A 523147-nucleotide genomic window follows, 5' to 3' on the forward strand; every position below is an offset into this window, starting at 1 on the left:
AAGTAGCAACTGATGCTGCTGAGGTACTGCCCGTGGTGTCGGAGGCTGCTTCCGCAAGCCCCGATGAGGATTCAGAGTCCTTGGAGGAGACGGATGAGAGTAACTCCGGTACTAGCACCCCAGCAGCTGAGTATATTCCACGAAGTGGCGGGAATGGATACCGGATGGCTTTATCGTCCCAGACGTACCACACGTTAGAGGTGTATGAGATGGAAGCAGAGTCCACCTCCGAGGATGAGTCCCCGCCTGCCGTTGGGGGTGTGATAGTGCCAGTCTGCCAGCGTTGTGGTCTGCCCGGGCACTTTGCCAGTGTGTGCCCTGGAGGCGCCCGGCCTTAAAGAGAGCGGAAACCGCAGCAAGTTTAAAGTTCCAAGTTAAAAGTTAAGAATTGACTGTTTGAAACCCGGTCACCCTTGTTGAACGTCCTCATGTTCCTGGAGGAGGCCATCTGCACCGCAGGTGGAGGGTGGCAGGGCAGTTGAAAAGTTGACTGTTGAGAGCTCCGTTCTTCTTGAACATCTTCACCCCTGCCCGTTGAAAGTAAGGAGGCCATCAGGGGTCGGAGCCCCTGGTGGAGGATGGAGCCGGACCCAGAGGAGCAGCTGTACCCGCACCGCCGGTAGCAGGAAGAAGGAGTGAAGGTGGCACTGGGAATCCGTGCTGCTAGGGTGGTGGTCTAATGGGAAAGCTGCAGAAGGAGGCTGCCCCGGCAGCAGTTTTGAAACGTTTTACATCCACTTTCTTGTTGAGCACCAGCATGGCCTCTGGAGAGGCTGATTGGAGGAAGGGCCTGCGGTAGAGTAGGCCAAGGCCCAGTCACTACCAAAACCGGTGACTAACCTCCAGGCCAGGGGTCCCCGGACTATGGGGCCCTTGCCAAGGACTGCCGGGTAAGGAACTTGTTACCCGGTCGGTGTGGACGTCACCCGGAACCGTTTGGACTTGGGAAAGGGGTGCCCACCAGTTTTAGAGGTGGCACCAGGGAACAGGTTTTCTTGGGTGGCGGGTGCAATGGGAAAGTGGTCCGGTTGTTGCAACGTTTAAGAAATGTGCCTCCCAAAAGGGAAGAAATGTTTTAAATGCTTGATATGTTATGTTTTTCCCATTTTTCTACCTACAGTTGCAGAAAAAATAATTGTCAGTGGTCGGACAGAACGCAGACGGTCTGTATTAAACCAAGGGGGAATGTAACGCCTTGGCGCCGCCAGATGGTCACACACAAAAAGGCCCCCACATAACACCTTCTCTCACAGGGTTACACCGAGCTGAAAAAACCCTAGTCACCGCCCCCAGGGTAGGAAAGGCACACCAGTGGGCGGGACCAGGTGGAAGGAAAACGCCCACCTAGGGGTCTAGAGAACCATGGCGGAAAAAAGTGCAGTGGAGTTCAGTTGAGTGTTGTGGAGTGCAGTTGAGAGAGGAGAGGAGAAAGTGGAAGTTGGAGTGAAGCCAGAGAGAAAAGGCGTCGGGGTTGGAGCCCCGGCGTACTAGCTAGGTGGCAGATAGTGGTCCGTGTCTGTCAGGAGACGGTAAAACGGCTGCCCGAGATCCGAGGTGGACCGAGACAGGGTAGGAGGCCGCCGGTACCGACACCGGAGAACCGACCCGGAAACCGTGCACAGAGGGGGTACCTGGACCTTGAAGCAGAGACCGGAACCACCGGCTTTGTTAATTCACCAGTTGAGGATAGGATTACAGGTCCTGTCCCACCCAAAGTCACAAAAGAAGCAGACCAGTAGCCCACCGCGGGGGATAGGGCATCCGCCACGGCCCCTTTAGATCCCACAGGTCAGAGTCTGCGGGCAAGGCTCCCACCCGTAGTTCTGGGAGCGGACTCCCGTTTTCCATACCAAGGAGTCCAAAGAGAACTAAAAATAGTGCAGAGGAAAGTGACACAGACCATCACCCCGGGTGAGGGACCAGAATACACCCGGCCGCCGGCCACTGGCACTTTTGTTTACTGTTAGACTTGTGTGATTCATTTGACTGTGAGTACACCAGCATCCCCCGGTCTGACCGGGTATGCCGGCCCCTGCAACCACCATCCTCAGCACAGAGACCCTGGGCCCCGGGGCATCCATCCCTACCCACGGAGGGGTTAATATCCAGCTTCTATTCCGTCGCCCCCGGGTGCTCCCCAACAGCAGCGGTGGTGCTACATCTCACCACACACCGTGGATTGCGTCACCAAGTGTTCACGGCAATCCCCATACATATACGTCCCCTTTTATTTGAAGTGTCCGCGCGACCCCCGGATACGGAGGATCCCTCGAGCCACACTGCAGATCCGGATCCGAGCAGCCCGGCTGCTGGTGTGGGGGCAGCACAAGTGCCTAATCAACAAGTTTTAATGAAAAGAGTGAAAATTACCAGATTTGCAAGCAAATTGTTGAAAAATGTACAACCGGTACATGGACTTCGTTTAAGTTTTATACATAAGTAAATATGGACCACGGTCACAGGACTGGAGTGACCAACAAAAACTTGTGTCTTATATAATAGTTGCATTTCCTGTGCCAACCAGAGTCGTCTTAAAAGCAACACCCGGGACCTTAACCCGGTCACGGACCCGCCATAGGTTTCCAGGGGGAACAGGTTGTTTGGGTGGCGGGTTATTGGGATCTGGGACGTTGGGACTGGACTGTCGCAGGAAGGGGCTGCAACGGAGTAGGTTGAGCCTCTGTTACCATAGAAACCGGTAGCGTCCCTCCGTTGGGCGACGAACTCTTAACAATCTTAATGACGGTTAAGTGAATTGCTTCCCCTGTGTGGGAAGGACCCGTTAATAAAAATGTGTTAACCTGTTATATTTTCCATTCTACAGTTAAAAGCAAAACAAAAATAAACCTCTGGTGTTCTGTGGGTCGCGGACAAGCTACGTTTAACCAAGGGGGAATGTGACGCCCTGGCCTATCAGGTCGTCACAGGGTATTGTGCAATCTGCCCTTCTGCACAGTATCCACTCTTCCATGGTTACGGGTCCTGGTCCTTTGGTGTTGCTAACAGCTTAGCCAATCAAAATCCTAGGAACACTTTGCACTGTATCCACCAGACATACCATTGGGGGGCCTGAAGGGAATAGGGCCGCCCATATGGGGCGTTGGAAAGGGAAAAGTGGGAAAGTGACAGTGGAGCAGAGGAGAGATTGAAGTTAACCAGGAGAGGAAGGAGGTTCAGGTGACTCTCTGAGAGAGGTCACCGGCCTGGAGCAGGGCTCCTGTAGTTACTTGGTGGCAGACATTGGTCTGGGCCTGGTAGGAGCTGAAACCCTGGTCACAGAGGATTGTGTCAAGGGGCACGGACTGCCGAGGAGGGCAGCCGGCGGCCTTGAGCTATCACCGGGCAGGGGCCAGGGCATGACGGGGTATGTGGACCCTAGGCCGGAAGGTAGCTTCACGCGTTCCAGTAATTTACCCGACGGGGGTGAAGACTTCAAGATTCATCCCCAACCCGCTCCAAAATCGGGGTACTAGCGCACCGATGGGATAGGACTTTCCCACTACAGTCCAAAGAAATCCTACACGTGAACCCTGAGAGCAAGCTCACTCCATTAGCCATACGGGTGAGCGGGACCCGAAGAGTTTTATACCTGAGGGTCTAAATAGAGACAAAGGTGCCAAGGAAAAGGCCACAGGCTAACAGCAATACCAAGGGCACGGACCCAAGCGTGCTCCCTACAAGCTGCAGTGGTGCTCAGAACTCTGGTTTACAAGCTGTCTGTGTGGTTATTCCTGGACTGAGTGAGTACACTGGAAACCCCTTTTCCTATCCCCCACGGCACTCCAAGCACCAACCATCCAACGGGCCCCGGGACACAAACCCCCTACCCACGGAGGGGTCAAACATCCTGCAGCTGCACCTTCGTCACCGGGCTCCCCCAATAGCAGCGGTGGTCCCTCACATTACCACGCACTGTGGGTGGCGTCACAAACTTTCTAACTCCCTTGTACATATCCCCCCTCTTTTAATTCGAGTGTCCTCGCGGACCCCCCGGATCCGGAGACTCCCTCGAGCCACCGCGGCTCCGGATCTGAGCGGCTCGGCTGCTGGCACGGGGGCGGTACAGTAGCCTTAGGCTAGTTTCACACTTCGTTGGACGGGATCCGTAGCATTGCGTTGTGTGACGCATGCAACGGATGCGTTGCATATAGTGGCACAATGCATGCTACAGATCGTACAAAATAACGCAATCCGTTGTAGTTTTTTTTCCTTGTCTTTACACATCTGAGCATGCGCAGTTGTGTAAAGACAGCTGCGTTAACGGAATCCGTCAAATGACGCATTCTAACGGAATCCGCCACCATAGGCGTCCATTATAAAAAAACGGACGCCAAACGGATTCCTGCAGGTTGCGTTTTTTTGACACTCCGCCAAGCGCAGAAAAACGTTACATGCTGCGTTCCATCCGCCCGACGCAGCGTCAAAATAACGACGCTGCGTCGTCCAGCGGATGCAACGCAGACACTTGCGTTACAGTGTGTCGTCCATACAAGTCTATGGAGAAAAGCGCAGTGCGTTAACGGACTGCGCTATTCTCCATAGTGACGGAATGCGTTGAACGCAAGTGTGAAACTAGCCTTACAGGGGAGCACACATGCCATACTGGGGCCATCGCCTGGGCATGCTGTGCCCATGTGTGCGGAGCCTGGGTATAAAAATATTATATAAGATCAGGCTCAAGTCTGCACATATTGCTCTACCGTATTTAACCCATATATGCGCCAATGAAAACATGTACTTCACTCTATCGCCCTCTAAAGGCCACAGTGGTAATTACCGTAGCAAGAACGAGTGCGCTGGTGACGTAATCGGCTCCATGTACCGTAATAGACGGATCGGCCGCAGGGCCTGTGTGTGAGTGTACATTGCGCAGCATACTACCGCACTAAACTCACATAGCGGCCTCCGCCACACTATAATACAACGCTGCCACAACCAATATGTCTACGGCGACCGGTATACAAGGACGCAATGCGTGCTGGCTCCCGAAAGAGGCGGGAACACGCACAGGACGCCAGTGATGACGTCAAGAGAAACAGGCGCGCCAAGCGAAAAGTCTGACATGGCGGGAGGCGGGAAAAGAGCACCGCAAGCCGAGCAACAGGTGAGGGAGACGCTGACAGGACGACAGGGGGCGCCGCTTTGCTGGGACTTGTTGTTCCTCAGTGAACAGGGAGGACGTGTGCACAGCGGTCCGGTGTCACTGCTGCCTACTCAGCATTGTGTACAGCTGTGTACTCCTAGCAACCAATCACACCACAGCTTTTATTTGTACACGGCTTAGGGAATAAGTCAAGTGATCTGATTGGCTGTGTAAGAGCTGCTTTGTTTGACATGCGCACCTTGTACATGAGAGGGTCTGTACAATCTGTAGGACAGATCCCCTGGCAGAGGGGACAGTGCAGCCACAGGGGTCAGTCAGCAGGCCTCTACTGCCTAATATAGGGACAGGGACCATGATTCCAGTCATATCGCATACTGCGCTGCTTGCAGTACTTATAAAATCACTGTTTTATCTGCAGGAGATTATCACTAGAGGACTAGTAACCCCGCCCCAGTACTGATTGGCAACACTCTGCCTATGCAGTGTACACAGCTGCCAATCAGTGGTGTGAGCAGGGTTACACTCAGCGTTCAGAGATCTGCAGCAAGCAGCCCAGTAAGTGATACATAGTTGGAATCAGGTTCTCTGCCCCTATATTACACTGCTCTCAGATTACACAGCAAAACCTGTTGACATATTCCCTTTTACAGAGAAGTGGTAGAGACTCCTGCTGCCGACCTTTTGGTCCCTGGTTAGTGAAATATATTTAAACTGTTAATGCTGCATGATGGATCTGTACGGGCACTAGTAGCTGAGCGCTCTGCCATTTATCTCTCATACTAATGGGTGGCGCGATATCTGCGATCAGCTGCAGGAGTATGACTGATACACATGAGTGGCAACTGGGCATTGGAGGGCACTGATTCTCCCCTCCCCCCTCCTGATTCTGCAGTTTGTAGTGACCACAGCATTTAAGTACTTAGGAGGGTGGGTTCCCTGTGTCAGCCCACTGTGCCCCTGATAGCAGTTGGGCGTGTGTTGCTATCGGGCATGATGCACTGCCATGTATTATGAGAGACAAATATATATTTGCCTTTTACCCTCTACCTTTTCTTTGTGTGAGTTTCGAATGCCATTGATCTGCGGATAACCGACATTTACATTCTGTCTGCCGAGGTTTACTGGCAGTTCACATAAGCACATTTATATCAAAAAGACAGATTTTTACCATGGTCCTGTGTCCGGCCTTCGTATTTATAGCAGCAGTTCTGATGTATGCGTAAAAATCAGATGCCATAACCAAGATCTGTATAAGAACTTGTGCACGTCATGTGACTGCTCTCTGGCCAGGCACACATCTTTGCCTGCAGATGATGGCTGTGATAATCGGCCATCATCTGCCTCTAGCAGCTGTGTGTGGAGCTCTGCCCATGCCTCTTAACCTGTTGAATGCCACTGTCAATCTGTGATAGCAGCATCTACAGTGCGCTGGCAGGGGGACGCGTCACTCCTGTGTTTCTGTGACGGCCATCGTTCTGCTGAATACCCCTGCACCTGTTATAATAGTATTCTTGTGACAGCCAGACCACTGCCTGTCATCATAGGAGACTGTGATTTTTGCTACAGACAGCAATACTGTATTTCTGTATATAGCACAAGCGATTTGATGATTGCAGGTTCAAGAAGTAATAAATAGTGAAAACAAAAGTTGTAATCACCCCCCCCCCCCTTCCGCTCATTTCCCACCCAAATGACAGCATCAGTGTTTTTTGTTCTTGTTTTGCCTTTTTTTTTTTTCCCCCTTCTTTCAGCCCTGGAGTGGTGCGTTAAACGCGTGGGACCTGTCATATACTCACCTTCTGTCGTCTTCATCGTTTCCGCACGTTGCTCCAATCAGTCTTCTGTGATTTGTGACCGGCCGGCAGCTGCAGTCTTTCATGGAGCACGCTGGAGATCACAACTCGACACTTCTTGGGGAGCCTCGCTCTGGCTCTCATAGACTTGTATTGGGAGCTTGTGATGTAACTTCTGACTCCCGGCCAGTCATAAAATGGCATTGGGAAAAGGTGAAACTGCTGGAAAGTGAGTATGTGACAGATTTAAAGCGCCACTCCTACGCTGGAAAACGCAAAAAAAAAAAAAAACCTGCTGGAGTGGTGCTTTAAGGATGAAAAAAATATACACATTTGATAATGTCACATTTGGCTGAAGTCCGATATATCAAAATATAAAACTAATACTATCGGTAAACGATGCAACAAGGAAAATATTTAAAATTCCAGAGTTGCGGGGTTTTTTTGGGGTTTTTTTCGGCCGCCACAAAAACACAGATTTTATAGCCGATCAAAATGTTGTTTACACCCTAAAATGCTATCAATAAAAACATCGGCTTGTGGCACAAAATACACGAGCCCTCACACAGCTCCATATCCCGAAGACTGAAAACCTTACGCCTCTCAGAAAATGGCATCGCAGGCAGAATTTTCTTTTACAAGAATAGGTTTTTACCACTTAAATAAAACTGCATTGTTTGGAATCTGTGTAATCCTACTGACCTGAAGAATCACAGTGCCAGATCATTCTTGGGGTATGTGCCCATGATCAGGACTCGCTGCGTCCTGGATGCAGCAGGTCCGGACCTTCGGGGCCGCGTGTCTCCTCCGCAGGAGAACGCAGCTGGTCGTATCCTACGAACAGGGTTCAGTGCGCTGCGGTCTGTCGCTTGAATTCTCCCTACGGAGGACGCATGCGAATCCACAACAAACAATTGACATGCTGCGGCTTGGAAAACCTCGCCACAGGCAGTGTTTGCTGCGGAGAAAACAAGCACAGTGGGCACAGGATTTCTAGAAATCCCATCCACTGTGCCTGTACTGTACAACGCAGCATTTTGGACGCAGTGAAAACACGGTACATCCAGAACGCTGCAAACACTGATCGTGGGCACACACCTTACTGTAAAATGAATGCTGTAAATAAAGAAAAAATGTGGCATTGCGCTTTGTTTTGCTATATTGCCACACTTGGAATCCCACCCCCCCACCCCCCTTTTCCATACATCACATGATAAAATTGATGGTGTCATTCAAAAGTACAACTCATCCCACAAAAAAAAGAGAAAAAAAATCCTAAAATCACAAATAGCCCAAAATGGTATCGATGAACTCTCGCAGCAAAACTCTCATATGGCGACACAAGAAAATAGATTAACAAACAACAAGTTTTTCAACACCTGGAGCCAGACGGTCTTATAATTCGCCAGACCTATCGCATTGGTTCTCGCTGTTTGATATATGTTATGTACCACAGTTTGGCCACGCTGCTGCTTTTTTGGGACACCTCCCCTTACTACCAAGCTATTCTCATTTAAACGCCCCTCTGGACATGAAGTATTTAGCTTCATAAGGCCCTGTGCGCACAAGAAAATGGAATTTTCTTCATAAAATTCTGCATCCTCTGAAAGAGTACTGCACCTGCGGTAAAAAAAGCACAGCAAACCGCACCTGAAATCCGCATGCGGTTTTACCACGGTTTACTGCGGATTTGCTGCATTATTTTGATAGCACAAGGAGATGCTCACCTGTCCCCGCTCCTGCTGTCCGTGATGCTGTGTCCCATGCGGCTGTCTCCGGAGCTCTTCTACTTATGGGTCAGCTGTGCAGTGCATAACTGCATATGCATGAGCATATTGAGCACAGCGTGTGCACAGGGCCTAAGTCTCCCCCATTATATGTACCCTAAAGTAGTAGCATTAAAACGCTATGACTATTGACAAAAAGGGGTTTTCCACTTAAAAAAAAAAAAAAAATAGACCCAAACTTTTTTTTATAATGTAAAGTAATAAAAGCAGACTGTGCTCTCCTTTGCAGTGGTGACATCATGGTGATTGTCTGCAGCGGTTATGTGAGCTGTCAAAGTGACGTCACCAATGCAGCCTAAACACAGACCGGAGGAGGGCCGGTGCTGAACCCGGGGAGGGCAAGTACCATTTGATTTGTTGTGGGTTGTTTTTTTTGTTTACAGTACACAAATTTTGGGGGTCCACATCTCTATAAAAGAGATGTGGACCCCCAAAAAGAGAAAAAATAAATAAATTGCTGTGTCCTTCAAAATAGCTGCTGCCTTTTTTTTTTCCCCTCTCTTCTCACCCCTCTCTGTTTACGCCAACGATATCGCAGCGTGCAAAGTACCCCTTAGTGTTTCCCCCGATTACACACAGTACGCAGATTACTGGCCAGCCATCATTTCCCACTAATGTCCTGTACCTTTATCTGCAGACACGTGATAAAGTAAGAGATGATGTTAAGAAGAGGCGCTCTGATCAGGCGGATGTACCCCTCAGCCTGCGGCAGGAGCTGGAGACCTTGTATAAACTTACTATGCCAGAAGACTTCTATCAATTCTGGACATTCTGTGCTGGAATCCATCCGGATGAGCCGTGTGGTAAGGCACTAAGAAGATTGTCATGTATGACACTAAGATGATGTTTCACAACAGCATACCTTTCACTTCTGATGAAGTCTCCTTATTATTCTAGTCTCTGCTCTCCACTACTCCTCATTCTGCTGATTCTTCTAGGAAATGTATCATTAAAGAAAAAGTTAGGATCACAGAGCAGTGCTATTTTGTTGGTTACTAAAATCCGATGCTAACATGTGGACAGCCAGCACCTCTGATTATGGGTTTCCTGCTGCCTGAGACAAAATGGCAATTTTTCCCCTACCTACAATGCAATATAAACAGGCAGTGACTGACTGCAGCGCTGTAATCACTGTAATAACCGTTGAGCACAGGTCTGGGCACCAGCGCTGCGGTGGTGACCTGATCCTGGGACCTTTTCTCATGTTTTTGAATGAAGTGACCATCGCTGGCCTGGTGTCTGGTCTTAAGCTCACTGCACACCGGTAATTAGTGATCACAGTGCTGCAGCCGGCAATGATATGACTGCTCCACTCTGATCACTTTAAGTACCAATGACAGAGGGATATTTTAACCCAGCTCAAACCCCTTGGCTACAAAAAAATGGTGCTAGGTTGCACCTACAGCTCTGAACTGGGCTTAGGTGTGTACGGCTCACATCTGAGGCAGACCCAGGTATTAGATGGGGTGAGATACCACGGCCGGACGCTGGCATATTTGCTGTGTTAGTGTCGTGATCTCACCCTTTCACGCCAGCAAATAAAAATGGCAGCCACGTGACTGATTAACAAAAAAAAGTAATAAGATTTTCCTAGTTTTTTACAATTAAAAAAAAAAAAAAAAATACAAAAAATGCTGGAAAAAAAAAATGGACAAACTTCCTTTTAACTTATGTGCCAGGAAAAGCGTCACTCCTCAACTGAGGCTGTGGTGGATGCCTAATGGTGGCACAGATCATCCCATGGATAATAATGGCATCTGCTTTACAGATAAATCATCAAATTCTCTGAACAAGCCCAGCGCATCCTGACATTACTATACTTCAGAGTGGGTGCTCGTATATGGACTTCAGCATCATCCCTGGCAGGTGCCATCTGTAATACCCAGCATCTGGCTGTAACCACAGGGATTGGAGCTAGCCTAGATCTGTTGATTAACTATTAAAATGTAATGTCAATCACTGGCAGCGACCTTTAAATTGAGCGATCACCGCTGTGCACACTCACCGGTTCCCATCGATGAGCTGTGGTTACAATGTGCTGATGGCTCACCATGGGGGCTACAAGAGTTCCCTGTTGGTGCCATATCGGCACTGCTTTGAAGCTCAGTCATTGGCTTCATAGTAGATGGCAATTTACACTTTATACAACAATGCTGATCAAACTATTGCAGGTTCAAGTCTGTTCTTAAGCTTTTGTTTTTACGACGGTAAAAATGACCTGGCAATACGATTCTCCAGGTCCGTACAATTTATAGCGACTAGCTTCTTCTTTTTCTTCTTCTTCCTCTTCCTCTTCCTCTTCCTCTTCCTCTTCCTCTTCCTCTTCCTCTTCCTCTTCCTCTTCCTCTTCCTCTTCCTCTTCCTCTTCCTCTTCCTCTTCCTCTTCCTCTTCCTCTTTCTCTTCTTCTAAACGGCATCGACAATTATAACTTGATCTGCAAAAAAAACAAGACCTGATGTGGCTTTATTGATGGTGAAATAACGTTATGGCTCTTGGAAGAAGTGGAGATTAAAACAATTAACAAACGCACACAATAAAAGATTTCATTAAAGGGAGAATAATAAAAGATTGTTGAACAATGAAGTGTATATGGCTACATTATGCCAAACAAGTGTGGGGCAAGAGGTGGCTCCTCTCACTGTTATCTTAAGACTATAAAAATGGATTAATAAAGTGACTACTCCAAAAACATAACAGATTAGCTCAGTCTGTGATATGGTACTATTAGTGGTCCATAAAACAGCCCTGTAGGGGTATATAGTTTAGCAATAACATTACAGTCAATAAATATATAGGCCCCGATTCATCCAGAATGGCTTGAACAACACTGGCCTTGATGAGGGGGCATGTTGGCATTAGATGTTCCTGATTGATTAAAGGGAACCTGTCACCAGATTTTTCCCTATTAAACTAAAAGTGTCACCTTCTGCTGCTCCTGGGCTGCTTTTTATGAAGGTGCACCTTGGCCCTGACTCCCCTTCCAGACCCCAAAAATAACTTTATAAAACTTGGCCGTTAGGTATGCTAATTACCTGTGTTGGCCAGATGGGCGGGTCATTTTCTGCTCCTTTTACCCCCTCCTGCTGCTGATCGCCGTCCTCCTTTCTTGATTGACGGGATGACTCCCTCCGTCGTCCTCCTCGTCACATTTTCAAATCTCGCGCCTGTGCAGTTAGGTCGGCTCATGCAGGCGCAGTAACAGCTGCCCTCACTTGCGCCGGTGAGCTAAATGCGAAGGCGCAAGATTATGGGCTGGTACGAGCATGGCGCTGGTGAGGTCATGCACAGCACTGACCTCACCAGCGCCATGCTTGTACCCGCCCATAATCTTGTGCCTGCGCATTTAGCTCACTGGCGCGAGTGAGGGCAGCTATGTTTTCTGCTCTGCTCGCAATATGGCAGAGCGAACTGCGCCTGCGCGAGCCGACATAACTGAACAAGTGCGAGATTCGAAAATGCGACGAGGAGGATGACTGAGTGCGTCATCACGTCAGTCAAGAAAGAAGGACGGCGATCAGCGGCAGGAGGGGGGAAAGGATCAGAAAATGAGCCCGCCCATCTGGCCAACACAGGCAATTAGCAAACCTAACGGCCAAGTTTTTATAAATTTATTTTTTGGGTCTGGAAGGGGAGTCTGGGCCAAGGTGCACCTTCGTAGAATGCAGCCCAGGAGCTGCAGAAGGCGATTCTTTTAGTTTATTAGGGAAAAATTTGGTGACCGGTTCCCTTTGTAACCCCTTCAGCCCCCAGGCACTTTCCGTTTTTGTTTTTTGCTCCCCTTCTTCAGAGAGCCGTAACGTTTTTATTTTTCCGTCAATCTTGCCATATGAGGGCTTGTTTTTTGCGGGACGAGTTGTACTGTTAAATGAAACTATAAGTTTTACCATATGGTGTACTGGAAAACAGCAAAAAATACCAAGTGTGGAAAAACTGCCAAAAAAGTGTGATGGCACAATAGTTTTTGGGATGTTTTATTCAGTGTTCACTATATGGTAAAACTGATGTGTGGGTATGATGCCTGAGGTCGGTGTGAGTTTGTAGACACCAAACATGGATAGGTTTACTTGTATCTAAGGGGTTAAAAAAATTCACAAGCTTGTCCGTACGTTTTGCACCATTTTCCGAAACCCGTAGCGTTCTCATTTTTTGGGATCTATGGCTCGGTGATGGCTTATTTTTTGTGTCTCGAGCTGACGTTTCTAATGGTACCATTTTTGGCCAGATGCTACATTTTGATCGCCTGTTACTGCATTTTGCGTAAAACTTGTGGCGACCAAAAAACGTAATTTTGGTGTTTGGAATTTTTTTTGGCACTACGTAGTTTACCAATCAGATTAAGGCCGGATTCACACTTGCGAGAGACTCACATCGCATCACCCGGCACGGCTGCAAAATTTCCGGATAGGAGCGGACTAGCTGCATAAAAAATACATGCAGCCGATCCACTCCTGTCAGGAGAGTGTGCAGTTGTGCCGGGTGATGCGATGCGAGACTCACACTAGTCTCTCGCAAGTGTGAATCCGGCCTAATTGATTTTAGATTTTGATCGGGCATTCTGAACGCGGCGATACCAAATGTGTATATTTTATATATATTTTTTTTTTATTTTTATTTACTAGTCCTCCTAGGGGGGCTATAGCGATCAGCAATCCGATCGCTCTGATCTATCTGCTGATCACAGCTATACAGCTGTAAACAGCAGATACGGTCACTTCCTGCTTCACTGGCCTCCCGGCCGAGTGAAAACGAAAGTGACTCGTCAGTTACAGGCGTCATCACCAGGGCTGTGGAGTCGGAGTCGGAGTCGTGGAGTCGGAGTCGGAGTCGGAGCTCATTTTGGTGGAGTCGGAGTCGGAGTCGGTATAAAATACTCCGACTCCTAAAATATATAATAAATTGGGGACAGGAGTGCAATGCAGAATGTGCTGAATATTTTACTAAATAACAACATTTAGTATAATGCTTATATTTAAGTGAAAAATTTATTGTAGTACAATGTGAACATCAGACATTTAATTGTTTTTATGATACAATAATCAAGATATTTGGATAGAACATAAAATATTTATTGGAATACAACTTTAGAACACAAAAAACTAATAAATTGTAAATATGTAATATATATAATATATATATATATACAGTGTATATACACACACACAAGATATATATGTAATCTACTGTATATTACATAGTGTATTACATATTTACAATTTATTACAGTTTTTTGTGTTCTAAAGTTGTATTCCAATAAATATATTTTATGTTCTATCCAAATATCTTGATTATTGTATCATAAAAATTATTAAATGTCTGATGTTCACATACACATATTCATGTACTACAATAAATTTTTCACCTAACTATAAGCAATATATGTAGGAGTCGGAGTCGGAGTCGGAGTCGGAGTCGGAGTCGGAGTCGGAGTCGGAGTCGGAGTCGGAGTCGGAGTCGGAGTCGGAGTCGGAGTCGGAGTCGGAGTCGGAGTCGGAGTCGGAGTCGGAGTCGGAGTCGGAGTCGGAGCAAGAGAATTTGAGGAGTCGGAGTCGGAGTCGAAGGTTTGGCTTACCGACTCCACAGCCCTGGTCATCACATGACCCTGTGCTACCATGGCAACCACAGAAAGTCACGTGATCACTCACGTGAGTTCCGGTGGGGGCGGCGGTAAGTGAAAATCTTCACCGCGCGTATATACATCTCACTGCCAGACTTTGGCAGTGAGATGTAAGGGGTTAATGTTACGGGTGGAATGCGATTCCACTCGTAACATGCAGGCACACATGTCAGCTGTTGAAAACAGCTGATATGTGTGCCGATCGCCGCACCCTGCAGGGGCGGGGCTTAACGGCACACGATCCGTGACGGTAAGATCCGTCAAAGGTCGTGAAGGAGTTAAAGATGTGCGCACATCTTAATGAATCAGAAAAGTCTGACAAGTGGCGTGTGGCTCACCGTGAATCTTACTCCAGTAACGGACGAGTAAGGTTTCGGGCACAAGGTACACCACAACCCGTCATGAATTAGACTATCTGTGGCATCATTCCCCCGTCGTGCCCCTGCTCTGTGCACTTTTACGGAACTGGGCAAAACTGCCATGAAACAGAATGTTGCAACTTTTTTAAGAACTTAGTGTTGTCACTTTTTTAAAGCAATTTACACCAGAATTCTAACATTGCTTTGAATCAGAGCCTAAAAAATAAATAAAAAAATGCATAAATATAATATACAAATTGTCTCTCCAGTAAAGGAGACAAACTCTAGCACAGCGCCACCTAAATATAATATAGAAATTATAGTGTATATAGATTAAGTCTTGTTTTGTTTTTTTTTGTTTGTTTTTTTAATTTTAAATTTGTCTTGAGGCATTTGCTGACATTCAGTCATCAAAGTGGCACACATCACACCGTTCATGAAAATGTGGTGAAAAGTAAAGTGTGTGTGTGTGTGTGTGTGTGTGTGTTTGTGTTTATATACACTGACTTCTGACTTTTAAAGCAAAAAGTTGCATCTTTTCAAAATGTTGCAGGAATGGAACTCTTAATAAGATGCATAAACCTATACTATGTGGCAACTGGAGTAGTTACTCCAAATTTTGCAATTTTTTTAAAATCTGAATTGATCTCTGAAATAATTAAATTTTGCCCTCAAAGCCAGAACAAAAACACAGGAAAGCACGTATGAAATGGACTTCAAAAATGGGGCAAATAGAATAATGAATTGGCTGGAAAAAACAAAACGAAACAAAAAACCAAGCACAATGATGAATCAGGGCACTAGTCTCTTAGAATCTCATATTAATAATAATGACTCCGTGTATGCACCATCTTCAGTAACAATACTTAATTGTCCCTTTTTTCTTTATCTCAGAGGCCCTGACCTCCAGCCTCGGCCTCCAGCTTGTCGGCCCATATGATATTCTTTCCAGCAAACACAAGGGGGCGAAGACTGGTATTAATTACAACTTGCATTGGAGGTTCTTCTACGACCCCCCTGAGTTCCAGACTATCATCGTAGGGGACAGCAAGACCCAATATCACATCGGATATTACAGGTGAGGTGTAGTATTAAAACTGAAGGTTCCCCGTATCCAAGTGTTACTGTAATCAATGGGGTTCATTCACTATTCTTGGCAAAAGTTTGCAATTAAAAAAAAAATATAATACATTTTTAGCCTTTATTTCAGAAATTGTATTGTTGACCAAAGCATCAGTAGTGAGCATGGGGCAAAGAGAGAGCTGAAATGCTTTTCCTTACCTGATTAGTAGAGGGGTCTGTGATTGCATCTGAAATTAGGTGTCGGCACATTCTGTGGTGGTACTACCATTTCTCTATAATTGCTAACTGATTGGGGGAAGGGGGAGGAGAAATCTAAAAGTATGGCAGGATTTATTGCTATGTAATGTGAAATATTAAATGGTAACCTGCATTATTTCAGTTGTGTCAAGGCATGATGGGAGTAGAGCCGCAGGCTGCTGACCACTGGGCTGGATATTTTAAAAGTGAATCTAATGGTTGTTTAAAGCTTACATGTGTTGAAAGAGTTTTTTTTTTTTTTATTATTTTAGCGTAGGATTGGTGCTTTAAATGGAAGTCCCCTGCCCTGTCTTATACTCATCTGCTGCTGTCCTCCCTTTCCCCCCCCAGCATCTTTCCATCTTTCTGCTGTGATTTGTGACCTGCCGGCAGCTCCAGTGTTTCATGGAGTGTGCAGAGGTCATAACGCTATACATCTGAGAGCCTCGTTCTGGCCCTCAGAGTTGTCTTGAGAGCTTGTTACGAAACTTCTGATTTCCAGTCAGTCAGAACATACAGGCACAAGATGGAGCTGCGGGACCAGAGTGCTTCCTAAAAAGGATGAAAACAGAGGATGATGAGACCGGGGGACGGTGACTTGGGTTTAAAGCACCACTCCAGCTTTGGAAAAAAAAAATATATTTACCATATTTTTCAGATTTATAAGACGCACTTTTCCTCCCAAAAATTTGGGACGAAAATGAGGTTCGTCTTAAAATCCAAATATAACTTACCGGGAGGTGAATTGGCGGGGGTTGTCTGTTCGGCTGTGCGTGGGCGGCAAGGTGCCTGTCGGTGCCGGCTGCCTCTCTTTCCCGGAGGCCGGCTGCATCTCTGTGCGGGTGGGCGAGCAGGCTGCTGGCTGCCATTCTGTGCGGAGTGCGGTGGCTGTGCGGTGGCTGTGCGGTGTGCGTCCTAGTCGGTCTGTGGTCTCGGCTTCCAATGATAGCGCCGGGAGTCAGCACATGCACAGATGCAGCTCTTGGATGAGAGCTCCATCTGCGCACGTGCTGTTCCGGGCGCCATTTCTTTTGAAGCCCGGACCGTGGACAAACTGGGACACTCGCTGCACCGGTATGCTCCACCACACAACCACCACAGCTTCAGCTGCCACCACTGACCTATTATATTATACATATAATTTTTTTTTTTTTTATAATATATATTTTACACACACACACGCGCGCGCGCTGGAACCTCGGTTTACGGGTAACTTGCTGTGCGAGTATTTCGCTATACGAGCAAAGCTTGCTGTACTTTCACCGCTCTCTGACCCGCTCTTGCAGTCCACACAAACGCACACGCACACATATTATGCTCACCTTACCTTCTGTTCCCTCGCCGGCCTCACGGTTCTTGTAGTTTGCCGGTACAGGATGTGTATCAGGTAACCATCGCGACGATGGAGGAACTTCCGCTGTCAGCCGCTTCTCAAAGGCAGCGCACTGACCAATAAGAGGCAAGCGGCTCATGCCGTTGACGTCATTGCTCTGGCAGCATAAGGTCCGGCATCAGTCGCGATGGTTACCCGATACACATCCAGTACCGGTGATCTACAAGAACCGGGAGGCCGGCGAGGTAACGGAAGGTAAGCATAATGTGTGTGGAATGGCACAATAGGGGACCAGGATGGAACATTGAACAACTTGTGGAATGAATTGTCTGAGCTTGCATTATTTCCTATGGGAAATTTTGCTTGGCTAGACGAGTAACTTTGTTTACTCCCAGAATGGATTGTTCTCGTAAACCAAGGTTTGTGTGTGTGTTGTTTATTTTATATAATATATATTACCAAAAGTTTGTACACACCTTCTCATTAAGAGTTTTTCTTTGTCGCTCTATTGGGAGACCCAGACAATTGGGTGTATAGCTACTGCCTCCGGAGGCCACACAAAGTATTACACTTAAAAGTGTAAGGCCCCTCCCCTTCTGCCTATACACCCCCCGTGGGATCACGGGTTCCTCAGTTTTCAAGCTTTGTGCGAAGGAGGCTGACATCCACGCATAGCTCCACTGTTTAGTCAGCAGCAGCTGCTGACTATGTCGGATGGAAGAAAAGAGGACCCATACTTGGGTCCCCAGCATGCTCCCTTCTCACCCCACTTTTGTCGGCGGGGTTTGTTAAGGTTGAGGTGCCCATTGCGGGTACGGAGGCTGGAGCCCACATGCTGCATCCTTCCCCATCCCCCTTAGGGCTCTGGGTGAAGTGGGATTTTACCGGTCTCCAGGCACTGAGACCGCGCTCCATCCACAGCCCCTGGGGAATCTGCTGGATATGGAGCTGAGTATCGTCAGGGACAGGGCCCTGCTACGTCAAGGTACTCTGTGTCCCCGTACAGACCGCGCGCAGACACACTGCAGCATGGCTGACTGTGTTAGTGCGCCGGGGACAACAGCGCGCTTGTGCCACACTAACTTCAGCTTGCTGAGCGAGTTATTGTTTTGGAAACTGCCGCGCCGGCCGCTGCTGTCAGTTTTAACTGCGGCGCGGCTGTGACTTGTGGTGCGCCGGGGACTTCCGCGCTGGCCGTGCATATTTGACGGCCGCGCTTATTACTAGAGTCCCCGGCTTTTGCGGCCTAGTTTCATTTCGTTCCCGCCCCCAGGCCTGCCAGTCAGGGAAGGGGCGGAACGCTGTACAGAACGTCAGCGCCGAGGGCTGGAGTCTACTTTACATACTCCAGCCCTCACAGTGGGACGCTAGTTTCCCGCTTTTTGTCTGAGGCACGCCCACGGTCCGCCCCTCTTCACAGAACGCCGGCAGCCATTCCTGCATGCAGTTTGAGCTGGAGAGGGGAGACAAGTTCTGGGAGACCCAGGCACGGGATTCTGGCGACCACACACCCGCTTTTGAGCGGGCGGTAAGCGGCACCTCTGGTGCTGACCCCACTAGTGCCGAAGTGTACTATTGTATTTTTATGCTTGCATGCTATACATTGCACTGTACGGTCGCTGGTGATTCTGGACTATATACCCTCCTAGATTGCTCAGAGCAACGACATGTCCTCCGCAAAAAGCAAGGGTGCCAAGACACAGGCTTTCTATGCTGCTTGTACCGCATGTGAGGCTTCTCTACCGGCAGGTTCCACTGACCCCCATTGTGTGCAGTGCTCGGCCCCTGTGGCACTTGTTCGGCCGGGGCCTCTGCTTGAGGTGACCCAGGGAGAACCACCTGTGAATACTGTCCAGGTGACGGGGACAGAGTTTGCAGTTTTCGCTGATAGATTGTCTGTGACTATGGCTAAAATCCTAGAAACTTTACAGTCTAGACCAGTTCCTCAGACCATGGGCACGGTTGAATCACTGCTCCCTGGTCCCCCTCAGTTGCAACAGCTCCGGGCTCCGGAGGTGTCCCATGCTTCCCAGGGTGACTGCTCTGACACAGACGACAGTCCCAGACAGCCTAAGGCTATGTGCGCACTAGAGCTTTTTACCTGCGGATTTACCCGCGGATTTGCCCCGGAAATTTCTTGAGAAATGTCTGCAATCTTTGTGCAGACATTTCCCATGAAATTCAATGAGAAAAAAAAATAGCTGTGCGCACTGTGCGGATTTTTCTCAAGAAAATTTCTTGAGAAAATTTTCTCGAGAAACTTTCTTGAGAAAATGTGCATGTCCATTAATTTCCGCAGGTACCGGGGGTATTCCGGCGGTATTCCGCAGGTAGCAATGATGTGCGGTATACCCCCGGAATAGCCGCGAATTACCTGCGGGAATGATCATCGCTGCCTGCGGTTTTGCAGGAAGCGATGTCATTATGTCAGGAAGAGGAAGCGGAGCAGACGTCACACTCCCTGGACGCCGCACAGAAGCGCTTCCGTGCGACCTCCAGGTGCCAGTCTGTGTCCTGCTCCGGCCTCGCCGCTGCCTGCAGTGCAGGGTGTCAGTGTCTGCCCGCAGTGTCAGCAGCCTGTCACGCTGCAGCGCAGGCAGACACTGACATCCTGCAGTGCTGGGAGCCGCGGGGATGACGATCGCTGCTGTCAGGAGGTGAGATCATTACCTGCTGTGACGATCTCCTGCCTCCTGACGTCAGCGCTGTCTATGCCCGTCTCACGAGCGGCCCGAGACTGTCACTAGCGGTGACGTCACGGGCTCTCGCGATACTTCTGACAACGCAGTCAGTGACAGCGCTGACGTCAGCAGTACAGGAGATGATCACAGAAGGTAATGATCTCATCTATGCTCCTGATGGCAGCGCTCGGCATCCCCTGCAGTGACCTGGGCTGACCTATTGATGTTAGCTCAGGTCACTGCATTGCTCTCCCAGCCAATGGGGAACATTCTGTTCTTCATTGACTGGGACAGCGACTATGGTATGGATCGCCGTGGGACCCCCCCCCCCCCTATTGGATTACGCCGGACGTGGATTGATTGTTCTTTTCAATAAATTGGTTAAAGAGGCTATGTGGGGAGTGTTTTTTCAAATAAAACTTTTTTTGTTTATTTTTTAATTACTACTGACTGGGTTGGTGATGTCGGGTATCTGATAGACGCCTGACCTCACCAACCCCAGGGCTTGATGCCAGGTGACATTACACATCTGGCATCAACCCCATATATTACCCCGTTTGCCAACGCACCAGGGCGCGGGATGAGCTGGGGCAAAGCGCCAGGATTGGCACGTCTAATGGATGCGCCACTTCTGGGGCGGCTGCGGCCTGCTATTTTTAGGCTGGGGAGTGTCCAATAACAGTGGACCTCCCTAGTCTGAGAATATCAGACCCCAGCTGTCCGCTTTACCTTGGCTGGTGATCCAATATGGGGGGGACCGCACGTTTTTTGTTTTAAATTATTTATATAATTTAAAATAACAGCGTGGGGTGCCCACTGTTTTGGATTATCAGCCAAGGTGAAGCTGCCAGCGGTGGTCTGCAGGCTGCAGCCGTCTGCTTTACCCTAGCTGGCTACAAAATATGGGGGGACCTCACGTCGTTTTTTTTAATTATTTATTTATTTTATGGCTAAATACAAGGCTAAGCACCCTTTAGTGCCACATGAAAGTCACTAAAGGGTGCCAGCTTAGAAAATGCAGGGAGGTGGAACATTATATAGGTTTTTCTCATCTATCTATCTATCTATCTATCTATTCATCTATCCATCTTTCCCTCTATCCATTATCTGTCTATCGGTTATCTTTATTATTTATTGCAGGGACAAACCTGCGGTAAATCCGCGGCAAATCCGCGGCAAATCCGCATGCGTTTTTGCCGCGGATTTTTCCGCAGGTGCGGAAATCTTCCACTCCCAGAAGTTTCTCAAGAAATTTTCTTGAGAAAATTCACATTTCTAGTGCGCACATAGCCTAAGCGAGCTCGCTATGAGGGGCCCTCGACTTCATCTCACTGGTCAGGGTCCCAGCAGGAGGACTCTCTGCATGATGAGGCAGAGGTAGCTGATCAGGATTCTGATCCTGAGACCGCTCTCAATCTGGATACACCTGATGGTGACGCCATAGTGAATGATCTCATAGCGTCCATCAATAAAATGTTGGATATTTCTCCCCCAGCTCCTCTAGTGGAGGAGTCAGCTTCACAGCAGGAGAAATTTCATTTCAGGTATCCCAAGCGTAAATTGAGTACTTTTCTAGACCACACTGACTTCAAGGAAGCAGTTCAGAAACACCACGCTTATCCAGACAAGCGTTTCTCCAAACGTCTTAAGGATACACGTTATCCCTTCCCCCCTGACGTGGTCAAGAGCTGGACCCAGTGTCCAAAGGTGGATCCTCCAATCTCCAGGCTTGCGGCTAGATCCATAGTTGCAGTGGAAGATGGGGCTTCACTTAAAGATGCCACTGACAGACAGATGGAGCTCTGGCTGAAATCCATCTATGAAGCTATCGGCGCGTCGTTTGCTCCTGCATTCGCAGCTGTATGGGCACTCCAAGCTATTTCAGCTGGTCTTGCGCAGATTGACACTGTCACGCGTACATCTGTTCCGCAAGTAGCTTCCTTAACCTCTCAAATGACGGCATTTGCATCTTACGCTATCAATGCTGTCCTGGACTCTACGAGCCGTACGGCAGTGGCGTCCGCCAACTCCGTGGTTTTACGCAGAGCATTGTGGTTAAGGGAATGGAAGGCAGATTCTGCTTCCAAAAAGTGCTTAACCAGTTTGCCATTTTCCGGTGACAGACTGTTTGGTGAGAGATTGGATGAAATCATTAAACAGTCCAAGGGTAAGGATTCATCCTTACCTCAACCCAGACAAAACAAACCCCAACAGAGGAGGGGACAGTCGGGGTTTCGGTCCTTTCGAGGCTCGGGCAGGTCCCAATTCTCCTCGTCCAAAAGGACTCAAAAGGATCAGAGGAGCTCAGATTCTTGGCGGGCTCAGTCACGCCCAAAAAAGACAGCCGGAAGACCCGCTACCAAGGCGGCTTCCTCATGACTCTCGGCCTCCTCCCTCCGCATCCTCGGTCGGTGGCAGGCTCTCCCGCTTTGGCGACATTTGGCTGCCACAGGTCCAAGACCGTTGGGTGAGAGACATTCTGTCCCACGGGTACAGGATAGAGTTCAGTTCTCGTCCTCCAACTCGATTCTTCAGAACTTCTCCACCGCCCGACCGAGCCGATGCTCTTCTGCAGGCGGTGTGCACTCTAAAGGCAGAAGGAGTGGTGACCCCTGTCCCTCTTCAGGAGCAAGGTCACGGTTTTTACTCCAATTTGTTTGTGGTACCAAAAAAGGATGGGTCTTTCCGCCCCGTTCTGGACCTAAAACTTCTCAACAAGCACGTGCAAACCAGACGGTTCCGGATGGAATCCCTCCGCTCCGTCATCGCCGCAATGTCTCAAGGAGATTTCCTAGCATCAATAGACATCAAGGATGCTTATCTCCACGTACCGATTGCTCCAGAGCATCAGCGTTTTCTACGCTTCGTTTTAGGAGACGAACACCTTCAGTTCGTAGCCCTGCCTTTCGGTCTGGCGACAGCCCCACGGGTCTTCACCAAGGTCATGGCAGCAGTAGTAGCAGTCCTTCACTCTCAGGGACACTCTGTGATCCCTTACTTAGACGATCTGCTGGTCAAGGCGCCCTCTCAAGAGGCATGCCAACACAGCCTGGACGTTGCGCTGGAGACTCTCCAGAGTTTCGGGTGGATCATCAACTTTTCCAAGTCAAATCTAACCCCGACCCAATCGCTAACATATCTTGGCATGGAGTTTCATACTCTCTCAGCCATAGTGAAGCTTCCGCTGGTCAAACAGCGTTCACTACAGACAGGGGTGCAATCTCTCCTTCAAGGCCAGTCACACCCCTTGAGACGCCTCATGCACTTCCTAGGGAAGATGGTAGCAGCAATGGAGGCAGTCCCTTTCGCGCAGTTTCATCTGCGTCCACTACAATGGGACATTCTCCGCCAATGGGACGGGAAGTCGAAGTCCCTCGACAGGAACGTCTCCCTTTCTCAGACGGCCAAGGAGTCCCTTCGGTGGTGGCTTCTTCCCACCTCATTGTCAAAAGGAAAGTCCTTCCTACCCCCATCCTGGGCGGTGGTTACGACAGACGCGAGTCTATCAGGGTGGGGAGCAGTTTTTCTCCATCACAGGGCTCAAGGTACGTGGACTCAGCAGGAGTCCACCCTTCAGATCAATGTTCTGGAAATCAGAGCAGTGTATCTTGCCCTACAAGCCTTCCAGCAGTGGCTGGAAGGCAAGCAGATCCGAATTCAGTCGGACAACTCCACAGCGGTGGTATACATCAACCACCAAGGAGGAACTCGCAGTCGGCAAGCCTTCCAGGAAGTCCGGCGGATTCTGACGTGGGTGGAAGACACGGCATCCACCATATCCGCAGTTCACATCCCAGGCGTGGACAACTGGGAAGCAGACTTCCTCAGTCGCCAGGGTATGGACGCAGGGGAATGGTCTCTTCACCCAGACGTTTTTCAGGAGATCTGTCGCCGCTGGGGGATGCCGGACGTCGACCTAATGGCGTCTCGGCACAACAACAAGGTCCCGGTTTTCATGGCACGGTCTCACGATCACCGAGCTCTGGCGGCGGACGCCTTAGTTCAGGATTGGTCGCAGTTCCGGCTTCCTTATGTGTTCCCACCTCTGGCGCTGTTGCCCAGAGTGCTGCGCAAGATCAGGTCGGACTGCCGCCGCGCCATTCTCGTCGCTCCAGACTGGCCAAGGAGGTCGTGGTACCCGGATCTGTGGCACCTCGCAGTAGGCCAACCGTGGGCACTACCAGACCGACCAGACTTGCTGTCTCAAGGGCCGTTTTTCCGTCGGAATTCTGCGGCCCTGAACCTGACTGTGTGGCCATTGAGTCCTGGATCCTAGCGTATTCAGGATTATCTCAAGAGGTCATTGCCACCATGAGGCAGGCTAGAAAACCAACCTCCGCAAAAATCTACCACAGGACGTGGAAGATATTCTTATCTTGGTGCGCTGCTCAGGGAGTTTCTCCCTGGCCATTTGCATTGCCTACCTTTCTTTCCTTCCTGCAATCCGGTTTGGAAAAAGGTTTGTCGCTCGGCTCCCTCAAGGGACAAGTCTCAGCGCTATCTGTATTTTTTCAGAAGCGCCTAGCACGACTTCCTCAGGTACGCACGTTCCTGCAAGGGGTTTGTCATATCGTCCCTCCTTACAAGCGGCCGTTAGAGCCCTGGGATCTGAACAGGGTTCTAATTGCTCTCCAGAAGCCGCCTTTCGAGCCTATGAAAGATGTTTCCCTTTCTCGCCTTTCACAGAAAGTGGTTTTTCTAGTAGCGGTCACGTCTCTTCGGAGAGTGTCCGAGCTAGCAGCGCTGTCATGCAAATCTCCCTTCCTGGTCATTCACCAGGACAAGGTGGTTCTGCGCCCGATTCCGGAGTTTCTCCCTAAGGTGGTATCCCCTTTCCATCTCAATCAGGATATCTCCTTGCCTTCTTTGTGTCCTCGTCCAGTTCATCAATGTGAAAAGGATTTGCATTTGTTGGATCTGGTGAGAGCACTCAGAATCTACATTTCCCGCACGGCGCCCCTGCGCTGCTCGGATGCACTCTTTGTCCTTGTCGCTGGTCAGCGTAAAGGGTCGCAAGCTTCCAAATCCACCCTGGCTAGGTGGATCAAGGAACCAATTCTTGAAGCCTACCGTTCTGCTGGACTTCCGGTTCCCTCAGGGCTGAAGGCCCATTCTACCAGAGCCGTGGGTGCGTCCTGGGCATTACGGCACCAGGCTACGGCTCAGCAGGTGTGCCAGGCGGCTACCTGGTCGAGTCTGCACACTTTTACTAAGCATTATCAGGTGCATACCTATGCTTCGGCGGACGCCAGCCTAGGTAGACAAGTCCTTCAGGCGGCGATTGCCCACCTGTAGAAAAGGGCCGTTTTACGGCCCTATCACGCGGTATTATTTTACCCACCCAGGGATTGCTTTTGGACATCCCAATTGTCTGGGTCTCCCAATAGAGCGACAAAGAAGGGAATTTTGTTTACTTACCGTAAATTCCTTTTCTTCTAGCTCTAATTGGGAGACCCAGCACCCGCCCCTGTTTTTTTGTATACACATGTTGTTCATGTTGAATGGTTTCAGTTCTCCGATATTCCTTCGGAATGAATTTGTTTAAACCAGTTTATTGGCTTTCCTCCTTCTTGCTTTGGCACTAAAACTGAGGAACCCGTGATCCCACGGGGGGTGTATAGGCAGAAGGGGAGGGGCCTTACACTTTTAAGTGTAATACTTTGTGTGGCCTCCGGAGGCAGTAGCTATACACCCAATTGTCTGGGTCTCCCAATTAGAGCTAGAAGAAAAGGAATTTACGGTAAGTAAACAAAATTCCCTTCTTTTCTTTATTTTCATGACTGAAAATTGTAGATTCACATTGAAGACATCAAAATTATGAATAACACATGTGGAATGAAATACTTAAAAAAAAAAAAAAAAAAAAGTGTGAAACAACTGAAAATGTCTTATATTCTAGGTTCTTCAAAGTAGCCACCTTTTGCTTTGATTACTGCTTTGCACACTCTTGGCATTCTCTTGATGAGCTTCAAGAAGTAGTCACCGGAAATGGTTTTCCAACAGTCTTGAAGGAGTTCCCAGAGATGCTTGGCACTTGTTCGCCCTTTTGCCTTCACTCTGTGGTCCAGCTCACCCCAAACCATCTTGATTGGGTTCAGGTCTGGTGACTGTAGAGGTCAGGTCATCTGGCGTAGCATCCCATCACTCTCCTTCTTAGTCAAATAGCTCTTACACATCCTGAAGGTGTGTTTGGGGTTATTGTCCTGTTGAAAAATAAATGATGGTCCAACTAAATGCAAATGGGATGGAATAACATGCCGCTGCAAGATGCTGTGGTAGCCATGCTGGTTTAGTATGCCTTCAATTTTGAATAAATCCCCAACAGTGTCACCAGCAAAGCACCCTCACACCTCCTCCTCCATGCTTCACGGTGGGAACCAGCCATGTAGAGTCCATCCGTTCACCTTTTCTACAAAGACACGGTGGTTGGATCCAAAGATCTCAAATTTGGACTCGTCAGACCAAAGCACAGATTTCCACTGGTCTAATGTCCATTCCTTGTGTTCTCCAGCCCAAACAAGTCTCTTCCGCTTGTTGCCTGTCCTTAGCAGTGGTTTCCTAGCAGCTATTTTACCATGAAGGCCTGCTGCACAAAGTCTCCTCTTAACAGTTGTTCTAGAGATGAGGAGGTGTGCTTGTAAACAAAGTTACTCGTCTGGCAAAGCAAAATTTCCCATAGGAAATAATGCATGTGTAGTTGTGTATCCATGACTCTGATTAAAAACTGGCAGGTCACCTTGAACTTTTAGTCCACAAAGAAACCCCTGACATGTGAACAGCCCCATAGCTTATAATCGGTGCGTGGTCTATCCATGAAAATAGCAGGATACAGATGTGACCTAGATTTGTGAATGAGACCTAACTGCGGTCTTGGTCCTGTGATGTTCAGTGATTTCACCACATAGGACGTATTGATAAAATTGTCCTTCAGTGTTTTTAGCAGACAAAAATAAATCCTTTTGCTTTGGAAAATGCATGTTACGTTTTAGCAGAAAGGTTATATCATTGAGACGTTAACCATGTCAGGTGAAGATTGGAAAGTTTTTGCTGAAGTTTCAAAGGCGTCTTGTTGTTGCAGGATAATGTGCAAACCCACTAGCATTGTATGGCCCTGAAAAAACTCAATGAAATCGGCTTTGACATTATTGATCTGCCTTATTCTCCTGATTTTGACCCATCAGATTAACTTTTGAAACTGAAAAAAATCTTTAAAAGGATGAACTTTTTCAACAGGCAATAGTAATGGATGCTGTGAAGTTGTTTTCTAACTGTAAGTTCAGTGCACAAAAAACAAACTTTCACACAGCTCCATTGAGGGAGAAATTAGTGTTTACGGCTCTCAGAATAGGGCGACAAGCATCAACGTGCAAAGGCGGAATGTGTTCTGGTCATAAGGGGGTGTCTCAAGTGCCTGAGTTGGCGAGATTGCACAGTGCTTGTAAAGACCCGCCGCTCTGCAATTTACTCCATATTGAAAATGTTCTGTTTTTTCTCTAATTGATATTTAATTGCAATGTTTACAGCACATTGCCTTGGTTACTGACCACTCTGCAGGTCCAGCCTGGCCGGTTATAGAGGCAAGGAGTATGTGACATGAGGAGGCTTTATGCTTTACTGCTTGTGCTGCTCTGATGCTGGATGTGTAGATCTGACCACTCCGTACCCCGCACTTCTCCCACGCTCCTGAAGCAAATCTGCCTCTACCAGCAGCCTGGGAGAGAGTACAATTCGGACCAGCAGTGTGAACATGCCACTCTCTGAACTGTCAGTCTGCGGGAGCGTGCTGCCCCCTGCAAAGCAGAAGGCTGGGATCAGTGCGCTCCTGGAGCTACATCATGAGGCTTCACCATATAATGGGGGGATTCCAGCTTGCGGTATGAACACCATTTATATAACTCCTATATTTATATACAGTATCTGAAGCCCCTTTCTCATTCCAGAGACGCTCCAGAAGAATTGCCAGTTTTCCTGGGCTCTAATGATGCCGTAAAGGGATGTCTGATCACTGCGACTGGGGATAATGTTTTCTCTGCCGTCAAGTAAGTGTCTGCCACCTGTATTCATCGTGCACTAAGCAAAGGATTTCTTGTGTTTTTATCTTGTAGATCACTAAGTTGTTCTTCCGCTTCTAATTTTTTTTTTTTTTTTTTTTTTTTTGGTCTCATGAAAAGCGGAAAATTTTGTATTATGTTGGGTTCCCCCAAATCCTTTCCATTCTATGCAGATCATGTGTGTATGGTCATATAACCCCTTTATGGATTCTATATACATAACTAACTTTTATTATTACTTAGACAGTTTGCAGTGAAGAAGCTGAAGGACATTTCTGATAAAAAGACCGTGAACCTGGTGAAAGACCTGGTGGAGAAACTAACAGCAGCAGCAAGTGATCTAGGGTACTCGCTGGAACAGAAGACTGCATCCATGAAGCAGAGGGACAAGAAGGTTCGTTCTTAGGCTTCATGGTTCAGAGTTTCTAACTTTAGAAATCCACAAATGTTACAGTCCTACTTTTGGCATTTGGCCGATCCCAACCAGAAGGGCACAACATAACAATGTTTTTGAAGGTTTTTTAGTGCTGAAGTTGTGGTTTAAACCCTAAGGTCCCTGGTTTTATACTTGCTCTCCAGGGTTTTCATCCTTTTTAGATGCCACTCTGGTCCTGCAGCACCACCTTGTGTCCATAACGTCTGACTGGGATAAGGAAATTTTAGAAGCGTTCTTATGTGACAGTATACCTGAGCCTAACTATACAGCGACAGCACTAGCAGCACAGTAATCGCCGGGTCCACATTGCAGCAGCTTGCATTTTCATTAACTAGAAAGTACCAGTCCTAAATCGGAGTTATTATTGCATTTTGTGTGTGGAAATTAATTTAGAAGAAAATGCAAAGGTATTCTTTTCAAAATTTGTGGCTTAGGACAAAAAATACAGATCTGCTCCTCCAGTGGATAATATACCTTCTTGAAATCCATTTTCGGAGCCTTTTGGACCAGCGCTGTTCTTCATTGTACATTACAGCTCATGTTAAACAATATTTGCCGTATGGAGGTTAAAGTGCTCTGTTTACAGCTACGTTGTTTGTGTAAAGATTTTCTATTGGAATCACGGAGTCGACTGAACGTATATTGTGATTAAAAATTTCAACTAAGGTTCTAAAATACGTGTCTCTCAATACCTTCAAGACACATTTGACCTGCCACATCATTTTAGGTGGTCCGCAAGGAACAGGTTAAGGACTGGCTCTCAATTGCTCCCGGAAAATGCAGCCAGCGCTTAAGAGGGGGTGGCACCAGCACCCACAGGGGGGAAAATTTTGGATTCTGAGGTCATATCAGGGACACAGCTGTGATGGCCCTTTCCAGGCAGCCTAGACACCCTCCTGGGAAGTTTGGTGCTGAAAAGATGAAAGGGGCTGACTATTATCTAACCTGGTGATTTAAAGGACTTCTTGGCCCTTTACTGACCAAATGGTGCGCCATAACATTTCTGGTGAAACAATTTGAACTACTATATTTTCCGGCGTATAAGATGACTTTTTATCCCCTGAAAATCTTCTCAAAAGTCGGGGGTCTTCTTATATGCCAGGTGTCGTCTTTATAGGGCGTATAATTAGCCGTCCCTGTCTCCAAGACTATCTGAGCAGTAGCACATCCCTCTGGCCGCCCCTGTATCCTATTACCTCCTTCTCTTTCTCTCAAGCACATAGCCCCTCCGTGATCGAGTCCGGTGCACGGGGGCTGCTGTCTGCCATCATGGCTTTACTGCAGTTGAATGCTTTATGGTGGCGGCGCAAAGCATTCAATTGCAGTAAAGCACTGACAGCAGCTGTGGCCCTATGTATTGGATGCGATCATGGAAGGGTCTATGTGCCAGCGGTTTGCAAGAAGCACCCTTTGATGTTCTCGTCTGGTGCACGGAGCCACTGCTGCTGTCAGCGCGTTACAACAGTTGAATGCTTCGCAACACCGCTGCCGAAAAGCAGTCAACTGCAGTGAAGCCATGATTGCAGCGGCAGCTCCATGCATCGGACGAGATCAGAGAGGTCTATGTCCTTGCAGTCTGTAAGAAGCAGCTGAGGACACCACGGGAACGGAGGACAGGTGAGAATATTTATTGTGTAAACAACGGCATAATGGGGGACCAGTAGGAGGGCAATACACATTTTGTAGAGGCACAAGGATGGGCACATTACTACAAGGGGGGGACAAGGATGGGCACATTACATTTTATTGGGATCTATTTTTATTTTTAAAATTTTACCAGTAGCTGCTGAATTTACCACCTTTATTACTAGAGTCAATAAGTTTTCCCAGGTTTTTTTGTAGTAAAATAGGGGCCTTGGCTTATACTCGAGTATATCCCAAACTCTATATTTTAACTGGAAAAGTTGGGGGTTGGATTATACGCCGGACAATACAGTACTTTATCAGCAACCTATATATTAAAAAAAAAAAAAAAAAATACATACGCAAGATGTATTATGCACCAGTGGAAGCGTTCCGGCAAGCTTTTTATCTCTTGCCTGTTTACACCCTGTGCCTGAGTTTTCGTATGTAATCTAGAGAAATGCCCTTAGAATGTACAGAGCCAGCTCCATATCCACCTGCAATACATCTGTGACTGCTAGTGATGTGCTCTGTACTCGGAACAGGCATTTGGATGTTCAGACAGGCTCATGGAGGTCAATGAGCAACTCAAGCATTTTTCCAGAAGATCTTACCAAAAATACTCTACTCTAGTTCCTCATTGACTTCCATTATACTCGGTACACAAGTTGCACCCGTCCAAGCATCCAAATGCTCGTTATGAGTACTGATGTCCCGCGTGTAGTAGTGCTCAGTCATTGCTACATATCACCACTTGATTGCAATATTTCCACATCAACATGTAAAGAGGTACTCCACTATTTGTTTTCCCCTAAACCTGTGTAAATGTTAATATACTCAGCATTCGCAGTCGTTACTGGTATCCTGTGCCGTTCTGCTCATGTGAGTGACATGATTCGGACTCTCCGGATCACACTGCACTCTGTGTTTTGAACCTGAAGTCTTCTACAATATAAATCTATGGAGCCTCATTCTCCATAGACTCTCGCTGTGAAAGCCGCTTCTGGCGTAGGCAGGGTACACATCACATTTACCCTACATTCAGTGGCTCCATCTGAGTTTTTGTTTTGCATAATTTTCTGGAGTATTCTCCTAGCTGAGGAGGTCAGCAAGATGCAGTCGACCAAAAATGATGCCAGATTTCAGTGAAATTGTTAGACACCTTTCCAAAAAAATACTTGTCTTTTTCAATTGACATTTATGCATTCCGTGTTTCAGTGAAGGTGGGCATCTGATCTATTGATGACCCCCCTCCCCCCATATGCTGCTCATCTTTTATCTCTAACCTCCTCTCTTGGTCTTTCACAACTTATTGACTCTCCTATGCATGAAGATCGGTATACGCTGGATCTGGTTTTATCCCGACTGTTCAGTGCATGATTTTACTACTCCTCTTTCCCACTCTGACTACACCTTTCTTTTATTCTGTCAACCCACTCAGGACGCCCCCACTTATAGGAATATACACTCCATTAATGTCCAGAAACTTGTGTAACATTTTAACTCTTCAATGCCCCTAATCTCCTTGTTGTCATGCCCGGACTCTGCTCTGAAACATTATAATGAAACCCTGGATGATGCTGCTCCCCCTACACACAGGGCAACTCTGCACAGACTGTGGCAGCCCTGGCACATGCTACAAACACGTTATGTCAAATGGTGCTTCACGATCGCTGAGCATCTGTGGAGAAAATGTAATCTCCCAAAGATTTCATTCATTATAAGTTTATGCTTTAAACATACAGCTCTACCCTTCACCACAACAAACCGGCTTACTTCAACCTCATCACCTCACTAACCAACAATCCTAAATTACTCTGACACTTTTTTTTCATTCCCTCCTCAGTCCAAGAGTGCAGGCCCCAACCACCAACCTCAGCGTGGATGATCTGGCCAAATTGGCAATGTCCCACAGGAAATTTTCTCCCAGTCTCCTAATATAATGCATTCCCTTCCCCTCCGCACTTCATCTAGCTCATGTTCTGTTTTTGAACCAGTCACAGAAGAAGTTACCAGGCTCCTTGCATCTTCTCGCCCTACTACCTGCACCAGTGACCCAATCCCTCACATCTCCTTCAGTCCTTTTCCCTGGCTGTCACCACTCGCCTAACTGAAATATTTAACCTCTCTAGTTCATTTTGTCTTTCCCTCCTCCAGCAAACATTCCAGCATACACCCATTTATTAAAAAAAAAACAAAAAAACATCCCTGGATGATTATTGCGCTGCAAACCTATCTCTAATCTTCCCTTGATCTCTAAACTATAGAAACTCTTGGTCCAGTCCCATCTAATCCGCTATCTCAGATAACTCTTCATGACCCTTTACAACTGGTTTCCACGCCTTGCACTCTACTGAAACTGCTCTTAGTAAAGTCTCTAATGATCTACTAACAGCTAAATCTAATGGTCACTACTCTCTGCTGATTCTCCTGGATCTCACTGGTGCATTTGATATTGTGGATAACCTGCTCCTCCTCACCATGCTCCGCTGTATCAGACTAAAGGACACCGCTCTCTCCTGGGGTCTCCTCCTACCTCTGACCGCTCCTTCACTGTATCTTTTGCCGGCTCCTCTTTCTCTTCTCTTCCACTTAGGCCCCCTTCACACGTCAGTGATTCCGGAATGTATGACGTCCGTTTACATACGTACCAAAGACACGAACATATGCAGACCCATAAAAATCAATGGGTCTGCACACACCTCAGTGCTTTCACAAGGACCATGTATCCGTATGGAGCGCACACGTCCGTTTTTCTCCGGCAGCACTGATGTCACATGGACCACACACGTGTCTTTGAAATTAAATGATTTTCTATGCTCGCCTGTCTCCAGCGCTGCTGTTACTTGCTTCCTTTTCCCGTTTATTATGCTTATTGCATACTCCCTGCACTGCGGACCTGGAAGCGGCAGCAGCGGTGGAGACAGGTAAGTATAGAAGTTCATGCTGTCCATGTGCTCTCTGGTTGTTGCATGGCAGGCACAGGGAAAGCACACGTGTGCCAAAATCATGGCACACTGATGGGCCATGCAAAACACATGTTTTTCACAGACCTATAAAAGTGGCCTTACTGCCGGGGTTCCTCGGGGTTTAGATTTAGGCCCCCTCCTCTTCTCTCTATACCCAGCCCCTATTGGATAAACCACCAGTAGATTCAGTTTCCAGTAACACCTGTATGCTGATGACAATCAATTATATACATCATCCCCTGACGTCACCCCTGCATTACTACAAAATACCAATGATTGCTGTCTCCAACATTATGTCCTCCCTTTATCTAAAAACTGGATCTCATGTTTCCGCCCTTGACTAACCCCATATTGCCATTTCTGTGTGCAGTTCTACCAGTACTCCCCAGCAGCACGCCTGCTGTATTGGGGTCACTTTTGACTCTCTCCTTCACTCCCTACATCTGATAATCCGAGCACTCGCTCACTCATGTCACCTACACCTTAAAAACATCTCTAGAATTCAACCTTTTCTTTGTAAGAGTTTTTGCAAAGTCAATAATATCTCTTTCATTCTTGTCTAGGCTATTGGAATTTTCTACTATGCACTGAACAATGTAAGAAGATCAGGCGAATCCAATGATTAAAATCTCTATACTTTAGTTGTACAGTACATAATAAAACTCCATGATGGCGGAAATATACCACTCAGACACGTTTCTGACACTACGCGCTCTTGATCACTGAATAAAGCATTCCATCATAGTACAAGGTTTAAAAACAAAATTCAGCCAATGATAGAACATATCCAAAATTTAAATAATTACCGTTGAATTAATTATATACAAAAAATATCTCAGCAAAAGACACATTTGTGAAAAACTTAATAAATATACATGGTATAATTTTTAGAACTCATCCCTTTTGGGTACTTGGTTTTCAATTTTACGATCCAAAAAAAAAAAAGTTTTACTATCTCCCCCACGTTTGGGATGTTAACCCTTTCTATACCATTAAAAGGAAAAAAAGTTAATTCACCTCCATGCATCTCCTTCTATGGTATAGAAAGAGTCAACATCCCATATGTGGGGGAGACTAAAGAAAAAGTTTTACTAAGAGAGTCCTTTTGGATTGTAAAATTGGACGCGGAGTACCCAAAAGGGATGAATTATAAAAATGATACCATATTAAGTTTTTCACAAATGTGTATTTTGCTGTGATATTTTTTTTTATATAGAATTCAATGGTAACTAATTTATATTATATTTTGGATATGTTCTATGATTAGCTGAATTTTTTTAAACCTTGTACTATGATGCAATGCTTTATTCAGTGATCAAGGGCGCATTGCACCGGAAACGTGTCTGAATTGTATATTTCCGCCATCGTGGAGTTTTATTACTTTATTTATACATAACATATGAAGATTTTATTCATCAGATTCGCCTGATCTTCTAACATTGTTCAGTCCATGGTCATGTCTTTCAAGGCTAGAGTTTGTCAAAAGGCATCAATTTTTCTATTTAGCAACATTTTACTAATCGGACGCCCTCTTACTAAAGTTTCTTCTCTCCAATCCATCCTGACTGCAGCAGCCAAGATCATATTCCTCTCCAACCACTACACTGATTCCTACACCTTGTGCCAGTCATTGCATTGGTTGCCCATCCGCTAAAGTACAATATAAACCTATTGCTCTCACACACAAAGCTCTCCATAGTTCTGCACCGCCCTTTATCGCCTCCCTTATCTCGGTCTATCACCCTACCTGAGCCCTCCCTTCTGCTAATGACCGAAGACTAACCTTCTCTATAATCTGAACTTCTCACGAGCTGCACCAATTCTCTGGAACGCACTACCTAGGACCATGCACTAAATTCAGAGTTTTAAAAGTGCTCTAAAAACGCATTTCTTTAGACTAACTTATCACACCTCCCTTATCTAACTATACCTGTTTTTTCCATTTTTTAAAATGTTTTCTTCAACATTTGGTCCCTTGTATCTTCTGTTTACACCCTCCATACTCTTAATAGCTCTCTGTACCTGCACTTGTACACATACTGGCTGGTGACCGGTTCATGTAGCGTTATGGAAACCAATTATTTATTATATTGATGGCTGGACCCTACAATTTAAATTCTTTTTACTACTTCCCTTTTTTTGTGCCTCCCCTATTTCTTCATAGCTTGTGAGCAGGGGCCCTCACTCCTCTTGGCATCTGTTGAATTGTGTTAGGCTATGTGTGCACGTTGCGTAATTGCATGCAGTTACGCTGCGATCTGCACCGCAGCGTAACTGCATGCGTCCTGCGTCCCCTGCACAATCTATGGAGGTTGTGCAGGAGCCGTGCGCACGTGGCGTTTTAGAGCGCAGCGCTTCGGCTGCTGCCCGAAGCGCGCGCGTTCTAAGTGACATGTCACTTCTTTCCTGCGCTCTGCCTGCATCCCCCGCTCTGTCTATGGGAGGGGCTGCAGTCAGAGCGCATGGAATCGGCTTTTTTTTTTTTCTCATTACGGACTGTTTCTGCAGTGATTTGAAGCGCACGTGTGCTCTTTAAATCGCTCCAGAAATTTCTGCAGGGCCAGTACACAACGTGCGCACATAGCCTAAAGGCCGCTTTACATGCTGCGATATCGGTACTGATATCGCTAGTGTGGGTACCCGCCCCCATCTGTTGTGCGACATGGGCAAATTGCTGCCCGTGCCGCACAACATCGCCCAGACCCGTCACACTACTTACCTGCCCGGCGACGTCGCTGTGACCGGCGAACCGCCTCCTTTCTAAGGGGGCGGTTCGTTCAGCGTCACAGCTGCGTCACTGAGCCGCCGCCCAATAGAAGCGGAGGGGCGGAGATGAGCTGGACGTAACATCTCGCCCACCTCCTTCCTTCCGCATAGCGGCCGGGAGGCAGGTAAGGAGAGCTTCCTCGTTCCTGCGGTGTCACACGGAGCGATGTGTGCTGCCGCAGGAACGAGGAACAACCTCGTTACTGCTGCAGTAACGATATTTGACAATGGACCCCCATGCCACCGATGAGCGATTTTGCACGTTTTTGCGATGATGCAAAATCGCTCATAGGTGTCACATGCAACGGCATCGCTAATGCGGCCGGATGTGCGTCACAAATTTCGGGACCCCAACGAGTTCGCATTAGCGATGTCGTAGCGTGTAAAGCCACCTTAACTCTGTAAAGTCTCATGTTGTCTGTACATGTCCCCTCTGAATTGTAAAGTGCTGCAGAATATGTTGGCGCTTTATTATTTTTATCTATTCATTATATCTATTCACCTATTCTTTGTATTAGGTGGTGACAAAGTCATTCCACGGTGCAGGTTTGGTTGTCCCTGTGGATAAAAAGACTGATGTTGGATACAGAGAATTGCCTGAAACGGATGGTAAGTGCACAGCACAATCCCTGTAACTTGAGATTACTTTTTAGGCTGCTTTCACACCTCCGGTTTCTGCAATGCGGCACAATCCGGCACTTTGCAGGAAAAAACGCAACCGTTTTTGTTTTTTTTTTTTGCTTTCGGTTGCGTTTTTCCTGCATAGACTTTAATCAGTGCCGCATTGTGCCGCATGGCCTTGCGTTCAGTCCGGTTTTTGACGCATGCGGCAGATTTAGCCGATGCGGCGGCCGGATGGAACGTTGCCTGGCACGTTTTTTTGTGCGGCAAAAAAAACCGCACTGCGACGCATCCTGCCGATGCGGTGCTTTTCCCAATGCATCCCTATGGATGTCGGATGCGGCGCAATGCGGCAAAAACCGCATCCGGCCGCCGCATGCGGGTTTTGCCACTGCGCATGCTCAGTAGCATGTCGCAAACGGCAAAAACCGGGCGGGCCGCGTGTAAAAAACTTATGCAAAGGATGCGGTGTTTTCACCGCATCCGTTGCATAGGTTTCACAGCCGGATAGAGCCGCACTGCTCAAACCGGATGTGTGAAAGCAGCCTTAGGCTATGTTTACAGGTTGCAGAAATTTCTGCACTAAATCTGCACATTCTAGCAGGAAAAATGCTGCAGCAAAAAAGTGTTTGCATTTTCTTTTTTCTCATTGCTTTCAATGGTGAAAATGCAGCCAAAAACACAAATAATTAACATGCTCCAGATTTTTGTCTGCAACCAAACTTGCTAGGAAAAAGTTTCAACGTATGCACAACAATTCAAAATTCTCCTAGACTTTGCTGGCATCAGGATATCCTTGGAGATTCGGGAAAATCTGCAAGCAAAAAAAAAAAACACAATGTGTGCACACAGCCTAAGGCCCTGTGCACACAGTGCAGTTTTTGATACGTTTTGGGTGCAGTTTGTTGCCCTCAACTGCACGCATTTCCTTCCCCAGCAAAGTCTGAGAATTCAGAAAGGCTGCGCACACATTGCTGCTTCTTTTTTCCTTGCAGTTGTGAAAAAGGAAGCAGCCTGTCAATTCTTTCTGCGTTTTTGACCTGCGGTTTTTCGTTGAATATAGTGAAAAAATGCATGGACGAAACGCACCGAAACGCGTCAAAGCATGCGTTTTTTTTTATACATTTTTCATCCAAAGGTGCGTTGTTCGCTGAAATAACAACTGCAGCGTGCGCACATAGCCTAAGGCTGTTTAAACAGTAAAAGATTTGAGTGGTTTGCAGCCAGCATAAATAATATATGCAAAATCATCACTCTGCAGTCCCCATATGTATTAGGAGAAAGGTGAGGATGGTTTTATTATAGAATAACGTTAGTATGTGCACACAGTCTTTTTCAGCCTGCTTTCACAGGTACCCCTGCCTCAAAATAAATGAACGTAATGCACAGCAAGGTAAAATGACTTGTGTGCACATGATCGGTGTTACTTCTGCTCCAGGTTCGGACACTGAAGCTGTTAAAAGTAGTAAGTTAGGTCCTTGGGCTGCTTGCAAGTAATAGTATAAACTACAAACAAAACCACAAGCGAAGCCCCTTTTAAGAAGAAGATCAAGGAAAACTTAGTGATTTTTCACCGGTGTCCTAAAAATTGTCGTAATACGCTTATGATTAAAAGTGCAATATACTGACTAGTGATGAGCAAGCACTACCATGCATGGTACTCGTGATGAGCGGATAGATGCTCAGATGGTCGCGATTCTAGTACTCGAGTATAATGGAAGTCAATGGGGGACTCTAGCATCTTTCCAGAATGTCTCTGAAAAATGATGGAGTACCTGATTGAGTTTGATACTTGAGTCGCGCCCATCCAAGAATCCAACTTCTCATCACGAGTACCGAGCATGATGGTGCTTGCTCAACACCAATACTGACCTTCCGCACCCAAAAGCATTTCTAAAGGACACTCCTCTAGCTGCTTAGCCCCTTCGCAACCTGGACAGTTTTGTTTTTTTGTTTTTGTTTTTTTGTTTTTTTTTCTCTCCTCCCTTTCTTCCAAGACCCATAACTTTACTATTATTATTTTGTTGCCCACATAGACATATGAGGGCTTGGTTTTTTGCAGGATGAATTGTGCTTTTGAATGACACAATTAATTAAACCACGTAGTGTACTGGGAAAACGGGTCAAAAAATCCAAATGGGGAGAAATTGTAAAACAAAAACAAACAAGTCACAAACAGAATTCTTACATAGTCACTGGTGTGCATACCTTCTCTCCATATAGTGTAGATTTTTTAGGTTTTCGCACCCAGTTCAGACTCAGAATGGTGTTCCAGACGTTATTTCTTGATTGACAAACAGAATTCTGACATGATTTTTTTTGAGAATTGGTTTTACAGTGTACATTTTGTGGTTAGAAATGACCCCACAGTATGATTCTCATCAGTACCATTACTTATTTTTTGTCATATTTCGTTTGGAGCCATGCGATTTTTCCTTTTTTTTTTTTCTCTCCCCTCTTGCCAGGTGATGAGACATTTTCATTGATACACTTTTGGGATAGATCACTTGTTACACTTTTTTTTTTTTTTTTTTTTTTTTTTTTTTTTGTGGTATTGCAGTGACCCACAAAAAACAAAATTTTTGCGTTCTTGGCGTTGTTTTTTTTTTTTTTTGTCTACCAATAGTTTAACTTTTATTTTTTTACATTTTTTTTTTTTTTTCTGAGTGTGGCAATACGTGTATATATTTTTTACATTTTATTACCTTAATTTGTAATGGGATGAGAGGGGTGGGGGGGTGGGTTTTTTTTTTTTTTTTTTCACTGTTTATAATAGTCTCCTTTTGGGCACTTGAAGCTACGATAGTCTGTTGTATATGAAGCAATGCCACAGCTTCTGACTTGCACAATACATGTACGGCGAATGCTGTCACCAGATTAAAGTGAACCTGTCAGGTACAATATGCACCCACAACCACGAGCAGTTCTGGGTGCATATTGTAAATCCCTGCCTAACTGTCCCTGTATACACTAGCATAGCTAAAGAGATCTTTAGAAAAAGTATTTCTACAGATCTTTTATCTTATGCTAATGAGCGAGGGGACTAGTTCCAAGGGCATTATATTCCCGAACTAGTCCGCCCTCCTAGCATGGTAGTACGCCCACATATTACACCTGACAGGTTCCCTTTTAAAAGGCAGCTATTGCTACATTTATACTACCCATGGTTCAGGATCAGGCACTGGCTGAATGACTGTAGAAAAATGTTTTACTCTGAATTCCTGTGAGGTTTCAGAAAAAAATTTGTTTGAAAAACCTAGTCAAGGTCGATGTCCCTGATGACTAGTCTGAGGTGGGTTCACGGGGCTGGCTTCTTCCTACTCCAATCACTTTAAATCCCCAGTCTGTTGTTAAAGGGCCTCTGTCAGCAAGTTCTTGCCACCTAATCTGAGCGCAGCATGATGAAGGAAAAGAGACCTCGATTCCAGTGATGTCACCTACTGGGCTGCTTAGTGTAGATTTTATTAAATCACTGATTAATCAGCAGGAGATTTATCATTAGAGGACTATTTGGCGTGCTGCAGGTAGTCCAGCAGTTGCATGACATTGTTATAACCTGCTCTATATTCAAATAACTGCAGCAGAGAAAAGAGAGAGATCCTCAAAATGACAGCAAACAGCTCAGTAAGTGACACCGCTGAAATCAGGGTCTGTGTCTCTACATTATGCTACTCACAGATGGGGGAGAAAAAAACCTGGTGACAGATTCCCTTTAAGTACATCGGGGGGGGGGGGGGGGGTTTATTTGTCAGTCAAACTGATTAAGGGCTGGTAGAAGCTGACCAGTTACAGCGTCAGACTTGTCAGCCAAGACGCATAGTTCCCTGGCAGCTTTCAAATAAGGCTTCCTCTGAAACGCCACAGCAATTCAAAGTAAAGCCTACCTGGGTGCGATCACACAGCCAGTGCCTGGGCCATACTGCCTATGGGTAGCATGAATCTGATGACCGGTTCACCACAAATGCCTTGTGAATGTAGCCTAACCAAATTCTGACCGGTGTCGCGCTAACCTTTATTGTACTGTATGTATCTGAAACCAGCCCATTCTGAATGAGTCCAAATGCACCAAGCCCCGGAAACTCTTGGTCAAGATACAAATATTGATGCAAAAGAATAATCTTAGTGGATAGAGCATTTCTTTAGTACAATTGACCTATGGAAAAAGCTGATAAATTCTGAAACGTATAGTTTACAGCATGACAAACTCTAGATTAGGACCTGTTCAATACCAATGTTCAATAATGGGGTAATCGGCCTCTGCTCACTTCTGTATCACGTGAGTAAAGCTGCTAAAGTCGCTTCCACAGGTTCTGCTGGCTCTTTCTGAATGAATGAAAAGTGAGTGGGAAAAATATTTTTCTTTTAATCACTTAACTATTATTCACATAATCTTCACCTTTAGTTGCCATACAGACCATCTATACAATAAGCTGTTTCATCTGTTTAAAGGTGTTGTCCAGGCTATTTCAACTTCATGGCTAGTGCTGCAGCTTGTTGAAATCCAGCAGTGTGTAATATAGACACTGTTAGGCCTCTTTCAGACGTCAATATTTTGAATCCGTGTTTCATCAGTATGTGGAGTCCAAAACCAGGAGTGGAACATGGAGAAGAACTATCATTGAAAGACTGACACCTGTTCTGTGTTTTGGAGACACTCGTGGTTTTGGCAAATACTGATGAAACATTGTTGCAAAATGCTGACATGTGAAAGAGGCCTTAAGATTGGTCTCTGCCTGCTTATTTGACCAGTCATCCCATGACCATAAGTATGCAATAAAACATTAAGAGAACTGGATGATGAGTCGACCCCTTAACATAATTACATACTTGTGGTCACCAAATGACCATTCAAACTTGCAAGCAGATTCCAATCCTGATGGTGTGCTTATTAGCTTGCTGAATCCTAACAGTATGTAAAGTGCTTTCCTACAGTTTGCACTAGGCTGGACAACTTATTTCTCATAAGGGTTAGATGTAGTGATTATTTATTTTTTTGCTTAAAGGAAACCTAAAGAAGCTTTGTAAAGCCATAGTGGACGCCTCGGATGATGAGAAGCGAATGAAAGCCTTTGCTCCCATTCAGGAAATTATCACATTCGTTCAGTTTGCAAATGATGAGTGTGATTACGGTATGGGATACGAGCTGGGAATCGACCTGTTCTGTTACGGATCACGAGTAAGTAAGCCAGCTCCACACCATTCATGACTTTTTAAGGACCGCTGGGGGAGATTTACAAAGCTAAATGAAGTTCAATTTGTGCAACTTGCCTCGCACATTTGTTTGGCTTAATATGTGGCACGTGTTGGAGCAAAGTAAGGCCGGTTTCACATTTGCGTCGTTTTGACGGAAACTGAATCCAGCACAGATGCAGTACAGTTCATTTATTTACAGTGGAAGCGCGACACCATGTGGACACATGCGGGTTGTGCATGAAGCACACAAGAGCATGGTGTCGAGATTCAGTATCCGTCAAAACAACGAAAATGTGAAACCGGCCTAAGCTAACTAAGACTGTTTTCACATCAGTGATACTCTGCCACAATGCCAGATCCGGCACAACTGCGGTACATGTCAATACAGTTAAATGGAATCGCGGCACGATAAGGTCACATGCGGCTGCATGTGACCGCATGTGACCTTATCTTGCTGCGATTCCATTTAACTGTAGTGAACTGTACCACATTTGCGGCAGAATAACGCTGATGTGAAACCAGCCTATGCGTGTGAACCAGTAAAAGCTGAAGCTGGGGTCTTTCTTTTGCCGCTTCTTTTTAATTCTAATTTAAGTATTCAACTATATATTAAAACACAGATGCAGCAATACACTCCCATATGTCTGCAGGCATTCTATTACGTTGGTAACAGAGAGGGTGGCATGTATTGTCTCGAACTCTCCACTAGGGGGCCCGAGACTTTAACCCCTTAACGACCCATGACGTACTAGGTACGTCATGGATCGTGTGCCGGTAAGCCCCGCCCCCTGCCGCCGGCAGGCGGTGGCGAGACGCGCACATATCAGCTGTTATCAACAGCTGATATGTGTGCCTGCTAGCCGTGGGTGGAATCTCTTCCACCCGCGGCCATTAACCCCTTACATTTCGCTGCCAAAGTCTTGGCAGCGATATGTATATGGGCGCCGCCATGACAGTGACTTACCCTGCCCCCACCGGAAGTCACGTGACATGATCACGTGACTTTCGGCGGTTGCCATGGTAGCACAGGGTCATGTGATGACGCCTGTAGCTAACATGAGTCACTTCCTCTCAATGCCGGAATACAGCCGGCATTGAAAGTGAAGCAGCAAATCTGCAGTTCTCAGCTCTGTAGCTGAGATCTGCAGATAGTGCAGAGCGATCGGATTGCTGATCGCAATAGCCCCCTAGGGGGACTAGTAAAATAAAAAAAAAAAGTTTTAAAAAATAAAAAAACCTAAAAGTTCAAATCACCCCCCTTTCACCCCATTGAAAATTAAAGGGTTAAAAAAATAAAAAATACACACATATTTGGTATCGCCACGTTCAGAAATGCCCGATCTATCAAAATATAAAATCAATGAATCTGATCAGTAAACGGCGTAGCGGCAAAAAAATTCCAAACGCCAAAATTACGTTTTTTGGTCGCCGCAAATTTTGCGCAAAATGCAATAACAGGCGATCAAAACGTAGCATCTGCGCAAAAATGGTACCGTTAAGAACGTCAGGTCGAGACGCAAAAAATAAGCCATCACTGAGCCTCAGATCCTGAAAAATGAGAACACTACGGGTTTTGGAAAATGGCGCAAAACGTGCGCCACGTTTTTGGACAAGCTTGTGAATTTTTTTTAACCCCTTAGATACAAGTAAACCTATACATGTTTGGTGTCTACAAACTCGCACCGACCTGAGGCATCATACCCACACATCAGTGTTACCATATAGTGAACACTGTGAATAAAATATCCCAAAAACTATTGTACAATCCCACTTTTTTTGCAATTTTTCCGCACTTGGAATTTTTTTGCCGTTTTCCAGTACACTATATGGTAAAACTTATGGTTCCATTTAAAAGTACAACTCGTCCCGCAAAAAACAAGCCCTCATATGGCAAGATTGATGGAAAAATAAAAAAGTTACGCCTCTCGGAAGAAGGGGAGCAAAAAACAAAAACACAAAAACTGAAAGTGCCCGGGGGCTGAAGGGGTTAAATAGCAGCCTTTTGCCGCGTCTGTAATCCCTGACTAAGATGTACGCATAGTATTTTGAAATGTTTTGTTTTTTGGACCCTGCATGAGCCTGTAGTGCTCACCATCTAACTCTGTGACGTCACACATGCGGTGCACGCGACTCCCATACAACCGGGAAACCACCAGCCGGGGTGCTCCCGCCTGTATCGCGTTCTTTTTTTTTTTTTTTGCCACCCACCCTGCGTGATTTCCCTGCGGTGAAAGTTAACCCTTCAACTCAGCCACTCCAGGGAACTTCCAGCATTACTGGCAGCCGCGTGGACCACCTGCCGGATCCACCTGCAGCCTTGAACTCTGTGCATTCTGAGTAAGTTATAATCACACTGTTCGGCCCTGTGAGCACTCTGTGCAAGCACCTTCTAGGGAGTTAATGAAGTAGAGTTATCAACGCTGTTTAAACACCCTGCACCTAGTATTTCCTGGTTTAGCATTATTGTATGTGATTCAGTGAATGCACGGTGTCATATATCTTATCCAGATTTAATTATGGATACAGGGGAAAAATGGTGTCAGATCTTCAGAGGGTTGAAATTATAACTCCTCAATTATGGCTTCATCTCTTGAACATGTTGTTGAACTTGTTTGCGCCAATGGTTGGAGCTTAAATACAAGCGATCTGTGAGAGATGTGCACAAGTGGTCACCTCCCCTCTGCTAGCGGCCCGCACAAGGGTCTGATCTTCATGGAAGCACGTTCCATCTCTGGGACTTGTAGCCACTTTATTTATGGCGCCTCCAATAAGTGAATAAGCTGGTAATATGCAGGCCATGTAAACCTGTGCTGCTTTTAGGTAAAAGAAGGGAATTTTGTTTACTTACCGTAAATTCCTTTTCTTCTAGCTCCAATTGGGAGACCCAGACAATTGGGGTGTATAGCTTATGCCTCCGGAGGCCACACAAAGTATTACACTAAAAGTGTAAAGCCCCTCCCCTTCAGCCTATACACCCCCCGTACTGCTACGGGCTCATCAGTTTTGGTGCAAAAGCCCGAAGGAGGAAAAAATTATAAACTGGTTTAAAGTAAATTCAATCCGAAGGAATATCGGAGAACTGAAACCATTTAACATGAACAACATGTGTTATACAAAAATAGGGGCGGGTGCTGGGTCTCCCAATTGGAGCTAGAAGAAAAGGAATTTACGGTAAGTAAACAAAATTCCCTTCTTCTTTGTCGCTCCTTATTGGGAGACCCAGACAATTGGGACGTCCAAAAGCAGTCCCTGGGTGGGTAAATAATACCTCATAATAGAGCCGTAACGGCTCCGTCCTACAGGTGGGCAACTGCCGCCTGAAGGACTCGCCTACCTAGGCTGGCATCTGCCGAAGCATAGGTATGCACCTGATAGTGCTTCGTGAAAGTGTGCAGGCTCGACCAGGTAGCTGCCTGACACACCTGCTGAGCCGTAGCCTGGTGTCGCAAGGCCCAGGACGCTCCCACGGCCCTGGTAGAATGGGTCTTCAGTCCTGAGGGAACCGGAAGCCCCGAGGAACGGTAAGCTTCGAGAATTGGTTCCTTGATCCACCGAGCCAGGGTTGACTTGGAAGCTTGTGTCCCTTTACGCCGACCAGCGACAAGGACAAAGAGTGCATCCGAGCGGCGCAGGGGCGCCGTTCGAGAAATGTAGATCTTGGCGGACGTAGGTTTCCTAGCCTGTCTCATAGTGGCAATGACCTCTTGAGATAATCCTGAAGACGCTAGGATCCAGGACTCAATGGCCACACAGTCAGGTTGAGGGCCGCAGAATTCAGATGGAAAAACGGCCCTTGAGACAGCAAATCTGGTCGGTCTGGCAGTGCCCACGGTTGGCCCACCGTGAGATGCCACAGATCCGGGTACCACGACCTCCTCGGCCAGTCTGGAGCGACGAGGATGACGCGGCGGCAGTCGGCCCTGATCTTGCGTAACACTCTGGGCAACAGTGCCAGAGGAGGAAACACATAAGGAAGCCGAAACTGCGACCAATCCTGAACTAAGGCGTCTGCCGCCAGAGCTCTGTGATCTTGAGATCGAGCCATGAATGTTGGGACCTTGTTGTTGTGCCGTGACGCCATTAGGTCGACGTCCGGCATCCCCCAGCGGCAACAGATCTCCTGAAACACGTCCGGGTGAAGGGACCATTCCCCTGCGTCCATGCCCTGGCGACTGAGAAAGTCTGCTTCCCAGTTTTCTACGCCCGGGATGTGAACTGCGGATATGGTGGATGCTGTGGCTTCCACCCACAGCAGAATCCGCCTTACTTCCTGGAAGGCTTGCCGACTGCGTGTCCCACCTTGGTGGTTGATGTAAGCCACCGCTGTGGAGTTGTCCGACTGAATTCGGATCTGCTTGCCTTCCAGCCACTGCTGGAACGCTTTTAGGGCAAGATACACTGCCCTGATCTCCAGAACATTGATCTGAAGTGAGGACTCTTGCTGAGTCCACGTACCCTGAGCCCTGTGGTGGAGAAAAACTGCTCCCCACCCTGACAGACTCGCGTCTGTCGTGACCACCGCCCAGGATGGGGTAGGAAGGATTTCCCCTTCGATAATGAAGTGGGAAGAAGCCACCACCGAAGGGAAGCTTTGGTTGCCTGAGAGAGGGAAATGTTCCTGTCTAGGGACGTCGGCATCCTGTCCCACTTGCGTAGGATGTCCCATTGAAGTGGACGCAGGTGAAACTGCGCGAAAGGGACTGCTTCCATTGCTGCCACCATCTTCCCCAGGAAGTGCATGAGGCGCCTCAAGGGGTGTGACCGACCTTGAAGGAGAGATTGCACCCCTGTCTGTAGTGAACGCTGTTTGTCCAGCGGAAGCTTCACTATTGCTGGAAGAGTATGAAACTCCATGCCAAGATATGTCAGCGATTGGACCGGTGTCAGATTTGACTTTGGAAAATTGATGATCCACCCGAAACTCTGGAGAATCTCCAGAGTAACGTTGAGGCTGTGTTGGCATGCCTCTTGAGAGGGTGCCTTGACCAGCAGATCGTCTAAGTAAGGTATCACTGAGTGACCCTGAGAGTGGAGGACCGCAACTACTGTAGCCATGACCTTGGTGAAAACCCTTGGGGCTGTCGCCAGGCCGAACGGCAGTGCCGCGAACTGAAGGTGTTCGTCTCCTATGGCGAAGCGCAAGAAGCGCTGATGCTCTGGAGCAATTGGTACGTGGAGATAAGCATCCTTGATATCGATCGATGCTAGGAAATCTCCTTGGGACATTGAGGCGATGACGGAGCGGAGGGATTTCATCCGGAACCGCCTGGTCCTTACGTGTTTGTTGAGCAGTTTTAGGTCCAAAACAGGACGGAAGGACCCGTCCTTCTTTGGAACCACAAACAGGTTGGAGTAGAAACCGTGGCCCTGTTGCTGAAGAGGAACCGGGACCACCACTCCTTCTGCCTTCAGAATGCCCACTGCCTGCAGAAGAGCCTCGGCTCGCTCGGGAGGCGGAGATGTTCTTAAGAATCGAGACGGAGGACGAGAGCTGAACTCTATCCTGTAACCGTGAGACAAAATGTCTCTCACCCAACGGTCTTTTACTTGTGGCAGCCAGGTGTCGCAAAAGCGGGAGAGCCTGCCACCGACCGAGGATGCGGTGTGAGGAGGCCGTAAGTCATGAGGAAGCCGCCTTAGTAGCGGCACCTCCGGCGGTCTTTTTAGGGCGTGATTTAGACCGCCATGCGTCGGAGTTCCTCTGATCCTTCTGAGGCCTTTTGGACGAGGAGAATTGGGACCTGCCCGCACCCCGAAAGGACCGAAACCTCGACTGTCGCCTCCTCTGTTGGGGTGTTTTTGGTTTGGCCTGGGGTAAGGATGTTTCCTTTCCCTTGGATTGTTTGATGATTTCATCCAATCTCTCGCCAAACAAACGGTCGCCAGAAAATGGCAATCCAGTTAAGCACTTTTTGGAAGCCGAATCTGCCTTCCATTCCCGCAGCCACAAGGCCCTGCGTATTGCCACCGAATTGTCGGCTGCAACCGCCGTACGGCTCGCAGAGTCCAGGACAGCATTAATAGCGTAGGACGCAAATGCCGACGTTTGAGAGGTTATAGACGCCACCTGCGGCGCAGACGTACGTGTGAGTGCGTCAATTTGCGCCTGACCAGCTGAGATAGCTTGGAGTGCCCATACGGCTGCGAATGCTGGAGCAAAAGACGCGCCGATAGCTTCATAGATGGATTTCAACCAGAGCTCCATCTGTCTCAGTGGCATCCTTGAGTGAAGCTCCATCTTCCACTGCAACTATGGATCTAGCCGCAAGTCTGGAGATTGGAGGATCCACCTTGGGACACTGAGTCCAGCCCTTGACCACGTCAGGGGGGAAGGGGTAACGTGTATCCTTAAGGCGCTTGGAAAAACTCTTATCTGGACAAGCTCGGTGTTTCTGGACTGCCTCTCTGAAGTCAGAGTGGTCCAGAAGCATACTCTTTGTACGCTTGGGAAACCTGAAACGGAATTTCTCCTGCTGAGAAGCTGACTCCTCCACTGGAGGAGCTGAGGGAGAAATATCCAACATTTCATTGATGGACGCAATAAGATCATTCACTATGGTGTCCCCATCAGGAGTATCAAGGTTGAGAGCGGCTTCAGGATCAGAATCCTGATCAGCTACCTCCGCTTCATCATACAGAGAGTCCTCTCGCTGAGACCCTGAACATTGTGATGATGTCGAGGGGATATCATAGCGAGCTCGCTTAATCGGTCTGGGGCTGCGGTCCGTGTCAGAGACCTCACCCTGAGATCCATGAGACACCCCGGGAGGACATTGCTGTTCCAACTGAGGGGGACCAGGGGGCAATGATTCCACAGTGCCCCTGGCTTGAGATGCCGGCCTGGACTGCAAGGCTTCTAATATCTTAGCCATAGTCTCAGAAAGTCTTTCAGTAAAAACTGCAAACTCCGTCCCTGTCACCTGGACAGTGTTAACAGGTGGTTCTCCCTGGGCCGCCCTTAGCAGAGGCTCCGGCTGAGAAAGTGCCACAGGGGCCGAGCATTGCACACAATGAGGGTCAGTGGAACCTGCCGGCAGTATAGCCGTACATGCTGCACAGGCAGCATAGTAAGTCTGTGCTTTGGCACCCTTGCTATTTGTGGACGACGTGCTGTTGTCTCCTCTGAGCAATACAGGAGGGTATATAGACAAAAATCAACAGTGCACCATACAGTGTAAAGTATAGTCTATAATCATGTAATCTATAAGTACACTTCTGCACTAGTGGGGCCAGCACCACAGGTGCTGCTTACCGCCTTCGCAAAGCGGTTGTGTGGGCACCAGAAATCCTGCCTGGGTCTCCCTGAGCTTGTCTCTCCTCTCCAGCGTTAGCAGAGCTGAGAGGAATGGCTGCCGGCGTCCTGAGGAGAGGAGGGAGCCGTGGGCGTGACCCAGGCAAGTGCGGGAACTGGTGCCCCACTGTGCAGAGTGAGGGCGGTGGAATATGCAAAGCACGCTCCAGCCCTCAGTGCTGCCGTCCTGTACAGCGTACCGCCCTTCCCCTGACTGGCAGGGCTGGGGGCGGGAAGAAAACGAGACTAGGCCGCAAAAGCCGGGGACTCGAGTTATAAGCGCGGCCGCCGTATAAGCGCGGTCGGCGCGGAAGTCCCCGGCGCACTAACAGTCCCAGCCGCGCCGTAGTGATAACCATGGCAGCGGCGGTCAGCGCGGCAGTCCCCCTACACGAACACACTCAGCGACGCTGAAGTGTGTAATGGCACAAACGCAGTCAGCGCTGCTGTCCCCGGTGCACTAGCACACCCAGCAATGCTGGAGTGTTGCTGTGCGCGGTCCCCACGGGGACACAGAGTACCTCAAAGTAGCAGGGCCATGTCCCTGAACGATACTCTGCTCCTATCCAGCATGGTCCTCAGGAGCTGTGGATGGAGCACGGTCTCCTGTGCCTGGAGACCGAAAAGATCCCACTTCACCCAGAGCCCTAATTGAGGGATGGGGAAGGAAAGCAGCATGTGGGCTCCAGCCTCCGTACCCGCAATGGATACCTCAACCTTAACAACACCGCCGACAAGAGTGGGGTGAGAAGGGAGCATGCTGGGGGCCCTGTTATGGGCCCTCTTTTCTTCCATCCGACATAGTCAGCAGCTGCTGCTGACTAAGCTGTGGAGCTATGCGTGCATGTCTGACCTCCTTCGCACAAAGCATAAAAACTGATGAGCCCGTAGCAGTACGGGGGGTGTATAGGCTGAAGGGGAGGGGCTTTACACTTTTAGTGTAATACTTTGTGTGGCCTCCGGAGGCATAAGCTATACACCCCAATTGTCTGGGTCTCCCAATAAGGAGCGACAAAGAAATTTATATTCTGTGAAATACTAAACTATATAATAAACTAAAGAACCTGAATGGCTGTTACTCTAGGTCAGGGGTCTCAAACACGCGGCCCGCGGGCCGCATGCGGCCCGTCAGGCTGCTTCGTGCGGCCCCCAGGCCCGTGCCCCTGTTCACTATCGCGGCCGGTGCAGGGGCCGCAGCCACTGTCTGTACTTTGTTAGATGAGTGTTTTGCCGGCGCTGCGTTCTCAGAGGCAAGGACTGTGCGCGCGCAGCGCCGGCAAAACAACCATCTTATCTGACATAAATCGCTGCCAGGGGCCGGGGCACGGCCTGCAGACAGCAAGAAGCAGAGATGAGGAGCCGAGGGAGCGCAGGACAGGTGAGAAGAATGGTGTGTGTTTGTTCTTTTTGTGTATGTGAAGGACGGCACATTAACCCCTTAGCGACCTATGACGTACTGGGTACGTCATAGCTCCCTGGTACTTAAGGACCCATGACATACCCAGTACGTCATGGCGAAATCGTGGCCCCGGTGGCTGCGATCGCAGTTTGCATTGCAAATAGCAAATACCTTAGCTTCGGGGAGGAGGGGACCTCAGGAGGGGTGGTGTCTCCTCTCCGGACCTACGGAGGCTGTGATTGGCTGTGCGGCGTTCGTCAGCCAATCACAGCCACTGTAATGTTACAGCCATTGAAAATGGCTGTAACATTGAAATCCAGCCCTGATCAGTGCAGCTGTAGCCCTGATCATTGGCTGGAGCTGGGTGACCTCTGTTTCACCCGCCCCCAGCTCTGATTGGAGAGACCGGCCTTGTGACCGATCTGTCCAATCACTGTGGATCTGGGGCCGGAGACCGCCCCCTCACCTTCACTCCAGCGTCTGTGGGTGGAAAGAAGCCGAGAGCGATCGGTAAATTATAGCGCCCCCTTTCACCCGCCGCCGCCACTGCCCCCCCACCCATTACTACAGGATGGGGACATTACTATAGAATAGGGACAAGATGGGCACATGACTATAGGATGGGGACAAGGTGGGCACATGACTATAGGATGGGGACACGGTGGGCACATGACTATAGGATGGGGACAAGGTGGGCACATGACTATAGGATGGGGACAAGGTGGGCACATGACTATAGGATGGGGACAAGGTGGGCACATGACTATAGGATGGGGACAAGGTGGGCACATGTCTATAGGATGGGGACAAGGTGGGCACATGTCTATAGGATGGGGACAAGGTGGGCACATGTCTATAGGATGGGGACAAGGTGGGCACATGTCTATAGGATGGGGACAAGGTGGGCACATGTCTATAGGATGGGGACAAGGTGGGCACATGTCTATAGGATGGGGACAAGGTGGGCACATGACTATAGGATGGGGACAAGGTGGGCACATGACTATAGGATGGGGACAAGGTGGGCACATTACTAAAAGATGGGGACATTACAAGGATGGGCATAATACTATTGGATGGGGACATTAGAATTGGGACAAGGCTGGGGTCATTACTATAGGATGGGGACAAGGTGGGCACATTACTATAGGATGGGGAAAATTACTAAAAGATGTTGGCCAAAATTTCTATATAGTGATAATTGTAACACTATTAGTTACAAGAAAGGGATAAAATGTAAAAAAAACCCAACAAAATAAAACATTACCTTTTTTTACCATCAAATTTTTTTTTTTTTTTATGTTTAACCAAAGAATGTGCACATTTTGTATAATAAACAAGTGAAAAATGTTGAAAATCAGTAATCCAAAGGTGTGTAACAAAATATATATGGTACCAATAAAAATGTCACTTTGTCCCGCAAAGAATGCGGTCCCCCCCAAATTATTTTTTTTCCTCTGTGCGGCCTATACACCCAGCCGAGTTTGAGACCCCTGCTCTAGGTCTTTGTAAACAGTATTCACATTGTGGTAAATACCAATTTTCTTCTGGTTTTATTTTTCAGTACTTTCACAAAGTTGCTGGCCAACTTCTGCCCCTTGCATACAAGCTCCTGAAACGGGATTTATTTGCAGAAATTATTGAATCTCACCTGGCAGACCGGAGGAAAGAGAATGTCAGCCATCTAGACACATAATCCAGACCACAGTTGATATCACTTATTTTGTTTTGTTCTCATGCATTATGCTATAAAAATAGTTTTGTAATAAAATTGTTGTCTTCTGTCTGCAGTTGGTAAGAGTGAAATGATTTGATGACTTCAAAATGAGAAACAAATGAGCTGTCTAGAGCTTTCTACTCGTAAGGCGACCGCAACAAAAATCTAGGGACTTGATTTTTTTTTTTTTTTTTAGGCAAATAGTGCAATGTAAATAATATTGATGTCATATACACACAGGTACAGGTTAGTGCTAATATTAAAACCAGTGACACCTTCTATTGGAGACTAGGAAGTGTAAAAATCATGGTAATTTTGAGAATTGCCAGTGATTGCCAGATAAGTGGTGAGAAGAAAACTCAAACGCTCCATGTGTGAACCCGTTGGATGCAATGTGGAGACCTCAATGTGCTGTAGAGGCTCACCTAGGAGGTTCATCCTCAACACTGGTGTGAACGTGGAAAGTAAGTCCCCGGATGCTACTCCAGTCGCCAGACTAAGTGCAGGACACCAGACCAGAGGACATTCCCAGATGAAGTAAAAAGCAACACTGACACTGGGTGCTACCACAGGCAAGGCTATGGAAATGTCAGGTCATTACAGCCTAGGTCTGATGCATGCTGCCTGAGCCACAGGCACCAGACACCAGCTGTCAGGTTCTCTTAAAGTCTATAGACATATTTTACCAATTTATTTTCAAATGTCAATCACTAACTGGTAAAAATAGTTGTACTAAGGCTGGAGTCTCATTCGTGTACAGCATCCGATGTGAGAGCAATGGATGCGATATGCTAATGACCTCCAGCTCTGCTGCGAGCGTGAGCCGAGTGTTAGGAGACTGTGGTCTGATCTTGCGATCGGGTCACACCTGCAAAGGAGGGGGTGGGCGCTGCGGAGGAGAGGGAGGGGTTATTCCCCTCCCCCATCTTCTGAGGCTGTGCGTATATCGCACTGCACTTGGATAACATCCAAGTGCAGTCCGATGTTTCTCTCGCGCCCGTATACTTGAATAGGTGCAAGTGACATGGCTCTTGCAGATTTTTTTAACACAGTTTATTTAGGGCGGAGGAAAAACATCAAGATCTGTGCTGCAGCATTCTTACATGGGGCTGAGTGCAATGCAAGATTTTCTCACATTGCACTTGTGAGAGTCATATGCATGTGTGTCTCCAGCCTAAGTTTTAGTCTCCATCTTCTCTTCTTCTCAGATTTCTTGAGATGCATTTTGGAACATGCTCCTAGTTTGACCTTTTTTCAAGTGGTTGTGTCCCTCAGTAGTATATACTGGACACTATGTCTTTGTGCCTAGGGTTCTGCTGTCATTTATCGGCTCAGACTATACACAGCAACAGTCCATTTGACATCTAATTAATTATACCCTAGATTTGGCAATTGTGATAAGCTTGATTGATTCTGTCTCTGATTGTAAGTTGCTTGCAAGTTGAAAAAGAATAGTGCTCGCCATATAGCGGTAATGAGGCTCTGCCCATATAAGATGGAGCCTTCTACCTGCTGACCAGCCGCAAAGTGTGCAGAAGAAAGAGGTGGCACCTCCAAATTCAACAAGAATTTCTTCAATCTTTAAAGGGAACCTGTCATCAGAAATTTAGCTTGAAACCTAAAAGTTTCCCCCTCTGCAGCTCCTGGGCTTCATTCTAGCAAGGTTCCTGTACTTTGTGTGGCCCCTTTTAAATCAAATTAAATACTTTATAAACTTGTACCTTTTGCTATGTAAATTTTGTAAATCGTCCATGGGGGCGTGCTCTCTGCTGACCGTTGCTGTTCCTCCAGCACATTGACACCGTACCCCCACGCTCCATTTCATCCATCAGGACGCCGCCCACTGCGCCCGAGGTGCCGCCCACGCCTGGATGGCTGGTGACGTGTGTCACAAGCACGAGATTATGGGCGGCGCTGTGATTGCATCGCAAGTGCCCGCCCATAATCTCGTGGACGCGCTTTTCCCCCACTGCCTCCAGTGTTCTGCGCAAGCGCTCGCCGGCCAAATGACCCGACGTCACCTCCTTCCCATCTTACCCTGCAGCAGGGCAAGATGGGAAAGAGGTGACGTCGGGTCATCTGGCCAGCAAGCGCTTGCGCAGAATGCTGGAGGAAGAGGGGAAAGTGCGGTCACAAGGTTATGGGCGGCACTTGCTGATGACACTCACAGCGCCGCCCATAACCTCGTGCCTGCGCAAAACGTCACCAGCGGTCACACGTGCACACAGTGCACAGTACCGCTACAGTCGCACAGCACATGCGCGGGACCAGGGGCGGCGTCCTGAGATATGAAATTCAGCGTTGGGGGACGGCGTAAATCTGCTGGAGGAACAGCAACGGTCAGCAGAGAGCCTGCCCCCATGGACGATTTACAAAATTTACATAGCAAAAGGTACAAGTTTATAAAGTATTTAATTTGGTTTAAAAGGGGCCACAAAAAGTACAGGAACCTGCCAGAATGCAGCCCAGGAGCTGCAGAGGGGGAAACTTTTAGGTTTAAAGCAAAATTTCTGATGAGAGGTTCCCTTTAATTAAGTTCATAAGTTAAAACCACAAAAAAAGCCCATGGGCATCAACTAATGACATGTTTCTGGCACACAATGTGCCCTTTGTCATAGATTATAAAAAAAATGGATCTGGATATATACAAAAGCTGATGTTCTTAAACACGTAATTAATTACTTAATCAGTTTATATAGGCACAATATGTGCACTATAGTGCTGAAAACACATGAATATATAAACATTGTATCCTTTCTGCTCTCCATTCCTTTAGGTTCTTTAGTGTCTAATTTTATGATTTATTTATTTTTGTGCACCAGGTATCTTTTCGTGTGGGTTGATTTACAAGTTCTATCCCAAAAACTGCAAGTGTAGTGACATCTCCTTCTGACTAAGAGCGCATTGTGCACCAGAAACATGTCAAGGTTTCCTGCTTTTTTGGAGGTGCTGCCCCTTTTGTGTTTGCAAGTAATTTGCCCTCCACACCCCCCATATAAAACCGTGTGACATAGTATCAAATATTTGTCATGTGACGTGCTAATCTAGCCTTATAGCTGGATGTATCTGCATCATGTTTGTTGCCTTCCTTTCTACAGTCTATTTTCTTTGCCCTCCCTGAGAACATGGATGCTTTCTCATCTCTACAATCATATATGCTGTGTAAAATGTCTGTTACAATCTAATATCAAGAAAAGGAGGAGAGCACAGCTAAGAGTTTTCAGCCTTTGCAGACCAAGTTTCACTTTCCTTGGGACTGAAATGGCAGGATATTTATAATTGGAATTTAGAAAGTTTATTTCGGTGCAAATGTGAGCAGAGCCATCACCATGGGCTGCAGCAAGGAAAGGTCTCTCAAACAAGAGAAATTAAGTGAAGAAATATGCTGCACCCAGCAGACAACACACTGTTCGGCACAGCTTCGGCAGCCGATAACCCTGTCTGCCCAATTATAGAGTCCCCTACCACCACCATCATCTGTCTGGCCTTTGCTGCACTCCTTTCTACAGCTGTTGTTTTCTGGGTTGCCTGAAGCAACATCCTGCTGTACTGATCCTACATAATATCCTGCATAATATTAGTGCTTGGAGCCCTAATATCATGCAAACAGGCATACTTACTAGGTAAGTATGCCCCCCCACACTTCTAACGGTTAGCCAGCTACCTACCTATGGATCCTGAACTTCCCCACCTCCATATTACTGGCAGCAGCCAGAGCCGCTCAGTGAGCTCTAAACTCCTCTCCAGGTTTGTAATGCTCCTGACTGTTGCAAGCTGCATATCAGAAAACCAGTCAGTATCAGCTGTGACCACTATTTGTCTCATAGTGGAATACATCTCCTTTGCATAGAGTTGATCAGGTTGTTGATTGTTGGGCCACTCCTCTTTTTTAGCTGTGAGAGATATTGTCAACAACTTTAACGCGCTGCCATGTACCCTGATCTGGATCATCCCAAACATGCTCAATGGATGACGTGTGGTGAGTATGCTTATACGGATGCTTAAAAAGATGGACACCGCCAGACAGGAGTTCAAAGTAACGCCCTCTGCCTCGTTAGTTAATTTTCTGTTGGGAATTTTGTCTGAATCACATTTTTCAGAGATTTACACGTATTTCCCGATTAGAAGTGCTCAGGCTAGAGTGCAGGATAAATGTGAATCGAGCCTAACTGCGATCACTGGGAGGAAGAATGAACAAATTACCAACAGCTGAAGAATTAGCTTTTTTTTTTTTTCTTTTTCACTTCACAGTGCAGTACAGTGGAACCTTAGTTAACGAGAACAATCCGTTCTGGGAGTGTGCTTGTTAACCAAGTTACTTGTTCAGCAAAGCAAGGTTTCCCATAGGAAATCATTGCAATGCAGACGATTCGTTCCACACTTTGTTAAATGTCCCATCCTGGTCCCCTATTGTATCATTCCACACATGCACAAACACGCACAAGCACGAACACGCACATATTATGCTCACTTTACCTTCCGTTCCATCACCGGTCTCCTGGGACTTGCTGTTCGCTAGTACAGGATGTGTATCGGGTTACCATCACAACAAGGGCGGACCTTCCGCACCCAGAGTGCTGACGTCAAAGGCAAGAGCTGCTTGCCTCTGATTGGTCAGCGCGCTGCCTTTGAGTAGCAGTGACAGAGGAGGTTCCTGCTTCGTCGCTGTGGTTGCCGATACAGAGCCTGGAGCGGCGAACTACAGGACCCAGGAGGCCGGCAATGAAACGGAAGGTAAGGTGAGCATAATACTGTATGTGCGTGCGTGTTTGCTTGTGTGTGTTTGTGCGGACTGCAAGAGTGGGTTAGAGCGCGGTGGATGTACAGAACCGGAAGTGTGTGCGGTGAGTGTTTACGAGAAAGCTTCGCTGTACGTGCAAAATAATTACAAATTTACAGAAAGCTTTGCTTGTTAAGCGAAATTCTCGTTAACTGCGTTACTCGTTAATCGAGGTTCCACTGTATATGTGAATGTGGCTTTATTCCTCAGGTCAGTAAAATTACAGCGATAGATTTATACAGTTTTGGGGGTTTTTTTTAGATTTGGCTACTGTCACACAAAATGCTTTTGTTACAAAAAGGTTTTTTGCATCATCAAAGTTTGAAGGCTATAGTTTTTATTTTTCTGTAGACAGTCATATGAGGACTTTTTTTTTTGTTTTGCAGGATAAGTTTTTATTGATATTTAGGGCTATATGAGTTTAAATCACTTTCCATTCTTTTTTTATGAGGCAAAATCAGAAAGAAACTAATTTAGCAATTTTTTTTTTTTTTAATTTATGCCATTCAGTGTTGTAAAAGTGATGACTGCTATATTGGACAGTTATAATACCACAGTGGGTTTTTTGTTAAGCCGGTTTTACACCATAAAAACAATCTCAGAAAAAAAAATGTTTCTGCACTGCTGTATTCTGAGAGCTATAGCTTTTTTTTGTTTGCTGATTAGGCCAGTTTCACACATTCGGCATTTCGCCAGATTCGGCACACTCCCGTACAGTGCAATACTGTACAATGACATCGCGGCAAGCTCCGGTCACATGACGAGTTTGCCGCGATGCCATTGTAGAGTATTGCACTGTACTGGAGTGTGCCGAATCCAGCCAAATGCCAGATGTATAAAACGGGTCTACGCTGTATGGCGTGGGGGGGACAAGACATTTTCAGTTACACAACTTTTATTTAAATTACTTTTTTATAGCGTTCGATCTCCCTTTTGTGTCAGCTGTAAGATTAAAGTTAGTTGGGTTTTTTTTTGTTTTTTATTTTTAAGATGTTCACTGAAAGGTTGACCAGTGTGACAGTTTCATAGATCAAGTTGATCTGGACGCAGTGATGCCAAATGTGTACAATTTTTTTTTTTTTTACATATACATAGGTGTAATTTATTTTTTTTTTGCTCTTTCTGATTTTTTATTTTAATATTTTTACTTTTATTTATTACTCTGAGTGCTGGTATAATTCATTGCAATGCACAAGTATTGCAATGGCTACTAGTCGGTGTAAGGCTCGAGTCACATTTGCGCATAGCTTGTGCGAGGATCGCATCACACTTCCTGGACCGGTAGCTCTCCTGACACACTCCTGTTAGGAGAGCCACCAGCTGGTTCGATCCTCACGATGTGCGCGCACACACACAAGTGTGACTCCAGCCTTACACTGTCTGAACCCTTTTTAGACCATGCAACTGGTGTAGTCCAACAGGCTTTCTGCAGCCAGGTAAGGCCGGTTTCAGACATCCAGCTTTTCGCCGGTTCCGGCGCACGTCAGTACAGTGTATACAGTCTAGTGGCAGCGCAACAAGCTCTGGTCACATGCTGGCATGTGACCCGAAAGTTACAGCGCTGCCACTGTACTGTATACACTGTACTGGCGTGCGTCGGAATCGGCGAAAAGCTGGATGTCTGAAACTGGCCTAACTCAGAGGTAGTCATTTGACATAATCACGGGATCCCAATCAGGTGGGAGAGGGAATGCTCTCCCTCTCCTAGCTCTCTAAATGCTGTGATTGCAAATGATCGTGGTATTTAGGGGGGCTTAAACAGCCAGGAGCTGCACAATTCTGAGGTAAAATCTGTATTCAGTGAAAAACGTTCCCATTACTGAGATGAGATGGCAGTTGGTAATAAGATCCTATGTAGATAGAGGAAGGGGTGGGGTTTGTTTTAGCTCCTCCCTCTTTTGGCCTCTCCTCCTTGTTGCTCCCATCATTGAATTTCATCAGTTAAAATGCAGAATTGAGATGACTAATCAATTCTGACAGAACAAAACAGATTTCTCTAATTAGATAAGGTACTAATTTTCATGTGTAATACTGATTTATGAAACAAAATTAAAACTGTTGTAATTTCATCACCAAATTGCTTCTTGATTATTGAAATAAGTTGTTCTTGGAAGTTCAGATTCCATTCTTTTCATTAGTGTGTCAGCAAAATTGCTAGTGAACCTACCATCTTAGATGAAAAGCAACCACACAATTTGTAGAGGATGCTTTATGATAAAGGCCTCAGTCTATTGCTTACCTCTTCTGCAATCATTCTTTCATTCTCCCAAATGCACCAGTCTAAGAGCTTCAAACAAATTACCCCACTGAAATGTCCTAGACTACCATTCTGTAGGCAGTACGTCTTTGCTATTTTTCCTTGGAGACAAGTGGCTTCTTTGCTGCCTTTTTGACACCAGGCCAGCCAAAAAAGCCTTTGCTTCACTGTAATGATGCATGGATACCCATCTGCTACTTTTCTGGAGCAAGCATGGCACTGGTATTCAACTGATCCAATAACTGAATCGTCTTTAGGTGATGCTCCTGGCACTTGCTGGACATTCTTGGGCAGCCTGAAGCCTTCTTCACAGCAACTCAACCCATCTTTTTGAAGTTCTTGATGATCCAATAAATAGTTGATGTAGTGGCAATACTACAAGCAACAATGTCCATGCCTGTAATGCTACTTTCACACTTGTGTTGGACGGCTTCCGTAGCATTGCGTTGTGTGACAGATGCAACGGATGCGGTGTATATAGTGGCACAAGGGATGCTACGGATCGTACAAAACGGAAAGCTTTTTTTTTCTTTACAGTTTTACCGGCAGCAGACTATTGTGAACGATCAGCTGATCACTCTCAATAGCCGGCGGCCGGGCGATCAGCTAAGCGCTCATACATGCCGACGGCCGGGCGTTCAGCTGAGAGCTCTCACATGCCGGCGATCAGCTGAGCGCTCATACATGCCGACGGCCGGGCGTTCAGCTGAGAGCTCTCACATGCCAGCGGCCGGGCGATCAGCTGAACGTTCGGCCACCGAGAAACAAAGTTTCTGTAATTTAAAAAAAAAAAAAAAAGCATGCGCACTGAAAAATAAAAGGTTTCCGTCGCTAAAAAAAACCCAAAACGTTACATGCAGCATTCCTTCCGCTCGACGCAATGTCAAAATAACGACGCTACGTCGTCCAGCGGATGCAACACTGACACTTGCGTTACAGTGCGTTGTCCATACAAGTCTATGGAGAATAGCGCAGTGCGTTAACGAACTGCGCTATTCCCCAAAGTGACGGACTGCTCTGAACGCAAGTGTGAAAGTACCCTAAAGCAGTATTGACTTTCTTTGACTGTAACCATAGATATCAGGAGACAATGATTACAAGTACCAGTCACTATCATGCTGATTAAGTTATATCAGCTGCCTTGTCCTTGTTAAAGGGAGTGTTGCCACAGAATGACTAAAGGCCACATCTCACTAAGCAACATCGCCAGCAACATCGCTGCTGAGGCACGACTTTTGTGATGTAGCAGCGATGTTGCGGTGTGTGAGGTCCAGCAACAACCTGGCCCCTGCTGTGAGGTCGCTGGTTGTTGCTGAATGTCCTGGACCATTTTTTAGTTGTTGCTCTCCCGCTGTGAAGCACACATCGCTGTGTGTGACAGCGACAGAGCAACAACTGAATGTGCAGTGAGCAGGGAGCCGGCTTCTGCGGACGCTGGTAACCAATGTAAACATCGGGTAACCAAGAAACCCTTTCCTTGGTTACCCGATATTTACCTTCGTTACCAGCGTCCGCCGCTCTCACGTGTGCAGGGAGCCGGCCCTGACAGCGTAGCTGGAGTACACATCGGGTAATTAACCCGATGTGTACTCTGGCTAGGAGTGCAGGGAGCCAGCGCTAAGCGGCGTGCGCTGGTAACCAAGATAAATATCGGGTTGGTTACCCGATATTTACCTTAGTTACCAAGCGCAGCATCGCTTCCACGCATCGCTGGTTACTGGTTGCTGGTGAGATCTGCCTGTGTGACAGCTCACCAGCAACCCGTGTAGCGACGGCTCCAGCGATCCCTGCCAGGTCAGGTTGCTGGTGGGATCGCTGGAGCGTCGCTTAGTGTGACGGTACCGTAAGTAACAGCACTTGGTACCATCCTTTGTATCGTTACTTTTAAATGCACCTCCGCACCTGCTTGTTTTCCAGTCTGCATACACCGCCCCCTTCCTCTTTTTGGATTCAGAGGTTGTGCTTTATAGAACTAGATAAGGGCAGAGATGGATGGGGAAAAAAAAGTATGTGAGAAGTCTGGCCAAACAATGATGCCCTGAGCGCCTGTATTTGGTATTAACAGTCATTCTGTGCAGAAAAAGTCCCTATAAACACTTTATGAGCTAGTGAGAAGATCACTGAAATGATGTAAGGTAATTTTGTGGTAGGGCTAACATTTAGCAAAAATATTTTTTGTGGTAAATTTAATCTCCATGATAAATGAATTACTTTACATTTTTTGGTATTGATCTGATCACTCTTCATAACTAGTTAATTTGCACTAACACTATAAAAACAGACCGCGAACTCTGCAAACCAAAAGTTTGATACTGACAAATTTTGACCTGGTTTGTGCAGTTATATTATTCATAGGGGGTCAATTACTTGATGGAGGCCAAAACGTTTGGTTTCTATGAGACTGGTATATGACAGGTTTTCCTGTGTTAAAAAAAAAAAAAAAAATTGCAAATGCATGGGAGGTTAACAGCAAAAACAAATATGTACAGCAGAGGTTAGGAGTTGAGATGCAGTAGTTATGTGGTTTGAATCATTTGCATTGATTTTGCTCATGTACAACCTCATTAATAAAAAGCAACTGACAATTTTGACAACTCAAGCATGCAATTTTTCCAGTGCGTGGCATAAGATGAAAGTAATAGGACAGACTAAGGCTCTGCTCGCTGTATATTGGTGCTCAAGAGCAAAAGAAATAATATTGTAGAGTAGCTCTGGCGCTCAAAAAGCAATATGAAGACAGATTGTGATGCAAATAAATGTATTCATTTTTCTGCAAAACCAGATAACCCAGTTGCCGAGACCCAACATTTTGACTCAATTAGAGCCTTCATCAGAGGTTGGCCATATGGGTATCTAGTGCAGGGATCAGTGCAAAATAGTGAAAAATACACCTATATGAAGAGGAGCCCAGGAGTGACGTCACTGCCACTTATACACGAACTGCGTCTCCTGCTCTTGGGCTCCTCTTCATATAGATACCCAAATGGCCAACCTCTGATGAATGCTCTAATTGAGTCAAAACATTGGGTCTAGGCAACTGGGTTATCTGTTTTTGCAGAAAAATAAAAATACATTTATTTGCATCACATTTATCTTCATATTGCTTTTTGAGTGCCAGAGCTGCTCTACAATAAGATGAAAGTAATGACTGGATGGTGAGTAGCTTTCTTGAAGGAATTGTCAGTTTTTGTATTCAGTTACGATCCTACCCACAGATGCTCACGGTTCATCCAATTCTCATCGCATTGACTGTTTTAAACTACGTCGTAAAAAAAAAAAAAAAAAGACAAACAGGGCAAGACAGTACAGTTTCCCCAATACGTTTATTTGGATTTCCACAATACAGAGCACCTCCACTTGTCATTTCCACTTGATTTGTAATGTAGATGATATATCAGAATGCCCGAACAGTAACGTCCTGTAGAACTGCGTCCATGCTACCATCATCATCCTTACAACAAGCCTTGTTGCTCAAGAGACTCCCATTATAAAGAGTCAGACGGTCTTCTTACAGCTCAAAACTTTAGACTTAAGGCTCATCAGAATACAAATGCACTTTCCAAGGATTAACTTTTTTTTTATTTTACCAGACAGCAATGGAGTCAAGCTGAGGCCATAACCCTTGTTGGGTCTTGTTCTAGTGATGGCATAGAGCACAAGTAGCTCCGTAATAGTAGTATATCTAATCACATAAACTTGGCTGACAGGCAAGGCAGCAGCCGTCTATAATGGCTGATGGCTTCAGTTTGCCCTTTGTGATTGCCAATTTAGTTTTGGCTGTTGTGTGTTATTGCTTATTTAGAGGTATTTTACCACTTTTAGGCCTCAGCAGTACCGTGAGGAGGTTGGTGTTGCTGTGCTTTAAATATGGTTCATGCATACTGATCAGAATGAAAAGAAATTGTAAGGTCGATAGTAAAGAGATGCTTTTTCCAAAGATTTGGGGGGCTATGTTTTTGTCACATATGATTACTTCTATTTGTTTTCACATTAAACAGATCAAATACAATTAGCGTCCAGTGTCTAACAGATTTAATAGGGACTCATCATAGGGAAGGCAAAGGACCACAAAAGTTAAGATGTGCAATTAGTGCAATTAAGTATCAAGTTTTTTTTCTCTCCATTTGCCTGAAACTGTCATGACTGATTGAACATCAAGCAGAATATAAATACAGATGAACATTTCCACTATCATGTACTGTAGGTAGAGCAGTATAAACAGTTGTCAGTGCTTGCAGTATAATTACAGAAGGTAATAGTAGACTTGGGTAGTATTCCACGATTTTCCTAAAGCGTCATACCGTGCAAAGGCTCCATGACAGAAAAGAAAGAACAAAAGTCTTCACAGCTCATTACCAAAGTGGCTCTATCCACTTCAGGGACTGTCTAACATTGCAAAACATTAGTGGATTAAACGCTGCCAACGTACAAAAATAAAATTGCATAAATCACTTCACATCATGGAACGGAGCTTAAAATAATGAACACATCCACTTTTGTAAGCCGTTTAGCGTAAGATGTCTGCCCCCTGCACGGCTCAGCAGTTCTGTACCAAGCTAAGCGCTGTATGGCACATTTTTGGATTCAATGGCAGTATATCTCAATATGAGACATGGCTGCTTTAAGGGTCTCCTCGTGGAATATAACAGAGGAGTATCAGACGAAAGAAGAAATAAAATCTGTCCTGGAATGTACAAAAAGTGAAGTGTAACCAGTTGACCGCATACACTTTATCCCCCAGCATTACAAAGGGCAGCAAATCTTGAAGGATGGCTCAATTCTGGGTCATTCCCTGCGCTCAACTAATGGAGTTTTGTACACTCCTGTAACAGATCTGCCCTGGTGACTTCTTTACACTGCCCGCTACTGGCAACATATTCCCATTACATGATCTGCCCACATGGCGCCTCAAATCTGATCATCCCTTGAATTTGGAAGGGAGGCAAAATGTCACGCAATGGAAAACCTTTATCAATTCAATTTTTTTCCAGTTTTTCAGTCAATTCCTCCATCAGGGCAGAGAGTCCTTCAGTAAGCTGACCTCCTCTTCAGTCTCCTCCGTTTCTTCTTCATAAATGGCGTTCAGTTGAACATTATCAACTCGGGGTCGTGGTTTGCCATCTGGGCCATATGGCGGAGAATATCTTTTTTTGTGATAATGCCAAGGAGGCGTCTGGGAAGAAGGAAACAAGCACGGTTAAAGGATACACAGTATTTGGAAAAAATGATAGTTTATCCACTGAGAAACTGGAAGAGAAGATACAAAACAGTTTCGAGATCCATGAGTGACATTAGACCACCACCAATTACTATTCATTACCAATAGCTTTGCTGATAAAATGTCAGTCTTTCAACAGCAAAGACCTGCCGAATGACGGGCTGATTCAAAGAAGATCAGGGTCTTATAAATGTATGTGTCCTGATGAACTGAGCTTTTTATCGCCTGGTACCATACTGGGCCAGCACAGAGAATAAGAGAATATGTGCCACAGTATATAGAGGTCAGATAATAAACCGCTCAGTCATCTTACTTCATTTCCTTTCTGAATGTGCAAAAATGAAAGTTAAGAAATTACTAATGAGAATTTAGTAAGACAGGATATTAAATGGGTGAGTAACACGAATGTTATCCTGGTACAGTATATTCAGCATTGCCAAATCTTTCCTCAAGGGTAAATATAATTCAGGTATACATATATGTATCACTGACACTGTATAGTGATAGAATGGGAGTCTATACCAATTTACTGGTAAGATTGTACATGTAGTCCTATGTGCTCAGCGTGTTACAGCAGCAGTCGGGTGCAGGACCATATCGCAGACCCCACGTGGTCTACAAACGCAGAAGATAACTGCGCATTAGGGAATGTTCGTATGTCCAGTTATTTCCATTTTTGGGGGTACAAAAAAAAACAACAAATATTTTGATCCAGCACAATCCATTCAATGTGAGACAAATTTTGTAAGCTTTAATAAATCCACAAGACACAATACATAGGGGAATAATGAAAAGCAGAACTGCTATGGGAATACTAGACTGAAAAATACAATAGACTATCTGAAAAAAGTGAAAGACATGAAAATGGTATATGCATAACTGCTATGAATAATAGGAATGAGAGATGTTTAGCCATTGTATTGATCAATGCAAAGGAGCCCCAAAACCAAACGCCAAGGTAATCTCTATTTTTGGGGTCCCTAACCTACGTGTAACCTCACCTGCAGTTAAAAAACTTGCTCTGTATGGGAAGCAAAGGACCAAGATACAGGCTATGGGTGGGGCAGGGTTCTCAGACAGAAAATGCATACTAATTAAAGAATGGACGTCTGGAACACCAATGGTGTGAAAAAGGTGCAAGACTCAAAAATATACAACTAAACAATAGGATAAAGAGTTGCACACCAGTCACAATGTATAGGGGAATGATGAAAAGCAGAACTGCTATGGGAATACTAGACTGAAAAATACAATGGACTATCTGAAAAAAATGAAAATGGTATATGCATAACTGCTATGAATAATAGGAATGAGAACTGCAAGTGAGGTTACACGTAGGTTAGGGACCCCAAAAATAGAGATTACCTTGGCGTTTGGTTTTGGGGCTCCTTTGCATTGATCAATACAATGGCTAAACATCCCTCATTCCTATTATTCATAGCAGTTATGCATATACCATTTTCATGTTTTTCACTTTTTCAGATAGTTTATTGTATTTTTCAGTCTAGTATTCCCATAGCAGTTTTGCTTTTCATTATTCCCCTACACATTGTGACTGGTGTGCATCTCTTTATCCTATTGTTTAGTTGGATATTTTTGAGTCTTGCACCTTGTTCACACCATTGGTGTTCCAGACCTACATTCTTTAATTAAAAACAAAAATACAGACAATGATATCCAAAATCAGAGAAGAGGTTAGGTTTTTTGGAGCATGGGAGATCCCAAGTGTTTCCGTGCGGTGTTTTGTTTGATTTTTTTTATAGTGGGGAGGGGGACAGAACGACCCCATGTCTTTTATTTTAGATGTCATTGTCTGTATTCTTGTTTTTTCATGTGGATCTATTAAGCTGACAAAACTTATGTCTAGCTCATTGGATTTCCCACCTCACTGGATTCCTTATACCTGGCTCAGACCCAAGCCGTTCTGTGCAGATACAGGACTCTATTACGATGGTGGAAGGCTGCGCTGATCTCGTTTGTTTTCACAATTCATCTGAATGGGGACAGAATTTTCCGAAAAGGATTTCCATTCGACCACAATCCATTTTTGTTTTGATCACGATACTGTCTGTTCAACTTTTTTGTCTGACTAAAATAGTAGATAGCAAAAAAATACTTTATGGGCATTAAAGTCAAAGGGAAACATCATAATGGACGGTCATCAATGAAGTAATGCGATTTTTAAGCACTAGAGGTATACAAGGACACCTCTAGTATAAATGGGTGTGTTCTAAAAAAACAAAAAAGGCATGCAAGTTTTGGTTTGTAACGAATAGTTTTATTTTAAAATACTGGATCCATTACAAACACAGAGCCTCAGGCAATCACCTATTTTTGCATAGGAACAGCCGGTTTAACCACCGTATTGCATAGATATTACAATTGGCACAATGTTTTACTGGGTCCTCTGCAAAACCAAGTCATCATAAAATGCCGGGGCAGTCAGCTCCGCACCCCCTGCTGTAACACGCTGCTCACAGGTAGGGCTGATGGGTCATGTCTGTGGCTAATAGGTGAATTGCTCGTGTACAGTAAAGTATGGAGACAGCTTTCAGTCAGTGCAGACCTTACACAATACACGAGTTACTCAGAACTGATCAAGGCCAAATAAAAAAAAAAAAAAGTGAAATAGAAACTCTCTTCATAATCAATAACCTCCACCAGGATAACACCACAAAGCGGAACATATCCAGCAGATCCCTTGTTACTCCGGTTAGTACTTCCGCTTGTGAGAGGATGCATGAAATTCTTCTGTATTGGGATCAAACTGAAAAAAGTGAGAACACACTAAAGCGGTCAGTGTAAATGAATGACATCTGCAACATAATCAAAGCAACCAGCAGAATCTAATCTAGAGCAGTCACAAATGAGAATCTACAGCAAAGCTTTGGTACATGGGGCTCTATACTAGATCATGGGCACCAGTTCTAATTCTACATGTGTTATTACAAAGAGGAGACAAAGACTTTCCAACTAGCACATATAACTCCAGGAATTAGCACAGAGGTCAGATGAGGCGAGGGCTGGTGGAGCTAATGCCAACTCTAATGCAATCAGCTTAACAATGAAATACCGGGAATTTCAGTTAAGGAGACACAGAAAATGGGCGATATACCTTATACATTCTTGTTGTCCCATCCATAATCCGGGAAACTCTCTTTGCAGAAGGTGATTAGAATATACAAAATATATGTGGAAATTGTGAGTCCAGACTGCAGGAACACCTTTTGCTTATACTAGAACAGCACGTCTCAGAGTCCGGCATCAGTATAAAGCCGCGTCAACCCTGCATCATTAGCAGTGTCCGTGAGCACAGGACCTGCCAGTGGGGGCAGGGATGGAAAGGGGGACAAGTCTGCCAGTGGAGCTTCTATGGAGGCAATACATGTGTTTGTCTCCGCTATGGAGAGGTGTCATACTGCACTGCAATGTCTGGTGTTGCCAGGAGGGGTCAGGTGTGCTCAATGGTGGCACTCGGAAGCGCTACGGGAGATAATATGGGTGCCGCATGGTAGTGGAGGTCTGACCTTACCCAAAGTGATACCATACTCTAGTGATATAAGAGGGCCCCTAATGCTACAGAATATGTTCTGTTCCTTGCCTAACCCCACACTGCTGCACTTGGTGCTAGGGATACTTTAGAAGGACAAGCTGTGCTTCTCTTTACAACACTTTTTAAAATCACAATTTCTCACTATTTTCTAGTTTTGTTTTTTTCTCTCATCTCAAGTTTATTGAATGGAAATAATAATGTTAATTTTATTCTGCATAGTTTGCTAAATGTTTTTTTGTTGAATGTGCACGGATAATTTATTTCTATGTTTAACAAGCTGTGTGAGGGTGTAGGTATTTTTTTTTTTATTACTACTATTTTATATTTACACCATACAGACATTTTGATCGATCTTTATTCAGTGTTTGTTGAAAGAGGGGAAAGTAACAAAACAGAAATTCCGGAATTTTGCTTATTATTATGGTGGTAACTGTTAAATAACTTAAAAGTAGAATACACTACTTAAGTATTACAGTGCATTATTAGCCCGCAACTGGTTTACAGCCCATTTGGGAAGGTGGAATTTGGCAAGTTAATCTACTGTACAAGTCGATCATTGCTTGTTTACAGTCTTCATTAGATGGGCCAACGAAATCTGATAGGAACAGAATGATTGATAATGATCGTTCTGTCCCCATACATCATGATGTTGGCAGCACATCCCTATTAAAGGGGGCTTATCAGGGGCCAACAACATAATGCTGTAAAGCCAATGACTATTTATGCTGGCATAAATGATCTGCTCACCCGACGAATGCGTGTTATGACCATTCTTTATGTGATCGCCCGTACGTTTACACAGGCCATCAATAGTGAACGAGCCTTCTTATGGCGCTCAGATGTCCAGTTTATGCTTCAGTAACATTTCCCAATACTTCACCAGGACAGTGCAGATATCGAAGAGATCTTTTTGTTCTGAGGCAAGATCTTATTTAGTCATTTGAGAAGTAGGGTGTGAAGAGTGCATTAAATCTGCTAGAAAGCAATGGAGAGGACAGAGCAGCTCTTTTCCTTTACATGAATTGTAAGAAAAAAAAAAAGCCCCCTTATGTAAGCAGTCTGGAAGAAAGAAGTCCCCTATTAGACATAGCCCATCAGAAGCCACAATCCTACTGCTCAGACCATAACTCACAGTTTTCATAGCCGTTGCATTAGTGTGAATCTCTTTGAAAACAATTATCCAGTTGAAACCAGAAGTTTACATACATTATCTAAAAATATACATCTGCATGTTTTTCTCACTATCTGACATGATAGTCAATTAGGAACCAAAATTATTTATATTTGCCAAATGACAGAATAATGAGAGAATGTTTTAAGGCATTTTTATTACTTTCTGCAAAGTCAAAAGTTACTTACACTATGACTACTATGCCTTTATACAATATGGGACAGCCCTTATGATGATTTCATGTCTTTGGAAGTTTCTGATACACACCTGAAACACACTGCTTCTTTGTGTAGCATCATGGGCAAGTCAAAACAAGTCAGCTAAGATCTCAGGAAGAGAATTGTGGACTTGCACTAGTCTGGTTCACCCTTGGATGCAATTTCCAAATACCTGAAACAGCTTCGTTCATCTGTACAAACAAATATACCCAAGTACAAACAAGATGGGAATGTCCAAAGATCATACTGCTCAGGAAGGAGACAGGTTCTGTGTACCGGAGATGAATGTGCTTTGGTCGGACATGTGCATATCAACCCAACAACAAAAGGAAAAGAACTTGTGAAGATGCTGGCGGAAGCTGGTAAGATCGTGTCATAATACACAGTGAAACAATTACTGTATCCACATGGGCTGAAAAGCCACTCTGCCAGGAAGAAGCCTTTACTCCAAAAGAAGCATAAAAAAGCCAGATCAATGTTTGCAAATGCACACAGGAACAAAGACCTTCATTTTTGGAAACATGTCCCATGGTCTGACAAAACTAAAATTGAACTGTTTGACCACAATGACAATCATTACATTTGGAGGAAAAAGGGAGAAGCTTTGAAGCCTAAGATCAACATCCCAACTGTGAAACAGCAGCATCATCATGTTGTAGGGTTATTTTGCTGCAGGAGGGACTGGTGCACTTCACAAAATAGATGGCATCATGAAGAAAGAAGATTATGTACTAACATTTCAAGACAAGAAACTTAAAGCTTGGGCAAAAAATGGGTCTTCCAAATGGACAATGACCCGAAGAATACTGAAACTGTTTACAAAGTGCCTGAAGGATAATAAAGTCAATGTTTTGGAATGGCCATCACGAAGCCCTGCTCTCAATTCTATTGAAAATTTACAGGCAAAGCTGAAAAGGCTGGTGTGAGTAAGGTGACCTACAAACATGGCTCAGTTACACTAGTTCTGTCAGGAGAAATGGGCCCAAATTCCTACCATCTATTGGGAGAAGCTTGTGGAAGGATATCCAAAACGTTTGACCCAAGTCACACAGTTTAAGGGCAATGGTACCAAATACTAATGAAATGTATGTAAACTTTTGACTTGGCAGAAAGTAATAAAAATGCCTTAAAACATTCACTCATTATTCTGGCATTTGGCAAATATAAATAATTTTGGTTCCTAATGGACCTAAAACAGGAAAGGTTTATTCTGATTTCATGCCTGATAGTGAGAAAAACATTCCGATGTGTCTATTTAGCCACTGTATGTATACTTCTGGTTTCAACTGTATATGTGCATTCATTTTTGAGCCACATCGAACAATGGATATTACCATAATTATTCTTAATTTAGTTGTACATGTGAATGCATGAAACAATGTGTCATGGATTATTAAGGAAAATTGGCATCTACCCCACCCTTGTACTAGGTAAGCAAAGTGCAATCCTGCAGCCCAGACCTGTCCGTAAGTTATCTTCCCCTGTGTGTGTGAACAGCTTTTCCAAATGTGCTGGTCTATTGAGATTCCAGAGCGGGAATACTTAATCTGACCTTTACAGAGATCGCATGTATGTAACATACAAGACATTGCTATTTGAGCTCACCCATGCACGTGCTTCTGACCAATACATTTTTATACTTGTGGCTTCAATCTAATAGTCTCAGTATAGAGCTGGTGCCCACTAAGTGGCTTTGCTAATCATATGTCACAGATGGGGATTGCCGAGCAGACGTTTCTGCTGCCTACGGAGTGGACTTTTAGCCATGGTGTCAGCAGTGCAGCGGCTGCGATCGGCTGGATGTGTGTTGACCTGGTGGTGTGTGTGAACAGTTGTCAAATTTCATGCTTCCTGCCTCCTAAGAAGTGACTACAAGTTAGAGGCGTTTTGACTAATCACCAAGGGTTCCACGTGCTGCTTTAGATTCTCGAGATGTTCTAATATGTTCTTCTTTGTGATGATCCCCAAGACAGTCCTGAAACAGATCATGTTATGCTAATAACTGAGTTGGAACTACAAATGGAGAAAACAAAGAATGAAGCAACAGAAAATAATGGCAATGTTATGGGGTGATGGGTGGGATGGCTGACATACAACGAGAGGCTTTCTCAAAGCTTCCATAAAAACTCCAAAGAAATACAAACCCATATTACTTCTTAGTCTTCCGATTTCCCGGAGGAGCTGCTTGGTATCAGCACTCTGTCTATTGTAGGTGTCCTGAATCTATAGCATGTAATGTGGTGGTGAGTGTAATAACAGCACATTGTGGATTTATCGGACACTATGTGAAATATTATTATTAGTACTGCAGTGACCTGACAACCCGGTAGAATCGCAGAGACATACCTAGGGCCAGGAAAAACTGTGAAAATGGCTATTTCTAGATCCAATCTAAACATGGACAGATTATACGCAGTCCTGGCATCAGGCACTAAATGCACCCACACCAGAATGCATGTGGTCTATACATCACAGCGCTCACTCATGCTCTATAGGGGAATAATGGCAGGTGATTATACCTCAAGAACGCTATACTGAGGAGATCAATGGGTTGTCAGCTAACCAAAACACATTTTATGGACTGGATATTTGTGGCAGCAGTTTCTTTGCTGTCTTCTGGCCCTCTCCTGTAGTACGCTGCCTTTATAGTGATGCTCAGTAGTAGTTCACTTCAGTATGGATGAAATGAAGCAAGGGTTAATAAACAAAGTGGAAAGTCTCTATTAGGACAGGAGGTATGGCTATTAATACATGCACAGTTTGTCAGTATTACTTCCAAAGACACCAAGTACTGCAGGTATTATTGTGGCAGAACATGCCATAATGCAGAGACAGCCGTTAGTAACGTGCCCTGAATATGAACACAAAGCAGCCAAAGCAGTCAGCTGTATCCTGCAGTGACTGTAGAGATCACCTCCGTGAGGCTGCATGCACACGCCAGAGGCTCTCCCCACTGAAGCCACAGAGCAGCTAGTCGGATAGGTGCCCTCGTCACTGGATTTGGATCCATTACCTTACTGGATTAGGACACATGGGAAAATGGCACTGACTATGTGCATGCAGCCTAATCCACTGGTCCATTGCATCAGGGAGCCTGTAACAAGTGTCTACGGAGTATACGGCTATATCGCAACCTAATATAATCTAACATTAGGAAACTCCGTTTTCTAAACAAGACACAAGCGTCATACAAACGGGAAGTCATTTCTGCATTAATGTAACTAAAGCCTAAAGGGAAACTGTCATGTCATTTTTTGATAGTTATCTGCCCCAAATGTGTTTTACATTATGCACGGTGCATCACTACCATGGTTTAAAATAAATCCTTGCATCTAAAAAACAAAAAAACTTTATATGCTTAGATGAATGCAGTTCATACCGTTCATACCGTATGACATTTCAGTCATAGGGGGCGGAGCGTTTGCTGGGACCAGTCACTGTCACTAGTTCAGGCATAATTTTTTTTTTTTTTTTTTTAACTTGGTCACGAACCCAGCATTGTAATTGATTACACCATAAGGTCCTTCAACATCACTTCTGTGCCGAGCTCCGCCCATTACGGTCACATGAGCGTGACATTAGCACAGGTCCTGCACAACCTCTTGTCCTGGTGACAACCACAGGTCCTTCACCACCACTTCTCTGCTGAGCTCTGCCAATTACAGGCAGATGATCGTGACATCGGCACTGGTCCTGTTCAACCACTTCTCCAATATATTATGAGGGGGGCGTGACCAAGTTAAAAAAGAATCATGCCTGAACTTGAGCGACAGTGACTGGTCCCAGAAAAGCTCCGCCCCTATGACTGAAAGCTAAGGTATGTACTGCATTCACATATGCATAGAAAGGCTTTTTTAAAAAGATAAATACTTGTTTTATTTGTTTTTTTTAAATCATGGTAGTGATGCCCATTGCATCATTTAAAACACATTGGGTCGGTTTAATATAAAAAAAAAAACATGACAAGTTCCCTTTAAAGGATAACTAAACTTTAAAACTTCTGAAATATGGCTAGAATATGTCATTTTCCTGAATCAGTGAGAGTCTCATCAACTGATGAAAAAAAAGGGGGAAGAGAATTTAGCGAATTCTTTGAGAGCAGAGTAATGCAAAGGCTCATAGAAAGTCTATGGATGGATTCTGTGGTTGTTTTTTAATGTAGTTAATTCTTGTGTAGTGATTAGCATAAACATTCTGCTGTATAAGTTATGTTACAATTCTGCATTTAAGCTTTCTGAGAATATTACAAGTCGCTCAGAAATCTCTGGCTAATATTAATAATCTGCCTTGTATGATCATAGACACCTGCAGTGCCTTGTAACAGCCTCAGACCATACAGTAGGGTATATTGTACCATCAGTGAGAGAATGTATTGCATGACTAAAGAAATGCCCTTCTAGCTGGCACATTATCCATTCACACTATGAAGACAATGTTCTTCATTCTCAGTGAATTTCCAGGCACAAAAGTGGAAAATCACTGGTCTCCAACCCAGCTGAGCGTACCTTAGGAAGCCGTGTCATCTGTGCGAGAAACCCTCCGGCTCCAGGATCTAGGTGGCTACTAAACACCGGCAGTCATTTCTTGGCACAGATGGCACTGAAGGTGAGGACATCAGTCTGTGGGTTGCACTATCCCTTTAATAACTCAGTCCCACACCTTACATAGTTGGGTGCAGAGAATAGATTTTAGTGACAGTGGCACGGTTTGGCAGAAGTTCTTACAATTACTCCTCTAAGTGATGACATTCCTTTACGTTTCCTCTATCTATAGCGTCAGATAGTACTGTGCTTCAGTGGGTATTAGTCTATGCTGTGCTCGGTTTGGTGAGAAGTATCACTCATCACTTGGGTATCAATTTGGAGGTGTTGTAGGTTGCATACAGTATATGCTTTTCAATGCCACCCCTCAGTGGAGTTTGTAGACATTGAAGTACAATACTATCGGAGTCTTATAGCTGTATTTCATTACAGGGGTCAGTCTGATGACAAATTCCTTTATGACACAATTTCAACCCAGTCATCCAGCTCTTCACCCTCAGATGTTACAATAATGTGAGCACTCACCCATTGTGTGTGACAAGGCACTGCCTGAGCCCCAGCTTGCGGAATATGTCCACCACTATCTCCATTGGTGTGTGGTCGGTCACAGTAAATGGGCTCATGTCCAGGATGCTGCGGAGTTTCAGGGGTCGGGGGCTTTCTGCAGGAAGCGATGGGGTGTGCTGGGCGAAGCAAACACGAGAGCTTCCTACAATACCTTCCTGCTTCTTTCTTGCATTTTCTACAAAGAACAGAAAGAGAATTCCTAAACACTCATCTCCAGCCATTGTGACTCCAAGCAAACAACACTATGGCCCGATGTATCAAAAGCTTTTACTCCAAAAAAAGAGTGGCATAAAAGCCTTGAAAAATCAATAAATGTTGGTGCTACTTCGAGTTGCACCAACATTTTGCAACTTTTGGTGTTTTCACACCAGTTTCTCCCAGCCCTGATGAAAAGGGCACAGCTAGGGCTGGACGGGGCGGTGACACATTATTATTCAATTCATGATGGCCGTGGTGCTCCATATCACAGAGAGTTCGCTCCAGTGCCTGAATGGAGTAAGATCTCTGGTGTAGCACATGAAGGAGCGCGTCACTCGTCACACACTCCTGAGTCACGGGAGCGTATGCCTCCACCACTCCGCTCATCAAGACCACTGAGAAAATAGTCAGTCTTAATCAATCGGGGGCCCACTGTCTTTTACTACACGTGTAGTAAACCAATAGGATGATTAATAAAAGCCATAGGTCAGGGGGAGAAAAAAAGACAGCAATGTCAGTGTCCTGACGCAGATCTGGGTCACACACATTAGAAGATGAGTGAGGAAATACAACCTGCCCACTATGGGAAGGAGCGCATCAGCCAAAGATGGAGGGATGGCTATGTGATCATTAATGTTAAAGCAGAAATAGCACATTGATGCCATAAGAATGAGCTGTTACTTACCTATTGCTAAGGTTAAATCTCTTCTTAATGCGAACCCAACCAGTCGTTGTGATTCTTTAGACATGATGACAGGGAAACCATTGTAGCTCGTCTCATTGATTAAGCTTTCAATGTCATCGACGGTCATGTTATCTTGGGTGAGCACGGCCAGCGGGGGGTCACTTCTCCTTGGCCTCATCACATCACGGGCCAGAGTTGTGTGTGTGAACTCTTCTTTTGCGTCCAAAAACGGATACCCATTAAGCCGTATGTGAGATTCATAGATGCCTTCACGTCCAAAAGCATCTCCTACCCACTTACTGGTCATCACAGCCGCCATCAATGGCACAATGTATTCCAGCCCGCCTGTCAGCTCAAAGACAATAACAACGAGCGACACGGTCATCCTGGTAACGCCACCTGATAAAATACAAGACGCTTCAGTGGTTGACACCAGACAAGCTTATATCTCTGCTATTACCACAAAAGCGATGCAGGTCAGGATCTGCAGAAAGGGATGACAGTCACCTGACTGTGCCAGCCAATGACAGGCCTCAGAGATCAGGTGACTATGTACAGGATGTCACCGACTGCTGTCCAGACAGCACTGGGCCTCAGGGGTAGAGCCGGCGACAGCGCTCTTACTATTTTTACTTTGTTCACGGACTCCAGGATCTGTGCAAACTGCACCAGCATTCTTATTTCAGGGATTACATTAATAAGGATTAGCACATGGATTAACAAATGCAGGAGAACAGATTCTTTTTAATCCTTTACAAATATGTGCAGAAATGAAAGAAAAGCATCTGGATATAAATATCTTTACAGTGGAGTTTATGAGTCCATGGCTTCCCCGTCATGCTACAGGGGTAAGACCCTCCACATATATTGCAGCCTCTATTACCTGCTGCAAGTTCAATTCCCCACCACCCCAACTATGTACGATCCAGCCGTTTCAGAAGACTTACCCAAACATGCGGCCGCCCCAACCATGGCGTACAGTCCGGGGGTGATGCAGTCCGCGCCCACCTCACACCACTGCTTGAAGATAAACCAGTCGTGGTGGTAGTACGCCAGCTGCTCCACAGCAATGCCAACGATTCTGCCTGCTATCGCTCCGATCGCCATGCTGGGGATAAACAGTCCTGAGGGAACCTGCACACAAGGGACAGGCACGAGACAATTACAGATGTAGCAGTGCCCAGCAACATTTCCTTGGTTTTTCATCGCATAATCGCATATCCCGATATTCTCGGCGTTTAGGCTGGGTTTACAGCAGTTGAGAATACCACAGAATTCGAAGGAAGTAAATGGAGTATACCTAACAAAAAACCTTCCTAAAACACACATTTATTGATAAATATTTAAAATACAAGACAATAATAGATTATTCAAACAAAAGCAATACCATAGGATTAGAAACTCACTAGTGCACAGACGAGGGAGGAGAGCCCTACAATGGAAACCTCCCTCCTGTACACTACCTAGCAGCGGGGTCGGCACCCTATATAGTCGACATGGCGCCCCCACTCGTTGTCGACGAGGGAGAGTCATCGAGGAGTGGGGGCTCCATATCGACTATATAGGGTGCCGACCCCCACTGCTAGGTAGTGTACAGGAGGGAGGTTTCCATTGTAGGGCTCTCCTCCCTCGTCTGTGCACTAGTGAGTTTCTAATCCTATGGTATTGCTTTTGTTTGAATAATCTATTATTGTCGGTATTTTAAATATTTATCAATAAATGTATGTTATTTTTAGGAAGCAGTTGCGAATATAAAAAAAAAAAAAAGCAATTGGTGGACGTGACTGGCTGTGTGTACTGTCCAGTGCTGCCCAGTATTACATGCACGAGTGCACTGGCACATACACCATTATACAGGAGTGTGTTGGCCGCTGTACAGAGGGTAAATCAACCAAAACACACGGATGGTTAGGCCCTGCCCCCCTGACAAAGCCACACCTCCATGCCAATCAGCAGCTAAAGACTGGACTGACCAGTGGGAGATTAACCCCTTTCCTCTCCGCAGGATTAACATAACAGATTCCTTTTATGCTTATTTTAGAGAAAACTACTGTAGGATAAATTTGGCTAATATTGAGAATATTTGCATGGACTACAAACATTAATGAGGCCTGAAAATCCCCATATTATACCTAGGGAGGCCCCAGTAACAGGAGTTTCCTGGTGCACTATACCCTGCTGGTGCACTATACCCTGCTGGTGCACTATACCCTGCTGGTGCACTATACCCTGCTGGTGCACAGCTGCACATCACACTGAAGAGGATCTGTGCAATATTCACCACGTCTCAATGTTCTCACAAGGAAATATTCCAAAAGGGCAGAAGATAATGGGACATTCCCTGCAATAGGAATGCAAATTCTATATGTCAAATTGAAAGGTTATTCCAACCTAATACATTTATCACTTACTGAATAAATTAGATGTGACACTGATGGTTGTCAGTGTATTCGGACCCCCCATCGCAGTTCCCCTCAGGGCTGCCTGAATAGAGGAGCCATCAAGCATGTGCGCTGCGGAGCCATTGAAAGGCTATGGCAGAGAAACAGCTGAGCAGAGGTGTGGGAGCCACAATGCCAAGACTCCAATTGACTTAAAAGGGGTGTTCCCATTTCCAAGATCCTATCCCAATATGTATAAGGTATAATAATATTAGCAAATACCTCCAATTAGATATGTAGCATAGTTCTCCTGATTGGCTGTCATTTACCTCTTGTGCAGGGAATTACAATAGCTTAGGTATCCATGGTTACGACAACGCATCTATTGACTGTTAGTTGCTTGTGGTTGTAACCATGGACACGTGAGCTACTGTAATTCCCTGCACAAGACATAGGCAACATAGCTAATCAGAACTATACTACATTTCAAATTGGAGGTATTTGCTCATATTATTACACCTAGTACATATTGGGATAGGATCTTGGAGATGTGAATCCCCCTTTAACATTTGGCAGCTATTACGTGGATAGGCATTACATGTTTTAGGCTGGAATACCTCTCTAAAGCCTTTGGTAAACCTTTGCTTATACTGCACATTAGTTATTACATAGCGCTGCTCCCTGCACCAGCAGCAGATGTGAGCAGATGGAAGAGCTGCATTGGTGCAATTATTACAGACATTCTCTTATTCTTTCTCCCTGGGAGCAGATCTAGAAAAATCTATTTCTCCGTGCATTCTCCAAGTTTTTTAAAACTGCCCTCACTACAAAAAGGGAATACAGTGGAACCTTGGTTAACGAGAACAATCCGTTCTGGGACTGTGCTTGTTAACCAAGTTACTCGTCTAGCAAAGCAATATTCCCCATAGGAAATCATTGGAATGCAGACAATTCGTTCCACAACTTGTTTAATGTCCCGTTCCACACACGCACAAAGACGCACATATTAGTCTCACCTTACCTTCCGTTCCCTCGCAGTTCGCCGGTACAGGATGTGTATTGGGTAACCATTGTGACCGATGCCAGAGCTTCCGCTGCCAGAGCACTGATATCAAAGGCAGTAGCCGCTTGCCTCTGATTGGTCAGCACGCTGCCTTTGAGAAGCGGCTGACAGCGGAAGTTCCTCCATCGTCCAAATGGTTACCTGATTCACATCCTATATCTGGGGACTACAAGAACCGTGAGGCCGGCGAGGGAACAGAAGGTAAGGTGAGCATAATATATGTGTGTTTGTGCGGACTGAAAGAGTCAGAGCGCAGTGGCAGTACGGAACCGGAAGTGTGTGCCGAGTAGTTGCTTGTGCGACAAAGCATGCTCGTAAACAGAGTTACAAATTTATAGCAAGCTTTGCTCATAAAGCGAAATACTCGCACAGCAAGTTACTCGTTAACCGAGGTTCCGCTGTATTTCAGCTACAACAAGAACAACTGGCTGTATACATATAATGTACAGGTAAGCCATGTGTTAACTGTCCAAGACCTAAATTCATATTACACGTCTAGGAACAAACAGTCCAGTGATAGTTTGCTTCAATAAAATTACCTTGATGCCAAATGTGAACACCGTCATGACGATCTTAAATACAAGCGCCAGGCATAGCTGCCACATGGCTGAGTATACGCCAGTACCGGCAGGCCGGTCAGGGATGTCATCCACAATGTTGCTAGCATTCATGTCATTTCTGTAGTCGCAGAGGGTGGATGATTCCAGAGGCCCGCAGTCTGTGAACAGCTCTTTAATCAGCTGACTGGTGTTGAATCGTGTATATGGATTTGGAAATGCAATGACTGCGGTGATAGCGGCCACCACAATAACCTCTAGGACTGGGTACTTTCCAAATTTTGTAGTTTTGCGTCGTCGGCACCAGGCAATGTTTGCACGGATGAAGAAGGCTCCCCACAGTCCACCAAAGACACCGAGCAGAATGAAAGGGAGGAGTTCAAAGAGGTACCAAGGAGTGTGATACTCCACATAGAAAAGCACAAGACGGCTGTTTCCAAATGGGTTGATTGACCTTAAAATGAAAGCAGCCACTAAAGCGGCAAAGAACGATCTCCACAATGTCTTCAACGGAAAGTAGTAACTGACCTGGAGAAAAGAAAAAAAAAAAAAAAAAGTGTTAGGCTATGTGCGCACAGTGCGTTTTTCGCCACGTTTTTGGGCTCAAAACTGCATGGCATTTTTATTTTTGCTGTCCGCGCACAACTTTTTTTCTTTTGCTCCGCTTTTGAGCTTAAAAAAAAATAAAAAAAAAATAGTTATGTCAATTCTTTTCTGCGTTTTACTGCGTTTTGCAGCAAAACGCACAAAAACGCAGCGTGCGCACATAGCCTTAGGGGAATGTGTACTCTGCACAAAAGGAATGTATATGCTCCTGTCGTATTTTTTATTATCTTATTTTATGCATAATTTTATCTGTAAATATCTCATGGATATCTTATGTAATATGTAATCTTATGTATAGAACATATGGAATAGGTGTAAAAATTCAGATGGAATAGATGTAGATGTTAAAAATAAAAATTGGGAGCATAGGCATGGTAGGATTACACCCGATACACAGCTGAGAATCCTGGGCATTATGACATTTCTCAGTTGACTCTTATTCATTAGTTGCCATAGCTTTAATAAATAAAATACAAAAACAATATCATGATCCTTAACCTCATAACGACGGCCGTACGACTTAAAGCGGCGGCAAAACAGGGTACTTATTCTGTTCCGCCGCTTTAAAGCGGCGGCCCGAAAAAACCCTGTAGCGCCCCCCAGCGACCGAAAATCTCGGGGGTTTCAGCTACCGGGGGTAGCTGAGACCCCCCAGATTATGAATCGGGGTGTTTTTTTTGGACCCCGATCATGTGATCGGCGGTATACACTGTATACCGACGAACACATGAAAAAAAAAGAAATGGCCGGTAAAACTGATTTCTTTTTCATCTGACATGATCAAACATGTCAGATGAGAAAGAAATCTAACCCCCTAGTGCCCCCAAAGCCCCCGGTACCGGAGAGTCCCCCCACCCCCACCCCTACCCCCACCGGACATCCAAAATGGCGCCGAAGCGCACAGAAAACTGCCGCCGGCGCCGGCTCTGCAGTCATTTCCCTCCGATCTGAAATGATCAAACATTTCAGATCGGAGGGAAATGTCCTCCCCCTGACCCCTCCTCCGGTCCACCGGAGCCCTCTGGTCACCGGAGCCCCCTCCGGTTCTCCAGAGCCACCACCCCCCTCCCCCCTCCGGAGCGTGGAAGATGGCGGCGCACAGCGCGCGGCCGCCTTCATTCTGCTCTTTCTGCCGCATGTGACACGTCACATGCGGCAGAAAGGTGTCCCCAGGTCCCACTAGGTCACCCCCCGTCACCCCCACCCCCCCCAAGCCCCCGGTTATACGTTACCTGTCTGCCGCTCCGGGCCCGCGATCGCCGCCTCCTTCTTCAATGCTGGCGGCGCATGCGCAGACAGCGGCTGTCAGCTGGATCCCTGCAAGCAGGGATCCTGCTGACGTCGCAACTGCACAGGCTACTCCACTGTGGACCGGGGGAGGGTGAGTGCAGTGATCTGCAGCCACACTCCTCACATGGAGAGGCTGCTGTTCCAGAAAATGGGGGGTACGTTCTGTGAGCGTGCCCCTCATATTCTGGAATGAGGTTACTGCAGGTCACTCTGCCCTAGGTTGGACCGGGGCAGTGTGAGTGCAGTATTCTCAGATTACTGCACCCACACTGCTCATGGAGAGCTTGCTCTTCCAGAAAATGGGGGATACGTTCCCTGAACGTGCCCCCCATATTCTAGAAGATCCAGAGACGGCGTGGGACCTCCAAAATGGATTACAGCGACCGGAATTTCTTTATTTTCAATAAATTGGTAAAAGAGGAATGTTTCGGGGAGTGTTTTTTCAAATAAATTTTTTTTTTGTCTTTTTTTTTTCTATTACTGACTGGGTTAGTGATGTCGGGTATCTGTTCAGATGCCGTGACATCACTAACCCCAGGGCTTGATGCCAGGTGACATTACAGCTGGTATCAACCCCATATATTACCCCGTCTGCCACCGCACCAGGGCGCGGGATGAGCTGGGGCGAAGCGCCAGGATTGGCGCATCTAATGGATGCGCCACTTCTGGGGCGGCTGCGGCCTGCTATTTTTAGGCTGGGAAGAGTCCAATAACCATGGCTCTTCCCACCCTGAGAATACCAGACCCCAGCTGTCCGCTTCACCTTGGCTGGTGATCTAATTTGGGGGGGACCCCACGTTTTTTTTTTTTTTTTAAAAAACGCCTGGGGAGCCCTCCAAATTGATCACCAGCCAAGGTGAAGCTGTCAGCTGTGGTTTGCAGGCTACAGCTGTCTGCTTTACCCTAGCTGGCTATCAAAAATAGGGGGGACCCCACGTCGTTTATTTTAATTATTAATTTTTTGGGGGGCTAAATACAAGGCTAGGCACCCTTTAGTGCCACATGAAAGGCACTAAAGGGCGCCAGCTTAGAATATGCAGGGGGTGGGACGTTATATTTGTTTGACATCTATCCATTCATCCATTGTAGCATTTTACGCTGTGTGCCCACAATCAGGGTTTGCAGCGTTTTGGGCGCAGAGTGTTTTCCCTGCGTCCATAACGCTGCGTTGTGCAGTAGAAGCACAGTGGAAGGATTTTTAGAAATCCCATGCCCAATGTGCTTCTTTTCTCCGCAGCATAAACCGACCTGTGGCGCAGCTTCCCGAGCCTCAGCATGTCAATTTATGCTGCGGAGATGAGTGTTCTCTGCAGGTAGCATAGAGCTCCACAGCGGCCTGAACCCAAATCGTGGGCTTGGGCAGCTGCGTTCTCCCGTGGACAACACTCACATCTCTGCAGGAGGCTGACACTGTGTACTAGACGCCGTGTCGCTGGATCATGGCCACATAGCCTAAAAGTGAGACATTTGTTGCTACAGCAACATTTTTGTGAAGTACCTGTGGATTCAAAATGCTTACTATACTCCTGAATAAAATCCAGTTTCCAAAATGGAGTCACTTGTGGGGGGTTTCTGCTGTATAGGTAGCCAAGAGGCCCTGCTAATGTGACATGATGCCCGCAATTTATTTCAACTTTTCCAGAATTCAAATGGTGCTCCCTCCATTCCAAGCCCTCCCATTTATCCAAACAGAGGTTTTTGGCCACATGTGGGGTATCCCTGTGCTCATAAGACATTGGATAACAACCTGTGGGGTCCACGGTTTGTTGTTGTCTCTTGAAAAAGTGAGAAATTTGATGCTAAAGAAACAGTTTTGTGAAAAAAATGAAAATTTTCAATATGGCAACCTAAGCTTATCAAATTCTGTGAAGTACTCGTGGATTCAAACTGCTCAATATACACCTAGATAAAAGCCTTGAGGTGTCTTGTTTCCAGAATGAAGTCACTTGTGGGGGACCGCCACTGTTTAGGCACCTCAGGGGCTCTCCAAATGCAACATGGCGTCCGCTATTGATTCCAGACAATTTTGCAGTCAAATGGCACTCCTTCCCTTCCGAGCCCTGCCATGCGCCCAAACAGTTGATTTCCACCACATATAAGGTATCGCCAAACTCAGGAGAAATTGCACAATAAATGTTATGCTGAATTTTTTCCTTTTACTCTTGTAAAAAAAAAAGCTACCTGGTTGAAATAACAATTTTGTGGTAAAATTTTATTTTTTTTTTTTTCATGGCTCAACGTTATAAAATTCTGTGAAGCACCTGAGGGTTCAGGGTACTCACCAAACATCTAGATAAATTCCTTGAGGGGCCTAGTTTCCAAAATGGGGCCACTTGTGCGGGGTTTCTGCTGTTTAGGTACCTTAGGGGACCTCCAAATGCGACATGGTGCCCGCAAACTTTTTCAGCCAAATTTCCTTTCTAAAATTCAAATATTGCTCCTTTCGTTCCAAGCCCTCCCATTTGTCCAAACAAAGGTTTCAGACCACATGTGAGGTATCACCGCACTCATAAAAAAGTGGTTAACAAACCTTGAGGTCAAATTTTTGGAATTACCTCTTGAAAAAGTGAGAAAATTGATGCTAAAGCAACATTTTTGAGAAAATTATTAAAATTTTCAATATGACAACGTAACGTTAACAAAATCTGTGAAGTACCTGTGGATCTAAAATGCTCACTATACCCCTAGATAGAAGCCTTGAGGGGTCTAGTTTTCAAAATGGTATCACTTGTGAGGGATTTCTTCTGTTTAGGTACCTTAGCGGACCTGTAAATGCAACATGGTGCCCGCAATCTATTTCAGCCAAATTTGCTTTCCAAAATTCAAATATTGCTCCTTCTGTTCCGAGCCCTCCCATTTGTCCAAACAGAGGTTTCTGACCACATGTGGGGTATCGGCGCGCTCATAAGAAAGTGGGGAACAAGTTTTGAGGTCCATTTTGTTGTGTTATTTCTTCTAAAAGTGAATAAATTTGGGTTAGAGCAACATTTTTAGGTAAAATTTAATTTTTGCTTTTTTTCATTCCACATTGCTTTTGTTCATGTGAAGCACCTGAAGGGTTAATAAACTTCTTGAATGTGGTTTTGAGTACTTTGGGGGGTGCAGTTTTTAGAATGGTGTCACTTTTGGGTATTTTCTGTCATCTAGGCCTATTGAAGTCACTTCAAATGTGATGTGGTCCCTAAAAAACTGGTTTTGTAAATTTTGATGTAAAAATGAGAAATTGCTGATAAACTTTGAACCCCTCTAACTTCCTAACAAAAAAAAATTTTGTTTCCAAAATTGTGCTGATGTAAAGTAGACATGTGGGAAATGTTATTTATTAACTATTTTGTGTCACAGAAATCTCTGGTTTAACGGTATAAAAATTCAAAAGTTGAAAATTGCTAAATTTTCAAAATTTTTGCCAATATTCAATTTTTTTCATAAATAAACACAAAAAATATTGTCCTAAATTTGGTACTAACATGAAGTCCAATATGTGACGAAAAAACAATCTCAGAATCACCGGGATCCGTTGAAGCGTTCCAGAGTTATAACCTCATGAAGTGACACTGGTCAGAATTGCAAAATTTGGTCTGGTCATTAAGGTGAAAATTAGCTCCGTCACTAAAGGGTTAAATTTTAAAAGGGTTTTCCAGGACATTAATATTGGTGAACTAGGCATTGGTAAGTTGCTCAATATCAAAAATTGGTTGAGATCCAGTTCTCAACCAATGATGTAAGAGGCCATGGCGCTCAAACTGGCACATCTCGATACATGCGTTCTGGCAGGGAATGGTACTTCATCTTTTTGCTGTTCAAGTGTGAGAGTGGTGGTATCGTTCATGCAACGCAATGTATGGAGTTGTGCCAGGTCCATTGCACCACTCTTCAAATCAGGTAATTGTGACAGTGCAGGGACTGAGCCCCTCACCAAACTGGGATGGATTGTCAAAATAAAGTCCCAAAAACCCCTTCTAAGTAATTAACAGGGTCTCCCCACCCCTCCTAAAACATTTATTAGCTCTCTATAAGATATGTGGAAATGTATCACCAATGAGGGTCTGCTGAGACCCCGGACACATACTGATCCCAAAATCAGTGGTTGCCGTGTCCAGTGTCAAAGGAGTGATGGAGAGCATACATTCGCAGTCTATGGGACTGATCTAGACTGTGAAGAGCTCTGCTTCCCTACCTCTGCCAGTCCCATTGTTTCATCACTTTCATAATAACCACGTCTATCAATCCTGTGGTTTCTATGATTTCACCTTGGTGTTGTAATTCCATGCTGAGTGTGTACATGACCCATTTCTGTTACTATAATCTGAAATTTCTTACCTCTTCCAAACTAAAAAGGACACCACCAATAGGCGCTCCAAAGGCTACAGAGACACCAGCCGCTGATGCTGCTGAGAGAACCTGCAAGAGAAACCGGTTACTACCCTCACCAACAATGATACACGCTTCCATTTATTTGGCATGTCAGACCAGGGCATTTTGGGGCAATTTATATGGTCACTTCCCCAATTTCCCAGAAGACCAGTAAAAGGCTGGAAACATTGTCAGATGGATGCAGAGACCATCTAAAATGATAACATTTCCCCCAATACAGTCAGATAACTACAATATGAATGAAGGGAATTTTGTTTACTTACCGTAAATTCCTTTTCTTCTAGCTCCAATTGGGAGACCCAGACAATTGGGGTGTATAGCTTATGCCTCCGGAGGCCACACAAAGTATTACACTAAAAGTGTAAAGCCCCTCCCCTTCAGCCTATACACCCCCCGTACTGCTACGGGCTCATCAGTTTTGGTGCAAAAGCCCGAAGGAGGAAAAAATTATAAACTGGTTTAAAGTAAATTCAATCCGAAGGAATATCTGAGAACTGAAACCATTTAACATGAACAACATGTGTTATACAAAAACAGGGGCGGGTGCTGGGTCTCCCAATTGGAGCTAGAAGAAAAGGAATTTACGGTAAGTAAACAAAATTCCCTTCTTCTTTGTCGCTCCTTATTGGGAGACCCAGACAATTGGGACGTCCAAAAGCAGTCCCTGGGTGGGTAAATAATACCTCATAATAGAGCCGTAACGGCTCCGTCCTACAGGTGGGCAACTGCCGCCTGAAGGACTCGCCTACCTAGGCTGGCATCTGCCGAAGCATAGGTATGCACCTGATAGTGCTTCGTGAAAGTGTGCAGGCTCGACCAGGTAGCTGCCTGACACACCTGCTGAGCCGTAGCCTGGTGTCGCAAGGCCCAGGACGCTCCCACGGCCCTGGTAGAATGGGCCTTCAGTCCTGAGGGAACCGGAAGCCCCGAGGAACGGTAAGCTTCGAGAATTGGTTCCTTGATCCACCGAGCCAGGGTTGACTTGGAAGCTTGTGTCCCTTTACGCTGGCCAGCGACAAGGACAAAGAGTGCATCCGAGCGGCGCAGGGGCGCCGTTCGAGAAATGTAGATCTTGGCGGACGTAGGTTTCCTAGCCTGTCTCATAGTGGCAATGACCTCTTGAGATAATCCTGAAGACGCTAGGATCCAGGACTCAATGGCCACACAGTCAGGTTGAGGGCCGCAGAATTCAGATGGAAAAACGGCCCTTGAGACAGCAAATCTGGTCGGTCTGGCAGTGCCCACCGTTGGCCGACCGTGAGATGCCACAGATCCGGGTACCACGACCTCCTCGGCCAGTCTGGAGCGACGAGGATGACACGGCGGCAGTCGGCCCTGATCTTGCGTAACACTCTGGGCAACAGTGCCAGAGGAGGAAACACATAAGGAAGCCGAAACTGCGACCAATCGTGAACTAAGGCGTCTGCCGCCAGAGCTCTGTGATCTTGAGATCGAGCCATGAATGTTGGGACCTTGTTGTTGTGCCGTGACGCCATTAGGTCGACGTCCGGCATCCCCCAGCGGCAACAGATCTCCTGAAACACGTCCGGGTGAAGGGACCATTCCCCTGCGTCCATGCCCTGGCGACTGAGAAAGTCTGCTTCCCAGTTTTCTACGCCCGGGATGTGAACTGCGGATATGGTGGATGCTGTGGCTTCCACTCACAGCAGAATCCGCCGGACTTCCTGGAAGGCTTGCAGACTGCGTGTCCCACCTTGGTGGTTGATGTAAGCCACCGCTGTGGAGTTGTCCGACTGAATTCGGATCTGCTTGCCTTCCAGCCACTGCTGGAACGCTTTTAGGGCAAGATACACTGCCCTGATCTCCAGAACATTGATCTGAAGTGAGGACTCTTGCTGAGTCCACGTACCCCGAGCCCTGTGGTGGAGAAAAACTGCTCCCCACCCTGACAGACTCGCGTCCGTCGTGACCACCGCCCAGGATGGGGGTAGGAAGGATTTCCCCTTCGATAATGAAGTGGGAAGAACCCACCACCGAAGGGAAGCTTTGGTTGCCTGAGAGAGGGAAACGTTCCTGTCTAGGGACGTCGGCATCCTGTCCCACTTGCGTAGGATGTCCCATTGAAGTGGACGCAGGTGAAACTGCGCGAAAGGGACTGCTTCCATTGCTGCCACCATCTTCCCCAGGAAGTGCATGAGGCGCCTCAAGGGGTGTGACCGACCTTGAAGGAGAGATTGCACCCCTGTCTGTAGTGAACGCTGTTTGTCCAGCGGAAGCTTCACTATCGCTGGAAGAGTATGAAACTCCATGCCAAGATATGTCAGCGATTGGACCGGTGTCAGATTTGACTTTGGAAAATTGATGATCCACCCGAAACTCTGGAGAATCTCCAGAGTAACGTTGAGGCTGTGTTGGCATGCCTCATGAGAGGGTGCCTTGACCAGCAGATCGTCTAAGTAAGGTATCACTGAGTGACCCTGAGAGTGGAGGACCGCAACTACTGTAGCCATGACCTTGGTGAAAAGCCTTGGGGCTGTCGCCAGGCCGAACGGCAGTGCCGCGAACTGAAGGTGTTCGTCTCCTATGGCGAAGCGCAAGAAGCGCTGATGCTCTGGAGCAATTGGTACGTGGAGATAAGCATCCTTGATATCGATCGATGCTAGGAAATCTCCTTGGGACATTGAGGCGATGACGGAGCGGAGGGATTCCATCCGGAACCGCCTGGTCCTTACGTGTTTGTTGAGCAGTTTTAGGTCCAAAACAGGACGGAAGGACCCGTCCTTCTTTGGAACCACAAACAGGTTGGAGTAGAAACCGTGGCCCTGTTGCTGAAGAGGAACCGGGACCACCACTCCTTCTGCCTTCAGAATGCCCACCGCCTGCAGAAGAGCCTCGGCTCGCTCGGGAGGCGGAGATGTTCTGAAGAATCGAGTCGGAGGACGAGAGCTGAACTCTATCCTGTAACCGAGAGACAAAATGTCTCTCACCCAACCGTCTTTTACTTGTGGCAGCCAGGTGTCGCAAAAGCGGGAGAGCCTGCCACCGACCGAGGATGCGGTGTGAGGAGGCCGTAAGTCATGAGGAAGCAGTCTTAGTAGCGGCACCTCCGGCGGTCTTTTTAGGGCGTGATTTAGACCGCCATGCGTCGGAGTTCCTCTGATCCTTCTGAGGCCTTTTGAACGAGGAGAATTGGGACCTGCCCGCACCCCGAAAGGACAGAAACCTCGACTGTCCCCTCCTCTGTTGGGGTGTTTTTGGTTTGGCCTGGGGTAAGGATGTTTCCTTTCCCTTGGATTGTTTGATGATTTCATCCAATCTCTCACCAAACAAACGGTCGCCAGAAAATGGCAATCCAGTTAAGCACTTTTTGGAAGCCGAATCTGCCTTCCATTCCCGCAGCCACAAGGCCCTGCGTATTGCCACCGAATTGTCGGCTGCAACCGCCGTACGGCTCGCAGAGTCCAGGACAGCATTAATAGCGTAGGACGCAAATGCCGACGTTTGAGAGGTTATAGACGCCACCTGCGGCGCAGACGTACGTGTGAGTGCGTCAATTTGCGCCTGACCAGCTGAGATAGCTTGGAGTGCCCATACGGCTGCGAATGCTGGAGCAAAAGACGCGCCGATAGCTTCATAGATGGATTTCAACCAGAGCTCCATCTGTCTCAGTGGCATCCTTGAGTGAAGCTCCATCTTCCACTGCAACTATGGATCTAGCCGCAAGTCTGGAGATTGGAGGATCCACCTTGGGACACTGAGTCCAGCCCTTGACCACGTCAGGGGGGAAAGGGTAACGTGTATCCTTAAGGCGCTTGGAAAAACGCTTATCTGGACAAGCTCGGTGTTTCTGGACTGCCTCTCTGAAGTCAGAGTGGTCCAGAAACATACTCTTTGTACGCTTGGGAAACCTGAAACGGAATTTCTCCTGCTGAGAAGCTGACTCCTCCACTGGAGGAGCTGAGGGAGAAATATCCAACATTTCATTGATGGACGCAATAAGATCATTCACTATGGCGTCCCCATCAGGAGTATCAAGGTTGAGAGCGGCTTCAGGATCAGAATACTGATCAGCTACCTCCGCTTCATCATACAGAGAGTCCTCTCGCTGAGACCCTGAACATTGTGATGATGTCGAGGGGATATCATAGCGAGCTCGCTTAATCGGTCTGGGGCTGCGGTCCGTGTCAGAGACCTCACCCTGGGATCCATGAGACACCCCGGGAGGACATTGCTGTTCCAACTGAGGGGGACCAGGGGGCAATGATTCCACAGTGCCCCTGGCTTGAGATGCCGGCCTGGACTGCAAGGCTTCTAATATCTTAGCCATAGTCTCAGAAAGTCTTTCAGTAAAAACTGCAAACTCCGTCCCTGTCACCTGGACAGTGTTAACAGGTGGTTCTCCCTGGGCCGCCCTTAGCAGAGGCTCCGGCTGAGAAAGTGCCACAGGGGCCGAGCATTGCACACAATGAGGGTCAGTGGAACCTGCCGGCAGTATAGCCGTACATGCTGCACAGGCAGCATAGTAAGTCTGTGCTTTGGCACCCTTGCTATTTGTGGACGACATGCTGTTGTCTCCTCTGAGCAATACAGGAGGGTATATAGACAAAAATCAACAGTGCACCATACAGTGTAAAGTATAGTCTATAATCATATAATCTATAAGTACACTTCTGCACTAGTGTGGCCAGCACCACAGGTGCTGCTTACCGCCTGCGCAAAGCGGTTGTGTGGGCACCAGAAATCCTGCCTGGGTCTCCCTGAGCTTGTCTCTCCTCTCCAGCGTTAGCAGAGCGGAGAGGAATGGCTGCCGGCGTCCTGAGGAGAGGAGGGAGCCGTGGGCGTGACCCAGAAAAGTGCGGGAACTGGTGCCCCACTGTGCAGAGTGAGGGGGGTGGAGTATGCAAAGCATGCTCCAGCCCTCAGTGCTGCCGTCCTGTACAGCGTCCCGCCCTTCCCCTGACTGGCAGGCCTGGGGGCGGGAAGAAAACGAGACTAGGCCGCAAAAGCCGGGGACTCGAGTTATAAGCGCGGCCGCCGTATAAGCGCGGTCGGCGCGGAAGTCCCCGGCGCACTAACAGTCCCAGCCGCGCCGCAGTGATAACCATGGCAGCAGCGGTCAGCGCGGCAGTCCCCCTACACGAACACACTCAGCGACGCTGCAGTGTGTAAAGGCACAAACGCAGTCAGCGCTGCTGTCCCCGGTGCACTAGCACACCCAGCAATGCTGGAGTGTTGCTGTGCGCGGTCCCCACGGGGACACAGAGTACCTCAAAGTAGCAGGGCCATGTCCCTGAACGATACTCGGCTCCTATCCAGCATGGTCCTCAGGAGCTGTGGATGGAGCACGGTCTCCTGTGCCTGGAGACCGAAAGGATCCCACTTCACCCAGAGCCCTAATTGAGGGATGGGGAAGGAAAGCAGCATGTGGGCTCCAGCCTCCGTACCCGCAATGGATACCTCAACCTTAACAACACCGCCGACAAGAGTGGGGTGAGAAGGGAGCATGCTGGGGGCCCTGTTATGGGCCCTCTTTTCTTCCATCCGACATAGTCAGCAGCTGCTGCTGACTAAGCTGTGGAGCTATGCGTGCATGTCTGACCTCCTTCGCACAAAGCATAAAAACTGATGAGCCCGTAGCAGTACGGGGGGTGTATAGGCTGAAGGGGAGGGGCTTTACACTTTTAGTGTAATACTTTGTGTGGCCTCCGGAGGCATAAGCTATACACCCAATTGTCTGGGTCTCCCAATAAGGAGCGACAAAGAAACATGTATTTTCCTGGAGCCCTTTAATGCGTGTCCTCTACCCATCATCAGTGTACAGGACATCACTCACCTCCCTTTTTTTTGCTTCATTTGTGCTGTATTTGGGAAAGAGGTAGGAAAATATATTTCCACAGCAACAAGCTACATGCACCAAGGGTCCTTCCTTCCCTAAGCTGAGGCCTGAAGCCACGGCCAGTACCAGGGTGACCGTTTTGATCAGTAAAGTCCATTTCCCCAAATAACCTCTGATGATGAAGCCACTTAAAATGGTTTTAATCTGTAAAATATAAGAATAATGCAAAGCGTAAAACAAAGTGTTGACATTTATGAATCTGAAGTTACATTTGGCCCCTTTATTAAAGGAGTTGTTTGGCGTTCTGATGAAAGTCTGCAGTCACTATGTGATCGCAGAATTCTGAGTCCTTACAGTATGCCCACTGCGAGATGTTAGGATTATCTGGTGTCTGTAGCAAGACCAAGCAGTCACGTGACTACGATATGCAGATTTCAACCACATTCCCACAAGACCCGCACGGCCTCGCTGAATTCATTTGTGGCTGCAAATATGCATCTCGCAAACTTGCAAACTGCACAGTTTTGTCGCAGACACTGGACAATCCTGACAGTGTGCACTGAGCGCACTGTGAGGATTCAGAAGTCTGCAGTTACAGAGTGACTGTACATTTTACAAAAGACCAAACAAACCCCTTTAACCGCTTCATTTACACTATACTGAAATACTGTGATAAACAAGTGATCAAAGGATTTCAAGTTGAAGACTGTGATATCGCAGGACATAGAACAAGTGATCAAAGGATTTCACGGTGTGAAAATCGGAGTGAGTGGGATGCGATAAAACATCACATTTCACTTGGACCAATATTACCTATGTATCAGCACCCATGAGCGATTATGTTCTCAGCCCTAATCAGACCGAGAAAACAATCTCAACTTGCTGCGACTGTAATGTGATCCAGGTTTCTTTCGCACCCATTCAAGTCTATGGGGTGAGAGAAAAATCGCACTGCACTCGCAGAACAGCGGTGTACCGTGAGTGCAGGGCGAGAATGGCAATAGCCGGCAACGGAGGAGAGAGATAAATCCCTCCCTCTCCTCCTCAGCGCTGGCCCGCTCCCTGCAGCTGAGGTCCGATCGCATAATCAGACCTCAGTCGCAGTGACACTCGCATGACACTCGGCTCCTGCTGTGCTGCCTGCATGAGCCGAGTGTCATGCGAGGATCGCATTAGACCCCCGTGTGGCCCTGGCCTTAAGAGGACCAAAAAAAAAAAAAAAATGTAAAAAATATAAATCAGTCATCAAAATATCATATGTATGCCAAGTTAATATCAATAAAACAGGTCGTCATACAGAAATACAAGCCCTTACACGACTCCAATAACGAAAATATAAAAGCATCTTGGGTCTCAGAAAATGGCGACAAACACAATTATTTGTGTACCATTGCAATCCATTACAAGTTTGGTATAGTCATATTCATACTGATCTGAACACTGCTTTGCCAGGTCACTGCTACCATGAAAGTGGAACTGCATTTTTTTCACCATTTCATAAATGCACAAATTTTTCACAACTCCTCAGTACATTAAATGGTAAAATTATGCAATTCAAAACTACAACTTGTCCTGCAAAAATCAAGCCCTCACATAGCTCTGCAGATGGAGAAATAGTTATGGCCTTTGGAATGGCAACCTCACCATTGTACAGCAGAGTGATTACTATCTGCAGATATTACTAGTGTATGCTTAGCTATGACTATACTGTGCATGTGGCAAATGGGATCAGAGTTCATAGTCTCATAACACCTACTGTAATATCACTGCCCGCAACCATGAGAGAGAATAGTGCTGCGCACACAGTAGCAGCGTACATAGTCCCTTGTGTTACATAGTATTACTAGGATCAATAGTCCACCCCTAATCATTTATCTAATGAGGATTGTGAATTCTATGGGCTCGGTTCACCAAGAACAGTGTTAATCATGTCGGTCTGGGTGAGGAGAAGGGCTTGAGACAAACGCTCACGATTCAAGAAGAGGCGTGTGCCGCAGAAGAGGCGTGTGCCGCAGAAGAGGCGTGTGCCGCAGAAGAGGCGTGTGCCGCAGAAGAGGCGTGTGCCGCAGAAGAGGCGTGTGCCGCAGAAGAGGCGTGTGCCGCAGAAGAGGCGTGTGCCGCAGAAGAGGCGTATACCGTAGAAGAGGTGTATACCGTAGAAGAGGTGTACCCCCTGCGCCACTGGAGTAAGATTTGTGGCATAGTGAACGCCGCCGTTCATCATGAATCTGACAAGTGGCCGTCACAATGTTTTTGTCCCATTTCTGCCCACTTTGTTGGCGCAGGGGAAAAAAAAAATGGCACAAGAACAACAAAAGTCTCATTATTTTAGTGGAGCCTCAAGTTGCAACCAAATTATGTGACTTCACATTTTTTTACACCAGAATACAGGCATAAAAACGTTGATGAATCTGTCCCCGATTCTGTTATGCACTACTCTGTTATATACGGGTCCTTGTTACAAAATGTAGCAACAGAATCCCTAGACTTGAGCAGTATTTCTACTAAGAAGGACTCACTAAAGGACAGATCTGGGGATTCTCTGGTGTCTGCGGCGAGACCAGTAAGTCACATGACTGCAAATGTGCGATTTGCATACTTCCAGCCATATTCCGATTAGACAAGTCAGGCCTTGTTCAATTCTTTTGTGGCTGGATGTGTGCAAATCACATACAAAAGGGACGTGACTGCTCAGTTTCTCCACAGACACTGAAGAATCCTGGCAGTGTGCAGGGAGCGTGCTGTGAGGATTCAGAAGTCTGTAGCAACAGGACGACTGCAGACTTTTAGCAAAAGACCGGATACCCTTTAATCCCATGGCGCAAACGGATGCAAGTGTACATCCCCAGCAGGGTCCACATGGTAAGGACGTCCACTGGCATCCGTATGTGCAGAGTGGGATCGGGAGCAGAGCAAGCTCCACATTGCATCTTCTGATGAAAGTCTGCATTCACACGGGGGGAAAAGAAAATATGAATAAAACATTACTCGTAAATTAGCAAATCAGTTCTACTACAGATTTACAGGAAAGAACGCACATCATACAGACACGGGGAAGATCAGGACCCGATCATACGCACCTCTGGAATTCCTGAGCCACAAGCATACGGAGCAAAGACTTTTACCAGGCTGACCGCTAAGAAGGCAAAACTCAGAGCCCAGAAGATGTACATTATGTAGTTCATTATGTATGAGCCAGGGCCCTGCAAAGAGAAAACAACATCACAAGTGTTCAACTGCTGCAATAATAATGTGGAAGTGTGAGATGATTTACTGCAATGTGTGCGACCGAGAGGACACGACAAATCGATGCGTGCGGCCAGGGCGGGACAGGACACACTGATGTGTGCGAGCGGTGGGGGGATGACACGACACACTGATGCGTGCGGCTGGGGGACAACACGCTGTGTGCGACCAGGAGGGGACATCACACACTAATGTGTGCGACAGGGGGGACACGACACACTGTAATATGTGTTATAGGATGGATGACCCAGAAATGTGTGATATGGTAAGACATTTTGATAACACACTGTATATCAGGGCTTATCCTTTCTAAATTAAATGTTTGAAATTCAGACCAAATATGAACTTTGCTTTAAGGCTACATGCGCACACTGCAGTTTTTTCTGCACACAAACTGCAACCAAAGCTGCACCTTGACACAGAGCCTGGAAATGTAAAAAAAAAAATAAATAAATAAAATTGTAGGTGCACTTTTGTTAATGCGTTTTTTTAAAGGAGAAACAAAATATAAATAGGGTAGGCTAAAGGATAGATAGCGAGAAAGAAAGAACGGAATAGCTCAATAGAGGGATAGCTAGCTTGGCCAGATTTTTTTTTTTTTTATAAAAACAACGACATGGAGTCCCCCTCCCCCCCCCCCCCCATTTTTCATATCCAGCACAGGTACAGCAGCAGCTGCAACTCTCAGCAGTCTGTTGTGTACCTTGGCTGATTATGAAAACTTGAAGGGATCCCACACTTTTTTTTTTTTAGTATTAAAAAAAATGACACGGGGTCCCCCCCATTTTTCTGAAACCAGACAAGGTACAGCAGACAACTGGGGGCTGATATTATTAGGGTGGGAAGGGCTATGGTATGGTTATTTGGCCCTTTCCAACCTAACAGCAGCAGCCCACAGCCGCCCCAGAAGTGGCGCATCCATAAGATGCACCAATTCTGGCACTGGACCCAGCTCTTCCCGTTGCCCTGGTGCAGTGGCAATCGGGGTAATAAGAAGTTAATAACAGCCCACAGCTGCCACTAAAGCCAAGATTAGTAATGGCAGGCAACTATAAGACACCCACCCTGATTAATCTAAGTGAAAAGATATAAACACAAACACCGAAATAATGCTTTATTTGGAATAAAAGACAAAAAAGCCCCCTTTTTCATCACTTTATTAACCTCCCAAACACCCTGGCAGGTCCAAAGTAATCCACAAGGTCCCACGACGCTTCTAGCAATGCTACATATCTGAAGGTCACAGTGAGCATCATAGAACAAGACTGCCCTCTGTGAGCTCCACTTCAGCAACTGAAGTGAGCCGCGCATTAAGTGTGAAGTTGCTCGGATGATTTCCAGTCACAGCTCAAATCCTCCACCTGTGACCTCAAATCAAGCCGCGACTGAAGTGAGCTGCGCGATCAGTGGGACCTCATTCAGGTAATTTCCGGTAACAGCTTGAGTCCTCCAGCTGTGACCGCAAATCACCTGAGTGACATCACCACTTATCACGCGGCTCACTTCAGTTGCTGTGTGGAGCTCACAGCAGGCAGTATTGTTCTATGACACTCGCAGTGAGCTTCAGATATGTAGCAGTGCTGGAAACGTCGTGGGACCTCGTGAGGATTACATCGGACCTGGAGGGATGTTTGGAGGGTTAATAAAGTGGTGAAAGAGTGCTTTTTTGTGTTTTATTTCAAATAAAGGGTTTCCTGGATGTTTGTGTTTATTTACTTACTTTCACTTACAGATTAGTAATGGGGGTTGTCTCAGACACCTGCAATGATAATCTAGGACTTAGTGGCCGCTATGGGCTGCCATTAACTCCTAAGTATCCCGATTGCCACCGCACCAGAGCAATCGGGATGAGCCAGGTAAAGTCCCAAGACTGTCGCATCTAATGGATGCGGCAATTCTGGGGCGGCTGCTATTTTCAGGCTGGGGGGCTTCAAATAATGTGTCTCCCCAGCCTGAAAATACCAGCCCTCAGCTGTAAATCTTTATCTTGGATGGGTATAAAAATTGGGAAGGACCGCAAGTTTTTTTTAATTTTTTTTTTTTTTTTTAATTTATTGTACTGTACGATATAGACCTGCCCACCAGTGGCTGTGATTGTTTGCAGTGAGACAGCTGTCACTCAGCATGGGTGAGAGCGAACGAGAGAGCGAGACGTATGCAAAACACAATTTGTAACCATGCGTTTTTCATCCCCTCATTGATTTCAATGGGTGACAAATGTTGACAAAAACGCAAGAAAGAATGAACATGCTGCCTCTTTTTTGTCACAAACTTTTGTCAAAAAAAGCACTGACAAACTGCAACATGCGCATACCAGATCTGAGTTCTCATAGACTTTGCTGAGAAGTTAAAAGTGAGAACGTTCCGACAACAAAACTGCACCCAAAAACGCAAGAAAAAAAAAAAAAAATGCTGCGTGCGCATGTAGCCTAATAGCTACATTTTTATATCTGTGAAAAACACAGAGCACACAAGTGAAAGTCAAATGTTTGAATGAGACCTAACCAAGGAACTTGCACAAATACAAACTTACTTCTGCCTGGCCTATGATGAGATCTGCCCATGTATTCCACTGAGGACACTTGTCTCGTTCTTCAAACGTGGCGTCGTCTGATCCCCAGCAGCACTGTTCATGGTTAAACCAAAATGCAGTCATGCAAATTCCTTCCTTCAAATCTGCCATCCAGTCTGCGGCAATATCTATCAAGCCTGCCAGGGCACCTGTGGCACAGATCAGATGTGTGAATACGCGATAATCACATTAAGGACTAGTAAAAATGTAACAATAATATAGGACACCACAAAAATAATCTAATTATATAGATTGTTTCTAATAATTACCAATGAAGTGTCATTATGTAAAAAGCAGAGTACAGACGTATATCCGGAGTACAGGTGATGAAGTTACAGGTGGAGGTTTCCCTGTGATATAAGCCCTACACAGATAATGAAGCCTTCTCTGACTATCATATGTAGACTGTGTGCCCACAATCACGGTTCACGCTGTGTTGTACAGTTCCAGCACGGTGGATGTGATTTCTAGAAATCTCCTGCCCACTGTGCTTGTTTTTTCTGCAGGTGTAAACTGACATGCGGCGCAGCTTCCAGAGCCACAGCATGTCAATTTATTGCTGCGGAGCTCCGAGTGTTCTCAGCAGGGAGAACCGAGAGAAACCACAGTGGCCTGGACCCTGATCGTGGGCTCGGGCAGCTGCGGTCTCTTGCGGAGGACACTCGCGGTCCCACAGAAGAGGACATGTTGCATCAAGGACGCAGCATGCCCGGATTGTGGGCACGTACCCTTATTCTTACACCTGCAGGATTCTTGACCATCCACCGACCTTGGACACACGAAGAATTTAGGCTAAGTTCACATTTCCGTTGTTTTGCTTCAGTCACAATCCGTAGCCTTGAGGAATTACGGTATCCTGCAAAATATTTTGCAGGAATCCAGTTTTTCCCCATAGACTTCTATTAGCGACGGATTGTGACTGATGATGCTGTGTTGCATCCGCTGTGTCGCGGTCAGTCGTTTTTTGACTGACCGCCGGGCGGGAGCAACGTAGCATGTAACGTTTTTTGAGCAGCGCGATACGTAGGATTTCGCTGCGCATGCGCTCTCTGGCTCCCTGCACCCGTAACCAGGATACACATCGGGTTACTAAGCAAAGCGCTTTGGTTAGTTACCCGAAATTTACACTGCTAACGTGTGCAGGGAGCCAGCGCTGAGCGGTGTATGCTGGTAACCAAGATAAATATTGGGTAACCAAGCAAAAAGTGCTTTGCTTTTACCCGATATTTACCCCTGGCTGTGCACGGAGCCAGACACTTCACCACTCGGCTCCGCCCCCTCCCGCACTCAGCATATACACACACACACACACACACACACACACACACGTCCCCAGCCCTGCAGTCCCCGCGGCACTGATGTCCTCAGTGCCACGGCCCCGCTCGGCTCCACCCACCCCGAACTCCGCCCCCTCGCGCTCTGCCCCCGCACACAACGGAGTCCGACAAAGAATTCTGTTCTTTGTCATCCGTTGTACAGCGCATCAGTCACATGCGTCAAGCGACGCATGTGACTGATGCAAAACAACGGAAATGTGAACTTAGCCTTAAAAGGAGTGTCCATGCCTTCTTTCAGCATAATCGGTATCAAAATCATTGCCATTTCAACTGAGACATGGAAACAATCCACTACTTTCTCACACGTCCCGCTCTGAAAATGTAATCTTAGACCTCTATTGCACGTATACAGTCAACCAGATTTTTTTTATTTTTTCCCTTCCAGGGTGATAAAAAAAAAAATTCTGGAATGAAATTGTTGTGGGAAGTCACCCAATATTTGATCCGTCACAGAACCAAGTGCACTAGTTACACAGGATGGTGCACGTTGTGATCCGGCTCTGTGTATCGACAGAAGAAACTACCATTAAGAAAAAACATAAAAAGCCAGTCGCCAACTTCACAAGCTATGATCAGGTAATCAGGGATCTCTGCACATACCCAGTGTTCCCAAAATGTAGGCCTCACAAGTACATTACCTGAAGCTAAACCAGTTAGTGTAACGACCAGCCATCCTGACCAAGCATCGTACAGACTTTTTGATAATTCCCATGCAGATTCCTTCTTCTTACTGTTAATCTAAGGGATAAAACAACACTTTATACAGCATTTATCACTGCCCATAGCAGACAGATTACTCATTCACATCATCCACCTGCTATAGTAAGTGAACATTATGTTAACAATGAGGTGTGACAGCGCTGCCGACAAGACCACCCTCGCCAGAGAAAGAAGTTGTCATGAGAGATTAAAGGGAAAGAAAAAAAAAAAAAAAAAACAAACCCCCACACTTTAATTATTGGCCAACTATCATGTCACTCATGTATTATATATATTCGTGTTTCCCCGAAAATAAGACATCCCAGGAGTTTTCAGGGAAGCTTTAATATAAGACATCCCCTGAAAATAAGACATAGCTGCGGTCAATAATGAAGTGTCATGCAGCGGTGAAAGAGTTAAAGACACTGCAGGACACTTCATTATAGGCAGCGGGCACCCCCAGAAGAGAGAAGACAGAAGAAAGAAGACCCCCGATCATACTCACCAGAAGCCGACCGGGAGCAGGTGAGCGCATCAAGGTCCTGCAGCGGCGGAACACACACACACACACACACACACACACACACACGGACACACACACACACACACACCAGATCACACTCACTCACTCTCACACACACACACACACACATCAGATCGCATCCACACACTCACAACATCCAGTGATATTGCTTGCTTCTCGGCGGCGATACTGTGCGTGCAGTGACCTTCCAGAACCTGCCGGAGGATCACATGGCCGGAAGCATGTGGTATCTCCGGATGTTGTGAGTGTGTGAGCGCGTATGTGCGATATCGTCAGTGTGTGTGTGAGTGTATGCGATCGGATGTGTGCGTGTATGTTGTCTGATGTGTGAGTGTGTTCTGATGTGTGAGTGTATGCAATTGGATCTGTGAGTGTCGGCAGAAGGCAGAGGAGCACGGCGTGCAGCACAGCTGCTGGGACCGCCCACCGGAGGGCACAGGGAGAAGTGGGGTGTGAGTGTATGCGATCAGATGTGTGCGTGTATACTGTCTGATGTCAAGAGAGAAAGAAGGATTTTTGTGTACTCACCGTAAAATCGCTTTCTTTGAGTCTTCATTGGGGGACACAGGACCATGGGTGTATGCTGCTGTGACTAGGAGGCTGACACTAAGTAGACATAAAAAAGAGTTAACTCCTCCCCTAGCAGTGTACACCCTGAGCCGGAGGCGGATCTATGCCAGTTTAGTGTACAAGCAGTAGTAGGAGAAACCTGAACAACCCTAAGTAATCAAGGCAATACCAAGAAAATACGTGTGAGGAAACACAGTGACTTATATAGACCTCTAGATAAATATTATATTATATAGATATATACACACACACACACACACACACACACACACACACACACACACACACAGATATAAAAACCTATACAAGCCGGGTGCGAAAAAACACTGTCCCGTAAAGAACCGGGATAGACCGGCAAACTAGGACAACCCAACATCCAAACAGGGTGGGTGCTGTGTCCCCCAATGAAGACTCAGAGAAAGATATTTTACGGTGAGTACACAAAAATCCTTCTTTCTCTATCGTTTCATTGGGGGACACAGGACCATGGGACGTCCAAAAGCAGTCCCTGGGTGGGTAAAGAATCAATCACACAGATCCAGAAAAACAATCTGTGAGAATGCTCTGTTCAAATGTGCACCGCCCTTTTCATAAGTGCGTGACAGCCGCCTGCCACACCCTTCTCCCAAGACAGGCCTCAGGTGACGTCTGGGTGTACACCTTGTACAACCTGGCGAAGGTATAAAGGTTGGACCACGTGGCGGCTTTGCAGACTGTTCGGCTGGCGCCCGGCGTCTGATTGCCCAAGACGCCCCAACTGCACGGGTGGAATGGGCTTTTACTCCGTTCGATGAGTCTTCACTCAAATCCTATAGGCCTCTGATATGGCCGATTTGATCCTTCTTGCAATGGTAGTCATGGATGCCGGCATGCCCATCTTGTGACCAGTAGGCAGGAGGAACATGCTGTCTGAATCACGGAAAAGCGCAGTTCTGGAGACGCAGGATTGAGGCCCCCTGGTTCTAGCAGGGAACGAACTGGCTGGACGAAACATCCTGACTTATGGCCGAGATGGTCGGAAAAAAGACCGACGGAGCCCACACCTGCCGCTTGAAAGGTGCCCGCGAGAGACTCGCTTGTAAACCTGACTGTAGGCAGGCCAGAAACACTGGAAGCAACAGAGTCAGCTGAGTTAAATTGACATTGACCTCGCACCACTGAAGGAAGGCCTTCAAAGTGCGGTAGTAAATCTTTGAAGACGAAGGCTTCCGAGTCCCGACCAAAGACTGCACCACCCCTGGAGCAAAGACTGCCTGGGCTAGCAACCAGGACTCAAGAGCCATACCCTCAAATTGAGAAGCCCTGAAATTTGATGGAAGAGAGGACCCTGAGACAGCAGGTCCGGACGATCTGGGAGCCGGCATGTGGCGTCTGCGATGAGCTGCGCGAGATCTGCGAACCACGCTCGACTGGGCCATTCTGGGCAATGAAAATCACTGGAATGCCCTCTGCCTTCATTTTCTTGAGAGCTCATGGGATCAGTGGCAGCGGTGGGAAGATGAATGGAAGTCTGAACTGATTCCACAGAACGATGAGGGCGTCGACTCCTAGCGTTGAGGTAGTCGGCTGCCTAATTCTCCACGTCGGGGAAATGTACTGCGGAAAACCTGGAGTGGTGAGACCCTGCCCACTGTATGATCTCTTCCGCCTCTCTCGTCGCCATGGCGTTCCTTGTGCCGACCAGGTGATTGATGTATGCCACTGCAGTGGCGCTGACCGACCAGATCCTGATCGGCCAACCCTGTATGAAGCGCAGAAAACTTCTGTAGTGCTCGGAGAACAGCTCTGATGTCTAAAAAGCGTTGATAGGGAGCCGGCTCTCTTGGGGAGACAACCGACCAAGAGCCGTGTGATGGTGGAAACACTGCTCCCCAGCTTCGAAGACTGGCATCTGTGGTGACTGTGAGAGTGCACCGGTCAGCAAGACCTTCTTCTGGAAGGATCTAGACCTCTGGTCCCCCATAGAAGCGAGTAGCGGGTTCCCGGAGGCAAATGGATCCCGCGAGCCAAGGAAAATCTAGAATTGTCCCCCTCTGTTCAGCAGGGTGGACTGCAGGGGACGCAGGCAGAAGCGGGTAAGCGGAACGGCCTCTATTGTCGCCACCATCCGACCGAGGCCTCTCGTGTCAAAACGTATGGACACCGTCTTGGAATGGCGGAGGAACCTGAGGTCTCCTTGGAGGGACACAATCCATTCCTGCGGGAGGGACACACGTCCTTGGGAAGTACCGAACTCTATGCCTAGGAAGGTAATCATGCGGACCGGGGCCAGAGAGGATGTCATCCAAATGGTGAGCCAGCCGAGTCAGGACAGAGCCGATGGTGACCTGAACACTTAGGAGACAGTCGTCGAAAGAAAACCTCTTTATCAGCTCAGCAAGTGGACCGGGTACGGAGTCACTAAAAATACCTCTGGGGTGCGGGATAAACATAGCCGCCGCCATGACCCTTGTGAACACATATGATGCAGATGCAAGGCCGCAAGGTAGTAAACTGCTGATGAACTTCTGCCACTGTGAAGCGCAGGAATTTCCGGTGCTGTTGGGCAACCGGAAAGTGCGGGTATGCGTCCTTCATGACCAGCGAAGGGAGGAATTCTCCGAACTCCAAGGAGGCAATCACAGATCGGGGACGAGTCCATGCAAATCTTCCTGGGTCTGACGTATCTGTTGAAAAACTTGACGAGAACAGGGCGCACAGTGCCCTCTTTCTTGGGGACGAAGAAAGGATATGAGTAGATTCCCCCGAATCGGTCCGAAGTTGGAGCTGGTAAAAAACAACTTGGTGAAATTGATGAGAACTCTATCTTGTACCCAGAGTCTAGAAATTCTCTGACCCAGGCGTCCGTGATCAAAGGCAGCCAGACGTGTGGGAGAGAGATAGGCGCCCCTCCCTACCTGATCTGCGCAGGCGCGCGAAGACCACGAGTCATTTAGCGGGGTATCGCTGTGATCCGGACGTCGATCTGGATGGCTGGCAAGGCCTAGAATGCCAGGAAGGTTTTGTTTCGAAGGACGGATTCTTCCTGCTCCTCTGCGGGGATCTGGTTCTCTTAGGGATACGTTTTGGACTCCGCTGTGGAAGAGAGGTGCTCTTACCTCCTGTGGCCTCGGCGATAATCTGATCCAGCCTGACCTCAAACAGACGACCTCCTGCAAAGGGGAGGGCGGTAAGGGATTTCTTAGAAGCCGTGTCCGCGCTCCTGGCTCTGAGCCAGGACGCCCGATGGATGGCCCCCGTGGTGCTAGCCGCTTGCACTACGCAGTCGGCTGCTGACAGAGATACATTGATCATGTACTCACCCGCTAGACCAATCCGTGCTGCAATGTTGAGGAACTCAGGGTTGCTTGACCCAGAGCGAAGACCCCTGCGGGGAGTATCGGTCCCAGCCACCCTGGCCTCCGCGACCCAGACGGCGGCGAAAGCAGGTGAAGGGACCGCGCCCGCCACCTCAGGGCCGAATCTCTGTTTTCCGATCCGAATTCTCTCGGAGCGAGGCCCCCTTGTGTGATGACAGGCGGGAAAAAGGGAGGGCGACCCCAGGCGGGCCTGCCCATTCCTTCCTTAATACCTAAGGGAAGGGATAAAGTAAATCACTGGATTTACCATTGTTGAATAACTTATCCGGTTGTTGCCTGTGCCTGCGTAGAATTTCAGCAATTTCTGAGAGGTCACAGAGTTGCCTGTGGGCCGCTAAACCCGTTTGAAGGGGACAAGCGAGCTCTGGGTGGCAACGGAGTCCGTCTGGAGGATCAGCTTTTGATTTACCGCTTCAACCAGATTATGCCCCATACGTCTGATGCCGGCCGTAGATCTGGATCCGGCAGCGGGGCTGCCTCCGACTCTTTTCCTGAAAAGGTCGGACGGGCCCAGGGGCAGGAGGTACTCGGGCCCTGGAGGTGAGAGAGAGAGAGAGAGAGACCTCTGGGAGCAACTTGAGCGGGAACCCAGTGGGTCCGCTTCTGCACTCCAGTAGCATGGTCTGGATCAGCCTGACTGCCGTCCTGAGCCGGTTAAATCATGGGGTATGGCCGGACGAGGGGGTGCCTGCAACGCCTGCGCGATGGTCAGAGACGCTCCTAAAAGAGAGTCTTCCAACTGGGACAGAGGTCAACCACTCCGGGGGGGGGGGGGGCACCTTGGTGCCCGGGGCGTCCTGTACTGCCGCAGTAGCGACGGGGACGTGGGTGCTGGTGGCGTCTGGGGCCAATCTGCGTGGGCTGTGGGTCAGGGACACAAGCCGAGCAGAAGGGTGTAGCCTGGCCTTGGAGAATTAGGCATGGCTGCTCAGAAGACTCACTAGTGACACTAGGGACGAGACAGGAGATAGGAGAAGAAAAGAAAACAAAGGATAAGTAAGACGCAGCTGGTCCTAAGTAGGAGCAGCACTCACCCACGTCCTGTGTCCTTCCCAGGTCAGCAGAGGTCTCAGAGCTGCGGGGACAGCATCGGGGGGGGGGGGGGGGGGGGGGGTTATCAGGAAGCTGCTGCTCACAGGCCTGTTACTGGCTGAGGAGGTGAGCTGAGCAGGAAAACAAATGTGTCTTTTTTTTTTTTATTGGAGAACATGCAGTGAGGCTGGCCGGCCTGTATCCGGGCAGAAGATGCAGGGGGCGTGCTGGAAAAAAGGGGGGGCGGAGTGCTCCGGCCTGAGGTGGGCCCAGACCAGGGAGGGAAGGCTGGAGGAGGCAGGGGGAGGGGCCGCATTTTGGGCGGGAAAAAACGGGGCGTTCCCTGCCCACACAGCCATGCCAGGAGGTTGAGCGGTGGGCGGAGTCGGGGGCGTGGCCGGGACGCAGGAGCGACTAGGCCGAGACCGGGGCCTAAATTTTTGCAGCTGCCCGGGGGAGAAGGTAGGAAAAAGTCGGTCCTACCTGAGTTCAGCGGCGCTGCTCCAGCGAAGGTAGAAGTGCAGGCAGGGCGCTCTGCACATGCCTGTGTGCAGCGCACACCGGCTGGAAGCTCCATGGAAGCGGAGACGAGAGGCAGGGAGGTGAAGGCAGATGGGGGGTAGGAGCCCCCTCGCAGAAGAAGGCAGCGGTGCGGGCCCCATCAGATTCCAGACGCGCTGCGGAAGTCCAGTCCCTGCTGCATAGCCCTATGCACCCTTTGGGGTAGTACCGCAGAGTGAATCAGGGGTGCCCATGAAGGTTCTGCCCCTCGTGCAAACCAGGGAGTGGTACCACGGGAATGGACGGGGGAGAGGGCCCGACATCTCAAGCCTCTGCGACCCTGGGGAGTGGTACCCACAGGGCTGCGAAAGGATGAGGGCTGAAGAGAAGAAGCCTGCAGTAAGAGAAAAAGACAGGCATGAGAGCGACGAGCGGCGCTGAGAAAAAACATAAAAATAGACAAAAAATCAAATGGCTGAGGGGGCCGAGCAGGCCCACATCAGCCTCCTACGACACTAAGCAAAAAACTGGCATAGATCCGCCTCCGGCTCAGGGTGTACACTGCTAGGGGAGGAGCTAACTCTTTTTTATGTCTACTTAGTGTCAGCCTCCTAGTCACAGCAGCATACACCCATGGTCCTGTGTCCCCCAATGAAACGATAGAGAAAGAAAGAATTGCTGTATATAGGGATCAACCAATAAGATTTTGTTCAAATCATCAAAAATGTATTTTATTGGCACAAATTTAATACATACAAAAATATCAACATAGAACAGCCCATACTTGCGCCGATCCTGAGGCTTCACACCACCTTAAACTTGGGACTTCTAGCAAGGGGTAATAAATACATCTTGGTGATGACTTTCTGGATTATTCTGGATAGTCTGTGGCTTACCTGGTTTAACTATTGAACTGGGTGTATTGATTTCCTCATTATAAGGTTATCTTCATCCCCTTCTTTTTCTAGTATTTTGTACTTATTATATTGTATTTATTGATGGTGGTGCCAGATGGGGTACGATTCTCTAGAGTACTATATGGCATAGGGTTTGCAGTGAAAATTTGCACACAGGTCCTGCATTTATGCCTGTGAATATTATTGATTTGTACAACTAGTGGAATTTCATTCAGGATCATGGTGCTGGGTTCCTAACATGGAACTATGTATTGGGGTGTTCGTTGACTGTTTTTAGATGTTTTTATTTGCTATTTTTCACTGTTCTATGTTGATATTTTTGTACGTATTAAATTTGTGCCAATAAAATACATTTTTGATGATTTGAACAAAATCTTACTGGTTGATCCCTATATACAGCAATTCTTTCTCTCTTGATATGGTCTATTGTTGCTGGTGGTGATCCCAATAGGGGAAAGGTGCCCCCTTATTTCCTATTATACTGTCTGATGTGTGACTGTGTGTGAATGTAAGCGATCGGATCTGTGAGTGTCGGCAGGAGGCAGAGGAGCACGGCGTGCAGCACAGCTGCTGGGATCGTGGGTTGGGTGGGAAGAAGTGGGGTGGGTGTGTGTTTGTGTGTGAGTAAGGCTACTTTCACACATCCGGTTTGAGCAGTGCGGCTCAATCCGGCTGTGAAACCTATGCAACGGATGCAGCGAAAACACCGCATCCTTTGCATAAGTTTTTACATTCGGCCCGTCCGTTTTTTCCAGTTGTGGCACGCTACTGAGCATGCGCAGTGAAAGAAACCGCATGCGGCGGCCGGATGCGTTTTTTCCACATCGCGCCGCATCCGGCGTCCATAGGCATGCATTGAAAAATGCGCCGCAGCAGCCGGATGCGGCGCGATGCGTTTTTTTTGCCGGAGCAAAAGACGTGCCAGGGAACGTTCCATCCGGCCGCGGCATCGGCTAAATCTGCCGCATGCGGCAAAAAACGGACCGAACGCAAGCCCATGCGGCACAATACGGCACTAATGTAAGTCTATGCAAAAAAACCCGCAACCAGCAGCAAAAAAAAAACGGTGTGCGGTTTTTCTGCAGAGCGCCGTATTGTGCCGCAGAGCAAAAACCGGATGTGTGAAAGTAGCCTAAGTGAGTGTGATGTGTGTGTGTGTGTGTGTGTGTGTGTGTGTGTGTGATCTGATGTCAGCCAGACGCAGGGGAGCACAGCTGCACGGAAATCCCAGGGAGAAGTGTGTGTGTGTGCATGCGTGCGTGCGTGCGTGATCTGATGTCGGCCAGACGCAGGGGAGGCGTGCAGCGTACCTGATGGGAGATCACAGAAGGATCTGGGAGCCATACAGACGCCCTGGGCTGGTAAGTATGACGATCCTGGGATGGGGGGGGGGGGTCTGCTTTTTGTGGGGGGTAAACTTACCCCCAACCATGTCTCCTTGAGAATAAGACACTCCCTGAAAATAAGACAGTGCTTTTTTCAGGGCAAAAAAAAATATAAGACAGTGTCTTATTTTCGGGGAAACAGGGTATATGTTATAGTGACTGCTGGTGATCGGTGGGGCAGAGGGCGAGACCCTCACTGATCGCTTCTTTCACCATTCTGAAGTGGTCTGCATGCAGTGGTGTTTGCAGGGATCAGTGGGGACTCGGGACCCAGACCCCCACCAAATTGACAGCATTTTGCGATTCCTCTGACAAAAAATAATAAAAACAAAAATGTATGGAATGATAGTTATATTTTAATACTTTTACCTTTTGCCTGAAAGCCAAGAAGTAAAAAAATCCTGTAAACTGCGTTTTCAAATTATCGGCAATATTCTGTCTATTATCCCTATGTATTTTCTCAAGTGATGGAAAGAAAACGCCATCCAACCGGGACAAAACTGTGAGCAGTGATCAGTAACGAGCGTTTACTCAGGATCGTGTTTGCACGATTAGATGGGACGATCATTCTTATAATGCTTTAACCTGTGTTCACATGCAGCAGTTATTATGCGGCTTTTAACCACAACAGCCCTGTGTTGCTTCAGTCTCACTTTTCCCTGCACAATCACTTCATTTCTGTAGGAAACAGCTGTTTCACCTCCAAGGCCACGTGACGGATTGTAAAGGCCACGGATTGTAAAGGCCGGGCTCCTCTGCAGATAACAGCTGCTCCCTGCAATGGGAACTTACCTTCTGTGACATTGATACTGCTCTTAAAGGGAATGTGTCATCAGAAAATGGCTATTCGTTAAACTTTTTTAAAAATGGCATTTTTCTTCTTCAGATCACAAAGCTTCCAATATCCACTCTGGCTATAGGGTTTTTTAGACTCATACTTCCTATCCTTTCCGGAAATTTAGTCTGACAATCAAAGTTACACAGATTGGTGACACCTCTATACCCAGCAGATAATATTGCGCCAAATCACAGTAGGTGATGCCCACGTGACTCTGCCCCTCTGTTCACTATGACCTATGTAGGTGACCATTAGATGCAGAAGCCGCTCTAGATGCTAATGTACAAGGGGGGTCCTAATGGAACCTATCACCTCCAGAAACAATACTCCCCTGCAGATATAGGGTTTAAAGAGTAATTCAATTTCATTTTTTATTTTGTTAACAGTACACATGAAATAAGCAACTTTGTGAGATCTTACCATGAAAATCTGTTTTCTCCTCCTTAACTGACCATTCACGCTAATTAGTGTTCGGTGAAGACAATTTTCCCATTTCGGAGATGAGACGACAGTTGGTGCTTTTAACATTCTATAGAGGGGAAGACGCGAGAGGCAGAGACAGATTCTGCTGCAGGGTCTCCTGACACGTCAGTTACGACCTTTATGAGCACCAACTGCCAGCTCCTATCTCAGTCACAGAAACGTCTGTATTCAGGAGGACAGATTAGACCGGTGAATTGAGAACTCAATGAATAATCAGTCCTGAAGGAGAAAGAAGTGATGCATACTATTCAATGCAGCGTCACCAGCGGTGCCGCATGTACTTTTGTGCGCTGTAACCGCTCTTCTGAATGCCGGGCACTTCCGGTCATGCGCACTAGACCTCTCTGAAGCAGGACGCGTACACCCGGCTTCATACTGTGCATGACCAGAAGTGTCCGGCATTCAGAAGCGTGAACACAGGTATGGGCGGTGACGCTGCATTGAACAGCATGTTAGTACACCCCTGTGGGCATGTTAACATGCTAAGAGAACGGACTAGTTGGGGGAACTAACGCCCTTGGGACTAGTACCCGTGCTCATTAGCATAAAAGAGAAGAAAATATTTAGAAATACTTTTTCTAAAGATCCCTTTATCTATACTAGTGTATACAGGGACGGTTAGGCAGGGATTAGAAATGTGCACCCAGAACTGCTCGTAGTTCTAGGCGTAGATTGTACCTGATAGGTTCCCTTTAAGGAGTTGTTGAGAATCCCCTTGAGATGCACAGTAAATGTACAGGTTATGGATGTTAATGGTTTCAGAAAGGTTTCATTTAGTCTTGGCTAATAGAGGTGGATTTTTACAATGGGTCAATACTTCTCTGTCCTCCCCAGCAATAAACACTCCCAGTACTTTTGTATGTTAGTGGTAAACAAAAGAAGTCAACTAAAATGCAATGCAGGCAAAAATAAAATAAAATAGATATACAACACTGTCTACTCACCCTTCTATGTCGTTCTCGGTCTTTACACTTTTCCCGTACCCAATCAATGGTATGGAAATCATCGTATGTGCCAACCCCTGGAATAGGCTCATCCAACAGGTCCAGCAAGTGAGTAGAGCTGCTGATGGACCCTCCGTTTGTCATGGTGTAGTGTGTTCCTAGTAAGCAACACAATATTGTATTAGTCTGCCTCTGGAACAAGGTGAAGAGTAGTGTCATGGAATAAGTGCAGAATTGTAGGTTAGACTACCTGTCCTGGTACAAAGAGCTGCATGACATACAAATGCACAACAATACAGGACAGTCAGAGTCAGACACACATTTACGTTTTTTTGTACTTAAAGCATTTTTTTATATCACTGGAGTGGTGCTAAATCTAAGTCCACTGTCGCGTCTTATACTCACCTGCCGTGGTCTTTATACTCACCTGCCGTGGTATTGATCTTTCTCCAGTGGTACTCCGCTCAGTCTCAGGGAGAGCGCCGCAGGTCACAAATCAATGCAAGTCTATGAGAGCCTTGTTTGTATCTCATCGAGATGTATTGAGTGTTTATGATGCAACTTCTGGTTAGTAAGAAGTTATTGGCACAAGATGGTGCTGCAAAACTGGAGCAGACCCAAAAAAAAAACCCCAAAAAACAAAAAAAACAAACAAACAATGAAAACATTGGAGGGAGGGTACAAGACAAGGGCAGAGGACTTGAGTGTAAAGCTCCACTCCAGCGGAAAGGAGCTTTAAGTTGCTGAACGGGATCGTAAGGTGTAAAAACAAGAAAAAGCAAGTATTGCCTATTTGGGTGACCATATAGAATAATAATTGCGTGTCTACTATCTATTCATTTATCTTATACAGATCTAAACAGTATCAGGCATGATGAAAAGTGGATTACTATACATAGTCATTACTGATGAGCCCTGATAGAGACAACACTACACAGAGGACATAGTACTCATTTTCACTGCAGTGAAAATAAAGTAAGATTTAGTATTTCTGCTGAAAGTCTAGTATTTATGAGACATATTAGGTCTAATAACACTCGTGACACCTTGTGAGTCTTGCTGTATACCAAAAGCATTGTTCTTTACAACTAATTACTATTGGGTTCAGAACTGGTAAGATGGGGATAATTTCTGATTCATTCCTTAAAGGAAATGTTTCACTACTTTTAGCATTTTAAACTGGCCATATTGTGGAATATTGGATACAAAGATGAAAGAGTACGGGACTAGAGCAAAGCTGTGTGTCATTACAAACACCCTCTGCATCTGCAGCTTTCATACCACAGCACTCAGTGTGTGGGGAGGTGGAGATGAGCAAAGCCAACAGTGCCATGGAAATAGAGCTGCAGCAGGTGTTTGTAACGATCCCCAGGTCTGCTCTATTCCTCTTCCCTGCCTGTAATCACAGTAGAATCCAGCAGTAAGATCAGCGAGGAGAGCACATGACATGACAACACACAAACAGTTCTCATATTTTCTGTGAGAGTGTCCTTTTTTCCCCCTGCATGACGCCTCTTCTTATGATTGGTCAAGGTCATGTACAGGAAAAAGTAAACGCTCCCTAAATAAATCTCTGCTAATGCCCCCTTGGTCTCAGTGGAAATTGGAATATAAACTTTACCAGGTAATAACTCTGCAGCCTCTATTCCATTAGGTGGCCAGTTTAGGTTGAAAAAAAACTAGTGAATGTTCCTCCAAGTCAAACACACTAAAGGCAACATGCAAAAATAATGTTCCCGATTCTTCAAGCCCAGCATTGATCCCACCAGTATTGATAAGGGGGGATGCTGGAGTCAGATGCTCCTGATTCATTGAGCGGCACACAACTCTTAATGAATCAGTAGCGCCTGACAAGTGGCGTATACCTCAGTATATGCAGACACTGAATGTCCTCCTTGGACATTACGTCACGTGAGAATATTATGTATAACACACATGTACATGACTTTACACATACAATATGCAACTACATAACAGCTGAGCTCTGGATGGGACAAGACTTTTAGTGCTTAAAATGGAACCTGCCACCAGGTTTTCCCCATATAAGCACCAGTGAGCCTTTATATACACAGTATTCTAGAATGCTGTATAAGTCCCCAAACCAATCTGTAAAGCATAAAAGACCTTTTATTATACTCTCCTGCAGGGTGGTCTGGTCCGATGGGTGTCGCTAGTTTCGATCCTGCAACTCCTCTCTGCTTGCGATTGCCGTCCTCTTTTCCTGCTCCGTGTGGATGACATGTCCTACGTTGCCCACAGAGTGCTCCATTGCACTCCAGCACACATGCACTTCTCTATGCAATGCTGAGGGCAGAGCAAAGTACTGTAATACACACGTGTGGAGAAAGGTCAAAGACTGCCAGCACATGTGCTACTACTTTACTCTGCCCTCAGCAGGGAAAAAAGTGTGCAAGCACAGGAGCGCAACGGAGGCCTCTGTGTGGATGACGTAGGATTAGGCTCTGTGCGCACTGAGAAATGGAATTTTCTTGAGAAAATTCCGCATGCTCTCAAAGATTACCGCACCCGCGGTAAAAAACCGCGGGAAACCGCACCCGAAAACCGCATGCGGTTTGCCGCGGTTTTACCGCGGTATTGTTCGCGGTGTTGCCGCGGTTTTGCCGCGTGCGGGTTGGGATGTGCTTTATTGCATTCAATGCAATAAAGCACATTGAAGAAAAAAAAAAAAAATACATTTAATTCTGATAGTAGATATAGACAGAAGAATAGATAGAGGGATAGATAGACAGATAGATAGAAGAATAGATAGATAGATAGATAGATAGATAGATAGATAGAGGACAGATCGCTGCATTTCCCACGGTCGGCAGTGAGTTCACATTACCGGCCGTGGGAAATGACCGGTAATTACCTCTGCTGTCTGCTGCATTCAGCCTGTGTCTGTGACACATCGCGGCTGGATGTCAGCAGTGCAGGACCCTGTGGATTACGTCGGACCTGTGGATTACGCCGGAGCTTTGTTTGGGGGGGGTTAATAAAATGGTGAACGAGGCTTGTTGGTTTTATTTAAAATAAAGGATTTTTCGGTGTCTGTGTTTTTTTCACTGTACTTACGGGTTGATCATGTCAGCTGTCACATAGACGCTGCCATGATCAAGCCTGGGGTTAATGGCGGTGGTCCCCCATCACCATTAACCCCTTGTATTACCTTGCCACCACTGCTACACGGTGGCAAGAAGAGCCGAGGACACTCCGGTATTGCCGCATAATGCATGCGACAGTACCGGGGCAGCTGCGGCTGATATTCTCGGCTGCTGGAGGGGGAGTGAGGCGGGGGACATTACCCCTGCCCCTCTCCCTCCCCAGCCTGAGAATACCGGGCCGCCGCTGTGTGCTTACCTCGGCTGGACGGTAAATATGCAGCGGAGCCCACGTCCTTTTTTTTCTATATTTCCGTTTTCTTTCTATGTGTATTCTATGTGTCTGTGTTCTGTGTCTGTGATGTGTTCTATGTCTGTGATGTGTGTGTGTTTACTCTGCACGGCTTCCTCTTCCTGTAATGACATCACTTCCCTGCAAAACCGCAGACAAGCGATGTACATTACCGGAGGTAAACCGCGAAATACCGCAGGGAATAACGCAGCAAAACGCAGTGAACCGCACAGAATTTGCTGCCTGCGTTATTCCCTGCGGGATTTCATGATTAACATTGAGTCAATGGAGTGAAATCCCGCAGCGATGTGCGGAAAAGAAGTGACATGCACTTGTTTTTGCTGCGGGATTCCCGCAGCAAAACATGCAGCTGTCAAATTCCGCCCAGTGCGCACAGGATTTTTTTTCTCCATAGGATTTGCTGGTGATTCACTGCAGAGATGTTATGAACATTTTCTGCAGCGAAACATGCAGCAAATCCGCGAAAAATCCGCGGCAAAATCCGGTAAGTGCGCACATAGCCTAAGTCATCCACAAGAACCAGGGAAAGAGGATGGTGACCGCAAGCAAAGAGGAGGCGCCAAATCAAGACCAGTGACGCCCATTGGACCGGTCCGGCTTCAGGCGAGTATAATAAAAGGTCTCTTAGGTTATACAAATTAGCTTGGGAACTTACAAGTGGTAGCCACAGTTTATATGGGAGAAATCTGGTGACAGGTTCCCTTTAAACCTTAAGTGACAGTCAATACATCCTTTTAACTGTCCAAACAAGAAGCCTCATGGTTAAACCTTATGGTCTCAGAAGGGTCATACTGGTAAAAGGTATGGTTTAACCCACCAGAATGTCCCAGAGACAGCACACTCCAAAGGACTAGTATATATACAAGGGAAACTGAGTATTTGTGTGCAAATATTTAATAATTTTAATATGAAAAATTACAAAATACATGTAGAAAACATTTAAGAAGCATATAACCAGGAAAAATACATGAGGTCCCCGTGAATCACCCAAACTATTAAAAGAATGTAGTCAGGAGAACGTCTCAGTACACAGTAAATATGGCAATTGACTGCAGCTGTATACAATGCGGTGTAGTAAAAAAGGTAGGAAGGCTATATCAAGAATCTCAATGATCTATATTAAATTATAACAGCCACCTATTTTTAGTAAATCTATATACACCCACCCAGAGAGTACTAACTAGGTGCATGGCCACATAGGAAACAAAGTGCAAGGGGAGTAGAAATCCTTTTAACTGACCTGAGATATGAGAGAACAGTATAAAAATGCAGCAGCTGTTGTCAGCTGTACACTATAGCCGACATGCTGCTGCATCAACCACAATCTGTGTTGGCACCAACCATGGTCGAATAGTGTCAACGGCATCTATATGGTTAAGAGAGCATGGAGGCGCCATCTTTACCCAATCAGTACTCAGAAAGTGATTGTTTTGGCAACCACGGCCAAGTAAGGCTATATGCGCACAGTGCGTTTTTCGGGTGCGTTTTTGGGCTCAAAACTGCATGACTTTGCTTCCCCAAAGCAAAGCCTATGAGTTCATTTTTGCTGGCTGCACAACTTTTTTTTAGCTGCGTTTTTGAGCTGGAAAAAAGAAAAAAAAAAAAAAAAAGGTCATGTCAATTCTTTTCTGCGTTTATCTGTGTTTTCCACCTATGCAATGCATTGGAAAAACGCAGCAAAATGCAGCCAAAAACGCACCGAAACGCGGCAAAACACATGCGGTTTTACCAATGCGTTTTTGCCGCGGGTGCGTTTTTTGTTGCAAAACACGCACAAAAACACAGCGTCAAAAAAACGCAGTGTGCGCATATAGCCTAATGACCTTAAGGGTCTGCCAGCCATCGTTACCTGTTCTGAAGAGAGCAACATTTTAGTGGTGAAAATATCACTTCATTCCGGTCAACAAACTACCTGAAAGTAATTTATAAAATGTCGCGGGGTACAGTTGTTAAAATGGTATCACTATGGTCCAAGACATATGTCCCACAAAATCACTGCAAAACTGAATAGGCTGTAAAATAATAAATTATATACATTTTCTTGGGAAAAAAAAAAAAAAATGAAAGACCATTTAATGAATAGTGCCAATGCGGGGGAGACAAAGGTAACTGACGATCTGGATTAAAGGTAAAAACATTGAGAGTTTGAAAACTGCTCACATCACATTTACATTACAGGTCTGATACATTTATAAATAAACGCAGAACAGGTCAACCTAAGTCTACCTAAGGCCTAAGACACACGGAATGAAAATCGGAGCGAGTGGAATGCGATAAAAAAAACACAAATAAATAAATCGCATTCCACTTTGACCAATATTACCCTGTGTATCAGCACCCATGAGCAATAATTTTCTCAGCCCTAATCGCACCGAGAAAACAATCGCAGCATGCTGCAAGTGCAATGCGACCCTGGTTTCTCTCTTACAATAACATTAGACATTGTGAAGGTAGCCTGGGCTATAGGTTGTTTGTTCAAATGTAAGAAGATGATCTGTGTATGTAAATAATCAAAATATAGATGTAGTAGCATAATTATCTGTGTGTCTATATGACAATTGCCCAGACGCCATAATAGGATTCTAAACTGTATATACAAGAAAAGAGTTAACCAAGGTACAAATTAACAAGGGAGATATTCATTAAAAGGGGTGGTTCACCCATATTTTTTTATTGTCCAGATCGATATTATATTGAGGAACAATGTTTCTCTCAAATACCTTGTATTGGCAATAATGCCTGTGAGAGGAGCTATTGCAGACCGCTGTTCCCCGCTCCGGTGACGTCACGTCAAATTCCACACACACGTCACGTCCCTGCGGCCAACTGCAGTCTTCCTGACTCACTGAGCTGTGTTTCACCGCTGTCACAGCCCATCTGCTCCCCCTCCCTCCTCCCTCAAAGCACAGCACAGCGCGTCGCGTCTCTTGCTTGCAGCGAAGAATACAGCCGGCTACACGGATGTGACGTGTGCAGCACTTGACGGAGACGTCACTGGAGCGGGAACAGCAGTCTGCAATAGCACCTCTCAGGCACTATTGCCAACACAAGGTATGAGAGAAACATTGTTTCTCAATAGAATATCGATCTGGACAATAAAAAACATGGGTGAACCACCCTTTTAAGTTAATTGGGAGCCTTATCAGTGGTTTCATACACAGAAAGAAGGAATAATGAGCAGAGAGGTATTTTATAACATACTGGGAAAAACTGGGGAGTTGAATACTCCCTACTCCCTGTTCTAGTTTCAAGGTCAATGTTGCATTCTGTATAATTGAGTCTTTTTCAATACACGAGTCCAGTCTATGACATTGGCTCATACGGTGAACACATCTTGTGTGATGATTGTCTGATTCATTAATATCTGCGCAGATATCTAGCTAATTCGATCCGTGCCTCTGAATACCCTGAATGAAGATAATACCATTAGCTATCTTCACCTAACTTTCTCCCTTGACATTATGAAAAAATAAAATTTTGCAGGATTTTTTTGCTGCTCTTTAAAGCAAATTAAAAAAGACTGGGTACAGTATATAACTGACCAAATCAATATAATATACCGTAATCCCATTGCACAAAAAAAAAAAAAAAAAATGAGAATTGCAGAAATCCTGTTTTGGATTTTTTTTGGTTACTTGAACTCAGACATAAAAAGAAATATAAAAACAGGAAAGTAGTATGTACCCCATAGTGCTACTAATAAAACAACAGCATGTCCTGCAAAACTTAAGTCCATATAAAAATCTACTAGCTGAAAAAGAAAATGTAAATAGGGAAGGTTGTTTTCTGATTGTTTGGTCCAGTGGATTGACACTTTAGGTCAGGAGATAAAGATTAGCTGTTTTGGATGGACTTGATCATGCATTATTATTGTTTACACTGTGTGCAGAATTATTAGGCAGATGAGTATTTTGATCACATGATACTTTTTATACATGTCGTCCTACTCCACACTGTATAGGCTGAGAGCCAACTACCAAGTAAATCAGGTGATGTGCATCTCTAATGAGGAGGGGGTGCGGTGTAATGACATCAACACCCTATATAAGGGGTGCTTAATTATTAGGCAACTTCCTTTCCTTTGGCAAAATAGGTCAGAAGAGAGATTTGACGGGCTCTGAAAAGTCCAAAATTGTGAGATGTCTTGCAGAGGGATGCAGCAGTCTTGAAATTGTCAAACTTTTGAAGCATGATCACCGAACAATCAAGCGTTTCATGACAAATAGCCAACAGGGTCACAAGAAGAGTGTTGGACAAAAAAGGCGCAAAATAACTGCCCATGAATTGAGGAAAATCAAGCATGAAGCTGCCAAGATGCCATTTGCCACCAGTTTGGCCATATTTCAGAGCTGCAACGTTACTGGAGTATCAAAAAGCACAAGGTGTGCCATACTCAGGGACATGGCCAAGGTAAGGAAGGCTGAAAAATGACCACCTTTGAATAAGAAACATAAAAACGTCAAGACTGGGCCAAGACATATCTTAAGACTGATTTTTCAAAGGTTTTATGGACTGATGAAATGAGAGTGACTCTTGATGGGCCAGATGGATGGGCCAGAGGCTGGATCAGTAAAGGGCAGAGAGCTCCACTCCAACTCAGACTCCAGCAAGGTGGAGGTGGGTACTGGTATGGGCTGGTATCAAAGATCAACTTGTGGGACCTTTTCAGGTTGAGGATGGAGTGAAGATCAACTCCCAGACCTACTGCCAGTTTCTGGAAGACAACTTCGTCAAGCAGTGGTACAGGAAGAAGTCAGTATCGTTCAAGAAAAACATGATTTTCATGCAGGACAATGCTCCATCACATGCATCCAACTACTCCACAGCGTGGCTGGCCAGTAAAGGTCTAAAAGATGAAAAATAATGACATGGACCCCTTGTTCACCTGATCTGAACCCCATAGAGAACATGTGGTCCCTCATAAAATGTAAGATCTACAGGGAGGGAAACCAGTACACCTCTCGGAACAGTGTCTGGGAGTTTGTGGTGGCTGCTGCACGCAATGTTGATCGTAAGCAGATCAAGCCACTGACCGAATCTATGGATGGTAGGCTGTTGAGTGTCATCATAAAGAAAGGTGGCTATATTGGTCGCTAATTTTTTGGGGTTTTGTTTTTGCATGTCAGAAATGTTTATTTCTAAGTTTTGTGCAGTAGTAGTGGTTTAGCTGGTGAAAATAAGAATTATTCTTACCGTTAATTCGATTTCTAGGACCTTCCACGACAGCATAGGAGGTTGTCTCTCCACGCCCTAATTGGGACAGGAAGTTCAAGAGGTTTAAAAGGACCCTCCCACCTCCCACAGCCAGTGTCTTACAAAGAATCCATAGCATATGAGAAGTACAACATATCCATGAATATATGAATATAAAAGGGGAGGGAATTACCTGCTGTCGTGGAAGGTCCTAGAAATCGAATTAACGGTAAGAATAATTCTTATTTCTCTAGTCCCTTACACGACAGCATAGGAGGAATACCAAAGAATTGATACCTAGGGGGGGACCACAGCCTGCAGGACTATCCTGCCAAAAGCCAAATCCCTGCTGGAATCCAGATCCAGACGATAATGCTTCGTGAAAGAATGGAGGGAAGACCACGTAGCCGCCTGGCAGATCTGCTCAGGGGAAGCCCCTGCCCGTTCAGCCCAGGAGACAGAGGTAGTCCTGGTGGAGTGCGCCGTGAATCCGGAAGGAGGAGAGAGATGCCGAGCGAGGTAGGCATCCCTAATCGCCCGCACAATCCAGTTGGCGACGGTACTCTTAGCCACCTTCCTGCCCTTATTGCGGCCAAGGGCTGGATGAACAGGTTAGAATCAAGGCGCCAAGAAGCAGTAACCTCCAGGTAGTGCAACACTGTCCGACGGACATCCAAAGAATGAAACACTTCCTCACCCGGAGTCCAAGGATACTGACAGAAGGAAGGCAGGACGATGGACTGAAAACGGTGAAATCCGAAACCACCTTGGGAAGGAAGGAAGGGTCCAGCTGAAAACAATGCTGTCAACTCTGACGGTCAGGTAAGGTTCCCGAATAGACAAAGCCAGAAGTTCTCCAACTCTGCGAGCAGACGTAATAGCCACAAGAAAAGCAGTCGTGTGAGAAAGAGAACGAATGGTACAAGAGCACATTGGCTCAAATGGTGACTGAGACAGTCCGGAAGGACCACATGGAGATCCCAGCGAGGTGTCAGGAACCTCCGACGTGGACAGAGTCTACTAGCGGACACAAAGAACCGACGGATCCAACGATGATCTGCCAGAGCCCTGTCAAAGACTGCACTGAGGGCTGACACCTGGACTGTCAGTGCGCTAGGCCTAAGGCCTAAGTCCAATCCCCACTGGAGGAAGTCCAGAATCTGCGCAATATAAGGCCGAAGTGGGTCAGGAGGCCGAGAACCACACCAGGAGGAAATCTCTTCCAGATGTTGTTGTAAATACTATCAGTCACTGGTTAACGGTTCTTCTGTAGGGTAGCCACAACTTTGTCAGAAAGCCCTTGGGCCTTCAGTGCCCGGGACTCAGAAGCCAGGCAGCCAAGTTGAGTTTCTGGGGAGCCGGATGGAAAATCGGACCCTGGGACAGTAAGCTGGGGACCGAACCCAAGAGGGCTGGGCCGTCTATTCCTAGAGTCATGACCAGGCTGTACCAACTCCTCCGAGGCCACAGCGGGGCAACCAGTATAGTTGGGACCCCCTCGTCTCTGACCTTCCTCAGGGCCCTTGCGAGAAGAGGAAGAGGGGGGACGCGTAAGCGAGGCAAAAGGACCAAGTGTGGCCGAAAGCGTCTACCCCTAACGCCTAGTCCCGCGGGTTCAGGGAGACAAATGTTGCGACCCGAATTTCCTGCTGAAGCAAGAGGTCTACCTCTGGAGTACCCCACCTTGCCACTAGAGAGCAGAACACCGCTCAGGCCAGACTCCACTCCCCTGGGTGAACATCCTGATGACTCAGGAAGTCTGCTTGAAGGCGTAGGGATCCTTGTAGATGGACTGCAGAAAGGGATAGCAGGGACTGTCCTGCCCAGTGGAAGATCCGGGAGGACACAGACTTCAGGGCGCCGACCTAGTACTGCCCTGATGGCGGAGATGTGCCACTGTGGAGCCATTGTCCCAGTAGACTTGGACGTGAGTGTCCCAGATGGGATCCTGGGCAGCGAGGAGGCTTCTCCGACCACCCCGAGTTCCCGGTAGTTGGAGGACTGGGTGCCGACCTAGGGGCTGCAGCCCCCCTGAACTGAGAGTTTTCCACCCTAGCCCCCCAGCCCTTCTGGCTGGCATACGCTGCCAGTGAAACCATGGGTGACCGGGTCCAGGCAACCCCAACCATCAGGTTGTAGGGACACACCAGAGGAGGGACAAGGAGACGGGTGCCAACAGGCGAACCGGTGCTCAGGGAGGAAGGGAGCCCGACCCAATGAACCATGACACGATCCCATAGACAACGAGAGTGGGCCGGAGCCCACAAGACTGAGGGAATGCAGGACGTCATAAAACCCAGGGCCGATATAGCGCCTCGAAGGGTCGGGCACGCCTGTCCCCGAACATCGAGAGTCTGTCCAGCAGCGTCAATCTGTGATCCTCTGGGGGAAGGATGCCTGTCAGGAAGAGGCCAACTCCGCAACGGAGGAAGGTGACCACCTCAGCCCTGATCCTTGAAAAGGGTCTTGGAGCCGAGAAGGAGCTGAAGGGAAGTACCTGTAAGTGGAAATGAAGCATGGCCCCTCCGTGCAGAACCGCAATTTTGAGGTACTGCCTGAGACAAGGATGGAAGGGCACCCGGAACTAGGCGCCCCTCAGGGCAATCGAGGCCAACAAGTGGCGGAGACCGAGCAGGGGAACAACAGAGTTCACAGACTCCATTCTGGAAACGTCGGTATCAGACCCGCTGGTTTGAGACGCTTCAGAAAGATGAAAAGCCGGACGTCTCCAGATGATGCTTTGACAAGGCAGAAACGGAGTAGCGACCTACCCCTACTTCCAGATTCGGGACAGAGAAACGACCCCCGAATGGATTAACACCCGAATCATCGAGCACAGGAGATCCTGAGAACCCTGGGATGACAGGGCCCTGACGCGGAGGCCGGGGGTGGGGGGGGGGGGGGGGGTGGGCGGGAAGTCTACCAACAGACCCTCTGAGATGAGCTTGTAGGACCCCTGGCAAGGTGGAGAAGGCCCGCCACTGGGGAAGAAAAGCAGAGAGCCGTCCCCCCACCCGAGCCGACTCACTGTTCGTCATGCTGAGGACTTTGTGGATGGGAAGGGATGAGAAAGTACTCCCCTCACCCTAAGGGTAGCTCCCACGGTCAGACTCACCTCTCCCTTTGGACTGGGAGGCCCGAGGTATCGAGGGATGAAAGGACCGTTGCCCGGAGGGTGTATCTGGTAGGCCTGACGATCAGTCGCCCTGTCCAGATTATCATCCAGGGTAGGCCCAACCCTTAAGCACCCCTTAACGGACGGGAGCAAGCCGTAATGTAGAAGTAGAGTCCCCACTCCAAGCCTTAGCCTAGAGCTCGTCTGTCCGAGTTAGACAAGACTGAGGTCCTGGCAGCCAGGCGGACCGACTACACAGAGGTACCTGCCAACTAGTAGCCTTCCTAAGTAAGGGAAGGGATTCCAGTAACTCATCCTTAGGCCCCAGGAAATTGAGCCTCCACTGGTCGAGCCTCCAAAGGAGGGACAGGGAGACCTAAGAGGAGGTAGTATGGGCCCGATGGGAGATGACGAAGCCTCCCAGGACTTCTTCATGAGACTTCTGACTACCCAACTATCAGATTCCAAGCTGGTAATCGGCCGCAAGGGGGAGCGCTGTTAGTATAGCGACCTTGGCCACCTGCATGGGAATCTCCCAAAGCAACCCAGAACTCTCCAGGGGAACTGTGTCAGAGGACACTCCAGAAGCTCCTCAAGGAAATCCCATTCTAGAAAGAAGATCCAGGACAGTAGCATGGACAAAAACCCCCTTGCCCAGTGGTTTTCAGGCCCGCGAACATCTCGCCCTTAACGGAGGGGAGGACTCATCCTCCAACCCTACAGTGCACCCAACTGCTCCATTAAGACTCCCCAATCATCTCCGGGAAAAGAAAAGACCGGTCAGGCCCGGAGAAAAACCTATATCGGGACCCACCGAGGCGGAATCAGCCTCAGGATCAGACGACTGGAGGTAGCTTTTTTGTGGCAGAAGGGTCAGCAGCAGGGAGGGAGGCCAGCGAGGCCTGAAGCTCCTGTATCAACATGGACCGCAGCTTGGCACAAGGGACGGGCTATACACACGATGCCAGCCCTCTCCACTTAATGGAACAGAGAAGCGTCATCAGACCAGGCAGCCAGCCCATGTCCTGATACAGCAATATCCAGGAGTGTCCCCTGGGATTCAACTCCCAAGCTCACACACCCAAGGCCAAAGGCCACCAGTAGCCCATGGAATGGACAGACGTATACTGCTGGCAAGGTTTCCTTAGCCTTGCACACTTGTCTCACCATGTCAGCCTGAAACCAGGCATAAGGGACCGTCCCTCAGCCTCTTCTGAAGCAGGGGGAAACGCTGGGCTCTGCAAAAGCAGAGGAAGACCTGGCAGTGCACACAGAAGAATCCTTACCGTGGGTCTGATGCCTTCAGGGCAGCCTTCCTGTGGAAAGGCCTGCCCCCCCCAGCGACTGGTGATGTTCCCCGCCTCCTGCAGCAGGTCCCGGACAGGCCGTGTCAGCGTCGGCGTGTCCTCCACGCTGCCTCCGCAAACCGGAAGCGCTCAACCGGAAGTCCGCAAGACCGGAAGTCCCGCCCCCGGGAGCACTTCCGGATCGCTCCGGCAGCGTGCATGCAGGAAGCGGCCGGCGGCTCAGGGAGGACGCCGGCCGGGGAGCTCAACAGCCTGCATCACCCCATAGGAGGCTCCGGAAGGCTGGAGCAGCGGTCCCCCACAGCGTGAGGGAACAGCAAGGGAGGAGTGGTGAAGGCCCGACCGATGCTGTCCGGCTTAAGGTAACAGGGGAAAGAAAAAAAAAAAAAAAAAATTATACTGTAGTTCGCCGGCCACCACAGCATAGGAGAAAAATAAAAACCTCTCCATGCCCCATGGGGACAGGAAAGACACTGGCTGTGGGAGGTGGGAGGGTCCTTTTAAACCTCTTGAACTTCCTGTCCCAATTAGGGCGTGGAGAGACAACCTCCTATGCTGTCGTGGAAGGGACTAGAGAAATAAACAAGGGAGATGGAAATATATTTGGTTTTTATTAAGATGCCTAATAATTCTGCACAGTAATAGTTACCTGCACAAACAGATATCCTCCTAAGATCGCCAAATCTAAAAAAAAAAAAAAAAAAACACCAACTTCCAAAAATATTAAGCTTTGATATTTATGAGTCTTTTGGGTTGATTGAGAACATAGTTGTTGATCAATAATAAAAAAAATCCTCTAAAATACAACTTGCCTAATAATTCTGCACACGGTATACCTCCCCCTCCCGGGGATTGTAGGATTGTAAGGCTATGTTCATACGGGGCTTTTTTGGTAAGTTTTTTTTTTCCTGACAACAACCTGATCTTGTGGCAGCAAATCTCCTTTGAGTCATCTGCGTTTTTAGTGCGTTTTTCATGCATTTTTTGCTGCAGATTTGCTTTTTTTCTAGAAAATGGGTTGTATCAGTTGAAAAACGTAGCAAATTTGCAAAGAATTGACCTGCTCATTCTTTAAAAACCTGACCAAAAACACAGGTATTTGACCAGTCAGGAAAAAGACCTGGTGTGTGTGTGTGTGTGCGTGTGCGTGTACACTTCAGAAATCTCAAACTTTGCTGGGACTGTAAAAAGCAGTTTTTTATTAACATGGATTTGTTGCATAAAACCAAGGCAAATCTGCAGCTAAGAAACGCAGCAAAAACCTACCAAAAAAGCCCTGTGTGAACATAGCCTAACACCACGCGATCCCTGCATCCAGTCAGTGCCCCTTTCACTTCCACACCTTCAGAGAAATCCCTTCCATCCAGAGGATGTGAGCGCTGCTGCTGTTCCACTTCATCCAGATGTGAATGATTTCACCAAAGGAGAGTGAAGTGGATGCAGATTAGCCACAGGGATCGTGTGATGTAACAAGCTTATGCGATCCGCAGGAGTCTCAATGCAGACGCTGCGCACTCTGATATAGTAACGGTAGCGCAGCTCCGGGTGGTCCCCCCGCCAAGGTGGGCCCCCCTGAGCATGGTGCCCGGGGCGCCGCACCTTTTGCCCCTGGTAGCTATGTTACTGATTCCTAGGAAGGCTCACTCAGATAATCGAGATAATTGTGTACATAAAAGGCACCCTGAGTGCACTAGTACAAAATCTCAAGTGAGATAACAGTAGAGGCAGATGACTTGTCACTGTGCTCTGCAGACCAAGGCGCCTTGTGGCCTTATCTTCCCTGAGCAGATCCGTGACAATGTGACACCATTATTTGGTGGCAATGGGACTCCTTATAGTAAGTTTATAGGGTAGAGTGCAAATATATGTTAATCATTACCAGTGTTTAAAGTGGAGCAAGGTTCGGAGGGACACATCCACATGTGAGTTCACACCTACACTTCATTCTGCCCACACTTCATATAATGTGTGCAATTCCCTCACTTACTACAAAATATACAGTGCTGTACCTGGAAAACCTGGGAGACTGCTTTAGGCCTTGTGCGCACTAGGCGTTTTTGCCGCGTTTTTTACCGCGTTTTTGTGCTGAAAACGCAGTGACATTGCTTCCCCAGCAATGTCTATGGGTTTTCAGAAGTGCTGTCCGCACACAGCGTTTTTTTGTAGCTGCGTTTTTGTGGTGACCACAAAAATGCAGCATGTCAATTATTTCTGCGTTTTTCACCCATTGAGTTCAATGAGATGTTCAATAACGCAATGAAAAACGCATATAGCTGCGTTTCTATGACTAAAAACGCAGCTATAAACGCAAGGGGTGGGTACTACAGTGACATGTACAGGAAGAGGATTCCTTCTGTTGGTAAACACAGAAGCATGAATCCTCCCGGTACCGTCACCGCTGCCTCCACCTCCCGTCCGGTGCCATGTCAGCTCCGTGCAGCGCCATGTCTGGGCGGGAGGTGGAGGCAGTGGCGAAAACCAAAGTGAACAGTAGAAAAATAAAAAAATGCCATACTCACCTGTCTGCAGGGTCCCGGTGCCATGCCCGCTCCCATCTCCTCCCGGTACCGCCGCTCTGGCTGTATGCAGTCTCCCCAGGGCAGGACCTTGCTTCCAGGACCTCGCGGTGGATCACCTGATGCAGTCACCTGACGCATCAGCTGATCGTAATTCTCGCGGGGTCGCCGGCTTTTTCGCGCCTGGCCGGCTATCAGCTGATCCTGCCGTCAGGGGACTTCATCAGCTGATTACCGGCAGCTCCGGCAGCGATCGGACAGGATCAGACTCTCATCCGATCGCTGCAGGAGCTGCCGGTAATCAGCACATAAGTGAGTATGTATTTATTTTTATTTTTTTTTGCACTGATGCATCATCTGATTGTATAATCGGCTTTTATACAATCAGCTGATGTGTCATGTGATTCACGTAGTTTAACCTGACACATCATCTGATCGCTTTGCCTTCCAGCAAACCGATCAGATGATATTGGATCCGGATTGGACGGCGCGGGACCCTAACCCAGGATTACTGCGGAGGGGGGTTCTTTATTTCAATAAAGATGGAGTCACTAATTGTGTTGTGTTTTATTTCTAATAAAAATATTTTTCTGTGTGTTGTGTTTTTTTTTTTTATCATTACTAGAAATTCATGGTGGCCATGTCTAATATTGGCGTGACACCATGAATTTCGGGCTTAGGGCTAGCTGATAATATACAGCTAGCCCTTACTCCATTATTACCCAGCAAGCCACCCGGCATCAGGGCAGCTGGAAGAGTTGGATACAGCGCCAGAAGATGGCGCGTCTATGAAAGCGCCATTTTCTGGGGTGGCTGCGGGACTGCAATTCACAGCGGGGGTGCCCAGAAAGCATGGGCACCCTGCACTGTGGATTCCAATCCCCAGCTGTCTAGTTGTACCCGGCTGGACTCAAAAATTGGGCGAAGCTCACGTCATTTTTTTTTTTAATTATTTCATGAAATAATTAAAAAAAAAAAAAAAAAAAGGGCTTCCCTATATTTTTGGTTCCCAGCCGGGTACAAATAGGCAGCTAGGGGTTGGGGGCAGCCCGTACCTGCCTGCTGTACCCGGCTAGCATACAAAAATATGGCGAAGCCCACGTCATTTTTTTTGTTTGGGGGGGGGGCAAAGAAATCCTGCATACAGTCCTGGAAGGAGGATGCTGAGCCTTGTAGTTCTGCAGCTGCTGTCTGCTCTCCTGCATACACTATTGGATGGAGGATGCTGAGCCTTGTAGGTCTGCTCCCCCTGACTCTCCCTCCTGCATACAGTCCTGGATGGAGGATGCTGAGCCTTGTAGTTCTGCAGCTGCTGTCTGCTCTCCTGCATACACTAGTTCTGCAGCTGTCTGCTCTCCTGCATACAATGAACATTTTGAAGAAGGAAATGACATCAGAGCTTTTTTTTTTCCATCAACAATCTTTAATGGCATTGTGCACTGATTAAAAACGCAATGAGCAAAAACGCAGCAAAAAACGCACCAAATCGCGGTAAAAACGCATGCGTTTTTTTAGCCACGGGTGCGGTTTTTAGCCGCGGGTGCGTTTGAGACAAAACCGCACATAAAAACGCAGCGTGAAAAAAACGCCTAGTGCGCACATACCCTTATGGTGAAAGAAGTTATCTTCTCACTTGTTTATTTTTTTTCTTCAAAAAAGCCCAAGCTTTATTTAATAAATAACAAAAGCAGCTGCGCTGTGTCTCTGTCACTGACCTCGATCTTTGCTGATACACATGCAGAGCTGACATCACAACTACAGCACCAGCACTGCAGCCAAGGACAGTCACGCCGAGGAAGACCGCACCAGACCAGCCCAGCGATTGGCTGAAGCGGTCATGTGCCAAAATCGGAATGCCATGGCCCCAACTGTGTCCACAGACTGAGATCCACGAGATAAGTGTTATCTTCATACAGAGCTGATATACAGACATACATATACACACATTATATATATATATATTATATATATATATATACACATACATATACATATATATATATACATACACATACATACATATACATATATATATATACATACACATACATATATATATATATATATATATATATATACATACATACACATACACATATATATATATATATATATATATATATACATACACATACATATATATACATACATACATATATATATACATACATATATATATACATACATATATACACATATATACACATATACATACACATACATACATACATACATACATACATACATACATACATACATACATACATACATAATGAAAAACCCTTGTGACTCGCTCATGTGACTCCATGGTATCATGCCCACAGGGACGTGATACCACGGAAAGTATGCAGGGGCAAGGCGCCGCCCCTATGACCAAATACCCTGCTATTTACATAGGAAATATGAAGGTAATAAAACATTTTTTATTACTTTCATATTATACAATTTTATAACAGGGATGGGTAGGGAGGTGTAATTAGGGCACACATGCGTCTGCTGATAGGTCAGAACGCATATTCTAGGTGACAAGTGTATACACAGTATGTGTAAAGTTACAGTATCGAGTATGAAATACTGTCTTGGGTATCATGAAATTTGTGGATCAGCATAAACGATAGATAGATCTCACACACATGCACACTTTCTTCAATAACTATTGAACAATCTTCAGTGCAAGTAAAGGAAAGAAGTGAAACTGCTGTTCTAGGGATACAAGCCTCTGCTCTAATCTGACTGTGTGCAAAAAAAACAAATGAAAGCATATAGTGCTCTTCCATATGCTGCACATAGGCCATCAGCTGATTACCGTATTTTTCGCTTTATAAGACGCACCGGAATATAAGACGCACCCCAAACTTAGACATAAAAAAGGTAAAAAAAAGAAAAATGGGGTCCGTCTTATACTCCGGTGTTCTCTTACCGGAGGGGGGCAGCAGTGGTGGTGAAGCGGGGTCACAGGAGGCACAGGTTGTGCTGGCAGGCGCGGCAGGTCAGTGGCAGCGGGGTCCGTGGTTGCAGGTGCCGTGGTTGCAGGCGCGGTGGCGTCCGCGGTGGCAGGATCCGTGGTGGCGGCAGCAGCCGTGGCGTGTGAGCCGTGCAGCAGGCCGGTGCAGTGAGTGTCCGCGGTCCCGGTTCAGTGGTGGCAGCGGCGGCGGCAACTGCTCAGTGGTGGCAGCGGCAGGGACTGCTCAGTGGTGGCAGCGGCAGGGACTGCTCAGTGGTGGCGTGTGTCCGCGGTCCCGGTTCAGTGGTGGCAGCGGCGGCGGCGGCTCAGTGGTGGGAGCGGCGGCAACTGCTCAGTGGTGGCAGCGGCAGGGACTGCTCAGTGGTGGCGTGTGTCCGCGGTCCCGGTTCAGTGGTGGCAGCGGCGGCTCAGTAGTGGGAGCGGCGGCGACGGCTCAGTGGTGGAGTGTGTCCGCGGTCCCGATTCAAGTAATGGCGCCCGGAGCGACGCATGCGCAGATGGAGCTCTCATCCAAGGGCTCCATCTGCGCACGCGCTGACTCCCGGAGCAGCGCGTGCGCAGATGGAGCTCTCATCCAAGAGCTCCACCGGCGCCATCATTTGAAAGTGGGACCGCGGACAACTGGTAAGCTGCACAGCCGCCCGCCCCGCATGCACAGAGTGGCAGCCAGCAGGCTGCCCGCCCACTCTGCGTACAAGCCGCCGGGTACCTGTGCTTGCGTGCGGTGGCAGCCGGGTACCCATGGCTGTGTGCGGGCGGCAGATGGGTGACTGTGTGAGGGCGGCAGCCGAGTACCTGCACGGGCACCCGACTGCCGCTCGCACACAGCACCCGGCTGCCGCCCGCACACAGCCATGGGTACCCGTCTGCCACCGCATGCAAGCACAGGTACCTGGCTGCCGACCCCACACAGCACCCGCTGCCGCCCGTACACAGCCACGGGTACCCGGCTGCCGCTGCATGCAAGTACAGGTACCCGGGCGCTTGCATGCAGCCACAGGCACCCGCCCGATCGCCTCAGACAGGACCCCCCCCCCCCCCGCTACCGCTTTATAAGACGCACCCCCCATTTTCCTCCCAAAATTTGGGGAGGAAAAGTGCGTCTTATAAAGCGAAAAATACGGTAGTTACCAGCTTATCTTAATGACCAAGCAGTTTCTTATAGTTTTCCTGTCATATTTCAAGAACTAGAATGGGTTGTGGTTTTTTTTTTATTATTATTAAAACCTCTACATCAGGGCTTTTTTGTTGCATTCTAAAGTCATCATCCCTCAGACGTCTGGGTTTCATGATTTAGCGTGATCTTTCACAAATCAACCATACACCCATTACAGGCTATTGCCCTTTCTTCCCCATACAAGAAAAATGGTGAGAAACTGCTGAAAACTAAGTCAGTGCAGTGATGATAAACAGCCATTTTTCTTCTCCTATACAAAACAGAAGACTCTTGAAAGAGGCCCAAAGTTTAGTTAAAGGGAACCGGTCATCAGAAATTTGGCTTTCAACCTAAATGTTCCCCCTCTGCAGCTCCTGGGCTGCATTCTAGTAAGGTTTCTATACTTTTTGTGCCCCCTTTTAAACCAAAATAAATACTTTATAAAACTGTACCTTTTGGTTTGAAAATCTTGTAAATCGTCCATGGGGGCGGGCCGTGTGGTGTCCGTTGCTGTCCCTTACGCCGTCCCCCATGCTCCAAATCATCCCTCAGGACGCCGCCCACTGCATCGCAAGTGCCCGCCCATACTCTCGTGGGCGCGCTCTCCCCTCTGTACGTCGCTCAGATCCTCTCCGCTTCTCCTGTAGTGGCCTGCTCCGCTCCTCCCATCTATTTCCTGCTGCAGGGTACGATGGGAAGGAGGTGACGTCGGGCCGGCGCAGAACGCTGGAGGCAGTGGGGAAAGGGCGGGCACGAGAGTATGGGCGGGCACTTGCGATGCAATCACAGCGCCGCCCATACTCTCATGCCTGCGACCACGTCACCAGGTGTCCCAGCGTGCACGGGACCTCGGGCGCAGTGGGCGGCGTCCTGAGGGATGATTTGGAGCATGGGGGACGGCGTAAGATACAGCAACGAACGCCACACGGCCCGCCCCCATGGATAATTTACAAGATTTTCAAACCGAAAGGTACAGTTTTATAAAGTATTTATTTTGGTTTAAAAGGGGGCACAAAAAGTATAGAAACCTTACTAGAATGCAGCCCACGAGCTGCAGAGGGGGAAACTTTTAGGTTGAAAGCCAAATTTCTGATGACACTAATTACTTTAGAAATTATTGGAGTACTTCTGTACTGTACTGTAGTATGTGTGCCCCGCTACACTGACTGGCAGCCGATCAGGCAGACGTAAAGGCGAAGGATATGCTCCTGTTGCCATGGCAACCCATCAGCTTCCCGTGATCATGTTGCAGGGGCGTTAATCCCTTTGTTGAACTCCATAAAAGCCAAAGTTGATCGTGATCCTGGATGGCATCAAGTGCTTAAACAACAGAGACCAGAGGTGTCATTACTCAGCCGAGCCCCCGCTTGATACTGCGCTGCAAGCATTAAAATTAAATCTATGATTGCAATGGGGTTCACTGAAGGGTTAAAGAGAAAAGAAAAAGCAAAGTCTGTGAAAGTTTACCTAACTAATTAAATGTTGCATGGAATTCAATTCACTTTGGCTTTAAGATCCAGACAAACCAGTCCTTCAGGTCAGACCCAGCACACAACCTCCATGATGGGAAAGGGAAGGAAGCAGAAAGGAAACGGCAGAAAAGTGTCCTCGAGCATCACCGCAGCTCAGGGCCTGGATCACACGGGGGAGGGCAATGAGGGGAGACTTGTTTTGGATCCCAAACATATGACAGATGAGCATTCAGTAGCAGACATGAACAAATCTCAGCCACATCTTGTGGCAATTTCAGAATGAAAAATGACCAGCAACGATAATTTTACCTACTAAAGGGGTTTTCCCACAGACAACAATCATTTTAAAGTTAATTTTAAATCAATAGATCTTAGAATAATAATAATTTATACAGATGAAGGTGTTTAAAATAAAATGTTCCTGTGCTGAGATAATCTTATATATATGCCCCTGCTATGTACTGTGTAATGGCTGTGTCTGACCATACAGGAACATGGTCTCATCCGTGCACATTTCCTGGACCGGGGGAGAAAGTAATAAGTATACAGACATTACACCTTGGGATTGTAAACAATATTTTACTTCATAGAATTATTTCCAAATCGGCAGGTAAAGGCTTTACCTCAAAAAAGAATATACTGTGATCCCACGATGCTACCTAAATACTCTCCCCGGCCCAGGAGCTGTGGTATGATCTGACCATGTCCCTGTACGGTCAGACACGGACATTACACAGTACATAGCAGGGACACACATATAATATCTCAGCACAGAAACATTTTTTTTATACCCATCCAATTGTGGAAATTACAGTGGAACCTCGCTTAACGAGCAAAGATTTCTGTAAATTTGTAACTGTTTACAAGAAAGCTTTGCTGTCCGAGCAAAATCCTCACTGCACACACTTCCGGTTCCGTACATCCACCGCGCTCTAACCCAACTCTTGCAGTCCACACAAACACACAAGAAAGCACAAACACACACGCACGCACGCACGCACATACACACAGTATTATGCTCACCTTTCCTTCCATTCCACCGCCAGCCTCATGGTTCTTGTAGTCCGCCAGTACATTGCGACGTCCTCACTGTGAACTACAAGACCCAGGAGGCTGGCGATGGAACGGAAGGTAAGGTGAGCATAATGTGTACCTTCAGTTCCATCGCCGGCCTCCTGGGTCCTGTAGTTCGCCGCTCCACTCCAGGCTGTGCATCGGCAACCATAGCGATGAAGCAGGAACTTCCCCTGTCAGACGCTACTCAAAGGCAGCGCGCTGGCCAATCAAAGGCAAGCGGCTCCTGCCTTTGACATCAGCGCTGTAGCAGCGGAAGTTCCTCCCTCGTCGTTATGGTAACCCGATACACATCCTGTTCCGGAGAACAGCAAGTCCCAGGAGACCGGTGATGGAACGAAGGTAAGGGGAGCATAATATGTGCGTGTGCGTGCGTGCTTGTGTGTGTTTGTGCATGTGTGGAATTATACAATAGGAGACCAGGATGGGACATTTAACACGTTGTGGAACGAATCGTCTGCATTGCAATGATTTCCTATGGGAAATCTTGCTTTGCTTAACGAGTAACTTGGTTAACAAGCACAGTCTCAGAACGGATTGTTCTCATTAACCAAGGTTGCACTGTATTATAATTCTGAGATCTATTGATTAAAATCAACTGCAAAATTAACTTTGTGGGAAAAACCCTTTAAGTTCAAAGATTATGTTAAAACCCCCAGTTATAGATTTCATTGTATACTGAAAGCTGCAGCCAAGGAAATATTGAAAACACTACATGCACTTTGGGATTCAGTGTCTTTGGGAACACAGGCATTTTCTTCTGTCCCCCCCGGGACTACCCTATAAAAAAAATGCATGTACAAAATGGATGTCCCGAATATTCAATATCCTCACATACATGGTTAGGTAATAATACTGGCAATGTGCCAGTCTACCTCTTAAGATTGCCCGCTCCTTTCTGAACTTGCCAACTTTACCACTTGGAAGGCCCATTGATTATTGAACATTTCAGGGGGATGGAAAGTTTAATTTGTGTTCTATTAGTGGATATCATTTGCCTGGTGATCGCATCACTGCTTAATATGGATTCACTGTACACAACATGACTCCAGGTCTCAGCCGGGTCTGACCTCTCGTCCTCTTGGTCTCTGACCGCATTATTACTTCCTCAATTTGCAATATATCCATTGTAATTCCTGATTTCCACACATACCATGTGGGATCACCCTGAGCTCCTCGTACAGAGGAGGTTATTCCGATTATGGCAGGATGAAGGGTGTAATGTTTCGGCACCCCTCACATTCTCACTCTAACGCTTTCTATTCTGCTGCTCCCCAACAGTCTGTGTGCATGTACGGATACTGGGACCGGAACACTACTGTGGACATAATTCATCATCCAGTTTTTTTTCCCAGTTTTAGGGTATGTGCCCACACTGCAAACATTTTCTGCACAAAAAATAAAAATAAAACACGCACCTTGTGGCTGAAAAACGCACCAAAAAACGCACGCGATTTCGGGGTCTTTTTGGTGCTTTTTTAGTGAACTCAGTGGCTGGAAGGGCTAAAACTGCATGAAGAAACGCACCAACAATTGACAGGATGCTGCTTTTTTCAGAACCAAAAAGAAGCAACGTGTGCACACCATTTCTGATCACTCAGACTTTGCTGGCATAATGCTACACATGCAGATTTGGGCAACAAACTGCACGATAAACTGCACCAAAAACGCATCAAAACCTGCACCACGTGCACAGGGCCTAGGCTTAGCATAGACCGCCATAGGCTGTGTTCCCACATACAAAAAGCTTCCAGTTGTCTCAGGTCTGCTTCAAAATCTACATATCGCAATCTGCCCCGGTCGGATACTGAATTCTTGCTGCATAGTCTTCATGTTTCCTGTTGTTGGTCCAGATTGGACAACTTTTTTTTTTTTTCTTTATTAATGCTGGATTCTGCACATAAAGACTCAATTGTGTCTTTTACATACAAGTCCTGTGGCTCTTCATAGAAGCCTATGGGGAGGGGGATGAACCAAAAGAACGCTGCTAGTTCAATGAAATATGCACACAGTGGACAGGAGTTCTCATGAAATCACATCCACTTTGCTGGAGTTGATAAAAGCAGTTGATTTTCTGCATAGAAAACTATGGCATTTACACTACAAGGGAACATTTCAGTAGAATGTGCCCCATCCCCTGTCCACTAAGCTACATAATGTGTATATATACTGTATATACTGCACTGTGTTTTTTTTTTAAAGGGATGCCACTCAATAGAATAGCATAGTTATCGGCACATTATTTAAAGTTAACGGGGTTGGGGTGGAGCTTTTAGACAACTTTTAAGGCAAAACTCAGCTGGAAAGAGGGTGAGCCTGTGAAATTTATCAGTAGTGTACTCCAGCCCCGGCCTGCAGGACATAACCTGCGGTGGAGCACGGCAGCTGAAAGACATGCCCGATTCTTTACGAAGCCCCTAATGAATGTGGTGCATGTTACTCCAGGGCGCTCTCCATCACTCCGGAGCATAGAAGCCCAGTCCTGATGACCGGGGCCTGCGTCATAGGTCTCTCCTTCTGGCCCAGGTTCTTTTTGTAGGTGACCATGTTTAATCTACTCCGAGCCCAACCCTGAGATCTTCCACTTACTCTCAGAAGTTATGGAAGTCTCAGAAATCAGATCCTCAGCCGATTATAAAGTAATGACGAATCACCCCATATGGCGGGGACAGTCCTCCCACTACAGTGGTACATGTAACATCCCAGCCAGGATGGAGGGACACTGCCGAGGTCCTTTATCATGTGGTGGCTGATATACGAAGAAACACATTTTATAGGGAATTTATTTCTAGGTCGGGAACCTCAACAAGCACCAATATGGGGCTGGACGCCAACACAGAGTGGTGTGTGCCCCACTGCTTGGATGGCAGGTCCAGTCTGAGACATCTCACGTACAGAATACAATGGTGGCTGCGCTGTCCTGTGGCAGACCACGCGGCCACTATATGAGTCAGTGGGGCCCGGTGTCAGCAGCATCGGGCACCCCCTCACCCGTCATTGCATACACCAATGGTAAAGCATGGAGCGGAGCACTCCACTCCATGCTCCACCATTCTCCCCCTGTGCCTGCGCTCAATGTCACAGTGCAGCAGAGGGCGGTGACGTCACCACTGAGCGACTGCAGCCCGGGCTCAGACTGCGAAACGCAGGGCGATAGGACACTGACCAGAGCAGCGTGGGAATGAGGAGAGGTGAGCGCTTATTGTTTGTTTTTTTTAATCAGTGAGTACACTGTAGCCAGCAGCTTATGGGGCCTGCCCTACACATGGAGGCCTATGGGGCCTGCCCTACACATGGAGGCCTATGGGGCCTGCCCTACACATGGAGGCCTATGGGGCCTGCCCTACACATGGAGGCCTATGGGGCCTGCCCTACACATGGAGGCCTATGGGGCCTGCCCTACACATGGAGGCCTATGGGGCCTGCCCTACACATGGAGGCCTATGGGGCCTGCCCTACACATGGAGGCCTATGGGGGCTGGATAATGTAATATGAAGGACACCTTATACATAGACTATAGGGGTGCATTATACATTGAGGACTATGGGGCTGCAATATAATACATACTCCGCATTATAATATATGGAGGACTATAGGGGCTACCTTATACATGGACTACGGGGGTGCATTAAATATGGAGTTTTATGGGTTCAATTATAATACATGGATGACTACGGGAGTTGCATTATAATTGGAGGATAAGGGCTACTTTATACATGGAGGACTATGAGAAATACATTACAATACATTGAGGATTATGGGGGTGTATTCTAATAAGAAGGGTTATGTTGGACCCTTTATACTATATGGAAGGCTATGTGGGGGCCATTATTGTATTTGGAGAACTATATATGAGGGGGGGGGGTGGCAAAGACAAGCATGGGATGGTAATTTTTTTGTGCTGAGGGAAAAAAGGCTCCATCCTTCAGCACCCAGCTTTCCCTAGCTCTGCTATAATCTTCTCTCAGCACCCAGATTTACCATGCTCTGCTATACATCTTTTCTCAGATAAAAAGGGCTGTGGAAAAAGAAAGCGCAATAGGGTCTTTCCCAGGTGATGGGAAGGTGAAAGAAAGTGTTAAACTCACCTATAATGGTTGTGCCAGTCACAACCACTATGCACGCATGTGAGAATCCAAGTCCGGCAGCAGTCCCAAAGTTGGCTGATAACAGAGAGTGAACAGAAAACGGGTTGTAAATCCGCGCCAAGGACTCAGAGGATTCAATGGAGATTTAAGCATAAATCTCCATTGAATCCTCTGAGTCCTTGGCGCGGATTTACAACCCGTTTTCCGTTCACTCTCTGTTATCATACATCTTTTCTCAGCATCCAGCTTTCCCATGTTCTTATATGGGAAAACTGGGTGCTGAGGGAAAGATGTATAGCAGAGCATGGAAAAGCTGGATATCAGAACATAGGAAAGCTGGGTGCTGATAGAAAGAGGGAATTCAGATCATGGGAAACCTGGGTGCTGAGGGAAAAAGCCAAAATGTCAGCGTCATTATCCTGTACCCTGAGTGTCGGTGCCATTATCCCGTACCCCAAGTGACAGTGGAGGGCGACCCGGACTAAACCTTGCACCGGGGCCCATCACACTCCAGGTACGCCACTGCCAAACACAATTAGGCTGTGTGCGCACGTTGCGTACTGGCCCTGCAGAAATTTCTGCAGTGATTTGAGCAGCACACGTGTGCTTCAAATCGCTGCAGAAAGAGTCCGTAGTGAAAAAAAAGCCGATTCCATGCGCTCTGAGTGCAGCCCCTCCCATAGACAGAGCGGGGACTGCATGCAGAGCGCAGGAAAGAAGTGACGTCACTTCTTAGAACGCGCACTTCGGGCAGCAGCCGAAGCGCTGCGCTCTAACACGCCACATGCACAATCTTCATAGATTATGCAGGGGACGCAGGACGCATGCAGTTACACTGCGGTGCAGATCGCAGCGTAACTGCATGCAAATACGCAACGTGCGCACATAGCCTTAGAGAGTGGCCGTTCAGGGCCCTTTATACGTGGAGGGTCACGGCCCGGGTTCACCAGTCACCACACATCACTATGGTGGATACACCTGTACACCAGGTACTGCAGATACAAACGAGGGCCAGGCTCAGGGGCGTAACTACCGCGGTCGCAGCGATCGCCATTGCGACCGGGCCCGGGAGGTAAGGGGCTCGCGTCCGCCCGGTAGATCAGCAGCCAGCTCCTTTCTGTGAGAGAGGAGCTGCACTTTTCTGCCGCAGACGACGCAGCGCGGCGGCTGCTATATGAACTGGTAGCCGCCGCTGACATCGGGGCCCTTTGCCTGGTGTCAGCGGTGGCGGCACGGGGCTCCCGTCATCGCATACTGCTATGATAATGCACAGAGCGGCCAGCGCCGCTCTATGCATCATCATTCTTCCCCCGTGCCTGCGCGGTGACGTCACTCCTGTGCGACTGCTGTGTGTGCTGAGAGCACAGAGCGCAGGACAGGATGCCGCCGACCGGAGCCACGGGGGAGCGAGGACAGAGGTGAGGACGAGCAGCGGTGTAAGAGGTGAGTACTTTTTTTTTTTTTTTAATAAATCAGTGAGTACACGGGGAGGCTGGCTGCAGGACACATGGAGGCACTGGGGGGGGCTGGCTGCAAGATACATGGAGGTCTATGGGGCTGCATTATAAACATGAAGTACACCTTATACGTGGACTATATGGGTGCATTATACATGTTGGAGTATGCGGCTGCATAATACAATCTGAAGGTTTATGGAGCTGCATTATAATACATATAGGACTATGGGGGCTATATTATAATATATGGAGGAATATGGAGGCTACCTTATACATGGACTATGGGGGTGCGTTATAAAACATGGAGGACTGTGGTGCAGTATAATATATGGAAAACTCCAAAGACATACATATAGGGACTCTAGATTGTGAGTCCCAATGGGGACAGTGTTGCAAATGTATGTAAAGCGCTGTGGAATTAATAGCGCTATATAAATGAATACAATTATTATTAATAATAATAATAATAATAATAATAATAATAATAATAATAATATTAACTATGGGGTGGATTATAATACATGGAGAACTATGGGAAATGCATTATAATAATTGGAGGACTATGGAGGTGCATTCTAATATATGAAGGGTTATGTGGGACCCATTATACTATATGGAAGGCTATGTGGGGGCTATTATAGTATTTGGAGAACTATATACAAGGGGGGACAAAAGATACAAGCAGGGGATGGGAATGTTTTGTGCTGAGGGAAAAAGGCTCTTTTCCTCAGCACCCAGCTTTCCCATGCTCTGATATGGGAAAGCTGGGTGCTGAGGGAAAGATGGATATCAGAACATAGGAAAGCTGTGTGCTGATAGAGGGATTTCAGATCATGGGAAACCTGGGTGCTGAGGGCAAGAGCCAAGTGTCAGCGTCATTATCCTGTACCCCGAGTGTCGGTGTATGTGGAGGGGGGGCCCCGGTCCAAATTTTGCACCAGGGCCCATCAATCTCTAGTTACGCCACTGGCCAGGCTCCTCAGCTCCAGCACAGCCCTTATCAGCCACAGTCACTGATCACCCATATCAGCCAATCACATCCCGGTTCACAGTCACTGATCACCCCATATCAGCCAATCACATCCCGGTTCACAGTCACTGATCACCCCATATCAGCTAATCACATCCCGGTTCACAGTCACTGATCACCCCATATCAGCCAATCACAGCCCGGTTCACAGTCACTGATCACCCCATATCAGCCAATCACATCCCGGTTCACAGTCACTGATCACCCCATATCAGCCAATCACAGCCCGGTTCACAGTCACTGATCACCCCATATCAGCCAATCACAGCCCGGTTCACAGTCACTGCACTGCCCGATCGTTATACCCCGGCCGTTAACACCACTATGCGACCTCCGAGACCTCGGCCTGTTAGGTGGAGGCCGCCCCCTGCCCCGCACACCTATCGCCATATAATCCCCGCCGCCTCACGGCTCCGTACATACCGGGTGTTACACAAAATGGACTCCTGGGAGAGGAGCCGCAGACACGTACCACACACCGGCCTCACACTGTGCGGGAGACACAATATACCTCTTTTGTGGAGCTCTCGCAGAGGGATACTGTCTCCTCCGCCGTCATATGGCAGGTACGGATCCGCTGCTGCCTCCATGTTGTACCACCGGCAAAATCACCCAGTCACAGCCGCGGTGTCAAGAGGAAGGAGGCCGGGCAGCTGCCATGTTCTGTGGGCGCTCGTCCCGTGTGTGCTGCCTCCTTGCAGTGACTGCTCGGTGACGTCACCACACGAGCTGTGCGCGAGGGAGCAGCTGTAATCTGTGCAGGCAGTACATACACCACGCAGTACACGGCCCCTTCTACACCGCCCTCACCAGGCAGTATACACCGCCCTCACCAGGCAGTACACACCGCCCTCACCAGGCAGTACACACAGACCCTTCTATACCGCCCTCTCCTCACCAGGCAGTACACACAGCCCCTTATATACCGCCCTCTCCTCACCAGGCAGTACACACAGCCCCTTATATACCGCCCTCTCCTCACCAGGCAGTACACACAGCCCCTTATATACCGCCCTCACCAGGCAGTACACACAGACCCTTCTATACCGCCCTCTCCTCACCAGGCAGTACACACAGCCCCTTATATACCGCCCTCTCCTCACCAGGCAGTACACACAGCCCCTTATATACCGCCCTCTCCTCACCAGGCAGTACACACAGCCCCTTATATACCGCCCTCTCCTCACCAGGCAGTACACACAGACTCTTCTATACCGCCCTCTCCTCACCAGGCAGTACACACAGCCCCTTATATACCGCCCTCTCCTCACCAGGCAGTACACACAGCCCCTTATATACCGCCCTCTCCTCACCAGGCAGTACACACAGACCCTTATATACCGCCCTCTCCTCACCAGGCAGTACACACAGACCCTTCTATACCGCCCTCTCCTCACCAGGCAGTACACACAGCCCCTTATATACCGCCCTCTCCTCACCAGGCAGTACACACAGCCCCTTATATACCGCCCTCACCTCACCGGGCAGTACACACAGACCCTTCTATACCGCCCTCTCCTCACCAGGCAGTACACACAGCCCCTTATATACCGCCCTCTCCTCACCAGGCAGTACACACAGCCCCTTATATACCGCCCTCTCCTCACCAGGCAGTACACACAGCCCCTTATATAGCGCCCTCTCCTCACCAGGCAGTACACACAGCCCCTTATATACCGCCCTCTCCTCACCAGGCAGTACACACAGCCCCTTCTATACCGCCCTCTCCTCACCAGGCAGTACACACAGCCCCTTATATACCGCCCTCTCCTCACCAGGCAGTACACACAGCCCCTTATATACCGCCCTCTCCTCACCAGGCAGTACACACAGCCCTCACCAGGCAGTACACACAGACCCTTATATACCACCCTCACCAGGCAGTGTTCTTTTTGGTGAGCGGAGCCATGGGAACCGGATCACCAAAAAGAGCCGGACTGCCCATCACTACAGTACACACAGCCCTCACCGGGCAGTACACACAGCCCCTTATACACCGCCCTCACCTCACCGGGCAGTACACACAGCCCCTTATACACCGCCCTCACCTCACCGGGCAGTACACACAGCCCCTTATACACCGCCCTCACCTCACAGGGCAGTACATGCAGCACACCGCCCTCACCTCACAGGGCAGTACATGCAGCACACCGCCCTCACCTCACAGGGCAGTACATGCAGCACACCGCCCTCACCTCACAGGGCAGTACATGCAGCACACCGCCCTCACCTCACAGGGCAGTACATGCAGCACACCGCCCTCACCTCACAGGGCAGTACATGCAGCACACCGCCCTCACCTCACAGGGCAGTACATGCAGCACACCGCCCTCACCTCACAGGGCAGTACATGCAGCACACCGCCCTCACCTCACAGGGCAGTACATGCAGCACACCGCCCTCACCTCACAGGGCAGTACATGCAGCACACCGCCCTCTCCTCACAGGGCAGTACATGCAGCACACCGCCCTCACCTCACAGGGCAGTACATGCAGCACACCGCCCTCACCTCACAGGGCAGTACATGCAGCACACCGCCCTCACCTCACAGAACAGTACATGCAGCACACCGCCCCTACCTCACAGGGCAGTACATGCAGCACACCGCCCCTACCTCACAGGGCAGTACATGCAGCACACCGCCCTCACCTCACAGGGCAGTACATGCAGCACACCGCCCCTACCTCACAGGGCAGTACATGCAGCACACCGCCCCTACCTCACAGGGCAGTACATGCAGCACACCGCCCTCACCTCACAGGGCAGTACATGCAGCACACCGCCCTCACCTCACAGGGCAGTACATGCAGCACACCGCCCTCACCTCACAGAACAGTACATGCAGCACACCGCCCCTACCTCACAGGGCAGTACATGCAGCACACCGCCCCTACCTCACAGGGCAGTACATGCAGCACACCGCCCCTACCTCACAGGGCAGTACATGCAGCACACCGCCCTCACCTCACAGGGCAGTACATGCAGCACACCGCCCCTACCTCACAGGGCAGTACATGCAGCACACCGCCCCTCACTCTACACAGTGAATATTCCTAGAAATTCACATTCTATTTAGCAGATTATGTTCCCACATTATTTGAACAGCATCTCTGAGAAGGGTCTGTCTTTTTGTCCAATAATGTAAATAACTGAAGCTATAACTAATAAGGATTACACGGGGGCAAAAATTGCATGTAAAAGCGATAATATCAGTGTTTAATAGTTGTTAACGATCGTAATATCATTAGATTGTCGTGAAATCAAATCTTTCAACTTGCTTAAAAATTATCGCTTGTCGGCATAAAAAAAAAATATAAAAAAAATCAGCATGTCACTTCATTGCATTTTGGTTGCATTTTCCACCCATTGACTTCTCAATCTCAAAACGCACTTTTTAAACAAGGCAAAAAACGCATCGAAGACATCAAAAAAGCATGCATTTTTACCACTTTTTTTTGTAAAAGCAGTGTTTACATTTGTCAAAACGTTGCAGATTAGTTGTCAAGCCAGAACGCAGATGTGCGGACATAGCCTTAGGGGTACTTTGCACGTTGCAACATTGCTACTGCGATATCGTCGGGGTCAAATTGAAAGTGCCGCACATCCGGCGCCGGTAACAAAGTCGCAACGTGTAAAGCCTAGATGCACCGACAAATGATCGCAAAAGCGTCGTAAATCGGTGATCTGTGTAGTGTCGGACATTTCCATAATGTCGCACCAATAGGAGATACGATGTTGTTCCACGTTCCTGCGGCAGCACACATCACTGTGTATGAAGCCACAGGAGCGAGGAACATCTCCTACCTGCCTCCACCGGCTATGCGGAAGAGGGAGGTGGGCGGGATGTTTACGTCCTGCTCATCTCCGCCCCTCCACTTCTATTGGCTGCCTGCCGTGTGACGTCGCTGTGACGCCGCACGACCCGCACCTTTAGGAAGGAGGCGGGTCACCGGCCAGAGCGACGTCGCAGGGCAGGTAAGGGCGTGTGAAGCTGCCGTAGCGATAATGTTCGCTACGGCAGCAATCACAAGATATCGCTGCTGCGACGGGGGCGGGTACTATCGCGCTCAGCATCGCTAGCCGATGTTAGCGATGTCGCAACGTGCAAAGTACCCCTTACAGCGATTCTGGTGCTTTTTTTCAACATTGAAAGCAATGAAAGTGAAAAATGCAGCTGTGTTTTTTGCTGGTTTTATGTTGAATGAAACTAACTTTAGTTAAAACGTACTGTAGACAAATTGGCATAGCTTTTTTAGTGCCAAGAGAGCATGCGTGCTGCAGGAAAAAAAAAATAAAAAAATACAATGTGTTTTTTTCTCTTCCTGGACCTCCATCTATATATATAATTGCCTTATTCTGTCTGTCTGTCTGTCTATCTGTCTGTCTGTCTGTCATGCTCCAAAATTGTGTCCTTACGGTGACACAAAGCTGATTGGCCGCTGGGCTCGCCATGGCCCCGCCCCCCCACACGGATTGGCCGCTCGCCCAGGCTGCGCCCCCACACGGATTGGCCAGCCGCTCGCCCAGGCTCCGCCCCCCCCCACAGATTGGCCTCTCGCCCCGGCACCCTGCAGGCATTGGCAATTCAGCCACGCCACGCCCCGCCCCCCTCACGCAATGCACGTTAGCTCTGGCCCCACCCCCTCCCTCCCCCCGCGCATTTCTCTAACTGACACGGCTGTCACGGAGGTGAGTACGGTACTCCCTATCCCCCCCCAACCCCCCCCGGCCCCCGCTCCCAAAGGGGTGGTGTGGATACTCGCATGGTTACAAGCGCTGTCACGGAGGTGAGTACTGTACTCCCTCCCCCTCCCCCGGCCCCCGCTCCCACGGCAGTGGTGGGAGTGGTGTGGATACGTTGGTAACCATGCTCGCATGGTTACAAGCCCATCAAGGTCCTGCTGCGCCGGAAGGTCCACACGCACACACACAAACATACACACACATCAGATCACACTCACACTCACTCTCATACACACCTCACACACACCTCACATCGCATCCACATACTCACGACATCCTGGGATATCGCTTGCTTCTCGGCGGCGAAAATGTGCTGTTGTGATCTTCCAGGACCTGACGGAGGATCACATGGCCAGAAGCATGTGATATCCCCGGATGTTGTGAGTATGAGCGCGTAAGTGCGATATCGTCAGTGTCTGTGTGTGTGAGTGGATGCGATCGGGTGTGTGTGAGTGGATGCGATCGGGTGTGTGTGAGTGGATGCGATCGGGTGTGTGTGAGTGGATGCGATCGGGTGTGTGTGAGTGGATGCGATCGGGTGTGTGTGAGTGGATGCGATCGGGTGTGTGTGTGAGTGGATGCGATCGGGTGTGTGTGTGAGTGGATGCGATCGGGTGTGTGTGTGAGTGGATGCGATCGGGTGTGTGTGTGAGTGGATGCGATCGGGTGTGTGTGTGAGTGGATGCGATCGGGTGTGTGTGTGAGTGGATGCGATCGGGTGTGTGTGTGAGTGGATGCGATCGGGTGTGTGTGTGAGTGCATGCGATCGGGTGTGTGAGTGTCGGCAGAGGAGCAGGGCGTGCTGGAGGAGGCTGGGAGCAGAGAGGCTGATCATGGGGAAGAGGGAAATGCTGATGCTGAAGGAGGCTGGGATGGGAAGGCTGGGAAGAAGGAGGCTGGGAGGAGAGAGGCTGATCCTAGGGAAGGCTGGGGAGAGGAGGCTGATGCTGAGGGAGGCTGGAAGGAGAGAGGCTGATGCTGAGGGAGGCTGGGACGAGGGACGCTGATGCTTAGGGAAGCTGATGCTGGAGGAGGCTGGAAGAACAGAGGCTGATGCTGGTGGAGGCTGATGCTTGGGGAGGCTGATGCTGGGGGAGACTGGGAGAGGAAGGCTGATGCTGAGGGAGGCTGGGAGGAGGAGGCTGGGAAGAAGGAGGCTGGGAGGAGAGAGGCTGATCCTTGGGAAGGCTGGGAAAGGGAGGCTGATGCTGAGGGAGGCTGGAAGGAGAGAGCCTGATGCTAAGGACAGAGACGCTGATGCTGGGAGGAGAGAGGCTGATGCTGCGGGCAGAGAGGCTGATGATGCGGGTAGAGAGGCTGATGCTGGCGCAGCATGGCGGATGGAGCACGTTTGGTAATGCGCAGCATGGCGGATGGAGCACGTTTGGGAGTGCGCAGCATGGCGGATGGAGTACGTTTGGGAGTGCGCAGCATGGCGGATGGAGCACGTTTGGGAGTGCGCAGCATGGCGGATGGAGCACGTTTGGGAGTGCGCAGCATGGCGGATGCAGCACGATGGCGAGTGCGGAGTATGGCGGATGGAGCATGTTTGGGAGTGCGCAGCATGGCGGATGGACCACGTTTGGGAGTGCGCAGCATGGCGGATGGAGCACGTTTGAGAGTGCGCAGCATGGGAGATGGAGCACGATGGGGGTGCGCAGCATAGGGGATGGAGCACGATAGGGAGTGCACTGCATGGGGGATGGAGCACGATGGGGAGTGCCCAGCATGGCGGATGGAGCACGTTTGGGAGTGCGCAGCATGGCGGATGGAGCACGTTTGGGAGTGCGCGGCATGGCGGATGGAGCACGTTTGGGAGTGCGCAGCATGGATGATGGAGCACGATGGGGGGTGCGCAGCATAGGGGATAGAGCACGATGGGGAGTGCGCTGCATGGGGCATGGAGCACGATGGGGAGTGTGGAGTATGGCGGATGGAGCACGTTTGGGAGTGCGCAGCATGGTGGATGGAGCACATTTGGGAGTACGCAGCATGGCGGATGGAGCACGTTTAGGAGTGCGCAGCATGGGAGATGGAGCACGATGGGGAGTGCGCAGCGTGGCGGATGGAGCACGATGGGGAGTGCGCAGCATGGGGAATGGAGCACGATGGGGAGTGCGCAGCATGGCGGATGGAGCACGTTTGGGAGTGCGCAGCATGGCGGATGGAGCACGTTTGGGAGTGCGCAGGATGGGAGATGTAGCACGATGGGGGGTGCGCAGCATAGGGGATGGAGCACGATAGAGAGTGCACACCTCCCCCCAACACACACACACGCGCGCGCGCGCACTGCACAACACACCACACACACACACTGGAAACCACAAACAACTGCCCTACACAGACACCCACACACAGACAACGCTGCACACACAAATATACGCACATACCGCACATATATATAACAAAAATCATACATGAACTACACAATACGTAAATTCTAGAATACCCGATGCGTAGAATCGGGCCACCTTCTAGTATGTTTATAAGGAAACTCACTATTAAACAATGTTTTGCAAAAAAAAAAAAAAAAATCAGGCAGATTTATATAAAATAACCCAAGAAACAATGCACAATGTCATTAGTGACCCATAATACCACACGTCGGTAAGGGCAAAATCAAAGTTCTACCGCACGGAAAACCAGGGGCACAGATTAGCGGCTTTCTATTGGGTTCTCTAAAGGAAATTCTTTGAATTAAATATTGATAAAACAACAATTAAGAAAAGCAGAACAAAAAAATCTTACAATGGAAAATGCTGTGTATTGGGGCACAATCATACAAAATTATACAGACTTCTATGAAGGAGGCATCAACCCGGATAAGAGGTTATGAGAATACATCTCATAACTCAAAAGAAAACGAGCACGTCAGGAACTAATTCCAACAAGAATGAAAATACATTTTTAACTGGATGATCGTAGCACTCCATATTTATTATTTTATTTATTTTATTTTTTTAAACCTCAAAATATAGAAATCATTAAAAGAGGTATTCCCATCTCCAAGATCCAATCCCAGTATGTAGTAGTTGTAATAATATTAGCAAATACCTCCAATTAGAAATGTAGTATAGTTCTCCTGATTAGCTATGTCACTTACCTCATGTTCAGAGCATTGCAGGACCTTAGGTAACCATGGTTACAACCATGAGCAACTAACTGACTGTGTGGTCGTAAGCATGGATACCTAAGGTCCTGCAATGCCCTGAACATGAGGTAATCGACATAGCTAATCAGGAGAACTATACTACATTTCTAATTGGAGGTATTTGCCAATATTATTATTAATACCCATACAACATGTTAAGATAGGATCTTGGAGATGGAAATACCCCTTTAAGCAACCCACCAGGCCACCCAATTGTTTCTGGGATACGTTTTAGTACAAGCAATCTGTCACAGTACCTTGACATCCTACAAAAACATGTTAGAACCTTGAAAAGGCATATAAAAGACTCAGCATAACTTATCTGTGAATTAAGTGACCTAAAATGGGAATAGGTTTTTAATTTTATCCCCTTAGATATGACCGCACTATATATTAAAGGGAACCAATCACCAGGATTTTCGTATATAACCTAAAGCCAGTGCTATACTGGGACTATCAGGCTGGACTTGCATGAAAAAAAACGGTCCCATTCTCATCTGGGAGAGTAGGACAATTTCTTCTCACTTGTCATCCGTGTGCTCTCAGTGTGCATTCGATTTGCAATCCGTTTTTTTCTCAGCCGCTATTAGTGCTTTACAAGACCATTTAGGCTATGTGCACACGCTGCATCATTGTGCTGACCACAAAGATGCACATTTTTAGTCCCAAAAAAAAAAAAAACACAGCCTCGGCATGCATTTTTTGCAGCGTTTTACTGCATTTTTTTTACTGCGTTTTTGCCAATTGCGTTTTTCAAGTCAAATCTATTAACTGGAAGGGCTCAAAAACGCTGGCAAAAATGCAGAAAGAACTGACATGCTGCATCTTTGTGGTCACCACAAAGACGCAGCCAAAAAAAACCCAAAACCTGCAATGTACAGACAGCAAAAACGAAATCTCAGACTTTACTGGGGAAAGAAATGCATGCAGTTTTGGGACCAAAACTACACCCAAAAAAACAGGCAAAAACGCAACAAAAAAAAATGCAGCATGCGCACAAGGCCTTAGCGTTCAGTGCTACATTATGGTAAGGTATCCATAAAACCAAAAGGTCACTAGGATGGTCTGTGTGCGTCCGTTTTTTTTCTCGCACTAATTGATTTGTAATGGCGAGTTTCGGACGATTTTTGTAGCAAATTGCAGCATGTTGCGATTTTTCTCTCATCCAGAATCTGGATGAGAAAAAAGCTGACCAACTGCTCTGCCTCATTGACTAACATTGGTCTGAGTGAAATGAGATATTTTCTCGCATTGCACTCGTCCTATTCATACGCTCATGTGAGTGTACCCTCAGGCTGATTCTATACATACCATTAATGGTTAGCTTGGATGTTTAGGTTTTGAAATCCTAAAGAGTCAAGTTTATAAAATCGTTAGCTTCTTGAGTGACAGCAGCTGAGGATCAGATAATATCGGGGGGGGAGCTATTCAGTTATCCCTTCCCCCTGTTAGCATTAGCATACGTATTATACAAATCGATTCACTTTTTCACTTGCAGGACCTGTGTGTGGTCATACACATGTGACCAGAAGGGGCGGGGCCTCAGTCAGCAGAAAAATGTTGCTTTGGTGTCAAATTGTTGGCTAAGGCCCCGCCCCCGTTAAAGTATTTTACTTTCAACATGTAATACACCATCAGACAACTGGAACCGTTATGGGTACTCAAGAGACACCCAGTCTTGCTAAATTCTATGGTTAGTTTAGAATTCAAATTCATTACAAGTAACCACTGACTCCATGGGAACATAATATTTTATCGACATTTTATTGAAAATTATCTGCAGAGGAAAGCACTTAAATACTCTTAGAGGAACAAAAAACTCTTAACATATTTTATTCCCCATGCAGACCAAAAGAAAGGAAATGGAGTTCCAGGTTCACATGATTTTTATTAAATTATTACAAAAACATTTTTTAAAAGAGTTGGCTCAAATAGTTATTTGTAATTAGTAGTTTTCATTATATAAAAGCGGCTTCTTAATATGACTTTAGTTTTGTGTCGTCTGTGATCTGCTTTGTTTTTATACAAAAGTAAAACAACTGAATGAACATCCTCAGAGCCAGGTGAGTCCATCATTTTTGCCAGGGGTTGCAAATACATTTTCAATCCAGTCATTCCACTTTGTGTTTTTTCCTGAAAAGCACCTAAAAAGCTTAATAAACTACCTAAAAGTAGTTTTAAATAACTTGAGGAGTGCAGTTTTTAAAATGGTATCACTTTTGGGGGGTTTCAAATATATAGGTCCCCCAAAGTCACTTCCAAACTATGGTATATAGAGAACTAAAAAAAAAAAATAAGTTTGGTCGTTTTCTTGAACAAATGAGAAATTGCTGCCAAGTTTCTAAGCTTTTTAACATCCTAACAAAATAAAAGGATATTTCACACATGGTGCTGATATAAGGCAGACCTAAGGTAAATGTTATTCTGTGTGGTGTGACTATAGGGATTAGGGTTCACTCACATCTGTGTATAAAACCAATGAGTGCAATATGAGGAGGCAATATTTTGATGTTGCATTCCCTTTAGGCCATGTGCACACGATGAGTATTTGGTGATTTTTATTACCTCAGTATTTGTAGCCAAAACCAGGAGTGGGTAAAAATAATGCAGAAGTGGTGACGTGTTTCTATTATACTTTTCCTCTGATTTTTCCACTCTTGGTTTTGACGTACAAATACTGGTGTAACAAAAAGGGGGTCAAAATACAGCAATGATCTCGCACCTTTTCATTGAAATAAATCCAAGTTTTTATGGACTTTGGAGTGAAGCCGCTTGTTCTTTTTCTTCTTTAGATTGAGTTATTGTTAAAAACAAAAAAAAAAAAAACCCTCAACAAATGCTAAAGGAAATCTGTCACTAGGTTTTTGCTACCTAATCTGAGAGCAGCACAACGTAGGGGCAGAGATCCTGATGCCAGACATGTGTCACTTACCAGGCTGTTTAACCAGTGATTTTATCAAAATTACACTAATCAGCCATAGATTATCATTAGAGGACTAATTGTCATGCTGCCAGGTAGTCCAGCATATTCATGAGCTTTGTATAACTGCGAGATCTGCAGCAGAAAAAACATTGATTTTATCAAAATGACAGCAAACAGCTCAGTAAGGGACACATTACTGGAATCAAGGTCTCTGTCTCTACATTATGCTGCTCTCAGATGGGAAAGCAAAAACCTGGTGACAGATTCCCTTATGGCTAAGGACTCATGGGCATTTAGCATCTGATACGAAAGCATTGGATGCTAATGACCCCCAGCTGCCGCTCTGCTGCGAGTGTAAGCCAAATGTCATACTGTGATGCGTTCCTGCGATCGGGGCACAGCTGCGGAGGAGATGGAGGGACTAATTTCCCTATCAACTCCATTATCATCTGATGCAATTATCACACTGCACTCCGGTGTAATGCGACTGCAGTGCGATGTTTCTCTCGCATCCATAGATTTGTATGGGTGCGAGTGAAAACTAATTGTATTCCACCTGCAGCATGCTGCGATTATTTTTCTCGGCCCTTCACAGTAACATTGGTCCGAGTGGCATGCGATTTTTTTTATTGCGTTCCACTCGCTCCATTTTACTTGCGGTGTGTCCTTACCCTTAAAAGGGAACCTGTCACCAGGTTTTTCCCTTATAAACTGCGGCCTCCATTAGTGAGCTCTTATATACATCAGGTATATAAGATCCCAGGCTCCATAGAGTAACATTGGTTCGAGTGGCATGCAATTTTTTTTTTTTATCGCATTCCACTAAGAGAGAGACCTATACTGCAAAATGGCGTGAAACTTGTGCAGAAATTCTCTGTATAAATCTGAGGTTAAACCCCCAAATGTCTCAGGATGATATTAAGAGCATACATAGGTACAGTCTGGGCCAAAAGATTGCTGAGTGTTGTGTGATGGATGTGTGCACATAAAGCACATACACCAAGAATGTATGCCTTACAGTATTAGCAATGTGTATGAGCACACACTGCACAGAATGCCCACAGCGTCAATTCAACCAGCGCTGCCAATGTGAGGACGTCAATATATTCGTTACTGTGGAGTTCCCTTTTGCAGTGTGCGGCTGAATCACAGGAGTTTACCAACAATTTTCCACTACAATAGGGCCACCAGGAAAAAGATCCATGTGCACAAACCCTAAATGACTGTCTTATTTCTGGGGAAAAAGCATGAGAACTAGAGCGTGCCGATCTTCGTTGTTTTTTTAAAACATGAGATACTGAGAACTCCTCATGGCTTTAAAGCTGTAAAGGTGAGGCAAGGCTGCCCCCTACTGGTGAAAGAAAGAAGGAACATTCTGAAACAACCAGAGTTCATAGAGAACATGTGGGGAAGGTTTTAGGCTTCCAAACTGCTTCCGACCGGTTATCCACCATGGTTAGGTTGTGTTCACATGCTGCAGATTTTGTTGCAGACATAAAATGTGCTACCAATAGAACCACATTCACAAGTACAGAATAAATGGTCAGTCAAATTTCCGCAGCATGTGAATCCACTCTAAAAGGTAAAATAATGGCGCTCTACAGTCTGACAATGCAGAATAAACAGAGAAAGCTACAGTGGAACCTTGGATTACGAGCATAATTGGTTCTGGGAGTGTGCTCTTAAACCAAGTTACTCTTATATCAAAGCGAATTTTCCCATAGGAAATAATTGAAATGCAGACAATTCGTTCTACAACCCAAAAATATTTACAGTATTTTTACAAACATTACAGTAATACAAACTAATGTACAATATTAATATAAATTATTACAGTTCACTAATACAAAATACTGTACAATGCAGTAAGCGTATAAAACAAATTAAACTGCACTTTAGCTTAAAATAGAATTGTTGGTGTGTGAGGGGTTCAGTACAAGTAATGTGCTGCACTGGTTAGCAGAAAGAAAGTACAATACTGTATCCACAAATGCAAATTGATAGACATGCTGTATAGTATATACTGCACTGTACAATGGTATTCTGTATATAGTACATATGTACAGAAATTTACCTCCAGAGCGGGTCAGAGCGCGGTGAAAGGACGGAAACAGAAGTGTGCACTGTGCGTATTTGCTCTTATTGCAAATCATTGCTCTTAAACCAAGTTAAAATTTTTAGAAAGCTTTGCTTGTCTTGCAAAACACTCTCAAACCAAGTTACTCTTAATCCAAGGTTCCACTGTAGTGTGAAAACATATAGCCCCATTCCTGACTTCACTGACGTCCAACAAACTCCTCCAGTGGTATCTGACGCATGCGTGGTGAGTGAGCTTTACTGACCGCAGCTTCACCTACACGCTGCGCACGTGTTAGATGCTGCTGCAGACAAGCATCACTGGACATTTCCACAATGCTCAAGAACAAGACTGGCACCTATACAGAATCACTGAGGGCGAGTAGAATTTCTTTCGTTATTTTTAACTGTGCTCATTAAATAGAACTCAAAATAAACAGATTTTGCAGCAATTTCAGGAAAAATGAGTGCTCAAGGTGTGAACACAGTCCTATTAACTGAGTGTGCTTTCCTGTATTGACTCTTGTATATTGGTCAGTAATTTCTATCAGTAATTGCAAGTCAAAATCAGCAATGTAACTTACAGAAAGAAAACAAAAAAGGATCATGGAAGTAACAGCAGTAGTTTTAAAAGCAGGTTCAAAACTAGGATTTCATCACAAATTTTGATGCAAATAACAATGCAAAGTGAGGCCTACATCCATCACTATGACCTCTTTAAATTAGGGCATCTACAAAAATTCATTATCACAAGATGTTAAAAATTCTTGAAAATTGGCTTTAGCACTGGAGTAGCTGGCTCATATGTACAGAAAACGGAGGGACAGCCACTACTATACGGGGGTTAATATTATTCAGTGCCTTCCATCTGCTGACTATAAACAATATATATAGAATATCTATATATATAATTGCCTTATTCTGTCTGTCTGTCTGTCTGTCATGCTTCAAAATTGTGTCCTTCCGGTGACATTGTGTCCTTACAGTGACACAAAGCTGATTGGCCGCTGGGCTCGCCATGGCCCCGCCCCCCCACACGGATTGGCCTCTCGCCCCGGCTCTCTGCAGGCCCCGCCCCCCTCACGCAATGCACGCTCGCTCTGGCCCAACTGACACGGAGCTCCGATTCCCAGGTGAGTACACACACACTCTCACACACACTCTCACACACACTCTCACACACACTCTCACACACACTCTCACACACACTCTCACACACACTCTCACACACACTCTCACACACACTCTCACACACACTCTCACACACACTCTCACACACACTCTCACACACACTCTCACACACACTCTCACACACACTCTCACACACACTCTCACACACACTCTCACACACACTCTCACACACACTCTCACACATCACAACATGCTGGGATATCGCTTGCTTCTACACCGGCTCCGTCAGGATCCCAGCAGCGCCAGACATAACCTTGCGATGCTGGGATCTTGACGGAGGCCGTGAACGCTGGTAACCATTATACACATCGGGTAACTAAGGTCCCTTAGTTACCCGATGTGTATCATAGTTACCAGTGTACACCGGCTCCCACTCACTCTCACACACACCTCACACACACATCACATCGCATCCACACATCAAGGTCCTGCAGCGGCGGAAAATACAGACACATAACAGCACACACACACACACATACACACATCAGATCACACTCACCCTCACACACACCTCACACACACATCACATCGCATCCACATACTCTCAACATCCTGGGATATCGCTTGCTTCTCGGCGGCGATACTGTGCTGTGAGCTTCCAGGACCTGACGGAGGATCACATGGCCAGAAGCATGTGATATCTCCGGATGTTGTGAGTATCAGCGCATATGTGCGATTTCGTCAGTGTCTGTGTGTGTGAGTGTATGCGATCGGGTGTGTGTGAGTGTATGCGATCGGGTGTGTGTGAGTGTATGCGATCGGGTGTGTGTGTGAGTGTATGCGATCGGTTGTGTGTGTGAGTGTATGCGATCGGGTGTGTGTGAGTGTATGCGATCGGGTGTGTGTGAGTGTATGCGATCGGGTGTGTGTGAGTGTATGCGATCGGGTGTGTGTGAGTGTATGCGATCGGGTGTGTGTGAGTGTATGCGATCGGGTGTGGGTGAGTGTATGCGATCGGGTGTGGGTGAGTGTATGCGATCGGGTGTGGGTGAGTGTATGCGATCGGGTGTGGGTGAGTGTATGCGATCGGGTGTGGGTGTGAGTGTATGCGATCGGGTGTGGGTGAGTGTCGGCAGAGGAGCACGGCGTGCTGGAGGAGGCTGGGAGCAGAGAGGCTGATCTTGGGGAAGGCTGGGAGGGGGAGGCTGATGCTGGGGGAGACTGGGAGGGGAAGGCTAATGCTGAAGGAGGCTGGGAGGAGAGAGGCTGAACCTGGGGAAGGCTGGGAAGGGGAGGCTGATGCTGAGGGAGGCTGGAAGGAGAGAGGCTGAGGCTGGGAGGAGAGAGGCTGATGCTGGGGAAGGCTGGAAGGAGAGAGGCTGAGGCTGGGAGGAGAGAGGCTGATGCTGGGGAAGGCTGATGCTGAGGGAGGCTGGGAGGGGAAAGCTGATGCTGGGGAAGGCTGGGAGGACGGAGGCTGGGAGGAGAGAGGCTGATCCTGGGGAAGGCTGGGAGAAGGAGGCTGATGCTGGGGGAGGCTGGAAGGAGAGAGGCTGATGCTGGGAGAGGCTGGAAGGAGAGAGGCTGATGCTGGGGGAGGCTGGGAGGACGGAGGCTGGGAGGAGAGAGGCTGATCCTGGGGAAGGCTGGGAGAGGGAGGCTGATGCTGGAGGAGGCTGTAAGGAGAGAGTCTGATGCTGGGGGAGGCTAGAAGGAGAGAGTCTGATGCTGGGGGAGGCTAGAAGGAGAGAGGCTGATGCTGGGGGAGGCTAGAAGGAGAGAGGCTGATGCTGGGGGAGGCTAGAAGGAGAGAGGCTGATGCTGCGGGCAGAGAGGCTGATGCTGCGGGCAGAGAGGCTGATGCTGCGGGCAGAGAGGCTGATGCTGGTGCAGCATGGGGAATGGAGCACGATGGGGGGTGCGCAGCATGGGGGATGGAGCACGATGGGGAGTGCGCAGCATGGGGGATGGAGCACGATGGGGAGTGCGCAGCATGGCGGATGGACCACGTTTGGGAGTGAGCAGCATGGCGGATGGAGCACGTTTGGGAGTGCGCAGCATGGCGGATGGAGCACGTTTGGGAGTGCGCAGCATGGCGGATGGAGCACGTTTGGGAGTGCGCAGCATGGCGGATGGACCACGTTTGGGAGTGCGCAGCATGGCGGATGGACCACGTTTGGGAGTGCGCAGCATAGCGGATGGACCACGTTTGGGAGTGCGCAGCATGGCGGATGGACCACGTTTGGGAGTGCGCAGCATGGCGGATGGACCACGTTTGGGAGTGCGCAGCATGGCGGATGGACCACGTTTGGGAGTGCGCAGCATGGCGGATGGACCACGTTTGGGAGTGCGCAGCATGGCGGATGGAGCACGTTTGGGAGTGCGCAGCATGGCGGATGGAGCACGTTTGGGAGTGCGCAGCATGGCGGATGGAGCACGTTTGGGAGTGCGCAGCATGGCGGATGGAGCACGTTTGGGAATGCGCAGCATGCCGGATGGTGCACGATGGGGAGTGTGCAGTATGGCGGATGGAGCACGTTTAGGAGTGCGCAGTATGGCGGATGGAGCACGTTTGGGAGTGCGCAGCATGGCGGATGGAGCACATTTGGGAGTGTGCAGCTTAACGGATGGACCACGTTTGGGAGTGCGCAGCATGGCGGATGGAGCACGTTTGGGAGTGCGCAGCATGGCGGAAGGAGCACGTTTGGGAGTGCGCAGCATGGCGGAAGGAGCACGTTTGGGAGTGCGCAGCATGGCGGGTGGAGCACGTTTGGGAGTGCGCAGCATGGCGGATGGAGCATGATGGGGGTGCGCAGCATGGCGGATGGAGCACGTTTGGGAGTGCGCAGCATGGCGGATGGAGCACGTTTGGGAGTGTGCAGCATGGCGGATAGAGCACGATGGGGAGTGCGCAGCATGGCGGATGGAGCACGTTTTGGAGTGCACAGCATGGGGGATGCAGCACGATGGGGAGTGCGCAGTATGGCGGATGGAGCACGTTTGGGAGTGCGCAGCATGGCGGATGCAGCACGTTTGGGAATGCGCAGCATGGGGGATGCAGCACGATGGGGAGTGCGCTGCATGGGGGATGGAGCACGATGGGGGTGCGCAGCATGGGGGATGGAGCACGTTGGGGGTGCGCAGCATGGGGGATGGAGCACGTTGGGGGTGCGCAGCATGGGGGATGGAGCACGTTTGGGAGTGCGCAGCATGGCGGATAGAGCACGATGGGGAGTGCGCAGCATGGCGGATGGAGCACGTTTGGGAGTGCGCAGCATGGGGGATGCAGCACGATGGGGAGTGCGCAGTATGGCGGATGGAGCACGTTTGGGAGTGCGCAGCATGGCGGATGGACCACGTTTGGGAGTGTGCAGCATGGCGGATGGACCACGTTTGGGAGTGCGCAGCATGGGGGATGCAGCACGATGGGGAGTGCGCTGCATGGGGGATGGAGCACGATGGGGGGTGCGCAGCATGGGGGATGGAGCACGATGGAAGGTGCACACCTCCCCCCAACACACACACACACACACGCGCACTGCACAACACACACACACTGGGAACCACAAACAACGCCCTACACAGACACCCACACACACAGACAACGCTGCACACACACAACACCCAACACACAAACACCGCAGCACACACAAATATACGCACATACCGCACAACACACACATTGCTCAAAACATACCTCCCCCAAAACACACCACACACACACAAACCGCACAACACACACACACACACACAACGCTACAGACACACAGCGCTCCACAAACAACGCAACACACGCAACACACATACAACACCGCTCTCACCCCCCGCCACACCCAGAACATGTACAGCGCCCTACACAAACACTTGGTAACTACACACAACAACATCTATATATATATATATATATAACAAAAATCATACATGAACTACACAATACGTAAATTCTAGAATACCCGATGCGAAGAATCGGGCCACCTTCTAGTAGATATATAACATCTGTATAAATCTTGTTTTCCTGCACAAATAAAGACTCACCCAAAGAGGTGTCACCATCCAGTAAGTGGTCATCTTCCAGGGTATGAAAGTCCATCATGCCTCCAGCTCCATCAAGGAGCTCCTCGTCACTGCTTGCACTGGTAATACTGTTGTAACTGTTACGGTAGTAACTTCTCTGAAACAACTGTTCAGACTCCATTTAGCTTCTTTACAACCTACGAACATAGACAATAACCATGAACAACTTATAGCAGTGACATTTTCACCATACGGTATTTCTTACGGAAGACGCAGGCGGAACATCAATCACTTCAGGCACAAGATTAGTGATGAGTGATCACTAAAATATTCGTTACTCAATTCGAGCTTGTCAGATGCTTGGACGTGAGTAGCGAGCAATGTGGAAAGTCAGTGATTGGCCTGTTCGGGTCTCCGCCCACCATAAACAGAGCATTTCCGGTGGAAGGCTGGGGTTTGGTTCTTTTTTGCTGGTCACCCTACTTCCAAGAACTTTGTTTTATTTTCCTAGGAGATCCATTCAGAGAATGCGACTGTCTCTCCCTGGGGTGCCGGCTCCCGTCCTGCAGTGAAGCAAGTCTGTGCATTGTGGTGGTTGTTTCACAGATGAAATAGTGGAGCACTTGCGTTACTCAGCAGAGCTTCACGAGAACCCAAGCATGCAAATGCTAATGTGTAAAGATCACGTTCGCCCATCACTAGTCAGGATGAAAAATTCCTAATGCATCCAAGGCTTAAGGTACCGTCACACTAAGCGACGCTCCAGCGATCCCACCAGCAACCTGACCTGGCAGGGATCGCTGGAGCGTCGCTACACGGGTTGCTGGTGAGCTGTCACACAGGCAGATCTCACCAGTGACCAGCCCCCAGCCAGCAGCGACACGTGGAAGCGATGCTGCACTTGGTAAGTAAGGTAAATATTGGCTAACCAACCCGATATTTACCTTGGTTACCAGCGCACACCGCTTAGCGCTGGCTCCCTGCACTCCTAGCCAGAGTACACATCGGGTTAATTACCCGATGTGTAGTCTGGCTATGTGTGCAGGGAGGAGGGAGCCAGCACTGACAGCTGAGAGCGGCGGACGCTGGTAACGAAGGTAAAAACCAAGGAAAGGGCTTCTTTGTTACCCGATATTTACATTGGTTACCAGCGTCCGCAGAAGCCGGCTCCTGCTGCCTGCACATTCAGTTGTTGCTCTTTCGCTGTCACACACAGCGATGTGTGCTTCACAGCGGGAGAGCAACAACTAAAAAATGGTCCAGGACATTCAGCAACAACCAATGACCTCACAGCAGGGGCCAGGTTGTTGCTGGATGTCACACACAGCAACATCACTAGCAACATCGCTGCTACGTCACAAAAGTCGTGCCTCAGCAGCGATGTTGCTAAGTGAGACGTGGCCTTTAGACTCCTAATTGGCTGTTAGGTGAAAGATTAGCAGCCACCGAGTCTAGACTACATCTGACAAAGCAATGGCTGCACATCATACCTTCATCAGTACTTTACACTGTGCATACAGGGGCTCCTATTCAGTTAATCTACTGGGACAAGGGTTCAGGGTCCCCTTTCTAGTGTTTTGGGGACCCCAGTGATCATACATCCTGTGCATGTTACGCTTTTTGAAAGGTAGGCTTGAAAAAGAACACAGCTGCGTTCAAAATGCGTTGCCGCTTCCCCTATCTGCCACGTTTGTATGCAAGTTATACATTTGTAATGGAATAAAGACAAGTTTTCTCCCATCATCCTGGAGCAGCTTTATGTGATAGATGTTACACCCTATTGTACCACAGGAACGCTCCCGTATTTTATATGGCAAAAGCCACAAGTTTTTATTTTTTCCATCCACATAGAGTTCCATTTCTAGTCACATTTTTTTCCTTCTATAAATATGTTTTTCAGCCCCCCGTGGGGACATAACATGATTGCTTGATGACTTTAGTAGGCCCTTGACTATCATGGCAACCTATTGGGTCATGTTCACAGGTGGCAATAGGTTGATCTACATACTGCAGTTGCAAATATGAATGAAAAAAGGAAACAGTCATCTATACCCCAAAAGAGACCACCAATAACTTAAAAGGGAACTCGTCAGCAGATTCATGCGGCTCACATGACAGGCAGCATCAGTACACACTAAAAGGATTTTCTAGCCGATGGCAAAAGTAGCAATAAACAGCACTTGGTACGGGACACAATCCGACCTCTGATACGCACAGAGCTTCCTATCACTTCAAGTGCTCACGGATCTAGAAAACCATAGATCAACAGGCTACAATACATACAGGAATGCCTTCCCCCATACATACCACGCAGGTAGCCAATAATCAGCTGGTATTGCCAGCTTTCTCCTCCGCCTCTGCAGTGAATGTACTACATGAAAGCTGTAATCCAGTCCCATGATCAGTGCCGGACACGTGCTTCACATCATATGAGCACACCCTGATTTGCAGACATGAACTACGTCCATTTATAAATCTTAGGTGGCCATTCCCTACACAATATTGGTATACCCTCTCATGGCCTCTCCATCCTCCCCCCACTCACAGGCTGGATATACAGCTTATAATGTGCAGTGAGAAAAGGAAGCTAATGAATCGTGAAAATTAGGCAGAACTAACAGTCAGGCATGTGGCGGTGCCCGGAGGCTGCGCAGCCCCCCTCAGCGCAGCCCCCCTCAGCGCAGCCCAATGTACGCACAACCAATTCTGCTACTTGTAGTGAAGTAGGTCTGTTTCTGAATGTCACTCCTGCTCCACACAAGTGCATCAAGAGCGACTCCAGCACAATGTGTAATGGAACGTATTCCTATGAAGTTAATGTACTCCATGGAGTCATCTGTCTCACTTCCAGATGAGAAGCGTTCCTGGAGAGTGGGATCCCCCCACATTCATATTCTGGATATCACAGATCTCAGTCAAGGAAAATAAAAGCCTAATATAAATGAAAAAAGAAAACGAAGTTGTCTGTATCCCAAAAGGGACCACTAATAACAAAGGGAACCTGTCAGCTAATTTATGCTGCTCAAATGACAAGTAGTGCGCATCAGACCTTCTAACACACTCCAGTTGGGGCCTATAGCCAAAGAGGACAGTAGTCTGGCCCCATTCCCAGCTGGCTTGTACCCGCACCACTCGCTATGGAGAGACCTGTCAATCACTTCTGGCAGCACTGTGATAAGCCCAGGATCTACCAAGGCTATGTCCGCACGCTACATCTTGAGCGCATCCTGCATCTTTTCATCCTGTGATCACATTCTTGGCTCAAAAGACGCATGAAAGAACAAATGCGGTTTTGTCAATGTGGGGTTTTTTAATGCATTTTTTAAATGAGAAACAAAATTATAGGATAATCGATAGCTAGAATAGATGGAATGGATAGAAAGAAAAAAAGAATAGATAGAAATAACAGAATAGCTCGATACATAGAGCGATAGCTAGCTTGGTCAGCTGTTTTTTTGGGGTTTTTTTATTATTATTGTTGTTAAAAAGAAAAATGACGTGGAGCCCCCCCCCCTCCCGCATTTTTCATATCCAGCGCAGGAACAGCAGCAGCTGCAACCCTCAGCTTTTTGCTGTAGCTTGGCTTCTTATGAAAAATAGAGGGGATCCCATGCTTTTTTAATTATTTGATTTATTTAAAAATAAAGTGGGTTCCCGCCATTTTTATAAAACCTGCCAGGCAACAGCAGACAACGTGAGGCTGATTTTATTAGGGTGGAAAGGGCCATGGTTATTTTGCTCTATCCAGCCTAACAATAGCAGCCTGCAGCCACCCCAGAAGTGGAGCATCCATTAGATGCGCCATTTCTGGCGCGGGACCCGACTCTTCTCCACAGCTGCCACTAAGCCCTAGATTATGATTACCAGAGAACAAAGGAGAAAGGAATGCAAAACGTATATAAAAAGTAAAAATCTATATTAGAAAATAAAAATTAAACACAAAAAAGAATGGATCCAACAATGAAGGGATGGGAATAGGAGGACACACCACCAACCACGTGAAAAAAAAATATAGATAAACTTCCAATAAATATTCATTAGAAATTTACACTAATAATTTATATATTTACATATATATATATATAATATAAATATATTTATATATTTACCAATATATAAAAATCTATCAGCAACTGTCCACAGGTGGCTATAAATTCACTAAAGTGCATTCAAGAAAACAAATGCAAATAACAAATGCATAGACACAAGGGGACTAACAGGCACCATGACAAGTATGCACCATATAAGTATGATGCATTGAATTAGGCCAGAGATATTATTCTGTTGCATTTGGTATTTTACTTCATCCATCCTACTTTCCCATGAACTGAACTGCTCTCCCCTTCTCTCTGCTGTGTGTGCTAATACATGTCGCGTACAAGATTTCTCCCGTGCCTCCCCCATACTCTGGAACGCTCTATCTCAGCATATCAGACTCTCCCCTACCGTGGAAAGCTTCAAGAGGAACCTCAAGACCCACCTCTTCCAACAAGCCTACAACCTACAATAGCCCTCAGTCCAGTAGCCACTGCGCAACCAGCTCTGTCCTCACCTATTGTACCATCACCCATTCCCTGTAGACTGTGAGCCCTCGCGGGCAGAGTCCTCTCTCCTCCTATACCAGTCTGTTTTGTACTGTTAATGATTGTTGTACGTATACCCTCTTTCACTTGTAAAGCGCCATGGAATAAATGGCGCTATAATAAATAATAATAATATCAATGTCGTACTTGCAGCATGTTAGTGTAGAACATAATGGAACTTACAGCTGGCGGTGGTGGTACAAATGGTAGGGGTAGACCCCGACGCATGTTTCGCAAGCGAGTCTTATTACTTCATCAAGGGAGGAGGGAGAAGAGAAGGATCGTGAGTCTATTTGGTACAAGGACCTTAAATAGTGCCGCCAAAGATGGTTATGTGTTCGGAACGCCGATCTCATGACGTGCTATTTAAGGTCCTTGTACCAAGTAGACGCATCATCCTTCTCTTCTCCCCCCACCCCCCTTGATAAGGCAATAAGACTCTCCTGCGAAACGTACGTTGGGGTCTCCCCCCTTCCTCTTGTATGACTACCGCCAGCTGTAAGTTCCATTACGTTCTACTCTATTGGTCCTTTGTGCTTGACGTATTTCATCTCTGCTCCCAATATGCTGAAAGTGTGCTGCAAGTATGACATCGATATAGCCTCTCAGTCCCCTTGTGTCTATGCATTTATTATATTTATACATTGGCTTTAATGCACTGCACTTTAAAAGGAGTTGTCCGACAAACTCAAAAATTTTTGTTAAGCTAATCTGTGCTGTATTGTCATATAAATCACCCCTACATTGTTATTTTTGTTTTCTAACTTTTGTTCCTCTTGAATTCACCCTTTATTCTCTGCAGCTTTGTTTACATTTAGCTCTAGCAAACATGACCACTTCCTGTGCAAAACCTCAGTCAGAGCTGGCACCACCCGGCTTCAGTGTCCAGCCCCTCCCCAGTGTCCAGCCCCTGCCCCCTGCCCGCCCCCTTCACACACATTCCATGTCAGTATTCTTCCCCAGCACCTGACCTGTTATCACTACAGCATTGCAAATAACAGCCCCACATCGGGCTCTGCGCCCCGCACACGCCGCACAGACATACAGGGCTCTGCGCCACACACAGGGCTCTGCGCCACACACAGGGCTCTGCGCCACACACACACACACACACACACACACACACAGGGCTCTGCGCCACACACACAGGGCTCTGCGCCACACACACAGGGCTCTGCGCCCCGCACACGCCGCACAGACATACAGGGCTCTGCGCCACACACAGGGCTCTGCGCCACACACAGGGCTCTGCGCCACACACAGGGCTCTGCGCCACACACAGGGCTCTGCGCCACACACAGGGCTCTGCGCCACACACAGGGCTCTGCGCCACACACACACACACACACACACACAGGGCTCTGCGCCACACACACAGGGCTCTGCGCCACACACACAGGGCTCTGCGCCACACACACAGGGCTCTGCGCCACACACACAGGGCTCTGCGCCACACACACAGGGCTCTGCGCCACACACACAGGGCTCTGCGCCACACACACAGGGCTCTGCGCCACACACACAGGGCTCTGCGCCACACACACAGGGCTCTGCGCCACACACACAGGGCTCTGCGCCACACACACAGGGCTCTGCGCCACACACAGGGCTCTGCGCCACACACACACACACACACAGGGCTCTGCGCCACACACACACACACAGGGCTCTGCGCCACACACACACACACAGGGCTCTGCGCCACACACACACACACACACAGGGCTCTGCGCCACACACACACACACACACAGGGCTCTGCGCCACACACACACACACACAGGGCTCTGCGCCACACACACACACACACAGGGCTCTGCGCCACACACACACACACACACAGGGCTCTGCGCCACACACACACACACACACAGGGCTCTGCGCCACACACACACACACACACAGGGCTCTGCGCCACACACACACACACACACAGGGCTCTGCGCCACACACACACACACACACAGGGCTCTGCGCCACACACACACACAGGGCTCTGCGCCACACACACACACACACAGGGCTCTGCGCCACACACACACACACACACAGGGCTCTGCGCCACACACACACACACACAGGGCTCTGCGCCACACACACACACACACACACAGGGCTCTGCGCCACACACACACACACACACACAGGGCTCTGCGCCACACACACACACACACAGGGCTCTGCGCCACACACACACACACACAGGGCTCTGCGCCACACACACACACACAGGGCTCTGCGCCACACACACACACACAGGGCTCTGCGCCACACACACACACACAGGGCTCTGCGCCACACACACACACACAGGGCTCTGCGCCACACACACACACACAGGGCTCTGCGCCACACACACACACACAGGGCTCTGCGCCACACACACACACACAGGGCTCTGCGCCACACACACACACACAGGGCTCTGCGCCACACACACACACACAGGGCTCTGCGCCACACACACACACACAGGGCTCTGCGCCACACACACACACACAGGGCTCTGCGCCACACACACACACACACAGGGCTCTGCGCCACACACACACACACAGGGCTCTGTGCCACACACACACACACACAGGGCTCTGCGCCACACACACACACACAGGGCTCTGCGCCACACACACACACACACACAGGGCTCTGCGCCACACACACACACACAGGGCTCTGCGCCACACACACACACAGGGCTCTGCGCCACACACACACACAGGGCTCTGCGCCACACACACACACAGGGCTCTGCGCCACACACACACACACAGGGCTCTGCGCCACACACACACGGCTCTGCGCCACACACACACACACAGGGCTCTGCGCCACACACACACACACAGGGCTCTGCGCCACACACACACACACAGGGCTCTGCGCCACACACACACACACAGGGCTCTGCGCCACACACACACACACAGGGCTCTGCGCCACACACACACACACAGGGCTCTGCGCCACACACACACACACAGGGCTCTGCGCCACACACACACACACAGGGCTCTGCGCCACACACACACACACACAGGGCTCTGCGCCACACACACACACACACAGGGCTCTGCGCCACACACACACACACAGGGCTCTGCGCCACACACACACACACAGGGCGCTCTGTACCGACCCCCATAGGGAACACATGTAGAGAGTACATACTCACCCGTCCTCGGTCCCTGCCGCTCCTGCACGTTCGCCCTGCACACACATTCCATGTCAGTATTCTTCCCCAGCACCTGACCTGTTATAACTACAGCATTGCAAATAACAGCCGCACACAGGGCTCTGCACCGCACACATATAGGGCTCTGCACCGCACACGCGCGCACACACAAACACAGGGCTCTGCACCGCACACACAGGGCGCTGCACCGCACACACACACACAGGGCGCTCTGTACCGACCCCCATAGGGAACACATGTAGGGAGTACATACTCACCCGTCCTCGGTCCCCGCCGCTCCTGCACGTTCGCCCGCTGTCTGGGCTCTGGACATATCAGCACAGTAGTGATGTCACCGCTGTGCTGAAGAGAGCACAGACAGCGGGACCAGTGATGAGAAGCAGCGCTGCGCTCCCTCTCATCAGCGCTTTCAAATGTACCGGCATCTGTGATCTGTGATGCCGGTATATTTGAATGTGTACTCCTGAGCAGGGGCCCGGTGCTGGCGCTGACACCACGGCAGCCGCCAGGCCCCTCCCCCAGGTCACGGACCCCACAGCAGTGCAGGGGGAGGTTGTGGGCAGAGTACTGGGTGCGGGGGAATGTGTGGGAGGGTGCAGGGAAGGGGGGCGGGAACTCCATGCACTGTACAGCCCAGCAGGGCGGCAACATGCTGTTCCAGATTTGCATGTCAACATGGTCCTGCCCATGTTGACATGAAATGACCGGAAGCAGCAAAATCGCGGCAGGAGCGGTCACATGACCACTCTGAGCCGCGGGAGAGGGGCTGACAGCAGGGCAGGTAAGTGCTCTCTATCTACTTACCTGCCCCAATGTAGCCCAATAGGGTAATAAAAAAAAAAAGTCAAGAAGAAGCCGGATAACCCCTTTAATGATTTTATAGCCACCTGTGGACTATTTCATGGTATTATGATCTATTTGCAACTCTTGCTATAGGGTATATGGTTGCGGCATGATGGAATTATATATATATATATATATATATATATATATATATATATATATATATATATATATATATATATATATATATATGTACGAGTATATATGTAAATACTATTAGTGCAAATTTCTATACCAATATATCTATATTTATTGCACTGGCACTTTTGTAGATGTACGAATATTTATTGGACGTTAATCTATATTTTTTCACTTGGTTGGCAATTTGAGGTTTCCACGGTCCTCCATCTGTGATTGCAGTGACGTCACCACTGACCATACAGCTCACTTCAGTCGCTGCCTGAACCTAACAGTGGGTAGTAATGTTCTATAGCCGCTCGGTGTGAATTCAGATGTAGCAGTGCTGGAAGCATTGTGTGACCTCGTTTGGATTACGTTGGACCTGCAGGGGTGATTTTGGGGGTTAATAAACTGGTGAAAGAGGGTGCTTTGTCTTTTTTTTTTCAAACAAAGGATTTTTGGGTGTTTGTGTTTATTTGCTTCTACTTCCAGATTAGTAATGGGGGTCTTCGATGCCTCCCATTAGTAATCTAGGGCTTGGGGGCAGCTGTGGGCTGCAATTAACTACTTATTACACAGATTGTCACCACACCAGGGCAATCGGGGGGGGGGGGGACCGGGTAAGGTGCCGGGACTGTTTCATCTAATGGATGCGGCAATTCCAGGCAGCTGTAGCTGATATTTTTATGGCTCTCCCCAGCCTGAAAATACCAGCCACCAGCTGTTGGGCTTTATCTTGGCTGGGTATCAAAATTGGGGTAACTGCATGTCATTCTTAAAATTATTTATTTAAATAATTTATCTATCTAATTTATAATTTATCACGTCTGATGCAACCAATCACAGACGCCGGTAGGCGGGGAAAGTAATGCATATTCAATGAAGGTAATGAGCAGCCTGGGAAGTGAATGAGCGGTCGTAGGAGCAGTGTGACCGCTCTGCCGGTGACTTGGTAAGTATGAAGCGCTTGCTCCTACCCCTTTGCGCCGGATTCTGGCCCCCTAGACTTTATATGGGGACTGTTATCTGGCCAGATACCTGGTATCAATTCCCGCCAACCCAGAGTCGGCAGGGGATTGATCTGCCAGTCCTCCCATCCCTAGTGAGAAACGCAGGGACAAAATGCAAAAAGAACTGACATGCTGCGCCTTCAAAATCATAGCCAAAAAAACATGCACTGTGCGGACAGCAAAATAGAAGTCTCATACACTCTCCTGGGGGAGGGAAATGCATGCATTTGGGTGCATCTTTGCGACCACAAAATTCACCAAAAATGCAGTAAAAGCAGTGTGCGGATATAGCCTAACTATTTTCTCTGAAATGCCAGTTATAATCATGCAGCCAGGCCCCGATTCACGATCCCTGTAGTTTGGGGAGCAAGAATACCTTTGGTGACGTTTTTGTTTTTTTACTATGATTGATTGCTCTCAGTGAGAGAAACAAAATTAAAATTTTGTAGTTGTGATAGTTGTGTAGTTGTTTGAAATTGTTTTTTTACTCAAATGTTTGTAAGTAATTTGCACAAAACTTGTGCATCATTAGTCTTTTATAGTCTGTATGTTGCAATGTTCAGCACTGGCTGCACAATGAAGTATTGAAAAATCCATCAGTCAGCCCATTCTGACAGGGAGTCTTATCTGTCATTAAAGGGTTGTTCCACTACTATGTTACTGATGTCCCAGCCTCAAGATCGGCCATCACTCAGCAGCTCCACTGATCACATGAATAGGTGTGCCCAGCAGACGCCATGTCCATTTTTGTTTGAAGCCCAAATGTCAGAAGAAAAAAAAATGATTTCTTTTTGTTCCAAATTAAACTTGCCAGTGCAAGTCTATGGGTCCATGAAAACCTGGGACAGCGCTGAGGGCGCGCCAGAGCCGAAGACGCGCCAGAGCCGGAGACGCGCCAGAGCCGGAGACGCGCCAGAGCCGGAGACGCGCCAGAGCCGGAGACGCGCCAGAGCCGGAGACGCGCCAGAGCCGGAGACGCGCCAGAGCCGGAGACGCGCCAGAGCCGGAGACACGCCAGAGCCGGAGACACGCCAGAGCCGAAGACACGCCAGAGCCGAAGACACGCCAGAGCCGAAGACACGCCAGAGCCGAAGACACGCCAGAGCCGAAGACACGCCAGAGCCGAAGACACGCCAGAGCCGGTCATTTTTCACTGACTGGATACCAAGTTTAAAGACACAGACAACAGTTTTTTTGGCATATGAGAAAAACTTACACATAGTAAGAATTGTCACACGGCTAGGACTGGTGAAAACTGATCCAGAACACTATTGAAGATCACTTAATATTTTTCACAGCAAATATAAAAAAAAAAAAAAGCCTCACTCAAAGTTTTATTTATCAGCTGATTTATGATCACATGAGAGTGCAGGCTCTTTTTCTGTGGTTTGCAGCCATAAATCAGCTGGGAGAAGCAGTGTAAATACTGACCGGCCATAGGTGTCTTCCCCTGAATGTGACAGCCCCCAATATGCCTATAATGCTGTAGAGCTGCAGTCTGGAGACCGCGGCCAGGTCCATTAAGCACAGAGGTGCTAGAGCCCGTCCTCACTGGTATTGATGAATCAGGTTGATACTGTGCACTTCCCTGCTCCGTCTGTCTTGCATCATCTATGTCCATTACCAAGAGTCAATGAATAAATAAAAGTTCAGGCAATATCTGCCATAACGTTTTTTTTTTTTTTTTTTTTTTTTTTAAAGGAATGAGAAAAAAAAACCCAACAAAACAACAGATGCATAAGATGCCACAGCTCATCACCATTAGAGCCGCCACGCTCTGCCTCCACACCAGCAATAATGTTGGGACTTTTCGCTGTACTCCAGTTCTCTGGAGGGAAAGCTCGGGGGGGGGGGGGGGGGTGGCTATGATTTCCAGCTATTAGAGTTTAGTTTTCATAGCATTCATTACACAGTATTAATGACCTGGCACAATATTTCCTCCGGTAGTAGAAATACGGCGATACCAAACGTGCATAGTTTTTTTTAGTTATTATTTTAGCAGCTTAAAGAAATCTGAACATTTGGAAGGAGCGGCAATTAAAAAACAGCACCTATGATGTTTAATTTGTTTCTTTACACCATTCACCTTATGGGTTAAAAGTCTAATCTATCAAAATGAAATAAAATTATTTATGGACATGGTAAGACCAAATGTTTTTATTTTTTCCCCTTTTTATTCTTGGATGGGGGAAAGGAGGGCGATTTTAATGTAATTTTTTATTTCATTTTTAGCCCCATTGTGTCTTCAACCTTTGATTGCTTATTGGCTTGGATGATACTATGCACTTAAATAAAAATCACAGTCTCCTGTAAAGCCCGGGCTGGTTTGGCAATCCATTAGCACCCCACTACTGTGCTGCAAGGGAAGGCGCTGGAAGTGGAAGGTGGGGGTGTCGATGAGCACCCCAGCAGGTTTGCACCACTAAAGGACCGCTGTCAGAAATAGACAGTGACATTTAAAGCACCAATACAGTGGGTTTTGTACTGCACCGCTAGAGTGGTGCTTTAAATCTAAGTCCCCTTCCCCCAGTCTTGGGGCTCGTGCCCACTTGCGTGTAAAAAGAGCACCGATTTTCATCCAGAAAAACAGGGCCAGTGAAATCAGTTTGGTATTCCATGTGAGTGCACATTTTTCTCGCCTAGCATCCGTATGCAATTTTTTTTTTCTTAGCAACTTTTATTCTACAAATCATTTACAGGACTATTTACAGTGTTCTATGCTACAGAATGGTAAAGTATCAAATGCGCGGTATATGGATGGGACTGGAGCAGCATTGGTATAAGGTGAAGCCACCAGAAGGTGAATATACGATAAAGGACTTAGATTTAAAGCGCCACTAACGTGCAGGACAAAAAAAAAATGACGTGGGCTTCGCCCAATTCTTGAGTCCAGCCAGGTACAACTAGGCAGCTGGGGATTGGAATCCGAATTGCAGGGTGCCCAAGCTTTCTGGGCACCCCCGCTGCGAATTACAGTCCGCAGCCACCCCAGAAAATGGCGCTTTCATAGAAGCGCCATTTTCTGGCGCTGTATCCAACTCTTCAAGCTGCCCTGGTGACGGGTGGCTCGCTGGGTAATAATGGGGTTAGGGCTAGCTGTGTATTATCAACTGGCCCTAAGCCCGAAATTCATGGTGCCACGCCAATATTAGACAAGGCCACCATGAATTTCTAGTAAAGATAAAAAAAAAACAAAACACAGAAAAATATTTTTATTAGAAATAAAACAACACAATTAGTGACTCCATCTTTATTGAAATAAACAACCCCCCTCTGCAGTAATCCTGGGACAAGGGTCCCGCGCTGTCCAATCCGGATCCAATATCATCTGATCGGTTTGCTGGAAGGCAAACTGATCAGATGATATGTCAGGTTCAAGGCCTGAATCACATGACACATCAGCTGATTGTATAAAAGCTGTTTATACAATCAGCTGATGCATCAGTGCAAAAAAAACAAAAAAAAAAAAACAAAAAAACTACACACGTCTGTGCAGCGTTGGACTGGCTACCGGAGGAATCTCCAGTAATGCCAGGCCTGGATTCAGATACCTGCACTGCACTCCGGAGCGCTCACCTGAGCTCTGGAGTGCAGCCTGGACTGTACAGCGAGCGCCGAGTGATTGATTCCCCGGCACTTGCGGTTCAGTTCATGACAGCTGCAGACAGGCCGGGCTGATCGCCGGTGCTCTCATCTGAACTCCGAAGATCACCCCAGCCTGTCTACAGCTGTCAGTAACTGACTGCAAGCGCCGGGGAATCAGTCACTCGGCGCTCGCTGTACAGTCTAGGCTGATGCATCAGTGCAAAAAAACAAAACAAAACACAACTACACACGTCCGTGCTGACTCCCGTCCGACCGCTGCAGGAGCTGCCGGTAATCAGTGATGAAGTCTCCTGACAGCATCAGCTGATAGCCAGCCGGGCAGTAAAATCCGGCGTCACCACGAGACTTACGATCAGCTGATGAGTCAGGTGACTGCATCAGGTGATCACCGCCAGGTCCTGCAGCTATCGTACGTGCCTGGGAGCCGGCACACAGCTGGAGCGGGGGTGGCGGTACCGGGAGTCTGCAGACAGGTGAGTATGAGATTTTTCTACTGTTCACTTGATTTAGCAGCCGCTTCCACCTCCCGCACGGGAGCGGACATGGCACCGGGCAGGAAATGGAAGCAGCGGTGGCGGTACCGGGAGGATTCATGCTTCTGTGTTTACCAACAGAAGGAATCCTCTTCCTGTACACGTCACATTACTACCCACCCCTTGCGTTTTATAGCTGCGTTTGTAGTCATAAAAACGCACTAAAACGCAGCTATATTTGCAATTTGCGGTTTTCATTGCGTTTTTGAACATCTCATTGAACTCAATGGGTGGAAAGCGCAGTGAAAAATGCAAAAATAATTGACATGCTGCGTTTGTAGGCACCACAAAAACTCAGCTAAAAAAAAAACGCTGTGTGCGGACAGCAAAAATGAAAACTCAGACTTTGCTGGGGAAGCAAAGTCATACAGTTTTCTGAGCAACAACGCACCCGAAAAACGCGCAAAAACGCAGCAAAAAACGCACTGTGTGAACTTACTCTAATGGAGTCATGGAGCCCTGGCCTAAGGCTGCATCTAGAAGTGTGTGCAGGCCCCGCTAATCCAGACAGCAGCTTTATATTACAGAATTTCTGATAATAGGATTCCCTGTTGAATAATTCCAACTATGACACTCACCCAGCTTTACTAGGAGTCACCCTAATTTTGGCTTCCCTCACCAAGTAATATATTGCTTTAATCCAAGCGCATGGAAAGGAGATTAAAAAAAATAAATAAAAAATGTATTAGTAGCAACAAATGAAATACTAAAAAAAAAAAACCTTACTATATTTTTAGTCTCCACACTGCCCGCCACTGCACCGGTGTCTGACACCATGTGGTGCCACGATGTAGCGTGATCTTCTCACTGAACGGTGTCAGGACCACTGGGATCCACTGCTGGATACATACACAAATTACATAGCAGCTCCAAATCTGTGGGGTTTGGGGCTGCCGAGAATCAACATACAGGTAACCACAAGACCACGGCCACCTGTCATAGCATCATAGCAGTATCCATTGGCACAGACAGGTGACGTGCAACAATATTATATACGTTTTCTGCTATCCATCCAGGCTGACTCCAGCGAGCACTAGCAGCATTAGATTATTTCATGTATACGCAGGTTCCCTCTTCCCCTCAGAACTCACAGGAGCCAGATCATACATCAGGGAACTGCACCTGCCACCCCACTAGCGGACTACATTATCCCACACCACAGGTGTGTGGGGATGGGGAAGGGGGGGGAATGGGGAAGGGGGGGGAATGGGGAAGGGGGGGGAATGGGGAAGGGGGGGGGATGGGGAAGGGGGGGGGGGGGGATGGGGAAGGGGGGGGGGGGGGAAGGGGGGGGGGGGATGGGGAAGGGGGGGGGGGGGGAAGGGGGGGGGGGGGGGAGTGGCCAGGTAGAGGGCACAGGTGGGGGGGGTGCACCCCAGCAGAGGGCACAGGTGGGGGGGGGGGTGCACCCCAGCAGAGGGCACAGCTGGAGGGGGGGGGTTGCACCCCAGCAGAGGGCACAGCTGGAGGGGGGGGGGTTGCACCCCAGCAGAGGGCACAGCTGGAGGGGGGGGGGTTGCACCCCAGCAGAGGGCACAGCTGGAGGGGGGGGGGTTGCACCCCAGCAGAGGGCACAGGTGGAGGGGGGGGGGTTGCACCCCAGCAGAGGGCACAGCTGGAGGGGGGGGGGGGTTGCACCCCAGCAGAGGGTACAGGTGTCAGCTTTCACACATTTCATACTGATAACAGGACAACAAAAGCAATCTATAGAACCGTGCCACGACCAGTTACTATGCTCATCCATGCCAGTTTCCTTCCAGGCACTTTCCTAGATCCCGCATTACCTGTCACTTATACAGAACTGTTCTATTGACTTCTATGGGACAGCGGGAGCAGCCGCGTGTGTCCGGCAGGGTGCACAGCCTGCAGCAGGTGCAGGATGGGGGAGGTGGGGACGGAGGCAGCTGCCCCTCTCCGGCCGCTCCACAGGCCTCCTACCTGCACTGGCTGTCCGGGGGCTCCGGCTGTCCGGGGGCACTGCCTGCTCCCCCGGCCGCAGTATGCCGCATCCTCGCCCTCCTCCGCTCTGTGCTCGGAGGGGAGGCAGTGGGGGTCGTCAGTGGAGCGGACGGGACGTCAGCCGGGGCAGTTCTGTGAGACTATGGGCTCCGGTGCTGCACTCTACCTGTGGGAGGAGGAACTACACATCCGGCCCCGCTTCCGGGCAGCTGCTGAAGCTGTTGCTAGGGTGGGGTGGGCGTTGCTAGGGAAGGCCTCATCCATCAGCTGAGTGCTGGGAGGGGATGAGATGGAGCAGACGTGGGGCTGAGCACATACATTGTCCTTCTACAGCCTCTGTATTGTCCTGAGGGGCTGTCACAATCATCACAGAAGCCACATGTCTAATTCATTTGCCAGTTTGATTTCTGTGCCAGTGACTCCAAAATAAAAAAACAACTTTGTAAATAGTCCTGAATACAACATCTCACGCAGTTTGCATGGCTATGGTAATTGGAAACGTGGCAGCCACCCCGACTTATGCCCGTACTTTCTATAACACAATATGTGGTTTAGGTTGTGGGCACAATAGGGTAACTGGCCAAACCCAAAAATGTTAACAGGGGCTCGTGGACTCTCAGAACAAATGGCAACTATTCCAGAGTCTGCAATAGACTACTGAAACCGTCCAGCACACCGTCCATGGACACTAGAAGCGGAGGCCAAAGGGACACTCGAGGAATAGAGGCGGAGATTAAAGGGACACTAGAGGCAGAGATAAAAGGGACACTAAAAGCAGAAGTCAAAGGGACACTAGAGGCGGAGATCAAAGGGACACTAGAGGCGGAGGTCAAAGGGACACTAGAGGCGGAGGTCAAAGGGACACTAGAGGTAGAGATGAAAGGGACACTAGAGGCGGAGATCAAAGGGACACTAGAGGCAGAAATCAAAGGGACACTAGAGGCGGAGATCAAAGGGACACTAGAGGCGGAGGTCAAAGGGACACTAGAGGTAGAGATCAAAGGGACACTAGAGGCGGAGATCAAAGGGACACTAGAGGCGGAGGTCAAAGGGACACTAGAGGCGGAGGTCAAAGGGACACTAGAGGTAGAGATCAAAGGGACACTAGAGGCTGAGATCAAAGGGACATTAGAGGCAGAAATCAAAGGGACACTAGAGGTGGAGGTCAAAGAGACACTAGAAGCTGAGGCCAAAGGGACACTCGAGGAATAGAGGCGGAGATTAAAGGGACACTAGAGGCAGAGATAAAAGGGACACTAAAAGCAGAAGTCAAAGGGACACTAGAGGCGGAGATCAAAGGGACACTAGAGGCGGAGATCAAAGGGACACTAGAGGTGGAGGTCAAAGGGACACTAGAGGCAGAAATCAAAGGGACACTAGAGGTGGAGGTCAAAGAGACACTAGAAGCGGAGGCCAAAGGAACACTACAGTCAGAGGTCAAAGGAACAGTAAAAGCAGAAGTCAAAGGGATACGAGGCGGAGGTCAAAGAGACACTAGAGGTGGAGATCAAAAGGACACTAAAAGTTGAGATCAAAGGGACATTAGAGGAGGAGGTCAAAGGGACACTGGAGGCGGAGGTCAAAGGGACACTAGAGGCGGAGGTCAAAGGGACACTAGAGGCGGAGATCATACGGACACTTGAGGCTGAGGTCAAAGGGACACTAGAAGCGTAGGTCAAAGGGACACTAGAGGACTAGAGGCAGGGATCAAAGGGACGCTAAAAGCAGAGGTCAAAGGGACACTAGAGGCAGAGGTCAAAGAGACACTAGAGGTGGAGGTCAAAGGGACACTAGAGGCGGAGGTCAAAGGGACACTAGAGGCGGAGGTCAAAGGGACACTAGAGGCGGAGATCAAAGGGTCACTAGAGGCGGAGATCAAAGGGACACTAGAGGCGGAGGTCAAAGGGACACTAAAAGCAGAGGTCAAAGGGACACTAGAGGTCGAGATCAAAGGGACTTTAGAGGCGGAGGTCAAAGGAACACTAGAGGCAGAGGTCAAAGGGACACTAGAGGCGTAGGTCAAAGGGACACTAGAGGCGGAGGTCAAAGGGACACTAGAGGCAGAGATCTAAGGGACACTAGAGGCAGAGGTCAAAGGGACACTAGAGGCGGAGATCATAGGGACACTTGAGGCTGAGGTCAAAGAGACACTAGAAGCGTAGGTCAAAGGGACACTAGAGGCAGGGATCAAAGGGACGCTAAAAGCAGAGGTCAAAGGGACACTAGAGGCATAGGTCAAAGAGACACTAGAGGTGGAGGTCAAAGGGACACTAGAGGCGGAGGTCAAAGGGACACTAGAGGCGGAGGTCAAAGGGACACTAGAGGCGGAGGTCAAAGGGACACTAGAGGCGGAGATCAAAGGGACACTAGAGGCGGAGGTCAAAGGGACACTAAAAGCAGAGGTCAAAGGGACACTAGAGGTCGAGATCAAAGGGACTTTAGAGGCGGAGGTCAAAGGAACACTAGAGGCAGAGGTCAAAGGGACACTAGAGGCGTAGGTCAAAGGGACACTAGAGGCGGAGGTCAAAGGGACACTAGAGGCGGAGGTCAAAGGGACACTAGAGGCGGAGATCAAAGGGACACGAAAGGCAGAGGTCAAAGGGACACTGGAGGCGGAGGTCAAAAGGACACTAAAAGCAGAGGTCAAAGGGACACTAGAGGCGGAGATCAAAGGGACACTAGAGGCAGAGATCTAAGGGACACTAGAGGCGGAGGTCAAAGGGACACTAGAGGCGGAGATCAAAGGGACACGAAAGGCAGAGGTCAAAGGGACACTGGAGGCGGAGGTCAAAAGGACACTAAAAGCAGAGGTCAAAGGGACACTAGAGGCGGAGATCAAAGGGACACTAGAGGCGGAGATCAAAGGGACACTATCAGTCTGTCAAGCCGCTATTTGGCGTGTAAAGGGTAGCACTGTTGTTTTGTAGCACTGGGGGACTTAGGCTATGTTTACACAGGCCTTTTTTGGTAATTTTTTTTTCCTGCCCAAAACCTGATCTTGTGGCAGGAAATATCCTTTGAGTCATCTGCGTTTTTCATGCGTTTTTGCTGCAGATTTTGTGCGGATTTGATGCTTTTTTTTCTACAAAATGGGTTGTATAAAAAAACACAGGAAATCTGCAGCAAAGAATTCACATGCTCATTCTTTAAAAACCTGACCAAAAACGCAGATATTTGACAAAACAGTCAGGAAAAAAACCTGATGTGTTTGTGTGTGTGCATGAGATTTCAAAAATCTCAGACTTTGCAGGGATTGTAAAAAGCAGCTTTTTATTAGCATGGATTTGCATAAAACCAAGGCAAATCTGCAGCTAAGAAACGCAGCAAAAACTTTACAGCAAAAACTTACCAAAAAAACCTGTGTGAACATAGCCTTATGTTCAGATCCCACGATAATATCTGCCAGCAGTTTGTACACCATGTGCAGAATTATTAGGCAAGTTGTATTTTAGAGGATTTTTTTATTATTGATCAACAACTATGTTCTCAATCAACCCAAAAGACTCATAAATATCAAAGCTTAATATATTTGGAAGTTGGATTGGGGTTTCTTTAGATTTGGCTATCTTAGGAGGATATCTGTTTGTGCAGGAAACTATTACTGTGCATAATTATTAGGCAACTTAATAAAAACCAAATATATTCCCATCTCACTTGTTTATTTTCACCAGGTAAACAAATATAACTGCACAAAATTTAGAAATAAACATTTCCGGCATGTAAAAACAAAACCCCCAAAAAATTAGTGACCAATATAGCCACCTTTCTTTATGATGACACTCAACAGCCTACCATCCATAGATTCTGTCAGTTGCTTAATCTGTTTACAATCAACATTGCGTGCAGCAGCCACCACAGCCTCCCAGACACTGTTCCGAGAGGTGTACTGTTTTCCCTCCCTGTATATCTCACATTTTATGAGGGACCACAGGTTCTTTATGGGGTTCAGATCAGGTGAACAAGGGGGCCATGTCATTATTTTTTCATCTTTTAGACCTTTACTGGCCAGCCACGCTGTGGAGTAGTTGGATGCATGTGATGGAGCATTGTCCTGCATGAAAATCATGTTTTTCTTGAACGATACCGACTTCTTCCTGTACCACTGCTTGACGAAGTTGTCTTCCAGAAACTGGCAGTAGGTCTGGGAGTTGAGCTTCACTCCATCCTCAACCCAAAAAGGTCCCACAAGTTCATCTTTGATGATATCAGCCCATACCAGTACCCCACCTCCACCCTGCTGGCGTCTGAGTTGGAGTGGAGCTCTCTGCCCTTTACTGATCCAGCCTCTGGCCCATCCATCTGGCCTATTAAGAGTCACTCTCATTTCATCAGTCCATAAAACCTTTAAAAAATCATTCTTAAGATATTTCTTGGCCCAGTCTTGACGTTTTATCTTAAGTTTCTTGTTCAAAGGTGGTCATTTTTCAGCCTTCCTTATCTTGGCCATGTCCCAGAGTATATATGTAGAAAAGGTCTGGCTTTATTGATATAGAATTAGGTGCTGTAGGGTAAATTAATGTACCAAATAGCAAAACCCAAGCACTCAAAAAAGAAAGGAGGAATAACTTTGATGCAAGTGTTTTATTAACAAACGACAGACTGCAAAAGTGTCAACCCTGTTGCTTAATAGAGAGATGCTATGTCACACGGGTCACTGCCACCGCTGCTTCAGCTCATCTTGGACATTGCAAGCAGGCGTCCTTCTCTCTACACCTCTGCCCTTTTTCAGCCCACCACCATCACTTTGACACTGCATACTGCAAAATGTGATGCTCTCCATCTAATCTTCATAGACGGTTGTCCGAGGTGACCCGTGTGACATAGCATCTCTATATTAAGCAACTACCTTGATAAAGGTGTCATAACCAAAACGTTGGTTGTTGCTAAATGTCAGGGTTCACACTTTTGCAGTCTGTCGTTTGTTAATAAAACACTTGCATCAAAGTTGTTCCTCCTTTCTTTTTTGAGTGCTTGGGTTTTGCTATATCAGTATGGCACACCTTGTGCTTTTTGATACTCCAATAACGTTGCAGCTCTGAAATATGGCCAAACTGGTGGTAAATGGCATCTTGGCAGCTTCACGCTTGATTTTCCTCAATTCATGGGCAGTTATTTTGCACCTTTTTTGCCCAACACGCTTCTTGCGACCCTGTTGGCTATTTGCCATGAAACGCTTGATTGTTCGGTGATCACGCTTCAAAAGTTTGGCAATTTCAAGACTGCTGCATCCCTCTGCAAGACATCTCACAATTTTGGACTTTTCAGTGCCCGTCAAATCTCTCTTCTGACCCATTTTGTCAAAGGAAAGGAAGTTGCCTAATAATTAAGCACACCTTATATAGGGTGTTGATGTCATTACACCATACCCCACCTCATTACAGAGATGCACATCACCTCTATTTACTTAATTGGTAGTTGGCTCTCAAGCCTATACAGCTTGGAGTAGGACAACATGTATAAAAAGTATCATAAGATCAAAATACTCATTTGCCTAATAATTCAGCACACAGTGTATGTTCTCCCCGTGTTTGGTGAGCTTCCTCCAGCTTCCTGTCACACTCCAAAGACTGATAAGGAAATTAGATTGTGAATCCCAATGGGACAGTGATGATCACGTCTGTAAAGCGCTGTGAAATTAATGGCGCCATATAACTGGATAAAATAAAGAAATATTGATCCTAGTGGTTCATGGTGTTTGATATATCTGGTGCATCTTTACAATGTGTAGTCTAACCTTACGGCAGCTTCACACTCATCCACTCAGATAGATAATGGCTGATGACCGGATCATGCAGCTTTATATGAAAACCATTATTTATTATAATAATAGCAGGACCATACTGTGCCGCACCCGCATCAGCAGCTGGGCTGCTCGGATCCGGATCAGCGGTGGCTCGAGGGATCTCCGGACCCAGGGGTCGGGGTTGCGCAGCCACTCGGAATAAAAGGGGGAATATTTACAAGGGAGGATGTGGAAAGTTCGTGACGCCACCCGTGGTGTGTGGTAAGGTGGAGTCGGTGATGGCACAAGGCCGCCGGCTGTCATCCTCGACAGTCCATGCCCCTTGTCACGAACCCTGTGACCGGAGTCCAGCTCCTACCAGGCCCAGGTCAACGTCTGCCACCTAGTAGTACCAAGGAGCCCAGCTCCTGACCTCTCCTCTCGAGAGTCACCACTCAACTCACTTGTGACCTCTCCTATTGAGAGTCACTCCTCAACTGAACTGCTCCTGACACTCCTGACCTCCCCTTAACCAACCCCCCCAAGTGGGCGACCCTATTCCCTTCAGGCTGTAAACTGGTGTGTCTGGTGGGTGTGGTGCAGAGTGTTCCTAGGATTTTGATTAGCTTGTTCTTGGCAACACTAAAGGTCAGGGACCCATAACTATTTACTGCTGATGCCCCCGGATTATATGGTTCGATGAAGTCCGTGAAGGTGTCCTGACCGTGCAGGTATTTATCAAACCGTTTGAAATTGACATTTGACCTAGGGCCCTGTGCCCCGTGCGTGATCTGGTCCCAGCGTTATCCTGATACCTGTCCTGGTGACCTCTCTCCTGTGCCCCCGTGGTCACCGTTACACGGACCCAGCTCAGGCACGTCCGCACACTTCTCCTGTGTGCTCCCCACTTCAGACTGACTGACCCCTCCCACCAGGCTGGCTATACCCAGGGACTCGTTCCCATGGCGACCATCCCCTTACTTGGTTAACCTTCTACGCCCAGTGTGGAGAGAAGAACTGGGATTTTAGATGTGTGTTGGTGGAATCGGCACTGGTACTCCAGGTCCCAGGGGGTAGGTCCTGCATCCCCTAGAGGAGGCAGCTCCTTGTAGTGCCCTGAAGCTCTCAGGGGTGCTACATAAGCTACTGGCATTAATGTGATTGCCTGACCACGTCGCGTCATTGAGTTTATATAAAACCTGGTTGTCACATGGAGTTTTGCTCAAAACTCGCCTAATGTCATGGCGGCATCAGACGCTGTTAACACCACAGATTCTGACACTCCACAGTATGGTTTCTCTAGTGCTTCTAAGTTACACAGGCTGGCTTGGGCATTGACCAGCTGTGTGCTCATTAATGGTCAGGCCAGCAAGAGTTAATCTCTGCCAGCCTGCTAGTTAGGCTGGCATCACACTTGCGAGTGCCTTGCGTGTAACTCACTCGAGTCTCTCATTGCATCACCCGTCATGGCTGCACATTCTGCTGACAGGAGCAGGTTGGTTGCATGTATCTCTTTGCAGCTGAGATGCTCCTGTCCGGAGAGGGTGCGGCCGTGAATGGTGATGCAATGAGAGACTCGCGCGAGTTACACACAAGGTACTTGCAAGTGTGATACTGGCCTTACCTCTGAGATCACATGTTGTTGGAAATCTATCACATTTACTCCCTGCTTCTTGAAGATGGTGGACTCTGTCTTCCCATGCCAACTATAGCTTACTGCCGTGTGGGTCTGTGTGCTAGTGTGTCCCAGTCCTGCTGGGGATTATATTGCGTGGTGCTTGGGGTTGTTGTGGAATTCTCTCATTGTCTTGTTCTTTCCTCCCTCTTATTGTCTTATACCTTTGTTTGAGCATGCTGTGAGATAAGAGTTTTGGTTTCCCCTGTTCGTCTATCTCTGTTGATTTTATCACATTCCTGTACCCCCCCCTTCCTGGGGACTGGTAAAATGCAGGGCCAGGAAGATGGCTCAGACATCTCCACCTCTAGGGGTATCTCTGAGATCAGGGATAGCCAGGCCTGAATGCCAGTCTAGGAGCCCCGGTTCTCTGCTATAACCTTAGTCACACAGTGAAACTGGCCCACTGTCCTCACAAAGCAGCACAGGGAGTGTTGATCTAGGATGGAGAGCTTTGATTAGAGGAGGAAAATAGGCAGGGTTTAACCCCTTCACCTCCAGATTGTTTTCACCTTCCTCACCAGGCCAATTTTTTTAAATTCTGACCTTATGAGATAATTACTCTGGAACGCTTCAGGGGATATCTGTGATTCTAAAAATGTTTTGTTTTGGGTTTTTTTTTGTGACATATTGTACTTCATGTTAGTGGTAAATTTAGGATGACATATTTTGCGTTTATTTGCAAAAATATCGGAAATGTGGCGAAAATTTTAAAACATACGCAATTTTCAAACTTAATATTTATGCCTTAAACCAGAGAGTTCTGTCACACCAAATACCGTAGTTAATAAATAACATTTCCCACATCTCTACTTTACATCAGCGCAATTTTTGAAACATAATTTTTTTTATCAGGAGGTTAGAAGGTGTTAGGGCCAGGTGGACGGGCAGACCCAGGAGGTGGATCCACTGGGCCGAACTCCTTGATGATGGTAAGGGGTCCGGTAGCTGGAGCACTACAGGTAGCAGGGCAGTCCGTGCACAAGAGTATAATGGAGAAGTCCCTGGGACCACGGAGTCACTGATGGTAGTCCGGGTGACGGAGCTCAGGTTCGGAAGCCGAGATGATGTCAGGCGGAGTCCGCAACTGTTGGAGCGAGATGACGGGTCACCACAGGGATCCGAGATGGTACGGACTGTCAGGATGGCAGATAAGCAGCGTTCGGGGTGCGGGATGCGGCTGGACCGGATGGCGAGGCAGGATCGGCTCTAGAAGAGAGATACGTAAGTATGGCAGAAAGACACAAGGAGACCTGACTCCTAGCTTGGGAAACACGAAGATCAGGCCCCGCCCACTTGGTCATTAAACCCCTTTATACCCTGTACCTGTGTGCTTCATTTCCTGTCAATGGACGCTGGCCCTTTAAGAAAGGGTCAATGACCGCGCGCGCGCCCTAATGCGCATGCGCGCGGCCCGGGTGCCAGAAGCCAGAGCAGGAAGCTGAGAGGAGGAAGCAGCAGAGCCGGGCTGGGGCTGAGACGCCGACGGGCGCCGGGAGCGGGGACCAGGACGCCTAGGAAGCGCCGGCAATGGATGCTGGAGCGCGGGGAGCGGTGGACACCGGACTGAGGAACCGGGGAGCGAGGCAGGGGAGCCGGGGAGCGTGACAGGTGAGCCGGGGAGCAGCGCAGGGGACCCGGGGAGCGTGACAGTACCCCCCCCCACGCCCCCCTCCCCGCAACCGGGACAGGAAGGCACGGATCAGCGGAGTACCCACATTCTCCCGGGGCTCCCAGGACCTATCCTCAGGACCATACCCTGCCCAGTCCACCAGGAAGAACTGTCGACCCCGTACGGTCTTCATGGCCACGATATCCCTTACCGCATAGATGTCGTCATCGGCTATAGGAGGAGGAGCCGAACTGGCAGCAGTGGAGAAGGGACCAAGGACAACCGGCTTGAGCAGGGAGACGTGGAAGGAGTTGGGTATCCTCATCGTGGCCGGGAGCTGGAGCTTGTAGGAGACCTCATTGATTTTGCTGAGGACTTTAAACGGCCCGATGTAGCGAGGACCCAGCTTGTAGGATGGTATCTTCAATCGGACGTACTTGGAAGCAAGCCAGACTAGATCACCAGGAGAGAAACACGGAGGGTCCAGACGTCTCTTGTCTGCATGTCTCTTCATCCGCAGGGTAGCACGCCCAAGGGACGCCTTGACAGAGTCCCAAATGGTTGCAAAGTCACGGGCTACAGCATCAGCAGCAGGGACATCCGAAGAAGGAGATACAGGCAATGGAACGGAGGGCTGAAGTCCGTAAACGACATGAAAGGGAGAGCTGGAGGAGGACTCACTGACGTGGTGGTTATGGGAGAACTCAGCCCAAGGAAGAAGCGTGGACCAGTCGTCGTGATGGGCGTTGACGTAGTGTCGTAAGAAGGAGGTCAAGATTTGATTGACCCTTTCCACTTGGCCATTAGACTGAGGATGGTAGGCAGAAGAAAAGTCCAGAGTCACTCCCAGATGTTTGCAGAGAGCCCTCCAGAAGCGGGAGGTGAACTGAGTTCCTCTGTCGGACACGATGTGTGATGGAAAGCCATGCAAGCGGAAGATGTGATGTATATAGGCGTCCGCGAGTTCCTGAGCAGAGGGCAGTCCAGCCATAGGGACGAAATGAGCCATTTTAGAGAACCGGTCCACCACGACCCATATGACTGTGTGTCCGGAGGACAATGGCAAGTCCGTAATAAAGTCCATTGCAATGTGTTGCCATGGAACTGAAGGTATAGGCAGAGGCAGAAGACGGCCATATGGCAGGTGTTTGGGCGTCTTGTTCCTGGCACAAGAGGAGCAGGCAGAGACAAAAGCAGCGACGTCCGTGCGAAGGGATGGCCACCAGTAATGACGTACAATCGCACTCCATGTTCTCTTTTGACCAGCATGACCGGCTGTTTTCGAGGCATGGCCCCAGTGTAACACTTTTTGCCTATCAGTCTCAGAGACAAAGGTCTTCCCGGGCGGTATCTGGGCCAGGGTGACTGGAGCCACCGGAATTATTTTACTAGGACAGATGATGGGTTGGGATGTCTCCTCCTCCTGCTCCATGGGCATGAAAGACCTGGACAAGGCATCAGCGCGTACATTCTTGTCCGCGGGTCGGAAATGGAGCTGGAAATCGAACCTGGCAAAGAACAAGGACCACCTGGCTTGCCGTGGGTTCAGTCGCTGAGCGGACCGCAGGTATTCCAGGTTCTTGTGGTCCGTGTAAATGATTACGGGGTACACTGCTCCTTCCAGAAGGTAGCGCCATTCCTCCAGAGCCAGTTTTACTGCCAATAGCTCTCGGTCACCGATGGTGTAGTTGCGTTCAGGTGCTGAGAAGCTCTTGGGAGAAGAAACCGCAAGTCACCATCTTCCCGGAGGAGGACTTCTGCATGAGCACTGCTCCGGCTCCCGAGGAGGAGGCATCCACCTCCAAGGTGAACTGGCGGTTTAACTCCGGACGATGGAGCACAGGAGAGGAGGCAAACACCCGCTTCAGAAAGCCAAACGCGGCGTCGGCCGCAGGTGACCAGTCCTTTGGATTAGCCTCCTTCTTGGTCAAGGCGGAGAGAGGAGCGGTCAGAGCAGAGAAGTGAGGGATGAACTGGCGGTAGTAGTTGGCGAATCCCAGAAAGCGTTGGATTGCCTTCAGTCCAGAAGGAGGAGGCCAGTTGAGAATGGAGGAGACCTTCTTTGGATCCATCTGCAGTCCGGTATCGGAGATGATGTAACCCAGGAAGGGGAGAGAAGACTGCTCAAAGACACACTTCTCGTACTTGGCGTACAGACGATTCTCTCTCAGTCTTTGTAGAACCAGCTGCACGTTCTCTCTGTGGGTCTGGAGATCCGGAGAGAAGACAAGGATATCATCCAGATACACCACCACACAGACGTAAAGAAGGTCCCGGAAAACGTCGTTCACCAATTCTTGAAAGACTGCTGGTGCGTTACACAGACCGAAGGGCATCACGCAGTATTCATAGTGCCCATCGCGAGTATTGAACGCGGTCTTCCATTCGTCCCCAGAGCGGATGCGGACCAGGTTGTAGGCACCCCGAAGGTCCAATTTGGTGAACACACGAGCTCCTCTAAGCCGGTCAAACAATTCGGGGATGAGCGGCAGAGGGTACTTGTTTTTCACGGTGATTTGGTTCAATCCCCGGTAGTCTATACATGGGCGTAAGTCGCCCTCTTTCTTCTTCACGAAGAAGAAGCCTGCTCCAGCAGGAGAGGAGGATCTCCGAATGAATCCCCTTGCCAGGCTCTCTGTGATGTAAGTAGACATGGCCCTTGTTTCGGCTGGAGACAATGGATATATCCGTCCTCGAGGTGGTGTTGTTCCCGGGAGCAGGTCGATGGCACAATCGTACGGACGATGTGGCGGAAGTACCTCAGATTTCTTTTTATCAAAGACGTCCGCGAAGGACCAATAGGCCGAGGGCAGTCCTGGTAGGTTCTCTGGAACCGGAGGTCGTCGGATGGGTTGTATGGTCTTCAGACAGTTCTCATGGCACGAAGAGCCCCATCTGGTGATTTCACCAGTGCCCCAGCTGACTGATGGTTCGTGTGTCCGTAACCAGGGAAGTCCCAGCAGGATTTGATGGGACATGTGTGGGAGGACGTAGAGAGCGATGTTCTCGGTGTGCAGGGCACCGATACGCAGTTCGACCGGCCTGGTGATCCAGGAGATGGTGTCAGAGAGGGGTCTCCCATCCACAGAGGCAATCACAAGGGGTTTGTCAAGTGGAGTAACAGGCACCTGGTACTTGTCCACCGTGGCCTGCTGGATGAAATTGCCTGCTGCCCCGGAATCGAGGTACGCCTCAGCCGTGAACCGCGTCTCTCCCGTTGTCACTTGCACAGTCCACGTAACCGGGTCTGAGAGAGTCCCAGCACCTAGGGTGGCCTCTCCTACCAACCCTAGGCTTTGGAGTTTCCCGGCCTCTCTGGACAGGAGCGTAGCAGGTGTGTGCCCTCTCCGCAGTAGAAGCAGAGGCCCTTGGCGAGCCGCTCTGCTCGACGTTGTTGACTGCCGCACACGGTCGATCTGCATGGGCTCGTGGACGGAGACACCAGATGCCGTTGACTGTAGTACGGTGGGCTTCTGCGGAGGAGAGGAATGCCGTACCGGACGTCTCTCACGGGACACCTCTTTGGATCGCTCCTGAAAGCGAATGTCCACTCGAGTCGCTAGGGTAATCAGGGCATCCAGGGTGGACGGTACGTCACGACCAGCCAGCTCATCTTTAATTCGACCCGAGAGTCCTTCCCAGAAGGCGGCGGTTAGGGCCTCGTTGTTCCAGCCGAGTTCCGAAGCCAAGGTGCGAAAACGGATTGCGTATTGACCCACCGTCAGAGTCCCCTGACGTAACCGGAGAAGAGATGAAGCAGACGCGGAGGCGCGTCCGGGCTCGTCAAAGGTGCCACGAAATGCCTGCAGGAACTCCTGGATGTTCGTGGTCACAGGATCCTCCTTTTCCCACAAGGGGTTCATCCACGCCAGTGCCTCACCCTCTAGATGGGACATGATGAAGGCGACCTTGGCTTGGTCGGAGGCAAACAAATGCGGCAGCTGCGTGAAATGGAGGGAGCATTGGTTTATGAAACCCCTGCAGGTCTTGGGATCTCCGGCGTACCGGGGTGGTGAGGCCAAACGAAGTCTGGAAGCATCCGAAGAGGCTGCCACGGGGGCTGGAGCCGTGGATTGGCTAGTGGAAGCCCGAGACGCTGAAGATGTAATTGACGCTTGTAGCGTGTTCAGGCGGGCGTCCACCGAAGTCATGAAGTTCAGCATGCGGGTCTGGGTCTCACGGAAGTGGAGGTGGGCCTACTTTTCCCGCTCTTGGGTATACTCCACCCCCAGTCTCACACATCATATCGACCCCTCCGCGGCGGTTCTTCTTTTTCTTCAAAACACCGCCCACTTCACATGTCTTCCTTCGTGCCCTGGGACCGGCACCTCCCCTCTTTGGGCGGAGTACTCCGAACTTCTTTTTCGGCACCGGCCAGCCCCAGGCTCTTCTTTTGGCGCCAACTTTTCGCGCACTTTCTGCATCTTCACAGACGACGGCCATCTTGCCGCCATCTTGTGCCCGGTCCAACACTGCAGGCACTGCTTCTGTTTCCCACCATGGGACTGGAAATCTTCGCTGAAAGTCCGGATCTTGGGCCCCAGGCACCACTTGGTCTCCTTCTTCTTGTAGTGGGTCCCCTTGCATGAGATCCGGATCCTGCCGACTACGCCACATGTAACGGGGTGCCAGGGGTGCCTCCGGCCTTGTAGTCGTGGCCATTGCTGTCAGGCTTACCCCTGGCTCCGCCGTCACTTTAAGATCGGGAGACGACTTGGTGGGGCAGAGTGTGGTGGTGGTGCAGGTGTTGTCCGGCGTACAAACAGTCTTCAGGCAGGATGTAGTGAAAACAAAAGACATCTTTTATTGCACACTCTTCCACAATCCGGCAGTTGTATGCGACACTTTCTGGAGTTGGGGGACAACCTGTCCTAACGTACCCTCCTGTGGGGATGTGCCCTGGTTAATCTACTTCGCCGGGCTCCCACTTCGGTTACACACACACCGGACCCACACCGGTAGCTTCACTCTCCGAGGTTCCGTTCACTCCCGTTCTCTCCGGCGCCCCCTATGGATTCAGCTCCCACACTCTGCCCCTTGCTGTTCACTCTCTCACGTCACGGATCCAACTGCCTCTCACACACACACTTTTCCCTCCCCCTGGTTTCTGCCGGCTCCTCCTTCCCCTGTGGTGACAGCCGTCCCACCCGGCCACTAGGGGGTGCCCTAACACAATACAAATAAAAAGTAAAACATTTTTATTAATAGCATTTCCGGGCTAACTATGCTCCCTTTGTAGGGGGTATGTCCACCCACTACATATCTCTCACGCCAGTTCGATGGGCCTGGTTGTTTTATTCCTGGTGGCCGGCCCGCTGCCCCAGTAGTCGCTGGTTTAAAGGACGTGACCTAGCAAAGTGGCCCGCCTCGTTACAACGGCGGCAGATAGGTTGTCCTGACGAGTCGTAGCGGTCGTTGGGTCTTCCTCTGGGCGGTGGGTTCCTCCTTCCTCGCATCCACGGGATGTCCTCAGGGCTGTCAGCCAACTGGATCCTCTCCGACGACTGTGGTTTCTGCTGGAGTTGCATGGCCTTTAGGAGCATGGCCACATCTTTTGTCAGCTGCTGTACCTGGGAACGCAAGTCATCAGAGGCACCAGGTATTGCAGTCTGTCCATTGATTTCTGCTGGAGTTAAGGAAAGGGACGACACCTCTGAGGGAGAGGTGATGGCTTGCCGCGGTTGAGGTGCGGGGTCTGTAGTCACAGGGACTCGCAGTGCTCTAATGGCCCGGTTCTTCAGAGTTACAAAGTCTAGACTCGGATGCTCCATGACCCATAGACGCAGCTGTGTTTGATGAATTGGTGAATGTAGCCCCTCAAGAAACTGTTCAATTAACATTTTATCTACCTCTCGTGCACTTTCAGGGTCTACCTGCTTTACAGCCTGCAGCGCCTCCTGAAGGTTCAATGCATAATCCCGTATGCTATCCTGCGGTCTTTGTTTGCAGTTGTAAAACCTCATTCTTAAGGTCCAGTCACACTAAACAACTTACCAGCGATCCCAACAACGATAGGGATCGCTGGTAAGTTGCTAGGAGGTTGCTGGTGAGATGTCACACTGCGACGCTCCAGCGATCCCACCAGCAACCTGACCTGGCAGGGATCGCTGGAGCGTCGCTACACGAGTTGCTGGTGAGCTCACCAGCAACCAGTGACCAGCCCCCAGCGCCGTGTGGAAGATGCTGCGCTTGGTAACTAAGGTAAATATCGGGTAACCAACCCGATATTTACCTTGGTTACCAGCGCACGCAGCTACACGTGCAGAGAGCAGGGAGCAGCGCACACCGCTTAGCGCTGGCTCCCTGCTCTCCTAGTTACAGCACACATCGGGTTAATTACCCGATGTGTGCTGCAGCTACATGTGCACAGAGCAGGGAGCAGCGCACACCGCTTAGCGCTGGCTCCCTGCTCTCCTAGTTACAGCACACATCGGGTTAATTACCCGATGTGTGCTGCAGCTACATGTGCACAGAGCAGGGAGCAGCGCACACTGCTTAGCGCTGGCTCCCTGCTCTCCTAGTTACAGCACACATCGGGTTAATTACCCGATGTGTGCTGCAGCTACATGTGCACAGAGCAGGGAGCAGCGCACACTGCTTAGCGCTGGCTCCCTGCTCTCCTAGCTACAGCACACATCGTGTTAATTAACCCGATGTGTCCTGCAGCTACATGTGCATAGAGCAGGAGCCGGCACTGACAGTGAGAGCGGCGGAGGCTGGTAACGAAGGTAAATATCGGGTAACCAAGGACAGGGCTTCTTGGTTACCCGATGTTTACTGTGGTTACCAGCCTCCGCAGAAGCTGGCTCCTGCTGCCTGCACATTTAGTTGTTGCTGTCTCGCTGTCACACACAGCGATGTGCGCTTCACAGCGGGACAGCAACAACTAAATAATGGCCCAGGACATTCAGCAACAACCAACAACCTCACAGCAGGGGCCAGGTAGTTGCTGGATGTCACACACAGCAACATCGCTAGCAACATCGCTGCTACGTCACAAAAGTTGTTCGTTAGCAGCGATGTTGCTAGCGATGTTGCATAGTGAGACGTGGCCTTTAGCTCAGCTACAGTACGAGTTTCAAAAGCAGCTTTTAAATTAGCAAATATCTGGGTTATTGTCCTTTTATCTGTATTCAGCCAGGATTTAACCTCTCGCTCTGCTGCACCCATCAGTTGCCCCAGCAAAACAGACACTTTTTGCTTGTCAGTCATAGAGTATATATCCAGGAAATTGCACATCTTTTCGCTAAATTCAGCTAGGGTATTGGGCTCCCCAGCATATTGCGGTAACCATGCCGCCCCTGGGACATACGGCAGAGCAAGCTGCATGATCGGGGCTACAGCTTCAGGTGCTGCAGCTGCTCCAGCGGCATCAGCATCGCCTTGCATCTCCATCCTCACTGTGGCGCAGTTAGTTTTTCAAATGCTCATAAATGGCGGCAAAGTTCAGTTATTATTAAACAGTTTTCAAGGCACACGTTACCCAGGGTTACTGGGCCTTGTCCAGATCCTGTTCGTGACGCCAAAAGCTGACCCGCCCCAGGGCCGTGGGGTACTCGGTTCCGGGTGTTGGTTAATGGGATTATGTCACGGGGGCCTGTGCGCGGTTCCGTGGCCCTGGTGGTCGCTGAAAGTCAATAAATAATAAAAATAAAAAAAAATTAAAAAAAATAATAAAGGAAAAAAAAAATAAATAAATAAAAGTATTTTGTGACGCCACCTACGGTTCCAGTATGGTTACTAGGGCTGCAGGTCAGACCTCTGGGTGATGGTTAGGCAGCCAGTTGTTTACGCTTCCCGTAGGTGAAGCAGGATCCCCAGGCAGTTGTAGTAGTACACAGATATGGCGGTTTTTCTTCACAGCCTTTTCAACTGTCACTTTAGTGCAGCAGCCTATGGCTCCTCAGATGAAGAAATAAAGTGCATCACACCAATTCATTAACTCTGACCAGATTTTACTTGCAGGTGTTAAAAAGGGGTTCAGTTTCTGATGTTACAGTTTTTGGTGATCTGGGAACGGTTCAGGATCTCTGCACCAGGTTAGTTGTGAGGCCTCCCTGCTGCGCTGTTTCTCCTTGGTACTAGGCTGCCTGTAGCTATACCTTGTCCCTCTCTCACTGTCTTCACCTGTATGGCAGGCGGCGGGAGCTTCTCTAAGGGGCACTGCTGTACTCACTGCGGTCCCTAAGCTCTGTGTAGCGGCTTTGCCTTCAGGTGCTGCTGCGGCCAGGAGATCTACAGTCTCCTTGGCCCCCGGTCTTTATTGCTGGGCAGATTAGATCCCTCACAATCTCGGACGCCGGTGTTCGATAATCAGCGCTGTTCCTTGGGGATGAACCGGTCTGGCTCCACCTCCCCGGTCTCTCCTCTTTTGTCTCACTCTTGATCCCTCAGGCGGTCACACAGTTACTTGTGCGGGCTAAGCACTGCCCTCTCCATTTTGATGTCTTCCCTCACTCTCTGCTCGCACAGTCTCCTTTTTTCCAACTGTCAACTGTCTCTCTGACTCCACCTCCAAACCTGGCTTTAAAGGGGACCTCACCTGAACTCGACTTGTAGAGCTCCCCCTCCAGGCTTGGAGTGGAAATGTTGTATGTGGGATTACCTGATGTGGAGATCCTTCCCTGCCCAGGTACAGGTATATTTGTGGCAACTGAACCCTGGGGTGCCACATTAGCACTGAAACACAGATACGAGTCAGCCTGCACAATGGCACCTGAGAAGTAGCAACATAGGAACTTGTTGCCAAGGCACCTCCCGTAAGGGAAAGGTGCTTTAAATACCTGAAATTTCTCAGCTGACCTGAAAGGCACTTCCGGGTCAGGGCTCACTGACACTTTAAGAAAAGGGGCATGGCTGCACTTGCACCCTACGGGCATTCCCAGGAGGCCTCTGTGGTGTGTGCATGCATGAACTGAGGACAGGACAGCCACCGTAGGACGGCTGGGCAGGTGAGAGAACTGACATCCCTGCCGGGGGGAGGGAGGCAGGACTGTGTGGGGACGCCGGTATGGGCATTGCACTGAACTTCATTTGAAATCACTGATTGGCAGTTCAGGTCTCCGCCCACATGCAGCCACCCATAACCAGAACACTTCCAGGGGAAGGTGAAGTAGTTTTTACATTTTTTTGGGTGCACACTACATCTGATCACGATGTTCTCACCCCCGGTGAGAGCCAAACACTTAAAGTGGATCACACTGGGCTGAGCACCGAGCGTACCCGAGAACAGCGATGCTTGCACTAGTGGTATTTACACCTAAAGCACCACCCAACTCCGAATCCACACTTTATTTTCTTGTAAAAGTCTGAGTTCGTACTGAACACCAAACTACAGGTTTGCTCATCTCTACCCAGAAGGAGCGGATACTGGTTTTTTTTTTTCTAACCTCATGTTTAGGGTAACGCCCCAAATTGTTTACTTCAAGGACATTTGGGTATCTAGAGACAGGAATGGATGTATGTGGGATTTTGGGATATATGTTTACGGGCATAAAAATTGGTTTGGTGGGCAATTAATTGGAAGACTTCTGAGTATCAAAAGTTTCAAAAATCTCAATGGGGTAAAATTGATGACTTCTACGTTTATACCAGGGGATACTGAAAATGGTGGAATTTGAGGGGAAAAGGACTGGTCGGGATACCACAGTGAAGAGGGGACTGCAGTACTTGGCCCTGCCACTGATGTTTCAGCAGTGATGACTGACTCCACCACCATTGGGCTGTGGGATCCTGTGGATGAAGCTACGTCGGCACTATCTGAAAGCAGCTCTACCTCAAAGGCCTCTTTCACACGTCCATGAAAAATGTTTGTGTTTTGCACGTCCGTGTTGAAGGTGCGTATGGCCCATCCATGTGCCGTGATTTTGGCACACTAGTGTTCACCGTGTGCTATCCGTGATAGCACACAGAGAGCAGGAACTTTTTACTCACCTGTCCCCAGCGTTCCTGTCCCCAGTGAAGAGGTCTCCGGTGCTGCTGCTGCTTCCGGTTCCGTGGTACAGTGAATATTCATGAGCATAATGAGCGGGTCCTTAAGCGACACCAGCGCCGAAGACAGCAGTGCTGTCACACAGGTGAGCGTAGAAAATAATTTTATTTCAAAGATACGTATTTTCTCTGGTACATGTCACATGGATGGCATCAGTGTCTCGCCTGTGTGACATCAGTGCCGTCGGAGAAATACGGACTTGTCTCCATGCGGAACAAACGGTCCTTGTGAAAACACTGATGTGTGCGCAGACCCACTGATTTTAATGGGTCTGCGTATGGCCGTGTCTCCAGTATGTATGTATGAAAATGGACGTCATATGTACCGGAATCACTGACGCGTCTGTGCTTGGTATGAACATTGAACATGTCATTCTGTGCGGAGTCCCTGTAAACCCAGAAGAACGCCATGCTCCGATAGCTGCGGTGGTTCCTGATACAATAAATGGAGCAACAGGGCACACAATTGCCCACCACTCCTGATTCTCTGGTGGGGTCTCTGGGTTCAGATTCCCACATATTGGGACATTATCCCCAATCTCATAAATGGGGAACCAATTACGATTATTATATGGGTTGTACTGGGTTTGAAACCAGGTACAACCCATATAACAATCCGGATCTAAAAAACACATGGTTTGGTGCCCATAGTAACCTATTAAACCTATTGCAATCAAACATCTATATTTCAGCAGTACAATCTGACCAGTGGCGTAACTAGAGTTTGATGGGCCCCGGTGCAAAGTTCAGACCTGGGCCCCACCTTCCACGTACACCGACACTTTGGGTACGAGATAATTACACTGACACTCGGGCTATGGGATAATGACACTGACACTTGGCTCTTACCCACAGCACCCAGGTTTCCCATTATCTGAAATCCCTCTATCAGCACCCTGCTTTCCTATGTGCTGATATCCATCTTGTCCTCGGCACCCAGCTTCCCCATGCTCTGCTATATATCTTTCCCTCAGCACCTAGCTTACCCATATCAGAGCATGGGAAATCTGGCTGCTGAGAGAATATGTATAGCAGAGCATGGGAAAGCTGGGTGCTGAGAGAAGATGTATATCAGAACATAGGAAAGCTGGGTGCTGAAAGAAGATGTATAGCAGAGCATGGGAAAGATGGGTGCTGAAGGAAAGAGCCTTTTTCCCTCAGGACAAAACATTCCCATCCCATACTTGTATCTTTGTCCCCCCTTGTATATAGTTCTTCAAATACTATAATGGCCCCCACATAATCCTTCATATATTAGAATGCATCTCCATAGTCCTCCATGTATTATAATGCATTTCCCATAGTTCTCCATGTATTATAATTCACCCCATAGTCCTCCATATATTATACTGCACCCTCATAGCCCTCCAATTATTATAATGCACCCCCATAGTTCTCCATGTATTATAATTCACCCCATAGTTCACCATATGTTATAATTCACCCTATAGTACTCCATATATTATACTGAACAACAGTCCTCTATGTTTTATAATGCTCCCCCATAGTCTATGAATAAGATAGGCTCCATAGTCCCCCATATATTATAATGTAGCCCCCATAGTCCTATACGTATTATAACGCAACCCCATAAAACTTCATATTGTATTATGCAGCCCCATACTCCTCCATGTATAATAATGCAGTCAACCTCCCCAGGCCTCCATGTATAATAACGCAGCTACCTTTCCCAGGCCTTCATGTATAATAATGCAGCCAGCCTCCCCAGGCCTCCATGGTGACCTCTGCGACTGCGGTAGTTACGCCCCTGACCGCTGCGGCAAGGAGAGTGGGGCGGTGGGTAGCGTCCGCGGCACGTGGGGGGGGACAGGGGTTGTGTTTGGTGAAGGTAGCAGCAGCGGCGGGGGGGAAGGGCGCTGGTACTCACACAGGCCGAACGGGTGACAGGGGAAAAGTGCAGCACAAAGTATAAGCTGTGAGCTGCACAAATATGGCGCCGATCTCCTCCCTCTGCTGTGATCTGCATAGCCCAGGGGGCGCGTCCAGGTCACAGCAGGGAGCTTTCCTGTATTAAGTACAGGTCGCAGTCCGGGTACAGGGGGCTGCCATAAAGGAGGTGAATAACTGTTGTTACAAACACCAAATCCAAGATGGCAGCCCCCAGTGCTTCAGTAACACTAGAATTAAATAAAAAGTAAGTTTAATTTTGTATTAAAAACACTTGATGTCATAATCACTGTTATTAATACAAAAATAAAAACCGCGACACCTTCCCTTTAATCCTAATGCTCACCAGGGTTGAGTGGCGGTGGAGGAGAGGCTCAGGAAGGTAACAGGAGGAAGGGTGATGCTGAGAGCTCGGAGGAGGGGGTTCTGCTGCTCAGGAGGGTCAGCAATGCTGTGGCTCGGGGGTGTAGCCACGGGCGCATTTGAATCTGTATGGCTTACCAGGGCGGTGGTGGTGGAGCAGAGTCACATGATGCACTTGGGGGTGTTGCAGAGGCCGCCATTGATCTGCGGGCAGGGGGTCTGCGGAGGTGTCACAACACAGAGTGTCTCTGCTGCAAGTGCATTGAGCTGACTGCCAGCTCCATTAAATCACCCAGGTTTGACAAGATGGATGTCAAGAAAATGATCGCGGAGGTGGCGCGTGCGCAGATAGGACTCCACGGCCATTTTCTTGAAGCTCATTGCATGAACCGTGTGTGATTCAATTGAGTCGGCAGTCAGCTCAATGCACCCATCGACGAGACACCCTCGCCACCCATCGACGAGACACACTCGCAGCCCGCATGGTAAATGAGAATCTTGAAGTATTGTGAACACGTTCAGGATCTTTTCCTTGCATTGTGTTGTAGAAAAAAAACTGCAGCATATCAATTATTTCTGTTTTTGCTACGTTTTCCCCATTAAAAGTAATGAAAAAAAAAATGCAAGCAAAAATACATATAATGCACCAAAATGTGGCAAAAAGCCTTGTTTTTGCTGCAGCATTTCTCCTGCCAGTAGATGCAGACTTGGTGCAGAAATTTCTGCAACCAAATCTCCATCTTGTGCACAGATTCCAGGCACTGGCAGCTTGGCGAATCTTTACATGTTATAAAGATATAATGCAAAAAGGGTCAAATACAGATTTCCGTATTATAACTTACTGTTGACCCTGTCCATCACATGGCTGCCTACACATTACTAAATAAACTAAGGGTCGACATTGGGTCACTGACCAGAGCTAGTGGGAGGGGGAGGCTGTTGTCATAAAGAAGTCACAAACTTTGCGACTGTGTCGGCCACTGTCTGCCTCTCAGACCGCACTGCAGCCTCCAGTCCTGACAATTATTCATCTCCTGACCTGATTCTTCATCTCCTGCAACTGTCGACATGACCTGCCTCCACAGTCACAGCAGTCACTGGCTCCACAGAAGAAGAGTAGATGACGAGCTAGGCAGTCAGCCCCAGGTCACAGGTAGGACGTGCTGGAGGGGGCGGAGCCTAGCGCTGCCGGCCACTTGTATAAGAGCTATAGTAAAGTTACAGCGCAGCGCCTGTCACAGAGGTGTTTAAATATCTTCAGGGCGAGTGCCGCCGGGCCCCTAACCGCAGGGCCCGATCGCAATGGCGACCGCGGTAGTTACGCCACTGAATCTGACTATTCTGCGCGCCATCATTGATGCAGGCAGTCCACTGTGCACCATAGATCCCGGGGATTCCAGGCACAGACATGGCCGCACGCGCTTCATTATGCAGAAGGAGTAAACATTCTGCCAGTAGTAGGGTGGGACCGAGCCGCGCAGGCAGTGACGTCATCTGTGCGACGCACGCTGCCTACTTGCTGCCCAGCAACCGCTAACATCACAGCTCGGCCGGCCATCGTGTGCGCTGCATTCCTCTGACCTACGCAGAACTGCGCCCACCCGCGCCGGACAGCCATGCCGTAGGGTCCGGGCACCATGAACAAGTACGTGAGAGTGAGCAAGATCGGCGAGGGCTCCTTCGGGACGGCCATTCTGGTGAAAGCCAAGGAAGATGGCAAGCAGTATGTCATCAAGGAGATCAGCATCTCTAAGGTGGGTGCCGGCCGCTGCTGGAGGAGGCTGCGTGCAGGAGCGCCGTCATTGTACGGAGTAACGGCATGTGATAGTGCTATATCCACCATAGTATATAACCCTGGTACTCCCATCATCACCCCCCCCCCCACCCGAGCACAGGTACTCCCATCATCACCCCCCAAACACAGGTACTCCCATCATCACCCCCCGAGCACAGGAGCACCCATCATCACCCCCCGAGCACAGGAGTTCCCATCATCACCCCCTGAGTACAGGTACTCCCATCATCACACCCCGAGCACAGGAGCTCCCATCATCACCCCCTGAGTACAGGTACTCCCATCATCACCCCCCGAGCACTGGAGCTCCCATCATCACCCCCCGAGCACCGGAGCTCCCATCATCACCCCCCGAGCACCGGAGCTCCCATCATCACCCCCCGAGCACCGGAGCTCCCATCATCACCCCCCGAGCACAGGAGCTCCCATCATCACCCCCCGAGCACAGGTACTCCCATCATCACCCCCCAAACACAGGTACTCCCATCATCACCCCCCGAGCACAGGAGCACCCATCATCACCCCCCGAGCACAGGAGTTCCCATCATCACCCCCTGAGTACAGGTACTCCCATCATCACACCCCGAGCACAGGAGCTCCCATCATCACCCCCTGAGTACAGGTACTCCCATCATCACCCCCCGAGCACTGGAGCTCCCATCATCACCCCCCGAGCACCGGAGCTCCCATCATCACCCCCCGAGCACCGGAGCTCCCATCATCACCCCCCGAGCACCGGAGCTCCCATCATCACCCCCCGAGCACCGGAGCTCCCATCATCACCCCCCGAGCACCGGAGCTCCCATCATCACCCCCCGAGCACAGGAGCTCCCATCATCACCCCCCGAGCACCGGAGCTCCCATCATCACCCCCCGAGCACCGGAGCTCCCATCATCACCCCCCGAGCACAGGAGCTCCCATCATCACCCCCCGAGCACAGGAGCTCCCATCATCACCCCCCGAGCACCGGAGCTCCCATCATCACCCCCCGAGCACCGGAGCTCCCATCATCACCCCCCGAGCACCGGAGCTCCCATCATCACCCCCCGAGCACAGGAGCTCCCATCATCACCCCCCCGAGCACAGGAGCTCCCATCATCACCCCCCGAGCACAGGAGCTCCCATCATCACCCCCCCGAGCACAGGAGCTCCCATCATCACCCCCCGAGCACAGGAGCTCCCATCATCACCCCCCGAGCACAGGAGCTCCCATCATCACCCCCCCGAGCACAGGAGCTCCCATCATCACCCCCCGAGCACAGGAGCTCCCATCATCACCCCCCCGAGCACAGGAGCTCCCATCATCACCCCCCGAGCACAGGAGCTCCCATCATCACCCCCCGAGCACAGGAGCTCCCATCATCACCCCCCGAGCACAGGAGCTCCCATCATCACCCCCCGAGCACAGGAGCTCCCATCATCACCCCCCGAGCACAGGAGCTCCCATCATCACCCCCCGAGCACAGGAGCTCCCATCATCACCCCCCGAGCACAGGAGCTCCCATCATCACCCCCCGAGCACAGGAGCTCCCATCATCACCCCCCGAGCACAGGAGCTCCCATCATCACCCCCCGAGCACAGGAGCTCCCATCATCACCCCCCGAGCACAGGAGCTCCCATCATCACCCCCCGAGCACAGGAGCTCCCATCATCACCCCCCGAGCACAGGAGCTCCCATCATCACCCCCCCGAGCACAGGAGCTCCCATCATCACCCCCCGAGCACAGGAGCTCCCATCATCACCCCCCGAGCACAGGAGCTCCCATCATCACCCCCCGAGCACAGGAGCTCCCATCATCACCCCCCGAGCACAGGAGCTCCCATCATCACCCCCCGAGCACAGGAGCTCCCATCATCACCCCCCGAGCACAGGAGCTCCCATCATCACCCCCCGAGCACAGGAGCTCCCATCATCACCCCCCCGAGCACAGGAGCTCCCATCATCACCCCCCGAGCACAGGAGCTCCCATCATCACCCCCCGAGCACAGGAGCTCCCATCATCACCCCCCGAGCACAGGAGCTCCCATCATCACCCCCCGAGCACAGGAGCTCCCATCATCACCCCCCGAGCACAGGAGCTCCCATCATCACCCCCCGAGCACAGGAGCTCCCATCATCACCCCCCGAGCACAGGAGCTCCCATCATCACCCCCCGAGCACAGGAGCTCCCATCATCACCCCCCGAGCACAGGAGCTCCCATCATCACCCCCCGAGCACAGGAGCTCCCATCATCACCCCCCCGAGCACAGGAGCTCCCATCATCACCCCCCGAGCACAGGAGCTCCCATCATCACCCCCCGAGCACCGGAGCTCCCATCATCACCCCCCGAGCACCGGAGCTCCCATCATCACCCCCCGAGCACCGGAGCTCCCATCATCACCCCCCGAGCACAGGAGCTCCCATCATCACCCCCCGAGCACAGGAGCTCCCATCATCACCCCCGGAGCACAGGAGCTCCCATCATCACCCCCGGAGCACAGGAGCTCCCATCATCACCCCCGGAGCACAGGAGCTCCCATCATCACCCCCGGAGCACAGGAGCTCCCATCATCACCCCCGGAGCACAGGAGCTCCCATCATCACCCCCGGAGCACAGGAGCTCCCATCATCACCCCCGGAGCACAGGAGCTCCCATCATCACCCCCGGAGCACAGGAGCTCCCATCATCACCCCCGGAGCACAGGAGCTCCCATCATCACCCCCGGAGCACAGGAGCTCCCATCATCACCCCCGGAGCACAGGAGCTCCCATCATCACCCCCGGAGCACAGGAGCTCCCATCATCACCCCCGGAGCACAGGAGCTCCCATCATCACCCCCGGAGCACAGGAGCTCCCATCATCACCCCCGGAGCACAGGAGCTCCCCTCATCACACCCGGAGCACAGGAGCTCCCCTCATCACACCCGGAGCACAGGAGCTCCCCTCATCACACCCGGAGCACAGGAGCTCCCCTCATCACACCCGGAGCACAGGAGCTCCCCTCATCACACCCGGAGCACAGGAGCTCCCCTCATCACACCCGGAGCACAGGAGCTCCCCTCATCACACCCGGAGCACAGGAGCTCCCCTCATCACACCCGGAGCACAGGAGCTCCCCTCATCACACCCGGAGCACAGGAGCTCCCCTCATCACACCCGGAGCACAGGAGCTCCCCTCATCACACCCGGAGCACAGGAGCTCCCCTCATCACACCCGGAGCACTGGTACTCCCATCATCACACCGATAGTACAGGTACTCCCATCATCACACCCGAGCACTGGTACTCCCATCATCACCCCCCGAGTACAGGTACTCCCATCATCACACCCCGGGCACAGGTACTCCCATCATCACACCCCGAGCACTGGTACTCCCATCATCACACCGATAGTACAGGTACTCCCATCATCACACCCCGAGCACAGGAGCTCCCATCATCACACCCCGAGCACAGGAGCTCCCATCATCACACCGATAGTACAGGTACACTACAGTTCAAAAGTTTGGGGTCACCCGGATAATTTTGTCTTTTCCATGAAAAATTAGACTTTTATTTATCTAATGAGTTGCATAATGAGTATAAAATATCGTCCAGACATAGACGAGGTTAGAAATTATGATTTCTACTTGAAATCATTTTCTCCTTCAGACTTTGCTTTCGGCACAGAATGCTCCTTTGCAGCAATTCCAGCTTTGCAGACCTTTGGCATTCTGGCTCTTAATTTGCTGAAGTAATCTGGAGATATTTCACCCCATGCTCCCCCTCCCCCCTTCCCACAAGGTGGATTGGCTTGATGGGCACTTTTTGCGTACAATACGGTCAAGCTTCTCCAACAACAGCTCAATAGGGTTGAGATCTGGTGACTGGGCTGGCCACTCCATTACAGATGGCATACCAGCTGCCTGCTTCTTCCCTAAATAGTTCATGCATAATGTGGAGGTGTGCTTTGGGTCATTTTCCTGTTATAGGATGAAATTGGCTCCAATCAAGCGCTGTCCACAGGGTATGGCATGATGTTGCAAAATGGACTGATAGCCTTCCTTATTCAAAATCCCTTTTACCTTGTACAAATCTCCCACTTTACCAGCACCAAAGCAACCCCAGACCATCACATTACCTCCACCATGCTTGACAGATGGCGTCAGGTACTCTTCCGTGTGATCCAAACACCTCAAACTTCGATTTGTCTGTCCATAACACTGTTCTCCAATCTTCCTCTGTCCAATGTCTGTGTTCCTTTGCCCATATTAATCTTTTCCTTTCAATATGGCTTTTTTTTGCCACTGTGCCCTGAAGGCCAGCATCCCGGAGTCGCCTTTTCACTGTAGATGTTTACACTGGTGTTTTTGCGGGTACTATTTAATGAAGCTGCCAGTTGAGGACCTGTGAGATGTCGATTTCTCAAACTAGAGACTCTAATGTACTTGTCTTGTTGCTCAGTTGTGCAGCGCGGCCTCACACTTCTCTTTCTACTCTGGTTAGAGCCTGTTTGTGCTCTCCTCTGAAGGGAGTAGTATACACCGTTGTAGGAAATCTTCAGTTTCTTGGCAATTTCTCGCAAGGAATATCCTTCCTTTCTAAGAACAAGAATAGACTGTCGAGTTTCACTTGAAAGTTCTCTTTTTTTTTTTTTTTTTCTGGCCATTTTGAGAGTTTAATGGAACCAACAAATCTAATGCTCCAGATTCTCAACTAGCTCAAAGGAAAGTCTGTTTTATAGCTTCTCTAATCAGCAAAACTTTTTTCAGTTGTGCTAATATACTTGCACAAGGGTTTTCAAGGGATTTCTAGACATCCATTAGCCTTCTAAGGCTAGGTTCACATTTCCGTTGTTTTGCATCAGTCACAATCCGCCGCTCTGATAAACAACGCAATCCGTTTGGTGGATTCCGTTGTTTCTCATACTTATGAGCGGCGGATTGTGACTGACACCCTTGGGTTGCATCCTTCGCCCGACTGATCAGTCGTGGAACGACTGACCGTCGAGTTGCAGGAACGGAGCATGTAGCGTTCTTTGAGCAGCGGAATCCTTAGGATTTCGCTGCGCATGCTCTCTCTCGGTGGCCGGCTTCTGTGAGCGATCAGCTGATCACCCGGCGGCCGGCTAATAAGAGCGATCAGCTGATCACCCGGCGGCCGGCTAATAAGAGCGATCAGCTGATCACCCGGCGGCCGGCTAATGAGAGCGATCAGCTGATCACCCGGCGACCGGCTAATGTGAACGATCAGCTGATCACCCGGCGGCCGGCTAATGTGAACGATCAGCTGATCACCCGGCGGCCGGCTAATGTGAACGATCAGCTGATCACCCGGCGGCCGGCTAATGTGAACGATCAGCTGATCACCCGGCGGCCGGCTAATGTGAACGATCAGCTGATCACCCGGCGGCCGGCTAATGTGAACGATCAGCTGATCACCCGGCGGCCGGCTAATGTGAACGATCAGCTGATCGTTCTCTTTCTCACGTTGTACAACGGAATCCGACAATGAATTCTAATTCTTGTCATCTGTTGTACAACGGATCAGTCACAAGCATCAAGCAACACATGTGACTGATGAAAAACAACGAAATGTGAACCTAGCCTAACACAGCAAACACAATGTACCCTTAGAACACTGGAGTGTTGGTTGTTGTAAATGGGCCTCTATACACCTATGTAGATATTGCATTACAAACCAGACGTTTGCGGCTAGAATAGTCATTTACCACTAACAATGTACAGTGTATTTCTGTTTAATTTAATGTTAGCTTCATTGAAAAAAATGTGATTTTCTTTAAAAAATAAGGAAATATCTAAGTGACCCTAAACTTTTGAACTGTAGTGTACTTTCATCAACACACCGATAGTACAGGTTCTCCCATCATCACCCCCTCCCCCGAGCACAGGTGCTTCCACCGTGGCCCCCCGAGCCCAGGTGCTTCCACCGTGGGCCCCCCCTCCCGAGCCCAGGTGCTTCCACCGTGGCCCCCCCCCGAGCCCAGGTGCTTCCACCGTGGCCCCCCCCCGAGCACAGGTGCTTCCACCGTGGCCCCCCCCCCGAGCACAGGTGCTTCCACCGTGGCCCCCCCCCCGAGCACAGGTGCTTCCACCGTGGCCCCCCCCCCCGAGCACAGGTGCTTCCACCGTGGCCCCCCCCCCCGAGCACAGGTGCTTCCACCGTGGCCCCCCCCCCGAGCACAGGTGCTTCCACCGTGGCCCCCCCCCCCCGAGCACAGGTGCTTCCACCGTGGCCCCCCCCCCCCCCGAGCACAGGTGCTTCCACCGTGGCCCCCCCCCCCCGAGCACAGGTGCTTCCACCGTGGCCCCCCCCCCGAGCACAGGTGCTTCCACCGTGGCCCCCCCCCGAGCACAGGTGCTTCCACCGTGGCCCCCCCCCCCCGAGCACAGGTGCTTCCACCGTGGCCCCCCCCCCGAGCACAGGTGCTTCCACCGTGGCCCCCCCCCCCCGAGCACAGGTGCTTCCACCGTGGCCCCCCCCCCCCGAGCACAGGTGCTTCCACCGTGGCCCCCCCCCCCCGAGCACAGGTGCTTCCACCGTGGCCCCCCCCCCCGAGCACAGGTGCTTCCACCGTGGCCCCCCCCCCCCGAGCACAGGTGCTTCCACCGTGGCCCCCCCCCCCCGAGCACAGGTGCTTCCACCGTGCCCCCCCCCGAGCACAGGTGCTTCCACCGTGCCCCCCCCCCGAGCACAGGTGCTTCCACCGTGCCCCCCCCCCCCCCCGAGCACAGGTGCTTCCACCGTGCCCCCCCCCCGAGCACAGGTGCTACCACCGTGCCCCCCCCGAGCACAGGTGCTTCCACCGTCGCCCCCCCCGAGCACAGGTGCTTCCACCGTCGCCCCCCGAGCACAGGTGCTTCCACCGTCGACCTCCCGAGCACAGGTGCTTCCACCGTCGCCCCGCCCCGAGTACATGCGCTCCCGTCGTTATCACCCCCCGTTTCCGAGCACAGGCGTTCCTATCATCATCACACCCCCCTCCCGAGTACAGTTTGTGAGAGCCAGAATTCTTGCTGCCTGGTAGATGTAGATGTATTTCATGCAAAAAATGCTAATTAAATATTTAGAAATCATATAATGTGAGTTTTTGGATTTTGGCGAGGTGGGTGATTGGATGCGCACTGCGCATGATCCGGAGTCCTCAGCACTTCCAGTCATGCGCACTGTACCTCACTGAAGTCGAGAAGCTTACACTCGGCATCGGTTTAGTGCGCGTGATCGGAAGCCCTGGGTACTCCGGATCATGCGCACTACGCATCCATCCTCTGCCGGCTGCCATGAGCAGTGAGGTATGTACGGCGTCGCTGCGTATTCATTAGCATGTTAGTATGCCCACAGGGGAATGCTAGCATGCCATGTGGGCTGGCTAGCTAAGGGGAGAAACGACCTTGGGACTAGTCCCCGCACTCATTAGCATAAGATAAAAGATCTTTAGAAAAGGTATTTCTAAAGATCTCTTTATCTATGCTAGTGTATACAGGGACCATTAGGCAGGGATTACTAATATGTACCTAGAACTGCTCGTTGTTCTGAGTGCATATTGCACCTGACAGGTTCCCTTTAAGGTATTTTTGGATGTGGTGCAGGGGCAAATATCATTGATGAGCACTTTTGGGTTAAGGGTGGACGAGTTACCCAATCATATATGGATCGTGGCCATTGACTCGTCTCCTGTGTCTCAGGGGGGCATCAAAGAGTGCGTTCACGATTTGGAACTCCGCATTGGAGTCCTCCACACTGAGCGGGTCACCGGTCAGGTGTTCAAGGACCAACCTGCACCTGTCGTGCTGGTGTTACTTCCAATATTTCTTTGTCGTCTGAGTTTGAGGATGTGTTTTCAGAGAAGAGTTGTCCGGAAATACCGCCACATGGACGGTCTGACTGCACGATGAGGTTAAAGCCAGCAGCCAGGTTGCCCAAATAGACTATACAATTTATCCTGTTCGGAGAGACTTGCTCTGAAGGAGAATATTACTGAGAGCTTGGCCTATGGCACATTAGCACATTAGGCCCTCATCCTCTCTGGTCGCGGCTGGATTCTTTTATGTTAAAAAAAAAAAAAAAAAAAGTGGATTACAACAGTGTCTGGATTTTTGGGAGCTGAACCAAATTATTGTTCGTGATCCATATCCCATGCCTTTTTATTCCGGACCTCTTTAACAGATGGTGCCTCTAAGCTTGATCTCAGGGGGGGGCTATAAATCAGGGTCTGGGAAGGGGATGAGTGGAAGACTGTATTTAATATACCAGAGGGTCACTATGAGAATATGGTTATTCCTTTTGGCTAACCAATACGCCTGCCGTATTCTAAAACGTTTATTAGTGATGTGTTTGCTCACCTATTTAGTAAATTTGTTGTAATTTACCTGGATGACATCCTTATTTACTCTCAAAATCTAGAGTCTCACAAGGAACACATTAGTCCAGTGTTGCAGTTACTTTGAACAAACAATCTTTACGCTAAACTTGAAAAATGTGTCTTTGCAGTTCAGGAGTTACCTTTTTTTGGGTTACATTATTTCTGCATCTGGGTTTAGGATGGATCCCTCTAAGGTGCAGGCTGTATTAAATTGGGACTAAGGCGCTACAGTGATTCTTAGGGTTCACTAACTATTACAGCAAATTTATTAAGAATGTTTCTGCCATTGCCAGACTTCTGACCGGTATGACTAAGAAAGAGACAGACTTCTCCGACTGGTCTAAGAATGTTTTACGCGCTTTTGAGTGTCTTTAAAATGTGTTTCACATCAGCACCTATACTTATACAGCCCGATGTGGCTCTTACTTTTATGGTGGTGGTGGATGCATCTGAGGTGGGGGTAGGTGCTGTGTTGTTGCAGGGTTTGTCATTGGGTAAACGCTGCCCTTGTGCCTTCTTTTCCAGGAAGTTGTTGCCTACTGAACATAATTATGACACGGGTAACAGAGAATTACTCGCCATTAATTTACCATTAGAGGAATGGTGACACCTCCTGGTGGGGGCGTCTTGTATCTCAAGACCGCTAAGCACCTTTCCCCAAGGCAAGCCCAGCGGTCTTTGTTTTTTTTTAACAGGTTCAACTTTTTTTTCACCTACCACCCTGGTTCTAAGAACACAAAGGTGGATGCCTAGACCAGGTGTTTTCCTGGGAGAAAACATCAGGAGGAACCGGTGCCCATCCTGCAGAAAGGGGTAGTTGAGTCAGCACTCAGTACTGAGGTGGAGGCTGAGATTGCTGAGGTCCAGGATGAGGCACCATCGGGAGTTACTGCGAAAAAGTAATTTGTTCCCCAGATCCTTTAGCTTAAGATTTTGGAGGAGCACCATGATTCTGTCCTAGCTGGTCACCCTGGGGGGGAAGGGTACATTAGACCTCCTACTGCATTGGTTTTAGTGGCCCAGAATCCATAGGGATGTGACATCCTATTTATACGCATGTACCATCTGTGCACAGTCCAAACCTTCGCACTCTCGTCCATCTGAGTGTTAGGTGTGCTTGGCAAACCCTGGACGGATATATCATGGATTTCATTACGGATATGCACCCCTCTGCTGGCAACAGTTATTTTAGTGGTGGTGGACTGGTTCTCTAAAATAACCAACTTTGTTGCCCTACCATCTCTGCGTATCCTGCGTTGCAACCTTTCATCAATTTTTATCTGCTGTCCACGTCCAGTGAGATTTGCCACAGTGCCATGGATTGTAAACTTCTTAATTATGTTGGACAAAAGAACATCAAGATCCCCGGAGATGGACTTGTAACCTTGACATTGTTGATATTTTTCAACAATTTTTAGTTCTCAAGTCCTCAGACAATTCTCTTCTCCTCTTTCTGTTCTCTGTGCTTAGTGTGGCACAAACAGACACACAATGCAAAGACTGAGTCAACTTCTCCCCTTTTTATCTGGTTTCAGGTATGATTTTCATATTGCCCTCACCTCTTATTTGCCATGGGTGAGTTTGAACAAGCATCACATTCTTGAAAAAAAGTTGTTTACCCACAATTTTGTAGATTATTTTTGGGGTTTTGTGTGAAATTATTTTGTTTATTCCAATACACACAAAGGAAATAAATCTGTATATAACTAAACATGTGTAGTTGCAATCATTTTCTGAAACAATTCCAAGCCATGGCTGCATTTGCACTGGAAATTTACACCATAATGTTGGTGAATTTTTGGTGCACAATGTCTGGCATTCAACCACACCCTTTCTGGGAAAGGATACACCCTTTTAGCTTTTCTTGTTGGACAACAATTTGAAGGTTTGTAAACATAAATACGTTGCAAGTTATAAGACCCTGTGCACACTAGAAAATGGAATTTTCTTAAGAAAATTCTGGACCCTCTGAAAGATTACCGCACTCGTGGTAAAAAACCGCAGCAAGCCCCACCCGAAAACCGCATGCGGTTTTACTGCGTGTTGTTCCCTGCAGTTTTTGACCATTATCTATGGCAAAAACTGCAGGTACCTGCGGAAAAGAAGTGTCATGCAATTCTTTTTGCTGCAGAAAACATGCAGCAAAACCTGTTGGTGAAAAAAATCGCAGTGTGCGCACAGCTTTTTTTCCCTTCACTACGACAGTGCCACCAGAGAGATAGGTCCGCCCATCTAAGGACAGGAACCCCACTGAAATAAAAAGGCGGCCTCTCTCTACCACATCAGAGTGTCCCTTGTGCAGAACCTCATTGCCTTCTGACTACCCGAAGAGGTTATGTGGGCCTTTCACATATCATGGGGTTCCGGTCTCCTTTATGCCTTCCCATCCCTGATTTTGATTCCGGCAGTTCTGAGGAAGGCCCAGAAGGACAAAGCACGGTTTCTGCTGATAGCCCCCTTTTAGCCCAGGAGGGCTTGGTTTTTCTGGCTGCGAAAGATGTCAGTATCGAACCCTTGGATCCTCCCGGAGAGGCACGATCTCCTCTTTCAGGGCCCTCTACTTCATTCTCAACTTCCGGGCCTTCATTTGACGGCCTGGAATTTGAGAGGCGACTGTTAGAGGAGGAGGAGTTCTCCTCTAGTCTGGTTTCCACTCTGTTGCGGAGTAGGAAGCCGGCTACCACCAAGATATACTCCAGGGTATGGAGGCGGTTCTTGTCCTTTTCCGGGAGGAATCCATTGGGCGAGCCTCCGGTGAGGGACATTTTGGAGTTCCTTCAGAAGGGGCAGGAGCTAGTACTGTCTATCAGTACTTTGAAAGTCCAGGTATCTGCTCTAGGGGCGTTATATAACTTCGACTTAGCGACCTTCAGGCTCTCTCGGTGAATTCAGTTTTTTGAAGACCGAGTGCTCCCGAGGACTGACCCTGCCTATTTACCCAAGGTGGCTAGGTTTTTTCATAGATCTCAGTAAATTGTCCATCCTTCTTTCTGTCCAGCCCCTAGAAATCCCAAAGAGGAATGATTGCATACATTGGATGTATCTTGAGCCTTAAGACAGTACATTGCGGTCACTAGGCTCTGGCAGAAAAGTCAGGCTCTGTTCCTGTGTTTTCAGGGTTCTAGACAGGGATGTTCCTCTTCCAAGGGTTCAATAGCGCGATGAATCAAAGAGGCAATTAAGGCAGCTTATGTAGCCCAGAATAGGCCCATCCTGCAAGGTATCACGGCCCATTCTACCAGAGCATTGGCAACTTTTTGGGCTGAGAGCGGATGCCCCCTTCGATCTCATATGTAAGGCAGCTACCTGGTCTTCTCTTACAACCTTTTTTTAGCACTACTGTTTAGACTTGTCGACCACGATGGATATGACCTTTGGTAGTAGGGTACTAGAGGCTGTGGTCCCTCCCTGATGTTGTTGTCTTCAGAATCTCTCTGGTGGCGCTGTCGTGGTGAAGGGAAAAATCTTAAATTACTTACCGGTAATGATTTTTTCCAGAAGCCATGACAGCGCCACTGCTTTCCACCGCTTTCTTACTTATCACCCTTCGGCTTCTTGGTATCCACGGTCCAACGGATTTTCATTTGGTGTAGGTGATGGTATTGTATTTATTTGATTTATTGTGTTTCTGGTATTCCTCTCTGTGCTCTATAGCCAAACTGATGCGGTAGAGAGAGGGCCCCCTTTTTATTTCAGTGGGTTTCCTGTCCTAAGATGGGCGGACCTATCTCTCTGGTGGCGCTGTCGTGGCTTCTGGAAAAAATCATTACCGGTAAGTAATTTAAGATTTATTTTTTTTTTTACCATAGGTTTTGCTGGGGAAGGACTGCTTCAAGGTTATGTTAATTTTTTGCAGCAAAACATGCAGGAAAACCGTGGCAAAACCGCGGTAAAAACCGCAGTGTGCGCATAGGGTCTAAATGACCATATTCTGCACTAGAATTCTGGAGCATTTATGTTCTTAAAATAGATCTGTCAGCAGGTTTTTGCTTTGTAAGCTGAGGAACAACTTGATGCAGAAGATAAAAAAAAAACAAAAAGTAACTATGCCTCTCTTATCTGTGTGTGAGCTATTGTTTACTTCAAATAATTGCTTTGTTACCCTGTGATTAACATTGCAAAACTGTAAATCCATGTGCAAAGCAGTCTCTGCTGTGATTGACACCTCTGTCAATGTACAATCTCTATTGAGAGCCTGTTGTGTGTGGGGCAGCTCCCTGGGCTCAGCTACATGCTTAAAGGGGTTATCCGGCTTATTTTGACTTTTTTTTTTTTATTACCCTATTGGGCTACATTGGGGCAGGTAAGTACATAGTGAGCACTTACCTGCTCCGCTGTCAGCCTCTCTCCCCCGGCTCAGAGTGGTCATGTGACCGCTCCTGCCGTGATTTTGCTGCTTCCGGTCATTTCATGTCAACATGGGCAGGACCATGTTGACATGCAAATCTGGAACAGCTTGTTGCCGCCCTGCTGGGCGGCTACAGTGCGTGGAGTCCCCGCCCCCCTTCCCTGCACCCTCCCACACATTCCCCCGCACCCCTTACTCTCCCCGCGACCTCCCCCTGCACTGCTGTGGGGTCTGTGACCTGGGGGAGGGGCCTGGCGGCGGCTGCCGTGGTGTCAGCACCAGCACCGGGCCCCTGCTCAGGATCGCACATTCAAATGTACCGGCATCACAGATGACAGATGCCGGTACATTAGAAAGCGCTGATTAGAGGGAGCGCAGCGCTGCTTCTCATCACTGTCCCGCTGTCTGTCTGACAGTTCAGGACAGCGGTGACTTCACTACTGTGCTGATATGGCCAGAGCACAGACAGCGTGCGAACGTGCAGGAGCGGCGGGGACCGAGGACGGGTGAGCGTGTGCGGTGCAGAGCCCTGTGTGTGTGTGCGGTGCAGAGCCCTGTGTGTGTGTGCGGTGCAGAGCCCTGTGTGTGTGTGCGGTGCAGAGCCCTGTGTGTGTGTGTGCGGTGCAGAGCCCTGTGTGTGTGTGCGGTGCAGAGCCCTGTGTGTGTGTGCGGTGCAGAGCCCTGTGTGTGTGTGCGGTGCAGAGCCCTGTGTGTGTGTGCGGTGCAGAGCCCTGTGTGTGTGTGCGGTGCAGAGCCCTGTGCGTGTGTGCGGTGCAGAGCCCTGTGCGTGTGTGCGGTGCAGAGCCCTGTGCGTGTGTGTGCGGTGCAGAGCCCTGTGCGTGTGTGTGCGGTGCAGAGCCCTGTGCGTGTGTGTGCGGTGCAGAGCCCTGTGCGTGTGTGTGCGGTGCAGAGCCCTGTGCGTGTGTGTGCGGTGCAGAGCCCTGTGTGTGTGTGTGCGTGCGGTGCAGAGCCCGGTGTGTGCGTGCGGCAGAGTCCGATGTGCCTGTGCGGAGTACGATGTCCGATGTGCCTGTGCGGAGTACGATGTCCGATGTGCCTGTGCGGAGTACGATGTCCGATGTGCCTGTGCGGAGTACGATGTCCGATGTGCCTGTGCGGAGTACGATGTCCGATGTGCCTGTGCGGAGTACGATGTCCGATGTGCCTGTGCGGAGTACGATGTCCGATGTGCCTGTGCGGAGTACGATGTCCGATGTGGAGTACGATGTCCGATGTGGAGTACGATGTCCGATGTGGAGTACGATGTCCGATGTGGAGTACGATGTCCGATGTGGAGTACGATGTCCGAAGAATACTGACAGGAAATGTGTGTGCAGGGGGCGGCAGAGGGCAGGGCTGGACACTGGGGTGGGGCTGGACACTGAGGCCGGGCGGTGCCAGCTGTGACTGAGAGGTGTGGCACAGGAAGTGGTCAGTTTGCTGGAGCTGAATGTAAACAAAGAGCTGCAGAGAATAAAGGGATAATTCAAGAGGAACAAAAGTTAGAAAACAAAAATAACAATGTAGGGGTGTTTTATATGACAATACAGCACAGATTAGCTTACCAAAATATTTGAGTTTGTCGGACAACTCCTTTAAGACTAAATTCCTTGATTGTGTGAGAACGGCTGCAGACAGTAATATATGTGATACACCATTGGATTCAGAATCTCCTTGCTTACATTATGTTGCAGTCAGATGAGGTTGCAAAAACCTGCTGTCTGATTTCTCTTTAAATACCTACAGTATGCTCATATTCACTGTGAAATCCCCCTCCACATGTAGCATACACGTATTAGTGATCTGAAGTGCTGAATATATGCAGGGAATCTGCATTATGTCTACCACATATGCCGTGGCCTGACACTTTATGGACAGTAGCCAGACTAGTGCATGTTTTGTCAATACATCTTATACTAAGTGCATATGTCATTAATGAACAAAAGTACATAGTTTTTCGCGGTGTAGACTTGGCCACAATATGCTCCTATTTACCAAAGGGAGGCCATAATTTTGTCCTTTTTTCCTGTTTTGCCTCCTTTTATATGTTATGTATAACAGTACAGGAAAAGTTGCAGACTTTACTATAAGAAGAGCCACCACAGTAACATATATACCTTTTTCTACTCCTTTGCATTTGTCCCTATGGTGGATGGTACTATAACGTCCTTCTAGAGTGGGGTCACAGTCGGCTGAATACCTCCTGGGTGTATGAGCCACACAGCGGCAACAAGCTCAGTCCGACTTTGTGTAAAGACTTAAATACACATTAGATCAGATTAGAACAATCGAGTGGCCAATAACTATCTCTTCCGTCTCCCCTACCAGGGAGTGCTCGGTTGTGCCCACCATTCTTGTGTTCTCTATGAGAGAGCTTCTCCCAGACTTCTCTCAGCGTCTTGTATTTGCACTGAACAAAAGATTTGACTCTTGAAATTGAACATACATCGTCTGTGAGGAGTCTATGGCCCCCATATTCTTTACATGGTCTCCATATTCACCTAAATCGGCAGTTTTGGCCAGCACTAGTTCTTGGCTCCGTGTGCTAGTTGAAGCTTCCAGTTTTGATTGATACCTGTTATTTTTTACTTTTAGATGTCAAACAAAGAAAGGGCGGAATCGAGGAGAGAAGTGGCTGTGCTGGCAAACATGAAGCATCCGAATATTGTCCAGTACAGAGAATCATTTGAAGGTTAGAAACCTGTGTATTTTGTGACTGCACTACAGTATTTGTACCACAGTGATCTATGGACACGTTCTTTGTCACAGTATGGTCTGATCTTAAAGAGAACCTGTCAGCAGGATTTAGCACTATAAAGTGAATATATGGCCAAAATGGTGCTATGATGCTGATTAAATGGATACCTGCAGTGAAGACATCTGATCTTTGATTGCTGAATAATCTTCCTCTAAAGTTTTCATGATCAATGTGATGAATGATGTCCTCCGTTGATCTTGGCGGGACTTGGGCATAGGGTCTTCAGCTTCCTCTTCACCCCTCCACCTGCCTCCTCTATTTCTTCTACAGGTCACTGATTATTCAGTGACCTGCCTCCTTTTGAAATTCCGCCGCCATCGCTGCCACCGCCATGATTGCGATGTGCAGAGCATGCGTAGTGTGATTCTACGATCTGCAGGTCTTCAATAAAATAGTGCCAAATGCGACACATGGGCAGACCAAGATTTCAGCTCATTGACCTTCTTTGTTAAGCTGAAATCTTGATTTGCGCATGCGCCGTATCCGGCGCCATTTTATTGAAGACAGTCTGTGGAATCACACTTGCATGCGCAGATTGCGATTTCACCTTAATGAAGAAGTAATTGAACTGAAATCTTGGTCTGCGCATGCGCCGCATTGGCCTCTATTTCATTGTCCTGCAGACTGCCTGCTGAATCATAGTGTGCATGCTCTACCCACCGCAATCATGGCAGTGGCACAGAATTTCAATAAGGAGGCAGGTCACTGAATATCAGTGAACTGTAGAAGACATCGAGAAGGAAGGTGGCAGGGTGGGGAAGAAGTATAAGACCCTACCCCCCAAGTCCTGCCCCGATGCACGGTTGACATCATCATCAAAACTTTAGAGGAAGATTATTCAGCAACCATAGATTGGATTTCTTCAGTGCAGACATCTTTGTAATCAGCATCATAACACCATTATGGCCATTATTTACTTTATAGAGCTGCGTCCTGCTAACATGTTCTCTTTAATATGCAAATCTATGATTTTAGGATTGTACAGCTTAGGAAATGTCCCGGAATCATGCACTAATTTTGTGCTGTCTGCAAAGCTGAATATATCTGGTACCAAAAGTTATGTGCGAGCCAGTGAAAGATTTCCATTCACTCTGAAATGCAGACTTTATCCCTCACCCTATGACGGCACCACGAGAGAGGATCCGCCCATCCAGGACAGGAAACCTTCAGGTTAAAAAGGGGCGGTCCTCTCGCCGCCTCAGTTTGGTTTCCTGTCCTGGATGGATACCTCAGGATGCGGCCCTGGAGGGCCGTAGTTCTTCTAGCAAGTCTTACCCGGTCCTGACGTGCGGTTCTGGCGGCGGCACGAGTCCTGCCTCGTCCCGTTCGGGTGCCTGGAGGCGCCATGGCGGACCCCGGGGGTTGCGTCCATGAGCGGGTGTTTTGCATCGGGCGGCAGGTAAGTACAGCAGCCTGCCGGTCCTTCCTGGGCGACGGGGCTGCTCGCGGCCACGTGTGCTGCACGCCGCCGCCATATTGGGGGCGTGCCTTGAGTGCGGGTGTTGCGCATGCGCGGCAGCCGCACCGACCATGCGCTGACGTCGGCGGTGACGTCAGTACCCGGAAGTGGGTCCGGAGGCGCGGGGGGAACGTACTCCAGTGCTCCAGCGCTGGGTTTAAAAACTGAGCTCTAAGCTGGGGAGCGTGCTCCAGTCCTCCTGCATTGCGGAGGTGTTGTTGCCATTGCAATAGGGAATATGGACAAGGATGGGCACCGTGAGGAGGACCGGCACTCGGTGCGTGAGTCCTCCTCCCCTACTGCTGGCAAGAAAGGGGTGAAGCCACTGGAGCGTCGCAGGCAAGAAAGGGGTGAAGCCACTGGAGCGTCGCAGGAGCGACTCTGGCTCTGATGCCAGCTTATCCAGCAAGCGTGGCACCCGGGCCCCTAAACAGCCCCGGGATGCATCTAACGGCAAAGGCGCCTCCAAAGGGAAGACTTTGATGAAAGCTCCTTCCCCAGAACCGGTACCGACCCTTCATCTCCTTGGGTGAGTGATCTTCGGGCATGTGTACCTGTTGGTCATTGTTTTTCCTGGTGTTGTGTCTCCCCTCCGTCCCTGTCATGCGTAGGTTAAAAAACCGCGGAAGTGTACTGCCAAATCGAATGACAGGGAATGCGCCCTCTGTACCCGGCAACTGTCTCCGTCCTGGTCCAAACGGCTCTGCAAAGACTGTATCCAGCAGACCATTTCGGATGAGACTCCTGGGTTTGCTAGTGATCTTCGTGCCATCATCCGGTCCGAAGTCCAGAGTTCTCTGCAGTCCCTGAAAGAGCCTCCCCGTAAGAGGCATAGACAGACCTCCCCGGCTTCGCCATCCAGTCGATCCGAGGGAGAGTGTGGGTCTTCTGGTTCTGCATCTTCTTCCTCTGACAGTGGGGCTGACGTCCACCATTGTTTCCCTGTAGAAGGCACGAGCAAATTGATTAAGGCTATGTGCGCACTTACCAGATTTTGCCGCGGATTTTTTGCGGTTTTGCTGCATGTTTCGCTGCAGAAAATGTTCATAACATCTCTGCAGTGAATCACCAGCAAAACCTATGGGCAAAAAAAATCCTGTGCGCACTAGGCGGAATTTGACAGCTGCATGTTTTGCTGCGGGATTCACGCAGCAAAAACAATTGCATGTCACTTCTTTTCCGCACGTCGCTGCGGGATTTCACTCCATTGACTCCAATGTTAATCGTGAAATCCCGCAGGGAATAACGCAGGAAGCAAATTCTGTGCGGTTCACTGCGTTTTGCTGCGTTATTCCCTGCGGTATTTCGCGGTTTACCTCCGGTAATGTACATCGCCTGTTTGCGGTTTTGCAGGGAGGTGATGTCATTACAGGAAGAGGAAGCCGTGCAGAGTAAACACACACACACCCACACCCACACACACACACACACACACACACACACACACACACACACACACACACACACACACACACACACACACACACACACACACACACACACACACACACACATACATACACACATACATACATACATACATACATACATACATACATACATACATACATACATACATACATACATACATACATCACAGACACAGAACACACATAGAAAGCAAACGGAAATATAGAAAACAAATAACGTGGGCTCCGCTGTATATTTACCTTCCAGCCGAGGTAAGCACAAAGCGGCGGCCCGGTATTCTCAGGCTGGGGAGGGAGAGGGGCAGGGTTAATGTCCCCCGCCTCACTCCCCCTCCCGCAGCCGAGAATATCAGCCGCAGCTGCCCCGGCACTGTCGCATGCATTATGCGGCAGTACCGGCGTGTCCCCGGCTCTTCCTGCCGCCGTGTAGCAGTGGCAGCAGGGTAATACAAGGGGTTAATAGTGGTGGATCACCGCCATTAACTCCAGGCTTGATCATGGCAGCGTCTATGTGACAGCTGACATGATCAACCCGTAAGTAAAGTGAATAAACACACCGAAAAATCCTTTATTTTAAATAAACCAAACAAGCCTCGTTCACCATTTTATTAACCCCTCCCGCACCAAAGCTCCGGCGTAATCCACAGCTCCGGCGTAATCCACAGGTCCTGCGCTGCTTACATCCAGCCGCGACTGTCACAGACACAGCGCTGAATGAATGCAGCAGACAGCAGAGGTAATTACCGGTCATTTCCCACGGCCGGTAATGTGAACTCACTGCCGACCGTGGGAAATGTAGCGATCTGTCCTCTATCTATCTATCTATCTATCCCTCTATCTGTCTGTCTATCTATCTATCCCTCTATCTATTCTTCTGTCGATCTATCTACTATCTCAGAATTAAATGACTTTTTTTTTTTTTCTTTTCAATGTGCTTTATTGCATTGAATGCAATAAAGCACATCCCAACCCGCACACGGCAAAACCGTGGCAATACCGCGAATAATACCGCGGTGAAACCCCAGCAAACCGCGGCAAACCGCATGCGGTTTTCGGGTGCGGTTTGCGCGGTTTTTTACCGCGGGTGCGGTAATCTTTGAGAGCATGCGGAATTTTCTCAAGAAAATTCCATTTCCCAGTGCGCACATAGCCTAAAGCTGTCAGGGACACTATGGGCATTACTGAAGAGAAATTGCAGCCTTCAGTCCAGGATGTCATGTTTGAGGGTCTGGAGCATAGAAAGCGCAGGACCTTCCCGGTGGTGGACAAGATACAGGCGTTGATCTCTAGGTAATGGAAGAAGCCGGATAAGCGGGATTCTCTTCCAGGCAGCTTCAAGTGCAAGTATCCCTTTGAGGACGCTACCTGTTCCCACTGGGATAGGGCACCCAAACTGGATGTGGCTGTGACTAAGGCATCAAAGAAGTTTTCCATTCCCTTCGAGGATATGGGATCCTTAAAGGACCCTATGGATCGGAAGGCGGATGTCTTCCTTAAAACCGCTTGGGAATCATCTGCGGGTGCTCTCCGGACTGCCATTGCGGCTACTTGTACGGCACGGTCTCTGGTGATGTGGTTGTCCGAATTGGAGGAGAAGCTGAGGGACAAGGTTCCTTGGGATGAGATTATTTCTTCTCTGCCCAGGCTGCAGGGAGCGGCAGCTTTTATCTCAGATGCATCGGCAGACTCCACTCGACTGGCTGCTAAGACTGCAGCCCTTTCTAACGCGGCTCGTCGAGCCTTATGGTTGAAATGTTGCCCGGGGGATCTACAGGTTAAGTCTAAGCTGTGTTCCATTCCCTGTCAGGGCGAGTTCCTGTTCGGTTCTGGACGATGTTCTTGAGAAGGCTGGGGACAGAAAAAGGAACTTTCCGGCTCCGTCCTTTCCCTCCTTCAAGCGATCCTTTCGTAAGAAGCAGTTCACCCGTAAGTTCACCCCCAGGCATAGAAGTACCTGTTTGGATCGCAAGAAGGAAGATAAGGGTTTCTTGTTCAAGGGCCCTTCCCAATCCAAGAAGTTTTCCCAATGACGCCCTTCCCCAGGTGGGGGGGAGATTGGCCTACTTTCTTCCAGCCTGGGAACGTATTTCCTCGAGTCCATGGATTCTCAATATCATCCGATCAGGTCTGACGTTTCCATTCCGCAGTGTTCCTCCCCGGCGCTTTCTCCAGACATCCCCAAGGACGTCTCCGAGCGAACAACATGCCTTTGAGGGGGAAGTGAAGTCCCTATTGCGCCGGGCGGTCCTGACAGACGTCCCATTGGCGGAAAGGGGAGAAGGGTTCTACTCCCCTCTTTTTCTGGTCGGGAAACCGGACGGCTCCTTTCGTCCTTTCGGGTCATCATAAACCTCAAAGGTCTGAACAGCCACCTGCAAATCTTGTCCTTCAAGATGGAATCGATGAAGTCCACGATCAAGTCTCTCTACCCGAATTGTCATATGGCTGTCCTGGATCTGAAGGACGCATATTATCATGTTCCCGTCGCTCCTCCCTTCCAGAAATATCTCAGGGTGGCGGTGATGGTCGACGGGTCGGTGCGACATCTGCAGTTCAGGGCCTTACCGTTCGGCCTGGCAATTGCGCCCCGAATCTTCACAAAGCTTGTCCTGGAAATCACTGCCCACCTGCGGGAAGACAGAATTCTCATTATCCCGTATCTCGACGACTTCCTCGTGGTGGGGGATTCGGCGAACCATTGTACTGCCGTCCTTCAGACTGTCTGCTCAAAGCTGGAAGGTCTAGGCTGGATTTTGAACAGGGAGAAATCAAGGTTGCTTCCAGCCTCGGTACAAGTCTTTTTGGGACTTACTTTGGACTCTCTCCTAAGGGAATGTCGTCTCCCACCTTCCAAAGTGGAGAAGATTCGCACTCTGGTGCAGCAGGCGGTGGCGGTTCCGCACATGTGTCTACGGCGGGATATGTCTCTTCTGGGCTCCCTGACCTCTACTCTCCCCGCAGTTTTATGGGCTCAAGGACATACCAGGGCCCTCCAGTGGGACATTCTGGAGCATCAGTCGTTTCTGGGGGACAACCTGAACAATCTGATTACGCTAAGCTTCAGCTCCATCGCCTCCCTGCACTAGTGGCTGGTTCCTGCGCACCTCCAAAGGGGAGTCCCGTGGTCTGTCCCGGTGTCCCGAATTGTGACTACGGATGCCAGTGTGTCCGGATGGGGGGCTCACCTGCTGGGCCGTCCGATTCAGGGTCTCTGGTCGCCCAGGGAAGCAGCTTCCTCCTCCAATATCAGAGAGCTGTTGGCCGTGGAACGGGCACTGACTGGGCTCCTCCCTTCACTGACCGGTCACCATACCCGGGTGTTGTCGGACAATCAGGTGACTGTGGCTTACCTGAACCATCAGGGGGGCACAAGGTCCAGGTCCCTTATGTTGATAGCCGACAGGATTCTGTCCCTAGCAGAATCTCACCTTCTGTCGCTCACTGCTGTTCACATCAGGGGGAAAGACAACATTGCGGCGGATTGTCTGCGCGAGGGGGAGTGGGCACTCAACCCGTCGGTCTTCGCCCTCATCACGGCCAGGTGGGGGGTTCCTGTCATCGACCTTTTTTCCACCAAACGGAACAGGAAGGTTCCTCAGTTCTGCTGAGTTCTGTTCAGTTCTGCTCTCTCAATCGCATACGCCAGAGGAAAGTCCCAGGGAATTGACAGGGCGTCCACAGCATACGGAAGTATGCTGTGGACGCCCTGTCAATTCCCTGGGACTTTCCTCTGGCGTATGCGTTCCCCCCGCTGGTACTTCTCCCCTCGGTCCTGAAGAAAATCAGGGACGACGGGGCCAGGGTGCTTCTGATTGCTCCCTTCTGGCCAAAGCAACCGTGTTTTTTTTTTTTTTTTTTTTTTTTTTTTTTTTTTTTGGCTGGTTCGGATGTCCCTGACCGACCCGTGGGTCCTCCCAGAACTTCCAAATCTCCTGTCCCAGGGACCTGTGTGCCATCCTCCGACTGTCAAGTTGCACCTGACGGCATGGAATTTGAGAGGGCGTTACTGATCAGTAAGGGGTTTTCCCCCAATTTAGTTTCCACACTGTTAGGTTGTAGAAAGCCTGTGACAACCAAGATCTACTGTAGGACTTGGAAAAAGTTCTTATCTTCCTCAGGTGCTAGTGTGACTGGGGAGGTTCCCATCGGTCCCATCCTGGAGTTCCTGCAGTGTGGGTTGGACAAGGGGTTGGCGGTTAGCAGACTCAAGGTACAGATCTCCGCGTTAGCAGCACTCTACAATTATGATGTCGCGGGGAACCCTTGGGTGGCTCGGTTTGTCAGGGCTAGTTCGCGCCAGCATCCTAGACGGGTAGTCTCTCTCCCCTCTTTGGACCTTAACCTGGTTTTGGGGGCCCTGACGGATCCTCCGTTCGAGCCCCTTGACTCCATATCTGTTAAATGTCTTTCCCTTAAGACGGTCCTCTTGGTAGCCCTGACCTCGGCCCGTAGGATTAGCGACATTCAGGCCCTTTCTATTGACCCACCTTACACTCAAATACTGGACGATAGAGTAGTTTTGCGCCCTGACCCTGCATACCTCCCCAAGGTTGTTTCTCGGTTTCATACGTCCCTGGAGATTGTATTGCCATCCTTTTGCACTAACCCGACGCGTGCGGAGGAAAGGCGTTGGCATTGTCTGGATGTCCGTCGTTGTCTCATCCAGTATCTTCTTGTCACCAGGTCCTGGAGGAGGGACAAATCTCTGTTTGTCTCTTTCCAGGGGCCTCAAAACGGGGTTAAGTGTTCCAAATCCACGCTGGCTAGGTGGATTAGGGACGCCATTGAGTTAGCTTACATGGCTAGGGGTGCTGCTGTTCCGGTGGGTCTTGAGGCACATTCCACGCAGGCTGTAGCATCTTCTTGGGCAGAACGGGCGGATGGTTCCATTGCTCAAATTTGTAAAGCTGCCACATGGTCTTCACCCTCGACCTTTTATAAGCATTATAGGTTGGATCTTTCTTTCTCCGACCTCACCTTTGGGAGACGTGTTCTACAGGCTGTGGTCCCTCCCTAATTTTTTCTTCGCTCTAATTCTCTCGTGGTGCCGTCATAGGGTGAGGGAAAAATACGTAATTACTTATCGGTAATGTGTTTTTTCTGAACCCATGACGGCACCCTTATATTCCCACCCTGCACTGGGGATTGTTGGTTGGTTCACCTTCCTTTCTTCCTTCTTCCACGATTTTTTTCTGGTGGTGGCCTTATACTAACCTGTTGTTTTTTTTCGGAGGTCCTCTCATGCTCTGTAATCAAACTGAGGCGGCGAGAGGACCGCCCCTTTTTAACCTGAAGGTTTCCTGTCCTGGATGGGTGGATCCTCTCTTGTGGTGCCGTCATGGGTTCGGAAAAAACACATTACCGGGAAGTAATTACGTATTTTTACATGCATATGTGCAGCCTAAGGAAGGGTCTGTGCCTGATTTAGGGAGAACACTGATGTGTGCTTCCAATGATCGGGGGACAAAATTCGCCTTTTCATCTAGAGAATTAAAAGTTTTAGCCATTACCGGTACTATTTGCTCTCAAAAATATTGTATACAATGCAGGTGTAAAGCCATCTTGTCCGGGACCAGAATAGAATATAGATTGGATGTAGAACTTGTTTCTCCTTCAGAGATATCATCTTCTAATGCATCCGAGACAAGACCAGGGAAGGTAGAAGAACATGGAAGAGAACCTTAGTGATGGACTTAGAGTTGTAAGGGGAATCCCCAAGACTACAGAATGCCCCACTGTCTCAAAGCCTCCAACAGTGGTCTCCTCTTTTAGGCTATGTGTGCACTAGGCGGATTTTTCCGCGGACTTCCCGCGGATTTGCTGCATGTTTCGCTGCAGAAAATGTTCATAACCTATCTGCAGTGATTCACCAGCAAAACCTATGGGAAAAAAAATGCTGTGCGCACTAGGTTGATTTTGACAGCTACAGGTTTTGCTCCGGCATTCCCGCAGCAAAAAGAATTGCATGTCACTTTTTTTTCCGCAGGTCGCTGCGGCATTTCTCTCCATTGACTGTAATGTAATCATGAAATCGCGCAGGGAATAACGCAGGTAGCAAATTCTGTGCCTTTTCCTGCGTTATTCCCTGCGGTATTTCGCGTTTTTCGGGACATAATGTTCATCGCTGCCTGCTTTTTGCAAGAAAGTGATTTCATTATGACAGGAAGAGGAAGCTGAGCAGAGAGTAAACACACACAGATCACACTCACACACAGACATATAGAATGCACATAGAAATCAAACGTACATATTAAAAATAAAAAAACAAAAAAAAGTGGGCTCCTCAGTATTTTTACCGACCAGCCGAGGTAAACACACAGCGGTGGCCCGGTATTCTCAGGCTGGGGAGGGCGAGGGCCATAGTTAATGCCCCCCCCCCCCCTCCCGCAGCCAAGAATATCAGCCCGCAGCTGCCCCGGGACTGTCTCATCCATTATGCAACAGTCCCGGAGTGTCCCCGGCTCTTCCAGATTGCCGTGATGCAGTGGCAATCAAGGTAGTAATGAGTTAATGGCAGCGCATCGCTGCCACTAAGTCCTGGCTTAATCATGGCAGCGTCTATGAGACAGCTTACATGTTTAAACCATAAGTAATTAAGTAATGTGAATAAACACAGACCACGAAAAATCCTTTATTTTAAATAAAACACAAAAAAGCCCCTCTTTCAACACTTTATTAACCCCCCAACACACAGCTCCTGTGTAATCCACCGAGGTCCCACGACTCCTGCAGACTGCTGCAGCCACGTCTGACACATACTCAATGCAGCGTTGTAACGAGGATGCAGGGGTAACTACAAGTAATTTCTCACGGTCGGTAATGTGAACACATTACCACTCGTGAGAATTGCAGTGTGTCCTCACAGGGACTCTATCTATTGATTGATCTGTCCTCTATCTATCTAGCCCTCTATCTAGCCCTCTATCTAGCCCTCTATCTAGCCCTCTATCTAGCCCTCTATCTAGCCCTCTAGCTATCCATTCATCTGTCTGTCTGTCTATCCCTCTATTATCTATCTATCCCACTATTATCGATCTATCTATCTCAGAAGGAAATTACCTTTTTTTTTTTTTTTTTTTCCTCCTTCAATGTGCTTTATTGTATTAAATGCATTAAAACACATGTACCCACCTGCGGAAAAACTGCACCAAGACCGCAACAAAACACATGCGGATTTCGGTGCGTTCTTTTTTTGCGTTTTTTTTTCCGCGGGTGCGGAAATCTTTTTTCTAGTGCGCACAGGGCCTTATAGTGTCTGACGTGAAAGATTTGGGCATATGCTAAATCGGAAGATCTTGGTAAAGGATTGAGAGTCCATTTTGCAGACTTTAGTTCACTTTCTGTCTGTGGACTCTGCATATCACTTCTCGCGGTTTAGCCATGTGAGGGGATCTAGAACCCAAGGATCTGTGAGCTCTGTCGAACTTGGAAACTTATAAAATGGAGTTGAAAAGATGACATAGTGTCCCCTCTAATTTGTTTTGCTCCACCATTTCCAGAGGGCTCCTGATCCTGATATTATATATTACTGTATATGCGTCTTCCCCTGTTCTCAATGTCATCCATAAGATGTCAGGCATTCCAGCTGGTATGAGTGGGATGATATAGCCTGTTTATGGCTGTACACCTGCTGTGCAATAGATGAGGTTTGTAATTTAGTCTCTGACACCCTCTCTGTTAAATGCTGCATCTCTCCTCTGATGGCTGTAGTATCAGCCCTGTATGAAATATAGTTCTCCATGTCTTATTTTGTTGGAATAGCACTTGTATGTGCCCGGAGGTGCCTCTTAACCCTCCGTCACATACAATATCGGTTCTAACGAGTTCACATACAATGTGACTGTCAGGCGCAGGCTAGAAAAATACCTAGAATATCTAATGTTTGCAATTTCAGTGCTCTAAAAGTGATCAGTGACCTTCATAGGGATGTAATAAGAGACTACACATAATCAGGTGCAAAAAAACCCCATTTACTTAACATAAAACTAATAACTCTGAAATACAAACATTTCAAAACTCCCGCCAAATAGTCCCCAGTTTGACTCTGTCAAAAAACTGTACAAAGAAAATTTATGGAAACAAACTTAATTTTAAGGTACCTTAAGTACTATTAAACACATATTCAATCAGAATTAGATCCTGAAGTTTCCCCAGAAAAATTACACTTGCAGAGCATGTGATGAATAAAAACATAAAATACCAACCTTATTGAGTGTGACGTGTTCACATACAACGAGCCTGAGAGATTAGCGCAGTTATATCTGTCCTCCTGAAGCTCCGCAATCCAACTGTGGTATGAGGTTTCACAGAGCTGCTAGAGATAGGAGACTACCTGGAGGGAGGGGATTTCCTCACAATCTGGTGAGGAAGGAGAAATGAAAGTAAAAGAGATGTGCCTGTCAGGCCTATTCTATGTGAGGGAGGGTTAAACTATGTCCACTTGTGAGGGGTCTTCCTGTAGGCACTGTTTGTCCAGGGGTGGAAGGTATGCATAATAGTGCAGGGAAGGAGTCCCTTTTAGGAGATGCAAGAATACTACCAGAATGTGGGGTTTGTATTCTGTCCTGATTCTGATTGAGAGTGACTGACAGCTGTGTTAGGGGAGCAGAAGACCAGAGCTTAACTGCATCATTAGGGAAACGGGGAGCATGGGCTCTCTGTCTGCCGTCTTAGGGTGAGGGGCTCTGTCATCCATATTCAATGAGACCTCCGTGACCGCTGGAGCTCTGTGTTCTACAAGAACCTCTCTTCCTGAAAGCGTCTGATGCACCTGCCTTGCAGGCGATACCTGAGAGGGGTAAATTCCCTCTGGACTGTCTGTTTCAGGTGCCAGGGAGAGAGAACATTGATTGGCCCTGTCCGCCACCATCTTAAAACATGCAGTAGTGGGGAAAGACACTGAAGAGCTCCTCAGAAAGCGAGAAATTCCAGCTGTGGAGAATAAAGGAGAGCATCTGCCTATCGTTGGAAGTGTGCTTCTCCCTTTTGCTGACATTGATGAAGACTGGATGCTCTAGGCCAGGTCTGGAGCTTGACCCGAGGCAGGAGCAGAACTAGGAGCGTCTCCACTCCTCCATAGCCAGGTCATGGCCCCTTTTTTCACAGTGGAATTGTCATGTGATCAAGGAAAAACTAGCCTTGTTGTCAACAATAACCAATCAAAGTGCAGTTTTAATTTTCTTAAAACAATTTAGGAAATGAAATCGGAGTCCTGATTGGCAGTTCTGTAAGGTCGCCACAGGGTACTGCACCTCAGTTAAGGTGCGGTATCTATCTTAGGTAAGGGGGGGTTAAAGGGAACTTGTCAGGTCAAAAAAGCGTTCTGACCTACATGCAGGAGCATGTGTGAGCTGCTAACCCCTTCCTACCCATCCCTGTGTAGTTATATTGTGTAATATGAAAGTAATAAAATATGTTTTATTACTTTAATATTCCCTATGTAAATAGAATAGGTCTCTAGCCCCATGGGCGTCTCATTGCCATGTGGGCGTCTACATGCTTTCCATGGTATCATGCCCCTGTGGGCATGATACCATGGATTTACATGAGCAACGTCAGTTCTGCAGCTTCAGAATCTCGCGTGTGCAATTACCATTCTCGTCGCCTTCTCATCCTGGCGCTTGCTTCTCGGCTTCATGACCGGAACTGCAGGCATCTTCTGAGCATGCGGACTGCGGCTTGTGAACCAGAAGACTGTGCAGGAATCTTTTGCAGAAGCTTAGCTTCTGGCATTTTTTTTTCTTACATTATATATATTTACATATACTTCAAAGGCAGTAAAGTGGCTAAGTGCAGTGATCGGTGTATTCTTCAGGCGGCTTTCTTTTGGAAGACACTGATTTTTTTTATATATATATATATATATATATATATATATATATATATATATATATATATATATATATATATATATATATATATATATATATATATATATATATATATATATATATGTATATGTATATGTATATGTATATGTATATGTATATGTATATATGTATATGTGTATATATATATGTATATGTGTATATATATATGTATATGTGTATATATATATATATATATATATATATATATATATATATATATATATATGTGTATATATATATATATATATATATATATATATATATAATATGTGTATGTATATATATATATATATGTATATGTATATATGTATATGTATATGTATATATGTATATGTGTATATATATATGTATATGTGTGTATATATATATATATATGTGTGTATATATATATGTATATGTGTATATATATATATATATATATATATATATATGTATATGTGTATGTATATGTGTGTGTATATATATATATATAATATATATATATATATATATATATATATATATATATATATATATATATATATATATATATATATATATATATATATATATATATATATATATATATATATATATATATATGTGTATGTATATAATATATATATATATAATATTTATTTATATATTATATTATATTATATTATATATTATATATAAGATATATATCATATAAAAATTACCTTCTCACCCCCTGTGGGTGGTTATTTGTCCTTCCTCATTCTCGGGTCCTCTACCAGAGGCCTGGGAGTTTGGGGGTTCTGCGCAGGATCTTAGTTGTTCCCAGCACTGCGCTTTTCTGGACAGAGAGCTCAGATGTTGCTCCTGGAATCTGTTGCAGCCATTTTTCCAACTTAGGGGTCACTGCTCCAAGTGCTCCTATCACCACTGGAATCACTGTTACCTTCACCTTCCACATCTTCTCCAGTTGTTCTTTAAGGCCCTGGTATTTCTCCAGCTTCTCATATTCTTTCTTTCTGATGTTACTGTAATTAGGCACTGCCACATCTATTATCATTGCTGTCTTCTGACCCTTGTCTACTATCACGATATCTGGTTGGTTAGCTACCACTTGCTTATCTGTCTGGATCTTGAAGTCCCACAGGATTTTAGCCCTTTCATTCTCCACCACTTTTTCTGGGGTCTCCCACCTGGACGTAGGGGGACGTAGCCCATACACTGTACAGATATTCCTGTATACAATTCCCGCTATGTGGTTGTGGCGTTCGGTGTACGCTGTTCCTGCTTGCATTTTGCATCCTGACACTATATGTTGGATTGTGTCTGTGGTTTCTTTACATAGTCTACACCTTGGGTCTTGTCTTGTGTGGTAGATCCCTGCTTCTATGGATCTGGTACTTAGCGCCTGCTCTTGTGCTGCTATGATTAGTGCCTCTGTGCTGTCCTGGAGTCCAGCTTTCTCCAGCCATTGGTAGGATTTCTTCATGTCAGCCACCTCCATTATCCATTATTATGGAAGACACTGATTGAGATATATATATATATATATATATATATATATATATATATATATATATATATATATATATATATCTCTCAATCAGTGTCTTCCAAAAGAAAGCCGCCTGGAGAATACACCGATCACTGCATTTAGCCACTTTATGGCCTTTGAAGATCAAAGCAAATACAAGAAGTATGAACATATGCAGTGCAAGGCATTTTTAGACTGCAGCGGATATGGGGGTTTTATTTTTTTTTTATTATTATTTTTTTTTTTTTTTTTAGTGCTTTTTCAGGTGAGTTCCTGACGAAATTTGCCTGAAAATGACATTTGGGTGCAGATACCCTTGAGTAGTTTTGATAAATGTCTTATTTTGTGTGTTTTATCGTGCATGCTTTTATGGTAAAAATAACCATTTTGCTTGTCTTGCAGAAAGCGGCTGCCTTTATATTGTGATGGATTATTGTGAAGGAGGGGATTTGTTTAAACGAATAAATGCACAAAAAGAAGTTTTATTCTCAGAAGATCAGGTAATATCCTTTATAGATGACATGGCCGACTCAGAAAAGACTTAACCCCTGAGACTGTTTATCTAGTAGTGGAGGGCGACAGTGTGACCCTGAGTTCTCCCACAGTGCCACATTAAGGCTGGTGCCACACTGGCATTACTGCGATCCCCTCGCATGACACTCGGCTCACGCTGGCAGTACAGCAGAGCGGAGTCTCATGCTAGTGTCCCTGAGACTGAGATCCGACTGTGCAAGCGGACCTCAGCTGCGGGGGGCAGGCTGGCACTGAGGAGGGGCGGGAGGGATTTATCTCCCTCTCTCCTCCATTGCCGGCTATTGCGATTCTCTCCCTGCACTCGCGGTACACCGGTGTGCTGCGAGTGCAGTGCGATTTTTCTCTCGCCCCATAGACTTGAATGGGTAAAAGAGAGAGAGTCTCGCATTGCACTTGCAGCATGCTGCGATTGTTTTCTCGGTCCGATAGGGGTTGAGAAAATAATCGCTCATGTTTTATCACACTCCACTCGCACCGATTTTCATGCCGTGTGGCTTAGGCCTAATTGTGAGTGAGAGGGGAGCAAATCTTTCCTCTGCCTCCTATTTGGGAATAGGGGAGTTGTGTGGTGATTTACTAGTTACATAATATAATGTAACACTGTAATGTGAATTTTAAAGTACCACTCAAGTGTATATTTTTTTTAGCACTGTAGTGGTGCTTAAAATCTATGTCCCCTCACCCCTGTCATATACTTGCCTTCCGGCAGCTTTCCTTTTTACCAAAGCAACTCAGGTCCTGCAGCGCCATCTTGTGTCTATAACTTCTGACTGGCTGGAAGTCAGAAGTTACGTCACAAGCGGCCAATGCATGCATCTCTGAGAGCCAGAGCGAGGCTCTCATAGACTTGTAATGAGTTGGGGTCTCTGGAACGCTGCATGAACCATTAGAGCTGGCGGCAGGTCATAAATCACCCGAGACTGAACGCTGGAGTGGTAAACCCCTTTATGATCATGAATGTGCTGGTACATTCCCTTCACCCATGGTCTAGTCAGTTATTCCTTACCGCCGTTTTGAAATGGTAGTAATGAATAAGGTTCCTTAACGACTTTCGTTTTAATGGGTATTCGTGGTTGATAAGGGTTAAAAAGAATGTAAGCCCTTTTTTAAATCATCAGCAGTTTACGCTTTGACCAGCTCGTGCTGTAGATTATTCCACAGATTAAGGCTGTGTTCACACAGGGAGCTTTTTCTTGCATGTTTTATCATTGGTTTTATGCAAATCCATGCTAACTAAACGCTGCTTTTACAGTGCCTAGTGGAAAGTCTGAGATTCCAGAAATTTTGCTGCTGTTTTGCTGCAGTTTTTCATCTTTAGAAAGCAATGAGAAACTATAAAACTGCAACAATAAATGCCAGTAAAACCGCAGGTTATTTCCTACCAAGAGATGAGGTTTTTCTACAGTTTTACTGCAGAAAAAAAGTAGTAAGAACGCCCTGTGTGAACATAGCCTAATACTTCTAATTGTAAAGAAGCCTTGTCTCCTCTGGAGATTGAACCTTTTTTTTTCGAGACACCGAAAGTTCCCCCTTTTCTTTTGACTAGGCTTTACATGTTGGCCATTCTTTGCTATGCACAACTTATTTACAGCCGGTCAATTAATTATTGAACACGTCACCAATTATATAAGTAAATATATCCCTATAGGCACTATTGATAGGAATTCCTCACCAGATGTCGGCAACACCTCATCCAATCCACACAGGCAAAGAAATATATTTACTTAGAAAATTGGTGATATGTTCAATTTTTATTTCAGTCACTGTACTTGTAAAAGTAAAGGCTCATTCAGACGTCCGTGTACATCGACCTAATCTTGGACACAAGTCATGGATTGGGCGCGGATCTCCTGACCGGTGCATGACCACTTCGTATATTTGTATGAGGCTGTCACGCTCGGGACCATGGCCAGTCTGTGAACTGTGGTCTGAGATTGGACTGATGTGAATGAGCCAGTAATCATGGGCCCCCCATATATGCTTCTTCTTTCAGTCTCTCCCCATAATAAGGTCTTACTTGCCCTTTATTGGTTTTGTGGCCCATCTTTGTACCTTTTCTAACTCCAGGGTATCCTTTCTGAACTGTTATTTCTAGTTGAGGTCACATGACTGTTTTCTTTTGTGCTAGTATTACGCCATGACAATATACTGCTGGCCTTGGAGGCTGCTGATTGGCATTGCATTCTGTTATTTACAGGTTCACCCAGATCTTTCTACACAAGTGACTCTCCTAGTTTTATTCCACTAGAACATATGGTGCTCACATTGCATTAGTGCCTATTTGCATAATTTTACATTTCTTTGTCGCTCCTAATTGGGAGACCCAGACAATTGGGTGTATAGCTACTGCCTCCGGAGGCCACACAAAGTATTACACTTAAAAGTGTAAGGCCCCTCCCCTTCTGGCTATACACCCTCCCGTGGGATCACGGGCTCCTCAGTTTTCATGCTTTGTGCGAAGGAGGCACACATACACGCATAGCTCCACTGTTTAGTCAGCAGCAGCTGCTGACTATGTCGGATGGAAGAAAAGAGGGCCCATACTAGGGCCCCCAGCATGCTCCCTTCTCACCCCACTTTTTGTCGGCGGTGTTTGTTAAGGTTGAGGTACCCATTGCGGGTACGGAGGCTGGAGCCCACATGCTGCTTCCTTCCCCATCCCCCTTCGGGCTCTGGGTGAAGTGGGATTTTACCGGTCTCCAGGCACTGAGACCGTGCTCCATCCACAGCCCCTGGAGAATCTGCTGGAATGGAGCTGAGTATCGTCAGGGACAGGCCCTGCTACGTCAAGGTACTCTGTGTCCCCGTACATATCGCGCGCACACCGCAGCATTGCTGGGTGTGTTAGTGCGCCGGGGACAACAGCGCTGCGCGCTGGTGCCATTCCTATCTACAGCTCTGCTGAGAGGGGACATGTATTTGAAACTGCCGCGCCGGCCGCTGTTGTCAGTTTTTTCGCTGCGGCGCGGCTGGGACTTGTGGTGCGCCGGGGACTTCCGCGCTGGCCGTGCATATATGACGGCCGCGCTTATTACTCGAGTCCCCGGCTTTTGCGGCCTAGTTTCGTTTCGTTCCCGCCCCCAGGCCTGCCAGTCAGGGGAAGGGCGGGACGCTGTACAGAACGTCAGCGCAGAGGGCTGGAGTCTGCTTTGCATACTCCAGCCCTCACACTGGGCACAGTGGGACGCCAGTTTCCCGCACTTTGTTTGAGGCACGCCCACGGTCCTCCCCTCTTCACAGGACGCCGGCAGCCATTCCTGTGTGCAGTCTGAGCTGGAGAGAGGAGACTGGGAGACCCAGACACGGGATTCTGGTGCCCACACACCCGCTTTTCAGCGGGCGGTAAGCTGCCCTCAAGGGCTGACCCCCACTGGTGCCGAAGTGTATATTTGTATTTTATGCTTGCAGCTATACATTGCACTGTACGGTCGCTGGTGATTCTCTGCTATATACCCTCCTAGATTACTCAGAGGACACAACAGCATGTCGACCGCAAAAAGCAAAGGTGCCAAGGCACAGGCTTTCTATGCTGCTTGTACCGCATGTGGGGCTGTTCTACCGGCAGGTTCCACTGACCCCCACTGTGTGCAGTGCTCGGCCCCTGTGGCACTTGCTCGGCCGGGGCCTCTGCTGGAGGTGACCCAGGCAGAACCTCCTGTGAATACTGTCCAGGTGACAGGGACGGAGTTTGCAGTTTTTGCTGACAGATTGTCTGTGACTATGACTAAAATTCTTGAAACATTGCAGTCTAGACCAGTAACTCAGACCATGGGCACTGTTAACTCATTGCTCCCTGGTCCCCCTCAGTTGGAACAGCTCCGGGATCCGGGGGTGTCACTTGCATCCCAGGGTGATGGCTCTGACACGGACGACAGTCCCAGACAGCCTAAACGAGCTCGCTATGAGCGGCCCTCGACTTCATCACACTGGTCAGGGTCCCAGCAGGACTCTCTGTATGATGAGGCGGAGGTAGCTGATCAGGATTCTGATCCTGAGACCGCTCTCAATTTGGATACACCTGATGGTGACGCCATAGTGAATGATCTTATAGCGTCCATCAATAAAATGTTGGACATTTCTCCCCCTGCTCCTCCTGTGGAGGAGACAGCTTCACAGCAGGAGAAATTCCATTTCAGGTATCCCAAGCGTAAATTAAGTTTATTTTTGGACCACTCTGACTTTAGAGAGGCAATCCAGAAACACCACGCTTATCCGGATAAGCGTTTTTCCAAACGGCTTAAGGATACACGTTATCCTTTTCCCCCTGACGTGGTCAAGGGCTGGACCCAGTGTCCCAAGGTGGATCCTCCAATCTCCAGGCTTGCAGCTAGATCCTTAGTTGCAGTGGAAGATGGGGCGGCACTTAAGGATGCCACTGACAGACAGATGGAGCTCTGGTTGAAATCCATCTATGAGGCTATTGGCGCGTCATTGGCTCCGGCATTCGCAGCCGTATGGGCACTCCAAGCTATTTCAGCTGGTCTTACACAGATTGACTCGGTCACACGTACATCTGCTCCGCAGGTGGCACCCTTAACCTCTCAAATGTCTGCATTTGCGTCTTACGCGATTAATGCGGTCCTAGACTCTACGAGCCGTACGGCAGTGGCGTCCGCCAACTCCGTGGTTTTACGCAGAGCCTTGTGGTTAAGAGAATGGAAGGCAGATTCTGCTTCCAAAAAGTGTTTAACCAGTTTGCCATTTTCTCGTGACCGACTGTTTGGTGAGCGCTTGGATGAAATCATTAAACACTCCAAGGGTAAAGATTCATCCTTACCTCAGCCCAGACAAAACAAACCCCAACAGAGGAGAGGACAGTCGGGGTTTCGGTCCTTTCGAGGCTCAGGCAGGTCCCAATTCTCCTCGTCCAAAAGGACTCAAAAGGATCAGAGGAGCTCAGATTCTTGGCGGACTCAGTCACGCCCAAAAAAGACAGCCGGAAGACCCGCTACCAAGGCGGCTTCCTCATGACTTTCGGCCTCCTCTCTCCGCATCCTCGGTCGGTGGCAGGCTCTCCCGCTTTGGCGACATTTGGCTGCCACAGGTCACAGACCGTTGGGTGAGAGACATTCTGTCTCACGGGTACAGGATAGAGTTCAGCTCTCGTCCTCCAACTCGCTTCTTCAGAACTTCTCCACCTCCCGACCGAGCCGATGCTCTGCTGCTAGCGGTGTCCACTCTAAAAGCGGAAGGAGTGGTGACCCCCGTTCCTCTTCAGGAACAAGGTCACGGTTTTTACTCCAACTTGTTTGTGGTGCCAAAAAAGGACGGGTCATTCCGTCCCGTTCTGGATCTAAAACTGCTCAACAAGCACGTAAAAACCAGGCGGTTCCGAATGGAATCCCTTCGCTCCGTCATCGCCTCAATGTCTCAAGGAGATTTCCTAGCATCTATAGACATCAAGGATGCTTATCTCCACGTGCCGATTGCTCCAGAGCACCAGCGTTTTCTACGCTTCGTTATAGGAGACGAACACCTTCAGTTCGTAGCTCTGCCTTTCGGGCTGGCGACAGCCCCACGTGTCTTCACCAAGGTCATGGCAGCAGTAGTAGCAGTCCTGCACTCTCAAGGTCACTCTGTGATCCCGTATTTGGACGATCTACTTGTCAAGGCACCCTCTTAAGAGGCATGCCAACACAGCCTGAACGTTGCGCTGGAGACTCTACAGAGTTTCGGGTGGATCATCAACTTTTCAAAGTCAAATCTAACCCCGACCCAATCGCTAACATATCTTGGCATGGAGTTTCATACTCTCTCAGCGATAGTGAAGCTTCCGCTGGACAAACAGCGTTCACTACAGACAGGGGTGCAATCTCTCCTTCAAGGCCAGTCACACCCCTTGAGACGCCTCATGCACTTCCTAGGGAAGATGGTAGCAGCAATGGAAGCAGTCCCTTTCGCGCAGTTTCATCTCCGTCCACTACAATGGGACATTCTCCGCCAATGGGACGGGAAGTCGACGTCCCTCGACAGAGACGTCTCCCTTTCTCAGGCGGCCAAGGAATCTCCGGTGGTGGCTTCTTCCCACCGCTTTGTCGAAAGGAAAGTCCTTTCTACCCCCATCCTGGGAGGTAGTCACGACAGACGCGAGTCTATCGGGGTGGGGAGCAGTGTTTCTCCACCACAGGGCTCAAGGGACGTGGACTCAGGAAGAGTCTACCCTTCAGATCAATGTTCTGGAACTCAGAGCAGTGTATCTTGCCCTACAAGCCTTCCAGCAGTGGCTGGAAGGCAAGCAGATCCGAATTCAGTCGGACAACTCCACAGCGGTAGCATACATCAACCACCAAGGTGGAACACGCAGTCGGCAAGCCTTCCAGGAAGTCCGACGGATTCTGACGTGGGTGGAAGACACGGCATCCACCATATCCGCAGTTCACATCCCAGGCGTGGAAAACTGGGAAGCAGACTTCCTCAGTCGCCAGGGTATGGACGCAGGGGAATGGTCCCTTCACCCGGACGTGTTTCAGGAGATCTGTCGCCGCTGGGGGATGCCGGACGTCGACCTGATGGCGTCACGGCACAACAACAAGGTCCCGGCTTTCATGGCACGGTCTCACGATCACCGAGCTCTGGCGGCAGACGCCTTAGTTCAAGATTGGTCGCAGTTCCGGCTACCTTATGTATTCCCACCTCTGGCATTGTTACCCAGAGTGCTGCGCAAGATCAGGGCCGACTGCCGCCGCGCCATCCTCGTCGCTCCAGACTGGCCGAGGAGATCGTGGTACCCAGATCTGTGGCACCTCACGGGAGGCCAACCATGGGCACTACCAGAACGACCAGACTTGCTGTCTCAAGGGCCGTTTTTCCATCTGAATTCTGCGGCCCTGAACCTGACTGTGTGGCCATTGAGTCCTGGATCCTAGCGTCTTCAGGATTATCTCGAAAGGTTATTGCCACCATGAGACAGGCTAGAAAACCATCCTCCGCCAAGATCTACCACAGGACGTGGAAGATATTCTTATCTTGGTGCGCTGCTCAGGGAGTTTCTCCCTGGCCTTTTGCATTGCCTACTTTTCTTTCCTTCCTGCAATCCGGGTTGGAAAAAGGTTTATCGCTCAGCTCCCTTAAAGGACAAGTCTCAGCGCTATCTGTATTTTTTCAGAAACGCCTAGCACGACTTACTCAGGTACGCACGTTCCTGCAAGGAGTTTGTCATATCGTCCCTCCTTACAAGCGGCCGTTAGAGCCCTGGGATCTGAACAAGGTTCTAATTGCTCTCCAGAAGCCGCCTTTCGAGCCTATGAAGGATGTTTCCCTTTCTCGTCTTTCACAGAAAGTGGCCTTTCTAGTAGCGGTCACGTCTCTTCGGAGAGTGTCCGAGCTAGCGGCGCTGTCATGCAAATCTCCCTTCCTGGTGTTTCACCAGGACAAGGTGGTTCTACGTCCGATTCCTGAGTTTCTCCCTAAGTTGGTATCCTCCTTTCATCTCAATCAGGATGTCACATTACCTTTCTTGTGTCCTCATCCAGTTCATCAATTTGAGAAAGGTTTGCATTTGTTGGATCTGGTCAGAGCACTCAGGATCTACATTTCCCGCACGGCGCCCTTACGCCGCTCGGATGCACTCTTTGTCCTTGTCGCTGGTCAGCGTAAAGGGTCGCAAGCTTCCAAATCCACCCTGGCTCGGTGGATCAAGGAACCAATTCTTGAAACCTACCGTTCTGCGGGGCTTCCGGTTCCTTCAGGGCTGAAGGCCCATTCTACCAGAGCCGTGGGTGCGTCCTGGGCATTACGGCACCAGGCTACGGCTCAGCAGGTGTGCCAGGCGGCTACCTGGTCGAGTCTGCACACCTTTACCAAGCATTATCAGGTGCATACCTACGCTTCGGCGGACGCCAGCCTAGGTAGACAAGTCCTTCAGGCGGCGGTTGCCCACCTGTAGGACAGGGCTGTTTGACGGCCCTATCACGAGGTATTCTTTTACCCACCCAGGGACTGCTTTTGGACGTCCCAATTGTCTGGGTCTCCCAATTAGGAGCGACAAAGAAGAAGGGAATTTTGTTTACTTACCGTAAATTCCTTTTCTTCTAGCTCCAATTGGGAGACCCAGCACCCGCCCTGTTTTCTTAGGGATTTTTGGTTTTTTCGGGTACACATGTTGTTCATGTTGAATGGTTTCAGTTCTCCGATGTTTCTTCGGATTGAATTTGTCTTTAAACCTGTTATTGGCTTTCCTCCTTCTTGCTTTTGCACTAAAACTGAGGAGCCCGTGATCCCACGGGGGGTGTATAGGCAGAAGGGGAGGGGCTTTACACTTTTAAGTGTAATACTTTGTGTGGCCTCCGGAGGCAGTAGCTATACACCCAATTGTCTGGGTCTCCCAATTGGAGCTAGAAGAAAAGGAATTTACGGTAAGTAAACAAAATTCCCTTCTTCTCCACATTGGGCATCCACATGGCAGATGATAATCAAACACTTTGACCAAGTCATGTAATTTATAGACCTTATTCTGAGAATTTGTCTCGCCTTTTGTAGTTGAAGAAGAACCCTGACGCCGGTCATTATTTGGTATTCAGCACAAATCCCCCATAATCACCAGAGTAGCAGTCTGTCTAGCCTGCACCATCTGATTATGCAGATGATACTCCAACTCCTCACTGATGTTGGGGGGTCTATAGACTACACCAAAAATGTTTACACACAAGGCTTCATCTTGCCCACAATCTTCCGTGACTCTTGCTTTCGCATCACTCCTAACATACAGACATAGTCCTTCTCCTTTCCTATTTGACCTGTCTGTCTGACAGGTTGAAAACCAGGAAGATTTACAGCCTTATGATGTGAAGCGTTTGACCTTGTCTTAACAACACCTATGACATCTATGTGTTCTTCCAGGACTGAGGCCTCGAGCTCTCCCATATTGCTTGTAAGGGTTCATTCAGATGGGCGTATGTTCTCTCATGGGCGAGAATGGGATGCGATATGCTGATGACTCCGCTCGAACTCTGCTGCGAGCATGTTTCAAGTGTCATTCACTACGATCTGATTCTCTCGCATGCAAGAATCGGATCATAGGTGCGAATAAGATGGAAAGATTAATTTCTTCATCTTCTCCATTGTCTGTGTTTGTGTAAATTGCACTGCACTCTGATGTCACTTGAGTGCAGCCCGATGTTTCATACGCACCCATAGACTTGTATGGGAGCGAATGAGCTGAGCCACGCTGCCAGTCACAGCATGCAGTCATTTTTTTTTTTTTCTAATTCTGTCACTGCATGAGAAACAAACTGCTGGTGGGCACTTCTCCATAGTATAAGATTGGAGCGAGTGCTGTCTGATAAAACATTTGGATGGCATTCACCCAAGTTATACACTAATGTGAGCAAACCCTTAGGCCTAAGCCACAGGACGAGAAAAACAGTGCGCGTGGAGTGTGATAAAACATTGCATTCCACTCGGACCAATTTTAGCCTGTGTGTCAGCGCACATGAGCGATTATTTTCTCAGCCCTAATCAGACCGAGAAAACAATCGCAGCATGCTTCAACTGTAATGCAAGACTCTTTCTCTCGCACCCATTCAAGTCTATGGGGCGAGAGAAAAATCGCACTGCACTCGCGGTACATCGAGAGGGTGAGAAATCCCTCCCTCCCCTCCTCAGAGCAGGCCCGCCCCCCGCAGCTGAGGTCCGCTCGCACAGTCGGACCTCAGTTGCAGGGACACTCGCATGACGCTCGGCTCCCGCTGTGCTGCCAGCGGGAGCAGAGTGTCATGCGAGGATCGCAGTAGTGCCCAGTGTGGCCCCGGCCATAGCCTCATGGTATGTGTGAAAACATATTTAAGTTTTCGTTCAGTTTCAGAGAAATGTTAATGTGTGGTATTTTGTGGACACATTTGTCTACTGTTTTTTAATAATGCATGGCTCGCTCTTTCCTCTGACCTAATCCTTTCCCCCACAGGCCACTTCTCCACCCTCTAATACAGTCTGCCCCTCTCCATACTATCTATTCTATCTACTCCTTTGCCCCCATTGTCTTTAGTTTAAATGCTCCACCACCCTTGCTAGAATCCCTCCCCCTCAGCATTGTAGACCCCCTTCCATTCTGGTGCAATTTATTTGCAGAATACAGATTGTACCCAATAAAAATCCAATCCGGTGTTCAAGAACCTGGGCATGTGATTATGATGCCAGCGGGAGGGGAAGGATTATTGCAGGGGGGGTGAATACTTTCACAAGGCACTGTATGTTACAGTCAAGTGAGTTGAATGTTTTGCTACAGGGTGTATGATTTATAATCTGCGTCAATGGCCGGCTGATGACTGCAGAGAGTATATACCGTATTTTTCGGACCATAAGACGCACTTTTTTCCCCCCCAAATGTTGGGGGAAAGTGGAGGGTGCGTCTAATGGTCTGAACGTAGGGCATGGCTGCGGGCAATGAGGGTGCTGCGGTGGAGCGGGTCATCGGGGGCACGAGCAGGCTGTAGCAGCGCCTGCTGTGACCACGTGGCCCGCTCATTCCATATGCCCGCCCATCCTCCCGCCCATCTCTCAGCGCTGAAGCTGGCACTTACGTGTGGGCGGGGACGTGCGCATAATTAATAGCTGGCCGTGATCACCCCTGGCAACTACAGCCTGGAGTGATCATGTGCGGCTGTATTCACTGCCCCCCGTGCATCATCATCAGCGCGGGGTGCAGTGAATCAATGTACTCACCGTTCTCCTGCAGCATCGCGATGTACTCCTGTCTGCCGGCCGCGCTGTGTGGACTGGAGACTAGCGGTGCTCACAGCGATAATAATTATAATCTGGAGTACGGAAATTATTATTTTTTTTATTATACTATGGGAGGATTATTACTGCAGGGGGATGGTGACTTTCAGCATCTTTTCTCTGTATAATTAGAATGTAAGTAGAGATGGCTCACCTATTGTTAATGGTTGTTTGGTTTTGCAGATATTAATGGTAAGGAAATCATTTGTGATTAATTTCTAATGATAGAGCAGAACCCGGCTGTGAGTATTATGAAGTGAGCTGTTAGTAGCCGCTCCTCAGACATGCACAGCATGCTACATGAGACCCAAGCCTAAGGATGGGCTGCACCATTTGTCCTCTAGTGCTTTGTACCCATCGGGCTATAATTTGCCAGCTAGCCCATGATGATTTTTGTAGCCACTTATTGGCTGTCATGGTCACATGATTAGTATGGCATGTCAGAATGATATGTCTTAGTAAAAAAAAAGACCAACTGAGGAACAAGGATCTTGTGGCATAGGATAGGTGTGGGATTTAAGATTTGGTATGACTGTTACTTTATTTTTATAGCAATATGAAAAAATACTATTTTTAACTCACAGAAACCCCATATAAAGGGAATCTGTCAGGTAATTTTGTAGTACAATACTAATGTTATCTTTAAATAGGGCTTCAAGAGACCTTTCAGGTTCAATAAGTTTTATAGCTCTACCTTATCCTGCTATCTTGTTGTAAGCTCTCTAGAATTCAGTGTCCTGTGCGCGCAATCAAGAGTATGTAAATACAATTTACATATTCACTCCCACCTCTAAGTGCATTCACTATCACAGTGAGGTAGGAAGGAGTATGGGTGGGGGCAACAGAGCAAATTCAGTTCAGATTTACTATTACTGATGCCAGCACTGAGAGGTGGGAGGGGGAGCAGGGTATATACAGTTTGTATTTACATATGCTTGACTAGTTACATCACACTGAATTCTATGGAGCTTACAACAAGATAACAGGAAGAGTGAGAGCTATAAAAGTTACAGATTTTGAAAGGTCTCATTAAGCCCTATTTAAAGGGCAGTTCTGGGTGTATATTTCTAATCCCTGCCTAACTGTCCCTGTATCTAGTAGCATACATAAAGAGATGTTTAGAAAAAGTATTTCTAAAGATCCTTTATGATATGCTAATGAGCGCAGGGACTAGTCGCAAGGGCATTAGTTCCTGCGCTCATTCCTCCCTCTTTGCATGTTAGCATGCCCACAGGAACGTGCTGATATGCTACTCAATGCCCAATACCCAACGTCATCGGTGGTGATGCGCATACCTGTGTTCGTTGTCACCACCTTTCAGACACCGGGCTTAGGGTCAGTATGCATGATCAGAAGTCCCTGACACTTCCAGTCATGTGCACTAGACCTCTCTGAAATCGGGAAGTGTGTACCCGGCTTCATAGTGCGCATGACTGGTACCAGCATCTGAGAGGTGGTGATAATGGACACAGGTACGCACGTTACCACTGATGATGCTAGGCAGTGGGCATTGAGTAGCATGTTAGCATCCCCCTGTGGAATGAGCACAGGAATGAACGCCCTTGCGATTAGTCATCAGATCAGCTGACAATAGTGTCGGCCCATTACTTGTTCTGTGTCCTCCTGCACCATTCGCAGCGTGTGTGCGGGCTGTGAGGTCAGCTGAGTTCGTCCGGCACTGAAGTCAGCTAATCTGAACTCAGCTGACCTCACAGCCCGCATACTCTGCGATGGATGCAGGGGGACACAGAACAAGTAATCGGCCGACACTGGAGTCAGCTGATCTGATTACTTGTTCTGCTGGCTGAGTTTAGTTGAGTTCAGATCAGCTGACCTCGTACTCTGCGATGGATGCAGGGGGGGCACAGAACAAGTAATCTGCCGACACTGGAGTCAGCTGATCTGAACTCTGCTGAACTCCAGACCACACAGCCCGCACACGGTCACAGGTGATCGGCAGCAGGCAGTGACTGCTGTTAACCTGTATCCATCGCAGCACGTGCGGGCTGTGAGATCAGGAGTCAGCTGACTCCAGTGCCAGTCGATAAATTCTGTGTCCCGGTGCAGAAGGATCTGGTAAAATAACAATTGCGGTTGCATGCGTTGCACATGCAATCCACAGGATCCAGTCATATGTGCTTTGCGTTTTTTTTTGCTGACCGCCGAAAAAACGCTGATGTGAAAGCAGCCTTATAAAGATCTCTTTCTTCATCGTTCCTTATGGGAGACCCAGACCATGGGGTGTATAGCTTCTGCCTCCGGAGGACACACAAAGTACTACACTAAAAGTGTAGCTCCTCCCTCCGAGCATATACACCCCCCCGGATGACAAATCCAACCAGTTCAATGCTTTGTGTTCGGGAGGTCACACACACACATGCATTCTCTGAATTTTGATTTTTGATTTTTGATTTCAAAGATTTGGAAGAAAAGCGGGTCCAATCTGGACTCCCGGCATGTCCCTTCTCACCCCACTGTGTCGGCGGTGCTGTTAAGGTTGATTTTACAAGGCTGGAGCCTTCACATGCCGCGCTCCTTCACCATCCCCTGAGGCTCTGGCTTGAAGTGGGAGCCATCACGGTTCTCACTGCTTTGCAGGAGACCGGTCTCCATCCGCAGCCCTTTCAGGATCCTGCCGGACGGAGCGATCACCCCCCAGGGACCTGGCACCTGCGTCTCACAAGCTAAGTACTGAGACGTTATTACCACAGAAAGTGGTCTTTCCAGGGGTCCCTTGTACTTTATATATTGGGGAGAGTGTGTTATATGACTGTGTTAACATTTCCGGCCGGTTCTCCAGTTTTCACTGGAGAACCGCGCCGATGGTGCCTGCACGCTGGCCGCATGTTTAAATCTAGGCCCCGGCTTCGCCTGAGGCCTAGTTTCGATTTCACTGCCCCTGCATGTCAGTCATGCAGAGGGACAGTGTGGCTCCGCCCAGCGGCTGTTCAGCACAGGGAACGGACACTCCTCACTGAGGAAAGATTCCCTCCCCTGTATACCTCATTTGCCCTCCGGATCCAGCTCTCAGAGTAGGCCCCGCCCCCTCTCCTCGCTCCGGCGCCATTTTCTCAGCGTTCTCAATGTCTGCATAACCACATTGTGACAAATGGGGGCCTGGGCTGGGGGATCTGGAGGGCACAGAGATGTCCCTATGTTAAACGGTCTGGCAAGCCACAACCTCCGGTTGTGCTGCTGCTTATATACTCTGTTTATAAACTCTGCTGGGGGTCATTCTGGACAGAGCCCCCACTTCTGCAGCATGTCTCACATCAGAGCAAGGCTGTTCTTATTATGCACTGCTGTAGGCTCGTACTGCCTGTACCGAGCACATAACCACATTGTGATGCCTGCTCTAACATAGTGGTGCCTCAGCCTGGAGGCACATCCCCAGTGGTCCCTCTGGCTGCTCCGGCTCCGGTGGCTGAACCCCCGGCTTGGGTAGAATCCCTCTCTACAGGGGACAGCTGTCCCGGACACTGCTGAGCATGCATCAGCCCCCTTCTCAGGGCGCTTCTGCTGCTACGGCTCGCTCAGCAAAGCTCACAGAGGATTCTTCATCTGGTCTCAGACCCCGTCCTCCTAAAATGGAGACGCAGGGTCCCCTTTCCTTCCTCGCCCCGCGGCTCTGGTTCACGAGCTGACTCGCAGGACAAGGAGGATGCCTTTACTGGGGACTCGGACGCTTCTCCATGTACCCCATTGATCTGTCCGAAAGTGACGCAGATGCTAATGATTTGATTGCGTCCATTATATTTGTACTGGACCTCAATCCGCCTGTATCAGGGGAGCACCCCTCTCTGGCAGAAAAGCATCAGTATACCTTGCCTAAGAGAACAAGGAGTGTGTTCCTTATCCACTCCAGTTTTCAGGCCACTGTGACCAAGCCCAGAGCCTGTCCTGACAGACGCTTCCCAAAGCGTGGTTCTGATGACTGTTTCCCCCTTCCACCAGTGGTGGTCAAGGAGTGGGCTCATTCACCAAGGGTGGACCCTCCGGTGTCTAGACTTTCAGCCCGGACAGTTGTATCAGTGGCTGACGGCACCTCTCTAAGGATCCCACTGTCCGCCAGGTTGTCCTTCTGGCCAAATCTATATATGAGGCGGCAGGGGCCTCGTTCTCCCCATCTTTTGCAGCAGTGCGGGCTCTCAAAGCCATCTCTGCTGCTCTGGAGGAGATGCATTCCCTCACCAGGGACTTTATGCCCGAAATGGTTGCCTTAACTTCCAGGCTTCAGTCTTTTCATCCTATGCCATGTCTGCCATGCTGGAGACTGTCACCGCACTGCGGTGGCCTCGGCTACTTCCCTCGCTATCCGCAGGCTCCTGTGGCTTTGAGAGTGGAAGGCAGATGCTTCTTAAGAAGTTCCTTGCTGGACTCCCTTTCTGGGACCAGTCTATTCGGTGAACAACTGGATGAAATTATTAAGGAAGCTTTTGGCAGGAAGAGTACTTCCATGCCACAAACCCAGGAAACCTGTCCAGGGCAGGAACCAGTCGAGGTTTCGTTCCTTTCGTTCCTCTAACTGGTCGTCCTCTAAGCCCTCGGCCTCAGAAGTCCGCAGGAGCTGCTGCCACCAAGGCAGCCTCCTCTTGATTATCTGGCCGCGCCAGTAACGTCCTTGGTCGGTGGCAGGCTCTCCCTCTTGGGCGACGTGTGGTTTCAACACGTCTTCGATCAGTGGGTGTGGGTTACCATCTCCCACGGCTACAGAATAGAATTCTATCCAGCCCGCCAAACAGATTTTTCCTTTCGCCACGACAGCACCCACGAGAGAGGGATCCGCCCCCTTCAGGACAGGAAACCTACAGATAAAAAGGGGCGGTCCCCCTCCCTCATCAGTTGGTTTCCTGTCCTGAAAGGATCGGAACCTACCATACCTGGGTCTAGGAGTCCGTGCGGTGTCTAAGGGAACGGCGGAGCTCAGGATTCCAGAAGCACGGTCGGTGGAGCTCCCCTCGTGGACTCCATCCTCCGGTGCACCCCGTCCTCTTTCCCTCGGCTAGGCCTTGTCCTCCGGGGAAATGACGCCTGCAGGACCGCGCCGGTAAGTAAGCTGTTAGTGGTAAAACGGTGACTCTCCCTGTGCTGCAAAGTGATTCCAGCTCCTTCCGGGTTGCGGAGCATGTGCAGGGGGCGTGTCCGGGAACTGCCACGTCAGCTCACGCGCGAATTCCTGCAGGGACCCGGAAGTGAAAGGACACTTCCGGGGGAACGGATGGCTTGGAGACTCGTGGATTCCTCCTGACAGTACAACGTGTCTGGGACTTGCGGTAATCAACTGGCCGGTGAGTTGCTGTGTGCGGTGAGTCTGGCGCTTCCCCAGAACAACGTGCTTACAGTAACGTGTACGCGCGCGGGGGGGGGGGGCGTGTCCGGGACTCGCTGCGTCAGCGCCCGTTGCCACAGCGTGACCGGAGCTGCAGGAGTGGTTGGGGGGCGCACAGCTTAAGAAGCGGGCTTCCTTTCTATTAGAAACTTCTCCACTTCTACAAATGGGAAGTCCCCGCGCCTCCCCATCCCGGGACACTTCTCCGTCCAGGGATGCTGGACGTAAAGACTCAAGTGACACCAGGAGTTCCACGGGTCGTAAGAGGACCGAGGACTCTGCATCCTCCAAGGACCGGACAAATCGTTCGTCCCCACCTCCAAAGCCGGTATCCGTTCTTTTCCTGGTATGGGTGAGTGAACTTCGTGAATGTTGCCCTATACTGATGTTCCCTTCCGGTTCTGTTCCAGGGCCCTAAGAAAAGCACCGCTAAAGCTAATAATAAGGAGTGCCCACTGTGCGCCATTCCCCTCCCAAAGGACTATATGCAGAAACTTTGTAGGTCCTGTATCCAAGCTATTTGGGGGGAGGCTTCAGCTTCTACCAACCCCCCTCCGGATCTCAGGGAACTGATACGTACAGAAATTCAGGCTTCTCTTCAGTCCCTGCACGGGTCTAAGAAAACCAAGAAATCTCACCGCCAGCATGATTCCCCCCGTCTTCTGACTCAGCTGACAGCCAGAGTGATGCTTCTTCAGCCTCTACCTCATCCTCTTCTGACGAGGCTGGAAAGGCGTGTTTCTCATTGGATGGGATGGACACATTAGTAAAGGCCGTTCGATCAACCATGGGGATTGCAGAAGAAAAAATCCCCAAATCTGCTGATCATACCTTGTTTGCTGGTCTCACTCAGAAGAAAAGGAAATCCTTTCCTGTGAATGAGGCCCTAAAAACCCTTGTTCGCAAGGAATGGCAGAAACAGGATCATCGTGGGTTTCTCCCGTCTTCTTCAAAACGGAGATACCCCTTTGATGATGCAGACTTGTCCCAATGGTGCAAGGTACCAAAGGTGGATGTGGCAGTAGCAAAATCCTCCAAAAAATCAGCCCTGCCTTTTGAGGATATGGGATTTCTACGAGACCCTCTAGACCGTAAAGCAGACGCATTCCTGCGTAAAACCTGGGAAGCCTCTGCAGGGGCGCTGAAACCAGCCATTTCCGCAACATGTACAGCCAGGTCACTTTTAGTCTGGCTAGATACCCTAGACAAACAGCTTAAGTCAGGTACCTCCAGGGATAAGATTGTTTCCTCGCTACCCTTACTCAAAGACGCGGCTAATTACCTGGCAGATGCTTCGGCTGACTCTGTCCGCCTGGCGGCCCGAGCGGCAGGGTCTTCTAATGCAGCCCGGAGAGCCCTCTGGTTAAAATCGTGGAAAGGGGACACATCCTCAAAATCGAGACTGTGTGCACTTCCCTGTGAGGGTGAGTTCCTCTTTGGTCCACAGCTGGATGACATACTCACCAAGGCGGGTGATAGTAAAAAGGGGTTCCCTAATGCATTTGCTCCTCCTTCTAGGCTCCCGTATCGCAAACGTCGTTTCCAGCCCACACGACCTGATCGCAGGGATAGATCGGACAACCCCGCCTCTGGGTCCAAGGGGGCCCTGTTCGGAAACCCTTCCTTCCGTAGGAAGTTCCCTAAACAATGATGGGGGGGTTCCGGTGGGAGGCAGACTCAGGTTTTTTTGCAACCCATTGGAAAACCATTACTTCCAGCTCCTTTATACTGGATTTGATTTCTCATGGTCTCCGGCTAGAATTCACTTCCCTCCCTCCTCAATTATATTGTCTTACACCCACTAGGAGGTCGGAGGGTCAACATAGCGCACTGGTGACGGCAGTCCTCACTCTGGTGGAAAAACGGGTTCTTACGCCAGTCCCATTACATGAGAGGGGCCGAGGGTTTTACTCCCCTCTTTTCTTAGTCCCAAAGCCTGATGGGTCGTTTCGGACCATAATTAATTTACGAAAGCTTAATCTCTTTCTAAAATACCGACGGTTTAAAATGGAATCCCTCCTGACCACCATAAAATTGCTCTACCCCAATTGCTACATGGCGGTCCTTGATCTAAAAGATGCATATTACCACGTCCCGGTTCACGCACATTATCAGCAGTACTTCCGGGTAGCACTCTCTATGTACAACTCTGTTCACCATTTCCAATTCACGGCCATGCCCTTCGGCGTTTCACTCGCCCCTCGGATTTTCACTAAAGTAATGGCGGAGGTCACTGCTCACCTTCGCGAGCGACAGACTTTCGTGATCCCTTATCTAGATGACCTACTGGTGGTGGGTAGCACGGCGGCACAATGTTCTCTCCGTCTCCATAATGCTATGTCAACTCTGGGTCATCTGGGGTGGCTTTTAAACCTCCAAAAATCTAGACTCACGCCCTCAACTTTTCAGTCTTTCCTAGGCATGCTTCTGGATTCTCGTCAACAGCGTTGTTTTCTCCCAGTGGACAAAATAACGAAAATCCAGAGGGTTGTACGACACGCACAGAATCACAGATCTCTCTCTCTCTCCGTTCTGCAATGTCTCTGTTGGGGTCCCTTACCTCCTGTATCCCAGCTGTCCAATGGGCCCAACTTCACTCCAGACAGCTTCAGTGGGAAGTCCTGGCAGCTGCACGATCCCATCCAGGGTCCCTCGATCGTCCTCTGAGATTGACAGACACTGCACGTGCGTCCCTGACTTGGTGGCTTCGGGAGGAGAACTTAACCAAGGGGAAGGAATGGCATGTTCACCCCACCAATTTCCTCACGACGGACGCCAGTCCCTGGGGGTGGGGGGCTCACCTGGGGGACTCTATGACCCAAGGTCTTTGGTCCCAGCAAGAATCAACAGAGTCCTCCAACCGGAAAGAACTCATGGCGGTCTCTCAGGCCCTGCTGTCGTTTCTTCACCTCCTCAGGGGAACACATGTACGGCTTTGTACGGACAATCAGACGGTGGTTGCATACATCAACCACCAAGGGGGAACGAGGTCGTCTTCCCTCATGTCCACGGCGGTTCACCTATTGGAACTTGCCGAGACTCATCTATTATCCCTCTCTGCAGTCCACATCCGAGGGGTGGACAATGTAAAGGCGGATTTTCTCAGCCGTCACACTCTATCAGGGAGAATGGGTCTTGCATCGGGAAGTGTTTGTTCAAATCATACAGTACTGGGGCCTCCCGGTTATAGATTTGCTTGCTACCAGAGACAACAGGCAGTTGAAACTGTTTGGATCCCTGAACAGGGCGGATCAGCCAACGGTACTGGATGCCCTTCAGGTTCCCTGGCAGTACAGCCTTGCTTATGCCTTTCCTCCCATAATTCTTCTACCAACGGTCCTTCGGAAAATCAGGGAAGATCAGGCTCGCATTCTCCTTATCGCTCCCTTCTGGCCCAGGCGCCCCTGGTTCTCCCTCCTGAGACAGATGTCAGTGACGGACCCCTGGGTTCTTCCATCCCGACCGGATCTCCTGTCACAGGGGCCTTTCCTGCATCCGCGCGTCAAGGGACTCCACTTGACGGCATGGAATTTGAAAGGGCGTTACTAGACTCCCGGGGATTTTCCGGTCGCCTGGTGGATACCTTGATGCAGAGTCGAAAACCAGTGACTACCCGTCAGTATGGTCGGATATGGCATTGGTTCCTTGTCTCCTTCCCTGATGCCGCACCTTCGGTGGTCCCGATTTTCTTCTATTCTGGAGTTTCTCCAGTCTGGGCGAGATCTGGGTCTGTCAGTCAGTACCCTTAAAGTTCATGTGTCGGCTCTGGGCGCCCTTTATAATTCAAATATAGCTGGGGATAAGTGGGTCATGCGTTTCCTCAAGGCCTGTGACCGTGGTCAGCCGCTTCGTCTTCCCTGCCCGCCCCCCTGGGATCTCACTCTAGTTCTGGATTCCCTAACCCGTCCACCCTTTGAACCACTCGCCTCGGCGTCTGACAAATTGCTATCTTTTAAAACATGCCTCTTAGTTGCACTCACTTCGGCCCGTCGGGTTACCGATCTTCAGGCTCTTTCTGTAGATCCTCCTTTTCTTAGGATCTTCCCAGATCATATTGTTCTAAGAACAGACCCGGCTTATTTGCCTAAAGTAGCCTCACAGTTTCACCGGAATGCAGAAATCCTCCTTCCTTCCTTCTTTCCTGCCCCTTCCACACCGGAGGAATGCCGGTTTCACACACTAGACGTAAGGGACACTATTCTAGCATATATCTCTAGGACAGCCCCTTGGCGACAGGATAGGGCTTTGTTTATTGCCTTTCAGGGTTCCAGACGTGGTCGTCAGGTGACGAAGCAGTCCTTGGCCCGATGGATGCGGGATGCCATTTCTGTTGCATAGGAGTTGAAACATGAGCCCCTTCCGTCTCCTGTACAGGCTCACTCTACTAGGGCGATGGCTTCATCTTGGGCTGCCATGGCGAATGTCTCCATTGACAGTATTTGTAAGGCTGCCACCTGGTCCTCTCCTTCTACTTTTTACAAACACTACCGACTGGACCTTTCTTCCTCCTCTGACCTTTCTTTTGGGAGATCGGTTCTTCAGATGGTGGTCCCTCCCTAAGTGTGTTATCTCTCCAAGTCTCTCGTGGGTGCTGTTGTGGCGAAAGGAAAAGACTATATTACTTACGGTAATGGGATTTTCCAGAGTCCACGACAGCACCCTTTACACCCCTACCCTTTTGTTTTTCTTCACCCTTTGGGTTTGGTGGTTCTACTTGTTTCTTGTCTTGTTACTAATTTGTGGCGGTTCCTCTCCATTTCTCTGAAACCAACTGATGAGGGAGGGGGACCGCCCCTTTTTATCTGTAGGTTTCCTGTCCTGAAGGGGGCGGATCCCTCTCTCGTGGGTGCTGTCGTGGACTCTGGAAAATCCCATTACCGTAAGTAATATAGTCTTTTTCTGTCAACTCCCCCCTGCTCCAAGGCCGCCGCCTTCTCACAGGCCGTGGCATTCTTGCAGGCCAATGGAGTAATTGTACCAGTTCCCGACTGGGAACGGTTCTGAGATTTCTACTCAAATCTCTTCCTAGTCCCCGAAAAGGACGGTGCTTTCCGACCTGGATCTCAAGCTTCTCAACAAGCATGTTCAGGTGCGGCATTTTTGCATGGAATCTCTGCGATCAGTCAATGACCCAAGGAGATTTCTTAGCATCCATCGACATCAGAGATGTCTATCTGCATGTGCCAATCGCAGTTTCACACCAGCGTTGGCTACGTTTTGTAATCGGAGAGGAACATTTCCAATTCGTGGCTCTCCCCTTCGGGTTAGCCACGGCCCCTCGTGTATTCACCAAGGTCATGGCAGCAGTGGTTGCGGTTCTGCACCTCCAGGGGTTGGTAGTGATTCCTTACCTGGACGACCTTTTAGTCAAGGCTTCATCCAGTGCAGACTCTCAGCGGAGTGTCTCGCTCACTCTCAGCGGAGTGTCTCGCTCACTCTCAGCGGAGTGTCTCGCTCACTCTCAGCGGAGTGTCTCGCTCACTCTCAGCGGAGTGTCTCGCTCACTCTCAGCGGAGTGTCTCGCTCACTCTCAGCGGAGTGTCTCGCTCACTCTCAGCGGAGTGTCTCGCTCACTCTCAGCGGAGTGTCTCGCTCACTCTCAGCGGAGTGTCTCGCTCACTCTCAGCGGAGTGTCTCGCTCACTCTCAGCAGAGTGTCTCGCTCACTCTCAGCAGAGTGTCTCGCTCACTCTCGCCACGCTTGCAAGTCCACTCTGACCCCGGCCCAGGAACTTACGTACCTAGGGATGCAATTCGAGACTCTGCTGGCACTTGTGAAGCTGCCCTTAGTCAAACAGCAGTCCCTTCATCTGGCGGTTCGCTCTCTGCTGAGGCTCCGCCGTCATTCCATCAGGCACCTCATGCAGGTGCTGGGTCAGATGGTGGCGTCAATGGAAGCGGTTCCCTTTGCCAGTTCCATCTGCGTCCCCTGCAGCTGGACATTCTCCGCTGTTGGGACAAGGGACCTCTTCCTTGCACAGGCTGGTGGCTCTGTCGCCACAGACCAGGAGCTCTCTTCAGTGGTGGCTTCGGCCCCTCTCTCTGTCCCAGGGACGCTCCTTTCTGGCCCCGTCCTGGGTGATTCTCACCACGGATGCCAGTCTATCCGGCTGGGGAGCAGTGTTTCTCCACCACCGAGCACAGGGCACTTGGACTCCGTCCGAATCAGCCCTCTCGATCAATGTGCTGGAAATCAGGGCTGTACTCCTAGCTCTCGTAGTTTTTCACCACCTGTCGGCGGGCAAGCACATTCGAGTCCAGTCAGACAACGCGACAGCAGTTGCCTACATCAATCTCCAGGGTGGGACTCGCAGCCGCCTAGCCCTGTTGAAAATTCAACGCATCCTTCAGTGGACGGAGGACTCCAAGTCCACCATATCCGCAGTCCACATCCCAGGCGTAGAAAACTGGGAGGCAGATTATCTCAGCCTCAAACCGTGGACAGCGGCGAGTGGGCCCTGCATCCGGCAGTGTTCCGGTTAATCTGCCGCAAGTGGAGCACTCCGGAAGTGGATCTAATGGCATCCCGGCACAACAACAAGGTCCCGGTTTACGTGGCTCGCTCCCACGATCCTCAGGCCTTGGCGGTGGACGTGCTGGTTCAGGATTGGTCCCAGTTCCGTCTGACCTACGTGTTTCCCCCTCTAGCTCTCTTGCCCAGAGTCCTGCGCAAGATCAGAATGGAGGGCCGTCGGGTCGTACTCATCACCCCAGACTGGCCCAGGCGAGCTTGGTTCCCAGACCTGCTCAGTCTGTCCGTAGAGGTGCCGTGGCATCTCCCGGACCGCCCAGACCTTCTCTCACAGGGTCCGTTTTCCGCCAGAATTCTGCGGCTCTCAGATTGACGGCGTGGCTCTTGAGCCCTGGATCCTTACGGCTTCAGGCATTCCTTCCGAGGTCATCTTCACTATGACTCAGGCTCGGAAGTCTTCCTCGGCCAGGATTTACCACAGGACTTGGAGAATTTTCCTGTCCTGGTGTCGTTCTTCCGGCCATGCTCCTTGGCCGTTTTCCTTGCCGACCATCCTGTCCTTTCTACAGTCCGGTCTGCAGCTAGGACTGTCCCTCTATTCCCTCAAGGGACATGTCTCGGCTCTGTCAGTGTTGTTCCAGCGGCGTCTCGCTCGGCTGGCTCAGGTGCGCACCTTCATGCAGGGCGCATCTCACATCATTCCGCCTTACCGGCGGCCTCTGGATCCCTGAGACCTTAATCTGGTCCTCACGGCCCTACAGAAACCCCCCTTTGAGCCTCTTAGGGAGGTTTCGTTGTTTCGTCTTTCACAGAAAGTGGTCTTTCTGGTGGCCATAATTTCTCTTAGGAGAGTCTCTGATTTGGCTGCGCTCTCTTCGGAATCGCCCTTTTTGGTTTTTCACCAAGACAAGGTGGATCTCCGTCCGACTCCGGACTTTCTCCCTAAGGTGGTGTCTCCTTTCCACCTTAACCAGGACATTTCATTGCCTTCCCTTTGTCCGGCCCCTGTGCATTGCTTTGAGAAAGCGTTGCATACTCTGGATCTGGTGCGGACACTCCGGATCTATGTGTCACGCACCGCTGTTCTTAGGCGGTGCACCTCTCTTTTTGTGCTGACCACAGGTCAGCGCAAGGGTCTCTCGGCTTCTAAACCGACCCTAGCTCGTTGGATTAGGTCGGCCATATCCGATGCCTACCAATGTTCTCAGATGCCTCCCCCGCCGGGGATTAAGGCGCACTCGACCAGAGCTGTCGGTGCCTCTTGGGCCTTCAGGCACCAGGCTACGGCTCAGCAGGTCTGTCAGGCTGCCACTTGGTCTAGTCTGCACACCTTTTCGAAGCACTACCAAGTGCATGCTCATGCTTCGGCAGATACGAGCTTGGGCAGACGCGTCCTTCGGGCGGCTGTCGCCCATTTGTGAAGTTAGGTTTTGCCTACTTCTCAGTTTCTGTTTATTTCCCACCCATGGACTGCTTTGAGACGTCCCATGGTCTGGGTCTCCCATAAGGAACGATGAAGAAAAAGAGAATTTTGTTTACTTACCGTAAATTCTTTTTCTTATAGTTCCGACATGGGAGACCCAGCACCCTCCCTGTTGCCTGTTGGCAGCTTTCTTGTTCCGTGTGTTTTTCACCGGCTGTTGTTGTAGACAGAGGTTCCGGTTATTCCGGGTTTGACTTTATCTCTACTTATGGGTGGATGTCCTCCTTCATCTTTTGCACTAAACTGGTTGGATTTGTCATCCGGGGGGGTGTATATGGTCGGAGGGAGGAGCTACACTTTTAGTGTAGTACTTTGTGTGTCCTCCGGAGGCAGAAGCTATACACCCCATGGTCTGGGTCTCCCATGTCGGAACTATAAGAAAAAGAATTTACGGTAAGTAAACAAAATTCTCTTTTTATCTATGCTACTATAGCCTGGGACAGTTACGCAGGAATTAGCAATATGCACCAGAACTGCACGTGGTTCTGGGTATGTATTGCACATGACTGGTTCACTTTAAAGATGACATTTGTATTGTACTACAAAATCACCTGACAGATTCTCTTTAATTGGTTATTTCAAGTTAGATTTCCACGAACGCCTTGCTCTCGAGGCTCCTGGCTTACTGCTTACTGAAGGGTGGTGTACTAGTGATAGATTGGATCAGGGGCATTGTCACCGCTGGCCTGAACTGTTTTCTGTCTTTTGCTGCAAGGATAGGCAGCTTGGCCTCTGCATTATTGGAGACTCACAGGGGCATCAAAGCTGGCTGTTTCCTGCTAGCTTCTTTTTTTTGTTATATATAGAGCCTAACTGGCCACTGCTGATAAACTGTAGAGGTGGTTGGTATCCTAGGCAACACTCTGTCTGCCAACAATCTGTAAAATCAAAAAGCACTCCGTTCTATAGTAAGTACATTTTAACGTTCTCTATTTTTTAAGCAGTTTGTAATTCTACAGATGTGAGACCACGTTCTTTTAGTTTACTGAATAAAATGATTATATATTGCCCTCATCATCTCCCGCCTCGACTACTGCAATCTCCTGCTCTCTGGCCTCCCTTACAACACTCTTGCACCCCTCCAATCTATCCTAAACTCTGTGGCCCACTTAATCCACCTCTCTCCTCACTACTCCCCAGCCTCACCCCTCTGCCAATCCCTTCACTGGCTTCCCATCACCCAACGACTCCAGTTCAAAACATTAACCATGACATACAAAGCCATCCACAACCTGTCTTCCCCCCCTACATCTGTGACCTAGTCTCCCTTTACCTACCTGCACGCAACCTCAGATCCTCACAAGATCTCCTTCTCTACTCCTCTCTTATCTCCTCTTCCCACAATCGCATACAAGATTTCTCCCGTGCCTCCCCCATACTCTGGAACGCTCTACCTCAACATATCAGACTCTCCCCTACCGTGGAAAGCTTCAAGAGGAACCTGAAGACCCACCTCTTCCAACAAGCCTACAACCTACAATAACCCTTAGTCCAGTAGACCACTGCACAACCAGCTCTGTCCTCACCTATTGTACCATCACCCATTCCCTGTAGACTGTGAGCCCTCGCGGGCAGGGTCCTCTCTCCTCCTATACCAGTCTGTTTTGTACTGTTAATGATTGTTGTACGTATACCCTCTTTCACTTGCAAAGCGCCATGGATTAAATGGCGCTATAATAATAAATAATAATATAATGGGTCTAATTATTTCTTTTCACTAGATCCTAGATTGGTTTGCTCAGCTCTGTTTGGCTCTGAAGCATGTTCATGACCGAAAAATTCTCCATCGAGATATCAAGTCTCAGGTAAGATGAGATTCTTAAACTCCACTGAAATTATTATTGGGGTATTTGTGTGGTTCTTCCGGTCACTGATGAGTTATTTCTCGCTATTTTAGAATATCTTTTTGACCAAAAGTGGGACCATCCAGCTGGGGGACTTTGGAATAGCGAGGGTGCTGAACAGGTAGTTTCTTCAGTACAATACCAGAAGACGTGACGTGAACTCCTCTCATTTTTTTAATGAAGCTTAATGTGTTCTCACACAGCACCGTAGAACTGGCCCGAACATGTATAGGAACTCCGTATTACCTGTCTCCTGAAATATGTGAGAATCGGCCCTACAACAATAAGAGGTAAATCATATGTCTGTCTGCTCAGCCTTGGGATTGACTTCCAAGGTAGTGATTCCATTATGGAGCATTTATTAAAGGGGCTTTCCAGGAATTGAAACTAAAACTGAGCAAGTAAATTCTAACAATAACCTGTCCGATTAGCAGTATAACAAGATAGTGGGCAATAACGCCGTAGACAGAACTAGAATCATTTGCTAATTAAAGGTATTTAGCCATTTAATTTAATTAACTTCCTTTAGCTATCCTGTGTTCTGTTCCCGGATAACCCCTTTAAGCTGGCCATAGATTATCTTTAGTAATTTTCTCTGCAGACTTGGTATGGTAGAAAGGGGCATAAAAATGTATATTTTCAATAAAGTGAACATGTTTTTTTCTTCACAGTATCATTTGTGTAGTAGAGAAATATTGTAGCTTTATATTGGCCCAAATTTAGATTTTAGTTTTCTTCATTCATCTGTTGCCACCTATCCTGCTTTGCATCATAGACACATCAATAGTTCAGATCATCAATTTTTATCTCTACTGCCTGCTTAAAAGGGTCACAGGACATGGTGAAAGACGTGGTAAGTGTTAGTTTGGGCACTGATACCCCCTAAGGATCACTATTGCATATTACCTAAGATGCTCTACTGAGTGTCGTTACACCAAGGTGTATATTTTAAAGAGAACCTGTCACTTGTTCCAAAAATTGAGTTAAAGGGAATCTGTCACCAGATTTTTGCCACCTAATCTGAGAGCAGCATAACGTAGGGACAGAGATCCAGGTTTCAACAGTGTTTCACTTACTGGGCTGCTTAGTTTGGCTGCTTGATTAAAATAACTGTTTAATCATCATTAGAGGACTACTTGGCGTGCTGTAGGTAGTCCAGCATATCCATGAGCTTTGTATAACTGCTAGATCTGCAGCAGAGAAAACATTGATTTTATCAAAATGCTAAAAAACAGCTCAGTAAGGGACACATCGCTGGAATCAGGGTCTCTGTCTCTGTTATGCTGCTCTCAGATGGGGTAGCAAAAACCTGGTGACAGATTCCCCTTAACACTAGAACTACTGAGGTAGTCATTTTGACTACTTTGCACTATGTATTTCTATATAGGTGTCATGAGTCCAGTAGTTCTAGTGTTAAATACCTTGCAAAAATCCTTGAGCTCCCCTGATTGTGTCTCATGTCAGAGTAATTAATTTAGTATTTTAGGATCAGATTGAAATCATCTGGCTCGTAATTTCCTCAGGATTCTACTGGATAAGACAGAACGGTGGAGAGAAAGAGGCGACACAAACAGGTCCCAATCTGATGTACAATGCTTTGTAAGCTTTCTTTATTACTATGCGATACACTAGTAGTACAACCTCATTGTAGGAAACTAAACCAATCACGATTATATAACATTAGGAGTGTATTTTATGTGGCTGGGGAGTGAGTGAAACTTGGAGTGCTGAACATATAAACTTACACTTCCCTCACCTTATAAATATAAAGCATTAATACATTAGTCTCCCATTGTCCCCTTTTTTTAATTCCTATTTTAACATCATAATTGAGACGAGGCATAACCTTTGTGGTCACCTACAGAGGGTCCCTTTTCTTCCAGGTGGGGTTTTCATGCCTTCTTGCATAATGAGACTTTGGAGTTTCTTGACTCCGTTTCCTATTTCCAGCGTTCCCCAACCTCCGTGTGCTCCAGTTACTCCTGAGCTACAGAATTATAGGATAGAGGTTATTTTGAGTTTGTGTCTTAAGGTACCGTCACACTAAGCAACTTACCAGCGATCCCAACAACGATAGGGATCGCTGGTAAGTTGCTAGGAGGTTGCTGGTGAGATGTCACACTGCGACGCTCCAGCGATCCCACCAGCAACCTGACCTGGCAGGGATCGCTGGAGCGTCGCTACACAAGTTGCTGGTGAGCTCACCAGCAACCAGTGACAAGCCCCCAGCGCCGCGTGGAAGATGCTGCGCTTGGTAACTAAGGTAAATATCGGGTAACCAACCCGATATTTACCTTGGTTACCACCGCACGGAGCTACACGTGCAGAGAGCAGGGAGCAGCGCACACTGAGCGCTGGTTCCCTGCTCTCCTAGTTACAGCACACATCGGGTTAATTAACCCGATGTGTGCTGCAGCTAAATGTGCAGAGAGCAGGGAGCAGCGCACAATGCTTAGCGCTGGCTCCTTGCTCTCCTAGTTACAGCACACATCGGGTTAATTAACCCGATATGTGCTGCAGCTAAATGTGCACAGAGCAGGGAGCAGCGCACAATGCTTAGCGCTGGCTCCTTGCTCTCCTAGTTACAGCACACATCGGGTTAATTAACCCGATGTGTGCTGCAGCTACATGTGCACAGAGCAGGAGCCGGCACTGACAGTGAGAGCGGAGGAGGCTGATAACAAAGGTAAATATCGGGTAACCAAGGACAGGGCTTCTTGGTTACCCGATGTTTACATTGGTTACCAGCCTCCGCAGAAGCCGGCTCCTGCTGCCTGCACCTTTAGTTGTTGCTGTCTCGCTGTCACACACAGCGATCTGTGCTTCACAGCGGGACAGCAACAACTAAAAAATGGCCCAGGACATTCAGCAACAACCAACGACCTCACAGCAGGGGCCAGGTTGTTGCTGGATGTCACACACAGCAACATCGCTAGCAACGTCACAAAAGTTGTTCGTTAGCAGCGATGTTGCTAGCGATGTTGCTTAGTGTGACGGGGCCTTTACTATCCAGTAATTTCTGACATTGAGTGGATTACTGATGTCTTTATGGAGGACTTGATGGTGTTTGATCAGCTTATTGTCCCAGTCCTCCTTCACAACCTCATTAAATGGGTGATTGAATACCTATAAATCCCTTTATAAATACCTATCTTTAAGCTCTAACCACTTTCCTAATTAGCTTTATTATGATATTCCCCACAGTTCTTCCTATCTTGCTATTTCCTATATGTGTTTTTTTTTTACTTTACCTCTTTACTTCCTGAGATGTTTTGTTTGAGGGAAGTTGCAAATGGAATGTCCCACAAGGCAGGGGCTACCATGTCTTAAGAAGTGGTCACCTCTTGATCACCTTTACTGAACCAGGATGTATTTATATATATATATAATTTATATATATATATATATATATATATATATATATATATATATATATATATATATATATATATGTCAGTGTCTTCCAAAAGAAAGCCGCCTGAAGAATACACCGATCACTGCATTTAGCCACTATATATATATATATATATATATATATATATATATATATATATATAATTTGGCCGCCCATTAGGGGTTATCCGGCTTATTTTGACTTTTTTTTTTTTTTTATTATTACCCTATTGGGCTACATTGAGGCATGTAAGTAGATGGTGACCACTTACCTGCCCTGCTGTCAGCCACTCTCCGCCGGCTCAAAGCGGTCATGTGACCGCTCCTGCCGCGATTTTGCTCCTTCCGATCATTTCATGTCAACATGGGCAGGACCATGTTGACATTCAAATCTGGAACAGCTTGTTGCCGTCCTGCTGGGCGGCTACAGTGCGTGGAGTCACCGCCCACCTTCCCTGTAACCTCCCACACATTCCCCCGCACCCCGTACTCTCCCCGCCCACAGTGTCACCGCCAGCCCCGGGCCCCCTGCTTACAGTGCTTAGGATAGCAGGAGTGCCCGTGCAGTCTGTGTCCCGCTCCCTGCCAGCCCCGCGGCTGCTCGCACTGCAGTGTATCAGCAGCTTCTCACAGTGTGTGCAGCCGCGGGGATGACGAGCGCTGCTGGCAGGAGGTTAGATGAGATCATTCCCTCCTGTGACGATCTCCTCCTCTGCCGACGTCACCGCTGTTACTGCCTTCTATGCTCGCCGCGTTCTCATGTTACATCTCGCGGGTGGCCCGAGACTGTCACTAGCGGTGACGTTACGGGCTCTCGCGATACTGCTGAGAACGCGGGGGGCATAGAAGTCAGTGACGGCGCTGACGTCAGTAGAGCAGGAGATTGTCACTGCAGGTAATGATCTCATCTAACCTCCTGACAGCAGCGCTAGTCATCCCCTGCAGTGACCTGGGCTGACATATTAACCCCTTCACCCCCGGCCACTAAAACACCCTAATGACCGGGCCATTTTTTGCAATTCTGACCAGTGTCACTTTGACAGGTTATAACTCTGGAACGCTTCAACGGATCCTGGCGATTCTGACATTGTTTTTTCGTGACATATTGTACTTCATGTCAGTGGTAAATTTAGGCCAATACTTTTTGCGTTTATTTGTGAAAATTTAGGAAATTGTGCGAAAATTTGGAAAATTTCGCACTTTTCAAACTTTGAAAATTTATGCCCATAAATCTGAGAAATATGTCACACAAAATAGTTACTAAATAACATTTCCCACTTGTCAACTTTACATCAGCGCAATTTTCGAAAAAATTTTTTTCCGTTAGGAAGTTAGAAGGGGTCAAAGTTCATCAGCAATTTCTAATTTTTCCAACAAAATTTACAAAATATTTTTTTTAGGGACCACATCACATTTGAAGTGACTTTGAGAGGCCGAGGTGACAGAAAATACCCAAAAGTGACCCCATTCTAAAAACTGCACCCCTCACACTGCTCAAAACCACATCCAAGAAGTTTATTAACCCTTTAGGTGCGTCACAGGAACCAAAGCAATGTGGAAGGAAAAAATGAAAATTTTACTTTTTAACACAAAAATGTTACTTTAGCCATAAAATTTTCATTTTTACAAGGGAGAAAAGAGAAAGTGCACCCTACAATTTATTGTGCATTTTCTTCTGAGTACGCTGATACCCCATATGGGGTAAAAATCAATTGTTTGGGTGCACGGCAGAGGTCGAAAGGCAAGGAGCGCCATTTGAATTTTTGAACACAAAATTAGCTGCACTCATTAGCGGACGCCATGTCGGGTTTGAAGACCCCCTGAGGTGCCTAAACAATGAAGCTCCCCCACAAGTGACCCCATTTTGGAAACTAGAGCCCTCAAATATTTTTTCTAGATGTTTGATGAGCACTTTGAACACCTGGGGGCTTCACAGAAGTTTATAACGTTGAGCCGTGAAAAGAAAAACATTTTTTTTTACCACAAAACTGTTGCTTCAACTAGGTAGCTTTTTTTTTCACAAGGGTATCGGGAAAAAATGCAACATAAAATGTATTGTCCATTTTCTCCTGAGTACGCAGATACCTCATATGTGGTGGAAATCAAATGTTTGGACACACGGCAGTGCTCGGAAGGCAAGGAGCGCCATTTGAATGCAAAATTAGCTGCACTCATTAGCGGACGCCATGTCAGGTTTGAAGACCCCCTGAGGTGCCTAAACAATGGAGCTCCCCCACAAGTGACCCCATTTTGGAAACTAGAGCCCTCAAATATTTTTTCTAGATGTTTGATGAGCACTTTGAACACCTGGGGGCTTCACAGCAGTTTATAACGTTGAGCCGTGAAAAGAAAAAAATGTTTTTTTACCACAAAACGGTTGCTTCAACTAGGTAGCTTTTTTTTTCACAAGGGAATCGGGAAAAAATGCAACATAAAATGTATTGTCCATTTTCTCCTGAGTACGCAGATACCTCACATGTGGTGGAAAGTAATTGTTTGGCGCATGGCGGGGCTCAGAAGAGAAGGGCACCATTTGACAGCAAAATTGATTGGAATCATTAGCGGACGCCATGTCACGTTTTTAGACCCCCCCCCCCCATGGTGCCTAAACAGTGGAGCTCCCCCACAAATTACCCCATTTTGGAACTAGACCCCTCAAGGAATTTATCTAGATGTTTATTGAGCCCCTTGTACCCCCAGGGGCTCCACTGAAAGTTGATAACGTTGAACCGTGAAAATTATTTATTTTTTTTTAAAAAAAAATTTTAAAATTTTTGCAGCAACAAGGTAGCTTTTTTTCTTTTTACAACGGTATCAGGAAAAAATGCACCATAAAACGTATTGTGCAATTTTTCCCGAGTACGCAGATACCTCACATGTGGTGGAAATCAATTGTTTGGGCGCATGGCGGGGCTCAGAAGACAAGGAACGCCATTTGACTTCTCAAACGCACAGACGCAGTGCACTGATCGGCCGCTGCAGGAGGCACGGTCGGATGAGATACAAAAAGCGCTGGGGATACGGAAAAAAAATACTTTTTTTCTGTATCCCCGACGCTTTTTGTATTGCATCAGTCCGTGCGTCCCGCCGAGCGCTGATCAGGGATGCACATAACGGATCGGCATCCCTGCTCAATTTTTGGCGTGACTTTTTTTTCTGTATCCCCGATGCTTTTTGTCACGTCAAAAATTGAGCAGGGATGCCGATCCGTTATGTGCATCCCTGATCAGCGCTCGGCGGGACGCACGGACAGATGCGATACAAAAAGCGTCGGGAATACGGGAAAATAAGTCCCGCCGAAAACTGACCACGGATGCAGATACGTTATCTGCATCCCTGATCAGCGCTCGGCGGGACGCACGGACGCATGAGGTGTAAAAATAGAAAGGGGATAGAGGAAAAAAAGAAAAAAAAAAGTTATACTCACAGTATCCAGAGGATTAGCAGGAGGAACAGAAGGCACGGAACAGCTTTACAGCAGCAGCCAGCAGGCAGGAAGTTGGACAGCTCAGCAGAAGACCCAGGAAGAAGGACCCAGCGATGGAGGCAGATGTGATCGGCCGGTGAAGACAGGTAAGAGGACGTCGGGGGGACAGCAGAGGGGGACGGGGACAGCAGAGGGGGAGGGGGAGAGCAGAGGGGGAGAGCAGAGGAGGGAGATACCGGAGGAGCTGCAGAATAGAGATCAAGGGGGAGGCCGGCAGATTGGGATGTCTGGGGGCAGACCGGGATGTCTGGGGGCAGACCGGGATGTCTGGGGGCAGACCGGGATGTCTGGGGGCAGATCAGGATGTCGGGGGGGGGGGGCAGATCGGGATGTCGGGGGGGGGCAGATCGGGATGTCGGAGGGCAGATCGGGATGTGGGGGGGCAGATCGGGATGTGGGGGGGCAGATCGGGATGTGGGGGGGCAGATCGGGATGTGGGGGGCAGATCGCAGGGGGCACGGGCAGGGGCCATTACGGGAGCGCGCAGGAGCAAATCACAAGAGCGTGCAGGGGCTGCAAGAGAGCAGGGGAGGAGGGATACCGGAGGAGCTGCAGAATAGAGATGGCGGGGTGCAGATCGGGATGTCTCGGGGGCAGATCGGGATGTCGGGGGGGCAGATCGGGATGTCGGGGGGGGCAGATCGCAGGGGGGCACGAGCAGGGGCCATTACGGAAGCGCGCAGGGGCTGCAAGGTGAGCACAATACTCACCGCTCCTGCTCCGTGACGTGACAGCAGCGGCAGCAGCAGCGGTGGCGTGGTACCACTAGTACCAGCCAGTGCTGCACGCTGCAGACATGTTGGGGGAGGGCCCCCAGACCAGCACAGGCCTGGGGAGGGCGGCCACCGGCAGATCAGACCGCCCCACTGCACACTGATTGGAGCGATTGCGCGTCATAGCACGATCGCTCCAATCAGTGCTGCAGGGGGGGGGCCACGGTGTCTGCTTGCTTCCAGCCAATGATCGGAGCTGCTGCAGCCCCGGTCCTAGCTGGATTTTACAAGATCACACTATTTTTGGCATTTTTTTTTTGCCGAAAACAGCGTGATCAATGTGATTGGCGCTTCCGATTTGAACAGCCAATCACATCGATCGCCTATGGGGGGTGGCGATGCCACCCCCCCTGGGGTCAAGCAAAGGTCCCCTGCTGTAAGAAACAGCAGGGGACATCATTTGAAAGCCGTTGCTATGGCCACGGCAATCAAATGAAGTTTAGGCCGTAAAATTACGTCCCTGGTCGTTAAGTCACGTTAAAATAGGACGTAATTTTACTGCCCGTGGGCGTGAAGGGGTTAATGTTAGCTCAGGTCACTGCACTGGTCTCCCAGACAATGGAGAACATTATGTTCTTCATTGACTGGGACATTGACTATGGTATGGATGTCGTGGGACCCCCTTATTGGATTACACCGGACCCTGATTTTATTGTTCTTTTCAATAAATTGGTGAAAGAGGGAATGTTTTGGAAAGTGTTTTTTTTTCAAATAAAACTTTTTTTGTTGTCTATTTTTTTTATTACTGACTGGGTTACTGATGTCGGGTATCTGATAGACGCGTGACATCACGAACCCCAGCGCTTGATGCCAGGTGACATTACACATCTGGCATCAACCCGTATATTACCCCGTTTTGCCACCAGGGCAATGGGATGAGTTGGGGCACATCTAATGGATGCGCCACTTCTGGGGCGGCTGTAGCCTGCTATTTTTAGGCTGGGGAGTGTCCAATAACAGTGGACCTCCCTAGTCTGAGAATACCAGACCACAGCTGTCCGCTTTACCTTGGCTGGTGATCTAATTTGGGGGGGACCCCACATTTTTTGTTTTAAATTATTTATATAATTTAACATAACAGCGTGGGGTGCTCTCTGTTTTGGATTACCAGCCAAGGTGAAGCTTCCAGCTATGGTCCGAAGGCTGCAGCCGTCTGCTTTACCATAGCTGGCTACAAAAGATAGGGGGGGACCCCACGTCGTTTTTTTTTAAGTATTTTTTGGCTAAATACAAGGCTAAGCACATGAAAGTAACTAAAGGGTGCCAGCTTAGAATATGCAGGGGGGTAGGACATTATATATGTCTTTCTCATCTATCTATTCATCTATCCATTATCTATCTATCTATCCCATTCATTCTTCCCTCTATCCTGTCTCTATATCTATCTATCCATCTCTATATCTACTCATCTATTTATCTTTCTTGCTGCTTCCGTTTTTTGCGGTCCGCAAAAAAACGGAAGGTACATGGATGAAACGGATGCATCCGTGAAAAAAACGGACTTTTTTTTGCGGACCGCAAAAACGGAACGGTCATGTGAATGTAGCCTACATGTGTTCCCTATGGGGGGTAGGGGTCGGTACAGAACGATGGTGGGTGAGGTCGGTACAGAGCGCCGTTTGTGTGGGTGGGTGGGGAGGTTGCAGAGCCCGATGTGTGTGGGGGCGCAGAGCCCAATGTGTTTGGGGGGCGCAGAGCCCGATGTGGGGCTATTTCCAATGCTAAAGTGATAACAAACAGTTCAGGTGCTGGGACAGAATACTGACAGGGAATGTGTGTGCAGGGGGCGGGGCTGGACTGGACACTGAGGGTGGGCAGGGTGCGAGCTTGGACACTGAGGCCGGGCGGTGCCAGCTGTGACTGGGAGGTGTGGCACAGGAAGAGGTCAGTTTGCTGGAGCTGAATATAAACAAGGAGCTGCACAGAATAAAGGGATAATTCAAGAGGAACAAAAGTTAGAAAACAAAAAATAACAATGTAGGGGTGATTTATATGACAATACAGCACAGATAAACTCAAAAATGTTTGGTAAGCTAATGTCGGACAACTCCTTTAACTTGCAACAAACTCAGTAGAAGTATGTTCTCAACCTCTGACTCTGAAAGGCGAGCGGGGTGTTGGACCTTTTGTACAGGCTTGTGTGCAGCGGTGTTGATTTACCTACTAGCCTGACTGAGATGGCCGTCACCAGCTGGACCCTTCGGAATGGCTCAAATTGAAGATCCAGGCGTTTCCTGATGTTTCTTTAAGGATGACCCATTCACCAGGCTGCAGGGATTGGTTTCATTTTTTTGTCTGTATTTGGGATACAGAAACATACTTAGGCTATGTTCACACACTGCGTTTTTTACCTGCGTTTTTGGTCCGTTTTTGCTGCAGAAATTTCTTGAGAAATTCTTGTAACCTTTCTGCAGACATTCCCCAGCAAAACCTACGGCAAAAAAAATTAGCTGTGCGCACACTGCGTTTTTTTCTTAAGAAAATTCTTTCAGTAGATTTTCTTAAGAAAAAGAATGAGTATGTCACTTCTTTTCTGCAGAAAAATTTCTTAAGAAAAATCATTTTTCTAGTGTGAACATAGCCTTAAAGGTGCTAGTTAATTGTTGAACTTTCACGTCACATACCTTTACATTCACTATGCAGGGCTTGTAGTTGCTGAGGAAAGTATAGCCCAGTCTTTGGGGCTGATCTGTAGGGACCTCATAAGGGGAGAGAGCTATTTTTCTGTTTCTTTTTGGACACTGCGTATATAAGATAAGACACTCTCCAGGGCTTCCCTGTCTCCTTCATGGTTTTCTGAATCTTCAGTGTGTGTCTACTTTGCCACTGCTTTATGAGTGGTATATGGTCTGGAAAGCTTGTATAATAGCCAGGTTTCTCAATATACTATGAAGTATTTCCCCAGTGAAGCATGTCACCTTGTCACTAGATTATTTAATGGACCCCATATCGGCCAACAACTTCCTTGTATGAGCTTTTTAGCAGTGGTTTTTACTGTTGTACTTTTGACAGGCCAAGGCTCTGGCCTACCACAGAAAGGGTCAATGCTCAGCAGTACATACCGCACTGCACACACCTACCCTGGGAAGCTGTATAAAGTCAATCAGCAGTTGTTGAAATGGGTAGTTTGGTCTTGGGGTGCACATGGCAGGTATCTTTTAATGTTTTACCTGACTTATTACAGGCACAAGTGATGCAGGTCTTTACAATCATGGTGGCAACATTATTGAATCCCATGACACAGAGACAATAGCAAACTTAGCCTCCTTAAAGCATGCACCTTACCTATGGAAAAGATAAGCCATAATAGAGTAAAAGATTGCAGTAAGACAGTCTTGTCTCATCATCAGACCCATTCTCCACCTTGGGTTGCTCTTTTCTCCGACCCTTTGCTTTTCGACCGAGTGTGGGTCTGTAGGGTTACTAGGCACATTGAGATCCAGTCTTGTCTTCAGCTCCTGAACTACAATAACGTACTGTCAGGGTGTTACAGAGCAATGCCTTTTTGGGAGCCTGGTTGCACTTTTGGTTGATAGTTGCTTTGGGTGTGGTGTCTTTAGCATGAGCACATTGTGACTTAACATATTTATCACATGACCTTTACAACCCCTTTAAGAGTAGCTTTGGCTGATACCACTCGGATACATAACGTGCCCCTTGGATAGCGGTCTAGGTCTAATGAGTAGTAAGCAAGGGGGTATTTGCTTTCCCCCATGGGACTGTTGAAGCATTCCCTCGACATGGCCACTGATCGTTTAGCAGAACAAAGTAAAAGGAAGGCCAACATTTGGTATATCAAGGGCTAATGCACTGGATACTGCTTGTTTGAATTCACAGAAATGTACTTCTTCCTCAGTGTTTGTGGATCTTAGTGCATCAAGCAGGGGCTGCATGAATAATGATCTAGGAAGGCTCTAAGGTCCTTTAGTGACTTGTGCAGGGGAATATTCTGTAGAGAAAGGTGACATGCGCCATGAAAGATATAATACCCTAGACGTGTGCCAAAGCTGTTGATTGGTTTGTGAGGTTATGCATCCTTTTTGCACTAGGATTTGTAGGAGCAAGAACCTCTCAACATAACCGGTTGGTTCGGTCTCACAAAACAGTTCTTTTTAGGCTAGTTTCACACTTGCGTTGAACGGCATCTTTTGCATTGCGTTGTGTGACGGGTGCAACAGATGCGTTGCATATAATGGCACAACGGATGCAACGGATCGTACAAAACAACGGAAAGCTTTTTTTTTTTTCTTCTTTACAGTTTTATTTTACCGGCAGCAGACTCACTTGAGAGCTTTCACATGCTGGCGGCCGGGCCCTCAGCTGAGAGCTCTCACATGCCGGCGGCCGGGCCCTCAGCTGAGAGCTCTCACATGCCGGCGGCCGGGCGATCAGCTGAGCGCTCTCACATGCCGGCGGCCGGGCACTCAGCTGAGAGCTCTCACACGCCGGCTGCCGGGCGATCAGCTGAGAGCTCTCACACGCCGGCTGCCGGGCGATCAGCTGAGAGCTCTCACACGCCGGCGGCCGGGCGATCAGCTGAGAGCTCTCACACGCCGGCTGCCGGGCGATCAGCTGAGAGCTCTCACACGCCGGCTGCCGGGCGCTCAGCTGAGAGCTCTCACACGCCGGCGGCCGGGCGCTCAGCTGAGAGCTCTCAAATGCCGGCGGTCGGGCGCTCAGCTGAGAGCTCTCACACGCCGGCTGATCAGCTGAGAGATCTCACATGCCGGCGGTCGGGCGCTCAGCTGAGAGATCTCAAATGCTGGCGGCCGGGCACTCAGCTTAACGTTCGAGAGACAAAATAAAGTTTCTGTAATTTAAAAAAAAAAAAAAAAAAAATGAGCATGCGCAGTGAAAAATACAGGATTCCGCCTCTCAAAAAACGTTACATGCTACGTTCCTTCCACCCAGCGGACGCAACGCAGCATCGGCCAGCAGAAGCAACGCAGGTACTTTTGGCACAATCCGTCATCCATACAAGTCTATGGGAAACAAAAGGGCAGATTGTGGCGGAAGGAAAAAAAACGCATGTGTGAAAGTACCCTTAGTTTTATGCTGCTTTAGATTTTCACATTTGTTGCTTTTGGAACGCAATATGTGAAATCTCTGCTTGTAATTCAACTTACTGCCTCTTCAGAGTCTTTTTTTTTTTTTTTTGGTGGGGGGCATACACTCTGACCTCTCCTGCACTCTGCCAATCATAGCGGTATCTGAGACTGCTAGACTGGTTGGTCAGCTGCCAAGCTGTGATTGGCGGTGACTGTGAGTAAAAGGTGAGGTCGCACCTACCCAGAAAAGACTCTGAAGAAACACCCAGTTGAACGGCAAGCAGAGAGTTCACATACTGTGCTTAAAAAGCAACAAACATAAATATTTCTGTAGTGGAGCAACACAACAGAAAAAGGAAAAGAGTGGCAGAATCCCGGAAGCTCAGGGATTTTGGCCTTTTATTTGTCTCTATTTTGTATAGCAAGTGACAGGTCTTCGTTTATATGATATACAAGTACAAGAAAATTAGCTGAGTGTCTCTTCAATGGGCAGTGGAGGAAAATGGCTTTGTTTGCCCCACCCTATGTGTATGGAGCAGTGAGATATACATAGACTTCAATGTTACAGCTTTCAACACACTGCTGCTCATGGGGTAAAACTGTTCCCAGCTGCCCCTCTGATTGTGTATCCATTATATGGGCCACACTGCAACATAAAATATTTTTGTTGTCACTATTCAGTGCTCTCTGTTTTTCCTTTTTCAGTGACATTTGGGCACTGGGATGTGTCCTGTATGAAATGTGCACTCTAAAACATGCGGTAAGTAACAAAGGCCAATGAGGAACTCTCATGTCTACTGTTTCAAGATGATTTTTTCTTTCGGGGGGAGGGGGCGAATTAAAAAAAGAAATAAAAATTATTTCATTGTTTTTGGTAGTACGGATAAGGATTCACATTGCTAGCTGCTGTCATCTTTAGAGCCGCACTGCCCCTGTTTCAGGCTTGGTCCAATTGTGTGGTATAAAGGAATGAAATGTTCAAAAATGATTAAGACCATTCTGCACTGTGCTTTTTTTTTCACTTATATATGTATTTTTATTTTCTATATTTCTGATTTACTTTTAGTTTGAAGCCGGTAACATGAAGAACTTAGTTTTGAAGATCATTCGAGGATCTTATCCTCCCGTGTCCGTGCATTATTCATATGATCTTCGCAACCTGCTATCTATGCTTTTTAAGAGAAATCCCAAGGATCGTCCATCTGTCAACTCCATATTGGAGAAGCCTTTTATATTTAAACGCATTGAAAAGTTTTTATCTCCACAGGTAAACATTTATTACTGGTGTACATACAAAAACATTTGTCGATATGAGAATATATTTAGAACCCAAAATGGTTACAATGTTCATTAAAGGAGTTGTCCACTCCTCGGATAACCCCTTCTCAATCTCTATGCTTCCCACCAGTAAAATAATAACATCTACACTCTTCCCCCGGTGCTAGCTCTGTTTCAGCAGTGTCGGCATTGGCTCTCCCAGGGATTGCATAACATTATGTCACAAGATCCCTTCGGTCGCTTCACTGTCCCCTCCTTCAGACGTAATTGACATCTGGAAAGTCATCCTGGTAAAGTGCCGGAATTGTCGCCTCCATTAGAAGCGACAATCCCGGCACTTTACCCGACTCATCGTGATTGCTCTGATGTTGGGGCAATCAGGGAAATACGGGATTAATAACCGCTCACAGCTGCCACTAAGCCCTGGATTAGTAAAAGGAGGCATCTGAGACCACCCCTATTAATAACCTGTAAGTGAAAATAATTAAACACAAAAAAATTATTTAATTGAAATAAAATATAAAAAACACACCCTCTCTTTCACCCTTTTTGTTAACCCCCAAAACACCCAAGTCCGACGTAATCCACAGGAGGTCCCACGATGATTCCAGCTATGCTACAGCTAAAGTGAGCTTCATGCAGAGAATGACTGAGCCGCACAACGAGCGGTGACATCACTCAGGTTATTTGCGATCACTTGAGAGTTCCTTTTTTTTTTTTAAACCCCTTCATGACCTATAACGTATCTGTACGTCTTAGGTCATGCCATTCCCTTTAATGCAGGCTCACACGGCAAGCCTGCATGCTTCCCACACATGTTGGTTACTCTGATCAGCCAATATGTGCAGCTAACTGGCGCACTAGTTCAATCCCACACAATTTCCGTGACGTGATAATGAGGTGCTGATGGGATGTCAGGACAGCCAGGGCTCAGCTTATGACCTGTGTCACTGTCATGACATAGTTCCTCTGTACATCACACTTGCACCGTACAGAGCAGTGCTGAACAAAAAAAAAGTGTAAACATTTTTTTTTAAATTATAAAAAGTACCAAAAAACAAGTTCAAATTACCCCCCTTTTTGCCCCATTGAAATTAAAACAAACAAAATACACATTTGGTATCGCTGTGTAAACAAATGTCTGGTCTATCAAAATATAAAATAAATTAATCTGATCGGTAAAGGGCATAATGAGGAAAAAAAATACGCTCCAGGAATGATTTTTTTTGACCGCCGCAACATTGTAATAAAATGCAATAACAGGCGATCAAAACATCACATCCATCCAAAAAGGGTTTAATTAAAAATGTCAGCTCAAGACGCAAAAAATAAGTTACCACTGAGCCCAGATCCCCAAAAATGAGAACTTTACAGGTCTCGTAAAATGGTAACAAAAGCACAAGAAAAAAAAAATAAATATATATGTATACATCTCTAGTACAGTATCGTGCTTTCTTGCTTCGCTCTGATGGGCCGTGACATGCGGTGAAACTCAGCCCAGTCACTCACGGAGACTGAGTCCCGTTTCGGTTTCGGTGATAACGGGTCAACTTCCAATTCCATGACATCAAAGGACATCAGAGGTCACTGCAGCCGGCATCACGTGATGGGGATGAGTGGACAGCGATAGAGCCGCACACAGGCACAATTGACAACAGACGGTATTTTGAAAAAGCCTTCTGTCACAGCTTTACACCACTGTGGCCACTATGCTTTGTAGTGGACCACCTCTTTAAGTTTTAAAATGGAATTTATTATAGATGGGCGAATAGTAACTATTGGTGCTTGGATAATGCTTACTGAATACCAAGTACTATTTCAGTATTCATCACGACAAGAAAAATGCTCCATTTCCCCATTGACTTGCATTAGGTTTGTTATTCGTGACAAGTGCCGAAATAGTACTTTGGGATTATGTTACAAATAATCCGAACACAAGTAGTTACTATTCACCCATCACTAGAATTTATATCTGCTCAGATGAAAATGCCCTGGTATTTCAGGGCTTGAGATGACCAAAGAATGTAAACAACCTTTGTAACAAGGAGACGATCTAAGTTGAGAGATTGATATTCAAAGCTTTAGATTTGGCTAGGTTAATTTTGACGTTCGAGAGATGTATATCTTTTAAATTCCGACATTAGATTAGGGAGAGAGACAATCAGATTAATAATGAAAAATAACTGGTTATGTGCGTAGGCCACTATTTTATAGGAATTGTTTTGAGTCCGCAATATCTGTATTAGATCTAATATGACACAAGAAAGGCTCAATAGTAAGAATGGAGATTAACTGAGAGAGAGAGGATAGCCATGCTCAGTACCATGTAAAATAGGAAATCTCTGAGAGGACACTATTCACCTGAGCAAAGATGGACAGGGAGGCAATCCACTTCAACATACAGCTTTGTAAACCCATTAATCTCAGCACTTCCTCAATAAATGTCCAATAACCCGGTCAAAATCCTTTTCAGCATTGGTCGAAGAAAGCATCAAGGGCTATCAACTAATTTAGCTATATGAATAATAAAACCCACCTGGTCTGGATGAATGATGTCTCCATGCAACGCGGCTAATCTGGATGTGGGCGTCTTGGTACAGAGTTTCTCATAGACTTTGCTGGATGATTTTTTTTGCTTTTTATTGATTGAAAAAAAAAAAAAGCAAGGAAAATAGCATGAAAAAAAGCCCTGTGGGCAAAAGGCCTAAGCAGAGAAATGGGACGTTAACTAGAACATTGGGAAGGATCTTTCCCCTCTTTATGTATGAGCGCATCTTCAGGAAACTGCCTAGTAGGACAAGTGGGTATATTGTTCATGGCAGAAATTGAGAGTAAGTAATCACCAAATTTTTTCATAATGTGTAAGGGGGAGGCCGTCGAGACCCAGTAATTTACCTGGACTTTTTGGAAGGTAGGGAGGTATAAAAATTCTTGAAAGAAAAGACAATATCTCTTGGCATAGTAACCTTGCAACGCGACTGGTTCTGGATCTCTGGAATAAAACTCTTCAACCTCTGGATCATCAACGCTCTTGCAAGTGTTCTACTTGTATTCCTAAATTCATAAAAATGTCTTCTACATTTGGCCAAGGAACTCTTCGCTTTATGAGATAAAAGGGCTTTCATCTCATCTCTTTTTTTTGAATGAGAAAGATTTTTATATACTGGTCAGGAAAGCCTTTATGACGAATTTCAAGAGTACAGCTATCAGCCAGCAAGTTATTGTTTGTTGCAGAAAGCACCCATTTTGTGTGAGAACTAAGTTTAATAAAGATCTCCCTGACCACACATTTGTGGGCTTCCCAGATCATTTTGAGTGACATATCCTCAGTAGTAATAATAGTGAAATAGTCAGTGTGGTTTACAAATTCCTCTTTCATGCATATAGGTTAGTCAGAAGGAAGATGCCCCAATTTGTTGAGGCTGGTGTTTCATATATTGAGGATTGTGTAGCAGTAAGAGGAGGAATGGAGTAGGGGTGTGTAGCAGTAAGAGGAGGGAATGGAGTAGGTGTGTGTAGCAGTAAGATGAGGAATGGAGGTGTGTGTGTGTGTGTGTGTGTGTGTGTGTGTGTGTAGCAGTAAGAAGAGGAATAGAATAGGTGTGTGTGTAGCTGTAAGATCAGGAATGGAGTAGGTGTATAGCAGTAAGATGAGGGAATGGAGTAGGTGTGTGGAGGAGTAAGATGAGGAATGGAGTGGAGGTATATTAGCAGTAAGATGAGGAATGGAGTAGGTGTGGAGCAGTAAGATGAGGAATGGAGTGGAGGTGTGTAGCAGTAAGGGCCTGTGCACACGCTGCAGTTTTTGACGTGTTTTTTTTTATAAAACTGCATCTATCCTGAAGCCAGCAAACTCTGTGGAATTTTTGATTTGCTGTGCACACACATTCATTTTTTTCCAAGGTGATTTTGGAGCAGATTTTGATGCAGGAGAAAAATCTGTATCATGTCAATTATTTGTCCAGTTTAGCAGCATTTTTCACCCATTAACTTCAATGTTATGCTGAAAGAACGTTGGTAAACCGCAGGCGTGTTCACACTGAGACAGTTTCCTTTTGCCTGTACTGCGTTATTTCTACAGGATCAGATCAGGATAATGGAGTAGGGGTGTGTATCCGTAAGATGTGGACTGGAGTAGGGCTGTGTAGCAGTAAGATGAGGACTGGAGTAGGGCTGTGTAGCAGTAAAGTAAGATGTGGACTGGAGTAGGGGTATGTAGCAGTAAGATGAGGACTGGAGTAGGGGTGTGTAGCAGTAAGATGAGGACTGGAGTAACATTTCTGGCATAAGTTTGAAGACTTTGACAAACAGGCAAAGCCATTTTGCATGAAAACGCTTCACATAATTTAGCAACTTTTCACAAGTGTATTACTTCAGTTGTCTGGCGTAAACACTTTAATGAATCGGGGCCTGAGTGTTTGTTTAGACTTAGTTTTTGTCAGTACATGGGAACTTATCCTTTTCTGAGTTTTCATTAAAGTCAATTGGAAAACACCACTATAAATCGTTTTAGTGGTTGTTTTAAATAACCACAACAGGTCCAGTAATGTAATTTTTTTATACTTTGTTTTGTTTTCATATACACATGATCAATCCTCTTCTTTTTTTTTTTTTTTTTTTTTTTTTTTATAGCTTATAGCTGAGGAGTTTGGTATGGGAGCAGTTTTGAATCCACCTAAGCCTGTAGGCCATGCCGTAGCTGGTAAGTAAGACATGTTAGATACACTTCTTCCTCTTTATGTTTTATTCTATTCATGTTGACTTTTGCTTTAATTTGTTGTTGTATAAATGGTTTCACTTTTGCATCATTGACAATGTATTTTTGTGAAATAAGCCAAAAGACCAGCACAAGTCACCCCATCAGCCTCCCCTCCGGCTCAGAAGATCACCAAACCAGCTGCTAAGTACGGAGTGCCTTTATCTGTCAAAAAGTCTGGAGATGCTACTAAGAAGCATTACGAGAGAAAGCCACAGATGAAACACAGACAGGTGGGAACACAACCATGGATATTTAAGGTGTCTCCTATGGTAATTATTTGCTACCTACTATAATGGAAAACCTCTTCCTGAGCTCCATAAAGCTGCAGATAAATGGCTGCATGGAGCGTCTATAACTCTTGCCTACATCTTCCCAAACTATCAACCTACCTAAATGATCTACTTATTTATATAGTTGGTGTGTCTCCATCTTCTGAGAGCTGTTCTGTCCCGGGTCCTGACCATTTTGCTTCTGGTCCTGTGCCTGATGGTTGATAGTTTCCTAAATTGGCATTTGACCAGTACTGTTATTGATACAAGTAAAATATATCTTTGTACCGTGTTAGCCAGTAGAGATAAAAAAATTGTTTAAAAGAACTGAGAGTCCTCAGTGGTTGATACCTTTTAATGGCTAACTGAAAAGATGGTAATAATTGCAAGCTTTCGAGACTACTCAGGTCTCTTCATCAGGCATGGTATTACACAAAATCTGAAGAGTCACATATTTATACACAACTGGACTTAGAATAGTGCAGTAAAAAAAACAAAAAACAAGTTATATAAAACAGAACTATCTCTATGGCAGGGGGGCAAACTGTTGTGGCCATAAATTTTGCTGCAGTTCAGTGTGAAAGTTTTATAAAACTTTCACACTGAACTGCAGCAAAATTTATGGCCACAACAGTTTGCCCCCCTGCCATAGAGATAGTTCTGTTTTATATAACTTGTTTTTCTTTGTCGCTCCATTGGGAGACCCAGACAATTGGGGTGTATAGCTTATGCCTCCGGAGGTCACACAAAGCATTACACTTAAAAGTGTAAACCCCTCCCCTCTGCCTATACACCCCCCCGTGCATCACGGGCTCCTCAGTTTTATTGCTTTGTAGCAGCTGCTGGGTGTGTTAGTGCGCCGGGACTACCGCGCTGGCCGCGCTTGTTTGCCGGCCGCGCTTATAACTTTAGTCCCCGGCTTTTGCGGCCTAGTGCCGCATATTCCCGCCCCCGGGCCTGCCAGTCAGGGGTAAGGGCGGGACGCTGCACTGGACGTCAGCGCTGAGGGCAGGAGCATACTTTGTATCCTCCTCCCCCCTCACTGAGCACCGTGGGGCACCAGATTCCCGCACTTTTACAAACCTGTACCTCATGTGCGGCAATGCTTCCTGCAGGTTCCACCTACCCTCATTGTGTGCAATGCTCGGCCCCTGTGACACTCACTCAGCCGGAGTCTCAGCCACTGGTGGGACCCCCGGCCCAGGTGGAACCTCCGGCCCCCACTGTCCAGGTGACAGGGACAGAGTTTGCAGTATTTGCTGACAAACTTTCTGAGTCTATGGATAGATGGTCTGCTAAGATACTGGAAGCTTTGCAGTCCAGACCTGTAACACAGGCCCCGGGCACTGTTGATTCATTGCCCCCATGCCCCCCTCGGTCGGAGCAGCAAAGAGCTCCTGGGTCAACTCATAGGTCCCACGGGGAGGACTCCGACACGGACCGCAGTCCCAGACCGACGAAGCGGGCTCGCTGGGAGCGTCCCTCGACTTCATCACACTGTTCAGGGTCTCAGCATGAGGACTCTCTGGAGGATGAAGCAGATGCGGCAGATCAGGACTCTGATCCTGACGCCGCGCTCAACCTTGATACGCCTGAAGGGGACGCCATAGTAAACGACCTTATAGCGTCAATCAATCAGGTGTTAGATCTTTCTCCTCCACCCCTTCCGATTGAGGAGTCAGCTTCTCAGCAGGAGAAATTTCATTTTAGGTTTCCCAAACGTACACGGAGTGCGTTTCTTGATCATTCCGACTTCAAAGACGCAGTCCAGAAGCACCGAGCTTTTCCGGATTTACTAAGCGACTTCATGACACACGTTATCCCTTCCCCCCTGACGTAGTCAAGGGTTGGGCCCAGTGTCCCAAGGTGGATCCTCCAGTCTCTAGACTGGCGGCCAGATCCATAGTTGCAGTGGCAGATGGTGCATCACTCAAGGATGCCACTGACAGGCAGATAGAGCTCCTGATGAAATCCATCTATGAGGCTATCGGCGCGTCCTTTGCTCCGGCATTTGCTGCCGTATGGGCACTACAAGCTATCTCAGCTTGTCAGTCTGAGATTAATGCACTCACACGAGCCGCGACTCCGCAGGTTGTGTCATTAACCTCTCAGGCGTCGGCGTTTGCGTCCTACGCCATGAATGCGGTACTAGACTCTGCGAGCCGTACAGCGGTAGCATCCGCCAATTCAGTGGCAGTCCGCAGGGCCATGTGGCTACGTGAATGGAAGGCAGACTCTGCTTCCAAGAAGTTTTTAACCGGTTTGCCGTTTTCTGGCGACCGCCTGTTTGGCGAGCAATTGGATGAAATCATTAAACAATCCAAGGGTAAGGACTCGTCCTTACCCCAGTCCAAACCTAACAGACCTCAACAACGGAAGGTACAATCGAGGTTTCGATCCTTTCGGCCCTCAGGCAGGTCTCAATTCTCCTCGTCCAACAGGCCTCAAAAGGATCAGAGGAACTCTGATTCATGGCGGTCTAAGGCACGTCCTAAAAAGACCGCCGGAGGAACCGCTCCCAAAGCGGCCTCCTCATCACTTGCAGACTCCCCAAACCGCATCCTCGGTCGGTGGCAGGCTCTCCCGCTTTTGCGACGCCTGGTTCCCACATGTCCAAGACCGATGGGTGAGAGACATTCTGTCTCACGGTTACAGGATAGAGTTCAATTCTCGTCCTCCGATTCGTTTCTTCAGAACATCTCCGCCCCCCGAGCGAGCCGATGCTCTTCTTCAGGCGGTGAACTCTCTGAAGGCAGAAGGAGTAGTTATCCCCGTTCCCCTTCAGCAATGGGGTCACGGTTTTTACTCCAACTTGTTTGTCGTACCAAAAAAGGATGGATCTTTCCGTCCCGTCCTGGACCTCAAACTGCTCAACAAACACGTGAAAACCAGACGATTCCGGATGGAATCTCTCCGCTCCGTCATCGCCTCGATGTCCCAAGGAGACTTCCTAGCCTCAATCGACATCAAGGATGCTTATCTCCACGTGCCGATTGCACCAGAGCATCAGCGCTTCCTGCGTTTCGCCATCGGGGACGAACACCTTCAGTTCGTGGCATTGCCTTTCGGCCTGGCAACAGCCCCACGGGTCTTCACCAAGGTCATGGCAACAGTGGTTGCAGTCCTACACTCTCAGGGACACTCAGTGATCCCTTACTTGGACGATCTTCTTGTCAAGGCCCCCTCTCGGGTGGCATGCCAACACAGCCTGAACATTGCTCTGGAGACACTCCAGAGGTTCGGGTGGATCATCAATTTCCCAAAGTCAAAACTGACACCGACACAATCGCTGACATATCTCGGGATGGAGTTTCACACTCTCCCAGCGATAGTGAAACTTCCGCTGGACAAACAACGATCACTACAGACAGGGGTGCGATCTCTCCTCCGAGCCCAGTCGCACCCCTTGAGACGCCTCATGCACTTCCTAGGGAAGATGGTGGCAGCAATGGAGGCAGTTCCATTTGCACAGTTTCATCTGCGTCCTCTTCAATGGGACATTCTCCGCAAATGGGACAGGAAATCGACGTCCCTCGACAGGAACGTCTCCCTTTCTCGGGCAGCCAAGGCATCCCTTCAGTGGTGGCTTCTTCCCACTTCTTTGTCGAAGGGGAAATCCTTCCTGCCCCCATCCTGGGCTGTGGTCACGACGGACGCGAGTCTGTCAGGGTGGGGAGCGGTCTTCCTCCACCACAGGGCTCAGGGTACCTGGACTCAGCCAGAGTCCTCCCTTCAGATCAATGTTCTGGAGATAAGGGCAGTGTATCTAGCCCTGAAGGCGTTCCAGCCGTGGCTGGAAGGCAGGCAGATCCGAATTCAGTCGGACAACGCCACGGCGGTGGCATACATCAACCACCAAGGCGGCACGCGCAGTCGGCAAGCCTTCCAGGAAGTTCGGCGGATTCTGCTGTGGGTGGAAGCCACAGCCTCCACCATCTCCGCAGTTCACATCCCGGGCGTAGAAAACTGGGAAGCGGACTTTCTCAGTCACCAGGGCATGGACGCAGGGGAATGGTCTCTTCACCCGGACGTGTTTCAAGAGATCTGTTGCCGCTGGGGGAAGCCGGACGTCGACCTAATGGCGTCCCGGCACAACAACAAGGTCCCGGCATTCATGGCACGGTCTCAAGATCACAGAGCTCTGGCGGCAGACGCCTTAGTTCAGGATTGGTCGCAGTTTCAACTGCCTTATGTCTTTCCTCCTCTGGCACTGCTGCCCAGAGTGTTACGCAAGATCAGGTCCGACTGCCGCCGCGCCCTCCTCGTCGCCCCAGACTGGCCAAGGAGGTTGTGGTACCCGGATCTGTGGCATCTCACGGTGGGTCAACCGTGGGCACTACCAGACCGACCAGACTTGCTGTCTCAAGGGTCATTTTTCCATCTGAATTCTGCGGCCCTCAACCTGACTGTGTGGCCATTGAGTCCTGGATCCTAGCGTCTTCAGGGTTATCTCAAGAGGTCATTGCCACTATGAGACAGGCCAGGAAACCAACGTCAGCCAAGATCTACCACAGGACGTGGAGGATCTTCTTATCCTGGTGCTCTGATCAGGGTTTTATTCCATGGCCATTTGCCTTGCCCACTTTTCTGTCTTTCCTTCAATCCGGAATGGAAAAGGGGCTGTCTCTCGGCTCTCTTAAGGGTCAAGTCTCGGCGCTCTCTGTATCTTTTCAAAAGCGTCTAGCAAGGCTTCCGCAAGTACGCACGTTCCTGCAGGGGGTTTGCCACATAGTCCCCCCTTACAAGCGCCCGCTAGAACCCTGGGATCTGAACAGGGTGCTAATGGCTCTTCAGAAACCACCTTTCGAGCCAATGAGAGATATTTCTCTTTCTCGCCTCTCGCAGAAGGTGGTCTTCCTAGTGGCAGTCACATCACTTCGCAGAGTGTCTGAGCTAGCTGCACTGTCATGCAAAGCTCCCTTCCTGGTGTTTCACCAGGACAAGGTGGTTCTGCGTCCGGTTCCGGAATTTCTCCCGAAGGTGGTATCCCCTTTTCATCTCAATCAGGATATCTCCTTACCTTCTTTTTGTCCTCATCCAGTTCACCAATGTGAAAAGGATTTGCACTTGTTAGATCTTGTGAGAGCACTCCGGCTCTACATTTCTCGTACGGCGCCCCTGCGCCGCTCGGATGCGCTCTTTGTCCTTGTCGCTGGCCAGCGTAAAGGGTCGCAGGCTTCCAAGTCAACCTTGGCTCGGTGGATCAAGGAACCAATTCTTGAAGCCTACCGTTCTTCTGGCCTTCCGGTCCCTTCAGGACTGAAAGCCCATTCTACCAGAGCCGTGGGTGCGTCCTGGGCATTGCGGCACCAGGCTACGGCTCAGCAGGTGTGTCAGGCGGCTACCTGGTCGAGTCTGCACACTTTCACGAAGCACTATCAGGTGCATACCTACGCTTCGGCAGATGCCAGCTTAGGTAGGCGAGTCCTCCAGGCGGCGGTTGCCCACCTGTAGGAAGGGGCCGTCTTTCGGCTCTATTACCGGGGTATTCTTTACCCACCCAGGGACTGCTTTTGGACGTCCCAATTGTCTGGGTCTCCCAATGGAGCGACAAAGAAGAAGGGAATTTTGTTTACTTACCGTAAATTCCTTTTCTTCTAGCTCCAATTGGGAGACCCAGCACCCGCCCCTGTTCCCTTCGGGCTGTTGTTCTTTTGTGTACACATGTTGTTCATGTTGAATTGTTCTTTGGTTCATGGTTTAAGTTCTCCGAACATCCTTCGGATTGAATTTACCTTAGACCAATTTATAAGTTTCCTCCTTCCTGCTTTTGCACCAAAACTGAGGAGCCCGTGATGCACGGGGGGGTGTATAGGCAGAGGGGAGGGGTTTACACTTTTTGAAGTGTAATGCTTTGTGTGACCTCCGGAGGCATAAGCTATACACCCCAATTGTCTGGGTCTCCCAATTGGAGCTAGAAGAAAAGGAATTTACGGTAAGTAAACAAAATTCCCTTTTTTTTTTTTTTTTTTTTTTTTTACTGCACTATTCTAAGTCCTGTTGTGTATAAATATGTGACTCTTCAGATTTTGTGTTATACCATGCCTGATGAAGAGACCTGAGTAGTCTCGAAAGCTTGCAATTATTACCATCTTTTCAGTTAGCCATTAAAAGGTATCAACCACTGAGGACTCTCAGTTCTTTTAAACGACTACTTATTGTGCATTTTGCTCTGTCACAGTCATTGCATTTACTAGAAAAGGAGTGCTCAGGTCACTCACGGTCAATGAAAATGCTGTTCTGTGCCAAGTCCATTAGTGGAGATAAGGCATCTGGGATCTAAGAAGAAGCAGCTACCAGACGATGGTGGTTCCTTAGTCAATAGACCTATATTAGCAACTTATATAGTTTACTTTTGGAAAACCCCTTTAAGTTGTAGCAAAGATATGGTTTAAAATGGTTTTCCATTAGTTTTTATTAGTCTAAAAATGGCCCATGTTCATTACATAAAAAAGACAACACATACCCACTGAAACGCCTGCTGCTCATCAGTATTTCTCTGGTTCCCTGGCCTTCTCTTCTATCAGGACAAATCAGGTGACCGCTGCAGTCAGTCAGCGTCCATGATTGGCTGCAGTGTTCACCTAACTCGTCCTCATTGGTCTTCAGGAGAGGAACCTGCAGCAGCTGAAGGGTCTGGTGGGTGAGTATATTTTTTTTTAGTACCACCACGGGCCATTTTTACAATGATAAACTATAGTGGAAAATCCCTTTTCAATGTTTGTACATAATCGTTCTATTAACTATAGAAAGTCTCCACTTCCCGCTTGGCGGCACACCACGGGTGTCTGTTGGCTGTGCTGTTTGGTGGCACACCACAGGTGTCTGTCGGCTGTGCTGTTTGCGGCACACCATGGGTGTCTGTCGACTGTGCTCTTTGGCGGCACACCACGGGTGGTCCGCTGTGCTGTTTGACTCTTCTAATTTGCAGTTTCACTCTTTGTCCAGGCCCCAGCAGTGCCAATGAAGAAAATGAATCCAGTAGAAGACAGGAGGAAAATGTTAGAGGTATAGAGCTGCCCCTCCTGCTTTTTTTAAAAAACCACCACAAAGCAAGTCCTGCAGAGCTGGAGGGATCAGCAGCGCAGCTTATGGTGCAATCTGCGTCACTGCTCATGCTCTAGTCAATGAACCTACTTGAAACCTCAAAACCTTTCCTCCTTGTTTCTTCCCGTTCTCTCCCTCTAACTTATTCTCCTTGCTAGTCTTGATGACACTAACCTTTTTTTTATAGGAATACGACGCGTCCGAGTGCGAGAGATGTAATTGTAGTTGTACTTTTACGTTTTGCAGAATGTGGTGAAGAAAAATTGGCTGGACATTAGACCGCGTGAAAGAGAGAAGAGACAGAGAGAACAGGTATGGGCTGCTTATACATAGTAATATGGGATTCACAGTCTAAATATAAAAAATATATATGCAATTAAAAAAATGTTTTGTTTTGGGCTGTCCCCATCTCTTTATTCTCCCTCCCCCACCTTTTTTTTAACTGCAATATCATGTTTTAAAGCAATGTTCCATCACTTTATGATCTACAGGGGTACGACTGATCCCGAGTATGGTTCAATAATTATTATAAATGGCATCATAAAACACATGCTAGAGATACAAACCGTACGTAAACTAGCAGGATGACTAGCACTAGTATGAAACAAATATTAAGAAAGAAGAAAAAGAATTTAAGAAGGATGGGGGAAAGCAGAGGAGGTGTTGGTCTTTACTTGGTGGCCGATTTATCAAGGCTTTTATGACATGAAACTGGTGTAAAAGCTTTGAAAAGTCACAAAAGTTTTGTGCAAATGGGATTTTTGCAAAATTCATGAGACTTTTGGGGGTTTTCCTCCAGTTTGACTCTGCTCTGCCAAACTAGGTGGTGCTGGGGCAGAGCCATGGCAGGGTAAAGTGTAACCACACCCGCCATAGAGTCCTCAAAAATGTCAGCTCTTTGTAAGCCAGAAAGGCTACTCCATTGCCTGACTGCAGTAGCCTTTCTGGTTCAGTGCACAAAAGTGGACACCACTTAGAAGAGGCACCAAATTTATTAAAGGGGTTGTCCACTACAAGGACATCCCCTTCTGATTCCACCTTTCTTCAGCGCTCTATTGGGAGACCCAGACGATTGGGGTATAGCTACTGCCCTCTGGAGGCCACACAAAGCACTACATTAAAAGTGCAAGGCCCCTCCCCCTCTGGCTATACCCCCCCGTGGTATCACGGGTTCTCCAGTTTTAGCTTTGTGTGCGAAGGAGGTCAGACATTCCATGCATAGCTCCACAGATTTTAGTCAGCAGTAGCTGCTGACTTTGTCGGATGGAAGAAAAGAGGACACATATAGTGTTCCCAGCATGCTCCCTTCTCACCCCTGGATGGTGTTGTAAGGTTGAGGTACCTATTGCTGGTACAGGGCTGGAGCCTGACATGCTGTTTTTCCTTCCACATCCCCTGGTAGGGCTCTGTGGAAGTGGGATCCTGCCGGCCTCTCAGCTCTGATGCCGGGCTCCATCCACAGACCCATTAGAACCTGATGGATTCGGAGCAGGAGTACGATCAGGGACAGGCCCTGCATCTTACAGGTACTCTGTGTCCCCGGCAGGCACAGACACACTCCGGGCTGGCTGGGTGTTGTAGTGCGCCGGGGACCGCAACGTGGAGTTGGTGTCCCTACAGATTACTGGGGGATTGTTTGTGTTTGGGAACGCAGCGCCGACCCCCTCTGGACCGGGCGGCGCTGCTGTGACTTGTGGTGCGCCGGGGATCCGCCGTCCGCGCTTTTACGGCGGCGGCGGTTATAAATTTAGTCCCCGGCTTTTTGGGCCTAGGACGCCGGCAGCTCCGTTTCGTTCCCGCCCCCACCCTGTCAATCAGGGTAGGGGAGAGACGCTGTTCGCAAGCAGCGACGAGGGCTGGAGCCTGATTTACATGCTCCAGCCCTCACACTATGCACAGAGGGAAGCAGGCTTCCCGCTCTTGGCCAGGAACGCCCAGGGCCCGCCCCCCTTCCTCTCTCGAGACGCCGGCAGCCATTACATGCATGCCTGGCTGGAGGAAGGACGCAAGGCTCTGGGAGACCTGGACTAGGGGCTATCTGGCGACCACACACCCGCTTTTTAAGCGGGCGGTAAGCGATTTTTCTGTGCTGGTCCCTCTAGTGCCTCACTGTGTATCAGTGTACTGGATACAGTTATATAGATATTGTATTTCTTGCACGGTGAGGTGCGCTTCTGGCTGCATATCCCAGATTGCTCTGTGGAAGCAGCAACATGTCATCCTCAAAACGCAAGGCGGCCAAGGCAAAAAGGGCTGTGTATACTGCGTGTGCTGCTTGTGGGGCTAATCTACCAGCAGGCTCTGATGACCCCCATTGTGTGCAATGCTCCGACCCGGTGCTGCTTCGCCAGCCGGAGTCAGGAGAGGTAGCGACCCAGGCTGAGACGCTTGTAAGTTCTGCCCCGGTGACAGGGACGGACTTTGCAGTTTTTGCAGATAATATGTCTGTATCTATGGCAAAAATCCTTGAGACCTTGCAATCTATGCATGGGGCTCAGTCTCTGGGCATGGCGAGGCCGCTGTCCTCAGGTCCCCCTTACTTGGAATGTATCCAGCCCACAGGGGGGTCCTCGGCTTCACAGGCCGAGGATTATGACTCAGATGATGGCCCCAGCCACCCTAAGCGAGCTCGCTGGGAAAGACCCTCGACGTCTTCAGAACCTCCCCACGTCCAGACCGAGCAGATGCTCTGCTGCAGGCGGTGGATTCCCTAAAAGCGGAAGGAGTGGTTATCCCAGTCCCTCCTCAGGAACAAGGGCAAGGGTTTTACTCCAATCTCTTTGTGGTTCCAAAAAAGGACGGCTCGTTCCGTCCTGTTCTGGACCTAAAACGGCTCAACGCCAGGAGGTTCCGGATGGAAACCCTCCGCTCTGTCATTGCCTCAATGTCCAGAGGAGACTTCCTTGCCTCAATAGACATCAAAGATGCTTATCTCCACGTGCCAATTGCTACAGAACATCAACGTTTTCTATAGGCTGTTGGATATTTCTCCCCCAGCCCCTTCAGCAGAAGAGGCGGCTGCGGAGCAGGAAAAGTTTCGTTTCCTTTATCCCAAGCGTAAATTGAGTGCTTTGTTAGATCACTCTGACTTCAGAGAATCAATCCAGAAGCACGACGCTCACCCAGAAAGGCGTTTCTCTAAACGATCTAAAGATACGCGTTTCCCTTTCCCCCCTGAGGTGGTCAAGCGCTGGACACAGTGTCCAAAGGTAGACCCCCCGATTTCCAAACTTGCAGCTAGATCCATAGTTGCAGTGGAGGATGGCGCTTCACTTAAAGATGCCAATGACAGACAGATGGACCTTTGGTTAAAATCTGTCTATGAAGCTATCGGCGCGTCGTTTGCTCCGGCATTCGCAGCTGTATGGGCACTCCAGGCTATTTCCGCTGGCTTAGCAAAAGTGGATGCTATCATGCATCCAGCAGTGCCGCAAGTGGCGCACCTTACCACGCAGATGTCGGCGTTTGCGTCTTACGCTATCAATGCGGTCCTAGAATCTACCAGTCGCACCTCAATGGCGTCCGCCAATTCGGTAGTTTTGCGCAGAGCCTTGTGGTTAAAGGACTGGAAAGCAGATGCTGGTTCCAAAAAATGTTTAACCAGTTTGCCTTTGTCTAGAGAGAGACTGTTTGGCGGGTCTTCACCAAGGTCATGGCGGCGGTGGTAGCAGTCTTGCACTCTCAGGGACACTCGGTGATCCCTTACTTAGACGACTTATTGGTCAAAGCTCCCTCTCAGGAGGCATGCCAACTCAGCCTGAATGCTACGCTGGAGACTCTACAGTCTTTCGGATGGATCATCAACTTTCCAAAGTCGATCCTATCACCGACTCAGTCACTAACGTATCTTGGCATGGAGTTTCATACTCTAGCAGCGATAGTGAAGCTTCCGCTGGACAAGCAGCGGTCACTACAGACAGGGGTGCAATCTCTCCTGCAGGGCCAGTTGCATCCCTTGCGGCGCCTCATGCACTTCCTCGGGAAGATGGTGGCAGCCATGGAAGCAGTTCCCTTTGCGCAGTTTCATCTGCGCCCACTTCAATGGGACATTCTCCGCCAATGGGACGGGAAGTCAACGTCCCTGGACAGGAAAGTCTCGCTTTCCCAGACGGCCAAGGACTCTCTACAATGGTGGCTCCTTCCCACCTCATTGTCTCAGGGAAGATCCTTCCTGCCCCCATCCTGGGCAGTAGTCACGACAGATGCGAGTCTGTCAGGGTGGGGAGCAGTATTTCTCCACCACAGGGCTCAGGGGACGTGGACTCCGCAGGAGTCCACCCTTCAGATCAATGTTCTGGAGATCAGAGCAGTGTATCTTGCTCTACTGGCCTTCCAACAGTGGCTGGAAGGAAAGCAGATCCGAATCCAATCGGACAACTCCACAGCGGTGGCATACATCAACCACCAAGGAGGGACGCGCAGTCGGCAAGCCTTCCAAGAAGTCCGGCGCATTCTAATGTGGGTGGAGGACAGAGCATCCACCATATCCGCGGTTCACATCCCAGGCGTAGAAAACTGGGAAGCAGACTTTCTCAGTCGCCAGGGCATGGACGCAGGGGAATGGTCCCTTCACCCGGACGTGTTTCAGGAAATCTGTCGCCGCTGGGGAGTGCCGGACGTCGACCTAATGGCATCCCGGCACAACAACAAGGTCCCGGCATTCATGGCGAGGTCGCGCGATCAAAGAGCTCTGGCGGCAGACGCCTTGGTTCAAGATTGGTCGCAGTTTCAGCTCCCATACGTGTTTCCGCCTCTAGCGCTCTTGCCCAGAGTGCTACGCAAGATCAGATCCGAGTGCAGCCGCGTCATTCTCGTCGCTCCAGACTGGCCGAGGAGGTCGTGGTATCCGGATCTGTGGCATCTCACGATCGGTCGACCGTGGTCACTGCCAGACCGACCAGACTTACTGTCCCAAGGGCCGTTTTTCCATCAGAATTCTGCGGCCCTGAACCTGACTGTGTGGCCATTGAGTCCTGGATCCTAGCATCTGCTGGATTATCTCAGGGGGTCATTGCCACAATGAGACAAGCTAGAAAGTCGAATTCGGCTAAGATCTACCACAGAACGTGGAAGATTTTCTTGTCCTGGTGCTCTGCTCAGGGAGTGTCTCCCTGGCCATTTGCATTGCCCACTTTTCTTTCTTTCCTGCAATCGGGGTTAGAAAAGGGCTTGTCGCTCAGCTCCCTTAAAGGGCAAGTTTCGGCACTATCCGTGTTTTTTCAGAAGCGTCTAGCACGTCTTCCTAAGGTGCGCACGTTCCTGCAGGGGGTCTGTCATATTGTGCCCCCGTACAAGCGACCGTTAGATCCATGGGATCTGAACAGGGTACTAGTTGCTCTCCAGAAGCCGCCCTTCGAGCCTCTGAAGGAAGTTTCCTTCTCTCGGCTGTCGCAGAAAGTGGCGTTTCTTGTTGCAATCACATCGCTTCGGCGAGTGTCTGAGCTGGCAGCTCTGTCATCTAAGGCTCCCTTCCTGGTGTTCCACCAGGACAAGGTTGTGCTGCGCCCCATTCCGGAGTTTCTTCCTAAGGTCGTATCCTCTTTTCATCTTAATCAGGATATTTCCTTGCCTTCTTTTTGCCCTCATCCGGTTCACCGGTATGAAAAGGCCTTACGTTTGCTAGATCTGGTGAGAGCACTCAGAATCTACATTTCCCGCACGGCGCCCATACGCCGTGCCGATGCACTTTTCGTCCTTGTCGCTGGTCCGCGCAAGGGGTTGCAGGCTTCTAAAGCCACCCTGGCTCGATGGATCAAAGAACCAATTCTAGAGGCCTACCGTTCTGCGGGGCTTCCGGTTCCTTCAGGGCTAAAAGCCCACTCCACCAGAGCCGTGGGTGCGTCCTGGGCATTACGTCACCAGGCTTCGGCTCAACAGGTGTGCCAGGCAGCTACCTGGTCCAGTCTGCACACTTTCACCAAGCATTATCAGGTGCATACCTATGCTTCGGCGGATGCCAGCTTAGGTAGAAGAGTCCTGCAGGCGGCAGTGACACCCCCGTAGGGGAGGGCTGTTTTGCAGCTCTAACATGAGGTATTTATTTACCCACCCAGGGACAGCTTTTGGACGTCCCAATCGTCTGGGTCTCCCAATAGAGCGCTGAAGAAGAAGGGAATTTTGTTACTTACCGTAAATTCCTTTTCTTCTAGCTCTTATTGGGAGACCCAGCACCCGCCCTGTTGTCCTTCGGGATGTTTTTTTGTTGTTTGCGGGTACACATGTTGTTCATGTTGAACGGTTTTTCAGTTCTCCGATGTTATTCGGAGTTAATTTGTTTAAACCAGTTATTGGCTTCCTCCTTCTTGCTTTGGCACTAAAACTGGAGAACCCGTGATACCACGGGGGGGTATAGCCAGAGGGGGAGGGGCCTTGCACTTTTAATGTAGTGCTTTGTGTGGCCTCCAGAGGGCAGTAGCTATACCCCAATCGTCTGGGTCTCCCAATAAGAGCTAGAAGAAAAGGAATTTACGGTAAGTAACAAAATTCCCTTCTTTTCCCCCAGTTAAAATATAAGATCCTGTACTCTCCTTCTATTCTGGCACCATTCCAGTGATGTTGCGGTTTGGGGTGCAAGTGACATTGTGATGTGAGCCACGCATCCAATCTTTGCTGGCTTCTCTCTCCCCATCTTCGGATCAAATGAGTTAATTATCAGGAAGTGGCGCTGGGGCTGCCTCTCCCTGTTGATTGCACATTTGGTCCAAAGGTGTTGAGAGAGAAGCCGGTGCTGACTAGATGTGGGGTTCACGTGACGTCACAATAGAACGTGAGCCTTGGACCATGGTTACCAAGAGCGCTGGAACAGAGCCAGTACGGGAGGTGAGTACAGGTTCTTTTATTTTAACTGGGGGAAATAAGTGGAATCAGAAGGGGTTGTCTTAGTAGTGGCTTGCACCTCTCAATGAATTTGGTTCGTTTTACATCAGCAAGACTTGTGTAGATTTATTTGTGCATTCAGCCAATCTTGATGAATCGGCCCCTAAGTCTTGAATTGGTTTGGTTATCTATCCAGAAACCACCTGATCAGTTCTGTCATGCTACCAAGGTCCTCCAATTTAGAAATGTCCAAGGTCCTCCAATTTAGAAATGTCCAGGAAGGTATCTAGCTACAACCACAAGAGAGGATACCTGCGAAGTCTTCCAGTGGCAAGAGTTAATTAAACGAGCTGCTTGTGTGAAGAAACGCATTACACCTTTCTTCAAGGAAGAGCGTGGGTCTGGTATAATAGATAAGAGCCATCACCGGGGACTAGCCGACTGAATCTGAACAAACGTTATAATAAAGATCATTAATGGCTGAGCAGAAAGGAACGAGGTTTCACAGCTCCACCATACTATATATGTGTATGAGCACTCTTCTCCACATCTCCAACAATATCAGACTATGGATGAAAGGCGTGGAGCAGGGCTGAGGGTCTGTACCACCTACAGAGAAATGTATCATTGCTCTTCTGCGGTGTGCATGATATGGAGGATCTGTGAGAAAGGACGAAAGCTTTACACCAATCTCCTGGGGAGAACGACGGTTGTAATTCAGTTTCCCAAGCAGTTGCTAAAGGAAATGAAGTTTGACTCCCCTCTCTTAGGAGCAGCCTGTAGTGTAGCGACACTAAGTGGGAAGGATGAGATGATTGTGTACATATAGTTTCCAGTAGTGAGGTTTCACTACAAAGAGATCTGTGGGGACAGGTCAGAGAGCAGGTTGGAGCTGCCCGTGTAGGAGCCAAGCATCAAGGAGCAGCACCGTACCTCCCTGCATGAAATGTCTGACTTAGGAAGCCTCTAATTCAGATAGACCCAGATTTTATGACCGTCCCATCCCTTTGCACAATGTCAGGTTTTTAAAAACTATAGTAAGAGGGCTAGGGTTAGAAAATAAAGCTAAAAGGACTTTATTACTGTCCTAACCAAGAGGTGATTGGGATAGAAGATCGTATAAGAGGCTGGTGTAAAGGCGTCAACCAGATGAGGGGGGCTTCCCTGTAAGGCTAAGTTCACACAGGGCATCTTTTGCTGCATTTTTGGTGCGTTTTTGAGGTCACTAAGATGCACCAAAATGCATTTTTTTTTCTCCCAGCAAAGTCTATGAGATTTCCATATTGCTGTCCACACTGGGCGTCTCTTATTTGCTGCATCTTGGCTGCATTTTTCAAGATGCAGGATGTCAATTCTTTTTGCGTTTTTACCCCATTTTTGAGCCCTTCCAGTCAATAGATTTGACTTAAAAAATGCATTGGGCAAAACGCGGTAAAAAACACTTTAAAAAATGCGGTAAAACTGCATTGCGTTTTTTATGTGTTTTTGCCACTGCGTTTTTGGTGCATTTTAGATGCACTGACAAAAAAGATGCCACATGTCAACATAACATAGCTTAAAGGGGTGGTTCACCCATTTTTTTTATTTTCTGTAGAAGTTCTACTTACAATTCTAGGTATTTTCTCCATTGGCTTGTATTTCCATTTCTGGCACTGAGCGGCGCTATGCTGCACGCTCAGTGCCTGTCACATGACCCCCTGGAGCTGTGGCCGCCGGCATCCTCTGACGTCCCGGCATTTCCGGGCTCTCAAACAAGACGGGTACGTCACAGGAGGCTGGCACCACTCAGATTGAGTGACAGGGCTGTGGGCGGTGACTACCGCACGTCACAGCTCAGCATCGAGGGGAGGATCCGGAGGACGTCAGTGTGGAGCCGGCTAAGCGTCCTGCAGATGGTGAGGCACGGGGCGCCAGTGTGCAGTACAGGGGGGGGGTTCTTCAACTGAATCCCCCCCTGCACGTAAGTATGTGATCACACTGTCCACCCGCCCGCTCTGCTGCGATGTCAGGAGAGCGGCCGGTGTCGGGCAGTGTGATCATCTGCTTCTCCCAGCAGCAAGACACTGACAGGCATGTCACCGCTGTGCTCTGCCATCTGTCCTGCTGCATGGGACCAACTGTCTGCACTCTGTCACCTGCACCACAAGTCACAGAGTGGAGACAGTTGGTGACAGAGCACCTCTGCCCCCCCCTCTTCTTTCCCCACTCTCTTCTCTCCCCCCCTCTCCCACCCCTTCTCCCCCCCTCTCTCTCTTCTCCGCCTCTCTTCCCCCCCCCTCTCTTCTCCCCCCCTCTCTTCTCCCCCCCCTCTCTTCTCCCCACCCTCTCTTCTCCCCCCCTCTCTCTTCTCCCCCCCTCTCTCTTCTCCCCCCCTCTCTCTTCTCCCCCCCTCTCTCTTCTCCCCCCCTCTCTCTTCTCCCCCCCTCTCTCTCCCCCCCCTCTCTTCCCCCCCCCCCTCTCTCTCTCTTCTCCCCCCCTCTCTCTCTCTTCTCCCCCCCTCCCCTCTCTCTTCTCCCCCCTCCCCTCTCCCCCCTCTCTCTCTCTTCTCCCCCCTCTCTCTCTCTTCTCCCCCCTCTCTCTCTCTTCTCCCCCCTCTCTCTCTTCTCCCCCCCCCCCTCTCTCTCTTCTCCCCCCCTCTCTCTCTCTTCTCCCCCCTCTCTCTCTCTTCTCCCCCCCTCTCTCTCTCCCCCCCTCTCTCTCCCCCCTCTCTCTCTCCCCCCTCTCTCTCTCCCCCCCTCTCTCTCCCCCCCTCTCTCTCCCCCCCTCTCTCTCCCCCCCTCTCTCTCCCCCCCTCTCTTTTCCCCCCTCTCTCTTCTCCCCCCCCTCTCTCTTCCCCCCCCTCTCTCCCCCCCTCTCTCTCCCCCCCTCTCTCTTCCCCCCTCTCTCTTCCCCCCCTCTCTCTTCTCCCCCTCTCTCTCTCTTCTCCCCCCTCTCTCTCTTCTCCCCCCTCTCTCTCTTCTCCCCCCCTCTCTCTCTTCTCCCCTCTCTCCCCCCCTCTCTTCTCCCCCCCTCTCTCTTCTCCCCCCCCTCTCTCTTCTCCCCCCCTCTCTCTTCTCCCCCCCTCTCTCTTCTCCCCCCCTCTCTCTTCTCCCCCTCTCTCTCTTCTTCCCCCCTCTCTCTTCTTCCCCCCTCTCTCTTCTCCCCCCCCCTCTCTCTTCTCCCCCCCTCTCTTCCCCCCCCTCGCTCTCTTCCCCCCCCCTCGCTCTCTTCCCCCCCCCCTCGCTCTCTTCTCCCCCCCTCGCTCTCTTCTCCCCCCCTCGCTCTCTTCTCCCCCCCCTCGCTCTCTTCTCCCCCCGCTCGCTCTCTTCTCCCCCCCCCGCTCGCTCTCTTCTCCCCCCCCCGCTCGCTCTCTTCTCCCCCCCCCCGCTCGCTCTCTTCTCCCCCCCCCCGCTCGCTCTCTTCTCCCCCCCCCGCTCGCTCTCTTCTCCCCCCCCCGCTCGCTCTCTTCTCCCCCCCCCCCCCGCTCGCTCTCTTCTCCCCCCCCCGCTCGCTCTTTTTCCTCGCTCTCTCCTGGCATGGTCAGTACAGAAATCTCTCCATCGTGGAGGGGTGAGAGGGAGTAATAAACATGGAGTCCCTACTGTGTCTGTGTATTTATTTCTAATAAAGTATTTTTCTCTGTGGGATGTCTTTTTTTTTTTTTTTTAAACCCTTTGTTGGAGATTCTTAATGGCCAGGTTAAACTTGGCCTGACATTAAGAATCTCGGGCTTTATACCAGCTGGTAAAACATAGCTGGTATTAACCCCTTATTACCCAGCGTGCCACCTGCCACCAGGGCCACTGGAAGAGTTGGATACAGCGCCTGAACATGGCGCTTCTTTGAAAGCGCCATTTTCTGGGGCAGCTGTGGACTGCAATTCACAGTGGGGGGCCCAGAAAGTTTGGGCACCCTGCACTGTGGATTCCAAGCCCCAGCTGCCTAGTTGTACCTGGCTGGACTCAAAAATTTGGCGAAGCCCACATCATTTTTTTTTTTTTTTTAATTATTTCATGAAATTCATGAAAAAAAAGGGCTTCTCTATATTTTTGGTTCCCAGCCGGGTACAACTAGGCAGCTGGGGGTTGGGGGCAGCCCATAGCTGCCTGCTGTACCTGGCTAGCATACAAAAATATGGCGAAGCCCACGTCATTTTCTTAAAAACGTTTTCAGGGAAAAACCTTTATAAAAAAAAAAAAATGCTTCCCTGCATTTCTATTGCCAGTGAAAGTAACACCAAGCAGCGGGGGCTAGCAGCCAGTAGCTGCTTTGGTTACCCTTAGCAATACAAAATGCAGCGGGAGCCCACAAACAATGTGATTTTTTTTGTTTTTTTATTTTTAATGAATTTTTTTTTAAAAAAAAAATCGGCATGGGCTTCGCCCATCGAGCACCAGAGCATTTTACTGCTCAATTCATCCCAAGTAATCAGATGACTCCAGTGTCGGCCGATTACTTGTTCTGTGTCCCCCTGCATCCATCGCAGCGTGTACGGGCTGTGAGGTCAGCGGAGTGGAGACAGTGACATGCTCTGCTCTGACACATAGTGTGCTGCATGTCACTATCTTTCTCCACTCTGGCACTTGTTGTGCAGATGACCGGATGCTACATGTCACTAACTGTCTCCACTATGGGACTTGTTGTGCAGGTGAGAGTGTATACAGTTGGTACTATGCAGCAGAAATCACAGAGTGGGGCAGTTAGTGACATGTAGCATCCGGTCACCTGCACAACAAGTCCCAGAGTGGAGACAGTGACATGCTCTGCTCTGACACATAGTGTGCTGCATGTCACTATCTTTCACCACTCTGGGACTTGTTGTGCAGGTGACCGGATGATACATGTCACTAACTGCCCACTCTGAGACTTGTTCAGGTGAGAGTGTATACAGTTGGAACAATGCAGCAGAAGTCACAGTGGAGCAAGTTAGTGACATGTATCATCCGGTCACCTGCACAACAAGTCCCAGAGTGGATATAGTGACATGCAGCACACTATGTGTCAGAGCAGAGCATGTCACCAACTTGCTCTGCTCTGTCACCTGCGGTGCTGCATGTCACGTTTTTGCCACGATTTGGTGCGTTTTTTTGCTGCGTTTTTGCTCACTGCATGTTTAATCAGTGCACAATGCCATTAAAGATTGTTGATGAAAAAAAAAAAGGTCTGATGTCATTTCCTTATTCAAAATGTTCATTGTATGCAGGAGAGCAGACAGCATCTGCAGAACTACAAGGCTCAGCATCCTCCATTCACTAGTGTATGCAGGAGAGCAGACAGCAGCTGCAGAACTACAAGGCTCAGCATCCTCCATTCACTAGTGTATGCAGGAGAGCAGACAGCAGCTGCAGAACTACAAGGCTCAGCATCCTCCATCCAGGACTGTATGCAGTTTTTTACCCAAAAAGAAAAAAAAAATGACATGGGCTTCGCCATATTTTTGTATGCTAGCCGGGTACAGCAGGCAGGTACGGGCTGCCCCCAACCCCCAGCTGCCTATTTGTACCCGGCTGGGAACCAAAAATATAGAGAAGCCCTTTTTTTTTTAATTATTTCATGAATTTCATGAAATAATTTAAAAAAAAATATGACGTGAGCTTCGCCTAATTTTAGTGTCCAGCCGGGTACAACTAGGCAGCTGGGGATTAGAATCCACAGTGAAGGGTGCCCAAGCTTTCTGGGCACCCCCACTGCGAATTGCAGTCCGCAGCCACCCCAGAAAATGGCGCTTTCATAGAAGCGCCATCTTCTGGCGCTGTATCCAACTCTTCCAGCTGCCCTGATGCCGGGTGGCTCGCTGGGTAATAATGGAGTTAGGGCTAGCTGTAATTATCAGCTAGCCCTAAGCCCGAAATTCATGGTGTCACGCCAATATTAGACATGGCCACCATGAATTTCTAGTAATGATAAAAAAAAAAAACACAACACACAGAAAAATATTTTTATTAGAAATAAAACACAACACAATTAGTGACTCCATCTTTATTGAAATAAACCCCCCTCCACAGTAATCCTGGGTCAAGGGTCCCGCGCCGCCCAATCCAATATCATCTGATCGGTTTGCTGGAAGGCAAAGCGATCAGATGATGTGTCAGGTTAAACTACGTGAATCACATCACACATCAGCTGATTGTATAAAAGCCAATTATACAATCAGCTGATGCATCAGTGCAAAAAAAAAATAATAAATAAATAAATACTCACGTCTGTGCTGATTACCAGCAGCTCCTGCAGGGGAGTCTGATCCTGGCCCATCACTGCAGGAGCTGCCGGTAATCAGCTGATGAAGTCCCCTGACGGCAGGATCAGCTGATAGCCGGCCGGGCGCGAAAAAGCCGGCGACACCACGAGAATCGATCAGCTGATGCGTCAGGTGACTGCATCAGGTGATCCACCGCCAGGTCCTGCAAGCTTCGTACGTGCCCCGGGGAGACTGCACACAGCCGAAGCGGCGGTACGGAGACGGGCTGGAAGCAGGCATGGCACCCGGACCCTGCAGACAGGTGAGTATGACATACACACACACATACACACTCACACACACACTGTATATATATACACACACACATACACACTCACACACACACTGTATATATACACACACACACTGTATATACGCACACACACTGTATATACGCACACACACTGTATATACACACACACACTGTATATACACATACACTGTATATACGCACACACACACTTTCTTCCCCTGGCTGTGTAGAGCTGCTGCTGTCTGTGTGATTGATCTGAGTGCATCCACTGGGAAGAGGCAGGGAGGAGGGTTTGGGTGGGAGCAGAGTGGGTGTATTAGACACAATGGGTGTGTTAGATAAGCTAGACACCGCCCTAGAGCCACAAAGAGTTCTGGGACTTGTAGGAACTGAACACAGGAAGTCAGAGGAGAGATTAACCCCATCAGAGCTGGAGCCAGCAATGAGCATGTGCTGCTAGTGCACAATAAAAGGTAATTTTGCTGAAAAAACATAATAGATGTGTTGAGGGTCACATATTAGCAAGATTTATCAGAAAAAAAAAAAATCAGTTTTGGTAACTGGACAACTTCTTTAAGGCTTCTTTTTCCAGGGTCACCCATTGTTATCAGTGCCTGATTCTGAGTATAATGCGGCTGCAGTCCAGCTCTGCTTCTCCATGGTTTTTCCATACACTGCAATTCTCCAGCCATCAGCTATACATGGAATCGCAGCACGGCACCATTCAATGTTAGTAATGCTGTGCTGCACTTCTCTGGGCAGGTGGGAGGTCCGCCGTACAGGGAAATCTTAGATGTGGCGCTAAGGACCCCTAATTTTAAGGACCACTAGGAGTCCGAGAAACCTCCCCACAGATGAGAAAATTATGTCCCTTCCTAGTGATATACCATCAGTTCATCATGTATCAATAGCCCTTTGTTGAAATGTAATTAGTGCTCAGTTGGATCCCTGAATTAAACAATACTATTAATGGGTTTTGTAATAATTTGATTTTCGATCTTCCTCTGATATATCCGCACTAGTGAGCTGAATGTGGTGTCCTGGCTACTATTGGCAACGCTCTAATTAAAGGAAATCTGTCCACTAGGTTTTTGACAGCTAATCTGAGAGCAGCGTAATATAGGGGTCAGAGATCCTGATTCCAGCGATGTGTCACTTACTGGGCTACTTGTAGTTCTGATAAAATCACTGCTTTATCAGCAGGAGATTATCACCAGAAGACTATTGCAGGCAGAAGGAAATTGCAGGCAGCATGAAAGAATCATGAATAGCCGATGGAGAGCGAGGTCGGCTACCATTACTTACCACACTGGTGCTGGACGTGCGGTCTGTGAGTGGAGGATCCTGCACTGGGGATTGCTTCAGCGTGCAGGCGTTTTAAAGGAAGTGTGGGCGTATACTGTCATTATCACTTCCTGTCAGTGGAATACAGGAAGACGGGCTGGTGGAACGCACACCGCGCATGCGCAGTACGCGTCTCCGGCCCGGCCCCCTGCTGGTGCGTCATAGGGACTGGCATGTTGTGCCTGGATGATTACTAGCATAAACGAACCACTATTCACGTGCATTGGTGTGAGTGAGAGACATTATCCTAGTCCGGAGTGCCATAGGAGATATGGGAGAAGGTGCGTTTATCCATGGAAGTGCTGGCTAGTGCTCAATATCAGGACATGCTGCAAAAAAGAGGGATACATGTCAGTGAGACAACATTGTACATATATGCTGGTCATATATAAAAAACAGACATATGCTACAGAAGAAATTATCCCATATCTATGGGTGTCATATTGATATTGATGTCTTCCGCCATTTATTCTTTGGCTCACGCCTTGATGTGAGTGCATACTGACATACCAACAGTGGCGAGTGGCACACTGGACTTACTGAAATCTCAGTCAGACTACCTCCTTCCTTTTGTACTTGCTTAACCTGATATTTCTCTCATTATTTCCTGGCATTCTTCACTCTTCCTCTCTTCTCTGGTCTTCCCCCCCCCCCCCCCCCTATGGTCGGTCTTCCATTTAAATCAACCACTGTCACATGAGCACTAATTAAGTGAATCCCCAATCCATGCACAGAATACTCTTGCTACCATAAAGTGTACGTTTTTTTGTTACATTGTACAAGTAGAGGGTAGCTATATCCTCATACCACAAGATTGTATCACAATATGATATGACATGTCTCTACCCTACTATGATGTCATTTATATACTATCATTTTGTTGTTGGATTCATTTTGTCAATCTTGTATATATGATATTGATTTTTGTTTTTGTTCATTATGTTCAGATAAAGTCCAGTCTGACGAAGGCCTACAGCCGAAACGTCGACTTATTTGGACGAATCATATTTAATAATTTACAGCACATTTTGATCAATAAAAAGAAATTTGCATTATGAACAGTCGCATGATTTTCTTCATTTGGGAGTAATAGTGTGCCGGGGTACTCTTTACTTTTGACTGTTTTTTCCCCTGAGCACCTATATAAAAAGAAATCAGTGACGCAGAGCTTCTCTCCAATTGCAGCTCTCTCTGCAGCCAGATGTACTCAGCAGTAGAAAAGGAAGACTTAGTTACTTTCCTCCCGGCAGCGGGGCTCTTAGTGTGGTGGCTGCATGGCGGCAGATCACTGTTTATCTGCAGAGTAACCCCATATCTGTAGGTTAATATCATTTTATTACATTGTAAGACCGGATTCTGTACATCTCTCTTGCCCACTTTGTCATCCACTTGTACGGGTAGTGTCCTGTGCATCCTCTAACTCACAGTAAGTTTCCTCGTCGCCTCACTACTAAGCAAACACCAACCCATTCCTAACAACTACCAGTCATGAGCAAAAGAACAATTGTAATGTCATTTACAGAAAGGTTAACCTGTAAAAAAAATGTTTAAATTAACTACCGGTAATTAAAATATAGCTGCTCTCGATGTTGTTTTGTTGGCAGCATTTTCTGCATGATCCTGAAACAAAGGAGTTATATCTCCCGATAAGGCTACTTTCACACATCAGTTTTCTGCATTCAGGCACAATCCTTTTTTTTTTTTTTCCTGATCCAAAGGATCCGGCAAAAAAATGTAAAACCGGATCCGGTTTTTAACGGATCCGTTATGCCGGATGCGTAAAAAACCGGATCCGTTGCATCCGTTTTTCCATTCGTTTTGTCCGTTTTTTTGATGGATCAGTTTTTTTTAATTAATTTGGTGCATGCGCAGTTAACAAAAACTGATCCGGCAGCCGCATCCATTTTTTACCGCATTGCGCCGGATCCGGCGTCCATAGGCTTTCATTGTAAAACACGCCGTATCGCGCCGGATCTGGCGCGATGCGGTTTTTTTGCCGGACAAAAAAACGTTGCAAGACACGTTGCCTCCAGCCGCCGCTTTAATTTTTGCCGCATCCGGAAAAAAACGGATGCAACGCAAAGCCATCAGGTACAATCCGGTAACAATGCAAATCTATGGGGATAAAACGGATGCGCTACCGGATCCGTTTAACCCGTTTTTTTCCGGATTGTACCTGATGGAAAAAACTGATGTGTGAAAGTAGCCTAAGTTTCATGAAGCCCCTTCACTCTTAGAGGTTGTCTACTACTTTTACATGGATGGGCCTCTCCTTTGATGACCTATTCTATGTCTGATCGACCGGGGTCCAACACCCCACACCCCCGCCACTCTTTCAGCATCAGCAGCCGGAAATGCTCAGGTACAGAACTGCCCCTCTTCTGCTAGCAACTGCGGCCAGCTACTACACATCTATCTCCCATTCAAATCAATAGGAGGCGGATGTGCAGTATGTGACCATGGGCACTATCAGAAGATGGAACAGCTCCGTAACTGAGCATTTCCAGCTGCCTACTGCTACCGCCGCTGGCACCAAGAGCAGCTGGTGTGCGGGGTGTCGGACCCCGGCCAAAAAGACATTGATGGCCTCTCCTTAGGGTAGGTTAACAATGTAAAAGTAGTGGACAACCTCTTTAACCTTGTGGTCAAGGCTTAGGCTATGTGCACACGCTACGTTTTTTTTTGATGCTCCGTTTTTGGCCGCTAAAAACGCACAAAAACGCACCCGCGGCAAAAAAAAGCATGCGTTTTTACCGCTATTTGGTGCATTTTTGGCTGCGTTTTGCTGCGTTTTTGATCTCTGCGTTTTTCTGCGTTTTTCCAATGCATTGCATAGCATAGAAGGAAAACGCAGAAAAATGCAGGAAAGAATTGACATGTCCATTTTTTTTTTTTTTAAGCTCAAAAACGCAGCTTAAAAAAAAAAGTTGTGTGCGGACAGCAAAAATGAGAACTCATAGACTTTGCTGGGGAAGCAGTCATGCAGTTTTGAGGCCAAAAACGCACCCGAAAAACGCCGCAAAAAACGCACTGTGTGAACTTACTCTTAATGATATTTTGTCCTGCTGGGACAGAACACAGCAGGGGAGGCTTCTGCTGCAGGAGATGGCCTGAAAGCCAGACACAAGACAGTGAGGAGGGGAAGGAGACTGAGCTTCAGACACAAGACAGTGAGGAGGGGAACGAGGCTGAGCTTCAGACACAAAACAGTGAGGAGGGGAACGAGGCTGAGCTTCAGACACAAGATAGTGAGGAGGGGAACGAGGCTGAGCTTCAGACACAAGATAGTGAGGAGGGGAACGAGGATGAGCTTCAGACACAAGATAATGAGGAGGGGAACGAGGCTGAGCTTCAGACACAAGATAGTGAGGAGGGGAACGAGGATGAGCTTCAGACACAAGATAATGAGGAGGGGAACGAGGCTGAGCTTCAGACACGAGATAGTGAGGAGGGGAACCAGGCTGAGCTTCAGACACAAGATAATGAGGAGGGCAACGAGGCTGAGCTTCAGACACAAGACAGTGAGGAGGGGAACGAGGCTGAGCTTCAGACACAAGATAGTGAGGAGGGGAACGAGGATGAGCTTCAGACACAAGATAGTGAGGAGGGGAACGAGGCTGAGCTTCAGACACAAGATAGTGAGGAGGGGAACGAGGATGAGCTTCAGACACAAGATAATGATAATGAGGAGGGGAACGAGGCTGAGCTTCAGACACAAGATAGTGAGGAGGGGAACGAGGATGAGCTTCAGACACAAGATAGTGAGGAGGGGAACGAGGCTGAGCTTCAGACACAAGACAGTGAGGAGGGGAACGAGGCTGAGCTTCAGACACAAGATAGTGAGGAGGGGAACGAGGATGAGCTTCAGACACAAGATAGTGAGGAGGGGAACGAGGCTGAGCTTCAGACACAAGATAGTGAGGAGGGGAACGAGGATGAGCTTCAGACACAAGATAATGATAATGAGGAGGGGAACGAGGCTGAGCTTCAGACACAAGATAGTGAGGAGGGGAACGAGGATGAGCTTCAGACACAAGATAATGAGGAGGGGAACGAGGCTGAGCTTCAGACACGAGATAGTGAGGAGGGGAACGAGGCTGAGCTTCAGACACAAGATAATGAGGAGGGGAACGAGGCTGAGCTTCAGACACAAGATAATGAGGAGGGGAACGAGGCTGAGCTTCAGACACAAGACTTTTATTATTCATTTCTTTTAACTATAATATGAGACCAAATAGCATTAAAAGAAAAGTAATCAAAGGAGAAATTGCTGGGGTCGTTTTCCTATTTCATGCACTTTCTGTATTGAGTCATGCGAAGCGCTGTAAAGAACCCACAATATAGTTCACACATTCTACAATGTATGTACAATATTTTAGTCTGTGTTTACCCAGTTTTTTCATAAAGAACTCCACAAACCGCAACTAGAAAACTGGTCACTAAAGTCTCTGAGCTTAAGACAAAGAGTGAATGATCTCAGTCCCGTTTATACATTAGTTTTGTTGTCCTGTACAACCTTTATTCATCTCTCTCATATGGTATTAGACATATGGGGAAAGATATTGCAAGTTATCAGGCCTCATAATCATGAATTGTCTATTCAAGGAGTGTTAAAACCATGGCCAACTCCTCCATCCTAGTTGAGGGACCATTTTTATTTGTGGATCATTTGCTCAGGTATGTAAGCTAGATTAGAAAAAGTCACTTTGTTTCATGTTTTCCCCACTATCGCTACCGCATTTATTTAAATCTATGTACTGACATATATTTGAGAAGCATCATTAATGGTATTAAATTGCTGTCCGCAAAGTTTGTGGCTATGGAAATCTGGGTGCTATAGGTCCACATAGGTGTCCTATTTACACACTAATTGACCTCTGATCAGCTACATGTTTGCTGGTGATTTACTAGTGTACAATACACGGTCTCGGGCAATTCATTCAGTGCACATAGGTTAACACTGTTCTCGGCAGCACATTGTTCTTGGCAGTACTCTGTGTAAACGTAGGGCTAGGGAGAGAACGGAGAAAATGATAATAAGTGATTTGAAAGGTTGCTTGTTTTCCCAAGCACTTTGGTACAATCCTCTTCTTGGAGGTTTAGTGACCCCTTTAATCATGCTTCCAAGTCTCAAAATTAGGTCTCATGCAGGCATCCATGCAAATTGGTCCGATCTGGGATGCAATGCATGGACCGGCTGCACATCTCTTGATCAGAGCGTGACTGCGCCAATCGGGAGGCCCCGTGGCCAGTTCCTCTGTGCGGTCCAAGATTGGATCGAGTAGCACAGTTGTCCGCATGAGCCTTTAGGGTAAGACCACACCACATGGGTGCTACATACGGCGGTGACCCTGGTAGCAAGTAACTTATGGTGATGTTGGGCATGGTAACAATATTCTGTCGCAGCTGTCAATTCCTGCAGTTATGGTAAATGCTCTTAAAGGGAACCAACCAGTAGGATTTTCATATATAAAGTAAAATCAGTGCTATACTGGCCCTAGGATGCTGAATGTAACCATACCTTTTGTTCTGAGCTTGAATGTTTTATTTAAGAGATATATGTAAGTAAAGTTACAGAAATGCACTGATATTTGATTGACAGATGCAACAGGAAGGGAATATGTGAGTTGGGTCTCGCTATCTATTCCCGCCCCTGTCTGTTTGATTGCGCTGGAATTAACATATATGACGGTAACGGGGAGGAAGGTCAATCGGGCAGACAGGAGCGGGAATAGATACCAAGACTCGACCTACATATTCCCTTCCTGTTGCACCTGTCAGTCAAATAGCAGTGCATTGCTGGAACTTTACTTACACATATTTCTTAAATAAAACATCCAATCACTAAATAAAAGCTATGCTTACATTCAGCGTCATAGGACCAGTATAGGACTGACTTTACTTATATATGAAAATCCTGCTGATTGGACCTCAAATTTCTCTGTATTATAGTTATGGCTGGCGGAGTTTTTTCTCTTACATTATCAATGCTATTTGTTTATTTGTTTTTTCTACATTTCAGTTGAACTTACTGAAAGCTGAACAGATGAGACGACTGGAGAAGGACAGGGTGAGCGATGCCCTGTGCATTACAAATGCTGCTGTCTCCGCACTGTTCCCTTGCCTTACTCCCATCACTAAGCTTGCCTTGTCTGATCTGTAAATTATAGCACGTTCTCTTGTTTGATCATTTGATCACAGAATGCATTTCCCTATTGGCTACGGTCATTACACTATATGATCCTGCTTCATCATGGTTACACTCATTTTTATAGACTTAATTATGTAAAGATCCACTAGAGGGCAGCAAAACACCAGCATTAAGGCCCTGTGCGCAGTTACCGAATTTTGCCGTTGATTTTTTGCGGTTTTGCTGCATGTTTCGCTGCAGAAAATGTTCATAACATCTCTGCAGTGAATCACCAGCAAAACCTATGGGAAAAAAAATCCTGTGCGCACTAGGCGGAATTTGACAGCTGCATGTTTTGCTGCGGGATTCCCGCAGCAAAAACAATTGCATGTCAATTTTTTTCCGCACATCGCTGCGGGATTTCACTCCATTGACTCCAATGTAATCGTGAAATCCCGCAGGGAATAACGCAGGCAACAACTTCTGTGCGGTTCACTGCGTTTTCCTGCGTTATTCCCTGCGGTACTTCGCGGTTTACCTCCGGTAATGTACATCTCTTGTCTGCGGTTTTGCAGCGAAGTGATGTCATTACAGGAAGAGGAAGCCGTGCAGAGAGTAAACACACACGACACAGACACATCACAGACCTAGAACACACAGACACATAGAACACACATAGAAAGCAAACAGAAATATAGAGAACAAAGCACGTGGGCTCCGCTGTATATTTACCATCCAGCCGAGGTAAGCACACAGCGGCGGCCCGGTATTCTCAGGCTGGGGAGGGAGAGGGGCAGGGTTAATGTCCCCCGCCTCACTCCCCCTCCCGCAGCCGAGAATATCAGCCGCAGCTGCCCCGGCACTGTCGCATGCATTATGCGGCAGTACCGGCGTTTCCCTGGCTCTTCCTGCCGCCGTGTAGCAGTGGCAGTCAGGGTAATACAAGGAGTTAATGGCGGCGGATCACCGCCATTAACTCCAGGCTTGATCATGGCAGTGTCTGTGACAGCTGACATTATCAACCCGTAAGTAAAGTGAATAAAACACACAGAAAAATCCTTTATTTTAAATAAAACACAAACAAGCCTCGTTCACCATTTTATTACCCCCTCCCGAAACAAAGCTCCGGCGTAATCCACAGCTCCGGCATAATCCACAGCTCCTGCGCTGCTTACATCCAACCGCGACTGATGCACAGCGCTGAATGAATGCAGCCTCGCAGCGAGACAGCAGAGGTAATTACCGGTCATTTCCCACGGCCGGTAATGTGAACTCACTGCCGACCGTGGGAAATGCAGCGATCTGTCCTATCTATCTATCTATCTATCTATCTATCTATCTATCTATCTATCTATCTATCTATCTATCTGTCTGTCTGTCTATCTATCTATCTATCTATCTATCTATCTGTCTGTCTCTGTCTGTCTGTCTATCTATCTATCTGTCTATCTGTCTGTCTGTTTGTCTGTTTGTCTGTCTGTCTAGCTGTCTGTCTGTCTGTCTGTCTATCTATCCCTCTATCTATTCTTCTGTCTCTTTATCTATCTAAAAGAAGGAAATTATTTTTTTTTTTATTTTTTTTTTTATTTCAATGTGCTGTATTGCATTGAATGCAATAAAGCACATGTACCAACCCGCACGCGGCAAAACCGCGGCAATACCGCGAACAATACCGTGGTAAAACCGCAGCAAACCACATGCGGTTTTCGGGTGCGGTTTGCCGCGGTTTTTTACCACGGGTGCGGTAATCTTTCAGTGCCTGCGGAATTTTCTTGAGAAAATTCCATTTTCTTTGTCGCTCCATTGGGAGACCCAGACAATTGGGTGTATAGCTTCTGCCTCCGGAGGCCACACAAAGTATTACACTGAAAAGTGTAACCCCTCCCCTCTGCCTATACACCCTCCCGTGCATCACGGGCTCCTCAGTTTTATGCTTTTGTGTGGAAGGAGGCACACATCCACTCATGCATTCCCATTTTAGTCAGCAGCAGCTGCTGATTTTATCGGATGGAAGAAAAGTGGGCCCCCACGGGGCCCCCGGCATGCTCCCTTCTCACCCCACTACGTCGGCGGTGCTGTTAAGGTTGAGGTACCCATTGCGGGTACAGAGGCTGGAGCCACATGCCGTTTTCCTTCACCATCCCTTAGAGGCTCTGGGAGAAGTGGGATCCTGACCGGTCATCCATTCACTGGGACCGGGCTCCCTCCGCAGCCCCTGTGGGAATCTGCCGGACAGGAGTCTATGTATCCTCAGGGACAGGGCCCTGCATCTAAAGGTACTCTGTGTCCCCATGGGGACTGTGCATGGAGCGCTTGTTTCACAGACGCTGCAGCAGCTGCTGGTTTGTGAAGACCGGGACTTCCGCGCCGACCGAGCCTGTTTGTCGGCTGCGGTATTAAATTTAGTCCCCGGCTTCATTGCGGCCTAGTACCATAACTCCCGCCCCCGGGCCTGCCAGTCAGGGGTAAGGGCGGGACGGTCGACCTGACGTCGGCAGTGAGGACTGGAGCATACTTTAGGTTTCCTCCCCCCCCCTCACTGATCACTGTGGGGCCCCAGATTCCCGCACTTTACTAGTCGCCGCCCACGGCTCCGTCCTCCCCTGAGAGCTCCGGCAGCCATTTTTACACACATTCTGCCGGTGGAGGATTTCAGGAACGAGCTCTGCAGCTCTGGGAGACCTAAGGCAGGGAATCTGGTGGACACACACTCCGCTTTGGGCGGTCAGTAAGCCACACCGGTCACCCGGTGCTGGTCCCCCTAGGGTGCCGGAGTGTATATATATATATATATATATATATATATATATATATATATATATATATATATATATATATATATATATATATATATATATATATATATATATATATATATATATATATATTTGTATATATTTTCTCTGTTCGGCCGGGTTGTTTACTTTTGGCTATATACCCTCAGTGATCACTCTCCTAGGATACAACAGCATGTCGTCCACAAGGAGCAAGGGCGCTAAGGCAAAGGGTTTTTTTTGCAACCTGTAACTCTTGTGGGGCTATGTTACCTGCGGGTTCCACCTAACCTCACTGTGAGCAATGCTCGACCCCTGTTGCACTTGCTCAGCCGGAGCCTCGGTCACTAGTGGGCCCCTCGGATCAGGCAGACCCTCCTGCTTCCACTGTCCAGGCGGCAGGGACAGAGTTTGCAGTTTTTGCTGAGAAACTCTCTGAGTCGCTTTCACAATCCATGGCTCAGTCTATGGACAAATGGTCTGCCAAGCTACTAGAAGCCTTGCAGTCCAGACCGGTCCTTATACAGGCCCCGGGCACTGTTGGATCATCGCCTCCAGGCCCCTCTCGGTCTGCGCCGCAGCGTGCTCCTGGGGTGGCCCCTAGGTCTCACGTGGAGGACTCCTGCACGGACCACAGTCCCAGACCGGCTAAGCGGGCTCGCTGGGAATCTTCCCCGACTTCCTCACGCTGCTCGGGGTCTCAGCTTGAGGACTCTCTGGAGGACGAGGCGGACGTCGCAGCTCAGGGCTCTGACCCTGACGTTGCCCTCAATCTTGATGCACCTGAGGGGGACGCCTTAGTAAATGATCTTATATCGTCCATTAACCAGATGCTAGATCTTTCTCCCCCACCTCCACCTATAGAGGAGTTGGCTTCGCAGCAGGAGAAACACCAGTTTAGGTTTCCCAAACGTACACGGAGTGCGTTTTTCGATCACTCTAACTTCAGAGATGCTGTCCAGAAGCACAGAGCATTTCCGGACAAGCGCTTTACTAAGCGCCTTAATGACACACGTTACCCCTTCCCCTCTGACGTAGTTAAGGGTTGGGCTCAATGTCCCAAGGTGGATCCTCCAGTCTCTAGACTGGCGGCTAGATCTGTAGTATCAGTTGCAGATGGCTCATCGCTCAAGGATGCCACTGACAGACAGATAGAGCTCCTGGTGAAATCCATCTATGAAGCCACAGGCGCGTCTTTTGCCCCGGCCTTTTGCAGCCGTGTGGGCACTCCAAGCTATCTCAGCTTGTCTGTCTGAGATTAATGCGGTCACACGTACCTCTGCTCCGCAAGTTGCGTCTTTGACTTCTCAGGCGTCGGCTTTTTCGTCCTACGCCATGAACGCCGTCCTGGACTCTGCTAGCCGTACAGCGGTAGCATCCGCTAATTCGGTGGCAGTCCGCAGGGCCATGTGGCTACGCGAATGGAAGGCAGACTCTGCTTCCAAGAAGTTCTTAACCGGTTTGCCGTTTTCTGGCGACCGATTGTTTGGCGAACGATTGGATGAGATTATTAAGGAATCCAAGGGAAAGGACTCGTCCTTACCCCAGTCCAAACCGAAGAGACCTCAGCAACGGAAAATACAACCGAGGTTTCGGTCCTTTCGGCCCTCAGCCAAGTCCCAATCCTCCTCGTCCAACAGGCCGGAGAAGGGCCAGAGGAACTCCTATGCGTGGCGGTCCAAGTCACGCCCCCAAAAAACCGCCGGAGGCACTGCCTCCAAGGCGGCCTCCTCATGACTTTCGGCCTCCCCGAACCGCTCCTCGGTCGGTGGCAGGCTCTCCCGCTTTTGCGACGCCTGGTGGCCACATGTCCAAGACCGATGGGTGAGAGACATTCTGTCTCACGGTTACAGGATAGAGTTCAGCCCTCGTCCTCCGACTCGTTTCTTCAGAACATCTCCGCCCCCATCTCGGGCCGGCGCATTTTTTCAGGCTGTGGGCGTTCTGAAGACAGAAGGAGTGGTGATTCCCGTTCCCCCTCAGGAACATGGTCACGGCTTCTACTCCAACTTGTTCGTGGTGCCAAAGAAGGACGGATCATTCCGTCCCGTTCTGGACCTCAAACTGCTCAACAGGCATGTGAGCACCAGAAGGTTTCGGATGGAATCTCTCCGCTCGGTCATCGCTTCGATGTCACAAGGAGACTTCCTAGCATCAATCGACATCAAGGATGCTTATCTCCATGTGCCGATCGCACCCGAACATCAACGCTTCCTGCGTTTCGCCATCGGGGACGAACACCTTCAGTTCGTGGCACTGCCTTTCGGCCTGGCGACAGCCCCACGGGTCTTCACCAAGGTCATGGCATCCGTTGTGACGGTCCTACACTCTCAGGGACACTCGGTGATCCCTTACTTAGACTATCTCCTAGTCAGGGCACCCTCCCGGGTGGCGTGTCAACACAGCCTGACCGTCGCTCTGGCGACTCTCCAGCAGTTCGGGTGGCTCATCAACTTCCCAAAGTCCAAGTTGACACCGACCCAATCACTGACTTACCTCGGGATGGAGTTTCATACTCACTCAGCGGTAGTCAAGCTACCGCTGGACAAACAGCTTTCGCTGCAGACAGGGGGGCAATCTCTTCTTCGGGGTCAGTCACACCCCTTGAGGCGCCTCATGCACTTCCTGGGGAAGATGGTGGCAGCAATGGAGGCAGTGCCCTTCGCACAGTTCCATCTTCGCCCACTCCAATGGGACATTCTCCGCAAATGGGACAGGAGGTCGACGTCCCTCGACAGGAACGTCTCTCTTTCCCTTGCAAACAAGACGTCACTTCAGTGGTGGCTCCTTCCCAACTCTCTGTCGCAGGGAAAATCCTTCCTACCCCCAACCTGGGCTGTGGTCACGACGGACGCGAGCCTGTCAGGGTGGGGAGCGGTTTTTCTCCACCACAGGGCTCAGGGAACCTGGACTCCGATAGAGTCTTCCCTTCAGATCAATGTTCTGGAGATAAGGTCAGTGTATCTAGCCCTAAAGGCGTTCCATCGGTGGCTGCAGGGCAGGCAGATCCGCATACAGTCGGACAACGCCACGGCGGTCGCGTACATCAACCACCAGGACGGCACGCGCAGCCGTCAAGCCTTCCAGGAAGTCCGACGGATTCTGCTGTGGGCGGAAGCCACAGCCTCCACCATCTCCGCAGTTCACATCCCGGGCGTAGAAAACTGGGAAGCAGATTTTCTGTCGTCAGGGCATGGATGCGGGGGAATGGTCTCTTCACCCAGACGTGTTTCGAGAGATCTGTCGCCGCTGGGGAACGCCGGACGTCGATCTCATGGCGTCACGGCACAACAACAAGGTCCCGGCCTTCATGGCACGGTCTCAAGATCACAGAGCTCTGGTGGCGGACGCGTTAGTTCAGGATTGGTCGCAGTTTCGACTCCCTTATGTGTTTCCTCCTCTGGCGATGTTGCCCAGAGTGTTACGCAAGATCAGATCCGACTGTCGTCGCGCCATTCTCGTCGCTCCAGATTGGCCGAGGCGGTCGTGGTACCCGGATCTGTGGCATCTCACGGTGGGTCAGCCGTGGGCGCTTCCAGACCGCACAGACCTGCTGTCACAAGGGCCGTTTTTCCATCTGTATTCTGCGGCCCTCAACCTGACTGTGTGGCCATTGAGTCCTGGCTCCTAGCGTCGTCGGGTTTATCTCAATTACCTCACTCCGAAGAGTGTCGGAGCTTGCAGCGCTGTCATGCAAATCCCCTTTCCTGGTTTTTCACCAGGATAAGGTGGTTCTGCGTCCTGTCCCGGAGTTTCTCCCTAAGGTGGTATCTCCTTTTCATCTCAATCAGGATATCTCCTTACTGTCATTTTGCCCTCATCCAGTTCACCAGTGTGAAAAGGATTTGCATTCATTAGATCTAGTGAGAGCACTCCGGCTCTACGTGTCTCGCACGGCGCCCCTGCGCCGTTCAGATGCGCTCTTTGTCCTGGTCGCTGGCCAGCGTAAGGGTTCGCAGGCTTCCAAGTCAACCTTGGCTCGGTGGATCAAGGAACCGATTCTTGAAGCCTACCGTTCTTCGGGGCTTCCTCTTCCTTCGGGCCTGAAAGCCCATTCTACCAGAGCCGTGGGTGCGTCCTGGGCATTGCGACACCGGGCTACGGCTCAGCAGGTGTGTCAGGCAGCTACCTGGTCTAGTCTGCACACCTTCACAAAACACTATCAAGTGCATACCTATGCTTCGGCAGATGCCAGTCTAGGTAGGCGAGTTCTTCAGGCGGCGGTTGCCCACCTGGAGGAAGGGGTCGTTTTTCGGCTCTCTTTTATTGAGGTATTCTTTTACCCACCCAGGGACTGCTTTTGGACGTCCCAATTGTCTGGGTCTCCCAATGGAGCGACAAAGAAGAAGGGAATTTTGTTTACTTACCGTAAATTCCTTTTCTTCTAGCTCCTATTGGGAGACCCAGCACCCGCCCCTGTTCCCTTCGGGCTGGTTGTTCTTTTGTGTACACATGTTGTTCATGTTGAATTGTTCTTTTGGTTATGGTTTCAGTTCTCCGAACATCCTTCGGATTGAATTTACCCCAGACCAATTTATAAGTTTCCTCCTTCCTGCTTTTGCACCAAAACTGAGGAGCCCGTGATGCACGGGAGGGTGTATAGGCAGAGGGGAGGGGTTACACTTTTCAGTGTAATACTTTGTGTGGCCTCCGGAGGCAGAAGCTATACACCCAATTGTCTGGGTCTCCCAATAGGAGCTAGAAGAAAAGGAATTTACGGTAAGTAAACAAAATTCCCTTCTTCCAGTGCGCACAGGGCCTAATAAACAGACTAATAAGCTCTGCGATGACAATATTATTACTAAAGCTTTTCAGTGAACCCTAAGGCTATGTGCGCACGCTGCATTTTTTTGACACTGCGTTTTTGTGCGTTTTTTGCTGCAAAAACCACACCCGCTGCAAAAACGCATCAGTAAAAACGCATGCATTTTTGCCGCGTTTTGGTGCGTTTTTGGCTGTTTCGCTGCGTTTTTGATCTCTGCGTTTTACTGCGTTTTTCCAATGCATTGCATGGGAGGAAAACGCAGAAAAACATTGACATGACCATTTTTTTTCCAGCTCAAAAATGTAGGAAAAAAAAAAAAGTTGCGTGCGAACAGCAAAAATGAAAACTCATATAGGCTTTGCTGGGGAAGCAAAGTCATGCAGTTTTGAGCACAAAAACGCGCAAAAACGCCGCGAAAAACGCACTGTGCGCACATAGCCTAATTGACAGTAGCTTTGTGTTATATTATGGCAGAGGGCGTAGCCTGCAGGCGGCTGTGTCCCTGTCTGCAGGCTAAATGTACGCTCAGATCCACACCACATATCACAGGGATTTACAGGATACAAGTTGATGGGGTTTTCCAAATTAAAATAGAAAGAAATCTGCACTAGAATTTGGGGGAGCTGTGGACCTGGGACTTACCTAAGAAGGAGATCAGAAGGGAAGATCAAGAGATCACACTTGCACTGTCCGGCAGGAATATATCACAGCTTAACAATTAGAATATTCTGTGTAGTAAAAAGGAAAATAAAAACATCATGGATCAAACAAAGGCCATTCCAGTTTGGACAGAACCTTACACTAATGATGTCCTAATTCCCAAATACTTATGCAGGATCTTTGCATGTTATGTAAGTAGATAACTAGAATTTCCTTGAATTCTCCTAAATCTTTGTTTGCACGCTTCCGCTCTGTGCCAGTCATTGCACTGGCTGCCCATACGCTATAGGATACAATTTAAATTGCTTGTTCTCACCCACAAAGCTCTCCTGAGTGCAGCACCCACCTACCTCTCCACCCCCATATCTGTCCATCACCCTACCCGTTCTCTATGCTCCGCAAACGACTTTCAACTAACATCGACACTAATCCGAACCTCCGACTCCCAGCTCCAAGACTTCTCCCAAGCTGCACCAATCCTCTGGAATGCTCTACCCCAAGAAACTAGGACTATCCACAACTTACACAGTGTCAAACGCTCCCTAATAGCACATCTTTTTGGGGTGCTCTATCACCCTTTCTAATCAAAGTCAATGCATATATATCCCCTCCACTATTACTCAGAACATAATTCTCCCTCAAACTCCACCTCACCCAAACGCATTACAAGGATTGGCTGGTTACCTCTCATGCAGCCTTGTCTATCTCCCATTTCTTCAAGATAGCTGTATAAAAATCACTTTAGGCTGCGGTTCCATTGCATTGGAGTCACATTATCACCACTAGGGTATGGTGATCACGACAAGCAAGTAGCAAAATATCCAGATGGTCCTGTCTTGATTTTTTGTCCCAGTCCTCTTGGAGATCAATACCACCCCAATCACCAATATTGTGGTGTGATTTAGCAGCTGCACAAAGTAAACTTTTGCCACATCGCAGCCTAAGTCTCTGTGTCGCCCGCAGCCATGAAGTTTGTTGAAAAAATGAACGCTATTTAAGAAGTATTGTCATTGTTTTTTTTACGTTTACAGTTGGAGCGGATAAATCGCGCAAGGGAGCAAGGCTGGAAGAATGTGATTGGCTCCGGAGGAAGTGGGGACATGAAGGTGAATACGTCTAAGGCCTTGTGCGCACGCTGCGGTTTTTGCCGCAGATTTTCCCCTACAGGTTTTGCTGCAGAATTTTTGCAGCAAAAAGAATGTGCATGTCACTTCTTTTCTGCAGGTACCTACTGTTTTTGCCCTAGATAATAGTAAAAAAAACGCAGGGACCAACCCGCAGAAAAAACGCGGCAAAAACGTGGGTGCAGTTTTACTGCGGTTTGTGCCGCGGGTGCAGTATTCTGCCAGAGGGTGCGGATTTTTCTTAAGAAAAGTCCATTTTCTAGTGTGCACATAGCCTAAGGGGTACTTTGCACACTACGATATTGCAGCTGCGATGTCGGTGGGGTCAAATCGAAAGTGACGCACATCCGGCGTCGCTGTCAATATCGTAGTGTGTAAATCCTTGATGATACGATTAACGAGCGCAAAAGCGTCGTAATCGTATCATCGGTGTAGTGTCCGACATTTCTATAATTACGCTGCAGCGACGGTACGATGTTGTTCCTCGTTCCTGCGGCAGCACACATCGCTGTGTGAGAAGCCGCAGGAGCGAGGAACATCTCCTACCTGCGTCCCTGCGGCACCCGCCGGCTATTGCGGAAGGAAGGAAGTGGGCGGGTTGTTTACGTCCCGCTCATCTCCGCCCCTCCGCTTCTATTGGCCGCCTGCTGTGTGACGTTGCTGTGACGCCGCACGACCCGTCCCATTAGTAAGGAGGCGGGTCGCCGGCCAGAGCGACGTCACAGGGCAGTTAAGTGCATGTGAAGCTGCCGTAGCGATAATGTTCGCTACGGCAGCGATCACAAGATATTGTACCTGCGACGGGGTCGGGGACTATCGCACTCGGCATCGCAAGCATCGGCTTGCGATGTCGTAGTGTGCAAAGTACCCCTTAGAGTCCTCATAGGGATTGTACATTAATTAAAGACAGAAAACCTAAGTAATGGGTTAAATCTCACTCACACTAGCGCTGATCCTCCTGTGGTCAGTGACTTCAGCTGTCATGTGTGTCCCTATTTCAGCGTGTCAGGGATCCATGGGGTTAAACAAATACCACTATGGCCCATCAGAGCATTAGTGCTGGAGCAAAAGGTAATGTTGTTTTTAGTTTTAGAACATTTCCTTCAGATAGTTTAATTTCTTAAGCCGCGCATACATATTAGATGGCTGTCAGACAAACCATGGTCCGGCCGGCAGCCATCTTGGTAGCTTTTCCCAATATATTGGAGCTTTCACTCAGCCGAGAGCTTCTGTGTCTCTCAGAGCTACTGCAGACATTTCAGGATGAACAAAAGGATTGACATTCTGAAATCGACCATGCCGCATCCTTAATTCTGACAATCCATTGTCCGAAGATCCCAGTAGTATTAGACTGTCAGACGAGCCCATCTAATGTATATGTGGGGCTTTACACTCTCGGACAACCCTATACCGTATTTTTTGGACTATAAGACGCATCGGACCATAAGAGGCACCCTGGTTTTAGAGGAGGAAAATAAAATTTTAAGCAAAAAATGTGGTCATCACACACTGTTATGGGGTGAGGATCTGCCGCGGACACGGTTATGGGGGGTAATGTCCCCAAATTCTCTACTAAGGTACCCCATCCTGGTAATGATCCTCCTGCCTTGTATATGTACCCCATCCTGGTATAAGCCCTTATCCTGCTATATACCCCCATCCTGCTATATACCCCCATCCTGCTATATGCCCCCATCCTGATATTTACTGCCATCCTGATATATACTGCCATCCTGATATATACTGCCATCCTTGTATATGCCCTTATCCTGCTATATACCCCCCATCCTGATATATACTGCCATCCTTGTATATGCCCTTATCCTGCTATATGCCCCCATCCTGATGTATACCGCCATCCTGATATATACTGCCATATTGATATATACTGCCATCCTTGTATATGCCCTTATCCTGCTATATACCCCCATCCTGCTATTTAGCCTGTATCCTGTATCACACACAAAAAATTAAACGTTTATACTCCCCTTTCCTCGCTTCATGCAGCATTGCTCCTCCCCCTGTCTGTGGTGGCAGCAGCGCCGCTGTTCTGTGTGGCGCAGTCACGGTCACTTCCCTGCAGCACCTCAATGTCCTCCGGTCTGCCGGTCAGCTGACCTGCGTGACTAGCGGCGCGCACAGCGATGACGTTATCGCTGTGCTCACCGCTCTCTGCACAGATCAGCTGACCGGCAGACCGGAGGACATCGCGAAGCTGCACGGAACTGGCCGGTGAGTGTACCGTACTTATTCACTGCCCCCCCGCACTGATGATGATGCGCGGGGAGCAGTGAATACAGCCGCACATGATCACTCCAGGCTGTAGTTGCCAGGGGTGATCACGGCCGGCTGTTTAGTATGCGCGCACCCCCCGCCCATCATCCCGCCCACCTGTCAGCGCCGGCTTCAGGGCTGAGGGATGATGGGCGTGCATATGAAATGAGCGGGTCCACGTGGTCACGGCAGGCGCTGCCACAGCCTGCTCATGCCCCCGATGGCCCGCTCCACCGCAACACCCTCATTCCTGGCCGCAGCCCTATAGTCAAACCATAAGACGCACCCCCCCACTTTCCCCCAGCATTTGGGGGGGAAAAAGTGCGTCTTATGGTCCGAAAAATACAGTAAATTGATTGCTAGAAGGGGTTATCCTTCTAGCACAAAGGAGCTTTCCTAGTCCCTGAAAATCTCCAGCTCTGTTTATCTATTTAATTCAGTAGGGTAACAATAGGAGTTGTCCTCTTAAAAGACACAGGTTGTGTGTGTCTAAAATGATGCATGTACATGAGATGCTTACTACTCTTTTCTTTAACAGGCGCCATATTTTGGGGGTGGAGGAGGAGCGGCACCTCCACAGGCTGCAGTCCGAGCATCCTATGAACATTACCATTCTATACTTGACCAGCTGCAGAAACAGAAGCCATCAGATGACAGAGAAGTCAAGCACAGAGGAGAAGTCCAGAACCCTAATGCAGCACCTAAGTATGTGATCAAGTGATGAGCTACTGAGCGTATTAGCCCCAGAGAACAGTGCGTCACACAATATCTGTATGGTGATTGCCTGCAAATCATTTTGGTGGTATGTCACGTGCTGGCCACTATAAGAATTATAGTTTCATAGTTTTTAAGGTTGAAGGTAGACTTAAGTCCATCAAGTTCAATCCGTAGCCTAACATGTTGATCCAGAGAAAGGCAAAAACCCCTAGGTCAGACAGTAAGCTCCATATTAGGGGAAAACGTCTTTCCCAACTCCACATATAGGCAGTCAGACCGGGACGTGGCGGCAGTCAGACCGGGACGTGGCGGCAGTCAGACCGGGACGTGGCGGCAGTCAGACCGGGACGTGCGGCAATCAGAATATGAAACTTCTAAGGTGCTATTGCCCTATTCAGGTGGACAGGGCAACCAGTTAGTTGTGCTCAGTACAGCTACAGTAAATCTCAGACAATGCAGATAAACTATGTTTTGTTTTGTTTTTTCTTTTCCAGTTGTGGTCAGAGTTCTTAGCACCACTGAATAACAAAGGGGACCTGTCACATTATACATGCAGCATGGTATAGAAAATAAAAAAACAAGTAGTATTATCTCTAGGTGTGAGAAAGGATTCAGTATAATTTGTATTAAATTCATTACATTCTGTGGTGTTGTATCATATCCAGTGGGTGGTTCTCCTCACTGATTGACAACCATTTCCGCATGCACAGCCATACAGGTCACTCACCGTGTACATGAGTCAAGTGCATGTTCCGCTTTAAAAAAATGCAATTCTTGCTGAAACGTTACACACAAAAATTAATATTGATCTAGTCAGCTCCCCCTGGTGTATAACACCCTGCCTGCAGATCAGATAGCATCTCCAACATCACAGGTTCACCTCACATACACCATGTAAAATATCTGCTAAAATAAAGAGTTTTGTGAAATTGCCGGATATAATATATATAATATATATATATATATGTGTATACAAAAAACAAACCTGGTGAGAAGATATTAAAAAGATTTGCATCCTTTGTACAAAAACAAGTTAACCTGTGATAGGAATTTCGTCTCCTCTGTTACTGCTTTGACAATAAATATAAGACTTTAGTTACCCTATTTATGATGACTTTCAGGGCTATAAGGACAGCTTTATTTCTTGTCACTTGTTTGCAGTGGCAATGACAAGACACATATCTCAACAGAGCAGAGGCTATTATTACCAAGCACAAGCAGTCTACAGGAGACAGTACCACCTCCAAAGACATTGGCTTCCTGACTTCAACAGTTTCAAATCTTATCGAGATGTTTTCTACTCATGAACTCTTTCTCGGATGTGGTAGAAAATATAAGCAAGAACTCTAAGGCCCCTTTCACATTGCGTTTTTCTCTACGTCCACAGGTCCCGTCGGGGCATCCGTCTGGACCGCCCCTCCCCCACTCTGCAAAGCGTGCTCCGGACGCATGCGCCCAACAGGGCCATTCACTGTTATGTTTTGTACCATTTTTGCACATATACGTTTCTGCAGACGGACACCCGAACGTACTCTACATTCGGGTGTCCGTCTGCAGAAACGTATATGTGCAAAAAATGGCACAAAACAGAGCACACGCTAACACCGTGCGCTCCATAGCAGTGAATGGCCCTGTCGGGCGCATGCGTCCAGAACACGCTTTGCAGAGTGGGGGGAGGGGCAGTCTGGACGGATGCCCCGACGGGACCTGTGGACGTAGAGAAAAACGCAATGTGAAAGGGGCCTTAAAGTTGTATATAAATGTGGCAAAGAAACTGTGTAAAATCCAAAGCACTTCAGGTGGAGCTGGAGACATCTGGAAGATGGTTCCATCTGTACCATATACCGCACTCTTGACAAAACCGAGTTCTATTGGCAAATGCGTTAAGGAAAGCAAAGAGTAGTCTGAGGCCCTGTGCGCACAACTGCGTTATTTGCCGCAGTTTTTGCTGCAGAAAAGGTGCGTTTTATGTTCACAACTTTTCTGCAATCCTTCCCCAGCAAAATCTATGGGAAATCCAAAATGCTGTGCGCACACTGCATTTTTTTCTCCTACTGGTTTTGCTGCAGCAAAAAATAAGTAGCAAGTCACTTCTTTTCCGCAGGTACCTGCGTTTTTGTCATAGATAATGGTAAAAACCGCAGGGACCAACCCGCGGAAAAACCGCAGCAAAACCGCAACAAACCGCAGCAAAACTGCATGCGGATTTAAGTGCGTTTTTGGTGAGGTTTTTGCCGCGGGTGCGGAATTCTGCCAGAGGGTGCGGATTTTTCTTAAGAAAAGCAAATTTCCCAGTGCGCACAGACCCTGAATTGTGCTAAAAGTTACATAGACAGACCACAATTGTAGGAAAATGGTCTACGAACCAATGAGACCAAAGTAGAGATTTTGGGCAGTGATTGCCAGCGTTTATGTTTATAGACAAGAAATTAAAGGCAATAAAGAAGACTGTACCCTACTTACATAGAAGCCTGATGGAGCAGCCATAATGTTGGGGGCTGCTTTACTGCATCCAAGGCTGGAGCCCGCGATTGTGTTACAGGATCTATGGAATTAGGATTTTCTTTGTCGCTCCATTGGGAGACCCAGACAATTGGGTGTATAGCTTCTGCCTCCGGAGGCCACACAAAGTATTACACTTAAAAGTGTAAAGCCCCTCCCCTTCTGCCTATACACCCCCCGTGCCTCACGGGCTCCTCAGTTTTTATGCTTTGTGCGAAGGAGGCTGACATCCACGCATAGCTCCACATCTTAGTCAGCAGCAGCTGCTGACTATGTCGGATGGAAGAAAAGAGGGCCAATCACAGGGCCCCCAGCATGCTCCCTTCTCACCCCACTCTGGTCGGCGGTGCTGTTAAGGTTGAGGTACCCATTGCGGGTACATAGGCAGGAGCCACATGCTGTTTTCCTTCCCCATCCCTTAATGGGCTCTGGGTGAAGTGGGATCCTAATCGGTCTCCAGGCACATGGGACCGTGCTCCCTCCGCAGCCCCTGGGGAATCTGCTGGACAGGAGCCGGGTATCGTCAGGGACAAGGCCCTGCTACTGTGAGGTACTCTGTGTCCCCCTGGGGGACCGCGCATGGAGCGCTTGTGCCATACACACTGCAGCACTGCTGGGTGTGTTAGTGCGCCGGGGACTACCGCGCCGGCCGCGCTTATTTGCCGGCCGCGCTTATAACTTTAGTCCCCGGCTTTTGCGGCCTAGTATCGCATATTCCCGCCCCCAGGCCTGCCAGTCAGGGGAAGGGCGGGACGCTGCACAGGACGTCAGCGCTGAGGGCTGGAGCATGCTTTGTATCCTCCTCCCGCCTCACTCAGCACAGTGGGGCATCAGATTCCCGCACTTTCTAGGGCACGCCCACGGCCCCCTCCTCCCCACAGAACGCCGGCAGCCATTCCTGTCAGCACTTCTGACGCTGGAGAGGAGAGACAACACGGCTCTGGGAGGCCCAGGCAGGGAATCTGGTGATCACACAACCGCTTTGAGCGGTCGGTAAGCAGCACCTGGGTGCTGGCCCCACTGAGTGCCGAAGTGTACATATATATATATATATACTTATATGCTATACATTTACACTGTACGGTCGCACTGTTGATTTTTGGCTATATACCCTCCTGGATTGTACTCAGAGGAGACAACAGCATGTCGTCCGCAAAAAGCAAGGGTGCCAAAGCACAGGCTTACTTTGCAACCTGTACCTCATGTGCGGCTATACTACCGGCAGGTTCCACCGATCCTCATTGTGTGCAATGCTCGGCCCCTGTGGCACTTACTCAGCCGGAGCCTCTGCTACTGGTGGCCCAGGTGGAACCACCTGCTACCACTGTCCAGGTGACAGGGACGGAGTTTGCAGTATTTGCTGACAAACTGTCTGAGAGTATGGATAAATGGTCTGCTAAGATACTAGAAGCCTTACAGTCCAGACCGGTGACTCAGGCCACGGGCACTGTTGAATCATTGACCCCAGGCCCCCCTCAGTTGGAGCAGCAAAGTGCTCCTGGGGTGACCCATAGGTCCCAGGGTGAGGTCTCTGACACGGACCGCAGTCCCAGGCCGCCTAAGCGGGCTCGCTGGGAAATTCCCTCGACTTCATCACACTGTTCGGGGTCTCAGCAGGAGGACTCTCTGGATGATGAAGCGGAGGTAGCAGATCAGGATTCTGATCCTGAGGCCGCTCTCAACCTAGATACACCTGAAGGTGACGCCATAGTGAATGACCTTATAGCGACCATCAATCAGGTGTTGGATATTTCTCCCCCAGCTCCTCCAATTGAGGAGTCAGCTTCTCAGCAGGAGAAATTCCGTTTCAGGTTTCCCAAGCGTACATTGAGTACGTTTCTGGATCACTCTAACTTCAGAGAGGCAGTCCAGAAACACCGAGCTTGTCCAGATAAGCGTTTTTCCAAGCGCCTTAAGGATACACGTTATCCCTTCCCCCCTGACGTTGTCAAGGGCTGGGCTCAGTGTCCCAAGGTGGATCCTCCAGTCTCCAGACTGGCGGCTAGATCCATAGTTGCAGTGGAAGATGGGGCTTCACTCAAAGATGCCACTGACAGACAGATGGAGCTCTGGTTGAAATCCATCTATGAAGCTATCGGCGCGTCTTTTGCTCCAGCATTCGCAGCCGTATGGGCACTCCAAGCTATCTCAGCTTGTCAGGCGCAGATTAATGCAGTCACACGTACGTCTGCTCCGCAAGTGGTGTCCTTAACCTCTCAGGCGTCGGCGTTTGCGTCCTACGCCATTAATGCTGTCCTGGACTCTGCGAGCCGTACGGCGGTAGCATCCGCCAATTCGGTGGCAGTCCGCAGGGCCATGTGGCTACGGGAATGGAAGGCAGACTCTGCTTCCAAAAAGTTCTTAACCGGTTTGCCATTTTCTGGCGACCGTCTGTTTGGTGAGCGATTTGGATGAAATCATTAAACAATCCAAGGGAAAGGACTCATCCTTACCCCAGTCCAAACCAAACAGACCTCAACCACGGAAGGTACAATCGAGGTTTCGGTCCTTTCGGACCGCGGGCAGGTCTCAATTCTCCTCGTCCAAAAGGCCTCAGAAGGATCAGAGGAACTCCGATTCATGGCGGTCTAAGTCACGTCAAAGATGCTTATCTCCACGTACCGATTGCTCCAGAGCATCAGCGCTTCCTGCGTTTCGCCATAGGGGACGAACACCTGCAGTTCGTGGCACTGCCTTTCGGCTTGGCGACAGCCCCACGGGTCTTCACCAAGGTCATGGCAACAGTAGTAGCAGTTCTGCACTCTCAGGGACACTCGGTGATCCCTTACTTAGACGATCTGCTTGTCAAGGCACCCTCTCAAGCGGCATGCCAACACAGCCTGAGCATTGCTCTAGAGACTCTCCAGAGTTTCGGGTGGATCATCAATTTTCCAAAGTCAAATCTGACACCGGCCCAATCACTGACATATCTTGGCATGGAGTTTCATACTCTCTCAGCGATAGTGAAGCTTCCGCTGGACAAACAGCGTTCACTACAGACAGGGGTGCAATCTCTCCTTCAAGGCCAGTCACACCCCTTGCGGCGCCTCATGCACTTCCTAGGGAAGATGGTAGCAGCAATGGAGGCAGTTCCTTTTGCGCAGTTTCATCTGCGTCCACTTCAATGGGACATTCTCCGCAAATGGGACAGGAAGTCGACGTCACTCGACAGGAACGTCTCCCTTTCTCGGGCAGCCAAGGCTTCCCTTCAGTGGTGGCTTCTTCCCACTTCTCTGTCGAAGGGGAAATCCTTCCTGCCCCCATCCTGGGCTGTGGTCACGACGGACGCGAGCCTGTCAGGGTGGGGAGCGGTCTTTCTCCACCACAGGGCTCAGGGTACTTGGACTCAGCCAGAGTCCTCCCTTCAGATCAATGTTCTGGAGATAAGGGCAGTGTATCTTGCCCTAAAGGCGTTCCAGCCGTGGCTGGAAGGCAAGCAGATCCGAATTCAGTCGGACAACTCCACAGCGGTGGCATACATCAACCACCAAGGCGGAATACGCAGTCGACAAGCCTTCCAGGAAGTCCGGCGGATTCTGCTATGGGTGGAAGCCACAGCCTCCACCATATCCGCAGTTCACATCCCGGGCGTAGAAAACTGGGAAGCAGACTTTCTCAGTCGCCAGGGCATGGACGCAGGGGAATGGTCCCTTCACCCGGACGTGTTTCAGGAGATCTGTTGCCGCTGGGGGATGCCGGACGTCGACCTAATGGCGTCCCGGCACAACCACAAGGTCCCGACATTCATGGCACGGTCTCAAGATCACAGAGCTCTGGCGGCAGACGCTTTAGTTCAGGATTGGTCGCAGTTTCAACTCCCTTATGTGTTTCCTCCTCTGGCACTGTTGCCCAGAGTGTTACGCAAGATCAGGTCCGACTGCCGCCGCGCCATCCTCGTCGCTCCAGACTGGCCGAGGAGGTCGTGGTACCCGGATCTGTGGCATCTCACGGTGGGCCAACCGTGGGCACTACCAGACCGACCAGACTTGCTGTCTCAAGGACCGTTTTTCCATCTGAATTCTGCGGCCCTCAACCTGACTGTGTGGCCATTGAGTCCTGGATCCTAGCGTCTTCAGGGTTATCTCAAGAGGTCATTGCCACTATGAGACAGGCTAGGAAACCAACGTCCGCCAAGATCTACCACAGGACGTGGAGGATATTCTTATCTTGGTGCTCTGCTCAGGGTTTTTCTCCCTGGCCATTTGCCTTGCCCACTTTTCTTTCCTTCCTTCAATCCGGATTGGAAAAAGGTTTGTCGCTCGGCTCCCTTAAGGGACAAGTCTCAGCGCTCTCTGTGTTCTTTCAGAAGCGCCTAGCCAGACTTCCACAGGTACGCACGTTCCTGCAGGGGGTTTGTCACATAGTCCCTCCTTACAAGCGGCCGTTAGAACCCTGGGATCTGAACAGGGTGCTGATGGCTCTTCAGAAACCACCTTTCGAGCCAATGAGGGATATTCCTCTCTCACGCCTTTCGCAGAAAGTGGCCTTCCTAGTAGCAGTCACATCACTTCGGAGAGTGTCTGAGCTAGCAGCGCTGTCATGCAAAGCCCCTTTCCTGGTGTTTCACCAGGACAAGGTGGTTCTGCGTCCGGTTCCGGAATTTCTCCCTAAGGTGGTATCCCCCTTTCATCTCAATCAGGATATCTCCTTACCCTCTTTTTGTCCTCCTCCAGTTCACCAATGTGAAAGGGATTTGCACTTGTTAGATCTGGTGAGAGCACTCAGACTCTACATTTCTCGTACGGCGCCCCTGCGCCGCTCGGATGCACTCTTTGTCCTTGTCGCTGGCCAGCGTAAAGGGTCACAGGCTTCCAAATCAACCCTGGCTCGGTGGATCAAGGAACCTATTCTCGAAGCTTACCGATCTTCTGGGCTTCCGGTTCCCTCAGGGCTAAGGGCCCATTCTACCAGAGCCGTGGGTGCGTCCTGGGCTTTGCGGCACCAGGCTACGGCTCAGCAGGTGTGTCAGGCAGCTACCTGGTCGAGCCTGCACACTTTCACGAAACACTATCAGGTGCATACCTATGCTTCGGCAGATGCCAGCCTAGGTAGGCGAGTCCTTCAGGCGGCGGTTGCCCACCTGTAGGAAGGGGCCGTTTTACGGCTCTATTTCGAGGTTTTACTTTACCCACCCAGGGACTGCTTTTGGACGTCCCAATTGTCTGGGTCTCCCAATGGAGCGACAAAGAAGAAGGGAATTTTGTTTACTTACCGTAAATTCCTTTTCTTCTAGCTCCAATTGGGAGACCCAGCACCCGCCCCTGTTCCCTTCGGGCTGTTGTTCTTTGTGTACACATGTTGTTCATGTTCAATGGTTTCAGTTCTCCGAAATTTCTTCGGACTGAATTTACTTTAAACCAATTTATAACTTTTCCTCCTTCTTGCTTTTGCACCAAAACTGAGGAGCCCGTGAGGCACGGGGGGTGTATAGGCAGAAGGGGAGGGGCTTTACACTTTTAAGTGTAATACTTTGTGTGGCCTCCGGAGGCAGAAGCTATACACCCAATTGTCTGGGTCTCCCAATTGGAGTTAGAAGAAAAGGAATTTACGGTAAGTAAACAAAATTCCCTTCATTAGAGCATTTACAACTAAATGTGCCCCTAAAAGTGTATGAAAATGTAGGTTATCCCTGCAAACATGCAAGAATTGAGAGAATAGCAGTGGAATCTACCACCGGCAAGAAGCTCACAGATGACTAAGTGTCTGGTAGCAGTCATTGTTGCCAAAGGTTGTGCAGCCAAGTAATAGGGAAAGACCTGCAATCCTGTACGTGTCTGTAATGGCCGACTGTAGGGTTGACAGGTTAACTTTTTCCAATTTTAATAACCTGAACACATACATTCAATGAAAATGATTCATGTCATTTTATTTCTGGAGATATTGGCTCCTTATTATACTATAGTGGGTGCCAATAATGTTGCCCACAGCTGTGTATAGAAGACAATGCACTGTGGTACTATCTGACTCTCTCGCTGACGCCTACAGAGCCGCAGCCCAGGTACAACCGTCCAATGGCCCAATATCTCAGTCCCCACTCCCCGATGGAGATGCAGTAAGGAAGGAGTTAAAGAGGCTGGAAGAGGTGTCTAAACAAGCATATGGAGACAGGTTCGTTCTGCTTACCATGTATATAACGTCGTGATAAACGCCACTAATTTCTATAAAAGGAATAGTGATTGGTAGTTGCCATCCACTCTATGCATGTAAGTGATAGCACGAAAATTATTGTAATTACACGTTTTGTTATACATATGTTTATTTCCTTTGTGTGTAATGGAGCAACACAAAAAAGGCAAATTGGACATAATTTCACACAAAACTTTAAACATGAGTCCCACAAAATTTTTGGCACCCTCAACTTAATATTTGGTTGCACACACTTTGGATTTAATAACTGCTATCAATTGCTTCCTATACCCATCACCACGCTTCTTACACCTCTCAACTGCGATTTTGGACCATTCTTCTTTTGTAATCTGCTTCAGGTCTCATATTTGAAGGCGGCTTCTCCCAACAGCAATTTTAAGATCTCTCCACAGGTGTTCAATGGGATTTAGATCTGGACTCATTGCTGCCAGTTCAGAAGTCTCCAGCACTTTGTTTCCATCCATTTCTGACAGCTTCTTGAAGTATGTTGGGGTCATTGTCCTGCTGAAATACCCATGACCTAGGACGCAAATCCAGCTTTCTGATGCTGGGCACTACTTTGCAACCCAAAATCCATTAGTAAACTTCAGATGTCATGATGCCTGACATAGTCAAGGCACCCAGTGCCGGAGGCAGCAAGACAACCTAAAAACATCTTTGAGCCTCCAACATATTTGACTGTAGGTATTGTGTTGGTTTTTTTTTCTCTGACGCCTCATTGGGGGACACAAGACCATGGGTGTTATGCTGCCTATCCATAGGGGGACACTAAGTAGATGCAAAAGCATAGGTCCTCCTCTGCAGTATACACCCCCTGGCCGGGCCAAGCAAGCCCAGTTTTAGCTTAGTGTCTGTAGGAGGCACTTCCTTTCAAGGTTTGTTATTTTTTGAGGGGGACGGTTTCCTTTTGGGACCGATCTCCCACTACCATCAACGGGCGGGAACGTGAAGCGTTGCCTACACGTATCCCCTCCCGCGACGCTGGATTCTGGGCTGGACGACGGGTTCCAGAGACACCGATTTTCCAAAGCCCAGGGTAGAGGCCTGTGCCCTATAGCCCAATTCCTCAGCCCCTCTCTGCAGGCTCTGAGATGAAGATGGCACTGATTCCTCAGCCCCTCTCTGCAGGCTCTGAGTTGAATATGACACCGACACAGCAAGCTGGCTCTGCTATTTTCACTGCCTAGAAAGCAGTGTTTTAAGGTGAGATCCCCCCTGACTGTTTTCCCAGACAAAGGGAGAAAGGACGCTGCAGGGAAGGCTCCCAGGCCATTTACAGTATTTATTATGTGCAAGGAGCAAGGATCCTGCACACACAGTGTTAACTTTCTTTATCGTTCCTTTGGGAGACCCAGACCATGGGTGTTTAGCTTCTGCCTCCGGAGGACACACAAAGTACTACACTTAAAAGTGTAGCTCCTCCCTCTGAGCTTATACACCCCCTGGTGAGCCAGACCCAGCCAGTTTATCGCTTTGTGTTCAGGAGGCATACATCCACACATGCATTCTCATCTGATTTGTTTGATTTTTGGAAAGAGTTTGAAGAAAAGCGGGTCCACGTCTGGACTCCCGGCATGTCCCTTCTCACCCCACTGTGTCGGCGGTGTTGTTAAGGTTGATTTCCAAGGCTGGAGCCTTACATGCCGCGCTCCTTCACCATCCTTCCTGGGCTCTGGCTTGAAGTGGGAGCCAGCACGGTCTCCATGCCTGGCAAGAGACCGGTCTCCATCCACAGCCCCTTGAGGATTCTGTTGGACCGGAGCACTCATCCCCAGGGACCTGGCCCTGCATCTCAGCAGCTAAGTGCCTGAGACGTTTATTTGTTGGGGGTGTCGATTCTTTATTGTATGGGGAGAGTATGCTGTATGTGATTATTTTGACTTTTCCGGCGGGTTCTCTAGCTTTTGCCCGAGAACCGCGCCGATGGTGCCTGCGCGTCGGCCTCGCCGCTTAAATTTAGGCCCCGGCTTCGCCGGAGGCCTAGTTTCGTTTTCCTGCCCTCGCATGTCACTCATGCAGAGGGAAAGGCACGACTCCTCCCGGCGGCCGTTCTGCACAGGGGAGGGACACTCCCCACTGCTGGGGCGTCCCTCCTCCCCTGCAGGTCTCTATAGCCCTCCAGTTCCCGCTCTCCTATAGGAACGCCCCCTAGTCCCGCCCCCTCCCTTCGCTCCGGCGGCCATTTTTCAGACAGAGTTCACTCTGCGCTGGGACATCCCGCACTCTGCATCTCTGCTGAGGTGCTGTGCATTGGGGGACCGGGCTTCGGGATCTGGAGGGCACACAACACCGCGCCCAGCGGTCTGGTAAGCCACAGCCGGTCTCCGGTTGTTGACCTCTGTATATTCTCCCTGGGGTTCATTCTCTGCAAAGCCCCCACTCCAGCAGCATGTCTCACACAAGGAGCAAGGCTCCAAAGCTTTATTCTGTATGCTCTGCATGTAAGCTTCTGCTGCCTGAGCCGAGCACTTATCCACATTGTGATGGTTGCTCTAACTTGGCGGTGCCACAGCCTGGAGTCTCACCCCCAGTGGTCTCTCAGGCTGCTGCTGCACCTGTGGCTGAACCCCCGGCCTGGGTAGAGTCCTTTTCTAGGTCCATATCCCAGTCATTTGCTGAGTCCATGGGACTTTTGTCCAGGACTTTGATGAATATGCATCAGCCCTCCTCACAGGGTGCCTCTAATACTCTTGACAGAGGATTCCTATCCTCTGACCTCCGTCCATCGAAGCTCACAGAGGATTCATAATCTGGTCCCAGACCCCGTCCTTCTAAGAGAAGGCGCAGGGTTTCCTCCCCCTCCTCATCCCGCGGCTCTGTCTCAAGAGCTGATTCGCAAGATGAGGAGGATGCCCTCACAGGGGGCTCGGAGGCTATGTATCCCATCGATTTCTCTGAGGGTGACTCAGATCTTAGTGACTTGATTGCTTCTATTAATTCTGTGCTGGATCTCAATCCGCCAGTCTCAGAGGAGCAACCCTCTTTGGCAGAAAAGCATCAGTTTACCTCGCCTAAGAGAGTGAAGAGTGTGTTCTTTAACCACTCCAGTTTTCAGACCGCTGTGACCAAACCCAGGGCCTGTCCTCACAAACGCTTTCCAAAGCGTGGTTCTGATGACCGGTTTCCATTTCCACCTGAGGTGGTCAAGGAGTGGTCTCACTCACCAAAGGTAGACCCTCCGGTGTCTAGGCTCTCAGCCCGGACCGTTGTGACGGTGGCTGACGGCACCTCACTTAAGGATTCCACTGACCGTCAGATTGACCTTCTGGCCAAATCTGTGTATGAAGCTGCGGGGGCCGCGTTTTCCCCGACTTTTGCAGCAGTGTGGGCTCTCAAAGCCATCTCTGCTTCTCTAGAGGAGATGCATTCCCTCACCAAGGAATCTATGCCTGAGATGGTTACCTTAACTTCTCAGGCTTCAGCTTTTTCATCTTATGCCATGTCTGCAATGCTAGAGGCTGCTCACCGCACTGCAGTGGCTTCAGCTAATTCTCTTGTTATCCGCAGGATCTTGTGGCTTCGAGAGTGGAAGGCAGATGCTTCTTCCAAGAAGTTTCTTGCTGGGCTCCCTTTTGCTGGTTCCCGGCTGTTTGGTGAACAGCTGGATGAAATTATTAAGGAAGCTACTGGCGGGAAGAGTACTTCCATGCCACAAACCAAGACCAGGAAACCCGCCCAGGGTAGGAATCAATCGAGGTTTTGTTCCTTTCGTTCCTCCAACTGGTCATCCTCTAAGCCTTCCGCCTCGTCCGCTAACTCAGCTAAGGATCAAAAAATCCAGCTGGCGCCCAAAAGCGCATCCGCAGAAGACCGCAGGAGGTTCTGCTACTAAGGCAGCCTCCTCATGACTCTCTGCCCGCTCCAGCCACGTCCTTAGTCGGTGGCAGGCTCTCCCACTTTGGGGACGCTTGGTTAAAGCAAGTCTCCGATCAGTGGGTGAGAGATATCATATCTCACGGCTACAGGATAGAATTCTCTTCCAGCCCGCCAAACAGATTTTTTCTCTCAACTCCCCCCTGCTCCAAGGCCGCCGCCTTCTCGCAGGCCATGGCATCCTTGCAGGCAAACGGAGTGATTGTACCAGTTCCCGCTCGGGAACGGTTCAGAGGTTTTTACTCAAATCTCTTCCTAGTTCCCAAAAAGGACGCTTCTCAACAAGCATGTTCGGGTGCGGCATTTTCGCATGGAGTCTCTGCGATCAGTCATTGCCTCTATGACCCAAGGGGATTTCCTGGCGTCCATCGACATCAGAGATGCCTATCTACATGTGCCAATCGCAGTTTCACACCAGCGTTGGTTATGTTTTGCAATAGGAGAGGATCATTTCCAATTCGTGGCTCTCCCCTTCGGGTTAGCCACAGCCCCTCGGGTATTCACCAAGGTCATGGCGGCAGTAATTGCGGTCCTGCACCTCCAGGGGTTGGCAGTGCTTCCTTATCTGGACGACCTTCTGGTCAAGGGTCCATCCAGCGCAGACTGTCAGCGGAGTGTCTCGCTCACTCTCGCCACTCTAGCCCAAATCGGGTGGCTTGTCAATCTTCCCAAATCCACTCTGACTCCAACCCAGAGTCTCACGTACCTAGGGATGCAGTTCGAGACTTTGCCGGCACTTGTGAAGTTGCCCTTAATCAAACAGCAGTCTCTCCAGATAGCGGTGCGCTCTCTCCTGAGGCCCCGTCGTTATACCCTCAGGCGCCTGATGCAGGTGCTGGGTCAAATGGTGGCGTCCATGGATGCTGTTCCATTTGCCCAGTTCCATCTGCGCCCTCTGCAGCTGGACATTCTTTGCTGTTGGGACAAGCGGCCTTCCTCCTTACACAGGTTAGTGGCTCTGTCGCCACGGACCAGGAGCTCTCTTCAGTGGTGGCTTCGGCCCCTCTCCCTGTCCCAAGGGCGCTCCTTCCTGACCCCGTCCTGGGTGATTCTCACCACGGATGCCAGCCTATCCGGCTGGGGAGCGGTATATCTCCACCACAGAGCACAGGGCACTTGGACTCCGTCCGAGTCAGCCCTTTCAATCAATGTGCTGGAAACCAGAGCTGTGCTTCTAGCTCTCCTAGCCTTTCACCACCTGTTGGCGGGCAGGCACATTCGAGTCCAGTCAGACAACGCGACAGCGGTTGCCTACATCAATCACCAAGGCGGGACACGCAGCCGCCTGGCAATGATGGAGGTACAACGCATCCTTCAATGGGCAGAGGACTCCAAGTCCACCATATCCGCAGTCCACATCCCAGGCGTGGAAAACTGGGAGGCAGATTATCTCAGCCGTCAATCCGTGGACGGTGGCGAGTGGTCTCTGCACCCGTCAATGTTTCAGTCAATCTGCCGCAAATGGGGCACTCCGGACGTGGACCTAATGGCATCCCGTCACAACAACAAGGTTCCGGTTTACGTGGCTCGCTCCCACGATCCTCAGGCCTTCGCCGCGGACGCTCTGGTTCAAGACTGGTCCCAGTTTCGTCTGTCCTACGTGTTTCCCCATCTAGCTCTCTTGCCCAGAGTCCTGCGCAAGATCAGAATGGAGGGCCGTCGAGTCATCCTCATTGCACCGGACTGGCCCAGGCGAGCTTGGTATCCGGACCTGCTCCAACTGTCCGTAGAGATGCCGTGGCATCTTCCGGACCGTTCAGACCTACTCTCGCAAGGTCCGTTTTTCCGCCCGAATTCTGCGGCACTCAAATTGACGGCGTGGCTCTTGAGTCCTGGATTTTGACGGCTTCTGGTATTCCTCCTGAAGTCATCTCCACTATGACTCGGGCCCGTAAGTCTTCTTCCGCCAAGATCTATCACAGGACTTGGAAAATTTTCCTGTCCTGGTGTCGCTCTTCCGGCCATCCTCCTTGGCCATTCTCTTTGCCGACCCTTCTGTCTTTTTTACAGTCCGGTCTGCAGCTAGGACTGTCCCTCAACTCTCTCAAGGGACAAGTCTCAGCTCTATCAGTGCTGTTCCAGCGGCATCTCGCCCGGCTGGCTCAGGTCCGCACCTTCATGCAAGGCACGTCTCACATCATTCCGCCTTATCGGCGGCCCTTGGATCCCTGGGACCTTAACTTGGTCCTCACGGTATTGCAGAAACCCCCTTTTGAGCCCCTTAGGGAGGTTTCTTTGTATCGTCTTTCTCAAAAAGTGGCCTTTCTAGTTGCCATAACTTCTCTCAGGAGAGTCTCTGATTTGGCTGCGCTCTCCTCGGAGTCACCTTTTTTGGTTTTTCACCAGGACAAGGTGGTTCTCCGTCCGACTCCGGACTTTCTTCCTAAGGTGGTCTCTCCCTTCCACCTTAACCAGGACATTTCCTTGCCTTCCTTCTGTCCGGCCCCTGTTCATCGCTTTGAAAAAGCGCTGCATACTCTAGATCTGGTGCGTGCTCTCCGGATTTATGTGTCTCGCACCGCTGCGCTTAGGCGGTGCACCTCTCTTTTTGTGCTAACCACAGGGCGGCGCAAGGGTCTCCCTGCTTCTAAGCCGACCTTGGCCGTTGTATTAGATCGACCATTTCGGACGCCTACCAGAGTACTCAGGTGCCTCCCCCGCCTGGGATCAAAGCACACTCGACCAGAGCTGTCGGTGCCTCTTGGGCTTTTAGGCACCAGGCTACGGCTCAACAAGTCTGTCAGGCTGCCACTTGGACTAGCCTGCATACCTTCTCGAAGCACTACCAAGTGCATGCTCATTCTTCGGCAGATGCGAGCTTGGGCAGACGCATCCTTCAGGCGGCTGTCGCCCACTTGTGAAGTTAGGCTCCGCCTACTTCTTAGTTTTTTCTGTTTATTCCCACCCAGGGACTGCTTTGGAAAGTCCCATGGACTGGGTCTCCCAAAGGTAACGATAAAGAAAAAGAATTTTGTTTACTTACCGTAAATTCTTTTTCTTATAGTTCCATATTGGGAGACCCAGCTCTCTCCCTGTTGCCTGTTGGCAATTTTCTTGTTCCGTGTGTTATCACCGGCTGTTGTCGTGGACAGAGTCTCCGGTTGTTCCGGTTCTTGCTCGGTTCTACTTGTGGGTGGCTATTCTCCTTCAGCTTTTGCACTAAACGGGCTAGGACTGGCTACCAGGGGGTGTATAAGCTCAGAGGGAGGAGCTACACTTTTAAGTGTAGTACTTTGTGTGTCCTCCGGAGGCAGAAGCTAAACACCCATGGTCTGGGTCTCCCAATACGGAACTATAAGAAAAAGAATTTACGGTAAGTAAACCGGCATATTGTGGATCGGATAGACAGATTGCTGGGTGGGGCTGGGGAAAACCCAGCGGTCATGGTGCACATTGGTACTAATGACAAAGTTAGAGGCAGGTGGAAGGTCCTTAAAAATGATTACAGGGAACTAGGAGAGAAGCTGAAGTCCAGGACCTCCAAGGTGGTGTTTTCAGAAATACTACCGGTGCCACGAGCGTCACTAGAAAGACAGCGGGAGCTTAGGGAGATAAATATGTGGCTTAGAAATTGGTGCAGGAAGGAAGGGTTCGGGTTCATGGAGAACTGGGCCGACTTCTCAGTCGGCTACAGGCTCTACGGTAGGGACGGGCTGCACCTCAATGGGGAAGGTGCAGCTGTGCTGGGGGAGAAAATGGTCAGACGGATGGAGGAGCTTTTAAACTAGGATCGGGGGGGAGGGAGGGTAGTGGAGCAAATAAGGGGATAGATAGAGCAGATAGAGACAGGGAGACGGTAGGGGTCAATGAAGGATTAGGGGGGGATGGGACATACAAGGAACGTAGGGAGGCTAGGAGTAATAAAGGTGTTAATAGGATTAAATGTCTACTGGCAAATGCAAGAAGTCTTGCAAACAAAATGAATGAATTGGAGACTCTTATGTCAACCATGGATTATGATGTGGTGGGCATTACGGAAACCTGGCTGGATGAAAGCCATGACTGGGTGACAAACATACAGGGTTATAGTACATTTAGGAAGGACAGGAAAGGCCAAAAAGGTGGTGGGGTGTGTATATTTATCAAATCTAACCTAAAACCTGTGTTGTATGATGACATTGAGGGGAACAGCAACAATGTAGAGTCAGTATGGGTAAATGTACATGGGGAGGGGAATAATGGAAAAATGCTAATTGGAGTTTGCTATAAGCCTCCTAACATACCTGAACAAATAGAGGGTGAAATGCTGGAACAAATTGAAAAGGCAGCTAATAATAATAATCGGGTTCTTATTATGGGGGATTTCAACTATCCAGACATTCAGTGGGACATAGAATCTTCTGGTTCTGCTAAAAGCTGTAAGTTCTTATCTACCATTCAGGACCATTTCCTCTCTCAGATGGTAGATGAACCGACCAGGGGAGATAATTTGCTAGATCTGGTCCTGTCAAATAGACCGGATACAATTTCAAATCTACAGGTCCGGGAGCACTTGGGCACCAGCGATCATAATATGGTAAGCTTCGACATAATATTCAATAGAACATTTCAAAGGGGGAATGCTAAAACCTGGAATTTTAGGAAAGCTGATTTCAACAAATTAAGGGAAGAGCTTAAATGTGTAGATTGGGACAGAGTCATGGTAACTGGGGATACCGAACATAAATGGGGTAAGTTTAAGGATATACTGCTAGAGTCCTGTAAAAAACGTATACCCTCTGGTAATAAAATGTCCAGGAATAAAAAGAAACCACTATGGATAAATAAGACTGTACAAAGTATAATAAAACAAAAACAAAGGGCATTTAACATCTTAAAGGCTGAGAATACAGAAATAGCATTTCAGAAGTATAAAGATATCAATAGGCAATGCAAAAAAGAAATCAAACAAGCAAAACTAGCTACTGAAACAAAAATCGCCAATGACATTAAAATAAATCCCAAAATCTTTTATAAATACATTAATGCCAAAAGGAAAACAAAGGATAGTATCGGACCCTTAAAATATAATAACAAGTTAGTTATAGAGGACAAACAAAAAACTGAGATATTAAATAGGCATTTCTCATCTGTATTCACCAAGGAACTGACTGTACCAGGGATCATTCAACAAGTGAAAAATCAAAGTCCACCACCCGATATAATTAATTTAACACAAGATGAAGTACGCCTACGTCTGAGTAAATTAAACATTGACAAATCCCCAGGGCCAGATGGCATTCATCCACGAATATTGAGGGAATTGAGCTCCGTAATCGACAGACCGCTGTATCTCATCTTTTTAGACTCACTTGTAACAGGGTTGGTGCCTCAGGATTGGAGGATTGCTGATGTGGTACCGATATTTAAGAAAGGTAAGAGGGTAGATCCAGGCAACTACCGTCCAGTAAGCCTGACATCAGTAGTATGCAAAGTTTTTGAGGGCATTTTAAGGGATGACATGCAAAAATATATTGCAGAAAATAATATGATAACTGACAGACAGCATGGATTCATGAAAGATAAGTCGTGTCTAACCAACCTGTTGGGGTTCTATGAGGGGGTAAGTGCAAACCTGGATATTGGTAATGCAGCTGATGTGATTTATTTGGACTTTGCAAAGGCATTTGATACTGTACCACATAATAGCCTTATACTAAAGCTCCAGAAGCAAGGACTAGGGGAAACAATATGCAACTGGGTAAGGAATTGGCTAAAAGATAGGAAACAAAGAGTAGTCATAAATGCTACATTCTCTAAATGGGCTATAGTCAGCAGTGGGGTGCCGCAGGGATCTGTGCTAGGACCAATTATTTTTACTCTCTATATTAATGACCTTGTGGATGGGATTGATAGTACAGTGTCAGTCTTTGCCGATGACACCAAACTATGTAGGATATTAAAAACTGACCTGGATAGTACAATATTACAAAAAGATCTGGATAAGATGTCAGAATGGGCAGATACTTGGCAAATGAGATTTAATGTTGATAAATGTAAAGTAATGCACCTAGGACGGAGTAATCCTATAGCTGCGTATACATTAAATGGAAGTAAACTCGGGACTACAGAACAGGAGAAGGACTTGGGTATTCTCATTACAAATAAGCTGAGCAGCAGCACTCAATGTCAGGCAGCAGCTGCTAAAGCAAACAAGATTCTAGGGTGTATAAAAAGAGAGATTAGATCCCGTGATCCCAACGTATTGTTACCCATCTATAAATCACTTGTAAGGCCACATCTGGAATACGGGATCCAGTTTTGGGCTCCACATTTTAAAAAGGACATTCAGAAGTTAGAGTCAGTTCAAAGGCGGGCAACTAGACTATTACAAGGAATGGAAGGCCTCCCATATGATGGCAGATTGAAAAAGTTAGATATGTTTAGCTTAGAAAAAAGACGTCTCAGAGGAGATCTCATTTATATGTATAAATACATGTGTGGTCAATATAAAGGACTGGCACATAACTTATTTCTTCCGAAAACAATACTGAGGACCAGGGGGCACTCACTGCGAGTGGAAGAAAAGCGATTCCGACACCAAAATAGGAAAGGGTTCTTTACAGTTAGAGCGGTCAGACTGTGGAATGCCCTACCACAAGAGGTAGTAATGGCAGATACTATAACAGCTTTTAAAAAAGGGCTGGATGATTTCCTCAGTACACAAAACATTGTTGGTTATAAATGACTTAGTGACTAAATGTAGAACTGGTGGAGGAAGGTTGAACTAGATGGACCTAGGTCTTTTTTCAACCTAAGTAACTATGTAACTATGTAACTATGTAACAAAAATTCTCTTTTTCTCTAGCTTGCTGGCTGGAGGAGGGGGAAGTTCTGCTGTTTGCAGAAAGTCTTGCAGATAATTTCTCGGTGGCAGGGGGAGGACCCAGGGCTCAGGGACTCACGCTGTGTATTGTCTGCTCTGTTTATTTGCTCTAGCAAAGCCAGCTGCTAATAACCGCTGACAAGCTGTGTGCTGACTGTAGGGAGAGGGAGGAAAACTCAGAAGCTCCCTTCCCGCCATTTTTTACTACCCACAGCAGGGGGGGCACACTGACTCATCTTCCCGCTCTTTTAGCGCTAAGCCCCGCCCCCCACGACCGCGATAAGCCCCGCCCCCCCAGGGAAGCATGCGAGATCTTCATAGAGCTTAAGGTTTCCTGAGGACAGGGTCATCGGCTGATTCTGGTGAGGTGCGTGCTATCAATGGTAGCTCTGCTGAGCATTGCTCCCCCTCCTGGCATACTCCTATTAGGAACATGCAGAAATCTAAGGGCACTCAGCCTGCACTGCCTGCCACGCTGAGCTACCACATAAACACACCTCTTCTCTCTGTGAGTCCTGTGCCCCTATAGCCCCCCAAGACCCCCCTGCCACCACCGGCCTAGAGCCTAGGGCCCCCAGCCCACCGGAATGGGCACAGTTTCTGTCCCAATCCATGGAAAAACTTGTCACAGAACCTGGTTCTGGCTATGCAAGGTCGTCCTCCACACCCTTCTGGGTCCCTGGACGGAACGCAGCCTGAGGATACCCCTATGGAGGATCCTTCTGAGGTAATCCGGGCACATGCTTCACCGGTTGCAGGGATCAGGAAAAGGGCACACGGCCGGGTGTCTCCAGCGGGCTCTCCCTCGGGAGCTCCACGGCTTCTGAAGAGCTGGAGGAGGGAGAATGCTGTTTGTACCAGGAGGATTCCTTGGTTTCATCACCCCCAGATGATCAAACTGCAATAGACTCCCTTATAGCAGCAATCAACCAAACTGCATGTGGAAGATCTCCCATCCACTACCACTGACCATGCGGTCTCCTTTAAGAGGGCAAGGAAACCCCAAAAGGTTTTCGCTGATCACCCAGAGTTTCAGGATATCCTCACAAAGCAAAGGGAGAAGCCTGACAGGCGCTTCGGTAACCGAAAACTCATGGAGTCCCGGTACCCTTTTGCCTCACCTGCCCCTAAGGGCTGGGCCGATCCGCCCTCGGTCGACCCCCTGGTCTCCCGCCTTACCACAAAGACACTCCTATCTTTACCCGATGGTTCTTCCATTAAGGACCCGACAGACAGACAGGTGGAGCACCCCGCCCACTCTGCTTTTGAGGCTGCGGGTTCCTCCCTCTCGCCCTCATTTGCCTCTGTGTGGGTCGCAAAGGCGATCTCGGTCTGTGCAGAATCCCTTAACACTTCGCTTGAGGAATCCCAGTTCAGTCAGACCTTCACAGAGGTAACAGCTCAAATTGCCGCTGCGGCGGAGTACCTCATCCAGGCCTCCATGGACGCTGCTACATGCACAGCGTTTGCCGCCTCAAATACCATAGCCATCCGTAGAGCTCTCTGGCTCCGACAATGGCGAGCGGACTCTGCCTCCAAGAAGTCTCTCATGGGCCTTCCTTTTTTTCCAGACCGATTGTTTGGCGAACGTCTGGACAAGCTCATTTCTGACACCACGGGAGGAAAGAGTACCTCCCTCTCCCAGCTGAAGTCCAGGACGTCCTTCACCAGACGTCCACAGTCCTCGTTCCGCTCCTTTCGGAACTCATTTGGTTGGTCGACATCCCGTGCTGTCCCCGCCACCAGCCGTGGACTACGCAGGGACCGACCTTCTCAGCTCTCCCCGAAACCCACTTCGTCATGGCAGCCTAGACCGAAACAGTCCAGGACTAGGGAGACTCGGCCACGACATTTTCCCCCCTCATGACTCCTTCGGCGCCCCGGAAGACACACTCATTGTAGGAGGTCGACTGCGGCTCTTTGAACACATCTGGGCTGCCGCCTCAGACGACAAATGGGTGCGAGACCTTGTGTCTTCCGGTTACCACATAGAATTTCCGACCCGACCCCCGAGTCGGTTCTTTCTCTCAAACCCCCCAAAGACTCAAACGACGCAAAGCTGTTTTTCTCAGCAATCCACTCGCTCCAAACAGCAGGAGTGATAATACCTGTCCCAGACGACGAGAAGTTCGGGGGTTTTTATTCCAACCTCTTTGTGGTCCCCAAAAAGGATGGGTCAGTTCTACCCATCCTGGACCTCAAACACCTAAACAAACATGTGCACGTACGGAGATTCAGAATGGAGTCCCTAAGGTCCATTATTGCATCCATGGTCGAAGAGGAATTCCTCGCTTCCATAGACATCAAGGACGCGTACCTGCACATACCCATCGCCCCAGATCACCAAAAGTTCCTCCGCTTCGCAATTCAGGACTCCCATTTTCAATTCATAGCTCTACCCTTCGGCCTTGCCACCGCACCAAGGGTCTTCACCAAAGTCATGACGGCCGCCATGAGCGTCCGTCACGCCAGGGGAGTAGTCGTTCTCCCTTACTTGGACGACCTCCTCATCAAGGCCCCCTCCTTCCGCGACTGCTCAACCAGCGTACAAATAACTGTGGACACCCTATCCCGCTTAGGGTGGCTAGTGAATCTGGACAAATCATCCCCGATCCCATCATGATCCATCACCTTCCTGGGCATGTCCCTGGACACCCGTCGGGGCTTGATCCTTCTCCCTCAGGACAAGGCGTTCGCTCTTCAATGAGCGGTACGCTGCCTTCTACGTCCTCCGTCTCGCTCCATTCGATTCAGCATGAAAGTGCTCGGCAGGATGGTGGCGGCTATGGAAGCAGTACCATTTGCTCAACTGCACCTCCGCCCACTGCAGCTAGCCCTTCTAGCGGCCTGGGACAAGAGCCCCTTCTCCCTGGACAGACATCTTCACCTGACGCCTTCAGTCAGGTACGCACTCCGCTGGTGACTTCGGTCCTCATCCCTATCGAAGGGGAGATCTTTTCTCCCAGTGAACTGGCTGGTCCTGACCACGGACGCCAGCCTCCTAGGCTGGGGAGCAGTGTACCGGCACCACACTGCTCAAGGACTTTGGATGCCCCAGGAGTCTTTCCTACCCATCAACATCCTGAAACTCCGCGCGATCTTCCTCGCGCTCAGAGCGTTCAGCCCTCTGCTAGCGGGTCGTCAGATTCGAGTCCAATCGGACAATGCGACAGCTATAGCCTATATCAATCGGCAGGGGGGCACCCGCAGCAAAGCGGCTTATCTCGAGGCCCACAAGATCCTCAGCTGGGCCGAATCGACGGGATCAGTGATATCAGCGGTACACATACCGGGGGTAGAGAACTGGGCAGCAGGCTTTCTGAGTCGCCATGGCTTGGCTGCCGGAGAATGGTTCCTCCACCCAGATGGGTTTCTACACATCTGCACTCGCTGGGGCACACCAGACGTGGACCTAATGGCCTCAAGGTTGAATGCAAAGGTACCCGCGTTCATAGCCAGGTCACGCGACCCGCAGTATATTGGCGTGGATGCTCTAGTCTGCTCCTGGCACCACTTCCGCCTGCCTTACATATTTCCACCTCTACCCCTGCTGCCGCGGGTAATCAGGAAGATCAAGGCAGAGGGAGTCCCGGTGATACTGATAGCACCGGACTGACCCAGGCGCGCCTGGTACGCCGAATTAGTACAAATGCTCACAGACGTACCGTGGCGCCTTCCAGACATCCCAGACTTGCTGACCCAAGGTCCCATTTCCCATCAGAACTCCAGAGCCCTGAAGCTGACGGCATGGCCATTAAGACCTGGATATTAACAAGAGCGGGATTCTCCCCCGCGGTTATTGCCACCATGATCAGCGCCCGAAAGCCTGCTTCATCCTGCATTTACCACCGTACGTGGAAAATCTTCCTTTCATGGTGCCGGGAAACTAACGTCCAGCCTATGCCTCTGGCCATCCCCAGAATTCTCGATTTTCTACAGTCTGGCTTGCAAGCGGGGTTGGCTCCCAGTTCCCTTAAAGGGCAGGTCTCAGCGCTCTCAATCTTCTACCAATGCCGCCTGGCTCAAAAACTGCAAGTCAAGACCTTCCTCCAGGGCGTTTCCCATCTAGTTCCCCCGTACAAACGGCCGCTGGAACCATGGGACCTCAACCTCGTTCTGGACAGTCTCCAGAGGTCTCCCTTTGAACCTCTCAAGGAATCCTCCCTTGCTCTTCTGTCCTGGAAGGTAACATTCTTAGTGGCAATTACGTCCATCAGACGGGTTTCGGAGCTGGCAGCACTCTCTTGCCGCGAGCCTTTTCTGATCTTTCACCAGGACAAGGTGGTTCTGCGCCCTCTCCCGGATTTCCTTCCAAAGGTTCTTACCCCGTTTCATTTGAACGAGGACATTGTCCTGCCTTCCTTTTGTCCACACCCAGTTCATAGGGTGGAAAGGTCTCTGCATTCGTTAGACCTCGTCAGAGCTCTCAGATATTACATATCCAGGACAGCCCCCTATAGGAAAAGGACTCTTTGTTCGTCATTCCTGAGGGGCCTAAGAAGGGACAGGCAGCTTCAAAGGCGACGCTGGCTCGCTGGATTCGCTCTGCGATCCAGGAAGTCTACCGCTTGCAACTCAAGCCCATTCCTAGTGGGCTGCGGGCTCATTCCACGCGAGCAGTTGGCGCTTCGTGGGCCATTCGGCATCAGGCTTCAGTGGAACAGGTGTGTAAGGCTGCAACCTGGTCTAGCCTACATACGTTTTCAAAGCATTACAGAGTCCATACCCAGGCTTCAACTGAGGCAAATCTGGGTAGGAAAATTCTGCAAACGGCAGTAGAGCACCTCTCTCAGTGGGCGCTCCAGACTCTCCGGGACTGGTTCCTAGTCATTGGGTTGTGTTGTCTTCTTTTATGTTTCCCACCCATGGACTGCTTTAGGATGTCCCATGGTCCTGTGTCCCCCAATGAGGCGTCAGAGAAAAACGGATTTTTATGTACTCACCGTAAAATCGTTTTCTCTTAGCCATCATTGGGGGACACAGCATCCACCCTGTTGCCCTGTTGGGCCTTGGTTCTCTCAGTATATTATTTGGTTATGACTCTTTTTTTTCTCATGTTCCTCTGTTGAGAAGTTTTTACTGTTTTTTTTTCTCCTACTGCTTGTGTACTAAAACTGAGCTTGCCTGGCCCGGCCAGGGGGTGTATACTGCAGAGGAGGAGCTATGCTTTTGCATCTACTTAGTGACCTCCTATGGATAGGCAGCATAACACCCATGGTCCTGTGTCCCCCCAATGATGGCTAAGAGAAAACGATTTTACGATGAGTACACAAAAATCCGTTGTTTTTTTTTTTTTGTAGGCTTAATTTAGTTCTCAGTAAACAGTAGAATGATGTGCTTTACCAAAAAGCTCTAGCTTGGTCTCATCTGTCCACAAGATGCTTTCCAGTCGCTTTGGCTTACTCATGTACATTTTGGCAAAATGCAGTTTAGCTTTTTTATGTCTGTGTCAGCAGTGGAGTCCCACAGGGTCTCCTGGCATAGTGTTTAATTTAATTACAATGTCGACTGAAAGTTTGCGCTGACACTGATGCACCCTGAGCCTGCAGGGCATCTTGAATTTCTTGGAACTTGATTGGGGCTGCTTATCCTCTATCCGGACTATCCTGCTTTTCAAACTTTTATACATTTTTCTCTGCCGTCCTTAGCTATAGTGCCATGGGTTGTAAATTTCTTGATTATGTTGCACACCATAGAAAAAGAAACATCAAGATCTATGGAGATGCGTCCAGAGATCTTGTAACCTTGAGATTGTTGATATTTTTTTTAACAATTTTTTGTTCTCATGTCCTCAGAATATTTTTTTCTCCTCTTATACTGTTCTCCATACTTGATGTGGCACACACAGACACACAATGCAAAGTTTGAGTCAACTTCTCCCCTTTTTATCTGGTATCAGGTGTGATTTTCATATTGCCCACATCTGTTATTTGCCACAGGGGAGTTTGAATGAGCATCACATGCTTGAAACAAAGTTAAAGAGCGTGTAATCAGCTCACCTACCAAGTGCTCCAAAGTAAATGTCCCCCCAAATAAATCACTCCAAAGTCCATAAAAAAAAAACTTTATCCATTAAAGCAAAGTAGGTAGACTAAAAAGGTACAGAGGCAAAGAGCGCAAAAGTCAGTGCCTCTATATCTTTTTAGCCTACCTACATCATTTGTAATGGACCTTGGAGTGCTGATCTTTCTTTTTGGACATCCACCTTGAAACACAGTTGTGTATCCACAATATTGGAAAGGTGCCAACAATATTGCCTGACCCATTTTCGGAATTTTATGTGAAATTATTGCCAGTTTGCTCTTTCTTTTTTGTGTTGTTCCAATACAAACTAGGGTAATTAAAATGTATCACAAAACAAGTAATTGCAATCATTTTCTGGGAGAAATACTTTATTTTCTGGAACGATTTCAAGGGAGCCAATAATTTCTGTTTATGACTGCATGTATATATAGATAGGTGGCGATGTATATGTCCATATTATGCACACAGTGCTTGAAATGTATTACCACCCCTTGAACATTTTCTACATGTTTTCATATTTACACTGAGGAGCAAAAGGGTAACAATGTTTTGAACTTTTGACTTTCAGGCTCCATATTTCACCCTCCACTACAAGTTTGAGTGTGTATAAACAATCAACTTGGCTATCTCATACTTAAATTTACTTGCAACTATTTAGCATATGATTAGTTATGAAGATTCTTGTCATGTCACTGCATTGTTTGCATTGTTACTGTTTTGCTCCTATAAATCTAAATTGAAATTATTATTACTCTGTAAATCTACCTTTTGGATTTTAACAGTACCTGAATCTTTCAGAGCATGCTCTTGATCTTGCTCGAAATATGATCCCAGGTCTCCTCTGCACACATTCCCAATGTTAGTGCATATTGGTCGACTCGCGTATGCATACAGCTTTTTCTTCAGCTCTACCCATAAGTGTTCAATCGGTTTGAGGTCTGGGGACTGTTGATCTCACTAATATGAAGTATACAAGTCACCTCCACTGATGTGTTTCTCATGCCAGAACTGATAGATTTTGTGATGCGCCAACTAGTTGATGCCAATATTTTACCTGGATATCCACTTCTTGGTTTTTGAATGGATGGACGGACTTCATTTTGTATTCTTCCAACCGTCATGGCATTCTCATGATGCTATTTGGCAATATTCTTGTCCAAGAAACCACTATCGATGAGATGTATGATGATGTTTCTCTTTTCTTGGGAAGTTTTCTTCATGACTGCTTCTCAATTTGAACCAGTGACCTGTCGCTTGAGAATCAATCTAATAGCACATTGAGGTACTAAGGAATATGAGAACAGATTGTAATTTGTAGTAGACAGGAAGAAAAATAATTTTCCCCAACCAGGAGCAAAACCGTAACAATGCAGTGACATGACAAGATTGTGCATAACTAATCATATGCTAAATAGTTGTAAGTCAAATTTATATATGAGATGGCCAGGATGATTGTCTATAAAATGAAGTAAGTCTCATGTTCGAAACTGTAGTGGATGGCGAGATATAGAGCCTGAAAGTTAAAAGTTCAAAACATTGTTACCCTTTTGCTCATCAGTGTAAATGTACTTTATTGGGATTTTATGTGAAATACCATAAATAGGTAGCAAGTATTTATGAAGTGTAATTGAAATGATACATGATTTCTTCAATATCTTCAAAATATAAATCTGAAAATTGTGACATGCTAGCTGTGTCAAACTATAAAGTATAACTTTGTGTGGTGATAAACTAACGCTGCACATCACTATAGATGAGTGGACCTGAGGTTCGATGTTTGTACCAAACACAGACTTTAGAAAAAAAAACCCCAGTTTTTGGATTTGAAGTTCAGGTGTTTTACGTATGAACAACCACTTGCGGGAGCATCGCTGTGCTTGGGTTTGCTTGGTGCGAGCCACTTGAAGTGTTTGATCAGTGCGCAACAACAGGTGATTGGATGTAGTGGGCACCCTACTACAAACTCCGCCAACCCTCACCCAGTAGTGATCTGTTTATGCGGGTAGAGACCTGAACTGCCCAATTAGTGACTTCCATTTGGGTTCAGGTCAACTTCGGGTCCCAAACTAATATTAATTTAAAGCTTGGCTAAATTCGAAGACCCGAACTTCTATGGGTTCGCTCATCTCTACACATCACTCTCAAAACACCATCCCCACCGTCAAACATGGTTGTGGCAGCATCATGCTGTGGGGAGGCTTTTCTTCAGCAGGGGCAGGAAGCTGATCAGAGTTGATGGGAAGATGGATGGAGCTAAATGCAATGTAATCCTGGAGAAAAACCTGTTAGAAGCTGCAAAACACTTGAGACTTGGGCATAGGTTAACCTTGCAGCAGAACAACGACACTAAATAAACTGCCAGGTCATATCATAGCCATGTATTTAAATGGACTAATCAGAGTCCAGACTTAAATCCCATTGTGAATCTATGGTAAGATTAATAACTAATGTTTAGAGACGCTTTCCATCCAATCTCGCTGAGCTGGAGTTATTTTGCAAAGAAGCATGGGCAAGAATTTTAGCCTTTAGATGGGCAGAGCTGGTAGAGACATACCCCAAAAGACTTGCAGAAGTAATTGCAGTGGAAGGTGGTCCTACAAAGTATTGTCTCAAGGGGCTGACTACAAATGTAATACAACAAATTAAAAATATAGGACTTGCACACCTTTAGTATTTAATGTACAGATGCATAAATACACTAAGTGGTTAATATACACTGGCATACACTGTGCGTCATCGTTTTTTGATTAAAGAGAACAAAAGCCATCCAACCACGTGAAGGTGTACCTTTAATATGGATGATCACGCAACCCTATCAACCTACATTTTTCACACACAAGATTTTATTTACGAGCAATGCCTGGTTCACATTTCTCTCCGCATTCAGAGGAGGCGCGATTTGGCACATGGAGAGGTAGGACAATGGTGTTGAGGGAACATCCATATTAAAGGTACACCTTGACGTGGCTGAATGTCTTTTCCTCTTTGATCAAAAAACGCTAAGTTCCTCGCGTTTTTATCATTTTTAGCAATATTGGCGCTTATGGAGTCTTTATTTGCACAATTTTCAGATTTATACTTTGAAAATATTTTGTAAACCCTGTATCATTTCCTTTTACATTTCACAAATAATTGCTATATTGCGTTGGAATATCAACTAAAACCCCAGTAAAATACATGGGTGTAACGTGAAAAAAATGCAGAAACGTTCACAAGGTATGAATATTTTTTCAAGACACTATTTATATTCCAGAAAGGCGGACAGCACTCAAAAATAGGTATCAAAGTAAGGTGAATGCTTGTACTGGCCAGTGTGATCAGGTGCCATTTTTTTCTCAAGCTCTCTATCTTTATCTCTGTCTCTTTGTCTCTCACTGTCACTTTTAATCCATTTAGACAAGTAGATGATCGTATTTACGATTTCACCTCACTTTCTTCAATACATTAGAAAATTCAAAACTACATTTAAGGAAAAATGCAAGGACAAAATGAAAGTGCAAAAAATCATCTCTATACATAGTATACATAGTTACTTAGGTTGAAAAAAGACCTAGGTCCATCTAGTTCAACCTTCCTCCACCAGTTCTACATTTGGTCACTAAGTCATTTATAACCAACAATGTTTTGTGTACTGAGGAAATCATCCAGCCCTTTTTTAAAAGCTGTTATAGTATCTGCCATTACTACCTCTTGTGGTAGTGTATTCCACAGTCTGACTGCTCTAACTGCACCGCAGCGTAACTGCATGCGTCCTGTGTCCCCTGCATAATCTATGAAGATTATGCAGGAGCCGTGCGCACGTGGCGTATTAGAGCGCAGCGCTTCGGCTGCTGCCCGAAGCGCGCGTTCTAAGAAGTGACATGTCACTTCTTTCCTGCGCTCTGCCTGCAGCCCCCGCTCTGTCTATGGGAGGGGCTGCACTCAAAGCGCATGAAATCGGCTTTTTTTTTTTTCATTACGGACTGTTTCTGCAGCGATTTGAAGCGCACGTGTGCTGTTCAAATCGCTGCAGAAATTTCTGCAGGGACAGTACGCAACATGCGCACATAGCCTTAAGAACCCTTTCCTATTCAGCTGTCGGAATCGCTTTTCTTCCACTCGCAGTGAGTGTCCCCTGGTCCTTAGTATTGTCTTTCTTTATAGGGGTCCATTTTAAATAATAGATTTTAGAATAAAAATTTCCACAATTGGATGTGTTTATAAAGAATTAAAAAAAGTCCCTCTCTTGAGATTATTTTATAACTGTGCGTCAGTGTAATGGATGTGTAGGACCATGCAGGAACATGGTTTGATATCCTACATCTTCTGTGCAAAGGAGGAAGCAAAAGAGACTATACAGACATTACACCACAGGATCACAGCTGATTCTTTCTGAGAGGTAAAACAAGTTTTTAAACTGGCATGGAAATGTGTTACCTCACAGAAACCAATAGCTGTAATCCCATGCTGTAATATTGTATACTCTTTTTGAGTCCTCTCATGCCCAGAAGATGTGGTATGATCAGACCATGTTCCTGTACGGTCAGACACGGCCATTACACAGCACAAGCAGAGGCACATGTATAAGATTATCTCCGCACCGGAACATTTTCTTTATCGTTGCTTTGGGAGACCCAGACCATGGGTGTTTAGCTTCTGCCTCCGGAGGACACACAAAGTACTACACTTAAAAGTGTAGCTCCTCCCTCTGAGCTTATACACCCCCTGGCAGCCAGTCCTAGCCAGTTTATCGCTTTGTGTCAGGAGGCATACTTCCACACATGCATTCTCATCTGATTTGTTTGACTTTTGGAAAGAGTTTGAAGAAAAGCGGGTCCATATCTGGACTCCCGGCATGTCCCTTCTCACCCCACTGTGTCGGCGGTGTTGTTAAGGTTGATTTACAAGGCTGAAGCCTTACATGCCGCGCTCCTTCACCATCCCTTCTGGGCTTTGGCTTGAAGTGGGAGCCAGCACGGTCTCCATGCCTGGCAGGAGTCCGGTCTCCTTCCACAGCCCCTTGAGGATTCTGTCCAACAGAACACTCATCCCCAGGAACATGGCCCTGCGTCTCAGCAGCTAAGTACCTGAGACGTTTATGTTGGGGGTCCCGGTTCTTTATTGTATGGGGAGAGTATGCTGTATGTGATTATTTTGACTTTTCCGGCGGGTTCTCTAGCTTTTGCCCGAGAACCGCGCCGATGGTGCCTGCTTGTCGGCCTCGCCGCTTAAATTTAGGCCCCGGCTTCGCCGGAGGCCTAGTTTCGTTTTCCTGCCCTCGCATGTCACTCATGCAGAGGGACAGGTTCGGCTCCTCCCGGCGGCCGTTCTACACAGGGGAGGGACACTCCCCACTGCTGGGGCGTCCCCCCTTCCCTGCAGGTCTCTATAGCCCTCCAGTTCCCGCTCTTTTATAGGAACGCCCTCTAGTCCCGCCCCCTCTCTTCGCTCCGGCGGCCATTTCTCAGGCAGACATCTCAGCCATTGCTCTGGGACATCCTGCATTCTGCATCTCTGCTGAGGTGCTGCGCACTGGGGGACCGGGCTTCGGGATCTGGAGGGCACACAACACCGCGCTCAGCGGTCTGGTAAGCCACAGCCGGTCTCCGGTTGTGAACCTCTGTATATTCTCCCTGGGGTTCATTCTCTGCAAAGCCCCCACTCCAGCAGCATGTCTCACACAAGGAGCAAGGCTCCAAAGCTTTATTCTGCATGCACTGCATGTAAGCTCCTGCTGCCTGAGCCGAGCATATATCCACACTGTGATGGTTGCTCTAACTTGGCGGGGCCACAGCCTGGAGTCTCACCCCCAGTGGTCTCTCAGGCTGCTGCTGCACCTGTGACTGATCCCCCGGCCTGGGTAGAGTCCTTTTCTAGGTCCATATCCCAGTCATTTGCTGAGTCCATGGGACTTTTGTCCAGGACTTTGATGAATATGCATCAGCCCTCCTCACAGGGTGCTTCTAATACTCTTGACAGAGGATTCCTATCCTCTGACCTCCGTCCATCGGAGCTCACGGAGGATTCATCATCTGATCCCAGACCCCGTCCTTCTAAGAGAAGGCGCAGGGTTTCCTCCCCCTCCCCATCCCACGGCTCTGTCTCAAGAGCTGACTCTCAAGATGAGGAGGATGCCCTCACTGGGGGCTCGGAGGCAATGTATCCCATCGATTTCTCTGAGGGTGACTCAGATCTTAGTGATTTGATTGCTTCTATTAATTCTGTGCTGGATCTCAATCCGCCAGTCTCAGAGGAGCAACCCTCTTTGGCAGAAAAGCATCAGTTTACCTCGCCTAAGAGAGTGAAGAGTGTGTTCTTTAACCACTCCAGTTTTCAGACCGCTGTGACCAAACCCAGGGCCTGCCCTGACAAACGCTTTCCAAAGCGTGGTTCTGATGACCGGTTTCCATTTCCACCTGAGGTGGTCAAGCAGTGGTCTCACTCCCCAAAGGTAGACACTCCGGTGTCTAGGCTCTCAGCCCGTACCGTTGTGTCGGTGGCTGACAGCACCTCACTTAAGGATTCCACTGACCGTCAGATTGACCTTCTGGCCAAATCTGTGTATGAAGCTGCGGGGGCCGCGTTTTCCCCGACTTTTGCAGCAGTGTGGGCTCTCAAAGCCATCTCTGCTTCTCTAGAGGAGATGCATTCCCTCACCAAGGAATCTATGCCTGAGATGGTTACCTTAACTTCTCAGGCTTCAGCTTTTTCATCTTATGCCATGTCTGCCATGCTAGAGGCTGCTCACCGCACTGCGGTGGCTTCAGCTAATTCTCTTGTTATCCGCAGGATTTTGTGGCTTCGAGAGTGGAAGGCAGATGCTTCTTCCAAGAAGTTTCTTGCTGGGCTCCCTTTTGCTGGTTCACGGCTGTTTGGTGAACAGCTGGATGAAATCATTAAAGAAGCTACTGGCGGGAAGAGTACTTCCATGCCACAAACCAAGACCAGGAAACCCGCCCAGGGTAGGAATCAATCGAGGTTTTGTTCCTTTCGTTCCTCCAACTGGTCATCCTCTAAGCCTTCCGCCTCGTCCGCTAACTCAGCCAAGGATCAGAAATCCAACTGGCGCCCAAAAGCGCGTCCGCAGAAGACCACAGGAGGTTCTGCCACTAAGGCAGCTTCCTCATGACTCTCTGCCCGCTCCAGCCACGTCCTTAGTCGGTGGCAGGCTCTCCCACTTTGGCGACACTTGGTTAAAGCAAGTCTCCGATCAGTTGGTGAGAGACATCATATCTCACGGCTACAGGATAGAATTCTCTTCCAGCCCGCCAAACAGATTTTTTCTCTCAACTCCCCACTGCTTCAAGGCCGCCGCCTTCTCGCAGGCCGTGGCGTCCTTGCAGGCAAATGGAGTGATTGTCCCAGTTCCCGCTCAGGAACGGTTCAGAGGTTTTTACTCAAATCTCTTCCTAGTTCCAAAAAAGGACGGTACCTTCCGGCCCATCCTGGATCTCAAGCTTCTCAACAAGCATGTCCGGGTGCGGCATTTTCGCATGGAGTCTCTGCGATCAGTCATTGCCTCTATGACCCAAGGGGATTTCCTGGCGTCCATCGACATCAGAGATGCCTATCTACATGTGCCAATCGCAGTGTCACATCAGCGTTGGTTACGTTTTGCGATAGGAGAGGATCATTTCCAATTCGTGGCTCTCCCCTTCGGGTTAGCCACGGCCCCTCGGGTATTTACCAAGGTCATGGCGGCAGTGATTGCGGTCCTGCACCTCCAGGGGTTAGCAGTGCTTCCTTATCTGGACGACCTTCTGGTCAAGGGTCCATCCAGCGCAGACTGTCAGCGGAGTGTTTCGCTCACTCTCGCCATCCTAGCCCAATTCGGGTGGATTGTCAATCTTCCCAAATCCACTCTGACTCCGACCCAGAGTCTCACGTACCTAGGGATGCAGTTCGAAACTTTGCCGGCACTTGTGAAGTTGCCCTTAATCAAACAGCAGTCTCTCCAGATAGCGGTGCGCTCTCTCCTGAGGCCCCGTCGTTATTCCCTCAGGCGACTGATGCAGGTGCTGGGTCAAATGGTGGCCTCCATGGAGGCGGTTCCATTTGCCCAGTTCCATCTGCGTCCTCTGCAGCTGGACATTCTCCGCTGTTGGGACAAGCGGCCTTCCTCCTTACAGAGGTTAGTGGCTCTGTCGCCACGGACCAGGAGCTCTCTTCAGTGGTTGCTTCGACCCCTCTCCCTGTCCCAAGGGCGCTCCTTCCTGACTCCGTCCTGGGTGATTCTCACCACGGATGCCAGCCTATCCGGCTGGGGAGCGGTACATCTCCACCACAGAGCACAGGGCACTTGGACTCCGTCCGAGTCATCCCTTTCAATCAATGTGCTGGAAACCAGAGCTGTGCTTCTAGCTCTCCTAGCCTTTCACCACCTGTTGGCGGGCAGGCACATTCGAGTCCAGTCAGACAACGCGACAGCGGTTGCCTACATCAATCACCAAGGCGGGACACGCAGCCGCCTGGCAATGTTGGAGGTCCAACGCATTCTTCAATGGGCAGAGGACTCCAAGTCCACCATATCCGCAGTCCACATCCCTGGCGTAGAAAACTAGGAGGCAGATTATCTCAGCCGTCAATCCGTGGACGGTGGCGAGTGGTCCCTGCACCCGGCAGTGTTTCAGTCAATCTGCCGCAAGTGGGGCACTCCGGACGTGGACCTAATGGCATCCCGTCACAACAACAAGGTTCCGGTTTACGTGGCTCGGTCCCACGATCCTCAGGCCTTCGCCGCGGACGCTCTGGTTCAAGACTGGTCCCAGTTTCGTCTGTCCTACGTGTTTCCCCCTCTAGCTCTCTTGCCCAGAGTCCTGCGCAAGATCAGAATGGAGGGCCGTCGAGTCATCCTCATTGCACCGGACTGGCCCAGACGAGCTGGGTATCCGGACCTGCTCCAACTGTCCGTGGAGATGCCGTGGCATCTTCCGGACCGTCCAGACCTGCTCTCACAAGGTCCGTTTTTCCGCCCGAATTCTGCGGCACTCAAATTGACGGCGTGGCTCTTGAGTCCTGGATTTTGACGGCTTCTGGTATTCCTCCTGAAGTCATCTCCACTATGACTCGGGCCCGTAAGTCTTCCTCCGTCAAGATCTATCACAGGACTTGGAAAATTTTCCTGTCCTGGTGTCGCTCTTCCGGCCATTCTCCTTGGCCATTCTCGTTGCCGACCCTTCTGTCTTTTTTACAGTCCGGTCTGCAGCTAGGACTGTCCCTCAACTCTCTCAAGGGACAAGTCTCAGCTCTATCAGTGCTGTTCCAGCGGCGTCTCGCCCGGCTGGCTCAGGTCCGCACCTTCATGCAAGGTGCGTCTCACATCATTCCGCCTTATCGGCTGCCCTTGGATCCCTGGGACCTTAACTTGGTCCTCACGGTATTGCAGAAACCCCCTTTTGAGCCCCTTAGGGAGGTTTCTTTGTATCGTCTTTCTCAAAAGGTGGCTTTTCTAGTTGCCATAACTTCTCTCAGGAGAGTCTCTGATTTGGCTGCGCTCTCCTCGGAGTCACCTTTTTTGTTTTTTCACCAAGACAAGGTAGTTCTCCGTCCGACCCCGGACTTTCTTCCTAAGGTGGTCTCTCCCTTCCACCTTAACCAGGAAATTTCCTTGCCTTCCTTCTGTCCGGCCCCTGTTCATCGCTTTGAGAAAGCGCTGCATACTCTAGATCTGGTGCGTGCTCTCCGGATTTATGTGTCTCGCACCGCTGCGCTTAGGCGGTGCACCTCTCTTTTTGTGTTAACCACAGGGCGGCGCAAGGGTCTCTCTGCTTCTAAGCCGACCTTGGCCCGTTGGATTAGATTGACCATTTCGGACGCCTACCAGAGTACTCAGGTACCTCCCCCGCCGGGGATCAAAGCACACTCGACCAGAGCTGTCGGTGCCTCTTGGGCTTTTAGGCACCAGGCTACGGCTCAACAAGTCTGTCAGGCTGCCACTTGGACTAGCCTGCATACCTTTTCGAAGCACTACCAAGTGCATGCTCATGCTTCGGCAGATGCGAGCTTTGGTAGACGCATCCTTCAGGCGGCTGTCGCCCACTTGTGAAGTTAGGCTCCGCCTACTTCTTAGTTTTTTCTGTTTATTCCCACCCAGGGACAGCTTTGGAACGTCCCATGGTCTGGGTCTCCCAAAGGAACGATAAAGAAAAAGAGAAATTTGTTACTTACCGTAAATTCTTTTTCTTATAGTTCCGTATTGGGAGACCCAGCTCCCTCCCTGTTGCCTGTTGGCAATTTTCTTGTTCCGTGTGTGATCACCGGCTGTTGTTGTGGACAGAGTCTCCGGTTGTTCCGGTTCTTACTCGGTTCTACTTGTGGGTGGCTATTCTCCTTCAGCTTTTGCACTAAACGGGCTAGGACTGGCTACCAGGGGGTGTATAAGCTCAGAGGGAGGAGCTACACTTTTAAGTGTAGTACTTTGTGTGCCCTCCGGAGGCAGAAGCTATACACCCATGGTCTGGGTCTCCCAATACGGAACTATAAGAAAAAGAATTTACGGTAAGTAACAAAATTCTCTTTTTTTTTCAACACATCCACTTGTAGAACTTATTTTCATTCCAAGATCTAGTAATTAAAGTGTACTTTGTTCGTGGGACAACCCCGGTAAGACATTGTTACTACTAAACTCTTACTGATTAATTATTAACCCCTGCGACCAAGTAACAATGTAGGATGTAACAATACATCCTAAATCATGAAGTTGTGCACCTTGCACATGTCTGCCAATTTGTACAGCAGACATATGTGCCTCTCAGGCGCAGACAGATCTGTGATCCACCCGCGCCTGTTAACCCCTTAAATCGCGCAGTCAAAAGTTGACATCACAATTTAAAGTGCCCCAGCAAGAAAACCCACCGCTATTAGAGGCCCCGTGACATGATCATGGGGAGCTGATGGTAGTCATGGTAGCACAGGGTCATATGATGACTCCTGTCACTATCATGATGTAGTTCCTGTTGGTCATCTCAAATTTTGCGCAAAATGCAATAACAGGTGATAAAAACGTAGCATCTGCGCAAAAATTGTACCATTATAAATGTCAGCTCGAGATCCAAAAAATAAGCAGTCAATAAAATAAAATAAGCCCCAGAGCCTGAAAAATGAGAATGCTATGAATCGTGGAAAATAGCACAGAAAGTGCACCACTATTTTTGGACAAACTTCAGAATTTTTTTAACTCTTTAGATAAAAGTAAACCTATACATGTTTGGTGTCTACGAACTTGTACCAACCTGAGGCATCACAGCGACACATCAGGTTTACCATATAGTGAACACAGTGAATAAAATATCCTAAAACCAATCATGCAATCACGCTTTTTTTTTGCAATTTTTATGCAGTTGAAATTTTTTTTCTGTTTTCCAGTACACTATATCGTAAAACGTATGGTTTCATTTAAAAGTACAACTTGTCCCGCAATAAATAAGCCCTCATAGCAAGATTGGCAGAAGAATAAAAAAAAGTTATGGCTCTCGGAAGAAGGGGAGCAAAAAACAAAAATGAAAACCGGAAAATCGCCCAGCCATGAAGGGGTTAATGCATTTATCCTCTGATATGGTATGTGCAGAGAGTGCAGTTATATTGTGAAATAATAAGTGTGCAGCAGCTGAGAACTGCAGATCGGCTGTGAGTGCGGGTGTCTGGCCCCTTCCAATCTCATATTGATGACCTATTCTAGGGATAGGTATCAATACTATATGCTCATACATGCAATTAAATCAATTGGCTTTGACATCTGGACCTACATAGAGTAAAAAAAAAAAAAAAAAAAAAAATTTGAATTACAATATTTAGGGAAAATTGTATAATTTTTTTCTTACTTTTTCTTACTTTTTCAGACATCGAGGACATGCAGCTGCTGAAAGAGCAAGACAAGTTGAGGAATTCTGGCAGAGGAAGCAGGAAGCCATGCAAAACAAAGCGCGTGCGGAGGGACACATGGTATGGACCGCCAGTTATTTAGCCAAGAATTGGCACTGGTTGTCTTCTTCATTGTCACTCTGCTCACAGGTCAAGTCGCTTTAGAGGCATAAAAGTTCATAAAGAGAATTTAGCAGTTTCATATTAGTCCATTAGCAAGATTATATTTCATTTCAGTTACTAAGTTTAAGTTTAAAGGGAATCTGTCACCAGGTTTTTACCACCTAATCTGAGAGCAGCATAATGAAAGGGCAGAGATCCTGATTCTAGTGATGTCACCTACTGGGCTGCGTAGTGCAGTTTTGATAGAATCACTGGTTAATTAACCATAGATTATCTTTAGAGGACTACTTGGTGTGCCGCAGGTAGTCCAGCATATTCATGAGCTTTGTATAACTGCTATATCTGAAGCAGAGAAAACATTGATTTTCTCAAAATGACAGCAAACAGCTCAGTAAGTGACACATTACTGGAATCAGGGTGTCTGTCCCTACATTATGCTGCTCACAGATGAGGGAGGAAAAACCTGGTGACAGATTCCCTTTAAAGAGCTTTCCTTTAGAAAACCACATCTTAAATACAGGTGTAAAATAAAGAGATATTGGCCTTCTGCATTGGCTCAATCAGCAGCCGCTTTACGGTCACTTCTTTCAGATGTAAGTAACATTTGGAGGAGGTCAGAGAGCAACAGCAGCAATCCACGCTTCTTCCAGATGTCTGTCTCATCCGAAGGAAGTGAGAAGGAAGCGGCCGCTGGTTGGCTACAGGGGTCATGTGACATAACATCACACAGGCTGCGGGAAACCCGGCTCCGACATTGTTGGAACAGTGATGGCACCAGAGGTGAGTAGAGGCTTTTTTATTTTCTAATGGGAATACAGTAGATGAGCAGATTGTCCATGTAGTGCAGGCACGTTAGTAAAGTCAATATTACTAAAATTACTATTTTCAATATCCGATATCACTAGAATACTAGTAGATGGATTACCATGATTTAGTTCTGTAAGCCGGCCTCATAGTTGTATGGTACGCACTATATCTGTAGACAGTACTATGGAGCACTCCCTATACGATCATTAGAGCCCTACTAAGAGAAATACCATATTGGATGCCGGATAAGAGAGAGCCCCTTTAAACAATACTCCATAAATAGGCAAATGCCACTGATATCCATCCACTTATTGATTATTTACAGGGGAAGATCTCTACTAATTAACGAGTGTCACGTACGTATAGACAAGTTGACTGACGCTCTTTTGGATCTGATACCTTCTTACAGGTACAGAGTGATGGTTAATGTGACCGTTCTGTCCCCATGCAGCATGTATATTGTCAGCAGCATATCCTCTATTTAAAAGGGACAATGAGGTCCCGTCATAAGGGATTTTCATGCTATTTTAATTGTATTTCTGCTGCTCAGTGGGATGTTTCCACAGTGTGGTGATTATTAGGGATGATCGAATACTTAGATTATTCGGCTTTGCGAATATTTTCCGAATACCTCGCCGCTATTCGACTATTCGCGAATATTCGATGCGCAATGTAAGTCTATGGGAAACCCGAATAACAACTATTCGGTACTATTCGGGCTTCCCATAGACTTACATTGCGCATCGAATAGCGACGAGATATTCGGAAAATATTTGTTAAGCCGAATATTTGAGGTATCCAATCATCCATAGTGATTATCAGTCAGTGTATATGGATCTTCAGTTAATTTAAAAAAAAAAAAAAAAAAAACAAAAAAAATTTCTGAATTAAAAAAAAAATAAATAAAAAATAAAAATTAAATAGAATAAAGCAGGTTAAGAAACTTTGTTGTAATATCTGATCAGTGGAGTTTGCCTCTTTCTCTCTATTCCTGGTTAAAATCTGTAAAATCAGTATTGTGTGAAGACGGATTATTTACATTACTGAGATAAATGACGGCTGGTGCTTATAAGATTCTATGGAGAGGGGAAGGGAGGAGCTATAGACAGACACAGACGAGAGGAGCAACTTCTAGTGATCTCTATATATTGATATTATTGTTTGTAGAGACAGCAGGACTGGAAGACTGTTATTTGTGATATTAATGCATTCCATATATTTCTTTCTTCTTTCTGCCATACTATTGATGTGTGTAGTGGGTAATAATATTGCACCTATTGAAGCTGATCACACGCCGGGCAGGGCCCTCACAGCAGCTGTGCTGCGCTGAACACCGCAGAGGTCCGCATGTCTGTATGGTCATTGGTTAATTATACAGCCCCCCGCACCTCCAGTATCAATTCACACTAGATCTACCATGAATTTAGAAATTGTCCAGTGGAAACCCGGCCTCTGCTGTATTCTGCCGTATGGCAGCTGCGTCACAAGTGTCTCGGTCACTCACCTCTGCTCAGATCACAGATCACAGCCATTCTCACTCAGTGTTGGCTTTGCTGCTTATATTCAGAATTAACCACCATAAATATTAGGATGTATAATTAGAGGGAGCCTGTCATGTTACCCATACAGTCCAATCTGTGAACAACAGGGTATAGCGAAGGAGACGCTGAGCAGAATTATACATAGGTTTGCTTCAGAAGTTTCAGTATAACTTGTATTTTATTCCTTCCAAGCCTTAAAATCTCTGGTGTTTGTATTTATCAGTCCAGTGGGCGGTCCTCCTAGTGATTGACAGCTATCACTACATGCATAGTCATACAGGAAGACTGTCAATCAGTGATAGGACCGCCCACTGGGCTCATGTATGCAAACAGCAGGGATTTAAGTGAGTAAAGTCATACTGGAAGACTGTCAATCACTCATAGGACCGCCCACTGGACTCATGTATGCAAACAGCAGGGATTTTAAGTGAGTAAAATGCAAGTTTTCCTGAAACGTTTCCCACCAACCTGTATACTATTTTGATCAGCCCCTCCGGCTCTATAACATCCTGCCTGCAAATCAGGCACCATTTTCAGAATGATGGGTTCCCTTTAAATGCATACATCCATGGTGCTACATAACGTATGGTTTATTCGTAGTGTCCTATCCCTCCCATGGATGTAGCACTGGACATTGTATTCATGCTCCGATTCCTTGTGTCATTGGTCATCTGCCATAATCCTTGTGTATGCTCCAATTTGATAGATCTATTCAGGTTTCCTTTTCTTAAAGGAAAACTCTGCCTTTAAATAACAGCTTACAAGACTCTGAAGATTGTAAACTGCATAAACGCTGGGGTCTCTTTCTACATAATATTTTGTACTGATTTTGATTTACTGTTTATATCTAAAGGATAATTCTTCTGCTTTTTTAATGGCATGAGTCTAGTAGGAGCTCAGGTGAGTTACACATGCCGGACAGCAGAGGAAAGCTGAGCTGCTGGCCGTGTCTAAGAGCAGAAAACCACTTCTCACCATCTATATACCAAATCATGAGACTTAAAGGGGATCTGTCATCATATTTCACAAAACAAACTAAATACATTATTACATGTATATCTTAGACCTGATGAAGCTGGTGTAGTTACTCCACATTTCTTGTCTCCATTGACTGTGGAATCACATTAAAAGCGGAGTTACGCCTTAAAGGGCTCTTGTTACCAGGTGTATAGTGTGCAGTTTTTTTATTATTTTATTCCCGCTGAGTATTCCTACTTTTTTTTAATCCACTATACAGCTTCAGATATATGAGCCTCTTTTTTTTCCTACTAATTTTCATAGTTTTTGCCAATGGGGTGTGGCTCACAGGGGTTTCTGAGCATGTGTCCTTAGGCCGGTCTGTATTATTGCCCTGGGAGCTAAACTCTTTTGTGGTAAAGACCATAAAAACTAGGACATAATAGAACCATATGGCAATATAAAAAAAATGGATCCTCATGGGAGCAGTGAGAATTATATGAGCAAAAACTGTCCACTTTTGACCTGGAGACAGGTTTTCTATAAGATTTGTAGCTGGAATGACCAGATAGAATGACACTGACCCAGTAGTAGAGAGGACGCCATTATAGAACGTGAGGAACATGTGTTTAACAGCCTGTGATGTAGCCCCAGCCATTCTTACACTTCATACATTGAATGGTGCACAGGACGCTCTGTACAGCCTGGCAGCTATGTATGGAGGCAGACCAAGCTCTGCTGGAGGAGGGAAGGCCCGGCACAAAGAAGAACAGGTAGGCCTCTCGCATGCCTGAGCCTCTTTGCAGTACCCTTGTGTCACCTGCCATGATCATTTGTCGTCTGCATGTTTCCTGGGTTTTATACATATCACATAGGGGGAAGCTCCGACCTGGCGCTGCTTGAGACCCTGCAGATCATGCTGGCTGTGATTGACATCCCATCACTAACCCCAACTTCATGTATGTCTTGTATTTGTCCTTTGTAAATCCTCTCCATGTTGGACCATTATATCATGCACATGTCTGATTTCACTTAAAGAGAAGAGGACCAACCACCAGGATTTTCCTATATAAACCAAAGCAAGTGCTCTATTGGCGCTAGGATGCTGATTCTAAACATACCTCTAGTTGTGAGATCAGATGTATAGTTTCTGAAATACAGGCAAGTAAAGTTTGTGAAATTCACTGTTATTTGATTGATAGCAGCTACAGAATATCTAATAGATCGGTCGGGTTTTGCTATTTATTGAAGACCCTGTTGCCTGCCTGTCCTTCCTCCCCCTTTCTCTGTTTATTATAGGGGGAGGGAGGACAGGGGGGAGGAAAGACAGGCAGGCAGACAGAGATGGGAATAAATGGCAAAACCCAACCTACCTATTAGATATTCTGTAGCTGCTATCAATCAAATAACAGTGCATTTCACAAACTTTACTTGCCTGTATTTTAGAAAATATACATCCAAGCTCACAACTAAAGGTATGTATAGAATCAGCATTATAGCACCAGTATAGCACTGGCTTTAGTTTATATAGGAAAATCCTGATGGTTGGTCCTCTTTAAGGGTTATTCCCAAAATAGTAAGTTATTCCCTATTACATTGGATAGGGAGTAGCTTACTGATTATTGAAAGTTTGACCATTGAGGCCTTCCAAGATCCCAAGAAGAAGGTCCCTGGAACCCAGAATCCTGCAGCCCATCATGAATGGAGCTGAGGTTCCCATGCTCAATCCCAGCTCTATTCATGGTCTATAAGACCGCTGAATAAAGTACCCTACCTTAGACAATAAATGAAGTGAAGGTTGAGCATTTGCACCTCTGTTTTAGTCAAGATGGCGAGACAAAACAATCACTGATCTCGGGGAGACCAACCAGAGAAAACACTGCCGGCAGCCAGCGAGGGTGCTCAACACAGTGAATCCTAGGTGCATTGCCCCCTGGGAAGTATGCAAATCAAAAAGGTCCATGGAGCCTCTGTTAGGAGTCTCGACACGGATTTGCGTACTTCCCAGGGGGCAATGTACCTAGGATTTCACTGTGTTGAGCGCCTTTGTTGGCTGCCGGCAATGTTTTCTCTGGCTGGTCTCCCCGAGATCAGTGATTTTTTTTTGTCTTGCTGGTCTACTAGTTATTGCTCCCACCTAGCCAGAATCCTACTCAACACTGATGAGGGGCAATACCCCAAAACAGCTGTCTGTGGATGGATACCTGGCCTTGGTATTTCCCTTGTCATATCTTTAAACTCGTCAAGAGCTGGATATTGACTAAAAGGGCCACTTAATATGGTGGTTATGGTGGTCTCCTAAAAAGAGCCACTCCTTGGCTAGGTCCTTCCCGATGGGATATTTGGCTATTTTCCGTGTCGAGACTCCTAACAGAGGCTCCATGGACCTTTTTGATTAGTCAAGATGGAGCAGTTCCTGGGTTCCAGGGCTTTGGGGTGACCCAGTGGTCAGACCCTCGGCCAAAAGTAAGTAATCCAATATTATGTAGATTGGGGATAACTTACTATTTTTGGAATAAACATTTGACTTTGCCTGTGAATGACACTTGCATCTGGGCTCGAGATACTGTTAAATTGCTATACTAATAATACAATGGGATGTGATGTGTACATCGGTCATGTTATATACTTTTCTACTACACATAGACTTAATGATTACTACAGTTCTTCATTTACATCATGCCCCCTTTCTAGGATGCTGGACATTACTTCATTGTTTGATACTATAGGGTTTGACACTCACCTGTAACACATAGGGGTGAAAATACGATTTTGGAAGTTACAACTTCATTTTTGCCTTGCCACAAATTTAATTTTGCCCAGTTTTCCCATGCTTGCCACGGTACAGATGTTGGATTACCTATAAAAGTAGATAAACTCATTGATCAGGAATAACCATTTTTCTTTGTCGCTCCATTGGGAGACCCAGACAATTGGGTGTATAGCTTCTGCCTCCGGAGGCCACACAAAGTATTACACTTAAAAGTGTAAACCCCTCCCCTCTGCCTATACACCCCCCCGTGCATCACGGGCTCCTCAGTTTTTATGCTTTGTGTTGAAGGAGGCACACATGCACGCAAGCTCCACAATTTAGTCAGCAGCAGCTGCTGATTTTATCGGATGGAAGAAAAGAGGGCCCATAACATGGCCCCCGGCATGCTCCCTTCTCACCCCACTCTGGTCGGCGGTGCTGTTAAGGTTGAGGTACCCATTGCGGGTACACAGGCAGGAGCCACATGCCGTTTTCCTTCCCCATCCCTTAGGGGCTCTGGGTGAAGTGGGATCCTAATCGGTCACCAGGCACTGGGACCGTGCTCCCTCCGCAGCCCCTGGGGGAATCTGCTGGACAGGAGACCGGGTATCGTCAGGGACAGGCCCTGCTCCTCTGAGGTACTCTGTGTCCCCTTGGGGACGGCGCATAGAGCGCCTGTCTAATGGACGCTGCAGCAGTTGCTGGTTGTGTTAGTGCACCGGGACTACCGTGCTGACCGCGCTTATTTGCCGGCCGCGCTTATAACTTTAGTCCCCGGCTTTTGCGGCCTAGTACCGCATATTCCCGCCCCCAGGCCTGCCAGTCAGGGGTAAGGGCGGGACGCTGCACTGGACGTCAGCGCTGAGGGCTGGAGCATACTTTGTATCCTCCTCCCCCCTCACTGAGCACCGTGGGGCACCAGATTCCCGCACTTTCTGAGGCACGCCCACGGCTCCCTCCTCCTCTCAGAACGCTGGCAGCCATTCCTATCAGCACTTCTGACGCTGGGGAACTTCAGAGACGAGCTCCAACAGCTCTGGGAGGCCCAGGCAGGGAATCTGGTGATCACACAAACGCTGAGGGCGGTCGATAAGCAGCACCTGTTACTAGGTGCTTGCCCCCCTGGGTGCTGAAGTGTATATTTATATGCTTATATTGTATACATTTACGCTGTACGGCCGCACTACTGCTTTGGCTATATACCCTCTCTGATTGCTCTAAGAGGAGACAACAGCATGTCGTCCGCAAAAAGCAAGGGTGCCAAGGCACAGGCTTACTTTGCAACCTGTACCTCATGTGCGGCTATGCTACCTGCAGGTTCCACCTACCCTCATTGTGTGCAATGCTCGGCCCCTGTGACACTCACTCAGCCGGAGCCTCTGCCACTGGTGGGGCCCTCGGCCCAGGTGGAACCACCTGCTGCCACTGTCCAGGTGACAGGGACAGAGTTTGCAGTATTCGCTGACAAACTTTCTGAGTCTATGGATAAATGGTCTGCTAAGATACTAGAAGCTTTGCAGTCCAGACCTGTAACACAAGCCCCGGGCACTGTTGTACCTTTTCCCTCAGACCCCCCTCGGTCGGCGCAGCAAAGTGCTCCTGGGGCGACTCATAGGTCCCACGGTGAGGACTCCGACACGGACCGCAGTCCCAGACCGGCTAAGCGGGCTCGCAGGGAGCTTCCCTCGACTTCATCACAGTGTTCAGGGTCTCAGCATGAGGACTCTCTGGATGATGAAACGGAGGTGGCAGATCAGGGCTCTGATTCTGACGCCGCTCTCAACCTTGATACACCTGAAGGGGATGCCATAGTGAACGACCTTATAGCGTCCATCAATCAGGTGTTGGATCTTTCTCCTCCAACTCCTCAGATTGAGGAGTCAGCTTCTCAGCAGGAGAAGTTCCATTTTAGGTTTCCCAAACGTACACGGAGTGCGTTTCTTGATCACTCCGACTTCAAAGATACAGTCCTGAAACACCGGGCTTATCCAGATAAGCGCTTTACTAAGCGCCTTAATGACACACGTTATCCCTTCCCCCCTGACGTAGTCAAGGGTTGGGCTCAGTGTCCCAAGGTGGATCCTCCAATCTCTAGACTGGCGGCTAGATCCATAGTTGCAGTGGCAGACGGTGCATCACTCAAGGATGCCACTGACAGGCAGATAGAGCTCCTGATGAAGTCCATCTATGAAGCAATCGGCGCGTCCTTTGCTCCGGCATTCGCAGCCGTATGGGCACTCCAAGCTATCTCAGCCTGTCAGTCTGAGATTAATGCAGTCACACGTGCCTCTACTCCGCAGGTTGTGTCCTTAACCTCTCAGGCGTCGGCATTTGCGTCCTACGCCATGAATGCTGTCCTGGACTCTGCGAGCCGTACGGCGGTAGCATCCGCCAATTCGGTGGCAGTCCGCAGGGCCATGTGGCTACGTGAATGGAAGGCAGACTCTGCTTCCAAAAAGTTCTTAACCGGTTTGCAATTTTCTGGCGACCGCCTGTTTGGCGAGCAATTGGATGAAATCATTAAACAATCCAAGGGAAAGGTCTCGTCCTTACCCCAGTCCAAACCAAACAGACCTCAACAACGGAAGGTACAATCGAGGTTTCGGTCCTTTCGGCCCGCAGCCAGGTCTCAATTCTCCTCGTCCAACAGGCCACAGAAGGGTCAGAGGAACTCTGATTCATGGCGGTCTAAGTCACGTCCTAAAAAGACCGCCGGAGGAACCGCTCCCAAAGCAGCCTCCTCATGACTTTCGGCCTCCCCAAACCGCATCCTCGGTCGATGGCAGGCTCTCCCGCTTTTGCGACGCCTGGTTGCCACATGTCCAAGACCGATGGGTGAGAGACATTTTGTCTCACGGTTACAGGATAGAGTTCCGCTCGCGTCCTCAGACTCGTTTCTTCAGAACATCTCCGCCCCCCGAACGAGCCGATGCTCTTCTTCAGGCGGTGAGCACTCTGAAGGCAGAAGGAGTGGTGATCCCTGTTCCTCTTCAGCAATGGGGTCACGGTTTTTACTCCAACTTGTTTGTGGTGCCAAAAAAGGACGGATCTTTCCGTCCCGTTCTGGACCTCAAACTGCTCAACAGACACGTAAAAACCAGGCGGTTCCGGATGGAATCCCTCCGCTCCGTCATCGCCTCCATGTCCCAAGGAGACTTCCTAGCATCAATCGACATCAGGGATGCTTATCTCCACGTGCCGATTGTACCAGAGCATCAGCGCTTCCTGCGTTTCGCCATCGGGGACGAACACCTTCAGTTCGTGGCACTGCCTTTCGGCCTGGCGACAGCCCCACAGGTCTTCACCAAGGTCATGGCATCCGTGGTGGCGGTCCTACACTCTCAGGGACACTCGGTGATTCCTTACTTAGACGATCTCCTTGTCAAGGCCCCCTCTCGGGTGGCATGCCAACACAGCCTGAACATTGCTCTGGAGACTCTCCAGAGATTCGGGTGGATCATCAATTTCCCAAAGTCAAAATTGACACCGACCCAATCGCTGACATATCTCGGGATGGAGTTTCATACTCTCTCAGCGATAGTGAAACTTCCGCTGGACAAACAGCGTTCACTACGGATAGGGGTGCAATCTCTCCTTCGAGCCCAGTCGTACCCCTTGAGGCGCCTCATGCACTTCCTAGAGAAGATGGTAGCAGCAATGGAGGCAGTTCCATTTGCGCAGTTTCATCTGCGTCCACTTCAATGGGACATTCTCCGCAAATGGGACAGGAAGTCGACGTCCCTCGACAGGAACGTCTCTCTTTCTCGGGCAGCCAAGGCCTCCCTTCAGTGGTGGCTTCTTCCCACTTCTTTGTCGAAGGGGAAATCATTCCTACCCCCATCCTGGGCTGTGGTTACGACGGATGCGAGTCTGTCAGGGTGGGGAGCGGTGTTCCTCCACCACAGGGCTCAGGGTACCTGGACTCAGCCAGAGTCCTCCCTTCAGATCAATGTTCTGGAGATAAGGGCAGTGTATCTAGCCCTGAAGGCGTTCCAGCCGTGGCTGGAAGGCAGGCAGATCCGAATTCAGTCGGACAACGCCACGGCGGTGGCATACATCAACCACCAAGGCGGTACACGCAGTCGGCAAGCCTTCCAGGAAGTTCGGCGGATTCTGCTGTGGGTGGAAACCACAGCCTCCACCATCTCCGCAGTTCACATCCCGGGCGTAGAAAACTGGGAAGCAGACTTTCTCAGTCGCCAGGGCATGGACGCAGGGGAATGGTCTCTTCACCCGGACGTGTTTCAAGAGATCTGTTGCCGCTGGGGGAAACCGGACGTCGACCTAATGTCATCCCAGCACAACAACAAGGTCCCGGCATTCATGGCACGGTCTCAAGATCACAGAGCTCTGGCGGCAGACGCATTAGTTCAGGATTGGTCGCAGTTTCGGCTGCCTTATGTATATCCTCCTCTGGCACTGCTGCCCAGAGTATTACGCAAGATCAGGTCCGAATGCCGCCGCGCCATCCTCATCGCCCCAGACTGGCCGAGGAGGTCGTGGTACCCGGATCTGTGGCATCAAACGGTGGGTCAACCGTGGGCACTACCAGACCGTCCAGACTTACTGTCTCAAGGGCCATTTTTCCATCTGAATTCTGCGGCCCTCAACCTGACTGTGTGGCCATTGAGTCCTGGATCCTAGCGTCTTCAGGGTTATCTCAAGAGGTCATTGCCACTATGAGACAGGCCAGGAAACCAACGTCCGCCAAGATCTACCACAGGACGTGGAGGATCTTCTTATCCTGGTGCTCTGATCAGGGTTTTACTCCCTGGCCATTTGCCTTGCCCACTTTTCTGTCCTTCCTTCAATCCGGAATGGAAAAGGGTTTGTCTCTCGGCTCTCTTAAGGGACAAGTCTCGGCGCGCTCTGTGTTTTTTCAAAAGCGTCTAGCCAGGCTTCCGCAGGTACGCACGTTCCTGCAGGGGGTTTGCTACATTGTCCCTCCTTACAAGCGCCCGTTAGAACCCTGGGATCTGAACAAGGTGCTAACGGCTCTTCAGAAACCACCTTTCGAGCCAATGAGAGATATTTCTCTTTCACGCCTTTCACAGAAGGTGGTCTTCCAAGTGGCAGTCACATCACTTCGGAGAGTGTCTGAGCTAGCTGCACTGTCATGCAAAGCCCCCTTCCTGGTGTTTCACCAGGACAAGGTGGTTCTGCGTCCGGTTCCGGAATTTCTCCCTAAGGTGGTATCCCCTTTTCATCTCAATCAGGATATCTCCTTACCTTCTTTTTGCCCTCATCCAGTTCACCAGTGTGAAAAGGATTTGCACTTGTTAGATCTTGTGAGAGCACTTAGACTCTACATTTCTCGTACGGCGCCCCTGCGCCGCTCGGATGCGCTCTTTGTCCTTGTCGCTGGCCAGCGTAAAGGGTCGCAGGCTTCCAAGTCAACCTTGGCTCGGTGGATCAAGGAACCAATTCTTGAAGCTTACCGTTCTTCGGGGCTTCCGGTTCCTTCAGGGCTGAAAGCCCATTCTACCAGAGCCGTGGGTGCATCCTGGGCATTGCGGCACCAGGCTACGGCTCAGCAGGTGTGTCAGGCGGCTACCTGGTCGAGTCTGCACACTTTCACGAAACACTATCAGGTGCATACCTACGCTTCGGCAGATGCCAGCCTAGGTAGGCAAGTCCTTCAGGCGGCGGTAGCCCACCTGTAGGAAGGGGCCGTTTTACGGCTCTATTACCGAGGTATTCTTTTACCCACCCAGGGACTGCTTTTGGACGTCCCAATTGTCTGGGTCTCCCAATGGAGCGACAAAGAAGAAGGGAATTTTGTTTACTTACCGTAAATTCCTTTTCTTCTAGCTCCTATTGGGAGACCCAGCACCCGCCCCTGTTCCCTTCGGGCTGTTGTTCTTTTGTGTACACATGTTGTTCATGTTGAATTGTTCTGGGTTCATGGTTTTCAGTTCTCCGAACATCCTTCGGATTGAATTTACCTTAGACCAATTTATAAGTTTCCTCCTTCCTGCTTTTGCACCAAAACTGAGGAGCCCGTGATGCACGGGGGGGTGTATAGGCAGAGGGGAGGGGTTTACACTTTTAAGTGTAATACTTTGTGTGGCCTCCGGAGGCAGAAGCTATACACCCAATTGTCTGGATCTCCCAATAGGAGCTAGAAGAAAAGGAATTTACGGTAAGTAAACAAAATTCCCTTCTTTTGGAGGTAATAAAGGCAAATAGGGCTAGGATGGTGACTCCCTCTATGAGACCGAGCAGAGACAAGGATGACTAGCACTCATTTAGTGGATCCAATTGTTTTGTGTATATATTTTCCTGCAATGAGCACCGCAGGGCAGTCCGTGGCATCGTTCCTGCTGTGGCAGCTGATTGCCAGGGGTCTCAGAAGCTGGCTGGCATTATTCCTAATAGGTGTTGTTCTGCTGAGATCATCCGGATGTAATATTGGGAGGTGAAAGACACATGGAATCCTGACCAACCATATTTTGTCTATTTGGAAGATTTTGCTGGTAGATACAATTGAATATCTGTTTTTTTTTCCTGTGTAGGAATACTTGGCGAGGCTCAGGCAAATCCGGCTCCAGAATTTCAATGAACGTCAACAAATGAAAGCTAAACTGCGTGGGGAGAAGGTACGTTGCTTTGTGCTGATTGAGGTTTCATAAACTGGGATTGATCTTCTTGTTAGCACATTGTACACTAGATAAAGCTGGTCTTCATAAAACTATTGGAAGTTAGTATATCCAAAAGAGAGGGTTGTTTTTTCAAAAGGGGGTACTGACCTGTAGTAAGGGCTAGTAAGGGAAGTATTAGGCTAAGTTCACACACTGCGTTTTTTTGCCGTTGCGTTTTTGTGCGTTTTTGCGGCAAAAAACTTACAAAAACGCACCCGCGGAAAAAAAGCCGCAAAAACGCATGCGTTTTTACCGCGTTTTGGTGTGTTTTTTGCTGCGTTTTTGCTCACTGCGTTTGTATGCGTTTTTTATCAGTGAACAATGCCATTAAAGATTGTTGTAAAAAAAAAAATAAAAAAAAAATAAAGGTCTGATGTCATTTCCTTCTTCAATATGTTCTTGATTCTCCACTAGTGTATGCAGGAGAGGAGACAGCTGCAGAACTACAAGGCTCAGCATGCTCCATCCAGGACTGTATGCTGGAGGGAGAGGCAGGGGGAGCAGAACTACAAGGCTCAGCATACTCCATCCAAAAGTGTATGCAGGAGAGCAGACAGCAGCTGCAGAACTACAACGATCAGCATCCTCCATCCAGGACTGTATGCTGGAGGGAGAGGCATGGGGGCAGAACTACAAGGGTCAGCATACTCCATCCACTAGTGGATGCAGGAGAGCAGACAGCAGCTGCAGAACTACAAGGCTCAGCATCCTCCATCCAATAGTGTATGCAGGAAAGCAGACAGCAGCTGCCGAACTACAAGGCTCAGCATCCTCCATCCAGGACTGTATGCAGGATTTCTTTGCCCCCCCCCCAAAAATGATGTGGACTTCGCCATATTTTTGTATGCTAGCCGGGTACAGCAGGCAGGTACGAGCTGCCCCCAACCCCAGCTGCCTATTTGTACCCGACTGGGAACCAAAAATATAGAGAAGCCCTTTTTATTTTTTTTTTTTTTTAATTATTTCATGAATTTCATGAAATAATTTAAAAAAAAAAAAATGACGTGGGCTTCGTCCAATTTTTGAGTTCAGTCAGGTACAACTAGGCAGCTGGGGATTGGAATCCGCAATGCAGGGTGCCCAAGCTTTCTGGGCACCCCATCTGCGAATTGTAGTCCGCAGCCACCCCAGAAAATGGCGCTTTCATAGAAGCGCCATCTTCTGGCGCTGTATCCAACTCTTCCAGCTGTCCTGATGCCGGGTGGCTTGCTGGGTAATAATGGGGTTAGGGCTAGCTGTGTATTATCAGCTGGCCCTAAGCCCGAAATACATGGTGTCACGCCAATATTAGACAAGGCCACCATGAATTTCTAGTAAAGATAAAAAAACCACAACACACAGAAAAATATTTTTATTAGAAATAAAACACAACACAATTAGTGACTCCATCTTTATTGAAATAAAGAACCCCCTCGGCAGTAATCATGGGTCAAGGGTCCCGTGTCAGGTTCAAGGGCCTGAATCACTTGACACAGCAGCTGATTGTATAAATGGCTTTTATACAATCAGCTGATGCATCAGTGAAAAAAAACAAAACAAAGCTACACACTTCTGTGCAGCGTCGGACTGGCTACCGGAGGAACCTTCAGTAATGGCAGGCCTGGACTCAGTTACCTGCACTCCGGAGCTCTCACCTGAGCTCCAGAGTGCAGCCGAGACTGTACAGCGAGCGCCGAGTGATTGATTCCCCGGCACTTGTGGTTCAGTTCATGACAGCTGCAGACAGGCCGGGCTGATCTCCGGTGCTCTCACCTGAACTCCGGAGATCACGTCGGCCTGTCTGCAGCTGTCATTAACTGACTGCAAGCGTCGGGGATCGCTCGCTGTACAGTCTTGGCTGATGCATCAGTGCAAAAGAAACAAACAAAAAAACAGCTACACGCGTCCGTGCTGACTCCCGTCCGACCTCTGCAGGAGCTGCCGGTAATCAGCTGATTAAGCCTCCTGACGGCATCAGCTGATAGCCGGCCGGGCGGTAAAAAGCCGGCGTCACCGCGAGACTTACGATCAGCTGATGCGTCAGGTGACCACATCAGGTGATCACCGCCAGGTCCTCACCACCAGGTCCTGCAGCTATCGGACATGCCTGGGAGCCGGTACACAGCCAGAGCGGGGGTGGCGGTACCGGGAAGGGGAGCTAGGAGTGGACATGGCACCGGGAGTCTGCAGACAGGTGAGTATGAGATTTTTCTACTGTTCACTTTTGATTTAGCAGCCACTTCCACCTCCCGCACGGGAGCGGACATGGCACTGGCCGGGAAATGGAAGCAGCGGTGGCGGTACCTGGAGGATTCACGCTTCTGTGTTTACCAACAGAAGGAATCCTCTTCCTGTACATGTCACTTTACTACCCACCCCTTGCGTTTTATAGCTGCGTTTTTAGTCATAGAAACGCATTAAAACGCAGCTATATTTGCAATTTGCGGTTTTCATTGCGTTTTTGAACATTTCATTGAACTCAATGGGTGGAAAGCGCAGTGAAAAACGCAAAAATAATTGACATGCTGCGTTTTTGTGGGCACCACTAAAACGCAGCTAAAAAAAAAAGCTGTGTGCAGACAGCAAAAATGAAAACTCATAGACTTTGCTGGGGAAGCAAAGTCATGCAATTTTCTGAGCAAAAACGCACCCGAAAAACTCGCAAAAACGCCGCGAAAAACGCACTGTGTGAACTTACTTTAACATAGCCTATGTTTCAAGATTTCACAATAGAAACTGCATACATTATCTCATAGACCTGATAAGGCTGATGTACTTATTTTGATCTAATTCAAAATTGCTGTATAATCATTTATGAAAGTTTAAACTCCATTTTCCCCCACACAGTCTGATTGACAGCTCTTCAGTGTCCGTCCTCCCTGCTGAGATCTAACTCTATTCAGTACAAGCTGCAGCTGTCATTCAGGCTGGGTTGGTGAGTATAGACTTGATCACTTGGAGATCCCTCACTCTTTAGCTGGTTTGATAACCTTTTAATATCAGGATACAGCCATTCTGACAGATTTTCAAAGCAAATAAGCCGCTATGCTAATCTATTTACATAATTCCCATTAATTTGTATGGGTGTTACGGAAATAGCATGGCTCATCTTCTATGTTGGAAATACCCCATTAGACCAATACAATTTGGCTTGATCCTGCTAAATACGTGAGCCAAGGTGGGTCAGAAAAGTCCATACAGTCCATGGTTTTATTTGACATAAATCTTGATGGAAATTTTTTGGAGAGTTACTCCCATTAAAGTTTACAGTCCTGGAGGAAATGTAAGGCTGAGGCGACACGGATTTGTGCGAGTGCTCGCATGACACTCTGCACACTCTCTCAGCACAACTGGAGCCGAGTGTCATGCGACTGTGGTCCAATCGTGCAAGCTGCGGATAGATGGGCCTGCGCTGTAGTGGAGAGGTAGAAATTTATCTCCCTATCTCCTCTGTTGCCGGCTCATGCGAGAATCGCACTGCACTCACGTTACACCGGTGTATCGCGAGAGCAGTGCGAAGTTTTTCTCTTGCCCCATAGACTTGCATGAGTGCGAGTGAAACAAGCTTGCATTGCACTCACAGCATGCTGCAACTGTTTTTTCTGTTTTTTAGGGCTGAGCAAATAAGCAAATAATTGCTCATGGGAGCTGCCCCAGAGACAAATATTAGTCCAAGTGGAATGCGATTTTATTTTTATTTTTTTTTTATATCACAATCCACTCGCACCATTTTTCTCGCAGTGTGTCCTGGGCCTTAGAGTGCTGTAAGTGTGTTTAATATGCTTCAGAGTCACGTGACGGTAACTTAGTTTACGGACCCTCATTCTGATTCTACATTTGACTTACACATAAGCAGCTGTATTCCATGCTCCACCCCATTGTTCATGCTACTTGGTACAACCCTCCAATGTTCTGTAACATGCAGTAATTGCCATCAAATCCATCCATGAAACTCCTTCTCTGTAGAATACACTGATGAAAAATACAAAAGCATGCAACGTTTTGGCCAACGCAAGGCTTTTGTCAGCCATTGTATACCTTTTTCCTGGCTTGACAAAGACCCAGCGGTGGCCAAAATATTGATTTTTCGGGAACCAATAAAGGTAATTCTACAGAGGAGTTTCGGTGCCTTGGATTTCATGGTAATTTCACCATTGACTTACATTGTAAAAGCCTCACTTGTCTCACGCGGAAATCCCAGTGTGATCTGGTAAGTCAAAATAATCATCATGTGAATCGGATCGGAAAGACCGCGATCAATGAGAATATTACCACATTAACTCTACACTGCACTAACATTTACACATCTATATGGAATAGAAATCTAATGAGTGATTCTGTAATGAGCATTTGTAGTGGGATTATTGTCCATAATATTTTACTCCATGGCCATTATCCTTTTTTTTTTGATGAGGATGGCATGAAGGCTATGACTCTGACATGACGCTGTAACACTCTTCTCTATACGTTTATTCTAACATTTTTCTTTTTACCTTTTGCAATTGGTGTTTTTACAAATATAAATAACGGTAGGTGAACAAATACATTTGTAGGATTAGTCACATGAAAGAAATGGGATATAGTAATGATGATGTTAGAGCAGTGAGGATCTGTATATTCTGGCTAGCTGGACAAAGCAATCAGTATTCCACAGATCCAAAAGTCAGGTAATGAAGGGTCAGAGTAGGAAACGTGGGTAGAAAATGCGAATGGAGCATTAATTTCCTCCACCGGCTATCGCATGCTCAGAACTGCTTCTCTTCAGCACAGCCGTAGCCAGAGATGGAGAGCTATTAATCTAAGCTGCAGACGCCGGTTTCTGGCTGATTAGCTCTCATCAGTGCAAAATATGGATTGATGACAATGTGAGTGCTCAGACTAGACACCTTTTCTGAGATGTATTGAGTTGTGTGAGATAGGACCTTTTTTAGTTTTCTGCTGGAAATATTCACCGAATAGTGACAGGTCTAATGTCAAAGTACGTAAAACTATCTGTACATGCCACCTATGCCAAAAATGTTACCATAAGCTCATGAAACCCTTTTATCCAAAGATCTGTGTGCATATATACCGTATATGATTCTGTTTAAAAAGTAATCGTCATTTCATTTTTTTTTTTTTTTTTCTAAATCAATAGAACACGTGAAAATAAGAAACTTTGTAATATATCTTAAAAGAGAAATTTGCTTCCTTCTCCTACTGGACTGATCTTTCATTCTCAATTTTCAACTCAAGGGTAAAATCTGTCTTTGTGAACACATATTTTCATATAAGCTGTCCGTTTTCACACATACTGCTGACACGTTAACATGCATGCGCATTAAAATCTGTGTTGATTTTCGCACCTCTGTGTTTTGCCAAGGACTGTGTGTCTGTGTTATCTATACGGAGATATGTCCAATTTTTACCACATACAGCACAAGGATGATATCCATGTGACATGCTTGTGCCGTTTGTGTGACATGGATCAGAATTAAATGCTTTCGAGAAATTAAAGATTTTTGTGTTTAAAGATGCGCAAAGATGGTACATTGGTTGGCAGACAGACAGTTGGGGGCTGAAAATATCAGGCTGCGAAGGTCCATGGTTATTTAGCCCTTCTCAGTCTAAAACTTCCAGCTCGCAGCCACCCCAGAAGTGGCGCATCACATTAGGTACTCCAATTCTGCCACTTAGCCTCGGCTCGGATCTTCCCAATTGCCCTGGTGCAATGTCAATCAGTGTAATGGTTTATTTGGTTGGTTGGAATGCATGGAGGATCCGGCGGTGGAATGCAGTGATGCGTTCTACCCAGGTCCTCTATGCGTTCCGCCGCAGGTCCTTGCACTCCACTACACTGTGTACCAGGATCTCCTTCCAGCCGGAAGCAATCGGTATCGCCGGATATGGTGTGTTTCTGCGCTCTGATATGTATGTGAGTTTTTTGAGGGGTAAACTACCCCCCAACCGTTTTTCTCCAATAATAAGCCCTACCCTGAAAATAAACCCTAGTGCATTTTTCGGGGCAAAAACAATATATAAGACTGTGTCTTATTTTTGGAGAAACACGGTATGTGCACACGGATGGTCAAAATGAACCATGCTACATGTGTGGTTTTGTAAACAGATGTGAGAAGCAGGCCTTACTGAGATAGGAGATGACGGTGCTCATATACGTAGCTCTGTGGAGAACTGTAACTGCTGTTTCAGGAGAACTTGCAGCAGATGGTGTGTGTCTGCCTCTCGCTCCTCCTTCTTATTTTCTCCAGAGATTTTTAAATAAACAAACTGTAATTCTCTATCTCGATAATGGAAAAATCTGAATTCACGGAATACGGAATTTACTTTAGTGAAAGATCAGTCCAGGAGGAGAATGAAGTTCTCTTATACGATTTATTGCAAAGTTTCTTACAATCACTTGTAATATTCATTTATGTAATAAAAATTAAAATTACACTTTTTAAATCAAACTTGTTACAACCCAGTATGATCAATCCTTCCCCCCTCCCAATATTTGGGGACATTGGACAATCGGGCCACCGCCATCAGCATTAGAGGGGACAGCCCATTGTGTTGACGTTTGTCTTATGTTTATGACCATAGTAAGAATTATTTGATCAGTTATTGGTAAGTATTGCTTAGGTCAGCCAAATTCTTTTTGGCAACAGGTATAGAAATAAATTTGCTCTTATTATGTTTGGAGTTTTCCTTTATTTGAATTGTTGTCTGAGATAAAGGTTGGTGATTTCCCATAATTACCGTATTTTCTTTTTCGCTCCTAATTGGGAGACCCAGACAATTGGGTGTATAGCTACTGCCTCCGGAGGCCACACAAAGTATTACACTTAAAAGTGTAAGGCCCCTCCCCCTCTGGCTATACACCCTCCCGTGGGATCACGGGCTCCTCAGTTTTCATGCTTTGTGCGAAGGAGGCACACATACATGCATAGCTCCACTGTTTAGTCAGCAGCAGCTGCTGACTATGTCGGATGGAAGAAAAGAGGGCCCATATAGGGCCCCCAGCATGCTCCCTTCTCACCCCACTCTTTGTCGGCGGTGTTTGTTAAGGTTGAGGTACCCATTGCGGGTACGGAGGCTGGAGCCCACATGCTGCATCCTTCCCCATCCCCCTTAGGGCTCTGGGTGAAGTGGGATTTGACCGGTCTCCAGGCACTGAGGCCGGGCTCCATCCACAGACCCGGAGAACCTGCTGGAATGGAGCTGAGTACTGTCAGGGAAGGCCCTGCTACGACAAGGTACTCTGTATCCCCGTACATATCGCGCGCACACCACAGCATTGCTGGGTGTGTTAGTGCGCCGGGGATTACAGCGCTGCGCGCTGGTGCCAGGCCTATCTGCAGCCTTGCTGAGAGAGGTACATGTGTCTGAAACTGCTGCGCGACCGTGGTTGTCAGTAGCGCTGCGGCGCGGCTGAGACTTGTGGTGCGCCGGGGACCTCCGCGCTGACTGTGCACATAGGACGGCCGCGCTTATTACTCGAGTCCCCGGCTTTTGCGGCCTAGTTTCGGTTCGTTACCGCCCCCAGACCTGCCAGTCAGGGTGGGGGTGGGACGCTGTGGAGATCGTCAGCGCTGAGGGCTGGAGTCTGCTTTACATACTCCAGCCCTCACACTGGGCACAGTGGGACGCTAGTTTCCCGCTTTTTGTCTGTGGCACACCCACGGTCCGCCCCTCTTCACAAGGACGCCGGCAGCCATTACATGTGCAGTCTGAGCTGGAGAGAGGAGACTGGGAGACCCAGACACGGGATTCTGGTGCCCACACACCCGCTTTTCAGCGGGCGGTAAGCTGCCCTCAAGGGCTGACCCCCACTGATACCAAAGTGTATGTTTGTATTGTTTGCTTGCAACTATACATTGCACTGTACGGTCGCTGGATAGTCTCTGCTATATATCCTCCTAGATTACTAACAGAGGACATAACAGCATGTCGACCGCAAAACGCAAAGGTGCCAAGGCACAGGCTTTCTATGCAGTTTGTACCGCATGTGGGGCTGTTCTACCGACTGGTTCCACTGACCCCCACTGTGTGCAGTGCTCGGCCCCTGTGGCACTTGCTCAGCCGGACCCTCTGCTGGAGGTGTCTCAGGCAGAACCCCCTGCGAATACTGTCCAGGTGACAGGGACGGAGTTTGCAGCCTTTGCTGACAAAATGTCTGTGACTATGACTAAAATTCTTGAAACATTACAGTCCAGACCAGTCCCTCAGACCATGGATTCTGTTAACTTATTACTTCCCGGTCCCCCTCAGGGACAGCTCCGGGATCCGGGGGTATCTGTGGCATCCCAGGGTGATGGCTCTGACACGGACGACAGTCCCAGACAGCCTAAACGAGCCCGCTATGAGCGGCCCTCGACTTCATCACACTGGTCGGGGTCCCAGCAGGACTCTCTGTGTGATGAGGCAGAGATGGCTGGTCAGGATTCTGATCCTGAGACCGCTCTCAATTTAGATGCACCTGATGGTGACGTCATAGTGAATGATCTCATAGCGTCCATCAATAAAATGTTGGATATTTCTCCCCCTCCTCCTCCTGTGGAGGAGACAGCTTCACAGCAAGAGAAATTCCACTTCGGGTATCCCAAGCGTAAATTAAGTGTATTTCTGGACCACTCTGACTTTAGAGAGGCAATCCAGAAACACCACGCTTACCCGGATAAGCGTTTTTCCAAACGGCTTAAGGATACACGTTACCCTTTTCCACCTGAGGTGGTCAAGGGCTGGACCCAGTGTCCCAAGGTGGATCCTCCAATATCTAGGCTGGCGGCTAGATCCTTAGTGGCGGTGGAAGATGGTGCTTCACTTAAAGATGCCACGGACAGACAGATGGAGCTCTGGTTAAAATCCATCTATGAGGCTATTGGCGCGTCTCTGGCTCCGGCATTCGCAGCCGTATGGGCACTCCAAGCTATTTCAGCTGGTCTTACCCAGATTGACACGGTCACACGTACCTCGACTCCGCAGGTGGCTTCCTTAACCTCTCATATGTCTGCATTTGCGTCTTACGCGATTAATGCTGTTCTGGACTCTACAAGCCGTACGGCAGTGGCATCAGCCAACTCCGTGGTTTTACGCAGAGCCTTATGGTTGAGGGAATGGAAGGCAGATTCTGCTTCCAAAAAATGTTTAACCAGTTTGCCTTTTTCTCGTGACCGACTGTTCGGGGAGCGCTTAGATGAAATCATTAAGCACTCTAAGGGTAAAGATTCCTCCTTACCTCAGCCCAGACAATTCAAACCCCAACAGAAGAGAGGACAGTCGGGGTTTCGGTCCTTTCGAGGTTCAGGCAGGTCCCAGTTCTCCTCGTCCAAAAGGACGCAAAAGGATCAGAGGAGCTCAGATTCTTGGCGGACTCAGTCACGTCCAAAAAAGACAGCCGGAAGACCCGCTACCAAGGCGGCTTCCTCCTGACTCTCGGCCTCCTCTCTCCGCATCCTCGGTCGGTGGCAGGCTCTCCCACTTCGGCGACATTTGGCTGCCACAGGTCACAGACCGCTGGGTGAGAGACATTCTGTCTCACGGGTACAGGATAGAGTTCAGTTCTCGTCCTCCAACTCGATTCTTCAGAACTTCTCCACCTCCCGACCGAGCCGATGCTCTTCTGCAGGCGGTGTGCACTCTAAAGGCAGAAGGAGTGGTGACCCCTGTTCCTCTTCAGGAGCAAGGTCACGGTTTTTACTCCAATTTGTTTGTGGTGCCAAAAAAGGACGGGTCTTTCCGTCCTGTTCTGGACCTAAAACTGCTCAACAAGCACGTGAAAACCAGGCGGTTCCGGATGGAATCCCTCCGCTCCGTCATCGCATCAATGTCTCAAGGAGATTTCCTAGCTTCAATAGACATCAAGGATGCTTATCTCCACGTGCCGATTGCTCCAGAGCACCAGCGTTTTCTACGCTTTGTTATAGGAGACGAACACCTTCAGTTCGTAGCTCTGCCATTCGGGCTGGCGACAGCCCCAAGGGTCTTCACCAAGGTCATGGCAGCAGTAGTAGCAGTCCTGCACTCTCAGGGTCACTCTGTGATCCCGTATTTGGACGATCTACTGGTCAAGGCACCCTCTCAAGAGGCATGCCAACACAGCCTGAATGTTGCACTGGAGACTCTCCAGAGTTTCGGGTGGATCATCAACTTTTCAAAGTCAACTCTAACCCCGACACAGTCGCTGACATATCTTGGCATGGAGTTTCATACTCTCTCAGCGATAGTGAAGCTTCCACTGGACAAGCAGCATTCGCTGCAGACGGGGGTGCAATCTCTCCTACAAGGCCAGTCACACCCCTTGAGACGCCTAATGCACTTCCTAGGGAAGATGGTAGCAGCAATGGAGGCAGTCCCATTCGCGCAGTTTCATCTGCGTCCACTACAATGGGACATTCTCCGCCAATGGGACGGGAAGTCGACGTCTCTCGACAGAGAAGTCTTCCTTTCTCAGGCGGCCAAGGAATCTCTTCGGTGGTGGCTTCTTCCCACCGTTTTGTCGAAAGGAAAGACCTTTCTACCCCCATCCTGGGAAGTAGTCACGACAGACGCGAGTCTATCAGGGTGGGGAGCAGTGTTTCTCCACCACAGGGCTCAAGGGACGTGGACTCAGGAAGAGTCCACCCTTCAGATCAATATCCTAGAAATCAAAGCAGTGTATCTTGCCCTTCAAGCCTTCCAGCAGTGGCTAGAAGGCAAACAGATCCGAATTCAGTCGGACAACTCCACAGCGGTAGCGTACATCAACCACCAAGGGGGAACACGCAGTCGGCAAGCTTTCCAGGAGGTACGACGGATACTGACGTGGGTGGAAGACAAGGCTTCCACCATATCCGCAGTTCACATCCCAGGCGTGGAAAACTGGGAAGCAGATTTCCTCAGTCGCCAGGGCATGGACGCAGGAGAATGGTCCCTTCACCCGGACGTGTTTCAGGAGATCTGTCGCCGCTGGGGGATGCCGGACGTCGACCTGATGGCGTCACGGCACAACAACCAGGTCCCGGTTTTCATGGCACGGTCTCACGATCCCCGAGCTTTGGCTGCAGACGCCTTAGTTCAAGATTGGTCGCAATTCCGGCTGCCTTATGTGTTCCCACCTCTGGCATTGTTACCCAGAGTGCTACGCAAGATCAGGGCCGACTGCCGTCGCGCCATCCTCGTCGCCCCAGACTGGCCGAGGAGATCGTGGTACCCAGATCTGTGGCACCTCACGGTAGGCCAGCCATGGGCGCTACCAGAAAGGCCAGACTTGCTATCTCAAGGGCCGTTTTTCCATCTGAATTCTGCGGCCCTGAACCTGACTGTGTGGCCATTGAGTCCTGGATCCTAGCGGCTTCAGGATTATCTCGAAAGGTGATTGACACCATGAGACAGGCTAGAAAACCAGCCTCAGCCAAGATCTACCACAGGACGTGGAAAATATTCTTATCTTGGTGCGCTGTTCAGGGAGCTTCTCCCTGGCCTTTTGCATTGCCTACTTTTCTTTCCTTCCTGCAATCAGGGTTGGAAAAAGGTCTGTCGCTCAGCTCGCTTAAAGGGCAAGTCTCAGCGTTATCTGTATTTTTTCAGAAACGCCTAGCACGTCTTACTCAGGTACGCACGTTCCTGCAAGGGGTTTGTCATATCATTCCCCCTTACAAGAGGCCGTTAGAGCCCTGGGATCTGAACAAAGTTCTGATTGCTCTCCAAAAGCCACCTTTCGAGCCTTTGAAAGAGGTTTCCCTTTCTCGTCTTTCACAGAAAGTGGCTTTTCTAGTGGCGGTCACGTCTCTTCGGAGAGTGTCCGAGCTAGCGGCACTCTCATGCAAATTCCCCTTCCTGGTTTTTCACCAGGACAAGGTGGTCCTACGTCCGATTCCTGAGTTTCTACCTAAGGTGGTATCTTCCTTTCATATCAATCAGGATGTCACATTACCTTCATTGTGTCCTCATCCAGTCCATCAGGTTGAGAAAAGTTTGCATTTGTTGGATCTGGTCAGAGCACTCAGGATCTACATTTCCCGCACAGCGCCCTTACGCAGTTCGGATGCACTCTTTGTCCTTGTCGCTGGTCAGCGTAAAGGATCGCAAGCTTCGAAATCCACCCTAGCGCGGTGGATCAAGGAACCAATTCTGGAAACCTACCGTTCTGCTGGGCTTCCGATCCCTTCAGGGCTGAAGGCCCATTCTACCAGAGCCGTGGGTGCGTCCTGGGCATTACGGCACCAGGCTACGGCTCAGCAGGTGTGCCAGGCTGCTACCTGGTCGAGTCTGCACACTTTTACCAAGCATTATCAGGTGCATACCTACGCTTCGGCGGATGCCAGCCTAGGTAGACAAGTCCTTCAGGCGGCGGTCGCCCACCTGTAGGACAGGGCTGTTTGACGGCCCTATCACGAGGTATTCTTTTACCCACCCAGGGACTGCTTTTGGACGTCCCAATTGTCTGGGTCTCCCAATTAGGAGCGAAAAAGAAGAAGGGAATTTTGTTTACTTACCGTAAATTCCTTTTCTTCTAGCTCCAATTGGGAGACCCAGCACCCGCCCTGTTTTCTGAGGAATTTTTGGTTTTTCGGGTTCACATGTTGTTCATGTTGAATGGTTTCACTTCTCCGAGTTGTTCTTCGGATTGAATTTGTCTTTAAAACTGTTATTGGCTTTCCTCCTTCTTGCTTTTGCACTAAAACTGAGGAGCCCGTGATCCCACGGGAGGGTGTATAGCCAGAGGGGGAGGGGCCTTACACTTTTAAGTGTAATACTTTGTGTGGCCTCCGGAGGCAGTAGCTATACACCCAATTGTCTGGGTCTCCCAATTGGAGCTAGAAGAAAAGGAATTTACGGTAAGTAAACAAAATTCCCTTCTTTCGGACTATAAGACGCACCGGACCATAAGACGCACCCTGGTTTTAGAGAAGGAAAATAGGAAAATAAAATTTTAAGAAAAAAATGTGGTCATGACACACTGTTATGGGGCGAGGATCTGCTACTGACACTATTATGGGGGTAATATCCCCAAATTCTCTACTAAGGTACCCCATCCTGGTAATGATCCTTCTGCCTTGTGTATATATTTATGTCCCTCATCCTGGTATAGCCCCATCTTGCTATATACTGCCATCCTGGTATGTGCTCCCATCCTGCTCATATACACCCATCATCCTGCTCATATACCCCCATCATCCTGCTCATATACCCCCATCATCCTGCTCATATACCCCCATCATCCTGCTCATATACCCCCATCATCCTGCTCATATTCCCCCATTATCCTGCTCATATACCCCCATCATCCTGCTCATATACCCCCATCATCTGCCCATATACCCCCATCATCCTGCTCATATATCCCACTATCCTGCTCATATACCCCCATCATCTGCTCATATACCCCCATCATCTGCTCATATACCCCCATCATCCTGCTCATATACCCCCATCATCCTGCTCATATACCCCCATCATCCTGCTCATATACCCCCATCATCCTGCTCATATACCCCCATCCTGCGGCACACACAAAAAATAAACGTTTACACTCACCTTTCCTTGTTCCACGCCGCGTCTCTCCTCCTCCCCTCTGTGCCGGCAGCACTGTGTTGAGCCAGCCATGTTCCCTGCAGCACTGTAATGTCCTCCAGTCTGTCGGCGCGGCTGTGAGGACACACGTGCGCACAGCGATGACGCCATCACTGTGAGCACCACTAGTCTCCAGTCCACACGGCGCAGCTGGCAGACTGAAGGACATCGCGATGCTGCAGGGGAACGGTGAGTACATTGATTCACTGCACCCCGTGCTGATGATGATGATATGCGGGGGGCAGTGAATACAGCCGCACATGATCACTCCAGGCTGTAGTTGCCAGGGGTGATCACGGCTGGCTGTTAATTATGCGCACGTCCCCGCCCACACGTCAGTGCCATCTTCAGCGCTGAGAGATGACGGGCGGGAGGATGGGCGTGCATATGTAATGAGCGGGCCCACGTGGTCACGGCAGGCGCTACTGCAGCCTGCTCATGCCCCCCGATGACCCGCTCCACCGCAGCACCCTTATTCCCCGTAGCCATGCCCTACGTTCAGACCATTAGACGCACCCCCCACTTTCCCCCAACATTTGGGGGGAAAAAAGTGTGTCTTATGGTCTGAAAAATACGGTAGTATTTGTGGTTAGTGTTAGGTGCTTTAGCTCCGTTTCATTCACTTTTAAGGGATTGTTCCATAGATGTTATCTATCCTGTGAATAGTTGATAAATGTTTCCTGTATGTTTGCTGGGAGTTCGACTGATGGGACCCCAGTGCTCCTAATAGGCTCCCAAAGTCCTCTATGAATGGAATGGTCGTGAGCATGTGTGAGCACCACTCCAGTAAACAGTGAATGGGGCAGTGTTTGCACGTGCTCAGTACCGTTTCATTCACACAGGGGACTTGGGGACTCTTGTCTCATGATTGATCTGCGCAATCGAACCCACCAGTAAGTAGTAGATATATGTTACTTCTAGTATATAATAGCTTTAAATTTGGACGCGCATCGACCTGAGATACTAAACAAGGACAAGACTAGGGCTGTTTATGTGGAGTCCTACTTTAAATATCCATCGATCCCTTAAATGAAAAGACCCTCATTTATCATTAGATTGTACACAAGTGTTAAAAGTTTACCCCAGTATTTTACTCGTCTTAAACAGGAAGAAGAAGGAGGCCAGCGTGATGGGGATGACGAAGCTGAGCTGAGAAGAAAGAAGATTGAAGCTTTAAAGGTATGATGGAGGCCCACAAGCCAGTCACGGTTTCCTCCAGTATTTCCAGTTTATAGGATTAGTGACCCGAACAACATAAGGACTGAGCATGAACTCCAGGGTCTGATTTATTGGAATCTCCATCTCTAGTGCCTCATTCATTAAAATTGCAATTCTTCTAGACTATGATTCACTGTTTCTGAAATGGAGTTCTGTGTACATACCATTTGCCTTTTAAGCAGGTAATCCACTTGTTATCCGTTACATCTGCTCAGAGGCCTTCGGCTGAAGTCTAGCTGCATGTTCCTGACATACCCGCTCAATATGTATGACATATGATTTGAGGTAGTGCGCTCGCAGCGCTAGGTTATGAATGGATTTGAAGCATCATATCCTGTCTAGCTTGGCTATCCATCCCCTCTCATAAACACGTAACAATGCATTTTCTATGCCCTTGTTGTCTTTGTACATATGTTATTCATCAGGAGCTAACACTAGACGAAGTTCATGATCTGCTTTGTATGACTTATGTTTTTTTTTTTTCTTTTTGAGGCCCAAGCAAATGCTCGAGCGGCTGTATTAAAAGAAGAACTTGAGCGAAAGAGAAGAGAAGCGGATGAGAGGGAAAAAAGAGCCTGGGAGGAGCATGTAAGCAATGAGCACTATGAAATACTACCGTATATGATTCCCAAATTCTTCACTACCAACTTTTCCATAAAAACATTGAATAGATGCAGTTGAACATTTTGACAATAATCAACAGAAAAATACTTTACCAAGATGTAACTTGATGAAGGGTAAAGAGAAAGCCACAATCAAGACTAAAAAGGAGAGTGCATGATTAGGCGATATTTCCTCCAAAGCCGATAGATCTGGGAGTAGTTGTTGAGACTCCTTCAATCAGCTTAGTGGTAAACTTCCCGGGATGTAGAAAAACCCCGTCCTCATACACATGATGCAGAATGCTAACAGAGCTAATAAAGTAGGACCGACATAAAGAACACGGCCTTCATGGCGATGTGACAAGAGCGCTCTATGGAAGGAGAGGAGACTTAGGCTTTGTGCGCACTGGAAAATGAAATTTTCTCAAGAAAATTCCGCAAGCACTGAAAGATTACCGCACCCGCGGTAAAAAAACCCGCGGCAAACCGCACCTGAAAACCGCATGCGGTTTGCCGCGGCTTTACTGCGGTATTGTTCGCGGTTTTGCCGCATGCGGGTTGGTACATGTGCTTTAATGCATTCAATGCAATAAAGCACATTGAAAAAAAAAAAAAAATGTTTTTTCCTTAGATAGCAGATAGATAAATAGATGGATAGAAGAATAGATAGATAGCTAGATAGTTAGATAGAGGGATAGATAGACAGAGTCCCTGTGAGCACACGCTGCATTTCTCACGGTCGGTAGTGAGTTCAAATTACCGGCCGTGGGAAATGACCTGTGGTTACCTCTGCTGTCTCGCTGTGCGGTTGCATTCAGCGCTGTGTCTGTGTCAGTCGCGGCTGGATGCAAGCATCGCAGGACGTGGATTACGCTGGAGCGGTGTGTTTCGGGGGGGTTAATAAAGGGGTGAACCAGGAGCTTTTTTGTGTTTTTATTTAAACTAAAGGATTTTTCAGTGTGTGTGTTTTTTCACTTTACTTACGGGTTGATCATGTCAGCTGTCACATAGACGCTGCCATGATCAAGCCTGGACTTAGTGGCGGCGATTCGCCGCCATTAACTCCTTATTGCCTGGATCGCCACCGCATCACGGCATCTAGAAGAGCTGGGGACACTCCGGTACTGCCGCATAATGCATGCGACAGTCCTGGGGAAGCTGCGGCTGATATTCTCGGCTGCGGGAGGTGGGAGGTAGGCGGGGGACATTAACCCTGCCTTTCGCCCTCCCCAGCCTGAGAATACCGGGCCGCCGCTGTGTGCTTACCTCGGCTGGAAGGTAAAAATACGGCGGAGCACACGTGTTTTTTTTTTCTATATTTCATGTTTGCCTTCTATGTGTATTCTATATTCCTGTGTCTGTGTCTGTGTTCTATGTCTGTGATGTCTGTGATGAGTGTGTGTTTACTCTCTGCTCCGCTTCCTCTTCCTGTCATAATGACATCACTTCCCTGCAAACCGCAGGCAGCAATGTACATTACCGCAGGTAAATCGCGAAATACCGGAGGTGATAACGCAGGAAAACGCAATGAACCGCACAGAATTTGCTGCCTGCGTTATTCCCTGCGGGATTTCACGATTACATTGCAGTCAATGGAGTGAAATCCCGCAGCAAAACATGCAGCTGTCAAATTCCGCATAGTGCGCACAGCATTTTTTTTTTCCATAGGTTTTGCTGGTGATTCACTGCAGAGATGTTATGAACATTTTCTGCAGCGAAACATGCAGCAAAACCGCAGGAAATCCGCGGGAATAACCGGTAAGTGCGCACAGGGCCTTAGTCTGAACCTCGGAGAGGAGACTTAGGGGTACTTTACACGCTGCGACATCGCTACCGATATATCATCGGGGTCTGTCTGGCGCTGGTAGCGACATCGCAGTGTGTAACACTAATGAGCGACGATCAACGATCGCAAAATCGTTCCAAAATGGTGATCGTTGACACGTCGTTCATTTCCTTAACATCGCTGCTGCCACCAGTATGGTGATGTTCGTCGTTCCTGCGGCATCACACATCGCTATGTGTGACACCGCGGGAGCGACTAACATCTCCTTACCTGCGTCCACCGGCAATGCGGAAGGATGCAGGTGGGCGGGATGTTACGTCCCGCTCCTCTCTGCCCCTCCGCTTCTATTGGCCGGCCGCCTAGTGACGTCGCTATGACGCCGAACGCACCTCCCCCTTGAAGGAGGGATTGTTCGGCAGTCACAGCGACATCGCTGACCAGGTATGTGCGTGTGACGCTGCCGTAGCGATAATGTTCGCTACGGCAGCGAGCACCAAATGTCACACGAGCGACGGGGGCAGGAGCTATCGCGCTCGACATCGCTAGCGATGTCGCAGCGTGTAAAGTACCCCTTACAGTTTGAACCTTGGAGAAGAGACTTATAGTCTGAAACTCTTCTGCATTCATTACATCGTGGCCAGCGTAGGTTCTGAATTTTTCTTAAAGACAGCAGAATTCTTAATTCCAGTGAATTATAAAGATGTAAATTTATTTTAATTTTATAGGGTACAAAGCAAGTAAAAGCCAGCTGAGAAGTCATTTTAGATTTTAGGTAATTCTACTTTAAATTTGTACAGAACCTTGAAGATTTTTGCTCCCAAGGTTGTAGATGGAAAGGTTACTTTTGTTTCTTTTTTTTACAACTTCACACAGGATTGTGGGCAGCAGATGACATTTATACCGCTATAATGCGTTTCTATTTGCTGCACTGACACAACGTAAATGTGTCTGATGGTGTTTTTTTCCAGCACGGCAGTATTGCCACCTTTTGATTTCCCCAGAGGTTCTTCTTGTAGTGTTTGTGTTATAGTCCGCAGTAAAGTATGGGGCACTGACACTCTGACTTCATATTATGTACCCAAAGCAGACAGAAATAAACCTGTCAGCTCCAGCAGCTTACATTCCTGTTCCGTACACTACAATAGACTCATTGACATAAGAGTAGTCTTGGTGCTTTTTATTACTCTCCAGATAGCCATTAATTAAAGGCCAAAAGAAGCACTTCATAAAAAACACCTTATAAGCTGTGTATTTGTCCTGACCTTTTGCACAGCTCATATTGTCCCTCCCTTCTATTGCTGCAAAAGAAAGTTTACAAGGTAATGGCAACATAAAGGTAAATAATCTAAAAAAAAAAAAAAAAAAAAAAAATTACCACCCTGCAGTATTTTTAGTTACACAATGTAAAGATCGAACATTATAAGTATAGTGGGAGCGATAATTAACGATAATTATTCTGCAAAAGAAACTGAAACATTCCTATCTTCAGAGTGGTCTGTGATCAATTCTTCACAGACTGACTTCTGAATCCCCAAAATTGGTCTGCCAGTAATCTTAGTACTTTTGAAATGGATTTTCCAAGTTTATAGAGAAATACAGAAAAGTTCCTGTATATTTCTGAATGCTCAGAAGTAGTGATGAGCGGACTCACAGAAAACCGGGACCAGCAGGTCCGTGTTATCTGGTTCTTAAAATCTGGTTCCGGGCCGGATTCCAGTCCACATATAACTCTATAGGGACCATAATCTGGAGATTAAAAATGTTGGTAGAAGGCATAGGTGGATACGAGCAGGCGCGCTGTACTTACCGAGGCCCCAGGTCGGCTGTACACTGCTTCCATGTGGTGCATTCACTTCCTGGGCCCAAAATGTACCTTTATTGCATATGCACTACTTTCCCCGCCCACCGGAACCTGTGATTGGTTGCAGTCAGACATGCTCCCATGCTGAGTGTCAGCGTGTCAGCTGACTGCTGCCAATCACAGGCGCTGTCTGTGGGTTAGTATCGTACAGTAAAAATAAATGAAATATTTAGCTTAGGGTCCTTCTCATATCCATATCCAGCACAGATAAAGCCTACAGCTACAGGCTGCAGCCCCCAGCCGTGCACCTATATGTGAAACATGATCCCTATGGATACAGAGTTTGAGGGTGAAAACAAATAAGTAGTGGAGATTCCAGACTGCTGGTGTGGGACATCTCATACTCCAGGGAAGGGGGAGATGACCACATTTTCAGACTGTGGGACTTACTTGAGCAGAATAATCACCATGTTATTGCTTATATATATATATATATATATATATATATATATATATATATATATATATATATATATATATATATATATATATATATATATATATATATATATATATATATATATCTTACAGAGGCACCAAACTACAAACCATAAATTATTAAGTGACTAATCCTACCTTATTAACCATATGCACACAATGGTATAAACGTCTGCTATCAATAATATGCAAATTTAGTGTTTGCTACTTATCCTTAGAAGTAACCCAGTATCAGATCGGTTTTCCCATACACCACCGCAATGGCTATTCGATGCTGGAAAATAACAGGCTTTATGATACATTTTATTTTTTTCTGCTTCTGGCCTGTGCAAGCCTCTGCCATAGTTGCTTGCCACATCAATGGGAACATTGGAGACTCGCAGGGGTGATCAGTATGGAGCCAGAGCAAAAGTTCACCAGTCTGATCATATTGGGCATAAAACGGATCTGATACTGTATGGAATTAATATCAATAGTGTGAATTTGCCATACACAATCATATTCAATGAGACTTCCTGGATCACTGACGGTATCCCAAAACTTAAATTATTTGGAATGTCTAAAACACACACATCACTGGTTGCTTCATAGTACTTTATGTATAAGCTTTCTTTATTAGAAAAACGCACAATACAGAAAGACAAGAAAAAAGAATGAACTCGTGCAGACAAATATTGCAGTAACAATCCTACTCCAAGATATGTGACTAAAATAATTATGCCAGAATAAATTTTCTCTGAGGAAAAAGTAAACATGTAAAGTACCCTGCTGTAAACAGTTTTTACTTCTCCACTCTTTTCTCATCCCCTCCATCAATTTTATGATCAATTTTACACCTCTCCTTCCGTGAGAGGCGGGATACCGTTCTCGAGGGGAAGATAAATGAAAATAGTAAAAGTGACCTAAAGTAGAAAGCACATATATTCAGAGTGAAAGGTGTCACCCCCAACTAGAGTGCAAGATGACTTAAAGCATGAATAATAAATAGCAAAGAGGAAGAAAGAGGTGGGTGGTAGGGAAAGAAACAACGGAAGGAGAGGTCAGAGGGCTAGGGAGGTCGTGATGCGAGAGTCTGAAATGGCTGTACACTGCTCAGAGCCCCTATTGGCTCAAGATTGTTCAGGGATCGAACAGTTCACGGAACGCATCGGAATTAGAATCCAGTGCTGCCAAAATTTTAAGCATCTCTCACCATCCCCTTCCGCGGACAAGTCCTCTGTATAAAATATGGAGGCCAATTCCTGTTGCCATTATTGCATAGATGGAGACATCGTCGTCCGCTAGCACCACCGAGCGGGCCGCTGTAAGACAAAATCTTAGCAAGTCTCCCTTTTGTGTTTTGATGGAGCCGGGCAACATTGACAGCAAAGATATCTGTGGTGAGGGCGTCACTGTTTCTCCGGTAATTTTGGTATATATCTGAAACACCGCCAACCAGAAGGGTTTAACCAACGAACACTCCCACCAAATATGTAACATGGTTCCAGGGGCCCTTCCACAACACCAACATAGCTCAGACACAGAGGAAAAATTTTATGTAGGTTCACTGGATATTGGTACCATCTGGTAAAAATGTTGTCGTTCTTTTCTTTTGCATAACCGGCTGTGGACATCGTATGCGTGAACAAATAAGCTTTCTGTTTTTCCTCATGAGTAAAAGTGGTGCCCAATTTCATCTCCCAGTTAAATATAAAACTTGGGTCTGTGTCTGCCTCCGGGGCCGCCCTGCTCAATATTTTGTAAATGACTGATATTAGGTGTGGTGGTGGGGATTTTTGCCGAAACAAACCCTCCAGCGGGATAAGAAAAATGTTAGGTAGGTGTCTCCAGTTTCTCAAACGATTGCTAACAAATGAGTGTAATTGTTTATACTCAATCCACGACAGCAAGTGCAGGGGTTCTAAGCTCTGCATATCTCCGAAAGACATAATATAATTTCCTATTGACGTGTGATATATCCTAAAATTATCTTCCACCTCCCAGCGTAAGAAAGTGGTTCGAGTGAATCCGGGGGCAAATTCTGGGTTGGAAAAAATCGAGATGAGCAGAAGGGGGGACCAGTCAAATAGCCCTTTTGCTTTACCCGATCTCATACTTTTAGCGTGGCCTTAATTAAATAGTCAGCCATAGGTAATTTCATCCCCTCTCGTGACTCCAGCAATGGCAGATACCTCAAAGGCACCGGCACTCCCCCCTGCTCCAACATGACCCATTTTTTGTAATTAGCAGAGAAGTGCCAGTCAAACATGCGCACTAATAGCGCAACCTGATGGTATCTACGAAGATCTGGTAATCTAGCACCTCCCATATTAATGGGTCGGGTTAAAGTCTAGTATCTTACTCTCGCCTTTTAGTGGCCTCACACAAATTTGATCAAGGCCGATTTGAGTGTGCGAAAAAAGCTAGCAGCTGGTAATATAGAGACCGCCTGAAAGACTTATAGAAACCATGGAAGTACGTCCATTTTGAACGTATTGATACGTCCGAACCACGAAATAGGTTTTTTGTGGTATGTTAGTAGATCTTTAAGTGTTCGTGTCAGCAAGGTTTGATAATCCAAAGGATATAGGAGAGTGAGATCAGCAGGGATCTGGATACCCAAATATTTAATTGCCTTAAGGGGGCTTTACACGCTACGACATCGCTAATGCAAACTCGTTGGGGTCACGGAATTGGTGACGCACATCTGGCCGCATTAGTGATGCCGTTGCGTGTGACACCGATGAGCGATTTTGCATCGTTGCAAAAACGTGCAAAATCGTTCATCGGTGACATGGGGGTCCATTGTCAAAAATCGTTACTGCAGCAGTAACAAGGTTGTTCCTCGTTCCTGCGGCAGCACACATCGCTCAGTGTGACACCGCAGGAACGAGGAAGCTCTCCTTACCTGCCTCCCGGCCGCTATGCGGAAGTAAGGAGGTGGGCGGGATGTTACGTCCCGCTCAGCTCCGCCCCTCCGCTGCTATTGGGCGGCCGCTCAGTGACGTCGCTGTGACGTCGCACGGACCGCCCCCTTAGAAAGGAGGCGGTTCGCCGGTCACAGCTACGTCGCCGGGCAGGTAAGTATGTGTGACGGGTCTGGGCGATTTGCCCGTGTCGCGCAACAGATGGGGGCGGGTACCCACACTAGCGATATCGGGACCGATATCGCAGTGTGTAAAGCCCACTATAGGCTGTCCCCGAAACGAGAAATTCCGTTTAGCCATTGACACCTCAGAAGACCGCAGGGAAACATTCAACGCTTCTGTTTTCGAGTAATTCACTTTAAAATTGCTCAGATGTCCAAATTTCTCAAACTTCAAAATTTTATCAAGGAGGGCAAAGTGATGTGAGGCTGAGAAATATAGATCAATAAGTCGTCCGCATACAGGGAGGTCTTATATGTCCTACCTTCAACAAGCAAACCGTGTACACTGGGATTCCTCCCTATGGCATTAGCCAGGTTCTCCATCACTACCACATATAACAAAGGGGAAAGAGGGCACCCTTGTCTCGTACCATTTCTTATAGCGATGGGTTGGGACAACGCTCAATTGGACTCAATCCGTGCCGAAGGACACGTATACAAAGCCAGTATCTTTTGTAGGAAGCAAGGGCCCAAGCCAATCTGGTGCAATGTGGCAGGGAGGAAATCCCAATGCACACGGTCAAATGCCTTCTTGGCGTACACCGACAGAAAGCCCAGAGGTCTGGAGGAGGAGATCGCATTTGCCATAAGTAATTAACGTTTTGTTCACGTTTTCTCGGGCCTCTCTTCCCTGTACAAAGCCAACCTGATCTAGATTAATGATTGAGCGCCGGAGGGGGAGGCAATCTATTGGCCAGTGTTTGAGAAAACATCTTCACATCCACGTTTAATAAGGAGATCGGCCCATAATTTGTAATTAGTGACTGATCCTTTGGCAAGATTGTAATATAAGCCTCTAGTGACTGTCCTGCAAATGGAGATGACTCAGAGACTGCATTAAAGACTTTTGTGAGAAATGGTGTTATTAATTCTCTAAATGTCTTCTAAAATACCGGGGAAAAAACAATCTGGAGACCAGGACTCTTTCCAACTGCAGTGACAGAGGCCTGCCACATTTGTCTGAGTGTTGGTATAGGAAGCATTTGTAGTGATTTTGGTATCTGAGGTATTTTTCATTAAGGAGTGACCTAAGATCTTTTTTACATTTGGTAAGGTCTGCCAGGACCCCAGCTGATCTATTGCTTTAATGTGTGATTTCCATCCTGTGTATCGTATCAAGTAGTTCTTTAATTTGCAAGGCCTTCATCTTCTTAATTTGTGCCCCATGTTTTATCAGGACCCCCCGATCACGCACTTAAATGCTTCACACTGAAGGGGTAAGGAATTGGGGTCCGCCGCGTGAGCTGCCCTAAAGACCACAATCGAGTCCTTGAGGTCATTCACACATAGCGTGTCCTTCAAAAAGTTATCATTGAGCTTCCATGAACACTCGCGCATCTGACCGCCAAGGGGTGAAATGGTTAGGAAAATGGGCGCATGATCCAACAACGCTACCAATCTCAGGGACTGGACTCCAAGCGAGAGCATGATGACTTATTAGAAAGAAATTGATACGGCTATATGAATCGTGTGGGTTTGAGTAGAAGGTATAATCCCTTCCCGATGGGTTTAAGACCTGCCACACGTCCGTCAGTTTTAAATGATGCATCTCCTACTTGAAGGACCTCAAGTGAGACAAGGGGATCGCGCTTTGGCCAGAAAAGGTATCCACCAATGGGTTCAGAGACAGGTTAAAGTCCCCACCCAAAATTACCACCCCCTCCGAGATTTCTGAAAGTACTCGTAGGAAGCTTCGGCCTGCCCTTGACTGTCCCACGTTGGGTGCACACCACCCTGCCACTGTAAATACTGTGTTCGCAATTTGCAGCTTAATGATAGCATATCTTCCTTCTGGATCTAACTTTGTGTCTATCAGGGAGTGTGCTAAAGATTTATGCAAGGCTAAAAATACCCCCCTGGATCTGGAATCTGTGTTAGCGTTGTGGCACCAAGTCTGATAATAGCGGTTTCTTCATCATTCCTATGATAGACCCAGACCATGGGTGTATAGCTTCTGCCTCCGGAGGACACACAAAGTACTACACTAAAAAGTATAGCTCCTCCCTCCGAGCATATACACCCCCTGGATAACCAAATGTAGCCAGTTCAATGCTTTGTGTTCAGGAGGCACACAGCCACACATGCATTCTCATCTGATTTTGATTTTTGGAAAGAGTTTAAAGAAAAGCGGGTCCAAACCTGGACTCCCGGCATGTCCCTTCTCACCCCACTGTGTCGGCGGTGTTGTTAAGGTTGATTTCAGGGCTGGAGCCTTACATGCCGCGCTCCTTCACCATCCCTCGGGCTCTGGCTTGAAGTGGGAGCCAGCACGGTTCTCCCTGCCTTGCAGGAGACCGGTCTCCATCCGCAGCCCTTTCAGGACCCTGCCGGACGGAGCACTCATCCGTCAGGGACCTGGTCCTGCGTCTCACAAGCTAAGTATCTGAGACGTTATTATCCGGGGGTCCCTTGTACTTTATTGTTCGGGAGAGTGTGCTGTGTATGTATTCTGACATTTCCGGCCGGTTCTCTGGTTTTCACCAGAGAACCGCGCCGATGGTGCCTGTGCGCCGGCCGCATCGTTAAATTTAGGCCCCGGCTTCGCCTGAGGCCTAGTTTCGTTTTCACTGCCCCTGCATGCCAATCATGCAGAGGGACAGTGCGGCTCCGCCCAGCGGCCGTTCGGCTCAGGAGAGGGACACTCCTCTCTGAGGAAATGTTTCCCTCCCCTGTATATCTCCTTGGCCCTCGGGATCCCGCTCTTATAGTAGGCCCCGCCCCCTCTCCTCGCTCCGGCTTGGGCAGAAGCGCCATTTTATCAGCGTTCTTATGTCAGCACAGCGATCGGCGCTGGCTGCAGTATCTCTCTGGGGGTCCGGGCTGTGGGATCTGGAGGGCACAGAGAGGGGTTGGCAGAATGTCAGACGGTATGGCAAGCCACAACCTCCGGTTGTGGACCTGCTTATATTATATACGCTGCTTATATACTCTGCTGGGGGTCATTCTGACTCAGAGCCCCCACTTCAGCAGCATGTCTCACACGAGCAGCAAGGCTGCAAGGCTGTACTCAATATGCACTGCATGTAAGCTCCTACTGCCTGTAGCGAGCACATAACCACATTGTGATGCCTGCTCTAACATGGTGGTGCCTCAGCCTGGAGTCTCATCCCCAGTGGTTCCTCCGGCTGCTCCGGCTCCGGTGGCTGAACCCCCGGCTTGGGCAGAATCCTTCTCTCCATGGGACAGCTGTCCCGGACTCTGCTGAGCATGCATCAGCCCCCTTCTCAGGGCGCTTCTGCTGCTACGGCTCGCTCAGCAAAGTCACAGAGGATTCTCCATCTGGTCCCAGACCCCGTCCTCCTGAAAGGAGACGCAGGGTCCCCTCTCCTTCCTCGTCCCGCGGCTCTGATTCACGAGCTGACTCGCAGGACGAGGAGGATGCCTTTACTGGGGGCTCGGACGCTACCTCCATGTACCCCATTGATCTGCCCGAAAGTGACGCAGATGCTAGTGATTTGATTGCGTCCATTAATTTTGTACTGGACCTCAATCCGCCTGTATCAGAGGAGCAACCCTCTCTGGCAAGAAAGCACCAGTTTACCTTGCCCAAGAGAACAAGGAGTGTGTTCCTTAACCATTCCAGTTTTCAGGCCACTGTGACCAAGCCTAGCGCCTGTCCTGACAGACGCTGCCCAAAGCGTGGTTCTGATGACCGTTTTCCGTTTCCACCAGAGGTGGTCAAGGAGTGGGCTCATTCACCAAAGGTAGACCCTCCGGTGTCTAGATTCTCAGCCCGGACAGTTGTATCAGTGGCTGATGACACCTCTCTTAAGGATTCCCTGGCGGGAACAGTAACTGACCGCCAGGTTGACCTTCTGGCCAAATCTGTATCTGAGGCGGCAGGGGTCTCGTTCTTCCCATCTTTTGCAGCAGTGAGGGCTCTCATAGCCATCTCTGCTTCTCTAGAGGAGATGCATTCCCTCTCCAGGGACTCTATGCCCGAAATTGTTGCCTTAACTTCCAGGCTTCAGCCTTTTCATCCTATGCCATGTCTGCCATGCTGGAGGCTTCTCACCGCACTGCGGTGGCTTCGGCTAATTCTCTCGCTATGCGCAGGATCTTGTGGCTTCGAGAGTGGAAGGCAGACGCTTTTTCAATGAAGTACCTTGCTGGGCTCCCATTTGCTGGGCCCAGGCTGTTCGGTGAACAACTGGATGAAATTATTCAGGAAGCTACTGGCGGGAAGAGTACTTCCATGCCACAAACAAAACCAGGAAACCTGTCCAGGGCAGGATCCAGTCGAGGTTTCGTTCCTTTCGTTCCTCAAACTGGTCGTCCTCTAAGCCCTCGGCCTTGTCCACTAACTCAGCCAAGGACCAAAAACCCATCTGACGCACGAAGCCGCGTCCTCAGAGCAGGAGCTGCTGCCACTAAGGCAGCCTCCTCTTGACTATCTGGCCGCGCCAGCAACGTCCTTGGTCGGTGGCAGGCTCTCCCGCTTTGGCGACGTGTGGTTTCAACACATCTCTGATCAGTGGGTGCGGGATATCACCTCCCACGGCTACAGGATAGAATTCTATCCAGCCCGCCAAACAGATTTTTTCTGTCAACTCCCCCCTGCTCCAAGGCCGCCGCCTTCTCACAGGCTGTGGCACCCTTGCAGGCCAACGGAGTAATTGTACCGGTTCCCGCCCGGGAACGGTTCAGAGGTTTCTACTCAAATCTCTTCCTAGTCCCCGAAAGGGACGGTTCCTTCCGGCCCATCCTGGATCTCAAGCTTCTCAAAAGCATGTTCAGGTGCGGCATTTTCGCATGGAGTCTCTGCGATCAGTCATTGCCTCAATGACCCAAGGAGATTTCCTAGCATCCTCGACATCAGAGATGCCTACCTGCATGTGCCAATTGCAGTTTCACACCAGCGTTGGCTACGTTTTGCAATCTGAGAGGAACATTTCCAATTCGTGGCTCTTTCCTTCGGGTTAGCCACGGCCCCTCGAGTATTCATCAGGGTCATGGCAGCAGTGGTTGCGGTTCTGCACCTCCGGGGGTTGGCAGTAATCCCTTTTCCTGGACGGCCTTCTAGTCAAGGCTTCATCCAGTGCAGACTGTCAGCGGAGTGCCTCGCTCACTCTCGCCACTCTAGTCCAATTCGGGTGGCTTGTCCTTTTCCCAAGTCCACTCTGACTCCGACCCAGAAGCTCATGTACCTAGGGATGCAATTCGAGACTCTGCCGGCACTGGTGAAGCTGCCCTTAGTCAAACAGCAGTCCCTCCACTGGCGGTGCGCCCTTTGCTGAGGCCCCGCCGTCATTCCATCAGGCACCTAATGCAGGTGCTGGGTCAGATGGTGGCGTCAATGGAAGCGGTTCCTTTGCCCAGTTCCATCTGCGTCCTCTGCTGCTGGACATTCTCCGCTGTTGGGACAAGCGACCTTGCTCCTTGCACAGGTTAGTGGCTCTGTCGCCACAGACCAGGAGCTCCCTTCAGTGGTGGCTTCGGCCCCTCTCTCTTCAGGGACGCTCCTTCCTGGCCCCGTCCCGGGTGATCCTCACCACGGATGCCAGTCTATCCGGCTGGGGAGCAGTATATCTCCACCACAGAGCGCAGGGCACTTGGACCCCGTCCGAATCAGCCCTCTCGATCAATGTGCTGGAAATCAGAGCTGTGCTTCTAGCTCTCTTAGCTTTTCACCACCTGTTGGCGGGCAAGCACATTTGAGTCCGGTCAGACAACGCGACAGCGGTTGCCTACATCAACTGCCAGGGCGGGACACGCAGCCGCCTGGCAATGTTGGAGGTTCAACGCATCCTTCAGTGGACGGAGGACTCCAAGTCCACCATATCCGCAGTCCACATCCCAGGCGTGGAAAACTGGGAGGCAGATTATCTCAGCCGTCAAACCGTGGACAGCGGCGAGTGGGCTCTGCATTCGGCAGTGTTTCGGTCACTCTGCCGCAAGGGGGGCACTCCGGAAGTGGATCTTCGCTCCCACGATCCTCAGGCCTTTGCAGCGGACGCGCTGGTTCAAGATTTGTCCCAGTTTCGTCTGTCTTACGTGTTTCCCTCTCTAGCTCTTGCTCAGAGTCCTGCGCAAGCTCAAAATGGAGGGCGTCGGGTCATTCTCATTGCTCCAGACTGGCCCAGGCGAGCTTGGTACCCAGACCTGCTCCATCTGTCCGTAGAGGTGCCGTGGCATCTCCCGGACCGTTCAGACCTTCTCTCACAAGGTCCGTTTTTCCGCCTGAATTCTGCGGCTCTCAGATTGACGGCGTGGCTCTTGAGTCCTGGATCTTGACGACTTCTGGTATCTCTCCTGAAGTCATCTCCACTATGACTCGGGCTCGGAAGTATTCCTTGGCCAAAATCTATCACAGGACCTGGAGAATTTTCCTGTCCTGATGTCGCTCTTCCGGCCATGCTTCCTGGCCTTTTTCCTTGCCGACCCTTCTGTCCTTTCTGCAGTCCGTCTGCAGCCAGGACTATCCCTCAATTACCTCAAGGGACAGGTCTCGGCTCTGTCAGTGTTGTGCCAGCGGCGTATCGCTCGGCTGGCTCAGGTGCGCTCCTTCATGCAGGGCGCATCTCACAGCATTCCGCCTTACCGGCGGCCCTTGGATCCCTGGGACCTTAATCTGGTCCTCACGGCTTTCCAGAAACCCCCCTTTGAGCCTCTTAGGGAGGTTTCTTTGTCTTGTCTTTCACAGAAAGTGGTCTTTCTAGTGGCCATAACTTCCCTCAGGAGAGTCTCTGATTTGACTGCGCTCTTTTCGGAGTCACCTTTTTTGGTTTTTCATCAAGACAAGGTGGTTCTCCGTCCGACTCCGGACTTTCTCCCTAAGGTGGTTTCTCCTTTCCACCTTAACCAGGACATTTCCCTGCCTTCCTTTTGTCCGGCTCCTGTTCATCGCTTTGAAAAAGCGTTGCATACTCTGGATCTGGTGCGGGCGCTCCGGATCTATGTGTTTCGCACCGCTGTTGTTAGGCGGCGCACCTCTCTTTTTGTGCTGACCACAGGTCGGCGTGAGGGCCTCTCGGTTTCTAAGCCGACCGTAGCTCGTTGGATTAGGTCGGCCATTTCCGATGCCTACCAGTGTACTCAAGTGCCTCCCCCGCCGGGGATCAAGGCACACTCGACCAGAACTGTCGGTGCCTCTTGGTTTCTCAGGCACCAGGCTACGGCTCAGCAGGTCGGTCAGGCTGCCACTTGGGCTAGTCTGCATACCTTTTCGAAGCACTACCAAGTGCATGCTCATGCTTCGGCAGATGCGAGCTTGGGCAGACGCATCCTTCAGGCGGCTGTCGCCCATTTGTGAAGTTAGGTTTCGCCTACTTCTCAGTTTTCTGTTTATTCCCACCCATGGACTGCTTTGAGACGTCCCATGGTCTGGGTCTCCCATAGGAACGTTGAAGAAAAAGAGAATTTTGTTTACTTACCGTAAATTCTTTTTCTTATAGTTCCGTAATGGGAGACCCAGCACCCTCCCTGTTGCCTTTTGGCAGTTTCTTGCTCCGCGTGTTATCACCACCTGTTGTTGTAGACAGAGGCTCCGGTTGTTCCGGTTCTTGCTCTCTCTACTTGTGGGTGGCTATTCTCCTTCAGCTTTTGCAATAAACAGGCTATATTTGGTTATCCAGGGGGTGTATATGCTCGGAGGGAGGAGCTACACTTTTTAGTGTAGTACTTTGTGTGTCCTCCGGAGGCAGAAGCTATACACCCATGGTCTGGGTCTCCCATTACGGAACTATAAGAAAAAGAATTTACGGTAAGTAAACAAAATTCTCTTTTTTTCATGCTGGGGACACAACCAACTTTAAAATCAGTTTCTTGGAGGAGAAGAATGTGTACCCTTTGCTTATGCATATCATATAGTGTTTGTGCCTGTTTTTGGGGTGTGTTAAACCCCTTAACGTTCAGAGAGCCAAATTTTAGGTCCGCCATGACTCCACACCTAGGCCCCAGACCACGAACTGTAAGAGGGAAAGGGGGTAGGATAAGTGACTAGGAAGAAAGAGGAGGAAAGGGAAGAAAGGAAAGATAAAGAAAGGGGAGGAAAGAAATAAAAAGGTGAGGGGAGAAGAGGATTAGAATGTAATGAAGGTAGGACGAAAAGAGTTTGAAAAAAAGAATACTTCAGCTCCAAAGATGTGCTAAAGTAAAACGTCTAAATAGACGAGTTGATGGGGCAAATCTATTTATAGTTGCGCCTTGGCCAGCCAAGTGCAACAACCTTGAATGAGAAGCAGACTGCACACGGAAGGCAGCTCCCCTCGACCCAATGTACACCACCTGATCAACTTGTGTCAGCAACAACAAATTCAAAAATACAACACAATTTTAACTGTAGCGCCGGGTGCAATCCCTACGGAAACAGAGCAGCAATTCAAATTGGACATAGCATCCCCGCAAGGACGCAAACCCAGGCTATTGCCCCCAGAATTCCCCACCATGTTCCCCGCGACGTGACTTATAACCAACTGCCAATACCATTTCTGGTATACATAATACCCTGCAGCAGTTGAAATTAAACCATATCTCTCAGACAATGTGAATTATTAACCTTCCCGACATTTAATTTACCCAAACTCAGCTGCGTTCTGAAGGCATGTCTCGCTGATTTCCCCTCTTTGCCCAGGCCGCCGCAGGGCATCTCCAGGTCCCCCCGGGGGTAAAAGTGGCCATTCTGAAATGGTCACCTCTGGAATCTGCAAGGCTGCTGTAAATGCTGGAACACTCCCGGGGTGACTCAAGACATGCATCCTGCCCGCCCGCTGGACCCTCAGGCGAAAAGGGAACCCCCACGTATAGGGTATGTTCTGTTGACGCAGCAAGTCTAGTAGCGGCCGCAGCGCCCTCCTTTTCTGAAGAGTCCACCTGGATAAGTCCGGCAGGAGTTGGGTCCTCTCCCCCTGATGTTGTAAATGCTCCGCCGAACAGGAGCGCATCATGATGGCATCTTTCAGTTGGTATCTGTGTACCTAAGAGAAAACATCCCTGGGGTGGTCCGGGTCCAGGGACCGAGGGCCCAGAACTCTGTGTGATTGATCCAGTTCCAGGGGTGAGTCTAATGGAACCTGTAGGAGGGCATTCAAAATATGGCGTAAGGTTTTGTCCAGGTCAGCTGATTCAATCGACTCCGGAAGGTCTTGGACCCTTATATTGTAGCGCCGATTACGATTTTCAATGTCATCAATAAGATCGGCTAGGTACTGGAGGTGTGTTGTGTGGGAGGCAAGGCTAGAATCCTGCTCTCTCACTTTAATTGATAAAGATTGTGCTGCAGATTCAATGGACCCCACTCTTTCCCCCATCTGCTGGACTTCGTCTCTCAGGCCTGAGAGCTCTGATCTACAGGAGCTTTCCAATCTGGATACATATGACTCATGTCAGCTTTCGTGTAAATGTTTTTAATATGGGAGCTGAGGCCCTCCAGCTCCCTCCACATCTAGTGAATAGACTGGTGAGCTGGATGACCCCCTCCATTGCTGGTGTTTATGGCCTCTGCATCTTGTGTAGCATTGCCGGGCATTATAACTGTAGCATTTTAGCCTGCAAGGGTGCTCACACCGAAGGTCACAGTCCCAACAGCTCCCATGGGCCCGGGGAGAGCGAGTGTCTCCAATCCAGCAACAACGCAGCTGTCGTGTAATGCGTCTCCCTCCTCCTCCACCGACCGAGCCTCGTGGCCTGAAGCAGTGAGCAAGCTTCTGTCGGTGGTGAGGTATGTCGGATTTGCCGATGCCAGGGGCACCTTGCCGTCGCCTTCCTTCCGTTCTAGCCCCGCAGAGATGAGAGCCTCCCGATTGCTATCCGCAGTCGCCGTCACTGCCCTCCTAGGCCTGCCCCGCCATCTTGTCTTCTCGCCGCAGGAGCAAGGCTGGCCTGCCCCTCACTGACCTGTGCCCACTCTCCTTCACTGCTGTCATCTGTCGCCAGCATCCAGGAGACGCATGCTGCCTGAAGATCTTCAGCAACAGCTACCGCCACTCTCAGCGAGCGGCTGCTTCTGGTGAGCATCGCTATGTCGTCCATCTTGTACCTGGGAGCCGCAGGAGCTGGATCCAACAGATAGTTCCATATGTCACGAGCAGTGGTGCCCGGTAGTTCAGACATGGGCTAGGGGCTTTCTTTCGTCTTCCTATTGTCCATTCGCTTCACAGGGACCCGTTTGAGTCGCTGAGGTGGTTAATACCTATGTCTGGGCCAGAGCAAAATGTCTGAGCGTCTCTATCCCTCCATGTCCAGGCCACGCCCCCCGCTTCATAGTACTTAATAATGCATATGCCGTTTTCTCAAATTCCAGAAGTTGGAAATAATAGTTCACATTTATTTCAGAATGAACAGAAAAGTTAGATCTGATTTCTCAAGTAACGAAAAAGAAATAAATGGCAAATCTGTCGGAACTTCAGAACTTGTGCTCAGTGCTGTGAAGGCCCTTATTTAATACTATATGCTGATAAATAATGTAGCATCTGTGGAAAAAGAAGCCGTCCGTTATCCTGACATGTCTATTTTAGTGAATACGCGCATTGCCTGTGAAATAGTTCCTAACTGGGGCTTCGTTTCTTAGAACTGTGTTGGCGGTTCCTTGCTTATTCCTCCAGAAATTTATCAATAAGGCTAGTTTCACACTACGTTTAAGACTCCTTTGCTGTAAGCGCCAAAAGCTTCGAAGGCCAGAAAAAGGGATTCAAATGGAACCACCACCGAGCCTTAAAGAGTGCAACCTTGGACTCAATTTGACTTTTTTTTTACCACGTTGTCTGACTCTCATGCCTAACACAGTAGAGCAGTAGACTGTGCTAATGAGGCCAGCGAAAAAGATGCACCCCCTCCAAAAAAAAAAGTAGCAACTTAGTCCAAAGTTGCAGACTTTGAAGTCCATTTGCCTTATAGTCAATGATTCTGTTGGGGTTCCTTTTTTTTCATGGTTTCAGGTGGAGGCCTCTGATGGACACAGCAATGGAGTCTCAAATGTAGACACTAGCCTCAATAGACAATTAGATGTCACCATTCATCTTGTCAAAGGGGTGTCTCCCAGCACTTAATGACACTTATAACACTGATGGGTCAGTGTGGTGGTGTATAGCGACACCCCCCAAATGGTTACATGGAGAATACAAGTATTGCATAAATAGATGCATCTTGAGAGGTGAGAGGTTCTCATGTTACTCTGTGATAAGACTCCCCTGAGATTATATCACTACACAGTTCATAAGGCCACGTCTCACTAAGCGACATCGTTAGCGACATCGCTGCTGAGTCACGGTTTTTATGACGCAACAGCAATCTTGCTAGCGATGTCGCTGTGTGTGACATCCAGCAACGACCTGGCCCCTGCTGTGAGGTCGCCGGTTGTTGCTGAATGTCCTGGACCATTTTTTGGTCGTTGCTCTCCCGCTGTGAAGCACACATCGCTGTGTTTGACAGCGAGAGAGCAACGATCTGAATGTGCAGGGAGTTGGGAGCCGGCTACTGCGGACGCTGGTAACCAAGGTACACATCGGGTAACCAAGCAAAGGCTTTGCTTGGTTACCCGATATTACCTTGGTTACCAGCGTCCGCAGCTTCTAGAAGCCGGCTCCCTGCACACGTAGCCAAGGTACACATCGGGTAACTATAAGCAAAGCGCTTTGCTTAGTAACCCGATGTGTACCATGGTTACGAAGCACAGCGTCGTTACACGTGTCGCTGGTGGCTGATCTCTGATCGCTGTGGAGATCTGCCTGTTTGACAGCTCACCAGCGACCATGTAGCGACGCTCCAGTGATCCCTGCCAGGTCAGATCTCTGGTGGAATCGCTGGAGCGTCGCTTAGTGTGACGGTACCTATAGACCTGTAGTCTGCCATTGCTGTCACTTACCCCTGCGGTAACCATTACGTTATGTCTCCTGTCTGGACCCCCCAGGGTAGCATTGTCTAAGCATCCAGGCAAAGAGCTATGTAGTGTGACGTTTTCAGGCCTCTCCATTGTATACTTTTCACATTTTTTAGCATGTGGTGTAATATTATGTGATGTGAGGTTGTGCATCCGGCGTCTCTGCCCAGCCCTGCTATATGAATAGATCTGGACTGTAGAGGTGACTAGCGTTCCATAGGATTCTTGTAAATTGATCTGACCTGAAGATCTGCTGTCCGACCCATGTCTTCTCTCTACAAGCCAGGTGAAATGACATGGCCCTTTCTGGCTGGAATGTCACCAATTACAAGTATGCAGCTTGTGATGAGACGACGTTAGTCGTCAGGTGGGAATGCCCATTATCTGTCACCATTAGGAGACTTTCTTTCACCTGCAGCCGGCAGTTCTCATTCCTGGTTAATTGCAGCCCCCATGGAGTGTCGGAGCGTCTCCTGTGTGGTCTCCAGGTGCAGGCCTTGTTTATTTGACACGTTGAGATGAGGCGCACATAACTTGTCTTCTTCGCACGTACACCAGTCATTACACTTATAACTTTACACTGTGCACTTTTTACCCAGCTGCTAGGCCTTCTCTATTGGAAGACGCCTTCATGCTAATTTGATAGACAAGAAAGGTAATATCCTATTGTCCAAAAATACATATGATCTCATAGGCAATATTCAATGATCTCAGCCTTGTAAAGAATACACATTCTATTATTTTCCCTTCCAGCACCTTAGCTCATAAAGTCCTTCTTATATTGTCCTGAATAATGGAAATGCAGATGTGAGATCAGGTAATGCCGACATTTTCCATACCTTCTCATAAAGCCTTATCCAGGCTGAGCCCTATTTTATTTGGAATATCAGAAGTTTTCCACATCAAATCATGAGTTTGAATTGCTCCCCAAAGTGTGTGAAGGAAATAATTACTTTTTCTAGTATAAGCCTTTCCCCGAGGAGATCCCTAATTTCATCTATAGTGCTTAAATAGCCATTAGGAGCTCCCATTTACTATGTGGTTTTATGCCTAGTGGGTGGGTAGTATTGCTGTCTCTAAATCATAATCTGATCATGAGTATATGTGTATATACTTGGGGTAACGCGAGCCATTAATGTCATAGAAAGGTTTAAAAGCCTATTTTATAGCTTGATCAACTGGGTGAAGACCTGGTGCAATAATAAGATGATAAATGCATGTGACTTGTTTGCTAATTTACCTTCCTAAAATATTAGTTTCATAGTCTCCGTAATATTTAGCTCAAAGTGAATACTCTAATAAACTGGACCGTATTGAAGAGGTTAATGCAAAGTTAATCTAAACTCATGAATGTCAAGCCTGCCCAACTACGCCATCTTGAAAGATATGCCGCCACCTTGGATGTAGCAATCCTAAAAGTTTATATCAACCCTTTCACGAACCTTGCCACATGACTTATGATAAGACGTCAAACCAGAAATGCCATTTGCATATATGTGTTTCGGGATGTTTCCCCCCCTCAGCGCAAAGCAGCAGATCTGATTGAGAAGCCTGTATAAGTCTCCTTACACCAGCTTGGCACTTTCCACAAGGAGAAATATTTTCCCTTTTAGACCATCATGAAGGATAAGGATGCGTCATTGCACAATTACACTATATAGATGGGATCTACTCTCTATGGAAGGTGGTGAGAATTCATTTGCATGCAGTCATTCCAAGTAAAGGAATTTTCAACTACATTGATATTGATGACCTGTTCAGAGTAGTCATATAGAGTATGCGAAGCTTAACACCACGATTTAGTGTCCGCTCCTGAGTACTACAGGAGAGCTCCACTAAACTGAATAGGAACTAACGTACCATATCCAGGAGTGGCCACTAAAGTATGAAGGACCAGTAGTGTCCTGCTTCCTACACTGTTTACTGCCAGAGCCGACAACAGCTGATTGGTGGGGGAGCCTGGTATCGGATCACCACCTATGTACAGATTTATAGGTTCATCTTTTTTAAGGTTGAAAGTAAATTTAAATGGGTTTTCCCACCAACAAAGTTCATTTTTAAAGTTGATTTTAAACAATAGATCTTAATAATAATAGTTTCCATAATTGGATGGGTTTAAAAAACTGTTCTTGTGCTGATATAATCTTATATATGTGTCCATGCTGTGTACTGTGTAATGGCCGTGTCTGACCATACAGGGACATTGTCTGATCATACCACAGCTCCTGGGCCAGGGAGGAAGACAAAGAGTATACAGATAGAATCCGCTGTGATCCCATGCTGTGCTTTCTGTGAGGTAAAGCATTTCCCTGCCTGTTTTTTAAAAACTGTTTTATATCAAAGAGAGAATAATTTGCAATCCCATGCTGTAATGCCTGTATACTTTATTACTTCTTCCCCTGTCCGGGAGATGTGGTATGATCAGACCATGTTTCTGTACTGTCAGCCATTACACAGTACACAGCAAGGACACATATATAAGATTATCTCAACACATAAACATTTTTTTTTAACACATCTAACTGTGGAAATTATTATTATTCCAAGATCTATTGATTAATCAACTTTTACATTAACTTTGTTATTGGGTAACCCCCTTTAAGTCCATCGAGTTCAATATCTAGTCTAACATGTTGATCAAGAGAAAGGTAAAAAGCCATGGGGCAGCCACTAATTGCTCCATATTAGGTGAAAAATTCCTTCCCGACTCTACATATGGCAATCGGACTAGTTCCCAGGAGCAACGCCCTTTACCCTCCATATTAATGTAGTAGAACACCCCTTTGTTTGCTAACTTGACACTGAAACTGTGATATGAGCACTCCAAAGCTTTATAAAGTGCCAGCATAACAGACCGATACCTTTGCAAAACGACCTGACAGTTGCAGCTTTAAGGGGCTTTTTTGCCCTTAAACATGAATGAACACCATCCACTTTGTAAAGAACTTGCATTTTAAAAACTCTGCCAGTTGCCTATCTCCTCAAGGTGAATAAAACGGCCCGAGTGGAATGTGATTTTTTTTTTTTATTTTTTTTTTATATCACATTTCACTCGGACCCATGTTACTCTATGGTGCTGTTCCCATCTACGAATATTTTCTCAGCCCTAATCGAACCGAGAAAACAGTCGCAGCATGCTGCGGCTGGAATCAGTTTTTACTTGCACCCATACAAGTCTATGGATGCGAGAGAAACATCGCACTGCACTCGGATGACGCCGAAGTGCAGTGCGATAATCGCATCAGCTGGCAATGGAGGAGATGGGGAGATTAATCCCTCGTTCTCCTCCGCAGCTATGATCCCATCGCAGGATTGGACCACAGTGAATGACACTTGGCTTACACTCGCACTAGAGCGGGAGCCGAGTGCCGCATCCAATGCACTCACATTGCATCGTGTGGCCCCAGCCGTAAGGTAAATATGGTTGGGGACATTAGTAAAGTGTTTTGGATGTATTCACGTTATTTTGCTGTGCTTCTTTCATTGATTACTTCTGTTAAATTCTAATATTACTTTATCTGTGCCGTCCGTTTTAGCGTTTAGGGTGTTATGACTGCATCTTGCATTTCTAATGCTAAGATACAAATATCAGCATATGCGTTACTTATGTGTAAACCGGAAAATTCTATATAAATATTTTCTTTCTTCTAATCTTTAATGTTTTGTTTCTTTTTCAGTTGGCTGCCCGAGGGTTCAAGAATCCTAACGTGCCTTCTAATGCTCCAGGACCAACTCCAGGATCTCCTAGCCATGCAGCTCATGCAGATGTTGGGGGTTCCCCAGTCAGGGGACAGTCTCACATGAAACCTAGCACCCCGGCCATCTCTATGACCTCTGCGCTGAAGAATGTTGGAGCTGTAAGTTCACTTTCACAGCCAGTAAGGGGGGAGACACTGGAAACAAAATCCTGCTCACTTTCAGGACTGCACACAGTGCCGATATTTCAGATGGTCACAGTAGCCTAGCAGACAATAGGCAGAGGCTAAATGGAGCAGTGGCAAGTGTGTCCATTGCTTGAAACTATAAGGGACTGTTGTTGGCATTAGTGGGGGACTTAGCGGTGAGACCCATATGTATCCACAAATTATCACATATCATGTGGATAGGTAATAACACTAAATGTTCAAAATAACCCTTTAAGAAAAGATCTAAAAAAAGATATAAAAATTGTTTTTTGACCCAAAAATATAGTAAACCTTTTTTTCCAATGATATACTATGCTATACTACACTGTGTGCAGAATTATTAGGCAGACAAGTCATTTGACCAAATTATCATTTTTATGCAGATTTTCCAAAGCCAAACTGTATAATCTTGAAAGCTTAATGGTTGAAGCAGATCAGGTGGTGTGTATTTGGGAAATGAGGGTGGGGTGAGGCCTCAGGCAAAATGAACCAAAAATAAATATAACGGACTCTGAAAGGTTTAAAAATTGTTGCAAGTCTTAAAGGGATGCCGCACTCTTGAAAATGCTAATATATTGGGGTGAGATCACAGAATCATCAAAAGTTGTTAGAAATAGTTAACAGGGTCTCAAAACCGTGTTGAAAAAACAAGATGCACATGAACAGCCAAAGATTTGAGAAGGAACCCATTATCCTTTAGTGCTATCATAATCCAGAATTGCAAGCTCTCTGGAGAGCCCAGAAGTACAAGGTGTTCAGTGCTTAGAGACACGGCCGACGAATGGGAGGCTGAAACCTGACCACCACTGAAGAAGTTGAAACATCAAGACTGGGATAAGAAGTATCTCAAGACAGATTTTTCCCAGGCTTTATGGACCGAAAAGATGACGGACCAGATGGATGGGCCAGTTGTGGCTGGATCAGTAATGGGCACAGACCTCCACTTCATCTGAGAAGCCAGTAAGGTGGAGGCGGGGTACTGCTATGGGCTGCTATTATTAGGGACAAGCTGGGATTAGGTGAGCTAGTTGGACCTTTTCATATTGAAGATGGACTCATAAGCAACTCCCAAACCTAATGCCAGTTTTAGAAGACACTTTCTTCAAGCAGTACTAAAGGAAAAAGTCTGCATCTTTCAAGAAAACCAATGCTCCATCACATGCATCATAGTCTCTTCTGCTTGGCCACCAGAAAGGCCTTGAAGATGAAAGAGTAATGACCTTTCGCCTTCCTCACCTGACCTAAATCCTATTGAGAACTTGTTGGTCCTTCCTAAACATGAGATACACCGTGAAGGACAACGGTCACCTCTCTGAACAGTGTCCGGGAGGCTGTAGTGATGTCCAAAAGTTGGTCACTAACAGATTAAGAAACTCCATGGATGGAAGTTTTATAACGGTTATTGAAAAGAGTGGCGGCTATATTGATCACTTATATTTTTGTTGATATGTAGTTTTGAACACGTTGTTGGGTATTTATTCTCACTTTAACAAATAAAAATAAACAAGTCAGGTGGGAAAATGTAAGTTTCTCATTTATTTGCCCAATAATTCTGAACGTAAATAGTCTCTAAAGAATGACAAAAATTCGGTTTTACTTTCTTAAATATAAAGGTTTATTAACCTTTTGCACTGACCGACTGCACTGTAGTTCTTCAATAATAGTATTAATCATCAAAAATACAACTTGTGCACTCAATGTTCTGGAGAGGATCATTAAAAGGGTTTTACAGCCTTCAAAATGATTGCTAATAGAGCTCAAATTGGTTTAAAACAAATGATAGTCCGGGATCCCAGTCCCTGCTGTCCTCAAAACACCAGAAATGACTGATGATGCTCTCGTAGCGAATTACTGGCTCACCTCCGCAATGTTTCCTTTAATTTCTGGTTTCTCGAGGATAACACTTGGTAAGAGCCAGAATGGATCCTACAGGGGATCATTGAGGGAGAGTAATGTTTCCTTAACTATTTTTAACTAGTCTGAGCCCTTTTTAGCAATGGTTTTGACTTGCTGGAAATCAATAGCTTAACATCATTTGAGTTTGTCTATTTTGTGCTTTTATAATTTCCATTTCTTTGGTTTACAGGTTGAAGTAACAAAAATTGGGGACAACACAGAAGACTCGAAAATAATAGATACTTCAATCCAAGTTAGTAAAAAACCTTTTATTTGAGTGTTATCAAGTGTGATAATGGTCTCTTGGAAAACATTGTTGTTGGGATTAATATATAATCTCCCCTGAGGCTTTATTTAGATCCCAGCTTAATAAAAGACAAGATCCTCTAGCAAGTTCTGGAGCCATTAATTCAGGCTTCTACCCCATGCACTTTACAGTGCAGCTCATTTGCAGATTATTATGTGCAGATCCTATACTTACACCTACTGCTAGTGATCACACTGTATATATAATGAGAGCAGTCCTAGAAGTGTATTAGCAGATGTGCATATATATCCATATATTCTATAAAATGTCTGAATGAACAGATTACTGTACATCATGTGAATTTTTATCATTGTAATTAAATAGTGAAAATAACACTAGATCACATTTCTGTATTTAAGGGGAAATCTGTCAGCAGGTTTTTGCTATGTAATCCGAAGACAGCAGGACCTAGAGGCTGACACAGAGTTCAATGATGTATCATTTATTACCCTATGTAGTGTAATTTACTTTTAGTGAAGGCTTTAGCAGGTGGGATTATCATTGCCCCGTCTACATTAGTATGACTATGCCCCACCCCCCTCTAATCAGCACCTCTCTGTCTATAGACATTGTACATACAAAGCCTAGTGCAGGAGAGGTTAACTTTCTGAGCTCTGCTGCATGGCTAAATCGAAAAACTCTGATTGTGTCACAAGTGCTGCAGCCAGTAATCTAAGTGATTGAGAGTCTTTATTCTTTCATCATGCTGCTCTTAGATGAGCAAGCAAAATCCTGCTGACCGATTCCCTTTAACCTTTTCATGACACATGACATACTCGGTACGTAATGGATATTGTGAGGTTAATCCCCGCCGATTTCTGAGGGCAGTCCGCGGTGATCCGTGCGCATATCAGCTGATTTCCACCGCTGACATTTGTGCCTGCTAGGCGCGAGTGGAATTGCGTTCCACCTGCGCTTATTAACCCCTTACATCTCACTGTCAAATTCTGACAGCGAGATGTATTAGCGCGCCGCTATAAACCTAACTTACCAAGCCCCATTGGAAGTCACGTCACGTGATCACGTTACTTCCGTTGGTTGCCATGGTAGCACAGGGCCATGTGATGACTCCTGTAGCTATCATGAGTCACTTTCTCTAACTGCCGGCAGAGGGCAACTTGTGTGAGTAAAGCAGCTTTTCTACAGATCTCAGCTGTGTAGCTGTGATCCGGAGAAATGAAAGAGCGATCAAACTGCTGATCGTTATAGTCCCCTAAGGGGGCTAATAAAATAAAAAAAGTTTACCAAAAAAGTTTTAAAAAATTAAAAAAAAAATTAAAAACCTAAAAGTTCAAATCGCGCTCCATTCGGGCCAATAAAAATTAAAGGTTTAAAAACTATACACATATTTGGTATTGCCGCTTTTAGAAACGCCTAATCTATCAAAATATAAAATCAATTAATCTGATCGGTAAACGGCATAGCGGCAAAAATATTCCAAACGCTAAAATTTGTTTTCTTGTTGCTGCAAAATGCAATAACAGGCGATCAAAACATAGTATCTGCGCAAAAATTGTACCAATTAAAAACATCAGCTCAAGGCGCTAAAAATAAGCAGTCACTGAGCCAAAATGGAAAAGGGAACAAAAAGTGCGCCACTTTTTTTTGGACAAACCTGTGATTTTTTTTTTCTAACACCTTAGATAAAAGTAAACCTATACATGTTTGGTGTCTACAAACTCGTACCGATCTGAGACATCGCACCAACACATCAGTTTTATCATATAGTGAACATGGTGAATAAAATATCCCAAAAACTATTGCGCAATCACACTTTTTTTTGCAGTTTTTTCACACTTGAAATTTTTTTTGCATTTTTCCAGTACACTATATGGTAAAAGTCATGGTTTCATTTAAAAGTACAACTCGTCCCTGAAAAAAACAAGCCCTTATATGGCAAAATTAACGGAAAAATAAAGTTACGGCTCTCGGAAGAAGAGGAAAAAACAAACAAACCGGAAAAACGCCCGGGGGTGAAGGGGTTAATGGGGAGCTGTCACCAGGCCAAACATGGCCTGTTTTTACTCTTATTTTACTCCTGCTACTCTCCTGCATATTCTGTGGGATTTTTTTTTTGTTTGTTTTTGATTTTTTTTAAATCTGTCATACATGCTAAAAGACATGGGCTTTTTATTTAGTGCTAATTTTTATGGCCTTTATTAACTCAGTGGTGTTTACAGGGTAATTATCCAGAGCAGCCTAATGACACCCCCTGAGTATTCTCTGAGCCATGCCCCCCTTGTAAAGACCCTAAAAATTAGCATTAAATAAAAAAGATCCATATCTAGAACTGTATGGAAGGTGTAAAAAAAATAATTGAAAACTAAGGGCAGAAGCGGGAATAAAATACTCTATAAAGTGACATGAGTATCATTCATGTAATGCACATAAGTTTACTAGGACTTCCTAGCAGTTTCTTGTTAGTCTTGTGACTTCTAGTGAGACTTTATTGATGGTGGTTAGCGCTTTGCCTCCATCTTTGTGGGCACAGAATAACTAGAGGGTTCTCCATTATACTCCTGGTTTTCAGCTCAGGATTTACACCATGGAAGACAGCAGTGTTATTTGGTGGACGTGGATTTACTGATTGTATTATTGTTTTTAGAATGAAAAACGTCAAATACTCAAAAGATTAAATCAGACTCTTAAAGCTCAAGAAGAAGAGGCATCGACCGACGAAGATATCGCAGAAAAGTCCAATAGTGGTGACGCCGAGCACCAGCAACAAAACCATGTACCTGATCGCAAGAAGTGGCAAGCAGAAGGCCCAGTAATCGCTCTTTCAGAACTCACCCTTATCGAGGACACTTTAGGTGCTGCCGACAGTAAGTGCTGTAAGACATAAAGAAACTCAAAGCATACTTGTCTGGAAAATGCAGCATTTTTTACCCTTGACAAAGAAGTGGAAAAAATGCAGCGTGCACACCAGCACTTAGGCTGCATAGTTACCAGACCACAGTAAATACTAAAGTATTTGTCCAGGTCTTTAACGGTATTGAGAATTAGAAACAAGGCACTCTTAAATGGTGATACAAACGAAGAATTTATTCCATAAGTCTTAAAGCAACATGTGACGTTTCGGCCAGGTGGCCTTCATCAGACAACTTGTTATTAAGACTGTCAGGGTAGTGGTAAAGGCAGTGGTATCCACCACTATGCTTTACCACTACCCTGACAGGCTTAAAGGGGTTGTCCGACATAACAAAAATGTTTGAGTTTAAGCTAATCTGTGCTGTATTGTCATATTAAACACCCCTACATTGTTATTTTTTGTTTTCTAACTTTTGTTCCTCTTGAATTCACCCTTTATTCTCTGCAGCTTCTTGTTTACATTCAGCTCCAGCAAACATGATAACGTCCTGTGCTAAACCTCCCAGTCACAGCTGGCACCGCCCAGCCTCAGTGTCCAGCCCCACCCCAGTGTCCAGCCCCACCCTCTGCCCGCCCCCTGCACACACATTCCCTGTCAGTATATTCTGCCCCAGCACCTGACCTGGTATCACTACAGCATTGCAAATAACAGCCCCACATCAGGCTCTGCACCGCACACCACATCGGGCTCTGCACCCCACACCACATCGGGCTCTGCACCGCACACCACATCGGGCTCTGCATCGCACACCACATCGGGCTCTGCACCGCACACCACATCGGGCTCTGCACCCCACACCACATCAGGCTCTGCACCCCACACCACATCGGGCTCTGCACCGCACACCACATCAGGCTCTGCACCCCACACCACATCAGGCTCTGCACCGCACACCACATCGGGCTCTGCACCCCGCACCACATCGGGCTCTGCACCGCACACCACATCGGGCTCTGCATCGCACACCACATCGGGCTCTGCACCGCACACACACACATCAGGCTGTGCACCGCACACACACACATCAGGCTGTGCACCGCACACACACACATCAGGCTGTGCACCGCACACACACACATCAGGCTGTGCACCGCACACACACACACACACATCAGGCTGTGCACCGCACACACACACACATCAGGCTGTGCACCGCACACACACACACATCAGGCTGTGCACCGCACACACACACTCACATCAGGCTGTGCACCGCACACACACACTCACATCAGGCTGTGCACCGCACACACACACTCACATCAGGCTGTGCACCGCACACACACACTCACATCAGGCTGTGCACCGCACACACACACTCACATCAGGCTGTGCACCGCACACACACACTCACATCAGGCTGTGCACCGCACACACACACTCACATCAGGCTGTGCACCGCACACACACACTCACATCAGGCTGTGCACCGCACACACACACACACACACACACACATCAGGCTGTGCACCGCACACACACATCAGGCTGTGCACCGCACACACACACACACACATCAGGCTGTGCACCGCACACACACACACATCAGGCTGTGCACCGCACACACACACACATCAGGCTGTGCACCGCACACACACACTCACATCAGGCTGTGCACCGCACACACACACACACACATCAGGCTGTGCACCGCACACACACACACATCAGGCTGTGCACCGCACACACACTCACATCAGGCTGTGCACCGCACACACACACTCACATCAGGCTGTGCACCGCACACACACACTCACATCAGGCTGTGCACCGCACACACACACTCACATCAGGCTGTGCACCGCACACACACACTCACATCAGGCTGTGCACCGCACACACACACTCACATCAGGCTGTGCACCGCACACACACACTCACATCAGGCTGTGCACCGCACACACACACTCACATCAGGCTGTGCACCGCACACACACACTCACATCAGGCTGTGCACCGCACACACACACACACACACACACACATCAGGCTGTGCACCGCACACACACATCAGGCTGTGCACCGCACACACACACACACATCAGGCTGTGCACCGCACACACACACACACATCAGGCTGTGCACCGCACACACACACTCACATCAGGCTGTGCACCGCACACACACACATCAGGCTGTGCACCGCACACACACATCAGGCTGTGCACCGCATACACACACACATACATACACACACACACACATCGGGCTGTGTACCGCATACACACACACACACACACACACACACACACACACAGACACACTTATATAATATACATTATCCCCCTCGTGCACTCTCTTCTCTCCCACTGCACTGTCTCCTCTGCCCCCCAGCACTCCCCTGTCTCTCACCCCCATGAAGTCTCGTTTCTGCCCCCCTGCTGTGTCACCCATGATCTCTCTAGCCCCCCACTCTGTCAGCCGTGGACGCTCTTCTCTAGCCCCTCCCCCCCCCCCCGCTCGCTCTCCCTTCTCACTCGTGCAGCATGCTGTCTCTTCTCCGTGCTGTGATGATTCCAGTGTCCCATACAGAGCTCAGTGCTGTTGTTCGCTGGTGTCAGGTGACATCCCTGCTTCTGACTGTATTCAGAAGCCAGGAGCATGGGAGGCTGCAGTCATCAGAGACAGTGCACGGGGGAGGGGGGTCACAGTTGCCCGGGCACCATACAACATAGTGAGCTGAGGACACTGTTGGGCAAACAGCGCTCACGGTGTCCAAGACAGAGAGGGCAGCCCTGTGTTTGTCCAGCACATACAGTGCAGAGATAGCAGCGCACAGGGAGGGGGGTGGGGCTCATCGCACTGTACAGCCCAGCAGGGCGGCAACATGCAGTGGCAGATTTGCATGTCAACATGGGCCTGCCCATGTTGACATGAAATGACCGGAAGTAGCAAAATCACAGCAGGAGCAGTCACATGACCGCTCTGAGCCTAGGGAGAGGGGCTGACAGCAGGGCAGGTAAGTGGTCTCTATCTACTTACCTGCCCCAATGTAGCCCAATAGTGTAAATAATAAAAAAAGCAAAATAAGCCGGATAACCCCTTTAATAACAAGTTGTCGGATGAAGGCCACCTGGCCGAAACGTCACATGTTGCATTAAGACTTATGGAATAAATTCTTCGTTTGTATCACCATTTAAGAGTGCCTTGTTTCTAATTCTCTGGACATATGGTGTGGAAACCTACAAGTGCACCTCAACATCTCTTACACTGTGGCTGTGCCTTATCCTGCTATAAGTTTAAAAGTATTTAGGCAGCGGAAGAGCCATCTTTCAATCAGCTTGCTGTCTACAGAGCAGAGCGAAAAAGAAGCCTCCGCTGTGTTGACTAAGCCATTGTATATCAATAAAATCAAATTTTTGGGAGTCTCTAGGCATCCCTACTTTAGTGACCAGTCTACATGGTATTCTGTTACTGATTCGTATGGGATGTGTCCTGTGAGCTCTTGCTGAAAATTTGGGGAGGAAGCTGATGTATTGACAGTATGGCCACAGTGCTGTTCTCCTGGCTACTACAGTGTCTGCTCACAAATATTAAATAGCACATGAACTTGCTAGACTGGCGGTGAAGCGATTCACAGTAGGTCAATGTCCAGCAGGCACGACAGTAACCGTGGAGAGACCATGTGAACCTCTTCCCACCTGCTGCAGCTCTGCTGCCTCTTCTCATTAGTAGGCCCGACGTTCTGCTTGCATCACACCGTGACGGTGAGGTTACAACAGGCCCACTAATCAGAAGGGGCACCGGAGATGCTGCTGGTAGGAGGCGGTAAACAGGACTCCCGTACGGCAGCTATGGACTCCCAGTGTGGCCTTTGGCACCCAGGGTTTTGTGAATTTGTTCATCTCTAGAACATGTTGATGGTGTACTGAACTAAATTGACTTTACGTGTATAGATCTTGTTTTCTGTTTTTCCATCATTGTTTTTGTTTGATTTTCATGTGTCATGAATGAAATCTCATATGATGCGAGCTTTTATTTGTCATGGAATAATGATATATGTTAGAGTATTTTGCTTTACATGTACAGTATTATATTTGAGCATTGAGATGGATAATGCCATACTTTGCTAATTAGAATGAAGTAGTGTTAATACATTAAAGGATTATACCCAGAATCAAAATGTATCCCTATATTTAGGATAGGGAATATCTTACTGAACGCTGTGGGTCTGATCCCCAGGAACCCTAACATTCCCAGCAGGTGAATATTCGGCATCCACTCCACCCACAGTGTATGAGGCTGGCAGAGCAAGTGGAGTACAGTGCTCCGCTGTTTCTAGCACTCACATAAAGGATTATGATCCCAAAAATCAAGTAATTCCTTTATTCATAGAATACGGGATAGTTTGCTGATCACTGGGGTCCAACGGCTGGGACCCTCAGCGATCTCCTGATTGGAGCACTAGGACCACACACTCCATAGTTCGGGGCTCTGGAACTTCACTAATGGGGCTCTTCAGCTCTGTCTGGAATGAAGTTGCTGTCGGAGGAAGAAGAGTACAGCCTTACACTACTTCTGGCAATCACATGGGCCTTTAACCCTCATCTGGTGAGGTGGGATTTTTGTCACACAACTGGTGAGGTGGGGATTCCTATACCCCGGTGTTTTTAGAAAGCTCTAATTGTTACAGAAAATGCAAAGATCACGTTTGTGTTAATCGTTTTCTTATTGCCGATTGATTACACATGAGTATAACAGATTTTTGACACCCACAAGTATCGGAAAATGTAAAACATTGATGATTCATGCCAGCATTTTCCAATGAATGCCAGCTGAACAATATTTCCCCTGAGTGTTGCAGACCCCACCTCACCAGTTGGGGGATAATGGAGCAGAGGTTGAGCACGCACACCTCCATTCCATTTCAGAAGGGGCTGCAGAGCTTCATTTGAAGACTTCGAGAGCCTCAAGCTCCGTATCTACGTAGTTCTAGAACGCCGATCTTGTGATCGTTGTGGGTCACAGAGGTGGAAACTACAATGGTCAGCAAGCTATCCTCTATTCTATGGATAATAGGTAACCTTTTATTTTGGGAGCAAGTAGGAGCAGACTACAAACATGCACTTCGGCTCCATTCAAAACTGATCTCTGCACAGCTCCATTCTCTTGTTTCCAGACCTCTCTTCGTGGGACCCCCCAGCGATCAGTAAGTTTTCTCTTATTTAATGGATAGATTTGACTTTTCATTCTGAAAATGACCCTTTAAGTTCATTGCCCACTTTCCATAGACTTCATGTACATCAGGCAGGGTACTTTATATTTTTGTTGATCACTTATTGGAACTTTGTGATGTGTAAGTTAAGTATATATACAGATGGTACTAATTCTTCACTGTACTCTGGATCTATTTGTTAATCTCCTTTAAACATTTTATTGGAGCAGCCACTAGTTCAGATTCTACTTGACTTTTCTCCCATTGACAGAAGTGCACCTGTGCAGGAAAGCATGGCGAGAGGGGGGCTCGTAAAGAGAATAATGTGTTCCATTAAAGTGTAGTATGCTACCTATTGTCACTACCTGATTTTATTTACGGTATGGGAAGGAGCTTAATCCTGGCAATAGTAAAATATTCTGGGACTACTCCATGTGGGGTTTCCGCATTGCTGAAAATGTATTAACAGAACCACATGGGCTCGTATTAAAAAAAAAAAAAAAAAAAAAAAAAAATCTGGCATAGAAAACACCTTGGTACAGATGTACGGTGATAGAGAGCAATTCTACAGGTTTTCTGTAATATCCAGTTTCACATTCGCAGCAAATTTCAGCCTTTTAGCCAAAAGCAAAACTACTATAGAGCGATCAGATGAGTTCAGCGGCTCATGCAGGATAAATGAGACCCATGATGACATTCTGAGCCAGAAATATGCACCGTACGGCTGTTACCGCTTCACCAGGCTTGGGCCCAAAATGTGGCCCTATAAGACGATGCGTAGTGGCCACATACATAATACACTCTACAAGCCCATTGAAATGCTTTTTATGCATTGACTGTCATACAAAATATGTACAGATGTGCCATTGACATAGAAACATTGTGACCGTATAATGTAGGGGATGGTGGAGTCACACAGCTGCAGTTCAATGACTGATGAGTGGCACAAGCAGCTCTTTAACCCTCACTTTTTTGGTTCACTATTCAATCCAGATAAGACCGTTGGTGGAGTAATAAAGATGGATTTGGAGGAAAGACAAAGACGTGAATGGGGAAAAAGTCCAGCAGAGTCAGTCATGAAGATCTTGGGGGAGGCACAGCTCCAACTTCAGACGGAACTGCTGGAAGCCACTAGTGGTGAGAATTGTCCATACTAAGTGATCCCCTGAATTAAAGTGGATAAATCCACCTGCTGCATTTCCTATCAGACCTTCTTTACTGGGCTGCAGGAATGTTGTCCCCGTCAAGACTCATGACTGCTGCATCCAATCACTGGCCTCAGTTGTCTTGTGGCACAGTCTACTGAGATCACTGATTGCCTGCAGTGGTCACATGAATATATAGGGATGTCATCCATCCAGTCATCGAAGACCGGCAGGTAACCCAACAGCAGTAACACTATCTCGGTGGCACATTTCCATATGATTAGGTTCTCGCATATTGTCTAACATTCCTTGGTTTGTGTTATCTTGGCAAACCCCTTTTAAAGTGTTGTCAATCACTACATGTATCTAGAGGTTTGTAACCTCAGCCCGATTCATTGCCGTGAAACTGAGCCGTCATTTACGGGAGTGACTTTATTTGTTAGGAGAAAGCAAATGTGGTTTTTATACTACGGGACAAGTGTAGTTCATAGCACAACAAGCGTCCAGCATCTGCCGGCATCCTGGACACCTCTTCTGATTAGTAGGCCCTGTGACGTGATGACTACTGATGATGTTTTGGGGCCTAATATACAGAGGTGGTGACCAGGATGCTGACGGATATGGGAAGTTTACAGCGCTCTGGTCCTGGTCTGGCTGCCACAGAGTACTGACATGTTCTTGACCAGAGCCCCGTAAATCCTCTTGCTCAACTATATGTACTACCCACTATCCTTTCAGCACAATAATGATCATGAATAAATATGAACCATACAACAAAAGAGGACACGAGATTCTGCCACACACACACACATTATGGAGGCTCAAGTACCCACGAGGAAGTCATAAATGTACATCTTCTTTACTATGACACACAGGTCCAGAAGATATAAAGACCATTGAGGCAAACACTGAGCCAACCCAGCTACAGGGGGAAGAAAAATGCACAGCCTTCTCTGCCGATATGGATTCTTTAATCTCCCCCGACATGCAGAGTGTGCCTGTGGTGGAAGAGGCCATTTCCGCAATGAATGTTGCCACAATATCTGATTCAGAACTGGGTCCGGCTGCTCCAGTTGGTAAGTGGCCACTATATTATGGGTTTTCTTTTATTGATTTCATTTATCTATTTTACTTCCTTTCATGATGTGGAAGGCTAGATCATAGTACACATATTGTATACATGGAGTTGCAATGGAGGAAAGGAGCTTTAAGAAAATAAACCTCATGTGAGTCAGCGTAAACATAGGAATTAGTGATGGGCGAATAGTAACTATTGGTGCTTGGATAATGCTTCTGAATATTGAGTACTATTCCAGTATTCATAACAACAAGAAAAAGGGTGTGATGCCTCAGGTCAGTGCGAGTTCGTAGACACCAAACATGTATAGGTTTACTTTTATATAAGGGGTTAAAAAAAATCGGAAGTTTGTCCGAAAAAAGTGGCGCACGTTTTACGCCATATTCCGTGACCCGTACCGTTCTCATTTTTCGGGATCTATGGCTCAGTGACTGCTTATTTTTTGCGTCTCGAGCTGACGTTTTTAACGGTACCATTTTTGCGGAGATGCTACGTTTTGATCGCCTCTTATTGCATTTTGCGCAAAAGTTGTGGCGACAAAAAAACGTCATTTTGGCATTTGGAATTTTTTTGCCGCTACGCCGTATACTGATCAGATTAATTGATTTTATATTTTGATAGATCGGGCGTTTCTGAACGCGGCGATACCAAATGTGTGTGTATTTTTTATTTTTTTAACCCTTTAATTTTCAATGGGGCGAATGAGGGGTGATTTGAACTTTTAGTTTTTTTTTTAATTTTTTAAAACTTTTTTTTAACTTTTTTTTTTTTTTTTTTATTTTACTAGTCCCCCTAGGGGGCTATTGCGATCAGCAATCCGATCGCTCTGCACTATCTGCTGATCACAGCTACACAGCTATAAACAGCAGATACGTGCACTTTCTTTTTCACTGTGCCGCGGGCACAGCGAAAGTGAAAGCAATTCATGTGTAGTACAGGAGTCATCACATGACCCTGTGCTACCATGACAACTACCGGAAGTCACGTGATCGTGTCACGTGACTTACGCTATCGGGCGGTAAGTAAAAGTTTACCGCGATCACCCTTATAATGGCGCTGTCACATATTGACAGCGCCATTTAAGGGGTTAAACGGCACGAGCAGATAACAATTCTGCTCGTGCCTAGCAGGCACACATCTCAGCTGTGAAAATCAGCTGAGATGTGCGCCGATCGCAGCATGCTGCCGCCGGCAGACCGCGGGCAGTAACGTTATGACCGCTAGGACGTAATATTACTGCCCGCGGTCGTTAAGGGGTTAGATGTATTTTATTGGGATTTTATGTGATATACCTATAGAAACTAGTATGCAAATCAAAAAGGTCCATGGAGCCTGTTAGGAGTCTCAACACAGAAAATACCCAGATATCCCACCAGGAAGGACCTAGCCAAGGAGTGGCTCTTTTTAGGAGACCACCATAACCACCATATTAAGTGGCCCTTTTAGTCAATATCCAGCTCTTGACGAGTTTAAAGATATGACAAGGGAAATACCGAGGCCAGGTATCCATCCACAGACAGCTGTTTCGGGGTGTTGCCCCTCATCAGTGTGGAGTAGGATTCTGGCCAGGTGGGAGCAATGCCTAGTAGACCAACAAGACAAATCAATTACTGATCTGAGGAAGATCAGCCAGAGAAAAACCTGGCTTTGGTATTTCCCTTGTCATATCTTTAAACTCGTCAAGAGCTGGATATTGACTAAAAGGGCCACTTAATATGGTGGTTTTGGTGGTCTCCTTAAAAGAGCCACTCCTTGGCTAGGTCCTTCCCGGAGGGATATCTGGCTAGTTTCTGTGTTGACACTCTTAACAGAGGCTCCACGGACCTTTTTGATTTGCATACTTCCCAGGGGGCAATACACCTAGGATTTCACTGTGTTGAGCGCCCTCGCTGGCTGCCGGCAGTGTTTTCTCTGGTGGTGGGAATGGTATTTCCAGGGTGATATGCAGTGTTAGTTTTCCACCACACATAACATTTTGCATTTAGCCCAGAATGTCTAATCTGACGAGCACTTTCTTCCACGTGCTAGCTGTGTCCTCTACATGACGTTTTGCAAACTGCAGACAGGACTTCTTATAGATTGCTTTAAAAAATGGCTTTCTTCTTGTCATTCTTCCATAAAGGCCAAATTTGTGTATACAACTAATAGTTATCTTGTGGATAGATTCTCCCACATGAGCTGTGGATTTTTGCAGCTCCTCCAGAGTGACTATGGGCACCATGGCTGCTTCTCTAATTAGGGCACTTCTTGCTTGGATTATCAGTTTATGTGGATGGCTAGATCTTGGTACAGTATTTTCCAGCGTATAAGACAACTTTCTTCGGCGCTCCATTGGGAGACCCAGACGATTGGGTGTATAGCACTGCCTCCGGAGGCCACACAAAGCAATTACACTAAAAAGTGTAAGGCCCCTCCCCTTCTGGCTATACACCCCCAGTGGGATCACTGGCTCACCAGTTTTCTGCTTTGTGCGAAGGAGGTCAGACATCCACGCATAGCTCCACTGTTTGTAGTCAGCAGTAGCTGCTGACTATATCGGATGGAAGAAAAGAGGGCCCATATAGGGCCCCCAGCATGCTCCCTTCTCACCCGCGGTGGTGTTTGTAAGGTTGAGGTACCTATTGCTGGTACGGAGGCTGGAGCCCACATGCTGTTTTCCTTCCACATCCCCTGGAGGGCTCTGTGGAAGTGGGATCTTACCGGCCCCCAAGCCCTGAGGCCGGGCTCCATCCACAGACCCAGAGAACCTGCTGGATTCGGAGCATGAGTACAGTCAGGGACAGGCCCTGCATCATTCAGGTACTCGGTGTCCCCGGCAGGCACGGACACTCTCAAGGCTTGCTGAGCGTTATAGTGCGCCGGGGACAGTAGCGCTGTGTGCTGGGGCTAGGTCACTGCAGCTTTGCTGAGTGACGTTACATGTTGGGAACTATTGCGCCGACCGCTCCTGGAGCGGCGGCGCAGCTGCGACTTGTAGTGCGCCGGGGACTCTGCGCCGACCGCGCTTTTACGGCGGCGGCGCTTCTAACTTGAGCCCCCGGCTTCTGCGGCCTAGCGCCGCTTCGTTCCCGCCCCCACCCTGTCACTCAGGGTAGGGGAGAGACGCTGCTCAATGGGCAGCGCCGAGGGCTGGAGCTTTATTTACATACTCCAGCCCTCTCACTAGGCACAGGGGGAAGCAGGCTTCCCGCTCTTTGTCGGTGTACGCCCAGGGCCCGCCCCCCCTCTCCACAAGGACGCCGGCAGCCATTACACATGCGATCTGGCTGGGGAAAGGCAGCAGGCTCTGGGAGACCCAGACTAGAGGGATTTCTGGCGACCACACACCGCTCCTAAGCGGGCGGTAAGCAGCACAGTAGTGCTGGCCCCACTAGTGCCTCAGTGATATATTAGTGTACTTTTTTCTTGGTACCAGATATATATATATATATATTTATATAGTGCACTGTAAGGTCGCTTCTTGGCTGGACACCCTGTACTGCTCTGAGGAGGCAGCAACATGTCATCCGCAAAACGCAAGGCTGCCAAGGCACGGGCTGTGTACACTGTTTGTACTGCATGTGGGGCTGATCTACCGGCAGGCTCCAATGACCCACATTGTGTGCAATGTTCAGTCCCAGTGGCACTTCGTCAGCCAGAGCCTATTGTGGTGGTAGCCCAGGCAGAGACGCCTGTGAACCCTGCCCCGGTGACGGGGACAGACTTTGCAGTGTTTGCTGATAAAATGTCTGTGACTATGGCAAAAATCCTGGAGACCTTGCAGGCCAGGCCAGTTACTCAGACCATGGACACTGCTGTGTCTATGCTCTCCGGTCCCCCTCAGTTGGATCTAATCCGTACTTCAGGGGGGTCTCAAGCATCACAGGCTGAAGTCTCTGACTCAGATGACAGTCCCAGGCAGCCTAAGCGAGCTCGCTGGGAAAGACCCTCGACGTCATCTCACTGCTCAGGGTCTCAGCGAGAAGAGTCTCTCTGTGATGAGACCGAGGACGGTGATCAGGAATCTAATCCTGAGGCCCCTCTCAATCTGGATGCCCCTGATGGTGACGCCATGGTTAATGACCTTATATCGGCAATTAATAGACTGTTGGATATTTCTCCCCCAGCTCCTTCAGCAGAGGAGGCAGCTGCCCAGCAGGAGAAGTTCCATTTCCTGTATCCCAAGCGTAAATTAAGTGCTTTTTTGGACCACTCTGACTTCAGAGAATCAATCCAGAAGCACGACGCTCATCCAGACAAGCGTTTCTCTAAACGTTCTAAGGATACCCGTTATCCTTTTCCCGCTGAAGTGGCCAAACGCTGGACCCAGTGTCCAAAAGTGGATCCCCCAATTTCCAAGCTTGCGGCTAGATCCATAGTCGCAGTAGAGGATGGCGCTTCACTTAAAGATGCCAACGACAGACAGATGGACCTTTGGTTGAAATCTGTCTATGAAGCTATCGGCGCGTCGTTTGCTCCAGCATTCGCGGCCGTGTGGGCACTCCAAGCTATTTCAGCTGGTTTAGCACAGGTGGATGCTATCATGCATCCAGCAGTACCGCAGGTGGCGTCCCTAACGTCGCAAATGTCTGCGTTTGCGACCTATGCTATCAATGCTGTCCTAGAATCTACGAGCCGTACCTCTATGGCGGCCGCCAATTCTGTGGTTTTGCGCAGAGCATTATGGTTAAAGGACTGGAAAGCAGATGCTGGTTCCAAAAAATGCTTAACCAGCTTGCCATTATCTAGAGACAGACTGTTTGGTGAGCCATTGGCTGAAATCATAAAACAGTCCAAGGGTAAGGACTCTTCCTTACCACAGCCCAGAGCAAGTAAACTTCAACAGAAAAAGTGGCAGTCGAGGTTTCGGTCCTTTCGAGGCTCGGGCAAGGCCCAATTCTCCTCGTCCAAACCGACTCAGAAAGGACAAGGGAGCTCAGATTCCTGGCGGGCTCATTCACGCCCCAGGAAAGCAAATGGAGGAACCACTTCCAAAGCGGCTACCTCATGACTTTCGGCCTCCTCCCTCCGCATCCTCGGTCGGTGGCAGGCTCTCCCGCTTTTGCGACATTTGGCTGTCACAGGTCAAAGACCGGTGGGTAACAGACATTTTGTCTCGCGGGTACAGAATCGAGTTCAGTTCTCGGCCTCCACTTCGGTTCTTCAGAACCTCCCCACACCCCAACCGAGCAGATGCCCTGCTGCAGGCGGTGGACTCTCTAAGAGCAGAAGGAGTCGTGATCCCTGTCCCCCCTCAGGAACGGGGGCGAGGTTTTTACTCCAATCTCTTTGTGGTTCCAAAAAAGGACGGCTCCTTCCGTCCTGTTCTGGACCTAAAACTGCTCAACAAGCATGTGGACGCCAGGCGGTTCCGGATGGAATCCCTCCGCTCAGTCATTGCTTCAATGTCCCAAGGAGATTTCCTAGCATCAATAGACATCAAAGATGCTTATCTCCACGTGCCGATTGCTACGGCGCACCAACGCTTTCTACGCTTCGTGATAGGAGACGACCATCTTCAGTTCGTGGCTCTGCCATTTGGTCTGGCGACAGCCCCTCGGGTGTTCACCAAGATCATGGCAGCAGTGGTAGCAGTCTTGCACTCTCACGGACACTCTGTGATCCCTTATTTGGACGATCTGCTGGTCAAGGCACCCTCTCAGGAGGCATGCCAACTCAGCCTGAATTTTGCACTGGAGACTCTCCAGGCGTTCGGGTGGATCATCAACTTCCCAAAGTCAAATCTGTCACCGACCCAATCACTAACGTATCTTGGCATGGAGTTTCATACTCTCCCAGCGATAGTGAAGCTTCCGCTGAACAAGCAGCGGTCTCTACAGACTGGGGTGCAGGCTCTCCTTCAAAATCAGTCGCACTCCTTAAGACGCCTCATGCACTTCCTCGGGAAGATGGTGGCGGCAATAGAGGCGGTTCCGTTTGCGCAGTTTCATCTGCGTCCACTTCAATGGGACATTCTCCGCCAATGGGACGGGAAGTCAACATCCCTGGACAGGAAAGTCTCTCTTTCCCAGACGGCCAAGGACTCCCTGCAGTGGTGGCTCCTTTCCACCTCATTATCACAGGGAAGATCCTTCCTACCACCGTCCTGGGCGGTGGTCACGACAGACGCGAGTCTGTCAGGGTGGGGAGCAGTGTTTCTCCACCACAGGGCTCAGGGTACGTGGACTCAGCAGGAGTCCATCCTTCAGATCAATGTTCTGGAAATCAGAGCAGTGTTTCTTGCCCTACTAGCCTTCCAGCAGTGGCTGGAAGGGAAGCAGATCCGAATTCAATCGGACAACTCCACAGCGGTGGCATACATCAACCACCAAGGGGGGACACGCAGTCGGCAAGCCTTCCAGGAAGTCCGGCGCATTATGATGTGGGTGGAAGCCACGGCCTCCACCATATCCGCAGTTCACATCCCCGGCGTAGAAAACTGGGAAGCAGACTTCCTCAGTCGCCAGGGCATGGACGCAGGGGAATGGTCCCTTCACCCGGACGTGTTTCAGGAAATCTGTCGCCGATGGGGAAGGCCGGACGTCGACCTAATGGCGTCCAGGCACAACAACAAGGTCCCAACCTTCATGGCACGGTCTCGCGATCAAAGAGCTCTAGCAGCAGACGCCCTAGTGCAAGATTGGTCGCAGTTCCGGCTCCCTTATGTGTTTCCACCTCTGGCACTCTTGCCCAGAGTGCTACGCAAGATCAGATCCGACTGCAGCCGCGTCATACTCGTCGCTCCAGACTGGCCGAGGAGGGCGTGGTATCCGGATCTGTGGCATCTCACGGTCGGCCAACCGTGGGCACTACCAGACCGACCAGACTTACTGTCCCAAGGGCCGTTTTTCCATCGGAATTCTGCGGCCCTGAACCTGACTGTGTGGCCATTGAGTCCTGGATACTAGCGTCTTCAGGCTTATCCCAAGGGGTCGTTGCCACCATGAGACAGGCTAGGAAGCCCACGTCTGCTAAGATCTACCACAGAACGTGGAGGATATTCTTATCCTGGTGCTCTGCTCAGGGAGTCTCTCCCTGGCCATTTGCATTACCTACCCTTCTTTCTTTCCTGCAATCTGGGTTAGAAAAAGGTTTGTCGCTCGGCTCCCTTAAAGGGCAAGTCTCGGCGCTATCCGTCTTTTTTCAGAAGCGTCTAGCACCACTCTCTAAAGTGCGCACGTTCCTACAGGGGGTTTGCCATATCGTTCCCCCGTACAAGCGGCCGTTAGATCCATGGGATCTGAACAGGGTACTAGTTGCCCTCCAGAAGCCGCCCTTCGAGCCTCTGAGGGAGGTTTCACTTTCTAGACTATCACAGAAAGTGGCTTTTCTGGTAGCGATCACATCTCTTCGGAGAGTGTCTGAGCTGGCAGCGCTGTCATCCAAGGCTCCCTTCCTGGTCTTCCACCAGGACAAGGTAGTGCTGCGCCCCATTCAGGAGTTTCTCCCGAAGGTGGTATCCTCTTTTCATCTTAATCAGGATATCTCTTTGCCTTCGTTTTGTCCTCATGCAGTTCATCAGTATGAGAAGAATTTACATTTGTTAGATCTAGTGAGAGCACTCAGAATCTACATTTCCCGCACGGCGCCCTTGCGCCGTTCGGATGCACTCTTCGTCCTTGTCGCTGGTAAGCGCAAGGGGTCGCAGGCTTCTAAGGCCACCCTGGCTCGATGGATCAAAGAACCAATTCTTGAAGCCTACCGTTCTGCTGGGCTTCCGGTTCCATCAGGGCTGAAGGCCCATTCTACCAGAGCCGTGGGTGCGTCCTGGGCATTGCGACACCAGGCTACGGCTCAACAGGTGTGCCAGGCAGCTACCTGGTCGAGTCTGCACACTTTTACCAAACATTATCAGGTGCATACCTATGCTTCGGCGGACGCCAGCCTAGGTAGAAGAGTCCTGCAGGCGGCAGTTGCCTCCCTATAGGGGAGGGCTGTCTTGCAGCTCTAACATGAGGTATTCTTTACCCACCCAGGGACAGCTTTTGGACGTCCCAATCGTCTGGGTCTCCCAATGGAGCGCCGAAGAAGAAGGGAATTTTGTTACTTACCGTAAATTCCTTTTCTTCTAGCTCCTATTGGGAGACCCAGCACCCGCCCTGTTGTCCTTCGGGATTTTTGGTTTGTTTGCGGGTACACATGTTGTTCATGTTGAACGGTTTTCAGTTCTCCGATGTTACTCGGAGTGAATTTGTTTAAACCAGTTATTGGCTTTCCTCCTTCTTGCTTTTGCACTAAAACTGGTGAGCCAGTGATCCCACTGGGGGTGTATAGCCAGAAGGGGAGGGGCCTTACACTTTTTAGTGTAATTGCTTTGTGTGGCCTCCGGAGGCAGTGCTATACACCCAATCGTCTGGGTCTCCCAATAGGAGCTAGAAGAAAAGGAATTTACGGTAAGTAACAAAATTCCCTTCATTTAACCCCTGAAAATCTTCTCAAAAGTCAGGGGTCGTCTTATTCGCCGGGTGTCGTCTTATAAGGCATATAATTAGCAATGTACGGGGCTGCTGTCTGCCATCATGGCTTCACTGCAGTTGAATGCTTTATGGCGGTGGCTCAAAGCATTAAAAACTCTATATTTTAACTGGAAACATTGGGGGTCGTCTTATACGCCCAGTTGTCTTATACGCCAAAAAATAAGATGGGTTTGTAGTTGTGCCACACTCCTTCCAATTTGGATGGCGGATTGAACAGTGATTTGTAATTTGTTCAGATCTTGGGCTATTTTTTTTTTTTATTTTTTAAAACTTAACATGCCTTACTCTTCTCCACAACTTTATCCCTGACATGTCTGGTGTGTTTTTTGATTTTTATGATGCTCTTTGATCCCTAATATCCTCAAGCAAACATCTGAGACCGTCCCAAAGCAGCTGTAGTTATACTGAGAATAAATTACAGAAACCTGGACTCCATTTACTAACTAGGTGACTTCTAAAGACAATTGTTCGCTCAGGATTTTATTTAAGGGTATCAGACTATAGGGGACTGAATACAAATGCACATCTGGACTACTACAGATATGCATGGGTGTACTTTTTTTATATTATGTAACAAAGTGTAATCTGGTAGGTTTTTGCATGCGGATGAACACTTAAGTATAGAAGTGTATAGCAAAGGTAGTTATTGGCTGATGTATGCCCCTGTAAACCCATACAGTGACATGTGCTGAAGGCTTTCACTTGAACTACCGTATTTTTCGCTTTATAAGACGCACCTGATTATAAGACGCACCTAGGTTTTGGAGGAGCTAAATTAAAAAAAAAATTGAGCCAAATAGTGTGCTAGAACATTTTAATAAAATTAAAATAACATTATTTTAACAATTTAGACTCAACAGGAGTCAATAGCAGCATTGTTTGTAACATGAACCATGTTTGTGAACAACATAGGAAGGAAAGCTTTAGTCATGTGGATGACGCACTGCTATGGGGAACCTGTGGATGACACTGCTGTGGGGGATCTGTGGATAATGCACTGCTATGGGGGACCTGTGGATGGCGCACTATTATGGGGGACATGTGGATGACTCACTATTATGAGGGACCTGTGGATGACACTGCTGTGGGGGATCTGTGGATAACGCACTGCTATGGGGGACCTGTGGATGGCGCACTATTATGGGGGACATGTGGATGACTCACTATTATGGGGGACATGTGGATGACTCACTATTATGGGGGACATGTGGATGACGCACTGCTATGGGGAACCTGTGGATGACACTGCTGTGGGGGATCTGTGGATAACGCACTGTTATGGGGGACCTGTGGATGGCGCACTATTATGGGGGACATGTGGATGACGCACTATTATGGGGGACCTGTGGATGACGCACTGCTATGGGGGACCTGTGGATGACGCACTGCTATGGGGGACCTGTGGATGACGCACTGCTATGGGGGACCTGTGGATGACGCACTGCTATGGGGGACATGTGGATGACGCACTATTATGGGGGACCTGTGGATGACGCACTATTATGGGGACCTGTGGATGATGCACTGTTATGTGGGATCCGTGGATGACACGGCTATGGGGGACCTGCATGATGCACTTTTATGGGGATCTGGGACTACCACCCCCCTCATCCTTAGGAATACACCCATGTACTGTATACCATACATGGCTGTATTCTGAAAGATGAGGGGGGTTGTAGTTACATTTACACTTTGGCCACTACATTAGTCCCTCCCTGGAGTGTTTACAATAAAGGACTACAGCCCCCATCATCCTTCAGAATACACCGATTGATACAGTATATTCTGAAGGGTGATGATGGGGGTTGTGTTCCCCTTCAGTGTGTTTTGCTCACCTATTAGGACCCTTCGTTCAACTGACAACACTTTGTCAGGCTCAGATCACTGATTGGTGGAGGCAGCTCTGCAGAAGTTGTCTCCACCAATCAGCATCCAGCCCTAGCGAGGAGAGGGAGAATCGTTCTTCTCTCTCTCCTCTTTCTTATGATAGTCTCCGTCTGCTGCGGAGATCTAAAATGGAGCCCGCGCATGCGCAGATCGCGATCTTCGAGAGCCGCGATCTCTATCTGCGCCTGCGTAGCCTCCGACGCGATGGACTTCAGGAAAATGGCTACGGAAGGCAGCGCATGCGCAGATGGAGATCTCGCTTCTCTGAGATCTCCATCTGCGCCTGCGTCACCTCCGCCATTTTCCGGAAGTCGCGTTGGAGGCAGCGCAGGCGCAGATAAAGATTTCGGCTATGGCGGCCGCCACCGCAGCGATTGCCGGGGGATCCATGGCGGCCGCCACCGCCACCGCAGCCGATTGCCGGGGGATCCATGGCGGCCGCCACCGCAGCCGATTGCCGCGGGATCCATGGCGGCCGCCACCGCAGCGATTGCCGGGGGATCCATGGCGGCCGCCACCGCAGCCGATTGCTGGGGGATCCATGGCGGCCGCCACCGCAGCCGATTGCTGGAGGATCCATGGCGGCCGCCACCGCAGCCGATTGCTGGGGGATCCATGGCGGCCGCCACCGCAGCCGATTGCCGCGGGATCCATGGCGGCCGCCTCCGCTCCAGCGGCACCACCAGCACCAGCCTCCTGTGACTCACTCCACCGCTGCATCACTGCCCGGTAAGTTACATTCACTTTGTAAGACGCACCCCTAATTTCCCCACAATTTTGGGGTAAAAAAAGTGCATCTTATAAAGCGAAAAATACGGTACATATCTGATTAGCAATGTGAACTTAGCCTTACACTGTAAGAAAGATGGTTAATTAAAAATAAATACATTATAACTTCCTTTCTTATACGGCTGGTTAGAGCGTCCTAACGGCGCTAAGATCCACACTAGTGTGCATTATTTTACTACCAGAATCCTTTGGTACAGATATACAGTAATTCTTTGTTTTCCTTTTGTCATAGTGGTGTGTTGTGTCCTTGCACATTTGCTGTTCTACTCTGACAATTTAAATCTTTTTTTTTTTTTTTTTTGCGCAAAAATGTTGGAAAATAGTAATAAATCCTATTTTACAGGTGAGCTTCATGTCCCCAATGATGGAGAGCATACACCTCAAAACCTAACTCAGGATCAATTTCCTATTAATGAGGAAGCCTTGGGCGGATCGGACTCGCCCAAACCAGAAGTCTGTCTTTCTCCCCTTCAGGAACAGGTTGATACAGTCTCTGACTCTGATCATGATGAGGACCGATCCTGTGGTGAGCAGTCATTTTTGTTTTCTTTTCTGTTTACATATTTGTATTTTATCTTTTCCTCTTGAAAGTTATGTCTAATTAGTAACGCTTGTTTGTCACCATAAAATATCTTATATACACAGTACAGACCAATAGTTTGGACACACCTTCTCATTCAAAGAGTTTTCTTTATTTTCATGACTCTGAAAATTGTAGATTCACATTGAAGGCATCAAAACTATGAATTATCACATGTGGAATGAAATACTTAACAAAAAAGTGTGAAACAATTGAAAATATGTGTTATATTCTAGGTTCTTCAAAGTAGCCACCTTTTGCTTTGATTACTGCTTTGCACACTCTTGGCATTCTCTTGATGAGCTTCAAGAGGTAGTCACCGGAAATGGTTCTCACTTCACAGGTGTGCCCTATCAGGTTTAATAAGAGGGATTTCTTCCCTTATAAATGGGGTTGGGACCATCAGTTGTGTTGTGCAGAAGTCTGGTGGATACACAGCTGATAGTCCTACTGAATAGACTGTTAGCTGCTTTTTTCTTGCCATAATACAAATTCTAAGTAAAGAAAAAGAAGTGGCCATCATTTAAGAAATGTCAGTCAGTCAGTCCGAAAAATTGGGAAAACTCTTACCCGCACGCGGCCTGCTCTCTCACAGCGTGCGGCGCCGCATGTTTTCAGCAGCCGGTGCATCCACAGGAGAGCGGCAGGTTACAGTAGATATCTGCATACACAGAGCTGGACTGGGAGAAGACCTGGGAGCGGTGAGCATACACGGAGTGGATATCTTCATTCACTGTGCCACTGGCGGTCAGCGGCCGGTGTATTAAGAGGCCTGCAGCGGGGAGCAAATGTTTAACCCGTGAGGTGCTGGAGAGTCTGGGGGTGTGCTCTGAAAAAACAAGACTAAATATGACATATAGTCAAGGGGAATATATCTGTAGTAATTAATTCCTAGATATATTCCCAATGTGCAAATAATTTTATTAGTAAAAAACTACATTCAATAACACGAAGTGCTAATCCCAGATAAAGGTTTTCATACACAAGTGATCTCACTAGACCTTACATATATGATATAGCTGCCCATCCGCTCCTGGATACCAGGAGCAGAATGGAGAGAACAACTCAGGTCTATATGACCATATATCACACAGGTTACGGTTTGATACAAACATGGTGCCTCCCTGACTGCTGAAGGTGGAATCTTTACAGCATTGACTGTGCCGACGCAGGATCATCCAGGACCGGTGCACCATGGAACTATATCTCTGATGTTGATTATCTTTATTCATCTTTTGCTCAGGCCTCCTGAAGAACCATTGTATGTGGGGAAATGTGTTGAGGCAAAATCACAATGCTTATCATCTACAATCTACGGTGTATACAACACACAGAGGACTATAAATCTTTGCCAACAGCACTCTTCATCCTTCCACTGTAGTGGAATATGCGTCTGTGAAAGACTATCTTTAGTTAAAGTACTGTTGAGCATTTGTTATATTTTAGCTCTGTGCATATTTATATGTTTGTATCAAATTGTAACCTGTGTGATATATGGTCATATAGACTCGCCGAGACACCAGGAGCCGGCCCCTCACACACGCAGGACTTTGGTATTCACCCGTTATGGGCTTTCTTTTCCCTTGCCTAACGGCGGTCTAAATAAGACTTTCGTTTGGACCCTGCTCCAACCGTGCAGTCCCAATTATTTGTTATACATTCGTCCTACTATAGTGGGTTTCCTCCTTATAGCCATTCATTTAATGTGATACAGATTACCTACCTGGGTACCTTCTCAGTAGCACACTTGATTTGATTAGTCCCACACGCGTCATTTGGGGACAGATTTATGAGCTTTCCTTTGCCTTATGGCGGTCTAAAGAAGATTACCTACCTGGGTACCTGTACAGTGGTACACTTTCGATTTGAATAGTCCCACATGTGTCATTGTGGACAGATTTAACCCTCTTTTTCTCTATGGCCATTAGCTTTAACCTGACACACAGGATACAGTGGCACACAGCCTCCCTTTTTCCCTTATGTGAGGATTATTTTTAGTAACATTCACCCAACGTAGGCATTCATTCGATATCATTGACCCATATATTTAAGGTTTATTTGAATTCTCTGACGTATTCAGGACAATAATGTTCCTGGCACTCACTGTGCTGTATCTCTGACCTTATACTCCCCTTGTCCTGTTTCACAAAGACAGTCCTATTGATGAAGACCAAATTGGTCGAAACTTTTTTGTTTGGACTTTTCTGTTTAGATTTTCTATGATATTTCCTACATAATAAAGAACAATTTGGATTCAAAATCTGTCTTTTGACATTTTTTGGTGTAGTGTGCCGGAGTTCTATCTTTTTCTTGATATTTTTTTCTCCAGAGCACCTATAAGGTGAAGCAGGGTCCTAATCCTTTTACATAATTCTGTTCTTTAACACACCTGCTGAGGCAGAGGACTGGCTCCAGCTACATCCGGGAGCTAAGGGGCAGAAGCATTGAGACTGTTTTGCTAACTAATGTCTCATGCACCCCTTGGTGGTCTTCTTCCTCCCCCCGTGGTTCGTAGTCCTCTTTGGAGGCAGATGAGACCTTAATGTGCCTCAAACGATGGAGGATCTGGCCATGAATTGGTTCCCGTGAAATGAGAGCCCTGACCTGAGCGTCCTTATGCCACCTATACCAAGACACTGTGTTCAGTGGTGGTATCCCCATTGATATTTGAAGTGTTGTATGGGACTTTGGGAAAAAGTCCCGAAGTTTATTGTTTGTTTCTTTTGTTTAAGGCTACATGTGCATTAACTCTGTTCCTTTATGGAGGCATGTTTATTAATGCTGGAGCGCTAACTATGTTTTATTGCATGACAAGAAGCATCCATGTGGGAAATATAAGGGGGATGAGGGGGAGAGTGATGACCGGGGGAGGGGGAGAGTGGGTACCGAGCCTGCATTTTTATACGTGGGATTCTCATCTCATGGATAAGGTCTGTGTGGTATGGGGTCGGAGTTGATATTTCTGACCCGGAATGTCAGGGGCCTTAAATCACCCAAAAAAGTATTAAGGTGTTCCCTCAAATCAAATAGTCCAAAGCAAAGTTGGTGGTGTTTGTAGAGACTCACCTCACACGAGACACGGCTAGGCTGGTTAAAAAACCATGGGTACAATGGTTGGTGTATACGTTCCATACTAGCTACTCTAGAGGCGTCTCCCTCTTGGTCCACAAGTTAGTTCGGTGGGAGGCGAAGGTGGTTAGACAAGATCTGGAAGGGCACTTTGTGTTTGTTTATGCGTCCATAGATTCTAGGGATTATGTTCTAGTATGTATTTACAACCCTCCGCGGGCTCGCACCTCTATCCTCTGACAAGCACTGAGTTTTGCCCTTAATTACCCGAATGCATACATTTTGTGCATGGGGGATTTCAACCTTGTGGCCGATGGTGAGTTAGACAGGTTTAGGCTGGATGGAGGGGAAGATGTCCGACTTCTACCCCCACTGATTTACAGTAATGTGCGGAGGGAGTTGGGTGGATTGATCTTTGGCGACTACGACACCCCAATACCCGGGAGTATACCTGTCACTCTTCTACAAGACGCACGCTGTCCCTTCTCGATTATATTTTTGGATCAAGTTATGTGACGACTTGGGTGGATGATATGTTGCACCAAATCTGCATCTCCTAGCGTTCTGTATGCAAGGTGTCGATTCTTATTGAATTGATGATGCCCTACAACTTTGTAATTCACTTTTTTTTTTCTCTATCTCGTTCCGTTTTCGAGATAAAAATGCTAACTCCGCTGTTTTCCACCAGGTGGCGCTATAGGTGGTTTCATTGCATAGCGCATGGATACTTTACTATACCTAGACACCACTTCTATGCCTATAGCTGCCGCCGTTCTCAAGTTAATGGTGGTGGACACACTGTAGACACCATAGATAAATTTGGGGAGTTTTCTGGTTTGCATATTAACTGGGACAAGTCGGCTCTGATGCCATTAATTCAGGGACCCGGAATGTCATTGGAGGATGCATCGCCTTTGCCGGATGTAATCAGGTTTAAGTACCTAGGCATACACATTCAGAAGGACCATTCACTGGACCTTCAAAAGAGTATATTACAACTATTGGAACATACTAAAATGAAATATAACTTGTGGAGTAAACTACCTCTTTCTGTGGTTGGTAAGATTAATCTAATTAAAATGATATTGCTTCCAAAACTCAGTTACACTTTACAACACAGTGCGGTACCGGTGCCCAAATCTTTCTTCTCATCACTGAATTCACTCACATCCTCCTTCATATGGGGGAATCCAGGCCTAAGCTTCGGCTATCCATTTTGCAGAGATCTAGGAGATTGGGTGATGGCTCTACTAGAGTTCTTTTTGTACTACCTGGTGTTAAATCACTGAGTTGGCCAGTACCAACATTTTTCCTGGACACCTCCAGCTCAAGATCATTATTGGGTGGCTGCCATACACATTAGATCCTCACCCCAAATCAATGCTTTCGGCTGAATTCTATCTAAGGTGTGTTGCCAGATTAGAGATCTTCCTAGAGGTACATGCTGTATCCTTAAATGATGCAGGAATAGACCTGTAGAAAAGCAGTGATTGCGCAGGATGCCTGTGTACAGTAGTGCCCCTTGCTGATCCATGCCATATAGCCTATAGAAGGGGGGCTTCTGGCTTCTTCTTTCTATAGTACAGATCAGTGCACTGAGATATTCATTTCTAACCAGCATTTTTTAGGTAATAATTTTCCAGATAAATTGCAGTACTGGCTATTATCTGTAACATACAGAGACCCCATACGTTCTAATATTCATCGCCATGCCAGCCTTGTACCAGTTATTAATTACCGTATTAGTAGAGATGATAGGATTGCATCTTTGCACGCAGCCGTCCCTCACTCTGAATGATTTTCTCCTGCCATCTTTAATAGTTGCTATTGACTTCTCCTACGATCGGCGGATCACCAGATAGGACGGCTGTGACTTCTCCCCTGCTTTTCTGCATTATGCATGGCATGCTCAGAATAGATTTTTCTCTAGTATGAATGCCACTTATCCTGCGCACTTTAGGTGGACATGCTGAAGTGTAAAGCAGATAAGTGTTTACCAGGGGATTGGCGTGTAAGGCTGCTGTGTGTTTTTTCACCCCTTTAATACTCTCATGGGATTTCTTTTCTCGTCCCTTTTCATCTTTATCACACGATATCGGACAATTTCCTTTTAAGCCGGTAATGAGCCAGGTCTGGTTAATGTCCGCTCTTCATTTTGTTTATCCATGTGTACAAAGGAGAAGGGAATCAATATGTTTTAAGTGATAATGTCCAATTTTATCCAGATGCCTTTCAAGTCGGCCTGTGAAGCATCCTCATGAGATGTTTTCCGGCAATGACGTTATCGCCCCGGCTCAGAGCAGAAGAGAAAATGACCTTTAAAAACATTATTCAGGTTTCCATCTGATTTAGCTCAAACACGTTGGGGTGACGTTTTATGGTGGAAATGTTTTTGCAATTGCTTTTTGTAAAGTTTGGGCCATTACCACGTCAAGCTGTCAGGATGCAAAACCAACTATTAGTGTTGAGTTGAATTCTTTGACTCCCCACCAGAAGGGTTAAGGATATTTCAAGCTGCTGTTAATTACAGGCACTGGGTGGCGGGAGTGATTAGCCATTTTATTCATAGTCTGACTTCTAAAGGCACAAAGACGCTGATGGTGACGTGCCACCGGGACAATCCATGCATGCCATTCATAGCGCCAGTGCTGCTCTGGGGAGAACGGCCTTTATGCCCAAGGTAATGAACGACTTTGTTGCCAGGGAAGGAGGAGGACAGAAATATTAGTAGACATTTATCAGTTCTCTCTTCGTCACCAGTTCAGTATTTTTTTTTCTTTAATTAGTATGTAAAATGTAATATCTTCCTGAAGAAGATGGATTGTGAGGGGGAGTGTATGACACCTAAAAAATACTTATCACAATAGAAAAATCCACCTTAGTAAAAACTTAATTTGATTATGATTAATTTAAATAATTTTCCGGTTCCTTAAAATCGCTGTTCCCTGAGTGCATTGGTTTTTAAACAATTGGAATTACTCAACCATTCCCGTCTCCACCGCTGCGCCCGATTTCTGTTTATTTCTGTAGCACTGATGTCACATCAACAGCGCTGCAGCCAATCGGTGAGCTCAGTGGTTCTTGGGTTCTGCCTGGATGGGGAGAGACACTCTGATTGTCTGCAGCACCATCGATGTGATGTCAGCACTGCATCTGTCAGTAACAGACACCAGAACCAGTAGCAGAGACACAGTGCTGGACCCGGGGAGGGTATGTAAAGCACTGTTTTAATTTTTGTTTCTCAAACAAACTGCAGCTGGAGGATACCGGAAAACCTCTTTTTAATAAAAAATTATAGACCGGGATGGGTCAAAAATTGTAGTTTTATGGTTGCCATCAACACAACCTATTTATTTTCTTTTCCAACTGTTACAGAAGAGATTGTAGCAGAATGTGATACATGAGTAATTGCAGTTATTTGACTACAATTGATTTGCAATTAAGTTTAGACATATTGGAGATGGTAAATGTGCATAAAATGTTATGGTCATAATACTCGTCTAATAATTGTGCCCACGGTGTATTAGGCTATGTTCACACCTTGCATTTTTGTACAGTTTTTTTTTTTTTTTGTTTGGCTGCATTTTTGAAAGCAAATTAAAATCTATTTTTACAGCACCAGCAAAACCTATGAGATTATAGAAATCTCATGCACATGATTGCTTTTTCTTTCCTTGCTCAATTGGGAAAACTGCTGCATTTTTTAAATCTGCAGCATGTCATTTCTTCAATGGTTTTGCAGTGGTTTTTTTTGTTTGTTTTGCTTTTTTTTTACCATAGAATGCAATGAAGAAATGCAAAACAATGCAACCATACAGAAACCAATGCATTTCGGTGCATGCGGTCTTTTGGGTCAGGCAGCAGATCACCTGTGAAAACTTCTATCTAAACAAACAAGAAGATAAATGTTCCCCTCCTGCCTGATATGATGGGTAGTTGGACCTGCTCCTCTGGTCTTCTCTCTGGCATGCACCAAAGATGGTGTGAGATAAAAAGAGACAAATAGAAGAGATGAGCACACACAACAGCAGAGCCGAGACATTCAACTTGATCAACCAGTAACGTCCCTTGCAGGAGCAGCGCTAGTCTCCTGCATGCCGGGTATTGACACCGTTCTATTGCTGGCAGATTATTACTAATCTGAACCAACAGAGAGGACACTGTCCAAAACTGTGCAAATTTGACAGCTCTCCGGGAGGGACACAGCAGGGACGAGCACAGTAACCCCTGTAACAAGCACTACTGATCACGCTTTGTTTCAGAGAGGAGGCAGAGGCTGACAGTGACCACAGCTTCTGCCTACTGCTCTGATGACGCTTTGTTTCAGGAAAGAGGCAGAGGCTGTGATAGTGACCACAGCTTTCTGCCTACTGCTGTAATGACGCTTTGTTTGAATATCCCAGCATGCATTGGGCTTCTCAAACAAAACATCAACAGGAAATAGGAAAAAAATATATTAGCAGTGTAGTTAGGGAATGATAGGAAATTTGTAATGTAATACAAGTTCAGTATATCACTAATTAATACACCCTTCATATTTTTGTAAATATTTTATATCTTTTCATGGGCCAACAATGAAGATCTGATAAAGTAGTCAGTGTGCAGTTTGTATAACAGTGTAAATATGGTGTGTCCTCTAAATAACTCAACACATAGCCATTAAGGTCTAAACGGCTATCAACAAAAGTGAGTACACCCCAAAGTGAAAATGGCCAAATTGTGCCCAATTTGCCATTTTCCCTCCCTAGTGTTATGTGATTCATTAGTGTTACAAGTTCTCATGTGTGAATGGGGGGAAAATGTGTTAAATTCGGTGTTATCACCAACACTCTGAAACTGAACTACAGCACTAAATAGATAGGAAGTTAGATGGAAATTTTGTTTGACTTTAGACTACCCCTTTAAAGTCTCCCATATCTGTACAATTCAATTGAAGAACGAATTGAAATCTTTTTGGGTGGAACAAAAACCAAAGATGAACTAAAATAGACTAAAAGTAAAATAATGTGGTTGCATAAATATGCGCACTCTGAAACAAATATTTTGTTGAAGTACTCCTTGAATTGATGACAGCATTCAGTCTTTTTGATAGTCTGTGAGCATGGTACCTTTAGAATTGGCAGTCTTTGTGCTCTCTTCTTTGCAGTGGCGCTCTAAATCAGTCAGATTCCGAGGTGCTCTCCTGTATAGGTCAACCACAGATTTTCAGTTTGATTCAGGTCTGGGCTGTGGTTGGGCCATTCGACAACTTTGATCTTCTGTCAAAGCCATTTTTTTATTGAGTTGGAGGTATGCATAGTGTCGTTCTCCAGCTAAAAGGTGAAATTCATCCTCAGCATTTTAGCACAGGCCTGACGGTTTTGATATAAAATTGATTTTTAGAACTGTTCATAATTTCCTCCACCTTGATTAATACCTCTAGGATCCCTTTGCTGTGTTATAAGCTATTTACTGAGCTTGTTTTTTTATTATAAAGCAAATAAGAAAATAATGAGAAAATCCTTATGGACAGCCTGTCTTTATATGTCTTGTCTCTTCCGACAAGCCTACAACCTGCCGTAACCCTCAGTCTGATACAGCTCCGCACAATCAGCTCTACCCTAACCTACTGTATCCTCACCTATCCCTTGTAGACAGTGAGCCCTCGCGGGCAGGGTCCTCTGTCCTCCTGTACCTGTCTGTGCCTTGTATTGTTTATGATTATTTTACTGGTCCCTATTATGTATACCCCTTTCACATGTAAAGTGCCATGGAATTGATGGCGCTATAATAATAAATAATAATAATAATAATAATAATAATATGAAGTTCATCATATCACTGTAAGACTATGTGCACACCCTGAGTATTTGGTGCAGAAAGTTTCTGCACCAAACCTGCATCTTCTGGCAGAAAAACACACTAAAAACGGGGTTCATTTTTGCCTTGTGTTTTTGCTATGCATTTTTCATACTGAATTCAATGGGTGGAGGGGCTGAAAAACATAGGGAAAAATACACCAACTATTGTCAAGCTGCAGATAATTTTCTGCACCAGATCTGCAAGGAAAAAATAACCAACCTGCGCACAGCACTTCAGAATTCTTATTGACTTTGCTGACGTAAGGCTAGACATGCGGATTTGTGACAAATCTGCACCCCAAAAAACGCATCAAAATAGCAGTGTGCGCACATGGCCTAAGTGATGGCACCTGTGTACTGGCTACGACTTAACATGAGTGTAAATATGATTGGCTAATTGTGAACATGTCCACATCACTAATTAAGGAAAGGGTGTCTTCACTTATGCAACCACCTTATTTTTATTTTATTTTTTATTTTCCCCCTTAAAATAATTTGTTTATTTCTCAATGGATTGGCGGAGATTATGGATGACTTTAAAGGTTGGAAAAAGTTTTGTAATGATTCTTCTCTGTATGGTTTTTGTTTTTTTTTTTTGTTTTTTTTTTTGTTCTTTAACTGTCAAAAATTTGGTACTAAAACATGGGTGCATAGACTTTTTAAATCCACTGTACATCAGTTCATACTAACATTTTACATGGAGCCTGGGGATACCTTTTCAGCCATCAGCATCTATTACCTACAGGTAATCATTGAGAATCAGTCTGCCTTAGGCTGGAGTCATACTTGCAAGTGCCTCGCTTGTAACTCACGCAAGTCTCACGTTGCATCACCCGGCATGGCTGCACACTCTCCTGACAGGAGCATCTCAGATGCATAGAAATACATGCAACCGACCCGCTCCTGTCAGGAGAGTGTGCAGCCATGCCGGGTGATGCAATGAGAGGCTCGCGCGAAGCACTCGCAAGTGTGACTCCGGCCTTAGATGTTTCTTTGATCCGCATTGTCCCATATGGGGATTCATGCACTGAGACTTTACTTATTCCCCTTTCACTGATCCTGCTGGATGGATGCTAGGCATGTCAGTGATATGCACACTATTTAGGCTCACATCATTACTTCAGGTTTTACATAGGAGGTTTATGCTGTATTAATATTGATTCTACCTTTAGGTTACCTATGTTTGTATTTGTCTCCCCACTGGCCCACATCTATCTTTGGTGAAGCACTTTAGTGATTTTAATATGTTTTTAATAGTGATGAGTGGACTCGCAGATAACCGTGACCGGGGGGTCTGTGTTATCTGATTTTTAAAATCCGGTTCCGTGCCGGATTCTGGTCCCCATATAAGTATATGGGAACCAGAATCCGGCGATTACAAATGTTGGTAGAAGAGATGGCGGATAGGAGCAAGTGGGCTGCACTTACTGAGGTCTCGGGTCGGCTGTACACTGCTCCCGCGGTGGCGCATTCACTTCAGGGGCCGATAATTTACCTTCATTGCATATCCACTTCCTTCCCTTTCCACCGGCATCGGTGACTGGTTTCAGTCAAACACGCCCCCAGCCTGTGTAAGAGAGTGTCTGATACTGTACGATACCGCGCTTGTGATTGGAAGTAAGTTAAAATATTTGGTGTAGGGTCCCTCATGTTATGATACCCAGCACAGATAACGCATATGGCTACAGGCTGCAGCCCCTAGCCGTGCTCCTATCTTGGCTGTGTATTAAAATAAGAGGAACCGCATGCAGGGTTTTTTTTTTTATATTTGAATAAATATTTTTTTTTTAAAAAAACGGTGTGCGGTCCTATGGCCACCATCAGGACCACACAATCATGATCTCAGAATACCGATGGGGTTAAAGAGGGACCCCCATGCTCTGTTAACCATCTAGATGCTGTAGTCACTATTAAGAGCAGCATCTAAGGGGTAAATGGCCATGATCAGTGCCATCACCGATCGTAACTAATGCACCAGGGTTTCAACTATAGTGTACAGCTGACAGCTACCACCTTTTCACCTGACGGGGGATACTATTCCCTTATATCTCAGGTCAGTTTTACATCTTATTGGTGGTCACTTGGGGGTTAAGCCCAGTATTAGACTTACGTATCACATGGCATGGATTAAAAACCATGCTGCATCCTAAAAGCTTTGCATCAGGGCACTTCAAGAGATGCTTTACCACAAGTTTAAAAAAAAACCCAAAGACTAGGTTTTAAGGAATTTATCACAACTGACTATGGAGAACCACTTCCTCCTTATAGGTAAAAGGTTTTTAAGATTTATTTCACTTCTGATAAATTGCACAGTAGTTGTCATGCACAAAAATCACTTCTGTCAGCTCATTCATTCCCTGAATATTGAGTGCCATTATGTACCAGCGGGGGCTGGCATTTTCATGTCACTTCCATGTGCCCATTCTTTTTTTTTTTTACAATAAGGCATGGTGACTCTAAAATATCCTTCTGGTCTAAATTGAGTTCTTAAACTAGTCATGCACATTACAGTACCTTCCGGGATTATGTGCAATGACCACTTGTATCAAAGTGTAGAAGTAATTTAAAAATCAAAGGACAAAATAGAGAAACTATGCTGTTGAGGAGAACAGGGTATGCCCAGAGCACTGTTGGAGGGGCTGCGCGGCGCAGGGCATACTTGCGGTGACAATTTTTTTAGCTTTGCTCCACTCCATTGATTGCCACCCCCGGGACATCACCGACCCATCCAATGTTCTCTGAGCTCCTCATTTGGCATATGTTCATAAAGAGTGTTTTTGCCCCAATCAATTTTACACTAAAGGTATGGAAACCACTTAGAACTAGGTCACCTACAAGGACCCGGACTTTGGAACTGGCACACTCCCTTTAACATATTATTTCCAGCCATCTGTTCCTGATTAAGGGAGGCCTCCTAGTAATGGTATTACTGTTGCAATATAAAAAAGGATGTCTAGCTCAAATACCCAGTGAGGCAAAATAAAAAACTTGGAGAAGGTTGCAGGCCAACCTTGATATTTTATTAAAAAAAAGTCTACATTTGAGAACATTTTTCCTTATCATCAAATACAACAATAAACCTTTTCATACGGAAACAGACTTTTGAGATTTTCCCACAAAGTGGTTAATGGATGTAAGAATAAAAATAAGTTCCACAATTTTGATGTGTTAATAAACAAAAAAATCCTGTGCTGAGATCATCTTATATAAGTGTCCCTGCTATGTGCTGTGTAATGTCTGTGTCTGACCGCACAGGGACATGGTCTGATCATACCACATCTCCTGGGCTGGGGAGGAAGCAAGAAAATATACAGACATGGTGACAGCACGGGATCACAGCTGATTATATGAGGTAAAGCAAGTGTTTAATCAGGCAGGGAAGTTTTTCTTTACAGAAATCAGCATCTGTGATCTCGTGCTATAATGTCTCTATACTCTCCTTTGTTTCCTTCCTACAAGCTATGGTATAGACCAGTTTTCCCCAACTCTAGTCCCCGACAGCCACCAACACTGCATGTTTTCAGGATTTCCTTCGTATTGCACAGGTGATACTTTATTCCAACACCTATGCAATACTAAGGAAATCCAGAAAACATGTGCTGTTGGTGGCTCTCGAGGACTGGAGTTGGGGAACACTGGTATAGGCCAACAGATCCATCCTTTACAATTCTGAAGCGATATTCTGCTGCCCACTTTTCAGTAAAGCTTCTGATTTCCGTCTATTCGTTTGGCCATTTTTGGGAGGGGTGGCCCGAAGTGACTGATAGCATGAGGTCGCTAATTAATGTGAAGGATAATGTAAGGGTCAAGAGGTTTGATTGCAGGGACTATAGACCAGGAAATGTAGATGAGATGGAAGTCAGAAAAAGGCAGGTAAAAATGAGTAAAATAAATTGTAAGATTAGTGGGAACCTGGTATAGATATGGGTGTATATTAGAGGGTGAGGGGGTATGTAAGGGTAATGGGAGATGAAACCAGTTATGAGGAAGAATGTTGCTACATAGTTTTGTGTGGATAGGCAGAACGTAGTGTAGGCAGAATGATGGCAATGGTAGTCGCTGAGGCATAGTGATGGTGGAACAGTATGCCAGAAGAGATGGGCATAACATTACCAGGCAGACAGGGTATAACAGCAGATAGTCAAATGGGGGGTTACCGATAGGAAGAGGGAAGGAGTGCTGGCAGCCGTGTGTGTATTTGTGTGGGTGTGGGATGTAGGCACCGGTACTCACAAGTAATCACAGTGCCACGTCATCAAGAAGATGATGTGAGGTGTTGGAGGCATGTGTAGGGGAGGGGATGGGTACTGCGTGTTATTGGTGTGTGTGATGGAGGCCTCTGGGAATGGAATCAGGCAAGGTAGGTAATGTACACAAAAATGATTTGTAGTCTTAGCATTCGCTGTCTACTAGAGTGGGTCAGCTATAGTAGAAGTTGAGTATTTTCTTGCAGGCCTGAGCATGATATGTATGATTTATACAAAGGGGCTTATGCATTAGTTTGTTCCAATTTTGTACAAGTAGTAGTTTCACAAAAATATACAGGTTTTGGAGTCTTAAAAGTTGATGTAGCTTTGTTTGAGAGCATAGTCCATCACAGCCCGAGAAATTCGCCATAAGGGGTGTAAATGACAAAACAAATGTACTTCCCTCCACGACTGTAGAACATGGCTGGTGCTCGGCAGCTGTAAGATACAGACATTCATTACGAGGCGCAAACCTACTAATGAATTTGGCACATGTTACTCCAGAGTATTATTGATCAAGATTGGAATGCAAAGCGGCACTCATGATAAATCGGCCCCAAAGTGTTTCCAAATCCGACATTATGCCTAGGAAATTTATACCCCAATACTAGACTACTCTGATATTTGTGAAAATGCTATTTAGATGCCAGCGCTGTATGATTGATTCCATCTTTCTGCTGCAAAAAAATTCACAATGCACTTTGCTACCCTCGCCTCCAAATATAGGCCGTCATAAATCTGCTGCAGGCCGGAGAGGGGGGTTGTATAGACATAAAGGCTCTGCAGCAGAAAGGCAATATCGGACACATTGCTTTTGTACCTCAACAAAATATTTTTTTGCAAATGACATTGTATAAAATACCTTGCTAGAAATTGGATAGGTTGTAATGAATATCCAGTACCACACCATATGGGCATGATATAGGATGCGCTCACACGTCTAGGTTTGTAGATTAAGCTTTTTATTCATTATTTATTGCTTTTTAAGAAAGCAATGAGTTGAATTAAAAAATAAAGTCTGTTGCAGATTTAGTGCTACTTTTCGCAGATTTTTCGCTGCTTTTTTTTTTTCCTGTGTTAAAAATGGCTATAGTAATTACATTATTTGTGCTCTTGTCTTTATGTAATTTGCGTCTTTCTAGGTTAACTGTCTTTCTTTGATTTGACTTAATTCTGTCTTTTTAGTTTGTTTTTTTCTCTTGGTGTTATCAGAATGGTTTTGGCTAGACAAATATTTTAATGAAATTCATTATTTGTGAGTTTTCAAAATGTCGCCAAGTTTTTACGCATTTTTACTCCAGTACTATAATAAAGTATAAAATCTCTCAATTTATTGGCGCTGTTGATGAATAACGTGCATTTCAAAGCTTTTGGAAAGGTTTCCGAGACATAAGAGCCAACAGTATAAGCATCTTTTCAATTTATGCCTATCCGTCAAACATTGTGTAAGCATTTTGATGGATTTGGCACATAATCTACCAGCACAAAAAGAAAAACATGACGAGTCATATGCTTCTTAATTAATTGGGCTCATCTTTAGAGATGAGCGAAGAGCGAACTCGTGGAAGTTCGGTTCGGCGGGTGCAGCCGAACCGTACCTCCATGGGTTCTGACTTGGCCCGAACCCCAATGGAAGTCACTGATTGGCACTTGGAGTCTCCACCCACATACAGCCAGCCATAAGCAGAACACTTCCAGGGGAAAGTGGACGGGATTTTTCCATTTTTATTTGAGGGGGGAGGGGATTGTACCCTACATCCAATCAATCAGTGCGAGCTGTTCAAACATTGAAATCGGCTCGTACTTGGCTGAGCACTGAGTGGTCAGCATACGTAAAGCACCCAAACTCCATTTTTTGTTTTGCTTTTTTTTTTTTTTTTATATATATTTTTTTTTAAAAAAAAGTCGTTCGGCCGAACATCGAACCTAGAGTTCACTCATCTCTACTCATCTTAAAAGGGGCCAGTGACTGGAGTACAATTTGTGGCATAAGGGAAGCTATAGCTTACCATGCATTAGACCAGCGGACATCACCATGCCCCGTCCCTCCCATTTTGGCAGAGCTGGCGGAAACTGGCGTGAAAGTGCCAAAAGGTGCAATATTTTTACAAAACCTCTCTTTGCACAAAAATGTAGCAAGTTTTCTGGACATAAGCTTTGATGTATCAAGACCTGAATTTTCTGCTGTGGCTTTTTCCGCCAAAACAAAAAAATTCTAAAAAAAATACAAATTGGTGCCTTTTTTGATGGTTTCTTCTGCTTCAGTTGATTTAGAAGTCAAAATTGAACCGATTTTCAAATAGATACTCCTGTAATGCAAATTATGCGTTCTTGTGACTTATTTGGCCATTGAAATGTATAGGAAACTGAGTATTTGAAGCAGTTTTTCATGTAGATTTTGGTGCCGAATTTTCTCCAAAATCTACATAAAATGTCTGTGTGGACATACTCTTAGGCTACTTTCACACATCCGGTTTGAGCAGTGCGGCTCAATACGGCTGTGAAACCTATGCAACGGATGCGGCGAAAACACTGCATCCTTTGCATAAGTTTTTACATGCGGCCCGTCCGTTTTTTTTCCGGTTGCGGCATGCTACTGAGCATGCGCAGTGGAAGAAACCGCGTGCGGCGGCCGGATGCGTTTTTTTCCGCATCGCACCGCATCCGGCGTCCATAGGCATGCATTGAAAAATGCGCCACAGCGGCCGGATGCGGCGCGGTGCGTTTTTTTTGCCGGAGCAAAAAACGTTCCAGGCAACGTTCCATCCGGCCGCGGCATCGGCTAAATCTGCCGCATGCGGCAAAAAACCGGACCGAACGCAAGCCCATGCGGCACAATACGGCACTAATGTAAGTCTATGCCGGTCGGTTTTTCTGCAGAGCGCCGTATTGTGCCGCAGAGCAAAAACCGGATGTGTGAAAGTAGGCTTACCCTCATACATATATGAATTCTCCTCATTCATCACACATCTTTTTTCATGCAGAAGAGCCTGAGGACATCGAAACTGAAATATTGGAAGATACCAAAGCAAATAAAAGTGATGAGCGTCCTGTCAAAGCTGCAAGTGTTTGGAGTGAGCAAAGCCAGGAAAAAAGGTACAGTGGTACCTCGCTTAACGAGTAACCCTCTTAACGAGAATTTCGCTTAACAAGCAAAGTTTTCTGTAAATTTGTAACCCGTTTTACGAGAAAGCTTTGCTGTACGAGTGAAATTCTTACTGCACACACTTCCGGTTTCGTCCATCCACCACCCTCTGACCCGCACTTGCAGTCCACACAAACACACACATGTACGCACCAACACACACGCACGCACGCACGCGCACACATATAGTATTATGCTCACCTTACCTTCCGTTCCACCGCCGGCCTCATGGTTCTTGTAGTTCCCGGGTACATCGCGACGTCCTCGCGGTGAACTACAAGACCCAGGAGGCCTGCGATGGAACGGAAGGTAAGATGAGCATATAATATAACATAATATGTTTACCTTTCATTTCATCGCCGGCCTCCTGGGTGCTGTAGTGCGCCGCTGCGCTCCAGTCCACGCTGTGTATCTGCATCCATAGCGACGAGGGAGGAACTTCCTGTCACCGCTAATGAAAGGCAGAGCGCTGGCCAATCAGAGGCAAGCAGCTCTGCCTTTGACGTCAGCGCTCTGGCCGGGAAGTTCCTGCCTCGTCGTTATGGTAACGCGTTACACAGCCCGGCCCCGTACCAGAGAACAGCAAGTCCCAGCAGACCGGCGATGGAACGGAAGGTAATGTGAGGTGAGCATATAGTGTGTGTGTGTGTGTGTGTGTGTGTGTGTGTGAGTTTGTGTGAGTTTGTGCATGTGTGGAATGATAGAATAGGGAACCAGGATGGGACATTTTAGAAGTTGTGGAACGGATCGTCAGCATTGCAATGATTTCCTATGGGAAATCTTGCTCTGCTGAACGAGTACCTTGATTAACAAGCACAGTCCCAGAACGGATTGTTCTCGTTAAGCAAGGTTCCACTGTATTGTAATAGCACAGTGCATCAACAAGCCATAACGATTATCTCCAGCCATTTACATTGTAATCCATGACAGAGAATACGTGGATTGTTATGTAAATGGTATTTACGTGATACTGACTGATCTCGGAAGCTGACAGTAGTGTAACATAGCGGGCGGTGGTCACGGCTAATTCTGTATTTCCAAGATGTTGCTCATTCTTTTGTATTGAGCGTCTTACTGAGTAAATCACTTGTAGAAAGTAGAGATGGACGTCTGCTGGTAATGCAGTATTGGATCATCATGGCCACAGAAAGTGTGGCCATATTGTTTGGCACATAAGAATTGATTATGTAGGCATAACATATAGACATGAAAGATACTGAGAAGTGAAATCAAAAGTAACAAGGGTATTACTTCTGTATAGGTGAATGCTTCGGGAAGAGTTTGATTGTAAATGTGCGGCTTCTTTCTGTATTCCTCTCCTTTATTTGTGTGACCATTACATCCATGTGTTCACTCTATATCGAATCTAAATTACAGTGAGGAAGAAGAGCGTGCTGTACAAGAACATGACTCCCAAAGGGAAGACCATAATATGGAGGCAGAATGCTTAAGAAATGAAGATGATGCAGGTCAGTTTTCAATTTGCACATGGCATGTAGGGCTTATAATGCTTATCCATTTTTAGTGACCTAATCAAGGGATAAGTGATCATTCAGTAAGAAGCTATTTCTCCATATTTCCTTATACACAAGGATGCTAGGCTTAACCAAGCACTACTGAGTTCTATATGGGAGAGTGACTGACATATGCTGATGGGCAGTAGCTTATCTTCAAGGAGAACAAAATTGACTTTCTTAATGAGCAAACCTGATCTCTCTTTTTCTCGGCATCATCTGTCAGGAAAAATTGGTAGACCCCCCCCCCCCCCCATACACATATTGTCGGCTGATCCCAACAATATTGATGGGCTTGGCCACCTTTACGTCAATGCGATCTGATCTCCAGCAGTCAGCTGTTTGATCCATGGCGTTTGTAGTTGTTTTACCTTGTATAGTAGCTCGGTCCCATTCACTCGTGTGGAGTGAAGCTCTAGTGAATTGTAGCACCAGGCACAGCTATTACTAAAATTGCTGGATGTTTAACCCCTTCACTACTTTTGACCTATAAGTCATGGTTGTGAAGGGTGTTCCTGTCCGATTATGTATAGGTATGTCATGCCAATCATGTAGGCACATAGTCTGCACCCACACAATCGCCGCGGTGAGCACTTGGCTATTTACCCTCCTAAATGGAGTGATCAATTGCAATTGAAGCATTTAGGAGGCTGGGATAGGGAGTTTGCTAAGTCTACCACCCGAACAGCACACCCAAGACGTAATCATGAGATGTCAATCATTGCCATGCCAACCCAAGATCACTCTGGTTGCCTGATAGACTATTCCTGGAACATGGTCTAAATGGCGTTCGGTCAGTGAAACACTGACAGATGTAATGTATTGCAACGTATTTGCTTTGCAGTGCCTTATACCAGTGATCAAAGTAGTAAAAGTTAAATTCCCATATGACGAAAAAGTAAAAATAAAAGCAAAAAGAAATTGTAATAATAATTAAAAAAACACAAAAAAAACAAACACAAAAAAAACAAACAAAAAGTAAAAAAATGTAAAAACAAAAAAAGTACACATTTGTTATAGGCTCTTCAGGATTGACCTGAACTATAAAACGGTCAGTGAACACATGACAAAAAAAATGCGTTGCAGAAAATTATTCTTTTTCATCATACTGCCCCAAAAAAGTTCAATAATATGCTATCAAATAAAATGTACATAATGGTACTGCTGAAAACATCATCTTGTCCCTCAAAAAACACACCTCAACTCATCTCACAGGAAAAATAAAACCGTTATAGCTCTTAGAATATAGAGATACAAAAACAATTTTTTTATATATAATTGTTGCTATTGTATAAAACCAGTAAAATATTAAAAAAAACTTTATAGATCTGATATCGCTGTAATCCTACTGACCTGAAGACTTAACGGTACTTTACACGCTGCGACATCGCTAACAATTTATCGTCGGGGTCACGGTGTTTGTGACGCACATCCAGCGTCGTTAGCGACATCGCAGCGTGTGACACGTACGAGCGACCTTCAACGATCGCAAAAGTGGTAAAAAATCGTTGGTTTTGGAGAGGTCGTTCAAACACCAAATATCGTTCTCTAGTGAGTAGCGAGGTTGTTTGTCGTTCCTGCAGTAGCACACATCGCTATGTGTGACACCGCAGGAACGAAGAAGCTCACCGTACCTGCGTCCCGCTGCCAATAAGGAAGGAAGGAGGTGGGCGGGATGTTAGGCCTGCTCGTCTCCGCCCCTCCTCTGCTATTGGGTGGCCGCTTAGTGACGTCACTATGACGCCGAACGAACCGCCCCCTTAGAAAGGAGGCGGTTCGCCGGTCACAGCGACGTCGCAGGGAAGGTAAGTAGTGTGACGGGTGTAAGCGATGTTGTGCGCCACGGGCAGCGATTTGCCTGTGACGCACAAACGACGGGGGCGGGTACGCTCGCTAGCGATATCGATACCGATATCGCAGAGTGTAAAGTACCCTTAACGCAGTCTTTTTAATTTTATTACAAGATCAACAGTGTAAAGAAAACTGAAAAAACAATTCCTGAATTGCTAATTCATGTTTATTATGCCTCCCAAAAATCGAAATAGAAAGCGATCAAAAAGCATTGTGTCCGAAATGATTCCAATAAAAATGTCACCTCATCCCACAAAAAACAATCTGTTACATGACTCTGTCAACAGAAATAAAGAAAAATTATATCTCTCAATTATAGCTTTTGGTTATGCAAAAACATTTTTAGTAACAAAAGCTTTTTTTGTGTGATAGCCAAACAAAAAAAGAACAATATGAATCTGGTATTGCTGTAATCGCACCAAGCTGAAGAATAAAGCCGTCTCATCACTTATAATGCATGGAAAATAGGCATAAAAAATAAAGAAAAGCAATCTTGACCTTCTGTTTATTAGTTCAGTGTTCCATTCAAAATATCACAGTGAGGCTCAGTTCACTTTTATCCTGTGCTCTACTCTGAGCACTTACATCGGAGTTTACTGATCAATCTCTGAAAGACGTGATTCACATGCAAGCTCTGACGAAATATTCACTATAATGAGGCACAGGGAGTAATTTTGGACTCTTTGGCCTATAATCCAGTGCTGTACATCCGCATAACAACACGGTTGACCAGGTTTGTGCACATCTAAAAAGACAGACCCCGCTGAACAGAGGCCAGACAGAGTATAGAGTAACACTGCTGCCTCATTATAGTGAATGGATCACTCAAGTTTCACCTGAATCATTTGGAGATTTAGATGGAAACCCTCTTGTAAGTGTTCAGCATAGAGCAAAGGATAAATGTGATCCAAAATTTTATGTAAAATGTTCCCAATAAAAGCTTCAACTCAATGCACAAAACAAGTCCCCACTCTGAGCTGTCATCTATCAATGTAACTATAGGGGGTTTTCACTTTGCTGGTAACACAACGGCTCTGGAAAAGCACTGTTTTCCTCCAGAAAGAAATCCAACAAAATCTGTGCTCCCAAATCCAAATTCCCACTTCCAACGTTTGGCATTTCTATAGTGAGATGAGTACACTTAAAGGGGTTATCCGGCTTATTTTGCTTTTTTTATTATTTACACTATTGGGCTACATTGGAGCAGGTAAGTAGATAGAGACCACTTACCTGCCCTGCTGTCAGCCCCTCTCCCCAGGCTCAGAGCGGTCATGTGACTGCTCCTGCTGTGATTTTGCTACTTCTGGTCATTTCATGTCAACATGGGCAGGCCCATGTTGACATGCAAATCTGCCACTGCATGTTGCCGCCCTGCTGGGCTGTACAGTGTGAGGAGTCCCGCCCCCTCCCTGTGCGCTGCTATCTCTGCACTGTATGTGCTGGACAAACACAGGGCTGCCCTCTCTGTCTAGGACACCGTAGCGCTGTTTGCCCAACAGTGTCCTCAGCTCATTATGTTGTATGGTGCCCGGGCAACTGTGACCCCCCCTCCCCCGTGCACTGTCTCTGATGACTGCAGCCTCCCATGCTCCTGGCTTCTGAATACAGTCAGAAGCAGGGATGTCACCTGACACCAGCGAACAACAGCACTGAGCTCTGTATGAGATACTGGAATCATAACAGCACGGAGAAGAGACAGCATGCTGCACGAGTGAGAAGGGAGAGCGAGCAGGGGGGGGAGGGGGCTAGAGAAGAGCGTCCACGGCTGACAGAGTGGGGGGCTAGAGAAGAGATCATGGGTGACACAGCAGGGGGGCAGAAATGAGACTTCATGGGGGTGAGAGACAGGGGAGTGCTGGGGGCAGAGGAGACAGTGCAGTGGGAGAGAAGAGAGTGCATGAGGGGGATAATGTATATTATATAACTCTAGGTGTGGGTGTGTGTGTGTGTGTGTGTGTGTGTGTATGCGGTGCACAGCCCGATGTGTGTGTGTGTGTATGCGGTACACAGCCCTATGTGTGTGTGTATGCGGTGCACAGCCTGATGTGTGTGTGTGCGGTGCACAGCCTGATGTGTGTGTGTGTGCGGTGCACAGCCTGATGTGTGTGTGTGCGGTGCACAGCCTGATGTGTGTGTATGCAGTGCAGAGCCCGATGTGGTGTGCGGTGCAGAGCCCGATGTGGTGTGCGGTGCAGAGCCCGATGTGGTGTGGGGTGCAGAGCCCGATGTGGTGTGGGGTGCAGAGCCCGATGTGGTGTGGGGTGCAGAGCCCGATGTGGTGTGGGGTGCAGAGCCCGATGTGGTGTGGGGTGCAGAGCCCGATGTGGTGTGCGGTGCAGAGCCCGATGTGGTGTGCGGTGAAGAGCCCGATGTGGTGTGCGGTGCAGAGCCCGATGTGGTGTGCGGTGCAGAGCCCGATGTGGTGTGGGTTGCAGAGCCCGATGTGGTGTGGGTTGCAGAGCCCGATGTGGTGTGGGGTGCAGAGCCCGATGTGGTGTGGGGTGCAGAGCCCGATGTGGTGTGGGGTGCAGAGCCCGATGTGGTGTGGGGTGCAGAGCCCGATGTGGTGTGGGGTGCAGAGCACGATGTGATGTGGGGTGCAGAGCCCGATTTGGTGTGGGGTGCAGAGCCCGATGTGGTGTGGGGTGCAGAGCCCGATGTGGTGTGCGGTGCAGAGCCCGATGTGGTGTGCGGTGCAGAGCCCGATGTGGTGTGCGGTGCAGAGCCCGATGTGGTGTGCGGTGCAGAGCCCGATGTGGTGTGGGGTGCAGAGCCCGATGTGGTGTGGGGTGCAGAGCCCGATGTGGTGTGGGGTGCAGAGCCCGATGTGGTGTGGGGTGCAGAGCCCGATGTGGTGTGGGGTGCAGAGCCCGATGTGGTGTGGGGTGCAGAGCCCGATGTGGTGTGGGGTACAGAGCCCGATGTGGTGTGGGGTGCAGAGCCCGATGTGGTGTGCGGTGCAGAGCCCGATGTGGTGTGCGGTGCAGAGCCCGATGTGGTGTGCGGTGCAGAGCCCGATGTGGTGTGCGGTGCAGAGCCCGATGTGGTGTGCGGTGCAGAGCCCGATGTGGTGTGCGGTGCAGAGCCTGATGTGGGGCTGTTATTTGCAATGCTGTAGTGATAATAGGTCAGGTGCTGGGGCAGAATATACTGACAGGGAATGTGTGTGCAGGGGGCGGGGCTGGACAATGGGGTGGGGCTGGACACTGAGGCCGGGCGGTGCCAGCTGTGACTGGCAGGTTTTGCACAGGAAGTGGTCAGTTTGCTGGAGCTGAATGTAAACAAGAAGCTGCAGAGAATAAAGGGTGAATTCAAGAGGAACAAAAGTTAGAAAACAAAAAATAACAATGTAGGGGTGTTTAATATGACAATACAGCACAGATTAGCTTAAACTCAAACATTTTTGTTATGTCGGACAACTCCTTTAATTTATGGGATGCATTTCTCCAGAAGCACGAGCTGGGCATATTGTACAGGCACTACAATGTAGTGGGCACTATAATTGCAGTTTTGCAATTTTCACTCCGCAACATCCATTGCTGCTTGTTTCTGGAAAACACCCATGGAGTCAAAATCATCACTACACTTGTAAATACATTCCCAAAGGGTTGTAATTTTCAAAATGGGTACACTTTAGGGGGAATGCTACTCTATGAAAAGGTAAAATCTGAGGCTAAAACAAAATTTTTGTGGAAAAAAAAAATGTAATTGGCTTTTCTTCATCACCCAATAGTTTAATATTTTGTTACACACCTTTTTGATGTCAGTATGGTCACTGTACCCCTAGATGAATTCATTGAGGGGTGTACTTTGTAAAGTAGGATCACTTATCTGGGTTCTGCTTTTCTGGTACCTCATGGGTTTTGGCAATATGACATGGCACCCCAAACCATTCCAGCATAATCTGCACTCCAATATGGTGCGGTTTCCCTTCCTAGCTTAGGACTTTGCCTTGAAAATAGTTTTCGACCACATATGAGGTATTGGTATACTCAAGGGAAATTTCACAACAAATTGTATGGTCCATATCCCCTTTTTTTGGGCAAAAGCAACATGTTTGTGGAAAAAAATTTTTTTTTTTCCATTTTCACAGCTTGTGAAGTACCTGTGGTTTCAAGGTGCTCACCACACCTTTAGATAAATTGTGTGGAACTTGTAGGGGGTTCCACTATTTAAGCACATCAGGGGGTCTACAAACGCAACATAGCATCTGCTATCTATTGCAGCCAATTTTTGCACTGCAAAAGATCCTTCTAACGTCCTAACAAAAAAAAATGGTGTTTAATAAACGGTGCTGATGTAAAGTAAGCAAGTGTTATTTACTAACTAGTTTGTGTTGTACAACTGTCTGACTTAAGGGCATAAAAATTAAAAGTTTGAAAATTGGTAAATATAAAAAATAAAAATTTGCAAATTTTCGATATTTTCATAAATAAACACATCATATTGAACAAAGTTTACCACTAACATGAAGTACAATGTGTCATAAAAAATATAATCACTGGAATATATTGAAGTGTCCCAGAGTTATTACCTCTTAAAGTGACACTCATAATTGAAAAAGTTGGCCTGGTCAGGAAGATGAAAATAGACTGGAAGAAGAGGTTAAACAGCTGGAGTGTCAAGAGTCAACCCCCTCAATTTAATATGGTCTGCCTATCCTAAGGATAGGCGGTAAGCTATAAAGAACCAGATAACCCTATTAAGTAGTGCACCTAGTGAAGAATTCCCATACCTGCCAGTATTGTCACGTCCTATCTGTCTCTACAGAGCTTTGTCCAGGAGATGCATCCAGAGTATTGTTTCAGAAAGTCCCACTACCCTCCAGCATTGTCTCACCGATTGTGTCCACGCAGTCTTCATTTGATGACTCCTTGCCTCCTCGTTCTCGCTCTGCTTCTCCAGCTAAGACCAAAGGCAAGACCGCATTGTTGATCGGACTTTCAACTGGTCTGTTTGATGCAAATAATCCAAAGGTATGTTAATTCTGGAATTAATTTTGCCCACATCCATGTTTTAAGTTGTTTTGCTGTGGAAAGCTGCTTGATTGTTTCTATATGGACGCTGTATTACCAACTCTCTATTATTGAGTACTGAATAAATAAGACACAAACCTTGATTATTAACTACACGGGCCAACGTTTTTTGCTGATATGTTTTTCCTGGCCCCTTTATGTCAGCTTCCTCTTATTTTTTTCCCTTCCATTTTTCCTTCCTGCCCTTCCAGCCCGTCCTTTTCTTTACTTTTACCATAAATCGTTCTTTAAAGAGGTTTTCCCTTCTCAGGAAATGATGACCTACAATATGGATTTGTTCAAGTGAATAGAGCTGGTGACAGAAACCTGCACGGCTGGATGGCCAGGAGCGCCACTATGCAGAGAAACGCAGCCCCCTTTTAATTCATGTTCTCAGTGGGGTCCTAGATTTCGGTCTCCCATTGACCTTCCAGTAGATAAAAACTGTGAGGCTACAGAGCGAACCAGACCATAGGGTGGTACCTGTATAAAAAGATATAATAGATCCAGGTAATCTGTTCACTCGAGGGAGTTGGATAGGCACACCTGTGAAAGCTCAAAAACGGTCACTGCTGCCCTGTGGATAAGGGATGTACTTCACCAAGATGCTTGAAGGAAAGACAATTCACGGTTTTGGCCTGCGCGCTACCTAAATCAAGATGCTTGATCCAATAATAAAGTGTTTTCTTCAGCGCTCTATTGGGAGACCCAGACGATTGGGGTATAGCTACTGCCCTCTGGAGGCCACACAAAGCACTACATTAAAAGTGCAAGGCCCCTCCCCCTCTGGCTATACCCCCCCGTGGTATCACGGGTTCTCCAGTTTTAGCTTTGTGTGCGAAGGAGGTCAGACATTCCATGCATAGCTCCACAGATTTTAGTCAGCAGTAGCTGCTGACTTTGTCGGATGGAAGAAAAGAGGACACATATAGTGTTCCCAGCATGCTCCCTTCTCACCCCTGGATGGTGTTGTAAGGTTGAGGTACCTATTGCTGGTACAGGGCTGGAGCCTGACATGCTGTTTTCCTTCCACATCCCCTGGTAGGGCTCTGTGGAAGTGGGATCCTGCCGGCCTCTCAGCTCTGATGCCGGGCTCCATCCACAGACCCATTAGAACCTGATGGATTCGGAGCAGGAGTACGATCAGGGACAGGCCCTGCATCTTACAGGTACTCTGTGTCCCCGGCAGGCACAGACACACTCCGGGCTGGCTGGGTGTTGTAGTGCGCCGGGGACCGCAACGTGGAGTTGGTGTCCCTACAGATTACTGGGGGATTGTTTGTGTTTGGGAACGCAGCGCCGACCCCCTCTGGACCGGGCGGCGCTGCTGTGACTTGTGGTGCGCCGGGGATCCGCCGTCCGCGCTTTTACGGCGGCGGCGGTTATAAATTTAGTCCCCGGCTTTTTGGGCCTAGGACGCCGGCAGCTCCGTTTCGTTCCCGCCCCCACCCTGTCAATCAGGGTAGGGGAGAGACGCTGTTCGCAAGCAGCGACGAGGGCTGGAGCCTGATTTACATGCTCCAGCCCTCACACTATGCACAGAGGGAAGCAGGCTTCCCGCTCTTGGCCAGGAACGCCCAGGGCCCGCCCCCCTTCCTCTCTCGAGACGCCGGCAGCCATTACATGCATGCCTGGCTGGAGGAAGGACGCAAGGCTCTGGGAGACCTGGACTAGGGGCTATCTGGCGACCACACACCCGCTTTTTAAGCGGGCGGTAAGCGATTTTTCTGTGCTGGTCCCTCTAGTGCCTCACTGTGTATCAGTGTACTGGATACAGTTATATAGATATTGTATTTCTTGCACGGTGAGGTGCGCTTCTGGCTGCATATCCCAGATTGCTCTGTGGAAGCAGCAACATGTCATCCTCAAAACGCAAGGCGGCCAAGGCAAAAAGGGCTGTGTATACTGCGTGTGCTGCTTGTGGGGCTAATCTACCAGCAGGCTCTGATGACCCCCATTGTGTGCAATGCTCCGACCCGGTGCTGCTTCGCCAGCCGGAGTCAGGAGAGGTAGCGACCCAGGCTGAGACGCTTGTAAGTTCTGCCCCGGTGACAGGGACGGACTTTGCAGTTTTTGCAGATAATATGTCTGTATCTATGGCAAAAATCCTTGAGACCTTGCAATCTATGCATGGGGCTCAGTCTCTGGGCATGGCGAGGCCGCTGTCCTCAGGTCCCCCTTACTTGGAATGTATCCAGCCCACAGGGGGGTCCTCGGCTTCACAGGCCGAGGATTATGACTCAGATGATGGCCCCAGCCACCCTAAGCGAGCTCGCTGGGAAAGACCCTCGACGTCTTCACACTGCTCAGGGTCTCAGCGCAATCAGTCTCCCTGTGATGTGTCTGATGAGAGTGATCAGGAATCCACTCCTGGAACCCCTCTCAACCTGGATACCCCGGATGGGGATGCCATGGTAGACGACCTTATCTCAGCCATCAATAGGCTGTTGGATATTTCTCCCCCAGCCCCTTCAGCAGAAGAGGCGGCTGCGGAGCAGGAAAAGTTTCGTTTCCTTTATCCCAAGCGTAAATTGAGTGCTTTGTTAGATCACTCTGACTTCAGAGAATCAATCCAGAAGCACGACGCTCACCCAGAAAGGCGTTTCTCTAAACGATCTAAAGATACGCGTTTCCCTTTCCCCCCTGAGGTGGTCAAGCGCTGGACACAGTGTCCAAAGGTAGACCCCCCGATTTCCAAACTTGCAGCTAGATCCATAGTTGCAGTGGAGGATGGCGCTTCACTTAAAGATGCCAATGACAGACAGATGGACCTTTGGTTAAAATCTGTCTATGAAGCTATCGGCGCGTCGTTTGCTCCGGCATTCGCAGCTGTATGGGCACTCCAGGCTATTTCCGCTGGCTTAGCAAAAGTGGATGCTATCATGCATCCAGCAGTGCCGCAAGTGGCGCACCTTACCACGCAGATGTCGGCGTTTGCGTCTTACGCTATCAATGCGGTCCTAGAATCTACCAGTCGCACCTCAATGGCGTCCGCCAATTCGGTAGTTTTGCGCAGAGCCTTGTGGTTAAAGGACTGGAAAGCAGATGCTGGTTCCAAAAAATGTTTAACCAGTTTGCCTTTGTCTAGAGAGAGACTGTTTGGCGAGCCATTGGCTGATATCATTAAGCAGTCCAAGGGTAAAGACTCCTCCTTACCACAACCCAGAACAACCAAACCTCAGCAGAAAAAGTGGCAGCAGAGGTTTCAGTCCTTTCGAGGTTCGGGCAAGACACCATTTACCTCGTCCAAAGGGACTCAGAGGACGCAAAGAAACTCAGATTCGTGGCGGACTCACACACGCCCCAAGAAAGCAAATGGAGGTACCGCTTCCAAAGCGGCTACCTCATGACTTCCAGCCCCCCCCCTCCGCATCGCCGGTCGGGGGCAGGCTCTCCCGCTTTTCCGGCATTTGGATGTCACAGGTCAAAGACCGGTGGGTGACGGACATTTTGTCTCGCGGGTACAGAATCGAGTTCATTTCTCGTCCTCCAGCTCGGTTCTTCAGAACCTCCCCACGTCCAGACCGAGCAGATGCTCTGCTGCAGGCGGTGGATTCCCTAAAAGCGGAAGGAGTGGTTATCCCAGTCCCTCCTCAGGAACAAGGGCAAGGGTTTTACTCCAATCTCTTTGTGGTTCCAAAAAAGGACGGCTCGTTCCGTCCTGTTCTGGACCTAAAACGGCTCAACAAACATGTGCACGCCAGGAGGTTCCGGATGGAAACCCTCCGCTCTGTCATTGCCTCAATGTCCAGAGGAGACTTCCTTGCCTCAATAGACATCAAAGATGCTTATCTCCACGTGCCAATTGCTACAGAACATCAACGTTTTCTACGTTTTGTGATAGGAGACGACCATTTTCAGTTCGTAGCTCTTCCATTTGGTCTGGCGACAGCCCCACGGGTCTTCACCAAGGTCATGGCGGCGGTGGTAGCAGTCTTGCACTCTCAGGGACACTCGGTGATCCCTTACCTAGACGACTTATTGGTCAAAGCTCCCTCTCAGGAGGCATGCCAACTCAGCCTGAATGCTACGCTGGAGACTCTACAGTCTTTCGGATGGATCATCAACTTTCCAAAGTCGATCCTATCACCGACTCAGTCACTAACGTATCTTGGCATGGAGTTTCATACTCTAGCAGCGATAGTGAAGCTTCCGCTGGACAAGCAGCGGTCACTACAGACAGGGGTGCAATCTCTCCTGCAGGGCCAGTTGCATCCCTTGCGGCGCCTCATGCACTTCCTCGGGAAGATGGTGGCAGCCATGGAAGCAGTTCCCTTTGCGCAGTTTCATCTGCGCCCACTTCAATGGGACATTCTCCGCCAATGGGACGGGAAGTCAACGTCCCTGGACAGGAAAGTCTCGCTTTCCCAGACGGCCAAGGACTCTCTACAATGGTGGCTCCTTCCCACCTCATTGTCTCAGGGAAGATCCTTCCTGCCCCCATCCTGGGCAGTAGTCACGACAGATGCGAGTCTGTCAGGGTGGGGAGCAGTATTTCTCCACCACAGGGCTCAGGGGACGTGGACTCCGCAGGAGTCCACCCTTCAGATCAATGTTCTGGAGATCAGAGCAGTGTATCTTGCTCTACTGGCCTTCCAACAGTGGCTGGAAGGAAAGCAGATCCGAATCCAATCGGACAACTCCACAGCGGTGGCATACATCAACCACCAAGGAGGGACGCGCAGTCGGCAAGCCTTCCAAGAAGTCCGGCGCATTCTAATGTGGGTGGAGGACAGAGCATCCACCATATCCGCGGTTCACATCCCAGGCGTAGAAAACTGGGAAGCAGACTTTCTCAGTCGCCAGGGCATGGACGCAGGGGAATGGTCCCTTCACCCGGACGTGTTTCAGGAAATCTGTCGCCGCTGGGGAGTGCCGGACGTCGACCTAATGGCATCCCGGCACAACAACAAGGTCCCGGCATTCATGGCGAGGTCGCGCGATCAAAGAGCTCTGGCGGCAGACGCCTTGGTTCAAGATTGGTCGCAGTTTCAGCTCCCATACGTGTTTCCGCCTCTAGCGCTCTTGCCCAGAGTGCTACGCAAGATCAGATCCGAGTGCAGCCGCGTCATTCTCGTCGCTCCAGACTGGCCGAGGAGGTCGTGGTATCCGGATCTGTGGCATCTCACGATCGGTCGACCGTGGTCACTGCCAGACCGACCAGACTTACTGTCCCAAGGGCCGTTTTTCCATCAGAATTCTGCGGCCCTGAACCTGACTGTGTGGCCATTGAGTCCTGGATCCTAGCATCTGCTGGATTATCTCAGGGGGTCATTGCCACAATGAGACAAGCTAGAAAGTCGAATTCGGCTAAGATCTACCACAGAACGTGGAAGATTTTCTTGTCCTGGTGCTCTGCTCAGGGAGTGTCTCCCTGGCCATTTGCATTGCCCACTTTTCTTTCTTTCCTGCAATCGGGGTTAGAAAAGGGCTTGTCGCTCAGCTCCCTTAAAGGGCAAGTTTCGGCACTATCCGTGTTTTTTCAGAAGCGTCTAGCACGTCTTCCTAAGGTGCGCACGTTCCTGCAGGGGGTCTGTCATATTGTGCCCCCGTACAAGCGACCGTTAGATCCATGGGATCTGAACAGGGTACTAGTTGCTCTCCAGAAGCCGCCCTTCGAGCCTCTGAAGGAAGTTTCCTTCTCTCGGCTGTCGCAGAAAGTGGCGTTTCTTGTTGCAATCACATCGCTTCGGCGAGTGTCTGAGCTGGCAGCTCTGTCATCTAAGGCTCCCTTCCTGGTGTTCCACCAGGACAAGGTTGTGCTGCGCCCCATTCCGGAGTTTCTTCCTAAGGTCGTATCCTCTTTTCATCTTAATCAGGATATTTCCTTGCCTTCTTTTTGCCCTCATCCGGTTCACCGGTATGAAAAGGCCTTACGTTTGCTAGATCTGGTGAGAGCACTCAGAATCTACATTTCCCGCACGGCGCCCATACGCCGTGCCGATGCACTTTTCGTCCTTGTCGCTGGTCCGCGCAAGGGGTTGCAGGCTTCTAAAGCCACCCTGGCTCGATGGATCAAAGAACCAATTCTAGAGGCCTACCGTTCTGCGGGGCTTCCGGTTCCTTCAGGGCTAAAAGCCCACTCCACCAGAGCCGTGGGTGCGTCCTGGGCATTACGTCACCAGGCTTCGGCTCAACAGGTGTGCCAGGCAGCTACCTGGTCCAGTCTGCACACTTTCACCAAGCATTATCAGGTGCATACCTATGCTTCGGCGGATGCCAGCTTAGGTAGAAGAGTCCTGCAGGCGGCAGTGACACCCCCGTAGGGGAGGGCTGTTTTGCAGCTCTAACATGAGGTATTTATTTACCCACCCAGGGACAGCTTTTGGACGTCCCAATCGTCTGGGTCTCCCAATAGAGCGCTGAAGAAGAAGGGAATTTTGTTACTTACCGTAAATTCCTTTTCTTCTAGCTCTTATTGGGAGACCCAGCACCCGCCCTGTTGTCCTTCGGGATGTTTTTTTGTTGTTTGCGGGTACACATGTTGTTCATGTTGAACGGTTTTTCAGTTCTCCGATGTTATTCGGAGTTAATTTGTTTAAACCAGTTATTGGCTTCCTCCTTCTTGCTTTGGCACTAAAACTGGAGAACCCGTGATACCACGGGGGGGTATAGCCAGAGGGGGAGGGGCCTTGCACTTTTAATGTAGTGCTTTGTGTGGCCTCCAGAGGGCAGTAGCTATACCCCAATCGTCTGGGTCTCCCAATAAGAGCTAGAAGAAAAGGAATTTACGGTAAGTAACAAAATTCCCTTCTTTTATTCCGCAACATGTTTCCACCCTCGACTGGCGTCTCTTTAAAATGTTAAAACCAACTTTACAGTTCACTTAGGGGCAAAAGGGGTTTAAATAACTTATTTTTGGTGCCTATTTTAGGTTGTTCCTTCAGTTATTTTTGGTGCCCAATCGTCATTTCGGTAGCGCAGCCCAAAACCATGAATTGTGTTTTCCTTCATGGATGATACAGTAATATCTTATCCTAATGACATGGCTTCACCTTATGAGACATGAAAACCCTTTTTAGACCAAGGTCATCAGATACATGAATGTCTACTGCAAGATTTCTGAATGCTATTGTCAATGAATCCTTTGTACATGGGGGTTCTATGCACAGATAAGGGCTTCAAACAATGGGCTTTGTCTGGACAGAAAACAATCTTTTGGAAAAATATACAGCGCAGTCTTCATTTTCTAGAGGACAATGATATATATTTTCTTCCAGCGCCAAAGATATCAGCAACTGTAATGTAAATATTTGTATATTATATTGTGGTCGTCTTGGGTATCAATAGGTTTTACAACTTTTATTAAAAGTATAAAATTACCGTGAATATGAAGTTCATATTTCAAAGAGGCCCTTGAGCCCACTGTGCCCACACTGTGTGTTACCTGCTGGCTTCTGATTCACCATTGTGATGATGTCCCATCTTCCTGCCATAATCAGGGGTTGGATACTCCTTACAGCCCCATCTAGCACATGGTTCTTTTTATTTGCCCCTTTGTTAGGGATCGTGTGTCTAGATGTAATGGTAGTAGTAATCTACTTACTGGTTGCTGGCTTTTACCGTTTCCATTGCTGCTCCATGGTCATGTGATTGCACGTGTGACCTGTCAGGTCACACAGTGTCCACTGCATGGAGTAGGAGGTCACTTTTTGAATCTTCTGTATACAGTACTCTAGCCTTGTCCTGTGTCTCATAGACTTACATTGAGAAAGTAACTATCGCTCCACAAACTAATCCGAGAGGTTACACATGTGGTGATCTCACACCGTAAAAGGCCAGAGCGCCTCTGAAACTGGAGAAGCTGGTCGCCTTTGAGTATATTACTACCATCATTACTCTTAGGCCGGGGTCACACGAGTGTAGATTCCTTCATGTGAGAGAAGAAAATCAGATCATTTATGCAAATTACACTCCGATCAAACGCTGTTCAGAGTATGATCTGAGTGTCAGCTTAGTATGATCCAGTTTTGTCAGATGAGTGAATCGGAGCAAGTACACTATCAGGGGAAGATGGAGAACAAAATTTGTTCATCTCCATTCTGTGAGTCCGCAGAAATCGGACTGTACTCAGATGTCATCAGAGTGCAGCAGGATCATTTCCACGCACCCATAGGCCTGAATTGCACGCTGCGTTTTTTTTCTCATGACATTGGAAAAAAAAAAAGTTGATCAGCACTGCAACATTATATGTTGTTGTTCCGAGCACTATTCATTAAAACATTGGCCAGTACTCGGCGTGTACACAGATGATCCCTGACATACGGGCAGATAAAAAAAATTCTCCAGAGTGAGGCTTTAACAAAAGGGCTTAATCTTTATTTCTTACTAATGAAATATGAGATTTAACAGGATATGTTATTATATTGTGTTATACTGCAGCTATACCTTGTGAAGGCTATTTCTATTACCGTGAAGCAATAGTCGGAGTTATTATGGTTACAGCACTGTGGACCTGTAAATTGCCGTGTACGGTTTCTATGTCTGGCTCATAGGGAACAAAAAAATGGGTTTAAGGAGCGGAGTTTGGAATGAGCTGTTCACTTCTGACAAGGCTTTTTATTAACAAAAACGACCTTTATATACTTCATGTCTAGCTTTTGTAGAAATCAGTTATGTATGATATGAAGATCTGACGGTAACGTCTAGCCCCACTGACTCATACATCTCCACAAAGCCACAATTAGGTTACAGGCAGAGTTATTTCTCCAGTCGGTGTTCTCCTAGAAACATGAACTGTCAGCGACATATAACATGACAGACATAATCGTCACTGATGGCGTGTTGGATGTCTTAGATATCAATTTTTTTTATTATTTTGGATTCATGAGACCTTAAGTGTCATAAACAAATTGATGACCTCTAATGTGCCCACCTTTGTTAAAACAAGGTATCGCTCATTTCTAAACTTTTTTGACACTTTTTTTTTTTTAACTTGCTTTCTACCAATTGATTACTGTATAAGGAAGGGGTGATCCTAGCAGTGCTACCAATCACCTAAAGAATGCACAAAACTCCCGTTTATTTGGATGAAATGATTTTTAATACTGCTTACAAATCATGGCTCTTGGTAAGTCATTGTGTAACGAGACTTGTGCTGCCGGGAATGATGATACTCTATGTGCACAAAGGATTGTGTAAGTGCGGTTGACCTTTCTAAACAGGCTTTTAAATGACCGTCAAACAGCAAATAGGCAGACAATCAGTGGATATTTAAGCCTGAACCAGGCCTGACACTTGCTTTAGCCATGGTTTATTCATTACCAGGATGCCCACTATTAGTATTCACACGGTGTGCTAGGACTAATGGTTCCTTCTAGTGATGAGTGAGCACTAAAATGCTCAATTTGAGCTGGTTAGACTCTAGGAAGAGCTTGATGTGAGTAACGAGCATTATGGAAAGTCAATGATTGGCCTGTTCTGGTCTCTGGACATATACAGCCAACCATAAACAGCATTTCCAGCTGTTTTATCCCCCAGGAGAGCCAGTCAGAGACTGCGACTGAGGTGCCTGCACACATCATGGAGTGAAGCAAGCCTGTGACTTGTCGTCTATGTTTCACTGACAAAATATTTGAGCACCTGCATTACTCAACCGTGCTACGCGAGTACCCAAGCACGCTAATGCTCGATCGAGTGATGAACACGTTCACCCATCACTAGTTCATTCTTCATTTGTATACTTCTTTCAGAAGTTAAGGGCCTGCTTTTCTAGCACAGGGAGTGGACTTTTTTTCAAATATCAAGTATCAAATGTCCATTTAAAGAGTTCTCCAGTTTTAGGTAAAGACAACTTTTACATTTTACAATTTTACAAAAGTTACCCAAAAGTAGGCAATGTTATGATGTAAAGAAAAAAAATATTAGCCTTGAATCCCCAACCGGTCCTAAAATGATGACATCCCATCTATGATTCACATGACTGCTGCAGACATTTACTAACTTCAGAGGTTAGATACTAATGTTGACATTGTGGTCCATAATAGGTCACATAAATCACACCAGGAAAAGGAGGGACCACTGGAGAAGCAGCACTATAGTGGCAGGAGATTAATTGGCTATATAATGGTTATTTCTTTGTTTTATAACATTCCCTTCTCCAGGACAATTGTATAATCCTGGAAACCCCTATAAATGGGTGGTCCAGGCTTAGTAAATTGATGATCTATCCTTAAGGCCCACAAAACACACTAGACTAACATCAGACAGGTTTGACCAACTGACTAATATGTATGTGGGGCTCCCCACAGTCCCCCCGACCCCCCCCCCCCCCTTCCCCACAGATTGTGTTGATGGACAGAAGGATTCTTGGCCTGCTGATCCTTTTGTTCTCTGAGAGGCTGGCCACAGAGTTGTTTGGCATTATCTGTCTCATTGAGAACACTGGAGCACTGACTAGCTGAGAGCCCCTGTGTATAGATTATAGATTGGAGATAACTGTCAGCTGAATAATCAGCCAAACCATTATTTGGCTGACAGCTACCAAACCTGCTTAGAAGTCCAGAAAGGTTACTAATTAGTGTATGAGGCGGTGCTGTTTGGCTCCATTCACTGTGTATATCTGGACACCACCAGTGCTGACAGCAACTGATTGTGAAAGTTTTGGACCACTACTAGTGATGAGCAAGTACGAAGATGCTTAAGTGCTCAGTACTTGAAATTAGAAGCTTCGATAGGCTCAACTCTAGTACCAAGTATAAGGGAAGTCAATGGGAAACGTAAGCATTTTTGTGGAAGAGCCTTTGACTTCCATTATACTCTGTCGTAGAGTCTATCCCGTCTAAGCGTATGACCAGCTCGTTTCAAGCACACAAGCATCTTAGTGCTCGCTCATCACTAACCACTACCAATCTGATAATGATGACCAATACTAAGGTAATGTCATCAATATAATGAGCCTTAAAGGTCCCTTTAATCACTCTTTAAATGAAAGGTCAGACCAATCTCTTTGTTAGAGACCATCATTGGAATAGAGTATTTAGTCTTTTGGTGATGCTTCCATATATTTGGTAATTCTGCATGATATGGGAATAGGCTGACCTTATCCCATTGAGCACTGCTATATTAGTGACATTGTGACCAATAATAAAGGACGCTCAGACTGCACAAGAACCCGAGATAACTACTTGGCACTGCTACCAAATTACATGAATGCATAAGAAAGATGAGAAAAATCTCCTTATATAAAGTGATTAATGCCAGTCTATTATATTAATGGAAATAAGTGGCTGCTTGAAGTTGATGCAAAGTGATTAAGACGAAGACTAAAGTAATCAAAGTCAATGATCGCTCTACAAAGGGATTCATAATAACCTGCACAGCATGGCTAAAATAAATGTGTGTGATGCAAATGAGACTGATTTTGTCAGAAGATTATTAAGAAGTACATGAGCAGTCTCTGACTCCGAAATAGAGAAGTGCGCTGCATATTCTCGTACTCACCATAAAGATGAGAACAAGAAAACATCAACTAGTTGCTGAATTGCATCTTTAACCCCTCAGTAGACGCACAGGATCGCAGTCTGCCCTCTCCTGTACAGACTGGTGACCTTGGACTGCTTCTTCTCTTTGCACTTGTGGAATAACAAACTCTTGGGCTTTATATCACTGACGTCCACAAGAACCTTTTGTAGGTTCATTAATGTTTCAAGTCTATGATTCTGTGTATGCGGAGGGCTTTATAGTCTGCAGTGAAGCTGCTCACTGTGGAGAGTTTGATGTTTTATTCTAGTTCTTACCTTTTATTATTTAATGAACTGTGGCGATGTGCAGCGTTTTCTGGATTTGTATCCTTAGAGCAGCTGAATGTAGAGATACTTTCCACGTACATATTGGTGGAAAGCAAAACTTGTATTTGTAGACTTATTGCTGCAGTCACCAGCACAGTACCTTGATGGTAAGGCTGCTTTCATACATCCGGTTTGAGCCGTGCGGCTCAATCCGGCTGTGAAACCTATGCAACGGATGCGGTGAAAACACCGCATCCTTTGCATAAGCTTCTTACATGCGGCCCGTCCGGTTTTTGCCGCTTGCGGCATGCTACTGAGCATGCGCAGTGGACAAAACCGCATGCGACGGACGGATGCGGTTTTTGCCGCATCCGGCGTCCATAGGGATGCATTGAAAAATGCGCCGCATCGGATGGATGCGGCGCGATGCGTTTTTTTTTTTTTGACGGAGCAAAAAACATGCCAGGGAACATTCCATCCGGCCACCGCATCGGCTAAATCTGCCGCATACGGCAAAAACCGGACGGAACGCAAGCCCATGCGGCACAATGTGGCGCCAATGCAAGTCAATGCTGGAAAAAAACGAAACCGGCGGCAAAAAAAAAAACGGTTTCGTTTTTCAGCAGAGCACTGGATTGTGCCGCACTGCTACAGCCGGATGTGTGAAAGCAGCCTAAGACATTGCAAGCACCCATCCCCATCGGACCCTTTACTGAGGCTTACTATATGTGTAGCAGGGGTTTTTCTCTGATAGTGTTCAATTTGTCCATAGTTCTTTAGTTTCTTATAGTTGTTGTCCAAATATTTAATGAAACACTGGTCCTGAAAAGTTGTTTTTTTTTTAATCCAGTTCTGGGCTTCACACAGACTTTATGGGTGCATGCGGTTTGCTCATGACTCTACACTCATGCTCTCTAAATCATCAGAATCAAAGCAAGCACCTTGAGATCATGCAACGGTGGGGGCGAGTACTCAGATATCAGACACAGCCAGACTCCCCAAACAAATGATAAATTTGGTTTATTACAATTTCTGCCTTTGTGATTGTTATAAACACAATGCTGAACAAGGGCTTTGTATACAGATTGGGCAGCATTGATGGTGCTTCCTTCTTCACATTCAGTGATCATTGGGTGTAGGGCAAGCACATGAGCTGCTGAGTCCTAGAACCTTTGTCAATATCATTTCATCATGTCATCAGATTGATGCAATGCATACATCGGCCTCCTGATGAACCAAAAGGGGAAACGCGTTGAGACATGGTCTTTATACATCTGGACGATAAGTAGCCACCCTGATTTGTTTTTCCCTGTGTGTTGAGCACTATTGCACATTTATTTAGACACAAGCACTTTTTTCAATTGTGATAGGGTGAGTTAGGGGAGGCTAGGGAGAGTCGACGCCAAGTGGGGGCGCCATGTCAATATCATAGGGTGCTGATTTCCGCTGCCAGGTAGTTTACAGGAGGGAGGATTTATGGTAGGGTGTTGTCAGCATTCCTCCCTTACCTGTGCACTAGTCAGTCTGATTTGTTGCGGATTTTTTTGATGCATTAATTTTAGTTAAAAAAAACAATTGTTGTAAAAAAAATGTTTTTAGATATTTGGTATAATAAAGTAATGTTTTTAGGAAGGTTTTTTTTGTTAGCTATGTAATGTGCACCTTCTACTCTCTGAGTCCTAGAACACTCGAACAGCTCTGCAAGCTGAATTTCCCCTTTAATTTGGGCTTATATACCATCCCCAGTTAGAGGAATTCAGCAATTAATACTATGTATTAATATGTGAAAAGGTTTCCCAAAAGTATTTTAAAACCTTTAGGCTATGTGCGCACTTACCGGATTTTGCCGCGGATTTTTTGCGGTTTTGCTGCAAGTTTCGCTGGAGAAAATGTTCATAACATCTCTGCAGTGAATCACCAGCAAAACCTATAGGAAAAAAAAATCCTGTGCGCACTAGGCGGAATTTGACAGCTGCATGTTTTGCTGCGGGATTCCCGCAGAAAAAACAATTGCATGTCAATTCTTTCCGCACGTCGCTGCGGGATTCCACTCCATTGACTCCAATGTAATCGTGAAATCACGCAGGGAATAACGCAGGCAGCAAATTCTGTGCGGTTCACTGCGTTTTCTTGCGTTATTCCCTGCGGTATTTCGCGGTTTACCTCCGGTAATGTACATCGCTTGCCTGCGGTTTTGCAGGGAAGTGATGTCATTACAGGAAGAGGAAGCGGAGCAGAGAGTAAACACACACACATCACAGACACACACACATCACAGACACATAGAACACACATAAAAAGCAAATGGAAATATAGAAAAAAAAAACACGTGGTCTCCGCTGTATTTTTACCGTCCAGCCGAGGTAAACAAACAGCGGCAGCCCGGTATTCTCAGGCTGGGGAGGGCGAGTGCCAGGGTTAATGCCCCCGTCCTCCCGCAGCCGAGAATATCAGCCGCAGCTGCCCCGGGCCTGTCGCATGCATTATGCGGCAGTACCGGAGTGTCCCCGGCTCTTCTTGCTGCCGTGTAGCAGTGGTAGGCAGGGTAATACAAAGAGTTAATGGTGGCGGATCGCCGCCATTAACTCCAGGCTTAATCATGGCAGCGTCTATGAGACAGCTGACATGATCAACCTGTAAGTAAAGTGAAAAAACACACACACCGAAAAATCCTTTATTTTAAATAAAACACAAACAAGCCTCGTTCACCATTTTATTAACCCCTCCCGAAACAAAGCTCCGGCGTAATCCACAGGTCCTGCGCTGCTTACATCCAGCCGCGACTGACACACAGCGCTGAATGTATGCAGCCTCGCAGCGAGACAGCAGAGGTAATTACCAGTCATTTCCCACGGCCGGTAATGTGAACTCACTGCCGACCGTGGGAAATGCAGCGATCTGTCCTCTATCTATCTGTCTGTCTGTCTGTCTGTCTGTCTGTCTGTCTGTCTGTCTGTCTGTCTGTCTGTCTGTCTATCTGTCTGTCTTTCTATCCGTCTATCTATTCTTCTGTCTCTTTATCTATCTAAAAGAAGGAAATTATTATTTTTTTTTCTTCTTCAATGTGCTTTATTGCATTGAATGCAATAAAGCACATTTGCCAACCCACACGCGGCAAAATCGTGGCAATACCGCGGTAAAACCGCAGCAAACCGCATGCGGTTTTCGGGTGCGGTTTGCTGCGTTTTTTTACCGCGGGTGCGGTAATCTTTCAGTGCCTGCGGAATTTTCTTGAGAAAATTCCATTTTCCAGTGCGCACATAGCCTAATAGGGGTGGAGGCACCAGTGTATGAAATAAAAGAAAAATAAAACTATTATCGCTATGAAAATGGGAACTCAATATAAAATTATTTTTAACAGTGGTTAAAAAATAAAAAAAATAGATATTGATACATATTTCCTATTTTTTCCCTTGCTAACAGCAAAAAAGATTAAAAAAAATTACGGTACTTCATGTGTTGTGGGAAAAAAAAAAAGAGGCCACCTTATTTGAATATTCTAAAGAAAAAAACATTTTAGAGCCATTAAAATCGCATGTAAGATAAAACACAAAAATGTTGCTGATCAAGACTGGGGTGAAATGGCCAGATCCTGAGCAGGTTAAAGGTGGACTATGTAATGTTTCTAAAAGTGACCTTCTACATAGCTACACAATGTTCGCACTGGAAGCATATGACGTACAGTAGTGATCGAGAGATTTTTCTGGACCACTTGTTAGAAAACTCACTGAAGAATTCTACAGACAGGCTTTCCAAGGCTTTCAAAGGCTAAACATGAATACACATTAAATTTTCATATTGCATCATCAAAATCCATAGAACCATTCATTGAGGTTATGTTAAAAGGAAATGCAAAAATTCTAGTGAGATAACTATCTAAGGGGGATTCACACCCAGCAGATTTTACCCACACACCATTCTTTTACAATCCATTCCATTTATCTGTTTAACATAATCCTAAATGGTTATGGGACATTTACACCTTGTGAAACCATGATAAAATCACCTAATCTTTAATCTTACCCCAATTTCACGATTTGTAAACACAGAAATAAGATTAGAAATGACAATCTAATATTTAAAGTTGAGTGTGTATGTGTGTGTATGTGTGTGTGTGTGTCCGCTAAAGGAACCCTCACCGTCGCATTTACAATCACAAAATTTTGCACAGACACTCCATTTGACCCAGGGAACATCGTAGACTATGTTTTGACGGGAAAATTTAACCCCGCGCTTTACAGTTACACTCCAAAAAAACCTGCCTATATTAAAGTGAATGGAGCCTGGAACTACTGGTTATTAATAGGAGCTGTGATTGGTTGCTATAGGAACAAAGGACAGTCACAGTATAAGAAGCTTATGTGTGAGGTAATATGATGTCGGTGGGGAGACAGAAAGAGACAGACGAGGGGGGTTGAGAGACAGACGAGGGGGGTTGAGAGACAGACGAGGGGGGTTGAGAGACAGACGAGGGGGGTTGAGAGACAGACGAGGGGGGTTGAGAGACAGACGAGGGGGGTTGAGAGACAGACGAGGGGGGTTGAGAGACAGACGAGGGGGGTTGAGAGACAGACGAGGGGGGTTGAGAGACAGACGAGGGGGGTTGAGAGACAGACGAGGGGGGTTGAGAGACAGACGAGGGGGGGTTGAGAGACAGACGAGGGGGGGTTGAGGGACAGACGAGGAGGGGTTGAGGGACAGACGAGGGGGGGTTGAGGGACAGACGAGGGGGGGTTGAGGGACAGACGAGGGGGGGTTGAGGGACAGACGAGGGGGGGTTGAGGGACAGACGAGGGGGGGTTGAGGGACAGACGAGGGGGGGTTGAGGGACAGACGAGGGGGGGTTGAGGGACAGACGAGGGGGGGTTGAGGGACAGACGAGGGGGGGTTGAGGGACAGACGAGGGGGGGTTGAGGGACAGACGAGGGGGGGTTGAGGGACAGACGAGGGGGGTTGAGGGACAGACGAGGGGGGTTGAGGGACAGACGAGGGGGGTTGAGAGACAGACGAGGGGGGGAGAGAGACAGACAGAGACTGACTGGGAGAGAGAGAGACAGAGACTGACTGGGAGAGAGAGAGACAGAGACTGACTGGGAGAGAGAGAGACAGAGACTGACGGGGAGAGAGAGAGACAGAGACTGACGGGGAGAGAGAGAGACAGAGACTGACGGGGAGAGAGACAGACGGGGAAAGAGAATGTCTGTCTATCTTTTTCCCCGTCTGTCTCTGTCTTTTTCCCTGTCTGTCTGTCTGTCTCTTTTCTCGTCAGTCTGTCTCTTTTCCCGTCAGTCTCTTTCAACATCTGTCTTTCTCCCCGTCTGTCTTTGTCTCTTTCCCCTTCTGTCTCTTTCCCCGTCTGTCTCTTTCCCCGTCTGTCTCTTTCCCCGTCTGTCTCAGACAGACAGGGAAAGAGACAGGAAGAGAGACTGGGAGACATAGGGAAAGAGGCTGACCTGGGAAAGAGGCTGACCTGGGAAAGAGGCTGACCTGGGAAAGAGGCTGACCTGGGAAAGAGGCTGACCTGGGAAAGAGACAATAAGGATAACGTTTGGAACACCATTCGAAGTCCAAACTGGGTGCAGAAACCTAAAAAAACATCACTATGGGGAGATAAGGTATGCACACCAGTGACTATGTAAGGGGAATACATGGAATAGCAGAAACTGCTGTGTGAATACTGACTTGAAAAATCCAATAGCTATATGTAAAGTGAAAATGTGAAAAATGGAATCTGCATTACTGCCATGAACATATGAATCAAGAGAAATTTAGCTACTGAATTGATCAATGCAATAGAGCCCCAACACTACGCCAAAGTATTTCTCTACGTTGGGGTCCCTAGCTTGTGTGTGTCCTCTCATGCAGTTAAAAAACTTACCGTGTATGGGAAGCTGAGACCCAGGCTATATATGCGTATGATATGGATTGGCAATAGGTGTGGTTGGGGAGGGTTCACAAACGAAAAAATACTAACAATAAGGATAACGTTTGGAACACCATTCTAAGTCCAAACTGGGTGCAGAAACCTAAAAAAACATCACTATGGGGAGATAAGGTATGCACACCAGTGACTATGTAAGGGGAATACATGGAATAGCAGAAACTGCTGTGTGAATACTGACTTGAAAAATCCAATAGCTATATGTAAAGTGAAAGTTTTCAAGTCAGTATTCACACAGCAGTTTCTGCTATTCCATGTATAGTGATGTTTTTTTAGGTTTCTGCACCCAGTTTGGACTTAGAATGGTGTTCCAAACGTTATCCTTATTGTTAGTATTTTTTCGTTTGTGAACCCTCCCCAACCACACCTATTGCCAATCCATATCATACGCATATATAGCCTGGGTCTCAGCTTCCCATACACGGTAAGTTTTTTAACTGCATGAGAGGACACACACAAGCTAGGGGGACCCCAACGTAGAGAAATACTTTGGCGTAGTGTTGGGGCTCTATTGCATTGATCAATTAAGTAGCTAAATTTCTCTTGATTCGTATGTTCATGGCAGTAATGCAGATTCCATTTTTCACATTTTCACTTTACATATAGCTATTGGATTTTTCAAGTCAGTATTCACACAGCAGTTTCTGCTATTCCATGTATTCCCCTTACATAGTCACTGGTGTGCATACCTTATCTCCCCATACTGGGAAAGAGACAGACCTGGGAAAGAGACAGACCTGGGAAAGAGACAGACCTGGGAAAGAGACAGACCTGGGAAAGAGACAGACCTGGGAAAGAGACAGACTGATGGGGAAAGAGACAGACTGATGGGGAAAGAGACAGACTGATGGGGAAAGAGACAGACTGATGGGGAAAGAGACAGACTGATGGGGAAAGAGACAGACTGATGGGGAAAGAGACAGACTGATGGGGAAAGAGACAGACTGATGGGGAAAGAGACAGACTGATGGGGAAAGAGACAGACTGATGGGGAAAGAGACAGACTGATGGGGAAAGAGACAGACTGATGGGGAAAGAGACAGACTGATGGGGAAAGAGACAGACTGATGGGGAAAGAGACAGACTGATGGGGAAAGAGACAGACTGATGGGGAAAGAGACAGACTGATGGGGAAAGAGACAGACTGATGGGGAAAGAGACAGACTGATGGGGAAAGAGACAGACTGATGGGGAAAGAGACAGACTGATGGGGAAAGAGACAGACTGATGGGGAAAGAGACAGACTGATGGGGAAAGAGACAGACCTGGGAAAGAGACAGACAGAGACACACAGACAGAGACTGGGAGAGAGACGGTTACCGTTACTATCCCGGGCAATCCCAGGTACTACAGCAAGTATATTTATAAACTGGAGTATGAGGAGGATGTCCAGGGCACTGATCCGCACCATATAAATGTGTGAATTGTCCTTAAAAATGACCATGCTCTGCTCTGCGGTGCATCTGATGTAACAGGGATTATAACATAGAAGCAGCAGAGAAAAAAAGTCAGGCACTCACCAGAGCTTGCTTGTGCAGGTGAAGCACCAGACAGGTGCGAAACGGCCGTCATCACTGGACGTGTCTAGCGTCCTCTCCCTCCCCACCAGCCCTAATGCACTTGTAACCTCCACGATTGAATAAATCGATACCTGCACAAGCAAGCTCTGGTGAGTGCTTGACTTTTTTTCTCTGCTGCTTCTATATTTATAAACTGATTTTTGAATAGGCGACCATTGCTGACTGAGAGACAGTTTGGTTCCAGAGGACGGAGTTCCACTTGGAAGTTTCAAAGGACGAATCCTGGGATCTGAATATTTACACTCTCGCCACCTATGGCCTTTGTAGCTAGAAAATGAAGATAGGTAGTCGCTGTGCTGTACAGTATAATGCTTATAAAGACCTCAGGTTAATCAGATCCTCCTGAAGTGAATGGGATCAACAATACAATTTGACGACAAAGTTGATTGACACTTTTTATTTTCAGTTTCCTGTAGTGATGATCAGGAGGTGTGCACTTACAAGCCATTATTCATTCAATCATTTATACATTTGCCATTTTGTCAGCAGCTCATTCACTCATGCGACCAGGTAACGAATGGTCAATGTATCTTCACATAAGAGATGCAATCAATACATAAGCTTTTTGGTAATCAGGTTTACACTGAGCAATGATTGGAAATGTACATTCATATAAACAATTGTTCCAACACTCATTGCCTGTGTAAAAGGCCTGTACTGGCCTCCAAATACCGTAAACTAAGGTTTTCCCGAGATCAGCCTCTCCCCCCCCCCCCCCCCCTAAAGATCATAAATCCTATAGACGACAAAAACAGACTGTACAAAGTGTCTCAAAAAATAATTTCCTTAATTAAATAGTATCTCTATAAACATAAAAACAACAGGATAAAAAGAGAGGAATATGATGCCCCACAGGAACTAGACACACAGTTGATGTGTATATCCATGGATAAAATCTAATCACATAGAATTGTATCCTTTATGTAAATACAAACCCCAAAGGGTAATTATTCCATCTCAGTAATAATGCAGACCTACATGGATTTCTTTATAAGGAGAAGACAGTCAAATACAAAAGGTATATAGCATGCTACTGCAGTTATCTGTGATATCATGCATGAGGCCGAGGTGAACAAGCAGTTATTGTCCAAAGTGAATGGCAAGTATGTAATGCACACGACTGCTACATATACAGGGTCCCACAGGTAAGTGCTTACAGGAGTGCACCAATAAGTTAAGGCAGCGCAGTGGTATACTTCGACTACAGGGACCTGGAACAGTTTGCAGAAGACGAGTGGTCCAAAATTCCAGTTGAGAGGTGTAATAAGCTTGGTAATGGTTATAGGAAGTGATTGATTGTAGTTATTTATTCCAAAGGGAGTACAACCAAATATTAAATTAATGGTATCAACAATGTTTTGGAGTTTTATGTGAAATTATGTCAATTTGCCTTTTTTTTGTGTTGTTCCAATTCACACAAAGGAAATAAACGTGTATAACAAAACGTGTAATTTCAATTATTTTCTTAGAGAAATACTTAGGAACTATTTGAAGGGAACCAAAACTTTTCTCCATGACTGTACATCTGAACTGTTGATGATATGGTATAGAGAAGACGCTAAGCAGAGTGATACAAAGGTTTGAGGGAAATTATTCAGTATAACTTGTGTTTTAGACATTGAAGTCCCTGGTGGTTGTATGTATATGAGTCCGGTGGACGGTCCTACTAGTGAATGATCACAGTCTCCACATGCACAGTCATAAAGGAAAGACTGTCAATCACTGAATAGAAACGCCCACTGGATTTGTGCATGTAAACACCAGGGAATTTAATGAATAAAAAAGCATGCTTTACTGAAACTTTTCCTACAAAAATGGATATAAATCTGATCAGCTTTTTCTGCTTTATTACATCCTGCCTGCAGGTCCAAAACAATTTTCAACACGACAGGTTGCCAATAAGACTGGCATAAATTTACACCCATCTGAGTAAAGGAGATAATTAATACGTTTGGTTCGTTTTGACCCAAATTCACATAATGTGAATATTGTTGAACATTCAGCAACTGTTCTATTAATCTGAAATAGCCCGATTCAAATCAATGAAACCTATTATCAATCTGTTTATCTGCATCAAAACTGCAGCATAGTAATTCACCAAACAGTGAGCAATGTTTACTTGCTGTAGGATTTGTGGCTAAATTTACACTATTTGCTCTTTTTCTTGTTTTTTGGTTACTTTTCTTATGAATTAGTAGTGATGAGTGAACCTGAACTGTAAAGTTCGGTGTCCGTACCGAACAGCAGATGTTCGGGTCCCAGGCCCCGACACAGACTTCTCAGGGAAGTCCGTGCTACAGTTGGGTTCAGCCACCCAGATAAAAAAAGAAAAAAAGTGTTAAAGCAGGAGAATATACTTACCGAGCCTCCCGCACACCTGAAACACTACTTCCGGATCCACTGATCAGTTCTCATTCATTTTCACTGCTTTCTCAGCCCGCTGGCGGCTCTGATTGGCTGCCGATAGACCACGCCTCCACCCTTTCTATCTGCGCCTGTGATCAGTTGGAATCACAGACGCTGTCAGCGTGCTTATAATGGAGTGTAAAATAAATTAATAAAATGGTGTAGGGTCCCCTGATAGTGATACCAGCACAGATAGAGCTGCAGCTTCAGGCTGCCATCCCCGCCATGGGCTTATCTTGGCTGTGTATCAAAATAAGAGGAATTATTTATTTATTTTGCACTCCAGTATATTCACGCAGACAGCACCTGTGATTCCAACCAATCACAGGTGCTGTTGGCGAGAGTGGGGGGCAGCCAATTAGAACCGCCGGTGTTCGGGGAAAGCATTAAATATGCATGAGGACTGATGAGCGGACCCCAAAGTAGTGTTACAGCAACGCGGGAGGGTCGATAAGTATATTCTCCTGCTTTAACCCTTTTGTTTTATAGGTAACATTTGGGTCCCCATAGGCTTATATGGGTTTCGGCATTCGGGCAATTTTCGGTTTCAAGTCCGGTCCCGAACCTGACTTTTTTTTAAGTCTCACTGGACCCGAACATCTGCAGGTTCGCTCATCTCTATAAATTACCAGCTTTAGAAAGCAAGAAGAGAAACTGCAAGTGTTACCAATAAAATACGGGTGTGTACTAGTAGGTGTATAAAGGCTAAATTCACTGTCCAAATACAGAATCCATCATCAATCCTAAATATGATTCAAATTATAAATATCATAAATGTAATCCTAAATAAGTGTGCAATACAAGGATGCTAACTACAGCCATGAAGGAGTAAGTGATGAATGCAAGCCGTATTGACTGCAGTATATACCCAAATGGAAATAAATTAAAACAAACTTCCAAAATAAATCATCCCAAGTATCCAAATTCGGATTCAGATGCATAGACCTAATTGGTGATCTAAGAAATGGTCATGGGTCAGTAGATAGAATAGATGTTATGTCTCCAAACCAAATGTTATTTCAGCACTTTACACGCCTTTTATTTTTGGTGGGATTTTTTTTCCCCCCCTTTTTTTTTTTAAGATGGAAACTGAGCTGAGCACTTCTATTTTTTTTTTTTTTGCCTAAGTCAGTGTCTGGAAGTGTTTTTACAATGGTGCTGGATTAAGTGTGAGAAAACGGGTGTGATATTTCACAGCTTTTTAGATGCCTAAACATATACTATACTCACGTTTTAACTATAAGATGAAAATCTTCCTACACAACTGTCCTCTAATTACTTCCATATTTTATTAATGTCTGCATTTAACATTACTGGAAATCTATGCTTACTTCCATTCTGACTTTATGTAAAGCTTGATATATGTAGGGCTGTGTATAGAACATCTTTGCCATACACCTATCTGTGCGGTAAGCTGCAAGGTTTCAACGTATGTAGAATGTTGCAATTGTCATTAATGCTTCAAAACTCTCAAGAAACATACATTGTTTTTTTTTTCTTGTTTTGCTTTTTTTTTTTTTTTTTTTTTTTACTTTGATAGATGCTGAGGACATGCTCTCTGCCTGATCTATCAAAGTTGTTTAAGACATTGGTGGACGTGCCAAGTGTGGCTGACCTGCAGGGAGAAGAGAACCTGGAAATAGAAGATATTGAAGACGAGCCTGTACGAGATGTCGATCATTCAGATTCTGAAGACACGTGAGTACATTGACATTTATTATCTGATTTGACCTCTTGTGAACACAACAGAAGTCTTTCCATTACAGGTATGCTGTCATGCGTTCTTCCATCTCCATTTAGGATACTGCCCTGACCTAATAATCTCACATGTAATATTGGGACCAATTTGTCAAAGTCTAAAGAAAATATAGGAGAATGTTTTTACTCCAAAATGAATGCCTATGCATCATTACAGTAAATTTCCTTTGGGAATTTTGTCTGAATCACATTTTTCAGATATTTGCATGAAAACCCCATTGTAAGCGTTCAGCGTAGAGCGCAGGATAAATGTGAGCCATACCGTTCTACGATCTCTGGGAGGCAGAATGAACAAATCAACAACAGTTGAAGAATTGGTTTTTTTTTTTTTTTGTTTTTTTTTTTTACTTTTTACAACATACATGTACTTTCTTAAAGGGTATACAGTAGGTCACTATTTTCAGGTGTAATCAGTACTATTGTCCCCATAAACATTGACTAGGCATTGGCCAAATCCAAGTTCGTTCCACAGCTATTTCCTCCATACACTCTAATGCCAAGTGCTCCTGTGCTCTCTGAGAGAGAAACTGCAGACTGCTCTGGCAGCAGCCTATGTCTGCTTCAAACAAAGGGATCCCTGTATCTTCCTCTCCCCTGACTTCATCCATGTCACAAAGTTCAACATTTTTTTATTTCTGCAAATGGCTAATATGGGAACTCTGTTGTCGTACAATGGCCACAGCGCTAATGAGCCAGTGCCATAAGAACCCAGTCTCAGCTCTTCGAGATCTCAGCCTGTGCATATGCAACCTCTGGCTCCATTTTCATGAAGTCCTTTGTGCCCGCGGCCAGGACACCCCCTCCTCCCAGCCCCGGGCCTGCAACATCGCCTTCCTTTTGTCGCCACTGGTTTCCTGTGACCCCGCACACCCACACAAGTGTAATTTGGACACTCCCTGTATGACACGTAATAACTGCCATGTATTTAAGACCTGGCTTTGAGTCTTCTGAACTTAACTAGCTGCCTGATAGTCATATATTTTATGAGGCTGCTTGATCAGGTCAGGAGACCCACTGGCAGGAAGGGGATTGATGCCATAGCATGGACCAAAAATATGATTGTCTACACAGTAGCACTAGTTTCCAGTTATTTCTTCCTTTGTTTTTGTTACGTTTAACTACAACTTCTTTTATCTGATACTTTTTTTGATGCCTTGCAGTATGTTTGGAGAGACAGACCGAGATCTGCAGGAACTACAGGCATCAATGGAGCAGTTACTAAGGGAAGAGTCAAATGAAGATTACTGTGGAGCTGATGATACCATAAATGAAGATAAAAATAAAATGAATGAAGACGAGAATAATGATGTGGAGCCTGAGGAGGCTGACGTAGAGGACGAGGAGAATCAGCCAAGCAGTGAAAGTGCAATTAATGAAGAATGGCATTCAGGTACATCTCTCATAATGCCAGCATGATGTTCTCTGTGTCAGTTTTTACAACATTAAAACATTTATTGCGTCTGTGCAGATGACAGCAGCGAAGATTTCGAGAATGAATATGATGAAGGTGACAGCGTTTTTGGACACCTGGAGGAACTGAGGCTGAAATTAGAGCAAGAGATTGGGCTTGAAAAATTCATTGAGGTTTACAACAAAATAAAGGTACTTTTGCAAGTAAAAAGAAAACATATTTATGTATTTACTGTATGTGTATGTATATATACATATAGTAGAGAGACCATATAGAAAAATACCCTTTAAAAATTAGAGTTTATTAATAATAGTTTAAAAAACGTTTTAGGAAAAAACACTCACAAATTATGTGAGAGGTATATCAGGGTACACAATAAACAAAGGGAATGGCTTAAGGACCCTAGTGGGCTCTAGCACCTTGTCAGCCTAACTACCCCAAGGGTTAGAACCCTGAATTTCGACTTCACCCTAGGTATAGATACAACAAATTGAAACAAGCTAGTCTTTCATGCCAAAAATGTCAATGTAAAATATAGATGCGGTAGGATGGCTTGGACCAATTGAACTAAAGTACAGACAGTAAATAATATTGAGATGCCCATGTAGTCAAATAATGGTATAACATACTTGTATATTTACACCTTACACAAAATGTTAGATCCATCTTAACAAAGCCATCCAAAAAGAACTCAATGGAGTCTTCAGTAGTTAGGTCTGTACTTGAACCCCCCCCCCCCCAAATACTTAGTACTCGTCCCGACGTATTTCTTTCCAAATTATGGGTTTAATAAGGGGACCCATGTGGATCTCTATGCCCAGGGCACATGAAGAAATGCTGACAGTGGCAGCAATTGATCTAATTGACCACAATAGTGTATGTGACACTAATCTGAATTCAGCCATTTGATCCCTGCCACTCCATGCCAACTACTCTGTCCTCCCTGCTGATCCTACATAGTTTACATGTCTACAGCAATGATATCCTATATACCTCACATGAGCACTACAGGCAGTCATTGGTCTCCGTTATGTCATGTATATATATTGCTGAGCTGTGTACAGCTATCACATGAGGTACAAGGAAGGTCATCACTGTAGATAGGTAATCAGAAGACCTGAAGCATGGCAGAGAATTAAAATGGTGAATATACAATTTATAACTGTTTTACCTCTATTGGTGGCAGTGGTAAACTAGTAAAAAACATGAAAATCTCTTCAAGATAAGCACTGAAATTTATTTTATTATGCTGTTTGCTCATGGTTAGTAATTGTGCATAGTCTGACTGTGCCGATCGCAGTATTTATGTGACATAACTTTTAGCTCCAAATCCACATTTCCTCTGGAGGCAGTTCCTGTTTGTGCACACAATGGCTACAGAACATTAACACTTAAAGGGGTTGTCCACTACTAGGACAACCCCTTCTGATTCCACATGTTTCCCCTAGGTAAAATAATAAAGCCTATACTCCCCTCCGGTTTCAGTGGCTCACGGCTACATGACCCTGAGGCGCGTAATACGGCAGTCTAACTACCCAATCACTGACGCTGGTGCAGAGGGGTGAATGGGATTTTGGGTGGGGAAAGGGGTGAATATTCATTTTGCATTAACAGCCGATGCGCGATTTATACATTTTTTGGGGCTTACAGCAACACAACGCTGCAATAAGTTACATGTCCTAAAGGGCTTCCCAAACCCTACTTCAGGATACAATTAGTAAGGTATGCAAAAATGAACTGCAACTAGGGCTTGCTTTTGGAGTAGGACTAAGTATACTCCAAAAAATCCTGCTAGGGCTTAATTACGGGCTAGGTCATATTTTCGGATAAACACAATGTATATTTAGGCATTTCTATAACACCAAATCATGAACATGGTTTACAACTTGTAAAAAATAGCCAATCTACTCTAAAAAAATGTGTATTTTTATATTGAAATCTATTCATTTTAATGTAAATCTATACATTTGTTGTTTTATGTATGTGTGTGCTTTTAAAAGTTTATTTTTTTATTGTCTTCAGGCCATACATGAAGATGAAGATGAGAATATTGACACATGTTCAACAGTTATGCAAAACATTTTGGGCAGTGATCATCTGTATTTATATCCCAGGATACTCCGTCTCGTCATGGCTGATGGAGCATACCAAGAAGGTTGGTTCCAATTTTCTTGCCTACTCCTACCCATTTTGTATTTATAAGTGGCTATTGTAATATAAATACACTATTCTAATATGTAGAACTTTGCTGTTCACGAAGCTTCCTTCTCCACCACTAAAACTCCAAGAATTAGCAATTTGTGAGTATGAATAAATATTTAAACATAACCTTTAATCAATAAAGTAATATAACATGATTACTCACACAAAATCAACTTGCCCATTAATAGCAGGCAAACAAAAACAACGCAAAATGCCCAATTCACAGTGATGGATGCAGGTATGACAGATGCTGTCACATAGAAGAATATATAGAAAGACAGATACTGACAGTAGTCAGCCAACCACAGATGGTCCACACATGAAAGGTGCTCACCCGGTTGGTGAAAGTCTACTGTTCAATAGACCATTATTGACTTAGGGGAAAAAAAGGAATAGTAAGACCACATTTGGAATATGGGATACAATTTTGGGTACTACATTTTAAAAAGGATATTCAGAAGTCAGTCAGTCAAAAGGCGGCAACTAGATTATTGCAAGGAATGGAAGGAAAGCCTCCTATAAGATGAGGTTGAAAAAGTTGGATTTGTTTTCTTTACAAAAAAGACATCTCAAAGGAGATCTCATTTACATGTGTGGTCAATAAAAAGGACTGGCCTATTCCATCCAAAGACTATAGTAATGACCAGGGGGTACTCAATGCGAGTGGACGAAAGGCGATTACGGCACCTAAATAGGAAAGGGTTTTTAACAGTTAGAGCAGTCAAATTGTGGAATGCCCTGCCGCAAGAGGTAGTAGTGGCAGATACTAACAGCTTTTAAAAAAATGGCTGGGTGATTTCCTCAGTACACACAACATTGTCGGTTATACATGATTTAATGACAAAATATACAGTTAGTGGTGGAAGGTTGAACTAGATGGTCCTAGATCTTTTTTCAACCTATGCAACTATGTTAAGAAACAAATTGTCTCACCCATATATTGAATCCAAAGGAGGGCGTTCTTATATCTGTCACTATTGCAAAGACTTGTCCGTCCAAATCAGCGGGGCATAGAGGAAACCCCATTGAGCCCTAATCAAACTGCTTGGATCCTGGTAAACACAAAAGCTCTCGCTTAGGTATAGTTGTAGACTATCCTTGACAAGGCGACATTAGCTTACAATTGCCCGACGTGTCTCCCGATGCGTGTCTTCTATTTAGGTTGATCGACAGATGGCAATGCACATATTCAACTATGACCACTAACACACCAGCATCCCAATAATGGATCTACCATTAGTCAGACTGGTACACTGATATGTAAGAACGTCCTCATTTGGAATCAAGAGATGGGTGAGACTGTTCCATTTCTTTCTATACTTTCGTAACTAGTGGTCTATTGGACAGTAGACTTTTACCAACCGGATGAGCCCCTTTCATGTGTGGACCATTTGTGATTGGCTGACTACTGTTAGTATCTCTCTGTCTAGATATTCTTCTATGCGACAGCATGTGTCATACCTGCATCTATCACTGTGGATTGGGCATTTGTGTGTTTTGTTTTGTTTTTTGCCTAATATTAATAAATATTAATAGACCGTTTTATATTGTGTGATTAACCATGGCACATTATCGTATTGATTATTAAAGGTTATGTTTTAAATACATCTCTAAAGCTAACAGAATGTTTTGCTTTGTATAGTCTAAAGGCCAATGTACAACCAATATTATCCTAAAAGGTCAGCAAATTATTCTATATGGACATTTAAAAAACTGTAAATATGTTCAGGGTCTTAAGCAAAATGTTCAATGAAAACGGTTTTCAGCCCAATAAAATAGAAAAATTAGACTCTTATAAGACAATGATTCCAATAGTATGTGTGCAGTATGTTTTCCAAAGTCGAGAGCTCCTAGGTGTTCGTCATATTGGCATTAATGTGTACGTGCCCATATTACCATTTCCGTTTAATTAGTCTTTCATCATTTTTCTTCCATTTTTCTTAGATAATGATGAATAAATATCTCAGGATCCTCATATACAAAATATTGCTGCTCGACTGTCTACATCAAATTTAGCCATTCTGCTGCAAAAATAAAATATTTTTTTAACACAGATGATTTTTTTTTCTATCGGCATGCAATGTGAAAGTCCATATGTATTCACCCATAGCGTATGAACATGAGGTACGTATTACTTCTTGGAAGGCTGAGTAGATGAGAGCGGCGGAGCCATAATCTATGACATATTTGTACTTTTTGTTGATGTGTTCATGCTGTCCTATTAAAGCTGGGACACGGGTTTTCTGGTGTCAGTGATACACGTACTCGCGTTTTATTACCGGGGCCAGGAACGTGTTTTGTCTTCAGCCTGAAAAGAAATCAAATCCAATGCATTGCCATCTGCTTTCAATGCTATTGTTTTTTTTTTCCACTTTTGATATTTCTTAATGAAAAAAATGTTTTCAATAACTTGTTCATGTCTAATTTATTTGTCTGTTTGTGTTAAGACCACAGGAATAGATTGCGAATTTCCTTTTTGCTGAATTAATTTGTTTTCTTACCAGGGACTAATGAATAATAAAAATATTAGCCAATCTCTGGTTTATTGTGACTGTATAATGGCGTCAGTGTAGGCACCGCCATTACTTTTTCACAATCCATAAATTATCAAACGTTTGCTGCAACATGTGTGAAAAATGCTTTTTGCTTTTCCTTTAACTCAAATCATATTTAAAGAGGAAGTTCATTATTAACACTTAAAGGGGTTGTCTGGGTATATAGTATTGATGACCAATGTAGATCATTAACCGTAGATTCGTGTGGGTCTGCCACCGGGCACAGGCAAGCGGTCTGTATATAGGTCATCATCTACCAGCTGCTGCCTGTGCCCGGTGGCAGACCCCCACAGATCTGCTGCCAATGACTTACATAGGGCATTAACACTATATACCCAGACAGCTCCTTTAAAAGGGAGACTATCCTACTTACTGGAATGACTGTATAGGGGCTCGGCCCCCAATAACAATTATATCTTTTTTTTGTAGAGATCTGATGTCAGTCATGAAAAATATAGTTTAAAAGCCATAAGCAAATTGGGTTCCAGATACACTGAGGCTGGGTCAGGCCACTTAGAAAAAGCAGCCCAAGTTCATTGACAAGTGCCCCCCACCACCACCCCCCCAGTGCATTTTCAGCTTGATTTACGTATAGGTTCTTTGATGGCTTTCTCCTGACTGGCACCTCATATCTCTACAGAAAAGGTATCATATGTATTGGGGGACACACCTACACAGCTATACCACTACTTACATGTGTAAACGTACTTTCTCACTTCGTCCCTTTCCTGTTCAGTTGTCCCGTCGGTGCCTTTGTCTGTACCCTTCCTCCCCACTCCCGCGAAGTGGGATTCAGATGTATGCACCAACGGGGCCACTGACTTCAATAGTGCAGATGGAGTCACCGTGTGCTTTGTCATGCACCATTTACGGGGGTATATGCTAATTTGAGGCGGACACCCAGACACAGTCTGCTACATCTGGGTGATTGCCTCCAATTAATGTATACCCCTGAAAATGGTGCAGGACAGAGCATGCTGTGACTCCATCTGCACCATTATAGTCAGTGTCCCCATCGGCGCTTACGTCCAAATCCCATTTTGCAGGGGGTTTGAATGGAAACCGCGACGGGACCACTGAATGGGAAGAGAAACGCAGTGTGAAAACACCTTAAGAAAATGCTCTCAGGTTTCCTTTAAGGGTATACCCCCCCCTTCAGATAATTACATTTTACAGTTTATATATACAATGAATGTACTGAAAGCTTGAGTAATTTTGTAAATACTTTGCTTTACTTGTACTGATCCTCCTAAATTTGAGCCTTTATTATATCTACGACTCTGCTTTCTTCTAATGACATGGTTGTGTAGAAAAGTGTGACACATCTTAAGAGCTCAGCTAAGCTGTTAGGGATGTGTGATGTTTGTTGGCTGTTTATATTGACGACCAGCAGAATCGTGAATTTCGCTCTGGAGTATATTATATACAGTACCACGGCTCTAGCAACACAACAAACAATTGTAAGCAAAGTATCAGTGTTCCTTATCGCAGCAAAGCTGATACAAATGTGAAAAATGGAACTTCATTAGTTGTTCTTCTCAGTGCTGACACTTTTTATGCACAGGGTCCACTGTATTACTGTAAAAAAACTAACACCTTAGGTGCCGAATCAAAGAGGTCAATAATTGGTATAAATGAACTTCCACTTAGTCAGTTTTGCTTTCAGGAGTCTAATGTATTACACATTATTTGCCATAACAATGCCTTAATTGTGGTAAATCAGAATAAATAATATAAAGTATGTTTGTAACCTTATCAAATTGATATCATAACATGTTTTTTTTTTTCGTTTTGGATAAAAACATTACATTTAATATAAATCAAAAACTTTAAGACTGAATGTAACTAAGTTATGTATATTATTTCTAACCTTTCCAAATAAAAATGTTCTGTAATTTTGTACAATTGTCCAGTTCTCAGTTATTACTTTACTATGTGACATGTACATTTATTTCAACAATGAGTATAAGAATCCTACAAGTCCTTGATTCAAATAGTGTAAGGTCTGTTGCAGACAATGCTCACATCGTCGTATAGGAACTTGTTTGGTGTATGACCCGGGAGAGCTCAACACATGCCCCAGATATTATCATAGGCCGACATGCCAGAGGAGTGTCCTGTGCTCATTGCATATCCTGCCATCCTTTATGGTGGGCCACATTTTTCTTTCTTGTGGCTAATGACCTAATGCCCAACTTATGCAGTAGTATACATTGGAGTTATATGTCGGGAGTAGAGATTAGCGGACCTGTGAAAATTTGGTTCGGCAGGTTTATTCGGACTTTAGATAAAGTTCAGTTTGGGACTCAGTCTTGACCCGAACCCCAATAGAAGTCATTATTTGGACAGATCAGCTCTCCACCCATATGTAGCCAGCCATAAACGGATCACTTCCGGGGAAGGGTGGGCATGATTTTTCCAATAATTTTCATTTTCGTATACACTACGTCTATATTAGTGTTCTTTAACCTGGCTAGACTTGTTCAGTGACACTGAGAAAAAATATTTTTTTCTGGTAATATTCTTTCAACATGAGGTCTTTAAAGGGTTATTCCCAAAATCATTGTGTGGTCTCAGTTTTTTTGTGTATATATAAAATTATTCATGTGTGCCAATACAACCTATATTTAATTCTGCATTGATTTACAAATACCACCTCTATAATAATTTTCCCCTTTCAACTCCCCAAGAGCTAAATCTACCCTTCAACCATTGGATCCATCATCTAGTATTTCTAATGCTGTCCATGAAGCATGCGCTGATGTACCTATTAACTGTAAATAACACACTCATTTCATCCTCATTGATCTGACAGCCGTCTTGTAGCACAGCTCAGCTATGTTACGCTCGATCCTGAAGATCCCACTGATACTCATTGCAGATGCAACTTATGGCTTTGTCTACTTAATTAAAATCAGATACACTTAATGACCCAGGGTTAGTAAAACCGTGTGCATCCTTATTGCTGCAACAACCGGTTGTAGCATGGCTCAACTATGCTATCCTCTGCTATGCATGCGTGAGAGGGTATGTTGATGTTTACTAAAGGAGGCTGGGACATTCAATGGTATATTGTAAGAATAAAAATGTTCATACAGTGTTTGTACATGAACCCATCAATTTCATTACTCATTACATCAATTATTTATATATATTTAACAAAAGTAACCTTATGAAAGTTTATAAAGTCATATTTCTTTGTCGCTCCATTGGGAGACCCAGACAATTGGGTGTATAGCTTCTGCCTCCGGAGGCCACAAAGTATTACACTTAAAAAAGTGTAACCCCTCCCCTCTGCCTATACACCCTCCCGTGGATCACGGGCTCCTCAGTTTTATGCTTTGTGTGGAAGGAGGCACACATCCACTCATGCATTCTCATATTAGTTATGTCGGTTGGAAGAAAAGAGGGCCCCTACGGGGCCCCCGGCATGTTCCCTTCTCACCCCACTACGTCGGCGGTGTTGTTAAGGTTGAGGTACCCATTGTGGGTACAAAGGCCGGAGCCTCATGCCGTCTCCTTCATCATCCCTTAGCGGCTCTGGGAGAAGTGGGATCCTGAGCGGTCATCCATTTACTGGGACCGTGCTCCCTCCGCAGCCCCTGTGGGAATCTGCCGGATCGGAGTCTATTCAACCTCAGGGACCGGGCCCTGCAACTCTAAGGTACTCTGTGTCCCCATAGGGGACTGTGCAGGGAGCGCACCTTCTTCCCGGACGCTGCGGCAGCTGCTGAATTGAGAAGGCCGGCGGACTTCCGCGCCGACCGTGCCTGCTTGTCGGGCGCGGTCTCAAATTTAGTCCCCAGCTTCATCGCGGCCTAGTCGCAAAAATCCCGGGCCTGCCTGTCAGGGGTAAGGGCGGGACTGCCGACCTGACGTCGGATGTGAGGGCCGGACCATCCTGCATGCTTCCTCCCCTGATCACTGTGGGGACCCCAGATTCCCGCACTTTCCTGGCGCCGCCCACGGCTCCACTCCTCCCCTGAGAGCTCCGGCAGCCATTTTTTGGCATTCTGCCGGTGGAGGATTCTCAGGAAGAGCTCTGCAGCTCCGGGGGACCTAAGGCAGGGAATCTGGAGGACACACACTCCGCTTTTTAGCGGTCGGTAAGCCACACCGGTCACCCGGTGCTGGTCCCCCCTAGGGTGCCGGAATAGATACGTATTTATATATATATATATTTCTGTTCGGTCGGGCTGTATACCCTTTTTTGCCCATATACCCTCAGTGATCATTCTCCTAGGAAACAACAGCATGTCGTCCACAAGGAGCAAAGCTGTTAAGGCACAGGGTTTTTTTGCGGCCTGTACCTCTTGTGGGGCTATGTTACCTGCGGGTTCCACCTACCCTCACTGTGAGCAATGCTCGACCCCTGCTTCGCTTGCTCAGCCGGAGCCTCGGTCACTAGTGGGCCCCTCGGCTCATGTAGACCCCCCTGCTCCCCCTGTCCAGGCGGCAGGGACAGAGTTCGCCTCTTTTGCTGAGAAACTCTCTGAGTCACTTTCACAATCCATGGCTCAGTCTATGGACAAATGGTCTGCCAAGCTGCTAGAAGCTTTGCAGTCCAGACCGGTCCTTACACAGGCCCCGGCCCCTGTTGGATCGTCGCCTCCAGGCCCCTCTCGGTCCGCGCCGCAGCGCGCTCCCAGGTTGGGCCCTAGGTCTCACGTGGAGGACTCCTGCCCGGACCACAGTCCTAGACAGGCTAAGCGGGCTCGCTGGGAATCTTCCCCGACTTCTTCACGCTGCTCGGGTTCGCAGCTTGAGGACTCTATGGAGGACGAGGCGGACGTCGCAGCTCAGGGCTCTGACCCTGACGTCGCCCTTAACCTTGATACACCTGAAGGGGACGCCTTAGTGAATGACCTTATCTCGTCCATCAACCAGGTGTTGGATCTCTCTCCCCCGCCTCCTACTGTAGAGGAGTCGGCGTCTCAGCAGGAGAAACACCAGTTTAGGTTCCCCAAACGTACACGTAGTGCGTTTTTTCGATCACTCTAACTTCAGAGATGCTGTCCAGAAGCCCAGAGCGGTTCCGGACAAGCGCTTTACTAAGCGCCTCACTGACACGCGTTACCCCTTCCCCTCCGAGGTCATTAAGGGTTGGGCTCAGTGTCCCAAGGTGGATCCTCCAGTCTCTAGATTGGCAGCTAGATCTGTGGTATCGGTTGCAGATGGCTCATCGCTAAAGGATGCCACTGACAGGCAGATAGAGCTTCTGGTGAAGTCCATCTATGAGGCCACGGGCGCGTCTTTTGCCCCGGCTTTTGCAGCCGTGTGGGCACTCCAAGCTATCTCTGCTTGTCTGGCTGAGATTAATGCTGTCACACGTAATTCTGCTCCGCAAGTTGCGTCTTTGACTTCTCAAGCGTCAGCTTTTTCTTCCTACGCCATGAACGCAGTCCTGGACTCTGCTAGCCGTACAGCTGTGGCATCCGCTAACTCTGTGGCAGTCCGCAGGGCCATGTGGCTGCGCGAATGGAAGGCAGACTCTGCCTCCAAGAGGTTCTTAACCGGTTTGCCGTTTTCTGGCGACCGCTTGTTTGGCGAACGATTGGATAAGATTATTAAGGAATCCAAGGGAAAGGACTCCTCCTTACCCCAATCCAAACCGAAGAGACCTCAGCAACGAAAAATAAATTCGAGGTTTCGGTCCTTTCGTCCCTCCGCCAAGCCCCAATCCTCTTCGTCCAGCAGGCCGGAGAAAGGCCAGAGGAACTCCTATGCGTGGCGGTCCAAGTCACACCCCCAAAAGGCCGCAGGAGGCACTGCCTCCAAGGTGGCCTCCTCATGACTCTCGGCATCCCCTAGCCGCATCCTCGGTCGGTGGCAGGCTCTCCCGCTTTGGCGACGCCTGGTGGCCACATGTTCAAGACCGATGGGTGAGAGATATTCTGTCTCACGGTTACAGGATAGAGTTCAGCTCTCGTCCTGCGGCTCGTTTCTTCAGAACCTCTCCGCCCCCCGCTCAGGCCGACGCACTGTTTCAGGCAGTGGACGCTCTGAAGACAGAAGGAGTGGTGATCCCCGTTCCCCTTCAGGAACGTGGTCGCGGTTTTTACTCCAACTTGTTCGTGGTGCCAAAAAAGGACGGATCATTCCGTCCCGTTCTGGACCTCAAACTACTCAACAGACATGTGAGAACCAGACGGTTTCGGATGGAATCTCTCCGCTCGGTCATCGCCTCGATGTCACAAGGAGACTTCCTAGCATCGATCGACATCAAGGATGCTTATCTCCACGTGCCGATCGCACCCGAGCATCAACGCTTCTTGCGTTTCGCCATTGGGGACGAACACCTTCAGTTCGTGGCATTGCCTTTCGGCCTGGCGACAGCCCCACGGGTTTTCACCAAAGTCATGGCATCCGTTGTGGCGGTCCTACACTCTCAGGGCCACTCGGTGATTCCCTACTTAGACGATCTCCTAGTCAGGGCTCCTTCTCGGGTGGCGTGTCAACAAAGTCTCTGGCGACTCTCCAGCAGTTCGGGTGGATCATCAACTTCCCGAAATCCAAGTTGACACCGACCCAATCACTGACTTACCTCGGGATGGAGTTTCACACACTGTCAGCGGTAGTCAAGCTACCGCGGGACAAACAGCATTCTCTGCAGGCAGGGGTGCAATCTCTTCTTCGGGGTCAGTCACACCCCTTAAGGCGCCTCATGCACTTCCTGGGGAAGATGGTGGCAGCGATGGAGGCAGTGCCGTTCGCGCAATTCCATCTGCGGCCACTCCAATGGGACATTCTCCGCAAATGGGACAGGAGGTCGGCTTCCCTCGACAGGAAAGTCTCTCTTTCCCTTGCAACCAAGACGTCTCTTCAGTGGTGGCTCCTTCCCAATTCTCTATCGCAGGGAAAATCCTTCCTACCCCCAACCTGGGCTGTGGTCACCACGGACGCGAGCCTGTCAGGGTGGGGAGCGGTTTTTCTCCACCACAGGGCTCAGGGAACCTGGACTCCGATAGTCTTCCCTTCAGATCAATGTTCTGGAGATAAGGGCAGTATATCTAGCCCTATTGGCTTTCCATCGGTGGCTGGAGGGCAGGCAGATCCGTATCCAGTCGGACAACGCCACTGCCGTCGCATACATCAACCACCAAGGCGGCACTTGCAGTCGTCAAGCCTTCCAGGAAGTCCGGCAGATTCTGCAGTAGGTGGAAGCCACAGCCTCCACCATCTCCGCAGTTCACATCCCGGGCGTAGAAAACTGGGAAGCAGATTTTCTCAGTCGTCAGGGCATGGATGCGGGGGAATGGTCTCTACACCCAGAAGTGTTTCGAGAGATCTATCACCGCTGGGGAACACCGGACGTCGATCTCATGGCGTCACGGCACAACAACAAAGTCCCGGCATTCATGGCTCGGTCTCTAGATCACAGAGCTCTGGCGGCGGATGCGTTAGTTCAGGATTGGTCGCAGTTTCGACTGCCTTACGTATTTCCTCCTCTGGCGATGCTGCCCAGAGTGTTACGCAAGATCAGATCCGACTGCCGTCGCGCCATTCTCGTCGCTCCAGATTGGCCGAGGCGGTCGTGGTACCCGGATCTGTGGCATCTCACGGTGGGACAACCGTGGGCGCTTCCAGACCGCCCAGACTTGCTGTCACAATGCCCGTTTTTCCATCTGAATTCTGTGGCCCTCAACCTGACTGTGTGGCCATTGAGTCCTGGCTCCTAGCGTCTTCAGGGTTATCTCAGGATGTCATTGCCACCATGAGACAGGCCAGGAAGCCAACGTCCGCCAAGATCTATTACAGGTCTTGGCAAATCTTCTTATCCTGGTGCTCTGATAACGGTTTGTCTCCATGGCCATTTGCCTTACCCACTTTTCTTTCATTCCTTCAATCCGGAATGGACAAGGGTTTGTCACTCGGCTCTCTCAAGGGCCAAGTATCGGCGCTCTCCGTATTTTTTCAAAAGCGCCTAGCCAAGCTTCCGCAGGTCCGCACGTTCCTGCAGGGAGTTTGCCACATAGTCCCACCTTACAAACGTCCGCTGGAACCCTGGGATCTTAACAGGGTGCTAACGGCTCTTCAGAAACCACCTTTCGAGCCGCTGCGGGATGTCTCTTTATCACGTCTTTCGCAGAAGGTGGCCTTTCTAGTGGCAGTTACATCACTCCGGAGAGTGTCTGAGCTTGCAGCGCTGTCATGCAAAGCCCCCTTCCTGGTGTTTCACCAGGATAAGGTGGTTCTGCGTCCGGTCCCGGATTTTCTCCCTAAGGTGGTATCTCCTTTTCATCCCAATCAAGATATCTCCTTGCCTTCATTTTGCCCTAATCCAATTCACCAATGTGAAAAGGATTTGCACTCTTTGGATCTAGTGAGAGCACTCCGGTTCTACGTGTCTCGCACGGCGCCCCTGCGTCGTTCAGATGCGCTCTTTGTCCTTGTCGCTGGTCAGCGTAAGGGTTCGCAAGCTTCCAAGTCAACCTTGGCTCGGTGGATCAAGGAACCGATTCTCGAAGCCTACCGTTCTTCTGGGCTTCCGCTTCCTTCAGGGCTGAAAGCCCATTCTACCAGAGCCGTGGGTGCGTCCTGGGCATTGCGGCACCGGGCTACGGCTCAGCAGGTGTGTCAGGCAGCTACGTGGTCTAGTCTGCACACTTTCACGAAACACTCAAGTGCATACCTATGCTTCGGCAGACGCCAGTTTAGGTAGGCGAGTCCTTCAGGCGGCGGTTGCCCACCTGTAAGAGGGGGCCGTTGCGGCTCTTTTTATTGAGGTATTCTTTTACCCACCCAGGGACTGCTTTTGGACGTCCCAATTGTCTGGGTCTCCCAATGGAGCGACAAAGAAGAAGGGAATTTTGTTTACTTACCGTAAATTCCTTTTCTTCTAGCTCCTATTGGGAGACCCAGCACCCGCCCCTGTTCCCTTCGGGCTGGTTGTTCTTTTGTGTACACATGTTGTTCATGTTGAATTGTTCTTTTGGTTCATGGTTTTCAGTTCTCCGAACATCCTTCGGATTGAATTTACCCTAGACCAATTTATAAGTTTTCTCCTTCCTGCTTTTGCACCAAAACTGAGGAGCCCGTGATCCACGGGAGGGTGTATAGGCAGAGGGGAGGGGTTACACTTTTTTAAGTGTAATACTTTGTGTGGCCTCCGGAGGCAGAAGCTATACACCCAATTGTCTTCGTCTCCCAATAGGAGCTAGAAGAAAAGGAATTTACGGTAAGTAAACAAAATTCCCTTCTTTTACCAATATAAATAACCCAGTACAATAACTAGTTTAATACACTACTTTTCTCTTTCCCTGCTTTTCCTCTTTTTCTCATCTCTGTCCTTTCTCTATTTTTCTCTATTTTTCTCTTTTTTTTCTGTCTCTTTTTGTAGAGGCTAACTCCAGGATTCTCGGGTAACCTGACGAGCTACTCTGAAGGTTGACTCAGGCAGAGTTCAGGTGACTGGCTATTAAGTAGCATTGTCCACAGTTGATTCAAGTTTGGTACTATTTTAGTTGGTTCAGCTCTAGTTAGGTGTCTACTAGAGATGAGCGGACCCAAGCTTTAAAGTTCGGTCTTCATACCAAACAAAGGTGTTACAAGAAAAAAAAAATCAGAGTTTGGGTGCGTTACGCAAACCACTTGAGCAAGCATCGCTGTGCCCAGGTATGCTCAGTGGTCAGCCCAGTGCGAACTGCTTGCAAGTGTGTAGCTCACATTGGGGGTAAAATCAGTGTTATTAGATGTAGTGTGAACAAAATAAAAAAACTTGCCCTCCCCCAAAAGTGCTCTGTTTACCTCTGTTTGAGGTTTAGGTCAAGTTTGAATCCAGACCTGAACTCGCCGAACCCAAACTTCCACGGTTCCACTCATCTCTAGTGTTTATCAATTAAAAGTCAAAGAGCATTTAAAATCCTGAAGACTGAGAAGTCAAAACTAGCACTCTGGGAGTATAAAGATCTCAATAGGAAAAGTAAAAAATAAATTACGGTAGCAAAGTTATTTACAGATAAACAAATCTCCAACGACATTAAAATAAATTAAAAAAAAAAATGTTTATGAATATATAGAGGCCCCCAAAAAGGCTGATCACATCAGCCCCTTAAAACATAATAATAGTAATATAAACTACTCACAAAAAGTTAGGGATATTTGGATTTCGGGTGAAATTTCAGGATGATCCTAAAGGTCGCTTTACACGCTACGACATCGCTAAAGCGATGTCGTTGGGGGCACGGAATTTGTGACGCACATCCGGCTGCGTTAGCGATGTCGATGCACGTGACACCTATGAGCGATTTTGAATCATCGCAAAAACCTGCAAAATCGCTAATCGGTGACATGCCCCCCTATTCCCAATTATCGTTGCTGCTGCAGGTACGTTGTTGTTAGTCGTTCCTGCGGCAGCACACATCGCTATGTGTGACACCGCAGGAACGAGGAACCTCACCTTACCTGAGTCCACCAGCAATGAGGAAGGAAGGAGGTGGGCGGGATGTTATGTCCCGCTCATCTCCGTACCTCCTCTTTGATTGGGTGGCCGCTTAGTGACGTTGCTGTGACGCCGAACGAACCGCCCACCTAGAAAGGAGGCAGTTCTCCGGTCACAGTGACGTCGCTAGGCAGGTAAGTAGTGTGACGGGTCCGCACGGTTTTGTGCGCCACGGGCAGCGATTTGCCCATGATGCACAAATGATGGGGGGTGGGTACGCACGCAAGTGATATCGCTAGCGAGATCGCAGCGTGTAAGGCGGCCTTTAATTGCACTCTAAAATTTTCAGCTGAACTGAACGTGACCTTCTTTAATCTTTTGAATACACATGTCCAACTGTTCAATGTTTCAGATCTTTTTGCACAACTTGCTGTTCAGTAACAAGAAGCTTAATGGCAAAATTCACAACAGGTGTTTGATTCATGAATCATGCAATAAATTTCGGGGTTCAGTTATAATTGGTATTTAAACAGTCCTCTTCATCATGCTGTTCACATTTTGACATCATTCATGACAGCTAACAATTGATCAACAGTACCTCATCATTATGATGTTTCAAGCAGGATGTTCTCAGTTGGAAGTAGCTGTGATGACTCAGCGTTTAGCGACTTGTATTAGGGGTGAACTGTTCTTAATTAGGCCAGAGGTATGGGTCCTATTGTTTGTTAAATCAAAACAAGATAACCATTGTCTCCTCTGAGACCGATCAGAGCCTTATTGTCTATAAATGTGTATTGCCTCATTAACGCCTTATATTACCCCAATTACCACACACCAGGGCAATCGGGAAGAGTCAGGTAACGTTCCGGGATTGTCGCAGCCTCTGGATGGGACAATCCTGCAAGCTGCTATTTTTAGGCTGAGGGGGCCCCATCACCATGGGCCTTCCCATCCTGAGAATACCAGCTCCAAGCTGCCGGCTTTATCATGGCTGGGTATCAAAATTGAGGGGAGGAGCTCACGCCATTTTTAAGAAATTAATTAATTTTTAAAAAACCTGCATGCGTTTCCTCTTTTGATACACAGCCAAGATAAGCGCACGGCTGGGGGCTGCAGCCTATAGCCGTATGCTATATCTATGCTGGGTTTCATAATACGGGGGACCCTATGACCCTTTTTTTTATTTTTACATCACTCTATATGCAGACACAACGCCGATATGCTGTCACACAGGCTGGGGGCGCTGTCTGATTGCAATCAATTAGAGATGCTGGGACTGCTGGTGGGTGGGGGAAGCAATAAATATTTATGAAGAATAATGAGCGGCAGAGTTACAGCTGCATGGAGACCAGTACGTATAAAGCGCTTGTTTTATTCTTATTTTCTTTTTTTCTCCGGACCTGGGGTCGGTGCTCGGCTTCTTTTGAACCCTCGCTGTTCTGGAGTTTTATAGTCCAGGTCCACCCATCACTAGTAGTAATAGCAGATACTCCAAAGACCTACTAATAGGGAATTTAGATTGTGAGCCCCACTGGGGACAGTGATGATCACATCTGTAAATCTGTAAAGCGCTGTGGAATAAATAGCGCTATATTAGTGAGTAATTTAAATATTGCTGCAGGATAGAAAGTAATCTTAACCCCTTCAGAGCTGGATGTAGTTAAGCTCCAATTCAGGGTAAACGACAAGCGGGCACTAAAGAGGATCTGCGATCAACTATACGCTTTGACCTTCTGATCTCAGATTCCCCAAGATCACATCAGGCCATGACACATTTGTGACAGTACCCCTTTTCTACAAGGGGACTCAGGACCAGTGAAACAATACAACGAAAGGCCCTGGCTTTAAGGAGTTGGGAGTGAGGTCACTTCCTAACACTCACCTGAGGCTGATCCCTGAACGCTTTAAGATCCCTAGATGGGTCCTTCTCCTCGTGCACCATCCCATGCATAGGCCCTCACTGGCCGTGAACTCATCCTGACTAGTGTGAATGTGAAGGGCAGCGAGACGCTAGTCTCACCACAGCAATAAAACCACATAAGGAAGGTAAGACAAACATTTGGGGAAAGACACAAAAACTAGCACTCCACCACTTCTCCAGTGGGAAACTTCTCAGCTATGACAGAAATGAACACCTAAGCTTCTCCTGAGACAGGCATCTTCAAAGTGGACAGTATAGAATGAGCTATAACTGGCATAGGGAGGAGTGATTATTTATAGCAGAAAACAGTGGCTGCAGCTGAGTTTACAACTATCTATTAAATCACAGCAGGATAAAAATGAACTTTAACCCTGTCTGTATAAAACGTAATTAAATAATCTCCAACTCAGGGTAAACGGCGAGCGGGCACTAAAGAAGACTGCAATAATCTATACATTGTATAGCCCATGACACACTCGTGACATCTACTCACAAAGCTCATCATCTGGACCTGTTCTTTATTGCTGTTTGTTAAATCTGGTTCTAATATACCAAACTAACAGCCACGAGCCACACATTAAGGGCCCACATGTAGCTCCTGAGCCACAGGTTGTGGACCCCTGGTCTATATGGTCTAAATGGATGACATCTTAATTTTCTCCAAAGAGCCTGCTCTGTTTTGAAGAGTGCAATAAAACCCATCTCTTTGCCTACGTGGAAAAATGTCTCTTAGGCCCTGTGCACACTAGGCGTTTTTGCTGCATTTTGTGCTGAAAACGCTGTGACATTTCTTCCCCAGCAATGTCTATGGGTTTTCAGAAGTGGTGTCCGCACACATTTTTTTTTAGCTGCGTTTTTGTGGTGCCCACAAAAACAGCATGTCAATTATTTTTGCGTTTTCCACCCATTGAGCTAAATGAGAAGTTCAAAAAACGCAATGAAAAACGCAAATTGCAAATACACCTGTGTTTCTATGACTAAAAACGCAGCTATAAACGCAAGGGGTGGGTAGTACAGTGACGTGTACAGGAAGAGGATTCCTTCTGTTGGTAAACAGAAGCGTGAATCCTCCCGGTACCGCCACCGCTGCTTGCACCTCCCGTCCGGTGCCATGTCCGCTCCCGCGCGACGCCATGTCCAGGTGGGAGATGGAAGCAGCTGCAAAATCAAAAGTGAACAGTAGAAAAATAAAAAGGTTATTCTCACCTGTCTGCAGACTCCCGGTGCCATGTCCGCTCCCAGCTCCTCTCCAGGTACCGCCACCCCCCTCTCCGGCTGTGTGCAGACGGCCGGGACACCTCCGATAGCTGCAGGACCTGGCGCTGATCACCTGATGCGGACACCTGACGCAATCGGCTGACAGTGACCGCGGTGAGGCCGGCTTTTTACTACCCGGCCGACTAAACTATCAGCCGATGCCATCAGGAGACTTCATCAGATGATTACCGGCAGCTCCTGCAGCGATCGGATGGGAGTCAGCACAGACATGTGTATTTTTTTTTCCCAACTGATGCATCAGCTGATTGTATGAACGGCTTTTATACAATCAGCTGATGTGTGATGTGATTCACTTCCTTGACCCTTTGAACCTGACATCATCTGATCATTTTGCCTTCCAGCAAACCGATCAGATGATATTGGATCCGGATTGGACGGCGCGAGACCCTTGACCCAGGATTACTGCGGAGGGGGGGGGGGGGGTTCTTTATTTCAATAAAGATGGAGTCACTAATTGTATTGTGTTTTATTTCTAATAAAAATATTTTTGTGTTGTGTTTTTTTTTTATCTTTACTAGAAATTCATGGTGGCCATGTCTAATATTGGCGTGACACCATGAATTTCGGGCTTAGGGCCAGTTGATAATATACAGCTAGCTAGCCCTAACCCCATTATTACCCAGCGAGCCACCCGGCATCAGGGCAGTTGAAAGAGTTGGATACAGCACCAAAAGATGGCGCTTCTATGAAAGCACCATTTTCTAGGGTGGCTGCGGACTGCAATTTGCAGCGGGGGTTCCCAGAAAGCATGGGCACCCTGCGCTGTGGATTGCAATCCCCAGCTGCCCAGTTGTACCTGGCTGGACTCAAAAATTGGGCGAAGTCCATATTTTTTTTTTAATTATTTCATGAAATAATTAAAAAAAATAAAGGGCTTCCCTATATTTTTGGTTCCCAGCCGGGTACAAATAGGCAGCTGGGGGTTGGGGGCAGCCCGTACCTGCCTGCTGTACCTGGCTAGTATACAAAAATATGGTGAAGCCACGTCATTTTTTTGGAGGGCAAAAAACTCCTGCATACAGTCTTGGATGGAGTATGCTGAGCCTTGTAGTTCTGCTCCCCCTGCCTCTCCCTCCAGCATACAGTCGTGGATGGAGCATGCTGAGCTTTGTAGTTCTGCAGCAGTCTGCTCTCCTGCATACACTAGTGGAGAATGAAGAACATATTGAAGGAAATGACATCAGACCTTTTTTTTTCAACAATCTTTAATGGCATTGTTCACTGACAAAAAAACGCATAAAAAAGCGCGGTACAAACGCTGAAAAAATGCATCGCGTTTTTACTGCGGGTGCGTATTTTGTGCCTTTTTTTGCGGACAAAACGCAGAAAAAACGCAGCGTGAAAAAAAACGCCTAGTGCGCACATAGGCTTATAATGTAACCAAGAAGCAGCAGCTCATGACACTCATCTCTTCTGGAGGACTGCATATGGATTCTGAGAAAGTTTCAGGTACTCTGGATTAGCCTCAATCCATTGGTCTTAAAGTTTCTTAGGCTTTGCAAGCAACTACTGCCAATTTATTAAAAACTACTCCCAAATGGTAGCTCCTCACAAGGCCCTCAATGGGAAGTGGCTATTTCTCGGTATTGGGCAGATTTTACAGTTCAAGTTTTAAACTTAAATCTTGTTTCTCCACTGTTCTAGTTCTACCCTACCCTAAAGTTGATAGGGTGTTCTTTCAAGAAGTGGATGCCTCTGCAATATATGTTGTAGCAATTTTAATCCAAAATCCTTTGGAGTCTAAACATTTTCTGCACAGTTTCTTGTCGAAGAGATTGTTTATGGCACAATGGAGGTACACCATTGATGATTGGGAACATATAGGCATAAATTTATCTAGAGAACAATGGCAGCAGTTACTCTCTTTGCTACATTAGCAAAGTTTTTTGTGACCATCTACACAGACGCTGACAATCTGGAGTAACTTTAGTTTGACCTTACGCTGATTCTTTGTCAAGCCTAATAGTCACTCTTCTCATTATGTGACTTCATACTCACTGTCCTGCCAGGGAAAATGCATGGATGATGCCCTACCCATGTGCTTTAATCCACGTGGTTCCTCAGTAGACTTGACCTAACTTTTATAATTTAACTTGAATATACTCTCGACTTCATTTCTTCTGTCACACCAGTAACCTGCACACATTCACAGCACAGGTCACAGCGCTGCTCAGCCTCAGGCCTGCATGCTGAAACCCGTGTTTGCATCACTCCTAGTCCTGCTGCTCTCTCCTGCTGTCTCCAACTGGTCATAGGGAGGCACTTCCGAATTCTGCAGGAATTTAACCCTACTGGTATATATTACAGCTTTTCTCTTCCTTTGGTGCCTGAACCTGGTTCATAGTATTTCCTGTGTCTAGTGTTCCGTCTAGGTGTTTGACCTTGATAGATCCCTTGTTTTTGTCTGACCTCTCCGCTCTTAACCTCAACTCTGTATTCTGATCCTGTACTGCCTACTACGACTCTGCCTGTTCATTTTGTATTTCATAATCCTGCCATGACCTGTCGGTCAGCGGTTGTAGCTCCAGGGACTGCCCTGTGAGTGGTACCTGGTGACTTACTGCATCCTCACCATCTGACGCTCTAGTCAATACCAGGTGTCGCTTAATTATGCCTCTCCAGGGTAGGCCAGCCAGTGACGCAGTGAGTCCACATCCAGTAGCTGTCACATCGTCCAAATTTCCACCTAAAGGACATTCTCTTGTCTCTAAGGCTAATATTTCTCTACTCTCCAGTCACCTAGACATAAAACAAACGACTGAACTGAATTCTTATTTCTACTTGCAGCCTCACTGAAAACAATGCATATTATTTCTTTGTGGCATCTTGTCTTAATTATGTTCAGTTCAATTGCTTTTTGGTCCTCATTTGTGTTTCTATTCTGCAAGATTCCTGGTTTTAAATTTCAATGGACGTTGTCAGAGATCTTCCTGAAGGAATTACTACTATCTGGGTCTTATGGGACAATTCTCCAACATGTCTGGCTTTGTTCTTATAACAGGACTTTCATCTGCTCCACAGTTCTTGAAATACATTTTTTGGTTCTACGGTCTTCCAGTTTGTATGGTGTCTGATTGGGTCTAAGATCTGGAAGACGCTCTGCAAGTATATAAAAATCTCCCTTACACTTTTGTCTTTCATTCTCAAAATAATGGGCAAACAAAGAGGAAATTCTCCATAGACTGACTGATTATAACTCTCATCAAATTAATTTACTGGATTTGCTTTCTTGGGTCATATTTATCTTTATCCATGCAGTTAGTGAGTCTTCAGAAAAGTCTCCCTTTGTCACTGTGTGAGAGCCTTATCTTCGTCTGCCAATCATATCAAAAATCAGCTTCCTGCAGTGAACTTTGCCTCTCAGTACATTCATGACATCTGGACTGAGGTGCAATCTAATTTGGAAGCAGCAGCCATCAAAGCAAAGAAAATAGTTGCTAAACACTGTTCCCAATATCTCTTCCAGTGATAAAGATTGTTTTTATGCCAAAAAAGCCATTTAAAGACTCGTAAAAAGCAGCATCCCAAGGTTATCAATCCACTCCAGACTATTCAATAAATCAATCCATTCATTTTCCATCAAAAATTACCTTCCCAATTAAACATTCTCATTGTTTTTCTTAACTCTTTACTACATTTTCTAATCATTAAATTCTCTGATACAGTCAAGACAGCTCTTAGGGGTGCTTCACACACAGCGAGATCGCTGCCGAGATCGCTGCTGAGTCACGCTTTTTGTGACGCAGCAGTGACCTCATTAGCGATCTCGCTGTGTGTGACACTGAGCAGCGATCTGGCCCCTGCTGCGAGATCGCTGCTCGTTACACACAGCCCTGGTTCGTTTTCTTCAAAGCCGCTCTCCTGCTGTGACACACAGATCGCTGTGTGTGACAGCAAGAGAGCGACAAATGAAGCGAGCAGGGAGCAGGAGCCGGCGTCTGACAGCTGAGGTAAGCTGTATCCAAGATAAACATCGGGTAACCAAGGTGGTTACCCGATATTTACCTTAGTTACCAGCCTCTGCAGCTCTCACGCTGCCTGTGCTGCCGGCTCCGGCTCTCTGCACATGTAGCTGCTGTACACATCGGGGTATGAGACCAACCAAATTTTTATTTTTAAGAATGTCTGAGGAATCCTTATTACTTCATAGACTGGAAGAGGTTCAGACCCAAAGAGACATGCTGCGTCCCTCAAAAAAAAAAGATATTAAGGCTATGTGCGCACGGTGCATTTTTCGTGGCATTTTTGCACATTTTTCGGGTACGTTTTTGTCTTAAAACTGCATGACTTTGCTTCCCCAGTCTGAGTTTTTATTTTTGCTGTCCGCACAGTGCAGTTTTGTTTTAGGTGTGTTTTTGTGGTGACCATAAAGATGCAACATGTCAATTTTTTCTGCGTTTTTGCCAGCGGTTTTCACCCATGCAATGCATTGGAAAAAATGCAGCAACAAAAACATGGCAAAAACGCAGTAAAACACATGCTTTTTTTATGCATTTTTTTTACCGCGGGTGCGTTTTTTGCGTTTTTATGCAGTTTTTGCTGCCAAAAACGCTGCATCCTTGTGGTCACAAAAAAAAGGCAACGTGCACATGTGACGCCCTGGCCGGGCCAGGTAGTCACAGATAGGGCCCCGCATTACACCCTTCCCTCACAGGTAACACACAGCCAACCTTAAAACCCTAGTGACCCCCAATGGGCTCGATAGACACACCAGGGGGTGGAACCAGGCGGTTGGAAGATGCCCACCTAGGAGTTTTAGACAGCCCGGGGCGGGGAAAAAGTCAGTTTAGTTTTATTTTAGTTGTGGAGTTCAGAGAGAGTGGAGGTCAGGCCTTTGTCTGAGGCCTGAAGCAAACTGACATTTACCAGGGTAGGAGCCCTGGTGCCTTTGGCTAGGAGGCAAACGGCAGTCTCCGTCTGCAGGAGCCGGGAAGACGGCTCGGTGGAACCGAGCTGGACCGGGACAGGGTAGTGGCCCGCCAGTACCGACCCGGGGAACCGACTCGGAAACCGGAGCACACAGGGGGGTACTCAGACCCTGAAGCTAAGCCCAGAAGCAACTGGACTTTGTTAATTAACTGATTGCGGCCAGGACTAAAGGTCCTGTCCCATCCAAAATCCCGACTGAAGGCAACAGCCCACCAAAGGGGATAAAAGGCCATCGCCACGGCTCAGATATCCCACGGGCCAGCGTCTTCAGGCAAAGGGCTCCTTAGGCGACCACAAGCCGGGAGTGGACTCTTAAAGTTGCAAGCGCAAGCAGTCCACTATTCTAAACAGGTGCAGGAGAAAGACAGAGACCACCAGCTGGGTGGGGGAACCAGAACGTAGCTGGCTGCGGGCAACGACCATCATCACCTTGGTTTACCAGAGACTCGTGTGTGTTCTAATAGTGAGTACACCAGCACCCTGCGGTCACCCATCTCCCTGCATCACCAAACCCCCAATGGGTCCCGAGGCCACCATCCCTTTCTCCTGTTATAGAATCTTCTTAAAGGGGCCCAAAAAGGTGGGATACTGTTTCTCACCTGATCAATCTCCAGGTCGAGCTTTTGCTCATTTCTTCTATTGCCTTGTATGTGTGCAGTAATTCACGCTGGAATTCTCAGGTAATAAGGTGAATTCCTCTGACATCCTCACCCTAGGCCTTTTAAGACTGGCTCAGAAAGAGGCCATGTGCTTGAGTATTTAGTATTTAGATACACAGTATCTCAGGAGATTGCTAGTACTTCACTTGGCTGAGCCCCAGCCAGGTGTCTATCATTTCCTTTGCTACTCCTGACTTCCATGCTACAACCAGTGTTACTTGTAAGCTCACTTTATTTTACTGAATTGTAAAGTGCTGAGAAATATGTTGACACTATAGAAATAAAAATCATTTTATTAGTGTTGTTCACACCTACAGTGGGGAAAATAAGTATTTGATCCCTTGCTGAGTTTGTAACTTTGCCCACTGACAAAGACATGAACAGTCTATAATTTTAAGGGTAGATTCATTTTAACAGTGAGAGATAAAATATCCACAATAAAATCCAGAAAATCACATTTTATAAATTATATAAATTTATTTGCATTTTGCAGAGAGAAATAAGTATTTGATCCCTCTGGCAAACAAGACTTAATACTTTGTGGCAAAACCTTTGTTGGCAAGCACAGCAGTCAGACGTATTTTGTAGTTGATGATGAGGTTTGCGCACATGTCAGGAGGAATTTTGGTCCATTCATCTTTGCAGATCATCTCTAAATGATTAAGATTTTGAGGCTGTCACTTGGCAACTCAGAGCTTCAGCTCCCTCCATAAATTTTCTATGGGATTAAGGTCTGGAAACTGGCTAGGCAACTCCATGACCTTAATGTGCTTCTTTTTGAGCCACTCCTTTGTTGCCTTGGCTGTATGGTTTGGGTTATTGTCGTGCTGGAAGACCGAGCCATGGCCCATTTTTAATGTCCTGGTGGAGGGAAGGAGGTTGTCACTCAGGATTTTATGGTACATTGCTCCATCCATTGTCCCATTGATGCAGTGAAGTACTCCTGTGTCCCTATCAGAGAAACACCCCCAAAATATAATATTTCCACCTCCATGCTAGACGGTATTCTTTGGGTCATAGGCAGCATTTCTCTTCCTCCAAACACGGCGAGTTGAGTTAAGGCCAAAGAGCTCAATTTTTGTCTCAAATGACCACAGCACCTTCTCACAATCATTCTCAGAATCATCCAGGTGTTCATGGGCAAACTTCAGACGGGCCTGCACATCTGCCTTCTTGAGTAGTGGGACTTTGCGGGCACTGCAGGATTTTAAACCATTACGGCGTAATGTGTTACCAATGGTTTTCTTGGTGACAGTGGTCCCAGCTGCCTTGAGATCATTAATAAGTTCCCCCCGTGTAGTTTTAGGCTGATCTCTCACCTTCCTCATGATCCGGGATACCCCATGAGGTGAAATTTTGCTAGGAGCCAGAGATCGATGTCGATTGACAGTCATTTTGTATTTCTTTAATTTTGTTACTATTGCACCAAGAGTTAGCTCCTTCTCACCCAGCATCTTACTTATGGTTTTGTAGCCCACTCCAGTCTTGTGCAGGTCTATGATCTTGTCCCTGACACCCTTAGAAAGCCCTTTGGTCTTGCCCATATAGTAGAGGTTAGAGTCTGACTAATTAATTGAGTCTGTGGACAAGAGTCTTTTATACAGGTGACAATTTAAGACACCTGCCTTTAATGCAGGTAACGAGTTGATTAAGAGCGTCTAAGTGGTCTGTAGGAGCCAGAACTGTTAATGGTTGGTAGGGGAGGAAATACTTATTTTTCTCTGCAAAATGCAAATAAATGTATACAATGTGATTTTCTGGATTTTATTTTGGATATTCTATTTATCTCACTGTTAAATTTCACCGACCCTTAAATTATAGACTGTTCATGACTTTGTCAGTGGGCAAACTTACAAAATCAGCAAGGGATCAAATACTTATTTTCCCCACTGTACATCTATATTTGTACTCATTATATTCACATCAAAGAACAACTATGGGTGTGTAATACAAGAACTACTGCTATTGTGGCCTGAAGGAATTATGTGTGACTTTTATAAAAATATATTAAAAATATCTGAATGTAACTTGTGATGCCCTGGCCTATCAGGTCATCACAGGGTATTGTGCAATCTGCCCTTCTGTACAGTATCCATCTCCTACTTGGTTACGGGTCCCTGACCTTTGGTGTTGCCAAGAACAAGCTAATCAAAATCCTAGGAACACTCTGCACCACACCCACCAGACACACCAGTGGACGGCCTGAGTGGAATAGGGTCGCCCACTTGGGGGGTTGGTTAAGGGGAGGTCAGTAGTAGTGTTGGAGGTGAAAGCGAGAGGAGGTCGGGATCTGGGTTCATTGGAACTACTAGGTGGCAGACGTTGGTCTGGGCCTGGTAGGAGCTGGACCTCGGTCGCAGGGGATCATGACAAGGGGCACGGACTGTCGAGGAGGACAGCCGGCGACCTTGTGCCATCACCGGGCAGGGGCCAGGGCACGACTGGGTACTTGGACCCTAGGTCAGGAAGTAGCTTCAGGCGTCCTGACAATTTACCCGACGATGATGGAGCCTTCAAGATCCGTTCTCCACCTGCTCCAAAATTGGGGTACTAGCGCGGGGGATAGGACTTTCCACTCACACGGTCCAGAAAATCCCAAGCATGAACCCTGAGAGCAAGCTCCCTCAGTTAGCCATACTGGTGAGCGGGATCCAATTAGTTTCACACTAAAGGGACCAACTAGAAAACGAGGTGCCAAGGCAAAGGTCACAGACTAACAGGCAACACCAATGGGTACGGGATCTAGGTGTGCTCCCTCCCAGCGGCAGCGGTGTCAAGAACTTTGGTTTACCACAGTTGTCGGTGTCAGCGTTATTGGACTGAGTGAGCACACAAGTGACCCTTACCGTCCCAACGGCACCTCCCCATCGCCTTCATCGAGTCATGGGGCATCCCTCCTACCCGTGGGGGGGTTAAACACCTGGCTGCCCACACCATCGCCACCGGGTACTCCCAACTGCAGCGGTGGTATTCCACCTTACCACACACCACGGGTGGCGTCACTAACTTCAAACATAACAACCCATGTAAATATTCCCCCCTTATTCTGAGTGGCCGCGCGCCCCCGACCCCGGGTCCGGAGATCCCTCGAGCCACCGCGGATCCGGATCCGAGCAGCCCGGCTGCTGACGCGGGGGCGGCACAAAATTGGCATAGACGTTTATATACAAGGCATTCAGTGACATTCTTGGTGGCTGTATCTGGACCTGTAGCTCAATCGTACTCACCTGAACAGGACTGAGCTGCAGTACCAATCACTGCTATTACTAAATGTACAGAACTGGGGCTGGTAAGCAATAAAGGGGACATAGCACTTAGTGGAGCACTACAACTCCTAAGTCAGCTGATTAATCACAGGGCAGAAAGTCGTATCTTCACCAATCCAATCAAAGCCCTGGGAATATCCTCTAAATTCAATATTATTTAAAGAGGACCTGTCACCAGGTTTTTTAATCTTTTTTTTAATCTTTTTTAAAAAAAATTTTTAAATCTGTCATGCAGTTGCGAAGACATGGGGGCATTTTACTTAATGATACAGAGGCAAAACTCTTTTGGTAAAGAGCATAAAAATCTGCACTAAAGAAAAAGGCCCATATCTCTAGAACTTTACGTGGTGCATTAAAAAACAAGTGAAGAAGCGGTAATAAAATAAGAGCAAAAACTAGGCACTTATTGTGGATGGGTAGATGATTGCTTCCTCTGCCGGTTTCTTAGGAAATTTAACATCCCTGCAACTTTGTAATTTTAAACCTCTTTTATACAAAGACCCGAGTGCAGCATTTTAAATAAATAAAAATGTATTCTACATCGGGTAATTATAATCACTTCTGAAGAATTGAACAATAATGATTTGTGAGCTGAGAATACTTGTTTCATACAAGGTTTCCTTCCGTGTGAAGACATCAAAACTGGTTTGAAGCCAAAGTAGGTAATTTAGCTGATATGGGTCTTAAATTATTAACTGCAATTACTTGTTCATGGATGTATTCTGCTAGACGGATAACAATATCTAAAACCACAAGTGAAGATTTAGGCTGAAAACAATCTGCGTTCTTGTGATAAAATGGAAGGCGTTTCCACATAGAGAGTATTTGCTGATGTCTCTTGGGATGCCCATTACTAATGCCGCCTGCTACATTTATCTTGTCCTATTAAAAATGCATTCAGTGTAATAGAGTTTGGCTATCTCTACCCTGCCTTATGGGATAAAGGACATCAATAGCGTGTGTAGAGTGGACACTTTATGTCTCCGCTGTATAAGGCATAAATAGTTAAGACAGCATATATATGGAAAAAAGAATGTAAATTTGCTTTGACAGAATCAATCCTTTATCTACAGGAGTTGGGACCACCATCGATCTCTTGCCTACTAATACACTAAGGCTCATAATTCTTGAGCTCTTAGCTTGGTGATCTCACCATATTCTGATCTCATGCTAAACTCAATGTCTTGCACATAGTGCCCCTTTATCCTAGGGATTGGTAAGGGTCCAGCTCCATAACCTGCTGACATGTTTCCATGATTCTTCACAGCTGTCAAAAATGAAAAATCACTTTGACATATTCTCTTGGCCAAAGGTTGACCAATTGCTGGGTCTTCCCTAGAAATCAGCTGTCATTTCTTAGGAGACAGGTCAGCAAGTGTTCGATTTCCATACATCTCCACAATTGTGGAAATATAGCATTGTGCAGTTCTCATATAAAGAAAAAAACCCAAGGGTCTGTATTAGGGATGGGTGAACCCGAACTGTAAAGTTCGGGCTTCATACTGAACACATAGTGTTTGTGCAAGATGTCCCGAACATGAGCTTTGTGTTACCATTCGGGTCCAGGGACTGTAAAAAAAAAAAACCCTCTGTCATAGTCCAAAGGTGAGCATCTCTTCAGCTCTGCTACATCTGTACGAGGAGACAAACACAGGTCTGCTCACACAGACTCAGCTGAGAGCAGTCAGAGACATCACCAAAGTGCATAGCTGAGGCCGGTCAGCTGTGTCCCCAGTTAACCTCGAATGACGTCACTGCAACACTGCTGTAAAGTGAGTGCTTGTCGGCAGTGAGAGTGCTGACATCAGAGTCAGGGTCAGCCGAGGGTACAGCTGACGTCCCCGCTTTCACCGCCGACAAGTGCTCACTTTCGGCAGTGTTGCAGTGACGTCACAACAACATTCACACCAGACTGTTCAAATGGCTATGACGTCATGGAAGGTCCTGTAACCCACTAGGTAACAACGTTCACACCAGACTGGTCACATAGCTATGATGTCATAGAAGATCCTGTAGGTCAGATGTAGCAGAGTTGAAGATGCTTGCGCACCTTTGGACTACGTCAGAGGTTTTTTTTTGGGTAATAAAGATGAAGTGCTAAATGTCTTCTGTTTTATTTCTAATGAAAAATATTTGTTTTCTCTGTGGTGGTGTTTTATTTTAGTGTTAAAATAACAGATAATCACAGACACTGTCACAGAGTGGGCGTGTGATTGGATGCTGGAGTAACCTGAAACCAGCCCATACATTCTAGCATATAGAATGTATCGGCAGATTCCACGTTACTCCAACAGCCAATCACAGACTCCCATTCTGTGTGACAGTGTCTGTGATTGGCTGTTGGGTCTCTCACACATATAGTAGTGTAAAAAATAAATAATTAAAAAAAATGACATAGCGCTCCGCGGTACTTTTGATTCTCTACGCAGATAAAGCAGACGGCTGCAGGCTGCCTCCTCCATCTGCCTGGCTTTACCTCGGCTGGCAATCAAAATACAGGGAAGCCCAATAATTTTTTTTTTTAATTTTTTTAAATCAATAATTAAAAAAAAAAATGTGTGGGCTCCCGCCTTTTTCGATCGCCAGTCAGGTAAAACCAGCTGGGGGCTGGGATTCTCCGCAGCTTGTAGCCACCACTGGAAATGGCGCATTGTTTCTTAGCGCCATTTAGAGGCGCTTTACCTGATTCCCCCAGCAGTCCTGATGGCGATGACACGCTGGGTAATAAAGGGGTTAATACCAGCTTTGTATTCTCAGCTGGTTGGTACTAACCCTGAAATAGTGGTGTCATACCAAATTAAATAATAATATAACCCTTTAAAAGTCAATTTTATTAATGTAAGCTTACATTAATAAAATTGACTTTTAAAGGGTTATATTATTTGTTTTGTAACACTTCACTTTGTCATAAAGTGTGTCATACCAAATTAGACATGGCCACCATGAATTTCTAGTAAGCAGTAAAAAGAAAAACACAACACATAGAACATTTTTTTTATTAGAAATAAAACAAAAAAAAACATTTAGAGACTCTATTGTTATTATAAAAAAAATTCTTTGTCTGACGTAGTCCACAGGTAGAGCAATGTCAGCTCTGCTTCATCCCTCTGTACAGACAAACGTCTATACAGAGCGAGAAGCAGGCTGAGAGTGACAGTCAAAGTTAAATCCATGGCTAAGCCATGGACTCGGGTGAACCCTGACATCACCGCGAAAACGGCCAAAAACAGCCGAAGACTGCCGAGTGACGAGCAGTACAGTGAATATCACCGGAAGTTAATGATCGGACCCGGAAGCAGAAGCTTCTGGAAGACAGTGACTGAGCGGGTCTGCAGGACGCGTCGTGGGACTGGTAAGTATAATGACAATGTTTATTATTAACTACTAGAAGGTGGCCCGATTCTACGCATCGGGTATTCTAGAATTTACGTATTGTGTAGTTCATGTATGATTTTTGTTATATATATATATATATATATATATATATATATATATATATATATATAGATGTTGTTGTGTGTACTTACCAAGTGTTTGTGTAGGGCGCTGTACATGTTCTGGGTGTTGTCTGGGTGTGGCGGGGGGTGAGAGCGGTGTTGAATGTGTGTTGCGTTGTTTGTGGAGCGCTGTGTGTCTGTAGCGTTGTGTGTGTGTTGCGCGGTTTGTGTGTGTGTGTGGTGTGTTTTGGGGGGAGGTATGTTTTGTGCAATGTGTGTGTTGTGCGGTATGTGCGTATATTTGTGTGTGCCGCGGTGTTTGTGTGTTGGGTGTTGTGTGTGTGTGCAGCGTTGTCTGTGTGTGGGTGTCTGTGTAGGGCAGTTGTTTGTGGTTCCCAGTGTGTGTGTGTGGTGTGTTGTGCAGTGCGCGCGCGCGTGTGTGTGTGTGTTGGGGGGAGGTGTGCACTTCCCATCGTGCTCCATCCCCCATGCAGCGCACTCCCCATCGTGCTCCATCCCCCATGCAGCGCACTCCCCATCGTGCTCCATCCCCTATGCTGCGCACCCCCCATCGTACTCCATCTCCCATGCTGCGCACTCCCAAACGTGCTCCATCCGCCATGCTGCGCACTCCCAAACGTGCTCCATCCGCCATGCTGCGCACTCCCAAACGTGCTCCATCCGCCATGCTGCGCACTCCCCATCGTGCTGCATCCCCCATGCTGCGCACTCCCAAACATGCTCCATCCGCCATGCTGCGCACTCCCAAACGTGCTCCATCCGCCATGCTGCGCACTCCCAAACGTGCTCCATCCGCCATGCTGCGCACTCCCAAACGTGCTCCATCCGCCATGCTGCGCACTCCCAAACGTGGTCCATCCACCATGCTGCACACTCCCAATCGTGCTCCATCCACCATGCTGCACACTCCCAAACGTGCTCCATCCGCCATGCTGCGCACTTCCAAACGTGCTCCATCCGCCATGCTGCGCACTCCCAAACGTGCTCCATCCGCCATGCTGCGCACTCCCAAACGTGGTCCATCCGCCATGCTGCGCACTCCCAAACGTGCTCCATCCACCATGCTGCACACTCCCAAACGTGCTCCATCCGCCATGCTGCGCACTCCCAAACGTGCTCCATCCGCCATGCTGCGCACTCCCAAATGTGCTCCATCCGCCATGCTGCGCACTCCCAAACGTGCTCCATCCGCCATGCTGCGCACTCCCAAACATGATCCATCCGCCATGCTGCACACTCCCCATCGTGCTCCATCCCCCATGCTGCACCAGCATCAGCCTCTCTGCCCGCAGCATCAGCCTCTCTACTCGCAGCATCAGCCTCTCTGCCCGCAGCATCAGCCTCTCTCCTCCCAGCATCAGCCTCTCTACCCGCAGCATCAGCCTCTCTCTTCCCAGCATCAGCCTCTCTGTCCCCAGCATCAGCCTCTCTGTCCCCAGCATCAGCCTCTCTGTCCCCAGCATCAGCCTCTCTCCTCCCAGCATCAGCCTCTCTCATCCCAGCATCAGCCTCTCTCCTCCGAGCATCAGCCTTTTCTGTCCCCAGCATCAGCCTCTCTCCTCCCAGCCTACCCCAGCCTCAGCCTCCCCCAGCATCAGACTCTCTCCTCCCAGCTTCATCCTCTCTCTTCCCAGCATCAGCCTTTTCTGTCCCCAGCATCAGCCTCTCTCCTCCCAGCCTCCCCCAGCATCAGCCTCCCCCAGCATCAGCCTCTCTCTTCCCAGCATCAGCCTCTCTCCTCCCAGCCTACCCCAGCCTCAGCCTCCCCCAGCATCAGCCTCTCTCCTCCCAGCATCAGCCTCTCTCCTCCCAGCCTACCCCAGCCTCAGCCTCCCCCAGCATCAGCCTCTCTCCTCCCAGCATCAGCCTTTTCGGTCCCCAGCATCAGCCTCTCTCCTCCCAGCATCAGCCTTTTCGGTCCCCAGCATCAGCCTCTCTCCTCCCAGCCTACCCCAGCCTCAGCCTCCCCCAGCATCAGCCTCTCTCCTCCCAGCATCAGCCTCTCTCCTCCCAGCCTACCCCAGCCTCAGCCTCAGCCTCCCCCAGCATCAGCCTCTCTCCTCCCAGCATCAGCCTTTTCGGTCCCCAGCATCAGCCTCTCTCCTCCCAGCCTACCCCAGCCTCAGCCTCCCCCAGCATCAGCCTCTCTTCTCTCAGCCTCCCCATCCCAGCCTTCCCCAGGATCAGCCTCTCTCCTCCCAGCCTCCTCCAGCACGCCGTGCTCCTCTGCCGACACTCACAGATCCGATCGCATACACTCACACACACACACACACCCGATCGCAAACACTCACACACACCCGATCGCACACACTCACACACACCCGATCGCATACACTCACGCACACACACATTGACGATATTGCACATACGCGCTCATACTCACAACATCCGGAGATACCACATGCTTCTGGCCATGTGATCCTCCGGCAGGTCCTGGAAGTTCACAGCACAGTATCGCCGCCGAGAAGCAAGCGATATCCCAGGATGTTGTGGGTGTGTGGATGCGATGTGATGTGTGTGTGAGGTGTGTGTGAGAGTGAGTGTGATCTGATGTGTATGTGTGTGTATGTGTGTGTGTGTTATGTGTGTGCGTGTGTGTATGTCCCGCCGCTGCAGGACGTGGATGCGCTGGTAACTATGCTACCATGGTTACCAGCGTATCTCGTCCCCCGCTCGCACGGGAGCCCACACCAGCATACGCCGGCCAGCCCCAGCAATGCGAGGGTATGTGTCGGCTGGTTTGGCGGCGTACGCTGATGTGGGCTCCCGGGGGTACAGTACTCACCTGGGAGTCGTGGCTCTGTGTCGGTCGGTTCGGGGAATGCGTGGGGGGCGGGGCCAGAGCTAGCGTGCATTGCGTGAGGGGGGGCGGGGCGTGGCCGAGTTGCCAATGCCTGCAGGGTGCCGGGGCGAGAGGCCAATCTGTGGGGGGGGGGGAGCCTGGGCGAGCGGCCGGCCAATCCGTGTGGGGGCGCAGCCTGGGCGAGCGGCCAATCCGTGCGGGGGGGCGGGGCCATGGCGAGCCCAGCGGCCAATCAGCTTTGTGTCACCGTAAGGACACAATTTTGGAGCAAGACAGACAGATAGACAGACAGACAGACAGAATAAGGCAATTATATATATATAGATATTCTTTATTTTACAGACCCCCTTGCCCCATTCCATAACTGTAAAGGCCAAGTTTGGGGTTCGGACACAAGTTCGCGTTATCTCAGAACCCGAACTCGAACTTTACAAAATGTTCGGGCATGTCTTCCGAACACGAACATCGGGGGGTTCGCCCATCACTAGTCTGTGCTAATCAAAAAGGATAAGTTTAGGGAGCACAGCAAAATAAGTCTAAGTTTATTGCACAACTAACTCTCCTACACATGAAGGTGGGAATACGCTGCACCTGGTTTTCTCCCGCCTCTGCTTAGTGAATGATTTTACTGACTCCCCTCTCCAACTCTCTGACCACAACCTTCTTTCATTCTTGGTCAAGAGCTGTCAACCCACTCAGGACACCCCCACTTACCTCCCATATAGGAATATACATGCCATTAACACCCAGAAATTTCTGAAGAAGTTGCAGTCATCACTGGCCTCAATATCCTCCCTCTCATGTCCTGACTCTGTTGTAAAACATTATAATGAAACCCTACAAAGCGCAGTAGATGAAGCTGCACCTGCTACATGCAGAGCAACTCGGCACAGACGGCAGCAGCCCTGGCACACGTTGCAAACACGCTTTCTCCAGCGGTGTTCCAGGTGTGATGAACGTCTGTGGAGAAAACCCAATCTAGCCGAAGATTTCATCCATTATAAGTGTATGCTCAAAATATACAATTCTGCCCTTCACCTCTCCAAACAAGCGTACTTTAGCACCCTCATCACCTCTCTAGCCATCAATCCTAAACGACTCTTTGATACTTTCCATTCCCTCCTCGGACCAAGAGTTCTGGCCCCAACCACCAACCTCAGCGCAGATGACCCGGCCAATTATTTTAAAGAAAAAATTGACCATATACGGCAGGAAATTTCCTCACAGCCTCATAACACCACACATTGTCTGCCCTCCTACACTTCATCTAGCTCACTTTCACTCTTTGATGCGGTCACAGAAGAAGAAGTCACGAGGCTCCTCGCATCTTGTCGCCTACTACCTGCACCAGTGACCCTATTCCCTCACATCTCCTTAAATCTGTCACCCCAGCTGTCACCACTCATCTAACTAAAATATTCAATCTTTCTCTCTCCTCTGGTGTCTTTCTCTCCTCCTTCAAACATACCAGCATACACCCATTACTTAAAAAAACCATCCCTGGACCAAAATTGTGCCGCTGACTACCAACCTGTCTTTAATCTTCCATTCATCTCAAAACTCCTGGAATGCCTAGTCAACTCCCGTCTAATGCGCTGTCAGATAATTCTCTCCTCGACCCTCTACAATCCGGTTTCCGCTGCTTACATTCTACTGAAACTGCTCTTACTAAAGTTTCTAATGATTTACTAAAAGCTAAATCTAATGTTCACTACTCCCTGCTGATCCTCCTGGATCTCTCTGCTGCATTCGATACTGTGGATCACTAGCTCCTCCTCACTATGCTCCGCTTTATCGGGCTCAAGGACACCGTTCTTTCTTGGTTCTCCTCTTACCTCTGTGACTGCTCATTCACTGTATCCTTTGCCGGATCCTCTTCCTCTCCTCTTCCCCTTACGGTCGGGGTTCCTCAGGGTTCAGTTCTTGGCCCCCTCCTTTTCCCTCTATACACAGCCCCTATTGGACAAACCATCAGCAAATTTGGTTTCCAGTACCATCTCTATGCTAATGACACCCAACTGTACACATCTTCTCCTAACATCAGCCCTGCACTATTACAAAATACAACCGATTGTCCGCTGTCTCAAACATCATGTCCTCCCTCTGTCTAAAACTGAACCTGTCAAAAAATGAACTTCTTCTGTTTCCTCCCTCTCCTAACCTTCCGAAACCCAATATTACCATTTCTGTGAGTGGGACTATCATTACGCCCCAGCAGCACGCCCGCTGTCTTGAGGTTATATTTTACTCCGATCTCTCCTTCACTTCCCACATTCGTTCACTTGCTCGTTCTTGTCAATTCCACCTCAAAAACATATCGAGCATTCGACCGTTGACTCTGCAAAAACTCTTAAGAGTGCTTTACACGCTGCGACCTCGCTAGCGATCTCGTTAGCGATGTGACACGCCAGATCGGAGATGCGATCTGCCGAGATCACACATGTGACTGGCATTTCAGACAGCCGTGTTTTAGGTACGTTACATCCGTTTTTAACACTGATGTCACACGTACCCATGTTATTCTCTGAGGTGCCTCACACATTCGTGTTTGCACATGGACCGTGTGACCTTTCATGACCCCGCACGCACACACGCAGGCATCTCCGGCAGCACAGATGTCACACGGATCACACACTGATGTGATCCTTGTAACATCAGTGTAAAACATACCGGAGAAAATATGGGTCTTTTTAATAAAAAGATTTTCTATATTTACTTCTCTCCAGCGATGCTGTCTCCGGCTCTGCTGCCTCCTGCTCCTTATCGCCGCTCATTATAGTCACTGAATATTCAGTGCCCTTTGGAGCAGCGCTGGGGACTTCAGTGCCAGGGACCGCATCGCTGGGTGAGTGTACAGCAGAGTGTGTGTATGTGTGTGTGTGTATACACATGCATGTGCGCTATGTGTGTATGCGCTCAGTGTATCCATGTGTGTCTGCTATGTGTGTATACATATTTGTGTGTGTGTGTGTGTGTGTGTGTGTGGTGAGAACCTAGAAGCCGGAACATTGCGGGGACAGCATCGGGGACTCCTCACAGTTCACAGTGAACTCTGATGAACCCATGAAGCTGTAGCGCGGGGGTCGTCAGGATGTCAGAGTTCATTTGGATCTCCGATGACCTCCTGGATGTCACTGTACTGAAGAATACTTGCCTGTCCTTGGCGGTGCTGTATCCCTCTCTGTCCCCGCGATGCTCCGGCTTCCAGGTCTTGAGTGCGGTGAATAATCGATGAATATAATGAGCGGCAGTCATGAGCGGGAGGCAGCAGAGCAGGAGAAAGCAGGTAAATATGAAAAATCTTTTTATTTCACAGACCCGTGTTTTCTCCGGTATCTGTCACACGCATGCAAACACGGATGTTACACGTGAGATACACGTATGACCATAACCATGCGTTTGACTGGTACCTGATTAAACACAGACGTCTGAAACCAGCCTTAGTGTTCCTTTGCTGGCAATAACGGTACAGCACTTGTGCATGGTACACAACTGTCCATTTTTGCTACGCAATTCTAATTGCAAACTGTGCTGCCACTGTTAGGGGCATACTAAAATTGACTGGGATAGTCAGTGTTGGTTCTTCAGCTGTCAATAAAGCTAGACCACCTCTGCATTGTACACTACCTCTCCATTTTTGCTACCACATTTTAAGTGTCCAATCTTGTTGCTAACAAAATGAGTGGCAAAAGGACAGATGCTGGTGGAAAGGGGAACAGGCATGTTGGAAAAGGAAAAAAAGTTTGTGTCCTTGGGATAAGCTACATTAACATCTGTTGAAGAAAGGCCATCTTCCAGCAAAAGTAAGATGTCTACAACTTTCCGTGGACAATCGGATGTGCTACTTTTTTACGGAACCGAACAACTGTAACAAAGGTAGATGATGCACAAAAAAAAGAACATGCTAGAATGGATCTCAAGTGCTCCAACAGGTGGCCTCTCCTCCACCTCAACTTCAACATCCAAAAACAACAGTTCTCTGAGTTGTCATCCCGATCGCACTTGCTTTTTCCCAGCTCTCAAGTCTCCACCCGCCCTGCAGAGTATGGTGTAACAGGGATGGCTGAGTCTGCAGAGCTGTTTAGTAACACTATACCCTGGGAATCAAAGGTCTGCTCCCAAGCTACAGTGAGTACAGACCAGGAAATGGTCTGCAATGATGCCCAGAAGCTTTGTGAGTCAGATTCAGGCCCTGATGACCAAGTTTCTGAGCATAATGTAGACCCTCATTCCCAAACTGTAACACCTGTTGGTGGAGACAATGAGGAACACACTGATGACGATGAGACGCAGATACCAGATTGGGATGACAACTTAACTATTCAGTCAGGGCAGGAAGAGGTTAGGTCTGAGGGCGAGGGGAGTGCAAACATAATGCTTGATGATGAAGTTCTAGATCCCACTTACTGTCAACCCACAGTCAGGCACTCAAGGAGGTCACCAGAGGCGATGGAGGAGGATGCGACTGACGATGTAGTTACCTTGCGCCTTCCTGGACAGAGTCTGAGTACTGGTAGCATGTCAACAACTGCATCCTCAGCCACAACTCTGCCTCTGAGCACAAGTCAGGGTGGCTCTGCAGGTCACATGGCCTCTAAGCCTTGCCTAGCCTGGTCCTTTTTTGACATCGCAAAGGATCTCCCAAATCATGTGATCTGTAAGATTTGTTGCCAATCTATAAGTAGAGGCCAAAACCTCACCAGTTTGACAACTTTTTCCATGAATCGTCACATGAATAACAAGCATAAGTCCCAGTGGGAAGCTCACCGTGATACAATGCGGGTTAGCGGAGCGGGCCAACCACCGTCTGCCCCTTCAAGTGCATCCGCGCGGTCTTCATCCTCTATGACTGTGGGGACAGCTGTCACACATGTTTTTCCACGCAGACCTTCCTCCTCTTTAACCGCAAAAGGCAGTTTGCTTGGCAGGTCGTCAGTTGGTTTGGAAGGTGAAAGAAGTGCTGATGTACAGCTCTCTCAGACATCAAGAGCACCAACTTTGGATGAAGGCAACATCATGTCTCCGCCTGCACTTTCCTCACAGACCTTCAGTTTTCCAGGGGCACCCTACTCCACACCGTCTCCAAACACCAGCCAGATCTCGGTCTTTCAGATGTGGACCAATAAAAGGCCATTTCTTCCGAGCCATGACAAAGCTAAAAGGTTGACTTTCACCCTCTGTAAGCTCTTGCTTACCGAAATGCTGCCTTTCCGCCTGGTGGACACAGAGGATTTTCGAGACCTTATGTTAGTCGCAGTGCCCCAGTACCAGATGCCAAGTTGCCACTACTTCTCCAAGAAAGGTGTGCCTGCGCTACACCAGCATGTCGCACAGAACATACACCAGCATGTTGCACAGAACATCCCCGCTTCCTTGAGAAACTCAGTGTGTGACAGGGTGCATTTCACCACCGATACTTGGACCAGTAAGCATGGACAGGGGCGTTACATTTCGCTGATTGGGCACTGGGTAACTAGTGATAGATGGAGAAGGGTCTGCTGAACAAGTCTTGCCATCCCCACGACTTGTGCGTCAATCCTCTGTATGTAGAAGTTCCTCCACTACTTCTGCCTCCTCAACCTCGTCTGTGTCCTCCACCTCCGCCCCAAGCCTGCCTGGTCAGGCCACCCACGTTGTAACTGCGCACAAGGAATCCCGCACACCTCCTTACTATGCTGGCAACAGAGCTCAACGGCATCAGGTGGTCTTTACCTTGAAATGTCTTGGAAATAAGAGTCACACAGCTGAGGAGTTGTGGTCAGCTCTTGCAAGCACGTTTCGTAAATGGTTGTCTCCAATCAACCTGCAGCCAGGGAAGGCCGTGGGCGACAATGCTGCAAACCTGGGTGCGGCCCTTCGTCGGGGCAAGATGACACTCGTGCCTTGTACAGTTAGGTCCAGAAATATTTGGACAGTGACACAAGTTTTGTTATTTTAGCTGTTTACAAAAACATGTTCAGAAATACAATTATATATATAATATGGGCTGAAAGTGCACACTCCCAGCTGCAATATGAGAGTTTTCACATCCTTATCGGAGAAAGGGTTTAGGAATCATAGCTCTGTAATGCATAGCCTCCTCTTTTTCAAGGGACCAAAAGTAATTGGACAAGGGACTCTAAGGGCTGCAATTAACTCTGAAGGCGTCTCCTTCGTTAACCTGTAATCAATGAAGTAGTTAAAAGGTCTGGGGTTGATTACAGGTGTGTGGTTTTGCATTTTGAAGCTGTTGCTGTGACCAGACAACATGCGGTCTAAGGAACTCTCAATTGAGGTGAAGCAGAACATCCTGAGGCTGAAAAAAAAGAAAAAATCCATCAGAGAGATAGCAGACATGCTTGGAGTAGCAAAATCAACAGTCGGGTACATTCTGAGAAAAAAGGAATTGACTGGTGAGCTTGGGAACTCAAAAAGGCCTGGGCGTCCACGGATGACAACAGTGGTGGATGATCGCCGCATACTTTCTTTGGTGAAGAAGAACCCGTTCACAACATCAACTGAAGTCCAGAACACTCTCAGTGAAGTAGGTGTATCTGTCTCTAAGTCAACAGTAAAGAGAAGACTCCATGAAAGTAAATACAAAGGGTTCACATCTAGATGCAAACCATTCATCAATTCCAAAAATAGACAGGCCAGAGTTAAATTTGCTGAAAAACACCTCATGAAGCCAGCTCAGTTCTGCAAAAGTATTCTATGGACAGATGAGACAAAGATCAACCTGTACCAGAATGATGGGAAGAAAAAAGTTTGGAGAAGAAAGGGAACGGCACATGATCCAAGGCACACCACATCCTCTGTAAAACATGGTGGAGGCAACGTGATGGCATGGGCATGCATGGCTTTCAATGGCACTGGGTCACTTGTGTTTATTGATGACATAACAGCAGACAAGAGTAGCCGGATGAATTCTGAAGTGTACCGGGATATACTTTCAGCCCAGATTCAGCCAAATGCCGCAAAGTTGATCGGACGGCGCTTCATAGTACAGATGGACAATGACCCCAAGCATACAGCCAAAGCTACCCAGGAGTTCATGAGTGCAAAAAAGTGGAACATTCTGCAATGGCCAAGTCAATCACCAGATCTTAACCCAATTGAGCATGCATTTCACTTGCTCAAATCCAGACTTAAGACGGAAAGACCCACAAACAAGCAAGACCTGAAGACTGCGGCTGTAAAGGCCTGGCAAAGCATTAAGTAGGAGGAAACCCAGCGTTTGGTGATGTCCATGGGTTCCAGACTTAAGGCAATGATTGCCTCCAAAGGATTCGCAACAAAATATTGAAAATAAAAATATTTTGTTTGGGTTTGGTTTATTTGTCCAATTACTTTTGACCTCCTAAAATGTGGAGTGTTTGTAAAGAAATGTGTACAATTCCTACAATTTCTATCAGATATTTTTGTTCAAACCTTCAAATTAAACGTTACAATCTGCACTTGAATTCTGTTGTAGAGGTTTCATTTCAAATCCAATGTGGTGTCATGCAGAGCCCAACTCGCGAAAATTGTGTCACTGTCCAAATATTTCTGGACCTAACTGTATGGCTCACATGTTGAACCTTGTTGTCCAACAATTTTTAACCCACTATCCTGGCCTAGATGGGCTTCTGCACAGGGCACAGTCACTCTCTGCTCACTTCCGCCATTCAAGCGCCACAGCTGACCGACTTGCATCGCTCCAGAAGTCTTTCAGCCTGCCAGTTCATCGCCTGAAATGCGATGTGCTGACACACTGGAATTTGACTCTCCACATGTTGCAGCGACTGTGGTAGCACCGCCGAACCCTGGTGCAATACGTTATGACGTATAGCCTGGGTCAACGAGATGCAGAGGTGGGGCAGATCATGCTGCTGGAGTGGTCTCAGATCAAGGACCTATGCACCCTTCTGCACAGTTTCGACATGGCGACGAATATGTTTAGCGCTGAAAATGCCATTATCAGCATGACAATTCCAGTCATTTACATGCTGGAGCACACTCTAAACAGTATTCGGAATCAGGTGGTGGGACAAGAGGAAGGGGAGGAAGTACAGGAGGATTCATATGCGCAAGGGATACCAACATCTATAAGAGCCAGACGTTCAGCATTACCAAGGCGGCAGGCATGGGACGGTGGGGGAGAGGGATTAACAAGGGTGCATGTTAGCAGCCAAACTGTTGAGGAAGGTGCAGGAGCCCAGGAAGAAATGGAGGACGAACTCTCGATGGACATGGAAGACTCAGCAGATGAGGGAGACCTTGGTCAAATTTCGGTTGAACGAGGTTGGGGGGACATGTCAGAGGAAGAAAGCACGGTTATCACCTCGCCACCACAAACACAGCGAGGACTTGGTCCGCATGCATGCGCAAGACACATGAGCGCCTTCTTGCTGCACTACCTAAAACATGACCCTCGGATTGTCCGAATTAGAAGTGATGATGACTACTGGGTTGCCACACTATTAGATCCCCGGTACAAGTCCAAATTTGGAGAAATAATTCCAGCCATAGAAAGGGAAGCACGTATGCAGGAGTATCAGCAGAAGCTGTTACTCAATCTTAGCTCGGCTTATCCACCAAACACCAGTGGTGCACGGAGTGAATCTTCCAGTTGTAACTTGCCAAACATGGGACTGTCTCATCATTATCAGTCAGACCGTAACAGCAACATCGTATCTGGTGCTGGTAAGAGCAATTTTATGGAATTGTTTCATAATTTTTTTAGACCATCCAATGCAAGGCCACAAGAGACAAGAAGTCTGACACATAGTCAACGGCTGGAGAGGATGATACAGGATTATCTCCAAATGAACATCGATGCCATGACTTTGCAACTGGAACCTTGCTAATTTTGGGCTTCCAATCTTGAAAAATGGCCTGAGCTCGCCACTTACGCCTTGGAGATCTTGTCGTGTCCCGCAGCCAGCATTGTCTCGGAACATGTCTTCAGTGCTGCTGGGTGTGTGCTGACAGATAAGCGCACGCGTCTGTCCAATGACAATGTGGACAGACTAACGTTCATCAAGATGAACAAGTCATGGATCCTCAAGGACTTTAGTACCCCTGTGTCATCCTGGGGAGAGTAAAGGTTGGCATATTTTGGAATGTGCTTGATGCAAATCTACCTGTCAAGTTTGCAACTGGGGCACAAGTGATGCCACGGAAGGGGTGTTTGTGGGGCCCAATTTTTGGAAAAAAGGGAGACTATGCTTGGAGTCCCCTTGCTGTGTTTTTAAAAACGAGCCAAGATGAACAAGTCATGGTTCAGCAAAGACTTTGCTACCTACCCCTGTGTCATCCTGGGGAGAGTAAAGGCTGGCGTATTTTGGAATGTGCTTGATGCAAATCTACCTGTTAAGTTTGCAACTGGGGCACAAGTGATGCCACTAAAGGGGTGTCTGTGGGGCCCAATTTTTGGAAAAAAAGGGAGACTGCTTGGAGTCTGTGATACCAATGTGATATGACTGAAGAATGAGTGTGATTAGATAGGGATCATAATCAAAAGATAGTGATCACAGGTATTATTTGATCCATCCAAAATTCAGTATCAGAGAGATGTCCTCTGGGTGACCCTATTTCACTATGAGCGTACGTGTTAGACAGGTCTTGAAAAAACCACAATTATGAGGAAGTAACATTTACAGTTCCACTTTTAGGAAACTCGTGGTTAGCTTAAAACATGTGGAAGGAAACTGGCATGTAAAATTTACGGCTCATTGCAATATCTCCAGGAAACTGTGGTCGGCCAGTGGTCAGCTGGCAAAATGTGCAGGAAGCTACTGGTGCCCACAGCAGCTTGTGGTCAAGTTACATGAACATGACTCAGCTGTCACATGCTGGTCACCAATTCACCACTCAGTGCACACTACGTACAAAGTTTCCTATAAAAATACAGGACTCGCTTAATGAGATGGGGACATTTCCAGGACGCTCAAGTGGATGCACTGTTCCTGTGATGCAGATGCCGTGTTGTTTCCTTCTCACTAATCGAGTCCCTCCGATGAGAAAGGCGTGCTACAACATATGGTAATGTTGATGCATATTTCTGTTATTGTATAAGATTCTATGACTATAAAGTAGTGCTAATGCCTATGTACCATTGATTATTCATGTGCTATTAAAATAAATAATATCTTGCTATAAAGAATCTTAGTATTCGTGCCTGATTAGGATATCAGTGAGCACTTCGTAAGTATGGGCTTTCAGACCCTTTTTAGTAGAATTTAGTAAGACAGAGTCCCCTTGCTGTGTTTTTAAAAACGAGCCAAGATGAACAAGTCATGGTTCAGTAAAGACTTTGCTACCTACCCCGGTGTCATCCTGGGGACAGTTAAGGCTGGCGTATTTTGGAATGTGCTTGATGCATATCTACCTGTCAAGTTTGCAACTGGGGCACAAGGGATGCTACTGAAGGGGTGTCTGTCGGGCCCAATTTTTGGAAAAAAGGGAGACTCTGCTTGGAGTCCCCTTGCTGTGTTTTACATGATTTTAGAAGGGCATGACATGCCTATATCTGTGTCTCCTCCTCTTTAACTCATCCAGCTGTTTTGTTTTCACATGAGTATATGTCTTTGTCACTTTCCCATGTGTTTGTGGTGTGTTGTGAGTTGTTTGTCACCTATTGGACACCTTTGAAGGTGTTTTCTATGTGTTTTTATGTGATTGTGTTTGCCTGCCATTGTTTTCAATGGGGTTCGAGAGGTTCGTCAAACCGAACTCGAACGCGGCCTCCGTTCGACGAACCGAACTCGAGCTTTTAGAGGCTCGCTCATCTCTACCCATGACCCCCCCTTTTTTTACACCAACATTGAATGCGTCAGGTGGATATTTTGAAAAGAAGCCAACAGAACACAAGGTGTCGCAGTAGTAAATAAAACTAATATCTAGACTTAGGAAATTCTTCAAATTACTCCAATTGAAAGCTTCTGTTTGTGTAACGTGACAGAATTAATATTTAAAAGTAGGACAATGCAACCTGATGAAAAATAGAAAGGAAACTTCAAGGCACGGGCTCCATATTTTATCTCATTTGGGGGTAAATCCAACAATGTATAAAAAAAGAAACCAGTAATTAATTTATCAGTTGTGTCCTGCTGTTGACAGTGGGGCCTCTTGCTTTCCATCTCTGATACTTGTAGTAATGCCAGGATTTCCTACAGAAATTGTATTGAATTATCGCTCTCCGAATTGGGAAAAATAATAATAATAATTTAACAAAACATTACCAGTAAGATATAAATGAATGGTTGTGGTTTTATAATTAGAACTTCCGTCACCTGATGAATGGCAGTAGTTTAGACTATATTTAGATTGTTTCTTTCCTATTTTTACATGGTCTACATGTTTTAGGTATGTCATTGTTTCAATTACCCCTAAGTAATCCTTACTTATCAGCGCTGCAAGCTGTATTATCACTACACAACAACAATATTTTTTTAATTAACACCTTTATACAGCCCCTTTAATTTTCCTGTCACAGTTTGTTTCACCATAAAATAAAGTGTAATTTTCCATGTTGTAATATTGTATCTCGCTACTGCAGCTTATTTTTTTTCATGTGCTTTTGATTCTCCACACCTTTAAAGCATCATCTAGCGTTTTGTTTTTTTCAGAGCTGGAGTGGTGTTTTAAATCTAAGTTCCCTGCTCCCTGTCATATACTCCTGTTTCCAGCAGCTTCACCTTTTACCAAGTCCGATCCAGTCCCCCGATGCCATTCTGTAACTGTAACTTCTGACTAGTGGGAAGTCAGAAGTTACGTCACAAGCTCCCAATGCAGATTTGGTACTGAAATTTATACACCAAATTCCTGTACCAAATCTGCATCTGCTCACAAAAAAAAAACACATCAAAACAGCATCTCGTTTTGACGCTAGAAGATGCAGTATTGGTACAGGAATTTGGTGTATAAATTCCAGCACCAAATCTGCATCTCTTGGCAAAAAAACATGGTTTTCTGCTAAGAAAAATAGGTCTCATTGAACTCAATGAGTTCACATGAGGTAAGGTCACTAAGTTCACCTGAGGTGAGTTTACCTGCGGTCACAGGTGGGGTACTGTGGGAATCTCCAGCTATGACTGCAGGTAAACTCAGTGAAGTCACTGCTCACAGCTGCAGCTCAGTCAGTGTCTGCCTGAAGCCGCATAGGGCGGTCATGTTCTCTAATGTACCCACACGCTGCAACTTCGGTATGCAGCAGAGCTGGGATTGTCGTGGGACCTCATGTGGATTACCTCAGATATTAGTGTTTGGGAGGTTAATAAATTGAAGAAAGAGGTTGTTTTTTGTTGTTATTTCAACTAAAGGATTTTTTAAGTATTTGTGTTTTTCTTTTCACTTACAGGGTTAGTAATGGGTCTCATAGACCCCTACCCATTATTAATGGGAGCTGTCATTAACCCCTTATATTACCCTGATTGCCTCTGAACCATGGCAATTGGGATGACCCAGGTAAAGAGCTGGAATTAGGTGTGAGAGTTCTGGGTGGTTGCTGGCTAAAATTTCTGGCCGGCAGGACCCAATAACCGTGGGCCTCCCTAGCCTGAGAAGACCAGCCCCCAGCTGTTGTATTTATCATGGCTCGGCATCAAAATTGGCGGGGGGTAATGGACACCAGTTTTTAAAAGTTTTTATTTTAAAATATTTTTTAAAAAAGTCGCATGGGGTCCCTCTTATTTTGATACACAGCCAAGATAAGCACATGAGCGGAGGCAGTCTGCTTTATCTGCGCTGGGTATCACAATATGGGGGACCTTATGCCATTTTTTTTATTCATTATTTTTACACCATTGCGGTGCAGAGTACAACTATGACACACAACATCAGTTCGCAGAAACAAGGGTATGCTTTATTATAGGCAGGACACACAACAATTGTGCAACCGATTAGGGAAACATTATGCAGAAACAGTAAAACGTTATAAGCTTCAGCTACTAGCTACGGCGGTCTAACAGCACTTATCCTCAATTATCAAATTCAAGACAATGTATGTCCAAAAAAATCCAACTGATTCAATAACTACGCTACGCTCTTACTGGCATCCAATTACAGGGCCCCACGGATGTCGCTCTTGCTACTGAGGCCAATGCTACGCTATACAAAGTGTGCACAATGGTCTTGAATGATCTAACCACTGCAGGGGAATCAATCCCATTCTTATCGTTTCGGTCCCGATGTATTCATTGGCACACACTTCTCCAAGCGGGGCAAAAGAACTACTCCTCCGTCGTAAACCTGGCCTCTCTCCCGTCTCCTTGGTTGGACTTCAACGGCCTTGGGGATGTCTTCTACTCGGTTCGGTATTCACACCACTGCACCCAGGGGGTAACTCACGGTCCGGCTCGCATTGGTCCTGTAACTCCTCCAACACCGTAGTCCTAAAAGCTACCACACTGGCAGTCTACTTTCTTGTAATCTCTTGCAACACACCAGACACTCTTGACCTCAACTTAGGTACTCTAACTTCTTCCTTCCTTTTCCCACACTGTCAGGCAAGGCTAAACCAAAGGTTAAGCCAATTTGGGGTTGGGGGAGAAGGGCGCGGGCCAGTCCATGAAAACAGGAACAGGGGTACCGTCACTTAAAGGTGAAGCATACCCTTTCAATTGTAGGGTTAGTCTTTTATACCACTGTAGGGATGCAGCCAATGTGTGTGATTCCAACCAATTACAAATGATGTCACACATTGTGGGGGTGTGGTCTGAGTGCAACTAATCACAGATGCTGAGACTGACGGTGGGTGAAGCAGTGAATATGTATGAGATCAAATGAAAAGACCCAGAAGTAGGTTTCCAGCCGTGGGGAAGGTCAGTAAGTATAACGGTTCTGTTTTATTGCTTATTTTCTTTCTTTTTCCCTTTTTTTAACATTTTTTTTATCATTATCCGGGTGGCTGAATTGGAACAGTAGCATGGACTTCCCTTAGAAGACCATGTTCGGGGTCTGTGCACAGACACTAGATATTCAGTACGAAAGCCGAACTTTACAGTTTCTTCACTATTTATGCTTACTATAAAGTGCAACGTGTCACGAATAACATTTTCAGCATCCCTGGATTTCATTGAAGCATTCAAGAGTTATTACAACATAAATTGACACTGGTCAAATTTAAAAAATTTAGCTTTGTCATTTAGGTCAAAATTATCTCTGTCACTAAGGTGTTAAATATAATAAACAATTTATCTGCGACATATCTCCGCAACTCATACATCCAGAAGTGATATAGCACGGATTTGTCCATCAAATGGCATCAATAGCAAATTATGTGATCCAAGAAGACATGCACGACCACGAGTGGTCCCATGATTTTCTATATTAGCGCTACCTCTACCCATGTTGTGCATGCTCTTTTCTCACAATACAGGTTCAGCAAAAGCCTGTGCTGCGTGACCACCAGTGATAGTGAGTGTTCTTTGCCTATAAAGACTCCCCAATAACCCTATCCACAGAGCTGTTCACTGACGTATTCAATATAAAAAAGGGCGCTTTGTTGCCACAGGTTGTAGGTAGGGACTCTTTCACTACATATTATCAAATTAATTATTTATTTCATGTGGTAATATTATGTTGTGAAAGCGTCACTACCTGAAGTAACAAAGTGGTGAATGTGGGGAACTGTGGCAGATAAATGTATATTGACGAAAAGCTTGTTTTGTGTGCAGATAGTTCTAGAACTAGAATAGATGAATAGTGGCCAACCCTTTAACATGTCTGCAGATTTACTTACTGATACCCCAGTTCAGGTGAAGGAAAAAAATGTCTGCTCTCCAAGTGCAGGTAATATCCTTCTGTGTTATTGTATTAGATGGATCCCACTTCTTCACCTCAGAACCAGCGGCAATACAACAAAGAAGGAAAAAGGAAGAAATCCGGGACCTCCATAAATATAAATTTCTGCTTTATTTTATTTACTCCATAAAATATGGGTAGGGCAGAATATAACTATTCATACGCCATATGCGTATGAATAGTTTTATTCCGCCCTACCCATATTTTATAGATTAAATAAAATAAAGCAGACATTTTTATTTATGGAGGACCCGGATTTCTTCCTTTTTTCTTCTTACTTATACCCCAGTTCTGTGCAAATAAGGAAAAGGCATAGTATTGTCTTGTCTGCAAACATCTCCTTTTGCAAATCTGTACTGCTGAATGTTCTACCCCCTGATTTCACCCTTTTATTTAGAGCACCTTTCAAAAAAGACAACATTGCAAAACATCACTTAGCATCTAGATCATCACCAGCAGCAACCTGACTGAGTGCCACGATGATTAATTCATCCCATTATACATGAAATATAGCCTGATGTGATCATGCCTCTGCATCCTTTCCATATGAAGTTGAGTGATGAGCTACATGTCATGGTTATAGAATAGGCTTCAAAGAAAATCATTTGTCTTTGTTTAAAACAATCATGTCTTATGAAGTATAAAAACTAAGGCCAATATAAGCCCGGAGCTACCTCACGTCAGGGTCTATTTGTTTTGTTCATATGTGCAACTCAACCTTCTTCATGCTCATCAGTCAAGACCGAAATATTCTTGTGGATCTAAGTGATGTTTTGGATTTTAATCCTACCCTTTAATTATCAGACTGCTGGCTTAATTCACCTCCTGAAGGTTGTTTTATTCTGAATAGTATTTCATATTATGTACACATGAGGGTCCTAAGTATTACTCACCAGCAATAGTGCAGAGAACATAAAATGTTATACTTTTGAGAAAAAATAGTTACAATGTTTCCCCTCTTTAAAATAATAACACACTTGTCTCCAGTGCCAGTACCATTCCAGTAGTGTCGGCACTGGCTTTCCTGGGGATCGTGTGACATAGTCCTTGCAGTAAATCAATGGACACTACACTGTCCCATCCTTCAGATGTATTTGACATTCGGAGAAAGCCAGAGCTGCTCAATGATGTCTGAGGAATGTCTGAGGGATCACGTTACATATCAGTGTCACACAAGCCCCGGGAGAGTCAGTACCGTCATGGCTAGAACGGCGCCGGCACTGGAGGTGAGTATAAATTGTATTATTCTACAAGGCGAAACATGCTGATTGAGAAAGGTATTTTATGTAGATCCATCAGTTTGTGATTCTTCAAAATACTCTCAGCAGTTACTTTCCCTTCCCTAGCAACACCTTTCCTCTGCTGCTTCGGTCTTTGGTGACAGACTGTAGCGGTGACATCACTGCTACAGAGCATGTGACTGCTGCAGCCAATCACTGGACTCCTTATCTACATCGGTAGAGCCATTGAGCTCAGTGATTGGCGGCAGCAGTCACGTGCACTGTACCCATGACTTCACCGCTAAGTAACTGCTTAGTTTTTCAAGGAGCGAACCTGGTGGACCTAAAGAAAATGATTACTGAAAAAAAACTATCATAGCTGCCAGCATGTGAAGAAACGTTACACAGCTGGTTGTTATGTTGTCTCTGAGATAATAGCTGTATTGTCTCTCCTTTGCTGTTATTTACTTGACACTCTCCAGTGGAGTCATATTCACAGTTCATTTTTTTCCCATCTGTTCTGTTCTCAACAACCAAAGGCAACAGTAAAGACCTAACACCCATCTCTATCCCATTACCAGGCAGCTTATAGGAGCTTCACGTAGGGGACAGAAGAGACACAAAACAGATGAAAAGCAGCATAACCAAAGGGTCAGCTGCTGCCTTTAATCAACTCACCATAGAAACAGATAGCTGGCCATTCCTGAGTGCGGAAGAACATTTCTAATCATGGCCATTTGTTGGTTTTATTATTATTCTAACAGCAAACAGAATTATGATACTCATCTTCCACTTATTCTGAGTAGTGAGTCAGCTTCTGAAGTGTCTGACCGCTAGCGAGAAGTGTCAGATGTCACACTTGGTCTCCTATGTGTAAAGCCTGTTGTAATAGCTATTAAAGCCTCATAACTTTTCTGCAGCTCCTTGTGTCTCAGCAATAATATGGATGTCACATAATGTGTTATGTACATTGGAATCCAAACGTTTTTTGTATGTCAAAAAGCTACTTTATGCCACGCACATAAACTGCAACCGTGGAAGCAACACCACAATAATGACACACTGATGGCTGG

The 523147-nt window shown here is 47.6% G+C and overlaps 3 protein-coding genes across 9 annotated transcripts; 2 read left to right on the forward strand and 1 right to left on the reverse strand.

Annotated features, from left to right (window-relative positions):
* The first annotated feature begins 4857 nt into the window (after window positions 1–4857).
* On the forward strand, window positions 4858–52084 carry HPF1 (histone PARylation factor 1). The gene is made up of 8 exons (XM_075335069.1): window positions 4858–5104; window positions 9322–9487; window positions 15553–15736; window positions 27933–28031; window positions 28287–28437; window positions 36356–36446; window positions 41462–41634; window positions 51906–52084. The coding sequence occupies exons 1-8, from the start codon at window positions 5021–5023 to the stop codon at window positions 52035–52037; spliced, it is 1080 nt and encodes a 359-aa protein (XP_075191184.1). The 5' UTR covers window positions 4858–5020; the 3' UTR covers window positions 52038–52084.
* A 10315-nt stretch (window positions 52085–62399) lies between these two features.
* On the reverse strand, window positions 62400–194748 carry CLCN3 (chloride voltage-gated channel 3). Of its 5 annotated transcripts, none has more exons than XM_075347209.1 (14): window positions 194728–194748; window positions 156590–156765; window positions 109742–109899; window positions 99108–99207; window positions 97094–97281; window positions 94395–94517; window positions 91312–91518; window positions 85464–85544; window positions 79230–79775; window positions 76194–76380; window positions 75247–75645; window positions 74322–74538; window positions 71155–71230; window positions 62400–64268 (listed from the first exon to the last, which is right to left on the reverse strand). In XM_075347209.1, exons 2-14 carry the CDS (start codon window positions 156747–156749, stop codon window positions 64107–64109), a joined length of 2604 nt encoding a protein of 867 aa, XP_075203324.1. In that variant the 5' UTR covers window positions 156750–156765; window positions 194728–194748; the 3' UTR covers window positions 62400–64106. The 5 variants fall into 5 exon arrangements, with proteins under 5 accessions (XP_075203324.1, XP_075203323.1, XP_075203326.1 ...); XM_075347208.1 differs by lacking the exon at window positions 194728–194748 and adding an exon at window positions 172398–172591; XM_075347211.1 differs by lacking the exons at window positions 71155–71230; window positions 194728–194748 and adding an exon at window positions 172398–172591.
* Window positions 194749–195218: 470 nt separating this feature from the next.
* On the forward strand, window positions 195219–477560 carry NEK1 (NIMA related kinase 1). 3 transcript variants are annotated; one of them, XM_075347215.1, is made up of 35 exons: window positions 195219–195442; window positions 210774–210870; window positions 225586–225683; window positions 251438–251521; window positions 251614–251681; window positions 251764–251850; window positions 264967–265021; window positions 265328–265528; window positions 270172–270241; window positions 270374–270528; window positions 277516–277575; window positions 277861–277926; window positions 298267–298314; window positions 307605–307679; window positions 310510–310676; window positions 319176–319298; window positions 347856–347958; window positions 351995–352078; window positions 360573–360656; window positions 375318–375389; window positions 375921–376016; window positions 398735–398914; window positions 401049–401111; window positions 403771–403990; window positions 410186–410329; window positions 411213–411413; window positions 422891–423073; window positions 439268–439379; window positions 440806–440897; window positions 447564–447769; window positions 471005–471162; window positions 472383–472612; window positions 472691–472824; window positions 474656–474788; window positions 476780–477560. In XM_075347215.1, the coding sequence occupies exons 1-35, from the start codon at window positions 195326–195328 to the stop codon at window positions 476791–476793; spliced, it is 4080 nt and encodes a 1359-aa protein (XP_075203330.1). In that variant the 5' UTR covers window positions 195219–195325; the 3' UTR covers window positions 476794–477560. The 3 variants fall into 3 exon arrangements, with proteins under 3 accessions (XP_075203330.1, XP_075203344.1, XP_075203336.1); XM_075347229.1 differs by lacking the exon at window positions 351995–352078; XM_075347221.1 differs by lacking the exon at window positions 277516–277575.
* Window positions 477561–523147: the final 45587 nt, after the last annotated feature.

Source organism: Anomaloglossus baeobatrachus, chromosome 1, assembly GCF_048569485.1.
Source record: "Anomaloglossus baeobatrachus isolate aAnoBae1 chromosome 1, aAnoBae1.hap1, whole genome shotgun sequence".
Classification (NCBI taxonomy): Eukaryota; Metazoa; Chordata; class Amphibia; order Anura; family Aromobatidae; genus Anomaloglossus; species Anomaloglossus baeobatrachus.

Coding starts and splice junctions, on each gene's coding strand:
- HPF1 (XM_075335069.1), top strand. CDS start 5,021: ATGACGTCAAGAGAAACAGGCGCGCCAAGCGAAAAGTCTGACATGGCG. Junction 9,488..15,552: donor CCATCCGGATGAGCCGTGTG/GTAAGGCACTAA, acceptor TCTTTATCTCAG/AGGCCCTGACCTCCAGCCTC. Junction 28,438..36,355: donor TGAAGCAGAGGGACAAGAAG/GTTCGTTCTTAG, acceptor TCTTTGTATTAG/GTGGTGACAAAGTCATTCCA.
- CLCN3 (XM_075347209.1), bottom strand. CDS start 156,749: ATGGAGTCTGAACAGTTGTTTCAGAGAAGTTACTACCGTAACAGTTAC. Junction 97,282..99,107: donor ACTAACTGGTTTAGCTTCAG/GTAATGTACTTG, acceptor TCTGTGCCACAG/GTGCCCTGGCAGGCTTGATA. Junction 85,545..91,311: donor ATGAAGCAAAAAAAAGGGAG/GTGAGTGATGTC, acceptor TTTCTCTTGCAG/GTTCTCTCAGCAGCATCAGC.
- NEK1 (XM_075347215.1), top strand. CDS start 195,326: ATGAACAAGTACGTGAGAGTGAGCAAGATCGGCGAGGGCTCCTTCGGG. Junction 225,684..251,437: donor TTTTATTCTCAGAAGATCAG/GTAATATCCTTT, acceptor TCTTTTCACTAG/ATCCTAGATTGGTTTGCTCA. Junction 447,770..471,004: donor TTGATGCAAATAATCCAAAG/GTATGTTAATTC, acceptor TTACTTTGATAG/ATGCTGAGGACATGCTCTCT.